The sequence below is a fragment of the Nycticebus coucang genome, chromosome 12 (genome assembly GCF_027406575.1).
Source record: "Nycticebus coucang isolate mNycCou1 chromosome 12, mNycCou1.pri, whole genome shotgun sequence".
NCBI lineage: Eukaryota > Metazoa > Chordata > Mammalia > Primates > Lorisidae > Nycticebus > Nycticebus coucang.
In genome coordinates, this window is record NC_069791.1 from 108,071,313 (window position 1) to 108,559,763 (window position 488,451).

At 47.3% G+C, this 488,451-nt stretch overlaps 7 protein-coding genes and 1 non-coding gene across 31 annotated transcripts; 4 read left to right on the forward strand and 4 right to left on the reverse strand.

Annotated features, from left to right (window-relative positions):
• Positions 1-8,529: 8,529 nt before the first annotated feature.
• Positions 8,530-95,100, reverse strand: DEXI (Dexi homolog). 4 transcript variants are annotated; one of them, XM_053554145.1, is made up of 2 exons: positions 94,394-95,100; positions 8,530-8,714 (listed from the first exon to the last, which is right to left on the reverse strand). In XM_053554145.1, the coding sequence occupies exon 1, from the start codon at positions 94,829-94,831 to the stop codon at positions 94,544-94,546; it is 288 nt and encodes a 95-aa protein (XP_053410120.1). In that variant the 5' UTR covers positions 94,832-95,100; the 3' UTR covers positions 8,530-8,714; positions 94,394-94,543. The 4 variants fall into 4 exon arrangements, with proteins under 4 accessions (XP_053410120.1, XP_053410118.1, XP_053410117.1 ...); XM_053554143.1 differs by lacking the exon at positions 8,530-8,714 and adding an exon at positions 78,431-79,078; XM_053554142.1 differs by lacking the exon at positions 8,530-8,714 and adding an exon at positions 78,431-79,078 and having other exon boundaries at positions 94,394-94,539.
• On the forward strand, positions 25,448-78,275 carry CIITA (class II major histocompatibility complex transactivator). 14 transcript variants are annotated; one of them, XM_053554126.1, is made up of 20 exons: positions 25,450-25,945; positions 49,638-49,784; positions 49,985-50,080; positions 52,869-52,931; positions 53,123-53,203; positions 55,686-55,730; positions 56,981-57,133; positions 57,580-57,717; positions 58,887-58,940; positions 59,456-59,524; positions 60,822-62,472; positions 63,324-63,482; positions 64,144-64,215; positions 68,098-68,178; positions 68,790-68,882; positions 70,443-70,529; positions 72,643-72,726; positions 72,883-72,966; positions 73,681-73,778; positions 74,335-78,275. In XM_053554126.1, exons 1-19 carry the CDS (start codon positions 25,663-25,665, stop codon positions 73,754-73,756), a joined length of 3,516 nt encoding a protein of 1,171 aa, XP_053410101.1. In that variant the 5' UTR covers positions 25,450-25,662; the 3' UTR covers positions 73,757-73,778; positions 74,335-78,275. The 14 variants fall into 14 exon arrangements, 13 of the variants coding, with proteins under 13 accessions (XP_053410108.1, XP_053410101.1, XP_053410097.1 ...); XM_053554122.1 differs by having other exon boundaries at positions 52,872-52,931; positions 58,776-58,940; XM_053554123.1 differs by having other exon boundaries at positions 52,872-52,931; positions 53,126-53,203; positions 58,776-58,940.
• A 2,103-nt stretch (positions 95,101-97,203) lies between the features above and the next one.
• Positions 97,204-338,453, forward strand: CLEC16A (C-type lectin domain containing 16A). 8 transcript variants are annotated; one of them, XM_053554137.1, is made up of 24 exons: positions 97,270-97,506; positions 111,022-111,150; positions 121,182-121,315; positions 128,027-128,175; positions 130,235-130,340; positions 132,014-132,137; positions 135,228-135,402; positions 137,082-137,135; positions 143,539-143,652; positions 163,316-163,547; positions 177,699-177,831; positions 181,462-181,562; positions 195,881-196,003; positions 199,109-199,218; positions 199,984-200,028; positions 203,047-203,097; positions 207,410-207,538; positions 217,000-217,120; positions 274,957-275,108; positions 277,339-277,543; positions 279,280-279,447; positions 314,283-314,447; positions 320,669-320,792; positions 324,333-324,466. In XM_053554137.1, the coding sequence occupies exons 1-23, from the start codon at positions 97,427-97,429 to the stop codon at positions 320,743-320,745; spliced, it is 2,877 nt and encodes a 958-aa protein (XP_053410112.1). In that variant the 5' UTR covers positions 97,270-97,426; the 3' UTR covers positions 320,746-320,792; positions 324,333-324,466. The 8 variants fall into 8 exon arrangements, with proteins under 8 accessions (XP_053410109.1, XP_053410112.1, XP_053410111.1 ...); XM_053554134.1 differs by lacking the exon at positions 320,669-320,792 and having other exon boundaries at positions 97,204-97,506; positions 324,333-327,780; XM_053554136.1 differs by lacking the exons at positions 320,669-320,792; positions 324,333-324,466 and adding an exon at positions 338,111-338,452.
• Positions 338,454-379,425: 40,972 nt separating this feature from the next.
• Positions 379,426-381,128, reverse strand: SOCS1 (suppressor of cytokine signaling 1). Its single transcript, XM_053557568.1, has 2 exons — positions 381,040-381,128; positions 379,426-380,541 (listed from the first exon to the last, which is right to left on the reverse strand). The coding sequence occupies exon 2, from the start codon at positions 380,489-380,491 to the stop codon at positions 379,853-379,855; it is 639 nt and encodes a 212-aa protein (XP_053413543.1). The 5' UTR covers positions 380,492-380,541; positions 381,040-381,128; the 3' UTR covers positions 379,426-379,852.
• A 16,023-nt stretch (positions 381,129-397,151) lies between these two features.
• PRM3 (protamine 3) lies at positions 397,152-397,548 on the reverse strand. Its single transcript, XM_053554807.1, has one exon. It carries the CDS (start codon positions 397,467-397,469, stop codon positions 397,152-397,154), a length of 318 nt encoding a protein of 105 aa, XP_053410782.1. The 5' UTR covers positions 397,470-397,548.
• A 1,600-nt stretch (positions 397,549-399,148) lies between these two features.
• Positions 399,149-399,596, reverse strand: LOC128562066 (protamine-2). Its single transcript, XM_053556663.1, has 2 exons — positions 399,356-399,596; positions 399,149-399,189 (listed from the first exon to the last, which is right to left on the reverse strand). The coding sequence occupies exons 1-2, from the start codon at positions 399,594-399,596 to the stop codon at positions 399,149-399,151; spliced, it is 282 nt and encodes a 93-aa protein (XP_053412638.1).
• A 29,879-nt stretch (positions 399,597-429,475) lies between these two features.
• Positions 429,476-429,582, forward strand: LOC128562875 (U6 spliceosomal RNA). Its single transcript, XR_008373574.1, has one exon. It is a non-coding gene; the product is annotated as a U6 spliceosomal RNA (small nuclear RNA).
• Positions 429,583-454,003: 24,421 nt separating this feature from the next.
• Positions 454,004-461,322, forward strand: RMI2 (RecQ mediated genome instability 2). The gene is made up of 2 exons (XM_053557823.1): positions 454,004-454,316; positions 459,884-461,322. The coding sequence occupies exons 1-2, from the start codon at positions 454,019-454,021 to the stop codon at positions 460,030-460,032; spliced, it is 447 nt and encodes a 148-aa protein (XP_053413798.1). The 5' UTR covers positions 454,004-454,018; the 3' UTR covers positions 460,033-461,322.
• The last annotated feature ends 27,129 nt before the right edge of the window (positions 461,323-488,451 follow it).

Genomic DNA, 488,451 nt, shown 5'->3' on the forward strand with positions numbered 1-488,451 from the left:
GGGTTGGGGGTTGGTTAGTTACCAGAGGAATGGAGGATAGCAATGCAGTTTTACAAGGGTCTGCTGTGACTCTGGGCTAATCACCTGTCCTAAGAGATGTTTAACAGCCCATTTCTGCACGGCCTACCTGCTAAAGGGGGTGCTGAAGGGGAGAGGGAAAGAAAATGCAAATTGGGGTCCAGTTGGCCTTTCCACAGGTGTAATGCCCAGGAGTCTCTCAAAGACCACACCACCAGACAAGTCAAATCTAAAGAGGAGTCCTTTTATTGAAGAGCTGGCCGGAAACTGCCTCTGTGTCCCAACATGGGGTTTCTGAGAGCAGCCCCGAGTTGTCTGTGACTCTGGTTTTTATAGGGCAAAACTTTTCCAGGGAGCAACCAAGCATTATTACAGAAGCAAAAACAGCCGTTAAAGGGGTAGTGGGAATCACGAGGGTAGGGCAGTCAGTCATTTTACACAATGCTATGATCACGAGAGCGATTAGCGGATTTTTCTTCCTTACAAAAAAGGTACAAACCACAATGTCCTGGGGGGAAGTGCAGGGAGGGACGCTTACAGGTAGGGGACCTAAAGGGCATGATCATAAAAAGCTATAATCACTAGGGCCACAAATCACAAGCAAATGCATTTACAGTTACACAATGGAAGGGCAAACAAGCGGAACTGATTTTGAAGGTAAAAAGGAATAAATAGTAAAATGGAGTCAAGCTTATTTTTGTAACATTTCAATATTATATATGGATGGTATGAGGATGGTATGAAGACCACCTTAACATAATCACAAGGGTTGTTGTCACCAGGGTAGTTAGTGACTTTCTGAAAAATACTAATAATTGTAACAGTTCTAACCAGGTACACTGAAAATACCAGGCAATGGGTGGGAGGCAAGAGGAACCCGTTTTTTAAAAAGCAATAAAATATAACAAAATAAGAGAATGGAGTCAGGCCTGCTTTGCCTCCCCACTGATTTTCAGGAATAAGAGTTACAACAAAATGGAGTTAGTCCTGCTTTTTTTTCACCCTAACACAGGGGCTCCAGAAAAAGAGAAGTGAGAAGCCAGAAAGGAAGAAGTTATCAAAGAGATTTTCCTAGAACTGAAGATTGCAGGGCAGTGGCTGCATGGAGGTTCTTAAACCATCTTCTTCTGATGAATGAGGTGGGACAGCACCCTGATGATATGCACTTGGCAGCCAAGTGGGGTGGAGTAACAGGAATTCTCAAATTTGCCACAGGTGGCCTTTTAGTAGATATAAATTCAGACATCCATCAGCGCCATGTCTGGCCTTGGAGGTGGTAAGAAAAAGTCCTTGAAGCAGCCCAAGCAGCCGCCCTAGGGAAAGGACAAGGAAGATGAGGTGTGCATACAGATGCAGAAAGAAGAGAGGGGCTGAAAGTGAAGGCCTCGGGGAAGGGCCCCCTGGCCACAGGTAGAATTAAGATCTGGCAAAGCAATTCCACTCATAATATACTCAAAGAGAATTGAAAGCAGGGGCCGCAGATACTTGTGTGCTGATGTTCCATTGCAGCGTTACTCACTGTGGCCAAAAGGTGGGAACAACAATATCTGTGTCCATCAACAGATGAATAAATAAACCAAATGTGATGTGTCTATACAATGGAATATTATTTAGTCTAGCAAGGAGTGAGGTTCTGACACTGGCTACACATGGATGAACTTGAGGACATCACACTGCGTGAGGTAAACCAGACACTAAGGAACAGACAGGATCCCACTTACTCACATGAGGCATCAAGAACATACCAGTTCACAGAGACGGAAGGTAGAGAAGAGGTTACCAGGGGCCTTGGGAAGGGCAAGTAGAGAGTTACTGCGCAATAGTTACGGTTTTTGTTTGGGATAATGAAGTTTTGGAAATAGTGGGAATGGATGAACAATATTTTGAATGTAATCAATGCCACTAAATTGTACATTTAAAAGTGGTTAATGAAGAAGCTAAGGAAATTTCACCCCAAAATATGATTGCTTGGGATAAAGAATATTTTGAATTAAAGGCCTTTCATGATCAGAAAGCACTGGCCTCCCCTCTATAAAACCTGAGTAACTTGATTTAGAATCAGAAGGGGCTGCTGACTTCCTTATTGCATACGAATAGACCTGGCCCTAAGGTTATTTAAAGCATGAGATCTGTCTCTCGGGTTAATCTACAAATCAATCTGTTTCCCTCCATCTGTACATTCTCCCAGCAGCCACTTCCTGCACCTGTACTTTCCACACTCTTCTCCCTTCCTTCTAAAAGGCAGCTATGAAGGTCTCTGACCACCACTGAGAGTTTGGGTAATCATTCCTGTGGCTCCCCCCATGAACATGGTATTTGGAAAAAAACCTCTCTTTTATTAATCTACCATAATTGTTGATCTTTCAGCAAACCAGACAAAGGGAAAAAGGCAAATTTTGCCATGATCACTACGTTAATATGGCAAATTTCATATTATATATATTCTACCCCAATTTTTTCAATTAATAATTTAATATACCAAAACCATTACATGTACAAGTTGGGTAAATTGTATGACACGTGAATTATATCTCAATAAAAGTGTTTTGTTTTGTTTTTGAGACAAGAGTTTCACTATGTTGCCCTTGGTAGAGTGCTGTGGCATCACAGCTCACAGCAACCTCAAACTCTTGGGCTTAAGCAATTCTGTTGCCTCAGCCTCCCAAGTAGCTGGGACTACAGGTGCCCGCCACAATGCTTGGCTATTTTTTTTTGTTGCAGTTGTTATTGCTGTTTAACTGGCCCAGGCTGGGTTCAAACCTGCCAACCTCAGTGTATGTGGCTGGCACTGTAACCACCGTGCTATGGGCTTGGAGCCTCAATAAAGGTATTTTTGTGTTGTTTTGTTTTTTAAGAACTCTGATAAAAGGGTGGCCCTGTGGCTCAAAGGAGTAAGGCGCTGGCCCCATATGCCGGAGGTGGTGGGTTCAAACCCAGGCCGGCCAAAAAAAAAAAAAAAACTGCATAAAAAAAAAAGAAAAAAAAGAAATCTGGGTGGCGCCTGTGTCTCAGTGAGTAGGCCGCCGGGCCCATATACCAAGGGTGGCAGGTTCAAACCCAACCCCGGCTGAACTGCAACAAAAAAATAGCCAGGCATTGTGGCTGGCGCCTGTAGTCCCAGCTGCTCGGGAGGCTGAGGCAGGAGAATCGTGGAAGCCCAAGAGCTGGAGGTTGCTGTGAGTCCTGTGACATCATGGCACTCTACTGAGGGCGGTAAAGTAATACTCTGTCTCTACCAAAAAAAATTTAATTAAAAAAAAAAAAGAAATCCGATAAAAGTAAGTTGTTCTTTGTGCCTGAGGCGATGGTGATCTTTGTTTGCTATTTAAAGGTCTGTATTCCCTGCCATAACATCTCCTGCCACCTATAGCTAAAAAGTAGTGTTGTCTTAGAGCCTAGTGTGCATTTAAGAATAAATTTTCATAAAAAAGTCATACAGTGGCTCATCATCTCTTTATTTTCACTTAGTCATTCCTACCTTAGCTGTGAATTAAAGTACAACCACCTGAGAATCCTCCCAAAGTTTGCTCTTTGTTTTACCCTAAATTCTGTATCACTTGGAATTAAAACAACTCATTTTTTAAAAAGCTCAGACATTGTCAGAATACAAGCAATGTTAGTAAGTAGAGCAGACTTGCGCAAGGCAATAGAGAGGAGTGGAGACTGCGTCCAACTGAGGAGGTCACAGCCTCTGTATTAGTCTGTTCAGGCTGTCATAACAAAGTCCGCGTGGTTTAAATAACAACTTTGTTTCCTCTCAAGCCTGGAGACTGGAAGCCAGACATCGAGGTCTCAGTATGGTTGGTTTCTACTAAGGCCTCTCTCCTTGGCTTGTAGATGATCGATTATCTTCTCCCGTGTCCTCTCATGGTCTTTCCTTTCTGTACGTGTCTGTATTCTAATCTCCTCCTCTGATCAGTCACTTCTTTTGTTGTTGTTGTTTGGTGAGAGAGAGTCTTGCTCTGTCGCCTAGGGAAGAGTGCTATGGTGTCATCACAGCTCACAGCAACCTCAAACTCTTGGGCTCCAGGGATTCTCTTACCTCAGCCTCCCAAGTAGCTGGGACTACAGATGTGCACCACAGTACCTGACTAGTTTTTTCTATTTTTCAGTAGAGACAGGATCTCGCTCGTGCTCAGGCTGTTCTCGAACTCCTGAGCTCAAGCAAATTGCCTACCTCAGCCTCCTAGAGTGCTGGGATTACAGGCGTGAGCCATCACTCCAGGCCCTGGTCAGTCGCATTGAATTAGCGCACACTCTAGTGCCCTCATTTTAACGTGATTACCTCTTTAGAAACCCTATCTCCAAATACATCATGTGCCAAGATACTGGAGGTTAGAGTTTCATCATATGAATTTGGGGAACAGGAAACTCACTTCAGCCCCCTACCACCTTCCATGGCAATACTTTTACATTAACAGTGATTCATTCACTTTGCAACCACACGTGTCCCCACAGAATGTTGGTAGGCTCTGCTGAACGCATTAGTGGATTGAAAAGTGGTAAGCAGTAGATGAAGCTGACTCCTAGCTGGGCACAGTCTGGCTTTGCGGGAGTTTGGGGAATCTTTGTCCCCTGCATAATTCAAATTTGGAGAAGCAGATTGATGCATTTATTTGGAAAAGAGAACTTACCCCTGTGGTTTCTCCATCTTGGGAGGAAGTCCCATTAAAAAAAGGAAAGACAACCAACTTGTTTTTGAAATACTTTCTCCCAAAATATTTGAAATACTTAGAATTATCCCCTAGATGATGCATGAAGGCAGAATTACCAGGGCTGAGTCAGCTCAAGGCAGCTGTTCACCCCACCCATCCTCCTTGGGTCTTCCTCGGGGTCTCTGATGGTCTTCACACACCTCTCTGAAGGTGGCAGCTTCCTCTGAGCACTCATTGAGTGCCTGCTAAATGTAGCACCTTTTAGGAGTAGAAGACAGGGGAAAAGAGAAGCATGTAAGTTTTGGAGGGTAAACTCTAGGCTAGCTCAGAGGGCAAACTCTGAGCTCTAATGATGGTTCTTGCCATTTTGTGGTGTGAGATTACAAACAAGTGACTTTGCTGCTCTGAGCCTCAGTTTTTCAGTTTGCAAAATGAGGATGTGCCTTACCCACCCTGCAGGGCTGCCGGCGGTTCAAGTGTGAAAGCTTCCAGGAATGTCTGTGTGTGGTTTCAACACCCATGAAGGCCAGAGAGGACGGTGTTGTCACCATTGCTGGCAAGACTGAAAATCTGACCATCATTCAAGATTCACACCTGAGATGAATCTCACTGAGTGTGAAATCAATATCAGAAAGGGCATCCCTCAAAGACATGGGGAAGTAGACCAGAAAGGCAGGAAACTGGGTTTCAGTTCCAGTATATGCTCTGAGCCACACAAACTGCTCTACTGTGTGTGCCACAGGCTCCTCGCCAGTAAAATGGTGGTCAAAATATCTACCTTGCAGGGCCAATGCAAGGTAATTATAATGACAAATACTAATATGTCATGGACACTTACTAAGTGCTGGGCTCAAGGGTTTCACAGAATGTTTCTCATTTGAGAACCAACGATGGAGATTTATTTCTGCTTTCATTTCACAGGCTCAGAGAAGCCAACTAACTTGCCCAAGGTCACACAGCTTTCAGACTGTTTGCCTGGCTCCCCACCATGTGCCATTTGATCTGTGAACAACTTTTGCAAGATGTCAAGCTTCCAGCGAAGCTGCAATATTGTTAGTGACTGCAAATGCTGGGGATGAGCACAGGGAACTGGTGAGCCTGGGTGGCTTAGTCTGGGAACCCTTCCTGGAGGAATCAGATGTGAAGGCAGGTTGTGAAGTGAATTAGGATTATTGGGTCCATGGTGGAGGTCTGGTGAAGTAAATATCAAGGGCATATGGATGCTATTTAAATGACTAGATGAGATTACCCAGGGAGTAAGTGTGGTTGGAAAAAACAAGAGGGGCCAGGCGCAGTGGCTCATATCTGTAATACTAGGCTGAAAGCTGAGGTGGGAAGGTCTCTTGTGTTCAGGAGTTCAAGACCAGTCTGAGCAAGAGTGAGACCCTATCTCTACAAAAAACAGAAAAATTAACTGGGCATGGTGGTGGGCACCTGTACTTCCAGCTACTTGGGAGGCTGAGGCAGAAGAATCACTTGAAGCCAGGAGTTTAAGGTTGCTTCGAGCTATGATGACCCCACAGAACTATAGCCCAGGTCAATAGAGTGAGAGTCTGTGTAAAAGAGAAGGAGAAAGAGGAGGAAGGAAGAAAAGAAGAGAGGGAGGGAAGGAGGGAAGAAGGAAGGAAGGAAGGCCCTGAGGTCATTTGAAGCACAAGACCTAGCTCTCAGGTTAATCTGTGAATCAGTCTGCACCCATCTACACTCCCCCCCCCCCGCCCCCATAGCAACCACTTGCTACACAATACTTTCCAGTTTCTCTCCCCCTCCCCTTCTAAAAGACATCTTTAAAAACCACTATCCCGCCGGTGCAGTGGCTCACGCCTGTAATCCCAGCACTGTGGGAGGCTGAGGAGGGAGAATCGCTTGAGCTCAGGAGTTCGAGACTCACCTGAGCGACAGTGAGACCCCGACTCATGAAAAAAATGGAAAAACCCAGCCGGGCGCCTGTAATCCCAGCGGCTTCCAGAGGCTGAGGCAGCGGGGTGCCCGCAGCCGGAGTCTGAGGTTGTGGTGAGCTACCACGCCCACTGCACTCTGCTCAGGGGCATAGGGTGGGACCCTGTCTCAACAAAAAAAAAAACCACTATCCCTGAAACTTTGGGGAAATCATTCTTACAGTTCCCCCCATGCACATGGTATTTGGAAATAAACCTTTCTTTTAATGTACCATGACTGTGAGTTGGTCTTTTCAGTGAACCAACTTTGGGGGAAAGGGCAAGTATTCCCAAGACCCCTTTAAAATATTTAAAAGTCAAGTTGATAACAGTATGTATAGAATGATATACAAATATTTCCCTCAATGGGAGAGAGACCAAGAGTGAACAGAAGGATTTTGTTTTTCTATCAATGTCAGGGAGAAGAAAGGAGATAAGAACAGCTTAGACCCAACTATAGCACAAGAATATGGGGAAAGGGCCAAGGAAGGGGAAGGGAGGGGGGAGGTTAGCGTGGAGGGAGGGTAATGGGTGGGGCCACACCTACGGTGCATCTTAGAATGGGTACAGGTGAAACTTACTAAAGGCAGAATACAAATGTCTACATACAATAACTAAGAAAATGCCATGAAGGCTACGTTGAAGTTTGATGAGAATATTTTAGATTGTATATGAAACCAGCACATTGTACCCCTTGATTGCACTAATGTACACAGCTATGATTTAACAATAAAAAAAAAAAAAGAAAGAAAAAAAAGAACAGCTTAGAGTTTAATACCCTCCTTTTACAGATGGAGCTGTTAGCTTCCAGGGGAATAAAGCCAATTCTAAAACCCCCTCATTGAATCCGAGGCTGAGGAGCGCGGGAAGAGCTAATTCTTACCTATAGGTCAACTTTCAGGGGCCCATGGAGATGGCTTCACCCAAAACTGGGTTTCCCCAAACACATGACTCTTGAAATCCCCTAAGCTCTCCTCATTGATTGGGGGGACAAGAGAGGTATGTGGGCAAACACCATCTGCCTGTGACAGCTAAGAGAACGCAGAAGCATCTCCTGGCAAGTAAACCGTCTGGGCAGCCTTCCTGTCACCTGAGGCAACTGTTATTACAATGGAAACTCAAATCATGCCCATTAAATGTTCTCCCAGGGTTTAGCTATGTCAGGACCAAGTTAGAGGCCTAATCTCATTCTTTCATTCATTACTGGGTGCTTAAATCTAATGCCCTATGATGGGCATTGGGAACTGAAGGGTAAATAAGACCTAGTCCTGCCCGTCAAGAACTCACCATCTAATGTGGGAAGGTAGATAGTCAAATAGGGAATTATAATTCAATGAAAGGACTTAGTGAAAACTTAAGTATTCATTATCTAGCCTCTGCCCCTTGTGTGTAAGCAAGAGTCATCATTATCAGAAATTGTTAATAAAATATGTGGTCATTTGTAAGTTTAATTCTCATACATTTAGTCTTCATGTCTCCATGAGCTCCTCTTGGCTCGAGTTCAAGTGGTGGTATGTACCCTTCACCCAGCTCCCTCCGATGGTAACATCTCACATAACCTCAGTGCATTATTAGAACCAGAAATTGACATTAGTCCAACAGAATTAACTTGACTAAAGACCAGCCAAACTCCTTGCTGAACACCAGAGTCTGGCTCTGCCTATAACATCAACACCCTTTTTTCTGGGTGTTAGTCAGACTGTCTCACAGTATGTGTGATCATTTATAAAATGAAATCACCATCCTTGCCACGTTATAGAATTTTCTGAAGTCAATGTAAGTGATATCGGAAAACTATTCAAAGCACCCCCAAAGTTATTGACAAAAGGGCACCTCGCAGCTGTCAACTAAGAAATAACTGGGTGGGTGGCACCTGTGGCTCAGTGAGTAGGGCGCTGGCCCCACATACCAAGGGTGGTGGGTTCAAACCCAGGCCCGGCCAAACTGCAACCAAAAAATAGCCAGGTGTCATGGTGGGTGCCTGTAGTCCCAGCTGCTCGGGAGGCTGAGGCAAGAGAATCGCGTAAGCCCAAGAGCTAGAGGTTGCTGTGAGTCCTGTGACATCATGGCACTCTACTGAAGGCGGTAAAGTGAGACTCTGTCTCTACAAAAAAAAAAAAGAAAGAAAGAACTGGGTAAAAGGAAATTGACAAGAAGACTGAACAGGTGGTTGAAAGAGGATAATTTTATTATGAAAAGACAATGAAAGGCCCATTGGGAAATTGGTGGCATCTTCGAATAATTTTGTGAAAATGACTCTCTGTGTGATCATGGTATTAAACTTGTAGAAAAAGATGTCATGTAACACTTTCAAACAAATTTTTATCAGAAAATTACCTCTGAAATAAAAGGAATATATATTAGCCCTGGCTTTATACTCTATTCATTTTAAGAAAGTGCAATATTGCAATTATAATTTGGACAGCTAAAGACAGAAAAATATTCATAAATTTTAGTTTCACTTAGTTTCATCTTTAAGGCAAAGTCTCAAGCAAATCCTTTCTTTCCTTTCAGTATTGACTATGAAATTTTAGTCTTTGGCCAGGTGTAGTGGCTCACACCAGTAATGCTTGTACTCTGGGAGGCTGAGGCTGGCATATTGCCTGAGCTCAGGAGTTCGAGACCGGTCTGAGCATGAGTGAGATCCCATCTCTAAAAATAGCTGGGTGCTGTGGTAGGCACCTATAGTCCCAGCTATTTGGGAGATGGAGGTAAGGGGATCACTTGAATCCAAAAATTTGAGGTTGCTTTGAGCTATGATGCCATGGCACTGTACCAAGGATGACAAAGTGAGACTCTATCTCAGAAAAAGAAAGAAAGAAAGAAAGAAAGAACGAATGAACGAACAAAAGAAAGAGAGAAAGAGAAAGAAAGAAAGAAAAAGAAATTTTAGTCTCATTCCAACTGGATTCACTTTTACTTGACTTTCTCTGGCACTAATCATCTGTGAAGATTAAGAATCTCCTTTGCAGGGCAAAGGACATAATAACTAGTTCTGTCCGGGAAATATGAGGAAAGGCTTCTGGTAAGTAACATTTGGGCTGGGTATTGAAGGATATATAGGAGTTAACCAAGTAAAGATGAGGGGGAAAGCTATGCAGTTAGAGATAATTGTACATATAAGTCAACAAACCAGAAGGATGGAAGGGCATACTTTCCTTTCAGATGCTGTGTGTGGGCAATGCCGTGGTTGCGGCAGAGTAGATGTAATAGAGTAGAGAAAATTCTGTGTGACAGATGAGACTGTGGAGATGGGAAAGAACCGAACTGAAGAGCTGATACTTCTTCCCCAGGCAGTAGGGAGTCACTGACGTGTTATGAGCTAAGGAAGAACATGATGAGTATTGTGGTTTAGAAAGATTCCTTTACCTGCTGCTGGGGATAATTCTGAATGCAAGAAAACAAACTTTAGGGGCGGCGCCTGTGGCTCAAAGGGGTAGGGTGCCAGTCCCATATGCTGGAGGTGGCGGGTTCAAACCCAGCCCTGGCCAAAAACCACACACACACACACACACACAAATAATAAAATAATTAAAAAAAAAAAAGAAGAAGAAAGAAAATAAACTTTAGAGAGTGTGGTTAAGATACTCTTGATTAGGCTTGGCGCTCATAGCTCAGCGAGTAGGGTGCCAGCCACATACACCGAGACTGGTGAGTTCAAGCCCAGCCCAGGCGTGCTAAACAACAATGACAACTGCAACCAAAAAATAGCCTGGCATTGTGGTGGGTGCCTGTAGTCCCAGCTACTTGGGAGGCTGAGGCAAGAGAATCTCTTAAGCCCACGAGTTTGAGGTTGCTGTGAGCTGGACTATAATGCCAAGGCACTCTGCCAAGGGCGACAAAGTGAGACTCTGTCTCAAAAAAAAAAAAAAAAAATACTCTAGATTAGACCACTATGTGGAGTCAAAGAGTGAAAGTTGTAAGCAAGATCCATAGGCATTAGCAAAAGCTGAATTCAACTACACCCTAAAGGAACTTAACTGGACTCCCAAGCTTGAAGATCACCTACAATAAGCTAATAAGGAAATGAATAGCTCACAGTCAAAACAATCACACACAGAGAGAAAAAGAAGCATAGGACCATGAATGAAAACAAGTAGAAACAATAGACAGCAGAAACAGACCCTCAGACTTTGTATATCAGAACATAGATACAAACCAAGTTTAAAATTAGAGGTGTGCTGGGTGGCGCTTGTGGCTCAAAGGAGTAGGATGCCAGCCCCATATGCTGGAGGTGGCGGGTTCAAACCCAGCCCCCGCCAAAAACTGCAAAAAAATAAAATAAAATTAGAGGTGCGCTTAAACTAGCTCATGTTAGCTCATCAGAGCTGACTGCAAATGCCTTTCCCAATTCCATGTTCAACAATATCATGCTGTTAGTATGAAATTGGACATGATGGGAGTACTCGTACCATGGAAGCTGACAACCATTATAAATTAGGGATTTTTTTTTTAAAGAGAGACTGAGCCAGTTGTTTAACATTTCCTAGAAGACCACTGACTATATAGTGTGTCCTAAAAGTCACTCCTAAAGTCACCCTACATAGGGAAAGTGGGAAATTGTAGCTAAATGTACCTTTAGCTACATAAGTCATTGTAAAATCTTACAAAGAGGTGGCCAACATATAGAAAATATTTTGTAAATATTTTGTAAAATTTTGTAAGGACTATTTTGTAAGTAAAGGCACAGTTACAATTTCCTATTTTCCCCATGTATGACTACCTTAAGAATGACTTTTGGGACATCACACTCTATATTTAAAGCCTGAAAGAGAAGCCTGAAAAAAAAAATAATAATCAGGCCGGGCAGGGTAGCTCATACCTGTAATCCCAGCACTATGCGAGGCCAAGGCAGGTGGATTGCTTGAACTTACAAGTTTGAAACCAGCCTGAGCAAGAGCAAGATCCCATCTCTACTAAAAATAGAAAAACTGAGGCAAGAGGATCACTTGAGCCCAAGAGTTGGAGGTTGCTGTGAGCTATGATACTATAGCACTCTACCCAGGGTGACAGATTGAGACTCTGTTTCAAAAAAAAGAAAAAAGAAAATAATAATCAGGGATCAGCAAATAAGAAAATATAAAGAACAACTGGGCATATTTCACAAGGAACAAAATAGAACTTCTAGAAATGAAAAATAAAACTAAAATGAAAATTTAGTAGATAGATGAAATGGCAAATTAGGAGATTTTCTTTTCTTTTTCTTTTTTTTTTTTGAGACAGAGTCTCAAGCTGTCGCCCTGAGTAGAGTGCCGTGGCATCACAGCTCACAGCAACCTCCAGCTCTTGGGCTGAAGCTATTCTCTTGCCTCAGCCTCCCAAGCAGCTGGGACTACAGGCACCCACCACAATGCCTGGCTATTTTTCTGTTGCAGTTGTCACTGTTGCTTTAGCTGGCCCTGGCCGGGTTGGAACCACCAGCCTTGATGTATGTGGCTGGCACCCTACCCACTGATCTATGGGCACCACCAAATTAGGAGATTTTCTGATTCACTAACTACAGACAAGAAAGATACATTAAAAGTGATAGGTGTAACATAAAGCTAATTCTAGCTTCAGAAGTAAATAATAGAGAAAATGGGAAAGAGGTAGTAGACACAGGCAGATCTTAGTCTATATGTACGTGCACCTACTCTGGAGGACGTTTCTCTCTTAGACCTTGAGATAACATGACTTCATAACATAGAACAAAGTGCACTCTGACCTGGAAACTTTGACCTTAGGTTACTAAATCCAATTTACCTGCTTTGACTAGTTAATCTATGTCCCACTGACATTTCAGAGCAGAGCTGGTCTACTGCCCTGCACTGCGCATCACAATCTCCAAGTGATGCTTCCTGGTTTTCTCTTAAGGTCAATTTCCCTCTCAAAGAGATATTTATAGTGCTAGTCTCATGCTTTCCTGTCTCAGACGAGAGGCTTACCTTGTTTGGTTTTAAAAGCTGTTGAGATATTTTCAAGGGACTTTAGGTTTAGCTTTAACTAATAAGGCTGTGATTTTCCTCATTGTTTTGTTCCCAGCAGTGCCCCACTTGAGTTAGGCACTCAATCAATGAGTGAATTTGTTGGATAGCTACTTGCCAGAGGTACATGTTTTTTGTTAACATGTGATGAACACCATTTCTCAGATGAAGAAATTAAGGCATATAAAAGGGCATCTTCAAGCTTGTACATGGTAGAGCCGTGATTCAAATCTGCAAATACTAATAAAACCTGCCACTCCTTCTTGTCCTATGGTTGGCTGTATTTTAACACTGCAGTTGACTTAGAATAATGTTATCGCTGCCATAGGTTATACAGTTATATTAGTATACACCCATTCCACAGGATAGAGAGAATCCAAAGTCCAGGCTTAGGTCAGGAAGGAAACAATTCCCTTTACTATGATGGTGTAAACTTATACTTTGTGTTATCTGAGATCCTTCAGGAAGCAGACATCAAGATTGGGAAATTCCCTCTGAGAATTAATGGGAGAGAGAGGAGGAATATGAGAGGGCAGGGAAGGCAGATCTGACCCTTGAGGGGAGAGAGAGAGAGAGAGAGAGAGAGAGAGAGAGAGAGAGAGAGAGAGAGAGAGAACAGGAGGTTCTGCATGAAGAGCCTCAGACTGCGGGGTAGCCCTGAGAAGGCTCAGCCAGGCACTAGGGAGCCCACATAGATAGGACTTAGAGCCCACAGTACTTAGAAATAATGAGTCCTTGTTTTATTGCCACATTTAGTCATTGCCTGGGGACTACCTGGGAAGCACCTGGCATCAATTGACAAGCTGAGAAAGTGCCTGAAGTCACCCATGGCTAGGGGATGTCCACTGGCCACCTGCCCCATGGCAGGGCTCTTAAAGAGAGCTGAGTGGTACATCTCCGTCTGCCACAATCTTGATCATTTGCAAAGGACTTGAAGCACCCTAGCTCTGCGACCAAGGCAGAGGTTGAGCTTACAATCCTGTAGGCTTTAACAGCAGATACTCCCTGCTTAAACCCTGGCAGTTGCTGGCTGTGTGACTTTCATAGGACGCCAGACGTCTGTGAGCCTCACCTTCCTGTAACTCCCCAATTCCTTCTGTGTTAACCTCCTGTTACTGGTCGGTCCCCTCTACATGAACCACTGGAAGAAACAAATGATATTTCCACATCGGGTCAAATTCCATGTCCACAGGCAGTCCCAACACCCCCTTATTAAAAGCGTCCAGAGGAACCACATAGACATGTCATGATTTTGGTTCTGAATCTTCTTCAACTTTATAAATCAAGGTAATAATAAGAATGCCTACCTGTAGGCTATCGTAGAGAATGCTGAGTTGAAGTAGGTGATGTATGGTGCCAGAGGTGCAGGGGGATAGTATTTCTGTTGGAAGTATGGAGATGGTGGAGGGGATGGAAATCATGAAGGTGGTGGTGCTGGTAGTGGAGGGAGTGGTGGGAATGGTGTTTCCAACAGAAGTGCGAGAAATAGCAGTAGCAATGACGGAGGGGATGGAAACCACGGTGATCACAGAGGTAGTAGGGAGAATGTGGAAGTAGCAGAGGAGGAGATGGTGGCCATAATGGAATGGTGAGAGAGATGGTGATGCTGACGATTGCGGTGGTGATGATGGGAGTGGTGATGACGGTGGAGGTGAGGATGGGGGTGGTGGAGGGAGAGAGGGTGAAACTAACTCCTGTACCCCACTTGGCCAGGTCTCCTGACTCCCGCTTTTGGCCCACAGGAGCCACATCCTGTAGATGACATACCAGTCCCTGCCCACTTTCTCCACTGCCCCAAGTCACAAACCAGGAGTCAACTCATGTGCCTTAAGGGGAAACCCAAGAAACAAAGGTAGCTGTCCATATTCCTGAACAGTGGCCAAGGTGATTCAGACTGAGATGCAACAGCCCATGGCCCAGGTCTGTGGGCAGACACCGCAGCCACAGGGACTAGCCGGCTGTGCCTGAGGACCCAGGGAGCTAGTCTCCCCAGCCTCTCAGGGGGAAGGAGCCAGCCCAGCAGGTGCTGTGCTCCTGGCCTTCTTCTCCTTTTGCAAACCCACTGCCTGGTGTCCCTCCCAGGTTCTGCAACTCTACTTCTTGGGGCTACACCCACAGAGCGAGATGGTTAATGACGACCTTGAATTGTTTTTGGTGATTGTATACAGACAGTGCCTAGCTCCCTGCTCTTCTCACTGAAGAAATGGTGTCTGAAGTTTTGTATTATACCATCGACCTCCAGCTAGAGGAGCAGGCGTTAGAGAGAAGGTGATTGCCTTCAGCAGGTAGGTGCCCTCAGGGCTGCCGGAGTCCTAAGCCTTGACCTGGAGAGCTAGAGATAAGCATTTTGCATGTGACCACCTGCACTTCTCCCTTGTAGTGGACCCCTCAGCACCCTCTCTTTCTCCTTTTTCTAGCCTCAGGTCACAGGTTTCTTGTCCTTTAGGCCCTAGTACAGGGGTAGGAAAACTTTCTGCATTAATTTAGCTATAATCAAATAAGGCCACGTTCAAGAAACTTCAGTTAGATATTCTGAAAAACATACGCTATTTTATAAAAATCTAACTACTATGAACTTAATAATTTCAAAAAATGAAAACTGTTTGTTGTCCTGTGGCTCAAAGGAGTAGGGTGCCGGCCCCATATACCGGAGGTGGTGGGTTCAAACCTAGCCCCAGCCAAAAACTGCAAAAAAAAAAAAAAAAAAAAAAAAAAAAACACAAAGAAAGAAAACTATTTGCTAATTTAATTTAATTCATTTATTTTTGAGACAGAGTCTTACTTTGTCACCCTCAGTAGAGTGCTGTACTGTCATAGCTCACAGCAACCTCAAATTCTTGGGCTCAAACAATTCTCTTGCCTCAGCCTCCTGAGTAGCTAGGACTACAGGCGCCCACAAGGCCCAGCTATTTTTAGAGACAAGGTCTCACTCTGGCTCAGGCTAGTCTGGAACCTGTGAGCTCAGGCAATCCACCTGCCTCCGCCTCCTTGAGTGCCAGGATTATAGGCGTGAGCCATCGCTCCCGGCCCTGTTTGTTAATTTTAAAGTTAACTAACCTTTTAGTAACTTTGTGGTGTCTGCATCTTTGTTGAAAAGCATGAAGGTCCCCAGTTTCAGCTGATCCTCTAGATGGGTACCAGTCACATGTAACCTGACAGGCCATCTTGATTTGGAGTAGGTAGGAGAAAGTAGATTCAAAGCAATAAGTGGTTGAAAAACAGGGAAGCATTTTTTGGGCAGGCAGCCTAAGGAATGGGTATTCTACCACATTTTTATATATTTTAATTGGGTCTTTCTTAGCATCAAACAATGACTTTAAATGGTCATTGTTTGAGAACTCAATCAATTCCCCCTGCAGTTCTTTAGGTGTGTTGGTGATAATCACTAAAATCAACTTTAGTGATCAACTTTTAGGTTGAGGATGAAATGCTAATTTGAGCTTGAAGTCATGATTCTCAAACTCAGTGAACCTTTCATCATATTCTCTAATAGGTCTATAATACCTGTGTATTCTTTAAACAGTTCACATTTATCATCCTGCTCATCAATGACTTTTGCTAAGGGAGGAAAATGTCACACTCTACTGAGGGTGACAAAGTGAGACTCTGTCTCAAAAATAAATAAATTAATTAAATTAAATTAGCAGTTGAAGTGTTTTGAAAAAAGATACCTTTTTTGAAATACTTGGATTTTTTGCCACATATCCTATATAGACTTAGTTTTACTTGGAAAGAAATGTTCAAGTCATTTTGATTTGACATGATATCACACAGAAATTCCTGTAGAAATATGCTTTAAATAATTTACATTGCTGATTCTTTTCTTCATAAAATTTAACTATATGTTTTCACAGATATAAAATTCTGGCCCCTATTACAGCCAACAACTTTAGAAAGTTTCAGCAAATCCACACTGAATACCTTGTTCAATTTAAGCATTTTTGTTTGTTTGTTTGTTTAGAGACAGAGTCTCACTTTATCACCCTCGGTAGAGTGCTATGGCATCACACAGCTCACAGCAACCTCCAACTCCCAGGCTTAGGCGATTCTCTTGCCTCAGTCTCCCAAGTAGCTGGGACTACAGGCGCCCACCACAACGCCCGGCTATTTTTTTGTTGCGGTTTGGCTGGGGCCAGGTTTGAACCTATCACCTTCAGTAATCAGGGCCGGTCTCCTACCCACTGAGCCACAGGCGCCGCCCTCAATTTAAGCATGTTACAAAACTGTGCCATGTTTTCATTTGCATGGATATAGTTGACAATACTTTCAACTTGTTGCAAAGTGTCACTTAAAATAGCAGCTTTTCACAAGTTGCCGAAGTCTACACCCACATAAACATCCAAAGGGCTTAACTGACTCTATACACGGATACGGAAACAAGAAGAAGGATATTGATTAAGAAGAAATTATAGATATCACAGTATAATTTGTCACTGTAAGTACTATAAGGCCTTCCTCTTAAAGAAAGACCTTCTAATTCTAAAGCTTTAAACACAGTATGTAAAAATTTACCACTAGCATCAAAAGCATTCAACTTAGTAACAGTAATCAAATAATTTTTTTTTTTTAAGTTGGGGTCTTGTTCTGTCATCCAGGCTGGAGTGCAGTGGAATGATCATAGCCCACTGCAGCCTCAAACTCCTGGCTTAAGTGATCCTCCTGCCTCAGCCTCCCACGCAGCTAGGAGTATAAGCATGAGTCATTGCACCAAGCTCAATAATTAAATAATTCTAAGAAAGGTAGAAAGCAATTGAAGCAGCTTCAAAAATACACTACTGGGACTTGATCAAACTAAAAAGCTTCTGCACAGCCAAGAACACGGTAAGTAAAGCAAGCAGACAGCCCTCAGAATGGGAGAAGATATTTGCATGTTATGTCTCAGACAAAGGTTTAATAACCAGAATCCACAGAAAACTCAAATGCATTAGCAAGAAAAGAACAAGTGTGAGGGAGGTGGGGCGGATGGGCGGAGGGAGGGTAATTGGTGGGATTATACCTGCGGTGCATCTTACAAGGGTACATGTGAAACTCAGTAAATGTGGAATATCAATGTCTTAACACAATGACTAAAAAAATGCCAGGAAAGCTTTATTAACCAGTGTGATGAAAATGTGTCAAACGGTCTATAAAACCAGTGTATGGTGCCCCATGATCGCATTAATGTACACATCTATGATTTAATAAAATAAAAAAAAAAAGAAAAAGAAAATAACAAGTGATCCCATCGCAGGCTGGGCAAGGGACTTGCAGAGAAACTTCTCTGAAGAAGACAGGCGCACAGCCTACAGACATATGAAAAAATGCTCATCATCCTTAATCATCAGAGAAATGCAAATCAAAACTACTTTGAGGGTGGCGCCTGTGGCTCAAGGAGTGGGGTGCCTGTCCGATGTGCTGGAGGTGGCGGGTTCAAACCCAGCCCCAGCCAAAAACCACACACACACACAAAAACTACTTTGAGATATCATCTAACTCCAGTAAGATTAGCCCATATCACAAAATCCCAAGACCAGAGATGTTGGCGTGGATGTGGAGAAAAGGGGACACTTCTACACTGCTGGTGGGAATGCAAATTAATTCGTTCCTTTTGGAAAGATGTTTGGAGAACACTTAGAGATCTAAAAATAGACCTGCCATTCAATCCTACAATTTCTCTACTAGGTATATACCCAAAAGACCAAAAATCATGTTATAACAATGATATTTGTACCGGAATGTTTATTGCAGCCCAATTCATAATTGCTAAGTCATAGAAAAAGCCCAAGTGCCCATTGATCCACGAATGGATTAATAAATTGTGGTATATGTACATCATGGAATATTATGCAGCCTTAAAGAAAGATGAAGACTTTACCTCTTTCATGTTTACGTGGATGGAGCTGGAATATATTCTTCTTAGTAAAGTATCTCAGGAATGGAAGAAAAAGTATCCAGTGTACTCAGCCGTATTATGAATCTAATTTATAGCTTTCATATGAAAGCTATAACCCAATTATAACCTAAGAATAGGGGGAAGGGGGAGAGGGAGGGGAAGGAGGGGAGAGGATGGGCGGAGGGTGGGTGATTGGTGGGATTACACCTGCGGTGCATCTTAGAAGGGTACATGTGAAACTTAGTAAATGTAGAATATAAATGTCTTAACACAATAACTAAGAAAATGCCATAAAAGCTATGTTAACCAGTGTGATGAAAATATGTCAATTGGTATATAAAACCAGTGTATGTGCCCCGTGATTGCATTAATGTACACAGGTATAATTTAATAATAAATTAAAAAAAAAAAGAAAGGTAGAAAGAAACTCGAATTCGGAATGGAATTCAAACCCTTCAACACCTTCCTATGGTCCAAATAGTCACTGCCCCTGAGGCAAGTTTAATTCGGTCATTTTATGCTGGGAATTGACAATTTAAAGACATTAGACTTTGATACACATGTAGACAAGCAGTCTTTTCTTTCAAATAATCAGGGTTTTTTTTTTGTGGAAAAAAGGTCAAAGAGAACCCTGAGGGCACATAATTTATAACAATTCTGGAAGGAGTTACAGGTGGGCATTCATAAGTGCCAGTGTCACCAAAGGTGTGGCAACTATACTAGCAGCTAAATTCATGAGAAGATTCCAGAGTACCTGTGTCTGAATTACAAATCCTTAGCAACTGGTTTTAAGAGTTTCTTCTCTTTGGCTAGGTGCAGTGGCTCACACCTGTAATCCCAGCACTCTGGAAGGAGGCCGGAGGATCCCTTGAAGTTTGAGATCTGCCTGAGCAAGAGTGAGACCCCGTCTCTACTAAAAATAGAAAACTTTAGCTGGGTCTTGTGGTGGGCACCTGTAGTCCCAGCTACTCAGGAGATGGAGGCAGGAGGATGGCTTGAACCCAGGAATTTGAAGGTGCTGTGAGGTAGATTGAGACCACAGCACTCTAGTCTGGGCAATAGAATAAGACTCTGTCTCAAAAAAAAAAAAGAAAGAAAATTCTTCTCTTTTTTTCTAAAAAATCAAAAAATATATAACATATATTTCTCTTATCTCCTGAGAAATATAACAGTGTTGGGTCACAGCTTATGGATTTACTTTTATTTATTTATTTATTCATTTATTTTGAGACAGAGTCTCACTATTTCACCCTCGGTAGAGTGCCATGCGTCACAGCTCACAGCAACCTCAAACTCTTGGGCTTAAGAGATTCTCTTGCCTCAGCTGCCCAAGTAGCTGGGCCTACAGGCTACAATGCCCAGCTATTTTTGTTGTTGTTGTTGCAGTTGTTTAATTGGCCCGGGCGGGGTTTGAACCACCGCCCTCGGTGTATGTGGCTGGTGCTGTAACCACTGTGCTACGGGCGTCATGCCTGGATTTACCTTTACACAGAACACTTCCCTGCTATGAAACTGAAGGAGAGAAAATCATAAGACTCTGCTATTCAGCCTTTAAAACGTGCTTTCTATCCCAGTGCATAATTTATCTGAATAACTTCAACTGAACAGACAACAACTTCCTTCACTTCGTTTAGGTCCTTTAAGTTTAATTCATTAAAACCTTATGTACTCCAGAATGTTTATAAAAGACATTCATATCTCTTTTTGTGTTGATTTTGTTGTTATTGTTGCAGTTTTTGGCCAGGGCTGGGCTCAAACCTGCCACCCTTGGCATATGGGGCCGGTGCCCTACTCCTTGAGCCACAGGCAACACTCTGATTTTTTTTTTTTTTTTGCTATCACAAACAAAACTGCTTCATACATCGTAAAGCACATGTGTAAGAATTTTCAGGGCGTACACACCAAAGAGTGGCGATCCCGGGTGTTATTTAATTATTTAGCAGGTATTGCCAAATATCCTAGGTGATTGCAGCATCCTACATGCTCTCTGGAAGAGCAGGAGAGTTCTCTTTTTTTTTTTACACCCTTAACATTTTTACGTCTCTGCTGATGCAAGAGAGCTTCAGCATGGTGCCAGTCTATCTTTAATACCGTCCTACCTTGTTGGTCACCCATTGTTACAAGGAGAGATTGGACCTCAGGATCAGTATCTTGAGCAAACAGCAATCTAAACTTTTTATTTTATTTTATTTTATTTTATTTTTTGAGACAGAGTCTCACTCTGTCACCCTGGGTAGAGTGCCATGGCATCACGGCTCACAGCAACATCAAACCCTTGGGCTGAAGCGATTCTCTTGCCTCAGCCTCCCTAGTGCCTGGAACTACAGGTGCCCGCCACAACGCCCAGCTAGGTTTTCTTTTCCTTTCTTTCTTTTTTTTTTTTTTTGATACAGAGTCTCACTTTTGTCACCCTCCATAAAGTGCTGTGGCGTCGTAGCTCACTGCCCTTTTGAGGCAAGTGATTCTCTTGCCTCAGTGTCCCAAGTAGCACTCACCACAATGCCCAGCTATTTTTAGAGATGGGGGTCTTGCTCTTGCTCAGGCTGGTCTTGAATTCTTGAGCTCGGGTGAACTACCCACCTCAACCTCCCAGAGTAAGCTCATCCACCTGCCTTGTCTTGCCAGAGTGCTAAGATTTCAGGTGTGGGGACACCGTGCCCGGCCTTCGGCTAGGCTTTCTATTTTTAGTAGAGATGAGGGTCTCACTTTGCTCAGGCTGGTCTTGAACTCTTGAGCTCGGGTGAACTACCCACCTCAACCTCCCAGAGTGCTAGGATTACAGGTGTGAGCCACTGTGCCTGGCCTTACCATTTTACAGTTCCTGTGTGTTTGTTACAGTTGCCTACTTTTCTTCCATGAAGAATACTGACTTCCCAATTGTGGTAAAGCTATAAAATTTCCTTTTAAAATAAATTAAATTGAGTCAGATTAAAGCAAAATGTTAGGTAAATAATAGGTCAGAGTGCATGTGATTTTGAGGGAAAAAGATCATACAGGGAAACTGAGTAACAGAAGATGGGAGAAATGCTGCATTCATGATTAATTGTAGGGGAACATCGCCGAGCTCTGAGATCAGTGGGTTCCGTCACTAGGTACCACCTTCCTAAAAACTATAGTATTTCAGAAGTGAAAGAAATTCCAGGGATCATGCAATTCAACCTACGTGTTTTGTGGGTGACGAAATTGTGGTCCAGAGAGCAGAAGTGCCTTGTCTGCGGTGGCACAGTGAGTCGGTGGACAAGTGGAGGCTGGCACTCAGGTTTTCCTGACTAAGCCCATGACAGGTAGTGGTGGGACTGATGGGAACGGTGATTAGGAGAACTGATTAATCCCTGGTTCTATTCACCCAGAGTTTGCTGCTTCATCAGTTTGTAATGCAACCCTGCTGCTACACATTCTTTCCATTCTACTTTTCCTGAAAGTGTCTACTTTTGTCTGCATTCTTTCTTTTTTTTTTTGAGACAGATTCTCTCTTTGTCACCCTTGGGAGAGTGCTGTAGCATCACAGCTCACAGCAACCTCAAACGTAAGCGAGTCTCTTGCCTCAGTCTCCTGAGTAGCTGGGACTACAGGTACCCACCACAATGCCTGGTCTGTAACTCATCAGCTTAGGCGATGCGCCTGCCTTGGCCTCCCAGAGTGCTAGGATTACAAGCATGCGTCACCCGGCCTGGCCCTTTTTGTCTGCATTCTTGAAGGATATTCTCCCTGAATGTAGATTTCAGGGTTACAATTTTTTTTCATATTACCTCTTCTAAGATATTGTTGTGTTATCTTCTGGCCTTTATGGTTGCTAATGAGAAGTCAGTGATTATTCAAATATTCTCCCGTATTTAATGTGTTGTTTTGATGTGGCTGCTTTTGTAAATTTGTTTTTAGCTTTGGTTTTCAACAGTTTGGCTATCATGTGCCTACATGTAGTTATCCTGTATTTATCTTGCTTATATTTGCTGAGCTTCTCAAATTTGTACTCCTTCCAATAAATGATTTTGGCTATTAATTCTTCAAAAAAATTTTTTCTTACCCATTCTCTCTTTTCTCCTCCTGTGACTTCATATATGTATAAGTTGAACCTTTTCCTATTATCCCATAGATACTTGAGGTTCATTTTTAAAAATCTTTTTCTCTGTGACATTCAAATGGAATAATCTCTGTTACCCCATCTTTTTTTTTTTTTTTGAGACAGAGCCTCAAACTCATGGCCCCAGGTAGAGTGCCATGGTGTTATAGCTCACAGCAACCTCCAACTCCTGGGCTTAAGTGATTCTCTTGCCTCAACCTCCCGAGTAGCTGGGACTACAGGCGCCTGCCACAACACCCGGCTATATTTTGGTTGCAGTTGTCATTGTTTGGCAGGTCAGGGCAGGATTTGAACCTGCCAGCTCTGGTGTACGTGGCGCCTTAGCCGCTTAAGCTACAGGCACTGAGCCATCTATTACCCCATCTTAAAATTTCTTATTCTTTCATCTCATTTTGCTGTTCATCCCATCTAATGACTTTCTTTTTTTTTTTTTGAAACAGGTTTTTGCCTTGTTGCCCCAGCTACATTGCACTGGCATCATCACAGCTCAGTGCAGCCTCAAATTCCTGGGCTCACGCAGATCCTCCTGCATGAGCCTTCCAAGTAGCTAGGACTGCAGATCATCCCACTATGCTCAGCTAATTTTTTTAAATCGCCCAGGCTGGTCTTGAACTCCTGGCCTCAAGCAATCCTGCCCTCTCTGCCTCCCAAAGTGTTTGGACTACAAGTGTGAGCCACCACACCTGGCCCTCATCCAGTAACTTTTAAAAGTTTAGTATGATAGGGCAGTGCCTGTGGCTCAAAGGAGTAGGGCGCCAGTCCCATATGCCGGAGGTGGCGGGTTCAAACCCAGCCCCTGCCAAAAACCGTAAAAAAAAAAAAAGAAATTTAGACGTGGTAAAGCATTTGCAAGACATGATTGCAAGAGGGACTTTACCTAACAATTACAATCAGTGTAACATGCCTTATTGTACCCTCAATGAATCCCCAACAATAAAAAAAAAAAAAGTTTAGTATGATATTTCCCCTTTGATAATTTTTATTTGTTTTTTTAAAGTTATTTCTGTTTTTATGCTAATTTTTCCTATCTTTTCATTTTCATGGTCATATTTTCCTTTATATCTTTTATGTTTTTCATCCATGGTTATATTCACTGTATCTCTGCTAATTTTAATTATCTCACTCATTTTGGAGTAAGTTTCCAATAATTGAATTGTCTTTATCTCTTGAGAATGGGTTACCTATTTCTTCATATGTCAAGCGAAGGACATTAGGTATACATTACAAATAACCTGGATTCTGTTATAATTGGAACATATTAATATTTGTTTATTTGTTTTTTCAGTAGGGACATAACTTGACTGGAATCAAATGCACAATCTCTTGCCCCTCCCCTCATAGTATACTGCAACTCAAATCTCAGTTCAGATCCTTCAACCTTAGCTGAGCTGCTTGGAATCTGCCCTATGAATACCTGGTCCAGAGGTCAGCCAGGTATTTGCACAGTTTATATACAGAATCTGGGGCTGCTTCTCTCTATCTCTCTCTTCTCTGAAGATTTCTACTTTCCAGCAGCCATTTTTTGCCCCCAAATTCTTCCTCTAATTGTTTAGGAGAACAAAACTTTCCTTTTTTTTAAATCAGCATTTTAACTGCTGTGCACATCACTGATTGGGACCTGCCTTCGGACTAAACTCATAAACTGGGAAATTTACCAGTGATATTCTCATTTTCCGTGTATTGATTCCTTTCCAGTATCTGCCTGTTCTGTCACTCTCCAGTGCCTTCAGATAGTTGTTGTTTTTTTATATTTTTCTGAACGTTTATAGCTGTGATCTGTGATAGAGTTGAACTCACAGGAGTACTCAGCAATACTGGAAGTGGGAACCCTTACTTGTCTCACTTAAATGAATAATGCAAATGATCCCATCTGAGAGATGGTAAAGCGGAGACCAGGAGAGGAAACAAGGTCATGGTGTGTTGCAGAAAGGGCAGGAAGATCTGACAGCTATGGTTTTTAAAAATTGGGTTGGGGATTTTCAGAACTATAAAAATGATTGGCTCCTATGCAAATTATTTGCTTTGTGCATTAGTAATATTGTACAAAAATACACTAATATTTTTATTGGGGACAATCTTAGTAAATCGTCAATGTTAATTAAATGTTTACAAAGATCGGTACTAAGTTGCTTAAATGTATTATCTGTTTTAATCCTAAAAACAACTCAATAGGATTAGATTGCTCTTACCGGGAAATTTTGCAGGGGAAGAGATCGAGGTTTAACGAAGTTAAGCTCAAGTGACAGTTATGTGTATAATTAGTTGATAAAAATGACTCATATTTATTGAAGTATTACCATGTTGCAGATAATGCACTAAGTGATCTATACCTAGGTCGTTATGAAAGTTTTGAAATACACAAAAATTGAGAAATGTATAATCCTCATGGATAGAAAGAAATGAAGCCCTCCCAGAAACACCAATAAGTTGAGCAAGTTGAAACTTGCACAGAAGAATCAGAAAGGACACTGTTGACAGTGTTTGTTGGAAATAAAATAATGGATCATAACACAGTCTGTCTCAAAACTTTCGTAGAGGCCCACATATATATGTTATCTCATTTAATCCTCCCCCAAACCCTATGAGGTAATATTATTATCACCTCACATTTTCAAATGAAATGAAGGCCAAGCAAGGCTAAGTAATTTGCCCAAGGTCACATAACTAACAAGTGGTGGGTCTGGGACTCAAAGCCAAGCAGTTTAGCTCCAAACCCATCTGCTTAACCTCTAGGCCACATTGCCTCTGGCTGTAACAAAGTGTCTAAGAAGACTTATCATCTCACAGGTCCTCTAGAGGCAAGAACCCTTCCTCTTAGTAAATACCATAGGATCAAACAGAATCTAATAGACTGTATCAAACAGAATCCCAGTGGGCTTCTCCAGCACATGCACGTGGGTGGTACCCAGCAAATATCTGTGTGGTCTGAATCAAACAGAGAGCCCATTTCTGTCTGTTCCTTAGGCACCCCAGCCTACCACACAAATGAGGAAATCTTCCTAAGAAGGAATAAACTGCAATAAACTGCAGAGGTTCCCTCATCCTGGTTTTCATTTCGTGTTTTGGATGCTGCAGGCCGGGTGAGCAGAGATCCCAGGCTCTGGCCCAGGCAGCTGCCCTGCCTTTGGGAACTGCCATGAACCACTTTCAGACCATTCTGACTCAGGTCCGAATGCTGCTGTCCAGCCATTGCCCAAGCCAGGTACAGACCCTCTTGGACAGCCTTCTGGAGAAAGAGCTTCTCTCCAGGGAATACCACCATGCCCTGCTCCACGAGCCTGATGGTGAGGCGCTGGCCAGGAAGATCTCTCTGACCTTGCTGGAGAAAGGAGACCCAGACGTAGCCCTCCTGGGATGGGCCTCGAGTGGGCTACAGACCCCAGCAGCCGAGAGGAGCCCTGGCCATGGGGACTATGGCGGTAAGTTGGCACCTTTCATTCAGGAGCAAAGACTGGCTATAGACAGCCCGAGGACTTCACTCATCTCTGAAAGGGAAGTCATTAGGAAGGCAGATTGGACAGGACAAGGGGAGTCTAGTGAGCTGGCAGCAGTGATGACTTGGAAAACTTGGTCTCTGTTGCTGGAGGTGCACGGCGTGCTTCCCATGCTGCTTAGGACACACCACCAAACACCTGCTGGGTTCACACCTGAGCCCTGGTGACATGCCAGCACTGGGGGTGCACAGATGAACAGGCCAGCTCCTGCCCTCACGGGATTTACACTCTAATGGGGAAGACGGACGCAGCGTTAGTCAGTGTGGGTCAAGATAGAGAAACACGGTGCATAGAGGGGAAGACAAAGCTGGGAACAGAGGATCCCGAGTGTGCACTTATGTGTGCACATGGATGTGTGTGCATGAGTATGTGTGCACGTGTGTGCATTTGCCTGTGTGTGTGGGGGGCAGGATATGCTGTGTGTCTGTGTGACAGAGACAGAGATAGCAAGAGAGAGAGTGAAAGGAAGGCAGAGCTAGACATAGGAAGAGACAGAGAGACAGGCAGAGAGTGGGAGAAAGAGGGAGGGGGAGAGGAAGAAGGGGAGGGATGGGCAGAGTAAAGGGAAAGAGAGAGAAGGCGGCGTGAAAGAAAGAGGGAAAGAAAATAAGAACCAGCTCGCAGGGGCAGAGACAATGAGAGTCTTATTTTTCAAAATAGTGTGGATGACACTCAGGCATCTGAAACCTGAAAGGTAACTGTGCAGCATGGCGTCGCTGCTCACACCCTCAGCAACTTGTCCTTCCCAGCTGCAGAGACCGCCTCACTTCATGGTGGTGTTGCAATTTTCTAAAAGACAGTGTCTGTTCTATCGCCTTCCCAAAGGAGCTCTTGAGATGGTCACAGCGATTAACTTTACTGAGTACGTACTGTGTGCCAGGCACTGCCTCAGCACCGCCTAGCACCCTCTTAGTTCTCCCTTTCATGATCTCCATCCTTATTTAGCATTTAAAGAAGAAAGCAGAGATTGCCCAGAGGTGATGCAACTTGCCCCGAGCGCCCAGATGGGAAGTGGTGAAGGCTGGAGCTGAAGACAGAGGAGCTTTTATCCTCAACCTAGTTTTGAAGGGGCTTGCCCGGGACATCAGGCAATGGCAGTATTCTCCCACTCGTGTGCCAAGACCTAAGTTTATGCGGGGTTGGCTTTTCTTGCAGTTATGTTCTCACCTGAGTGTTTTCCGTCATCTCTTGGATGCATCCTTCCTTCTTTCCCTCCTAACCCTAACAGACATGGAGATGGGGGTGGGGTCTCTGCTACCAGAATCATCTTCCTTGGCTTCTCAGTGGAGGCTCAAACCTCTCTGGGGTCTTGAGGGGAGTACAGATGCCAACCTGCAGGAGAAGTCGCAATCTTCCTCTCTGCTTGAGCCTTCACACGGTTGCTGCCGGACACCTCGGCCCCTCCCTCCTCGCTTTCTGGTTCCTGTTATTTAACTTCGTTTCCTCCCTGGGGGTGTAATATTTTTATTTCTGATCCCACGTGACTCCAGAAAGTGGAACTGTGCTCAAAGTGGTGTGGTCTCCAGGGAGCTGGGAGATAGCAGGACAAATCGCTTCCTCCCTTGGTTGCTCTTCCTGACCTTCAGTGTCTAGAGCAGCCAGGTTTGGACCAGCGCAGTGGGTCAGGTGGGCCACAGGTGGCTTTCAGAGGGGAAGAGTGGGAACAGGGAAAGAGAGTCACATGGTTTGTAAATAAAGGCACTGACTTTAGTTTCAATGAGGGTTCAAAAAAGGGAATCATCTGTGTGGGGTTTTTGTGACCCACCTGATAATGACCTTGGCCTTCTGCTACTGCAAGGGCTGCGTTGGCCCCTATGTCACTCAGAGGAAAAGCTAAAGCTGGACATTGGGCTGCAAGGCCCTTCATAGTCTGGCCTGCATCACCTCTCTGCTCCACCCCCTACTCCAGCCATGCAGGCATGCTGGCTATTCCTCAGACAGGCCTGCGCACTCTCTGCCACATGACCTTTGCTTGTGCTATTCCTGCCACCTGGAGTATCCAGGTATCCTCCTTGGCCAATGTCCTTCAACTCTTTCCTGAAATGTCACCTTATCAATGAGGCCTACCCTGACCTGCCCATTTAGAATTACAGCTCCCCTTCCCCGCTGTAAGTCCCCTCCCCAGGTTGGCATTTTTATCACCTTCTATATTTTATTTTTGTGTCATGTATGTTGTTTATTGTTAGACTCTCCCACTGGAAAATAAGCTCCATGTGGACATGGACCTCTGTTTTGACCTTGATACACCCCCAAAGCCTAGCTCGGGGCACAAGCACCAGGATACGATATGCGCAGAGTGGCCCATAAAGTTGGAGTGTGATTTACATAGTTGTAACCAGGTTGAATAGATGTGTGGGTGGAAGGATGGATGGATAGTTCATGTGCCACCATCATTCATTATTCCTACTTTATAAATGCATAAACTGAGGCACAGAGAAGTTAAGTGCTTTGCCTCAGGTCATGGCCTAGGGAGGGGGCTCCTGGGTCTCATGGGCCCAGACCTATTGCAGTACTTTCTGCATGGTTTCCTCTTCTAAATAACTCAAAGGGATACCATAAATCTACTGAAAATAGGTAGGCAAGTTTCAAACTGAAACTAGCCTGATGATTCAGAAGGTGCCTTTAGACATTGCAGTGGCACTGCTGCAACTGTGCAGGAAGCCACCTTCTGGGGATGTGAACTCGGGGGGCTGGCTCACAGCTTCATGGAGCCACAAGTGTGCACCCAGCCCCCAAAAAGTTAGTGAGGCCTGAAAGTCAAGGTCCTTGCCTAACAGGGACTCTTGGCCTCAATGGGAAATCAAACACCTTGGAAGGATAATTGGAAGCCAGGGAAGGGAGAGCCAGGACGGGTGGTGATAGAAAAAGAACCAGGATGGAAGCTGGACTGCTCTGGGTCTGAGGCCATGCTCTGCTACTTACAGAACCATGGACCACTTGGAACCTCAGTTTCTTCATCTCTAAAATGGTAGCAATGATATAAATTTCCCAGGAGTGGAGTAAGGGTTAAATGAGATAGTAGCAGGGAAACCATCCAAGGCAGTCCTGGCATAAGTAGCTCTGAGTAAACGCCAGACAAGGAGAATTAAACAGGGGGGAAGTAAACCAAGGGCTTACCGTGCTAGAAGACATCATTTCTGCAGTCTCTTGGAGGGACCCAAAGAATATTTAGACACCTCCTCCACGCAAAACACAGTGCTGCGTGCTTGGGTGCCGCGCTCACCTGAGGAATGAGGCAATGCACCCCCATCTGGGGTTGGCACATTGAATAAGCACCCGGGCCGTGCCCTCAGATGGCCTGAATGCCAATCCTAAATCCCTGATTCCAAGAGGTATAACTCTGAGTACTTTCCAGGGGCCCCTCTGGGCCTCAATTTTCCAGGTGATGATAGTTCTCAGAGTCACTGTTCTAAGAATTTAGGGACATTGTCCAATGTAAGGCACATCCATTCCTGACAAAGAGAGAGCTTAACAGCCCCAAGGCTGGTGTGTGAGGCAAACACAAGCCCACTGTGACTAGAAGGACAGCGGTAAGGGAGGACAGCCTTGGGTTCGTGAATGGACTGTGAGACACAGGGGTGCATTTTCTTTTGTTTTTTATTATTAAATCATAGCTGTGTACATTAATGCGATCATTGGGCACCATACACTGGTTTTAGGGATGCATTTTCTGCATAGACTGCAGAGCAGCCCTGCCAGGGTTTTATATTTTATTGTTTTCTTTGGTTCTACTTTGTTGTTTTTGTTGTTCTATGTTTTCATTACGTGGTGTTTTTTTTTCCATGAGGTCCCTCCCTGTTCCAGGAATTTCCCAAAGAACAAAAGTGTCTTATAGGATGTTGCCTGATTTATTGGAAAAGGACACACTACACGCTGCCAACCAGTCACGCTCCAATTTCATCCCCATTGGCCTTTAGGAGGGGAGAAACCAGAGAGGACAAAGGTCACATCCTCTCTCCTTCAGGCTTCCTTTCTTGAGAAACAGCCCCTGCACTGAACCAGGGAGTCTCCTCAGCCTCCTGGGAGGCGATGTGCTGGCCAGGAGCTCTCTGCTCCTTCCCCTTGGGCTGCTTCCCAGCTATGCAGACCCACTGCACTTTCACCCCAGGCACTACAGACTGAGAAGCACCTGTTTCTGGAAGCTGGCACTTCCCCACGGGTTTTCCCGAGCCAGCCTAATCCTTTCTCACTTGCCCCTACGCCTGGATCTTGGCCCCGCCAGGGCAGTTTTTACTCTTTGTTGCTATGACCTTGAGTGACTCTCCTGTCTACTTGTCTCTCCACCTTCCTGCCCATCCTCCTGTCTGGCTACCTCAAACTTACCTGGTCTGTCTACCCCTACTCACATCTGCTTTTCAATTTATCTATTTGTATCTACAATTGATGTAGTTATGTATACTTACCTACTCATGTCTGCTTATCCATTTTCCTACCTACTTAATCACCTTTATGTATTTATATATATAAACTTATTTACCTGCCTTCCTACCAACTAACTCCATCTATAGGCCTATATTCTCATGTGCCTTCTTCCTTCCTACCTAGTTTGGATAGAAACCAGTCTTATTCTATCTATTCTCTTATCTCTCTATTTACTAATTTTTTTTTTTTTTTTTTTTGTAGAGACAGAGTCTCACTTTATCACCCTCGACAGAGTGCCATGGCATCATACAGCTCACAGCAACCTCCAACTCCTGGGCTTAAGCGATTCTCTTGCCTCAGCCTCCCGAGTAGCTGGGACTACAGGCGCCCGCCACAACGCCCAGCTATTTTTTGGTTTGCAGTTCAGCCGGGGCTGGGTTTGAACCCGCCACCCTCAGTACATGGGGCCGGCGCCCTACCGACTGAGCCACAGGCGCCGCCCTCTATTTACTAATCTTTTCCCCTTCCTTTCTCACCTCCTCCCTTCTCTCTTCCTTACTCATTTATTTAGCACCTGGTAGGAATTATGGTGGTCACCAAAAAGCATAAGATGAAGCCCTTACAATCTCTTAGGAAGGACTGTTTATCTATTTGGAACTTGAGGCAGCCTCAGTCATCCAAATCCCAAACTCCTTCCATTCACTCAAACTGCCTTGGAGTAGTATATCTTGTAAATGCTCAGCTCTGTGTAGGCTCTGGAGTGAGTAAAAGAAAAGAAAACCCCCTGGCCCCAGATGGTAACAGCTTTATGATCCAGTCAGAGATAGCAGGGGCTATGCTTATGAAATGGGAAGTTGATGATTTATTGCCAAATAATGTAGTGACAAGTTTTTTTAAAGTGAGCAAAGTAAAAGATTATGGTTTGCTGGAAGGGTGGTGAAGGCAGGAACTCAAGCCTCTCAGGATGGCTCAAATTTGGATCAACAGGGGGAAGGCAGAGGTACTTCCTGCCCTGGAGTGAGCATGGGCTGGGCAGGGTGCAAGAGTAGGATTGAGCAGAGTCTGTCTGGGAGCCTGCAGAAAAGATTGGTGAGTTTTATGGAACACTATCCTTTACTTGGAAGGTCATGTTCCTCCCCATCTGTCCCTGGGCTGCTTGGCAAGGGGCCCCAGAATGGCAACCTCAACAATGTCTCAACTTTATGGCATCCTCATTTCCTCATATCAGGGAAACTGAGGCTTCAATGTTTCTGCTGGTTGCCAGTGATCTCTGTCATGCTAGATCCCAACTTGAGACAAAGGAATTCAGATCCTCAGGGCAAAGCTGGCTTCAACAGTGCCACGAGGTCCCCTCAGTCGGGAGAGAAACGACTGTCTCCCAAGCAGACCTGGTCTTAGCAGGTCACCATCTCTGGGGGAGTCTTTGAGAGGGACATCAGCAGTCTTTAACAGAGTCTTTAACACAAAGCCTGGAGTCGACTTACCCTTCTTCCCAGCACCTGGCCCCCATTCACTCAGTCCTGGAGGTTGTCACTCTACCGCTGAGCCATCTGTGTCCTTCTTCCCCATCTCTGCATCCTCACCTGCCTGGCTCTAATTCAGGCACCTCTTGGCTCCTGGCTGGGGCCATAGCTGCTCACCTGTAGCCCCTCTGCCCTGGTCTTTCCAGTTGCCAGTTTATAGTCTCTGCTGCCAGATGGACTCACAGGCAGACACACCACTGCCCTGCTCAGAGACTCATTGTGTTGACAGGGGCATGATCAGACTCAGGTCTATGGAGTGTGGTCTGGAGGGAAGATGTAGTGAGACCAGGTGGGTACCAGGTGAGAGATGGCAGACTTGGCCAGCTCATTCTAAGCTCTATCCTGACATGAAGCTGACATGACCAGGGGGCTGGGGTCAGGGGTGGGGGCATCAGAGCCAGCTGACTCTGAGAATAGGAAGGGACCCCATATGTAGTCTCAAGACAGGTGCCTCTCCCTTGGTCGTGGGAGAATGAGATTTCTTAGAATGTCTAACATTCATCTGTCTGTTAGTTATATTAGCCCAATGAAGCAAGGCTCTGTTTCAAGTTGACTCTTATCTTTTCTTATTTGTCTGTCTACTTCCCCACTGGGACTTCTGATCACTTCAAAATAATTGCCACACAAAGACAAATGGCATCCTCATTTCCTCATATCAGGGAAACTGAGGCCTGCAGACGGGAAGGAAGGGGCCCAAGGTCACTCACTTGTTGGCCCAGCTCTTCAATCTCCCAGCCCAGTGCTCTTTCAGTAAAAATTCAGGAGATATGTAAGTCCTTGTTTCCAAAACTTTATTCATTTCAATACCACCCTCATCATTTTTCCCTTTTAACCCACCATCTATATTATTATTTACTTGATTTTTTTTTCAAACCACTCATATTTCTTTTACTTATTTTTATTTTCATAGAAAACTTTATGTCCCACCAAATAGGAAAAAGAATTCCAAAGACAGAAGGTAGCTATTAAACAGAAAGGCAGAGCAATGTTTTTAGATACTAGCCAGAAACTGCTGACCACCAAAGGCTCTGAGGCCAAAGGGCTGCTCTCTCTGAAATGGAAACATCAAATATTTAGAAGAAGGGTTAGCGGTATCAGAAGAGGAGTTAGAGACATATTAGCACCCAACAGACTTTCTCCTTCATGCCATTAGGAGGCTGGGCAGAGACTTGCAAAAACACTTTCTCACTGTGGGAGTTAACGTTACTTAGCACTGCACCTGTGGGTCACCCCAAGCCATCTGGCTATAAATGTACCCCATATTTGGGTTACCATTCTTTCATGTGTAGTTTCTGTTTTAGTCCAATGTCTTGGAATAAAAATGAGAGATGGACCACTCATAATCTCTGGGAAAATTCAAGGCACTTTGGTGTGGGGCTGGGAATAGAGGGGAGGGGAAGGAAGGGGAGTCTGGAAAGTCTGCCAATCCCCAGCAGAGTCCCTCGGTTGTCTTGAGGCATTTGTGGGACTCTGATACTGGCACCATCCTACAGAGGATGGAAGATATTGGCAGCTCGCACCAGTGTGGTTCCATTGTGGTCATCATCTTAGAATGTCACAGTGCTTTATGTCCCCCCAACAGAAAACTAACTCCCAACTTTCTGTGTTGGCCAAATTTGGTCCACAATAGGGAACTGAAATTAACATCAGAGGAACAGGAGGGCTTAAGGGCGTGTGGGCAAATTAGAGGGTGTTCAACCACAAGAAATCTGACAGCTTGGGGCCACCTTGCAGGAAGAGTTTTCTGTCAGTCCCTTGCTTGCTTCCTTTGCATGCTGGCTTTGCTCACCCAGCTCCCCACTGTAGGGGGAGACAAGCTGGTGATGAGGCTGCCTGCTTCTGAGCTGAGCACAGGAAGGCATCCTTGGGACGGCTGGAAGGGCTGCCACCGGACTCCAGGAGCAGCTGTCCGGTTGTGCTTCCTATACCATGCGTTGCCTGGCTCCACGACCTGCTGGGTCCTACCTGTCAGAGCCTCAAGGTAAAAAGGCTGAAAATGCATCTTTATTTAGTATGAGGTCTTGGCTGGTCCTGCCATTTCAGGAAAACAGAAACACCACTTTGAATTTGGCCTCACTGGGGGTGAGGAGAGAGGTCTGTGTCCTGCCGGGGAAGGCTGTTGGGAGATGTGAAGCAGTTGTGTATTTGCTTCTACCAGAGGAAAACTCGATTGGCCAGGTGCCTGGAATGTGAGAGGGCTTTATCAGTGCTGAAGGGCTCTAGATGTTGGAATTGCAGGAGGCGTGTCCGTTAGCTCTCAGCATGCTGGCTGGGCTCAGCCAACCGCAAGGTCCTCTCACTGCCAGGCCTGGCTTTGGGTGAATACCTGAAGGAGGCTTCCATAGGATGGGAGCTCTGCCTGACCTCACCCCATCTCAGGGGAAGCAGGGAAACCAAACTGGGGTCAGCCCCATTGTGTAGGTGTGAGCCCGCAGCACCTGGAGATAGCTGGTCACCCAGACAGATGCTGCCTTCTCCTCAGTTTTCAAATGGTGTTGTCTGAGATGAAGGGGAGGGCAGAGGACAGATGGGTGAGAAGAAGATAGCACCAGCTCTGCAGGTAGCTCGTGTGTTGACTCCCGGCTGACTGCTGGCTGGGTTGGTGTGCTCTTGGACAGGCCTCCTGAGTCTCAGTTGTCCTAGGCCATGAAATGAGCTTCAGGAAACGCCTGTAAGATAGGGTAATGGCAAGAGATCAAAGAGTCTAGCAGAGAGCCCGGTACACTGTAGGGACCAAACATCATCACGGGAGCCCAGTATCACTGGTGTTGCTGTTATCGTGTGGTTGAAAGGGTGAGAGCCCTCTTTTCAGACGCCCTGGAAATGTACAGCTTGCTCTGAGCCCAGAGGTAGATGAGAGGTGGCCAGCTCTGTGGGATGCAGCCATATAGGTTGTTGGGGGAATGTTTGAGGGGGATAGAGGGGTCAGAGGTCATCTTGACCCATCTGGAATTGGCCCACTTAATTCCAGATGAGGAAGTCCAGGCGGGGGAAGGGGAATGACTTCCTCGAGGTCTCATGGCCAGGGCAGAACAGAGAACGAAGACCTTTGGGGAAGGAAGGAGGGAAGGGGGTGTTGCCACCTGGGGGTGTAGTGATGGGCACAGGGCCTTACCAAAGCTGGTTGCCATTCAGTGGAGGCTGGGGGGAGTCTCTTTTCCTCCCAGGGCTTGCATCAGAAGAGAAGGGCTCAGCTAGCTCACCTCATGTGCCCTGCAGGAGCAGGAGAAAAACAGAGGGCCACTCAGGGATGGGACATGCTCTCTGCCAGGGAGATCACCCACCGAGGGCATTCTGACTCCTGGCCTGGAACCCTCCGCAAAGCGGGTCTGGCTGGAAGAGAGACCTCTCGTTGGAGAATAACAGGGACGCTCATAAGAAAGCACATGGTTGGCACAGCTGACCCCTGCTTGCTCCCCAGCGAAGCCCAAACCCAGTGGTGTGCAGAGAAAGTGAAAGGGAAAACGAACGGCGGGGCGGGGTGGGTGGGGCGGTGGAGGTGGAATGGCTGGGGTACAGCTGCCCCAGGCTCACTGCAGCCCCACAGCCGGCGGGAGGAAGAGGCTACCGGCAGCGCGCAGGAGAAGCCGGAGGAACTGCGGTAGGTGACCAAGGTCCCTTCTTGCAGCCCCTAAATTCGGGCTGGAAATCAAGGAGTAGAGACTGGCAGCTACTTGCCCGAGGTCACACAGCAAGGTTGGGAGGAGAGTGAAAGGAATGTGCAGAACGTAGGCCTGGGAAACCCCGCGGTTCCATCGTTCCCGGACCGACTCCGTGCAGGACCTGGAAGCCGGGAACCAGGAGCTCGACTTGCGGGGCCCAGGGGCCGGGAGAGGCGGGGAAAGCCAGCGGGAGCGTCTGCAGAGTGGCTGGGACGCAGGCTGGGACGCAGACCGGACGCGCGGAGCCGGCACCCCACCTCCGCCAGCGCTTGGCGGACTCCGCGCGTCCCGGACTCTGCAGAGACGCGCAGCGGCGCCGCGCGGGGAACGCGAACTCTTAGCGTCCCCCGGACCTGGGACCAGGGCCACCCATCTCTGAGGCTCCGTTTCTCTGTTGGGTCATATTCCCGCTGTGACTCAGAGACTAGGTACTGAGCTGTCCAGGTGCGGGCCCTGCGTGGGATGGGGAAATCCTCACTTCTCTTTGAGCACCATTGCGGGTGGGGTTGGTGGATCCTCCGGACAGGACTGTGAACTCTGGCACCTCTACCTGGCTTTGGGGTCCTGAACCACGCTCTCTAAGGAGAGACACTAAAAGGCCCTAAAAAGAGAGGGTGTCTTCTTGGGGTTCAAGAAAGGCAGAATTGGAGCCACTGTGCCTAACTTGGTCTGGAATTCTTAAAACCTGCAATCCTCCTGAGTCCCACAGACTCCCTCCACCCCAGGTGGCACAACCAGAGAGTCCTCAGCTCCCCCGTCTGCCCCCCCCACCTCCCCATCACAGACAGGAGCTCCTAACTTTGGCAGGAAGTCTACCGTCTATGCTGCCCAGGTCACAGAAAAAATAAACAGATTAAGGAAATCTTAATCTGTTAATTGATCTTAATTTCCTTAATTCTGTCAGATTAAAGGAAATTGGTGCTTCCTCCTCCTGGGTGGGGTGGAGCCACAGGGAAGACAACTCAGTAAATCATCACCTTCCAAAATTCCAGGCTGCCTTCGGTGAGGACCAGGGATCTCAGAGTGTGTCTTGGAAGGGGGGTCCTCCAAGATGACCTAGCCAGGGACGTCTCAGGCTTCCGGTACTTGGGGATCTTCCAGGAGGCTATCCCCAGACTCCATTGGCAAGACCTGGGGTGGGGAGGTGGGGGGAGTGTCCTGGAACCTGCAGGGTAAACCCCTATCCCAGCTGGCTCCAATGTTAGTAGTCCAAAGGTCCCTCAAGGCATGAGAAGTGCTGATAAGGTCTAACCCCTTTACTCTCTCTGTGTTATGAAACCTGCATTGAAACTGAGTCCCCCAGAGGTTTTGTGGTTTGGTTTTTTGTTTTGCCTGAGGCCACAAAGCAAGTAGTTGGCAGAGTCAGGATTTGAACCCTGGTATCCTGAGAGCTCAGTTCAGTACCTGGGCAAGTGGGTATAACCTCCACAAATGCAGGCAAGGCCTGGGCAGTCAAAGGGAGACCTGTTGAGACAGGAAAGCCTGTCTCGTGGCTGTGTCTTGGTTTCGTGTTTTGAGACCTCAGCACCCGGTATTTTGTGCAGAGTAGAGTCAGAAAATTAACACAGGGGTGCTCTGCCATGACCCTGGACTGTAGGGAGAGGGGAAACTTTTCTACTTGGGCCTCCTACCGGCCTTCGGTCACCTTGACTGACAAGTGACTTGCCCTCTCTGGGGTTTATCTGTAAAATGGATAAAAGATGAGAGCTTTCCTGACGATTGTCTGCCACGCACAAAAGCACTTTGGAAAACCACCAAAGAACATGCATGTATGGGGAGTAATTACTATAGATTCTGAAGGGATTGTTTAGAAAGATTGGAGAGGAAACCGCCTGCAAAAGGGAGATTTCCAGAGACGGAGACACACGTGACCATAGTCCAAAGACAGATAATAAACAAGCATTAATTGACATTGTTTCTCATAGGGAAGACATAGATACTTTTGAGATTCTTTGAATCCTTCTCACCTCAAAATTTCTGACATCTTTAACAGTGAGTGCTCTAAGGCTGGCTCATGTTTCTTTGTAACAAAGCAGCAGAAAAGCTGGCATAATTTTGGTGGCATTGTTTTTGTTTTCAGTGATAAGTGATACTGTTGTTTTTTTTCCCAATTGGAAAATGTTTTCTTTTCTTTATAATATAGGCTTAACCATTTAAACCACTTTCAAGGGTATGACTCAGTGGCATTCAGTACATTCAAAATGTTGTGCCACCCCCACCACCATCCATCTCCAGAACTTGTTCATCTTCTCAAACTGAAACTATACTCATTAAGAAATAACTCCCCACCATCTCCTCCTCCCAGCCTCTAGTAACTTCTATTCTACAGGGTTCACAAGTCACATTGGCAAAATGGAAAATTGTAGCTAAATGTACTTTTATTTACAAAATATTTTTTAAAAACATGTGTTGGCCACCTCTTCATAAAATTTTCTTATGAGTATTTTGTGCATTAGGCACAATTTACCATTTTCCCTGTATGTGGTGACCTTTGGGACACCCAATACTTTCTGTCTCTATGGATTTACCTATTCTGCATATTTTATATAAATGTACTAAATGTATATAAATTTTTATACTGTGTTTGCCCTTTTATGCCTGATTTCTCTCACTTAGCATAAAGTCTTAAGGTTCACCCATGTTGTGTCCTGTGTCAGAATGTAATTTCTTTTTTTTTAACTTCAGATTAATATGAGGGTACAGATGATTAGGTGGCATTGCTTGTGTTTGTTAGGTAGAGTCCATGTTGTAGTTGTGCCTCTCACCCAGGAGGTATGACATGTGTCCCTACATTGAGGTGCCTATTAGGTGAGAGCTTATCAATCCTCCCCTTCCTCCTCTCTCCCAGAATGTAATTTCTTTTTCAGTGAGTAATAGTCTAACGTGTGGTGTTTGTCCATTCATTTGTTGATGGACACCCGGTTGTTTCTACTGACTATTATGAATAAGGCTGCTGAGTATGTGGGTGTGCAATTATCTCTTTGACTCTATGCTCTCAATTCCAGGAAGCTTAGTTTATTTTAAAATAAATACATTTAAGTTTCTATTAAAAGTTCACTTATGGAAAATACTGAGGTAAATGATAGAACAGGTGGTATGCAAATATGACCCCCCAAATTATAAAAGTGGCAGACAAATAAGTTTGGGAGACTCTGGACTAGAGGAAGGAGCTGGAAGCTGTTGTAAAGTCTAGGCTGGAGGTCTGAGGACTCCTAGATCAAGGGCTTGGCAGAGAGGGCAGCTAAAAGGCTTTAGGAAGGAAAATGAAGAATTGAGTAAGTGTTTGATCTTACTGGGCTTTCCAGCTGTGAAGAAGTGGAAGAGTTGCAGAAATGACAGGTCTGGAAGAATTGGACAACATGGAATTGTAGACTTGGTTTTGAAGAACTTCCTGTTGTTTAAGTAAGCTAAGAGTTGATGTCATCTTGGCAGCGGAAACCCATGCTGCCTTGGAAATAAAGCCTGTCTTATTTCTCAGAATCACTACAGTACAAGTGTGTGGTGGTGGTGGGGACTAAAGTGGTGTCTGCGCACTCTTTTAAAAATGCAGATTCTTGGGACCGGGCCCAAACTCCCTGAATAGAGTGAGTAGAGCCACTGGGGGTGAAGCCTAGGATCACATGTGTTTAACCTCCTGGTAATGCTCATTCACAGCCACCTCTTCACTGCTGGACTCTTGTCAGACCCTGGCAGGCAGGGCCAGCTCCTCTCGGGGTGTCCCGTACCCAGCACTGGCTAGTACTATGTTAATTCTCAACTTTCAGGCCTGGCTTTGCTAACTGTGGTCACAAGATCTTTATCTCCCTTGTGCCAAACCCCAGCACTTAGGTCAGGTTGGACTCCTGTAAAACTTGTTGGACTCCTTTCCAGATCAGTGACTGCAGCTGGGAATGTGGGGGCTGCAAAGGGAGGGGGAGGCCGGGCCAGCCAGCCTTGTGTTCTGGACGAAGGCCACAGCTCTTATGGCAACTTTGCTGTTTACCTGCACACATATGAATGAGAGTTGTTTCATTTGAGTTTCAAGACTTTCAAGTTGCTAAGGGGTGGTTGTCCTCAAGTCGAGGGCCAGAGAAGATAGGTGGCTAGCCTGAGGTTTCAGAGATGTTCTCTGTGGTATCTTTTGTGGGGTTCTGTATGATTTTATGGCCCTGCTTAGAGAAACAGAACCAAGCTGTCTCAGGTCAAATTCCCTGGGAAGCCAACTAGGAGGTGGAGATTTGCATTCTGGGGGTTTATTGGGGGGTTGACCACTGGAGGGAAAGGGGAGGAAGTAGGATTGGGTAAAGGTAGGAGTTGGGGTGCAGTGCAGTCACAACAGAGGTCTCGGACAATCCCACAGGGAGTGCTGATGCTGGGATGGACTTAGGGTTGGCCCAAGGTGAGGCAAGGAGACAGAACCTTCACCGCCTGCATAGGTCAGTCACTGGATATGGGCTGTCCCAGGGGAAGAGGCGTGACTTTGGGCTGTTCCTAGGGAGGTTGAGCAACCAGCCGTGGGCCACCAGCCAAAGCTGGAGGAAGGGCTGGCCGTCCTAAAGGGCCTGATTGAGGCAGCTCACCACTGCATCTACTGCACAAGTTAAAGTTGTCAAGTCAGAGCATCTGTGGAGAAAGGACCTAAATTTTCATTTGGGTTGTGTGTGGAAGTTTTTTAAAAAAGACTTTTTTTTAAAAGAACATTTTTAAGTTCACAAGAAAAATTGAGCCAAAGATACAGAGATTTCCAATCTGCCTCCTGCCCCCACAGGTGCACAGCTCCCCCGTCCCTCAGCTTTCTCCACCAGAATGACACATTTGTCATAATTGATCATTATCACTCAAAGTCCACGGTTTACATTGGAGTCCACCCTCAGTGTTGGCTGTTCTGTGGGTTTGGACAATGTATGATGTCATGTATTCATTTTTGCAGTGTCACACAGAATGAACAGTTTCGCTGCCCTAAAATGTGTCCTCCCTCTCTCCCTGCGAACCTGTGGCAACCACTGACCTTGTTTTATTGTCTTCATAATTTGGTCTTCCCCCCGCAGAGCGCTGGAATCACGCAGTCTGTAGCCTGTGCAGGAAGGATCTTTCACTTGGTGGAGTAGTGATTTTAGGCTGTATTCTGTGCAGCCCCTTCGGGGCAAGACTGGTTTGGGCCCCCAATCCCATTTAACCTAACAACTTTACCTCTACCTGTTCAGGGATTTGGGATCCTTGCAATTTTTTTTTTTTTTTTTGAGACAGACTCATCTGTTGTCACCCTCAGTAGAGGGCCATGGCGTTATAGCTCACAGCATCCTTAAACTCAAGTGATCCTCTTTCCTCAGCCTCCAGAGTAGCTGGGACTACAGGTGCCCACCACAATGCCCAGCTAATTTTTCCATTTTTAGTACAGACAGGGGTCTTGCTTTCACTCAGGCTGGTCTTTAACTTCTGAGCTCAGGTGATCCACCCACTTTGGCCTTCTAGAGTGCTAAGGATGATAGGCGTGAGCCACTGTGCCCAGCCCTTGCAAAATGGTACTTGAAAGTCACTGCTCTTATACAATCCTCTTTTTTAACAGATGAGGGCCCTTGGACCAGAGAGGGGAGAGGACTTGCCCATGGTCACACAGCCTGTCAGAAGCAGAGCAGTGCCCAGGTGTTGGGTCTCCTGACTCCCAGAGTTGCTCTGGTGCCATCAGGCTATTGGAGACTTGTTGGAGACAAGGCTGTGCCTGTCCTTCTTCCTTTGTGCCACCTCCAGCTGCTGAGAAGCTCTGTGGACAGAGCTTGGAGCTGAACTTGCTTTCATATCTAGCATTCCTGCCCTGGCGTTACTTTGCCCTGCCATAGGCTCGTTGGTTCTTCTGGACTCTGTGATGAAAATGCCAAGATCCTTGAGGGTGCTGGAACCTGGAATGGCATGGTGGAGAAGCAGATATGGGGGGGGACAACTCTTCCATCCTGCAGCTCCCCGTTGATCTTGTAATCCCCTTTGAGTCTGAGCTGGCACTGAAGCTGGGCAAGCGCACCCAGTGCTCAGGTGACGCAACTCTGGGGCTTCCTGCTCCTTCCCCTGTGGAATTGGCCCCCTTTGGTGCTCAGAGCCAGCCACCTCCAAGCCTTTCTGTAGAAAAAGACCCTTCTGTGTATCTCAATTCCATGACAGGACAAAACTTAATTCTGCCTTTCACTGCCCCAATCACCCATCCATCTCAAGCTGTCCTATTTCCAGCAGGTCAGAGCAGGAAGAGGCCTCAGAGGGCCTCCCAGCCAAGGTTATAAACCCAAGTGCCAAAGGGGCCATAACTGTGTGAAATGCACCCTGGCAGAAGGCAGTAGGGTCTCTGGCAACTATTAATTGTGTATTCGATATAGAGACATTGTGATGGCAATGAAAACACACCCATATACCTGCACATGCAGGCATACACACGCACACACACAGACATACACACGCACACACGCACACATATTTATATTGATTGGGAAACAAAACAACTAGGCCTGTATGGCTGAGTCAATCCTCAGTTTTGAAGCCATGCTTCAAGCTGAGCCCTGTTGGCACAGATGAGGAGCTTGCAGGTCAGGGTGGCGGTCTAGAGCCTACCAACAGCAGCATTTCCAGAGCTGTCCTGACACGAAGCTTGTCTGGATTCTGGGCCTTTATTACACAAATGCACAGGTACACACACGTGTTTCCATCTCCCTGCCTTGAGCAGAAATGACATGACTGAAACGTCTGGCTGCTTTCTAAGTCCCTCAGCGTTGCTACATGCCTTAGTTTCCCTCTGTCTCTTGTGACCACGTCAAGCCCTTTCAGGAAGTGAAAGTCTTGAGTGAGACCAGTAGTTTCCATAAGTCCTCTCTGTCTCATCTTCCTGGGTCACTCACACTGGGCAAGCAAGTGTCAGCCCAGAGAGCTAGGGGCTTCCTCCTCTGCAAATGGCACCCACCTCCCCATCCATCTCCACATCCAGCCCGTTCTCATCCCCTCCCTGGGCTCATAGGCTCGGGGCACAGATCAGTCCACCCCCAGAGAGCCCATGGGTGTTGAAGACACACATTTGTTCCTTTTTGAGCACCTGCAGGTGCAGAACCTCTCAGTGAGCTGCAGAAATACCAACCCCAATCCACCTCCTTCCTTTGTGCTTTTCTCTTTATTTTGTCTTTAAACTTCAGACCTTTTGAACCATGGGTTACCTGCCCCGCTCTGTTAATAGTGCACTAGACGCTTTGGTGCATGTGAGGCATCTCTCCTCTTTAATTCGTTTCCTTGTCTCCCTTCCTCTTTCACTTTCCTGGGCACCGATTCTCGTGCATTCACAGTGTGTCCTGTGGTCTGCGTGTGTTCTATAAAACTTGTGCTGCCTTCTCACATGTGTGCTGTCACTCTGCACACCTGGAACCGGCCCGTCAGAGCTCATCCTGGGGTCTGTGTCGTTGTTGCTCTGTACTGTGTCCTTAAGATCTACCTGTGCTGCTTCTCAGGCATTTGATCTTTGCTTCTAATAATGGAGTGCCGTGGTTGCTTTTCACCTGTCCACGCCCCATGATGGACACCTGGGTGAGCCCCAGCTCCCTGTCACCAGAAATAACACAGCAAGGAGCATCTTCAGATGGGGTCCCTTGTAGAATTATGGGAGCTTTTCTTTGGGCTGTATAGACCCAAGAACTGAACGGCTGGGTTGTAGGGTCTATGTATCCCCTCGTATTCTGGGTGATACCAGGCTTTTGTTCTCCAGCGTGGCCACAGCAGTCTACATTCCACTAACCCCGTGTGACCAACACTTGGCATTTCCTAGCTGTCTAATTTTTGCCAGTTGTACAATGTCAAGTGACACTTTGCTGTTTTAATTTTGGAGCTTACATCTAATACCACTTACTGGATGTGTCACTTTAGGCAAGTGTCAGGAGCCCACCCATGCCAACCAGATGGAGTAGATTCTACAACTCAGAGAGGCTGAGTAATTTTTACAAGGCCACACAGTGGAACTGGGATATGAAGACAGAGCCTGTGCCTTAACCACTGTAGTATTGTCATCCTGTTTTACCTCTCCTCTGAAATATCAGCTCCATCTACATTGCAAGCTGCCAGCAGGAACTTTATTTCAGGTCTCCTTGGGGACCCCAGAGAATTGTGCCCAGTGACTTCATTGTAGGAGATGCTCAGTAAATCATTGTCTCACAGATTTGGAGAGACAAAGGGAAAGATGGATGTTAGAGTTTATTTGGAGGACTATAGGGACCTGTTTGAGCTGTTCTCTCCAGGAAAATATGATTTGGGGCTGCTCTTGGTAGATAAATGTCCCTGGGCTCCTGGCTTCCAGCCATCATCTGGCCTCTGCAAATAGCTCGTTCTAAGGTTGGGGAGCAGGATGGTGTCAGGAGGGCCTTGGGGGAAGGCAGAGGGGAAACTGACATGCAGTGAGGAATCAGAACCTGCAAATGCCCCTGCTGCACGGGCTGCACACACAGTTGATGAAATGGAGGCTCCGAGGGTAAAGAAATGTACTCAAGATCAAAGGCAGAGCAGGAATTCAAACCTTGTCTCCTGACACACAGCTCAGAGACTTTCCCTTATTCCTCAGGAGGAGAAGTTCAGAGTCAAGAGTAGGGAAGTACTTATCACGCTACTTTACCACAGCGTGGGGCAGTATGGGAGACATTTTGGGTAGCAAAAGAGCTCCTTTCACTCCCCTAGACCTTCAAGGTTAAACTCCCCTTTTCTGGGAAGAAAGGGTCTGATAAACTGAGCCTAACTGAGCCTTCTGATAAATTGAAACAAAGTGACAATTGAAACGAAATAGTAAATATAAGGTACCAGCATAGCCCCAGACACAAAAGAATCTCCCCGCTGACACGGACTGGACCGTGATGTTGGCACACAAAGCAGCCGTCTCAGCAGGTACTCAAGTCACTTAGGTCTGAGTGAGAACATTCTGGCAACACTTGCTCTCCCTCAGGGAAGAGAAGGATATATTTTTATTTCAGAAGCCTGCCTGGTGCCTACTGTCTCTCAAAACCCGCATGTAGTATGAAGTGGGGTGGAAACAAATATCCCCAGAAAGGACTTTTGGTGGCAAGAAGATTAGGGACATTTTCTCAAGTTGGATGTGATGGGCTGGGGGGAGGGCAGTTTCAAAGAGGACCTTCTAAAAATACTATCCATTTACCCAAAAGACACAGACCGCGCCTCTGCTCTGCCCCAGACAACGCCTCAAAAGGAGAAATTGTCTTGCCACCCACACCTTCCCTCACTGGGCGAGGGCACCTCCTCCGGGTCGCTGAGTGGGGATGTGGGGGGAGGGAAGAACAGAGGACTTGGAGCCACTTGGTTCAAAACTTGGGTCACTACTCATCTTTCTGAGCCCGCTTCTTTGTCTGAAAACAAGACTATAAATAGCTAATGTGTAAGTTAGACCAATGGCTGTCCTGTTGTCTGGTGCCCAGTGCTCCGTAGGCATTGCGAATTCTGGTGTTGTAACATTCCTTAGGGTGGAGAGGGCCAGCTGTGTATAGAAACATGCGAGGCTGGGGGTAGGGCAGCTCTACAGATAGGGTCATGGCTCTTACAGGCTCTGACTTGTATGATCTGCCCCGTGCCAGGGCAGCTGAAGGGACCCTCTCTTCTAAGGTGGGCTGGTTAGGGCCATCTCTGCTCCCAGCCCCCTCTGGAATTGCAAGGGGAAAGAGTCTATTCAAGCACCCTTTGCAGTACTTACTAAGTATCTATAAACGTGTGGAAAACATGGCTCCGGGAACAAAGGGATGTCCTAGGCCAAGATTCAAGCAGATATTGGAATGATTAGGAGGTGTCTGTGGCATTTGGGAAGTCTGAAGTCTCAGGCTGAGTCCCAGCTCTGATACCTCCTAACACAAACAGCTTCCTTTGACTGTGGGTGTCCTGTGTGGCTGGCAACTGCATTAAGTCCGTTTTGGCCTTTTGATGGTCCTTCAAAGTCCTCTTTATTTTCTGGATCTAATGGTGGGAAGACTGGTGCTCAGAGAGCTTAAGTGATTTGCTGAAGGCTTCATAGCCAAGGCACAAGATCTCAAACCACATGACCTTGGGCAACCCATTTGAACCTTCTCTTCCATCAAATGGGCGTGATACTCCATCATGCCTTCTCCCCAGCTCTTTGGGAACTCAGATGGGGGGTAGAGGCAGAGGGGCACCGTGAGCTGCAAACCCCTGCCCCCACAAGAGGAAGTGCTCAAGCTGTAGGCTCTGGTCTTAGGGAAGGCAGGATGGGAGGTGTGTCTTGTGTTGGGGGTTTCTTCAGGTTGAGCCAATGACATAGAACTTGGTCCTTGGGTACCTTTACTCCTGGTGGTGACAACAGCAGGTGTGTGTGGCCCAGACCATCCCAGCTGCCCTACTGGCTGTGGCCTTTCTCGATGCTGTGGGATTTCCTTATTTGGCTTCACAATGTGATGACTCAGGAGGGAATGGGAGAGGAAGGGTCCCTTTGTCACCCTCACAGAGGTAAGAGGCAAATTAACAATAGCATTAATGTCCACCCGCCTGCTTTTTCACCGTGTGTGTTGGTGCTGCTTTAAGGTCCTGTTCATTGAGCAGCCACTGACCACCAGTCCCCTTTCTATGGGCTCCAGGTCAATCAACTAACTCACTCCTTATGAGTTATCAATTATTATTATTCCCATTTCACAAATGAGGAAGCTGAGGCTCTAAGTCGTTTAAAAAATGAACTTGTCTGATTGCGGTGAGTTGGTAGGTAGGAGCAGGCTCAGAGTCAGGCAATTTGACTCCACAGCTCGCGTGAGCTGGTTTCTTTCTCTTCTGTCAGTGTATCTCTCTGTTTTTTTGCTTAACCACATTTGGCAATGTTGTCCAAAGTTCGAAGCTGAGCCTGTGTTTAAGTGAGGCTGAGCTAAACTTCTCCAGCCTCTTCCCTGCTGTTCCTCCCACCATCTCCCCTTGGAGGTAGGACCTGGACTGCAGGCTTGTGCCTAGATATGATGGGGTGATTGCTTAAATGGAAGCATTTTGATGGGAGGAAAGAGTACTGGATGAGGAGTCTCATGCTGGGGGCATCATGTGCAGGCTGGGCCACCAACAGGCTGTAGGGTCTCGTGCAAGTCTCAATCCTTTTCAGGGGCTCAGTCTTCTCATCTGTAGAAGGAAGGAGGTTGAGCTCCAGAGTCCCTGGCAGACCGGATGCTCTGTGAGAAAACCAAGAGTTTGGGTAATTTTCCCAAAGCCACACAACTCCTTCATGGAACTGCTAGGGTTGGCCTGGAGTTGTCGACAGATCACACTGCCTCCTAAAGCGGCAGATTGCTACAGTACGGGCTCTCAGGCAATACCACAGATTGGATGGGAGGGAGACAGCAGGAAGGCTGCAGGGCAGGGAGTCTTCCCCTACCATCCTGGAGAGGACAGTAGATGGCAAGAGACCCCAGACCAAGGCACCGGCAGAGGTGGCAGAGCCCTCCTCCCCCATCTCTCAGCTTCAGCTCCACTCCTAGAAAAGGGTGGTGGCCCCCTCTTTCAGTTCTGCTTCCTCTGGTCATGGCTGGCAGGGCCCTGGCTGCAAGCCTGTTGTGTTTATGTTCCCACGGCCCCCCTCAAGGTGTGTCATCAGGCAGCCCCAGCCAGGACCCCAGTCAGACGGGGGTTTATGTTCCCACGGCCCCCCTCAAGGTGTGTCATCAGGCAGCCCCAGCCAGGACCCCAGTCAGACGGGGGTTTATGTTCCCACGGCCCCCCTCAAGGTGTGTCATCAGGCAGCCCCAGCCAGGACCCCAGTCAGACGGGGGTTTATGTTCCCACGGCCCCCCTCAAGGTGTGTCATCAGGCAGCCCCAGCCAGGACCCCAGTCAGACGGGGGTTTATGTTCCCACGGCCCCCCTCAAGGTGTGTCATCAGGCAGCCCCAGCCAGGACCCCAGTCAGACGGGGGTTTATGTTCCCACGGCCCCCCTCAAGGTGTGTCATCAGGCAGCCTCAGCCAGGACCCCAGTCAGACGGGGGTTTATGTTCCCACGGCCCCCCTCAAGGTGTGTCATCAGGCAGCCTCAGCCAGGACCCCAGTCAGACTGGGCAGTTTATTCTCTGAGCTATTAATGAGGGAAATAAAAGGAGTTTCTGTAAAGGGGTCACGAGTTGGGTGCGTGTTCCCTCACGACCTTAACCACCTGATACCCCACCCCACTTTGGCCCTATTCTCTTCCGGGCCCAGGACAGGAGACGTAGGAGGTCCTTCCGATGCACTGGCTTTAGGGTCAGCTCTCCTCTCATCTCCTTCAAGAATTTTTCTGTTTCCTTCCAGCTGGTATTTGTATCCCACGTGTGGTGGGCTGACTGGTAGCCCCCTAAAATATGTATCCATCTCAAATCCCTGCAACTTGTCAACGTGACCTTATTTAGAAAAAAAGTCTTTGTGGACAGAATTAAGGATCTTATAATTAGATCATCCTGGATTATCCAGGTGGGTCCTGAATCCAATGCCAAGTGTCTTTATAAGAGAAAGGCACAGGAAAATCGAAATACAAAGTTGGGATGATGTGACCACTGAGGCACAAGCTCACAAGATTAGAGTGATGTAGCCACAAGCTCACAAATCAAGGATTACCCCTGGTTCCCAGAAGCTGAAACAGGCAAGGAAGGGTTCTCCCTTATAGCCTGTGGCAGGAGTGTGGCCCCGATGACACCTGCATTTGACTTCCAGCCTCCAGAACTGTGAGGGAATAAAGTCCTGTTGTTTTAAGTGACCGGTGGCACTTTGCTCCTTCAGCCCTAGGGAATGAGTACAGCATGGAAGTGTGGATGACCTGAGCCAGGGTCAGGACAGGGGCCTGGGGCCACACAGATGAGGCTTAGAATCGACTTTCCCTGGTAATAACTGCTCAGCCTGTCTGAGCTTCAAGTTCCTCATCTGCAAAATGGCACCAATACTGCCTACCTTCCAGGTTTTAAAAGTTTTATTGAGCTAAAGTTTGCATATGGTAGAAATTCACCCATTTGACACATACAATTCAATGTTCAGAGTTGTGCAATCATTTTCACTGTTAATTTTAAAACATTTTCTTCATCACCCCCCACCAAGAAACTCCATAACCACCAGCAGTTGCTCCCATCCCCCCCCCAAGCCCTTCCCCAGCCCCAGAAAACCACCATATCTTTCTATTTCTATTGATTTTCCTGTTGTGGAGATTTCATATAAATGGAGCTGTGCAATGTGTGTTCCTTTGCGTCTGGATTCTTTTACTCAGCATAATGTTTTCAAGACTCATTCATGTTGCAGCATCTATCAATACTCATTCCCTTTCGTGGCTAAGTAATATTCTATTATGTGAATAATAGAATGACATTTTGTCTGTCTATTTATCTATTAATGGACATCTGGGTTGGTTTCTATATTATGGCTATTATGAATTATGCTTCTATGAACATTCATGTATAAAGTTTTGTGTGGACATGTCTGAGATTGCTTTAAACATTAAATGAGGCAGTGTTCAAAGCATTTAACATACCTTTCAATAAATTATAATGAAGGAATCTTAGAGAGAATCTTCCCAGAGTTTTTGAATTTACAGATTAGGAAACTGAGGCATGGAGTGGAGAAGAGACTTGCGTAAGCAGCCATGGCAGGAGAGTGCTGCAGTTCAATGCAGGTCCTCAGGCCTCATGCCTGGGGTCAAATTCTGGGAAATTGAGCCTGAATTTCCTTATGTCAATGGTGTCACCTCTCCGAGCCTCAGTTATCTCACACAAAAAATGGAGATAGTAGTAGACCTGCCTCACATGGTTGCTGATAAGTGTTCTATAAGGCTTAGCTGGTGTTTTTCATAGCAGTACCAAATTAGGAACCCAGGTCTCCTGACTCCCTGGTATGAGATCCCTGAATCTACACTTCAGTTCCCTTTTCTGTCTCATGGGCATCTTCCCAATGTGGTGTTTAGAGGAAAGGGATGTGGCTTCCTCTGTCCTCACCCTGAGCATACGCATATATGAGGTGCTGAATGATTAACTGTTTCATTCTCCCCAACTTGGCCCTCGCCAACTGGGAACTGTGGTGGGTGTTAATCTTCTGCCTCTCTCTAGCGCCCCATTTGATCACTGAGCATGGCTTCTCTCCCAGGCACTGGGCAGCGAGCTGTCATGGAGTTGGGGCCTCTAGAAGGCGGGTACCTGGAGCTTCTCAACAGCAATGCTGACCCCTGGAACCTCTACCACTTCTATGACCAGATGGACCTGGCTGGAGAAGAAGAGATTGAGCTCTGCTCAGGTGAGCGCCCTTCCCTCGGGGCTCTGCCTCCTGGCCCACCCCTCAGTTGCCCGATACAGCACCCGGGGCAGGGACTGGCCTGGGAGCTGCGGTCAGAACCGCGGACAGCTCCCTGCATGCGCGCGGCCCCGCCTCTCCCTGTCCCCACCAACCCTCTTCCCAAACCTTTCCTGCTTCACCAGAGGGACTTTTCCTCCCAGAACCCGACACAGACACCATCAACTGCGAGCAGTTCAGCCAGTTGCTGTGTGACATGGAAGGCGATGAAGAGACCAGAGAGGCTTATGCCAATATCGGTGAGGACACGCCCAGAGGAAAAGCGTTCTTTGTCCTGTTTGTTAATCTCACCCATTTACCAGGAACCTCAGCAGGCCCCTCCCTCAGAAATCACGGCAAGGGAGTGCTGAGTAGGGACTGGAAGAATGGAGGCTCCAGGGCAGAAGGGAGATGGAGGCCAGTGAGGTCTCTCCACTAAAGACCACCGGGCAACCAAAATCTCACGTTTACTTCCTCTGCCTCCATTCCTATCCTGTTCGTTTCTTGCTCTTCTTTCTGTCTTTCCCACAAAGCACACACCATACACTTTTCCCCTTTCCTTCCCAGCTCCTGAGCCAAACTACTCTAGTATTTGTAATAACTCCCAGTTACTGGGAGCTCATAGTATGTTAATTGCCATACATGCATCATTGCCTTGAATCCTTTCAACAACAAAGGAAGTACGTGCTGTCACTTCTCCTTGGCAGATGAGGAGATTGAGGTTTAACAGGTGAACCAACCTACCAGAGGCTGCAGTGAGAAAGGGCATGCCTGAAATTCTAACCTAGGTATCTCTCATTTCAAAGTCCCCATTTTTAAACCACAGAAAGGAAAGTGTCTGGAGTTGGGAGCTTTGCTAAGGCTCAAGCTGAGCAGCTGGTCTGCAACTTTAAAAAGAGTTACTTCTAAAGCTTTCAGACAAAGGCAGAACTCTTTGGGGGGGAAGTTTTGTTGCTGCTGCTGGTTTTACTGGGGAGAGTAGAGGATCCCTCCTCACCAGTATCACCACTGTCTCATACAGAGCTCCTGTTGAATTAGAAAAAGGCGCCTCTTCTTCTGGAGTCTACCCCAAGAAGTAACAGCCTGGCTAGCAAAGCACAAGCTGGATTCCTGCTCCCATTTGCCCTCCTGGCTAGGGTACCCTTTGTACAGTGGACAACCTGCATGATTGTTTTTAGTGGCCCTTTGTTGGAAACCCAGGAACTGTAATACTCAGCAGGTTTGTGCCTGGCACAAATGTGGCCAAATTCCCCCCAGAGTACACTTATTTGAACATCATACAGAGACAGAATTTAGAGACGAACAGTAACTGTGCTGTCTCAGAAATTACAGAACTGAGAGCTTGCCTGCTTCCTTCCCTTCCTGGGAATTTACTTAGAGGAAGCAGAAGTGTGTGGGGATGAGAGCATTCACATTTCCTCAAAACTTCAGGCACTAATTAAGTATTTTGGCATCTTTTAGGATTTGGAGTTTTTTTCCCCTTTAGGGGAATTTCCATAGGTATTGGAAGCTGCCTAAGCAATTAAATGAGGCAGCGTCTTAGTCTGTTTTCTGTTGCTGATAACAGAATAGCTGAAATTGAGTAATTTATAAAGAAGAGGAATTTGTTTCTCATAGTTACAGAAGCTGAGAAGTCCAAGGTCAAGGGGCTGTATCTGGTGATGACCTTCTTGCTAGTGAGGATTCTACAGAGTCCTAAGGAGGAGCAGGGTCACATGACAAGAGAACTGAGCATCCTAGCTCAGGTCTCTCTTCTTCTTATAAAACCACCAGTCCCACTCCCATGATAACCCATTAATTCATTACCCCATGAATCCATTAATCCTTAAGTGGAAAAATCCATTCACAAGGCCTCTTAGAGCCTCTAGTTGTATCTTATAGGCTATATACCTCTCTATATCGCCGCAGCAGGGAATGAATTTCAATACATATTTTGGAAGGGATGAATATTCAAACCATAGCAGGCACTTTGCCTGAGTCTGCTCCTCAAATCTGTGTGTTTTCTCTGTGCTCCTAGAAGGCCCAGTCCAGGCCTGCACAAGTATTCATTTGAGGTGTCTTGAAAGATGACCTTACTTCCATGTGTACTCATAAAAGGGAACAGTAATCACATCTACCTCATGAGATGGTTGTAAGATTGAACAAGTCGCTGTGTATAAAGCATTTAGAAGAGCATTTCACAGAGTGAGCATTCAAGGGACGCTGCCACCACACAACAGCATCATCACCATTGTCACCAACATCACACCACCCTCGTTCCAGCCCTCAGCTCAGAAGACCTCTATGGATCCCTGTTGCCTATAAAATCAAGTCCTAACTTTCCCCAATGTGAAAACTCTACCACAGCCATCTACCTCTCAGAGTTCCCCAAACATATGCTGGACACCTTTCTCACTCCGTCACCATGACCCACAAAGCTATCCATTGTCTCTCAAACTCTGCCCCATCTTTCAAATGCTGGCTCCAGAATCCCTTCCTCTGGGAAGCCTGCCATGATTTCCTGATGCCCTGACCTCCTCCCATGATAACTCTCTTCCCGGGGCTCTGAGCCATGTACCACTGCATATAATTAACTCCCACTTACTGCATGCTTACTGTGTACTGGCTACTGTGTTGAATGCTTTAAATGCAGAGCCTCTAATCATCATTGTCTATCCCTATGTAGTAGATGTTACTTATTCTTCTTGCATAGATGAGGAAATGGGGCCCAGAGAGGTTAAGTAACAGGCCCAAGGTTACACAGCTAGTAGGGCGTGTGGAGCATAGAGGTGGAGTTTAAATTCAACCCCCTTGCCAATTCTATCACCCGCCTTGTACTACTTGATAGTTGTAGATCAGTTTTTATGAATCTATACCTCATTTTTTTCAATGAGATTACAAGTCCATGAAGGGTCAGCGTTCATTCATTCAGCAAATATTTATTGAGCCTCCCCATTGTGTGCCAGGCCCTGACAGTCACAGATTCCCAGTGACTAACCCAAGGCCTGGCACACAGTAGGCCTTCAATGAGACGTTGTTGATTGACTGAGCTTTTCCTCATCTGAGCAGCAGAACTGGACCAGTATGTGTTCCAGGACTCCCAGCTGGAGGGATTGAGCAAAGACATTTTCAGTAAGTCACGGGTGGGGAGAGTGGCTTGGTTCAGACTGAGTATTCTTCCTTGTTCCTTGGGGAACACCATAATACTGGATGACCGCCCCTCCATGGTTGGTTAGACCCCTCTCCCCAACATAGGGACAATAGAGGCTCACCTCGGGCCTCTCCACTGGTCGTGTGAGTTATTCTCTGGTTTTTCTCCAAAGTAGAGCACATAGGATCAGATGAAGTGATCGGTGAGAGTGTGGAAGTGCCCACAGAAATGGGGCGGAAAAGCCAGAAAAGATGTGAGTGAGCCCCTCCCTGACCCAACCTAGCCTTGCTTGAGACCTGGTCCTTTCTTGGCTCCAAAGCCTGCTGTGGCTCTCTGTTGCTCCCCCCGTTAAGTTCTACTTGCCTTACCTGGGCTTGCGGACACCTGCTGCCTCATCCCTCACTTCCTGTCTGCTGGTGACCCAGGAGGATAGATGGCCCAGGTGCAAATGCCCACTCTCCTGATGGTTTTTCGTCCCTGGCTTTTTGATTGTCATTCCCAAAATGACCTTTGAGTTCTGGCTTTCCTTTCACTTTTGGAGGTCACCCCTGTATTTGAGGGATATTTTTTGAAGTTCAGATTCTGGCATCAGCAGGAACTGGGTTTGAATTGTGGTCTTGCTATTTATAGTCTGTGTGACCTTGGGCAAGTACTAGCACCTCTCTGAGCTTCCACCTGATCTTCCTGCCTCCTTTGTCTATCCTCCTGTGGTAGTGATTGGGAGTTTCTGAATGCAAATCAGAGCATTTCAGGGCCCTGCTAACAGCTACAGAATACATACCACAAGGCCTGCCTGATCTGGCCTTTCCCACCTCTCCAAATTCACCATGGAGAATTCTACACTCCAGTCAGGCGAGGGTCTCTCCATTCCACCAACCCATGTGCTCTTGCCAGCCCCAGGGCCTTTGTACTCACTGTTCTTTCAATTTGAAATGCCCTTCCCTCCCCAACCCCCCCCAACCCCCCCATTCTTCCCTTGGACAGCTCTTTCTGATCTTTTAAATCTTGGCTAAAATGTCACCTCCTCTGGAAGCCTTCCCCGACCACCCTTCCACTAGATCAGCTCACACATTCTCACCCTGTTTGTGTCTTTCCTAGCCCTTAGCGCTGGGTGCAATCTGGACTTATTTCCTTATTGCCTTTTGCCAAGCTTTTCCACTGTGATGACAGGGACCTTGTCTTCTTGCTCATCACTGCATCTCCCACGTGTAGCACAGTGGCCAGTAGGCAGCAGCACCTTGACAAACATCTGTTGAGTGAATATCTGTAAAATGGGCAAACCATTCATCAAGGTGCTTGTGAGGTGCTGGAGCCTGTGTAAGCCCTGTATCCATCTATTTATTTTTGAACAGGTGAATCAGGTGCATGGTATGGAAATTCAAAAAGTACAAAGAATATTTAGTGAAACAAATCTCCCTCTCATTCCTGTTTCCTCCCTAGAAGGAACATATGTTTACCAGTTTCCTTTTTACTTGTCAGAAATACTCTCTTCATCTCTCAGCCAGCTCTTTGCTTTTTTTTTTTTTAATTTTAACACAAATGGCTACATTTTACCTATAATATTCTGCACTGAGCTTTCTTCATTTAATAAAGTCATTTCTGTATTATTGATGGAGAAGACATGGTCCTATCTCTAAGGGCTTCCTCCTTTCTCTTTTCCTTTCCTTTCCTTTCCTTCACTTTCCTCTTTTCTTTCCTTGTTTTTCTTTCCGTTTTCTTTTCATTTTCACTTGATAAGTATTTCCCCCAACATTTAAAAAAAATTTTTTTTTTTTTTTTTAGACAAGAGTCTCAGGCTGTTGCTTGGGCAGAGTGCCATGGTGTCATCATAGTTCACAGCAACCTCCAACTCTTGGGCTCAAGTGACCCTCTTGCCTCAGTTTTTCTATTTTTAGTAGAGATGGGGTCTTGCTCTTGCCCAGGCTGGTCTCAAATTTGTGAGCTCAAGCAATCCACCCATCTTCACCTCCCAGAGTGCTGGGATTATAGATATAAGCCACCATGCCCAGCCTACCCGCAACATTTTACTATAAAATTTGTCAGCATAACAATAAAGGTGACAGAACTGCACCATGAACAGCCATGTACCCACCACTTTGATTCCACAATTAATATTTGGCTCCATCTCTGTTCATCTGTCAATTTCTCTATCAACCCAACCCTCCATCCATTTTATTTTTGGCACATTTTGGAGTAAATTGCAGACACTAGCACATTTCCCCATATGTGCTTCAGCAGACTTTCTTTTTTAGGGCTGGTGTGGTTCACTGGGTCAGTGAACCACATTCAGTTAATCAGCCTCTCTCCAAGGGACACATGGGTTTTTATCTGTTGATGTGCTGAGCGCTCTATGCTTACCCACTGGTTTCCGACAGTGATCCTCGTTTCATAGACCTGAGACCAAAGGCTCAGACAGGCTGTATCACACAGGCATGCAGCTAGGAAGGGATTCAAAAGGCAGGTTGTTTTATTTTGTTTTGTTTTGTGACTTAAACCTATGTTGTGTTCCCTGTGGCTTAGCACCTTCTGCTTCCCTGGGTGTTTTGAGGGGGGGTTGGGCTCAAGGGAGGTTTGAGCAGGGGAGGAAGGGGAAGGAGTAAGGAGAGGCAGTGGGGGCCCACAAGGCCACCTCCCAGCCCTTGGAGGGAAGGCCTCACAGCCTGCTGGGGTCACGAGACCTCCTGGTTTGGCATACCCCTTCCCTGGAGCAGCTGACCCTGGTATTCTCTCTGCAGCCTTCCCAGAGGAGCTTCTTGCAGACCCGAAGCACCAGAAGCTGGGTGAGCAGGGCAGGGGGCCAGGAAGGGGCCTCCACAGGTGTCCATATAAACTGACATTGGAAGCTGAGGCTCAGAGAAGGGAAGTCATTTGTACACAATCCCACAGCTAATGAGAGGGGGAGGTGGGAGTCAAACCAAGGTCAAGATTTTCCTAGCTCATAATCCTGCTAGGAGGGTCAGCATCTTCTATGAAGCCTGTCACCCCTTCTTCTTCATCTGAGTCGGAGCTGACACCTGCCCCCAGCCTTGTTCCACTGCTCCCCCATACCACACGTCTCCTTTTAAGAGTGCAAAGTCACTGGGGCCAGACAGGCACCCAGCAGCCCTCCTGCCCTCCTTGGGGGCCCATACCAGACCTTCCCCCAAGCTCCTCCCACTGAATGCCTCCTGCTCTCCTTCCTCTCCTTCTCTCTTCTCCATCCTCTCCTCTTCCCTCTCCTCACCTCCCTTTTTTCTTTTTCCCTCCTACCCGATTATGATCACAAAGGTGGGGAGACCAGCCCCTGTGTGGAAAACAGAGAAATGAAAGGCTCATAGTTGGATGGAGGAAGCCTAGTTCCTGCCCTCAGAAAGTTCCACTCTGATCACAGAGACAGGACTATGAAGACCCTCTCCAGGATGATGGAGAAGTGGTCTGTGTTTTCAGGGAGCTCCTAATCTAATGGGAGAGACAGGTGCCTATTCTCCAAGACCCCCGATCTGATGAGGGAGACAGGAGTTCTGCCCATGTGGACCTCAGCATGGTGAAGTGATCCCTGTTCTCAGGGAGCTCCCGAGCTGATGAAGGAGGCATATCATTTCCGTCTTAGAGCTCTCCATTTCACAGAGGAGATTGACCCCCTTCTTCCCCAAGTCTGAGGGCGGAGGCAGAGAAGTGTGCACTATGCAACCCCTGCCTTTCTTTGGGCACAGACTAAGTGCCTGGGGCCTCTTTGGGTCCGTTGAGGAGCACCCTGCCAGGCCATGCAGGGTGATAGCACATGGGGCCAGAAGCCTGTTCATAGGTTCTTTTCTGCCCTGACTGTGTGTGGGGCCTCTAGGGTCCTGCTCTGGAAAGCTCTCAAGGCCCAGTCACAAGGAGAGGGCTAGGGGGCCGGTGGCACAGAGCAGTTGTTGTTTGGCCCAGCTCAGCAGGATTGAGAAAGGACAGGCATTTCCTCTAACTGCCAGGAGAGAGATCAGGAGAGAGCCCTGCCACCCCAGAAAGGGCTCCCAGGCACCCAGCCTCTGACACACCCCCTTCCCCACAGCCGAGACCCCTGCTGTGCCCATGGTGACTGGCAGTTTCCTGGTGGGGCCAGTGAGCGACTCTTCTGCCCTGCCCTTCCTGCCACCACCTGCACTGTTCAACCAGGAGCCAGCATGTGGCCAGACCCACCTGGAGGAAACCCTCCAGATGGCCAGTACGTTAGAGGGCTTGGAGAGGGTGGGCTTTACCCCTCCCAGGAGGTGGCTGAGGAGCTAGCATGACGGGAGGGAACCCTACCCACCATCAATGTCACTCACCTCAGTCCCAGCCAGTGTCACCCCCAGGGTTCCCATCAGCTCAATCCCTGCCAGAGAATGCCTCAGAAGGAAACACATGCCTGGGTGGCCAAGAGAATCTGCACCACTTAGGGAATTCACCTGCCAGCCAGATATATTCATCAGCTCTTTATGGAGCACCTTCTCTGTGCAGCCACACTGCTCGGTGCTGGGGACACCACCACAGGCAAGACAGACACAGCTGCTGCTCTCAGGGGAATGAGACGCCTTTAGGGCAGTCAGACAGTAATCAAAGAATCAGAGAGCAGAATAACGAATGTGGATGCTGTGGGATATTCCACCTCACTGACTTTGTCTCTTGCAGTAGCCCCCTCCAGGTCCTCGGCAAGCTGCCTGAATCTCCCTCCTGGACACATCCAGTTCATCCCCACTCTCCCCACTTTGTCCCAAGGGCTCTGGCAAATCTCAGGGGCTGGGGTGTCCAGTATATTCATCTACCAGGGTGAGTGAGAAGCCTTGCCCCATGACCACCTCTCCCTCCCAACCTGACTTCTCCCTAATCTGACCGCTCCCTACCCCAGGCATTTGGCAGTAGGGACCTAGTGTCTTCTCATGATCCTTCCTCTCTAGCACACATTTCTCAGTTCCAATTTCCCAAACATCAAAGTAGAGGAGCAGAGCTTCCTGAAGTGGTCTGGTTGCATGACTGGAAGTTGCTCTGTTGCCCAGGCTAGAGTGCAAGGATATCATCACAACTTACTGCAACCTTACACTCCTGAGCTTAAGCAATCCTCCTGTTTCAGCCTCCAGGTAGCTAGAATTACAGGTGCCTGCCACTACACCTGCCTAATTTTTCCCATTTTTAGAAGAGACACAGTCTTACTCTTGCTCAGGCTAGTCAAATTTTCCTTCTTTTAAAACATTTTATGGTATTTTTAAGTTGCAACATCAATGATAAATGTTTACAAGAGTTGACTGTCTCCTTCACTCTTTAGTATACAGATGTGACCAGTTTGGTGTACATCCTTGCACAACTTTCTCAAATTTGTATTGTTTCCTTATCAGTAAAATGGTCTTTTATTGAGCTGACCCATCACACTGAGAGGTTGTAGATGGTTCTAGAGAAGGCATGCTTGGTCTCTCAGAAATGAGGCCAGGAAGGTGCTTTCTTCCGCTTGAGAACATCCTTTCATAGTTACATGCCAGTTTCTTTATAATGCACTGGTACCCCGGTAACAGATAAGCAGTTCTTGACAGCTCTAGAAAAAGAAGCACTAACCATGCAGTGGGAACAATGCTATTGTTACACCTGCCTGAAGCTCCTTCTGAGCTGATTATGTCCATTTCAAGAGTGGGGAAACAAACCAAGGCTCTGGAAGCTAGAGCTAACTCCAGAGCTCTTTTCCTCAGCTCCATCCTGAAATGTCTTCCTTTGGAATTTTCCCTCTCCTCTCCCCAGTCTTCCCAGGCTCCATAACCTGCTTTGGGGCGAGGGTGACTCAATTGGGTTCTGGGCTAAGTAGCTGGTTGTTCTTACACCCTCCTGTACTCATAATGTAGGTGAGATGCCCCAGGCCAGCCAAGCACCTCCTTCGGGTGGCCTTACCATCCACAGCCTCCCAAAGTCCCCAGACCGGCCTGGCTCCACCAGTCCCTTTGCTCCTTCTGCAGCTGACTTGCCCAGCATGCCTGAACCAGCCCTGACCTCTCACTTAGATGGGACAGGTAAGGACCCTTCGGGGCTGCGAGAGGTTCTGGCAGCAGAAGTGAGGCCCTGGGGAAGGAATCACCTCTTACCAGGTCCATGAGCAGAGCCTGCCTGTAGGACAGATCATGTTCATGGGTCAGACAGGACAGGGAGGGTCTTCAGGGAGTAGAGGGCATGGCTGGGAAGAGGGGATAGCTGATGAATCCATGTCCCACTCAAATGGAGTCACCAGCCTTCAACAGCTTGTTACCCAGCAGAAAAGCCAGATCCTCTTGAGCTGAAAATTCCAATTTCTACATAGATACTGTGATTTTAAAATATGAGTGAAATTTTTAAAAGTATACCTGGCCAAAGAAAGATGTCTTTGAGTCAAAGTTAGTCTTGGGCCAATATCTTGTTACTTCCATCTTGGGAGACTCAGCCCTTGTAGGCTGTGCCCTCAGGATGCTCTGAGGACTGAATGGCCAAGAGGGAGGGAAGTCTCCAGGGGTGCTCCCCACTCTAACTCTGACACAAACTTTTCCATCTCCAGAGGGTGAAAAGTCCTGCACCCAATGCCAGGTAGATGAGGAGGTCTCTGGCAAGCTTGCAAAGTGGCCTGGTGAGTGATGCAGGGGCCCTCTGTCCTGGGGGCTGGAGGTGGAAGCCCAGATCTGGCTTCACTCTGCTTGTTCACTCATTTATTCAACCATTCATTTGCTGGCTCACACTTCATTAATTCACTCATTTATTCGTTTATTTGATTATGCCATCATTTCAGCATTTGTTCCACCACTCACTCATGTAACATTTATCAATAACCCACTCCTTGATAAGCTCACGCTGCATGTCAACATCTCATTGGTGGGGCTGAGAGAATGAATGAGGGGAGAGAGGATAATGGACTGAGTGGATGAAGGAAGAAGTAGATGAGGATGAGAGTGATGGGAGCTGAGCATAAAAGAGTGATTAAGAGAATGGCTAAGTTACTAAATGCTTACTTTCAGGCACTCATTGAAGCGCATTAGATATGTTGAATCATCGAAGTGTCAAACAATTCTAATATTGTCTCCATTTTTACAGATGAGAATACTGAGGCATAGTGCAATAAATAACATGCTCAAGATTACACTAATAGATGGCAGAGCTAGTATTTGAACTCAGACACAGGGAACTGCCACAACACCCGGCTATTTTTTGGGACAGGGTCTCAGTCTTGCTCAGAGCTGGTCTTGAACTCCTGAGTTCAAGCAATCTAACCACCTCGGCCTCCTAGAATGTTAGGATTATAGGTGTGTCCTATCTCTCTCTCTCTCTTCTTTGAGTTAATGTGCCAATGTCTCGTTCCATTGCCCAGGCTAGAGTGCTGTGGCTTCAGCCTAGCTTATAGCAACCTAAAATTGCTGGGCTCAAGTGATCCTCCTGGCTCAGCCTCCCAAGTAAACTGGGACTACAGGCACTCAACACCACACTCAGCTAGTTTTTCTATTTTTAGTAGAGACGGGGTCTCACTTTTGCTCAGGATGGTCTTGAACTTCTGAGCTCAAAGAATCCTCCTGCCAACAGTGCTAGGATTACTAGGTGTGAGTCACCTGGCCCTTTTGTCCTATCTCTTAACATGCCTCCTCCCATGGCCTTCTGTGGTGAGCAAATGAGGGCCCCAGAGAAGAAGGCAATTAGTGAAGGCATGAAAGGAGTGGATAGAAACAAGGGTGAGAAGATGAATGAATGAATGGGGGTGGCAAGGAGTTACTCAGTGAATGAGCATCTGGGTAGCTGAATGAGGCAGTCACTGAAGACTGTGCAGTGAATGGATGAGCACATGGTGAGGGTGGCAGTGCTGGCCTCATGGTGGAGCCTGTGTCCTCCTTCTGGGCTTCCCGTGTGCTCCCACCTGACACATCCCTTGGCCTTTGCAGAGCCGGTGAAGCAGTTCTGTCACTCGCTGCAGGACAAGTATCAGGCTGAGCCCGAGGGCCCTGATGGCCTCCTGGTGCAGGTGGACCTGGTGAGGGCCAGGTTGGAGAGGACCAGCAACAAGAGCCAGGAATGGGAGCTGGCCACTCCAGACTGGGCAGAGCGGCAGCTGGCCCCAGGGGGTCTGGCCGAGGTGCTGTTGGCAGCCAGGGAGCGCCGGCGGCCGCGTGAAACACAAATGATTGCCGTGTTGGGCAGGGCTGGGCAGGGGAAGAGCTGTTGCGCCCGCGCCCTGAGCCGCGCCTGGGCCTGTGGACAGCTTCCACAGTATGACTTTGCCTTCCACATCCCCTGCTACTGTTTGGACCGTCCTGGGGACACCTACCGCCTGCCGGACCTGCTCTTCTCCCTCGGCCCACAGCCACTGGAGGTGGATGACGAGGTGCTCAGACACGTCTTGAGGAGGCCTGATCGTGTTCTGCTCATCTTGGACGGCTTCGAGGAGCTGGAGGCCCAGGATGGCTTCCTGCACAGCACGGGTGGCCCGGCAGCCACAGAACCCTGCTCCCTCCGGGGATTACTGGCTGGCCTCTTTCAGCGGAGGCTGCTGCGAGGCTGCACCTTGCTCCTCACTGCCCGGCCCAAGGGCCGCCTGGCCCAGAGCCTGAGCAAGGCCGATGCCCTGTTTGAGGTGGCCGGCTTCTCCCCTGAGCAGGCCCAGGCCTATGTGTCGCGCTACTTTGAGAACTTGGGGGTGACCGAGTACCAAGAGAGAGCCCTAGCGCTCCTCCGGGACCAGCCTTTTCTTCTCAGTCACGGTCACAGCCCTACTTTGTGCCGGGCCATGTGCCAGCTCTCGGAGGCCTTGCTGGAGCAGGGAGATGGGGCTGAACTGCCTGCTACGCTCACAGGACTCTATGTTGGCCTGCTGGGCCCTACAGCCCGAGACAGCCCGCCGGGGGCCCTGGCAGAGCTGGCCAAGCTGGCCTGGGAGTTGGGGCGCAGACACCAAGGTAACCTGCGGGAAGACCAGTTCCCCTCGGTGGAGGTGAGGACCTGGGCTGTGGCCAAGGGCTTAGTGCGACCCATCCCAGGGGCCACCGAGGCCCAGCTGGCCTTCTCCAGCTTCCTCCTGCAGTGCTTCCTCGGGGCCCTGTGGCTGGCTCTGAGCAGTGACATCAAGGACAAGGAACTGCCACAGTATTTAGCATTGACTCCAAGGAAGAAGAGGCCCTATGACAACTGGCTGGAAGGTGTGCCGCGCTTTCTGGCCGGGCTGATCTTTCAGCCACGCACCCACTGCCTAGGAGCCTTGGTCGGCCCGGCAGCGGCTGCCTTGGCAGACCGGAAGCAGAAGGTCCTCACTAGGTACCTGAAGAGGCTGCAGCCAGGGATGCTGCAGGCGAGGCGGCTGTTGGAGCTGCTGCACTGTGCTCATGAGGCAGAGGATGCTGAAATTTGGCAGCATGTGGTGCAGGAGCTCCCCACCCGCTTGTCCTTCCTGGGCACCCGGCTCACACCTCCTGATGCACATGTGCTGGGCAGGGCCTTGGAGGCAGCTGGCCGAGACTTCTCTCTGGACCTGTGCAACACTGGCATTGACCCCTCTGGACTGGGGAGCCTCGTGGGACTCAGCTGTGTCACCCATTTCAGGTGGGGGCAGGGGATGGGGAAAAGGGGCTCCTTTGTGCTGGGCACCCACGGTGGCCTCGCTGCCGGGCATCATATTCATTCTGTGGGGTCCCATTTGCGTGTGCACAGCAGCCGAGTGGGGCAGAATGGATACACTCTATGTTCGAGATGATAATGTTGGGCTCAGAGAGGGGCAGCTGCTTGCCCAAAGCCATGCAGGGCAGAATTGCTTTTCTAACCAGTATTTGAAGGACCTCTGTGTGCCAGGCACCAGGCCACATCTAGAATCCAAGACTGACTTGGGTTCAGATTTGTTTTCTTCTCTTCTTCCACTGATCAAGGCACCATGTTCTCATGTTTAGATTAGCGCCCTGGCCCCCCTTGGCCTCACTACCTTCATTCTCTGCTCTTCCACTCTATTTTATACGCAGCCACTAAAGTGATCATCCCACAAGTTAAATTTGATCATATCCCACTCCTGCTGACAATTCTTAAGGGGCACTCTGCCATCCTTGGTATATTGAGTCTAAATTCATTCATTTGGTGCATTTGAGTCTTTCTGAAATCTGCTTGAGCGCTTCAGTTTCATCTTCAGAGAATTGCCCCCACATTCCTCCTAAACGTGCTGTAATTGTGCCAAGAATTTAGCACTGTGCTTCCTGGTAGCCAAAGTAAAAAGGGAAACAAAACACTATGAGAGTGGTAAGAAAAGAGGACTCAATAAGGGCTGGAGTGGTTATGGAAGGCTTTCTGGAGGAGATTAAGCTAAGAAAGGAATGAATCTGAACAGATAGGAGGTCCCTCATGGAACTGCCCCTTTATTATGGTCTAGCCCAGTCACCGTGCCTGGGTCTGAGGCCCTCCCTCCACAGGGCTGCCTTGAGTGACACAGTAGGGCTGTGGGAGTCCCTACGGCAATGTGGGGAGACCAAGCTACTCCAGGCTGCAGAGGAAAAGTTCACCATTGAGCCTTTCAAAGCCAAGTCCAAGAAGGATGTGGAAGACCTGGGCAACCTTGTACAGACCCAGAGGTGAGAGGGTGAGGGATGGGATATGGTCCAGGCTGCATATGTTAAGGACACATAGGACCCATTGTCATGGTCATTTCCAGTGCCTCCTTTCCTTTGGAACACCTGTGTTTTCCTTCTGGGCAATGGCTACCTGGATTAACTAACTACAGTTGCTGCTCAGGCAAAGCCTACTGGATTAAACACTTTGCTCCATTTGAAACATGCCCTCGTATGCCCAGTTCTTCTTAGCTGAAGGCGAGGAGACACGTTCCCTTTCTGGGAGTGGACAAAGATGGCTTCTGCATCCAGTAACAAAAGTGATGCCTACTGCTACCCTTTGAGGAATTTAGGACCAGTGTTATTCTCATTTTATAGATGGCAGAGCCAAGATCCAGAGGGCAGAGGAAACTTGACCACAGAACAAGTTAACTGTCTCACTCACCCCTTCATCACACACTGTTATGTGCTCACTGGGCCCGGTGCTGCTAAGTGCTGAATCTGAGGCTCTGTGTCAGGAAACACAGTCCTGAGATGTCTCTTTTCAATAAAGCACAACAATAACCCCAAGGAAGGCAATCCTCCCAGGGAGTTTTGGGCACTGGGAAGCCATCATGGTTCCCATGCATAAGGGCTCTGTGGCAGAAAATCCTTACCCCCCACCAGCATTGCCTATTTTCTTCAGGATGAGAAGTTCCTCAGAAGACACCACCAGGGAGCTCCCTGCTGTCCGGGACCTAAAGAAGCTGGAGTTTGCGTAAGCAAAGGGGTAGATTGTTTCGGGTCCACCCAAGGTTTCTTTGCCCATGTTAGGTGGGCTTGTGCTACCAGGGGTAGAGATGGGTCTCCAGGACCATTCTTACCCTCTTGTCTACCGCTTTGGAAACCAGCTACCAGCAGCCAGAATGTGGCTAGTCTGAGAAAATGCTGGAGAGTCTCAGATTCCAAGCTAACAGACCCATTTGCTGGTGTACATGCTCATTTCCATTCACTCAGCCAGCAGACTTATTGAGCACCTACTTGAATGACATGCCGTCCTCAATGAGCTTACAGACTAGTAAGTACCCATCTGGAAGAGCTCAGAAGGACTTCCCTGGAGGAGGTGATGTCTGCATTGAAGCTTGACCAAGGAGAAGGAATGAGCCAAGTGGGGAAAGCGGGTGGCAGAAAGGCCCTCCAGGAACTATAATTTGGCCAGGGATATAAGGGCCTAACGTGTCCCCAGCCGGTGACCTTCCATAGGAGGATGCTGCTGTGACCACTGCTTGAGTCCTTTTTCCTGCTGTGCCAGGGACTGCTCATACCCCTTGAGCATGAGCTTGTTTATGTCCATAAACAAGAGGTGGGCTCCCCAGGGGCAAAACCAACCCTCCCTAGCCAATATCAGCCTCTAAAGCCCAGGTGTCTGCCCACCTCCAGGCACCTGTTTTTCACCTTGGTCACAGAGCTGAATCCTTCCTTGGTGGTTCCAATCATTCCAATGCTCAGACCACACCCCAATCCAGTGACTTAGCCCAGGGATTCTTTGCCCAGTTTGAAGGATTCCCAAGAGCTTTTGATGTGCAGCTAGAGGAAACAAACATCCAGCTTTCCTGGAACTGGTTTTAGCACTGAAAGTCTCATATTCCATGACACCTCTCAGTCCCAGGTAAACCAGGAAAGTTGGGCACCCTACGTGTGGTCAGGGCTGGAAGTCAACATCCTAGGTGGGGCTGCTAGGGTGAAAGAAACCAGGAACTCAGTGGACTCTAGAGTGCCTGGTTGTGCCTGGTCACTCTGTAAGGGCAGCCTGTGCACATGGGCCCAAGAGCACAGTGATTATCATTATTTATTTAAAACTGTCGGTCAGAACATAGCTTTTCTTTTTTGTTTGAGACAGAGTCTCACTATGTTGCCCTCACAGCAACCTCAAACTCTTTGGGCTTAAGTGATTCTCCTGCCTCAGGCTCCCAAGTAGCTGGGACTACAGGTGCCAGCCACAATGCCTGGCTATTTTTGTTGTTGTTGTAGTTGTCATTATTGTTTAGCAGGCCTGGGCTGGGTTCAAACCTGCCAGCCCAGGTGTATGTGGCCGGTCCCCTAACCGCTGAGCTGAGGAGCCAGAACATAGCTTTTTAATTTGCAAACACCTTGACCTCTGTTATCTGAAGTAATCTTCCTTGGGGAGAATTGCTGTTATCTCTTCATTGCGCTCATGGCAACACCTAGGCCTAGAGAGTTTAAATTGTTTGTTCAAAGTCATAAATGTCAGATCAACTCAGCTCAGAGCTCCAACCAAGAAAAAAAGCTAAGTTAGTGTTTGGTTCTTATCAAGGGTCTAAGATTATCTCGTGATTAGGAAGGAAGCCTAGGGTGCTTAGTGCATTTTACATAAAATCTCATTCATCTCAAGAACTACTGTGGGAGACAGTCATTATCTTTTCCATTTTACAAATGAGGAAACTAAGCCCTGACAAGGTTAAGTGACTTGCCCATGCCCCCTCCTCAGCTGATCACTCATACGCTTCCTCTGTACCCCAGAAAAAGCCAAATGTCTCTTGTTTTAAACAGAGACAAGGTGCCAAATTTGTGTGTGGTAAAAATGCCACTGAAAAGAGGAAATGTATGAAAACAATCAACAGAGGCCCTTTTTGGCTTTGAATTATTTTCAGCTTAAAAAGCCCCTAGTTTGAGGTCGGAACTGCGCTCTGGGGAGCAGCGAGGATGGGGTAGAACAGCCTAGAGCCAGTGACCAGCCATCTGGAAACTGGAGGTCCCAAGAAAGTTCTAAGGAAGGAAGGAAAGGACTATTTCAGGCATCTTCTCTAGCAGCCTGAAATGCTGTGCCAGGCACCCTGTAGCCCTCACCTGCCTGGCAGATCAGGCATCTAGGCCACCCAAAGCCCTGCCATCACTCCACTCACTGGCAAGGTCCTTCCCTGATTTGGCCCTGCTTACCTGTTCGCCATAAACTCTCCCTTGCTCATCCTGACCCCAGCCACATGCACCTCCTCTCTGGTTTCCACCTCCCTAGGCAAGGTCTGGCCTCTCGGCCTTTGCACTGGCTGTACTCTCTGCCTAGAATGTTCTTCCCCAGATATCTGTGTGGTTCACATTCTCACCTCCTATGGACTTTACTCCATGACACCTTTTCTGATTCTCAGATTTAAACATAAATTCTTGCCCCCCTCACCACTGTACTTTCTCTGCATGAATCATTGTCTCAAACACTAGCTCATTTACGGATTTCTGTAATAACTTGTCTTCCCCACTGGCATGTCAGCTCCACAAAGTCAGGTGCTTTTGTTTTGTTCATGGTCTTCTCTGGAATGCAGGCAGGAACTAGGTGAGGTTCAATTCCTTAATTCTTCCACCAGCTTTGTAAGGTGGGGGCTACTAAGACTCAGAGGTGACAGAATTTGCTGAGGCCCTTAGCACAGCAGTTAAGTGGAAGATCCTGGGGTCAGTTCCCATCCTGTGGCCTTTTAATATGGCCAGTGGTTCCCAGACTTCTTGGTTTAATCCAGAAACCAAGAACATTTCAGAATAAATTTGGGTCACTATGCAGTTACCATCTTTTCATTTTATCAAGTATGTTTTACTCAAACAAACAAATAACAGTATGGTAACCATTGCTGGCACCATAATTTTTATTAAAAAATGACCATTTTAGGGTGGTGCCTGTGGCTCAAAGGAGTAGGGTACGGGCCGCATATACTGGAGGTGGCGGGTTCAAACCCAGCCCTGGCCAAAAACTGCAAAAAAAAAAAAAAGACCATTTTAATATCAAAAAATTATCAAATAATTTTAGAATAAAAGACAGGTCTTTACATTGCATATTTTTAACCATATTTTTGAAACAAAACAATCCTTCATTGTCCTTATTTTTCTCATTTGTTCAGCCTGGTCTTGTATGACCTTGTGTGAGCTATTTAACCTCTCTGTGCCTCAGTTTCCCCGTATATAAAATGTGGGTAAAAAGAGCCCTTTGCTCAGAGTTGTGAGAATTAAATGAGATCTAAGCTGATTAAAGCTCTCTGCATGTGCCTAATATATAATAAATGTTCAACAAAGGCTCTTTCTGTTATTAAAATGAAAAGACAAGGCCAGCGGTGGCTCAAGCCTGTAGTCCTAACATTCTCAGAGGCCAAGGCAGGTGGATTGCCTGAGCACAGGAGTTGGAGGCCAGCCAGATAGCTGGGTGTTGTGGCGAGTGCCTGTAGTTCCAGTTACTTGGGAGGTTGAGGCAAGAGAATCACTTGAGTCCAAGAGTTTGAGGTTGCTGTGAGCTATGATGCCATAGCACTCTCCCAAGGGTGACAAAGTGAGATTGTCTCAAAAAAAAAGAAAGAAAGAAAAGACAAGTAAAACATCTGGCTACCACTTGCCACGGTCCTCAACTGGCATTTGGGGGACTGGCTCCCTGTTTAGACATTAGAGGCCCAGCTGGCCTCATGGGGAAAGGGTTTTGAGAAATCTTTCCCAGGCAAAAGGGGTTGGGGGTCCCACTTGGCAGGTAGGGGGATAAGCGATAGGAAAGCAGGAAAGGGGAGGAGACCCCAGACTGGTCCTGGCTTCTGCGCCCATCTCTGCCCCACTCTGTGGCTGAATCAAGGGGCCACAACTGTTCTGGGATCTTACCCTGCTCTTTGCCTCCTAGGTTGGGCCCCAACTCAGGCCCCCAGGCCTTCCCCGGACTGGTGAGGATTCTCACAGCCTTTTCTTCCCTTCAGCATCTGGAGTGAGTATAGACCTGGCACCATCCCCTCCATCTCTAGGTTCTTGTTTTGTTTTGTTTTTTACTTGTGAACCTTCCAAGAAATTTCTCTAGATTTTCACAACCCCAAGCCCTGCCCCAAAGGCATATGCAAAGAGAAGAGTTCTCTCTTTGTCCCTTTCTCTCTCTTCCTCTGCATGGCCAATGGAATGATCAGATGACCCCACTGCAGGGAAGGGACAGCAGATGGGAATCCACAATAACAAAAAAGTTTTGGATCCTTCAGTGACCTTTGAAATTCTTTCCCTTCACAGTCTCATTTGCTGCTCTGGGTGGGTGGGTGGGGAGACAAGGCGGGGGCATGATCCCACCTCATAGTGGAGGTTCCAAGAGGTTGAGGAAGCTTTCCAGGCTTGTGGGGCGCTTAAGAAGTAAACCAGGCATTCCAGTGCCAGCCATTCCAGGCATTAGGTCCTGCTCTTGGCCGGGCAGTTGGTGTCCTCAAGTGACTGAGCCCTGACCTCCATGGCTCAGCAGTGGGATGGCTGCCTGTGCTGCATCTAGGCCTGGGGGGGAGGAAGGGCAGGTGGCTTCCCAGGCACTGGCTAACCATCTCCATCGGATTCCACCTGCAGCCTGGATTCGCCAAATGAGAACAAGATTGGGGACGAGGGTGTCGCTCAGCTCTCAGCCATCTTCCCTCAACTGAAGACCCTGGAAACCCTTAAGTGAGTAGTCTGGGCCTGCCCTTCCTACCACATCTGGCCCCCAAAGTCCAGCTGGTTTTTTTATTCCTCCATTCACTCATCTGTGCAATCAGCCATCCATCTTACCATTCAATTATTCATTCATCCAACCACTCATTCCTTTATTTAATCATCCACACATTCAAACATTTATTAATTAAATTAACATATATTTAAGGAGCACCTACTATGTGCAGGCACTATCTTAGACCCTGAAGACCCAGCTTTAAACAAAACAAATAGATCTCTCGACCTCAGGGATTTTAAATTCTAGTGAGGAGACACAATGACCAATCAAACTTTATACCCTCATTATAAAGTATACAGTAATGAAAATTAAAATTTAGTGACAGAAAATCATACTGGGGGTGAAGTGGAAGTAGATTAGGAATTATTGGCGGCAGTGACTGCGGCTCAAAGGAGTAGGGCACCAACCCCATATGCCAGAGGTGGTGGGTTCAAACCCAGCCCCCGCCAGAAACCACAAAAAAAAAGAAAGAAAGAAAGAAAAGAAAATGGGTAAGATGCAGGAGGTCAACATGATTTTTTACTGAACCTGGAGGGTATCACAATCTTCCCACACCGCCTCTCATCACGGAGGTCGGGATGGCACAGAATTCACCAGGATTCACTTTGAAATTTCCTTGATTGTAGGACACAGAGACTTCTCCAGTAATTTTTAATGTTCTAGGAAACTGTGGAGAGAGCTGGATTCCACCTCTTAGTCCTCTCTCCTGTCTCCTCTTTCCCTCTTTTTCTCCCCTTTTCAAGTATTTACTGAGCACCTACTGTGTGCTTGGCACTATTCTAAGCACAGGGATACAGTAACAAACAGAGCAGACACAGCCCCTCTCCCCAGGGAGCCCTCAGCCTTGAGGGAGGAACAACCATTGAACAAATATCACAAACACTTATTTAATTACAGTGCTGAAAAGTGGTCCAGGGGGAAAAGAGAGGATGCTATAAAATTATAAGACATTCTCACTCCCATCATCCCGTTTGGCCACAGGATGGAATATCCTTTTCTTTTTTGAGACAGAGTTCATTATGTCCCTGTTGGTAGAGTGTGGTGGTGTCACAGCTCACAGCCACCTTAAACTCTTGGGCTTAAGCAATTCTCTTGTCTCAGCCTCCCAGGCAGCTGGGGCTACAGGTGCCCACCACAACGCCCAGCCGTTTTGTTTGCAGTTGTCGTTGTTTAGCTGGGCAGGGTCAGGTTCAAACCCACCAGCCTTGGTGTATGTGGCTGGTGCTGTAACCACTTGCTGTAACCACTATGCTACGGGCACCGAGCCTGGAATATCCTTTTATTTATTAAGAGTTAGTGCAAATTTACCGATAGCATTAGTCACAGTGTATTACCCAGGATTCTCAAGGTTAATTGTTACACATTGCTTCTGTGGGCCACTCTGTGAGGAAGGAGAGTTTTCCGACTCTGCCTGGGCTGGGGCAGATGGATGGAAGGGTGAATGGACGGATGCTGGTAGGGAGTGGGGCAGACCCGTTTGGTCCTGAGCCCTCCCCCTTACTGTGTCCTTGCAGCCTGTCCCAGAACAGCATCACTGACGTGGGTGCCTGCAAGCTGGCTGAGGCCCTGCCTTCCCTTGCTGCGTCCCTCCTTAGGTTGAGGTGAGCGGGGGCCCCAGTCACTGGTCAGGTGCAGAGCTGGCTGGTTGGGGAGGGCAGGGTGCTATCTCATGTTGACTTCGTGTTCTGACCCTGGGACCCTACAAGTGATCATCACAACCCTGAATAAGATTAGCAGGATCCAGGAAAGAGACTCTGCACAAGGTGCTGTTCATTCACAGCCTATTTCCTCATCTGGAAAACAGGGAACCATCCCAATAGCTCATGTAAGGTACTTAGCACAGTGCTGGCCCCTGGTGGGCAATACATTTTGGTCCTCTTTCCCCAGGGAAAGGTGAGACCAAACTTTTTCTGGAGTCTGGGATGGTGGCTTGTGGAATGTTGACCACGGACTAGCAGCCGTGCTCTCCCACACTGGTCAGTGCTTATACTGCCACCTTCTGCTGGCCCTTGGTATAGCATGTCTTGCTTTTGAGTTATTTCTAGCCCTAGCCTGGTGTGGTACCAGAGACTACTGAGAGAACTGAGTTCCAATCAGAGAGCCCCAGCCGCTCAACTCAGAATTACCAGCTCTCCTTCCTGACTCTCCAGACTGGAAAGAACTTCCTTTCCCTACCCCAGCCCTCTTCACATCCAGAGTCAAAGTCCCAGGAAAGGCGGCATCTTATTTATCTCCACTGATGCATCAATTCATGTACCCTTCCAGCCAGGACCACCTTGTGCAGCTGTAGAGGTTGTGCACTGCACAATTGGTAGTTTATGTGATTGGTGGCACTCCATCCCCCGGAGTTGTAAAAGGCATCTGATATTCTCTAACAGGAACCATGGGCCAGAACCAGAGATACAGCCATGAGCACAATGGATGTGGTACTTACTTTCAAGTTTTGAACAAGAAGAAATAAACACATGCATCACTAAAATATTTTAAAATAGCAATTTATGCTGGAAGGTAAACTAACAAGACCTAGGAGGGTACAACAGAGAGTATGAAATTCGACAGAGAGATCAGGGCACCCCTGGGAAGGTGATTCTTCTGTAGGAAGCTCTAGGGGGAAAGTGTTCTAAGACGAGGGAAGAGCAAGTGCCAAGGCACTGAGCAGGGAAGGGCTAGGCTCCTGAGCATCTCTGTTGTAAATGGGGACAGAGGGTGGGACATGAGGTGGGAGAGGTCAGCAGAGTTCATATCACAGAGGGAGGCCTTTCTGAGCCAGGGGAGCCATCTGTAGGTTTTTCACCAAGAATGGAGAAGTAGGATTGGACAGAATCTGGCTCTGAGACATGTCCTGATCTCAGTGATAGCCACATGGGGGCACATGCAACTTGGCATCCCTGAAATATGGTCAGAGCCTTCGGAGGGGAGGAAGGACCTTCTGGATCGGAAGACCACCCTCAGGACGAGAGTTTAACCTGAATCCACTTAGCAGCAGTGTAGACCCAGTGCTTTTATGGCAGCCCTGCAGTGCAGCTCTGAGGCTGAGTCACAGCAACGTCACGGCCCTGAAATCAGAGCTGTAGCAGCACCTGGCCTGTGAGAAGGATGCCTGGTGATGAGTGTACAGGGGAAGTCGGCTTGGTGCCAGTCATCATGCTATTCTCACTGCTACTAATGGTAGTTGTGAGTACACCTCAGAAACTCAAGTTGGCCCAGAGATTCTGGGTTTTTCTCTTCCTTCCTAACTGGGGGAGAGAGTTATGGTAACTCTATGGTAACTCTCACGACTCTCAAAACTGCTCCTGTTTTGTGGTCATAACCTGAGTTAACACACGTTCATTCTAGGTGTTAGGGTGCACTGGAGTAATTTACCAGCAGTAACTCATTTACTCTTCTTTCCAATTCCTTGACTCAAACTGAGTCTTATAGAAGTTGAGTACCTTGCCCAAGATCACACAGACCATAAGAGGCGGAGGTGGGATTTGAACTTGGGAAGTTGTTCTCTGCAGGGTTTCCAGACTGTCAGCCTGGAAAATGACATCCTTTTAGTCCTTCTGCTTCTCTGGACCCACTGTGTGACCACAGAGAAGTGGCCTCAAATCCCTGGCCTTGGTTTGCCCCTCTGTAAAATGGGGCAGTGAGCTAGTGGGGGTGTGAATCCTGCTGGGCCCTCACCACCCCCCAGCAGCCTCAAGCCCTTCCCCTGGCTTCTGTTTCTGGCAGCTTGTACAATAACTGCATCTGCGATGTGGGGGCCGAGAGCCTGGCTCGGGTGCTTCCAGACATGGTGTCCCTCCGGATGATGGAGTGAGTGAGGGGTCTCAGCACTGGGAGGCTGGGCCCAGGGTGTGCAGAGACTGTAGGTCTCTCCCTGACACCATGGGAGGGGCTGAGTGGCTGGTGGTCTTGGGCAGGAGCTGGGTAGCCCCAAGGGCCAGGCCTCAGGATGGGTTTTCTCCTCAGTGTCCAGTACAACAAGTTCACGGCCGCCGGGGCCCAGCAGCTTGCCGCCAGCCTTCGGAAGTGCCCTCACGTGAAGACACTGGCGTAAGTCAGGGCAGCACTAGTGGATGGAAAGCCAGGGTCTGCTGGCATGTGGCTCAGCATGTGACCTAGTAGCTCAAATCCTGCTTTTCTCCTCACCAAAGTACAACCTTGGGCAAGCATGTACTTTACCTTCTGGACTTAGTTTCTTTATGTATAAAATGAGGATATAATAATGTATAGCCCAAGAGGTTTCATGAGGTTTAAATTAGTCAAGAGCATATAAAGCTCTTAGAACAGAAAAATGCTCAATAAATGCTATGTTAGGGTGAACCACATAAAATTGCCTACATCTAGCTATTTTTGACCTATAAAACTGGCAGTTTCATATGGCTCAAACTCATTTTTTATTAAGTCATTATGATGTGTACTGTTTGAAGCACTTTCATGTCAGAAGATACTAATCACCGGTATCTTCTGAGGTGTATGGGGTGGGTCTTATAAGGTCCATTTTATAGATGGGGCAAATAAAGCACAGAGCAGGTTAACTAAGCTCTTTGAAGTCACAGAACAAGTCAGCAGCAGAACCAGAAAGGGTTCTCCGGGTTCCTAGGCCTCTGCCTTCCTTGAGACCCCACACCAATCTGCGTCCTGCCAGGTGGGAAGTCCCCAAGGATATAGGCTGGGTGGGAGGAGGAATTTGGGAGCAGCTTTATTGGAGCTCCAGGCCACATCTCTCCTCTGACTTGGGCTTTGTGTCCCATGCCTTCCTTGTAGCATGTGGACACCCACCATCCCATTTGGTGTCCAGGAACACCTGAAACAACTGGACTCCCGGATCAGTCTGAGGTGATCCCAGCTGTGCCCCAAACAAGGTAACTGGGTGGGCTATGGAGGGGAGAACCACAGGAGCCCTGGGGACAGTCCCTGGGAAGATGGTATCCACAGAGAATGGGCCACACTGGGCTGACTACCTTAGGGACTGGCTTCTGGGATCTTCCAGAGGACAGGGAGCTTCCCCTGTCTCCGCACAGGGCTTAGTGGAGGTGTCCTCCCGGCTTTGGGGACTTGGTCCCTGAGGGTCCTACTTGTGGTCAGGCTTAGAGACCAAGGGAAAGATCAGATAGGTCACCCGTCCATGTCTGTAGCATTGGGAAGATCTTCCTTTGGGGACTTCCAAGCCTTTCTTGGTGCTGTTTCCATTTGTTCACTGCCCCGGATTCATCTTCTTAGTAACTTGCTCTACAAGTTCCCTGCCTTTAACTATGAAGATGACTGTCCCCTAGCCCTGTGCACCCCACACTGTGCTGTCACCTGTTGATCCCCCTTTCATTCCATTGCTCCTCCCAACCCCTGCCTTGACAGGTATCTAGGTCCCCCCTGCTCCAAGCCTCCTGCCTTACCTCCCTCTCCTGACTCCCTCCCCCACAGCACATTCTCTGAGGACTCTGACTGTGCTGGACCTTGAACTGGGTACTTTTGGACACAGCCATTTTCTGGGCTGTATACCAGGAGCATCAGCATCCTGGCACCCAGTGCCTGCCAGCTCAGGGCTGGCCACTGCCTGCTGTGGAACAGATCACATCTTGCTCTGCTGACAGACACAAGCTCCGCTCCAGGTTCCTCAGGGCCTTGATGGACAGGTGCCCAGTGACAGCTGCAGTCCACCCAAGAGCCCTGAGGTGTTTCCTGCAGGACACTCCAGACAGCCACTGCCAGGCCAGAGTGAGGAACTGAGGCAGCCACCTTTCTGCCCCAGCCCCTGCCAACCTGGTGAGAAAGCCCTTCTCCATGCTGCTGTCCGTCCAGACACCTGACGGGGCATACTTGGCGCTCTGAAGACACTGGTGGACAGCTGCCGGCCTGCTAACTCCCCAGACCACAGACCACAACAGGCTGGGTTCTGTGGCAGCTGCTTTTGTCTGTGGGACTCATTGTTTGCACTAACTTTGTTGGCTGAGACCAAAGCCAGGCCTGGCTGATGCACTGGGCCTTAACAGCTAAGGGTACACTAAGGGAAGGGGAGTGGCAAGGGGACAGAAGGGAACCATAGCTTTGTTTCCTGGGTCTTTTTTCACTACATTACAAATGTTTCATTTAACCTCACAGGCAGGTCCAGTGTTTGAATTTATACCATGATTACCATTTGGGGGCACCTGCTGTCCTGGACGTCTAATGTGTACCCCAAAATGTAGTGGCTTAAAACAATACACACATTTATTCTGCTCACACACCTGTCATTTGGGCAGGGCTTGGTGGGGACAACTCATCTCTGTCCCTCTCACTGTCAGCTGGGGCAATGAAAGGGGCAGGCTGGGATCATCTGAGACTTGCTCCCCTATAGATCTGACATGATGGTGGCTATTGGCTGGGAGGCCTCAGTTCCCTCTGCATGCGGCCTAGCTTGGGCTTCCTCATGGCATGGTGGCTGGGTTGAAGGGCAATCACCCAAAAAGAGAGAGAGAGAGAGACAGCAAGAGAGAGAAAGGCAAGGGGTAAAAGAGAGAGAGAGACCACAAGAGAGTAGTATCCTCTTGATGACTAGGCTTAGAAGTCACACTACCACTTCAGCCTTATTCTGTTGGCCAGTGCGACCAGGCTGCCCCTCTCCTACCCACCCCCATCACCACACATGTGCACACACACACACACACACACATGCACACACATGGCAGAGTCCACCCTGGCCCAAGACCTATCTTTTCTGAAAGGATTTTCTCTGTGGCTTCCTAAGATTCAGTGGAAAATTCATTGTTTGGGGGTCAGAAGGTTGAAGTACAGTGGGCTGTACAAAGGGGACTGTTTTCCTCTTCCTCTGACATGAGGCTCTGTCCTGGAAGCTACTTCTTAGCCATATTGGAGTCTTGCCCTGGATGCAGTGAGCCCAAGAGAGACTTGGTAGCTCTGCTTTCTACTCAGCCAGGCCAGCTCAGTGCTGGTCTTTGCCTGGGGGTGGCCTGCCTATCCAGAGCCCCCGGAGTGAGGCAGCTCACTGTGGCCTGCTGGCAGGGGGAGCTGCTCGCTCAGCTCTGGCATGCCAGCCCACATGCCCACAGGATCAGCCTGGTTTCCACACTCTGCCCCTCTTCCCAGCACACAAGAGCTGAGAATCAGAAGGTGTGAAGGATTCAGACCTTAGTCCCCAGGTAGGGGCAGGTGTCTTCTGCCTTGCCTGGTTCCAAAAGGTATCAGGTGTTGCCACCTGGTTTCAGTTGTAAATCCAAACTCTCAGGGTGTCCCTGCATTCATAGACTCTGTGGAGTACATGGGACCCCAATTTGTGAGCACCTGGTCTCTTCCCAGGGCAGGGAATGGCAACCCCATAAGCCAGGGAGATACTACTGTACCCAATGCTTTTGGTGTGTTTGGAGATGATGAGATAAGATCAGAGGCTAGTTATTCACAGTGATGACCTTTAATGAGAGCTACCACTTATATAATGAGTTGATACATGCAAAGCACTTATCACAGTGCAAGGGAGCTACTGAGTGCTCATAAATAGCAGTAAATATGACTGTTGTGTGCATCATGCTAAGCTCCTCCAGGAGAGGGATGAGAGTCCAGGAGTCAACAGCACAGACTCTTAGGTAGGTTGCCTAGGCTCAGTGGCCCGGTCACCATTTACTCATGTAAGTTACTTCTCTGTGCCTCAATCTCCTCATCTGTAAAATGGGCACCACAGTACCTTCTTCCTAGGATTATGTGAAGATTTGATAAGCTAATACACTGAGAAACAGTGGCTGACATGGAGGTCAGTATGCATTAGCTGCATTATTACACATGTTCATGTGTTTTATTCTTGCTTCTGCTGTAAGTGTTCTCCCAGCTCTTCACATGGCTGGCTTCTTTTCATTCTTCAGAACTCGGTCTAGAGGACATCTCAGGAAGGCCTACCTGACCACCCTACTAAATGCAGATACCCCTCTGCCTCCACTCTTCAATCTTCTATCTTTTTCACACTTATTTGTGCAACATTTGCTCTTATCCCAGGTTTGTGAGCTGTAAAGGGCAGGGGACTTGTCTGCTTTGTCCACTGCTGTGCCCTCAGCACCCAGCAAGGTGTGTGTACATAGTACGTGCTCAATAATAAATGCATAATGAATCATCCTCACTATAACTTTGCTTTTTCATTCTACAAATATGTACTGAGTACACTGTGGCGAATAAGATGTTCTTGCCCTGGTGAGTCTTCTATTTTAGCAAATTAAAAAAAATAAATCTCTCTGGCCTGTAATCCTAGGACTCTGGCAGGCCGAGGTGGATGGATTGCCCTGAGCTCAAGGGTTCGAGAGCAGCCTGAGCAAGAGCAAGACCCCATCTGTAAAAACAGCTGGGCATTGTGGTGGGCGCCTGTAGTCCCAGTTACTTGGGAGGCTGAGGGAAAAGAATTGCTCAAGCCCGAGTTTGAGGTTGCTGTGAGCTATGACACCACGACATTCTACCAAGGGTGACAAAGTGAGATTCTGTCTCAAAAAAGGGTTGCCAGGTATGGTTGAGCAGTCTGTGCACTGTACAAAGGCACCCAGATGTGGGAATGACTGGGGGCTGCAAACTAGTCTGGACTCTGTTTACTAAGCTGTGAGTCCTGGTGTAGAGCCTCATCAGTTCAGAGTGAACATGAAGTCATCATAAGAATAAATTACTGTCCCCATGTTACAGATTTAAGTGACATTTATAGGTCACACCCCCAGAAAGGAAGGAATCAAGGTGTTAACTAGACCTCTGACTGCTTTGGAGGATCTCTCTGTGGGCATGGGCATGGTATAATGGACAGTGAAGCGATGCTCAGAGGACTGAGGGTGTGGCGGCAGGGTCCCACGACCATGTGCCTTCTGAGCCCTCGTCTCTCCCCTCAGGCCTCTCTCCTGACACAAATGTCCCCATTCCATGCACACCTTTCCCCTTGGGCCTTTCAAGTGTCTTCTTTTCATATTTCTTATCATCCCTTTCCTTAGAACCACATGGAGACAAGTGGCACTCCTACTGTCTTTCCGCTAGGATTCTGCCGCACCTGTCCTCTCCCACACCGCAGTCCCACCTGTGGAATGGAGTTAATCATGAGAACCTTGCTTAACTTGGTATGTATGGGAAGGTGCTTTGCAGATCAAGTGTTCTGTTTGACTGGAGAGGATTACCATTTCCCCATGAAACTGCAAGCTGACCCAGTTTCACTTATTTATTCCTTCCCTCCCTCCCTCGTTCTCATCTTTAACAAAGGTCTATCATGTACCTGGCACAGGGGATATACATTTCAACTTCTATGGGATTCAGGCCATGTTTCCAGTTTGGCCACCAGGCTTTCCCCACCACACTCTGAAAGCTGTCCCCTGGCTTGCTGAGCTTGTGGGAGCTGGGCGGGGGGCAGTGTAGGACTCTTATGCCTGCCTAGGTGGGGTAGTCTCCAAACCCTGCCAGGTCTCCAACTTGGAAAGTCCTGACTCTTCTTCTCTTTGCCAACCATGATGTTCTATATAAGAACCCATTCCCCAAATGTCAAAGGGAAAAAATAAGGCAGGGCCCTCAGGGGTTGGAGTTGCATACACTTTTTAATCAAAAGAAGTCAGCCTCCTAAGTATTGCTTTTACAGGTTTATCAAAATCAAGTATTCACACCACTCACGTTTTCAGAAAAGTATTTCCAGCCAGGAGAGCAACGTAGCTCTCCCCAGCACGATGTCTGAGTTTTGCCAACTTGATGAAGAAGAAGCAACTTGAAACGAAGAACTCCAAACCCTACCCTCAGCCTTCAGTAGCTTCCCAGCTGCTTTTCCTTCTGAGTCACTCCCTGAAACAGGGACCGCATCTAAGACCAGCCTCAGGCTCACCCAGCCGGGCTTAAGGCTCAACTGGCATCCTGCAGCGCTGGGAGTCGCTTTTGTGTGTGTCTGCGGCTTGAAGTGTCCTCTCCGAAGGTTAAGTGGGGGAAGCAGGTGCAGTTGGGGGTGAAGAGCAGGGAGGCAAACTCTGGCTGGGTTCCTGTAAACACCCATCGTGGCTGCAGAGTCACAAGCCAAGGCCAGGCCATCTGTGGGACCCTGCAGGCCAATGAGGTCTTCAAGTTCCCCTTGGCTTCCCCCTTCTCTGGGGACAGGCACTCAGTCCCAATCTCTCCTTCCACCCTACTGGGTACAGGCAGGAACCTCTCTGTTGGCACAAAGCATTTGAGGGGAAAAAGCCTAAGAAGAAGGAAAAAGGGCAGTTACTGGCAGAAATAAGGCAAATTCATTAAAAGATTTTTGTTTTGTGGAGACAGAATCTCACTCTGTCACCCTGGGTAGAATGTCATGCCATCATAGCTCAAAGCAACCTCAAACTCTTAGGCTTGAGCAATACTCTTGCCTCAGCCTCCCAAGTAGCTGGGACTACAGGTGCCCGCCACAACACCCGGCCAGTGGTTTTTTTTTTATTTTTAGTAGAGACGGGGTCTCGCTTTTGCTCAGGCTGGTCTTCAACTCATAAGCTCAAAGGATCCACCTGCCTTGGCCTCCCAGAGTATTGGGATTACAGGTGTGAGCCACCACACCTGGCTTAAAAAGAGTTTGTAATAAAAATTGTGGAAAAAATATTTCCAGCCTAAATCTGTGGCTTCCGGTGGTTTACGGAATTCAAGAGGTGGGGGAAGACTTCCCAGTCTCTGGATTGCTGGATTATTCCATGTCCCCAGACCCCAGTCAAACTGGGGAACCCAGGCTGGAGAACTAGTGCAATTTTCCACAGGGGAGGAAGAACTATCCTGTCTATTGGGAGGGAGAAGGGTGGCTGGTGCACAGAGAAGGGGTGCAGTCTGCTCAAAGGTCACCCAGGGTCTGCGGCTGCTGTGAGGCTCAAAGGCAGCTGAGTAGAGCTTGGTAGCACCTCCCATCTTGCTTGGAAAATTCTCTGCAACCTTAGGAAGGCTCTGGCCACAGCTAAACTACTCAGAAGCCCCACACAGCTCCTCCTCCCAGGACATGGCACTATCTCCAAGGCCTGCTCCCTTGGAAGGTCCCCATTCCCCATTCCCCATTCCCTTCTCTGTGTCCGCCTGGGTACCAGGTCTCTGCATGTCCAACCCCCTTACAGCCCCCAGAAGTCCTGCTCCACTCAGGTCTGAGCCTATCCTTACGAGCTCAGACTATTCCCTCTACAAACTTCACTGAGCATCAAATAGAAATTGTATACTAACCCATTAACTGTCACATGAGTTGTATTTAACTCATGCTAGTTTTGAGCCTGAGGCCTTGTGAAGCTGTAAAACCTTTTCTCATTTTTTCCTGCTGTCAATAGGCACATCCCCCCCTCCTCCTGTTGCCCTGCTCCAGCTGCCCACCCAAGCATGCCATGAGTGCTGGACTGTGTTCTTTGATTACCATAACTTTTTTTTTTGGAGACAGTCTCATTATGTCATCCTTGGTAGAGTGCCGTGGTGTCATAGCTCACAGCAACCTCAAACTCTTGGGCTTAAGCAATGCCTCAGTCTCCCAAGTAGCTGGGACTATAAGAGCCTGCCACAACCCCCGGCTATTTTTTTTGTTGTGGTTGTCACTGTTATTTAGCAGGCCCGGGCTGGGTTCAAACCCACCAGCCCTGGTGTATGTGGCCAGCGCCCTTTACCATAACTTCTGATTGCGTGTTTCCCCTTAAAATCTATACCATAGTATGCGGTGACATGACATTTTACACACACTTGGGTATGATTCAGAGGTTGTCATCTAGGACCACCGAAGGTCCACTCCAGATATAAGTAAATACTTGTGGAATGACTCAATTCTCAGAAACAAATTCTATTAAGTATGTCACATACAAATCATATGAGGTACAGTATAAAAATTGATTCAAGCCCTGTGTGAGTTGCATATAACTCACACACAAAATAAAAAATAATAAATTTATCATTAACTTCGAAAGGATCATTTTGTTTTGAAGTCTTTATTCTATTTTCATATTAAAACATCGTGGCCCTGGGGCACTCAACTTGTTAAACATGTAAAGTGTATTGTTCAACAGGGCACCACTTTTTTTTTTTTTAATTGTTGGGGATTCATTGAGGGTACAATAAGCCAGGTTACACTGATTGCAATTGTTAGGTAAAGTCCCTCTTGCAATCATGTCTTGCCCCCATAAAGTGTGACACACACCAAGGCCCCACCCCCCCTCCCTCCGTCCCTCTTTCTGCTTCCCCCCCCATAACCTTAATTGTCATTAATTGTCCTCATATCAAAATTGAGTACATAGGATTCATGCTTCTCCATTCTTGTGATGCTTTACTAAGAATAATGTCTTCCACTTCCATCCAGGTTAATACGAAGGATGTAAAGTCTCCATTTTTTTTAATGGCTGAATAGTATTCCATGGTATACATATACCACAGCTTGTTAATCCATTCCTGGGTTGGTGGGCATTTAGGCTGTTTCCACATTTTGGCAATTGTAAATTGAGCTGCAATAAACAGTCTAGTACAAGTGTCCTTATGATAAAAGGATTTTTTTCCTTCTGGGTAGATGCCCAGTAATGGGATTGCAGGATCAAATGGGAGGTCTAGCTTGAGTGCTTTGAGGTTTCCCCATACTTCCTTCCAGAAAGGTTGTACTAGTTTGCAGTCCCACCAGCAGTGTAAAAGTGTTCCCTTCTCTCCACATCCACGCCAGCATCTGCAGTTTTGAGATTTTGTGATGTGGGCCATTCTCACTGGGGTTAGATGATATCTCAGGGTTGTTTTGATTTGCATTTCTCTAACATATAGAGATGATGAATACTTTTTCATGTGTTTGTTAGCCATTCGTCTGTCATCTTTAGAGAAAGTTCTATTCATGTCTCTTGCCCATTGATATATGGGATTGTTGGCTTTTTTCATGTGGATTAATTTGAGTTCTCTATAGATCCTAGTTATCAAGCTTTTGTCTGATTAAAAATATGCAAATATCCTTTCCCATTGTGTAGGTTGTCTCTTTGCTTTGGTTATTGTCTCCTTAGCTGTACAGAAGCTTTTCAGTTTAATGAAGTCCCATTTGTTTATTTTTGTTGTTGTTGCAATTGCCATGGCAGTCTTCTTCATGAAGTCTTTCCCCAGGCCAATATCTTCCAGTGTTTTTCCTATGCTTTCTTGGAGGATTTTTATTGTTTCGTGCCTTAAATTTAAGTCCTTTATCCATCTTGAATCAATTTTTGTGAGTGGGGAAAGGTGTGGGTCCAGTTTCAGTCTTTTACATGTAGACATCCAGTTCTCCCAACACCATTTATTGAATAGGGAGTCTTTCCCCCAAGGTATGCTCTTGTTTGGTTTATCGAAGATTAGGTGAGGGCACCACTTTTTTAAAGAGACACAGTCTTACTATGTCGCCCAGGCTGGACTTGAACCCTGTCCTCCTATGTCTGCCTTGAAGTGGTGGGAGTCTCAGACTGGCTGGGACTACAGGTATACACTACAGGTGCCCAGCTTGTAACAGGGCGTTATTGACATTTGGGTGAGGACAATTCTTAGATATGGGGGACTATTCTGGGCACTGCATGTTTAACAGCATCCTTGTGGCCTGACCATTAAAAATGTCAGTAGCAATCCCAGACACTGTGACAACTAAAATGCTCCCATCTCCATCTCTAAGGGCCACCTAAGAGAACAGGACTCTCCTGCTGAGAAATGTGCATCTCTCCAATTGAAAGGCCAAGACACTGAGGTTCCAAGAATCCAAGTGATCTGCCTAAAGCTGCACAACTGTGAGAGATGAAGCTGGCACTGGTTTAGTGATAATGATGGGAATCCTGAGCTCTTACTGTGTGCCATGAGCCTATAGCAGAGGCAGCAGGTACCTCACCATTCCCTCCACTCACTTTGGGCATGCTGACCTGGCACCTGGCACCTTCTACCTGCAGAGCCTGCCTGGGGTCTTCATTTGCCTCCAGAGCCTTCTTGGCCCCAGGCTGGAAGTGCAGACATAGCTAATGTCTTCCAAGAGCTGCCTGGTGTCCTGCAACCTGGAGCAGAATTATTTATTCGGAGTTATCCTCATGGGTACTCACTGTAGCAATCACTAAGCCCGGTTGGGGGTGGTGGTGGTGGTGGTGTCCTTAAGCCCATCTCAGACTTGTGTGTCCAGGGCTTTAGAGACGATAAAATATCAGCCAGTGAGGAACTCATTCCACCCCAATCCTTGTGACTACTAACAGCGGCCTGAACAAAGTCCCAGCTGAATTCCTCTGTTTTCATTGTGGTTACCTGTAGGGTCACCTATTTATGGCATGTGATGCCAGGTTTCCATTTCTGGTGGTTTCTCTCTTTTTAAAGCATTTCTTTCTTTCTTTTCTTTTTTTGAGACGAAGCCTCAAGCTGTCACCCTGGGTAGAGGGCCGTGGCATTACAGCTCACAGCAACCTCCAACTCCTGGGCTCAAGTGATTCTCCTGCCTCTGCCTCCCAAGTAGCTGGGACTACAGGCGCCCGCCAACATCCAGCTATTTTTTGGTTGCAGCCATCATTGTTGTTTGGCAGGCCTGAGCTGGATTCGAACCCGCCAGCTCAGGTGTATGTGGCTGGTGCCTTAGCTGCTTGAGAGACACACACACACACACACACACACACACACACACACACACACACACGGCGGCGCCTGTGGCTCAGTGAGTAGGGCGCTGGCCCCATATACCGAGGGTGATGGGTTCAAACCCACCCCGGCCAAACTGCAACAAAAAAATAACTGGGCGTTGTAGCGGGCACCTGTGGTCCCAGCTACTTGGGAGGCTGAGGCAAGAGAATCACCTAAGCCCAAGAGCTGGAGGTTGCTGTGAGCTGGGATGCCACAGCATTCTACTGAGGGTGACAAAGTGAAACTCTGTAAGAAAAAAAAAATTATTTCATTTAAAAAAGAGCTGAGCCAGGCATGATGACTCACACCTGTAATCCCAGCACTTTGGGAGGCAGGAGGATCACTCGAGCCCAGGGGTTTGAGGTTATAGTGAGCTATGATGGCCACCGCACTCTAACCTGGGGAACAGACTTGAGACTGTTCAACTCTGTTCTATAATAAACAAACAAACAAACAAAGAAGCCAATTTAAAGAAAACAACTGGCCAGGTGCAGTGGCTCAGGCCTGTAATCTAGCACTGAGAGGCCAAGGTGGGAGGATCGCTTTGAAGGATCCAGTGACGCCATGACACCATTTTGGGCTTTTTTTTTGGATTTCATCCTCCATTTTTTTTTTTTTAGTTTTCATCCTCCATTTTTAGAAAACCTGAAAGCTCCCTATCTTCCAGAATGCATCCCTATAGGTTATCACTATAACCTCAGTTTCGTTTCTCCTAGTTTTGTTTTTTAGTAAACCACACCCCTCCCTATCTCCCAGAATGTGTCTCTATCTCCTGAAGTGCCTCCGCCATCCCCCTCCCCCAACCCAATAAGCCTTAAACTCTAGTATAGGCACAAGAAATAACCAATCCAAGGGCCACACGTTGCTTCCCACACCCCTCACCCCATATCCCCCTCATAAAAACCCTGCGTGCTGCGAGCATGGGGCTCTCGGTCCCAGCTGCGTCTGGGGGTGCCGACAGCCCAGGCCCAAGCTTGAATGAACACCCTCGTGTGATTGCATCGGTGTCTGGCTCTCTCGTGTGGTCATTGGGGACACTGATTCTTGGGTGTAACAGCTTAAGCTCAGGAGTTTGACACCAGCCTGAGCAAGAGTAAGATCCTGTCTCCACTAAAAATAGAAAAAAAAACAGCCAGGTGCCTATAGTCCCAGCTATTCAGAAGTCTGAGGAAGAAAGATTGCTTGATCCCAGGAGTTTGAGGTTGCTGTGAGCTAGGCTGATGCCATGGCATTCTAGCCTGGGCAACAGAATGAGACTCTGTCTTGGGGAAAAAAAAAGAAAAGAAGGCACCACCTGTGGCTCAAAGGAGTAGGGCGGCGGCCCCATATGCTGGAGGTGGCTGGTTCAAACCCAGCCCTGGCCATAAACTGCAAAAAAAAGAAAAGAAAACCAACTATATTAATACTAGTTCAGGTGTTAGGCAGATACAGCAAAAAATGCTGACAATGTTGTGTAAGGTTTGAGAGACCCTGATCCAAGTGGATCCCAGTGTCCCACTGCTGAGAATGAAAGGGCCCAGAGAGGGCAGTGATTTCTGTCCAAAGTCACAGAGTGAGCTGAGGACAGAGACAGGATCTCAGGTTTCTGTGTCTATGGCTAGAGGATGCCCTGGGACACAGGTCAGCTTTCATCCGTCACCCGCAGAGCGGTTAGGGATCAATCCTTTCATTCCTTCGACTTGCAACTAGAGTGTTGGCAAACCTCCAAATGAAAATTGTGACAATACACTTATTAAGCATGTACTTTATATTCATCTGGTACTGACTACTCATGTCTTAGCTTCTTTATTCCTCAAAACAACCCTAGGAGGTAGGGCCAAGTAGGACCATTATCCTTGCATTTCAGATGGAGCTCAGAGAGGTTAAGTAAGTTATGCAAATTCACAGGTCATAAATGGCAGAGCCAGGACTTGAACCTGTGGTCTGGCCTCAAAGCCTCAACTCCTCTGAGCACCCTTTCCTCCCAGGCATGAGGAGTGCCAGGCTGAAAAGCACCCTAGAGATATAGCTCATAAAATCCATGGCAGTAGGTTCCCCAGCTTTCTAATACCATTTAAGCATGACAGACAATTCATTAACTTTTAGCTTCTTTTTTTTTGTAGAGACAGAGTCTCACTTTATGGCCCTTGGTAGAGTGCCGTGGCCTCACACAGCTCACAGCAACCTCCAACTCCTAGGCTTAGGTGATTCTCCTGCCTCAGTCTCCCGAGTAGCTGGGACTACAGGCATCCGCCACAACACCCAGCTATTTTTTGGTTGCAGTTTGGTCAGGGCTGGGTTTGAACCCGCCACCCTGGGCATATGGGGCTGGCGCCCTACCAACTGAGCCACAGGCGCCGCCTAGCTTCTTTTTTCTTTTCTTTCTGAAACCCTAACCTTTCATTCCAGGTCACTGCCTGGCGTTATGCAGATTGAGTGCCTGACTGGCTTGCTCCTATAGTCAGTACTCGATCCACTTTAAGGAGCAATGTCTCAGCTCGATATCTCTGCAGAGAAGCTGCCTGGTTCAGAATTTGGCTTAAGTGAGAAAACGGCCCTAGCATCTTACAGGAGCTGGTGGGTGATGCTCTGGGGATTCTTTCCTGCAGTTCAGCGGCCCACTGTCCTATTCCCTGGGAGTAAGTTCTGGAATCAGCATGTCTGGGCTAATCTCAGCTTATCCCTTCCTCACTGTTTGACCCCAGGCAAGTCACCCAATCTCTCTGGGCCTATTTCCTCATCTGGAAATGGGGACGATGTCCCCTCCATGTGCAGTTAATCTCAGTTAAGTGCCTGGTAATACCCAGTACATGGTGCCTCTGTCCCTCCTTATCCCCACCTGTTCCCAAGTGGAAATCAATAGTCCAGTGAAGCTTTTTCAGGGCCAGGGCCTTCTGAAAGCAGCAGCACTTTCCCTGCTCTGAAGACCTTGCCTTTTAGAAACCCACTGCTCATTTCTTTGTGAAGACCCTTGGTCCACACAATGTGCCTCTGGCTGGTCACTGCCCAAGACTCTGTGAGACCTTTCGAGGGGTAGCATTTGCCTAACACTTTCATTGAAGTGTGGCCACACCCAGGAACCACCTGGACTATGATTTACTTAGAATTTATGTCACTATCATGAGTACAAACCACCATCGTTTGTCATAAACAGAAGGCAATGCTAAAAATACAGTGAAAATGAAACCATTAATCTAGCACGATACCCCTGGCCTGCAAAACTGAGCCAGAAGCCAGTCAAAAGGGGAAAGTAGTAAATGTTCAGGAGGCCTCAGGGGCCCTGAAAGCCCATCTCCCTCTGGCTCCTGCCACCATGTATTCACTGCCTCCCTGGGACAGGGTGTGTAGCCAGGAGGCCCAACACTGTCACCTCATAGATGGGTATCTGGGGTGAGTCATGGAACCTCCCTAAGCCTCAGTTTCCCTCCTTGTCTAATGCAATCCTGCTCAGTCAGCATCACTGAAGCTCAGGGGAAGCTATGGAGATGTGAGAGGTGGGAAAGGCAGTTATTTTTAACCACCCAGCCAAGCCCCCTGCCAGGAAAGAATCCCAAGAATGAAGTCTTACTGGCATAAGCTCCATCCACCCCAGGCTTGGGACACTGGATCACAGCTGAGAGGTACCGCATCACTCTGGACTCACAGGGTACCAATTATCCCCACCCTTAATCTGCTTCAAAGGCTGCCCACATAGACACACCCTCTTTGGTGACTGGCTGTCAAGAGTAAGGGTGCCCTAGGAAAGGGGAAGGGCTTCCTGGGCTGGAGCCCCTCTAGGTCTGCCACACCATGAACACTGACTACATCATTAATTAAGCAGTGACCACATGCCATCCACCATCCCATTCCATCTATTAATAATTTGCACAAGCAGGGCTTGGTGGCTCGTGCCTATAATCCTAGATACTTGGCAGGAGGATGGCTTGAGGTCAAGAGCTCAAGATCAGCCTGAGCAAGAGCAAGACCCTGTCTCTACAAAAATAGAAAAAAAATTAGCCAGCCATGGCGGCGGACACCTGTAGTCCTAGCTACTCAGCTACTCGGGAGGCTGAGGGAGGAGGATCACTTAAACTGAGGAGTTTAAGGGTACAGTGAGCTATGATACCACTGCATTCTAGTCTGGGCAAGAGAGTGAGACCCTGTCTCAAAAAATAATATGCACAAGTCTATAGGCAGTTATTGCTGTTATCCCTATTTTACAGAGGAGACTGAGGCTTGGGGAGGTGAAGTCACTTGTCAGAGGTGTTGGTGGAGCTAAGATTTAAAATAAAATGTATCTGACTCCAAAGCCTCTAAGGCAACAATTTTAGTGGGTACATGGATGTGGCCACATACTCAGTGAACAAGTGATTCACTTCTCAGTTCTTGATTGATCCTTATGATTACTTAAAGGAGAAAGTTCCAGTTTGGTGCTGGTATAGCTTTATCTCCTGGCAGTGACGAAGCTCTCTTTTCAACAAAGAGGGAACAGGTCATATGGGCCCTCGGTCCTTAGCTGGCTTCAGTACTTGGCCAAAACTTAACAACTGTGGCACTCACTATCTTTTTTTCCATACCAAGTGGTAATAGTTTTCTCTTTACAGTGACATAAAAACTCTTTTTAAAATAAATTCACAAAGAAGAGGAGAAGTTGGGCACGATGGCCTGTAACACCAAGACTCCATAAGGCCTTCCAGAGAACGGCATTTTGCCAAACACCTTTATCCACGTCTGGCTACATCCAAGAACCACCTGGACTATTATTTACTTAGCATTTTAAATAGGACAGGCAGCACTTTTTAAAACTCAAATATTTAAAAGGAACCTTTATATCACTATTGCGAATTAAAAACAAACAAACATAATTTGTCATAAACAGAAGGCGACGTTAAAAATACAATGAAAATGAAATCATTAACTCCAGATGGATACCTCTAGCCTGTGAAACTTAGCAGAAGCCCGTTTTACTCTCAGCTACTTGGAAAGCTGAAGTGGGAGGATCACTTAACACCTAGGAGTTCAAAGCCAACCTGGGCAACATAATAAGACCCCGTCTCTAATTCTTAAAAAGTTTTTTTGGGTAGCGCCTGTGGCTCAGTGAGTAGGGTACCAGCCCCATATACCGAGGGTGGCGGGTTCAAACCCAGCCTCGGCTGAACTGCAACCAAAAAATAGCCAGGCATTGTGGCGGGTGCCTGTAGTCCCAGCTGCTCGGGAGGCTGAGGCAGAAGAATCGCGGAAGCCCAAGAGCTGGAGGTTGCTGTGAGTCCTGTGACGTCATGGCACTCTACTGAAGGCGGTAAAGTGAGACTCTGTCTCTACAAAAAAAAAATAATAATAAAATAAAAAGTTTTTCACAAAGTAAACTTTTTCCAAACGAAACACTAAGGCTAGAATATTTCCTCTTAAACTATAAAGGGAAACATAGTAACTTAACAGTGGAGAGATGTGGCAGACACCACCTAAGCCAAGTGATCAAAGTTAACATGACCAAGAATGGGACAGACAGCACGCGTCTCTCCGTAACATGTACTGAGAAGGACATACACTTGCTTCTGTGGTATTTCTGCCGAGACATGTCCTCTGAATCTAACCTTGAGAATCAACACCAGACAAACCCAAATTGGGAGACAGTCTACAAAACACCAGACTTGTACTCTTCAAAAATGTTAACATCACAAAAGATAAAAAGACAGGCTGAGGAGCTGTTCCAAACTGAAGAAGGCTAATACGAACGGTGATCTGATTCGATCCTGGACCTCAGCTCGCTTTGTTCTTGTTCACTAAAGGACACAATGGGACAAGTGATAAAACTTGAATGATATTGTAGATTAGATTGGTCATAGCACAATATTAAGTTAAATTTGCTGATTGTGACAACTGTTTCATGGTTACTGGTATATAAATAAGTTCTTGTTCTAAGGAAATAAAGACTCAAATATTGAGGAGTAAAAGAGCATAAAGCCTATACCTCTTTTTTCCAAATGGCTCGATAAATAATTATACACATATGCACTGTGTATATACATACATATGTGCATATTTTACATACAAAGAAAAGAGAAAACACGCATTTTGTGCATAAGCAAAATGTTAACTCGTGCAATTGATGCATTAGGTGAAGGGTACATGGGAATTCTTTGTTCCCTACTTACTTTTCTGACATGAGAAATTAAAAAAATTCAGAAATAAGGAGGAAGAGTGCATATGAGACTGGCCTGGTACAAACTGTGAGTTGGTATTCCGAGGTTAAGGATTGGGAGACCCTCACTAGAGGCCCCGTCAAACCTTGTTGTTGTAGCAAGACACCATGCTGGGAGTCCTACTTGGGTTTATTTCCTTGGCCCGTCATTTTGCCATCTGGGTCTCAGTTTTTATTTGTGAGATAGGGATAAAAATATCCGTCCCCCTTATCATTATCTTAGGTTTCTCAAAAGCAGACTACACTTTCGGAAGCTGTGGGGAGAAAGACAGCTGATCAACCAGAAATAATGAAAGTCAATAGGTCTCACTTTCTTAGTTTGGCAAAATACACACGAGGGTTGTGAGGGCGTGGTGTCAGTCCTGCCTGTTTCTTGGCTGAGATCTCCAGTTTGTATAACTCAGGGCCAAGGGAGTGGGGTCCCTGACATCTCACTGTCTTGAGAGACATGTTGGAGTCTTCTCCTGTCCAAGAGGCAGTGAGCACTGGCATATTTCTGTGGCCATGCCCTTCTGGGTGGGCCTCATGTCAGGAACACAGCTGTAGAGTCAGCCAGGCCTACAGGTGCCCCTGCCTGTCATGCCACCACTGTGTGTCTCTCATCTGGATGACAGCCACAGCCTCCTGGTCTGGTTTCTTGTATATGCCCTGACACCTGCCTATAGATCTCCCATAGTTCGAGTCTGATTATGTCCTCATGGAAGGTTTGGGTTTCTAAGCTGGGCAGCGACATGCCTATTGGGTGTTCTGCTGATAGCAGAGGCCACAGATTGGCAAGGAGGGATGAGGGCAGGTACCAGTCGGGAGATAAATGAGGCGAAACCATGTAACAAGACAGACCACTGAGTGTGGTTACCCTTAGCTCCAAATCTGAGTTGCAACAGGCCAGGCCATATTGACTCTGGCAGCGACAGTCCCCAGTGTCTGTGTCTGTAGCCGTGGACAGCTCCTCTCCCACAACCCCTCCTGTGTGCCAAGAGGAGGCTGGCAGGCACCAGCCACTTTCATTAAGAAGTGGGACAAACCAACCCAGCTGAGCTGCCTTTGTACCACAACTGCTGGGACCTGAGAATGCTCCCTGGCTTCCCGGCTAGCTCAGTGGCCCTTCCTCCCCATTCCCAATCCCTGTTCCTGAGCAATAATTAACACTCTAGGAAAATGAAGAGCCAGTTCTCCAGAGCTCTGAATCTGGTGCCCTGAGAACCACAGAGCAGTGGGAATGGTGTCCCAAGGGTCCTGGGGCTGGGAAGGCAGGTGGGAAATCTCTCCCAGGTAGGCCAAACTAGGATTTCCCTGGCACTCAGGCAGCCAGTCCTCTTTTGCTCATCATAGGATCTAAATATTCATGCATGAATGTAGGTGCAGCATTCACAGGGGTCTGTGTGTACACATTTTCCCATTATATCTATTAATAAGAAGGGAGAGTTTCATTATCTCCCTATTTTATAGCAGTAGTAACTGAAGCACAGAGGTTAAGTAGCATGCCCAAGGTCACAGCTAGTCTAGGTTCTGAACCCAGATAATCTGAATTTAGAGTCACTGCATTGATTTGTGCAGAACGCAAGTAACCATATGAGAACCGTGAAAGAGAGCAAGATTTGACTACTTATGTTCCCCTGCTTATGGAAAGGGGCCCAGAGATAAGGTCCCATTAGGTCATCTTGGGATCTTTCTCACAGGCTTTCCTGCCATTGGCCATCCCCCAACACATCCCTTGGGACTGGGCTTCCTGGGCACGTGGGGCCAAGGCCTCCTTGGCTTGGATTTGGGATTGGAGAGGAAGGAATGCTGTGCATGGCCCCCGTCCTCCCCCAGGCCTAGGTCTGTCTCACAGCCCCAGGTCCCCACTTCCCAGGGCCGGGCCGTATGATTCCAAGAGCTTTACAAGGGTGTCCTTGAGAGATACTTCCTGGTGTTTCTGCTCAAACAGCGTTTGCTGCAAAATATGTTGAAGCATTTGGGCTTTGGTTTTCAGTTCAGAATATGCCAATGTTTTCATTTGGAAGGGGAAGTGTTTCTGTTTATATGGTAAAGAGATAAAATAAGACGTTTTTCACCAAGTTACACTGCTTGAAAGTCAAATGCTTGGCTTGAAGACAGGGATTTATCTTGAGATCTTCAGGGACCAGCTCATGGCTTGGCAGAAGAACAGGCAGGACCAACATTTGTTGAATGACTGAATGAGGGAATATACAAGGGGCCTAAAACCAGGAATGGTATTAAATCAGTACTCAAACAGATTTTGAATGGATCTCATAGGTTTAACGTCTGATAAGAATTCTATGCGTTTCTCTATCTTCACTAATCTTGTCTTTTCCAAGCTTCTGTTACCTCTGGCTTGGACAACTAACAGCCTCCTACCTGGCTTCCTTCCTTCCACTCTTGCCCCTTCAGCCCATTCTGCCCATAACTGCCAAGGTCATCTTCACAAAATGGGAATTGGATAGTGTCCTCCCCTACCACAAACCTTTCAATGGCATTCCAGTGCTCTTGGTCATGGCCTCCCAGCCCCTCTTGGTGTGACCCCCACACATCCTGCTGACGGGGCTGCTCTCTAGCCACGCTGGCCTCTTCTTAGATGCTGGAAGAGCCCACCCGAAGGTCTTAGCACTAGTGGGTCCTTCTGCTTGAATGGCTTTTCTCTGCATCTTCATGTCTGCCTCCTTCTATCAAACTAGGGCCCAGCTCAAACGTGTCAAATCCTCAGAGAAGCCTTCTCTGACCTCCCTAACTAAACCAGCTCATCTGTAGTCTCCTGTTTCACCTGCTTGAGATGTTTAAACCAGATGCCTGGTGCTGTTCTAAGTGCTGAAGACACAGCAGCAAACACTATAGGGGAAACCCCTGTCTTTCTTACATGGCTTTGCAGCTCTTAAAAAATCTGATTATCTTGCTTGAGTACCTACTGTTTTCCTCCCCAGGTGCCAGGAGGGCCAGGGCTGGGTCTGTCTTGCTCACTGCGTTTACTCACTCGGCATAATATTGAACAAATACTCATCTGTTCAATACAAGAATGAACAGAAAGCAGGCAGGCAGGCTTGATAGGTATGCAGAGCAGCTGGCACACGCTCCCCCTGGCACTAGGCTCTTAATAAGATCTTACTGAAATTAATTTTCTTCAAAGAAATCTCATTGTTGACCCTTTGCAGGGGTCCTCAAACTGCGGCCAGTGGGCCACATGAGGTGGTGTGATTGTATTTGTTCCCATTTTGTTTTTTTACTTCAAAATAAGATATGCGTAGTGTGCATAGGAATTTGTTCATAGTTTTTTTTTTTAAACTATAGTCCAGCCCTCCAACGGTCTGAGGGACAGTGAATTGGCCCCCTGTTTAAAAAGTTTGAGGAACGCCTGCTTTAGGGGAACCCTGTACTCCCAGCTCTGCTGCCAGCAAGTCTGGCCCACCCTGCATCATCTTCTGCAACAGACTGTTTCCCCTCAAAATTCCTATGTTGAAACCCTAATCCCAATATGATGGTATTAGGAGGTGCCACCTCTGGGAGGACTCCACCCATGGTAGGGGGAACCGTCCTTGCGTATGATTATAAGAACTAAAAGAAGTAAATGTTTTCTGTTTAAGCTGCCCAGTCTATAGTATTCTCTCACACCATTCTGATCTATGACACCCTCTGATGATGGTCACCTTGGCAAGGACAGACAACACAAAAGAGGGGCAAATTCAGCTTGTTTGGGGTGAATGGGATCAGTGTTCATTTTCCAAAAGGAGGCCTACCCACTTCTTCATATCCCCCCTTAATTGCCTTGCAAGCCCCATCCAGGAGATACTCCAACACCTCCAACACCATCTAGCTTCAGGGGGGTGAGCCCTTAAGGAGTCCCTGACTGCCCTTTGAACCCGCCAGCCTGACAGCTGCTGACAGCCTGCCTGACACATATGTTCTCTCTCCTCCAGTCCGCTGCCTCTCTTCCTTGCTAGGTGACTTTGACCAAGTCTTACTCCTTTCATTTCTCTACCTCAAACACTCAAAGTGTGGTGGATGCAAGCTCCCTGGTCACAGCACTGAGACAGGACTTTAATACCTCAGTACAGGGCTCCTGTGGTCCCTTCTCCTTCTGATCCAAGAGCCTTTTAAGGCCTTGCAAACACTGCAGACAAAGCCAACTCCAGCACCAAATACCCACCCTCCCGCTTGCCTGTTCCATGAAGGCAGCCTGCAAAACTGGCAGTCCCTGCAGATCTGAGCTGCAGAACTGGTGAGCTGGGGCACCCTGAAACCTGACTCCAAAACAGCAGCAAGCCCAAGGCCAAAAGGAAGTACAGGGTTCTTTGCTAAAGGCGTCTTCTCCCACAGCCTTAGCCTGGGGCCCCTGCACTCAATCCCCACCCTGTCTCCCAACCTCTTCTGACACCTTCATGTCTTTATCTGCCCAGGACTAGTGAGAATCCCCAAAATTCCAATGTCACCATCAAAAGAATGAGGATGGGGGAGGAGCTGATGCCTCTATTTCAAATGGAATTAGGTGCCAAGGCTTTTTCCACAACCTGTGGGGGTAAGTCCCATGACTACCCTAAGCATAACTTGGGCTCTGGGTCCTCTCCTACTTCAGCTGTTGTCTCCTTAGCTGAGGGAAGCTTTCCAGCTCCAACTAAGGGTTTAAGAGGGGTCGGGCCTTTCCTGGCATCCAGTTAGACCTGGAGGAGGTGCACGGAGAAGTCCCAAGCCTAGGGGAGGGTGTGTGTCCAGCCTGGGGGAGCCTCCCTCTCCCTTGCAATGCCCCAAGCCACCCTCGTCCTGCGTAGAGAGGGCACTTACAGGCCTCGGAAGCAGGGAAGAGCCTCGTCCTGGGGTTCCATCCCCATCCAGACGGTGCCCCGAACCAGCAGTGGCGGCATGATATGGGCAGTTGGTTCAGCCCCGAGGGTTGCGGCTCGTAGACGGGAAGGGGGAATGGCAGTTAAGACTCTATTCCAAGTACGCGTCGAAGACGTCGAGCTCCGAATCAGCATCGTAGAGGCCAGAGCCGGGGTCGGAGAGCACGCCGAGGTCCACGAGCGCCTGGTCCATGTCCTCGGGCAGAAAGACAAGGCCCACGTTGAGGACGATGTACTCCATGAGGAAGGCGTAGTACAGGATTAGCACATTGACGAAAAACAGGCCCACGTAGAACATAGAGGGCAACAGCGGTGGCGGCACGGAGGGGACCAGGGGGCCCAGTGCGTCCAGGTGGGCCGCGACCCGGGCACCGGGCATGCAGGGGATGGCGAGGGCGGCGGCGGCCCGGCGATCCCAGGGAGCTCAGCCGCTGCGGCGCCCGAGCAGCCGGCGAGGGGACAGCTCAGCCATCCAGGGGCACCCCGGGGGTCGACAGAGGCGGCGCTGGGTCCCAGGTGCCCCCCTGCAGATGCGCCCCGACCTCCGAAACGTACCGGGCGGGGTCAGCGCACCGGCGGATGTGCCCACAAGGTCCTCTCGACCACCCAGTGGCCAGGCGGTCCCTCTTGGAGTGGCCGGCGGCTGCCCCACTCGCGCTCACAGGCTCTCGCAGAGCCGGCGGGGAGCCCACCGCTGCTCAGCGTTGAGGGCCAGTCCCAGCAGCGGTCTCTCCCGTCCGGCCCTGCAGTTCCTCGCGCCTCCTGCGCGCCCCCGCAGGCCCAGCGCCCATGGCTGCAGCCGCAGCCGCCGCGTCGCTCTGGGGTCCAGTTCCGAGCACCGCCTCCGGAGCGGCCTTGCACTCATTGGCCCGCTGCCCCCTGCCCGCGCTCATTGGCCAGCTCGACGCCCGCGTTCATTGGCCCGAGCATACCTGGGGGCGGGTACCGCTTCGCTCCGCCCCCCCGTGGCGCCAGCTTCTGACTGGCTTTGCCGGCTCGAGATCTGCGCTCGAATCTCAAACCCGATTCACTCTGCCAGGGAGTAGGGTCCAGGGAGTAGCGGGGAGGGAAAAGGGACTGAACGTAATTCAAACCTCAACTTATCCTAAGACTACAAAAGTCAAAAGAAACCCCGGGCTTTTTCTGCACCTTGCAGGACAGGGAAGGAGCCACTCCTCTTTGGGACTCAGTTTCCTGTCTGAAAGGAGGAAGGGTGGGGGGATCGTCGGAGAACAGTTCCACTGAAAATCTTGGACAATACCCAAAGCGCCAGTTGTCATGATGGAGCTCATGCCCTTTGCTTCTCCATATTCTGGCAGCTGGAAGTCTGCCCCTTGGGGGATTCGCATCACAGAGTTTCGCGAACACCCGAATAAAGAGATTTCCAGGTAGTTCAGACCTTCAAGCTATGAGGTTGCTTTTTGTTTATTTTGCTTTGTAAATCATGTTTAAAGACAATAATAATAATGCATGTGGCTAAACATTCAAACAACCACGAAGAGCACGGAAAAGCAGGTCTCTCCTGCCTGCTGATTGCCCTACTCTTGGGCACCTGTTTTACACTCTTTTCCAAACTAACCCTGCCCAAAGCGCCTTCCAAAGCAGTTCAACGAATCTTTAAATCTCAGGTCACACTCCGAGCTGGGGAATATATATGCATTGTTTAATTGGAGGCAGAAGACTTATTGTAGCATGTTACCCCGTTTTACAGATGAGGAAACTGAGCCCAGAAAAATGGAGGGGCATTGGAAGCTTTGGGGGTCCGGAACCTGCTCTTTAGTCTCCGTGACTTTCTCTTAGCCCCTCTGCATGAATTACAGGGCAAACCATTAACCGCTTATGGTGAAACACCTTCACTCATTAATTCACTCTGCCAATATTTGTTGAACACCAACTCTGTGCCAAACCTTGTGCTAGGCATTGAGGAGGAATTGACCCTGACCTAATTCTTTCTTGAAAAGAGTTAATGGGACACACTAGATCTTAAAAATGCCCTCACTGAGCTTCTAATCCAGGAGAGAAATTTACATATATGTCTTGGCTCATGTAGAAAGTTTGGTGTTTCCTTTTTCTTTTTAGTGTGGTAGTTTGGGAAATGGCATGGATTTTGGCTGAAAACCAGACAAATCTTCTGAAAGTACAAGATGTTCAGTTTGGTACATTGTTGCTTGTAGGCTTTTCCAACACACACACGCACACACACGTACACAGTCTTGATGGAAAAAGGAAAAAGCTGCGAAGACAAGGCAGTTACAGATTTGTTGCAGTTCAGCTTTACTGGGAAGGTATAAAAATAAGGGTGCAAGGGTATGAGCCTTGGGTATGCCACTTATTAACTGCATGACCTTGAGTAAGTCAACCTCTCTGTGACTCAAGTTTCTAACATTAAAATGGGAATAATAATTGTACCTATCAAGAGTAAGGTGGTTGTGAGAATTAAATGCCTTAATACATGTAAAGCACTTAGGACAGTGGTACATAGTATACGCTATGCAGTACGTATTCTAATCTTATAAAGTTAATCAACGAATTATTAATATCGTGGACACTAACCTCCACTCATCCTCACCGATTTCTTCCCCAGGTCTCGCCTCACAGGTTTCCTAGTCCCGCCCAACCGGATGTTTCTGCGGCCTCCCCTCCTCTTGCTCCGCCTCCTCTCAAAGGCCGCAGGCCCGCAGTTTCGTGCTGTATGCCGGCTCTTGTAGTCGGTTCGCAGAGTCCCGTCGTCAGGGGCCTCGCGCGTGAACTGCATTTCCCAGCATTCCTGGAGACGGCGGCCGTAAAGCGCGACGGTCGAACGGCCGGTTCCGGCTGAATGTCAGTGCGGAGCTGTGGGCTGGGGAGGAAGGTGGTTGGCGGTCCCTCCACCGCCTCCGCTGCCTCCTCCGCTTGTGCTGCTGCCGCGGGTGCTGGGCCGCTCGGCCAGTCGGGCATGAGACGGTGAGGCCAGCGACGAACCGGGACCGCCGACATGTTTGGCCGCTCGCGGAGCTGGGTGGGCGGGGGCCATGGCAAGTCCTCCCGCAACATCCACTCCTTGGACCACCTCAAGTGAGTGTGTGAGGGGTGGAGAGAGGAGGCCGCGGGACTGGGCATGGGGATAGGGGGTTAATAGATCCGGGCAGGGAGTGCTGGGAAGTGTGTGAACGAAAGTAGTGGACGGAGAGGGGCGCCCGGGGAAGGTTGAATGGTATTAAGAGCGAGGGCTCTGGAGTCAGAGCGCCTGGGTTCGAACCCTGACCCCGTCGCTTCTGACTGTGTGACCTTGGACAAGTCGCTTAGTTTCTCAGAGTCTCAGTATCTCTGCCTTTCTACCATATCTTTCTATATAAGGGGATGCGATTTCAGTTTATGGACGCGGACTTTGTTCTCGTCGGTGACGGACAGTGGCCACCAAGTCTCCTTGGGTGGTACTTCTTAGACTGGACAGTTTAGGAGTCAAAGGCCTGAATCCCGGAGTTGGGCAGACCTGAGTTTGAATATAAGTGTGTAAATTTAGGTCTCAATTTCCTCACTTGTAAAATGGGTAGAGCGACAACACCTGCTTCCTGTAATTGTTTTGAGGGTTGATTGGATAAGAGAACGAACATAAAAGCTCAGAACATGTATTAGTACTCAATAAAGAGCAATAATTAAAAGGACAAGTTATATTCTGGGGGGAGACTAAGCTGGGAATAATCAGAAATAGAAACCTGTGGGAGGTCAAGTGGCAAACAGGGCCCTGGGAAGCAGGAGTGCCCAGAGGTTGAGACTAGCTCTGCAGGCAGACCTGCCTTCAGATTCTTATTCCACCATTTAGTGCTTGTGTGACCTTGGACAAATTACTTTACCTCTCTGAGCCTCCATCTCCCCATCTGCAAGTGGGGATAATGAACATTGTACAATGATTCAGTAATGTCATGCTGTGTTTATCACTTCTGGCAGGGCCTTCCCAGACCACCACAGCTAAACTGGCCTCTTATCCCAATTTCTTTTTACCATATCTTTCTCTTGATTTCATACAGTACCCCACTGGTACTTTCAAGGGGATGGAAACTGCTTGGTTTGTTCACAGCTGTATTCTCAGCATCTACCTCTGCACCTGGCACAAGTAGGAGCTCAATGGATTATTATTATTTTTTTTTTGAGGCAGAGCCTCAAGCCATCACCCTGGGTAGAGTGCTGTGGCATCACAGCTCACAGCAATCTCCAACTCCTGTGCTTAAGCGATTCTCCTGCCTCTGCTTCCCAAGTAGCTGGGACTATAGGGGCCTGCCACAACGCCCGGCTATTTTTTGGTTGCAGCCGTCATTGTTGTTTGGTAGGGCTGGCCTGGATTCGAACCCGCCAGCTCAGGTGTGTGTGGCTGGTGCCTTAGCTGCTTGAGCCACAGGCGCTAAGCCTGGATTCTTAAAGAATGAAAAATGAATGAATGATTTGGGGAGAGGTGCAGAGCATGCAGGCTGAGACTCAGGATTTGGGGCAGGTTGGGGAGAGTGATGAAAATTGGGACCTTTGAGGAGGAAATTGCTTTAGGGAGGAAAATGTTGGGTGAGTTTGAGAAGGGGGAAGTAGGCAGACCTCTAGTGGTAAGAAATAGCTTCTGAGATTACTAATGAGAAAGAAGAATGGGTGGGGGTGTGGCAGGGAAAATGGAAGGAAAGATTGATAAATCAGATGGGGGGACTTCTTGTTTGACCCCAGGGTGGATTGTGTGCTGTGATTCTCAGCTGTGTCCTTTCTAGCATGGAGTGAAATTTAATAAATAATTTGTCAAAGATTGAGGGGTGGAGGGTTCATTCTGTGATCAGGGGACTGTTTGGGGGAAGGTGGTGAGAGAAGACAAGAGGAGGAAAGAGGCTTGGACAAGGATGGGGGTGGATAGGCAGGCAGGAATCTTAAATGGGAGGGCAGCTGGCCGGGAAAGGGAGAGACTAAAAGATTTCAGGAATTTATTGAGTGGGCGGATGTGGCTGAGAAGGGGAGGATGGTTATCCAAAGGAGGCTGGGCCTCCTGCCAATACCCAGGTACCTGCAGACTCTTACCTAATCTGCCTGACTCTAGCCTTTTAAAATTACTTTAATAGTTATTGGATGCTTTATTCTGTCTGAAGTACTTGCTAAGGACTTTCTGTGTATTATTTCTGTTAGTCCTCAAAAATCTCTGAGTTGTAGGAACTATTATGGTTCCATTTTATAGATGTAGAAACTAAGGCTCAAGGTGCCCTAAGGTAACAACAGCTAAAAAGTGTCTATAGCACTTGCACTTCTTACACTGTCTTCCTGAATAAAACTTCCTGGTAGGTCAGTTGGGGGACACTTTTGATTCGGCTGAGTCTAATTACCCATGGGGCATCTTTTCCAGCTGGCTAGCTGGGGGATAGTAAAGTCTCAGATTCCTTTGTAGTATCCTGGGAAACTGCTCAGGTTCATTGTGTGTCTCTTGGGTACTTTGGAAACCTGAGCCGCCTATCCTGTATCAGACAGATCTGCTTAATTCATATTACAACCAGAAGAACCCGAGATTCATGCATTAGTGGGAGGCTTAGAAGAGTCCTAGGTGAAGTGGAAAAGAGTGCCATAAAAGCCAGTGCCCACCCCAGTGCTTGTGCTACTCTTCATTTGACTGTGCTAGTAAACATATTGAGTCTTGGGTACAGAACAGCTCATTCCCTGAGAGTTTGTAGGCTGGTGGGGGAGACAGCCATAGAGCCAGTGGCTGTGCCATATGATTAGTGCTGGGAACACCGTAGGCTGAGGGCTCTGTAGGAACTCTTCTTGGATAGGTGGGAGTCACTGTCTGGGATAGTGGGGTGTGGAGGGAGAACACCATAATTAGGACCCTGGGACTTGTGGCATGTTGAGGTGGGGTCTGGTAGTTGTAGGAAAAAGACTAAAGGGAGGAAAGGGCTTGGAATTTATCTGACATTTAAGGTGGCCAACTGTCCTGGCTTGCCTGGGACTTAGGAGTTTTCTAGGACATGGAACTATCAGGACTAAAACTGAGAAAGTATTGTACAAACTAGTACAGATTGGTCACCTACCAGTGACAAGTGAGAGTTCCTAATACACTCTTGCTCTGACCTACAGCAGGATGGGTGGAGAGGAGAGGTTAAGATATTTAAGCAAATTTAGAATTGATGATTTGTATCTGGGAACCTTCCTCTTTGAATGGACTTTACTTTTTTAGAACACTGAGATTTATAGAATGATTGAGAAGATAGTACAATAAGAACTAGAAACCCTTTTTAAAGCACATTATTCTTCTTAACGTTCCCAGCTTGCAAACTGGAAAGGATTTTTCCTGTTAGGGTTTTGCTTTTGTTAAATAATGGAATAATGGAATTCTCCACCTTCTTTGGGTAATAACCCCTGTTTCTCCCATAGAGAAACACCCTTTTCTCTCAACCTCTGTCCTTGTGGTCTTTGTCTTCTGAATTAGTGATTTAGTTGAGGCAAATTTAAGTAGTGAAAAGGTTATTCCTCTACGTCATGGGTGTAGTGGCAAGGTTGTGGTATTGACTGACAGGTGGTCACCACTAAGTAGAAAATCGTTAATGATGGAGTCGCGTGATTGCTACTGAAATATTATCTTTACCAGGGACTGCATGTTTACCGCTTGTAGAACTTGGTTGTTGTGTGCTGGGCTGTTGCCTTAATTCTGGTCATCATTATGTGTGGGCCAAGATTCGTAGTTGCAAATAACAGAAACCCAGCTGGAATTGTCTTAAACCCGAAATGGAATTGGATAGCTTCTGTCACTGAGTAGTCTGTCCTGGCTAAACCATGACTGAATACAGATATTTAGACAAAGCTGTCAGGAACCTGCCTCTTTCCATCTCTCAACTCTGCTTCCGTCTGCGTTGGTGTCATTCTCAGGCGGGCTCCAGGCTTACATCATGTTTTGTTTAGTAAATCTCTGGGGGAAAAGAGAGCTTCCTTTCTTAGTATTGCCAGCAGAAGTCTAGAATTGAGTGGTTTGGCCAACCTGAGGTCTCATGCTATTCCTGAGCTGTCACTGTGGCCAGGTGTACACAGTGCTCTGGGTGGCCAAGTCTCATTCATGCACCCTTCCCTGGAGCCAGGGTGGGATCAGCTCCACCCATGCTAGTGGACCGAGGTTAAGAGAAAAGGGTGGTTCTCTATGGGAGAAACAGGGGTTATTATCCAAAGAAGGTGGAGAATGTATGCCCAGCAGGTAGCTGCTCATCTACTCTTAGTATATTCAACTTTTGGCTAAGATGGTGCCGACAGTTTCAGAGCTGGGGGACAATATTGCCATATTGATTTTCAAATATCACATTCACTAAAGGACACATAATGGGTCGTAGATACTCACTGTGTCTTTTGGGCTTTCAAAGTGTTCCAGACTCCGTTCCCACCCATTCACTTTGGAGTACGGAGGATCAAGGAACATTCTTGGTTGGCAGATACCTGTTTAAATGGAGACCTAAAGGATGAGTCGTTGTTACCAGGTAGTAGGGGGTCAAAGGAAAGAAGGATGTTTCAGGCAGAGAAATGGCACTGGAGAAAGCCAGTGGGGGTGGGGGTACAGGGAGAGCAGTGCACATTGGCAGAACTCAGGTGGTTCAATAAGGGAGTGAACATGGGGGAGGGGGAGTTGTAGGACCCAAGTGCAGTGCCATGCAGTAGAAGAGGTCACCAGAGGCCAGGTCCCTCTGGGCCTTGTAAATCGCATTAAGAATTTGCACATTAGAGTACAGTGGGGAGCTACTGAAAGTTTTTAACCAGAGAATGCTGTGGTCTGGCTGAAATTTGCAGAATGGATTGGAAGAGGGCCAGACCATAGGTGGGTGTCTGCTCAGAGGCTGCTGCCATCTTCTGGTGAGTTGTGGGAACTGGCTTCCTGCAATCCAAGATGCCGCTGCTCACTGGCACACACCACACACCGCACACACCCACCTGAGCCCCCTTCCCCTTCCTCCCCACTCAAATGCCAATTCTTCTCTAAAAGTTGCTTGCTCCGGTGACTTCAGCTGTGTTCTCTAACTTCTCTTGTGCTTGTTCTCATTGTCTCTCTCAGTTATCACATTATTATACACTGTGTTCTCGTGGCCAATGAGTGGACCAGCTGTTCGGTCCTATAGGTTTTTCAAGCTTCAGCTTAGCCTTGAATAAGATCCCCAGGAAGCTTGTAGGACTCCTTGCATGTCCTTTTGCCATAAGAAATTATCTTACTTTGTTATCTTTTTTTCTTTGTAAATTTGAACAGAAGCTCCATGAAGGCCTGTGTGACTTGCTCAGCTGGGTAAAGTTAGATGCCAGCACAGGGCCTGGCAGTTAATAAACAGTCACCAAATATTTATCACAGGATGCATGAAAAAGGCAAGTTCCAGCTAGCCTTATCGTAACAACTGCTGGCTCTTACAAGTTTGGTCACAGTGCCTGTGCTGGAGCTGTGACTTTCTCTGGGGCTGAAAGCTCTGCCTACACCCTCACTGTGTAACCCAGGCCCAGTCGCACTTGCTGGCCCAGTTTGACATCTCTGGGGCATGATTCACCAGAAGAAGTGCTGCCTGTGCACACCTTTCTCTGTTCCTCTGATCCCCCATCCCCACGTGCAGCTGCTTCTTGTCCTGCTGGCCAGAAGGCTAGACATTGACCAGATGGTGGTTTTCGAGACACAGAGTGGGACATACTGGAGAATGTCAGGGTACTGAAAAAGCCAAACAGACACAGGCTGAGTGGTTCTCACCTCCTTTCTACACCTGGCACCTGGTTATTTGGAGGTGTGTGTGTGCGCACTAGGGGTAACCATCCAGGCCTCCTACCTCCCTACTTATCCTTCCTCAAGCTCCAGCCTGAGGATAATTTTTCAGGATCTTCAAACAGGAGCATCTTATGAGGCATATTGTGGTGCAAGGCATAAAATTTGAAGCTGTCTTCAGAAAATGCTCTCCCTGAAGGTGAACTTGGACAGTATGACTTCTGAGAGGTGTGGGGCTTTATTAACAATAGTGGTTTAACTTGTGAAAGTGACTCTTTTGAGAAATCAGGGGCCCTTGAGGCAGGATTTGTAGCCGTCATCCTTGGTGATGAACCTCTGTTGTGTTGGTTGGAGTTTTTCAGTCTAGGCGTTTGACAGACAAATGCAAGCTTGTCTGTCAGTGTGGAGTTAGCTAATGTGCAAGGGTCTGATACTGAGACTCCACATCTGCAGAGCTTCTTTTAGGGCTGTCATAATGCTGGCTCTTTTCCAAAGAAATAGAGTAAGGGTCAGTTTTAAAGACTTTCCTTAAGATCAGAAATGTATTTTCTGATGAATACCTGTTTGGTTTGTTGTTTATTTGATTTTCTTTTATTTATTAATTTATTAATTTATTAATTAATTTATTTATTTTTTGTAGAGACAGAGTCTCACTTTATGGCCCTGGGTAGAGTGCTGTGGCCTCACACAGCTCACAGCAACTTCCAGCTCCTGGGCGTAAGTGATTCTCTTGCCTCAGTCTCCCGAGTAGCTGGGACTACAGGTGCCTGCCACAACGCCCGGCTATTTTTTTTTTTTTTTTTTTTTTGGTTGCAATTCAGCCGGGACCGGGTTTGAACCCACCATTGGTTTTCTTTTACGTAAGACATTCATGTAAACACTTGGCCAGTAAAAGTGTTTTTTACTTCATTGTTGCATTTGTATAAGACTAGAATGAATATAATCATGAGGTCTGGAGTAGGACTGTGTAGTGCTATAATCCTGGCCCCACCTACACTGCAAGGGGCCTTGGACAGATGTCTCAGCTCACCAGAGCATCAGCCCGGTAGGGTTGTTGTGCAAGGGTAAGTAAATGAATACAGCTGAAGCATGGAGAACAGAGCCTGGCATTAGTAAGCTTCAACTGTCTTTATGACAATTAAAATGGAAATACACAGAGTTTGAGAGGAAATGTTATCATGGTTAACAGTCCTTATCATTATATGAGAAAAATCTTTTTTTTTTTTTTTTTGGCTGGGGCTGAACCCACCACCTCCAGCATATGGGGCCAGCACCCTACCCCGTTGAGCCACAGGCACCCTCTGAAAAATCTTAATTTGCTGTAGATAAATGTCCCTGGTAATCATTCTGTCCTTGGAAACTTTTCTGAGATAAGGACCAGCTTTGCACATGGAGCCGGTCATCTGCAACATTGTTATCAGCCAAACAATTAGTAATCTTCCTGCCTTTCAGAAGAGTAGCTGCTGTGACATACTATGTAGTAGAAGAGTAGCTTCGTGACATACTATGTAGTCATTAGAGATATTTGCAAACAAGTTGTCAATAACAAAAATGCTTTTATTTTAATCGAGGTGGGGAAAAAAATGGCCATGAAATAGATATGCAGCTTGAACTTCACTGTGTAAATATCCACGGCAAAGAAAAAGGCCCTAGGAAATACATAGCATGGTCAACACTTGCATTTCTGTGTTTTTGTTTTTGTCAAAGTTTCCTTTTCCTTCCTTCCTTCCTTCCTTCCTTCCTTCCTTCCTTCCTTCCTTCCTTCCTTCCTTCCTTCCTTCCTTCCTTCCTTCCTTTTCTATTCTTTTCTTTTCTTTCTTTCTTGATTCTGTCTCACTTTGTCACCCTCGGTAGAGTGCTGTGGCATCACAGCTCACAGCAACTCTAGCTCTTGAGCTTAGGCGATTCTTTTGCCTTAGCCTCCCGAGTAGCTTGGATTACAGGTGCCCACCACAACACCCAGCTATATTTTTGTTGCAGTTTGTCCGGGGCCAGGTTCAAACCCGCCACCCTCGGTATATGGGGCCAGCACCCTACTCACTGAGCCACAGGTGCCGCTCTTTGTCAAAGTTTCCAACCTCTCTAAAATAAATGTTCCATTTATAATCAAAAATTATTAAAATGTTTATATCTCTTAAGTGGTTGAATTACTTGATTTTCCAAAGCTTTGGAATTAGATGCAGCATTAAAATATTAAATTTTAATCTGGTCAGTTTTTTTCCCCATTACATTAAAATAAATGTATATTGAGAATATTTTTCTAAAACATTACCTAAAACAGTGTGCTAAGGCATTGTGGGGCAGAAAGACCAGCAAGAGCTTGAAATGTTGTGGGTATTTCTGGATGTCAGCAACAGATATTTAGAAGGTGAATACTGCAAATACTACTATTTATGATAGCATTAAAAAAATAATGCCCAGTAGTAACAAAAAATGTGCAAGACCCCTATTCAGTAAACATGGAAAGAAATGATATAAATATTATAATGTTTCACTGTTGTAAAGATGGATACAGTTCTTTCTAAATTTAGCTATAGATTTAGGGCAATTTCAAAGGAAATCTTAGGTATTTTTGTGGGAATTGACAAAGTGATTTTTAAATGTAAAAGGGTCAAGGATAACCAGTATAATATTGAGAAAACAGAAAGCAAGAAGATGGAGGTCTTATTACCATATGGCAAGATATTAATATAAAGCTGCAGTAGTTAGGTAGCATGGTATTGCACAAGGGTAGACAAGTAGATTAATGAAATTAGAGCATCCTTAAAGAGGCCAATGTATATATTCACCTAATTAATGACAAACAGGACCTGCATTACGGAAGAGAAATGAAGGCCTTTTTGGTAAATGGTGCTAGTCAACTAGATCTTCATATAGAAAAAAATGATTTTTGTCAATACCTCACACTGTGCACAAATATTAGCTCCAGATGTACTCTAAGTTAAAATGGGAAGTGTAAAAACAATAACTTTGGTGGAAGAAAATAGCTGTTAACTGGCTTAGAAGCAACACCCCTACCACCCTGCCTGAAACCAGTAAAATGTGCTTCAAGGGAGGGACAACGGGAACAGGAATTTATGCTGAGTGGGGTGGCCAAATGTATGTATTTAACAATCTATAGGAAGAGTCATGAATATTTATCAAAGGAGAAACGTGTCTGTTCAGTTGAGCTTTATGCTCCGTTGTGGGATGCATGTTCAGAAAATTAAAGTCCCTCTGATGTCAAAAGGTAAAGCAAGGACCCAAAAGCCCTCACTACGCTTGCTCCATAGACAAGTTAAAACTCTCAGTGGTTGGTGGTCTCATTAGTAAAGAATGCAGCTTAGATGTAGTGCTGAAACCACAAATAAGGAGGTGTAGATCATAAAATTCGGTTCTTTTTAGCTCCCAAGGAAAAAAAGCCTTATGGTTGTCCGCAAGGGAGGGGATGTAAAGAGGCAGGTCTGACTTCTGATCTGACATGGCTAGTTTCTCTAGTTAGAGAGGATGATTAGGATTTTACTTTAGTTCACACAGCATTTCTTCATGACCTTGGGTAGGTAAGAATTTAAGCTTGATTAAAAAAAAACTGTTCAAAATAAAGACTCATAAATTAGACGACATTAATGTTAAGAACTTCTGCTTTTCAAAAGACTAGTATAAATAGAGTGAAAAGGCAAACCATATTTGGAGAAAATTTTTGCAATGCGCATATCCAATAAAGGACTTATGTTCAGAATGTGTAAAGAACTCCATCAGATAAATAAAAAGCTACTTAGCCTAATAAAAAATGGGCAAAAGACTTGCACAGGCACCTCACAAAAGAAGATATTCAAATGGTCCGTAAGCATATATGAAAAGGCACCCAACTCCCATTAGTCGTCATGTAGTTAAAACCCCACTGCACTGTCACCATACACCTAGCAGACTAGCTTCAACGAAAAGAGCAAAGAAGGCTAAGTGTTGGATAGGCTGTGGAACAAATGGAATATTCAGATCATGTCTGCCATCCACAGGGCTGTGGGTGAGCTACTGAACATCCCCAAGCCTCAGTGTTGCTGTCTTGTCCTGTGCAGTGTTAACAGTGTGCACATGCCCAGGTTACTGTGCGGCTCTCTCATATAGCCAGGGGCATGGGAGCTCCTAGAATCTTCTTTTCAGTTCTTACTACCTTGCCCTTTCATTAGTGTTGCGGTAAGAGCCTTGTAGTAGTTACTAAGATTTTTTCCAGAGATTTAATGAAAGCAACAATAATAGTATCTAGAATTTATATCATACATAGAAACTGCCAGTTTAATTTTCTGTCTCTTACCCTTCCTACGAATACCATAATACAGTGGTTCTCAACCTGTGGGTCACAACCCCTTTGGGGGTCAAACGACCCTTTGACAGGGGTCGCCTAAATACATCCTGCATATCAGATATTTACATTACAATTCATAGCAGTAGCAAAATTACAGTTATGAAGTAGCAATGAAAATAATTTTATGGTTGTGGGTCACCACTACATGAGGAGCTGTATTAAAGGGTCGTGGCATTAGGAAGATTGAGAACCACTGCCATAATAGTTGAGTACTGAAGTATTTAGGTACTCTTGTTACTCTCATTTTGCAGATGAGATAATGCGTGCTCTGAGATAAAGTAACATCTTGAGATCACCGAGCTAATAAGTGATAGAGATATGCTCAGAACCTATCACTCAACACCTGTGTTTGTAATGAACCCATGTTCTCTAGAGCCTCTCAGGAAATAACGCAGACTTTCTACTTACTGCTTTGGCTTCTCTGTACCTTCCCATCACAACTCCTCCCCTGAGGTCCTCTTTCCCTGTTTGGATTCAGCCTGATCTCTCCTTCCTACATTCCTGGAATATTCTTGTATAATGTAGTAAGAGGTTATACTGGTCTGCACTGTAATGACCACATATAGTAACAGCAGCTGACTGTGCTGCTGTTGAGTGCTCACTGTGTGCAGGCGCCATGCTTGGCCCTCTCTGGGTTATCACACTGACTCTCTGGAACAACTCAGTGAGGAGGCCCTGACTATTACCATCATTTTGTAGAATCTGAGCTGCACAGAAGTGAAGTGCCTGGTCTGGGACCACAGTGTAGAAGAGGCAGGGCCAGGGATCCAGCCCAAGTCTTCCAGAGGTCAGAGCCGGAACTCTTCACCACAGCTGTGTGCTGTCACTGGTGTGTGTAGCACTTGGACCCTTGGCTATGTTAGATCAGAGCATCTGTGTTCGTGAAGACCATCCCCTGCTTCATCCAGCACGTGTTGAGTACCTGCTGTGTACCAGACATTTGGAATATATTGGGGTCACCAAAAACAATAAGATGATGATGATCTTGAAGAACTCAGATCTAGTAAGGGAGGTAGATCATAGGAGATCAGGGTGATCTTTGCAGTCTTGAGGTGGGGAGCGAGGGAAGTGAGCCTTCTCTAAGGAAGACTTTACCAAGAAGTGCTTGAGCTGGGTTTTGAAATGTGGATAAGAGTTTGCTAGTTGATGAGGGCAGCAAGGGCATTCTAGGCAGAAAGCCCAGTCAACTGAAGTCAGACCTAGTCCTAAAGATTTTAAACTCTCATGTCCTTGTTGAGGGTCTTCAGAGCAGAGCCACTCACTCAGGCCACTGACTTCCATTGGGCCAGGAGTGTGACACTAATGGATGTCATCCTCTACACAGAAGAAACTTCCAGAGTGAAGGAGCATCTGCCCCTCCCCCACACTGCTGACAATACCTTATCCTTGGCAGGGTGTTTGGCCTCCTGTGCACTGCATGGACAATGTCACTGATAGCCACAGCTGGCATGGTGCAGTGGCTGTCAAACTTCAGGGATTGGGCCCTGCACCTAAAAGTCAATGGGTCTGGGATAGGGAGCAACTTAAATTTGAAAAACTCTACCTTTAGGTCTCTTGCAGAAGATGCACTGGGGTCCACATGGTTCATTCCAGCGTGATTCAAGTGTTGTAGGGTTACCTTATCATAGAGGGCAGCTGTCCTCATGCTCCTGCATGCAGCCCTATTCATGCATTTGGCCACAAATGGTGGAGGATTTGTGTTTTTGGAGGGATATTCTATTATTGTGTGTTAAAAACTGCATGCCATTTCTTTTCTTTTTTTTTTTTTTTGAGACAGAGCCTCAAGCTGTTGCCTTGGGTAGAGTACTATGGCATCACAGCTCACAGCAACCTCCAACTCCTGGGCTCAAGCGATTCTCCTGCCTCCACCTCCCAAGTAGCTGGGATTACAGGCGCCCACCACAACGCCTGGCTATTTTTTGGTTGCAGCTGTCATTGTTGTTTGGCAGGCTTGGGTTGGATTCGAAGCTACCAGCTCAGGTGTATGTGGCTGTTGCCTTAGCTGCTTGAGCCACAGATGCTGAGCCTACATGCCATTTTTGATGAATTAAATTAAGTGCTTGATTATATTGCCTTGAAAATATACCACACAGCAACAATATTATATAAACCCCAGACTTAAGCAGCAGATTGCTTCTTATTTATTGTTCCATCTGCAAAGTTCTACTTCTTTATAGCTTACCCATTTGTAGAGATCATAGTTGGAATGATCCCATCTAATCTTTCCATGCTTATTCGCACCAGCAGTCCACTCTGCAAAAAAACTGAAGATGGCCATAAACAGAATCTGAAGGTGACTTTTCCTGAGTCACTTCCTCTGGGTGTCCTCTTTTCCTTTCCAAGCTTGAGGCTTTCTTGGCAGGAGAAGTTACGTGGATCTGTAGGCCCTGGAGGAATCATCCAAAAAGTTGTGTCAGATGGCACTCTCAGGGCACCCAGCCAGGCTGCTAGTCCTGCCCTACTCAGGACTGGCCTTGGTGATTGTTTTGGTCTTCCCCAGTGCCAGCAGAGGTCTTGAGGACTTGACTGTGACTTCCTGTCTCTGCCCCAACGGCTGGCTTCTAGGCCTTTGGATGGGTGAAGTTTGGCATTGTAGCCACTCTAGCCTATTTAACTCTGAATTTAACAATCTATTCTCAGCAAATAAGATGGTTGCTCCTGGACTGAAAACCACCTACCTCATTTGAGCCCTAAGTTCTGATAGGCATACGGCACTTCAAGGGGGGATTATGGGCACTCCAAGGGGACTCTTTTTTTTTTAGACAGAGTCTCATCTTGCCACCCTTGGTAGAGTGCCATGGTGTCATAGCTCGCAGCAACCTCAAACTCTTGGGCTTACATGATCTTCTTGCCTCAGCTTCCCAAGTAGCTGGGACTACAGGTGCCCGCCACAGCACCTGGCTATTTTTTTAGACAGTGTCTCACTCTGGCTCAGGTTGGTCTCGAACCTGTGAGTTTAGGACAATTCACCCACCTTGGCCTCCCAAGTGCTGGGATTACAGGCGTGAGCCACCATGCTCGGCCTCCAAGGGGGCTCTTGATATGATTTTTATCCTAGCTACTGGCTTTGGGATCCACCCTCCCTAAGCTATATCCAAATCTCGGCAGTGGGTCCTGTGTTAGGCATTTGGGTCTCCTCTTGTTCTACTGGCATCGAATCTCTGGGGAGCTAATGCCTGCTCTTTCCTACGTCCAACTGAGTCTGAATGTCCGGGTTGGCTCCAGTAGCCCTAGCTTTATCCAGCTTTTCAGGTGATTCTCTTGCACTCTGAAATTTGAGAATAGGGTTTGATGATTCTTTTGTCTCAGTATGAGTTGGTGTATCTAGTTGTTTAATGCTCTAAAACATTGTCTGCCACTTTTCTTGGGTGGTAAATTATCTCTAATCTGAATGTGAAATTGTGCTGAGTCTGAAAATGTACTGCCCTGTTATTGCCAAAATGTTGCCAGTGATCACTGAGCTTGGATTTCATTTCAATTGGTAATCTTTAATTTCTTTTTCTCTACTTTCTTTCAGGTATCTGTACCATGTTTTGACCAAAAACACCACAGTCACAGAACAGAACCGGAACCTGCTAGTGGAGACCATCCGCTCCATTACTGAGATCCTGATTTGGGGGGATCAAAATGACAGTTCTGTATTTGAGTAAGGGTTTCTAATGATTTTGTGTTTTTTGATTCTTCTTCCTTTGAATGTTTTTGTAAATGTATGCCATGAGTCATTCCTGATGATGTCAGGATTTGACGCTAATTTGGTCTTGTCTAGATATCTATCTATATCTATAAAAAATGCCCTTGAAATACTGTAGAAATGCAAGCTAAAAATGGGGAAGTCATGGAAATGAGTGTCTCCACAAAACCTAAAAATGTCATGGATAACTTTCCTCCAAATAGTGTCTGATTATTTCCCCAAAGGAGAAAATGTCCTGGTTGGTTAGATTGTATATGAACAGAAAGGACTCTGCCCTGGGGAAGTCACTGAGGGTTCCCAGTTACTATGTTTACTGATGGCCAGGCACAGTGTTGAGCTCCTGAGAAGACAGTCCAGCTAAGTCTCCCATATACCACAGGGTGGAAGTGCTGAAGTGCTCCCCATTTTTTCTCAAGGTCATACACCTGGTAAGCAGTGAAATGACAGCCTACACTTAGAGTCCCTGAGTGGTTTCTCCCCATTCTTGTACTTCTTAGATGAGCAGTCTTAGGCTAGCCTCTTTATCTCCCTGAGCCTCAGTTTCTTCATCTTTAAAGGAGAGAGAAAGTTTCCTGTCTAGTGCCTGATACCAAGTAGGCACTCAATAAATGCTAGCAGAGGATAAAGACAGGTGTATCTGCTGGATAGTTAAAAGGCTATAAAATCATGAGCTGCCACCCAAATAGACCTGGCTCCATAGCTTAGTGCAGAAAGACTTGGGATTCGGTTATAACAACCATTGTGCTGGGCGATGGTGGCTAACACCTATAATCCTAGACTTTGGGAGGCCAAGGCGGGCGGATTGCCTGAGCTCACAAGGTTCAAGACCAGTCTGAGCCAGAGCGAGACCCCATTTCTAAAAAAGCCAGGTGTTGGAGGAGGAGCAAGCCTAGTAACAGCTTCCTTGCAACTGGGTGTGGTGAGACTGGGGAGAGAAGACTCCAGGCATCTCTGGCTGGTGGGATTTGCCTAGAAACATCCCTTTGGTGATACAGGGAGTCAATGAGAGACTTCTGGACCCCATGAGGAGGACAAAAGCAATGGAGAACTGGCAAGTGGTTGCATGTGTTCGTTCCATCCAATCCCTCCAGCAGCTGAAACTCTAGTCCAGAGGCATGGTAACTTAAAGAGCAAGAGGAAATGAAAGGTAAATTAGGGCAAGGAAACAGATAAAAGAAAACACGCATGAGGAAGAATCAGCAGAAAAATCCTGGTAACATGAAAAACCAGTCCAGAGCAACTCCCACAAGGGACCGTGAGGTAGCTACTGCAGAGGATTCCACCTATAAATAAATGTTAGAAATGACAGAAAGGGAATTTAGAATACAGATGATGAAAACAATGAAGGAAATGATGGAAACAATGAAGGAAGCTGCTGATAAAGTGGAAAATAACCACAAAGAACTCCAAAAACAGAATCAAATAAGAGATGAATGATATAAATAATATAGAAAGGATACAGCAGAGCTGAAGGAACTGAAGCAGTCAATTAGGGAACTTAAAGATGCAATAGAAAGTATCAACAACAGATTAGACCATGCAGAAGAAAGAATGTCAGAGGTAGAGGACAAAGTTCTTGAGATAACTCAAATAGTTAAAGAGGCAGAAAAGAAGAGAGAGAAAGCAGAACATTCACTGACAGAATTATGTGACTTCATGAAGCGTTCAAACATACGAGTTATAGGTATCCCAGAAGGGGAAGAAGAATGCCCCAAGGGAATGGAAGCCATACTAGAGAATATTATAAATAAAAATTTCCCAAATATCATCAAAGATTCTGACACACTGCTTTCAGAGGGATGTCGGACCCCAGGTTGCCTCAACTCTAACTGAGCTTCTCAGTCAAGACAAAAAAAAAAAAAAAAAAAGATTCTTCAAGCTGCCAGGAGTAAGTGCCAGTTGACCTACAGGGGCAAATCCATCAGGGTGACTACAGACTTCTCTAATGAAACGTTCTAAGCAAGAAGACAGTAGTCATCTACCTTTAATCTACTTAAACAGAACAATTTCCAGCCCAGAATTCTATATCCCGCAAAGGTAAGCTTTAAAATTGACAGAGAAATCAAATCATTTACTGATGTGCAAACATTGAGGAAATTTGCCATAACAAGACCATCTCTACAGGAAATACTTCAACCTGTTCTAAACACTGACCATCACAATGGATCAACAGCCAAGTAAGAACTCAGAAATTAAAGGACAGAACCTAACCTCCACAATGATGCAAAAGATAAAACAAAGCAATGGACTCCCACAAAATAAGATGACCAGACTTATCAATTATCTCAATAAATGTTAATGGCTTGAATTCCCCACTGAAGAGGCATAGATTGGCTGACTGGATTAAAAAACACAAGCCATCCATTTGCTGTCTGCAGGAAACACACCTAGCTTCAAAAGACAAATTTAAACTCAGAGTTAAGGGTTGTAAAACAATTTTTCAGGCAAACAATTCAGAAGAAAAGAGGAGTTGCAATCTTATTTTCAGATACATGTGGATTTAAAGCAAATAAAGTGAAAAAAGACAAAGATGGTCACTTTATATTGATCAAGGGAAAAATACAACAAGAAGACGTTTCAATTCTAAATATTTATGCACCCAACTTAAATGCTCCCAGATTCTTGAAACAGACCTTAGTCTGAGCAATATGATATCCTATAACACTCTAATAAGGGGGCTTTAACACTCCTCTTACAGAGCTGGACAGATCCTCTAAACAGAAATTAAACAAAGATATAAGGGACTTAAATGAGACCCTAGAACAACTATGTTTGATAGACGTATATAGAACACTCCATCCCAAAGATAAAAGAATATGCATTCTTCTCATCACCCCATGGAACATTCTCCAAAATTGATCAGATCCTAGGACACAAAACAAATCTCAACAGAATTAAAGAATTGAAATTTTATCTTGTATCTTCTCAGACCACAAGGCACAAAAGGTGGAACTCAACTCTAACAAAAATGTTCAGCCCCACACAAAGGCGTGGAAATTAAACACCCTTCTGTTGAATGACAGTTGGGTGCAGGAAGAAATAAAAGAAGAAATTGTTAACTTCCTTGAGCACAACAATGAAGACCAAAACCTGTGGGATACTGCAAAAGCAATTCTGAGAGGAAAATTTGTCACTTTAGATGCATACATTCAAAAAACAGAAAGAGAGCACGTCAACAAACTCACAAGCCATCTTATAGAATTGGAAAAAGAAGAACAATCTAAGCCGAAATCCAGCAGAAGAAAAGAAATATCCAAAATTAAATCAGAGATCAATGAAATTGAAAACAAAAGAATCATTCAGAAAATTAATGAAACAAGGAGTTGGCTTTTTGAAAAAATAAATAAAATAGATAAACCTTTGGCCAGACTAACTAGAAGTAGAAAAGTAAAATCTCTAGTAACCTCAATCAGAAATGATAAAGGGGAAATAACAACTGATGCCACAGAAATACAAGAGATCATCTCTGAATACTACCAGAAACTCTATGCCCAGAAATTTGACAATGTGAAGGAAATGGATCAATTTGGAATCACACACTCTCCCTACACTTAGCCAGGAAGAAACAGAGCTCCTGAAAAGACCAATTTCAAGTACTGAGATTAAAGAAACAATAAAAAATCTTCCAACAAAAATATGCCCTGGTCCGGATGGCTTCACACCAGAATTCTATCAAACCTTCAAGGAAGAGCTTATTCCTGTACTGCAGAAATTATTCCAAAAAATTGAGGAAGAAGGAATCTTCCCCAACACGTTGTACGAAGCAAACGTCACCCTGATACCAAAACCAGGAAAAGACCCAACTAAAAAGGAGAATTTCAGACTAATTTCACTAATGAATATAGATGCGAAAATTCTCAACAAAATCCTAGCCAATAGATTACAGCTTATCATCAAAAAAGTCACACATCATGATCAAATAGGTTGCATCCCAGGGATGCAAGGCTGGTTTAACATATGCAGGTCCATAAACGTTATCACCATATTAACAGAAGCAAAAATAAAGACCATATGATCCTCTCAATAGATGCAGAAAAAGCATTTGATAAAATCCAGCATCCTTTTCTAATTAGAACACTGAAGAGTATAGGCATAGGTGGCACATTTCTGAAACTGATCCAAACTATCTATGACAAACCCACAGCTAATATTTTACTGAATGAAGTAAAACTGAAAACTTTTCCTCTTAGAACTGGAACCAGACGAGGTTGTCCTCTGTCACCATTACTATTCAACATAGTGCTGGAAGTTCTAGCCAATACAATTAGGCAAGACAAGGAAAGGTCATCCAAATGGGAGCAGAAGAGGTTCAAACTCTCCCTCTTTGCTGACGATATGATCTTATACTTAGAGAACCCCAAAGACTCAACCACAAGACTCCTGGAAGTCATCAAAAAATATAGTAGTGTCTCAGGATATAAAATCAATGTCCACAGTCAGTAGCCTTTGTATTGAAATTTTGTAATTTCAGTAATAACAGTCAAGATGAGAGGCTAATTAAGGATACAATTCCCTTCACCATAGCTTCAAAGAAAATGAAATACCTAGGAATATACCTAACAAAAGAGGTGAAGGACCTCTATAAAGAAAATTATGAAATCCCAGAAAGGAAATAGCAAAGGATATTAACAAATGAAATGGGCGGCGCCTGTGGCTCAGTGAGTAGGGTGCCAGCCCCATATGCCGAGGGTGGCGGGTTCAAACCCAGCCCTGGCCAAACTGCAACAAAAAAATTGCCGGGCGTTGTGGCAGGCGCCTGTAGTCCCAGCTACTCAGGAGGCTGAGGCAAGAGAATCGCGTAAGCCCAAGAGTTAGAGGTTGCTGTGAGCCGTGTGACGCCACGGCACTCTACCCGAGGGCAGTACAGTGAGACTCTGTCTCTACAAAAACAAAACAAAACAAACAAACAAACAAAAAAATGAAAGAACATACCATGCTCATGGCTGGGAAGAATCAACATTGTTAAAATGTCTATTATTCCCAAAGCAATCTACTCATTCAGTGCTGTCCCTATTAAATACCAACATTGTACTTTCAAGACTTCAGAAAAAATGGTTCTGCATTTTGTATGGAACCAGAACAAATCTGTATAGCTCACATAGTTCTTAGTAATAAAAACAAAGCCAGGGGCATCAGCATACCAGATTTTAGGCTGTACTACAAAGCCATAGTGGTCAAGACACCATGGTACTGGCATAAAATTAGAGACATAGACATTTGGAATCAAATAGAAAACCAGGAAATGAAACCAACAACTTATAGCCACCTAATCTTCGATAAACCAAACAAGAGCCTCCAGAGGGGGAAAGACTCCCTATTCAATAAATGGTGCTGGGAGAATTGGATATCCACATGTAAAAGACTGAAACTGGACCCACAAAGGCTCACAAAAATTGATTCAAGATGGATAAAGGACTTAAATTTAGGCATGAAACAATAAAAATCCTCAAAGAAAGCATAGGAAAAACACGGGAAGATATCAGCCTGGGGAAGGACTTCATGAAGAAGACTGCTGTGGCAATTTTAACAACAAAAATAAACAAATGGGACTTAATGAAACTGAAAAGCTTCTGTACAGCTAAGGAGACAACAACCAAAGCAATAACAGCCTACACAATGGGAAAGGATATTTGCCTATTTTGAATCAGACAGACGCTTAATAACTAGGATCTATAGAGAAATTAATCCACATGAAAAAAAGCCAGTAATCCCATATATCAATGGGTAAGAGACATGAATAGAACCTTCTCTAAAGAAGACAGACAAATGGCTAACAAACATATGAAAAAATGCTCATCATCCTAATTATTAGAGAAATGCAAATCAAAACCATCCTGAGATACCATCTAACCCCAGCAAGGATGGTCCACATCACAAAATCTCAAAACTGCAGATGCTGGCATGGATGTGGAGAGAAGGGAACACTTTTACACTGCTGGTGGGACTGCAAACTAATACAACCTTTTTGGAAGGAAGTATGGAAAACCCTCAAAGAACCCTCAACCTAGACCTTTTATTTAATCCTGAAATCCCATTACTGGGCATCTCCCCAGAAGGAAAAATAATCCTTTTATCATAAGGACATTTGCACTAGACTGCGTATTGCAGCTCAATTTACAATTGCCAAAATGTGGAAACAGCCTAAATGCCCACTGACCTAGGAATGGGTTAACAAGCTGTGGTATATGTGTACCATGGAATACTATTCAGCCATTAAAAAAATGGGGACTTCACAGCCTTTGTATTAACCTGGATGGAAGTGGAACACATTATTCTTAGTAAAGCATCACAAGAATGGAGAAGCGTGAATCCTATGTACTCAGTTTTGATATGAGGACAATTAATGACAAGGACACGGTGGGGATGGGGGAAGGGGAGAGCAGAGAGAGGGAAGGAGGGAGGTGGGTGGGGTCTTGGTGTGTGCCACACCTTTTGGGGGCAAGACACCATTGTAAGAGGGACTTTACCTAACAAATGCAATCAGTGTAACCTGGTTTCTCGTAGTCCCAGGGACTTGGTATGCTGAGGCAAGAGAATCGTTTGAGCCCAAGAGTTTAAGGTTGCTGTGAGCTATGATGCTACGGCACTCTACCAAGGGTGACAAAGTGAGACTCTGTCTCAAAAAAAAAAAAAAACCCAAAACAAAATAAACCACCAAACACAGATTTCACGTGTGTATGTATTCTCAATTATAAATATAGAGGCCACTTTCAAAACTCATTTTGAAAAAGTAAAGATGTTCCATTTCCAGCCTGACTTATTAGATATCCTGAACTGGTTTTCAAAATAGCTTTGTATTTTCAACAGTTAGGTTATTTAATAAACTACTTGTGGAAAATGTAAACTCCTTAAAATACTAACCTGTGAACACTGGCTATGATCTCTGAAAGAAAACATGTGAGTAGTAAAGTAAGATGTTGCTTATTAAGTGGACTAGCTTCCTTTAAGGATCCTTGAGTGATTCATTTATATGTGTATTTGAATCTCCCTTTACTATAATGACTTAGGCTATCTGTAATCTTAGAAAAAAAAATACTGAGCTCTTAGAGTCCCTGTGATTCTCAAATAGCTCTCCGGTGGAGTCCCAAGAAAATTTTGTTTTCAGTAAATTTTTATAATTTTGGAATAATTTTAGATTATAGAAAGGTTGCAAAGATAATACAGAAAATTCCCATATAAAAAACTTCAGCTGGCTTTCTGCATGGTAAATATCTTATATTTCTAGGGTATGTTTGTCAAAAATAAGATACTGATATTGTCACATTACTATTAATAAGTTCCATCCGTGGTTTGGATTTTGCCAGTTTTTTCATTAATATCTTTTTTCTACCCCTGGAACACATCCAAGGTCCCACAGTGCATTTAGTCATCACATTTCACCAGTCTTCTCTGGTCTGTGACATTTTCTTGTTATTTTTATGATCTTGACAGTTTTCGGGAATATTAGCCAGGTCTTCTTTTTTTTTTTTTTTTTTTTTTTTGTAGAGACAGAGTTTCATTTTATGGCCCTCGGTAGAGTGCTGTGACGTCTAGCCAGGTCTTCTATAGAATGTGCCCTACTCTGGATTTGTTTGGTGTTTTTCTCATGATTAGCTTGGGTGCTATTGGGAAGAGTGCTGCAGAGGTGATGTACTCCTCTCATCCCATCATAGGCAGAGCACTTTTGATGTCCACATGACATTACTGGTGCTGTTAACCTTCATCACCTGGTGAAGGTGATGTCTGTCTGGTTTTTCTATTATAAAGTTAGCCTTTTTTCCTTTCTTTATGCTATTCTTTAGAAGACAATCACTGAGTCTAGACTTCCTTTTTAAGATGAGGGAGTGGAAATTAAGCTGTACCTTCTAGAAACCAAGAGTATATAGATTATTATTTGAAATTCTTCTAGATGAAAGATTTGTCTCTTCTACCCATTTATTTTATTTGTGCAATCATTTATTTATATTGATAGGGACTCATGGATATTATTTCATACTTTGGGTTATAATCCATACTGTGTTACTTATTTTGATGCCCAAATTGTTTAGCTTTGGCTGTTGAGCTCTTGAGCTCTTTCAAGTTTTGTTTTTGTTTTGTTTTTTTGAGACAGAGTCTTACTATGTCACCCTCTATACAGTGCTATGACATCACAGCTCATAGCAACCTCCAGCTCTTGGGCTTAAGTGATTCTCTTGCTTCAGCCTCCCGAGTAGCTGAGACTACAGGCGCCCACCACAACACCCAGCTATTTTTGTTGTTGTTGTTGTAGTAGTTGTTATTGATGTTTAGCTGGCCCCGGCCGGTTCGAACCCGCCACCCTTGGTGCATGTGGTCAGCGCCGTAACCACTGTGCTACAGGCCACTGCCCAGAGCTTTTTCAAGTTGATTCCTGTGTCCTTTTGACATACTCTGGTCCCTTTGTTTTTTTTGAGCACTTTCTTCTTGATACTATAAGGTGCTCCTGGCTCATCTTATACTTTTCCTGCCCAGCCCTAGAATCAAACTTTTTCCAAGGAACAACCCACCCACTCCCCAGGGAGTTTTGGCTTGTGAATTTCACACTAGACCTGCTAAATCAATCCCTGGTCACGATCCTAGGTATAGAGATCTAACAAGTTCTGAAGTTCATCACTGTGCAGCAATGCGTTTGTTGGTGATACTTGGGAGTCCCTGATTTATACTAGCTGAAGGCAAAGGTAGACAAGTAGGTCACATGACAGAAATCCTCTAGAGGTCAAGGCAGACAGGCTCTCAGAATCAGAGTCAGAAAAGATTTTAGGGGGCTTCTTTAGGTCATATTAATTCATTTAGTCTTTGTAGATTCAAAGAGGAGTTATGTCACATTGAGCAAGTACCCCATCCATGCTGCCACTACTGTGGCAATGACAGATGAGGGGAGAGAGGCACCCAAACCAAGTCAACCAGCAGGCCCACACGACTGCAGGGATTTCTTCTCAGTACCCCAAATGAGAGATTATGAATTCAGAGAACATGTAACTAGAAACATTATTTTTTTCCTTTAAAGAAGGAAATTAGGGGGTTCTATTTCCTTCCTTTTCAAGACTAAAAGAGCCATCTTGTACTTCCAAAAGCCAGAGCTTTTGCAAAGAAATATCCTATCCAGACTAAGAAAATCAGAAAGAAAAGTAGACTCGGGAACTGGCTAGGGCTTTCTCCATCATATTAGTACCTATGTATTTTTTTTTTTTTTTTTTAAGAGACAGTCTCACTTTGTTGCCCTCAGTAGAGTGCTTTGGCGTTACAGCTCACAGCAACCTCCAGCTCTTGGGCTTAGGCGATTCTCATGTCTCAGCCTCCCAAGTAGCTGGGACTACAGGTGCCCGCCACAATGCTTGACTATTTTGTTGTTGCAGTTTGGCCAGGGTCAGACTCAAACCCACCACCCTTGGTATATGGGGCTGGCGCCCTACTCACTGAGCCACAGGTGCCGCCTAGTACCTATATATTTCTTTCCAGTTCCTTCCCTCTAGGTGTGAAAACCACAAACTTGACAGTTTGGGGATCACAACTATTAATATTAATATTTAGCATTATCTTATCTCTTTGCAGAGGATTCCAGTTAATTGTTTTTCTTAACACTCAAAAATGTGGAGAATAAAGGAAAGAGGCTTAGTAAGGAAAACTAAGGATACCAAATATTGATAGAAAATGCTGCTTGTTGGGTTTACAAGCATGGGACTATATGATCATTTAGTCGGTAAAGGCCTTCCTCATTCTGTCAGAAATCTAGTTCACTGCTTACCAGAAGTTCTTCAGCACTGCTGTCTCCTTCTGGAGACAGAGAGTTGAATAGTTGTGTGTTAGCCATGATGGAAGATGGCATCTTGGCAAGTGGATGGTGTGGGAGCTGAGGCCACAAGAGGGGCACAATCTGGCATCTGTGCAGATGCCTTTGTTTGCTGGTAGGTCTGTACATACAACTAGAGTCTGATTTCAATTTCCACTTGAGGAAGCAAACCACTGACTTTTTTCTATTCTCTCCTCAGCTTTTTCCTGGAGAAGAATATGTTTGTTTTCTTTTTGAACATCCTGCGGCAGAAATCGGGCCGTTACGTGTGTGTTCAGCTGCTTCAGACCTTGAACATCCTCTTTGAGAATATCAGTCATGAGACGTCACTTTGTAAGGACACTCCTTGACATTTGCCTCTGTATTGCTGGGATCAGTGGGGTGTAGTCTGGATGATTTTTGTATGTCTGTGCTTACTGTGTGTACTAGTTTTCTTGGGCGACCCTAACAGAATGCCATAGAATAGGTGGCTTAAATAAAAGAAATTTGTTTTCTTATAGCTCTAAAGGATAGAATTCCAAGATCAAGCTGCCTTCAGGGTTGGTTTCTGGTGAGGGCTCTCTTTGTGGCTTGCTGACAGCCACTTTCTTGCTGTGTGTGCCCTTTTCCCTGTGCAGGAGTGGAGAGGGACACACAGAGACCTAGTTGTTTTTCTCTCTTTATAGGGCCACCATCCTTTTCTTTTTTTTTTTTTTTGTAGAGACAGAGTCTCACTTTATGGCCCTCGGTAGGGTGCCGTGGCCACACACAGCTCACAGTAACCTCCAACTCCTGGGCTTAAGCGATTCTCTTGCCTCAGCCTCCCGAGTAGCTGGGACTACAGGCGCCCGCCACAACGCCCGGCTATTTTTTGGTTGCAGTTTGGCCGGGGCCGGGTTTGAACCCGCCACCCTCGGTATATGGGGCCGGCGCCTTACCGACTCAGCCACAGGCGCCGCCCAGGGCCACCATCCTTATTACTTCATTAACCTTTAGTCACAATGAGGGTTAGGACTTCAACATATGTATCTGGGACAGACACAACTCAATTCCTAATGCTGAGTTTCTCTCTGTCTGGCATGGTACTGTGAGGGCTGAGGGAGGGTTGCCTTCTGCTGAACGATTCTGGGGGTGTTTGCATTTCTTCTTTATGATTTGATATTAAAGGGGGATGCTGAATGATCAGCCCATGAAATAAGTATTAGAAGAAGCATGGTGGGGAAGAACTTGACCAAAGACTGTGCAAGGGTGTGGGCTTTGGCATCTGCCTCTCCTGCTCCAGTCCTGCTGCCTGACTAGAGAGTGTGTGACCTTGAGCTTAATACCTGCCCTCACTAAGCTCCAGTTTTTCTTTATCTGTAACAAGCATTCCTGAGAGGCAGGTGTTATTGATGTCATTTTAATACCAAGAAAGTTTGGGTCACTGGCACAAGGTGATGGGGCCAGAATAGAGAATGAGTTTCATTCCAGGAGAGTTAGCTCAGGTATCCTTAACCAGGGGCTGTGTGTGCCCCCAGGGGACATTTGGCAATGTCTAGAGCCGTCCTGGGGGTGCTACTGATATCTAGGAATGGAGGCTATAGATGCTGTTAAACATTCTGCAGTGCATAGGACCGGGACCCTACAGCAAAGAGCTATCCAGCACTGAATGTCAACAGTGGCAAAGTTGAGAAACTCTGCTTTAGTTCTTAATTTGCTGTGCTTGGCCACTAGGTCCTAAGCCCCTGGCCCTACCTGCAAGAAGTAGGGGAGAGAGGCAGGTGGCCAAAGGTATATATCAGAGGCAGGCTGTAGGTTTTCAGGACAGGTTTGAAGATGTGTTCAGGACACTGAAGGAGATAGAGATAGGGACATCCCTCCCTGTGAGGAAAGGGAGAGGAAGGAGGTGCTGAAAAGTGGCTCTGAGCAGCCACCAGGTGGTGCTCGTGCCCCACAGACCACAACTTGACACATGGCTAGCTCTGGTCTCTTTAAGTGGTTTACCTTGATAACTTGCTCCTGTTTTGTGAAATAAGTGCCATTTCTGGAAACTCTGAGAGGGGAAACTGTGGTGCAGTGGCCAACCAGGTCCACGCTCCCTGCTTGTGTCAAGCACAGATAACAGTAGCTGGGAATAGAGGGACTTGAGGAATAGCAGGGAGAGCAGGTGTGCAGCGCTTAGCATGGGGCCTGACAGGAGGGAAGTGCCCATGGTGTTGGTGTTATCACTTGTACAGCCCCTCAGTGGCTTTTCTCTGGTGACCCTTTCTGAGCCCAGTTAGGGCTGATGGAATAAAGGTGGCACAATTATGTAGCTTTTTAAAAAATTGTGTGTATTTAAGGTATACAACTTGAGGATCTGATATATGTATACATTGTAAAATAATCACCACAATTAAAGTAATTAACATATCCATCACCTCACATAGTTACCTTTTGTGTGTATGTGTAGTAGAAATATTTAGGCTTTATCCTCTTAGCCGATTTTGAGTATGTAATATAGTATTGTTGGCTGTAGTCACTGTGCCGAACATTAGATCTTCAGAGCAAATTCATCTTGTATAACTGAAACTTTGTGCCCTTTGGCCACTGCCTCCCCGTTTCCCCTTCCTCCAGCCCCTGGTTACCGCCCACTACTTTCCACTCTATGAGTTTGACTGTTTTAGTCCTACATGTGAGTGAGATCACACAGCGTACATGGCCGACCATGCAGCATGAGCAGCTTTTCTTGTACTGGGAACAAACTGAGAGACCCCACTGTGAGAGACCCAGGCAGATGCCCCTTGTTTCACAGACAGTTCACCAGGGCTCCTCTATGAGCCCTGCAAAAAAACAGGCTTGTTTACAGAACGTAGATTTGCAAGAGGTGAGGATGATTGAAGACCTTTGTTTTAATTTTTATTTTCTAATTATACAAAGAAAATATCCCTATTGTAAAGCAACAACAAAAAGCAAAACGTTGGAAAAATATAGAAAATCAAGTTTCCATGGACTCTCACCCAATCAGTTCATTGTACACAAATCATTTTGCTGTTTGCTTTTTTCCCACCCTCCCAACCTTCTCATTGTCCCATCATGTAACCCTACTTGGTTGAGACTCAAGAGCTGCATCTTGGTGTGCCATATCTGTTTAACCTGACCATGGGCATTTAGGTGGTTTCCAGTTTTTCACTATTACAAGCAGCTATTCACAAATGCACCTGTTGCCTGTTGGGTTTGGTGACCTAAGTCATAGCACCCCGAGAGACTGAGATTACTTACAGACTCCTCGGTTTATTAGAAAAGGACACCACAGAAAGTCAGCTACACAGTGAGGGGGTAGCAGAAAAATCCCAGCCCAATAATAGAGGCACTGCCACTGCCCCCATGTGGTCCCCACCACCCACAGAGTCATCTCTTGGAGGCTCTGGAAAAGTCCCTGCTGGGGAGTAGCTGGAGCCTCACCATTGTACATCTGAGGCACCTAACATAGGTGTCTGTGCAGCTGGTGGCCTGCAAGCCACTAGCTAGTTACAATAAGTCTCAATAACATGTTCCAATAGTCCCTCTCCTGTCAGCCCACTATCTGTCCCCACTTGTCCCCAGTCATAGCCAGAATGACACAAAATGAGAAAGAAGTGCTCCTGGTATCACAATCACCTGGGATGCACGTTTCAAGCTAGGTACTAGGTAGATAAATAAATCGTGGACTATTCAGAGAATGAAATACTATATAGCAGAAAAAAAGGAAAAGAAAAATATACTGCTACCAGCATGCAGGCAGCAGCATGGATAACCCTCAGATGTGGGGGTGAGCAAGAGTCCAGACCAGGGAATGGGCATCCTGAGAATTTTGAAAGCAGGCAAAAAGAGACTATGGTGATAGAAATCAGAATAGGGGTTGCCTCTGGGGGAGAGGGTACTGATGGGATAGGGAAGTGAGGGACCTTCTGAAGATCTGGAAAAGTCATATGTTTGATCTGGGTGGTGCCGGCAGTGTGTGAAAATGTAAAAATTCCTCAGGCTGGCACCTTGGGTTTGTGAGGTCTGTATGTGAAAAAATGCATGAGTATGTGTACTTAAAATATGTATATATGTAACTTCATTTAAAAAAACATGAAGACTCTTGGGACCCACTGACTCCTCACTTGTCACAGGCCCCAGGAGTTTCCTCAGGAATTGTTATAATCAGGAGACTTTGGAAACCATTTTTCTAAGTCTATAGATAGTCTGCCTGTCCACCGTGCCTGCTCAGGAATGCACAGTGGCTTTCCCAGAGAACTAGTGTGCAAGGAGGACCCATTCATGGGCCCATGTCGTGGCTTCTGTCACTGTCCTGAGCCCCTAGATGGCTCCATGTGTTGTTTTTGGAGATTTGAAATGTGCTTCAATTATATATATACAAGGTATACATAAAATTTGTGTGCAAATTACTGTGTTAAACTATTTTAAATTGCACGCAAACTTTATGTCCACCCTGTGTATGTGTGTGTGTGTGTGCGCATATATATATATATATATTTTTTTTTTTTTTTTTTTTGAGACGGAGTCTCACTCTGTTGCCCAGGCTAGAGTGCTGTGGCATCACAGCCACCACATCCGGCCACTACAATAACACTTTGATTGCCTGGGTGTAGTTGGTGCTCTTGCCTATAATCCTAGCACACCGGGAGTCCAAAGCAGGAAAATCACTTGAGATCAAGTTTGAGAACAGCTTGAGCAAGAGCAAGATAACCACCTTTAATAAAAAAAGTAAAAATTATCTGGGCAAGGAGGCACAGGCCTATAGTCCCAGCTCCTTGGGAGTTGGGGGGAGGCTGAGGCAGGAGGATCACTTGAGCCCAGGAGTTTGAGGTTACAGTGAGGTATGATGATGCCACTGCACTCTAGCCTAGGTGACAAAGTGAGGTTTTGTTTCAAACAAACAAACAAAAAAGAAACCCTATGCTTGACTTAAGTTAACAGGTGCATTTGACTTGTTGGCTCCAAACAACTTGATGGCTAATTTCATACTTACCCAGGAGTAATTGTTCAATCCTAAGAGTATGGTAGTTGAGATTTTGAATCTCCAATAATACTGGTAAGAATAATGGCAGCTGAGTGCTTATTGTGCATCATCTCCTTTAATCCTCATCACAGCCCTTTGAGGAAGGTACTGTTATTCTGTTTTCTAGACAAAGAAACTGGGGAGTGGGCAGGATCAGCCTCTTACCCAAGATCACACCTCTAGAAAGTGACAGGGTAAGATCTCAGTGGAGGTAGGTTGATCCCCCCATACCCCAGCATGCCTGGGGAGCCCCTGCAGGCTTGTCCCACACACATCTGCCTCCCCAGGGCAGGGCTGGGGCCCAAGATTCTGCAGGTCTGACAAATTCCCGGGGATGCGGTGCTGCCAGTCTGAGGACCAGACTTTTGAGGAGTATTGAGGTCCTGAACCTTGCCACTTTGTTCTGTCTTTAGCCCTCTGTGGGGTGGCATGTGATCTAGTGCCGTGGTCAAACACTGGCAGCTCCAAGGACACACAGTGGGACCGCAGTACCTGCTTTGCACATGGCTAATGAGAACTCAGAGGGGGATGTGTTCAACACGGGCCAACTCCAAGACTTCCAACCATAGGCCACAGGCTACAGTGGGTTGATAGATTTGTTTCTGTTGGCTGGCATAGCTTTTTTTTTTTGTAGAGACAGAGTCTCATTGTACCACCCTTGGTAGAGTGCCATGGTGTCACACGACTCACAGCAACCTCCAGCTCCTGGGCTTACACGATTCTCTTGCCTCAGCCTCCCGAGCAGCTGGAACCACAGGTGCCCACCACAACGCCCGGCTATTTTTTTGTTGCAGTTTGGCCGGGGCTGGGTTTAAACCCACCACCCTCAGTACATGGGGCCGGCGCCCTACTCACTGAGCCACATGCGCCGCCCAATAGCTTTAAAAATTAGCTTATCTAATGGCAAACATTTCCAATTCTGGAGATGGAGCATTAAAATATATGGTTTCTAGCCTCTCTTCCATAGCAGAAGCTTTTGCCATGTTGAGCCTACATTTCTGCAGTGCCAGGGCTGGGAGCTGGGGAGCTAGGTCCTCTCCAGTTGGGCCCAGTACCTTCAGGCCCTCATCATCCAGTTTCCATTGTCAGCTCCCATTAGTGTATAACAAACACAAGCTCTGATATCTGACCTGAGTTCGAATCTCTTGTCTATGACTTACTGTTTCTGTATCCTCAGACAAGTTAATCAACCCTTCTGAGCTGTTTTTGCTCATTTGGGAAATAGGAAGATGATTATAATGTAGAGTACGCAGCCTGATGCTAGGCATGGTGTAGGGTCCAGCATAAAGTGACCTTTATGGGGTGGCGCCTATGGCTCAGTGTGTTGGGTGCCAGCCCCATATACCGAGGGTGGCGTGTTCAAACCTAGCCCTGGCCAAATTGGAACAATAAAAAAAAGATAGCCAGGCATTGTGGCGGGTGCCTGTAGTGCCAGCTGCTTAGGCGACTGAGGCAAGAGAATCGCCTAAGCCCAGAAGTTGGAGGTTGCTGTGAGCTATGTGATGCCACGGCACTCTACCAAGGGTGATAAAGTGAGACTCTGTCTCTAAAAAAAAAAAAAGTGACCTTTATGAAATCATGTTGCTATCTAAGGAGGAAAAAACCCATGCGTATCCCTTTGTAGCATTCAGGGATGATGATGTGATTTGTGATGGCAAAATGGGATAGCTTTTTATGAAACACAGTGCCTTTTACCCTCATCCACGGGTGGGTTGTGAAAATGCCCATGCACTGACTAATCTTCCCCACCCCTGTCTCTTTGCTGAACTTTGCTAGTAATGAAAAAGTGTTGAGTGTCTTTTTCTGTTTGGTGTGGGAGGGAGGGAAGGACTTTTCTCTGGCAATGCCTTTGAACTTTCTGAATACTGTGTGCAGCAGATTTCTTTGCTGGTTAAAGGTTGAGCCGCTCCTTCTTAGTTTGTTCAAGCCCAGCAACCCAGAAGTTTAACTGATTCAAGTATCTTAATATGGTCATCTGCTCTACCAGGCATCTTTTCCTTATCTTTCCTTTAGCACGAGTTAACCTGTGTATGTTTTGCTTTGTTTTTTTCTCCCTCTAGATTATTTACTCTCTAATAACTACGTAAATTCTATCATCGTCCATAAATTTGACTTTTCTGACGAGGAGATTATGGCATATTATATATCGTTCCTGAAAACACTTTCATTAAAACTGAATAACCACACTGTCCATTTCTTTTACAATGAGGTGAGTAATTGCCAGAGGGGCACAGTGGTGTGTAAAGTTAAACCAGTCATTGCAGTGGCCTTCTGGGGGATCTTGTGTCTTGTATCTATTTACACTTATTAAGCACTTATAAGCTCACTATCATGATTTTCACAGCAGCATCATGCAGCTTGGCATGCTTTAAAAACATTTTAAAGGGCGGTGCCTGTGGCTCAGTGAGCAGGGCGCCGGCCCCATATACCGAGGGTGGTGGGTTCAAGCCCAGCCCCGGCCAAACTGCAACAAAAAAATAGCCGGGTGTTGTGGCGGGCGCCTGTAGTCCCAGCTACTCGGGAGGCTGAGGCAGGAGAATTGCCTAAGCCCAAGAGTTGGAGGTTGCTGTGAGCTGTGTGACGCCACGGCACTCTACCGAGGGCAATAAAGTGAAACTCTGTCTCTACAAAAAAAAAAAAAAGTAAAAACATTTTAAAATCACTGTCATGATTTTCACAGCAGCATCGTGCTGTTTTGGCATGCTTTAAAAACATTTTGTTTTTTATTATGCAAGTTACCTTTCTATTTTTAATGTAAAATTCAATTCATGCTGAGAACATTATACTTGGCAGAGAAGAGAAGTGCCTGGAAGTTATCTTGGGGCTGTGTTTCCCTATGGGAAAAACAGGAACTTCAGTCAGGCCTGGCTTTGCCATTTTCCTGCTGTGTGACCACAGGGAAGTCCCAGTTCCTCTCTAAGCCTCAGTTTCCTGATTTGAAAAATTGGGATAAGAATATATGCCTTGTAGGGTTTTCAGGGGTTGGATTAAATGGGATGATGTTTTCAAAGCACCTAGTATATATCTGGCTCCCTAAAATCATAGATATTGCTATTTTTTTTTTTAATTGAGACTGAGTCTTGCTCTGTTTCCTCAGGTCAAGTGCAGCGGTGTCATCATAGCTCACTGTAACCTCAAACTCTTGGGCTCAAATGATCCTCTTGCCTCAGCCTCCTGACTAGCTTGGACTATAGTCTCCCACCACCATGCCTGGCTAATTTTTCTATTTTCAGTAGAGACGGGGTCTTGCTCTTGCTCAGGCTGGTCTTGAACTCCTGAGCTCAAGCAGTCTTCCAGCTTGAGGCTCTAGCTACTCCCTAGCAGCAGGGACTTTTCCAGGGCCTCTTACAGTGCTAGGATTATCGGCGTGAGTTACTGCCAAAGCCAGATATTGCTATTCTTTTTCTTTTTGAGTTTTTGGGCTGGGGCTGGATTTGAACTCACCACCTACGGCATATGGGGCCAGGACCCTACTCCTTTGAGTGATGGGTGCCACTGGAGATATTGCTATTCTTTACCAGCTAATGTTTCTGGCATTCCTTGGAGGGAATGATTAGCAGCTTAAATAAACAAATTACAATTGTTCTCATAATTAAAAGGAGCTTGAACAATGAGGTCCATTTATCTCATGTACCAAAACATAGGGAACCAGGCTTTTCTGTCTTCCTGTTCTGCTGACTATACAATTGGTGCAGCCCCTCAAGGTCACAAGATGGCTGCAGCAGCTCCAAACATCACATACTCATGTGCTACTGCTCAAGGGCCTGATGCGACTGCCTCCCTTTTTGTGTCCCCTTTTGATTTCCAAAAAAAACTTTCCCAGAAGCCTCCTACCAGACTTCCCTTTATATCTCACTGGTCAGAATTATATCACATTGAGTGCTTTTTAGGTGTCAGGTGCTGAGGTAAAAATGGGACTAGAAAGGATCTCTTTTAATCCTACCAACCATGAAGTGGATGTTATTATAGCCATTTTAAATGGCTATGAATAAACAGAGGCTTAAAAATTTTATATCACATAGCTTAGAAGTAGTAGAACAGGAAATGAACCCAGGTCTAATATTATTTGGACCCTTTCCTATTTTTTCCATGACTTTGCCTCCACATCTCTTTCTGCATTCCCCATTGGGAATGAACCACTGACTTAAAGTTCACACTGACAACATTTTTCTTCCTTTACTGAAGTTTCTGATGGAATTCAGAAAGTGGGGTGGGGGCAGGCCTGGCTGACATGCTTGCTATTCATTTTCGTACTTCTTTTGTTATAGCACACCAATGACTTTGCCCTGTACACAGAAGCCATCAAATTTTTCAATCACCCTGAAAGCATGGTTAGAATCGCTGTAAGAACCATAACTTTGAATGTCTATAAAGGTAAGTTTCCTTGTGAACTTGTGCCGTGGCTGATTTCTAACTTGGCAGCAAGTACTTGCTCCTGTGTGTCTGTTCATACAGTTCTCTGAAAGCAGCAAGGGAGATTGTTTATTGTAAGCTGTGACTCCTTGTCTTATGTAAGACTTGCCACCACTGAACAATTAGCCTCTTACGTAAATCTTTGTGCCACTACCTTCTCCAGTGTAAGTTAAAGTCTTCCTCAGTACTGCTGCACAGAAGTAGGCTGTCCTAAGAGAGGCACATAAAGGATTCGAGTGGCCATGTCAGAATTAAATAAAGCAAAGTTATCTTTTAAATTTAAGTTAGATTTAAATTTTTGTGTTTTGGGTTATAGAATATACTTAAATATAACTAGGGGATAACTTTAAATAATGTATAAAAGCATGTCATATTACGAACAGCAGGGGGCAATATTGTATTCCCAATGGGCTACAAAGCCTAGTACTAATAAATTCCTCCTTTCTTGTAAGATGTTCTTAATGCCCAAAACATTGCCACCAAGAGTAAGTGTGGGCCTCTCTGCCTGCGCTGCACTGGGTTGGCTGGCTACAGGTTTCTTGAGCTGGACTTGTCCCTCCAAGGCAATGTCTTGGAATTTCTCTGGCCAATGCATGGATTATTCCTCTGTAGTCACCACACTGGAGCTGGGACTCCTTTTTCTCAGGGAATAGAGAGCTTTGACCTTCATGAATCAAAATGTTATTACTTGAGATGACCTCTAACTGGGGTGGGGGTTTCCTCAGGTATCATTCTAGCCTAATTTGGGGTTTAAAGAGCCTTGCTAAGAGCCCCACCCACAGGTCGCAAACTTAGTTCCCATGGAGACATGTTTTAATTGGCTTAGATAGTTTTTTTTTTAAATATATAGTTGTCAATATTTAAAAATTGGAAGATTTTGCATGATAATATGGATTTCTGACTTGACGATGGAACTTTGGCTATTCTGGGCCTGTGACCCTACAGGGCAGGGGACAGCTGACACAAAGAAACAGCTCTCCGCTTTGGGGTCAAGGTCTAGGTTCTCCAGATCACAAGCTGGGCCTGCTGGCTTGACTTTTTTGGGCCACCAGCCAATTGTCAGGCTTCTAAGTTTGCGACCCCAGCCCCCTGCCTCCTGCACTCTGTTTTCTCTTGTTCTCTTCTAACTTCTCTTTCTCGGTTTAGATGCCCCTGGCCCAGCTCTCTATCCTCTGAGCAGCTGTCTCACCTTCCCAGTTCCTAACCCTGTTAACTGTTGTCTGTTTTTTGCCTTTCCTTCAATGACGATTCCTGTGTTCCTTATTCCAGTGTCATGTAAGTTATTAACCTCTGGTTTTCCATTTCTTAACTTATCCTTACATGTAAATACAGGAAACTTGCTTGAGAGTAGTGTAATTTTCAGTGCAGTCCAGGTCAGTCTACTGCTGATATGTAGGCTCTCCGATGCGCTATTAATGTTTAGCTCAACTAATTTATTAATCATAGAAATAACACAAGAACTGCCTTGATGAGTTTATAAATAAGATGAACATTTTCAAGTACTTCCAGGAAAGACAGACAAGTTGAGATTATAGCAGAGGGCTTTTTCATTGTGGTTTTGTTTTATTTTAATGTTCTCCCAGTTATTTTTGGTAGCTTGACTTCTTTTCCTTTTCTTTTGTGAATCTCCTCAGTGGATAACCAGGCCATGTTACACTATATCAGAGATAAAACTGCTGTCCCTTACTTCTCCAATTTGGTCTGGTTCATCGGGAGTCACGTGATCGAGCTTGATAACTGTGTACAGACTGATGAGGAGTAAGTGATGCCCCTGGGATGCTCTCAGGAGTAGGCAGGGTGGCTGGGGGCACTTTAGTTTTCACTGAGGAAAAATTAACATGAGAACAGCACTTACTTTGCCATGTATGGGGAGAGCACAGATTTCCCTATTCTAAAAGGTTCTACCCACATGTTTATAAAAGTGGAAAGTTAGAAACAACTCACATGCCTCCCCGAGGGTAAATAAATTCTGTACACGCAGAGATGGGGTTGCTAGGCAGCAGGTCACAAGATTAAGGTGCTCTGTCAACTGATGAATGGATAATTAAAATGTGGCATATCTGTACAATGGAATAGTATTTGGCAACAAAAAGGAATGAAACATTGACGTGTTCTGACATGGGTGAACCTCAAACACGTTTTGCTAAGTGAAAGGAGCTAGGCACAGAGTCACATGTCAGATGACTCCATTCATGTGAAATGCCCAGAAAAGGCAAACCTTTGGAGACAGAGTAGGTCTTCCCTAGAGTTGTGGGAGGAGGGCGGTGTTGTGAGGGGAAAGGCGAAGTGATTGCAAATGAGTATAGGGCTTTTTGCAGGGAGGATAAAATGTTCTAAATTGATTGTGATGATGGTTGGACAACTGTGAATACTAAAAGCAATTAAATTATATGTTTAAAAGGGTGAATTTTATGTTAGATGAATTTATATTTCAACAAATCTGTTTTAAAAAAGATTATTATGGTGATTTTGTCCTTGGAGTGATAAGTAGAAATTCAAAAGCAGGATTTTTCTCCATTGGCACTACTGATTTTTTGAACTGGGTACTGTTGTTGAGAACCATTCAGTTGAAAACCACTGTCCCAGAATGGCACTTTACCCAGGTGTGGTGAGAGGTACAGCTGGATAGGGTCAGGACACTAAAGGAACCTCGAATGCCGGTCCTGGCGGTAGGGGAGCTAAACAGATAGAATAGTAGATCTGATACTGGGAAAGAAGCAAGGATAGATTGATGGCAAATCTGACTGAGCATTTGGGAAAATAAGAACCCTTGTGGATATGAAGAGTCATGAATGTGAGATATAAGGAGGACTGGCACTCCATGCAGGACAAAGGAAGGGAATGAAGCCGGAGTCCTCTATTTAGCTCTGCAATAAAACTCCACTTACCACTGAGGGGAAAGGGCAGAGAGAACTCAGAGTTCTGTTGTATCAGGAATTCAGTAGATAATCTAAAGTGGCTCCATAGCAAAACAGAAGTCCACGCAAATTTTATAGAAATAGGTGTGGAACTATCTGCAGAAACAACTAGACTTGTTAACTGCTTCCTTTATTTTTTTATTTTTTTTATTTTTGGCCAGGGCTGGGTTTGAACCCACCACCTCCAGCATATGGGGCCAGCGCTCTACTCCGTTGAGCCAAGGCACCACCCCAACTGCTTCCTTTAAAGAGTGGGTAGAAGTAGAGGGGGCTGGGCCTGGAGCTGTTATTTTTCTTTTCTTTTTTTTTTTTGAGACAGAATCTCAAGCTGTCCCCCTGGGTAGAGTGCTGTGGCATCACAGCTCACAGCAACCTCAGACTCTTGGGTTTAAGTAGCTCTCTTGCCTCAGCCTCCCAAGTAGCTGGGACTACAGGTGCATGCCACAATACCAGCTATTTTTTGTTGCAGTTGTCATTGTTGTTTTAGCTGGCCCAGGCCAGGTTCTAACCTGCCAGCTTTGGTGTATGTGGCCGGTGCCCTACCCACTGGGCTACAGGTGCTGCCCCTACTATTTTTCATTATCAGCTTATTAACACTATCTGAGTTTTAAACCCATTTGCACATATTACCTTGATATTTTTAAAGCTAAGGTATTGACAAATGAGGTGCATGGAATATCCCAATAAATAAAATTTCTCGAAGTATCTGCTAAAGTGGAGAAGAAGTGCAAAACATTGTGTCTGGAATGTTCAAAGTCTCAAGTGCATCATGGGTTCATGGGTGCTCGTTATGCTATTAGGCTTTCCAACATGTATTTGCTATAAACATTTACTAAATATCTTATGAAAACATCAAAGACATAATGATCCAAAGTAATGTAAAAGTTTTTGAGGCAAAATTGATCTTATTTTTTTGCACATGTGGTTAGATGGATAGGTAGGTGACACTTGTGTACGTGTTCTAGATTGACTGTAGAGAGGTAAAAATGTGGTAAAACAGACTATAGCGTCATAAGTCCCAAAATGTTAATAGTGGGTATCTGTTCATGGTGGGTTAATAGGAGTCTTTGGGTTTGTTTGTTTTTTTATATTTTTCTGTAGTTTTTTTGTTTTCTAAAATAACAGTTTATTACTTGGGTAATAATACAAACAAAATGTCCTGCCTTAGCTAGATTGCTCTTTGTAACAATACTTTGGGCGGGGGGGTGGGGGTGGGGCGTAAATGTGACTCCACCCACGAGACCCACCCAGCATGCCTATAGCTAACTTCAAGGAGACAGAGATGTCTAGGGAAGGGACCTGGGGGAGGGATGTTGTGTCCTTGCTCTATGTCCTGCATATTGTTGGGGGCACGTGGATGCTGAGGCCTGCTTTTCTTTTCAGAACTCCTCTGGAGCACTTTATTAAGGATTTATTTTTCCATTAATGCTGCTTATCTGGGGAGCCAGGGGCATCTTGCCACGTTGGCTAGTAGCTACTCTTATAAATATATATATATATTTCTTTTGCAGTTTCTGACTGAGACTGGGCTTGAACCCACCACCTCTGGCATATGGGGCTAGCGCCCTACTCCTCTGAGCCACAGGTGCCTCCCAGTAGCTACTCTTGTTCAGTAGCTTTCTGTAAGGGCTTAGCTGATTTTTGCTTTTTTAATCTCATTTTGGGAAGGCTGTGTTGGTGTGAGGAGAGTTGCTGAGGCCCCCGGATGGTGAGGGGACCCTGACAGTCCCCTACAATTGATTGCAGCAGACCTGTCCATTTTCTCTTTGTGTTAGCTCGTCAGTTCACCTGGGATAGATGTCACCTGAGACTAGCTCAAATACTGGTTGTATGAATGAGCCCCCAGTGATTTAAGTTCCAGGCCCTTAGCTTTAGGCCCAAAGACTCTGAGCAATGGCTTCCAGTCTGAGGTGATTATTTCTCTCGGCAGGCACCGGAATCGGGGGAAACTGAGCGACCTGGTGGCTGAGCACCTGGACCACCTACACTATCTCAATGACATCCTGATCATCAACTGTGAGTTCCTCAATGATGTGCTCACAGACCACTTGCTGAACAGGCTCTTCCTGCCCCTCTACGTGTACTCTCTGGAGAACCAGGACAAGGTAGGTTACGCCCACTGCTTCTGCTGGCTGCAGGCTGTCTTTAAGAGTGGAAAAGAACAGTTGCCTTGAATGGGACTGAGCTTTGCAAGGGACCATGATTTTGAGCCTAAAGGAGATTTCTTTCAAACGATGTAAATTTCCTTTCTTTTCCTCTTAGTTCTGGAATGAGAAAGAGAGACAATGCCCAAGTGCAAGTATGCTTAAGAGTGTGTGTGTATGAGAGAGAGAGAGATTATAAAAGTGAATGGGAAAAGATTACTGAGAGAAGGAAACAGGAAACCTCTATGAATTTATGTTTTTGGTTTCTATGCATCCTTCCCTGAGGTGTTCTCATTCCTGGTAACTTTTTCTGATGGTTGCCAGAGCTAATCGATTTGGAGAAGATCCAGACAGCAGCCACACTTGCGCAGACTGGAGGAGAGGGATGGAGCACACCTAGGGAATGATCCCAGGGTGAGGGTTGTCCATGGTGAGCAGGCCCTGGTGGCCTCGGTGGGGATGGAGGATGGTAACATGCAGGTCCTTGGGTCTTCCTCTCTCCTCTCAGGAAGTCTGGTTTGGTGGGTCTGGGCTAGGACAGACATCTGCATTCTTAGCCTGCCCCTCAGGGGATTCTGAGCTGTTGGTTCTTAGATCTCTCTATGAGAAATACTGTTTCAGGGAGGGAAAGCCTCTCTCTGTCCAGTTCCTCCAGAGTTAAAGGGGCCAAAAGAAAAATAGTAACCAAAGGCCCCAATAGGAGGCAGGACAGAGCCAGCTGGTCACCCTACACATATGCCCCAAAGGGATATAGTTTTCTTATGGGAGATGGAGCATGAGGTTTCTCACTACAAATAAATAAAAGAAAATCACAACCCTAATTTAGCTTAATCGGAGGCAGCTCTGGAAGGCATTAATAAAATATAAGAATTAGAGTTTTCAAACCTGAGTTCAAGTTCTGCCTGTTCCCATTCCTCACTCTGTGACCTTGGACAAGGTGGTCAGTAACACACACACACACACACACACACACACCGCCGCCTGTTTCTTTGACTGCACAATGAGAGTCCTGAAGATCCTTCCCTCATAGGGCTGATGTAAGATGGAGCATATTGAAACTCAGAACAAATGAGGGGCTTTTCCAAGGCTGGAATACCACAGGTGTCTCCCTTCCCCATGTTTTGAAAATGGGTTCTTGAAGTCAGGCATCTAGGGGGGTGCCTCTCTTACACATTAGGGAAATGTACATTCTTTGTAACTTAAGGAGCAGGTTTTTCTGTTGGGTCCCTCTCTAATGCATGACTAACGGTGAAGGACTTCTTTTTTTTGTTTGTTTTTAGTCCCCTGAGTCTTCAGTCTAGGGGCTTTATTTTTTATTTATTTATTTCCTTTTTCTTTTTGGCCCGGGCTGGGTTTGAACCCGCCACCTCTGGCATATGCGACCTGCGCCCTAGCCCTTTGAGCCACAGATGCTGCCCGGTGAAGGACTTCTTAGGTGGAAAAATAGTGGCATTGCAATAGTATTGAGTGGGATTCAGACCTTTAACTTACACCAGGAAAGGGCAGATTTAGGGCCATGGAGGAAGTCAGTGGGACAGGGTGCCTCTTGTTCAAACAGATGGCTTTTGGCTTCTTGTATTTTGTGATACTCACTGTGTGACCCGGACCTCTCTTTTCTCTTGCCCCCCAATCTGTACTAGGGAGGAGAACGACCGAAAATCAGCCTGCCGGTGTCCCTCTATCTTCTGTCACAGGTATGTTTGGTCCTTTGCCCATGGCCCCACTACATTTGGGGGCCCTTGGAACACTGCTACCATCAAGAAATCCTCAGGCCCCATTGCCACATATTCTCTCTCTGTGTTCTCCATCTGGAAATGCAATAATAAGAAAGTAGTATTCTATTTTCCAGACCCTGAGGTGTATGTATCTTCTTCATGGTAGGGGATGGACATTTAAAGGGAAATGTAAAATAAGCTCAGCACTTGTGCTGTTAATTTTTACCATGTGGGCTGAGGTTTCCAAAACAACAGAGGAATGCTCAAAATACCCTGGAAATATGGGCTGGAAGGCTTTGATTCACACTGCTTTGAAATAACCGCCAAACTACAGAACCTGCAACGCACATATACACAGCATCCTTGATTTAACAAACTTCCTATACCGAGGCTATTTTTAAAAGATTTTGTTGTGGTTCTAGTTCCCAGATTAATTACCTTCTGGAAGGTATCTTATAGCAGCCTCAGCTCCCTGATTTGTGTCTTGAGCCAATTTGTCTGCCTCCCCTCCTTAAACAAGTGTGTTTCCTTCTTATAATTATGTAATATTTACAAGAGGGGAAAAACTCCATGGTGACTCAGTTACATAACTTTAAAAATATTTTTATTACAAGCAGTCCAGACTCTCAGGCCATCTCATTAGACTGTCAAGTAGTCAAACATTTGACCAGACCTCTTGTTCCCACTTTTGAAATGGCACAGGTATTTATTTGCTTTGACGAGAGATTGTCCTTCTGACTTAATCCCTAGCTGTTTCAAGTTTGGGATAGGGATGTCTCCTTTGGCCTGAGAAGAAAGATTCAGAAGCCACCTCCTCCCAGCAGCTATAGGTGGATCCGGACATGGCCTGACCACTGCTCACATCCCGTAAACTTGTTCCGGGGGCTCTGTTTGCTCAGAGTTATACACTGTGTCGACTCAGTCTGAATGCCCCTCTGTGCAGCGGAGCTCAGGACAAACTCCAGCCTCTCCTGGCAGCCTTTTCCACCACCACTTCCTTATAAGTCTGCCAGCATCTCCTGCTTGGGATTCTGGGAGTCTGGCAGGACCTGAGCAGGCCATTCACTTAGCCCTAGAAGTCACGTGGAAAGCAGGATGCTTCAGTGTTGAAGGCAGCATTGCACAGTCAGAGTCTCCTCCAGGGAGCATGGCTGCCAAACCTCCACAGCTTGTCCTTTAGTGGAGAGAGGTTACATCTTTTCTCTGAGAACTCGCTCCTACATAATTACTTGTTCTAATATCTCACAATAAGCATAGCTTAGAATTTGGTGTTCCTCAAACTTGAGTAAAGATCCCTTTAAAGATAAAAAATATCTTCGAATCCTTGCTTCCCTGCATTTGCATTAGCTTAGTTAGGCTGTGGCCTAAATGTGTAAAAACCTAAAGTCAGGTATAAATGCCATGTCCTTAAACTATATCACTATAAAATGCATACTTACAAGTTACTTTACAAACACAGCTCCCAAACCATGGACATTCACAGTGATGATGTTAATTTAACTAAACTAAAACTAAACTGTCATTCATAATGACAGCATGGTGCAGGCAGCTGACCCAGCTCAGGTCAGAGCCAGGAAAATGAGCACTGTATGTGTCCACAGGCAGGAATTGGTTGGTGTTTGTCCTGGGGGGTAGGTGCTTACTAAATATTTGTGGACTGAATAAAAGAATGTGTTAATGATCACTTATGATCACATTCATGTAAGCTGTATAATAGGTATTTATGGAATGAATGAATTTGAGTAATTTGAGTTTTATTTGCTGAAGTGTGGCGGTCTTTGAACGTGATGAGGTGAAAAAATCATCTTCATCATTGCTGATGTTTGAGTGCCTACCACGCCCCTGGACATGGGTTAACTCATTGGATAATGCTGTATAGTCTCTATGATAGGAAAGGTCTTCCTGGTGTTTTAAAAACAGATATGCTTTTTCTAAAGGAAAGTACCATATTTGGCTATTCTGCCTGTACCTTTTATTTAATTTGAATTGTATTTGTTTGTCTGAATAGTATATCTTCCCTATTCAAACAATATAACACATGACCTGGGAAAAAGTCTCCCTCTTACCCTGTCCTCTGGGCACACAGCCTCATTACCCACAGGCAGCCTGTGTTAGTTTCTGCCTTTACTTTTTTTTTTGAGACAGAGTCTCACTGTGTTGCTCTTGGTAGGGTGCTGTGGCGTCACAGCTCACAGTAACCTCAAACTACTGGGCTTAAGCGATTCTCTTGCCTCAGCGTCTCAAGTAGCTGACTATAAGCGCCTGCCACAATGCCTGTCTATATTTTTTTGTTGCAGTTGTCATTGTTGTTTAGCAGGCCTGGGCTGGGTTCGAACCTGCCAGCCTGGGTGTATGTGGCCGGCACCCTACCCATGAGCTATGGGCGCCACGTCCTTTACTTTTTTTTAATACAATATTTATTTTTTTAATAAAAAAATTCTTTAAAAGTCCAAACAGATGTGAGCCACCCTGTGGCTCAGTGAGTAAGGCGCCAGCCCCATATACCGAGGGTGGCAGGTTCAAACCCAGCCCCGGCTGAACTGCAACCAAAAAATAGCCAGGCGTTGTGGTGGGCGCCTGTAATCCCAGCTGCTTGGGAGGCTGAGGCAGGAGAATCGCGGAAGCCCAAGAGCTAGAGGTTGCTGTGAGTCCTGTGTACATCATGGCACTCTACTGAAGGCGGTAAGGTGAGACTCTGTCTCTACCAAAAAAAAAAAAAAAGTCCAAACAGGTAAAAACCAGGTTTCTTTTCTAGTTTTCTTCAGGCTCCTGATTTCTATCCCCACAGTCAACTATAGTTACATGTTCTTAAATGTCCATTCAGAGACATCTCTGCCAGGGGTTCTCATATGAGGTTGATTCTCCACCTCCACTCCTCGGGGATATCCAGCAGTATGTGGAGATGTGTTAGAGAGAGGGGCTACTACTGGAATCTAGTGGGTGCAGGTCAGGGATGCTATTAACCAGCTTGCAGTCTATAGGACAGCCTCCCGCAACACAAAATTATAGCCCAAAATGTCAACAGTGCCGGGATTGAGAAACCCTGTTCTTTGCTTATATCAATAAATAGATATGTGCACACATACTTCTTAAAATACACAAATGGAAAACCATGAGATGAAACTAACATCTTACAGCCACCTGATCTTTGATAAACCAAGCAAGAACATACACTGGGGAAAAGAATTCCTATTCAATAAATGGTGCTGGGAGAATTGGATAACCACATGTAAAAGACTGAAACTGGACGTGCACCCTTCACCACTCACAAAAATTGATTCAAGATGGATAAGAGATTTAAATCTAAGGCATGAAATGATAAGAATCAGGTGGCGCCTGTAGCTCAAGTGGCTAAGGTGCCAGCCACATATACCAGAGCTGGCGGGTTTGAATCCAGCCTGGGCCTGCCAAACAATGACAACTACAACCAAAAAAAAAGGCCGGGTGTTGTGGTAGGTGCCTGTAGTCCCAGTTACTCGGGAGGCTGAGGCAAGAGAATCACTTAAGCCCAGGAGTTGGAAGTTGCTGTGAGCTGTGACACCATAGCACTCTACCCAGGGCGATAGCTTGAGGCTCTGTCTCAAAAACAAAAAAAAAAAAACAAAAGAAAGAAAGAAATGATAAAAATTCTATAAGAAAGAGTGGGAAAAACTCTTGAAGATGTTGGCTTGGGGCAAGATTTTATGAAGAAGACTTCTGTGGCAATTGCAACAACAACAAAAAATAAATAAACAGGGCTTAATTAAACTGAAAAGCTTCAAGGGCGGCGCCTGTGGCTCAGTGAGTAGGGCGCCGGCCCCATATGCTGAGGGTGGCGGGTTCAGGCCCAGCCCCGACCAAACTGCAACAAAAAAATAGCCGGGCGTTGTGGCAGGCGCCTGTAGTCCCAGCTGCTCGGGAGGCTGAGGCAAGAGAATCGCGTAAGCCCAAGAGTTAGAGGTTGCTGTGAGCCGTGTGACGCCACGGCACTCTACCCGAGGGCGGTACAGTGAGACTCTGTCTCTACAAAAAAAAAAAAAAAAGAAAAGAAAAGCTTCTGTACAGCTAAGGAGACAACAACCAAAGCAAATAGACACCCTTCAGAATGGGAAAAGATATTTGCATATTACAAATCTAATAAAGGCTTGATAACTAGGATCTACAGAGAACTCAAATTAATCAACAAAAAAGCCAAAAATCCCATCTATCATTGAGCAACAGACATGAATAGAATCTTCTGTAAGGAAGAGATGAATGGCTAATAAACATGAAAAAATGCTCATCATTCCTAATCATCAGAGAAATGCAAATCAAAACCACCCTGAGATATCACCTAAGTAACCGCAGTGAGATTAGCCTACATCACAAAGTCCCAAAGCTACAGATACTGGTGTGGATGTGGAGAGAGGGGAACACTTTTACATTGTTGGTGGGACTGCAAACTAATACAGCCTCTTTGGAAAGAAGCATGGAGAATCCTCAAAGAACTCAAATTAGATCTCCCATTTGACCTTAGACTCCTACTACTAGGCATCTACCTAGAAGGAAAAAAAATCATTTTATCATAAGGACTTTGTACTAGATTGTTTATCACAGCTCAATTTAAAATTGCCAAGATGTGGATGCAACCTAAACGCCTATCAACTCAGGAATGGATTAACAAATAGTGGTGTGAGGCTCAGCGCCTGTGGCTCAAGTGGCTAAGGCACCAACCACATACATCTGAGCTGGCAGGTTCGAATCCAGTCCGGGCCCACCAAACAACAATGACGGCTGCAACCAAAAAATAGCCGAGCATTGTGGTAGGCGCCTATAGTCTCAGCTACTTGGGAGGCGGAGGCAGGAGACTCACTTGAGCCCAGGAGTTGTAGGTTACTGTGAGCTGTGATGCCACAGCTCTCTACCCTGGGCAATAGCTTGAGGCTCTATCTCAAAAAAAAAAAAAAAAATAGTGGTGTGTACACACCATGGAATACTATTCAGTCATCAAAAAAAGATGGTGACTTCATGGAGACTTCCTATCTTTTGTATTATCCTAAAGGGAGTTGAAACACATTCTTTGGGTGGCGCCTGTGGCTCAGTGGGTAGGGCACCAGCCCCATATACTGAGGGTGGTGGGTTCGAATCTGGCTCTGATCAAACTGTAACAAAAAAATAGCCTGGTGTTGTGGTGGATGCCTGTAGTCCCAGCTACTCGGGAGGCTGAGGCAAGAGAATTGCGTAAGCCCAGGAGTTAGAGGTTGCTGTGAGCCGTGATGTCACAGCACTCTACCAAGGGTGATAAAAAAAAAAAAAAAAGAAACATATTCTTTTTAGTAAAGTATCACAAGAGTGGAAAAGCAATTATCTAATGTTCTTAATACTAATATGAAGCCAGTAGATGATCTAAGGCATGCCCATGTAGGAGAAAAACTCATTTCAAGTTCTGGGGAGGGAGAAGGAAGTGGGTTGGGATACTCTCACTGAATGGGCACAGTGTGGGAAGTGTTTGGCATACTTTTTGCATGTGGGACATAACCACAAGAGGGATTCTACCTAACAAAATCAAATATTTTTACCTGGTTGTTTGTACTCTCACATTAACCTGAAATTAAAAAAAAAAATGTATACACACACACAAATGGTAGATACACCTCATACTGTGCTAGACCATGTTGTCTTTACATTTTAAAACAAAATAGCAGGTGTATCTAGGCCAGCCTTGGAAGGTAGTTTTCCTGCTTCCTATAGCTGTTCCAACAGAGTAGGGTGGTGGGTCCAGCTTAGACAGCTCAGAATTCTCTGACTCTGCATTCTGGCACAACTGATCTGCTTCTGGCTATTGTGCCTTTTCTTCTCCCACAGTTTCCACACTTTCTGATGCTGCTATGGAATCCTAGTGTTCTAAAACCCACCGAAAGAATCAGAGCTGCTCCCCGTGATAAAATCTCTATGTAGCTGACCTTTTGCTAAGTCTTTGATTGGAACAAAACTCCCTGGCCCCTTCATCCTATATAGCTAAAGAACTGGGATGATGCCTTCTAGTCTTATCATAACCAAATTTAATACTAAAGTGCCCATGGAAAGGAAGGAGTGTGCTGGTTTGTCTGTTCCTTTCCCACATTGTTCCACTTTAGCCAGATTTGGCTTCATCCAGTTGTGAGGTACAGTCTTACATTAATGTACTTCCTTCTGAGGAAGAGCAGTCAGCCAAATAGGCAACAGTCTGAAGGAGAGGCCAACCTTAGGAGAAGAATGTAACTGACTTCTGCTAAATATGACCCATTCTTTGGACTTTGCATCACAGGAACTGCTGCTTAATATAGGCCTTTATGTAGCCCAGCCTGGTTGTTTCTGATTGGGGAAAGAAGTCGTCAAAAGACTATACCCTTTAATGCAAATCCTATTTTTTCTTTTTCACCAGGTGTTCCTAATTATACACCATGCACCGCTAGTGAACTCATTAGCTGATGTCATCCTGAATGGTGATCTGTCTGAGATGTATGCTAAGACTGAACAGGATGTTCAGAGAAATTCTGTAAGTCATTAGCTTTGGGACTGTTTTCCGACCTTGATAATTAAGGTTTAGTTTCTCTAAAATCAGAAACTAACATTCTGCTTATATTGAATGATGATGCGTCATCTGGTCTGGGATTCGAGAAACCTAACCAGAGTCTTGAAATGCATACCTGGTAAAATCTGGGGTATGGTACTAGGAGTGGATTTGATTGGTGGTATGTTATTAAGCATGGAATTGTACCACCCTGAGCCTCAGATTGCACATTTGTGAAACACTATTATTGGGACAGAATGAGAGAGTGCGTTGTCTAAGACATCAGCATCTGCACAAGTTGGCCAGTGAACATCTATGAATGATGCAGGCCCTAGGCAAAAACAGTAGGAGTGGGGGAACTTTAGCATGTTGCAGAGTGTGTGCTGTTCCATCCCAGCCTGTAGTCATTCTTTAGGAGGATGGACGTAGTATTGCCAGTTATCATGTTTCTAGATAAGCTTGGAGTCTGTGTTTTTATCTATGATCTCTCTACTTTTAAATTATCAGTGAACTTTCAACTAAATGGAGCATGTTTGTGGTCTGTAGTAACCTTGGAGTTGCACTTTGTACACTATTGAAGGAAAGCACCTGATGGCCACCATTGTGACATCTCCCACTTGTCTTTGCTGTCATTCCTCCTGCCATCCTGAGCTCTAGGCTGCCTAAGATCTAATCCAACTCACTTTTCCCTCAGCATGCTCTGTGATTCTACCTCCATATCTGGCCTTTACAATATCCACAGCTCAGAAGGCCCTTGTGGCTGGTTTTCTCTCATCAAAGGTCTTTCTGCGCTAAGCTCGTTATGGCAGGCCTCTTGCCAGTTGTTGTATTGGCTGCAGCATGGGCTTGGCATATGTGTCTGAGATGAGCACAGTGTGCTTTATACAAATCTTGTTCTGTAGGGTTCCATCTCTGCAGCCAGGTGTTCAGGTGGTAGTCAGGCTGGTAAAGGGGCCAGCTTCCCCTGGGGTGGTGGACTCTGGAGCCATATCTGATGGGTGGAAAGAATGTGACTCTGAAGGTAGAAGTTTACCACTGCATGGAGCACCATCATAAGTGGCCCTTGCCTTTCTCGGATTTTGGTGTACAGTGGTCTGGCCAGGCATGAGCATGAGCATCTTGAAAAGGAGATGTTATTCAAAGGAGCATGAGCATCTTTGAAAAGGTTCCCAGAAATTTTCTGTCCTTGTTGGTGGTGACATTAGTTTAGTGGAATTGAATGGGGCCTTTTTATGGCCCCTGTCTGGCCAATTCCTTTTTTGATTCATTGACCCAAGTGTTTATTAAACTTCTTTGGGCCAGACATCATGCTAATTCTTAGGTTATACAAAATCATAGTCTCTGTCTCCCTGGAGCTTTAGAGAACGGTAGAGGCACAGACATGGATCAAATATATGAATAAATGTACTAGCTCAGGTGCTTTAAGGGAAGAAGTGTTTGGTGTGATTTAACCTGGAGGTGACAGGGGTGACGTGTTGAACAGACTCTCCTGGTAGTCCGTCTCATGACAACACATGGTCTAGAAATTGTGTACCTGACTCAGTGTTTATGGAGCTGAAATTACTTCTCCATAGCTTGCTTAAATTAGCCTTTGTTAAATGAATGGTAAGTAATAGAATGCTGAGTCAACAGAACCAACAGGGCCTCCAGCAAGAGCTGCCAAGCACCCTGCTGACTGCGTGACCTTGGGTGAGTTATTTTGCCCCATTTAGAATACAGGGAGAGCAAGCCCTGCTCTGGGGGGCTATTAGGGAGGATGGGGAGAAAATACATTTAAAGAGCCCAACAGGCTGCATTCTGGTCCTCAGACCTGTTCGGTTTGGTTTTCACCGTGTTTAAAAGAAAATTTAATGAATCACTAACCCTAAAATTTAGAAAGAAAAGTCCAGATTTCTGCAATTTCTTAAACAGCAGAAGATCTGATCCCCTTTATGTACCTGTTTCTACGGAATGCATTGCAGTGGCCACCCCTATCTGGTGAGGCACACGATTACCATTAAATTTGCCCTGTCCCCACCCTGCCCACTGCTGACAGACACTGCATTTATGTTAATAATTATTTGAGGTATGTTGGGTCCCTTTGCACTCTGTGTGTGTGTCACATGATTTCCAGATCCCAAGATAGCTGCTAAGGCTTCAGCACACATTCTTTTTCTGTAAGACACTCAATGCTAAAGTTGACTTGGTGCCCTAAGAGAGATGAATGCAGAGATCACTAGAGCTCTTGGATTTTTATTTAAATCGTGGTCAGTATACTGAACATGTGATCTACTCTCCTAATGCATTTTTACATGTATAACTGAAACTTTAGAAGTCCAGTTCACTATCTATTGTCCTACAGAGCCACCTGTATAAATGAAATGGTATACTCCTACAACAACAACTCTCCATTTTCCCCCTCTCAGCCTCTGCAATCACCATTCTACTCTGTGCATGAGTTTGACAATTTTAGATATCTCCTATATCTTTCTGTTACTGGCTCATTTCACTTAATGTAATGTCCTCAAGGCTCATCCATGTTGTGGCATGTGTCAAAATTTTTCTTTCTTTCTTAAGGCTAAATAATATTCAATTATGTATATATACAACATTTTCTTTATACAGTTATCCATCAATATGTAATTCTTTAATTGAAATGTTTTACTGAAATGTAGATTTGCATGTAGTTAGAAAAAATAATAGATCTTACCCAGTTTCCCCTAGTAGTAACAGTTCGCAAAACTCTAGGTACAATATCAAAAGCAGGATATTGGCATTGATAAGTGGGATTTTCAATTTGAGCAAAAGCAAATCACAGAAGGTTACTGCTGACCTGTCAGCCAGGATATGCACTTTAGTTGGACTGTCAAATAAGAGGGAGTGTTTAAGTGATCTGTTCTTTCTTCCAATTACCTTTTCTTGGGATGAAGATCCCACAAAGAGATTGGGAGAGATCACATCCGGCCTTTCGGACACAACTGCTGATTGTAGTGGATGCCTGAATGGAAAACGAGACTCTAGTGTGGAGGGAATTGCCAGCCCACGTGTACGTGTCAGCTTTCTACTTGTGATTATTGCCTTTCTCCAGGTGTCAAATTGAAATTGGTTTTATTTTGATGACTACAGTTGAAATTTGGGAAGAGCTTGAAGAGACTCTTGTCTGTGACTTGTTTGACAATAGTCCTAATAAGATTCACCTCACTTCCCTGTGAGTGAGAACAGTCTCCTATTGTTTCCTGCCCAACTCGGATGTGGTTTGATCATACTTGTTTTAAATTTCTTGGTCTTTTTTAACCTACTTTCTCCTTCCCGTAATTTGTAGATAAGTTACTGGTATTGCTTCATTTTTACCAGCAGACTTCTCACAAAACCAAACCAAAATTGAAGAGAAAGAAGCAGAGGGGAGATCACAGTTATTTGAAAGGACTATAATTTAGAGTTAAATGGAACACACATCAGCATGGTTACATGAATGTCTAATTGAAATTCGTCTGTGCATTAAAATCATATGGTTCCTGCTAAGGGATAACTCTTGCCACAGTTCTAATGCAGAGCAGACAGAGTAGGAGAACACTAATTCTGAAACTGTTAACATCCCATTGTTTTTGCAGAATGAACATACAAAGTAGAATTTGGGATGTGCATTATTACCTGAAGGTATGTTTTTTTTAAAATGGGCTTTTTTTCCTCTTGGATTTCTATGGAACAGTTTCCTTGGGTTTTGCATTCATCCATCTGTTCCTTCAGTAGACATCTGTCATGTTCTCAGCTGAGAGATTAGGGACATGGTGGTGCACGGGAAACACATGACCCTGCCCTTATGGGGGCTTCCACTTCTGTGAGGATAGGGGACCATATCTCAGAGACACCTGCATAGCCTGAGCCATCATGGGGCTTGCCAGAAATGCTCGGGAAATTCTTGGTGAAGGAATGAATGACTCAGTAGGTGAAATGGGGGCAGTAACAGGGCTCTCCTGATGTTCTCATAAGTGACTCTGAGTGACTCTCAGAGCAGAAATCACTTGCGAGCCTGTCCCTGATATCCCACCACTGCTTGGCAGGAGGCAGGATTTGGGGAAGGAGTGTTGGAGGGAGCTGCCTTCCGTGCTTTTCCACATCCTACTTCCAGAGGCAGCTTAGTGGAGTAGATGCTTGAGCCTGACCAACTGTCCAGGCTCCCCAAATCCTGGTTCCTCACTTCACTGGGTTCACCAGGGCAAGTTATTTCACCTCTCTGGGCCTCAGTTTCTCACTTCTATAATGAGAATTACAAACATAGATTTGTGATGAAGATTAAATTCTGTATAAAGTGCTTATTCTAAAGCCTAGTACACATTGAATGTGTAAATATGAGATGTTACCATTATAAGGATCTTAGTTCCTGAGGCTGCACAGTGACCTTTCAACCCTGACTTGGAACCTCCCACTTTGGGCTGATGAGGAGTCTCTGGACTGATGAACATGGAAGGACACACTGTACACTCCATAGGCGATATCTTCTGAGCAGACACCAAGGCATGGAGGGGAGTGTTGGCTATGGCAGTGATGTGAAGACAGCACTAACATTAACCATGTGCCCTCCACTCAACTGGATCTAGATTTATTCTCTGGAGAGTGAAAATACCTGCACATGGTTAGTTTGCTATGAATTCAGAGTCTAAGGATTCCCGGGCAGGATAGGCTTGTCTGTTCCCTAACAAGGACATCGGCCATCTCTCTATAGGCACCAGTTTAGTACATTGGGATGGTCTCCAGATGATTCTCTGGGGATCCAGAAGAGTGAGTACACATCTAAAGTGTTAGCCACCAGTTCTCTGCATGGCAACTGTCTTTTCTAGTAGTTGGACTTTCTGCTTAGCAGAATACTCCGCCAGGATGTGGTGTCTGGAGCCAGTGGCTAAGAAAGTAGCCTCCTTGCCTGTCTGGGTGTTTGCAGATTCAGGGCACTAATAATTGGCTTGGTTCCCTTCGTCACTGCTGTGGGGCTTGTGTCCAACAGCAGCTTGATCTGCCATGTGCTCTGCCTTGAGCTATGCCTCAAGCAGGATAGCTCCCCTTTGACCAGGATTAGAATTCCTGAGTCTTGGTGACCCCCAGCTAGGTAGTGTTGATTCTGAGAACATACATGCTTCTTCTTGAAAGTGCTAATAGGCTTCTGGGGGAAGGTTGATTATGAATATCAAAGGGCAAAAATAGTCTTCTCTAAAACTAGGCCCTTAACTGACCCAGCTGCAAACATTCACACAGAAGAGTTAGAACCCAGTGTGTATTCTCCCTCTTGGTGTGGCCCTTGTGGTCTCTTCCCTATACCTCAGTGGAATCAGAGCTCCAAGGCACCATTTTTGCCTGCAAAAGTATTGAATATGGCAGCTTTGGTTCACTGTTTAAGAGGAATTAACAGGATCTATATCCAGAGAGCAACATGTTCCTGTATCAGGAAGGCATTGTTGTCTTAGAAACAGTTGCCTCTCCCCATCTCTGGAAGCAGAAGGTGGTCTAGACGACTGGCAGGGGGTTGGGGGTCACTATAGTGTTGAAATTCAAGGAAGAAGCAGCTTTTGTGAGGCCTGTAGGCAACTAATACCCTGGGCTGGGGGTTCTGGTACTGGGTCAGCCAGAGAAGGGCCAAAGACCTTTTAAATCACCACATCCTAGAGGAGCCGACAGGGCAAGATGGATTGGGCAGATGGGAGAAAGGCCTGTGATTCAACCCTGGCTAGCTTTTCTCTATCTGCCCTGACACACAATGGGCTTGGGGCAGCTAGTAGGCTGGACGTGGCTCTGCAGTGTGAGTTAGAGTGACACTACAATGCTGATAGGGACCTTCCTTAGGTACATCAAGCCATTTGTGATTTCTTCCAGGTTTCAGATAAAATCAGGAAATCGAGGATAGAGGCAGACAAATGAGATACCCACCACTTTTGGTGTCTATCTGTGGGGAATGGCTTATTTGGGCATTTGTGTTTATTTTTTATTAAATTATTTTTAAGAGAGCAGGTCTTGCTCTGTTGCCCAGGCTGCTGGAATGCAGTGACATGATCATAGCTCACTGCAACTTCAAACTCTTGGACTCAATCGATCTTCCTACCTCAGTCTTCCAAGTAGCAAGGACTGCAGGTGTATGCCACCATGACTGGCTGAATTATTCATTTTATTTCTTAATTTTTTGAACAGTTTGGGTCTTCCTGTGTTGCCCAGGCTGGTCTCCAATTCCTGGCTTCAAGTGATCCTCCTGTTTGGCCTCCCAAAGTGCTGGAATTATGGATGTAAGACACCATGCCTGGCTCATTTTTCATTTTAACCAGACTTTGAGTTACTTGAAGTTGGGTCAGTATTATTTAATCATTTATTCAGTAGAAAATTATTGGGTATCTGCCACATGTCAGGCACTATTTTAGGCACTAGGAGGATACACCAGTGAACAGATCAAAGACCTCCCCACTGTTGCTGCCCCCAACCTCTAGGAGCTTCAGTCTTGTGGGAAGAGTCAGAGAAGCAGAGGAAAGAATAGTGAACATGATGCTAGGTTAGAGGTGGGAAGCCTCAGAGGAGCGACCTGGAGCAGTGCTGGCATACTGAAGGGGTGGGCAGTTGTCACTAGGATGTCCAGGGTTGGCCTTGGTGCGAAGGGGACATGGGAGCACAGACTCAAGGAAGTGAGGGATTGAGCCATGTAGATATCTGGGGGAAGAGCATTTGAGTCCAAAAAAACACCCTGAGGTGGGATGGCACTTGGTGTATTGGAGAAACAGCAAGGGCCACTGTGTCCAAGGGATGGTAAGTAGGAGATGAAGTCAAGGAGGGGACAAGTGTCTGAGGCATATGGAGCCTTGTGAGCTGTTGGAGGACTCAGGGGTTGACACTGAGAGATGGGAACCTCTCCATCTGTGTCCCCATGTTAAGTGTGGTTCCTGCAGCCAGGATGGACTGTCTTGATGTGATGAGTCTTAATGGAGCAAGGGGCCTCCTCTGTTCACTTCTCGAAGACCCCTGCCATTGCTGGCCACTCCAGCAGATTTAACAGTGTGGGATCTGGGGGCTGGACACCTGGAATCCCAGTGGTATGATCTGAGACCCTTGGCTTCCTTGTGGGGAGCGTGAGACAATAACACTACCTCACTCTCTGGGTTACTAAGACCATGAGATGAGACAAGCCAGTATGTTCGTTTCTGTAAAATAAAAATTGTTCCCTGGCAGTGATGGTGGGGTGGGGGGAGTCCCTCATTACATGTTGAAGCCAGTGCAGCTCTCATCCCAGGAGGTGATTGTTAGGTAGGAGTTTCCCTAGAGAGTTCCTTTTTCATGTCCTTTTGTCACCATCTGCAATGATGGTCACTCCAGTTTAGCATAAGATGGCAAAGGGTGTAGTGTTCCTTCCTGTTTTGGGTAACTGAGAATCACTGGTATTTCATAGTTCAAGTTCATTATATTTTTTTAGAGAACAAAATATAGTAAAATACTCTTCCTAAGTAAATTCCAAGGAAGTTCTTGGCATGTCATAGTTTAACAATGGAATGTGAGATTCTTCGTTTTGTAGGATTGAAGAGGCCTGTTTGACATCATGAGGATCTTTCAATTAATTCTTCTCAAAAGCATTTATTGGCTCTTGATTGAATGCCAGAGACAGTGACAGACATGGTGCTAGGTATTGAAGGGGACAGAGAAGATGACTTGGGATAGAAAAGGCCAGGGAGTCAAGGCTTATGTCCACAGACATAGCGACACCATTATGATGGTCCCAGCTGTTTATCTCAGTGTCAGTGTGCTGAGCATGTGACTGTGCAAGCCTGTGAGATCTGAGTCTGTTTTGATTCTAGATGAATGGGTATTGCCTTGGTTCATGCCTTTGCAGCTGCCACGCTCCCTGATAATTGGCAATTAGTGGCGAAGAAAGCCGTGTTCCTCTTGTTAATGAAAGTAGTGGCCTGTTACCTTTCTTCATGTTCCCCACTCAATAAATAGCTTTTATTTTCCCATTAAATTTGGCAGCGTTATCAAATCACCTTACTGATGTTGCAATTGTACATTTGGGGTGCATGTTTGGGCATTGGTTCAGCAGCCCCACGCAACTCACTGTTTGGCATTTGGGCATTGGTTCAGCAGCCCCATGCAACTCACTGTTTGGCGTGTAAGACGGGGCACCCCATACGTCACTCTGGAGTTGATTTCTTCTGATGTTTGCTTGCAGATCACTTGGTTCTAAAATGAGAATAGGCTCCGCCCACCTTCCCCCTTCCTCTTTTCCCTTTCCCCCTTCCCCCATTCTTAGGTTATAACTGAGTTATAGCTTTCATGTAAAAGCCATAAATTAGTTTCATAGTAGGACTGAGTACATTGGATACTTTTTCTTCCATTCTTGAGATACTTTACTAAGAAGAATATGTTCCAGCTCCATCCATGTAAACATGAAAGAGGTAAAGTCTCCATCTTTCTTTAAGGCTGCATAATATTCCATGGTGTACATATACCACAATTTATTAATCCATTTGTGGATCGATGGGCACTGGGCTTTTTCCATGACTTAGTAATTATGAATTGGGCTGCAATAAACATTCTGGTACAAATATCTTTGTTATGATGTGATTTTTGGTCTTCTGGGTATATGCCTAATAGAGGAATTATAGGATTGAATGGCAGGTTTTTAGATCTATTTTTAGATCTCTAAGTGTTCTCCAAACAACTTTCCAAAAGGAATGTATTAATTTACATTCCCACCAGCTGTGTAGAAGTGTGCCCTTTTCTCCACATGCACGCCAACATCTCTGGTCTTGGGATTTTGTGATATGGGCTAATCTTACTGGAGTTAGGTGATATCTCAAGGTAGTTTTGATTTGCATTTCTCTGATGATTAAAGATGATGAGCATTTTTTCATATGTCTGTAGGCCGTGTGCCTGTCTTCTTCAGAGAAGTTTCTCTTCAAGTCCCTTGCCCAGCCTGCGATGGGATCACTTGTTCTTTTCTTGCTTATACGTTTGAGTTCTCTGTGGATTCTGGTTATTAAACCTTTGTCGGAGACATAACACGCAATTATCTTCCCCCATTCTAAGGAATATACCGTCTGCTTGCGTTACTTACTGTGTTCTTGGCTGTGCAGAAGCTTTTTAGTTTGATCAGGTCCCAGTAGTGTATTTTTGAAGCTGCTTCAATTGCCCGGGGGGTCCTCCTCATAAAATACTTGCCCAGACCAATTTCTTTTTTTTTTTTTTTTTTTTTTATTGTTGGGGATTCATTGAGGGTACAATAAGCCAGTTACACTGATTGCAATTGTTAGGTAAAGTCCCTCTTGCAATCATGTCTTGCCCCCATAAAGTGTGACACACACTAAGGCCCCACCCCCCTCCCTCCATCCCTCTTTCTGCTTCCCCCCCCATAACCTTAATTGGCCCAGACCAATTTCTTCAAGGGTTTTCCCTGCACTCTCTTCTAGTATTTTTATAGTTTCATGTCTTAAGTTTAAATCTTTAATCTAGTGAGAGTCTATCTTAGTTAATGGTGAAAGGTGTGGGTCCAGTTTCAGTCTTCTACAGGTTGCCAGCCAGTTCACCCAGCACCATTTGTTAAATAGGGAATCTTTTCCCCACTGAATGTTTTTTTTTTTTTTTTGTAGAGACAGAGTCTCACTGTACCGCCCTTGGTAGAGTGCTGTGGCGTCACACGGCTCACAGCAACCTCTAGCTCTTGGGCTTACGTGATTCTCTTGCCTCAGCCTCCCGAGTAGCTGGGACTACAGGCGCCCGCCACAACGCCCACTGAATGTTTTTAATTGGCTTGTCAAAGATCAAATAACGGTTAAGTAGCTGGGTTCATCTCTTGGTTCTCTATTCTGTTCCATACATCTACCTCTCTGTTTTTGTGCCAGTACCATGCTGTTTTGATCACTATCGATTTGTAGTATAGTCTGAGGTCTGGTAGCATGATTTCTCCTGCTTTGTTTTTATTTCTGAGTAATGTCTTGTCTATTCGAGGTTTTTTCTGATTCCATATAAACGAAATATTATTTTTTCAAAATCTTTAAAGTATGACAGTGGAGCTTTAATAGGGATTGCATTAAAATTGTATATTGCTTTGGGTACTATGGACATTTTAACAATGTTGATTCTTCCCAGCCATGAGCATGGTATGTTTTTCCATTTGTTAACATTTTCAGCTATTTCTTTTCTTAGAGTTTCATAGTTCTCTTTATAGAGATCTTTCACGTCCTTTGTTAGATAAACTCCCAAATATTTCATCTTCTTTGGTACTACTGTGAATGGAATAGAGTCCTTAACTGTTTTTTCAGCTTGACTATTGTTGGTATGTATAAAGTATGTATGAATGTTGATTTTGTAACCTGAGAAGCTGCTGTATTCCTTGGTCACTTCTAAGAGTTTTGTAGTAGAATCCCTGGTGTTTTCCAGATACACAATCAAATCATCTGCGAAGAGCAAAAGTTTGATCTCTTCTGACCCTATATGGATACCCTTGAAGAATGTGACTATTTATTAAAAGGCAGCTCCTACCCTGCCATCTTCTTCACCCTAGTGATCTATTTGCCAGGGGCTTGAAGTCAGTAAAGATATCTCCAGTAGCATACACAAATTACAAAAGTCTAAATTTTTTTTTTTATCAAGAGGGATAAAAACATCATGAAAACAAACTTGAATAAACTGAATATTGATCTTTTTTTAAAATGGCAGTAGGATACTATGTCACAGTACCAGTTACAGGAATAATTCTCTTTTCCTGACCAATCTTGTTTTACCCTATATATCTACAGGGTTTTGACACTTGTCCAGTTGAAAAAAAGGTTGTGTAGCTGGATCACATATATACCTTTTTGTATTAAAAGGACATTTAAAATTCATTTCAGGTTAATAAAGGTGGCCCTTTCCCATTTTATTCCAGTTTTATTTTTTAAAAAGATATCTCCAGTGCCCCTTTGTGCCAACCACTTTGCCTACAGGATCTTATTCAATCCCCATGGTGACCTGTGAGTGAACTGCTCTTGGCTGTGTTCTGGAGATGAGGAAACTGGGGCTTATTAGGTCTGGGTTGCTCAGCCAGCGAGTGGATCTGATATGTGGCCCCACGTCTGTCTGGGACACTTTGGGCATGTTTTTATAGTTATCATGGCCTGCCTCCTTTCTTAGGGGAAAACCTTTCTCCTACTTCTCAAATGCCTTAGCAGAACTGTTTGAGGAAGCATCCTCAGAATGAGCTAGGCCTGAGGGACCCAGAAGAGTCTTCTTAGCCTGATTGTCTTAATAGCTTCTACAAATCCAGACAGAATCCCGGGGCTGCAAGACCTCTCCTTCCCTCACCCGTCCCCTCTGATCACCAGTTCTCCAGCCTTCCTCCTCTGTGAAGACCTTCTTCTTTTCCCCAGTTCCTCGCAGCCCTTCCTCTGTCGCCCCATCTCATCTGTGTAAGCTTCCCTTATCCCAGCATTTTCTTGGGCTGCCAGGGCAGTACACGACAGCATACAATGGGAGTCCCATCCCCTGCTGCACTGAGGGCAGGAGGGGCGTGGCTGGGGCACTTGCTCTTACCCAGCACTTCCTGGGTGCTCAGTGAATGAGCAGGTCAGCCCCGTGGTGGCTCCACTGAATCCAGTTCCCTATGTGTCTAACTCACTCTGACCTTTCCTTTAGGGCATCACTACAACCTGACTTTATTGGAAACCCTCTGGGTAAACTTGGGTTTTTTGTAAAATTATGAAATATTTTTATTTTAGTTTTATAGTAACACTTATGTTTGCCTCAACTTTTATCAAGGTTTTGGTCTTTTTGTGTTCAATTATATCTTTTAACAATAAAATGAATCCACGTAGTCTCAGAAAGTATCAATAGTATTCCTATGTTCCAATGTTTATTCCTACGTGAGTTTATATTTCACAATTTTTAATCTACCTTCATAATTATTTTTATATGCTTCTTTACATAGAAAATGTATTTTTTTCCTATTTTTATTTTTATTTTCTATTAAATCGTAAATGCATAGATCATGTATACATTAACGCATTTATGGGGTACAATGTGCTGATTTCATATAGAATTAGGAACGCTTACATCACACTGGTTAATATATACCTCATCTCATTTACTTAATTATTGTGTTAAGACATTTATACTCTATTCTAATAGATCTGACATGTATCCTTGCATTATGCATCATGGATGTGATCCCACCATTCACCCTCCCTTGATCTGACCTCCCCCAACTGTACTTTTTTCTTCAGGAAGATCAAGACAAGAATTTTCCAGCAACATGCTGAGAAACAACAATTGTTTTAAACTGAGGGCTAGCATAAATAAAGAACATAAAAGTGTTGCAATCATAGATATAGTGCTTGAGAATCTTGTACATGATTATACTACGCATGTATAATTTGGTGAAGACAGAAAACACTCCTAGCATCCCACACAGCCCCTCCCCAGTCTATCACCAACTCCCTCATACTAACCCACTCCTGGTAGTCACCATTTTTACTTCAAAAGGGACCTTTTTAAAGTTCTGAGGTTGGTTTTTCGTTGTGGTGAAATAAACATAACATTTACCATCTTAACTTATTTCTAAGTGTACAGTTCAATGACATTAAATACGTTCTTAAAGGTATTATTTTACATTTAAATGACACTGGCAATACTTTCTTGGGGGCAAAACAACCAAGTGATAGAGAAGCAGATAGAGCAGAAAGTGAAAGTTCCCCAACCTCAGTGTCTTCCTCAGAGGGAACCACTGTTTTCAGTTTATGTATCCTTCCATATCTTTCTCTTTGTATTCTCATGTAAATATCAATGCAGGAATACATGATATGCGCATATATGCATGTTTCAGTTCTATAGTTTTGGGGTTTTTTAATCAAAAACTGACTGACTGCTTACAGCTTGCTTTCTCACATGCAGCTCTGTGTCCAGGCCCCTCTAAGCTGGCGCTCCCAGACCCACTGGAGAGCACCCTGTTTGATGTCTGTCTCCTCAGAGATGTACCTCATTTCCCTCACTCAGGCACTGGCCCTTGCTTATTTCTCTCCTCTCTCCTGACCCTTGTTACTGCCCTTGCAGAGCCTGTATTCCAATCCCCTCAGACCCTGAGAAGTCTTAGTCATTGCTAACCCCGGGGGAGTTGCCTTCCCTGGAGTACTGGCTTCTTAAAAAGCAAGGACCAAAGCCTTAGGTGGAGGAGTGAAGGGTTGATAGACGACTTCATGGATGAGCAGGCAGGTGCAGACCCTTTAGGGAGTAGGTAGGCCTGGGAGGCACCCCTGGGATCCCATTGCTGGCCCTCAGCTGATCTTGACTATGAAAGCCAGCCCAGTGTCCAGCCCTGAGAGTTTTCTGGTCTGGTGCCTGGCAGAAGCACTACAGCTGATGAGGAGGGCACTGGGAGCTTAGCCCTGGAAAATCCTGAACTTATGGCATTTGGGAAATGTAGACTTTGTTTACAGAATACTTTTCTCTGGAATATGCGTTGTATACTTTCTTTATGTGAAGATAAACCCAACGGACTTCTACCAAACCTTTAAAGAGGAACTAGTATCTATATTACTCAACCTGTTCCAAAATATAGAAAAAGAAGGAATACTACCCAACACATCTATGAAGCAAACATCACCCTGATCCCCAAACCAGGAAAAGACGCAATAAGAAAAAAAATTATAGACCAATATCACTAATGAATATTAATGCAAAAATATTCAACAAAATCCTAACAAACAGAATCCAGCAACACATCAAATTATACATCATGACCAAGTCGGTTTTATCCCAGGGTCTCAAGGCTGGTTCAATATACGTAAACCTATTAATACAATTCAGCACATAAACAAATTAAAAAACAAAGACCATATGATTCTCTCAATTGATGCAGAAAAAGCTTTTGATAATATCCAGCATCCCTGCATGATCAGAGCACTTTAAGAAAATTAGTATAGAAGGGACATTTCTTAAACTGATAGAGGCCATCTACAGCAAACCCACAGCCAATATCGTATGGAATAGAGTTAAATTAAAATCATTTCCACTCAGATCAGGAACCAGGCAAGGCTGCCCATTGTCTCCACTGCTCTTTAACATTGTAATGGAAGTTTAGCCATCGCAATTAGGGAAGAAAAGAGGATCAAGGGTATCCAAAAAGGGTCAGAAGAGATCAAACTTTCACTCTTTGAAGATGATATGATTGTATATCTGGAAAACACCAGGGATTCTACTACAAAACTCTTAGAAGTGACCAAGGAATACAGCAGCTTCTCAGGTTACAAAATCAACATCCATAAATTGGTAGCCTTTATATATATCAACAATAGTCAAGCTGAAAAAACAGTCAAGGACTCTATTCCATTCACAGTAGTGCCAAAGAAGATGAAATATTTGGGAGTTTATCTAACAAAGGACGTGAAAGATCTCTATAAAGAGAACTATGAAACTCTAAGAAAAGAAATAGCTGAAAATGTTAACAAATGGAAAAACATACCATGCTCATGGCTGGGAAGAATCAACATTGTTAAAACGTCCATAGTACCCAAAGCAATATACAATTTTAATGCAATCCCTATTAAAGCTCCACTGTTGGCTTGGCGCCTGTGGCTCAAGCGGCTAAGGTGCCAGCCACATGCACCTGAGCTGGCAGGTTTGAATCCAGCCTGGGCCCGCCAAACAACAATCATGGCTGCAACAACAAAAAAAAAAAATAGCCAGGCATTGTGGCGCGCGCCTGTAGTCACAGCTACTTGGGAGGCAGAGGCAGGAGAATCTCTTGAGCCCAGGAGTTGGAGGTTGCTGTGAGCTGTGATGCCACGACACTCTACCCAGGGTAACAGCTTGAGGCTCTGTCTCAAAAAAAAAAAAAAAAAAAAAAAGCTCCACTGTCATACTTTAAAGATCTTGAAAAAATAATACTTCGTTTATATGGAATCAGAAAAAACCTCGAATAGACAAGACATTACTCAGAAATAAAAACAAAGCAGGAGGAATCATGCTACCAGACCTCAGACTTTACTACAAATCGATAGTGATCAAAACAGCATGGTACTGGCACAAAAACAGAGAGGTAGATGTATGGAACAGAATAGAGAACCAAGAGATGAACCCAGCTACTTACCGTTATTTGATCTTTGACAAGCCGATTAAAAACATTCAATGGGGAGAAGATTCCCTATTTAACAAATGGTGCTGGGTGAACTGGCTGGCGACCTGTAGAAGACTGAAACTGGACCCACACCTTTCACCATTAACTAAGATAGACTCTCACTAGATTAAAGATTTAAACTTAAGACATGAAACTATAAAAATACTAGAAGAGAGTGCAGGGAAAACCCTTGAAGAAATTGGTCTGGGCAAGTATTTTATGAGGAGGACCCCCCGGGCAATTGAAGCAGCTTCAAAAATACACTACTGGGACCTGATCAAACTAAAAAGCTTCTGCACAGCCAAGAACACAGTAAGTAACGCAAGCAGACAGTATATTCCTCAGAATGGGGGAAGATATTTGCATGTTATGTCTCCGACAAAGGTTTAATAACCAGAATCCACAGAGAACTCAAACGTATAAGCAAGAAAAGAACAAGTGATCCCATCTCAGGCTGGGCAAGGGACTTGAAGAGAAGCTTCTCTGAAGAAGACAGGCGCATGGCCCACAGACATATGAAAAAATGCTCATCATCTTTAATCATCAGAGAAATGCAAATCAAAACTACTTTGAGATATCATCTAACTCCAGTAAGATTAGCCCATATCACAAAATCCCAAGACCAGAGATGTTGGCGTGCATGTGGAGAAAAGGGCACACTTCTACACAGCTGGTGGGAATGCAAATTAATACATTCCTTTCGGAAAGATGTTTGGAGAACACTTAGAGATCTAAAAATAGATCTAAAAACCTGCCATTCAATCCTATAATTCCTCTACTAGGTATATACCCAGAAGATCAAAAATCACATCATAACAAAGATATTTGTACCAGAATGTTTATTGTAGCCCAATTCATTATTGCTAAGTTATGGAAAAAGCCCAAGTGCCCATCGATCCACAAATGGATTAATAAATTGTGGTATATGTACACCATGGAGTATTATGCAGCCTTAAAGAAAGATGGAGACTTTACCTCTTTCATGTTTACATGGATGGAGCTGGAACATATTCTTCTTAGTAAAGTATCTCAAGAATGGAAGAAAAAGTATCCAATATACTCAGCCCTACTATGAAACTAATTTATGACTTTCATATGAAAGCTATAACCCAGTTATAACCTAAGAATATGGGGGAGATGAAGGGAGGGGTGGATGGGCGGGGGGAGGGTGATTAGTGGGATCACACCTACGGTGCATCTTACAAGGGTACATGTGAAACTTACTAAATGTAGAATATAAATGTCTTAACACAATAATTAAGAAAATGCCAGAAAGGCTGTGTTAACCAGTGTGATGAAAATATGTCTAATGGTCTATAAAACCAATGTATGGTACCCCATGATCACATTAATGTACATAGCTATGATTTAATAATAAATTAAAAATAAACCCAATGGCCTTCAGATTTTTTATTCTAAAGTGGGCTTTTCCTTCTTTTTCTGTTGTGTCTTTTACTTTGGATGCTGTCTCCTGCAGGCACTCACTCCTGCAACCTTGAAGTCACTGGAGCCCCTGCCCTGCTCTAGGCCCTGTGGGTTAGTATTGAGAGCACAGTGGGGAGAAAAAGGAAAGAGATGCTTCTCCTGAGGGTCTTCGGTCTGGAACATGTCAGAACATCCAGTATAACAGTAAGATTCTTGAGAGGCTGACAGCCAGAAGGATTATGATTGGAGTAGCAGGAATGGTCACAAATCTCTACCCACTTCCCAGCTAATCTAAGAGCTTCTCTGAGCTAATGGTGGTGTTTGATGTTGTTAACATTGAGGAAAAAAAAAAAATCAGGTTTTTTTTAAATATAAAAGGAAGCGAAAGTAGTCCATAACCCCAGTGTCCAAATGACCCCTGTTCAATTTTTTACCCCAAATGTCCAAATGACCCCTGTTCAATTAGTTACCTAATGTTAACAGGTGCATATGATTAGAAATTTTAAACCAAATGGAAGGGAAAAAATGAAAACCATGAATGTGCTCATGTGGGTACATATGCAGTGTCCCTACTTGTTTTGGTTCCTCAAAAATGAAATGCCAATTCCTACACATCTTTCCAGGAAAAGTCTTTGAAAAGCTTTATCTGAAAGGGACCTACTGTGTGATCTGTTCTCCTTTTTTCATCCTGGTGCTGTGTCTGCATCACTATGCTTGGGAATAAAAAGACCTCAGTCTTTTTAACATCTATATGGATTCTCTGTGTGTGCACAAACAGCCCGTACTTATCTAACCACTCTCCTGTCAATGGACATTTAGGTTATTTCCAGCTGTTTACTGGACGGTTACATTTTAAAGGTTTGAAAATTCCCAGTAAGTATGCCTCCCCGCCAAACACCTGATCATTGAGAAAAGCAGATCCCTTTGGAAAGTTTTTAAATTCATTTTACAGTTAATTTTTCTTTCTGTCTTTCTTTCTTTTTTGGAAACAGGTAGAGAAAAGAAGATGAACAGTTGTAACAGAATGCTTGTTGTTTCACTAGGTTCTAAAGGTGCTTTGTATCCATAATTTCTTTTGGTTCTAAGAGGGCAGAATTACCCTCACTTTGTTTTAGACAAGGAACCTAAGGCTCAGAGAGGCCCCACAGCCCATGAAAGGTCCAACTGGGCTGGGGGTCAGATCACACTGGCTGGCCCCAGGCCCCAAGCACTTGTTTCACTTTCCGAAATTCTGCCAATTGTTCTGTACCTCAAAGTTCATCTGAAGCAGTGGTTCTCAATCTTCCTAATGCTTCAGCCCTTTAATACTGTTCCTGTGGGTCGCAACCCCCAGGTTGAGAACCGCTGATCTCGAGCTTCAGGAGGGTTTTTTTCCTATTTGTGTGAATTTCTTCTCATAACTTCTAACTAGGATGGATTTGCTCTGTGTTTGGCCTTGATTTTCTGTTTCAAATGTTTCGATTGCTGTGTAGCATGGTCTAAAATTCCCTGGGAGTAGGTGATGATGAGAAGATGTGAGTCACCTTATTTTGGGAGCCTAACCCAGGCTCAGGTCCTTTAAGAGAAGAGGAGGAGCTTGCACAGGGCTGCATTTGCTCACATAGCACAGCGCCTAAGTGTGCTTTGATGGATGCCATCTGTCAAGTCGTGTATACTCAGAAGGCTTCTACCTCTGGGCTCTTGGTTGTTGACGTCTGTAATACACAATCTGGGTTTCCTAGACAGTAGAATCATGGCTGAATTTATCTGTCATTTTTGTGGTTGAATGATCCAAAGTGGGTAAATAAAAATTAATGTTTAGATTTAGATGCTAATTTAGCTTTCAATTGAGTTTTGTTTTGAGCGTTATTGAAATTAATCTGTGTTCCTTGAGTACATTCCACTTATTGGTAAGGTACGGCGGACCCCACAGTATAATTGGTGGTTGTTTGGGTAAAATCAGAAGATGGATAATCCATATCAAGATAATGGAAAAGTATATTTTAAAACTTTTTTTTATGACAAATTATGTCTGAACATTGTCCATACTCTGGAAAGAGAAAAACACTTTCATCAAAATCCTGCCCCAAACAAATCAGTTTTTTTTGCCTTTTGCTCTGTTCTAGACCTGGTCCATTTGCAGGTATATATAAATACTCTTTAAAGAATACTAAATATGGAGCTGAGCTTGAGTCCTAGTGAAACACTATTATTTTAGGAAAAGCTTGGGCTTTGGAGATGGGCAGGCTCCAGTTCAAATTCTGACCTGCAGGAATTCTTACAGGAATTCTGACCTGTAACGTTGGACTTATCCCTTCTATGCCTCTATTTTCTCAACTGTAAAATGAGACTAATAATTCCTATATATCATGGTTGTTATGAAGACTGAGATACAGCAACACGAGACAGGAACAGGTGACATAGGCTTTTAAAAATTTCCCTTTGAAGACTCTGACTTTTCTGGGGAAAATCTTCTTCCTTTGGGGCGAGCTGATCTTTGACTCATTGCTGATACTTGCCAGCCTCCCTTTCTAAAGAGAGCCAGCATTGACTACACCCAGTATACCTTGTTTTTTCTTTTTAGTTATTTATTTTTATAATAACAAGGCACATGTGTGTTCCATTTCCTGTAGTCATACATGGTTTCTTTTTAAAGTTCAAATTAACAATAACATCAATGTGTTGTAGCTAAGACATAGTATGTGGTTTTGAATCCCAGCTCTGTCACCTCCTGTCTGTGTGACCTTGGGCAGATAGATCATTTAATGTCTCTGAGCTTTCCTTTCTTTATCAGGAAATTGAGGATGACACAGTAGTATCTCATGGGGTTGCTGCAATGTTTAAATGAGATAATATAGTCTGGGCACTCGGGGCAACATCTGGCACTTAGTACCATAAAAATGTTAATCAAAAGTGTTTTTCTTATGCAAACAACTGACACATGGGGAGCATAGGACTGTATTAGTAAAGTGCAGCATTTCTGACTTAGGACTGTGGGCAATAAATGTTACTGGGCGTCATTGTTTTGATTATTTGATAATGTGGTATTGATAGTAGGCATAATAATAGATTAGGAAGTAGCACTTAATGTTTCGGGGATTATTTCTTAGGATAGTCCAGCGCTCAGATTCACCCATTGTCTTTGTTCGACTTCCCTAGGCTAAGCCCAGCATTCGGTGCTTCATTAAACCCACTGAGACGCTAGAGCGGTCCCTTGAGATGAATAAGCACAAGGGCAAGAGGCGGGTGCAGAAGAGACCGAACTACAAAAATGTTGGGGAAGAAGAAGATGAGGAGAAAGGGCCTGCTGAGGATGCCCAGGAAGATGCCGAGAAGGCTAAAGGTACAGAGGGTGGTTCCAAAGGCGTCAAGACAAGTGGGGAGAATGAAGGTGAGTGAATTCATGTACACTGCCCTGCTCCCATGTTGCCAACCTGCCCAGGAGTGAGGCTGCTGTCTGTGTGCTCCCTCCCTAACTCCTGGCCCCTCATGTGTGTCCAGTTGGTGCCTCTGTTCATTCCTGATACTGGCGTACCTCATTCTAGACAACCAGCCATTTGGATGCAGCTGTGGGCTGTTTGTCCCACACAGATCTGGTACTAGTCATGCCCTCATCCAATGGCCCGAAGGCTTCATACTCGTAACCCTGTGCCTAGGTTTCCTCATCTGTAAAAAGAGGATAATAAATAATACCTACTTTGTGTGTCATTACTGGAGTTAAGTGAATAAATATGTGTAATGTGCTCAGAACAGTGCCTGGCCCACGTTAAGTGCCGGGTCTTGTTTGTTGCTGCTCCTACGATCACTGTTACTATCGTCCTCTTCATCCTTACTGCTGTTGTAATTATTCCTGACACTCCAGGATTATGAGTTGTATTCAGCGTCCTAAAGAAAGAAAGGGGGTTTGTGTTGAGTGAGATCGAGTATGTTTGGGGGGGGAATCAGGTGATCTGATGTAATTCCTTTGACTCTTACAGTAATATTTTTTTAAAAATCCTGTGTTTATAATGAGGCCCACTTGTATGTGGTACATATATGTTCAATAAGCAGAATCATTCCTCTTTTTGCCCTTGGGAATGATTCTGGTTGATTTTCTACCTCCCTCTTGTTTAAAAGCTAAAACCTTGAACTGAAGAGCATTTCCTCTGGGATTAAGCAAACTTGAACTGTCTAGTTGCTTATGTCATGGGCCAGGCTCACGGCCACACAGATGGGGCCTCTGGCTGTGGCCCTGGGCATGGGGGCTGGGGAGAGATGATGGGGAGTTTGATACTTGGTAGAGGTGGGGCAGGGGCTTTGCTCACTGGAGGAAAGGTCCAGCCATACTGCCTGGGGTGAACTCAGCCTCTTCTCAGCAGCCTGGGGTGCAGTTTGCTGTGGATGCAGGGAGAGCTTCCCATGAGCCATTCTCCTGGGCTTGCAGTGGCTGCTTTGAAGCCACCTCTACCCAGCCAGCCCTGTCAGCAGGGACTGTGTGAGCCCCCAGGCCAGGACATCTAAAGCCCTAACAGAGCCACTCACTGGATCAGTGAGCAGGAACTCATTCACCTTTGGGAGTTGCCTGCAGTTCTGCAGCCAGAACATGTCTCCACCCCCACCCCACTGCCCCATCATGATTTTCTTGGCATTTATCAGTGAATGCAACGATCATATTTTGGTAAGTATAATCAAGATATCTCTCTGGTGCCAACTAGTCCTCTTTTTAAAGGTTGAGATCTCCAGCCTGCTTTCGTTTGTGTTCAGTGTTCATAGTGAACATTTTGGTTTAAGAATTCTTTTTTGGCCTGGGAAACCTTTGCCAACAAATAACACTTTGGTGGGGAGTGAGGAAAAAACACAAGGCAAGCGTACCTACTTAGTTATTTGGGTGATTTCAATTTTTTCTTGTAGTGGTTAATACATAGAAAAAGGTCTGCCTTAATGTAGACCTAGCTGTCGTATAGCCACACTGGGGGAAAATGGACATCTTTACCTCATTTTGTACACTGTGTTCTTTCAATTTTGTTTTGGAAAGATGCTACCTCTTTTGTTCCAGTCCTTTTAAGGGATGCTCTCTAACAAGGCCTTAGCCATGACTAACAGTGGTGTGGACAGGGCAGGCTTGGGCCCGAAATCACAATCAAATTAGTCAGCTGGGTGGCCCAGTCCCAGAGTACAGGGGCTTCAGGCCAGCTCGGGAAGGCCACCATTTCAGCGTGGGCTGCTTGTAGTGGAGTGGAGGCTCCTGCATGCTGAGCCCAGGTGCCCTGTGCAGGGCATGGGGGAGGAATTGTCATCAGCCAGCAAAAGCATGGTTCCCAAGGAGTTACTCAGCCTGATTGTGCCAGATGGGACCCAGGAATCTCCCCAGAAGCCTTGCTGAGACAGTTGGTGGTAACTTCAGAGCTTGGTCAAGTGTGGCTCTTCAGTGACCCTCTTGGCAGTTTTGATGCCTTCCTAATTTGAATATATTAATCATTTTTGGTATGATGGGCCTGCCGTCTTCCTTCTCCGCTCACCGTAAAGAAATAAACATTTACGGACCAGTCCTGCTGGGCAACAGCAGTTGTATTCTGGAGATTTTTTAATTGTATATTTCTCACTTAATTATTCTCATGTTTGAAGGTATGGTTGGTGTGTATTTTCTCCCTAGATTATGTCTGTGTTTGGGTAAACCGCGCAGCGGTTAATTCCTGTGACTTAGAAGGGCATTGGCACATTTTCTCATTCGTGTTGTAAACCAGGGAAATAGTGTAGATGGGATCTGTCTCAGCATCCAGGTTTATTATATGCCTCGGATGGTTGATCGATGGTGTCCTTAAATGCTGGACCTCATTTTCCCCATCTGGAAACTATGATTATAGAAAATATAATTCGTGTGATGACTTTTTTTTTTAATGAAAGTGCATTGGTTGGTCTTGTGGTCGCAAGATTTAGAAATTCAACTCAGAGTGGCTTAAGCAAAAAGTGTCCGTATGTTCTTGCGAAGCTTGGGTGGGACTGGACCCAGGTGCAGCTATAAGCTTGCATCCTGCCAGCTTAGCCACCCAGTGGACAGAAAACCTCTCCAACCAGTGGCTGCAGCTAAAGCGCTGGGGCTGATGCATGTGGAGCCTGTGGGCCTGGCTTGGGTCCTCTCCCAACCCCCACCCTCCAAAGACATTCTAGCCTGAGTGATGAGTCTACCCCATGGTGGCTACCCCACGTGTTTATCTGAAGTGGAGGCATGGATGCTAGGCCCGCAGAGATAACAGATTCTCCCCAGAAAGCCACACTGTTTCTGGGTATTCCCCATCTGACTCAGGGCCATCTTCTCCCTTCCTAATTTGAGGTAGACATGTGGCTGTTTTCTTCTTCATTTTATTTTTTCTCTAGCAAGCGCCTTTTGGTATCCCTAAATCTAGAGGCTTGTTAACAGCGTACTTGTAACAAGCAGACACAGGTACCTCTTAAGGAAAGAAATGCTGGCACTGGTTCCCTGCTGCATAACCTGCCACCCCTAGTTTAGTAGTGAAATCTTTACTTAAAAAGATGGGTAAGACACAGGCATAAAAATGGCATGTGGTCACAAGGCACAGTTTTGCTGTGACCTGATTTGAATGTGGCATTAATGTGTTTTTTTTTCAAATGCACCCAGAATTCACACCTCCTCCACACTGAAGCCCAGACAAGGAAACTGTGTGAGATGAATGTGCACACAGACCCTCCACTCCCATCCCCAGTTTGCAAAGAAATTTGTTCTGCCTTGGGTCCCAAGTGATAAGCCACTCATTCTGAAACCAAGAAATCACAGGACCCCTAAATTTTTAGATTAAATACCGAAAGGAAGAGGAGGGATGGTGTTGTCCCTATAGTGAAACAAGCGTGCTCATTTCTTAGCTTGTCCTTCAGACTGGAAGGACAGTCATCTCTTTTTGTATTTACTTAGAGCAGTAACTTAATAAGTAGATCTAAGACAAGATTGAATTGTTTGAACTCTTTGAAAAATAGGGCTGGACTATTACTTTTTGCCTATGGAAAAAGGCATTAATTGTATAGCCTGACTTTCAAAGCCTGTTCCTTTCTTGGAATTCTAGCAAGGGCATAGAGGGGCAGGACTAACTTTAATTGGGATTTGAGAAGTACCTGAGATTTGAGAGCCCCAGCATTGCTGCTTTTTTTTTTAAATCTCTTTTGAAACAAAATGTAACCTGGCCTCATTTCCAGCTCTTCTTATAAAACCAAAGCCAGACCCACACCTGCAGTGTTCTGATTGGAGCAAACCAGAGACTGACTGGGGACTGGACCTGAATCCCAGTCGCAGCCATGTGACTCTGGGGAATTCATGGTTCTTTCTGTGCTTCTCTACCTGTAGAGTGAGTGTCCAAATGCCCGACCCTCAGGATGTCACAAGTGAGGATGTCAGTGCTGCAGTGTTCAGCATGTGACATGGGAGCAGAGAATGGGAACTGTGGAGGGTAGAGTAAGGCATGGGGTGGGGTAGACTGTGTTTGGGCACCCTGGTGAGTTTCTAGGGGGCCCATTCTCTGTTGATTCCTATAATATATAAATGTGTGAGTGTGTGAAATCATGGAAAGAGAGGGAGGAGAACGATTGGCAGGCTTAGGCACTGTAGAGAGATGTGGGGCTGCCAGCTTTTCAAATGGGCTTAACTAGGATAGGAAGGAAGATTGACGGTGAATTAGGACAAATCCTCTGAAGAGCAACTTCCGGGAAAACCATTCTGAATTCAGTCTCTTGCTGTCCAGGTAGAAGATAATAAAAAACAAAGGAAGGGACATCCCCAATACTCAGCCCGCACACACTCTCTGTCATTGCCAGAGGCAGTTTACTTCTTGATATTTGGCTCCAAAGCCAGCCAATAGCATGCAGGCCTGCCCTTATTTCCAAGGGAACCAGCAACAGTGTCCTCTTACCTCCTTCCCTTAGCCTTTTGAAGGCCTTTTTATTCTCCTTTTCCCCTCTTTGTATCATCTGTCCTTGCTGATTGCTGGAATATGGAACATAGAGGGCAATTCAGAAAATCCTTGAAATTGTAAAGTCAAAGACTATTCAGAGGTCATGCCTGCCATTTCCCTGAAAAGCACTTCACTTACCAAATATTAATCAGATTAGAATGGACATTATCCCAGGCAAGCTGATGAATTGTTACTGTTAGTTGAAAAATCAGAACATTGGGGAAGCTCAATATTGCCATATCAAGAGGTAGAAGGTGACGACTTTGGGCCCAACGGTCCTCAGGCCTCTTGTGGCCTGCACCAGCTCTTCTCAGCGTAGCCACTGCCTGGACACGTAGGAAGATGTGGCCTTTTCTGCCTTCAAAAAAAAAAAAAAATTGGGTAAAATACAAATCATGCAAAATTACCATCTGAACCATTTTTAAGTGCACAGTTCAGAAGTGTTAAGTACTTCATACTGCTGTACGCCCATCATCACCATCCATCTCTTTTTTTTTTTTTGCAGTTTTTGGCCGGGGCTGGGCTTGAACCTGCCACTCTGGCCTATCGGGCTGGTGCCCTACTCCTTTGAGCCACAGGCACCACCCACCATCCATCTCTTTTATCTTGCAGAACTGAAGCTCTGCCCACTAAACAACTCTCCATTCCCTCCTCTCCTCTAACTCCCAGTCTACTTTCTGTCTTCATGGATTTGACTCTAGGTACCTTATTTAAGTGGAGTTATACAGCATTTCTTTTTGTGCCTGGCTCAGCTCCCTGAACATGAGGGAGGGCTCCTCCATGGTGTAACATGTAACAGACTTTCCTTCTTTTTTAAGGCTGAATAATAATTCCATAATTCCAATATGGATAGACCGTATTTTTCTATCCATTCCTCTGTTGTTGGCACTTGGATTGCTTCCACTTTTCGGCTGTTGTGAATAGTGTTGCTATGAACATGGGTGGACGAATCCTTTCCCACCTTTGAGGCCTTTGCAGAAATGATAGAAGCTATGGAGGGCCTGGGTGGGTCCCCCTGAAGCAAGAAGATTTGGAGATTTGGGTTCCTGATCCCAGTTTTGCAGCATCACAGGCTGCGGGATTATGAGCATGTTACTTGACTCCCAGAGGCTGGAGATTTGGGTTGTGTAGTAAGGTGCAGGCTATGTGCTGGATGGAGTATTGGAGATCAGGGGCCGTGGCACCCAGCGTGGGAACCGAGACTGTGAGGGTGCTTGTTTCCATGATGCAGCAAACCGGCAGTGCAGGGAGAAGAGCCCAGGGCCCCCTGGCCAGAGCCTTCTACTCAGTCTCTCTGTGGTCATCATGTCCCCCACTGCAGGATATGGAGATGGCTTTAGGTAGTACAGAGAGGGCCTTGAAGGATGTAATGGGAAAGCTGTTATTTGGAGTGATTATCTCCAGGTGGAGGAGGGCAGGGGGCTGCATATTTGGTGTGGCAGGTCTTTAAATACCTCCCTGATATTTGTTGGTCTCCCTTTCTAAATGCATGCTACAGGCATTGGCACCTTTTTGTTTATTCATAATGTATAGTTTTACAATTGATTTCTACTTATAGTGGTTTTATGCTTATAGTAGTAAGTTTTTGAACTTTTTACTTGGGAGTAATTTCTAATTGACAGAAAGTTGCATAAACAAAAATAGTATAAAGCACACCCATTTACCCCTTTAACGGTTTGCACCCTGTCCCTATAACATTTTATGCCTTTTGCTTTTCTATTTGTGTTTTCTCTCTATACACACACAACTCCCACATACAGACACACTTTGGGGAGGAGTAAGGTAAGCCACATCCATCACCCCCATGTCCTTCTAAAGCTCCAGTGTGTATTTGCTTAGAGTCAGTGTTCTCATTTGTGGCCACAGTGCAGGATACTGTCTCGTCTGTGTAGTACTTTCCTGCTGTTCATGTTCCAGTTGTCCTTATCGGCCTAATAATGTCCTTTCTAGCACTTTCTCCCTCCTGTGCAAGAGCCAGTCCAGGCTTGGATGGTACCTTCAATTGTCATGTCTCCAGCTTCCTTTACTTTGGAACACTTCCACAGCCTTGCTTTCTCGTTTATGATGTTGACTTTTTTTTAAAGAATACGGAACCTCCTTCACCTTTGTTCTAATAAAATGTTCCCCATTTTGTCTCTGTCTGACGTGTCATGTTAGACTGAGGTTGTGCATTCTTGGCTAAAATGTGGGTGATGTCATGTCCTTCTCGGGGTGTCACATGGGAAGGCACATGATGTCCTTCTGTCCTGACCGGGTGATGTTCATTTGGTCACCTGATTAAGATGCTGCCCAGTTGCTCCTCTGTATAACTACTTTTTTTTTTCTCTTCACAACTAACAAGGAGTCCATGGGAAGATAGACATTTTGGGACCATGCAGATACCCTGTGCCTCACTGAAATCCCCCCTTCAGTTTGGCATTCACTGATGAGCCCAGCCTGATGGGCTTTGCCGTGATGGTCACAGACTGCTGACTTTCCAACGTTAGTGTTCTCTTCATGGTTAAAAGTCAGACCCCAGCATTCTGAGTGAGACCCCTCCTTTCTTTTCACTTATTTATCTTATTGACATGGACTCATGGATTGCAGTTTTTTAAAGGTTTGTATTTTATTACTGTATTTAATTATTTTGGTGCTCAAATTGTCTCAGAGTTGGCCTTTGGGAACCCTTGTAAGCTGACTATTCTATCCTTGTGACAAGCCTCCACTATTTTTTCAAGCTGTCTGTTACACTTACTTTCTGATATAACAGAGTATTCTGTGTTTATCTCAAACCTGCTCCACCAATCCCTGGAATTAGCCATTTCTCTGCAAAGCTCTGGTTCCTTTTTATGGGCAATGCCATTAGAAACCAAGATCTGGGCACTGAATGTGCTGTTGCTATTGGGATGTCTGCTGTTCATTCCATTCAGTGGACAAAGGTGGAAATATGTGTATATATTCACAAAGTACATATTACACAGGCATATATATGCATACTGTAGAAATGATAAGTTCATATCAGTACCTCTGATTCCAACCAATTTATACAGAATTTTTCCTTGTCCTCTCCGATCCAGATTTATATGTCTCCTTTGCCATGTAAGAGCCCTGGTTCCTAACAGCATCAACACATGTATTAATATTTGCTCAACCTTATAATACAACTAAAAGAGCTTCGGAATTGTTCCACTCAGAATTGTTTATTGTTTAGTAAACAAAGAGTTCAAGATATATTTGCAGTTCTTCCTCCCCTACATCCACCCCAATACTTTTCCTATCCCCAAACTGAGGGAATGTAGTCAAGTGTAGTAAGTCCTTCTATGATATCATCAGTGGGCTCTTGGGAAGTACAATTTAACGGAAATAATGTATAAAGCCAGTTTTACTACAGGGTAATTGATGTAAAGAGGAATTAAGTTTCTATGGCATACTCGTCACAAAAACATCACTAAACTTCCAAGTAAAGACCTAATATTAAACACTTGAAATACACGTGAACTGTATATACATTTAAGAAAGATTAGTAAGAACAAGTAAGGTAATTATTTACCCAGATTTTGTTGAATCAGTGAACAACAGTGGTCATAGTGATGGTGGGTTAAATCAACAAATAAATGTTTACAAAGGGAAAATCGTCTGGAGCATCTCCTCCCACCGCGTAGTTCAAAAACAATCACAAATATGGTGGGCTCTTGAGTACATTGATACTGCATTGTTTATTGTCATGCATTTGTATGCTTATTTTCTACTTTATGAATTTTTATTTGGCCATCATTTATATTCATTTATTCATTCATTTTCCGACCCACTTATTCCAGTTCAGGCTCTCTCATGACCAGAATCTATTCTGGCAGCTCCGGGTGCCAGGCGGAACCAGCCCTGGATTGGATGCCATTCCAGCGCTGGGCACACTCAGGCATACCCACTCTCAGACTGGAACTGTGTAGACACACCATTAACCCAATGTGCACAGCTTAAGGCTGTGGGAGAAACCCTACAGACATGGGGAAGAATGTGCAAACTCCACATAGACATTGGGCCCAGCCAATAATTGATTTCCCCCCCTCATCAGTGTTATAATGAAATGACATTGAATGAAATGATGTTATTAGAAGACCTGCTGTGTTGTATTCATAGGCTATTTATCAAACTTAAAACTGTACAAATGTGTTCAAAGAAGCACCCCCCTCAATCTCTTCCACCTCATTTCCACCATCTCTCATAGATTATCAGCCTGATTGTCTTTGGGAATATCTTTCCTTGTTTCTTTTTGTAAAAATAATCAGATTCACATGTATTTTCTTTTCCTTTTTTCCTTGTATACAGGGTAGCATAGTTACACACTATGTATATATATACACACACACACACACACACACACACTGTTCTTTGGCGTCTTGCACTTTCACTTAGCAGTATCTCTGGAAATTACTCCATAATCAGAGATCTTCCTTATTGCTTTTTATAGCTGCACTGTGTGTATGCACCATGGTTCATTCAACCAATTCTTATGCTTGGACATTTAGGTAGTTTCCAGTATTTTGCAGTTATAGATAACACTGCAGTGAATACCCTCATGCATATACTTTTATCTTCCAGATAAGTACCTACAAGCGGACTGCTAGGTTGAAGGGTATGATAGTGATTTAAACTTTTCTTTTAAACCATATTTAAGTGGGCACAAAAGTGAAATGGTTCAAATAAAATAAATAAATAAATAGTACTAGCAACAACAGACATGACAAAAATCAAAGTCAAATGAGTGAAGTTTGAGCAAAACGAGGCTAAATGATTCCACAGTCCCTTTAAACTCCAAAATGGAGACATGGTTGGTGTGGGGAAGTGGCTCATAGTATAACAACTGGGGTTCAGAGGGAGCCCCCCGGAATCCCCATCATCAGAGCCTGAGTCCCAGCCTCAGTGATCATCAGAGCCCACTGAGCTTCCTTCCCTGGTGGCCACAGCATGGTACATGTACCCTGGTAGGGAAGGCAGGTCACGCTGAAGATGCACAGTGTCAGCAGGGACAAATGGGAGCCGGGGCCCAGAAGTAGTGCAGAATGCCAGTGTGCTGGTATGGCACAAAAGAGGGGCTCACTGTGACTCTGAGTCATCAGGAAAGGTCAAATCCTCTTTGGCATGCGCTTTTACAGATGGCTGTAAAATCCATTTGAGTGCGGTGAGAATCCTTGGAGAACTTTTCCCTAGAAACCTACCCCCCATTACACCCAGGCCCATGGACATGGTAAAATACAGTTCCAGGGAGTTGCCAGACTCTAGGCAAGAAGCAGTACTTTAAAGGACTGTTTGTGTTTTGACATTTGAAGAACTGATCTGTATCCATCTAGAAAATTAAGTGAAATAGCTCATCCCACAATGTGCTAGCTGAATGAGTAAAGTCGGTAAACTTCATTCTGTGTAGGGAGGCCCTTGTGGGCCTGGTCCTACACCAGGACAGGACATAGGGGTGGGGAAGGGGAATAGTGCTGGTTCCGTGCTGCATTTGCAGCTGTATTGAGAGTCCCTATACTTCACGGTTTCTATTTTCTCATACACAGTATCCAGGGGTAGACTAAACCAGTGGCTTTCAGGTAGTTTTGCGTGAAGGCCCAGAACTCCAGAAAGGAGCTCTGTTGAGTAGTCAGAGATGTTTGGTACCCACCGTCCTTTACCTAGAGCAGCTCTGATCTTATCTGTTTACTGTGTAGTGTACCCAAAAAGTTGTCATTCACAATTAATATTCAGGCCCACTGGCTATGGTGGCTAGTGCTTGTAATCTTTGCACTCTGGGAGACCGAGGCAGGGAGATTGCTTGAGGTCAGGACTTCAAGATGAGCCTGAGCAAAAGCAATACCCCATTTCTACAAAAAATGGAAAAATTAGCCAGGTATTAGGAGGCTGAATCAAGAGGACCACTTGAACCCAGAACTTTGAGGTTGCTGTGAGCTATAATGATGCTGCTATTGCCTGGGCAACAGAGCAAGATTGCGGATCCGAAAAGGGGGGGAGAGGAGGAGAGGGGAGGACAGGGAAGGGAAGAGAAGAGAAGAAAGGGAAGGAAGAAAGAAAATCAGTTTCTTCAGTTGCTTAAAACATTAGATGAGCACTTGAATGGATTATCTGTAACTCCTCTGCTTCAGAATTCTGATAGTGTCCAGGGATATTAAAAAGCCAGAAAAGAGACAACCTTGTCTCCATAGACTTGGCCTGCAGGCTGAGGCGCTAGGGCTTGGCCCTGTAACTTTAGGGAGTCTCAGAGATGAGTTCCTTCTCAGCCAGGGAGGGACATGGCTGTGCTTGGAAAGGGGAACTAGCAGCCGCAGGGGAGGTGGACCTGTGATCACAGGGCAGAGGCCCGAGACCAGGAGACAAGGGGGAGACTGGCTTCATAGTCTTGATCAGAGGTCTTCAGGTGTCTTTGATGGTACAAATAAGCAAATACATGCAAATTTTAAGCATGCATCTCCCAAATACATACACATTTATTTATTATAAATTATACATATTTGGGTTGTGCTAGTGTTACAGACAGTATAAAACAAAATAGATTTTTAAAAGATGAGAGGAGTTAGAAGTAAAAGTCCTACTACATCTTGCATACCCAGTGAGGTGTCTGTATCCACCTTGGGGAAGACTAGGGAAGCTGGAAGGGCAAATGGGCACCTGGAAGAGGTTGAAGAGAGAAAATGCAACAAAAGAATGATGGTTCCTAACAGCTGTCCACACTGTCTTCCTGCTCTGCTGTAACAGAGTACTGCTTAAACTGCCATTTACTCTGCAGGTTTCTTTGAGTTGACTCACTTGTTTTTTTTTTCCTGAAATTAAACCTCATTTTATGTAGTGATAGCATAAAAGGTATTCTGTGCAGCTATAATTTTCCTCCTAAAGCACAGTGAAATGAATACACAACTATGCAAACAAAACATTTGTCTGTGTGCCATATAGCGTCTGCTGGCTCCCACCTTGTGACAGGATCCTACCCTGTGGGAGACTCCCATCTGTAGGGTCTGACTTCAGATCAGATTGGGAGGGAAGGGAGCCAGTGAGAGTGAGCCTTACAGAGGGCCAGGGCCATGTGGACGTGCAGAGTGCATTCCTCTATGCCAGGGGGCGGCTGTAAGAGAACTCATGCCTAATAGTCTGGGAAGAGTAGGGGAGATGAGACATCTCCACTTAATAACACTTTCTACACAAGTCAGTCACAGATGCTATTGGGCTGTGGCCCACTGTTGCCTCACATCACAACCACCATAAATCCATTAATTCCTCTCATCTTTTAAAAATCTATTTTGTTTTATACTGTCCATAACACCAGCACAAGACTGTGTACTGCCAAGACTTCCCTCATTGGGCTAGACCAATGAGTCATTCATTCATCCGTTAAAATGTTATCTGTTACACACCTTCTCTGTACCAGAACCTGGATTAGCCAGTGGAGAACAAGACAGGTAAGGCAGCTACTCTTACAAAGCCCCTGTTGTAGTGGAGGAAGGCAGACAGTAAATAAGCAGCACAACAGAGAATTTATTTATCTATTTATTTTATTTTATTTTATTTTATTTTATTTTATTTGACACAGAGTCTTACTATGTTGCCCTCAGTAGAGTGCTGTGGCATTACAGCTCACTTCTCTTGCCTCAGCCTCCCAAGTAGCTGGGACTACAGGCGCCCACTACAACGCCCAGCTATTTTTTTGTTGTTGCAGTTGTCATTGTTGTTTAGCAGGCCTAGGCCGGGTTCGAACCCGCCAGCCTCGGTGTATGCGGCCAGCACCCTAACTACTGAGCTACGGGCACCAAGCCCACAATAGAAAATTTAAAATCCAAGTAGTTGTAAATGCTATGAAGTAAAATCACGGTAAAGGGGGAAGGAGGAGAAATCTTCATTCCAAATAATTTGTGTAGGTAATTGAGGTAGAACTCTTCATTCTTTAATGTGACCTGTGCTAACTGATGTTCTTCCAGAGTTTGGTGTGGAAGGAAGAGAAAAAGTAACTTTTCAGTGGAGACAGCTGATTAGCATTAGCTTGGTGAAATACTACAGATTAACATCAGCAATCTTAAGCCATATTGATATGATGTGATGAAAAGAATACTTACTCTCTGTGGCCTTCCCCCAAACCCATAACCCCAGTGCAATTACCAGAAAAACATCAGACAACCCAGATTGAGGACTCTTCAAAATCCCTGACTAGTACTCCTCAAACTGTCCAGGTCATCGAGAAGCAAGGAAAGTCTAAATGTAACAATTGATCTGCACAGAAAAAGGGCATGGGGAAAAATTAATGAAATATGAGTAAGTGTGGAGCTTTAACTAGAATAATTTAAAAAGAGATAGAGAAAAAAACAGGTGGAGAGGGTATCCAAGATGTCTCCAAAGAGGAGACATTTGAGCTGAGCCTTGAATGGGACATCTCCACATGGGTAGGAAGGACCTGGGTGGGGGCCTTCAAGGCAGAGGCAAATGCTGTGTAAAGGTCCTGGGGTAGAAACTGTCTTGGGTTGTTGAAGAGCTAGTGAGAAGCCCAGCCAGGCAGAGAGAACCAGGAGGTGAAGTCAGAGGTGGATGGGGGCCAGGGTCATGGCCAGGTGGAAAGGCATCTGGATTCCATTCTGGGCGTGATGGGAAGGCACTGGGAGTTTTGAACAGAAGTGTGACATGAGCTAATTTCTTCCAAATCATTTTGGGATTGTATGGAGAACAAATGAGGGCTGCAAGATAGTAAGCAAAGGCCAGTTAGGAGGCCTTGGCATGAGTCCAGGGGTAAGACCTGGTAGAGGCCATGTCTGAGTCCAAGTTACACGTTCTCATTTTTCCAGAAACAGAAATGTAGGTTTGCATTTCATCACCTTTTTCTTTTTTCCCATTATGCCCCCCCCAAAGATGGGGGAAATGACCTAAATAATGACCTGCTCTGAGTTCCAAGGACTGACTGACTGACAGTCCACCCTCACATGGCAGAGACCTCTGTGATGGAGACATCGTGAAACCCAACTACCATCCATCTTTAATTCAAGATGTTTTTCTTTGGTGGCTCATAACTTTTTCTGAAAATTAAAAATGTTAAATTAAAAATTAAAGCATGTATGCCATGCTTAAGTTGTTTGGCACAAGTTGCCCTTGTTTAATTAGCAAAAAAGTAAAACGAGGTTTCTAACCTCTCACTGCCTTGCAGAAGTTGTACATGGAAAAGGAGGCTTCGGTCACATCAGAGCCTTTCCTGAAGTGTAAGCACTTTAGAGCATATCATCAGTGAGTTTGGTTGTGTTTACTAACCATGTATCTTCTCGGCTGACTCAATCCCTTGGGAAGGAGATATGGTATCAGTATAGTAAAATACATATCTCTTTAAAATCTTGAAATAGGATAAATGATTGCAACATGTGTTTTGTTATCAAAATCAGGGACGGGTTTCTTGGTATTGCTGAGATGAACGGAAAGAGAGGTTCTGGCCTCTGTCTTACTGCACCTCCAGTGTGTTGCTGGTGTTCAGATCATCACTCTTGGACATTTGTGTGACATGTTAGGAGTGATTTATGCATATTTATTCTTGAATATGAGCATGTGTATAAATCTAGGTCTGTAAAGCTCTCTGGGCTCATCTCAGTCTCCTTGTTGGCTTCCAGAGATTGAGATGGTGATCATGGAACGCAGCAAGCTCTCGGAGCTGGCCGCCAGCACCTCTGTGCAGGAACAGAACACCACTGATGAGGAGAAGAGTGCTGCAGCCACCAGCTATGAGAGTGCGCAGTGGAGCAGGTAGCTGCCGCCCTGCCCGGTCTCCCAGCCAGATTGTGCTGCCTTCTTTCCTTTCCCTGCGTCTTCAATCTCTGGCCACTCAGAGATATGGCTCCTCTCAAGAGGCACATGGACAGAGCTGTTTCTCCACACTGTAGTGCTTGCCCCTTGGAAAGAGATTGCCAAGACAAGGCAGTGCCACCCCCAAGCACTCTAGTTGTGCTGAATCTTAAGGATGTGGCCCTATTTCCCACTGGCTGCTGCTGAAAATGCTGTGCTGCTCCCAGGAAGGGTCCTCTCAGGACCCAGGCTTGGATCACCCTCCCTGGTTCATTCACTGCCACGTATTCTCCCATCGATAGGCCCTGCCCTTATGAGTCAGCTAGCGCCATTTAATGCTGCTGTCCACTGTCACCTTTGTGCCTAGTTGTTCATTTTTGTGACAGCCTGCTATAGCTACCTCCTCTTAAACCTTGGCAACTCTACATTTCCTGGAACTTTGCCATAGCACCAACCTCTCCACAATAGGAGTGAGCGGAAGGCCACTTCCAAAGTATGCCTGGATCTGTGAGGAGGGCTTCCTCATCCCAGAGCTACTTCCTTTCAAGTGGCCCCAGTGCACAGACTCCTACAGCAGCTTCCTTATTAGCACTGCCTCGGTGTTAGTTAACAAATGCATGACAGGGTTTCTCTGTCAGCCTACGAGGCATTCACTTCCTGAACCCTTCGGGTGGTGTGGTGGAAATATACACACAGCCCATCCTATTGATTAATCCACCTCGAAGTGAAGAGTTGAAGCCCACTGATTTTCCTCCTGCATCCTGTTTGTCCCTTTGCTTGGGACATCTAAAAGAATTAATTTTTATCAGATGTCCAAGGGGCCATTTTTAGTTTTTGTTAAGTAAAATATCCTTTGGAGTATGATGTGAGCTATCAGTTGTTATAACTTATAAAGCCTTTTTGATTTTACTTGGCAACAAAAAATGTAATTACTTCTGAAGCTCTGAAAATTAAGAAGTCATTCTAAACACAAATCTGTGGCAAACCTTGGCACAGCCTTAGTTACAATATGAATAATTGGAAAAGCCACAGGTGACTAGCAGTGGCGGGTGCTTAAGCAACCACAGGTGTATCTGCTTTATAGAACATTGGGTATTGCTTTTAGGTGAATACTGTCATGATGTGTTCAGTTTCTTAGATCTAATACATGGAAGCAGAGAGCATATTTCACATAGTATGGTAATACTGTAACTTTGCTAAAGGAAGAAAAACACCCATGTATTTCTGCACCCTCCCAAAACAGGAAAAAAAAAATAGACCAATATGTTGTGTTTGAAGATTGGGGTTAATGACTTCTTTTTTCCTGAATTTTAGGAAAGAAAAGGGTTCTCTTAGAGTTGATTGGGATGGTTTCTTAACTTTGTACATCTTCAACCACATGGCTAATAATAGAAGCTTATTCAGGTGCCTTGAATTAGGCCACCTGTAGGCCAGGAACCTCTGGACCAGATCTCTGCTCTTTTCTGAGGCTGAACGCCAGGGAAAAGACCTTGATGGAGAGTTGCTGGTTTTGAGAAACTGCTACACCTTCTGTCCTCTGATTTCCTGGCAGGAGGGTGCTGAGGATGAGGGAAGGTGACCATTTGTTCTCTAGGATGTGGATTGGATTATGACATTGGTCTGTTACCCGAAAAGAAACAGCTTAGGAAAAAGCAGACTCTTCTTCTATTCCCCATATATATATTATGGCCAGCATCCGCCTTCAGGGTTAAATGAAACCTAGGGAATGAGAAACATTCAAAATAGTGGTTTTTAAAATAACTACTCTTAAAAACACTTTTAAATATTATGAAAATACCCATTTAGAAAATGAAAACTCTTGAAAAATATGAAGTTACTTCCATTTTAGTTATTTTTTACCAGTTTTTTTTTTTCTTCTGTGTCCACTTTCTGGAAATTCTGCCCTTCTTTCCCCTAGTAGCTTGGATCATTCCACATCTATCTTTTCTTATTCTTTATTTTTTCAATCTAATATCAAACCCCTAGCATCTTTTTCACTGTTATATTCTTAGTAAAGAGAATGCTTAATAGCCGTATAACACTTCATCTTATAAAGATGATACGTTCACTCAACCCTCCCGCTGCTTTTGGCACTTGGTTATTAACATTATTCTCAAAGGAAACTATAACCCACATCTCAAGCAGCTGGTTTACAATAAAATGTTTTATACTTTATCTTGCTGTTAAGTTTGAAAGCATTATTGCTGAAGGCTTTCAGAAAACTAGACCTACACGTGGCAAAACTTTTAACACATTTGATCAAACATAAATGTCCCTTTTAAGGTTTTGGTTTCTTTTTTTTTTAATTTTGTGTATCACATGTTTATTTGAAACATAAGATAAGTACCTTTTTTACTGCTTTTGCATCTTTCAATTTAATGTTTAACATCCATGATACTTAGAGTTAAAAATTCAAAAAAAGTTTCTATTCAGAGCTTCTATAGTGAAGAGTCTCCCTTTTACTCCACCCTGCCCAGTTTCACTCCCCATAGGCAACTGATGTTGATAGTAGCTTGTGTGTCCTTCCAGGGACTAAATGCACCCTTGGTCATCCATTGACATACTCTGCTCTCTTGGCCTCAACCTGGATCCAGAGGGGCAGCTGCAGATGGTCATAGGACCAGAGCCTCCTGCTTATGGGCCAGATCTGTACATATTCTACTATATTTGTGTTGAGGAGCCCTTGCTGACCAGGCTTTTCACTTGGAAGGGCGGCATTTGGGATGTGCAGTTTCCAATAGCACACCACTCTATAGGTTTTGTCAACAAAATGTCAGGGGTGAGAGACCTTGCTATCAATTCTTACCAGTCAGGGTAAGCCAATCCAAAAAATTACTGGGGCAGGACCCTGCCAACATGAAATCATGGAGAAGTGCCCTTGGAATATTAAACATAGAAATCAAATAACAGCTTCCAAGTACTGGCACCTTCACAGTATCTGGGCCTGTGCTAAATGCTTCTCAAATATCCTTGCCCTTGAATCCTCAAATTAACCCCACAAGGTTCTAATTCTGGTCCTAGAGGTAGGGAAATGGAGAGGTTTTGAGTAACTTGCCTGAAGGTTTGCAGCTAAGAAGAGGCAAAATCAGAATTTGAACCTAGACACTCTGGCCCCATGGCCCATGCTCTTGAACTTGTTCATATTGTTGTTCAGTCCTTGTCTGGTGTTGCCAGTCTATCACATTGTTCATTTTCTTCATTCTCTTGTGACACACATCACTTTGAATTGCTGTCTGTCTGTTCTCTGTTTCTGCCAACTGGCATGGCAGTGCCAAAGAGCAGGGACTTTGTATCAATTATTCCCAGTGTCTGAGACACCTGGTGGATGATTGTTAAGTGACTAAATGATCTGCTCCTTGGTCATTTTCCCCTATAACTAGCAGCTTTGTGTAGGAGGAGCTTCTCTCTCATTTGTCTTTGCAGCCGTGGTGCCTAATCTGGGCACACAGTAGACTCTCTATACGTATGTGGCCTGAATGAGTGCAGTGATGTGAGAGGCAAGAGCAGATGGTGCCCCATGTGCAGGTGGGAGAGGGGAGGTGTTCACCTATGTGTGTCTCAGGGTTCACATATGCCCCTCCTCTTTTGCAGACCCTTCCTGGATATGGTGTACCATGCCCTGGACAGCCCAGATGATGATTACCATGCCCTCTTTGTCCTCTGCCTCCTCTACGCCATGTCTCATAATAAAGGTAAGCACGTGCACCTTGCCTACCTCCCTGACCCTGACTTGAATATTCAGGAAAAGAAAGGCACCTTCCCTGCAGGATTTCCTTTCTCTTTTCAGTGGACTCTCAGAAAACTCCTCCTCAGCCTTGTTAGAATTTCTCAGGTATTGGGTGGCACCTGTAGCTCAAGTGGCTAAGGCACTTAGCTACATACACCAGAGCTGGTGGGTTCGAATCTGACACGGGCCTGCCAAACAATGACGACTACAATCAAAAAACAGCTGGGTGTTGTGGCGGGCACCTGTATAGTCCCAGCTACTTGGGAGGCTGAGGCAAGAGAATCGCTTAAGCCCAAGCGTCTGAGGTTACTGTGAGCTGTGACGCCACATCACTCAACCCAGGGCGATAGCTTGAGTCTCTGTCTCAAAAATAATAATAATAATTTCTCAGGTGTTTTTCTACTAATTGAAGCCACAGGGATTGGTTACTCAGGCAATGTGGAGGAAGGTGGGGAGGTGAAAGTTTTGACTATCTAACCTTGTATGACTGTGTTCACACCGTGGTTTTCATTTGACCCCTTGATTTACAACTGACTTAGCATCTGACCTCTTTCCTAACATCAGAACTGAAATCAGTCAAACTGTAATCTTGGTTTTGCTATTTATAATACTTGACGTTCTTGCTCTGGGTTCAGAGCTAAAATAGACCCTGGGTGGATTTTGTGGAAGTGTAGGTTTCCTTTCTGAAGAAAGGTGTGGTTCTCTGACTTCCCCTGTTGAGTCTGTGTGGCCAGGATCCAGCTCCTGTGGAGGTATCAGGTTGCATTAGGATTCATTCCCTCACTCTCTCACTGCCAAGTCCTGGGAATAATCACCGATGTTTACCTCCCACCCCCTGTCTTGATGCAGGCATGTTCTGAGACCTCATCAGAATCTCTGCAAAGAAGAATGTAGGAATATTCCTTCTAGCCTCTGCCAAGAACAGCACATCCAGGGATGTTTCATCAGGTTTTTCATAAGCTTGTTGGGGAATGGGCAGACTTGCTTCTGCTAAGACTGCCTATGACTAGAGATATTAAAGTGTACTCAACAAACTACAGTAGAACCTCCTTAGTTGACCACCTCCTTAATTTGACCTAATTTTCATAGACTGGACATGCACCACATGTGCATATCAGTACAGTAGGCCAAGTTCCTTATGTTGACCACCTCTGTATGTTGAACAGTTTGTTACAGTTCTTTGGGTGGTCAACTTAAAAAGGTTCTACTGTAGTTATTTATTCTAAAATCATTAATCATACAAATAGGTCAATTGGTGACAGAGAATATATAGTAAAAAGAGTATCCCTTCCTACCGTTGGTCCCAGCTCTTCTCTTCAAAGGCAGTTCACGCAGCCAGATTCTTGTGTCTTTTTACGGACAGCTGAGCAAACCCAAGTGGGAGTATCTATGCTTTTATTTCTGTGACTGCTGGCCTGACTGTAATGGAGGTCTCCACATTGTCTGTCTTTTACCTTACTCTCCTCACATCATCATGTGTCAGCCCGTGGGTTCATGTCCACACAGAACTGCCTTATTCTTTTTGATCGTGTATATCTGTGCCATCATCTATTTTGTCGTCCCTTACTGAATGGCACTGAGACTGTCTCCAGGCTTTTCCTGTTGTAGATAAGCCTAACCACGCTGACTCCACTCAGGTGCAAGTCTGTAGATCCAACCTAAGACTTTAAAACGAAGAGTGGTAGGTTCAAAATCCTGCTGACATTTTTCCCCCCACTGTCTTGTCCCTTCCAGACTCTGGCTTGGTGCCTGGTACATAGGGGCCCTTTGTTACTAAGGTAAACCAAACTCCATGAGGCCCACCTCTCCCCTGGCCTCCATGCTCGATGCCCTCTTCCTTTTAGCGCTGCAATTATAGCTCCTGCTGATTACGTGCTGGAGACTCCTATCCAGGTGTTTCAGCAATATGTTGAAACAGTCTGTCTACTATTACACTCATATCCCATAAATAGACCCCAACCTGGTCATACTTCCTACCATTTCTGTTTCACTTGAGTTGCCAGCCAAGGTTGAAACTGCTATAACATTTAGCTCTTTCCCTCTTTTGATCCCAGTATTTAGCCATCAAGTTTGTCATTTTTTCCTTTTTAGCCTATGAGATCAGCAGACTTCAACGGAGTGCCTACTCAGTGCCTGGCTCCAAGCTACATACTGGAGGTGATAGCCAAAGGCATGGGAGCAAGAGAAGTCTGGGCATGTCACTCCAGTAGCCAGTATCTCATGTCTGGACTAATTAATGGCCTCCCTGAGGGGTCAGACACGTTACTATAATCTTTCCTCTATAGCACACTGCCAGAAAATCTTCTAAGACCACCATATCCTTTCCCCATTAGAAATCTGTAGCACCTGTCTTGCTCCCTTAAATTCCACCCTCCTATACCTCTTATTTAGGTATCCAAATTGCATCTACCTGTCAGGTGGGCTTGATCTGATTCCTAGATTTCCCTTTACAGACTCCTGGCTCTGGCCCAGTAGTATTCAAATTTTTATGTAGTCACAGAAGTTTTCCTTTTGTTGTTTGTTTGTTTGCTTGTTTGTTTGTTTGAGATAGTCTTGCTCTGTCTCGCCCTGCATAGAGTTTCATGGCAACATAGCTCACAGCAACCTCAAACTCTTGGGCTCAAGTGATCTCTTGCTTCAGCTTCCCAAGTAGCTTGGACTGCAGGCACATGCCACGATGCCCAGGTAGTTTCTCTGTTTTCATTAGAGATGGGGTCTTGCTATTGCTCAGGCTGGTCTTGAACTTCAGTCAGTCCACCCACCTTGGTCTCCCAGAGTGCTAGAATTACAGGTGTGAGCCACTGTGGTAGAGAGAAGCTGCTGTCATGGTACTCACTGAACTCTTTAATGTTCTCTCAGTTGTAAGCAACAGACCCTGCCTCTTATTAACTTAAGCTAAGTTAAATAAGTTAAATGGCAAGTCTGTAGTAAGGCCGCTGGGGCAGCTCACAGGACCCAAGAGGTTGCTGCAAATCTTAGGAAAGGACAGGAACCAACCAGCTATGGGGACTTCACCAGCAAAAAGACTCTGAGTTGGTCCCAGCAATTCCCAGGCTGGGAGTCTGGCTTAACTCAAGTTTCAAATCCCTGGGCAAGAAATATGATTTAGCTTGGTGGTGTGTCTAGTTCTGGAATAGTCAGCTGTGGTGGGGGCAGGATGACACAGCACAAACTGGGTCTCAGGAAGCTCAGCCCTGGATCTGGGACTGTTTTTAGGAAAAGGAGCACCTTTGGAAGCCTGGCTGCCAGCCCAGTCAGTGCCAGCACTCCTGTCTGCTCCTGAATATTCTGCCACCTTTGTATTTGTGTTTTTTCTCTTCTATTTTTTTCTTTCCCAACATCACCACCTGTTGAAATTCTGCTTGTCTGTCAAGGTTCTGCCCAGAAGTCACGGCTCCGGGAGGTTCTCTTTGATCCTTTCAGGTGATGTTCACTGGGGCTAGCACCACCTAGTGTGGCCATTTATGTGTGTAGCTTCATTTGATCTGCTAAAATTTTGTTAAGGAATTTGACGTCTATATTCATGAGTAATACTGTTCTGTAGCTTGTAATTTTCTTGTCTATATTTGCTACCAGGGTTATGCTTACCTTATGGGATGAATTAGGTAATATTCCCTCCTCCTCAATTTTCTGGAGGAGTTTTTGTGGAACTGAAGTTGTTTTTTTCCTTAAATGTTCCTTAAACCAGTGAAGACATCTGGGCCTGGAGTTTTCTTTTAAGGGAAGGTTTTTAACCACTCATTTTCTTTGGTAGGTACAGAGCTTTTCAAGGTTACCTGTTTCTCCTTTAGTGAGTTTTGGTATTTTGTGTCTTTCAGGAATGTGTCATTTCATCTCAAGTATCAAATTTGTTGGCATAAATTTGTTCATAATATTCTTTTGTTATCATTTTAATGAATGACTATAAAATCTGTAGTGATATTCTCTCTCTAATTCATGAGCTCAATAATTTTGGTCTTAATTTTTTTTTTTCCTGATCAATTTGACTCAAGGATTATGTCAACTTTATTGCCACTCTCTATTGTTTTTTTGGTTTTTTATTTCATTCACTTCTGTTCTTATGTTTATTTCTTACCTTCTGCTGTTTACTTCTAATTTAATTTATTCTTTTTTATAGTTTCTTATGATGGAAGCGTAAATCATTGATTTTTTTAAAGCTAGTTAATATACATTTTTAATTAACATAGAGTAAAATTCACTCTTCTTCATATTTAGTTTGGTAAATTTTGGCACACATATGGCTATATTACAGTTTCAATATTTTAAAAAACTTCCTCATACCTTCTCTACACCAGTCTTTGATTTTTAAATCTTGTTTTTTTAATTTTGAGTCTAATATTATAAATTTCCCTCTAAGTGCTGCTTTGGATGTGTCCAATAAATTTTGATATATACCGTTTGTTTTTATTCAGTTTAAAATATTTTATACTTTCCCTTCTAATTTCCTCTGTTCTGTCATTTGTGTAATTTCTAGCTTTTTGTCTCTCATGGATTTCTCTCCTGCTTTTGTATATCACTTTTTATTTTTGTATGACTGATAATTTTTGATTGTTTGACAGTTACCCTAAATTTTATATTGTCGAGTGATGGATTCTTTTAAAAAATATTCTGGGGCTTATGGTTATCTTAGTTGGAATTGGTTTGATACTTTTTTGAGGCTTGCTTTTAAGCTTTGTTAGAGCTAGTTCAGACAGCCTTTAGTCCACAGAGGTGATGCCCTTCAGAGACTCTGTATGATGTCTCATGGTCCACACTGGCCAGCCGTGTGTGAGCTCCAGGGCAGCAGGTCTTTCCCTTCCCTCACTCGCGTGCACAGATTAGAACGTAGCAGAAGCCTCAGAAGGAACGCTCTGATGTCTCTAGAGCTCTCTTTAGCTCCCTCCTCTTCAGTACTCTCTCCCACAGATTTTAGCCACTTGACTTCCTCAGACTCCAGACTCTTTCTTCTCATCTCAGAGAGACTATAGGCTTTGTTTGGGTTTCCTCTCCCTGGGCTGAGATCTGCGTACTCTCCCCAGTGAGCTGGAGCAGTCCCTGGGCCACCTGCTTTGCTCCTTCTTTGTCTCTCCTGGGAACTGCAGGGGGCACCAGGAGAGCCATAGGGGGTTACTCTCCTATGCTGCCTGGTCTGATAACCCTTGTTTTATATATTTGGTCTAGTTTTCTAAGTTGCTTGTATCAGGAAGGTAAATCATCAAGGTAATCATCTTGGCCAATAGTACATCACCTTTTTTAAAAGAAAGTTTTATTGAGGTATAATTGGTATACAATAACCTGCATGTATTTAAAGTATACAATTTGACGAGCTTTAACACATGTAAACACCTATGAAACCATCACCACAGACAAGACAATGTAGATTTCCACTCCCTCAAAAGTTTTCTCATGCCCCTCTCTCTTCCACGCCCTGCTTCCTAAGCAACACCCATCTGTTTCCTGTCACTGTAGACTAGTTAGCATTTTCTAGAATTTTGTGTAAACAGAATCATGTACTGTGTCCTCTTCTTTCAGTCCACATAATAATTTCAAGATTCATCCATGTTTTTGTATGTATTAGTAGTTCTTTCCTTCTTATTATTAAGAGTATTCCATTGTATGAAGTCCATAATTTGTTTATCCAGTCATCTGTTTATGGACTTTGGGTTGTTTCCAGTTTTTAATCATTGCAAATAAAGCTGCTGTGAGTGTTTGTATACAAGTCTTTCTATGGGCATATTGTTTGTGTACAAGTCTTTGTATGGACATATATTTTCTTTCTTTTTAGTATATACCTAGGAATGGAGTGGCTGAATCATATGCAGTGTATGTTTGCCTTTTTTTTTCTTTTGTATAGAGACAGAGTCTTACTTTATTGCCCTTAGTAGAGTGCCGTGGCGTCACACAGGTCACAGCAACCTCCGGTTCCTGGGCTTAGGCCATTCTCTTGCCTCAGCCTCCCGAGTAGCTGCGACTACAGGCGCCCCCCACAATGCCCGGCTATTTTTTGTTGCAGTTTGGCTGGGGCCAGGTTTGAACCCACCACCCTCGGTATATGGGGCCAGTGCCCTACCCACTGAGCCACAGGCACCGCCCTTTTTTTTCTTTTTTTTTTTTGTAATTAAAGAAACTGACAAACTGTTTTCTAAAGTGCCCATATAATTTAACATCCCAGCATCAATGTATGAAAGTTTCTTCCTGTCCTCAATAGGACTTGGTATGGTCACCTTTTTAGTATTAGCCGTTCTAATAGATATGTAGTAGTATCTTACAGTGATTTTAATTTGCCTTTCCCTAAAGAATAATGATGTTGAACACCTATCATGTACTGATATCTTCTTTGGTAAAAAGTCTTTTCAAATCCTTTGCCCATTTTTATTGGGTTGTCTTTTTTCTTTTCTTTCTTTCTTTCTTTTTTTTTGAGACAGAGTCTCAAGCTATCACCCTGGGTAGAGTGCTACAGTGTCACTGCTCACAGCAACCTCAAACTCTTGTGCTTAAGCAATCCTCTTGCCTCAGCCTCCCAAGTAGCTGGGACTATAGGTCCCCACCACAATGCCCGGCTATTATTGGTTTATAGTTGTCATTGTTTGGCGGGCCTGTGCTGGATTCGAACAGCCAGCCTCGGTGTATGTGGCTGGCGCCTTAGCCGCTTGAACTACAAATGCTGAGCCAAGATTGTCTTTTTTCTTATTGTTGAGTTTCTTATTGTTGAGTTTTGAGAGTTCTTTATATATTCTGGGTATAAGTTCTTCATCAGATGTATTTTGCAAAGATTTCCTCCCAGTCTGTGCAATGTGTTTTCATTTTCATGACAGCATCTTGGAAAGAGTAAACATTTTTAATTTCTGTGAAGTTCTTATGGCACTTTTGTGTGCTGCTTTTTCTCTGCACATTCTCTCCCATCTGGACTGCAAACCTTGGAAGGGAGAAACCATGGCTCTCTTGGTGCCCCCTGCAGTTCCCAGCCTAGCCCCTGGTACTCCATCAGCGCTCAGCCAAAGTTTGCTGATGGGTCACCTCTCCACCATGTGGCAACTCCCCAAGGCTGCTGTCTCCCTGGCATCCTGTGCTCAGGGTCTCAGCAGGGGAGGTGCTGGCTGTGAAGTGGAGATGACAGGCTTCTAGGTACAGTGAGCAAACTCTTTATGTCTTGGGTGACTGGCTTTCTCGATGGTCTTCCTCCCTCGAGCCCTGACTTGTGGGGACAGTGGGAATGTGGTGCTTATCATGTGTGCTGTGGCCTGCCTTCATCCAGTAATGTGGCCCTCTGAACTTCCTGCTTAGCCTGCAGGAATGAGGGTCCACTTCCTGAGGACACCTAACTGTGGGGTCAAGGAACTGGGAAGAAGCAGCCAGAAAGTGGGAAGGGTAACAGGGAGAGGGCAGAGCAAAACGGGACATAGAGCCTGGGACACATCTATAGGATCACTACTTGTGCTTCACGGTGAGCAGCAACGTGTCCCTGGCGCAGGGTGCCCTGAGAGGCGGGCGGGCTGGAGGCAGTTTGCAGGCTTCCGTACAGGCAGTGTCTGGGTCCTGCATTCCTTCCAATGTGTGGGAGCTGCTAGAGGGCAGTGGGTCCAAGAAAGGATCTGATCCACTCTGAACTCCTCCATGGGTTCCTGGTAATTTCAGCTGGAAGATAGGAAGGATGGAGAGATGTGGGCCCTGGCAAGGAGGGGAAACTAACAGACTTTCTTATCATTCAACAAGTGTTTGCTGGACTCTTACAATGGGTAAGGTACTATTGTAGGAACTAGAACAAATCTCATGAGTCTTATTCAAGTGAACAACAAGATAAATTGTGATTGTAACAAACCATAGAAGAAAATGAATAGAGTGGAGTGGTAAGTAATGGGTGGTCATGATGCAGGGGTCAAGAATTTACCAGCCAGGGTGGTCAGAGAAGTCTTCTGTGAGGAAGGAACATCAGAGCTGATGCCTGACTAGGGGGAAGGAGCCAGCTCGGGGAAGATCTGGGGCAAGAATGCTCCAGGCAAAGGTGCACATGCAAAGCCTTGAGGTGGGAACAAACTTATACATCTGAGGTGCAGAAAGCAGCCAAGGTGAGAGTGGCCACGTGGGCAGGGACCAGATGTGAAAAGAGATTTAAATTTTATTCCAGTTGCAGTGGGAAACCCCTACGGGATTTTTAAGTAGGACATCTACTTAAATGTGGTGTGATCAGGTAGAAGTTTTTTGTTGTCGTTGTTGTTTTTGTTTTATTTTATTTATTTATTTTTGAGACAGATTCTCACTATGTTGCCCTGGGTAGAATGCAGTGGTGTTCTAGCTCACAGCAACCTCAAACTCTTGGGCTTAAGCAATTCACTTGCCTCAGCCTCCCAAGTAGCCGGCACTACAGGCGCCTGCCACAGCACCCAGCTATTTTTTTGTTGTAGTTGTCATTGTGGTTTAGCTGACCTGGGCCAGGTTCGAACCCACCAGCCTCGGTGTATGTGGCCGGCACCCTAACCAATGAGCTACAGGCACCAAACCCAGATGGAAATTTTTAAAAGAAACTTCTGGCTACTAGATGGAAAGTGGATTCATAGGGGTGTAGGAATGAGTCTCAGAGGGGAAAGCTGGGAGCCTTGTTAGGAAGCTGCTGCAGTAGTCCCAGCAAAAGATAATGTGGATTGGATTAGGGTGTTGGCTAGAGAAATGGGGGAAACTGGAAGGGTTCATGACAACTTTGGAGCTAAGGCCAGGGCCTGCTGATGAATTGGATGTGGGGAGGTGTGCAGTGACGTGAAAGGGATGCATTAAGGATGGCTCTTGTGATTTGGCCTTATCAACCCTGGGGGGCCATTTACTAAGATGGGGAAACAAGAAGAGGCACGGGGGTGGAGATGGACTTGGGCTAGATTTGAATGGGGGTGGGCACCAAGGGAAGAGTCTGAGTGAGGCCCAAGTTCCTGGCTCCTATCTCTGTGTGACAAATGGTGCCATTTCCAGAACCAGTGAGCATAGGCCGTCACAGAGTGGTTTTGGAGAAGAAACTGGAAAGTTCAAGTTTGGTGCCCTGAGGCCCAGGTGCCTGGGAGAGCTGCCAGCTGGCAAGAGTGCCAGTGGGCCCAGGCTGTGCACTGGTGGGTTTGGGGGGCTGGCTGCTGGCTGGTTTGGATTAGGCAGCAGGAGGTTAGCTTCTTTCATCTTTAGTCTTTCTTTTCCAGATCCTTACACCCAAGCATGCCCCCAAATGAGACAGTTTCTTTCTGATAGATTTTTCCTCATAGACAATTTTAACATAAAAGCAATGTTAATGAAAACCAAATGTGAGCACAGGCCTTCCAGTAAATCATAATAGATGAGATGCTGCACCGAAATGAATAGCCCACAGTGGAAAGGGTTGACCAGTTGGCAGAAGGCGCTTGTTGTGATTCAGTTGGGCCACATAATGAATTCTGGTTCATATCTGTAAAAGAAAATGCAGGCTTTGCTCTTTTGTCAAGTCCAAGGGCAAGCGGAGGTGGGGGATGAGTTTTGCAGCTTTTGTGTTCTTAATGCTTCCCCAATCCACCCACCACCCTCTGCTCCTGCCCCTTCCTTTCATTTTTGTTTACCCCGGAGGAGTCTTAGGCTTTTGTGTTTTGTGTTGTGTTTGTTTCACTAAGAAGTAACTAGATGAGAGATATGGGAACGTTTGAAAGGTAATATAGGATAAGGGGGGTCATTGGTCATGCAGAGAACTGGCAAAATATCATTTTGGATCTTGACTGACTCATAATCAGAACTGGAAATACATTGGAAATTAACCCAACATCTGGTTAGCTTTTGAAATAGCTGGTGTATAGTTCTCCAAAGCTGGCAACACTTGATATGACTTGCCAAAGAGACCTTGCATGGTCAAAAGAAATGTTAAAAGTTTGAACATTATTTACCTGGTATTCTCATGGTCTCTGTGTCCAGGCTTGTCTGTCTGAGTTGATTCAAGGCAGCTTTGGTCTGGATCTTTTCCACTCCTGCCCTGAATGGGGGCCACCACTTACGGGGAAAGAATCCAGAAATCACAACTGAGTGGGAAGCTTACATTGCAGAGCCGCACCCTTCCCTTCTGGTTTGGATTCTTTGAATGAGTTAGTTGAGAGCTCCACCCCTCAGCTCTGTAGAGAAGGGGACACCCTTTCTGACTCCCATTTGGGCAAGCAGACTTTGGCCCCCAAGGCAGGTCTGAGGGAGAGGGCAAGGAACACTACTTGGTCTGTGGGAACTCAGTGATCTAGTATTCCTGGGGGAAGCACATCCAGGGTTTCTTTGGAATTTGTCTGTCACTAGGTACTTAATGGTTGAAGCAAATAAGATAATATATTATGTACAGTGTTTATTTCAATCAGAGGGAAATGAGTAGCAAAGAAAAGCTATTCAGTTTGCTGCAAAACCTGCGTTTCTGTGACTAAAATCTGTAGCGTGTGTGTGTGTCCTTGCACACGTGCTATCTTACCTTTCATATATATGTCCTTGCTAATTCTGTGATGTTGACCTTATTCATTCAGAATTGTCAGCCATCATTTTGCTTCAAGAAGGTGGTTGAAGCCCAAATCAAATGCTCTTCTACAAATTAAATGCCTTCCTAAGAATAATGATGATATAATGCTTGTTACAGAAAACAAAAATGAGAATACGATTTTTCTCACTTGCCTATGGTTTTACCACCTCACAGGAACCATTTGCTTCTTTCTTTCTAGTCTCTTTTGTGCATGGGGTGATAGTTGAGCTGTTCTGCTTAGTTGTCATGTTGTAGCTTCCAATTTATGGATGTTTCCCTTAATTTTGAGATATGTCTTATCTCTCTTTTTTGTAGTGGGTTAAATTTGATCAAAATTAATTAACTACTTAAAACTTAATTTGATTCAGCAAGCATTTGTGGACTGTTGTCTTTGTGCCAAGAACACTGGAGCTAGAGGAATATTGGGAGCCTTCGAATTGCTGCACAGGCCTTGAAAACTGATGGTCAGTGTGGATTGATTCAGAGTGACAGAGGCGGGAAGAGACTGGGGAGAGGAGATAAAGCACATGGCCCAGAGGCAGATAAGGAGATGGTCAAAGGTTTTTTTTTTTTTTTGATACAGTTTTGCCATAAGTTATGTGGAATCTCCTCTGCTCTCTGTCTTCCATGGTTGGTGAAATTCACCTCACGCAGAATATATTGCAGTACTAGGCCTATTGGGGGAAGGGCCAGAGCATGGAAACCACCCCAGAGTCAACCATAGCACAACCAGGTCACACCCCCACCACTAAATGCCTCTCATGGTCCCTCCAATGCATCACCCACCAGGGGTCCTGGTACTGAGCTTTGCCTATCCCTCCCAACCCTCCAGCTCACGGTCCACCTAGCTCTGCTCTACTACCTATAGTCCCCCCCTTGGCTTTGCAAGTCCTGGCACTCTCTGTCCAGCTTTAGGCAAACTCCTAATTCATCCTCAGAACCCAGCAGCTCTCACCTGACAGGGCCCCCCAACAGCTCAGCATGCCTTCTTTGGGCCTTCTGTAACATGAATTCCCATCTGTGCATAATGGCAGGACCTAGCAGTCATTGACCTGTGACGGTGTTCTTCTCCTCATTCAATCATGACAACAATCCTGTTGTGGATCATTACTATAATTATTCCCATTTCCCAGGTGAGGACTGAGTCTGAAATAGGTCAAGTCTGAAAACAAAATTCCTCCCACACTGACTCTTCCCCTGGGAGAGAGTAAGCCTACCTCAGAAGTGGTAGCTGGTCAGCATGCAAGGCCATGGGGCTCTCTATGTGGGTGGTGCCACCCCTTCCTACCTGCACCTTCCTTTGGAATCTTCTGAAGGTGGTTCACACTATGCTTGGGGAAGCAGATTAATGTCTCTGGGCCTCAATTTCATTACCAAAGGAAGAGGTTGAACTTGGCATCTGGTGCAGATAGAAGCTCTGCATTCTCTTTGGGGCCCTCCCCATGGAGAGTGGATCTGCCAGTGGGGAACGGTCAGGAGAACCTTGGAACATTTTTCTTCCTGTCAGCAAAAGATTTTGCCATACATTTCCTCATTTTCCAGAAATTCTACATGGGGGTAGGGAAGAGGGCAATAATTGGAAAAAAAGCAAAATGGACCTCTCCATGGAAATTCAACACCAGTTTCCTCTTTCTGTGATTCTCTGGCTACCACTATGTCCCAGAGGTAGCTGGCAGCTGGGCTTTTTCTGCAGCCTTCTCTGACCTGCGACGTAGAGCGACGGATGGTCAGGCTGTATACTTGGGTGATGTGCCTGGGAGGCAGGGGAGCCTTTTTTCCCCTAGCACCACTGACTAGAAGTTTGCAGAGGGCCAGGAATTAAAGGCTAGAGAGATTTTGAGATGGTGCTATCATCTTCAGAGAAAAAAATGCTAGAAAGATTCAGTTGATGTTCTTTTTGCCATTTTATAAGCCAGAATGCTTCAGAGTTAGACATTTAGCATCAAAACAGGATACAGAATCCACAAATTAAATATTCACTGCAATCACATTTTTTGACGAAGCCACGTTTGTGGCGCATGAGAGAGAACAGTACCAAACTTGAGCTCTCAAGCTGTCCCTCACCCATCATCCCTTTGGTATGATTTAGCCTCTCGCTAAGAGTTGGACAGAATTCAATAAAGTAAGATATATTGTTATGATTTATTACATCAACGTGTGTGTAGGAGTTACTTAGAATCCAGACACTCAGCTCTTCAATGCTATCTTCCACTGTTTTGTCAAGGTTCTAAATGAAGCGTCATTTGGTACTCAAGAGGCCATATTTCAAGAGTTCCGAGAAGTGCCACCTTACCCCCCTATTGTAGAATAACAGGAAAGGATGTGCTTCAAGCATAAACAATCCATTTGTTCCTCTGAGCTTGGATGGATCAAGCAAATGTTTGTTTCTACAAGTGTATTTTTAAGAGCCACGCTAGATGAGCAAGTAAGCAGTTTGAAGACCTCTTATTCAAGGCCTGGACTGTTCTAGCAGCCCTGGTGGGTCTCTAGTTACCCCAGCAACTAGGTACTGCTTTAGAAAAAATGATAACATGGCTTGTAATTATCAACTTTGCTCATTCCCTCTTTCCTCTTCCCCCTCACCTGCCCTACTCCCATCTCATCTTTTGTCTATCAAATGCTGTTAGTTTTTACACAGGGAACTGCAGGATTTTCACTGAAGGAAAAATAATTCCTTTGCCTCTTGGTAGATCTCCTTTATTGGTTTTGTTATTTGTACACCTTTCCATAATAAAGGTTTAGTTTAGTCTCTTTCTGCTAATGCCATGCCCTCAGGCCATAGTAGCATCTGCCTTGCCCAGCTCACAACCTGCTGCCCAGTGTGTTTGTTGAGTGGGCCTCAATCAGACCCAGCTCATTAAGTTTGTGGTTAAGAGCTTGAAGGTATGACTGTTGGAGATGACTATAGCTTCCTTTATGTCTGGACTCTTTCTCTAGATCTGTGTTTTCCCACATGTGGAATGTTCCTCGTGTAGGAGTGGCTTCAGGTGGCACACAGACCTGGCACAAAATGACAGTCAATCACACTGGGTGAAAATTACTCTTTTTTCCATTCCCTGTGCTCATGTCTAGGAGAACGTTACCATTTGGACCAGTCAACACTACTAAGTACCTGCTATCCTCCCTTTTAAATGAAAATAGATCAGGCCTTGGGCCACGATTAGTAGACAGTCTACAGTCATTGGCTAGAATGTAAAGATACTTTTTGGTTTTTTTTAATGGTTACTATCAATTTTTCATTGCATCAGGGCTGCCTTCCTGTTTGTAAGTAGTGGTAGAAACTGTATGTATTAGGCTGAGTGTGGGGCTCACACCTGTAATCCCACCACTTTGATAGACTGAGGTGGGAGGATTGCTTAAGGCCAAGAATTTGAGATGGGCCTGGGCAACATAGTGAGACCCATCTACACAAAAAATAAAATATTAGCTGGGCATGGGGTGCACACCCATAGTCCCAACTACTTGAGAGGCCAAGGCAGGAGGATCACTTAAGCCTAGGAGTTCAAGGCTACAGTGAGCTATGATTACAGTGCTCTTTATTCCAGGCTTTATGACAGAGTGAGACCCTATCTCAATGAAAAAGATAACAACAACAACAGAAAGATAATGTATATTTTAATACATTTACATGAGTTCAATTTACCGAGAACTCTGAAGTAAGGTATAGTACCAGCAGAAATCCCTAATGATAGAAATCACAAAGACGGACCATGGGAGGCTGAAGCTGAGGAAACCCCGCTGTGTGGGACCTTTCAGAATGAGAGTTCTTGTAATAAGGCAGCTCCACTCACAGCTTTCCTCCTTCTCTGTCTCAGGCATGGATCCTGAGAAATTAGAGCGAATCCAGCTCCCAGTGCCAAATGCAGCCGAGAAGACCACTTACAACCACCTCCTGGCCGAGAGACTCATCAGGATCATGAACAACGCTGCCCAGCCAGGTGCCTGGGGCAGCTGCTTACAGGGCTGGGGTCAGAGGGTCTTGGCGTCTGGCTATGGCCCTTCTGAGAATCCAGACAAATCTCAGCTACTCTCTCTGCCCCCTCAGCCCCTGTGTCCTGGGCCACCAACACTCTCCTGCCTGCTGCAGCTGGGCCTTTAGCTCTGGGTCTCATCCCCCTCCCTCCAGGTGGCCCAAGGCTATGTTGGGAGAGCAAGGGAAGAAGATTGGAAGGTTTGGATCAGATGTTCTTAGTACTATGTGATGTGCCGAGTATCTGCACTGGGCAGGGGGAGGGCTAGAAAGAGCAGGTGCAGTGACCTGGCATAGTGCTTCTCAACTGGGGGTGATTTTGCTCCCCTCCCCCACAGGGACATCAACAATGTCTGGAGACTTTTAGGGCCATTACAACTCAGGGAGCGGGTATTATTGGCATCTAATATGTAAAGGCCAAGGTGCTGCTGAATGCCATGCAAGGCACAGGCCAGCCGACCACATGGGATTATCCACCAGCAGTGCCGAGGTTGGGAACTCCTGATTGCAAAGGCAGGGAGAGAGGCCACCAGGGCAAAGTGGGTGCAAGGTAGAGGCCCGACTGAGCTGCTGACCTGGTAGAGAAAGAGCTACCAGGTCATGGGTCTGGAGCAGTCCGGCAGGCTGGGCTGGGGCAGGGGTGAGGAGGTGGTGACTACACAGGGGAGCTTTTGAAGTCACGGAGGGTGGGGTTTAGGTGGTGACTGGAAACAGAGTGTGGTTGTGCTGGTGAGTGGAGGGACTCAGAGGGACTGGTCAGTGGCCTCAAAGGTGTTTATTCACTCAACGGATGTTCACCGGTGCTTCCTGTGTGCTGGCCACAGAGTGTGAGGGATGAGGGCAAAGGTGGTGTGGGATGGAGGAGGGTCCTGGTAGTTTGTGAAGTTTGAGGAGCCTGGGGGCTTTACGTGGAGAGGGCTCTAGAACTCAGAGGTGAGGTCAGGGCCAGAGCTAGCACTGTGGGACCCAGGGACACAGGGGTGGCTGGTGAAGCCCCAGTAGAGAAGGAAGGGGTGTTGATGGGGCCCATTTCCAGAGGTGAGGAAGAGGAAGAGCCAGCACAGGAGCCCAAGCCAGGACCCATGTGGGGAGAAGAGAGGGGGAGGATGTGGGGTCTTGGGTGGTGAGCTCAGGACAGAGGGGTGCTCCATGGAGTTTGCGTCTGCTGAGAAGCCCCATCTGGGAGGCCCAGCATGTCACTGATGGTGGTGCTGAGGGGGCCTTTGGCAGGTGCTATGTGAGCTGGACGGGGCCAGGCAGGTGAGGCAAGTTGGGAATGGCCTGGGTGTTGGGGGTCAGGGTGAGTGGGAATAGGGCTCAGTTTCTTGGCAGGAGCTTGCAGATATAGAAAGTCACACTTCTTTGAGTGGAAAGTGACATTTCACTTCTCTTGAGGCAATAGGAGTATTTATAAGGACAGCAGGTGCAAGACAGTCTTCCAACAGGGAACAGTGGGGGCAGTATGAGGCAGGCAGAAGTGGGACTGTGTCCCTGGCGGGACAAACTGGGAGGAGACAGCTGAAGAGATGTCTGTTAGTGAAGGGTTGGAAGAACCGATGGAGCTGAGGCTACCCAGCCTTTCTTCATGGAGGTTCCCAGGGTTGGTGTCATGCTTTGGAAGAACTATTTTGTATGATATGCTTTTCTTATCTTTTAAGCAAACAGATTCCCCATTCTCATCTGTTTCTACCTGATCCAGGGGTATTAACAAAGGGGCAGGCAGGGAGGTGTGCCAGGGCGTATGTACCTAGAGTTTTCCCTAGTCCCCCCCCCCCCACCACCACCACCGATGTTTCTGCCTTAGAGACGTGGCCTAGAGACTCCCTCCTTTCCTGGGCCCTCCTTCCACACTGTGACCCTTCCCCAGAAATAAGCTTACAGACCCACAAAGGAGCTGGCTTAAGAGCAGTTGTCCCTCAGGCAAGCCGTTAACAGATGCCAGATGTGGGTTTTGGCACCTGGACACTTGGAGTTCACCACTGCTCAGCTGTGAGACCCTGGACAAGTCACTTCACTTTTTTAAACTTTCACCTTTAGAGGACCCGTTGCATTGTGATAGATGTTTATAGAAACTCCTTGAGGGCATATGGATAGCACCTGGCTCATGGTAGGCTGGTGTAGCAGGCTGTTTTAGTCAGAAGTTGGTTGTAGTTGACAAAAACTCTACTTAGACTGGCTTAATACCAACAGAAACAAATAAAACTGTGTTGTCTTGTAAAATGTTTAGGAGTCTGGCTTCAGGCACACCTGGATCCAGGAGCTCACATAGTGTTTTCAAGACTTACTACCTTTGCACTCTGCTGCCTCCAAGGCTAGCAAGATCATTTCCAGCACCTTCAGCCATCCCTTTAACACCGACCCTCTAGACTTGCTTGAAGGGGTATGTTTAGGTTTGTGCAATCCAGATGGAAGGGAGATCTTCAAGCTCTCTTTGCAGAGTGCTTTACAAAGATTGAAAATGCTGGCAAGGGTGGAGAGGTAGCAAATGTAGGTTATGCTTGTGCCACTCATGGCCCCATTACCGTTGCTGTCCTCTCCACAGCTTAGCACAGGAGGGATTCTCGTACCTAATAGTTTGGCAGATTGTGGGATTGAGCCTTACTGGCTCTTACTAGCTCCCTTGCCTGTCCCTTACCCAATCACTGTGACCAGGGGAGTGGAACACCCTGACTTGAACACTGTTGTACCCCAATCACATGACCCAGACTGGGACTGGTGTTTCTCCAAAGGAAAGCATAGGTGCTCATCCCTGAGAAAGGGGAAAGAACGCTGAACAAGCCAAACAGCCACAGAGGGCCACTTCCTAAGCCTTCAGTGTAATGCTTAGTCATCCCCCACCCCAATAAAGGGACTTCAGGAAGTCTTTGGTTTAGGTAGTTTTGAGGGGGGGCATTGAATTGTAATTTATTGAGAAGGAGATTGGCATTTAGGGTCTCCCTCAGTGTCCCCATTAGATGTTGGGGACCTTGAGTGGTCAGCCGATCAGCTGACCTGTTAGCTTCAAAGTAGGTAAGTCAGGAGCCTCATGCAGTCTGCCCTGGGTGTGCGAGGCTCACCCAGGTGTGCTCTGTAGATGGGAAGATCCGGCTGGCGACCCTGGAGCTCAGCTGCTTGCTCCTGAAGCAGCAAGTCCTGACCAGCTCCGGCTGCATCATCAAAGACGTGCACCTGGCCTGCCTGGAGGTGAGGCCTCTCTTCCCTCCTTCTCCCTGCAGCATCCAGATATGGGCCCTTGTCCACAGTGTCTCCAGTCACTAGTAGTAGTGGGGCTGGTCCCCTGAGACCCTGCTTTCACCCACTTGCTCAGAAGGAACTTTGCTTCAGCTCAGATTTGCTGAAATTTCACTCAGCTATGAATTTTAGCAGTTTCTGTTGCAATTATTTGCTTCTTTATTTGTCCCGAGGATTTTTGAATTTTTCCTTTTGTATTACAAAAGTTTTATACATATACAAACCTATACACATACATGTGTATACATTTATTTATAGTTTTTGTGCTAAAGTATATGTTAAGTTTTCAATAGCTTTTATGGGCTACTCACCTTTATTTTCCTTGTTTATTTTAGGAAATTTAGGAAGTACAAAGAGAGAAAAAGTAGCAGCTATAGTTGACTTTGGTGTGTGTCTGTGTAGACATTCACACTCACACTTATGTAGACACACACTTATTAGATAAATCGTTCATAAAATTGGAGTCAAAAGAGCCATAGTTTAAAACCCATTTCCTCCCACTTAACTGTGTATTAACAATTTTCCTGGCCATTACACTGAAATGCCTGTCCTTTTTTCCATCTTTTTGAGCTCTCCCTCTCTCTCATTAAGACCCATTTTATATGAAGGGTATTAGCCCAGCATCTGTGTTATATATATGCAGACTTTAGAATTATTCCTAGTTTGCCCAACCACTCTGAAACCTGCCTCCTTCACACCCTCCCTCTCTTTTAACAGGGGGCAAGAGAAGAAAGCGTTCACCTTGTTCGACATTTTTATAAGGTAATTGGCAGAGCACAGGTAGACAGCAGCATGGTGTGTCTTGTAGAAACAGGATTGTGGTGTCTAGTCCTATACATGTAAAGGTTATATGTCTTAAGGTATTTTTTGTACCTGAGCAAAAGTGTTCAATTTCATCATCTCAGAGCAGCAGTCTCTGAACTTTTCTGCCCATGTTCTCTTATCATTAAAATTTTTGAGGACTCAGCCCTAGTTTATGACAGTTTTCTTATCAATTATCTATGAATTTGTTTATTTAGGAATTTGTATGTAAATTGCGAATTGTATATGACTAAATTATACATAGTGAACTTATATTCATGAGCTATATTTGCTTATACGTATGAAATTGTGAATTACCTATGAATTTATGACATGTACATGTACATTATTTATATACATATTTACTAAGAAAGTTTATAGAGGCTTCTAAATTTATTAAGTTTAGTGAGATTTTCTAATGTACTATCAGGACTCTGAATATCTGAAAAATTTGTAGAGCTTTGTCTTTTTGTCTTTGTCTGATTATGATGGCTTGTTTAGCTTTAATCTTAAGAAATAGGTTTTACTCCATTTAGGCTGCTGTAAAGAAAATACTGCGAACTAGGTAGTTTGTGAACAGTAGAAATTTATTACTCCCAATTCTGCAGGCTGAGAAATTTGGTATCTGGTAAGGGCCTGCTTTCCTATGGATAGTACCTTCTTGCTGTGTCTTGACATGGTGGAAGAGGCAAGCAGTCCTTCTGGGGCCTCTTCATAAGGCCACTAATCCTGTTCATGAGGGCTTCACCCTCATGACCTAATCACTTCTGAAAGGCCCTGCCCCTTTTCCTGATACCACCACCTTAGGGGTTAGGATTTCAACATATGAACTGGAGAGGATGCAAACATTCTGACCTTACCTGTATAATATCCCTTAGACAAGGCTCATCACTTGTTAGTTATAGTGGATTAGTCCATATGTCAGACAGTCTTATTAATTTTCTAATTTTTTTGGCCACCATAACATATCTGTGCAGATCCTATCACTGATTGTTTTGCTTCTTAACATGGCTGATGAAGATCTTCCTAGAAAGGGGAAAGGTGTCAGCCCTGCCATTTTCTTATTGTTCACTTTTGTTATTTGTGGCCTCTTTAAAGTGCTGATTCTTTGCAGAAATCTATTTAAGCCATTATCTGTATTGTCAGTATGTGCTGAGATAAAATGAGCTCATTTAATCTAGAAGCCCACCTCTCCAGGTTCAGATGGCACCATCCAGCTGCAGCAGTGGGCGTTCCCAGACAAGGGCGGCACCCCTGTGGCCACCCTGAGGGGAATCCCAGCTCTCCTTCCTATTCTAGGCACACTCGGCCTCTCAGTGAGGGTATACCCCTCTAGCAAAGCTTCGAGGAAAGCAGAAACCTCACAGTTATGTTAATCATCTTTGAATCTCTTTCCTATACAATTTCTCTAAAAAACTTGTAAGGACCTCGGAAGATTTTGAATTGTAAAAACAGAAAGACATACAGGTAGACATTTTCTCAGGGGGTTATTCTTTTTTCTTCACAAATCCCTATCCAGATTTTTCTCTCTTGCTTTTATTCTATTACGTTTATACCCTACGTATAATGTTTCAGAAGCCTTTTTTTAGGGATGTTTTTAGGGATTGTCATGTCTTTTGGTGGTACTGATACCACACAAAGGTGTTCAAGTTTATCTGTAGTTCTGAAAACTGGAAAAATATAAAAAAGAGCTTTTCCCTTTCCCACTCCATGTGTGTGCATGTGTGTGCGTGTGTGTGTGTGTGTGTGTGTGTGTGTGTGTCTCCTTCAGGACCTATGAGAGAGACAGGATGGCTCTACCCAACTTTGTCCAGTAGAGGTTGCAGTGACAGTGAGTGCTAACATTTACCCAGGTCTGAGTGACAGGCTCTGTGCTCTGCTTTTTATGCACCTTCAGACTCATTTCACTCCACAACAATTGGCAGAGACAGGGCAGTCACCCCATTCTTGAAGCAGAACAAATAGTCTTCGAGTGGTAAAGCTGGGCTTGGCTCCTGGTTTACAAGTCTCAGAGCCGAGTTCTTACCCTGTTCTGAAGGAGGCCTCCTGGGCATAGCCAGGACTCTAAGGAACTATAAAACCCCAAAGGCCGTCCTTGCGAAACAGGTGGTTTCCAATTTTTTGACTATGGGGCTCTGGTACTGCCTGAGCTGTTGGTCCTGCACAGAGGTACTTAAAACCATTATTTAAAAGGTGTGAATCTCCCTGAAGCCCAGCTAAACCCAGGGTTTCCAGGCGATTTAGGTGGGAATGGGGTTGATGATCCTGATTGTTTGTAAAATCACAAGTGCTAAAAAGAAGAAAAGCTTTGAAACTATCCCTCCTGCTTGTGCTCACCATTGAGCAACCTTACTTGGAGGGTGCCAGAGATGAAACATCAGTCTGCCAGTAAATTTAAGTACGTTGTGTTATATGGGAACATGGAACGTCACTGTACGCTTTTATAAGTACAGTGAGCTTCATAGCACAAACAAGTATATCTGTGAGATGCACCAAAACAAAACAAAATGAAAAAAAAAAATGGAATAAGCAATAGAGTTTTAGTGTTAGGTTTATTTAATTATACTTGTCCTTTCAGAGGTGTGGCACCTCATATTTTTAACATGGCAACTTACCCAGGATTTTCCACTTCTCCAGCCATTCTCCATGAATAGATGATTTTAAACATGGAAATATTAACCTTTCCTATATTTTAAATATATATGGTGTTCTGTTGTTGTTTTTTAATTAATTGCTTTGACAGAAGAACTCTAACTCCATATACTTAAAAAAGGAGGAAAACGTTGTATAGTGCAATTTGAGATTTGGTCTGTCATTTGAGCGTGCATATTCATGTTCACATGTGTATTTTACTTCCTGGTGATTTACGAGAACTCACTAATGAGAAACAGATGGCCTCAAAAGCCACGAACTAAAGTTTATAATACTCTCTTGTTTATGGAAAAAAAATGAATAATCTTTTCTTCCCTCCCTTTTTAGGGAGAAGAAATCTTTTTGGACATGTTTGAAGATGAGTACCGGAGCATGACAGTAAGTGGGATTCAGAAGACACCTGCGCTGGCGTGCAGCCACGCCCCGGCCAGGCTCGCCTGCCAGACCTGGGGAGGACTCTCTGACTTGGGGGCTTTTTGACCAAATGGCAAAGATTGATGGGGAAGTAAATTTAAAGTGGTGCCTTTTGATTTTCACATTACATTCACTCCCCCTAAATTGAGCCACATCAGTAAAATTGGTCAGAAAGATTCACTTTGATATAAATAGGATTTGGTGAGCAGGGGTGTCTTTTTTTTTTTTTGTAGAGACAGAGTCTCACTGTACCGCCCTCGGTAGAGTGCCGTGGCGTCACATGGCTCACAGCAACCTCTAACTCTTGGACTTACGCGATTCTCTTGCCTCAGCCTCCCGAGTAGCTGGGACTACAGGCGCCCGCCACAACGCCCAGCTATTTTTTTGTTGCAGTTTGGCCGGGGCTGGGTTTGAACCCGCCACCCTGGGCATATGGGGCCGGCGCCCTACTCACTGAGCCACAGGCGCCGCCCAGGGGTGTCTTTTTTATTAGAGACTTATTCCATGCCAGATGTTTATAGCATGTTGTATAAAATCTCTTTATCCTTATATCAGCCAATGGGAGCAGTTCCTGTCATTGTCCCCTTTTTTGCCAGTGAGGAAACTGAGAATCAGAGAGGTCAAGTGATGCCCCCAAATCTGCTTGGCCAGTGAGTGGCAGAGCCAGGCTTGCAAAGCAGAACAGTTTACCTCCCAGTCCCCGTGCTTCTCCATATGTTATGCTATTGGCTGCTCCCCCAGAATGTTCCAGCACACAGCTCTTCCCCAAATCTGCAGCCCCAGCACAAGGGCTTTGTTTTCCCTCCAACAGGCAGCGTCCAGGGAAGCAGAAGGTCCACAAGGCAACAGTTCTCTCTGCTTTGCTTGTTTATCTCTACAGCCTAGCACCTGCCTGTTAGGAGGCTTTCAATAAATAGATGATTGAAGATGACTCTTCCCTCCAAATATTACCCACCAAAGCATGAAGTGATCAGGGAGTTTACAATAAACCTAAGTGTTTAAAGTGTCAAAAGGAAAAGGCAGGCAGTAGCTGCTAAGTGGCTATCTGGCTCGCTGTGCCTTTCCCTGGGTATCTGGGCAACTGAACCCCTACCACATCCTTGGTCACTGCATGTCTGAGGCCTCTGTGGGAGCCTTTTCAAGGGAAAAGTTTAAAATTGGCATAACTCCTCTCCAGAATGCCCCGGTAGCCCCAGTGCCCAGGCCTACATATGATCCGTGGGCCTCACTCCTGTTGGCATCTGGTCCCTTAGAGAGGGGCACAGTCTTCTACTCTTTGGACCATTAATTACACTGGAGTGGTTTCAGTGGTCATTTACCATTTTACCCCTCTGACATCCCCTTGTGTGGCGGAATTCCCCATAGTTTGGTTTCCTCTTTAGAAATGTAAGCTCCTGTGTCATTGGACAATGTGGAAAAGCTTGGCTTTGTTGTTTACCATGTAAGCTTGGATAGGTTGCTTAAGTTCTGAGCTTTGATTCTTTTTCTCATCTGTAAGATGGGACCTGTACCACAGAGCTACATGAGCTGGATGTGAAATACCCAATGAGATGCCTTGTGTAGAATCCTTGTGCCAAAAATACATATTTCCTCTGCTTCCCACCATAGGGAACTTCCTGAGTTTTGTTTCTTTGTTTTAATCAAATGTTTATTATGTGTCTTACACAATGCCAGGCATTCTAGAGAAATACAAAGATGACACATCCCCTGGCCCTGCATCTGAAAGTCAGTCTTCACCTCAGCCTTCAGGACCCCAGCCTGAGTGGAGTGGGGGGGTGGGGGTGGGGACAGGCCCTTGAGTGCTGCTGAGTGGAGGCCACTGCCCTAAAGGCAGCCCATGGCTTGCCTCCCTACCCTCATTTCCTTTGTTGTCCCTGCTTTGAGGCAGAAGGGGTAATGAGCTAGCAATCTAGCTTTGCCCTCAGCAGGCTGGAGGTACTCCCTAGGGCATCAGTTAGTTACAGAGGGATGGAGCTGGAGGCTGCTCTGCCACCCAGCTGAGGTAAACAGATTTGGGGTGGGGCACCTCAGGCCTGGAAGAAATGCTGTACGGTGGCTCCTTGGCCCCCAGCTCACTCATTGTGTGTCTAGTTTTATTTTGTGCTGCGGTAACAGAGCACCACAGCCTGGGTAATCTTTAAAGAAAAGAGAATATTCTTATTCGTCTGGAGGCTGAGAGGTCTAATATCAAGGCACTAGCATCTGGCGAAGGCCCTCTTGCAACATCATCCCATAGTGGAAGGTGAAAAAGCAAGAGATCAAGACGGGGCTGAACTCACACAAACCCAAGGGAACAAACCCCCTCCTGCAGTGGAGGCAGAGCCCCCAGGCCATCATCACCTCTTATTAGTCCTACCTCTTTTTGGGGGGGAGTGGGGGGAGATAGTCTCACTTTATCACCCTTGGTAGGTAGAGTGCCCATGGTGTCACAGCTCACAGCAACCTCAAACTCTTGGGCTCCCAAGTAGCTGGGACCACAGGTAACTGCCACAATGCCCGGCTATTTTTATAAACGAGGTCTCCCTCTGGCTCAGGCTGGTCTCTAACCCGTGAGCTCAGGCATCCACTCACTTCCGCCTCCCAGAGTGCTAGGATTATAGGCCTACCTCTTTTTTTTTTTTTTTTTTTTTGTAGAGACAGAGTCTCACTGTACAGTCCTCGGGTAGAGTGCTGTGGTGTCACACTGCTCACAGCAACCTCTAACTCTTGGGCTTACGCGATTCTCTTGCCTCAGCCTCCCGAGCAGCTGGGACTACAGGCGCCCACCACAATGCCCGGCTATTTTTTTGTTGTTGCAGTTTGGCCAGGGCTGGGTTTGAACCCGCCACCCTCGGCATATGGGGCCAGTGCCCTACTCACTGAGCCACAGGCGCCGCCCAGGCCTACCTCTTGATTCTGTTGCATTCGGGTTAAGTTTCCAACACGTGAACTTTGAGGGGCACATCCAAAACACAGCGCTGAGTGTCTGGACAGCTGGCTTTCCTCACATCCTTGCCCTGTTTGTTTAGTCATCTTTCTATAGCAGGAGCAGGGATGGGGAATGTGATGTTTGAAGCCCACTTCCTGAAGAGAAGACAAAGAGAAAGCTTGTGGTGTGTGAAAGAGTAAAATTAATTCTATAGGGTGGCGCCTGTGGCTCAGTGAGTAGGGTGCCGGCCCCATGTACCAAGGGTGGCGGGTTCAAACCCGGCCCCAGCCAAACTGCAACAACAACAAAAAATAGCCAAGTGTTGTGGCAGGCACCTATAGTCCCAGCTACTCGGGAGGCTGAGGCAAGAGAATCACCTAATCCCAAGAGCTGGAGGTTGCTATGAGCTGTGACGCCACGGCACTCTACCAAGGGTAACAAAGTAGGACTCTGTCTCTAAAAAAAAAAGTAAATTAAATTAATTCTAAAAAAATCTTAGCTTTGTGAAATGTCATTCCTTTGTGATGCCAACCAAATGAAGTGTTAGTGTTCAGTAGACCACATGCATTAAGTGGTCAGTACTGATGCAGCAAAGTTCTGCGAGGGGAGGTGGGGCTGGGCTGTAACCTGGTGTCCTGATAATTCAAGAAGTCTTCATGGAGGTGGTGTGGAAGGAAACCAACAACTCTGCCCCTGTTCCTCTGAGCTCAGTCTGCCCCACTGTGATATGGGCACAACAGCAGGGCATGAGCCCCACAGAGGCCTGGTACTTAATAAAATAAATGTTCCCTAAGTGACTTTGTTCTCTTGTTCTGGATGAGGTGTGAAAGGGACAGGGAAGGTGTGGGTAGGAATTACAGTACTGGAGTAAGGCAGGGCTAAGCTCGAGTGACCCCAGATCCATTCCTCTACTTCTCTGGGACTCTGTTCTCTCATCAGCCACTTGGGAAACATCCCCTCTCAAGCCTTTAGGTCACAGCCTGTCCTGTGGTCAGTTTTATTAGATAGCAGCTGCCATCTTCTGCAGCTATCGTCATCATCCCTGGGAGAACCAAGGGAAAGAGACTCACCCATGAGCATAGACTACCCTCAAACTGTACAAAAGCAATTCATGTAACCAAAAATCTATACTCATATAATCTGAAATTAAGAAAAAAATTATGAAAAGAAAAATCTGCAGCTTAGAAAACAAGGCATATTGCTCATCTGTCTAGCTGCCTTTGGCCTTCACCTCCGTCTAAATCCAGGGTTGACATCATTCATTAACTACATGCCAGTGAAGGCCAGAGGCCTGTGCAGCCAGCCCCAGCCCCTTCCTCCCCTGGGTGAGGGACCTGCTTTGAGGTCTTCCTATGATGTCTCTTGTAGATGAAGCCCATGAATGTGGAATATCTCATGATGGACGCCTCCATCCTGCTTCCTCCAACAGGCACGCCGCTAACGGGCATTGACTTTGTGAAGCGGCTGCCATGTGGTGACGTGGAGAAGACCCGGCGGGTGAGTGAACGCTGGACCTGTCCTTTCCTGAACAGCTCTTCACTGGAACTAGTCCCAGGTCAGGGAGCATAGGGTCTCTAGGTCAAAGTTAGAGTCTGCCTGGAATATAGCTTAGCTAGCAGGTGGAAAGCATCTTCTGCTATGTGTGCCTTTCCAAGGCATGCTACCCTTTGAATGGTGAGGATTGGAATTCTATTACATCTGGCCCTGGTATTGGCTGCAGGCAGGGTTGCCTTCCCTGGTGGAGAGCAAAGCCCTGACTCCTGAGCTCAGGGAGTGGAAGCAGGGCAGGAGGGGGGAGGAATGTGGTACATCCAGTGCAGGTGAGGTTGGTGTGAAATCTTAGCCCAGCGATCTCAGGACCCTCAGAGATGGTATGATGTTAAGTTATCTGACTGATCTTGGGACTAGGCACACGCATATGAGTGTGATTCTTGTCAAACTGTGGGAGGAATGTATGTGAAGAGCAGATTAGTTCTCAGAACCAGCTGGAGTGTGTGTTTCTGTTATCAGCACTTTTTTTCTGAAACAGGCACTCTAGGAAGCGGTCTCGGCAAGACTGTTCACGGTATTTTATCTCCCACGTAATATCACAGTTTCTTTCTTAGAAAGTACCATAACCTCTTCCTAGAAAATCATTCCCTTGGAGACATGAATATTAGTGGATAATTTAGAGGAATTCATTGCATGCTCCTCTTGTCACCTTCTGAGTCTTCTGAGTTAATCTGTGTGTGACCAGAGCGGCAGAGGTGTTTCACTTTTGGATTCTGCAAAATAGGAGTGACCTGTCATGTGTACCTCAGACAAGAGGAGTCTGCGACCTTCCTACAGCAGCCTGAAGATTTGCTTTGGAGGCCTGGGGGTGCAGAGGAAGTAGGAGCCATGTGTCTTAAGTCAATCACATTCCCAGCTGTCGGACCAAACCCACAAACCTCACCACAGGACCCACCCTGTCCAAGCCACTGACGCCTTCCTTCCAGTGCTCCCAGCCCATACTGCAACCCTGCTGGCCAGGCACGCGATTTTGTTTGTGGGTGGTAGTGTTGAAGTGGGTGTCCTTGGCATCAGCTTTCACTGAGGACTGGTGCTGACAAATATATATCGTGGCAGCAACTCCTGGGTGCTGACACACTCACCCTTAGCCTTGGTTGGCCTTAGACGTGTCCCCTCAGCCAGAGATGCAGAATCCCCATGCTGAGAGTGCCCCACCTCTGAGGGTTGCCCTAGCCCATGAGCCAGGAAGCCCAGAGGACTCAACACTGACGCTGTTGCTCCAGGTTACACTCTGCCTTCTTGGGTTCATGGTTCATCAAGATTTTTCTTACACCCTTTACGAACCTGTGGCCTGTGTTAGGAAGTGGACCATTCATTTCAGTTAAGTCGATTTCCTCATTTAATTTTATAACCACTCTAGAAGATTGGCACTTTCATTGTCCCCATTTTACTGAGAGAGAAATTGAGGCACAAAGAGGTCAAACAGTTTGCTCAAGGCCACCCGGCTAGTAAGTATTTGAACCCAGGCAGCGTGGCCCGTAGAGTCTAGCTCTTAAACAGTTCCTCCACTGCTTCCCTCTGTCGCCTTCATCATGTCTATTAGCCCTAGTCAGGCTGGACACGGGGACATCAAAAACACAGCCCCAATCCTCAAGGAATCCAGGTCTAGAGGGCAAGATGGGAAAAGGCAGGAGCAGGTCATGTGGCCAGGGCCAGGAGTAAAGCAGCATTAGGTCAGTTTCCTAAGCCTTCCTGGAAAGGGAGGTAGCACGGGTAGCACAGAATGTGGCACATTCTGGCACCTCCAAGGAGGTGATTGGTGCTAAGACCCAGAGTGGGTTGTGATGGGGTCGGTGGAGCCGGCAGGAGTTAGATCACTGGAGCCTAGAGAGGGTCTTGCCCATCACCTCATAACTCTGTTTCATGACATCCCGCTTGCTCGTTGGGGCAGACAGTTCTGATCCACAGGCGAGAAATGGGAGAAGTGCGAGGGTGTGAGGCACCTGTCCACTGTGCGCCACCTTCTCTTCATCTGTTGGTGGAATGCACCTGCCCCTCATCACTCATGTAGTTGGGGGTTCCCAGGGCTGTGCTGCCCACCTCTCTTACCCTGGATCGGATGTATAGCCCGAATGGCTACTGAAGCACAGACAGAGCCCCTGGAATGTCTGGACTTGCCCGGGGTTTCTTACTGGGCCTTAGTCTGTCTGACTGGTGTCTAAAAGTAACTCAAATTCTAGAGGCCCTGGGCAGAATGATATAAAATAAGACAGGCCACCCCCAAACAAAGTCATCTACTTTGCAAAAGCTTCCTTTTGTGACTTTAAGAATTTATATCTGAAGGGGGGTTTGGCCATTCGTCTAGGCCAGTTCCTGTTACAAGGCAAATGTCTAGAATCATCCAGAAGCTTCACTCCTCAAGCTCATTTCAAAAATCAGAGCACAGCAGTGTGCTTTGAATTTGAGCTAAAGGAAGTTATATGATTTGGTAAGCAATTGAAGATTTATGTGGTTTGTTTCAAGTTTTTTTGCTTATATCCAAAGAACATTCCATTTTATCCCTTTGGATTCAGGGGTGGGGAGAGTTGTCCTTTTTTTTTTTTTTTTTTTTTTCTTACTAAGACTTTTTTAACTTTTAGGAGGCTGGTCCTTCTCTGAATTCCACATTTTATTTTCCTTAAGGACTTGTCAGAGAAGTTCAAACAGTCGTTACTGGTAAATCATCCTTAACTTATGAAGCACTCATTCATACATTCATCCAGAGCCACTGGATTCCTCCTACATGCCACACACTGTGCGGAGCCTGGGGGTGCAAAAGTGACTGTGTTCCTGTTTTCTCAACCTCTCTGTCTTTACATAGAGAGGTAAAGTTTATTAACACATAGTGAGTAGCAGGTTTGAGATCAGACTGAAGTCGACACTTAGAGGAAAGAAATGACATGATGTGGCCGGGGGCTTGTGAAGATAGGCGACCTTCCTGTAGATGAGTGATTAGTAAAAGCTACTCTGCAGGGGGGACATCTGAGCTGAACCGTGGAGGATGAGAAGGAGCTGGAAAAATTAGAGTTAAAGGAGGGGAACAGCATGTGCCAAATTCTCGAGATGCCACAAAGTGTGGCATGTTCATGGAACAGGGCAAGCGGCACTTTGCAGGCATGGGGAGGCATCTTGCTATAACGTTGCTCCCCCTCTTGTTGCATTGTGTACGTGACACCATTTTATTCCTTCAATTGACATATATATTGAACATTTCCTAGGTGTCAGGCATTGCCCAAGATGAAGAATAGAACAGTGAACAAATAATATGAGACCAAAATAACAAGGGTGCCACTGAGCCATGCTGGCTGAGAATGGAGGTTCGTGTTGAAATTAAGGTCACTGGAGCTATAGGGTCCAATGACGTGGGCCAGACTCACCCCACTTATGGAGGCTGTTGAGAGACATAGTAAAGAAAGAACACAAGTTCATGAGTCTGACCAACCGCAGGTCAATCCCCAGCTCTAGTTGTGTGACCTTGAGCCTCAGGTTCCTCATCCTCCCTCTCAGCTGTTGCCCACAGCAAGATGAGAGAGGGGCTGTGAAGTGACAAGCCCAATGTTTGGCAGAGAGTAAGCACTCAGGAAGTATTGGCTGAATAGTGAGGCAGTGTTCTAGCATCTTAGGTGGAAAGGAAATAAGGTCTTTAATGATGTAAATCTGCTGAAGCTGATTCTAGAGAAAAGTGTTTTTGTAAAATCAACATCCAAATTTAAGCCACTAGCCATCTGTATATAGTAATCTTGGAAGGTATTATGAAATCAGTGTATTCGCATGAGGTTTTATTTATCCCTGCTTTCTGTTTCCCTGTTCCCTTGTAAAACCACAAGCAGTTTTTGTGTTTGTTGCGATTGACCTTGAGGAAACAGGATATTTTGCTTTACTTTTTGAATGTGTATTGTATCTTAAAGAAAATACAATAGTATCTCCTGGATGGAAGTGGAACACATTATTCTTAGTAAAGCATTACAAGAATGGAGAAGCATGAACCCTATATACTCAATTTTGATATGAGGACAATTAATGACAATTAAGGACACTGTGGGGTGGGGGAAGGGGAGAGCAGAGAGAGAAAGAAGGAGGGAGGGGTGGGGAAAGGAAGAGCAGAGAGGGGAAGGAGGGAGGAGGGTGGGGCCTTGGTGTGTGCCACACCTTTTGGGGGCAAGACACGAGACTATAAGAGGGACTTTACATAACAAATGCAATTAGTATAACCTGGTTTCTTGTACCCTCAGTGAATCCCCAACAATAAAAAAAAGAAAGAAAATATAATATCTCATAAAATTTCAGAAGTAAAAGAAAAAGAATTTCCCATGATTTCCTCACCCTAAACCAACAACATCTTTTGTGTCTTCTCTATCTTGGTTTGCAGACACATCTTTTTTTTTTTTTTTTTTTTGGGAAACAGAGTCTCACTTTGCCATCCTCAGTAGAATGCCCTGGTGTCAGATCTCACAGCAACCTCAAACTCTTGGGCTCAAGCGATTCTCTTGCCTCAGCCTCCCAAGTAGCTGGGACCACAGGCACCTGCCACAACGCCCGCATATTTTTAGAGACGGGGTCTTGCTCTTGCTCAGGTTGGTTTCAAACCCGTGAGCTCAGGCAATCCACCTGCTTTGGCCTCCCAGAGTGCTAGGATTACAGTTGTGAGCCACCACGTAATCAACCAAAATGTCTACCAGCAGGAAAATGGCTGATCAACTTTTTGCAGCCACAAGAAATCGGATTTGTTAAAACTACCTCATAACTACATCATAACATGAAAAACTTCTCATGCTACAGTGAAAAGAAAAAAGGAGGGGGATACTCTTAGAATATGCCGCGTTCTTACTCTCATCCCCCCTCCTTTTTTCTTTTCATTGTAGCACGAGAAGTTTTTCATGTTATGATGTAGTTTTAATAAATCTGATTTCTTGTGGCTGCAAAAAAGTTTATCTGGCATTTTCCTGCTAGTAGACATTTTGGTTGATTATATTACTTTCAACTATAATGAGCAACTTCATGAATACAGTGTTTTCTTTCTTTTGAATTATTTCTTTAGGATAAGTTCCCAGAAGTGGAATTTCTGGTTCAAAGGGTATGAACTTTGTGTGTGTATGTGACTACACATTGCCACATTGCTTTCCCAGTGGGTTGTGCCCATGTTAATCTGCTTCAGCACTCTTTTAGGAATGACTGACTTTCACAGCAATTTCCCTGGTCTTGGTAGACTTTTTACCTAAAGTCACCTAAACTGTCACCTAAACTGAGCTTGCGAATGCAGCAAGGAAGCAGGAGGGAGAGGACTGCAAGGTGGCCTCAGGGCCAGCTCAAGGCTTAGTGCATCACCTGTGCCATCTTATTGCACCTACTTGGTACATACCCTATGTGCATCCCATTGCCAGAGCATAAGCCTGGGCTCCAGGAATTCATGTATTTACCTATACCCCATCTTGAACCACAGTCTGACTGCAGAGCCTTCTTCCTGCCCTACTCATTGGACTGATATCTGGGGTATGTTGAGTTTGCCAGAGTTTGCTCCCAGATCCAATGAAGCAAAGAAACTGGAAAAGTCTCTTTATGTTATATTTGGTCTTGATCAGCTGTCACCCATTTCAAAATCTATTCTTCTACGGTCAGTCTTCCTGGTATTCTATGCAAGAATCTGAAAGAATAGCAATTTCTTAGTAAATTTGCATCTTTATTTAGCAAGGAAGCACTTTATAAAACCCTGGATCCCAAGCCTTAATTCTTTTAAAGGCCAAGGAGTGTGATCCAAAGAACACAGTTTGCAATCCAGTCATTTATAGAATGACCTTGGGCGAGCTGTCTGTCTCCCAGGGCTTTTGGTTTCCCCATCTATAAAGTGGGAGCCACACAGTGTTATTAAGAGGCTTGAATGAGATGACACTACTCAGCAGGGGCTGGGTGATCAAAGGGAGTGGTTACTGTTTTGGCAGGTAGTAGGATGAATTTTATGACACTAATCCTGGTATTTTAACTTTCTTTTGTGAATTAGTAAAGTGTGGGGCTGGTTGATGTGCCTGCCAGACCATTATAGCCCATGGTGGGAACCCAGGTCTTGCCCTGTGGGAATCGGCTCTCCTCCCATTTCTGGGCATGGGCTTCTCCTGCACTCTTCCTTCTTTTAGGAGTTGGAGGAGGAACCAGGAAAAATCTTGGTGGACTTTATTTTACAGTCATCCCTCCATATCTGTCAAGGATTGGTTCTAGAACCCCCCCCCCCCCAGGGATGCCACAATCCACAGATATGAGTCCATTATATAACAGGGCATGGTATTTACATATAAATTTACATACAACCTACACACATCCTCCCTACACTTTAAACCATCTCTAGATACAATGTATAATGCTATGTGAATAGTTGTTATACAGTATTGTTTAGGGAATAATGGTAAGAAAAAAAGTCTGTACTTGTTTATTAGTGTCGACACAGCCATCCATTTTTTTTCTTAAATATTTTCAATCTGCAGTTGGTTGAATCCATCAATGCAAAACCCATGGGTACAGAGTGCTGGCTGTATATGTTTTATATTCTATTTCATGTTTTGTTTTTTTATTTTGGTATTCATTTGCTCTTTACAGAGCAAAGCAGATGCTTTACCAAAAAGGAGCCAAATTCTGAACTCCTCTTTTTTTTTTTTTTTTTGCAGTTTTTGGCCGGGGCTGGGTTTGAACCCGCCACCTCTGGTTATATGGGGTTGGCGCCCTACTTCTTTGAGCCACAGGCGCCACCCTGAATTCCTTTTTTGTTTATTAGAAGGCTCCAGGTTTTCAGAGTGATGGGCTATAGAAAGCCATACATGTTTTTGTTTTCTGTCTACTAGCTGTGCTCCTTCTTTAGTTCTTTGCCTTCAGAATCCCAAGAGAAATGGGGATTTTGACACAGAAATGAAACATCCTTTCAACTTGGACCGATCGGGGTTAGGCCTCCCCCGCCTCCTATTGCGCCTGAGGTCCTGACTCTTTATTTGAGAGCTAAAACTGCCAGATATTTTTTTGAATATATTTACCCACAGATATTTACCTACATTTTGGGCATTCTGCTCTTGGGCTGGCGTACATATTCCCTAGTGCACTCGGTTAAGTAATACAAGTATCAGACATTCCTGGGTTCAAACCCCTGCTCAGCCACTTAACAGCTGTTTGAACTGAAATTGCTCTGTCCCTCTCAGCTCCATTTATTCCTCCATAAAATATTAACATTGCGATGAGGTACCCACAGTTTTAATAGGTATACAGTAGGTACTTAATAAATAGAAACTCTTTTGGCTTTTTTAATAGAACTGCGCCTCTTTAAAAACTGTTAAAAAACAATCAGGGCCGGCCAGGTATAGGTTGCTCATACTTACAATTCTAGCACTTTGAGAAGATCTCTTGAGGCCACAAGTTTGAAACCAGCCTGGAGTGGTGAGACTGGCACCCAATGAGACTTCATCTCTACAAAAAATTAAAAAATAAGACTAATGCCTGTAGTCTTAGCTACTCTGGAGGCTGAGGTGGGAGGATCACTTAAGCACTGTAGTTTGAGGCTACAGTGAGCTATGTTGATGGTTGATGCCACTGCACTCCAGCCTAGGATACAAAGCATTCCTTGAAAGAAAAAAAGAATGATCAGATACTGATGCTACCACCACCATCACCTTTATTATAATATAAAAGCTTATTTTTCCCTAGTGCTTTATAGTTTACAAAGAGGACTACATTACCCACAATAGGACCAGAAGGTAGGCTTGCTCTTCTAACTTCTAGGGTAGGAGATGGGGCTATGCCAGGGTTAGGGTTCAAGCATGCTGGTCAGTGTCCCTGTTGCCTGCATAGAGATAGGCCCAGCTCTTCATAGGCACTAATTTGTCCCCTTGTTTGGGGAGACACTTGCTGTATAAAGGGCCCCTCCCCTCACATAGGCCTGGACTGTAGCCCTCAGAAGTGCAAACAAGACCACCCAAAAGTGTACTGGAATTCACCTGTGCACCGCTCACTGGTTGTGACAGGTGCTTGTTAAGTGTCTGGATGGCCACCCTACTATGCAGCACTGTGCTGGCTGCTTCCTTCCAGCATTATCGCAGAACCTCCTAGCTGCCTATTTCACAGATGAGGAAAATAAAGATTGCAGGAGTTAGGGCAGTGGTTCTCAACCTTCCTAATGCTGCAACCCTTTAATACAGTTCCTCATGTTGTGGTGACCCCCAACCATAAAATTATTTTCGTTGCTACTTCATAACTGTAATTTTGCTGCTGTTATGAATTGTAGTGTAAATATCTGATATGCAGGAGGGTCTTAGGTGACCCCTGTGAAAGGGTCGTTCGACCCCCAGGTTGAGAACCACTGGGTTAGGGGCTTGCCCATAGCACAGAGCTGGACATCCACTGCAGACCTGTCCGACTGGCTCTGGAGCTGTTTTCCCCGGGGTGCTGCCCTCTCAGGCAGGCCTGTCAGCTATGTGCAAGGAGGGAGGTCTGAGGTGCCTTCTCATGGAACCACCCCTCTGCTTCCTTTCTCTGGTTGGTGGGCAGCCTATTCTGGGGCTGAAGACTGCTTTCTGCACAAACTTCTCTGCCTTCTGAGGAATCTGCTTTTTTTCTTCCTCTGGAAATGCCTGATGACCACGTGATTCTGACCAGACCCCTGTTCTAGGGAGCAGGAACCACCTCCGCCCCATCAGCAGCACACTACCCATCATAAGGCCGAGGGGCTGAGTGGTGAAGAGAGTCACCCAGACTCAAAGGGGTGTCTAACCTGTGGCCCACAGGCTGCATGCCCATTACGCGAGGACTTTTTTGCTTATCTGCGGTGGTGGATATCACGAAAAGTACGCATGGACCTTGGGATTTTTTGGTGCTCATTAGCTTTCTTTAGTGTTTGTATATTTAATGTGTGGCCTTTGACAACTCTTCTTTTTCCAATGTGGTATAGAGAAGCCAAAAGGTTGAGAGATAGGCTTCTCATCATTTCTCTCTGGCTCTGAAGCCCACAGGCATCTCACCTTCGGTTGTCTCTCCTACCCCCAGTAAGTGGGACCTTAAAACCCTTCGGCTAGTGATTTGGATTTCCAAAGTCCATGCTGGTTTAGTTGAAACAGACCTGAGTTCTAGCTCTCCTTAGAAGCATAACCTTGGATAGGTCACTTCACTTCCTTAGATCTCAGTTGCCTGGTCTGGGAAATAGGGGTAACTGCTGGGCAGGGGTATAACAAATGTCCCTGACATGTGGGGACAAAGTCCTAGCAGGTGACAGGTGCTTGGATTAGGTAAAGTGACCCAAACAGCACCCTCTTTAATTTTTTTTATCTAAAATATTAGAAGAAGTAGGCTTCATTGTGTTTGTTTCTTTTTTAAAAATTGAGAGTCATTGTGTAATTTCTTGACAGAGGGCATCTCACTGAAATGGCTGCTATTTCATTCCTCTCTGCACTTTGTTGCTTTAGGCCATCCGGGTTTTCTTCATGCTGCGTTCCCTGTCACTGCAGCTGCGAGGGGAGCCTGAGACCCAGTTGCCGCTGACTCGGGAGGAGGACCTGATCAAAACGGATGATGTCTTAGATCTGAGTAAGTTAGCCACCTTGAGTCATGGCAGGAGACTGGGGGTCACAGAACAGTGCCCTACTGACACTTGGCACCACTGGGACAGTCAGTATGCAACCTGCATTTTGTATTACAGCAGTACTAGTTTGATTGGGTTTTATGTGTTAACAATTTTCTATACAATTCCAATAATAAGGATTCTGCTGCTAAAGAAAGAAACTTGGCAAAAACAAATCACCAGTGTTTAGTAAGGATGAGAGCTTTAGAGGCCAGAGAACCGTGTGCTCAGAGTGTATCCTTGAGTTAGCTGTTTAATCCTGCATTGCCTCAGTGTTCTCATCTACAACACGAGACTGGGATTTAAGTGAGACGATGGGTGTAAAGCCTAGTCATGTTCCAGAACCCTTGTTCTTGGCTTTCTCTTTCCTCCCTTTGCAGTGGGGCATGTGCCTTTCTTAAGGCATTGTGGTATATTAAGAGTCTGGTTATAAGAGACAGAAAACTCAACATAAGACTTTAAGGAGAAAGAAAAGGGAATTGGCTGATGTCACTGGAAGTCCAGTTCTGCCTTTGGACATGGCTAGATCTAGATACTCAGTGTCATCAGGAAGCTGCCCTTCTCCGTCTCTCAGCTCTGCTTTCCTCTGTACCAGCTTCATCCTCAGGAAGGCCTCCACCAGCTCATGGCAAGATGGCTGTCAACAGCCCAAGGGTCTATTGAACCAAATAAGCAGCCCCAACAGAAAGACAGCTGAGGGCTGCTCTTTCTTTTCAACTTACATAAAAATCTAGAGTAGAGCTCTTATTGTCCTGGTTTGGGTCATGTGACATCCCTAAATAGCTAGGGGTCAGAGAAATGTGATCCACTGGTTGGCTAAACCAGGGCCACATGGCCAGCCCTGAAGCTGGAAGGAGGATCAGTTCCTATTGAACCCTGGTCACCTGAGAGAAAGGAAGGAGGAGGCCCTCAAAGTAACATCACAAAGAAAGGGTGGAGTCTGGGCAGGCAGAGACAACACATGGCCACTCTCTGCAGTATTGTTCTAAATCAGCTTTATTGAGGTATAACTTACATATAATAAAGCTCACCAACCTTTAGTGTATAAATTCAGTGCGTTTTGATCAGCTATTAAGTTGTGACATAGACTGTTGAGTTTTGGCTTTTGAGCCAGACTTAGTATCCCCCTGAGCAACGACTGAAAGCTGCACAGCCTCTGTTACCTTGCCTGCAAAATGGGATGTCTTCCTTACTTTACAAGGTTGTTTTGAGGATTGAATGAAATAGGATATGAAATGCCATGTGATCAAGGATAACGCATCGCATGTAACTGTGCTCAGCAAGCCACAGTCAGTATCACCTGCTAATTAAAAAAGATAATATGTGACAAGAGGACAGCACACTGCCTGACACATAGGTGGTTCTCAGTGAGTATGGTGAGTGTCACCTGATGGTCTGCTTCCTATGGCCTTCATCTTGTTTGTGCTGTTTCATCTTTCCCTTTGTTGGAAAAACAAAGAAGCTATGTCCCCTGTCTATTCCATGCTTGGGTCCTCTAGCCCTTTCACCCTTGAGAAATGGCCACAGGGATTTCTGTAAGAGTTTAAATTGATTGAGTTGGCTGGAGAGAATCATAAACCAGTCTTTCTCTGATTTGATTCAAGGAGAGAAAGGGAAACAGCTGGCTTTAAAGGGGCCCACTCCATCAGGGCAGCAAGAATGTTTGCGTCCGTGAAATGGAATTAATTTTAATGCTAGGAATTCACATTCCTTCCCTATCTCCCTAGGAACATCCCGCTGAAATAAAGGTTAAAATTATCAATTTTAATTGATTAGATTGCTAGTTGAGATCACTTAACTGAGCCCTTTTGGGTAGTTGGCCATTAAGAATGTGATGGCTGTCTGTCTTTACCTAGCCTGATTGCAAATTATGTCTTTTGCTGAAGAGGGTAACATTCAGAAAATACTAGTAATTATGGATGTTAAGAGCATATGGTACTAGAATAAGATATGCCTCTGAGGTTGGTTGGCTTTTTTTTTTCTTTTCAATTTCAAATGCTGGAGCTTCTCACCTGCCATTGAGGGAAAAAGTTACCGTATGCTACATTAGACAAAATGCCTGCTGTATATACAAAATGTAGGTAAAAGCATTTATACTTGATGAATGATTGAAGCTAGGCATGTTTTTGTCTCCCTGGTGACCTTGAAGAAGCTGACTCAGTGAGAAGTGGTTGGGACTGGTCACCCTTTATCTAACTTGATTTGTCTGATAGGCTTAAAGGAGTGCCGTCTCCTCATGGCAGGAAGAGGCGACATAAAGTGTGTTTATTGACCTCATCACACTTTGATAAGAAGCCACAACTGTAAGGAGAGTTCCCCAGAAGCCATCTCAAGTATTTGCTGCCTAGCAGCAGGTCTCTGGGCAGAGTATAACAGGCAAGCCCTGGGACAAAAGGGACTTTTGACAAAGAACATCGAAGATGTGGTCACCACTTGAGAAGGAAGCAAACTGACCAGGCTTAAAGCAAAGCCCATTTTGTTTTTTGGTGGACAGGAGAGTGGCGTGGGTCGGAGTCACAGATTGGCAGCTAGGTGGGCTGTTTGCGCTAGGGTGGGGGAGGGAAGGGAAGACTCAATAAAACAGATTAGGGTTTTAGAGCAGATAGCATCATGAATCTCAATACACCCAGCCCTCAGCTTCAACAGTTATTACCATTTTGCTAAGTTTTATTTCATCCATCCCATCATCTCATTTTTAAAAATACTCCTCCTACCCATGCAGTTTGATTGCTCTTCACAATCAAATCGGTTGCCACATTTGCAAACTGAATGCCTCCCTAGCCCTGGGTGCTGTTTTGGGCTGCACATGGGGGCCTGAGGCAGCCCCTGTGGATGGGGCCTATGCACCGTACCCCTACGTGTTGCCAGCCCAGACTCATTGACTGATGTTTGATTTTGCACTTCTTGGTGAAGTTGGAAGTAATCAGCTTTCTGACCTTCCCCAGAGTCCTAATGCCTGTGAGGCTTTACCTTTAAAATGGGCCTAAAGAGCCGGACACAGTGGCTCATGCCTGTAATCCTAGCACTCTTGGGAGGCCGAGGCAGGTAGATTGCCCTGAGCTCACAGGTTTGAGAGCAGCCTGAGCAAGACCAAGACCCTGTCTCTAAATAAGAGTTGGGCACTGTGACAGGCGCCTGTAGTCCTAGCTACTTGGGAGGCGGAGGCAAGAGAATTGCTTGAGCCCAAAAGTTGGAGGTTGCTGTGAGCTATGACGATGCCATTGACCTCTACCAAGGGTGACAAAGAGAGACTCTGTCTCAAAAAACATAAATAAGCCTAAAAGACTTTATAAGGAAGGCTGTTGCGAAGATCAAATGAGATCATGATGTATATAAAGCACACAGCACATGCTTGGGGCAGAGCAGGTGCTCCCGTGAATGAGAGCTCCCTGTTGGCCTGCGGTCACTATTGAATACGTGAGCTATAACTCATACTGCTGGGCTCCAAGGGGTTGCTTGAACAATGTTCTGAGGAATATATCCTGAAATATTGAAACCAGTTGGTCACTTGTATGATGGCACTGTTTTTCATGATAAGAAAGAGCTCTGGCTTCTTGGGCCAGAGGAAGAGTTGTGTAGCTCATCTAGGCTATAGGCCTCATTCCCAAGGACAAGTGGGCTTTGAGGAGAAGCCACAGATTCCTGCCTGGGACTGGATCCTTGACTGTTGCCAAATACCATGGGCACTCACAGTAGGTGAGAAATTCATCCATTCCATACACATTAAAAAGAAATACCAGGTGGGCAGCACCTGTGGCTCAAAGGAGTAGGGTGCCGGCCTCATATACTGGAGATGGGGGTTTCAAACCCAGCCCCTGGTTTGAAGAAAAAGAGTAAAAGAAATACCAGGCAACTAGGCGTGTTCGTTTCCAGTTTCCTTCCCACCTTCTGTATGATGCCAGGCATTGGCATTCACAAACTTGTAGCGATAGCACTTGCTGTGTGCATCCAGTCTTATCTTCTGATTTTTTAAATCCATACATGAAACTCACTCAACATAGATCTTATTTGGTGAAAATCGATTTCTTCTATTTAGTTAACTATTTGTTAAGTACCTGCTATATTCCAGGCACAGTGCTAGGAGTTGGAATGTGATAGTGAGCAAAAGCCAGAATTGACCTCTGTTTTGGGGGTGCTTCTAGTTTGGGGGAGAGGGAGAAGATAGAGGAGTGGGCCACTAACAGGTAGATTAAGTGAATGCATGATCACTGACTGAGGTGGCTCTGTGGAAGTGACAAACAGGGTCCTATGTTAGAAAGAAAATGCAGAAACAAGTCCTACCATTTGAAGATGGCAGAGGTGAGCCTTAGGTGGGAGAGGGTTGGCACATCCCAGGATCCTGCTGCAGACTAATGTGGCTGGCATGTGAGGAACAAGGGAGTCAGTAGCTGGGAAGAGCCAGGTCTCAATTCTAGGGTTTCCCATCGGGACATCTAGAGTAGGCACCGCCAGGTGAGACAGTCATCTGGGAGCTAGGAAGGCCGTGTTACCTAGTGAGTATGAGCATGGGCTCAGGGGCTAGACCGTACCCAGATCGAAATCCCAGCTTTGCCCCTTGCCACTTGCCAGCCATGTTACCTTAGATAAGTAACTTAATCTCCTGGTGCTTCTGTTTCTGAATCTGTAAAATGGGAGTTGTTAGAAGGAGTAGATGAATTAATGTATGTGAAGTACCTAGAACAGGGTCTGGTATGATTGTAGAGAAGCCATTTAGGAGGCTTTGGTGGGGTCTGGGGCAGGGAAGAGGCATCATTGCCAGCGGACAAAGGGGGATGTGACAGTCTGGGGATAGCATTTTGTGACTGACTTGCCATGGTGATGCTGAACATCCAAGTGACTCTGGGGTTCAGAATTTCGGGACAATCTGGGTGGCAGGTGCTGGGAGGATGGTGATTCTGTAATCAAGAGGGCCAGTCCTGGAGGAGTAGCTGGTTCCAAGCAGAAGATGCCAAGGTTACTTTGGTGATCGGGTGAGAGGTGCTGTAAGGAAGCTCAGCAAGCCAAGGGGGCAGGTTGGCAGCCTCTTCACATTTGTCCATAGATTTCAGAACTGTCGTGTTTAAGAGCCTGCATAATATTCCAGATTGAGACTTGTAACATAAAAATGCCACAATTATTGGACATTTCCACTTTTGCCTGGGGTAACCTAGATAGCTCTTCCTCAAAAGATCCTTGCAGCAGTTTGTTGGAATCCTGCATCATGCACGAAAGAAGACCAAAAACCTCTAGAGAAATATCTGATTGCTCAGCCAGGCTTGGATACACTTCCCAGGGTCTGGGGTGTCTGGCAAGTATCCATCAGAGTATAGAGCAGTAGGTCCCAGACCTTAGCATTTCACAGCCCAGTAAAGTATAAAGCTTCTGGGGACAGATTTCCAACTTTTTAAAATTTTTTACCAAATAGTCCCATCTTTTTTTTTTTTTTTGTAGTTACAATAACCAAAACTGTGTAATTTTGACACACAAATAAGCATCTCACAGAAATAGACTAGTCAAATAGTCCTATCTTTAAAAAAATTTATGAGTTGGGCGGCGCCTGTGGCTCAGTGAGTAGGGCACCCGCCCCATAAGCCGAGGGTGGCAGTTTCAAACCCAGCCCCGGGCCAAACTGCAACCAAAAAATAGCCAAGCATTGTGGTGGGCGCCTATAGTCCCAGCTGCTCCGGAGGCTGAGGCAGGAGAATCGCGTAAGCCCAAGAGTTAGAGGTTGCTGTGAGCTGTGTGACGTCATGGCACTCTACCCGAGGGTGGTACAGTGAGACTCTGTCTCTACAAAAAAAAAAAATTTATGAGTTGTCATTTCATAAAAGAAAAAGGCACTGTTAATGCCAGGTAAGAAGGTAGAATATGACTTCAGAACAAAGGTCAATCTTTCCAAGAAACCGTGGGACTGTATACCCACATACTGTGTTTTAATAGGGAATTCTTTTTAAACAAATGCAATTGCATATGAATTACAAGAGCAAAGCTCACAGTCTCTCCAAGCTCACAGTCTCATGGAGGAGGTAGACACGCCTGTGGCTCAGTGAGTAGGGCGCCGGCCCCATATGTGGAGGGTGGCAGGTTCGGACCCAGCCCGGGCCAAACTGCAACAGAAAAATAGCCAGGCTTTGTGGCGCACGCCTGTAGTCCCAGCTGCTCGGGAGGCTGAGGCAAGAGAATCGCGTAAGCCCAAGAGTTAGAGGTTGCTGTGAGCCGTGTGACGCCATGGCACTCTACCCGAGGGCGGTACAGTGAGACTGTCTCTACAAAAAAAAAAAAAAAAAAACAGCATCTCATGGGTCACAGTCAGATGGCCATTGTGCTGCTGCTCTGAGAGCAAGGAAGGGGGTTGACCTGGCCAGAGGTCACGGAGGCCAGTGAGAGAGCAACGACCCACCTGAGATCTAGATGTGGATGTGGAGTGATGGAAGCATGGCTAAAGGGCTGGTCAGGGGGAGGATGAAAGTGATTGTGCAGTGAGGCTGGGAGGAGGCCTTATAGGGCCTGAGGGCACAGCTAGGATAAGGTTTTATCCTAAAAACAGTGAGAAGGTTCTTATTCTAAGAACAGTGAGTAACTGATGTAATCATATTTGGATTTAAAAGGCTCTGTCTGGCCTCAGTGTGAAGGGTAGATTTCTGGGTCAAGGCAGCATTACCTGGGCCAGGGAGCCCTCTTGGGAGGCCAAACCCAAAAGGCCTGTTTTACAGAAGTGTCCGTAAGGTGGTGTCCACACATGGCTTGCACACTCTGGTTTGCCCCAAGGAATTGTTCTTGACTACTGCTCTCTTCTGCAGCTCAGCATGGGCACAGAGGCCTGTCCTGTGGGATCCAGCTTGTTCTCTGGGGCCCAAACCTTCATGCCTTTGAAGCTAATTTTTCACACCAATAATCCTATTTCAGGGTAGCGCCCGTAGCTCAGTGAGTAGGGCGCCGGCCACATACACCCAGGCCTGCAGGTTTGAACCCAGCCTGGGCCAGCTAAACCACAATGACAACTACAAAAAAAAAAAAGAAAGAAAGAAAATAGCCAGGCATTTTAGCAGGCATTGTAGTCCCAGCTACTTGGGAGGCTGAGGCAAGAAAATTGCTTAAGCCCAAGAGTTTGAGGTTGCTGTGAGCTGTGACTCCACAGTACTCTACCAAGGGCGGCATAGTAAGAATCTGTCTCAAAAAATATATAATTTCAGATGTGTTCACTTCCAGCAAAGACAAGCTACTGTGAACCTTTCCTTTCCTTTCCTTCTGGCTGTTTACAGCCCAGGACCTGCCTATTTAAGAGAGGTAGCTGAGGGTAGGGGGAAGCCATGGGTCCCAGAAAAATTTAGCCTGAATCCTAGTTCTGCTTCATCCTGTCTGTGTGACACTCTCTGAGCTTCTCATCAATAAAATGAGAGCAGCAGTGCCCACCTTTGCAGGATTATTATAAGGCAGGACAATAAGGTGGACATAGAGGTTATGAACTGCTGGTCCTCAGGCCGACAGGCCCACAGACGTAGTTTGTTTAATAGCCAGTACAACATTTGTGAGTAAATCTTATGTTAGTTGCTTACATTTTAAAATCACATATTTTATTATAAAAATCCAGCTATCTATCACTTTGGTTTATTTTTTATTTTATTATTATTATTTTTTAAATCTACCACTTTGAAAGTGAAATGATCTAGCCACATAGGGTCTGCATACCCCAGGTAGCAGTCAGCTTCCCCTTTTCATAGGACTGAGCCCTTCTCACCAGCTTGCTCTGTCTCCATTTGTGAGCCTCTGGTTAACTCTAGAGCTGTGTGTTCAACTCCCTGCTCAGCATCTCATGCTTCCTAGGAACACAACAGAACTTGATCTTCCCCACAAAACCTGCCTCCCTGCAGCATCACATCTCAGTTGGTAGCATTCCATCCTGGTTGCAAAAACCTTGGGCTTGTACGTGACTCCTCTCTTTTTCTCAAATTCGACTTCCAGTTGGTTAGCACACCTGTTTAGTTCTTCCTCCAGATGCAGCCAGTCCTCTAAACCTCTGGGTTCTGCATCCTTGGATCCAACCAACCACAGATTGAAAATATTTGGGGGGCAAAAAAAAAACAAAAAAAAAAAAACACAACAATAAAAAACTCAGTTCAGTATAACAATTAACGTACATACCATTTACCATTATGCAGGTATTATAAGTTACGTAGAGATGGTTTGAAGTATACAGGAGGCTGTGCATAGATCATGTGCAAATACTAGATATGCCATGTTACATGAAGGACTTGAGCATCTGTGGGGGTGTCCTGGAACCAGCCTGACAAGGGATAACTGTACATCCAGGATCTGACCATGTTGTGGAATGTGAATGCGACTGCTTAAAGGTTATCTTATAGGCTTTCCACCTATATACCATCTTTCCCAGCTACACCCTAGCACCTCGCTTGAGTTGCTATTATCTTTCACCCGAATTATTGCAGCAGCCTCTTACTCAGTCACTTGCTTCTGCCTTGTCCCCTATAGCTTATTCTCAATAGCATGCAGTATGTGCTCCCATGCCATTCTGAATAGAAAACAGAAGCCTGTGAGGTGAACTGTGAATGTTTTCTGGCACCCACTCCCTCTCCTTGCTTCCTTGCTCTTTTCAGACATACTTGGGATGTTCCCACCCCAGGGCCTTTGCAGAATTCTTGATCCATGTTTGAAATCCCACCAAGTCTCCCTTTTTATTATGTTTTGTTATCTGATGAACATGAATGAAAAAGCTGTGGGAGATTCTGCAGTGTTACTCTATACCTCCCCATTCCTAGCTTCCTGGTGCTCACCTCAGCCCCCCATGCAGCCGGGAGCTCTTAGGTAGAGTGGAAGTCCCTGGCCATATTCATCTGATTGCCTAGTGATTCCGTTTCCAGCAAAAGTATTATGAAGCTCCCCAAGTAAGTTATGTGGTTTGACTGTAAGTCTATGAAAATGTAAGCTCATTGATTTGCTTCTCTGGAAAATCCAATGATAGTTTTATGGTCCTGCCTGTCAGTTCTGGAAAATTCTCTATGTTGGTTTATTTTGCTCATGGCCCAAGTCGTTCTCATGTGCCTTATCCTGGTGAAAATTAGAAACTAGCATAAATACCCATATATCAATGGGCAAGAGACATGAATAGAACTTTCTCTAAAGACGAGAGACGAATGGCTAACAAACACATGAAAAAATGTTCATCATCTCTATATATTAGAGAAATGCAAATCAAAACAACCCTGAGATATCATCTAACCCCAGTGAGAACGGCCCACATCACAAAATCTCAAAACTGCAGATGCTGGCGTGGATGTGGAGAGAAGGGAACACTTTTACACTGCTGGTGGGACTGCAAACTAGTACAACCTTTCTGGAAGGAAGTATGGAGAAACCTCAAAGCACTCAAGCTAGACTTCCTATTTGATCCTGCAATCCCATTACTGGGCATCTACCCAGAAGGAAAAAAATCCTTTTATCATAAGGACACTTGTACTAGACTGTTTATTGCAGCTCAATTTACAACCGCCAAAATGTGGAAACAGCCTAAATGCCTACCAACCCAGGAATGGATTAACAAGCTGTGGTATATGTATACCATGGAATACTATTCAGCCATTAAAAAAAATGGAGACTTTACATCCTTCGTATTAACCTGGATGGAAGTGGAAGACATTATTCTTAGTAAAGCATCACAAGAATGGAGAAGCATGAATCCTGTGTACTCAATTTTGATATGAGGACAATTAATGACAATTAAGGTTTTGGGGGGGGAGCAGAAAGAGGGACGGAGGGAGGGGGTGGGACCTTGGTGTGTGTCACACTTTATGGGGGCAAGACATTATTGCAAGAGGGACTTTACCTAACAATTGCAATCAGTGTAACCTGGCTTATTGTACCCTCAATGAATCCCCAACAACAAAGAAAAAAAAAAAAAAGAAACTAGCATAAATAATAAAGACAGAACTGGGTGGCACCTGTGGCTCAGCAAGTAGGGCACCGACCCCATATTCCGAGGGTGGCGGGTTCAAACTGGCCCCGGCCAAACTGCAACAAAAAATAGCCAGACATTGTGGCGGGCGCCTGTGGTCCCAGCCACTTGGGAGGCTGAGGCAAGAGAATCGCCTAAGCCCAGGACTTGGAGGTTGTTGCTGTGAGCTGTGATGCGACAGGACTCTAGTAAGGGTGACAAAGTGAGACTCTGTCTCTAAAAAAAAAAAAAAAAAGGCAAAACCAAATGCATAACATTCTAGAGGATGACTGACTTGAGCTTTCTAAAAATGTGATTGTTTTTGGAAGACAAAAAAAGGGGAGGGGACAGGTGTATTGTTCTTAAATTACAGAAACAAAAAGACATGGCGGGTGTCAGGCTAGACTGAGTCTTGGATTGAGGGAGAAAAGTAGCTTTAAAGGACTTTTTTCTGCAAATTGGGTAAATTTGTGTGCAGATTGTGATTAGATAATATAATTGAGGTCAGTATTGCATTTCTTGGATGTAATAATGGCTTTGTGATGCTGTGGTAGTGTGTCTTTGTTCTTAGGAAGTATGGGATAAAGAGTTTAGGTATAAAGCGCCTGACATCTATGATGTTGGACTGACTCAGAAATAAAAATGTGGGAGTGTGTGGGTATAATGAGAGAGGAAGTAAATGTGATTAACAAGTGATGAATTGAAGTGAAGGGCTTACATGTGTTTACTATTCTTTAAACTTTTCTGGAAGCTTGAAATTTTTCAAATTAAAATCTTAAGGATGGGGCGGCGCCTGTGGCTCAGTCGGTAGGGCGCCGGCCCCATATACCGAGGGTGGTGGGTTCAAACCCAGCCCCGGCTGAACTGCAACCAAAAAATAGCTGGGCGTTGTGGCGGGTGCCTATAGTCCCAGCTATTCGGGAGACTGAGGCAAGAGAATCGCTTCAGCCCAGGAGTTGGAGGTTGCTGTGAGCTGTGTGATGCCATGGCACTGTACCCAGGGCCATAAAGTGAGACTCTGTCTCTACAAAAAAAAAAAAACAACTTAAGGTGGACCAAGAGAGATCAAGGCCTTGAAAATCCAACATTTAATAACTAAGGAGTATAATACATAGAAAATGAAGCCTCAGATTCAGAAAAGCCTGGGTTTGAATTCCAGCTGTGTGACCTTGGTGGGCAAATTAGTTAACCTCTCTGAGCTTTTTTTTCTCTTTTGTAAAGTGGGACTAATATGCCTGCTTCAGTGCTAGTCTATAGATTAAAAGAAAGAGTCCATCAGAAATAATGAGCATCAGATTCACAGGTTTTTCATGATAAAAAACAGTAATTAGCATTCATCATCTTGACTGCACTTTAGGCACTGAAATATTTTTCTCACTAGAAGGTTCTTTGTAGGAGTTCTAAAAAAGCAAAGCCTCATGACTATTTCTGTCCAGGGGACTCATTGAAAAGTGAGTAGGGGAGGTTACACAGGCTTGTTAATTAGATGATAAGCTTCTTGGAAAGATGACTTTCAGGAAAGTGGGTGCCAGTTGATTGGAGAAGAACTGAAACCACAGGATGGGGGCTTGAGTCAAACCCAGATGGTTCCTTGGGGGCAATTTAGTTCAAGCATCCAGGCATGAGGCCCTTTGAGAAGTGGTTTGTTTAGTGCTGACTCCAAAGTGAACTGATGATATTAACGTGAAACCAAAGAGGCAGGAATGTATGTGGCATTCCAAGAGTCGGATCGTGAGGCAAGTGTGGTTTTGTGGCTCTTTGCCTGTGCTCTCTCATCCATGTTTTGTCTTTAAAAGGAGCACAGTCCACTTGGCATCTCTCTACATGCAGACACTTGGTAGAGCACCCTGGGGCCCCCACTGACCCACCCTTTACCTGACCTGCAGGCTTGGAACCACTCCTGACCCCTCTCCAGCCCCACGATCCAGGGAGTCACCAGCCATCTGCAGCTCCAAACCCCTCCCTAATTTAGCCTCTGCAGACCTTCTCCTGCCCAGCATCTCCTACGTGGTAACCCAGCATGGCCTTGCCCCACACTGGTCCATCCACCTAATGCCCAGTAATTCAGAGGCATCCTGTACCACATCACATCTCTGCTTGTAAACTTCAGAGTCTCCCTGGCAGTGCCCCGGCCTATCTCAAGCACCCCTCTGTGCTGTGCCTCTTGTTATATCTGCACCCCCTGGACCTGCACTGCAGGCTCCTGAACACAGCTGTCTGCCTTGTGGCCTCTGCCTAGATTGCTGTCCCAGGCCCCAGGCCCAGCATCCTCCCCTGCCCCACTCTCCTGTCTGCATATCACACATGCTCTGATCACTTTGCCTATCCTCAGTGCCTGGCACATCATAGGCACTCAAAAAACCTTCTGGGATTGAACTGATTAAAGCTTTATCAATCACTTTTATTATTCGTAAATCCTCAAGGACTTTCATTAACATGTAAATAGCATTTCTTAATGTCCTCTAGAGTAATTTGAGGCAGTTGGATTATGAGTTAGAAGAATGATACTTGTTAACTAGTCATGATTGAGTAGTCATGTTCCTACTGTTTTTCCCTTTTTTTCCCCTCCTATACCAAGAATCTTACACCTACCTTGGCAGGTTCCTAAAAATGTAGATTGTCTTGATTTCATTCAGTTAAGTTACCCCAACTTATTTTACCTCTCTAATAGCTAACATGCCTCTCTTGTTTTTCCTTTTTTCCCCCTTACTCTGCTTTGAAACTGTGACCCTGAACTAGACCAATCAGAAAAAACTCATGTTTGAATTAAAACATTACTAATTCTCTAAGGATATGGAAAACATGGAATTAACAACATTTCCCCTCTCTCTATGAATTAGACTTCTTCTCTGCGCCCTTAATGAATAATGTTGCTGGCCACTTTTCAGAAATAAAGTAGAAATATGGAGAAATGAAATTTATATCATATAAACTGACTGGAAATGCGATTATAATACAGCTGTCAGTTTTGTTCAAGTGGAAAATTTTTAAGTAAATCCAATTGCAGCATTATTTGGTTCATTTAAAGCAGGGTGATGCAGCCATTTCCTGCGTATTGATTATTTGATTGGTACCTGTCTGCTGGACCTACTGTTTTTTTCTTAGTAGCACTCATTGATGTGGTTTAATGTATATTCCTGTAATCTTTCCCTGTTTTATAAACTTACAATAATAATTGAGCTACATTAGAGAGGCATGTTCTGCTGAGATCACAAGGTCACCTAATGACTGTGCCCTCTTTTGTTGGTGATGTATTGAAGTGGCTCTAGGATAGTTCTGGAAAAAAAAAACCAACAACAACAAAAAAAGTATTATTTTTTCCTCTATACAGCAGGATTGCTAGGTTCCATACTAGGCTTTGGGGAAATGAGGCATTTGAGTAGTAGAGACTGTTTTGAGATTTTCCTTTTTTTGCCCAAAAAAGTTATTGTTTTTCCTGAAGACATACTGTAATTTAAATATTTTTTTCCAAATCCAAGTCCTTCTCATACATTTGAAAATGGAGTCATGGTTTTGATTTCTTAGATAGGAGGGGTCCTGGTGGCTTAGATTTGCCCCAAGAACATTGTTTTCTGAGGGACATCATAGCCCTGGGAATAGGAACATGTTCTGGGTACAGCTGTTTCAGGGCTGCCAGGGGCAGGGAGGAGGTCCCTGCTGGTGGTCAAGTCTGGGATAGCACTCTCAGCACCATGAGCTGGGCATGTGTCTTGACCTCACTAACCCCTGACCCCCACCCCACCCCACCCCCACCAACTATGCTTCATGGGGCTATTGGGAGGATGAGACAGCTGCTTATGGGTGCTGAGCACAGTGCCTGGTGAACCTCTGTGAGCCCAAGCAGCAAAGGCTGGCATAGGAGCAGCTGGAAAGCTGGCTTTGGGTTTCCAAACCCCACTCCTCTATAGTCAAGAAATAGTCATTCTGTCTTTCTGGTCACTCAAGCCAAAAAACTTGGCGTGCTTGTCTGCTCATTTCCTTACATCCCTGTAATAAAGTTCTCAGCAGATCCGTCCAGCGCAAGCATCAAATAGATGATCCTGCCCCCTTTCTCATAGCCTCCAGCCCCTGGCAAGGACTCTGGAAACAGCCCTTTGACTGGGGGCCAGCTGCCTCCGCTGCCCCCACCCTTTCAACAGCTGGTGGCATCCTTCATCCAGTCATCAGACTCTTCAGCAGCTCAGGGTCAAATCCAGAGTCCTACCTGCCACCTCCCAAACTGTCCCTCACACTGCTACCCCAGTCACACAGGGAGATTGCCACCCTGGGCCGCGGGCCTTACGGTGCCCACTGTCTCTGCTGGCTCCAACCAGGCTGCTGAAGCCAGGCTCCTTGACAACATCTGGGGGCTGGGCACTGAGAGCCGCCACAGAAAACAGGAATTCGTGGGAGCATTAATATTGCATTTCAAGCCATCCCTTGCTGAGTCCACTTGGTGAGCTGTCTGGGGCTCTGCCTACGCAGGACTCCACCCGCCTACCTCTACCACCCAGCCAGCCTGCAAGGATTACACAGGACACAGTGACTGCTCAGCCCTCCAGAGGGAAGGGTTGTCTTCTGTCCCTTATATCTGATCAACCACAGAACACCCAAAACAAATCTCTGGGGAAACTGAACCATCTGCAGACAGTGTGACCTTTACAGAAGGTCTAAGTCAGGAGATGACTGCCCCCCTACACGCCAACTCTCCCAGCCCAGGGAGTGGGCCTAGCCTGCTGACGACTCCTCTCTGCTTTCAGCCAGTTCTCACCTCCAGCCCATCCCAGTCCCCACTGGAAGAATAGGCCTGGGGGTGGGTGGGCCAACACCTTCCTCCTATTTTCTCTGAGAAGTGAGATGGGTCTGTTCAGGGTAGGCAGAAGTGCTTGGAAGTGTTGTCACCTACACTCCTAAATACACATCAAAGCACAAGAAGCCCTTGGAATAAAGTGGAGTGACTATTAAAATCTCTTCATTAAAACACAGAGTTGGTCATGTGCAATGGGTCACATCTGTAATCCCAGCACTTTGGGAAACCAAGGCAAGAGGATCACTTGAGGCCAGGAATTCAAGACCAGCCTGGACACCATAGTGAGGCCCTGTCCCTAAAAAACAATTTTTTTTTTTTTACTTAGCTGGCTGTAGTGGTACATGCCTTTAGTCTCAGCTGCTCAGGCTGATGTGGGAGGATCCCTTGAGCTCAGAGCTTGAGGTTGCATTGAGCTGTGATTGCAATTGCACAGTGCACTCTAGCCTAGCATGGGTGACAGAATGAGACCCTATCTCCAAAAACAAAAAACAACCAAAGGGCAAATGCCCTGGTTTAAGACACAAGAACTCCCATGTGGGATCAGCATATTCCTGGTGGCTGGCCTGCTGTGTGGCGCCATAGGCAGTCTGGACTGATACTTCAAATGAATGTCAAATGTTCACTCTTCCAAGCTTTTAAGAAATGTACAGAATACTGAGCTTGGGACATTTAAAAGCTTGACTTGTCATTTCCACTTTGACCTACCTGGAAATAGAAGTGAAAATCGGTTTGCCACACTGTCCTGCATGTGGCTACACAGCAGAGGAATTGCTCCAGGCTCACCTAATTGGCACCTCTGCCCGGGCAGGGCTGTGTTGGAGGGTCCCCTCCCTGGCGCCCTCTGTGCCGGGGGGGCTGCAGTGCACAATCACTTCAGGAGCTTTGAAAAAAGTTCGATGCAGCAGATACCTTTATACCTCATCACAAAGAGAAGGCAGAGAAACTGAAGCAGTCTCTGCCCCCTGGTTTGGCAATAAAAGAGCTGAAATGAAGCAGACATGCTGATTTGAATTGTATTAAATTTTTTTAAATTCTTAAAATTAAAAAAAAACTTGCTGTACCCAGGCTCCATTCCAGAAGGTTCTATGGTACTTGCTCTGAGGCGGGCACCTGCACTTGTTTTTTTAAATGCTCCCTAGATGATTCCATTGCATAACCAGTTTTGAGAACCATGGGGTTAGACAGCGTGAGGAGTATTTTGGAACTCCACATTAAGTCTCTACTTGGCTGCTGTCCGTGAATTCTAGTTCTCTCTAGGAACTCTCCTTGCTCACCTCTTAATCAGCCAGATGGCATCAGGGAGGCTATATTTGGTGGTGTAACAGCAGTCACATCTCTCTCCAGGTTGCAAAGTTAGTACCATCCAAGTCATCCTCAGAGTTCCCTTGTAGGAGAGTGAGATTCCTCAAGGAGAACTCCAGCACAGCTGATCATAAACCCAGGCCTGCTGTGGACCCATGTGCTGAACGCTCTGCAGGGGAAGAGGTGGGCCACGTTGAGGTGCCAATTTCTTTACCTGGACCCTGAGAGGTGCTCAACGGAGAGGCAGGAGGAACTAGACCCTTATCTTTCTCCCCTATGGCCCTTTATGGGGACAGAGAGCCCTGTATTATTTAACCTTTATTCTTCTCCCTCTCTCCTGCCCTCTTCCTGAATACATGTAATTGAATTTATGTAAGTTAACCTTGTACACAGCGTGCCTCTACCTGAGTTGAAGACAGATGACTTAATCTCTTGAGCCTTGGGCAGGCCTGAGTGATGGGCAGTGCCTCCTAAGTCCTGTAGCCCTATGTGTGCTCAGGCATTGAATGAACTGCCCTGTGCTTGGCCTTGTTTATGATCAATTGCCGTGTGCTGGACTACGCAGGAGGTTTCCTTAAAAGAGCCCCAAACTTGCTGCACTGAAACCTCAGCCGTCCCTAACTCTCCTGGTTGTCCTGAACCAGTGCCAGTCCTGGAAATGGTCTGTTCTCTTTCAGACACAGTTGTAAAAATGCCTCAAGAGCAGAGATCATCCAGGCTGGAGTCAGACAGCCAGACCACAGAGGCTCAGAAGTTGATAGGCCAAGCTGGCCTCTCCCAGTCCTTATAACTTTGCTTATGAGGAAGAGCTAAACATGCTCATCCTGTCTTCCTCTCCACCCCTTGGACTACTCAGGGCCACCATGTTTCACATGGGGTTCAAGGTGAGATACTGTTCCTTCCTCTTCCTGCCAAACTCTCATGCAGAAAAGCCCTATGCAACTTCCTGGTTTTTCTACTTGGCACATCCAGATTATCTTTTGCATTTATCCATTTTTATTACCTGTACCCAGGCCATTGAATTTTATAATATGCTTTGCATTTTTCTAAATGCAATTGGGGTTTTCCAGAGCTGTGCAAAGCCAAGAAATATGCATGTCATTTAAATGACTCCAGTTAACCTTTAGCCTTTAACTGGTTTCTCATAAAACTCGCCTCAGCTATGGTTTGCATCCTCCAGAGCAGTAAAACTGATGAAAATCTATTCTGCAACTTTCATTGTTCCCTTTGCTGCTCCACTTGGTGAGCCCTGCTAACGGACTCTTACAGAGGAAGCTGGAGGTGGAAATGCTGTGAGTCTCAAGCAGTGTCTAGCAGAAGGTCCAGGGTAGATGAATGCAGCCCTTGTGGCCACTTCCTGAGGTCTACCAGGGCCCCAGGCTTCAGCTGTTTCCCTTTATCCTCTGCTGGACAGCACAGTAAGGATAATGTAATAGATACCATCTAATGGTCCATTTCCTCTGGTCAAGCACTGATACAGGTATCTCCAACACTGCTTAACTCATCTACCTTCACAATCTGGCAGGATAGGTCCTGTTATTATCCCCATTTTACAGATGAGGATGCTGAAGCACAGACTAAATAACTTGCCCAGTGTCAAGCCCTACCAGAAGGTGGGAAAACAAAAATGCAAATGTAGGATTCTGACTGCAGAACTTGCACACTTGACTCCAGGGTAGGACTCCTCCATGCACCCACTCACCCACTCTTGCACCTATCCTTCTATCATACACTATGTGGTGAGCACTGCACTAGGTGCCAGAGACAGAAAAGGACAAGATACAGCCCTCTCTTCAGGCAGCTGGTGACCCCAGACCCGGCAACTGCAGTGACTTCTAGAGAGCCCAGACAAAGAATCTGAGAAGTCCTGTGGGCCTGAAGCTGGCCAGATGGGTGGGGTAATGAGTCTCCCTCCCTGGCAGCTCCTTGTGTGAGGCAATGTCTGAGGATTATATGTTGAGGCCCCCTCAGCCAGGAGAGGCCCAGTAGTCTTTGACCCCTGACCCATTAGCCACAGAGCCTCCATTTCTTCCCCTAAGCCCCATCCCCTTTCATTCCATCCTGGCGTCATCCAATTGTTTTCTGCCCTACAGTCTTATCCTTCCTCAGCACATTTAAGAACATCTCCCAGCTTCCTCCAACACTGGTTTGGGTTAAAGCTGAGGTTGGGGGCCCAGGATAGTAGGTATTCAGTGAAGATTTTCCAGATATAAATGAATGAAAATAAAAGAGTAAATTGGAGTCCAAGCTCATAAATGAGGACATGGGCCTTCTTTTCCAAAAACAGGCCGTAATTCCAGGGCCTCTGGGCTGCCTGTAAACCTCCCGTCTGACAGACATCTCATGTAGTTCCTCACTTTGTATTCTCTTTTCTTCCCTGGGAACTTGGAATAAGAGTAAGACTTAATTCAAGGGCCCAGCATTTGTCTTCTGAACTGACCCAGCTACATGAGTCATCTCATGTGGAGGGAGGCAATTCTAAACTCTAAAGGTCAATCAGTACGTCAGAATAACTAGTAAATCATACACAGTCCACCTGGTACAACCTTACAATCCTTGAAAAGCCTGCCCTTGTTCAACTACCCTGAAGACAGTGCTAAGAAAGAAGCATCCAAGCTGGGTGGTGATTATCTCGAGGAAAATTAATACCAGGCCATCAATCCTGAAGGCAGAAAGGGCCCATAGCCAGATGGCTGCATACAAACTGGAATAACTCACAGCCCGTGTGGACCCCAGGTTTGGGGAGGTTCACCTTGGCCCTGAGTATAAATCAGCAGGCCTTTTGCAGAGGGAGAGTGGGAGCCTTTGTCAGGGATAGGGGAAGGGAGACGGCGCCGGAAACCCCTCCTTCCCTCTAGTCTGTCATCGTTACTGAGGGGTTGAAAGACACTTCTCTGACACCTTCTTGAACAGAGCACTGCACTCATTATGGACAGAGCTGAGAAGCCATGTCCTGGGTTTTGGTAGGATCACGGGGGGAAGGGTTTTAGCCTGGCTGTTAGATCATAAGGTGACAGGCCCCCTTTTTACCCCAGAGGTCCTAATTGGATGGTCAGAGGGCACACTGGTGGCTTATGGGAAACAAATGGGAATGGTTTAGTGAGTAGGAGGCAGACTTGTTCAGGCTGAGTACCCATGGAGTGCTTGTTATGCTGTCTTCAGCTTTCTAAGTCTCTGCGTCCTCAGCTGTGAATGGTGATGATGAGGTCCAGTGGTGTAGTATCAAGCATGTAGTGAGGAAATGCATGTGAAATTACTGCAGGCCTTGTGTGTTATAAGCACTTGGCAAGTGCTTTGGTCCCATGACGGTCTTGGGTCTCATTGTGTCTAGAACCCTGGCTCCAAATGTCCTGTGCCATATTGGTCAGCTCAGGCCAGGCTGTGCTGTGGTAACAAATTTACTTTGAAATCTCCATGGCTTAATAGAGATTGATTTCTTCTCATCCATGTGAATCAGCAGAGCCTTGCACTGTGTGACACTCAAGAGACAAGGCTGTTAGAGGCAGCACTGTCCATCACTGCACCCACTGCCTGCACACACCCATCTCCCTGGGCTCTATAGCCGGGGGTGGGGGGTGGGGGTGATCTGGAGGGCCACATGCCAGTTCTTAAACGCTTTAGCCCAGAAAGGAGTCACTTTGTGCTCACTGCCCTGGTGGTCTCACCACACTGGCAGGGGTGGGAAAACAGGGAGAGGGTGACTATTTGGGGAGCAGTGAATGTGTTGGCCACACTAATGAACATACATCCCCTGCTTTTCTCTTGGGAACCTCCTACTTCAAACACTGGCATTTGGGTGTTTGGGGGATTGTCAGAGCACCCAGCACTTACCACAAAGCAGGAGGAAATCTGGGAAACTAACCAGAAATCAGAGAAGCGAAGACCAAAACTGAAAGGAAAGGAGAAGGACTCAGTGAATTTGTCCTTGACCAATTTGAAGACATTAGGCAAATACTAGGCTAGGCCAAGATGGAGCAGGCCCATTAAGGGAGTTGATTTGCAAATGATCATGTGCCTAAACCATCACTGGTGCTGCTGACCATCAGGCACCAGGGGAAACCCCAGAATGACCCTCAGGTTACAGGAATTGATAGTCCACCTTCCCAGTACCAGCAGAAAAGGAAACTTGGGACAGTGTGACCACATCTTGAGTCGACTGCCTTACAGGGCTTCAGAACTGGTTTAAGAGGGAACCGACCTGGGTAGCAAGGCTGAAGCCTTCATGGTGGAGGCTGCAGAGTGTGGAGGGAAGGACCATGAGCTTTTGGGGGCTGGCTGGCCTGAGGCCCAGTTCCAGCTCTGCCGTTTGGTGGCTGTGGGAGGTGATTTCCCTCTCAGGCCTTCAGTTCCTCTTTTATGAAGTAGGAGAATCGTAAGTAATGCCTGCCCAACAAGGAGGCTGTGAAGTTGAAGCAAGACAATGTATGTAAAGCACAGGGCCTCCATTTGTTGAAAGCGCTTTATTACTATTTCTGCCATTATTGTTGTTATGCTTATTTTCTATGATGAATTTCTTTCCAGGGAACTTCATCTTCCATGGTTTTCTGGGGTATACACATAAGCAACCAAAGCTAAGGATAAGGCTCAGGTGGGGGTCCCTAGGCCCATGCCCTCACCTGATAGGCCAGGCCACCTCACCTGGCTCTAGTCCCCATTTACTATCTCTGTGACCTGGGCAAGTTATTTAACCTCATCTGTAGAGTGAGACTATTAACCCTTTGCCCTGACTGATATTATTATGAGAATTCAGTGAGACAGTTCCTATTGTAATAACAATGCTTTGCCACAAGGCTTGGGGTATTAATTCACTGCTAAATATTTTCCCTGTTAAAGACAGCCAAGTTATCCTGAGTTCAGATGGTCAAGGTAAGAACTGAGACATTTTATGCCATTGCCCAGAAGAGACAATTCATTCCTTGCCTCTTCAGGGCTTAGTGCCATGTTGTAGGCCAGTGCTGCCCCGTCTCCTTCCATGCAGCTCACGTGATCTTAGCTTGGCAGATGTCTCTGTGTGTAGGTACCAGTAACCCCCAAGCAGAGGCCTTTGAGTGCCACCTTTGAGATGTTTGCCCTGTCAAAGAACCAACTGTATGATCCATTATTTAATATCTTTCTTTGAATTTATTTGCAATTTCTTGCCCTTAGGTTTAGGGAAGATAAGAAAAGCTAGTCCTAACCTATACCCATGAAATTAGGGGATTGATAAACTAAATTTATATTTTCCTACAACATATAAAGCTAAAATGAATTCAAAATCATTCACAGGTGCTATTTAAAACCATCTCAGGTCCCCCCCCTGCTTGTTAGGTGTACTTTCCAGGGCACCTCTGGGACCCCTGCCTGCCCTCAGAGCCTCTCCTGTGCTGAGGGCAGGGCCCACTGTAACGTCCAGGAGAAAGCCTTGCCTCCCCAGTGGTCAGGCTGTGATTTTCATCATTCAGCAGTGGGAGGGTGGGCAATTTAAAAATATATATAATATTTTTAATGAGATGGGCCTAAACTATTTCTTATTTTTTTATGGCTGCCTATAGATATTAAATGTGGACAGATTTTGCTTGGTAGAACATCTGTTTAAAAGGCTAGGTTAAGCCCTGTATTTGAGTAATAGTAGGATTCACCCTCGGGTTCTTCTGGCCCCTGCCAGAAAGTTCTCATATACCTGTCTCATCAGTAGTTCTTCCAGGGAGTCAGGGAATCACATACAAACAAGTTTTGTTTCTTTTTTTTTTAATCACAATGACAACTGTAGCTAAACCAATGCAGAATCTGCGTGTTCCCAAGTTCAGCAATCTCCTTTTACGTGGGTGCCCTGAGGCCCAGGCCACCTGCCAGGTGGAGGTGCTGCTCCTACACAGGACAGCTGGGAAGGAAGGAAGTTCGAGGTAGGTAGGGTCCAAAAAAACTGGTCAGCTGTCCTGGGAACCCTTGGGACAATTCCGAGGGCCTTTTAATCTCTGTAGTCCAGGAGATTTGGGGCTCATGTTGCCTTAGAGTCCTGTTTCCTTACAGAGCAACCTGTTAGACCTTTGTGTCATCTGGATGTCCTTCATCCCTAAAGGAGCCTGCCCTTCGGTGTGGGTAACTCATGTAGGCCCTGCTCCATGCCAGATGCTTGGCTGGGCTTTTTATGTGTCAGGAGAGAAACCCCCCATGGAATCCTCCTGCACTTCTGAAGCAGGCAGCAACTTCATTTTATGACTTTGTTTGCGACCCAAGTCTCTGAGAGGTCACATGGCCAGCCCAAGGGTGCTCAGCTATCAGGACTAGGGGGCAGAATCAGCCTCGGGGCCCAGGCTGCCTGGCCCCCAAGGTCCCTTGCTCCTCTGCATGGCCTGGTCTGTGTCCTCAGCCTTGCCTGGTGGAGTCAGGCTGCCCTAGCCAGTGGGTCTGAAATGCTTCTGCTCCAGGCTGCTGGTGCTTATGGCCCTTCACTGCGTTATCACTTTCAGTTGGAAGTGGGTGGGCTAGAAAAACCCCTGGGCTGCTTTTCACACCCAGGGAGAGCTGCTTCAGATCTGGGCAGGCAGGCTGAGGAAGCTCAGTGCTCTCAGAAGTCACATTTTGTGCCCTCTGATGCATAAGCCTGGTTGAAGGTGTGCCATATCCCTAGCCATGGGCTCTGATGGGCTGCCAGAGCCCACGTTCTGCAAACCTGTTCTTTTCACAGGGCCTGGAAATGATGCCAAAACAAAACCTTGGCATTGGTCAGAAAATTGGCACACACTTAATGCCATCTCAGCTCTTCACCCCATGGAGTAGGCACCGTCCAGGGCCTAGTCAGGTTGGGTTCCGACCATTGAGTCAGTAATTCAGGTTTTCCTTTTGCTGTCTAAAGGTATACTTGTTACAACCACCAAGTAATACAGAAACACATTCATATTGTAAAAGCTCAAATAGTACAGGGTGTGTAGCAGAACAAGTGAAAGTGCCTCTCCCCAGCCACCCCACAGCTCCTTTCCACCCACCAGCTTCCATTTGGGGCCGTGTCCTTCCAGGGCACGCTCCGTGCACCTGCATGTCCATCTGCAGTGAGAGCTGTAGCCTGCCTTGTTCACCACTGTCACCCTAGCCCAGGCCCAGCCCCTTGGTAAGCACTCAGTAAATCTTTGCTGAATGAATGAGTATGACTGTAGTTTGTATACAAATGGAACCATGTATATCTTGTTCTGCAACTTGCTTTTGGCACTTTAAAGTGGGGTTTTCCTGTGTCAGGACATCAGGGTGGAGCTTATCAATACAGCTCTGTAATAATTACTGCAATAATTAGAAGCACCCAAAGGGCTGTCTCTTGTGTGGCCATGCTGTTGTTAGGCACCAGGCTGTGTCCAGTTGTTCACTCACAGCACCCAGGAGTGTCGGCCTCGTGAGCAACTTTGTTCCCAAGTGCAGTACTTTGGTAGGAGGGACTCCTACCTGTGGACTTGCTGGATTCAGAGTTAGGTTTCTTGATATTTATTACAGTTCTCCTTAAGAACTGTAAATAAATAATAAGAATAAGAATAAATAAATAGTATTTATTACAGTTCTTTCTCTTGCCCTTGAAAAAGAAGCTGGTCCCGCTGAGCCTCCTGCTGACAGTGCTATGGAATGCCCATTCCCTCACCTCGCTCCTGCACTGATCACTGTCAGCCTTTGTCATCTGTGTTGGTGTGACAGGCAAAAGCACATCCATCAGCTGGTCAGAGGTGGCTGTAGGAATTTCCACCTTCTTTACCCCAGGTGGCCAGGGAGGGGCCCCCGCTCAGAGCATAGCATTGGTAAACACACCAAGGCAGCCCAGTGAGTGGTGTTGGGCACGGCATGCAGCTCAGGCTAGCCCACCCAGCTGCCACCAGGCATCACTCCAAACTCATCAACCCTATGTTCTGCTCTGCTTTTTCCATCCCTGTCTTTGGTCATCAAAGAGGTGCCAGAAAAGACTTCCTGCCTCCTTCATGTGTATTTAGAGTCCACACAGCTGCATTCTCTCAAACCTCCACCAATCCTTCATACTTGAAATATCTGTTTAGACATTCCCAACCCTCTGCTTGGTAGTTATTTATTTTAAACAGTCCCAGAAATATGCTTGCTTAGTTATTTAGTTCTCTGGCAAACAGTCCATTGCATGAAAGAATACATCCCCTGCATTCTGGCTCCTCCGAAGGGCTACCTGCCTCCTGTAACGGAGCCGCGTAAGTCATGGGGTGACCCATCCGGTGTTGACTTTGAAATTCTTGGCTTGACAGTGCTTGAAAATGGTTCCTTACTTTCTTATGTTTGTGGATTCATTGAATGATTTTCGGGGTTGGGGGGCAAACAAGTGACTATGGGCAACCCAACTGGAGTTCCTACGCGACAAATGCCCTTAGCCAGCAAAGTGTGATGTTGACGGGTATCTGGAATACTGCCATGGAACCTCCACGTCTACGCAAAGGGCCACTTCTTACAGCGTGTCTTCCAGTAACTTCCCACCCACCTCCAGAGAATCCACAGTCTGGCATCATAGGAGGCTCTGGTGGATTTTGGTCTTAAAGCTCCCAGCCTCCTTTCTCAGTAAAGACCTGAGGCAAGCAGCTTCCCTCTTTTGTTTGTATCTACCCCACCTCACACCATGAACTGCTTCCATTGGAAGAAACAGGACATTGATAACTGGTGTTGAGGAAGATATCACTTATTTCTAAGGTAAAAAAGAAGTTATATATGGCTTTGAGGAAAAGCTCTCAGGCTTTTACTTGCAACCAGTTGATAAAGAAGCCCCACATTGTGGTGGGTGCTCCAGCATCTGGTCCCAGCCTCTGTGAGAGGCAGCAGGGTGACAAGGAAATCTCATGCTGCCAAGGCTGTGATTCATTACCTGGTGGCTGGAACTGTATACACAGCAGCTGTCTGCATCCACGGAGCCTCAAGGCGTCCCCAGCTCTAGAGGGTTGTCACAGGGGCTGGCACTAACTGCACAGGGAAGGTGCTGGCACCGAGGCAGGTATAGAGGCAATGGGTAAATGGGTGTCCTGTGGCATCCGAGTGCCAGCATTCGAGCCAACTCTGCAGCTTTCAGCTGGGTGACTTCCGTACATCACTTAACCCAAGCACAAGGTTTCCGTTATCTGGAAAAATGAGGAATGTTGTTGGGAAAGCTTTGAGCACAATGCCCAAAAAACAGCAGGCCTCTAATAAGTATGAACTATAGTTTCCTGAGTAAGGCTACCAATGTTCTGCTAAACTGAGTCCTGAGCTCCGTTTTTGAAATCACCCCACTTTTCTTTGCAGGAAAGGCATGCTCAAGTCACAGGTCTCCAGCAGGGCTGCTCTGATTCCCTAGATAGTTCTGAGTGATGGCACCCCACAACTGCCCCCCAGGGCTTTGCTTTGTCAGACTGTCACTGTAGGAGCCCACCAAACACCATTGAATAAGCTCTTTAAAAACACACTAAACCAGGGGGTGCCTGTGGCTCAGTGGGTAGGGCTCTGGCTCCATATAGCAAGGGTGGCAGGTTCAAACCCAGCCCCGGCCAAACTGCAACAAAAAAATAGCCAGGCGTTGTGGTGGGCGCCTATAGTCCCAGCTACTCAGGAGGCTGAGGCAAGAGAATCACCTAAGCTCAGGAGTTGGAGGTTGCTGTGAGCCATGGCACTCTACCGAAGGTGATAGAGTGACTCTTGTCTCAAAAAACAAACAAAAAAAAAACACACGCTTAAACCAATCCCTGGTTTGCAGGCATTTCCAGTGTTTTCTTTTTTATAGCTGTGTACATTAGTGCAATCAAGGGGTACAATGTGCTGCTTTCATATACCATCTGAATTATTCTCATCAAACTGTTCAACATAGCCTTCATGGCATTTTCTTAGTTATTGTATGTAGACATTTGTATTCTGCCTTTAGTTAAGTTTCGCCTGTACCCATTCTAAGATGCACCGTAGGTGTGGCCCCACCCATTACCCTCCCTCCACCCTAACCTCCCCCCTCCCTTCCCCTCCCTTGGCCCTTTCCTCATAGTCTTGTGCTATAGTTGGGTTATAGCCTTCATGTGAAAGCTATAATTTAGCTTCATAGTAGGGCTGAGTACATTAGTTACTTTTTCTTCCATTCCTGAGATACTTTGCTAAGATGAATATGTTCCAGCTCCATTCATGTAAACATGAAACAGGTAAAGTTTCCATCTTTCTTTAAGGCTGCATAATATTCCATGGTATACATGTACCACAATTTGCTAGTCCATTTGTGGGTCAATGGGCACTTGGGCTTCTTCCATGACTTAGCAATTATGAACTGGGCTGCAATAAACATTCTGGTACAGATGTCTTTGTTATATTGTGATTTTTGGTCTTCTGGGTATATACCTAGTAAAGGAATCATAGGATCGAATGGCAGGTCTATTTTTAGGTCCCTAAGTATTCTCCAAACATAATTCCAGAAGGAACATATTAGTGTGCATTCCCACCAGCAGTGTAGAAGTGTGCCCTTTTCTCCACATCCACGCCAACATCTCTGGTTTTCGGATTTTGTTATGTGGGCTACTCTTACTGGGGTTAGGTGATATCTCAAAGTAGTTTTAATTTGCATTTCTCTGATGATTAAGGATGATGAGCTTTTTTTTCATGTGTTTGTAGATCGTGCGTCTGTCTTCTTTAGAGAAGTTTCTCTTCAAGTCCCTTGCCCACCCTGAGATGGGATCACGTGTTCTTTTCTTGCTAATACGCTTGAGTTCTCTGTGGATTCTGGTTGTTAGACCTTTATCGAAGGTATAACTTGCAAATATTTTTTCCCATTCTGAGGGCTGTCTACTTGCTTTACTTACTATGTTCTTGGCTGTGCAGAAGCTTTTTTTAGTTTGATCATGTCCCAGTAGTGTATTTTTGATACTGCTTCAATTGCCTGGGGAGTCCTCCTCATAAAATATTCACCCAGGCTGATTCCTTCAAGAGTTTTCCCTGCACTTTCTTCAAGTATTTTTATAGTTTCATGTCTTAAGTTTAAATCTTTTATCCAGTGAGAGTCTTTCTTAGTTAATGGTGAAAGGTGTTGGGTCCACTTTCAATCTTCTACAGGTTGCCAGCCAGTTCACCCAGCACCATTTGTTATATAGGGAATCTTTTCCCCACTGAATGCTTTTAATTGGCTTGTCAATGATCAAATAATGGTAGGTAGCTGGATTCATCTCTTGGTTCTCTATTATGTTCCAGACATCTACTTGTCTGTTTTTGTGCCAATACCATGCTGTTTTGATCACTATCGATTTATAGTACAGTCTCAGGTCTGGTAGCGTGATTCCTCCTGCGTGTTTTTATTGCTGAGTAATGTTTTGGCTATTCGAGGTTTTTTTCTGATTCCATATAAAATGAAGTATTATTTTTTCAAGATCTTTAAAATATGACAATGGAGCTTTAATAGGAATTGCATTAAAATTATATATTGCTGGGTGGCGCCTATGGCTCAGTGAGTAGGGCGCCGGCCCCATATACCGAGGGTGGCAGGTTCAAACCCAGCCCTGGCTGAACTGCACCCAAAAAATAGCCGGGCATTGTGGTGGGCACCTGTAGTCCCAGCTACTTGGGAGGCTGTGGCAGGAGAATCGCTGAAGTCGAAGAGCTAGAGGTTGCTGTGAGTCCTGTGACATCATGGCACTCTACTGAAGGTGGTAAAGTGAGACTCTGTATCTACAAAAAATAAATAAATAAATAAAAATTATATATTGCTTTGGGTAGTATAGACATTTTTAACAACGTTGATTCTTCCTAGCATGGTATATTTTTCCATTTGTTGACATCTTCAGCTATTTCTTTTCTTAAAGTTTCATAGTCCTCTTTATAGAGATCTTTCACGTCCTTTGTTAGGTATACTCCTAAACATTTCATCTTCTTTGGCACTACTGTGAAAGGAATAGAGTCCTTGACTGTTTTTTCGGCTTGCTTATTGTTGGTATATATAAAGGCTACAGATTTATGGGTGTTGATTTTGTAGCCTGAGACGTTGCTGTATTCCTTGATCACTTCTGAAAGTTTTGTAGTAGAATCCCCAGTGTTTTCCAGATATACGATCATATCATCTGCGAAGAGTGAAAGTTTGATCTCTTCTGACCCTATGTGGATACCCTTGATCGCCTTTTCTTCCCTAATTGCAATGGCAAAATCTTCCATTACAATGTTAAAGAGCAATGGAGACAATGGGCAACCTTGCCTGGTTCCCGATCTGAGTGGAAATGATTTCAATTTAACTCCATTCAATACGATATTGGCTGTGGGTTTGCTGTAGATGGCCTCTATTAGTTTAAGAAATGTCCCTTCTATACCAATTTTCTTAAGTGTTCTGATCATGAAGGGATGCTGGATATTATCAAAAGCTTTTTCTGCATCAATTGAAAGAATCATATGGTCCTTATTTTTTAGTTTGTTTATGTGCTGAATTACATTTATAGGTTTACATATATTGAACCAGCCTTTGAGACCCTGGGATAAATCCCACTTGGTCATGGTGTATAATTTTTTTGATGCGTTGTTGGATTCTGTTTGTTAGGATCTTATTGAGTATTTTAGCATCGATATTCATTAGTGATATTGGTCTATAATTTTCTTTTCTTTTTGGGTCTTTCCCTGGGTTGGGGATCAAGGTGATGTTTGCTTCGTAGAATGTGTTGGGTAATAGTCCTTCTTTTCCTATATTTTGGAAGAGGTTTAGTAATATAGGTACTAGTTCTTCTTTAAAGGTTTGGTAGAATTCTCATGTAAAGCCATCTGGTCCTGGGCTTTTCTTTTTAGGGAGATTTTGTATAGTTGATGCTATTTCAGAACTTGATATAGTGGATATGTTCAACATTTCCATTTCGTTCTGGCTAAGTCTTGGTAGATGGCATACTTCCAGGTATTGGTCAATTTCTTTCAGATTTTCATATTTCTGAGAGTAGAGTTTCTTGTAGTATTCGTTAAGGATATTTTGAATTTCTGAGGGGTCTGTTGTTATTTCATCATTACCATTTCTGATTGATGAAATTGGAGATTTTACTCTTTTTACTGGTTAGGTTGACCAAAGGTTTATCTATTTTATTGATCTTTTCAAAAAAACAACTTTTGGATTTATTGATCTGTTGTATAATTCTTTTATTTTCAATTTCATTTAATTCTGCTCTGATTTTGGTTATTTCTTTTCTTCTGCGGGGTTTGGGGTTGGAGTGTTCTTCCTTTTCCATTTGCTTGAGATGTCCCATTAAGTTACTAACTTCCTCTCTTTCCGTTTTCTTGAGGAAGGCTTGCAGTGCTATAAATTAGGACTCTTAGGACTGCCTTTGCAGTATCCCAGAGGTTCTGGTAATTTGTGTCTTGATTGTTGTTTTGTTCCAAAGATGTGGTGATTTCCTTCTTAATCTCATCTATAACCCATCTATCCTTCAACATAAGGTTGTTTAGCTTCCATGTTTTTTTTTTTTTTGTAGAGACAGAGTCTCACTGTACCGCCCTCGGGTAGAGTGCCGTGGCGACACACAGCTCACAGCAACCTCTAACTCTTGGGCTTACGCAATTCTCTTGCCTCAGCCTCCCGAGCAACTGGGACTACAGGCGCCCGCCACAACACCCGGCTATTTTTTTGTTGCAGTTTGGCCGGGGCTGGGCTTGAACCTGCAACCCTCAGCATATGGGGCCGGCGCCTTACCAACTGAGCCACAGGTGCCGCCCCAAGCTTCCATGTTTTTATATGGGTATGCAGGTTCCTGTTGTTATTGAGTTCAACTTTTATTCCATGATGGTCTGAGAAGATGCAAAGAATAATTTCTATTGTTTTAAATTTGCTGAGGTTAGATTTGTGGTCTAGGATGTCGTTGATTTTGGAGTATGTTTCGTGGGCTGATGAGAAAAATGTGTATTCAGTTTTGTTGGGATGAAATGTTCTGTAGATGTCTGTTAAGTCCGGATGTTGAATGGTTAAGTTTAAATCTAAAATTTCTTTGCTTAGCTTCTTTTTGGAGGATCTATCCAGCACTGCTAAAGGGGTGTTAAGATCTCCCAACTACTATGGAACTGGAGGAAATCGAGTTGCTCATGTCTATTTGAGTTTCTCTTATAAATTGAGGTGTGTTCTGGTTGGGTGCATAAATATTAATAATTGAAATCTCATCATATTCAGTACTACTTTTAACAAATAAATCCATCCTTATCCTTCCTTATTTCGGTTTGTTTAAAGCCTATTGCGTCTGCGAATAGGATTGCAATGCCTGCTTTTTTCTGCTTTCCATTTGCCTGGAGTATAGATGACCATCCCTTCACCTTGAGCCTATATTTGTCTTTTAATGTAAGATGTGATTCTTGTATGCAGCAGATATCTGGCTTGAGTTTTTGTATCCAGTCAGCCAACCTGTGCCTCCTTAGAGGACAATTTTTTTTTTTTTTTTGTAGAGATGGAGTCTCACTTTATGGCCCTCGGTAGAGTGCCATGGCATCACACAGCTCACAGCAACCTCCAACTCCTGGGATTAAGTGATTCTCTTGCCTCAGCCTCCCGAGTAGCTGGGACTACAGGCACCCGCCACAACGCCCAGCTATTTTTTGGTTGCAGTTCAGCCGGGGCCGGGTTTGAACCCGCCACCCTCGGTATATGGGGCCGGCGCCTTACCGACTGAGCCACAGGCGCCGCCCCTTAGAGGACAATTTAAACCATTCACATTAGTTGAGAATATTGATAAGCCTTTCAAGAGTCCGGTGGACATTTTTAATCCTTTTGCAACTGTGGAAGTTGGAATTTGATCAAAATTTTCTGGGTGGGTTTACTTTTGTGGTGGAGGATTATGCTGGTCTTTATGGAGGATAGGTCTGAGAATATCCTGGAGAGCTGGTTTAGTTATGGCAAATTTCTTCAATATGTAAATGTCATTGAAGTATTTAATTTCTCCATCATAAATGAAACTCAATTTAGCTGGGTACAGGATCCTGGGTTGAAAGTTACTTTGTTTTAGGAGATTAAAAGATTAAAGAACCATCCTCTTCTAGATTGAAAGGTTTCAGCAGAGAGATCTGCTGTTATTCTAATATTCTTGCCCTTGTAGGTGATGGTTATCTTTCGTCTGGCTGCTTTCAGAATTTTCTCCTTCATATTAACTTTAGTGAAATTGATTATGATGTGTCTGGGGGATGTCTTATTTGGGTTGAGTCGTGCTGGAGTTCTGAAACTGTCTGCTTTCTGAATTTCAGAATCTCTTGGCATGTCTGGAAAGTTCTCCTTCATAATCTCATGGAGAAGAGACTCTGTGCCTTGTGAAGCCACTTTGTCACTTTTGGGGATCCCTATAAGACGAATATTGGTTTTCTTCGAATTATCCCAGAGCTCTCTGAGAGCGTGATCTGTTTTTGCCCTCCATTTCTCTTCCTCTTTGAGAGTTTGGGAGCATTCGAAAGCTTTGTCTTCAATGTCAGAAATCCTTTCTTGTGCTTGGTCCATTCTGTTACTGAGGGATTCTACTGTGTTTCTCAGATCTTTGAGGGCTGCAACTTCTTGTCTCAATGTGTCAAGATCTTTGGTCATTTGGTTTTTGAATTCGTTGAATTCTTGAGCTATCTTTTGGGTTACTGCTTGGAATTCTAATTTGATCTTATTTGCTATGCAGATTCTGAATTTGATTTCTGATATCTCAGCTATTTGTTTGTGCATGGGATCTTGTACTGTGTCTGCCCCATTGATCCTTGGGGGAGTTGATCTACTCTGATTATTCATATTTCCAGAGTTTTTCTGTTGATTTCGCCTCATGATTGTTTTTCAGCATTGCTTCTGGCCGTCCTCAGAATTGGAGACGTGTCTCTCCAAGATTAGACCCCAGAAGGATCACTCTATTGTTGCTGGATCTTTGTAGGGAGTGACCCTGTGTAGTTCTGGGGCTGCCCCAGCCAGGGAGTTCTGGTTGTGGAAGCAGCTCCAGAGTATGACACACCCGGATCTAGCAACAGGGCAGGAGGTGGTGCGCACGGTTCTGGGAGTGCCTGGCGCCCAGTGACTTTGGCACAGACAGCCCAAAGAGCCCAAGACTCCAGCAGTCTCTGGCCAGGAGAAGGGCTCTGCACAGAGGCAGGTATGGCTCCGGAGGGCACGTGGCTACCAGAGTCCCTGGCCAGACGAGCAGGCCGGTGTGGAGGCAAGGAGGGTACAGGAGAGAGGACGCAGGGTTGCACGGCTCCCACAGTTCCTGGTCAGGGCATGCAGAGGCCCTGCGGGCGCGGGTCGCAGCTCAGGGGTCATGGCGCAGCTCTTATGGAGGTCCGGGCGGTGCCAAGCCCAGGAGTTTGAGGTTGCCATGAGCTGTGATTCCACGGCACTCTACCCAGGGCAACAGCCCGAGGCTCCAGTGTGCCAAAACCAGTCTCCCTCTGTCCCTGAGGGGTAAGGCTGTAAGGCAGCTCAGTCCCTGCCTTTAGGCTTCTCAGTTTCTAGGTTACTAGCTCCCGCCCGATCCTTGCTCTGAGTCCCTGAGGGCGGAGCTTGCCGAGGCAGTTCTCTCACAATGGCTCCCTGTGGCCCACAGCCGAACACTATAAGCTCCGTCTGGCTCAGCGGCTCAGTCTCAGACCCTGGACAATGCCCAAATTTCTCCACACTCCTGCTCAAGCTCTCCCCAAGGCAGTTCTACTGAGTCCCAAGTCCCAAGACACTGAAACAGGTCACAGGTAAGGCCTTTCTGGTTTGCAGTCTCATTGCTGCTTGTACTTATGGCTGCCAACGGGATTGGGTTGATCGAACACACGCAACCACTTGCCAGTTTTCCAGTTTTTGTCCTCCTCTTGAGGTCCAGAAGTCCCTTGCTGATTCCCTGTATCCTCAAAGGGATGATTATAGGCAGAACCCACCAGCCAGAGATGCCTGGAGTCTTATCTCCCCAGACTTACCATGCCCAGTTGCAGGGAAGCTGTTACTCGGCCGCCATCTTGCTCCACCTCCTCCTCCAGTGTTTTCTTGAAAGTTATTTTGCAAATACAAATTTGAACATAACTGATATCAGTTCTTATCTCCAAAATTTTTCCTCCCTTCCAACTCCTTTCTACCTTTCTTGGCATAGTGGTGAGCTTAGGGCCTCTGGAGTCAGGCTGTATTGGGTTTTGAGTACTGGCTCTGCTGTCCATTTGCTATATGCTGTGGGCCTCAGTTTCCTTATCTGTAAAATGGGGTGGTCGTGACAATTAAATGTACTGAGAAGTGTTTGGCTCATAATGTATCCTCAGTGCAGGTGGCTGCTATCATCCTCATCTTCATGACTGTCCCCAGGCCAGTGAAAGATAATCAGGAGGCAGGCACTGAGTGTTGAGGCCCTCTTGGAGCAGGAGACTCTGCAGACCCATCCCATGAGCCTCTTCCCCCGAATCCCCCATGCCTCCTGCTCCTTCACAGCCCATGTGTCCCCCTTTCCTGGTGTTTTTTGGACATTGTGTGAAGTATACGTGTTTGTCTCCTGTGAGTTCAGCTTAACTCGCTCAGCACAACAAATGGCGAGAGGGGAGGCCTAGTAACGGTGGAGCAGCCCGTCCTTGCCTGGGCTGTGAAGCCAGGGCATCCAGAGAATGAAAGCCACTTGCCATGGCCACACTCATCCCAGCGAGTGTGAGATTCTGACACAAAAATATCTATTTTGAATGCATCAAAGCCTCTAAACACCAGCCAACTCTTCTGTGGTGCTCAGGCGAAAGAATGGCAGACTTCCAGTGCTGAGGGCAGCTGGCTGTGAGCAAGTGCTAGGAGGCCATGAAGCCTCCCCACCAGACACTTCAGTGACATTTCCAGACTCGGTGGTCTGTTTCTCACCCACTTCCCTTGGTGGAAGGCAGATGGTGACAGGCCACCTTTCTCTATCCATCTGCCTGCCACTGAGATGCTGCCCAATAAATATCTCTTGAAACAACTGAACTTATTTTGAAGAAGTAAACATTAGCCAAACACCCAAGGGTGGATGGGTGCACATCAGGCCTCCGGCACAGCATAAGGGGAAGAGGACAGGGTGGAGTGGAGGTGGATGGGAGGACCCAAGGTCCTGGCTGTGTAATGAAAGGCTCCCTTGGAAGGAAAGGCAAGTGAGCTGTGAGTGGCTCCAGAAAGGCCATGTCCATGCTTGGGATGACGGGGGGAGGGTGGGGGGCGTTAGTAAGATGAGGTGGCAGTTTGTGGAACTCACCTCTCATTAGACCCAGAGCAAGTGAACAATGACCAAAGCTACTACAGGGTGGGGGCAGTGTGTTTGATGCAACATTGGTTAGGAGAGGGGATCCACCAGCCTCCTAACCTATTGGAGTGAGAGTGATGGGGCCCTCTGGATGGCAGGCAGGACTCATTGTGCCCTGTGGGGCTGTGGCAGTTTGCTTCTACCTTCCTTTGTAACAGCAGCATTAGGAAGGAGGACTGACTCCATTCTAAATCACTGGTTCTCAACCTTCCTAATGCTACAACCCTTTAATACAGTTCCTGTGGGTCAAGACCCACAGGTTGAGAACCACTGTTCTAAATGATGCCTGATCTCATCTTTTTCCCCAGGGTGCTTGCTAGTTCTGCAGGGCCCCTTCCCAGCCCATGTCAGTCCTAAGGAACCACCTTGCTGTGTCATCTTTAGATACAGAAGATGCATGCTTTGGGGGCTCAAAAGGAAACCGAAAGGTGACATGATTCAGGGGTTCCAGAGGCTGACCCAGAAACCCCACACCAGTCCTGGCAAGCTGCACCTGAAAAGTTTCCACTCCTCAAATGTGATTACAGTAAACATTCAGAAGCCAGAGCCAGCTTCTCTACAGGTGTGAAGTTTGTGGAGGAGGCAGGAGTGCTCCTGTGGCTTAACGGGTCCATCACTCCAGCTGCTCAGACGAGACAGCTGAGAGCCACAGGAGGCCTCGCCTTCTTAAATTGGAGGCAGTTGCAGGCAGCACCTCCCCCCAACACCCATCACTTTTTCCAGGCCACCCCAGTTAGTTCCCTTCTTAAGAATTGACCTTATGTGTCTCTCTTGAATCTGAGTTCTTTAGAAAAATATCCCTCCCTTTTTTCCTTTGGGGCTCTGTGTGCCTGCCTTGTCCCCACTGCCGGAACATGCATCTCTCGTTTCCCTACTGCTTCTGTCATGTAGTTCATAATATAACTCAAACATGAAAAATTAGCTTCGCATGGTTGCCATGAATTTTACATGAATCCCATTGAAATCAATAAAGTCTGTAGAATGAATCAAGTTATTGTTATGAAGAAGTGGGCTGTGGGCCTTTAAGTACATAATGGAAAAAGTTGTCCACCAATGGATCAGCCACGATAAAGCACTTTAACTAACCTTCAGCAGCTCTGAGCTCCCTTAGTACCCAGGATGCCTTTGAAGTTTCTGCCTTCTTCTTAGGAGGTGTGATCAAACAGAACCAGAATGAAAGTCACATTTTCCATGACTTGTTTCTTCTTTGAACAGTTGGTAATCTTTTTCTTTTTTTAAGTGGGTAGTCTTTTAAATGACAGTCTGTTTCAAATGTGTGAGCTTGGGATCTTTGATGTAAATAGCAGGAAAATGTGGGTGGTAATGTTATGGAACGTGGAAAGCCTGCGTTTTCTAGGTCATGCTTTCAAAGCGAGAGCTGGAGAAAAGAAAAGTAGGAAGGGTAACAAGTATAAGAAAATGCAGTGGAGAGTGAACAAGAAAAAAGCCTACGGAGAGATCAAGGCTAGAAAGGCCCATCACACCTGGCATATCATGTTCCTGGGCTCTCCCCTCCCCCTGCTCTTCTCCTGGCCTTCTGCCCACAGGCCAGGTCTATTGTGGGGAAAGTGAGCTATGTGTTGGACAGAACCACCCTCGGGGCAGAGGCCAATTTTTTTATTTTTATCTTTAGAGATGGGTCTCACTATGCTACTCAGGCTGGCTTGAACTCCTAGACTCAAGCCCCTCCCACCTCATCCTCTCAAGTAGTTGGGACTATAGGTGTGCACCGCCATGCCTGGCCATTAACTTTTAATTACACATATATAATGCAAATGCCTTGTCTTTGTGAGACAACAAAACTAGGTAGTTTCTACCCCTTCCTCTCACTTTTCCAGATAACCAGAGTTACAGTTGGGTGTGATCCTCCCAGACCTCTCTCTCAAGAGGCACACAGGGACCCATAGGAGACCCACTGACATTTTTCTAAATTTATTTTTTGATTATAAAAGTATTATAAATTCACTGTAGAAAACTGAGAAGAGAGACAAACATTTTATAAAACACTGACAACCATACCATAACCACTTGCGTTCATTTTGCAAAATGAGATCACCCTGTGTGTGCTGTTTGGTACCTTCATTCTTCTCGCCAGGCCCTGTGGGATGCCTTGCTATGTCAGCGGCCAAGACATTCTTCTCCACCAGACTTTGTGAGAGGTGGAGCCTGAGAAAGTTTTTCATTGGCACGTATAGGACTATTTTGTCTATGTGAACAGTTATATCTTCTTTTGACAGATGATGCTAATTTTGCATTTGTATAAATGGTACAAGGTTTCTTTTTAAAATAACTTTAAGTGCAAAAGGAGAGAACATAATTTTTAAAAGTATCAAATAGTGCAGATGATAAACTATGAAAAAATTCTTAAAGTGGTAAAGAGATGATTAAAGTTCAGAAAACACTATTTCAACAGCGTTTTTTAAAAAACTGACCATATAACAATCCATCAAGGGGGTGTTCCCTGAGTTTTTGCCTTTTTGAGGCACTTCACCCATGAACAGTTAAACTTCTCTGTAGCTGAATCTCTGCACCCATCCACAAGGATGGCCGTAGTTTAATTAAAATTGTAGGAGTGGACTTGTGAGTTTAAGGGCAAGCCCAGCTGAAAGACTTTACCTATTACCAGGTTGCCCTCCAGGAAGGCCTCACCAGTGTGAGCAGTCAAGTGTGTGACCAGGAGCTATTTTCCTGATTTAAATTCTTGGCTGTGAATAAACACCTCACATCAGTTACCAATTCCCTTATCTGAAAGATTTAATCAGCTCCCTCACCCATTGCACATTTCTTACTCTCCCTGTGTTTGAGGGGCCTCTGTAAGTGCCTTTTAATATTTCCATTGTGTGTGTTAATCTTTCATTACAATTTGATGTATCAGAAATATTTTTAAAAGGCTTAGCTCAATTAATTTCATTCCCTCACCTATTAGTTTACATCCTTCTTTACCTGAATCGTGAATAGCAAAGAGTGCTGACACACAGGAATGAGCGCAGGGCTATTGTAATTAACTCCCGAGGATGCCGTGCAGTCCATCAGCCTGGGATTGTATTACAGCCTCTGTGTTTACTGACATCTTTTCAGTGAGCTTTCCCTGTCCTGAAAACCTCAGCAGCTTTTTGGCCCCATTGGGCGTCTGTTTTATGAATGGCCTGAAAGATCTTTTCCCAGTGTTTCAGAGTAAGACGAAGACAAGGATTTTGTGCTTTGTTTTTAATTATCCATGGGCTGCAGGCTCCTTATGTTGTAATAGCACGAGCACAAGCAGTATGATCAGACTCAGCTGAGTACCATGTTGGCTCAGGGTGGGATTTGGGCAAGTCTGCCTCCTCACCTCCCCATGAGGGATAGGCTAGGGAGGTCTGCCTCCCCAGAAGAAACTGGAAGGCCAGGTGGTGTGCATACTTTGCTGTGTACTAGAAACATTCTCAGTCAACCCAATGCCTAGGTTAACGCCACACCAATTAAACCAGACCACCTGGGGGCAGGAGCCAGTGTCTGTGTTTTTTTTTTTACTTTTTTTTTTTTTTTTTTTTTTGTAGAGACAGAGTCTCACTTTATGGCCCTCGGTAGAGTGCCGTGGCATCAGACAGCTCACAGCAACCTCCAACTCCTGGGCTTAAGTGATTCTCTTGCCTCAGCCTCCCAAGTAGCTGGGACTACAGGGGCCCGCCACAACGCCCGGCTATTTTTTTGGTTGCAGTTTGGCCGGGGCCGGGTTTGAACCCGCCACCCTCGGTATATGGGGCCGGCGCCCTACCGACTGAGCTACAGGCGCCGCCCCAGTGTCTGTGTTTTTAAAGATCCCTGGGTCATGCCACACCCAACAGAGTTTGGGAGACCCTGTTCTAAGGATGAACTGAGGCCCCTGCAGCACCCTCTAGCACAGTGGAGAACAGGATGGGTTCTCAGTGCCTTCCCCTTAACAAAGAGCTAGTTCAAGGAGAAGACAGAGACACAGAAATCAGATCCGACTCGGCCCCATCTCCGTGGAAAGGCCTGTGTGCTGAGGATGCAGGAGGGGATAGGGGCCAAATGGCAGTTAACCTTTTGTTCTAAACTGCCACCAAGCATTTCTGTGTCCTGTCCTGGGTAGTGTCACTACTGAGTCCCATCCTTGAAAAAATTATCAGGTTTCTTGACAAGGAGCTCCAGGTCTTGGCCATGGTTTCCTCACTAAGAGCAGAGCATACTGGTGACCACCCGTCACCCCATCTGTCACAGTGCAATCATCTGTGAAGGTATGTGAAATCTAACAGGTCTCCAAAGCACTTGTCTGTGGACTTTCCTGGGCTGTGCCCTCTAAGAGTCAGCCTGGCAGAGCTGGAGTCCTGAAGTCTGTACTTTAAACCAGTGCCAGTGCCCCAGGCTGTCAGTGGCCCTCACTTCAAGGAATCCTGGCTCCTTCCCAAGTCACCGTGTGTGAACTTCAGGCTTTCCAGGCGGCTGCACATTCCCACCCAAGTGCTGGCGCAGGAGGAACTTTTCCTGCCCCTCTGCTGTGCTCACCCCATGTGGGCCAGGACAGAGGATATGCAGGCAGTGAGCCTGTGAGACCCTTACTCATCTCAGAGGCCAGGGAGGATGGCAGGGAGTGGCCCATGAGGAATCCACCCAGCAGTGAGACCAGCGGTGCCATGCACATCTGCCTCATTATCCCTAGTGCTCCTGGCTTCCCCATGCCCACCAATGGTATCTACTTTCTTTGTGACACAAAGAGAGCTTTGTGGGAATGTGCTGGCTGTTGGCTCTGCAGGGGGCATGTCTGCTAAGGTGACACACAGAATGAAGGCTCCCACGCTGAATGAGCCAAGAGTCAGGAGTGTGTGTGGCCAGAGCTTCCTATTCCTTCCAGGTCAGGGCACTCCAAGGCCCTGGGCCAGGCTGCTTCTGTATGACCCTGGTTTCCTGGGATGGGTCTTTCTCACTCCAAGAGTTGGCAGAAGTGAAGCAGGGCTGTTTCCTGCAGCCTCACATGGTGGTCCTGGTCTCTTTTTTCTCTGTGGCTGCCTCTAGCCCTTCATAATCCCGCATGGTAGCCACAAGCCACCTGTGGCCATCTGGCTTTAAATTAATGAAAATCAAAATTTAAATTAAATTGAAAATTCTGTTCCACTGTCTTGCTAGTCACATGTAACCACTGAGCCCTTAAAATATGGTCAGTTTGACAGAGGAGCAGAATCATTGAAACATAAGTAGCCCCATTTGTGGTGGCTCCTTACTAGACAGCACAGCTATAGCACATTTCCATCAGCGCAGATAGTCCCGTGGTGCAGCACTGCTCAGCATGAGGGGATAAAATCAGGGAACAAGAAAAGTTTTGGAGAAGTTCAGAACCCCAGCTCCTTCACTTACTGGCATGTTTTCAACAGGTGTCTTCATCTGTGGCCTGGAGGCAGTAGTCGTGGTGAAGAGAAGGTGAAGCAAGGGTGATAACAGTGTCCATGATTTTGGCCAGGTGTTTGCCCTCTGCTTCTCTGAGTTCCTCATTGCCTGACAGCCAAGTGCCACTGTCAGCCCTGTTTTCAGATTGGAAAGTGGAGGCCCAGAGCCCATACTGTGTTTAAGCACCCAGCACATGGCAGGAAGCAGAAACAGTGGGGATCATGATTCTTATCTCGCCAGGGTTGCACCTGAGGGTTAGGGGCATGGCTGGGTCACTAGCTCACTGAGCAGGCAGGCTTCTGCCAAGCATTGACTGCAGCAGCTCTGCTTATAATGTACGTAAGTGTACTAGTGACAACTTCACTAGCTCTTTCCTTTCCTTTTGTCTAACGAATGTGAATCCAGGGCTTCCTAGCTCAGTGAACCTGCCTCTGTTCACTTGTCCTGCAGCAAGTTCAAGGTGTGGGGGTTTTGGAGCTGGCCACGTGTTGGCCAGGAGATAGGCCTGTGGGGCACACAGCACCTTGGAGGCCAGGCTTTCTCACCATCTGTTGTGCCCTCCTACCATCCTGCTAAAATCTCCAGACTCTCTTTAACCTTTCCCTTTCTCTGCCTGCTGATGGATTTCCTCTGCCAAGAATTCAGCAAGAGCAGCTGAAGGCACCAGTGTGCATGCAGCCTGGCCAAAGTGAAGTTACCCCTGCCTTTGCTCTGAAGGCAGCTGATTTCTTAGCACAGGCAGCCAAATGTCATTTTGTTTGGCTGTCAGATTCCTCTAACTCAATATGGCCTGCAGAATCTTTTATGGGATTAGAGTTTGGTTCCAAGAATATGGAGGAGCTTGGGCTTGACTCACTGCGGGTATTTCCTGCCTGGAGTCCTGGGAATTGACCTTACTGAAGATCATAATATTAGCAGTACAACCTTGGGTAGGTTATTGACCCTGTCATGTCTCAGTGTTCTCATGTGTAACATGCATGAAACAGTGCCTCCCACACTGGATGGTTTTGAGTGCTTAGCACAGTGCTAGGTACTTACTAAATACTCAATACCCTGTAAATGTTATTTTTTAAAATTAGCATAATTATACATTTGCAAATGGGTGAGACTTCGAAAAGTTTATTTGTAGACTTTGCAAATGAACTTTTTGTAAAAAGTCTATAAGCCAGGTAAGTGCTGCCTAGCCATTGTGCTAGCACAATTGATACTAACAGATGTATTTCCTTTACTGGTTTATGGTCTGTCTGCACCCAGCAAACTGTGCATGGAGAACAGACCTTCATTTTCACGTCTGCAGCCCTATGACCTGAGGCTGTGCTTGGCCTGTAGCAGATACACAGTAAATATTAGATGAATTGATAAATAAAGGAATGAATGAGAAGTATTCTTGTTATTTTTTATGTATATGTATATCTTTAGTAAACACTTTCTTCATGTATATTCTAATCTCCAGTCTAGGTCTTAATTATGAACTTCCAGTTAAAGGCATGAATTAAATTTCAGTGAATAATCATGGGCAAAAACTTTGAGTTACCATGATGACCTTCCTGTAATCCTCAGTTCCAGGGAATTTTCTAAGCATGGCTTAAATGAAGCCACTCTTACTGACAGGTCCCCAGCCTCTGCAGCCTCACCTCCCACCAACCTTTGCTGCCTTGATCTTCATATTCCAGCCCCACAAATCTGGGAGCATCCTCTCCCGACCCTTTCACCCTGGCCTGGAAGCCTCAGCCACTGTGTCCTTGGCTTTCACATCCATCTCACTGTGCGTGTCCCATTTAGTCTGTTTTCTCTCCCTGTTCTGAGAGCTCCTTGAGAGCAGGGACTGAGTCTTGTCTCTCTGTCTCACCAACACCTTACCCAAAGTAGGCATTTCTCTTTTCAACAAGTATTTAATGAGCACCTACTCTGGGCCTGGCCATGAGCACTAAACAAAAATCCCTGCCCTCATGGAACTAGCATTCTAAAAAATACTCCATAAAAGATTCTTGAATGACTAAAATAAAATGAGTGAATGGAGCTCCTTTTCCTATTTTGCTCTTTATGAATTTAATGGAGTAGTTCCTATACAAGTTCATTTTTAAAAGAAGAAAAAGCTGGCTCGGTGCCTGTGGCTCAAGTGACTAAGGTGCCAGCCACATACACCTGAGCTGGCGGGTTCAAATCCAGCCCAGGCCCGCCAAACAACAGTGACGGCTGCAACCAAAAAATAGCTGGGCATTGTGGTGGGCACCTGTAGTCCCAGCTACTTGGGAGGCGGAGGCGGGAGAATTGCTTGAGCCCAGGAGTTGGAGGTTGCTATGAGCTATGATGCCATAGCACTCTACCCAGGGCAACAGCTTGAGGCTCTGTCTCAAAAAAAAAAAGAAGAAGAAAAAGCTTGGAAAGATGGTTGAGATCCTTAATTTCTTTGTTATTTAAACATAGTTTAATAAGTTAAAGAAAAAGCCATCTGATTGGGTGTATAGTATTGTACAGTTAAGCTGATAAGATTTAGTTTCACATTAACTGTATTACTTTAAATCACATGCTTTTTCCAAGTGTTGCTCTAGTGCCAGAAGTTTATTGGTAATCAGAACACTAAAGATTAAACACATGGAGCAGGGAATTTGGTTTGTGAAGTATATAGCTTTTGTTTAAGTCTAAAGGTACGGCTGGTCTCCACCAGAGGTCTCCCATATTTTACTGTTAATGTTTGAAGTACACTGAATTCCCACAAGCTAATTAAAAATCAGACTGCTATGCCGGTAAGCATTCACTCTGTGAACTAAATTTCTGCCAAACAGCTATAAATGTGTCCCCTGGTATGAAATTTAGATGTTCCTTCCCATCAGAAAAGCGGCATGTGGTTTAGTCCCAACTTCTTTGTTTGAGATACAAGGAAACCAAGGCCCATGCAGGAGGGTCAGTTGCCTTGACTGAGGCCATACAGCCTAGTAAATGGCCCAACTGGGGGTGACACCCAGGCTCCCTCTCGCTCTCAGATCATTTCTTACCAAACTCTGCTGTTTCTGGCTATATAGACCTTGAAGAGCTTCTGTTATTCCCAAGTGCTAGGCCCTAGTCTAGCACTTTAGAAGTACAATAGAGCCTTTATAGCAACCTAGAGGGAAATACTATTACCGTTCTGTTTGTTCATGGATGAGGTACCCGCGGACCACAGGGAAGGTGGGAGCATGCTGAGGTCCCACACTGGGGAGTGGCGGAGCTCAGTCATGAGGCTGAGTTGCCCCTGGAGGCTTAGATTCAGGGAAGGGATTCAGATGCAGAGGGAGAGCCCAAGGGGTGTATAAGCAGACGCCCCAGACATTGAAGCTAAAAAGAGGCAAAAAGCCTGAAACTCCAAAGGACTGGTAGAAAACGGAGGTGCTAGTGCTGGGCCAGCAAGGGTCAGAGAGGTTCACTGTTCTCTGCTTGGCCAATTGTAGGCTGCTTTCAGATTCAATTTAAAATGTTACCTCCTAAAAAAATAAAATGTCACCTCCTACAAGGAAGTCTTCTCTGACCTGCAGGCTGTGTTGGTGCCCCTCCAGCTTCCAGTTTCTGCAACCTCCTGGTCTTTCCCTGCCATGGCTCTTCCCACACGTCATGTAACTGTCATTTGTCTGGGCTCCCCCAACTAGACAGGAACCCCTGAGGGGTGAACCTTGCTATCTCTGTGGTCCTTTTTTTTTTTTTTTTTTTTTTTTTTTACCAAGAACAGGGTCCAGCTTGGAGGAAAGCATCCCAGAAATGTTTGAATGAAAAGTCTGAAAGAGGATAAGAGGGAAGGTGGATGTACATGGTTCTGTCTGTGAAGCCATCTTCTCCCCCAGCTGGTCTAATACACAGAAGAGTATAGGTTGGATATTGGCATCAGAGACTGTCTCTCGATCTAAAAAGAGCCCTGAATGCCAAAATTAGAGCCATTTGACCAAAGGAGCTCCCTGAAGTCTGGCCAGCATCCGTGGGTACCAGATCCCCTGCAGATAGATGTGTGGCGCCCACATATGCCTTCTCTACTAATGTGAGTGATGCAGATCCTTGAGGTTTTAACACATTCCCCAGACTGTGTGCTTGGCCTGGGTGCCCCCATCACCACCACCGAGGAAGGAGAATCCCCTAGGCCAGGATCTGCTCTCTGGAGTACCCTTGTGCACTTCTCCTTAACAGGAAATCCAAGAGAAAGAAAAGATGTTGCCGCTATCTTTAAGAACCTTCTATCCAGAAGGAGGAAGGCAAGGTGGGCCCTCACTACATCCATGGACAAAAATCACAAGCCCTGTCTGCACCTCAGCTCATTCGTTTCCATTCACATAAAGTAGTGGTATCTCCATTTTTCAGAGAAGGAAATAGCCTCCAAAAGGTCATCCAGAGCAGGAATGTGTCCTCTGCCTCCTTCATCCCTGCAGCCCAGTGCCTGGCACATAGTAGCCACCAGGCAATACAGGGTGGAGAGTCCCTGACCACATCCTGTGGAGGGGCCCAGAGCAGAGAAATGGGAGGCAGGAGGCTCCTGAATACCTGGTGTCCTTGCTCCTTGCTCCTGGGCTGCTGAGAAGGAAGGAGGAGTGCGGGAAAGTAGAGTCTGCCTTAGGTCTATCTTGCTACACAGTGAAGAGCTTAGGTATTCAAATCTTTTCTTGGAAATCTCAAGCATTCCATTCAGCTGCCTCATAAAGTTAGGTAACTTTATTTACTCATGCTAAACAGAGCCATTTCCAGAGAGGAAATTATGCAATGTACTATGCAAATGTGGCATTCTGAGAGCCAGTGTAGAGATAAGTGTGGTCACCATTGCATTATAAGATCAGATCTGTGTGTCACTTGATAAGGGGATATGCCATGCTCTACTTGGAATTTCTGTTCACTGGGATTCTATTTCTGGTAATTCTGTTTTCACAGTGTTGCTTATCTGTAAACTCTGCACAGTGTGAAGAAGGGGGACGAGGATTAAAGCTTTTGCAAGTTGCCCATCCTTATGTAGACTTGAGCAGTCAGAGGAAGCTGCCCACACACATTCTGGACATGTGGGAATGAGAATGGCAAAAATCTCATCCTTTGTTCTCCCAAGAAGAGAGTCTCTTGAAATTTCCTAAGGGAAAAAGGTAAAGACATATGACCGGTTTTCCTGGCCACTTTGTGAAAACCAGCCACCTGATTTTACTAGGCACAGGGTGTGCATTGCAAACTAAGAGAAAGGAGGTAGCTGTGGGAAGCCCCGCCTTTGGAAGCAGGTAGCCCTACCCGAAGCCAGCATGACCCCCAGCCTGCGGGCCCCAGGGGCAAGGTGCCTGGCCTCCCCAAGCCTTGGGCTCTTTGTCTGAAAATGGTACCAATGCCCCTCCCTCCAGTTGATTGTTGCTCTCAGGCCATTTATCAGTCACCGAGACAACTGACCCATCACCCAGGCTCTGCTCAAATAGTTGCTGGGTGAGCAAGTGACAGATCTACCCACCTATATCTGCCAAGCGAGCATTGATCCAGTGGCCTTGGTGATGTTGGAATCACCTGGGAGAAAGCAAGATTCTGCAGTTAAGAGATTCTAGAAAGGATCCTACAGATACCCCCTTTAATTCAAACACTTCCTATTTAAATCCCTGCTATGCAAACTTGGGAACCAAATGGAATTTCCCAGTGAGGGGCTCCTCTAGTAATGAATCACACAGAAGTGATAAAAAGGCCAGAAAACTAATAATAATTATAGTGCAGGTTCTGTGTATGGATCATACACCTTGTGTCAAACCTGTGGTCACTTGTCTGAAAGTTACTTCACAACAACCCTAGTAAGTTAATCCCCCCACTCCGATGGTTTATTTTGGAATCTTTCAAGTGTACAACGAAGTTGAAAAAGAATTGCCCAGAAACACCCTTTTATTCACCACCTACATTTTATCACCACCTTTACCATACTTGTCATATTGAAGCTAGAGTGCAGTGTCACAATCATAGCTCACTACAGCCTCAGCTCAAATAATCTTCCTGCCCCAACATCCCGAGTAGCCAGGACTATAGATGTGTACCAGTATGCCCAACTTGTCCTTTTTAAAAAAATTCATTTTGAAGTAAATTGCAGGCCTCAGTACCCTTCTCCCTAAATACTCCAGCTTGCGTATTTTGAAATAGTTACAAAGTCATTGTATTGCTCCCAGCCTATAAATGTGCAACTAAAGCAAAGCCACATACCCAAGGTCAGCACAGCTAGAAAGTGGTGGGGCTAAGACTCAATTCCAGGTAGTCCCATATAGTGGTAGCGGTGCTTCTAGCAAGAAAAGAAGGGCTGGAATGTGTTAGGAAGCAAAGAGGCCTCTCAGCAGTGCCTCCCTGGCTTGCTGCTGGCACTGTGAGCAGAGAGGTTAGGTGGGGAGGAGGTTGAGGCCAGGACACCAGTGTGGTAGCTGCCCCAGCAGTCACAGTTCACTGTCAGAAATAAGCACCAGGTCACGGGTTCCCTGGGTGACTGGATTTCAATAAATTACCCGCTGTGTGCATACGTCATTGCTGGTACCCTTTGCAAATCTGAGGAACGGCTCCAGTGTATTTTATTCTTTTTGCATTCTTAGAGGGATGTGGCTTATGAGCCTGGTGATAGAAAGGTGCCATGCCCACTGTCTACCCAGTAAATACCATACCTCATGGCTGCCCCTTCCCAGGTTAGGAAGGGATACTTTAGGGAGCTACAAAGAAGACAGAGTAATTGATTGCTACTTGTAGCAAATAACCCATAAGCTGTTGCTGGGTTGATAGAGAAATGGTTACTTAATTTTCTTCAAAGGATTGATTTGACTGTCAGGAGAAGCAGCCAACCTAACTGAGCATGCTGTTTCACACCCAGTGTGGAGTTCTATCTGCTTTTGGCTTCTGAGTGTCATGGGCGGTGTGTGGAATCCCCCTCAGGGTTAATTAAGGCTCAGGAAGGTCTGGGTTTTGTTCAGAGAGGGCTATTCTCCCTGCTTTGGTGAGTCTAGAATTTACTATGGCCCAGTTCCTTGTCACTCCAGCTCTGTGGGTTACACTTGAATCGGTACAAGCTTCCTTCACAAAGTGAGCAGTTTCCCAAGGAAATGTGATGTGAGCAACTTTCTTATGCCACAGAATGGCTACCGTTGTCATCATGTAGTAGGCTTTGATGGAGAGGTGACACTGGGGAGATGAATGGCCTTCTCCTGCTGGGCGGCTGACCGACCTCCCCATGCTGCCTGGCACCTAGCCTGCTTCTGCCTGCCAGCCCCCAGCAAGTCATGACTCACCCGGCGCTCCTCATTGGTGCAACCCTGGCTGGCGGCAGCTTCTCCCCTCAGCAGCATTCTGTCATCAGGGAGGCATGCTATGTTGGTGTTTCCCTTAAGTCTTCAGCTTTATTCTCTGCCAAAACATAACCGTCTTTATCCCACAGATGCTAACCCCTAGGGCGTCCAGTAGCTCACCTGCCATCCTTCTGGTCTGGAGGCTCCATGAGGGCAGGGCTTTGCCTATCCCAGCATCTGAAAAGATCCCAAGGGCCATATACCCAACATCAGTCTCTCTGCATGCCAGGAAGAGAAACTCTCAAGGGTGGGAAATAGACAGAATTTCCTGAGCCAGAGAAGGACCTACATCTGCCACTGGAAGGGGCCACCAAGTGCTCGGTGAAGGGGAAACCTTGCCAAGGGCAGCTGAGGAACACAGAGTTAGCTTCAGGTCCTTGGCCTCCGTGGGGTCAAACGTCCAGAGCCTGCCTATTGAGAGCTGATGTCATTTGACTGTCCTCTTGCCAGAACCAGCCAGCATCCCTGCCCTCAACTTCTAGCTCTGGTGGGTTGCACCCTCCTCTGAGAGAAATGACCCCATCCACGGGACCAGAATGCTGGGTTTCAGTTAGCTTGTTCAGGATGGTATAAAGGTCACATGTCCATCCGGCTCCATACCTCAACCAGTTTATTTATCAGGGTGTGTCTTTGGGTAAATGGCTTGAGCTCCTACAATTTGTGTCCTCTGGAATCAGCAAACCACCTCAGAGGATCCCAGAACCACATAAAGTGGGAGCTCAGGACCTGGCATACAAAAGGTCTCAACAAAGATTAGTTGTAGTGTCAGCAGCAGTTGTCATTGATGAAACTACTGGGGAAGTGTCCTCAATTCCAAACTTAGTGCTGACAATCTTTCAGTATGTGGCTTTAGAGAGCCATAGCCTAGAGTGACACATCATCCCCAGCCCCTGAGAAAGTCCGTGAGCCTCATTGTCTTTGCTAGCCCTGCACTGCCCCTCACTAAGCTCTGGCAGCAGGCAGGCCCTGGCATAGAAACCAAGTCAGCTAGCCTGGATGGGCAGAGAGATCAGGACCCGTGAGTCCCTTGCAAACGTAGGCCCTGCTGTCTTGGAATCACAGGGTGCGCCTGCCTGGAATCAGTGCTCCTGTTCCTCCAGCCTCCTGACCCCTCTGATTAGCAACATGTACCCAAAAGACTCAGTGGTGTTTACTAAGTTGCTAATCTAAACTCCAGCTATGGCCTAAAACCCAGAGTTTCAGATTTCAAAGTGTTGCAGTTCAGCTGACCTAGAGATACTGCCTTAAGGATAGAAACTTCTTTGATTCTAAATGTAAGTTAGAGCCACCAATGCCAAGAATTAAATTATGGCATTGCATCCATATTTTATTATAAAGAAATCATTTAAATACAGCAAAAGTCAATCAGCCCCATTTGTTGCTCAGTAATGAGCAACAGCCTGTCAGAGGGAGCAATGGAGGAAGGCTTCAGCCAGGAGTTGACAAGTTGGTTGAGAACTCCTTGGTCTTGAAATGGGAGAACCAAAAGACATCAGCATCCCTCCATCCCATCCACAAACCCTAATTCAGCACCAGCCATTGCCCAGGCCCTCCTGGTGGGTACAACAGTGAATGAGGCCAGGCAGGTTCTACCTCATTGCGACGCACAGCCTGGACAGGGAGGTGGACCTCAACAAGGAAGGATACATGGGAGAATTCAAGCACAGCAGGACATGGGATAGGGCGGCCTGGGATGAAGGGGGCAGGGGAGGTCTCTTTGGGGAGGCCAGCAGGCCTGTATATCTTGCTTTTACTCCATGACCCCACAGGAGTTCTGAGAAACAATCAGAAACCATGATTCATTTTCTCCCTTTTAAGAAACTCATTTAGTCAAGAGCTTGCATTTAGAAAGCTTGGCTTTACCTCAAGCAGAAGGGTTCTGACTAGAGACAGTAGTGACTCCAAAAGTTAGGTTGCTTTCAAGTAATTGAACTTGTGCTGTGAGGACCCCACTACTGTTACAGCCTTACCAGATTCATTGCCTGCCACTCAAGAGGAGTGAGTGAGACAGCAGGGTTTACAGCAGAGAAAGAGCCATGCAAGGAGAGGGGAGGAAGTTCTCCTCAAGAATGTGGAAAAAACTGTTCGTGAAGATAGTTTGGCAAGCAAAGGGCTAGGCAGTTGAGTCAGCTGATTGCCTGGGCAGAACCATAGGGCTGAAACCAACTGGCTTCTTTGCTGAGTCAGTTCTTGGGTAGGGGTTGCAAGACCAGTTGAGTCAGTTCCTTAGTATGGGCCACTGGTCTGGGTAGGTGAGCCATTCTACTAGAATGCAGGGCCTAGAAGATATCTCAAACACGAGGCTTAACTTTCTTTCCAACTTGGGCCCAGCAGAGTGGCTCCCACAAAGAAGGGTGGTGAAAAGGAGAAGGACCAGTCTGCCATCGACGAGGTAGTGACTCGAGAATACACCATCAGCATTCACAAGCATATCCATGGGGTGGGCTTCAAGAAGCATGCCTCCCGGACACACAAAGAGATCTGGAAATTTGCTGCAAAAAAGATGGGGACTCCAGATGTGCGCATTGATACTAGGTTCAACAGAGCTGTCTGGGCCAAAGGCATAAGGAATGTACCGTAACGTATTCATGCAGTTGTCCAGAAAACGTAATGAAGATGAAGATTCACGAAACAAGCTGTATACTTTGGTTACCTATGTACCTGTTACCACTTCCAAAAATCTACAGTCAGTCAACATGCATGACAACTAACTGGTGATTGTCAGACACATCAAATAAAGTTACAAAACCACCAAAAAAAAAAACTAGATTTAGGTTTCACAGTGGTGATGTAATCTATGGGAGCAATAAAGAAAGCTAAGAATCTTTATGACCGTCAGCTATGTGACTTGTGAACAATAAGCAGTTATAGGAAAGCAAGCTAGGGGACAATGGATGGTTACATATATGAGGTCTAAAAATTAAGTTCGTGAACTCACTTAGAAAAAGTGTACATACCTCATTGCTGAATATCACTACAGTCACCTTTGCAGTATACACAACTTGGGAAGCAATGTACCAACACCAGTGCCTAGTCCACCTTTCAAAGCAATTTTAGAACTTTTTCTGGAATGGCCATCAGAGCTGTTGTCATACAGCACACAAAAACACTCAACAACAATAATGAATGCACTCAGCAAGATACCACCGCACATCAACACAGACACAGCTTTGAGACACTGATAGACCAGGCTATAAAAACTTCCCAAATTGTATAGTGCTGCCAATGTAAGTGCATGGTGGCAAGTTCACAAACTTTTTTTGAGACAGAGTCTCACTATGTTGCCCTTGGTAGAGTGCTGATGCATCACAGCTGACAGCAACCTCAAACTCTTAGGCTTAAGCAATTGCCTCAGCCTCCCAAGTAGCTGGGACTGCAGGTGCCTGGCACAACGCCTGGCTATTTTTTTTTTTTTTTTTTTTTTTTTTTTTTTGCAGTTTTTGGCTAAGGCTGGCTTTGAACCCACCACCTCCAGCATATGGGGCTGGCGCCCTACCCCTTTGAGTCACAGGTGCCACCCAACGCCCGGCTATTTTTTTATTGCAGTTGTCATTATTGTTTAGCAGGCCTGGGCCAGGTTTGAACCTACCAGCCCCAGTATATGTGGCTGGTGCCCTAACCACTGAGCTACAGGCACCGAGCCAAAGTTCACAAATTTATTTAACTGTCAGACCTCTGTACAGTGACAACTCTGATGACCATTCCAGAAAAAGAGTTCTATAAGTACTTTTTTTTTTTTTTAGACAGAATCTCACTGTACCGCCCTCAGGTAGAGTGCCATGGCGTCACACGGCTCACAGCAACCTCTAACTCTTGGGCTTACACAATTCTCTTGCCTCAGCCTCCTGAGCAGCTGGGACTACAGGCGCCCACCACAACGCCCAGCTATTTTTTTGTTGCAGTTTGGCCGGGGCTGGGTTTGAACCCGCCACCCTCGGCATATGGGGCCGGGGCCCTACTCACTGAGCCACAGGCACCGCCCTTCTATAAGTACTTTGAAGGTTGGAGTAGGCACTGGTGTCAGTGCCTAGCTACTTGAGGGGAGTACTTCAACCAGTAGCACAGTGGTATTCAGCGATGAGATATGTAGCACTTTTTCTAGGATGAGTTTGTGAACTTAATTGTCAGACCCTCTCTCTCTCTCTCTCTAGATATATATATAGACAGATCTTCCCTACCCACAGTTCCCACCTCATGGCCTTTTATTAATTTTATAAGGGACGGTTCACTATGACCGCCCTTAATAAAGAGCACTTATAACAGTGGTTCTCAACCTGTAGATCACGACCCACAGGAACATATTAAAGGGCTGTGGCATTAGGAAGGTTGAGAACTACTGACTTATAATAACAACAACCCCCACTGCTTGCCCCTCTGATGGTCTTATTTTTGTGAGAAAGCTGAGACTCAGAGAAAGGAGGTGGCCCATCCAGGACCACAGTTATTACTGGCAGAGCTGGTATTTAAATCTAGTTTCCATGGCTCCAAAGCCCAAGCTGTTCTTACCAGGACAACTACCCCAGTTCTGCGCTGGTAAAGTGGTTCTTTCATGCTTTTTCCTTCTCTCTTTCTCAGTATCTTAAAAATTCCATTGGGAAATGGCTGTCCTGGTTTCCCTTCCTGCTGCTTAGTACTTGTAGGACCTTCTGTACATCCAAAACAGCCAATAGCTCTTTCTCCAAGCCATTCTTCTGAGATGTGGTAGGCAGCCCCTTGGTGAGTGCTAAAAGAATTTTAGAATCTAGGTATGCCTGGATATAGGACTAAATTAAATCATCATTGTGATTATCTATTGCTGACTTATAAACCACTTTAAATTAACTTAGTGGCTTAAAACAACCACAGGTTGGGTTTTTTTTGTTTGTTTGTTTGTTTTTTTCTCCGCTCACAAAAGTGTAATTTGCCCAGGGCTCAATGGGTCTCTGCTCCAAGTGGCATCAGCCAGGGAGGATAGACTGGGGGTTAGCCATGGGCCCCAGACCTTGGTTTCTTTTTACAGATGTATCCATAGCTTCCTGGGCTCCCTCACAGCATGGTGGATAAATTTGAACAGCATTTTTATGACCTTGCCTGAAATTGTATGTATAGCATCACTTCTGCTGTTACTCTTTTGATCTAGGCAATCATAGAGGCCCACACAGGTTCAAGTAAAAAGAACCCCACCGCTTGATAGAAAGAGAGTCAAAGTCGCGCTGTAAGAACACAAAGGGCAGGAAATACTGCTGTGACAATCTCTGTAGAGCTCATAGGCAAATCCATTCCAGTGCCCCTCTGGTCCATTCTGTTACACCAAAGAAAAAATCTCAGATTGATACTCGTTTGTCTTAGAACCTCTATAATTCTTGGATTTCCATTTTTATCAAAAGAGCAAGCATTATGTTATAACTTAATAAAATGTTCTTTTCTCTTTAATCAAGTTCTATATTTACCTTATTGATTGTAAGTAATTCTGGTTTTTCCATTCGTGGTAATGATATGAAGTTTCTTTTTTAAATAAATTTATTTTGTCAAAACACAAATGCTTTAGAGAGAAAAATTAACCCTAAACTCTACTTTGCTGCTATAGATTTGCCCTCACCTGTGCATAGGAATAAGAATATTCCTTCAACTATCTGAGCAAAAGCTTATAAGCAAGCCGAATACTCATCAGTTGGGGACTTGTCAGATCATTTAGGGCAATCCCTACCATTGAGAGAATGCAGCTTGAAAAGTGTGAGGAGAGTCTGTGTACTGGTATGTCTGTCACCAGGATACATGGTTCAATGGAAATGCACAACACAGTGTGGGTGGCACCATTTGTAAAGAGGAAACGGAAAGTCCATAGCTCCATGAGGACTTGGAAATGTGTAGTGGATGGATAACAAGAAATGCATACAGTGGTTGCCTCCACAGAGGGGTACAAGGGAGACTTACTGTCCTCCACTATAAAAAACACTTTATACCTTTTAAAATGGGAACTTATGAGTGTTATCTAGTGAAAAGGATTTTGATACACTTAATATTTTGAAATAAAATAAAATGGTGAATTTTCTCCCTCCTTAAAAAATAAAACAAAATCCCATTTGATCCTGCAATCCCATTACTGGGCATCTACCCAGAAGGAAAAAAAAATCCTTTTATCATAAGAACACTTGCACTAGACTGTTTATTGCAGCTCCATTTACAATCACCAAAATGTGGAAACAGCCTAAATGCCCACCAACCCGGGAATGGATTAAGAAGCTGTGGTATATGTACACCATGGAATACTATTCAGCCGTTAAAATAATGGAGACTTTACAGCCTTTGTATTAACCTGGATGGAAGTGGAACACATTATTCTTAGTAAAGCATCACAAGAATGGAGAAGCATGAATCCTATGTCCTGAATTTTGATATGAGGACAATTAATGACAATTAAGGATGTGGTGGGTGTGGGGGAAGGGGAGAGCAGAGAGAGGGAAGGAGAGAGGGGGGTGGGGTCTTGGTGTGTGACACACTTTAGGGGGCAAGACACAACTGTAAGAGGGATTTTACCTAACAAATGCAATCAGTGTAACCTGATTTCTTGTACCCTCAATGAATCCCCAACAATAAAAAATAAGGCAATACTTAGAAGCAGGAGGGCCATGTCATGTTTCCCTAGAGTGGAGCTCCACAGAAGGGCACACCATGCCTGTAGGGTCCTGGGTGGATGGTAGAGACCTCTACCACCCTACCTGCTCTGTGCATAGGGTCTGACCCCTCCCCAGAATGGAGCCTTGGTCTCTGTGGCCCTTTATGGTTCTGAGCCCAACTCTGCCAATGGGCACCAAGGCTGCACAACTGGACCCTGAGCTCCTTGGGGTGGGGGCCAAGCCTCATTCTCGGTCTCAGTGCCCAGGAAGGTTCTGGCCTTGAGCGGGTGCTCAGATTGCACTCACGCATCTGAGGTGAGCTGGACACCGGAGTTTTGAGCTCACTGGTCTGGCCAGTTTGGAAGTATCCATAGCCGTGCCCCAAGGATGCCATGGGGGATCTCTTAGGTTCTCCTATTACCCAGTTAGTGATTATCTGCTGTCTTTGTGGTCAGGCAGAGCCTAGCTGGCCAGCAGCTTGGCCTATTGCTTCCCGAGCCCTGGCTGGGCCCCAGGCCCTGTGTGTAAGGATATGGAAAGAGATTCACTTTTCTCTTTATTCAGTTTTAAGTACGCAAAAAAAAAAAAAAAAATTTTTTTTTTTTTTTTTTTGAGACAGAGTCTCACTTTGTTGCCCTCCTCAGAGTGCTGTGACATCATAGCTCACAGCAACCTCAAACTCTTGGGATCAAGAGATCCTCTTGCCTCAGCCTCCTGAGGAGCTGGGACTACAGGCACTCACCGCAACGCTTGGCTATTTTTAGATGATGTCTCGCTGTTGTTCAGGCTGGTCTCGAACTCCTGAGCTCAAGCAATCCACCCGCCTCAGCCTCCCATAGTATGCAAATATTAGTAACATTTCCATTTTCCCTTTGGAAAATCAGAGCATTGCACATAACCTAAAATTACCTTGCAGCTTGCTTTTTCCACTCAACAGTATGTTCTTGAGACTTGACTCTGTTGAAATATCTGGAGAGCTGATACCTTCCTTGTTGTTACCATGCAGTTTTGCACTGAATGATTTTGTTTAGGCTTTCATCATTGCTGTCAACGTCCTTATACATGTCTCTTGGCCCACGCGTGTGAGTGTTTTTCTTGGGAACATACCAATTGCTAGGTCAGTTTTAATGAATAATGCGAATTTGCCCTTCAAAATGGCTCAGTTAGTTTATTCTCCTAGTAGCAGCTTTTGAGAATACCAGTTTCTCTGTGTCCTCGTAGCACCTGATGTTATCAGACCTTTTTTTATTCTTGCCCATCATATATGTAGGATATGGTGTCTTGTTTTGATTTGTTTCCTGATTTCCCTGAGGAGCACCTCTGTGTGTGTTTCTTGGCTGCCCCCATTCCCTGTCTGTGAGTGGCCTAAGGGAGTCTGTCACAGTCACTGCTTTATTCCCTGCTTGCCTAGTAGATCATAGCAATATCCTCCTGTGTTGTCTTCTGATTATTTTAATGGTGTCCTTCGCCCAGCCATTTTGAAGTGTACAGGATTCAGATGGGCAGTGACACATGGACAGCAGCAGTGTATGGAAGCCAGGAAGCCTCATGTCACTTATCACCTGCCCTGGCCTCTCCTAGCCATGGGCACTCCTGAGTGTCAGGCCCAGGGTCTCCTGAGGCTGCCCTACTCCAGGACTGGCCTCCCTGCCACTGAGTCCTTCCATCGGGCCAGCATGACTTCTCTGACTCCCAGCAAAATTATCATACTCTCACAGGGAGGCTATAGGTGAAGGCCTAGGTGTGTAGGCGAAGTCGGGTTCCATTCCAGCTGTCCTGGTTTCCTCCTCTATCCAAGACATGGTGGCAATCTAAGGTGAACTGTGCCTGTCCCCCAGGAGCTTCATGGCCAGTGTGTGGAGCAGCTGAGGGCTAGGGGGAGGGAGTTTGTAGGAGTTCCCTAAAGTGATACCCAGGAAGCCCACTAACAAGTAACCCCAAACCAGTATTTCCTTGATCAGCCTTGAGGATGGCATTCTCTTGTAATGGGTAGAAGCCGCTTCCTTTCTCTTTAACTGCCCCACAACTTTTGAAAAGCAAGAGGCTCCCTCCCCGGGAGCCCTCCTGCCTCACTGGTTTTTAGTTTAAAACTGCACTGTAGTTTTCTTGTGAAATCTCTCACTGTGTTCTCACCAGGCTTTGATGTCTCAATTACTGCTTCTGGCTTCTGAAAGCTGTTCCGCTTTGGGGTTTGTCTTTCCTTTTTTGCTCCTCATGGTCGAGGGGGCAGGTCTTTTCTCTGCCGCCCAACCTTCCCCAAGCCAGGCTTCCTGAGGGGGGTGGTGACAAAGCCCACCATGACTGTGCTTCCCCCAGGCTGGCCCTCAGATGAGCTGCTTCTGTGAGTGTGAGAACAGAAGTTATGCTGTCCAGTTTAGGAGAGACGGAAGAGAGGAAAGGATAGGAAGGAGGACAGAAGAGAAAAAAAAAGGAAAGAATGTTTATTGTCTTTGTTCTATTTTTTAAAAGTATTTTTAAAAAAGATTCCCATTTAGGAAGTATTTTAAATATTGGATAAAGAAAACAAACCCTACCTACCACCAAGGAAATGTTTAGAAGAATGAATATGATGACTTTCATTTTTGACAATACAGAAGACTAGAGATCTAGAGAGAATCATCCCATGTAGAACTAAAAATTCAGGGTACAATATATTTGAAAAAATATACTTTCAAATACTTGACTGTTGGGAAAGGGAAGAAGATTCTTGCCACAGATAATACAGAAAGAAAGTACAGATGTAGACAGGTAAGCCTGTTGAGTGCTGGTGTTTGCTGTGGGGACTTTGGCTGTCCTCAGTGGTCATCTGCTAGAGAGAATAGGGAGAAACACAAGGCCTGTAAGAGCTGAGAGGACAGGACAGGCTATTTCCATATACAGTCAGACTCCTAGGCAGGTCGCACTATCAGAGGGTTGAACCAAGGCGTGTGTGGAGTGGGGAGGTGTGTGCACAGGGTGTGGTGATGGTAGGGTTACCTATTATCTTTAGATTCCAATGAAAAGTACAAACAGTAGAGTAGTGGGGAGATCCTTGGAGAATACTTGAGCCCAAATTTTTTATCATGTGTGTTTGGAGCGAGAATTAATGTAATTTGTAATACCATCCTCCTCCCCCAGTAAAGGTAAGCCTAATATTTGTTTAAAGTGCTCCCAACAAAACTTACTGGAGTTATGGAGGTATTCCACAACTGGAATAGCAAACTCATAATAATAAAATTTGTATTCTCTTTCATTTAAAATGGTAATGTTTTCCACTGTCATTGCAATTACTGGCAAACATTTGAACTTGGGCCTATCATATGTGTTTCAAAAGTGTATCTTGCATTTCTCATTCGAAAATCACCTCAAGTGATAGAGTGGTACATAGAGCAAAAATGAAAGTTCTCCCATTAATACTTTCCCCCCAACACACTCCCACCCCCAAGTCTCACTTCTCTCCCCACAGATAACCACTATTCATAGTTTGGTTAAACATAATTTTTAAATGGGTATATAATTTTCCATCTGGTGGGAAAAAAAATCATACTCAAATAGTTCTTCTGTTTGGGGATCTTTAGGTTGTTTCCTGGTTCAGCTATTTTGTTTAAAAGAAATGTGGCAGAGGATTCCATGAGTGGGAACTCAGGCTGTACATTCAATGGTCTTCTCTTAGTCCAGTGATTTCAGTGTCTCAAGAGCAAGTCGTCAATCAGACACTGAATTTGGGGATTACTTCAAGTAAGAGAAGGGACTGAGCATATGCTGAGGACCCTATGCAAAAGGCCCCACTTTTCCTATCTGTTCTTATTCAACACACCAAACACCTCAAGGTAAGGGACATTATTCCCATTTTACAAATGAGAAAATTGATTCCCAGGGGCCAGGTGCTTTGCCCAGGTGATCATATGCCATCTAGCGCAGAGGTTGGCTCCAAATTGCCAGACTCTAAATTTAAGGCTTGGTGATTCTATAACACTTAATGTAGGTGAACCCAGTTTAACTAGAAGCTGCCATTGGTCTATATGGAAGCATGAAATGCTAATGGGATTCTTGTGTTGTTGGTTATTTTTAAGCTGTAGTTGGACCACCTAAGACATGGTGCACATTGGAGTAGTGCTGCTTTTTGTCCTAACAGTAGTGCCTTGAAGGAGTGGGCATTGTCCTTATTATGCTGGAGAGGAATCTGAGGCCCAGAGAGGCAATGAGGCTTGCCCAGCATTAAGCGGCAGAGGAAGGTCTCAGACCCGGGTCTGTGTGACTCTCAGCCTGGGCTTTGATCTCTGAGCTTTGCTGTGTGGCAGAATGAAAGTCAGCTCGAGTATCTCCACGAGGTCAGGCAGCTGGGCTGGGCCTCATTCTGTCCTCTACCTCTCTTCTCCCAGATAATAGTGACTTGATTGCGTGCACGGTGATCACCAAGGATGGAGGCATGGTCCAGCGATTCCTAGCTGTTGATATTTACCAGATGAGTTTGGTGGAGCCTGATGTGTCCCGGCTTGGCTGGGGAGTGGTCAAGTTTGCAGGCCTTCTGCAGGTAAGATAGCTGAGAACTCTGGAATCCCTTCTCAGTTGGCTGTACAAACACACACACAAAACTGCAGTCTTTAAAATTAAATGCTAATGATTCAAGGAATGTATAAATAAATTACCACCAAAAAAGTGCTAAAATATTGCACAGATAAGGGCCAACTCTTCTTTAACCAAAAACCTCAATTCCTGTACCTCTCCTCCCCAACAAGAGATAACTCCAGTTACCAATATAATCCTTGCAGATCTGTTTCTCTCCTAAATGCATATGTAAATGTAACAATATGTACATTTTTTTAAGTTGTGTGCATATACTTGAGAGTGTGTTTGTATATTTTTTTATGGTGTCACATTGAGCATATTCAAACCTTTGCTTTTTCAATCAATCGTATGTCTTGGAGAGCTACCCATGTTACTACTTAGTATATGCAGACCTACTGGTGTTCTTTTTAACTGCTGTGTGTGTTTGTCAAGTACCCTCTTGGCTGTTTCCAGTTTTTTTTACCTTTCCAAATGGTGCTGCTGTGACCAGAATTGTTCTGACTTCCTTATGTACTTGGGCAAGATTTCCCTAGGCAGATGCCAAGAAGTTGGAGTATGCCAATTTTAAGTGTTAATAGATAGTGCCAAATTCCTCTCTGAAATGACTTTTGCCACTCGCACTTTAAAAGAATTCCCTTCTGCTCACCTTCTCTCCAGCAATGGTAGGCTCTAAATTGCCAAGCATCAAGTTGGGGCTTGGGTTTTTTTCATGTTTGTCAATGTGATGGGTGACTGATGCCAGCTCATGGAGCAAATGAAGCAAAGAACCAGAAGGATTGAAATCTGGCTCCCAAGCTCACCCCTCTGCCACACCACGAGTCCCTGAATGGCTAGCAGATGCTTCCAGCTTGAGGGTCACCTACTTCAAAGCAGTCTGTTTCTTTGCTGGGCAGTCCTGGTTTCTGGAAGGGCGTTGCTCAGGCTGCCCTGCACCACAGTATGACCTGCTCTCCAGGAGAACCACCCGTGTGTTTGAAAGTCCCATTGCACTCTCTTCCCCAATCTCCTCTTTTTCAGGGTCTTTCTATTTTAAAAATGTCTTTTGCAGAATCGGATATGAGCAACAACTATAGAAGAATCTTTCTTTTAAAAAAAGACTTCCGTGGAAGACATTGTCCATTAGGTGACTTGTGCTTCTTATTTATCTAGGCTTATGATCAATTTCCTTTACAATTTAGTGTAAGAAAAGTGTTTCTCCTCCAAAGGATTAATACGTCCTCCATCAACAATAAAAGCCACATAAACCTTTTTTTTGTTTTTTGTTTTTTTTGGCTGACATCCAATGGCTACCATTCATCAGATCACTGCTATACCACACTCCTTGCTTTACATGCATAATACCTCATCAAATCCTTACTGCCACATTTTAATGTGGGTGTTATTTCCAGGGAGCTTGTGCCAAGTAGTGCCCAAGAATGCAACTACCTCCCTAGACAAGTGATTTTCAACATTTTCTCCACCTCCTCCAGCATGTCTGACTAGCATTCTCATGTTTTTGTCTCAGATCACCCTAAACCATCATGGGACTCCCTGTGAAGAGCCTGTTCTGAGGTTTTGATTGGATTGGTCCTTATTATACTTGCTGTAATTATAGGTTCTTCTGCACCTTTAAACATAGCTTTCTTCAAATCTCTGCTAAGTGGCCCTCCTTGTCCCTTTCTCTGGGTGAGCTTTTTTCCTTAGGAATCAGAAGTTCCTCAAAGACATACAAATGGTTGTAAATGATGTCTCCTTCTTAAAAGAAATAAGGAAGAAACTAATTAGTAGATAAGTGACCATATCTAAGATCATGCCGATAGTGATAGGAATTTTGGTTCATTGCCTCTGGTTTCTCAGGAGTAAGAATTGTGGAAGTTTGCCTGTTGAGTTATCTGTGGCCCCTTGAAGAGGCTGGGGTATTTGTTTATTCATTAGGTGACTCAAGTCCCCATGGAAATGGGGGCCAGCCACCACACTCAACATCAGCTCATTTGGGGCCCTCTGTGCCTCCCCCCACCCCATCTTTCCATCTGGTCCTGGTCTGGTCTGTGCCCATTGACCATCTTGGACATGAGAGGCCAACGGTCTCCTTCAGAGCAAAAGCAGTGTTGAATTTAAAGACTTTTTTATAGATAAGACATGACCCCACAGCCTCTGAGCAGCTGCCCTCCTCCCGAGCCCAACAAACACTCTTTCCTTTGCCCCTCACTGTGCAGGACATGCAAGTGACTGGTGTGGATGATGACAGCCGTGCCCTGAACATCACCATCCACAAGCCTGCATCCAGCCCCCACTCCAAGCCCTTCCCCATCCTCCAGGCTACCTTCATCTTCTCAGACCATATCCGCTGCATCATCGCCAAGCAGCGCCTGGCCAAGGGTCGCATCCAGGCGAGACGCATGAAGATGCAGAGGATAGCTGGTGAGTGGCGGGGCCCTCAGGGGCGGGGCTTTGGCATGGCTCTCACACTGACCTTGAAAACCTTTGCAGCCTCTCCAGAAGATGACACACATGGGTTAGGAATGTTGGGCTTCATTAATGAGAGTGGGGAATCTGCTCAGAGTTACCCACTTCCTAAGTATTTGGTTTCTAGAGAATTTCTAGGGCTGCACAGAAAAAAAAAGGGAACTCTGCCTGGCAGGGAGGAGGCCAGAAGTAGGCAGACGTCAGTGTGGGGCAACTGTTCTCACTCTTCCACACTGAGGTACTCAAACTTATAAAGTGCTTTGACATTTGTCTACTTTCTTTGATCCTTAAAACAACTGTAGAGATCTATAAGGCAGCTCTACACATTTCTCAGAGGAGGCAACAGAGGCTCAGTGGCTTGCCCAGTGTCACACAGGCAGCAAGTTGGCATAATCCAATTGCAGAACTTCCTACTCCAAAGCTCTCACGTGGGGCAGCCCTGCTTAGTGAGAGGCCAGGACCCAGCACTGAATTCAGAAGGAGGTTGTTTTATATTTCACAGGGATTGTGGTGAATGTTCAGGCCCTGCACTGCCCAGTGTCAGGAAGGCCCTGGCTTCCTTACAAGGGATGAGGATGTTCTGTTTGTCAGGGAGGAAGGCAATACATTCTTGGGGCACTCCACAGCACCTAAAATTATAAGCAGTCTTTGTCAAGATACTCTGCACTGTTCATTTCATGGTCATTCTGGTGTGGTTGCTGAGAGGATTTCCAGCTCACTGGGGGAGGAGGAGCTTTCTCAGGGGATGACTTAAAAGTTAACTCTTGGAGGGCTGGCTTGTTGGACGTTGCAGATCCAGTTGCTGCTGCACGCCTGGGTGGTTTGCACAGGCTGCGTTTCATGGTGTCCTCCCTGTCTTATTTCTCATTTAGCTGAAACTTGGCCTGCAAAATCATTATAGAAGCATTGTGTAATGTGCAAAGTGACTTAAATCATTCAGACCTTTCTTTTAAGATTTATTAGCAAAGGGTTTTTTCCCTCGTGTAAAGCAATTTCTCGCAGTTGGCATGAAGGCCAAATATTTCATTTGAAAATGGAGAATTATGCCGTAAAGTGGCTGTTAGAACTAACGCCTTGGGTATTTCTTAAATTGATTTTTAAAAGCCCCTCTGAATTGCTTTATCATGAGACTTGTTTATGGAAGAAAGGGTAACAGCTGAGACAGATACACATCCATTCATAAATATACATGTATATAAGCATATGTGTTCTGTCCCACGCACCTACTCTGTCTCTCTCTCTTTCTCTCTCTCTCACACACACACACCACACATGCACGCACGCGGGCATGCAAACTTTCCAGGTAGAGTTGGTCTCTCTCACTTTGGGGTCTAAAAGGGTACCAGAGGCTCAGCCTTGGTCAGAGACCTTTACACATGGAAGCTAAGAATACAAGGTGGAGATTGGCCTAGCATCCATTCCGTTTGCGAAGCCAGGCCTGGAACTCCTTATTCTTGGTCTCAACCTTGGCCTGAACCCCTCACTAGATGCCCTTTTGTGCTTTGAGCCTCAATGGGTTCTTTGGCATCTCACTGGTCTCCCCAGCTCAAGGCTGCCTGCTGCCTGCTGCCTGCTTGGACCTCCCAAATGATAACTTATCTGGCAGGACTATAGCCCCCCCCACCAAAATCTCATCACTTGCCCCCACATGGCATGTGCTGAGAATAATCCACAGTATTATTTGACTGCAGCTCTTCTGGACCTCCCAATCCAGCCAACAACCGAAGTCCTGGGGTTTGGACTCGGCTCCTCCTCTTCCACCCAGCACCTGCCTTTCCGCTTCTACGACCAGGGCCGCCGGGGGAGCAATGATCCCACAGTGCAGCGCTCTGTGTTCGCATCCGTGGACAAGGTACCAGGTAAGCCAGCCCCCCCACCCCCCGATCCTCTGCATGGCTCATGGTGTGGGTTCTAGGCCTTTCTCTATGTTGAGCCTGTGTAAGCTCCCCATCCTCTCTCAGAAATCCGCTCAGCTTGAAGCACCAGCTTCTTAGAATTTATCAAAGCAGAGCAAAAGATTAAACACAGGCCTCAAAAATAAATCTTGGCTTTCCCTTTGGTGTTTTGCCACCTTGGTTTGGTTTTCCAGAGATTTCTTGGGTATGTGGAAGAACTTCTCAGAACTGACTAAGAAGTTTCTTGGAAGTTTCTTGGAAATACTTAAATTATTAGTAATGGTTTGTGGGAGAGTAATTTCCTTCTCCATGTGAGATGACTAGAAAGAGATAGTGTGTTTGGTTCCTGTTACAATCCCCTGAAGAAGTGAGACTCAGAAAAGGCCCTGCCACCCACAGAGCAACTGTCCATCTCATCCATTTAGTAGCATCTCTTTCCACTTCCACCAAAGTTTATCCCTAATGCTCCCCCACCCCTCCCCCCAAAAGAGAAACTTGAATGGAAAGTATAAGGTGGACTTGGCAGAGCAGAAAGAACTGCTTCTGCAGAAGACCAGGCTCTCCCCATCCTGTCCTGTTACACGTGTGCTGTAAGTGAATCCACATAGACCCTGATCCCTTGAAAGAGAGACTGTCTCCTGATGACAAAACTTTAGAAAACCAGCCAAGCTTTCCCCTGTAACTTAATCCCTCCACATTTAGGGTTTCAAACTTAAATCACAAGTGTTGTGAAATGTATTCAAAAGCAAAAATTGATTTAAAAACAAAATACAGCTGTAAGAACCTGCCTAAAATCTGGGTCCTGGCCCCCTGTCTCCCCCACACAATGATTTATTCTATTTTCATTCTTTGATTTGATTAATTCATTTTTTAAAAGCATATGCTGTAGGCATATAACTTTTTAAAACTTGATACGGGGCGGCGCCAGTGGCTCAGTGGGTAGGGCACTGTCCCCATATACCGAGGATGGCGGGTTCAAACCCAGCCCTGGCCAAACTGCAACAACAAAAAAAATAGCCAAAAAATTGTGGCGGCACCTGTAGTCCCAGCTACTAGGGAGGCTGAGCCAAGAGAATCACCTAAGCCCAGGAGTTAGAGGTTGCTGTGAGCTGTGATGCCATGGCACTCTACCGAAGGCGATAAAGTGAGACTCTGTCTCTACAAAAAAAAAAGAAAAACTCAATACAGGACATGATAAAACAAAAAATAAGTCTACTTTACTCCAGAAGTAACTACATTTCATTAATAATTTCTTGCATATTCTTAGAGAAATGTTAACTTTTATATCATATACATGTTTTTTCATGTTTGTTTTTAAACATGGGGTTATACTATATATGTAATTCTATATCCCCTTCCCTTTTGACCTAATAGTGTTGCATGTTAACACATATAAATCAGCCTGATTCTCATTAACTGTTGTGTGGTATTTTATCATATGGATGGACAAAAAAAGTTTCATAGCCATTACATATTGATGGATACTTGGTTCATTTCCAGTGTTTTGCTCTTAGAGTGTCACAGTGAACATTCTTGGCAAGTCTTTGTGTAATTGTGCAAATCTTGCATGCCGGTAGAATAAATTCCAGCAATGGATCTGCCAAGTCAAAGGGGAAAGTTTTTAATCTTCAGGTATGTAGTCCTAATGTGAACTCTAGAAAAAAGTGAGCCAGTTCACTCTGCAACCCACAGCTTGTGACTGTTTTTATTCCTAAAACCACTTTAGGCTGCAAGATTGATTGTAGCACAGCCTCTTTTCAACTATGAAATGTGAGATGATTCTGCCTATTCTAGGATCTGGAAGATTCTTTGTCTAAAACCCTTTCTTAGTTGTTTTATGTTCTGTAGCAATGGCTTCTAAGTAAATGTAAGCTAGAACTGTGAATACAGATTGACTAAGTGTAGGTTGGCCTGGTAAAAAATTATTTCTTTAGGGTCATCAGGGCTTCTTTCAGTTTGAGAACTTACTGGTTAAGGAGAAAGGTATTTCAGGCCTCATTTCTGCTGCTGTCCTTTTTGGAAGAAGCCAGTGTAAATAAATCAATGGAGCTAAATGTCATATTCTTCAGCATCTGTACAATAGTTTCTCTGCACAGTGCTTCACGACTTACCTACTTACCTCTCACACCCTGCCTGGGCTTCCAGGGGAGGTGTGAGATCATTAAGTGCCAGGGGTTTGGCCCCAGCCCCAGTGGCCTGGGCCTGCCTGGCAAGATGGTTGGCACAGCTGGGATGCCCAGTGTCCTGTTGTGGGTCCCAGGATCAGGGAATACAAGGCTGTGCCAATTGTGACAACAAATCAAGGTAGTTGCCGAAGGTGGCATCGAACTCTTGGCTGCGTCTGTCCCCCGACTGCCTCTGGAAGTGCCACTCAGGGGTGGGCAGTGGGTGGGGCATTCTCATGTATCTCCCTCCCGGGGAGAGAGGCCTGACTGTCCTCCTGCCTTGGCTTGGGGTCAGAGCTGTGGCCTGAAAAGCAAGTCAAAATCCTAGAGAAACAGTGTGGGGTTAGTGGGAAGTGTCCCATAACAGGAGGAGAGATAGTGGTCTGCCCCTTCTCAATAGTCAGGGCCTCCCACAGAGGCAGGCAGCCACTCAGCTTCTATAGTTATCCTTAGTTCTCTCCCCGTCCCATGCTCACCAGCTTGCGCACCTCCAGAAAATGCCTCATCTCTGCTCCCCTCCCTGCTCTCTCAGGAGATCACCTAAGAGTCGCAACCTCTTCATCGTCCACTCTCACACCCTCCCTTCCATTTGGCCTGTGGGATCTTTCTAGAATATAAATCAGAATGTATCATACACTTGCCTACATCCTTCTGGTAGCTTCCCGTTACACTTAGAACAAAATCCACATCTCTGCTTCTCATCTTGGATGGTGGCTGTGTGACCCAACCCCTCAGACCAAGTTCCCCCATGTTCACTTCAGACTCTATCCTCCAGCCTGGCCACACCAGCTACCCCTCTAAGCCAGCCCCTTTCAGAGTTGAGGCCTCAGGACTCCTTTATGCTCTCAAAAAGTATTTATAAAGTATTGAGGAACCCAAAGAGCTTTAGTTGGACCATATATATAGATTTTTATGGCATTAGAATTAAACTAAGAAGTGCTTTTAATATTTACTTATCGATTTATTAAATATATCCATTGCATACAAATATAGCATTATTTTCTATGAATGATAACTCTGTTTTCCTAAACAAAACAAAAAAATTAATGGTTCACATTTTTGCAAAGCTCTTTAATGTCTGGCTTAATAGAAGACATCTGGATTCTCTTCTTTGCATCCACTTTCAGTCTGATGTGATAGCACACATTATGTGGCAGCTGGAAAACTCCTCTGTACACCACTGGGAAAATGAATGCAAAAGAAAAGTGTCCTATTTTTATGAAAACAGGGATTTTGCAGGCCATGCTTTAAGAGCCACTCTCGTAGACCACAGAGCCTTTCCTGCCTCGGGGTGTTGACATTGGCTTTGGCCATTCTCCCCTAGATCCTGGTGTGACTGCTGGCCCTAATTGCTCAGGCCCAGCATATGTGTTGCCTCCTCAGAGGCCTTTTCTGATCTCTCTCCCTGTCCAGGGTCTCCTCCCTGCCCATCACAATATCCTGCTTATTTTTGCCACAGCATGAAGTGTCTTACCTGGCTGATGTGTTGTGTACCTGGCCATAATCTTTCTGCCCCACTGAGAAGGTCGCCTGCATGGGTGTCCTGCTCTCCTCCGTGTGTCAGTGCCTCGCACTGTGCCTTCTCTCAGTGTGTGCTGAGGGAACAATGGGTCGACGCAGCCTTGAAGCAGATCCCATCAAAGACCTTCTCCCTTCTCTGAACACCAAAAGACGAGGAGAGTCGGTCTGGAGCCCTAGATGCTTGGTGGTCTAGCCCATAGCACTATGACAAGGAAACGTAAAGAAACTAAAAGCCCAAAAGATCTTAAGCAGCATCCCTTTTCTTAATTTCTGACACCAAAGTGAGCAAGATGTGTGTCTGGGCAGATGCACCCTGACAATAGATGTCAGTTGGTTGCACGTCAACCCAGAGGTTTGTAGAAGCAGAGCATAGGGCTGGAAGGGGAGCTAGCACCAGTGAGAGTCGCTGTCAGAGGCAGGGCCTGGGCTGGCCTCCAGTGCTGTGGCATCCACAGTTGCCATCAGACCCATGGGCACTGCGGCGTGACCCCTTCCCACCTTCTGCAGTGATGTCTCTGCCATTGGCCACACTGTGTGGGATCCCTGCCTCTGCCTGGGGAATAATTCACAAGGAAGAAAACAGCCCTGGCTGCGTGCCTGGGGGTGAGTACTAGACGTGTTTGTTTTATTAAGATACATCTTCTGATTTTACCTGTGGGCCCAGGTAAGTGTCACAGAGCAGTTTGTCTCCCCTTTAGAAGCTATAAACGATTATAGTTGATGAAAATATACCTTTCATTTCCTTGGAGGAGATATTAAAGTAGAGTATAAATCAGAGCTAATAGGTGACTAGCCATTTTGGTGTATTTTTCTTCTTCCATTTGGCTTAGGAAAAAAATCACAAATTCTATTTATTGGGCAGTTTTACATTTATGGCTCTTGCCCCCACGGAATGTTCAGCTCTTCGAGGTCAGAGGCATGTGCCTAGCCAGGAGAGAGGGGTCAAAGGTGGCCAGCATCTGGGGTAGCAGGATCACCTGGGTCTAGACTTGGCCCTGAGCTGTCCGCTGCTTTGTGATGCTCTGTTTCTGTGGTGCCTGCTCTCCCCGACAGCCCGCCAGCTCGCCAGCTCACAGAAACAGCTGCTTTCCAGAATCTGCCTCAACAGAGTCTCCAAAAATTATCTCACAAGGCCACACTTTTTTTTTCTTGCAGTTTGTAGCCAGGGCTGGGTTTGAAGCCACCACCTCTGGCATATGGGGCCAGCACCCCACTCCTTTGAGCCACAGGTGCCACCCACAAGGCCACGCTTTTTATAAACTCTGATGAGTACAGGAGCCGACCCCAGAGAAGAAGCTGTTTTCCAGACATGACCTAGGGTGTCAGGTGGTGGCAGCCTCCATAGGCTTCCCAGCACAGCCTTGGCCCTCACTTCTGGCCTCCTGCTGGCCCAGAGCTGCTTACAGGCCTTCATCCGGCAGGTGTGTTAGGGCAGGAAGGGCTGGCAGAACACCTAGCCCGGAGGAGTACACCGGCCCCCACCGACAGGGGTTCAGTGATGTCACCAAAATGTGACACCCTCTCTCCCTGCCTACCCGTCCCCAGACTCTAGTCCTCGCTTGTCACCAGCCTCGCTCCAAGACCCATAGCTTGGCCCTTCCACCACACATATCCTATTTCAGGGCCTCTGTCCACTTGCTTCTCTCTGCCCAGATCCCTCTGCATAGCTGGTTCCTTCTCAACATTCAGGGCTCTGCTCAGATTCCTCAAAAAGGCACCTTCCCTGAGGGCCCAGGCTACCCCAGTTCCTCTCTGGTTTTCTTTTTTTTTTAACTGAGGTGGACTTTACATAAATAAAAGTAACCGTGTGAAAGTGAACAACTCAGTGACACATAGTCCATTTGCAGTGCCAAAGCATTTTTATCCCCCAAAAATAAAGCCCCATAGCCTCTCCCAATCCCCGCAGCCCCCAGCCCCTGGCAGCCGTCAGTCCGCTTTCCATCTCTGTGGATTTACCTGTTCAGGATGTTCTGAAGACATACAAGACATGCCCTTTCTGCCCAGCTCCTTTCACTTCACGTCATGTTTTCAGCCTTCATCCACCTTGTGACATGTGCCAGGGCTTCCTTCCCTGCTCACCATTGGATAGGCCTCGTTTTGTTTGTCCATCCCTTGACGGACACTGGGTTATTTCCACCTCCTGGCCGTTGTGATTCATGCTGCTATGAACATTTGCGTATGGGTTTTTGTTTGAACTTGTGTTTTCACTTTCTTGAGGCAGAAGCCTGAGAGTAGAAGCTGGACCATGTGACCATCTAACTTTGTGAGGAACTACCAGGTGGTTTCTCCATGTCTTCATGGACCTTACCTTAAGCTGAAATTGCCTCATTTATTTGTTATTTGCTGCCACTCTCCTGCACTAGAATGGAAGGCATTTGGGTGGGGGAACTTTGCTTATCTTGTCCCCAACTGTGCTGACACTTAGTAAGTAGATGCTAAAAAAATGCCAGTGGCTGGGTGGGCGGGTGGGGGTGGAAGGATGGGCCTGGATGACATGTTTAGTCTTGTCTTCCTGGCAGACCATAAATTCCTGTGGCCAGGATGCCTCTGTCTTACTCAGTTCTGGTACCTGGAGCAGTTGGTGGTGGTCTGGATGCCAGCCAGCTGGAGAGTCGGTCTCATCCCACAAGAGCCAGCCTCTGCTCTGCTCACTTCCAGACCCAGCTTCCTAGTGAATTTAGGGAACAAACCTTTAAATCCCCTGAGTATCAGGCAGTGCTGAGCTCTCACGGGTGTTGTTATCATCAAAGGCAAACAGACCGGCAATATCAGTCCCCAACCCAGAACACTTAATAGTTCTGTGGAAGAGCTACCTCTGGCAGCTGATGAACCGAGGAAGAGTGCAAAGATTGCAGTATGCCGGGAGCCAGGCATGCTGACCGCGAAGGTTGGCCTGGCATCCCAAAAAGAAAAGAAAAAAATTGATGTTTAATTCATACACATCAATTCTGACTTCTCCTCCCCTGAGGATAACATACAAGGTGCTCATGTCATCCTGTGGTGGTGTTTCCCAGAAACTAATTTTTTAGGCCTGTTATTTTTCTTGTTTCCGATTATAAAACTGGAGGCAATTCTCTCCTTTCAGCTCCACTTTGTGGAATCACACAGGAAAGAGGGCCTGTCCAGCCTCTCCCTACAGGCCCCAGCCCCGGGTTAACCCCTCCAGCCCTCAGCTCTGGTCAGAGAATGGCCAGTACATGAGTGAGACTGGGAAACTGGAGTCCCACCCTGAGGTTTTATTTTAAAGCCCTTTTTTTTGAGCTGCTAAGCACTTTATACTTTATTCACGTTTGATCTTCCCGACAACCCTTGGAGGGTTTTACCATTTTTCCTCTCTGCATGTGATGAAGGGTCCTGTCCAAAGTCACAAAAATACCTTTCCCCTAGCCTAGGGAAGCTGTGAACACAAGTCTCCCCAGGTCCTGAGCCCCACCACCATTCACCAATTCTGAAGTGAAGTCCCCTTTTCTGATTTTAGAAGTAAAGCCCTAACCACGCCTACCTGAGCCCTCACTAATAACAGGCAAAACCACAGGGTCAGCTCCAACTCTAAGCATGTTCTGAGTGGAAAAAGCTCTCTCAATTTCTGAAGGTGCAGACTGTAGTTTAGAAGAACTAACTGTGTCTGGCACTTTACATGCATGACTCCCAGCCTCCTGACCACTGTGGAAGCTGGTGACTGTCACTTGCGCAGCTTTACAGATAGGAAATTGAGGCTCAAAGACTACAGCTCACACAAGGCAGGCCGAGATGGTACCTCCACTTCCTGCCTCTAAATCCCATTTGCTTCAAGGCTGGCATTTTGGATAAAGTTCACTTATCCCCTGGGACCAGAAGTGTTTCAGATTTTGGATTTTTTTTTTCCAATGCTGGAGTATTCATATTATACTTAACAGTTCAGCATCCCTCGTCTGAAAATCCAAAATGTTCCAATGACCATTTCCTTTAAACATCGTGGCTGCAGTCAAAAAGTTTCAGATTTTGGAACATCTTGGATTTGGAATGTTCAACCTGTAACGACAGAGCTACTTCAGATGGCAGCCCTGTACCCGTCCCAGAGGTTGGCAGGATAGATCCTTGTTAGGGAATGGCCTGGAGGGATGGCCCTGGCCTAGTAAGAATGTTCCCTTTGTGCCACCCACACTAACACACTCCCAAGTCCTGCCTCCCACGGATCAAGGACAAACCTGCAAAGCCGAGGTCCAGAAAGATACCTTCTCTCAAGACCACTTCCAAACCCGACTAGCAGTGCAGGACCCATTCTTGATAAGTTTTTCCCTGCTCTGTCATGAGCAAAAAGCAGAAATAAGACTTCAGATTCCCGTCTGAGCAAAAGCAGCAGGATTTGGATTCCTGGCAGTTATTTCTAAGAGATCAGACTCAAGGTGATCAGGTGGGGGTGTGAGGACAAGATCCCATCAGAAATCTGAGCTGAGTCCCGGGGGTTCCCTGTTTGTCAGGCCTCTTTGAGGGGCTCCCAGGAAAGCCATGGTGAGAGGGAGCCTTGGGTGCTCTGGAGCTAGGCACACATACCCAGAAAGGAGCCATGTGGTCAAGTCAGAGCCCACAGGTTTCCCTACTTGCAACATGTCCATAAAAGACACTTTCCCAGGAGACACAATAGCACTTGTTATCTGAGGATCTGTCTCTTTGTAAATGTGGACAGACAACAGGCAGAGCCGCCATCTGCCCAGATGCTCTTCCTAGGAGGGGGGAAGGAGGGAGGGAACGAGAGTTCTGAAGAACTGAGTATTGCTTCACTCCTCAGGGTCATTCCCTCCCGAAATGACTGAGTCCCCAGGAGTCTCTGGGCATGACAGTGTGTTAGAGAACAGGGAACACTCCCTGGTTGCTTAAGGAGAAGAGCACAGAAAGCCCACGTAGGAGGGTGGGAAGAGAACAAAACCCCACATGCAACCCACCACGTGACCTTGGCTACCTGTCGCACGTGTGTCAGCTCAGGCGGGCCCCCTGCAGGGCAGAGTCATGCCAGCACCTGCGGCTGAGCGAGTAGTGTGGCTGCATGTCCCCTGTGCACACCAGTGCAGACCTGTTCTTACACTTAGGTGTGGCTCCTGCACATCCTAACTTCTTGGTATAAGTTAAGTATACTGATTGCAGAACAGTTGGAAAAGACAGAAAAGCACCAAGAAAAATAGAATTAGTTAACTCTTGCTACCCCAAGATAGCCAGCATGCCCCTTTCCCATTGTGTTTTCTGTGCATTCACTGTGAGGTTTCTTTTCCCAGCAGTAGAATGTTTGTCTGGGAGAGAGTCAGCAGCATGAAGCCCTGGAGCTAGAGAGTGTGGGTTCACACTCCGCCTTAAACTTGTTACATGGCCTCGGGCTCACCACCTTGAGTTCATCTCAGTTTATTAACATAAACAGGGATGATGTGTTGTGATATGAGTGTACTTAACACTCCTGGAATGCACACTTATTATGGTTAAGATGGTAAATTTTGTTTTTTGGTTTTGGGGGTTTTTTGACATTGGTAGCTTTATCTGCAAACCTCACACAGATACAAGACTAGGACTGGAGCCGTGGCCACAGGATGGGGTGACTGAGGGCAACCTGAGTTCAAGCTCCTCAGTCCTCCAGGCTGCTGTGCCCAGTAAGTCAGTAAATTTTGTTATGCATACAATTAAAAAACCATAAAACAGGGATAAAAATGCCACCTACCTTGTTAGGCATAAGGGCCTAGATTAGAACATCGAGGAGCTCACATGGAGCATGTTTTTTTTGGAAGCAGGGTCTTGCTCTCTTGCCCCACCTAGAGCATGGTGGCATCATCACAGCTCATAGCAACCTCAAACTCTTGAGCTGCAGTAATCCTCCTGCTTTAGCCTCCCGAGTGGCTGGGAATAGAGGCACACGTCACCATACCTGGCTAATTTTTCTAGTTTTCATACAGATGGGGTCTTGCTCTTGCTCAGGCTGGTCTCAAACTCCTGAGCTCAAGCAATCGACTCTCCTCAGCCCCCCAGAGTGCCAGGATAACAGGTACAAGCCACTGTACCCATCCTCACAAGGGCATTTTGATGACCCCAACTTCTGATCCAACAATCCTTGTTACTGGTAGATATTGTTCTTTCTAAGAGGACTTCAAGAGCTGTGATGATTGGAAAGGTACAGGGGTCCTCAGGGGGCCAGTTCACTGTCCCTCAGACCGTTGGAGGGCCGGACTATAGTTTAAAAAAAAAAAACTATGAACAAATTCCTATGCACACTGCACATATCTTACTTGAAGTAAAAAAACAAAACAGAAACAAATACAATCACACTGCCTCATGTGGCCCGCGGGCCGCAGTTTGAGGACCCCTGGGACTGGGGGCGGGGGATCTCCAGGGGCTGGCCACTCATGGCTTGGCTTATCATCCCAGACAAAGCCTCAGAACTTGGCAGGATAGACCTCCGGTGGGTTCTGCACCTACCTCCTGGCACCTCTGCTAAGATTCCAACTTTCTAATTTCTTTCCTTTCTATACTATACCCAGAATCCCATGACTAAAATACACTTTCCTTTATTTGTAGCTGCCCCACCATGGCATTTAATATAAATGTGCTTTTCTTCAAAAACATGCACAAGTATTATTTTTTTAACATCCGAATTCCCAAAGGGCCAAAAAGTCAATATTATCCCAGTGTGATGGGAATGGCTGTGTTGTGACATCTTTTCACACTTAAACAGCCTTCTTCCTTAAACAACAGAGTAATACCAAAAACATTCCAGAACCCATCAGCTGAAGCTGATGGATTGTTTTACTCTCTCCATAGCTATGAGCTCAGGTCCTTGAAAACCACCTTCTCTGTTTTCATACTGAGTGTGAGAAATCCACAGTGTGATTGGGGGAGCAGAGGCTTCAACTGTGAGAACTACTGAGTTTGAACTGTGATTTATAGTGACTCTTCCAAATATATTTGCTAGTTGGTAACAATTCAGGTGCATGGCGTATGTGGTCTACTTCTAGCCTCGTGGATTTATTTAAGGCTCCAGGATAAAAGTCCCATTTATTGGATGCCAGGTATGTGCTAGGCACTAGGCTAATTGTGTTATGTGCAATGAAGAGATAAATATGTAAAAACCGCCCCATTTTATAGTTGGGATGAGCAAGATGCAGAAAACAAAGCCTCTTGCCCAGAGCCTCAGAGTTAGCCCCTGGGGAGCAAGCCTACTTCTTCTGAGGCTTCCACCAGCTTCCTCAGAAAAAAGTTACCTACTGCTCTTGGTTCTTCCCTTTCCTGCTAACTGATTTGAAGGCTCTGCAGGGCTTCTGGGGGTTAAAACACCCTTTTGTTGTGACTTTCTGAGCATGTTGACCTCACAGACTGACAGTTGGGCCTCTGGTGCTGGGTTCCATGCACATGCCAGTCTCTTGGCTCACAAATATCTTCTTAAACCTTAGGGACAGCTGGGTGGCAGGAAGTGTCAGTGTTAATGGAACAATCTCCCCCAATCCCCACCCCACCCCTCACAATAGCCCTTGGTAACCTGGAAACTATTCTGGAATAGTTGACCTTTATACAATCTTGGGCGTTTTGGAAAAGTGCTCTTTTTTGCCAGATTTCTAGCCTAAAGCCCAAGGGAAGTGTCCATCAGCTGAGAGTGGCGTTCTAGTGTCCCGACAGTGTCCAGCTTGGCAGGGACCGTGGTCTGCTCTCTCTGACCTCTCCATTCCACCTCCAGCAAAGAGCAAATGCTAATCCACCCAGTACCCCTGTCCCCACCATGTCCAGTGGTGATCTCTGCACCCCATGCAGCCAGCACAGAGCACCCGTAGGAAGCTACTGGACTCATAGCTTAAAAGCTGCCATCACTGCTGTGCACCAACGTGTGCCCTTGTGCTATTCATACCACATCCCTGCCAAGGGAGCCCTTACAACAGGAGGTGAGGGCCAGCTGCCCTGGAGTCAAGCCATCTAGGTTCGAGTCCACACTTCCCCATAGACAACCATGTGATATCGGGAAGTTCTGTAAAGCCCCTGAGCCCCAGTGTCCCCTTCTGTAAAATGTGGCTAATGATAACACCTGCCTCCTAGAGCCAGGAATTTTGCTGGGCCAGCACTCCATGTCTGTGTGTGTGCGTGGTTGTGGTCACACCGTCACAGTAGCATAATAGTGAGCACTGTTGAGAAGGGATCTGAGGCTCAGAGCAGTAGAGCAGCCTGCCTGGAGTTGTGAGTTGGAGGGGGTGCAGACTAGCACCCCCAGCCTTGCAGCCTGGCTCCTCCAGCTGCTCCCGGGACACTCACAAGTATTCTAGCCAGTATTCTCAACCTCTGCTGGCCATGAGGATGGTGCCAGGCAAGCAGACTTCTGAGCACCCGCCCTGGTAGAGCTACCTTGGAAGGCACTACCTCTGGCAGCGTCCATTCTTCCAGGAAGCACACACACAGTGCCTCGTGCAGCCCATCCTAGGCCCTTGTGCCCAGGACAGCCTCATGCAGGAAATGGATTACTATGGTGGCTGAGATGACTGGGAGCGAGGGGCGCTGACAGCAAGACACAAGACACAGCAGCCAGGGCCCAGAGGGTAGAGTAGAAGGTCACTGAGTCACCACAGGGTGGGCCACGGGGCCTGGAAGGCAAGAGAAGCCATGTGGATTTCATTCTAAACTCTCTTTTGAGCTTCTGGGGGCTTTAAGCAGGGGAAGTGGCTGGACTTGGCTTGTGTTTGTCTAACCTCCTGTGTATACTGGGGCTAGTGGATTGGAGACCGTGTTTTGGAGCAGTGGGGTCCCCCCAACAAAAAGCAGTTAGGTGATAGGGGCTGGAGGGTGCCTTGGCTGGTGTGGTTAGTGGTAAGTTTGGGTACAGCTTGCCTGGTTGTGACACATCTGCTCCAGAGCATGGCCTTCCCTGCACACTGTGTAGCAAGCACCTCAGGGTTGGCAAAGCAGTTCCTGTTCGGGCCTCAGTATCCACACGAGGATAGCGAGGTGGGAAACTGAGGCTTGTGAGGTAAGGTGACCTGCTTCACACTGCTAGGGAGCTGGGTGTGCTTTGTGCTCTGCCCCTGAGTTGTTCTGAGGTTGAACTGTCAAAATGACCCAGGTACTACCTGACAGGAGCACCTCATGAGGCCCATCACCCCACGCGTGGCCAGCATGGAGCTAAGCGTCTCCACAATTTGGGGTCACAGCAACCTGGGTAGTAAGGTGCATTGTTCCTCACTCCGTTTAATAGGCAGGGCCCAGAGAGATGAAGCAATGTGCCCAAAGTCACACAGTAGCACATGGTATTGCTGAGCCCACCCCTAGGGCTGACCCCATAGTCTGCCCAGTCCAGTGTCCAGGGATCCTCCTCAGGGCCTGGAACCTGAAGAAATTCTTGGCCTTGTCTTGGGGGGAGATACAGCTAGAAGCTAGGGCACTGTAATCTCACCTGCCACCCACACACATTGTTCCTAAGCACACCTGTCAGAGGCTGGTGATAAACGAGGCCCCCAGATGCCTGTGCCTGGCCAGCAGCACTAAGTGGTTGTCTGGGTGCCATGAGCCAGTTGACATTTGCCCAACAGGTGTGATGTATCAGTAGCTTTTTCTCCTGCCTTTTGCAGCCTGGGCTGGATCTCAGACAGAACTCTTTAAAAATAATAAGGCACTGACCTGCAGTGGTAAATGCTGGTATACCAGTTGAGGCACAGGAGCCTCTGCAGTGGAGATTTAAGGCCTGCTGGTCAGAAACAAATTTTAAAACTTTCTGGAAGGTTCTGAGGCTGGCCAAGAGTACAGTTAAGCCTTTCAGTAATATGAGTTTGGAAAGGTCTTTAGCTCAACTCCAGACACTGTGCTTGGGGCTGATGACCCAGCCACATAGAGCTTACAGTCTTGTAAGAGTGACAGGCAGCATTCAAATAATCACACCAATAACTATAATAATTTGCTTATAACAGGGAACCTGGCCTCATCTAGTGGGGGTAAGGAAGGCTTCCCTGGGCAGGCCAGTGGAAGGTTTCACTGCAGCTGATGGGATGGGCACAGGGTATGCAGGGCCCTGAAGCAGGAAAGACCTGGACACAGAGTGAGGGGAGGGGCAGGCTCCCCGGTCCTCTCCACTGGGTACCTCTGTGCCTCACGCTCTGTACCTGGCATGTCCCATGCCTTCATTGTCTCATTTTCAGAACCTCCCTGGGGTGAGGGGGCATCTGCTCCCATTGCAATCGAGGGTTCCTAAGGCTCAGAGGGGCTAAGTAACTTTCCTGGAGTTGCACAACTAGTATGCAACAGAGCCAGGCAGAACACTGGCCCTGTGCACCGACCCTGGTCTGTGCTCTTGCCACCACCCAGCCACCCGCTCTGTGTTCTCATTTTCGCCTTTATTCCCTGTTCTGTGTTGTTACTGACGTGGGTCAAAAGCCTGCTGGAAGGCTGAATCCCATAACTCTCAGGTCCACTGGAGGATAATTCTAAGTTATTGACCTCAAATCCACAAATAACTAGAAACCCAATGCCTTGAAAGCGTCTCCTGGCCCTGGTTCTCTGAAAACCACTAGGTTGATCGACTCCCACCTCCATCATCCACCTTAGAGTAAGTGAATCTTAAAATCACAGTCAGGAACCACACCCAAGCTAGTAAAGCTATGCTGTCCCAGAGAAGCAGGGGACCAAGTGTGCTATCCAGCCTCCAGAAGTGTTCTTATAGCCTCAGACTAGAGAACAGCCTCTGTTGCCTGCTGCGAGGGGTAACAAGGCCAGCTCAGCTCAGCACAGCCCTAACATCAGTTCCTCGCTTCTCCAAGCAGGCACACTTGTCCTTTCCCTGTCCTGTACTGCCACAGCTTCTGTCGGATGGCCAACTAGGTGACCAGAAAGTCGGTCAACTGGAACCCTAAGGAGCAAAAAAAAAGCTCCCCTTCCCTCAGCTGACAGAGCCCAGGCACCCAGAGGATGTCTCTTTTCGAAGCTCAGACTCCCAATTCCTGAAGGATCCTCCCCAGCTGGAAGGCCCTGGCCCGAGCCAGTCTAGTTCTATGATCGTTGGCCCTTGCTGGGCATTCTTAGAATTGCCTTGAGAGCTTTTGGAAAAGGCCACTGTCTAGACCTAGCCCAGTTGAGCCACAGTGAGAAGAGAGTCGTTGGTACCACTCTGTAGGAAAAGCAGCTTCTTCCCTCACATGTTCCTCAAAGCTTGTCACCCTTTCAGCATGGGTGTGGCCCTGCACCGTGTTCTGTGCTTCCAGAGAGTTTACAGTGTTCTGGGAAGGCAGCAGCTTACCGTTGTATTAAGAGCCTAATCCTCACTATAATGACGTGGGGGCCCAGAGCAGGTGTGGAAGGAGGTGTCAAAGGATGGGCAGGTTAAATGTGGTGCATTGGGGTAGGGGGGCATGTTGGGCTGTGTGTAGGGGGCTCCTGCAAGCAGCCTGAGGTGATGAGGGACAGCAGAAGAGGCCACGTGGAGCTGGCCCCTGCTCGAGGTGACCTGCTAGACTTTGTAGGTGGGCCAGGGAGCCACTAATGAGAGCTAAGACTCCCACCCCACACTGACCACACTTGGTTCTCAGAGCAGGAAAACTGCTCACAGGAGCGGGTCCCCAGCCAGGCTGCCCATGGAACCCAATGACCACACTTAGCTGGAAAGAAGAGGCAACTGATGACCTGTCCTTGTGTTGAGTGACTGGAGCCCAAATCCACTAATTGAACCAGGGCCAAAGCAGGTGTCATTTTGTGGCCTCTGTCACACTCAGGTCAACCCCAAGCTGTCAGCTCTACCAGAGAAGAGTAGATACAACCCAGGACTCTTACTAACACACCCATCTCCAGCTAACTCCCTTTTTAAGCACCAGAGAGTAAATATTTTAGGCTTTTAGGGCCATATGGTCTCAACTAGACTCACACATCACAGCCAAAAGCACAATCTATAACCAAGGGGATATGGCTGCGCTCCTGTAAATCTTCGTTGACAGGACAGGTGGGTGCTGGGTTTGGCCTGCAGGATGACGTATGCTGATTCCAACCTTGGCCAGGTTTGGGCTGTTTCAGTGGCTTCAAAATTGCTACTTCCCTACTGTCTGTTCTCAGCACCATAGCTGGAAAGATCTTTTCAAGGTATAAGTCAGGTTATGTATTTCTGCTGCTTAAATCCATCACTGGCCCCATTTCACTCAGAATGAAAACAGGGGCCTCACAGTAGCCCCAGGTTGCCTACACTCTGTTTCTCCTAAGACTAAACCCTAGCCTCCCCCTGACTCTGAGGCAGCCCTAGGAGCCTGGGGCCATTCCTGGCGCACCCCTGCTTCATGGGCCCTGCATTAGATGGCCTCTGCTTGGAACACTCACCCCAGGTACCTGTGTGGCTCTGTCTTCACCTCCTTCAGGTTCTTCCTCAGGTCTCACCATCTTAGGGGGTCTTCCCTAACCATCCTAGGTAGTAGCAATTCTGTCCTGCTCCCAGGACCCAGGGTCCCTCCCCTGCGAATTCTCTTCATAGCCCTCAAGCCCTCCTGACATGTTCTGTTTCGTCCGTGTCTACCCTTACCCCATCTCATCCCATCCCATTATCAAACTGTAAGCTGCAAGAAGGCCGGCACTGTGTTGGTTTATTGCTGAACTCCCAGCTTCTGGGCTATATCAGGCATATACGTGTAGGTTGTACGTGGTCGGTACTCGGTAGATGGAGCCAGCACATCTTTAATGCCCCCTTCTCTGTGCTGGACATCGCTACTGGAGACTCAGGGGTAATCCTAACAGATCAGTCCTTTGGAGTTCTCAGGCACTGTGGGTGCCATAGTCAGTCTAGAACCGCCCATCATGATCAGTGCCCTAAAGGAAGCTGCTGTGTGCAGAAACAGCATTTGACCTAGACGGGGAGTGCAGGAAGGCTTCTCTAAAGAAAGGATATTGAAATACCTGAGAGGAGGAACGCTGGGTGGCATTGTATCCCTGGCAGGGGTCCCCAGGGACAGAAGAGCCTTTGACACCTGGCCCATAGGCTGCCCACATGATACCTACCACTAGTTTGGCCAGGCACAGAATTCCCCTTTGTCATCAATTTCCACCCTGGTCCTGTTTCCCAGGCAGGTGTTCAGCGCAGTGCCTCCTACCATGGCCCTGGTCCCTGGCCTCTACCCTTCATTAACACAAAAGGAGGAATTTGACCTGGGATGTTTTTCCACGGTGAATTTTGTTGGAAGAGAAAATTCTTGGGCTCGGTCCTCATTTGAAGAATGAAATGTTTTGTACCACACTCAAGAGAATGGATAACAGAACCTAAAAGACAAGGTTCTTCAAAATGCCAGGCTCTAGCCCACTTGGCAGGATAAGGGATAAAGTGTTTGCAATCCCCTGCTGCAAGCCATACTCAAAACTTGTTATGTGGGAGATGAAAATGGTCTAAAAGTGATTGCACCAATGTTTGCACAGCCTTGTGAATACACTAAAAATCAAGTAAACTGTATGCTTTAAAGGGGTAGACTATACTGTATGTGAATTTTATCTCAATAAAGCTGTTGATTTAAGAAAGTACAGTTCCAAACTGTCAGACTGTCACAAAGCTGTCATCAGACAGCACATAAAGACCAGATTATCTCATTTGTGTCCCATTTTGATCATAAAATAGTCCAATTTATGTAACATTTTCCTTAAAGCAGTCCAAATGTGAAAAAAGAAATTGGAACCCACGACACATTCCGGAATAATTTGGAAACCTTGATGCAATCCAGACTCACCTGGCACCCTTCCTCTTTCCTAAAACGTGCCTTTTTCCATTTCTTTTTGACTTTGAAGAAGAAAACTGTGTTCTTACTGGTAAAATAGCCTCCTGTTCCCTTTCCTTTCCTGTAAATTATGAGATAAGTTTGCATTTCATACCTTTCCAGAAATCTTTGTTGATTGTGGTCTGACCTCAGAATCACAATTTCTGGGAAAGAAAGTAGGTATTAGAATCACTGCCGTGAACATTTGTTGAAAGCCCTGAAGTGTGATGAGCAGTTTGTGCGGTGGACTGGAGGCAGAACACAGGTGAACAGGGCCTGCTTGTTGCTCTGAAAGTTACTTCCTGGTACCAGTAGATGATATGCCAGCAACTCTACTGAATGGCTTTAAAAAATATAATCCCAAATGCTGTATCTTATGTCTTAGGCGTAATTAGGGCTAGCTGTGCTCTTTTTGCAAGGTGGAATTTGGGAAGGTGTCTGGAAGCCCTAGAGCGTGATGGGCCAGCCGTTCACTGAGCAGTCGCTCCATGGCAGGCACTGTGCTGAGAGAGTGTATGGACGCTTCTCACTTAATCCTCACAGTGAAGGAAGATGTAGGGTTTATTTCCCCCATAGTATTACCAGGGAAATGGAGTTTTGAGGCTGTGTTCCTGGGTACACAACCAGTCATCATCAGAGCTGGGGTTTGAACCCATATCTGTTTGTCACCAAGGCCCAGCTTCTTAACTCACATGGCATGCCTCTATTTCCCTGTCCACACCCCAGCATTTAGACTCCAAGTCCAGTGCCTCTAAAGGATGGCTTTGGAAGCACAGCCATCTCTCAGGAAGGAGCAGGAGCAGCTCAGATAGTGAGCAAATGGTTGGTGCCTTCCCCTGAATGCACTGCTATTGCAGGACGCTCAGTACCAGCCCAGAGGAGCCACAGAAGAGAAGCTCCACCGGTTCTGTTTAGGAGGCAGAATGTACTTCTGTCTAAGAAGTGCTCTCACGATTATTTATTAATTGTGAAAGGGAAGAAAAAATACTAAGGTTTCCTGGAAAGGGCTAAAAAGTTCAATATGATAAACTCCCAAAAAGCAATCAAAGGCCAGAGAAGGCAGAAAAATGAAGGACAGAAAGATTAAGAGAGATGCTGAATCAAAGCTGCCAGCATGTTAGAAGAGCCAGGGAGGGGATCATGCTTCATGGCTGTGGAGTTGCAGGGCCGGCACTACTGTCAGAGCAGAACATGGTGGCGAGTCAGGGAGGCAGTGAGACTCAACCCCACCAGGTCATGAAGGCCCTGGGGACAAGCTGATGATGACGGGAATGGGTGGGACCAGCAACATCAGATTGATTTTTGTGTGCTGATAAATGAACACAGAAAATTATAAATAAACATCATAAAGCTACAGGAAGAAGAAATCCTTCACAGTCCTACCAACCCAGAAGAAAGCGTTGTCAGTATGTCAGTTTAATCCAGGTTTGGTGGCTCACACCTGTAATCCCAGCATTCTGGGAGGCAGAAGTGGGTGGATTGCTTGAGCTCAGGAGTTCAAGACCAGCCTGAGCAAGAATGAGACCCCATCTCTGCTTAAAAATAGAAAAACTAGCCAGGTGTTTTGGTGGGAGCCTGTAGTCCCAGCTACTTGGGAAGTTGAGGCAAGAGGATCAGTCACTTGAGCCCAAGAGTTTGAGGTTGCTGTGAGCTATGATGACACCACGGCGCTTGACCCCACAGTGACAGAGTGAGACTCTGTCTCAAAAAAAATTTTTTTTCAGTTTACTTTCCATTTTTGTTTTCCCTGTTTTTTCCTTCATTTTTTAAAATAATTTTTATTTTTATTTCTTTCTTTTTTTTTGGAGACAGTTTCACTATGTCACCCTTGGTAGAGTGCGGTGGCATCACAGCTTGCAGCAACCTCCAACTCTTGGGCTTAAGTGATTCTATTGCCTCAGCTTCCCAAGTGGGGGGACTTGTGGTGGGGACTACAGGCGCCCACCACAATACCCAGCTATTCTTTGTTGTAGTTGTCATTGTTGTTTTAGATGGCCCGGGCTGGGTTCGAACCCGGCACCCTCAGTATATGTGGCTGGCACCATAACCACTGTGCCACGGGTGCTGAGCCTAAAATAATTTGTAGTTGCCCAAGAAATACATGAGTTGATTTTAAAAATCAAAATATTTCAAATGACACTTAAGTCTCCTTTAGCTTTTCGTCCCCACTTGCAACTCTTCCTCGGACACCACGTCGTCATTGTTTGCCTTACCTTTTCCTTCCTCCTCCCTGCATCTTTCTCTGTGTGGTTGCACTAAATACCTGTGCTCAGAGCGGAGGGACAGGACAGGGCCACAACCTCTGAAACTCTGAAGTCCAAACAGCTCTAAAAATAAAAAGATTTTTCCTAATTCACTTAGTGGGAACTGGCCCTGAACTATTTAAGGGCTATTTATTGTTCATGCCAGTTATATATATTTTTTTCCTGTAGAAATGTAATATTTTGTTTTAGCTACTTGAGACCCAGCTGAGGGTGTAACATCATATATACATATACAAAAATGGACTTTTAACTCCCAAATATTCTAAATTCCAGGGCATGTATGGCCACAGAGTTTTCAAATAAGGAGTTATGGATCTTTAATTATCTTATGGTTTGGGCTGCCTTAAAAAAAAACAAAATGCAAAAAACACCTAGACAGAATCGCAATTCCTTATATCCTACTGCAGCTTGCTTTTCTCAGACACTGTGGTGAATCAGGAATCCTTTCAGTGCTTACAGATCTCACGCATCCTTTTTTGAGGCTGCGTGGCATTCTGCAGTGTGGATACTTGCGTCTTTTAGGCTGAGCAATAATTCATTTGTTCCAGGCTTTTGCTGTCCCAGACTCTTGTGGGCTCCTGCAAACATACCTCTCCATGCACATGTGTAACACATGAAACAGAATTACTGGGACACAAGGTTTTGTTATTAACATTGTTGCCGGCATGTCAAAAGTGTCCCCCCATGCTGTAAAATATCTCTTTCCAAAATTAATTCTTCATGGCTGTGCAATCATCCTTCCTGAGGTGGCTGTAACAAAGTTCTGCAAACTTGGTGGTGTAAACAACAGAAACTTATGGTCTCAAGGTTCTGGAGGCCAAAAGTCCAAAATCAAGGTGTGGGCAGCTTGTTGGTTCCTTCTGAGGGCTATCAGGAAGAGTCTGCTCCAGGCCTCTCTCCTTGGCTTCTGGCAGTTTGCTGGCCATCTTTGGTACTTCATGGCTTATGAAGCATCACCCCACTCTCTGCTTTCATCTTTATGGTATTCTCCCTGTGTGCGTGTGTGTGGCCAAATTTCCACTTTTTAGAAGACTTAGTCATGTTGGATGAGGGCCCACCTTAAATGACCTCATCTTAACAAATTACATCTCCGAAACAACCCTATTCCCAGATCAGGTCACATTCTGAGGTATTAGCAGTTAATACTTCAACATAAGAATTTGGAGAGAGCAGAATTAAACCCCAAACAGTCTGAATTAGCCCAAATTTACTTATTTTACTTATATTGCCTACTTTAGTTGTTTCTACTACGTGATAATGAACATCTTTACACAGAAATCTTGATCCTTGTTTCCAATTATTCCTGTAGAAACCATTCCTAAGAGTCAGAGGGAATGTCATACAGGGTGTCCACAAAGTTCATGTGCAAAGTCTATTTTAAATTGCACATGAACTTTATGGGCACCCTGTATAAGGCTCTTGCTAGCCCTTCTCCAGGTTGCTTTCCAGAAATCAGAGTAGAGGATTCCCCCCAACCTCCTCTAGATCCCATGTTTTTTTTCCCCACCTGGACTCAGCGGAGTTGCAGCCTGCCTGAGCATGTGCATGCCCACCAGCATGGGCTCAGGCATACTTTCTATCAATTCACATTATTCCTGCCAAAAAGAGAGACAGTCTATAGGTTAATAGCAGATTGGAGAACACAGCTCCAAATGTCTCTTTAGGGCATGTTCTCTTGCAACCATAGAGATGAATAGAGATTTCAGAAATACCGGGCCCTCTGGGCATCAGGCATTAAATCAATCAGTGCATTTTCACTCACAGGGCAGCTTGCCAAGCCAGACCAGGAGGGAGAAGTGAGTTCTCTGATTTAGTTCAGTCTGTAAAGTCCCCAGCAGCCTGCATCAGCCCACTGCTGCAAAAGGCAATCAGATAAAGAGCCCTCAGCCACTTTCGGGGGGCTGGGGGCTGGGCCCGGGCAGGGTTCTCAAATCCATCCAGCCTGGGGAGCTTTTTAAGGTAAACTGTGAGAGCTGGGGACAGGTAAGGAAGCTGGGAAGCCAGAGCTTATTTAATAGGGACTTCAGAGAACAAGGCAGAAGAGGACTCCCTGAGAGCCAGAGGGCTTTGTGTGTGTAGCAAGCAGAGACAGAGAGGGGTTCTGGGGTGCTGCAGGTGAGGATTAGCACTAGGCTTAGACACCTAACTCAGCAAGGGCAGGGCCAGCCTAGCATGGAGACCAGGGAGCAGGATGCAGGGAAGGATAAATTTAGCCTGTATTTCAGGGGAAAACATTGATCTTAAATGTAGCACTGTCTTTTAAAGGAAAGTGGAAGCCTTAGGTTGGTCATTTGGGACAATTTCACTTGAACAGATAAAAGCCCACGAAAAACGAACATTTATAACCAGCTCATTCTACTAGCAAATCCATAGGATCTCCCATTTGGCAGGAGGGTGGCTGATTTCTGCATGGACCTGATGAATGGTCCATGACCAATGGTCCTTTTCTGTTCCCAAGAAAAGGTGCTGCCTTGTTTTCTAGAGAAATTTTTGGTTTATATTTCTGATCCCACATGTTCGTCTTCACAAGGCATGATGCAGGGGCTAAGCTCAGAGTTTGCATGGCTGCTGGGCCCAGGTCACTGATATCTGACAGGCTTCACATGTCAGAACAAGGTTACTGCCAGCCCCCCTCAGTTGTCCAGAAACTGAACAAAGGACATGAGTTAGTGGTGGCTGTAGACAGAAATTCCTGTTGTTTTGGCATTCACATGGCATCCTGAGCATTGTTTCTACCTGGACAAAGCCAAAGGAACCACCACACCACCAAGCAATAGAGCACCTGTCCTAATGACGAGTCCGCAGCCTCACTAACCCAATGGCCTCCCCCTGACACTGCCCCCTTGTTTGGAAGGGGAAGAAAGTCCAGGCTGTCGATGTTTGGGGCACTAATCATCGGCATTTGGGCGCCAGGGGTCATTGAAAGGCTGAGACGTTTCCAGGAATTCATGGCTCTAAAACAGTGAGGCTGACCGTAAAGGAACTCCAGCGAGGGTATGAAAGAAAGAAACCCAAATCTCCGCCCACCCCCACTCCTCACCCCTGAGCATTGTCCATTGTGTCTTGGATTCTTGGGAAGAAACGAAGTCAATGCACACAGTGATGCGGGTCCAAGTTAATAATAAATGTAGAGGAAGGAGAAAGGATGTTCAATATTTAAACATTTCAGAGCGCTTAGTTTGTTTTGCCAGTTACTGCCCTCCGCCTGCTTCCTGGATGGGTTCTGTAAAGCTAAGTGTTCTCTTCCCTAATTCTGCAACTGGCCTCTGATGCTGGTGATTTGGATAAAAAAGGAAATGGTGCTTCTTCTAGGCAAACCCAAATCAGCAGGGTCCCTTGTTATTTTCTGTTGCCTTTTTTAAAAGAAAGAAGAGGATGACAGAGTGGAATGTAAGGTTTTTATGAATACTGGGGCACTTGTGAGGAGTTTCTAAGTTGTCTGAATTTTACCAGATTTGCTTTTCTTGGAGTGATCCCATATTTTAATATAAATGTTGTGCTTTGGTTCTTACCTCTTACAGCCTTTGTAAAAAGGCTTAACAATAAAACATACAGTTGTGTTTAAGAAATGTCTTAAGTATACATACTAGACGTGTTCCTTAAAAGTTGCCTGTAATGCAGAATTCTGTGAATCAATTTCTTTTTTCTTCTTGACACACATTATATAAACGGAAAAGCATTCCTTCACGGAGGGCGGTGGGGGGGAGGGGCCGTTTGGCCTTAAGACATAATAAAATCATGCTTAAGGATGCAGCAAACTTTAAAGTCTCTTAGTTAAAGGAAATCAATACTTTTATGATGAAATATTAATAATACTAAAAAAATAAGTCAAAACTACAAATGCAGAATAGCCAGGGTGATTTTAATGTTGAACACATTAGCTTAGCATTTGCAAGGACATGAAGAGTGAAAACAAATCCAACCATGGCTTCTTCAAGAAGCCCCTCCGGTTCCTTAGAAGCCCTTTTTTAAAATAGGTTTCCTGTCAAAAAGACATACCCCTCTCTTAAAGACCAAGGCTATTTCCAAGCATGAAAGCTTATAGAAGCTGCTGGCTTTTGGAAATGAAAGGATGAGATTAAGCTGGAGAAGGGGGCGTGCAGAGGTACGTATGGGAGCACACATCCACACCCGCTCCGTGGCCGGACAGAGGAGGGGAGAACTCTGCGGAGCCACCTGTTTGAATACACAGCTGGCTGCTCCCTCCTTCACTGCCCTCTGAATTGTCCCAGCAGATGTCTTTAAGAGGGGTATATTCGTGGGAAGTTTTCGTAAGTCAGTTTGGTTGAGTATTTGTGAGTTTATACATTTCAGCCTAATCCATATCTCTCCATCAAAGAAATACTAACAGAACAATGTGTCTTGAAAACAACATAACCTGATATTTAAAGGATCTATATGAAAGTAACAAAGGCTCCGTTTTATCATAAACTTTTTATATAAATCCCTTAAACTTAAGGTATTTGGAGTTCCTTAGGAAAGCTCTCTCATATCTCACTTTATTATAAACTCGTAAAACCTTCAGTCATAAAGACTAAAGTGAGGACAATTTTTTTATTTTTACTTTTGTTGTCTTCTCTAAAGAGCTGAGCCATTAATTTTGCTACATACCCCTTTGTCTAAAGACATTTATAAAAATGAAAATTTCCAGTTCTTGCCTCATTGGGCCCAAGTTCCAGGTACCATAAATTCCAGCTATGTCATTAGAACAGCAAGCACTACCTGAACCTGAGACTGTATCAGTCCTTTAGTCCTCGTGAGCCCTGTGAGGTGTGTCATTGTCACCCCACTCTGTATGAGAAAGGACACAGACTCGTGGGGAAGGTGGCTCACCTGAAGTCACATGCCCATAGGGGGACAGATGCCTCTGCACACTCTTCATGGCTGTACCCTGTACTCAGAGTAGAAGCCACAGCCCTAGAGCCAAAGAGCCACTATTCTCAGGGCTTCTTTCTGCAGATGGAAGAAGGCTATGCCCCCCAGTCTGCCAAGACAGAAGTAGACAGAGTCCTGCCCACCTACCCAGCTTGGTATGAGTATGGGGTATGTGTGGCTTTGTGCACACACTCCCTGATTACTTCTGACCCACACAGTCCCAGAGAGGATCTACAATTCTCCTTGTGATGATATGTGATAGAATGTCATCCACTGTCAATCTGACCTAACCCCAATTTGTTAAAACACATGGTAGGAGAGGCTATGGCGACAGGGCCAGGCTGCAGAATTTAGCCACTCCACTCTGCAAAATCAGAGCCCTGGCAAAAACATGAGCAAATGGGATGGGACTGTGGCATATGACTCTCGGCCTAGGGAGCCCATTAAGTGTGTGTCAACTGCACGTCCCTTTTGTGGAGAATCAAAATGAATTCCGTGGCCCCTTTGTACACCTCCACCTTGTCGAACACTCAGGGCGTGACATACACGTGTGAGACATGCCAATGTGACACGCTATGGGTGCCACGTAGTCTCCCCCATTCTGGCCTGAGAGGACAAAGCAGGGCCGATGGGACTAGAAGCTTGCTGGGGAAGTTCACTCCTTAGCCTGCCAGGATGTCCTTTGCAGGCAGAGCTCTGGCCTCCCCACCCTACCTCTGGGTCCCTGGCTCATCGCCCTCGGGCTCTTGGGGTCGGTGAGCTACTGTGTCTGGATGCGCTCCTAGTAACTGTCTAACCCACCTCCCTCTTACTGCTCTTTCAGCCCGATTTGCTGCCTCGGTAGAGAGGCAGCCGAGATGGACGCTGAGGAGCTCTCTAGTGCCTTGGCTGAGAGACTTGTGGAGCTTTTTGGTTACTAATGTTCAGACGGTAATGCCATCGGAAGAGGGCAGGGGCTGGGCAAGGCAGGGACCTGGTCCTTGGGAGGAAAGCCCATCCTGGCAATGCTCAGTTCCAAAAACTCAAAGCCAGGTTGTGCCACTGTGAGAGATTCTCAGAAATCCAGCCCCCTGCCCCCTGCGTCTTAGAGGGGTGCTTACGTCTGAGGCAGCACAGGGACACCAGCACGGTTGCACACACAGAGACGACAAAGACGCACGCATTCCTGACATTCAAGCAGCCCAAATGTCCTCAGCAGCAAAAGGGACATTTAGACATCGGATCTGTCCCCCGGGTGGCCACCCACACAACACAGGCAAGCCTTCACCTGAGAGCAAAAGAATTCTGAGGGCACTGTTAGAACAGAGATGGCACAAAGAGAAAGCAAGATACTGAAAGACCATTTTTTCTTTTCTGCAGGTTTTCAAGTATAGCCCTTAAAATCCAAGAGGATTTATCCATGGATAAAGAGCTATAGGCTAAAAGATTCTACAAGTTCCCAGCTATTTTTATATGTTGAACATGTTATCCCTTGAAAAGCATCCAGAAATAAAAAGTCTTTAAGTTCATTTTGAGGTACAGCCAGTCAGTGATGTAGGGGTCGCCCGTGGTGAAGGTTAAGGAAGCAGCCCGCGGTGGTGGCTCCCAGCTGCCGGATTTGTAGATCTACCCCTGGGCTGGACAGGAAGTGGCTACTTCAGTGCCAAGACACAAGTGGAAAATCAGAAATCCCCATTGTAGAGGGAGCCCTTAGATTTCCCTGAAAAGAGGTTTTGCGCACAACCCTGTTAACAGTTGATGGTTTGAGGCTTAATAAAGGGAAGCAGGAAAGAGGGTCTCTGTGCAAGAACCTGTGTTTCTGCCTTTACCCAAACCTCAGAGTCCTAGCAGTGAGGAAAGGGACTTGTGGGGGACTCTATGGGGCCTGCTGGCCCTCAGGGTCACTGCCACCTGAACCCTGCCCATGTGTCAGTAGATACCTTTGGTTTTGTGAAGATTACTCTTAGGAGTCCTAGGTGAGCATGGGTACACCTGTTGTTGGACTTAATTCTGAACCCTGTTTTCTCAGCCCCCCAACACATGTCTCTTAGAACCTCTGTGGGTAGTTTGGGACCTGTGCCCCATCCTCCTGGGTTGGCTGTTCAGAGGATGGGGGGTAGGCTCCAGAGCTGCCTCTTGGGACAGATGTGTGAATGAGAAAGGTTGGTGTCCCCTATAGATCAATCTAATAAGCTGTAGTCTGTCCAGCGCCACCAGAAGCTATAGTCCCAGACTTCGTCGCATCCTAGCCCTTTCTCTCTCGCCCCAGGGACCTGGCAGACAACTCTGGGAGGTGAAAGGGCAGAGCTGAGGACGGAGCCAGCCAGGGGAAAAAATAAGGCCACGGTGCACTTGCTGTCTTGGGTTTGTGCACAAGGTCACAAGGCCAATTGATTTTATACTGTTTCCCAGCATCGTGATGGGTGTGAGAAAATATGAGCACTGCATCGTCAGAAACCTGAGCTGCAGCCTCCAAACGGATTTGCTAATGAAAGGCAAGCTCAGCTCACCCACGCCGCGTGGTCTTCATTCACCTCTGAGACTAGAAAATGCATGAGTTGCTTCTCCTGAATCAGCCCTCAGGGGATTTTATATTATTATGCTTTTCAATCTGGAACAGCCATAAATAAATGTTGGTTTTGTTAGGGCAGGCAGCTCTCCCCTCCAGATCTTAGATCTAGAAGAGATCTATCGAAACCTGGACTTCTTTATTGTACCTCTCTGAGACATAAATGTCTTGATCATGTGCCTTAGACTCAGTAGCTACCCATCTCTGGGTTTTGGGCAAGGTGGCCCCAACACTTGGACCCCAGGGCTTAAAATCAAGGCTAGAGACCCCTGTCTCAGCCCAGGGCAGAACAGTGAGTTTGGTTTGGTTTGGTTTGCCTGGGGTTGTCTGCCTTTTATTTTTTAAAAAAGAATGGGAATTAAGGTATCAACATTTTTAAAAATATGGAAGCTTTGCATACAAACCCAGATATCCAGCTTCCCTTGAAGAACCAGAAACTGTAGCCACACTGGGGCCTGTGTTCTCAGGCAGCAGCAGTCAGGAGAAGCTGGGAACTGCCCTTCTAGCTCACCCCGTCTCCACCAGTCCCTGTCATCGCCCTGCCCTCTCCCTGCCCCAGAGGCAGAGTGCCCCACACAGACTAGCCTATGCTATTGCTTTCTAATAGAACAACATGGTGTGTCAGTGTCCGTGTCCGTATCAAATAAAGAAAAACTGAGAACAAGTGGGGAGCCCCCGATTCACCTCTGTGCCCAGCTGGCCAGCCTTGCTGTGTCTACAACTTTCAAAAGTAGGATCCACGAAGGTATCTCGAAAGGGGAGGAGAACCCCTCCTTGGCAAGGCACTGTGCCAGCCAAAGGGGTTCCATTTTCATCTTGTGTGGGAGTTTCACTGTTTATTAACTGGAAAGGACTGTCCTCTGGCGTTTTGTCTTTGCAGGCTGAGGCTCCATCTCCGGTCAGGCAGCTATATCTCCTGTGAAGCTGCTTTCAGGGACATGCTCCCAAAGAGGTTTAATGGGACAGGAACTTTGTGGATGAATTGGCCTGTCATGTAGATCACCTGCTACAAATTCCCCTGAGGTCTTGGCTCCCAGGAAGCGCAGAGCCAAATGGTGACATTAAATTCCCATAGCTGAAGGTTGGGTGTAACTTTTCACTTCCCACTCACCTTTTATTGTTGGACTCTTATGTAGTTTTTGTTTAAGTGGCTTTCCGTATTTAGATCTATGGCATTTGGATTTGAGTTTTAAAATATAAGCCATTTCAAATCCTTCCTGAAAGCAGGTGATACATAAGCACATCTGAGGGTATGAAGCAGTGAGGTGAGGTTAATACCATTGGGTAAAGCATGGAGAATCCCCGGAGTGAGTTCTGAGCCAACGGGGTTCCTTCCACTTCAGCTCTCTGAAAGGTCCCTGTGGATCTCTCAGAAGCTTGGGTAGTTTTCTCATCTTCCAAAGGGTAGTTGTGTTTTTCATTTTGTTTTGTTTTGCGTATAAGAGTTATACTTTAGTCACATAGCCAGTATCCTCAGAGTAATTATAGTGTGCAAAGCAGCACAGCTCTGGGCAGGTTACAGAGGTCAGCTGGGGCCTCCCTGCTCAAACTTGGAGATTTGGGAAACTCAGTCCCCCTACACTCAAACCCCCTAGGAAAAAAACTGAGATTTCTGGCCATCCGAGCCCATCCCATCATTTAGTCTCTCCTGGTCTCCCTGGTTTCCAGGTCTTGACCTCCATATGAAATCTCTGTGGCCTGATATGACACCAGAAAGCAGTCCTTTCACTGATTTCTACCCAAAACGTCCACTTGCACCATGTGGAAAAGAATTGAGAGAGTATTTTGTAAAGATTTGGGGGACCAAGAGAAGATTCACTTTCCAATCTCACGGCCCTCTCCCCTTTCTCTTCACCTCACCACACCCAGATTCCTCCAGCAGGCATGGTCAGCTCTGGTGGCTAGTCTGTTCCTTGTCCCTCATGGGGACACCCCTGCATTAATAAAGATTTTTTTCCAACTATATCAGTTAATACTGATATAGTATTACATTACTATAGTTAATACATTGTTGATCAGCAATTTTATGTGGAAGCTATCCCATGTCAACAGTTACTATTCCGTAATTAAATGTAAAAGTGAAATGAAGCTTTTACATCCCCTATGTGGTACCATTGCTTCATCTAGAGATAACTCTTGACTGAAATTTTAAAATATAGTAATCCCAAAGAGGCCTAATTTTATAAAGTTTGTCTTCACTAGACATAGCTTGTGAATTATCACTAAGATGAAAAAATGTAAGGATTCACTTGAACCTCATTCTGGTCATAGTTTTAGAAAATATTGGTGTTTCAAGCAAAGGGTCCATTGACCAGTAATCTCTCTGATGTTTTTTGTCTGTCTCATCAATACCGATAAACTGAGAAACTTCTTTATATCACTAGTGGTAATTTCCATCCATGATAAAGTTTTAGCAGAGTTTCTATAAAATTGTTCCATTTGTGATAAAAACCTGCATATCTAGAAAAATAATTTCTTATAATAAAGTGAATACAACTGAACACAATCGCAAAAGCTTTTACATTATCCCACATTACCCTGTGTCTTAAAAATTTCAATAAGTAATGCAAGTGCAAACATGAGTTAACTCATGACTGGTCAATAATGTGTTACGATAAGGCTCAACTAGATAGGAAAGACAATCCCAAAAGGGAAACTCATTTCCCTCTCAGGTAAAGGAACCCTGGGTGGAGGTGGTCAAGAGCTGCATAGCTCCTTCCTGCTCAAGGATCTGCCATCCCTAATGTGTAATTCATCCTCATGGCTTAGGATGGCTGCTGGAGTTCCAGCCATCACATTCATTTTCCAGGAAGCAGGATGGAGGAGGGTACACCTCCTTTCCTTTTAAAGGCCTTCTTGGAAATCCCACATGCCACATCCATTTCTATCTCGTTGGCCACAATTTAGTCATATGGCCATGCCTAACTGGTCAGGTTCTGTAACTGAAGGGGAAAATAAGTATTGAAAGACAGCAATATCAGAAACACTGTTCAAAACCATCTTATCCCAGAGAGTTCCAGGTGCTGGCAGTTAAAGTAATGATAGTCCTTGCACAAAATGCAGTCAAGTTCCTTATGCCTTACTTGGGCAGACCAACTCCTACACAGCTCAAGGCTGACAGGGCAGGCTGTAGGAGCACAAGGGAGAGAGCAGCTAATGCCACTTGCTGTAAAAACTCCTGCCCAAGCTGGCCCTGAGCTTCATGAGCTGTGAGGGATTGGTGGAGGGGGTTGTGAAGACAGAACAAAGGAAAGAGGGAATTCCAGACTGGGGGACCAGCCCAGCAAAGGCAGAAAGCAGGTGGTTCATTAGAGGTCTGAGGCTGGCTCTAGGCTGCTGGAGGCAGGTGACCTATTTCCACATGCCCCTCACATCCCCAATAACTCTGGGGTTGAGGAGCGAGTCAACTTGAAAGGTTTCTGGAGGGTCAAACTTCCCTGAGTCCTGTGCATTTAATCAGAAATCTAAAGATAAAAATCAAAGATTATCATTGAAATGTCCACAACGCCAGACAAGTCAGGAGGGGAAGGAGCCCACTGCACTTAGCCCCCTCCGGTTGTTCTCCTGTGGAAAGTCATCTCAGGAATGCCAGATCTTTTGATTTCTTTAAAAGCCAGAAATCCAGATTTGTATGTAAAAATCTCCTAATGTATGAATGGTATAGTACCCAAAACAGACACAGACATGATGTGACAAAGCAAAACACAGCTGCACACCCGCTGTCGGATCCTGGATCACAGTAACCTGCTTCTCACCGGGAAAAGCCCACAGACTCGAAGCCCCAGGGAGGAGAAGGAAGGCTCATCCAAGGTCTCAAAGCTGGTGTGTACAGAGCTTGGACTCAAACCTGGAATTCTGACTCCAAGCCCAGTCCTCCCTCTATCAGTGGGCCTAATATAGAAGACTGACCTTTTTGTGGTATTTCTACACTTGACAAATGCCAGGGAGTTGTTCTTTAGTTCATCTTCCCCAAGTAGGTGACAGAACAGGGCCAGAGGACAACAGGAAGACCCCCAGGCTTTCCCTGCAAAACCCAGGGCTCCTGGAAAATGGTATGCATTTTGCCATTGGCATAGGTCCATCTGCTTCTGGGGCAGCCTGCCTGGCCCCAGCCCTGGGGATGTGCTGGTGTGGTTCTCGGTAGGTCTGGGGGAGAGACTGAGAGCTTGAGTCTACCCCGCTCCCCAGCAGCTTGTGTTCCTTCATTCATCCTCCTTTTTTCCTGGTTTAAAATAATGTTCATAGCAGTAGTCTTGAAAAATTTAGACAAACACAAAAAATAAAACTCCCTATAGTAAAACCACCTGGCACTCTTCACTGCATCAGCTTCAACACCACCCCCCCAACCCCTGCTCCCTTCTGTGTTCTGTGCTATGGACAGCAGGGGAGGGAGAGCCTAGTTGCAGAAGCACACGGAAGTGCTTTTTTCTAATAACCCTTTTGCATTTACTCCCTCTTGAGCATTTCCCTCCATGCTGAACCTTCTTCATCCCAGCATCTTTGTGGGCACCAGAGAATTTTATCATCTGGATGTGTTAGAATTCATTTATTTGGCCTTGCCCTTGCTCTTGGACATAACCGTCGTCTTCAATGCTCTGAATGTCCTTATGCTTCAGTACGTGGATCCTCTCAGTGCCTTCTGCCACGTAAATTCCTAGATGTGGAATTGGTCAGACAGATGGTGGGAAAGTCTGAATGGCCTTTGATATACTTTTCACAGTCTATTCTTGAGACATACCCTGGGAGAGCCAAGAATGTTATCTGCTGGCGAGGATTTCAGGGAGGCCTGCGCCCTGTCCCATGATCTCTGGCTTATCTGTGTATTTGCTCGTACTTGGCAGTCCGTGCGTGTTTGGTTTATGCCCAGAGAGGCTGACACCTCCACCAAAGCTAATTCATCAAGGACTGCTGTGCTGGGATGAAGCAAGAACTAGGGGGCAGGCGCTCTGGCCACAGCACTCGTCCTAAATTTTCTCCAGGGCCCTCCTGACCTTCTTACACATCCAGCCAACTCTTAAAGTAGTTGCCACCTCAATTAGGGGGAAAGCCCTTAAAATTTCTGTGGAGGCCTAGGCACCCACTAAAAAAAAAAAAAAAAAAAATTACTATGCCTTTCTGTACCCCAGCATCACTGGGGAGGGGCGAGAGTAGAAAGGAGAGAAGGGGGTCCTAGCAGAAGCAGCAGAAGGAAAGCTAGGTTGGATTTTCTCTGCTCAGCCATACCTTGCAAATGGGTGGTAGTGGAGGCTGTTGATTATTTTTCTGTTTTGTTCATACTCTCAGTGAGTGTAAATTTCATTGCCAGTCTATGGTTTCACCCTACCCTATTCCCAAGGTGAAAGAACTTTCGTATTCAAAGTGTAATGTCAGCATCACATTTGTGGCCCCATAGACCCCACTCCAAATACATTTCCATAATAAAGGGGAGCTTTAAAGAGAGCCAGAGGACTGTGTCTTCAGAAAAGGGCTGGTGACCACCTCGGGATAACCATGTCATTCATCCATTTGGGCTGGGATAGTCATCATCAAGAGCATTCAGGCCTGTTCTTGGCCCTGGTATGACACTCCCTGGTCCCCTGCTCACAGCTCTGATAAACAGGCAGCTCAGGAAAAACCATCTCAACATTTTGATTTGTTAAGGAGTAATTCATTTTTGAGCCAAGTAAACAGCTTATAAACTGGGGGGTTTACCACTTTATGTAATTAAGAAGTAACAGGTATAGGGGCAGCACCTATGGCTCAGTGGGTAGCTGTGCCACCCCCATATACCCAGGGTAGCTGGTTCGAACCCAGCCCCAGCCAACTAAAACAGCAGTGATAACTGCAACAAAATAATAGCCAGGCGTTGTGGCAGGCGCCTGTAGTCCCAGCTACTTGGGAGGCTGAGGCAAGAGAATCGCTTAAGCTCAAGAGTTAGAGGTTGCTGGGAGCTGTGATGCCATAGCATCCTACCAAGGGTGATAAAGTGAGACTCTGTCAAAAAAAAAAAAAAAAAAAAAGAAGAAGAAGTAATAGGTATAAAACTGGTTCTATGAGGCTGTGGGAATTGCCCCAGGGACTCTTCTTGACCAGTGTTTGGACTTGCTGGATGTTTGCCACAGTTCATCTGAGTGCTCTCCCAGCACACATAGTGTGTCACATAGCACCTCTTCCTGAGAACTCTCTATGTGAACCCTGCTATCCCCTCCATAAGCAGCCCTCTCAGCAGGGGAAGGGGAAGTGCCTTCTACAAAAAAGATGACCACCACGCTCAGCACACTACTCCTGTCACAGGCCAGGCAGCGAAAATTTATAGGCTTTGCTGGCCACATGGTCTCTTTGGCAACTAACTGCTCAGCTCAGCCTCTTAGCACTGCTAGTCTGTGTAGATGCAGGGCTGTGGCTGTGCTGCAGGAAGACGTCACTTACTACACAGGCAGTGAGCTCTCATTTGCTGACCCCTGCTCAATACCCTGCTGCCTTCCCAAGTTCTAAGAAAGGTAAAGTCAGGGTCGGAAGACCTTCTGGAAGTATCAGCGGGGCTAGACCATGCAAGGTTCGGGCATCCCAGGTAATAGGAATGAGGTCTGGGAATGGCTGTGGTGTGTATTCACTTAGGGAGTGACAAGGCTTGTTCTTATGACCAGGGAATGGCCAGGAGGACCAAGGTCTACTCTCTCAGCTAGAAAAATGACACACACACACACCCAATTTGGTGCTGCTTCTGAACACGGGACAAAAGCAATGTGGTCCACAGAGCACCAAGGATCCTGCCCAGCTCCTTAAGGCCACATGTGGCTTTCTGGATCCTTAAATGTGGCCTTGTGAATCCACAGAACATCTTTAAAATTTGGATTCAGTCAAAAGGCTGCACTTAAGGATTTGGAAGTTCACAGGTTCCCCACCCTGTCTGTAGAAAAACATATGTCCACCAGAAGAGGCTTCTGGACTGGGTGAGAAGGGCTTACACTGGTCATAAGAACACGAGCTGCACCCTGTACAGGTTCTCTCATTTTATTCCCACAGCAGTGGAGTCATGAGAGCAGGTCATGGCTAGAAAACAGACTCAGAGCAACATGACAGTTTTTCACATGTCTGGTTATCCTGTGGAAAGCAGGGCTGTGCCCAGTCCTGACTGTCTCCAAGTTATGGGGCTCATCCACCCCATGCTGGGTACAGCCCCCACCTGCAGGTCATAGCATTGCCCTGAGGGCTACTCGAAGTTCTGCCATCGGTAGCTCTCCACCAGAGCTCTCCTTGCTCCTGAACCTGACCTCCCGAAAACCCTGAGGGCAGAGCAGGTTCTCTGTCAGGGAGACCCCCAAGGTGCTCTCCTTCCACCAGGGTGTGACTTCAGAGCTTATGTCCAGTGCCTTTCCTCTGGTGGGATGTGAGTGGGACAGCAGAGGCCTGAGATTTTGTGGATACAGTATCCCCATGTGAACTTGTAAGGAGCCTTGGAATCCCCAAGGCTGCATGTCCCCTTTATGGGCACAGCTGGTGCATTGCTGAGCCAGAACCAGGCCCATGGCCTCTGGGCTGATTGCACCCTTGACCAGCAAGGTCACGTATTCTGGGGCAGAGCAAACTTTTCAAAGAGCTGGAACTGGGTGGTCCCCAAATGTGGAGGCCCCCAGTCCTGCCTGTGAGGTAGGGGCTCACCCCAGTGTCTCAAACACAGTGTGGGGGTGGCAGCCCCTATTGGGCCTGTAGCTCCTCCCACTTGGTCACCTACCACCTTGCCTTGCAGGCTTCGCCGTGGCCCAGTGCATTAATCAGCACAGCTCTCCAACCCTATCCTCACAGTCACTGCCATCTGCCGGCGGGAGCCCCAGTGGCAGTGGGAGCACCAGCCACTGTGACTCAGGAGGTGCCAGCTCGTCCTCTACTTCCTCCACAGCCCAGAGCCCAGCAGGTATGACCACATGACTCAGTCGGGGGACAGTTGGAGGACCCCAGAACCCTCACCACTCCAGCCACAGGCTTCCAGCCCATCCTTGTCACGATGTTTGGAGGATGCTGCCACCCCAGAGTATTCTGTGTGCCTCTAGCATAGCACTGCCCACAGGCTGGGTCAGCTCCCAGCTGGGGAGGAATCGTTCCTTTTTCAGGCCGGCATTGACTGCAGAGCTGCTCGGTGCCAGGCAGGCCACACCTAAACCCACCTTACCGACACCTCTGAAGCCCATGGGAATCATGGGAAGAGGTCCCCAGGTGATGCTATGCACCCTGGGTAGAGAATCAAGTCCCTGCTCATTTTTTTCTCCATAGCCAGTTTCCCCTTTACATGTTTGGTGCAGTCTGGTTGTCTGACTCAGTGTACTTTGCCACCCCTTTGAGAGTTTGGCAGGATGAGATGGAATCACATCTTGCCATCCTGCAACTTACACCACTTCACACATGGCACGAGGGAAGCCATGAGTTGGCCTGGAGCAGCTCTCATTCTTGGCTGCCATGAGCCGGTCAACATGGGCACCTCGCAGTGAGGGCAATAAAGACACCAGGCTTGTTTCTGGAACAACAGGGCCCCAAAATGCAGCCAGAGGAAAAGGACCCAGGCAGGATAGGCCTTCCAGTCCTCGAGTCAGTGGGATTCCTTATGCCCCCCGCACAGCCCCTGGGTCTGGAGGGCCTCAGCACCTCTGGACTGCATCTTCAGTGTCCTTCCTGACTCCCGCAGGGTCCAAACCAGAGTCCTCATATTTCAGGGCAGCCTGACCTGACTCTCATTAGAATATGGATGTCTGGATCATGACAAAAGAGATGACAGGGCTGTGCCACTATAGTGATGGGGAGATTGAGGGCCCTGGGCCACCATCCCCTCAGCCTGAGGAGCCAAGATCTCCTTGGGTACCCACATCTCTGTCTTGGGCATTTTCAGCCTCTTGGCATCCATGCCTATGGCTCAGGGCACCCCAATCTGCCTATGCCTTCCCACAGTGAAGTCTTGACATTCACAAGGCCCAGGCAGGAAGACCACCCCTTCCCCTCCCTGAGGCTCTCCGCTACTCAGCACCTGCCCCAGGCTGGGGGAAGGGGGCCGCCCCTTCCAGGCTGTATGTGAGCCTGATTTAAGGTTGACTACACATCCAAGCAGTAGCCACCCTGCTCCCAGCCTCATTCCTGGGAAGTACAGCAGAGCTTCCTTCAGAAGCCAAGAGCAGCACTCAGTGTCCCTCTTCATCCTGTTCTCCTGCTTGCTTGGAGACAGGGGTGCAGGGGTGTGGTTCACGTGCTCATGTGCATCCACTTTCTGCCTGCCTGTGTACGTTTCTGTATTTGCATGTGCACCCAGACACACACATTTACCCTTGCATTTGGGATAAAAGGTCGCTTCCAAATGTAGCTGCAGACAACTTCCTTTGATTTTTAAAAAGGCACACCAACAGCTAAGTGAACAAATGAGCCACACACTTCTTTGCCTAAAGTTGAAACCAACTAAGACCGACATTATCAAAATTGGGCCTCTGTATACACCTGAACATGACACCCAGGGCTTTGACCTTGCACCTTCTCCCAGAGGCTGGTCTCTGCAGCAGGCACTGGTTTCTTTTCTCTGGACCTCCCTCAGCCCCTCTGTCCCTAACCCACCATTCCCTGAACAGTGCCAATGATGTATCTTCTCATCTTAGAAATCCAGGGGCTATTAGCTTGGCTGTCAGGTGGCCAGGCAGTTGCAGTCGATAAGTGATAGCCATGCCCTCCAAGGTGCTTGCTCCCGCCCAGTGCGTCCCCGGCAGGCTGGTTGAGGCAAGTGTGCAGGTCCTCATTTTTTATGTTGCATGACAGTAAAAGCCTGAGGCCCAGCCTACAGACACAGTATAACTCACTCCTGATGAAGGGCCTGCCTGGCGGCAGTATGTGCTTTACTCTTACGGACGCCTCGGGATGTACCTATTGATCCCTAGAAGGAGAGCACATCAGAACCCATGAGCTCCTTCTGTCTCAATGCCAGACTTCCAGGCCAGCTTCAGCCTCCCCTATCCATCCAGAACAGCGGTTCTCAACCTGTGGGTCGCGATCCCTTTGTAACAATGAAAGTACATCCTGCATATCAGATATTTACATTACAATTCATAACAGTAGCAAAATTACAATTATGAAGTAGCAACGAAAATAATTTTAAGGTTGGAGGGCAGCGCCTGTGGCTTAGTGAGTAGGGAGCTGGCCCCATATACCTAGGGTAGCAGGTTCAAACCCAGCTCCAGCCAAACTGCAGCAAAAAAATAACCAGGCATTGTGGAGGGCCCTGTAGTCCCAGCTACTCAGGAGGCTGAGGCAAGAGGAGCATGAGAGTCCAAGAGTTTGAGGTTGCTGTGAGCTATGACGTCACAGCACTCTACTGAAGGTGAGAAAATGTGACTCTGTCTAAAACACAAAAAGAATGGGCAGTGCCTGTGGCTCAGTGAGTAGGGCGCCGGCCCCATATAACAAGGGTGGCAGGTTCGAACCCAGCCCCAGCCAAGCTGCAACAAAAAATAGCCAGACATTGTGGCGGGCGCCTGTAGTCCCAGCTACTTGGGAAGCTGAGGCAAGAGAATCGCTTAAGTCTAGGAGTTGGAGGTTGCTATGAGCTGTGTGATGCCATGGCACTCTACCGAGGGCAACAAAATGAGGCTCTGTCTCAAAAAATAATAATAATTTTATGATTGGGGGTCACCACAACATGAGGAACTGTATTAAAGGGTCACAGCATTAGGAGGCATTAGGAAGGTTGAGAACCACTGATCCAGAACAAAGCATATGGCATTCCCATGTTCTGTGTAGGAACGGGTCTAACTGGATGGTTCCAACATCTGCTTGGTATCCTACCAAGCTATGCTGACGGGACAGTGAAGGACAGAAGAAGGAAGGCAGCTTTTATTGGTATGGGAGCCCTTCTGCCAGTTGCCTGGTTTGACATCAATTTGGAGTGTGGCCCAGTGTTCAGTCTTCTGGTTACGGAAGGCCACCCTTCTGTGGCCATCCACCAGGGCCTGGCCACAGTCCTCCAGACACAGCGTCCCTGGAGGGCCAGCCAGGCAGCAGGATGTGCCAGGGTCTCTCCTCCTCTGCCCTAACCACCCCTGCCCTCCTTCTGGGCAGCTGAAGACAGCTGTGGCCCCACCAAGGAGCCACTTGTCCTCAAAGTGGCTTTTGAGGGCACAGTGCTAAGTCAGAAGCATTCCTGTCCCTGTGGTCACAGAGTCTTCCTGAGTCTGGGAAGCTCCCTATTATGCAGAGCAGCTGCCAGGTCTTTGGAATGGGAACTAGCAAACTCCAGTGGCTTCTGTGTCATTGAAGCCACATTCTGCACAGTCAAGTGTTTGGTTGGGAAAAGGCATAAGAGATGCCGTCTACTAGGTGACTGAGACAGGCCCTGTGTTCCATGGCTCTGCTCCAAAGTTTTTAAAACTTGAATTGAGGGCGGCGCCTGTGGCTCAGTCAGTAAGGCACTGGCCCCATATACTGAGGGTGGCGGGTTCAAACCCGGCCCCAGCCAAACTGCAACCAAAAAATAGCCGGGCATTGTGGCAGGCGCGTGTAGTCCCAGCTACTCGGGAGGCTGAGGCAAGAGAATCGCTTAAGCCCAGGAGTTGGAGGTTGCTGTGAGCTGTGTGAGGCCGTGGCATTCTACCAAGGGCCATAAAGTGAGACTCTGTCTCTACAAAAAAAAAAAAAAACAAAAAAACTTCAATTGTTACCTTGGTGTGTGTCACACTTTATGGGGGCAAGACATGATTGCAAGAGGAACTTTGCCTAACAATTGCAATCAGTGTAACCTGGCTTATTGTACCCTCAATGAATCCCAAACAATAAAATTTAAAAAAAAAAAGATTAAAAAAAAAAAATAGATGATCTTCTGAAGGCAAATGACATGAAAATAAAGGAAAAAAAAAAAACTTGAATTGTTAACAATGCTGTTAAAAGCAAGGGGTGACCTTCATACTATTTTGGCAGTTGGTGTGGTCTGGGCTTCTGCTGTAGCCACTGCACAGCCTTCTCCATGCGTACTGGCTGAGCGGTGTTCCAGTCGACACTCCTGAAATTAAACATGCCTCCCACTGTGCCCACTAGCACTTTACAGATGCTCCTCATGAATCCTGCCACGTTCCACCTCACCTTGTGCAGTTGGGAACACAGGGGCTCAGAAAGGCCGTGTCACTTGTCCAAGATGATGATGCTGGCATGCAGAGGAGCCCAGATTTGAACCCTAGCCCTGGCAACTCCAAAGCCCACGTGCCACCTTCTGAAATGTCCAGCACAGCATCCAAGGTGGTTCCTAAGTCTGTCTCAGGACCGTCCAAAGTGTTTCCTGGAGACCTGGGTCTGGTTGGAGAGAGCCCATGAAATGTATCTCTCCTCCCAATGCGCATGGCTGCTCTGGGACCCAAGTGAAAAGGCATAGCCCCACTCAGAAAGGCCTGGTAACATGGATGGCCTCTGCCAACAAAAGGCTGGCCAGCACAGGCCTCCGTTGGAGGGAAGGCCTGTGATCCTCCAAAATCAGCAGCAAAGTGCGCCCCAGATGGCCACGTCTCCTCTGTGGGCCCATATGGGTTCATCTCCAAATAAGGGGGTTAAACCAACTGATGCTCAGTTGGGTTTTCTGCCTTCACCTTCTGTGTAGCCCAGGGGTCCCTAAGCGTCCCACCTGGGTATGAAAGAGGCCCATGCTATTCCCAAATACACATGTTCTCATCTTCCCATAGGGCTGGCTCCCAGGGGCTAGGCTGAGGCTGCTTCTCTTGGTTTTGTGGACTTGAGACCTGATCCAAGAGGTCCCTTCACCAGCCCAGGCCGCATTGGGCCTCTCACTCCTCTTGGTGGCTTCTATCCCTGGATCTTATCTACCCAGGGTTGAGGCACCCCCTCTCCACTGTCTTAATATTTCCTAACCAGGTTTGTGTCGAGTCTCTGCTGCACACAGACTTTAGGAACCAGAGTGGCAGAGCATGGGTCTCCCAGGCAAGCAGGGCAACAAATGGAGGCCCAACAGATGCCCACAGATTGTACAGTTACAAACCGCAGTGAAGGAGGCGTGCAGGGGCTCTGACCGCCAGCGCGGGACAGCCTCAGAGGCTCCAGGGGCTCCCAGCCAACATCACTGGAATCAAAAGCTGAAGACTGAGGGGTGGGCTAGGCAGGGAAGAAGCCCCAGTTCTCACATGAGCTGACCAGACCCAAACCCATTTGGACCAACTGAGAGCTAGACAGCTTGAAACCTGCCATTGTGTCATTGCCCAGGGTCCCCACAGTCCTTCAGCATTTTTAAGGGCAGAAACCCAAGTGAGAGATACTGTCTTTTCATTTACTTCATTGTGTTAAAATATACATACCATGAAATGTACCTTCTTAGCCATTTTTCAGCAGATAGTCAGTCCAGTGGTATTTCAGTCATTTTCCCTGCCCTGCTCTGGTGATGTGATTTCTGAGCCTTGCTTCCGCTCCCAAGTTTGCCTCTGGGATTGTGAGTCCTTTCTTTGCAGTGAGATGTTCTAACATTTTTGTTTCAGCCAAGTAAAACTCAGCACTCGGGCACCTGCACGTGGTCTCAGCTCTCCTGCTGGGTTTTCAAAGGTGCCAATTACCCGATTACCACCTGGAGGGGTAACCCCATGGCTGGGGAAGGGGCCCGAGGAGAGTTACGGAACTCAGGGACTGTGCTGTGGGCTTCAGGGTATAACATTAAGAGAACTGAGAAATCCACTGGGTTCACTTAGCTGGAGTGGCCCTGATCCTGCAGCCACGTCCTGCCCTGCTCGGACTGTCCTGGGGATGTGAGTTTTCGTGTCTGAACTCCTGGTCCACGTCTCAACTGACAGGCAGTTTGTTCTGTCCCTGAGGTTTCTGACTGACAACAGCTGTTGCTGATGACTTGAAGTCTTTCCTTTCCCATAGAACCGACTTTCTCTGTCCTTGACCCTTACATCTCCCAACCTTGCCTCATCTTGGTGGCAGGGTGGGTGTCTTACCTGCATGGGAGACTCGTGCCCCATGTGCCAGCAGCCACCAGCCCACTGGGACACTGTCACCTCCCCTCCCCTCTCATTGGTGCTCAGCGTCCCGTTGCTGCTCTGTGTCCCCTCTTTGTGTCGCCTGTGCTGTCCCATTGTTAAAGGCTTTCTATGATCTGTCGCTGTGTTTTCCCTCTAGTCAGGAGTGGCAGGAAAGGACGCCGGCGAGTGTTCAGCCTGTCGGAGGCCGACAGTCACGGCGGCCACTGGGTTTAGTGCTCCGAACGGCAGCTGCCACGGCAAACCACGCACAGTCAATTCAGGCAGGTCTCCTCTGTTAGCCGCTGGCGCCGCGACGTCCTCTCACCACGCTGCGTTTCCACAGCCGGTAGGGTCTGCACCAGCAAGGTGGGCCGGGCCGGGCCTACACACAGAGAGCTGGGCACCAAGTTGGCGTTTCCTCAGTTCCCCGCTGCGGCCCTTCCTGTTCCCTTTGTGGCCTTGTCTCATCTGAGACCAAATCCCTGGTCCTTGACTGACCCTCAGGTCAGTTCTTCCAAACCAGACCTGTGCAGCCTAGAGACACCGCCGCCTCTGGGAAGGGCCAATGGCAGGTTCTTCTGCTGAGTTCCCTCAGACACCCCCAGTTTAGGCCATGGGGATTGGGCAGCAGTTGGCTGGTGAACTGACAATTTGTAAAAGCAACTAAGTCACCTGGTTTCTTTTTTTCTCCTTTTCTCCCCTGGCTTCACCCAAAGTTAAGTGGTAAAAGTCATTTCCTGTACAGTTGCCTCGATGGATGTGGCCCCATTGTGTCCCTTGTACACATGGTCCCACACAGCCCATGCAGCCAGCCAGGGTCAAACCGGGGGCCGCTGCCCAGTAGCCTGGCTCACTGTCAGGGCCCCTCCTTCCAGTGACATTTCTTCTGTGATCGGCAGTTGCACTTGTCAGCTGGAAGCCTTTCGCCTTCTTTTTCATTTAAAAGCTGTTTGCTCTGTGCTTTGCCCTCTGCTTGCTGTACAGGTGTTCTTTTCTTCCCTGCATCACTCAGCCCTACCTTTCCCAGCCCAGAACAATAAATCCAGGTTTTTACTGGAAACTCTGTCACTCAACAAAGGTCAATTGAGGCTCCAGTCCAAAGCTGCAGATCAGCTTCCAAGGTACTGGTCCTCACAGGCCAGGGCTGCGGGGTGGCCTGTCCACTGCTCACAGAAACACGGCCATCCCAGGCTTCCCATTCTGGCCCCAGCTCTCTCTGCTCCACGGCCAGGAAGTCAAGACTTTTCTCCCAACCCCTCATTTCCTGGGCCTGGCCCCAACTTGTGGCCTTGGAACTCGAAAACACCAACAGACAGACATAGCCAAAGGTTCATGGAATACCTTTGCAGCTGAGCACTTGCCCAGAAAATGTTTCCTCAGAGGATGATTTTCCCCTGGGTGAAAATCTCGCAAAGGTCTCCTTTTTTCCTCTTTCTTGGTCGGGTAAGTTTGTAGGTCACACTCAGGAAGCAGCTCTTAGTTTAAAACACTAATAATAAAAAGATAATGTTGTAGGTGGTGGCTAAGAAGAGGTTGCTTTTTGCCTTTTAAAAACAAATAGACTATTTTACAAGGACAAACCAACTTTTTAAAATTGTTGATGCTTTTTAAAATTGTTTCCTAAAGAAGAAACTAGTTTTGTGTGTGTGGTTGGTTTGTTAGTGTCTGCTCTTTTTAATATATTTGCCTTTAGCTTTTCCACATCCTTGATTATCCTCATCACCAAAATCCCCATCAGGGAGAAGGGAAAGAGGTTTGCCAGCTTTTTTGACTGTCTGCATGCAAATGCAGGCTTGAGCAAGAGGGGGAAACTTATATTGAGAAAGCGTGAAGGAAATGCTTTGCCTCCCTGTCTTCAGATGGCAGGACAGCGCCTTTTGGGGAATTAGTCATTTTTGAACTTCCTCATCAGTAGCTGAACTTACACATGGATCCACATGTGTGTGAGCTGGTAGATGCACTCATGCCCACCAAAGCAGGTGAGCCCAGCTCAGAGAACCACGGGTTCTCACCAGCAGCAAGCCAGGACACAAGCCTGGGCTGACACCAGCCCAGTGCCACAAAGTGTCCCCACTGAATGGAGCAAATTAGTTGAAATTCAGAGAAACCAGAATATGTGTGTAATGTTCACTCAGCATTTCTGGGTGCAGATCACACCTCAAATCACTTTTTCCACTGTGTCTGTTGGTACCCATCACCCCCTCCCAGCGAGGACAGCCCTAGCACCCCATGCCGTGGTTTCCTCTGGACATAACTCTCTCTCTGTCTCTCTGTCTCTCTGTCTATCTCTCTCTATCTATCTATCTATCTTTATCTCTCTCTCTCTCTCCAAAAAAGCCTTAGGAAGAAATTAATTGTAACCTTTAGTGCTCATCTTGCCCAGAGCCCTGTGGGAAGATAGGGCGATGTGAGCTTTGAGGGGTTTCCTTCCGCTGTGCCTCTGTCCCTGCTCGGGACTCTCCTGTCCTGCCTCCCCTTCTGCATGCTGTTTGGTTTTATTTTGCGCTTTACTTTTTCATTCTCTTACTCTATGTTCAGTTTGCTTTTTTATTTTATTTTGGCCTAACTTGAAAGAAAAAAATAAATAAATGGAAGCACACCGAACAAAACAAGGTCTGCCCTCATGTCCGGATGCAGTCTACTAAAACCTTAGCTCAGCACAGCAGCCGGGCCGGCCCCTCTGCCTGTGGCTTGTTGATCCTCTGATCTGGACAGACAGGAATTTGCTTTCCAAGTGGGGTGTGCACACAGCCTTCTCAGTGTCGGTGAATGACTGGCATCCGACATCCTAGAAGGTGCTTTGCACAGTGAACTCCAGTTATATCTGGTGTTTGTTTCTCTCAGACAAGGCAGACTTGTCACTGGAAAGCAAATAGGCCATCATCTGTAGAATTTTGAAAAGCACCAAGAAAAGAAATTCTCTTCCAAAACTAACTGCACCAGGTAGAACCTCACCGGCCTCCCCCCAATGTGGTTTCTCTCCACCACCCCATGGGGAAGCTCAGGATAGCAATAGCCTGAGCAATCACATCCCTCCATGGTGCTAACACGGCCAAGGTTTTATTTTGGTTTGAAAATTCCTTTTTTTAAAAAAATATTACTGGCTCGGCGCCTGTGGCTCAAGCGGCTAAGGCACTAGCCACATACACCTGACCTGGTGGGTATGAATCCAGCCCGGGCCCACCAAACAAAAATGACGGCTGCAACCAAAAAATAGCCAGGCGTTGTGACAGGTGCCTGTAGTCCCAGCTACTTGGGAGGCGGAGGCAGGAGAATCACTTGAGCCCAAGAGTTGGAGGTTGCTGTGAGCTATGGTGCCATGGCACTCTACCCAAGGCAACAGCTTGAAGCTCTGTCTCAAAAAAAAAAAATACTACAATGAGTTCCCCTTTGGGTAAATGTCACCAAATGTAGACCTTGTAAACAGCCTGAAGTTACAAGCACAACAGCTCAAGTATTTATCATCCAGTAGATGGTCCAAGATTCACCCACACATAAAGCCTGCCCAGGCCAGGTCTCTGCACCCAGATACTGTGCTTTTGTAATCTACACATTGATTTTGCACAGGCCCCCAGTTCACAAGTATCACAAGTCAGGGTAACCTAGGGCCCCGACACATTTTTCCCCAGGCCTACATAGGACTGGATTTACCAGCTCCGTGTCCCCAAAAGGAGTCAGTAGAGCCACTCTGTGTCCCCAGCCCCAGCCACCTCCTGTCCAGCTTGCCCTGGGCCTTGGTGCAGTCTGGCAGCAGTGGGTCCAGTGTGAACAGAGTAGCCCCAGGGCTCAGGATATTTCTGTTTTTTTCTTCCCCCACCCAGATGCTCCCACAACTCCGGAACAGCCTCACCTTCCTGACCAGTTGGTGATCGTAAGTGAAACGGAAGCAGACTCCAAGCCCAGCAAGACTGTGGCCAGGGGCGCAGCCCTGGAGACAGCCAGCCTGTCCCCCAGCCTGGTCCCTGCCCCACAGCCCACCCTCTCCCTGCTCTGCGAAGATACTGCCGACACACTGAGCGTCGAGTCCCTGACCCTGGTTCCCCCCGTCGACCCCCACAGCCTCCGCACCCTCACCAGCATCCCCCCATCGCCCACTCCAGTCACAGTGTGCACAGGGCCCCCAGGTGAAGACCCTGCGTGTACAGAGCCTGCAGACCCCACCAGCCACTGAGTGGTGCTGGGGCCTCGCTTTGTGTGTTTGGCCCCACTGGCAAGGACCCCAGTGCAGCTGATTAGCAAGACACATCAGGAACAGCAACCATCTCAGCTACCTGTCCTTGTGCCTCTCGAGTTGGAGGAAGACCGTGCTCCATTTGAATCTTCAAAAGCAGGCTGGGGCCAATGGACACCCCTCCCAGCGAGTCCTGAGGATGGTGGTGGTTGCCTCAGGGAGGAGGGTGGGGCCTTGTCTCTGAGCCAGCTGGAGTAGCAGGACCCATGGGTGCCTCTCCCTTCAGACCACTCCTCTGTCACCATCCCCAGCACACTGAAGACTTGGGCCAGGTCACTTTAGGGAGGATTTGTAGAGATGTGAACTTAGATAATACATTTCCTTTGGATATTTATTTCTGCTTTTGGCAACAGATGACAAGCGTTTCTTTAAAAAGCATCTATTTAAAAAAAAAAAAAAAGAGTCCAAAAAACTCCTCAGCTCTAAGCTTTGATGTCATGTTAAAAGTATAATAACAATGTTGAGATTTCACTTTCATTTTCAGTCTCTCTCTCACCCTTCCCAGTGTTCACTTTCAGACTGCTCAGTGTGGCTTTCTCCATTTATTCAAGTGATTTTTATTTCTTTGTTATTTAGTAACTCTGCAAGCTTGTGGAATGAAAAAGTACCTTCCTGGAAATTTTATTTTTTAAATAAAAATAAGCAGGATACATGTATTCTCAGGTACACACAGAGCTGAGAGGGCCACAAGTTTCTCTCCTGTTGCAGCCGAGAGGGTGTTGCCTGTAGGAGGTCTCCCGCGGAAGAGGAGGACACAGCCAGCCCCCCACTCAGGACATGCTGTGTTCCTCTCTTTACAAAAGTCAGACGGGGACAGCATCCAGCATCGTCTTCAGTGTTGCCATCTTTTTTTCCAAGAAAGAACCACAGCCACTTGCAGCCATGATGGAAGAAGATAAAGGCAGCTGGCCCGCCCGCCCCCATGTGTGGGGCCCAAGAGACGCCCAGAACCAGCACCCTCCCCAGCCTCAAGGGACATGTCCTAAGAGAGACTCTGAGTCTGTCACCTCTTCCTTCCACTACTGCTGCTCCTCTTAACATGACAACCCACAGGTCCCTTCTTCGTGTGTGCCAGGTGTGAACAGGCTGGGATGCAGGTGTATCTGCTGCAGCACCCAAGATGGTCCTTTCTGCCTGGCCAGCTTGGTAGCTGGACATGGCTGAGCGATCCCCACCTCTCTGGTCAATGGTAAGACCTTCCTCACCTTTCTTCCAGATACGCCCACAGATATGTCTGTCCACCAGGAGTGTTAGCATGCAGAGTGTCAGAGTCTGCCAAAGGCTGGCATTAAGGTGGCCCTAGGAGGCACCCCAAGATCTCACCATCTGCCTATTAGAGGAACTCAGTTCTTACCACCTCCGTCAAACAGCTGCCCTGCCAGGGCCTGCCAAGGCCAGCTTCAATCTCCTGAAGGAAACAGTGGTTCTGCCAAGAAGGGGCAGTGGCACCCTGGGACAGGTCTCACCAGGCATCAGAAGCCCCCTGGGTGGGTGTGACACCAGTGTTCACAGCCATAGGCATGAGGACCTTCGGCCTTCAACCGAGAAAAGATGAAAGGGGCCATGTGGGCAGAGATTCCAAAGAAGGACAAGCCATGACCATCAGCAGAGCCCCTGGGGAGGGAATAAAGATGAGGCAGAGAAGGGCAAAGGCACCAAGGAGGAAGGACCCTAGTATTGGGATCTGGGTACCCTGTGCCCTGGCAGCCAGCCCACGTTTTGTAGGAGGGTGGAGCTCATCGTGAGCTGGCCCACCCAGAGCCATGCGCTTGTGGTTTTGAAATTATTCTGTCTTTGGGTTGGCAGAAATGAGAGAAGGCAAGTGACTCCCCTGCCCAGCAGCACGACCATAGCTCACTAAACACACCATGTGGGTGGGCCCAGGCCCTCCCGGACCTGCCACTAGACACCCAGCTGGCCTTGTTGCCACCGAGCACTGCAGAAGAGAGGCCTTGGGCAAGGACTGGACAGCATCCCAGAAGAACCATGCCCTGGACCAGAGAAAGCCTGACCTCCAGGAGGGCTTGTGAGGCCATTCCCAGGAACCTCTTTGAGCTGAGGGCTGGCCCCTGCCTCAGCACACCAGCGGGTGTGTAGGGTGGGGCTTCCATTTAACCAGGAGCTCCCTGATACTTGTCATGTGCCAGGAGGTCCGAGAGCTCAGAGGAAGCAGACGGCCCTATGGCTCTGAAGGATCCCACCTCGCCCAGGCGCCGCTGTGTCTCAAGTACCTTGCAAACCTAACAACTAGGGCACTCCCAGACTGGCCTCCCCAGACAGGTCATACTGGGTCTCTGGCATGGGACAGCAAGAGCTAGAGCGTGGGCCATGCCTCCCACATGTAGGCCATGGATGTCTGGGGCGGGCCTCCCTGCAAACCCCTCCGGCCCACCACCTTTGAGTCCCTGCAGAGGGCACTTGTGGCCTGGACCCTGCCCCTCACAAGTCCACCATTGGCCCACTAGGTGTGCCATGTCAGGTTGGCCCCATAGACCACCCACCCCAAACCTTGGCTTTGAAGAACCTCTTTCTGGTTTGGAGGCGCAGGCAGGTAGGCACCACTCCCAGCAGGTCTAGGCGAGGAGGGGTCCTGTGAGCAGGCCGGCATCCTCTGCGCAGGGCTCGACACTTGTGTTAACAAGTGATCCAGGGGCTAAGGGAGGAAACACCCATGACGTGTGCTGAACTTCTCTGAGATGCACCGCCCTAAAGAGGCATGGAGTGAACTGATTTTGATCTTCTTGTCTAGATGCAATAAATATGGAATACTTAAGGTTGTCAGTTGACATGGGCATAAACTGTACTGATCCTTACGTTCCTCTGAGCTAAAAATATGTACATAATTTTTGTCCCAGGGAGGGGGAGGAGCAGGAGGGTAGGAGAGGTTGATGCTTCTGAGCCTTGGGCCCATTCTAGGGAAGAACCTGCTTTTGCCAGCGTGACTCATGCTTTGTGGATACAGAACACGAGGGTGGAAATGAAACTGGAACTTCCTTGTAAATTGAACTTGGCAATAAAAGAGAAAAATGTTACCAAGAATGTGGCATGCTTCTCCTGGGTGCTGAGGCAAGAGGCCGTGGCCTGGGAGAAAGGAAACTTCTCAGCAGCCTGACCCCTCAGCCTGTGGTAGTTGTGAAGAGGGGCGTGCAGTGGCTTGAGCTCCTCCCAGCTCCCCAGGTCTCTTCCCAGCCCCACCCACCATACACCGTTGGGTTCCAAGTACCTCTAAGGCTGGGTATAAGGCCTCCAGTGCAGTTGAGTGTCCCACCCTCCCCTACCAGGTGCAGTGAGCTCGGTCTGTGTTCCGCATCCCTCACCTGTCGGGCAGGTGGCTCCCCACCCAAGCCTCCAATTCTGCACCTGTGGAGTGGGACGGTCCCAGCCCTAAGTCTCAGGGCAAGCACAGGGAGCAGCTACGTTCCTGAGGAGCAGGGTGAGGTGACATGCTAGGCCAGCACAGCTCAGAAACATGCCAGCATGCACCAGCAAGCCCTGGAAAGTCCTGGAAGCCACACCACGTGTTCTCAGACACTTTTGGTGCTGCAGCTCCTACCCAGCCCAGAAATGGCCAGAACTTCTGGGTCTTGAGAGCAAACCCAAGATGAATGCAAAAAATAAACAGGGCACCCCCCTCATGCCAAGGGCTGAGGTGATACAGGTGGAAGGAGGAAGCTGCTGTGGAGGGCACCTCCCCTCCACACCGCAGCCTTACTGGTGGCCACAGGGCCCTTCACCGTGCGGAGTTATCCCAGATCAGTTCCTTGGATCTCTGACCCCGGGCCTGGGCCTAGCAAGACTCAGGTCCCTTGGGCTGGGCTGGATCCCACTCTGCACCATAACCTGGCCACCGCAGGCCTTAACTACTGCCCAGGACACTGGACCAGTGCCTGACCTTGCAGCCCACTTTCATCCCCACAGCTGCCCTGCCTCCTGGGCACATGGCCATTCACCCATCTCCACTTGGGTCTAAAGAAAGGAACTTGCTAGAAAGATGCCCAGGAAGAAGGTGGAAGATGGCCTCAGGTGAGAAGGCCAGGGGATAGTAGCTGCTGTGGGTCTGGCCCCTCCCTCCCTTTCCCAGGTGTCCATACCCCTGGCCAGGCCCTGAGGGTGGGGCGTAGGTGAGGCAGCATCTCCTTCACATAGATGACGACCCTGAGGCCTATGGGGCACAGCAACCTTCCTGCAGACTGCTGAGTGAGTCCGTGCCTGCATTCTCTGTGGTGCCGTGTGCTGATCTGAAACCCCAGACTGCAGGTCCACACGTCCCTGGACTGTGGGCAGGAGGACAAAAGCAAAGCAGCAGTTCGCAGGTGTGAAGGGGTATTAAAATCATCTGAAACATGCCCTGCACCACACCTAGCCCATGAGACCTGAGGCCATTCAGGCTGAAGGCCCTGGGCACACAGCAGGTGCCACATAGTGGTGGCTCTTCCTTCAAGCTCTTTCTTCAGGAGGCGGAGTTTCAAACCACCTTGGCCAGGTCTTCTCTCTGAGCTCAGTTTGCTTCTCTGTAAAGTGAGGACAGCGCAGCTGGCACCTGTTCCCAAGGTGGTCAGGGCTGCGGGTAGCACAGGCTCAGGAGAGGGGCCCTGCAAGCAGGACTGGGGGACGCTTAGCATGAGACCTGTTAGCTGACAGCTCTACCTGTACCCCCAGGCCAGGCTCACAACCAGTCATCACCCGCTGCTTGTTTGGAGACTGGGGGACAGTCACAGGGCCCCTTCAAGTCTGTTCTCCCAGAGTGTGTGTGTGCCCCCCTGTGAGGGGTTCCGTGAGGCATAGTGAGGGAACCATGAGCCAAGGCCTGGAGGGAGGGGCCATGAGGGCAGGTGGTGGCACTCTGCCTGCCATGACCCCAGAGCCTGGCACTCGAGGGGAAGACCAGCTACTGGAAACCCCCTTCCTCTCCTGTCCTGCTTCTTCATAGCACTTCAGGGTGGTGGGAAAAAACCCTCAGTGGCTGCAGCACTTTTCTCCAAACTAAGATCTGCTCTGAATCACCAGACTGGGTACACTTTGGGCTTCCCAAGCATTCACCCGAGTGTCCACTGGGCACCTCCCCTGTCCAAAGGCCACGGGGTCCCTGGCCCTGCTCTGTCCACATGTCCACCTGCTGTGCCAAAGTCCCCACCTAGACCCACCACCATGAGCTCACCCCATCGTGTGCAGCCCAGTCTCTCCTCCCCACTCCATGTGCCACCCAATCCCACATGGTTCCTGCCAGAAGCAGCACAGGCCCAAACACAACACAGCTCAGACCTGCTGTCAATTCCCTGACTCTGGACCTGCCATTTAAATTCTGGAAACAGAACCAGAGCAGCTTAAAACAACAGATACTTACTTTAGAATCACAGGTGATTCTGGAGACCATGAGTCAAAAATCCACCCATCCTGTGTTTAAAAAAATCAAGGGGACAGCAGGGTTGGTCCCCTGAGGGAGAACGGGTGACCTGCCTCTCCCGGCTTTGGGTGGTCCTGGCAGTTCTCGGCCTTTCCCTCCTGTGAGCCCCACTCCAGCTCTGCCTCTTCACATGTTCTCTTCCTTGTGTCTGGGGTTAAATCCACCTCTCCTTTCTTTTTCAAGGAATCAGTCACTGGATTTAGGGGCCACCCTGGTCAAGGATGATCTTCTCTCAAGAGCCTTCATTACACCTGCAAAGACCCTATTTCCAGATAAAGTCACATTCCCATACCAAGTTGGAGGACATGGACATATCTTTTTAGGGGGGGAATCACCATTCAACCCATTACACATGACAGAAATTAAAGATACCATAAAAACAAATGCAGTAAAAGCAAATCCACATAACTAAGTTTGTTTTTTACTGCAGTGGCATCACAGCTCACAGGGACCTGAAACTCCCAGGCTCAAACAATCCTCCTGCCTCAGCCTCCCAAGTAGCTGGGACCACAGGCGCCTGCCACAACACGCAGCTAAATATAACTGGGTTTTAGCTACGTCGCATTACTTGCCATAGGCTCTGGGCCTAGGCTTGCCCCCTCTCTGTTAAAGAGGACACCTGTTAGCCCCTAACCAAGACTTTCTCTTTAATAGGATCAGAAGGTCACAAGGACTGACAGAAAAAAAGAGCCAGCTCTGGGACAAGGTTCTTTAAGACTGTGTCCTTGTACACCTAAATGTCATCTCGAGATCACCAGACAGGAGATCTGCCATAGTGCACACAGGTCATGGTTTATGGGCTCCGAATTCCCACAGCCCAAATTCCATTCACCTCTTACTGTGCCTGTGGTCCTGACCTTTAGCCCCATCCTGTCTGTGTTTACAAGGGCAGGCCTGTTTAAGGACCTTCCTTTGCCACCATCAGAAATTCTGTGTCTTCCAGCCTCCCCAGCTGTCTGAGCTGAGTCTGAGCTGCGTCTGGTACCTCAGCATTCAGTGAAACCACATGCAGGACAGGGTGGTGGGCAGCACAGACCGTGGAGCCAGCTAATGGGGTTCAGGTCCCCGCACTGATGTTCCCAATCCTTATGGACTTGAGCACGTGGTTAAAACCTCACTAGCCTCAGTTTCCTCATCTGTAAAATGGGAGCCTTCCTGGCAATGTCCTTGCTTGTGCAGATAGAGTGAGAGGTAGGTAGGTAGCATGGGATCTCAGCTTAGGGTGGGGTAAGGAGCCTCACCAGCAGCCGAGCTAGAATCACAGATGGGCTTCGAAAAAATACCTGCTGCCCAGGCACCCTCAGATACATGGAGCCAGCATCTGTGGGGTATGGTATGGCTGAGGCCTGGAATTTTTTAAAGTCCCCAGGTGATTCTAAAGGGCAGCTGTGATGGTTAATTTCATGTGTCAGCTTAACTGGGCTAAGGGATGCCCAGATAGCTGGTAAACCATTATTTCTGGGTATGACTGTGAGGGTGTTTCTGGAAAAGGTCATTTGAATCAGTAGCCTAAGTAAAGACAACCAACCATCCTCCCCAGTGTGGGTGGCCATCACCCAATCCATGAGGGCAAGTCTGCTCTGTCTCTGGGACATCTAGGACATCTGTCTTCTCTTGCACTCAAACATTGGTGCTCCTGGTTCACAGCCCTCCAGGCAGGAACTAGACCACTGGCTTTCTTGGTCTTCCAACTCTCAGACAGCAGATAATGGGACTTCAGCCAATTCCCATAATCAGTCTCTGTCTGTCTATTCATCTACCTCCTATTGGTTCCATGTCTCTCTCTAAAGAATGCTGACTGGTCCAGCGGCTGAGAAGCCAGCCGGGCCACTGCCCACCCCTCATTGAAGCATAAAAGCCCTCAGCCTGCCCTGGAAGACCCCCAGCTCATGTCCACCCCAGGACCTTGGCATCTGCCTTTCCTCCCCTCAAGCCTCCCCTTCTACTTCTGCACCTGCAGCCACTCTTCATCCTCCGGTTGCAGCATCAGTGTCACCTTCCAGAGGCCGTCCTGTCATCATGCCCTGCTTTCCTCAGTCACAGCAGCCACCACTTTCCTTCCTGCACTTGTCACACCTCTAAGGATATCTGTTTCTTTGTTTGCCACATTCAACTCTCATAGTTTTCACTGGGGAAAGCCCTGACAGCAGAGCCTGAGAGAAGGACAGGGTGCAGGAGGTATATTTGGGGGGAGCCTCAGGAAGCAGGTGTGGTGAGCCAGAGAGAAGGGCAGGAAGCCAATAAACAGGGCTGGCCACCGCTGGGCACTGCTGTGGCCTTGCTGAGGACACTGGATAGAGCCATGCAGGATGAGCCTCAGGGCTGGCCCTGGGAAAGGCAGGAGGTTGACCACTTATCCACCAACTCTCACACCCTGTCAGTTAAGGGTTGTCCCAGCCTATGGGTGCAGGAGGTAGTCTCCTCCCAGCCGCCCTGCCTGTAGCCCAGACAGCTCCTGAGCCAGCTTCCCCTCTACACAGAGTAGAGCCAGACACCATGCGGCCTTCTGTGTCTGGCTTCTTTCTCTTGGCATGATGTTTGAGGTTCTTCCCTGCCGTAGCGTGTATCAGAATTTCATTCCTTTTTATGGCTGAATTGCATGGACAGACCACACGTCGTTCATCCACTCAGCATTGATGGGCTTTGGGGCTGTGCTCGCCTTTTGGTGTTGTGGATAATGCTGATATGAACCTGCATGTGCCACCCTGGCCTGCATTCTGGACACAGTCACCACCCTCACGAAGGCCAGGACCTAACAACAGACAGATTGACGGACATTACTCCCCAGCTCTGCCACATACACCCAGGGCGCAGTAAGTAACCTCTCAGGTCTCCACCTGATAATGTGGAGGCTCTGGACAGTGGGTCTGGTGAGAGTAGCTGGGCTCACATTTGTTCTTCGGGTTCCCTCTCCCCCATCTCATGCCTTCAAGGCTGCCCTGGGAGCTTGCTCAGGCCAAGGGCAATGGCATGCACCGAAGGATATTAAACAAAGAAATGGCACGGGCGGACATGCCTGGCAAGAGGATGGTTGGGGCTGCAGGTTAGTGGTCAGCACGGGCCATTGCAGTGGTCACAACCAAAGTAGGTGGCACACGACATAGTCAAGACGTAACATGGACAGGTTTGGTTGGCAGACATGAGGGAGAGGGCAGGTGAAGGACAGTCTTTAGTGTGCCAGGCCTGCAGCTTGGGAAGGGTTCCGATGAACCATCCCTGTGCCCGGTGTCCCCCTGAGCTATCTGTCACCTCTTCCTTGGAAAAATGGTATTTCCTATAAAATCTGCTAAGGATACCCTGGAGATTTCCTTCCATTCTCTTCTCTATGCATTTTAGCAGCTGAAATAACAGTGGATGTCATTTCATGTCCTGCTTTTGACCCAGGGCCTCCTAGGCCCTGCATGCCCCATGTCACTGGAAACTCCATTTCTAAAGAGTATGATGAGTTCTGTGGCAGAGATGTGTCCCTTGGGTTGGCTACCAGACCTCTTGGACTGTTTACGTTTTATATTATCTCAGTAGCAAAGATTCTGAGCATGGGGATTACCAGATTGTAGAAATATAAACCATTTAAAGCTCTGGATACAAATTACCAAATCGCTTTCTAAAAATATTAGAGTAATGAGACTCAAGTCTATGCCCATCTCACCATGGTCTCCCTAGCACCCAGTGTTGTCAGTTAAATACTTCCCACTTCACAGCCCAGTTGGCAGCTCACCTCCTCTGTAAAGCCTCCTTGGATCTCTCCTCTCTCCTCAACATTCCCAAGGACAGGGGTGGGCGCGGTGGCTCACGCCTTTAATCCCAGCACTCTGGGAGGCGGAGGTGGGTGGATCACTTGAGCTCAGGAGTTTGAGACCAGCCTGAGCAAGACCAAGAACCCTTTGTGGCAGGTGCCTGTAGTCCCAGCTACTCAGGTGGCTGAGACAAGAGAATCACTTGAGCTCAAGAGTTTGAGGTTGCTGTGAGTTGTGATGCCACAGCTCTCTACAGAGGGTGACAAAGTGAGATTCTGTCTCAAAAAAAAAAAATTCCCATGGACAGTCTTCCCTCCTTCCACTTTCCCCAGTTGCAGGTCTGATGTGTCCTGGGCTGGAGCCACCTCTGCACCAGGTAGGGCCTCCACCCACCTGGTTCCCAGCCCTGATCAGCCAGCATATTTTGACTCCCTGTTAGACACAAAGGAGACTCCCCAGCAACCTATGAGGTCAGTGTATGCTCTTTTACAGAAGAGCAACCCCAGATCAGAAAGGCTGAGTGATTTAGCCCAGGTTGCATAGCTGCTAAGTGGTGATGCTAAAATAGCAACAACTCCTGCATAATGGGCACTTCCCATGTGTCAGGCTCAGCTAAGCAGTTTACAGACTTGATCTCAGTTCATTCCCTGGCAACCCTTTTGTTACCCATATCCTATGGATGGGGAACCCTGACCCTAGAGGTTTAGGAGCAATAGAGCTGGGGCTTGGGACCGAAGCCCAAGGTCTGTAGTGCCTCGAGTAGGAATCTGTGAACTTAGTTCAATGCCCTGGGCCGAGCGTCCTTTGCCCCTCAAAGAGCAAGTTTGTGGTAGCAAAGGACAGAGCTTCCACCCCTGCCAGCTTCCGCAGGGCCCCAGCCCCACCCCCACCCCAGCTTGCCCATGGAATTCCCAAGAACTGCCTGGAGCACAGCCAACCTCAGTGTCTTCTCTCAAACCTGCTTACCTCCCACACTTTATCAACTCACAGCTTTTCCTGCCAATCCGACTGGGTGGGGTCAGTCCTTTTGGGCCACTGCCAAAATACCTCAGCAAATATCATGTAGGACACCATCTCCCTTGGTTCTGGTGGTGTCTGTCGCTGAGAGGAGCTGTCGGTGGACCCCTGCCCTTGGTCCCACCCCTGGTCCTACCCCAAGAGGCCCCAGTGGGCGAGTAGGAAAGGGTTGGCTTCCCCAACACTTTGACATTTATTCAACAATGATTGAGCACCTGCTGAGTACCAGGCACTAGGAAGTCAGCAATGAATGAGTCAGACAAACCTGCAGGCCACGGAGCCTACCTCCCTCCAGGGTAGACAGGCAACCTAGAAAACTATTATTATTATTTTTTATTTTTATTTTTTTTTGGCCGGGGCTGGGCTTGAACCCGCCACCTCCGGCATATGGGACCGGCGCCCTACCCGTTGAGCCACAGGCGCCGCCCGCAACCTAGAAAATTAAAGGGAAGAAAATTCTGTAGTGAGCTAGGAAGTGTGCATGCACAAGAAAATAAAAATAGAGCTGAGGAAGGGGGATGTGGGGCACTGGTGAAGGTACAAAAGGAACTAAAGTTTTTTTGTGTGTGTGTGTTTTGTTTGTTTTTTTTTTTTTGAGACAGAGTCTCGCTATGTCACCCTTGGTAGAGTACCGTGGCATCACAACTCGCAGCAACCTCAAACTCTTGGGCTTAAATGATTCTCTTGCCTCAGCCTCCCAAGTAGCTGGGACTACAGGCGCCCGCCACAACGCCTAGCTATTTTTTTCTTGTAGTTGCTATTGTTGTTTGGCAGGCCTGGGCTGGGTTTGAACCCACCAGCCATGGTGTATGTTGCTGGCACCCTAGCCACTGAGCTATAGGCGCCGAGCTGGAGCTAAAGTTTTAAACGGGAAGTTTAAGGAAGTTCATGCTGGGAAAAGACCCTTTGGTGACGATTGCAGGAAGCAAGTGAGGGAGCCACGTGGATGTCTGGGGCGAGAGTGTGGGGGGCACAGGGAATGGCAGTGCAAAGGCCCCAGGGCCGAGCTACAGGAGCCTTAAGCTGGTATGGCTGGAGAAGAGCCAGGAAGGGTGAGAGGAGAGGTATGTCAGAGCAATGACGGGGCACACGGTATGCCTGGGAAGCCACTCAGGGGACTCAGACTCTCCTTGGAGAGGGATCAGAGCCATGGAGGCAGGAAAGAAGGGCTTGCTCCAAGCCCAGCAGGAAAACCCTGACGAGGGCTGGACCCAGCGGGCAGTCTCTGTGCACCTCACCTCTGACTGATGCTGTCCGGCGCAGCGGTGGGTCTGACTTCCTCTGTGCTCCCCCAAAGGGCTTTGCTTTTCCCTGGGCTAGTGACTTGCTCTAGGAGCAGGGGCAGGATTTGAACCCATGTCCTCTTCCCACACTGCAGCCATAGAGGGCTCATGAGAAGGGAGCAGCCTCTGAGGGTTGGGAACAACATCATCTGCATGGCATGGCCACTGCACCAAGCCCCAGGGACCTCCCAAAATCACCCCTCTGAAATCCCTAGGGGCTCTTCTCACCCCAGCTGGGTCCCTTCAAATCCCCTCAGTCACAGGAGAGAAAGCTGTTCTCTCTGTTCATTTCTCTTCAGTACTTCTGGGGCAGGCAGAGGAAAAGTCTCCACTGGGTGCTATTCTATGTGTAATGGTCACTGAGACATTGGCTAATCTCCCCTCTTTGGAATCAAGGGAGTCTCCAATCTCTAACCTGACACCTCTGGAGCTGAAACTGGCTGGTTTGTTTTATTTTCATAGTATTTGTTTGGTTACGTGCTATTCATGGCAAGCTAGACCTGTGTTCTGCTAGTGGCAGTATTGTGGAATGTCTTTTTTGATTGAAATTAGCTTCTTATAAAGTATCTGGTTAAAATAAACTAATCAAATAACAGTGCTCAGTTGAATCACTGGTAGTATGTGAGAGACATGAGTTCCAGGAATAAGTGATCCACAAGTCAGACCTGATCCACTTAGCCTGGCCATTTACTTCTCCAGCCTGTCTCCATTGTCTTAGCTTCCACGCTCTCATCACTACCTCAGCATTTGCTAGTTCATGCTTCTGGGCCTGAACTCCTATGCATCTTTCAAAGCCCTGCCCAAGCATCAGCTCCTAGGGAAAGCAGATCCAGGTTTCTGTGGGTTGTTGGGAGCACCTTGCTGCTGTGTCTTATAGCCCTTTGTACATGGCTTATGGCAGTAGTTGGCTTCCCCAACAAAGAATGTTCCTATTTTTAATTTTCTTTGTTGCCCACCAACCGTGTGTATGTCTCTGTCCACAAAGCCCCCATTCTATACCCTAAGCACTGAGCCTGGCATCAGGGGAGAAATCATAGCCATCCTCCTTTCCTGCCCATGATTGGTCCACGGAGTGGACATGTGACCTTCTTTTGGCCAATGAGATATAAAGGGAAGGAGAATGGGGGGAGGGAGGAAGGGAGAGCTTCCTGAAAAGATTTCTCACCCTGACAAAGTAGTGACCCTGGAGGAGAAAGATCTTTCCCTTGTACCTAATCTCCTAGGATGTGATTTATAGGGCTGAGGCAGCTATGTTAACACCATGAGGCAAAGAAGCCACAAGAATGGGGCTGTCTGATGCCAAAGCAAGATCATGGGGCAGATGGAAGACAGAGGCTCAGAGAATCAGGAGCCTGGGAATCAGGCTGGGAGAGGATTAGTGGTTAGGCAGACCCCAGAGCAAGGGATGGATAGAACCTAGAGCCTCAAACACAGAGGCCCCTCCCCCCATCACTATCCCCTACCTTTTAGCTCCTTTCCTTCCTCTTCTATAGCCCTCTTTCACTCACATTCCTGTCTAAGCATTCATACTTTTTTTTTTTTTTTTTATTGTTGGGGATTCATTGAGGGTACAATAAGCCAGGTTACACTGATTGCAATTGTTAGGTAAAGTCCCTCTTGCAATCATGTCTTGAGCATTCATACTTTCAACAAGCACTCAGTATACACCTACTGTGTGCAAGCCCCTGTGAAAGACCAAAAGGAGTAGTGGCCATAAACAACAACCAGCGTTGATGAGCATCATGGTGGGTTTAAAATTCTTTGACACTCCTGCTTTCCAAATATACAGTCTAATTCTCCTTTCCCTTGGTGTGGCCTGCACTAAGTGGCTCACTTCTAATGAACAGAAATAGCAGTGACAATGTGTAACACCACAGATTAGGATATCAAAGGCATTACAGCCTCCTCTTTGCGCTCTCTCTCTCAGGTCACCTGCCGTGTCATGAAGACGCTCAAGTTGCCTTGTGGAAAGGCTCCTGTAATAAGCAACTGAGTCCTGCAGCCAACAGCCATGTGAGTGAGCACATCTTCCAGCTCCAGTCAAACCTTCAGATGACTGCAACCCCTGCCAACAGCTTGCCTGAAACCTCGCCGGAGATTTTGAGCCAGATACACACAAAGAAGCAACTCTCTTACTTCTAACCCTCAGAACCAGGGCAAAACAATCAGTGCTTATTGTTTTAAGCTGCTACATTTGGGGATAATGTGTTACATGGCAGTAGATAAGTAATACAAGTACAAAGCTCTGTTCCACACTTAGTGCTTTAAGTGTATTAACTCATTTAATCCTCCCAACAATGTTATGTTTTTTCAGATGAAGGACATGAGTCACAGAGAGGTTTATTAACATGACCAAAGCCACACAGCTAGCAAATGGCAACTTGGAAGAAAGTTGAACGCAGAAAGGAGATCAGATTTGCAGATAATTTTAATACAGGGTAGGGAGTGATAGGACATGCCCATTCCAAGGAGGTGAAAAAAGGGAAACAGTAGCTCCATGTCAGCACAGGAAGGAAGGGTGGATGTGGGGCTGTGGAAGTCCAGAGAGGATGAAAGAGGTACAGATGAAAGCAGGGGAGGCTAATGAGCTGCTCCTGGTGGAACTGCTGCCAGGCCTGGAGGGGGCCATGGCCATGGCCGTGGCCGTGGGATACGTGCAGGCTGAGGGTAGGGTTGAGAGTGTGCCCACTCAGCACCATGACCTGTGATGGGCTTGCACAGAATCCGGAAGCCCCTGTGTGCCCAGGCATCTTAGCCAGGGCAGCCTAAATACTTCCAGGCTCACTCCCAATGGGTCCCATGGAGTGATGTTATTATCAGCCCACTGTACGGATGGATATACTGAGGGCCAAAGAGGGAAGATGACCTATCTGAGGTCCCAGAGCTGCTCAGGTCCCTCTGACCTCAGAGCTCAGGATCTTGCCCCAACCCTACATTCTCACTGGCAAAACCAAGTATCCAGTGCTCCTGGCCACATAGCCCTGGCATACAGAAGGGATCCCCAATAGAGTCACTTTGGGGCTCCAGCAGTGCCAGGGACACAGTGTCCTTTGCCCTGCCCAGGGATGGGCTGGGACAAGCTGAGCCTTGCCCATTTCTGTGAAGAAAACCTCTGGGAAGCTTGTTCCTAGAAAAAAGGTCCCACCCATTGTTGACTTGTCAAGCACAGGTGCTAGTTTCTAAATGGGTCCTGCCAGATGACTGCTTCTAGGGAACAAGGAGGAGCGGCAAGTAGCCCCGGGCAGTGGCGCCTGTGAATCCAGGTCCCTCTGGCTGTAGCACCCAGTTTGGGGACTGACACCCAAAAGGATGGAGGGAGAAGGAGGCCTGGACTCCAGGGTCTCTTTTCCCGCTGCCAGCCCCCTCCCCCACTGCACAGGGCTCTTCCTGCTCCTCCTGAGCAACACCAGCCCTCTGTGACTCAGTTTCCTTATCTGCACCACAGACACAGTAATACTTCCTTCCTGGGTTTATGCAAATTAAATGAAGTCACATATGGAGCTGTCCCAAGGAGCCTGAATTTTATCCTGAAGGCAGTGGGAAGCCCTGGTGAGGTTTTTAGGGGGATAATACAGAATCAAAGGAACTAACAAAAAAAAAAATGTATGTATTAATATATCAAATAGCACACACACTCACAGAGTAGAACCTCTGTAAGTTGACCACCCAAGAGACTGTAACAAATTGGTCAACATTCAGAGATGGTCACCATAAGGAACTAGGCCCACTGTGCTGATATGTACATGTGGTGCATGTCCAGTCTGTAAAAGTTAGGTGAAGGTGGTCAACATAGGGAGGTGGTCAGCTATGGAGCTGCTACTGTATATATAAGCTCAAAAGAAAGAAAGGCATAAAGGCAGGACTTGAAAGGGCTGTCTCCCCATGAAAGGGGACTTCACTTTACCTCCAGCAGGACTACAGCCACAGACTGGATTTGGGAAGAAGTGTAAGAAAGTGAATGTCTAAGCCCAGGAGCAGGTGGGTGGGGGTGCAGCGGAGCCCCTGGGATCTGGATTTAGTCCTTCCTTGGCACTGTTGTGCCAAGAATTCAGTGTGAATGCTGGTCCCAGGGGCATCACAGCCCTGCCAGGAAACTTCTCATCCTGAGTTATGAGGGGCCTGCACACCCACAAGCACGCATGTGACACCCCTCCCTGAGTGGAAGAGCTGAGTTTTCCACCCATGTGTGGAGGCATCGAGAGACCAGCTCAGAGCAGTGGGAGCCTGGGGCCAGAGAGGCTATGAGGACCAATGTAAGTCCCTGGAAATTCTCTGAGACTTGGAGGGAAGGCTTAGCCCTATGGGGGTGGAATGCAGTTAGGGAGATCTCAGCCTCAGGAAGTTGACCCTCATGTGGCAAATCTCCCAGCACCAAGGTGGGAAAGCCTGTGCCAGCCAGAGGGTCGCAGGTGGTCAGCCAAAGTCACAGCTCATGGTCTGGGGTGAGGCTGACCTTTCACATTGCCACACAGGTTTACAGGGATGCAGAGGGGTTCCCAACCCAGCAAAAGGAGGCATGGCCCTAGGGCCCAGTGACTATTTTTTCTAAAGACAATGGCAGGCCTGGATTCAAATCCTGTCTCCATACGGAGGTGCTGTGTTTTCCTGTGCCTCAGTGTCTTCCTCTGTATAATGCTGTAGTAATAGCTCTTCCTCCTGGGCACTGAAAGGATTGAATCAGAAAACACAGTAGGCAGAGCAGCTGGCCCGGAGGACAGCCCCGGCCAATGTCGCTGAGCTTATTAAGAATGAATGAAGGGCTGGACCTGCTGGTGAGTCACACCGATGAGCCACAAGGATGGATCTGATGCGATGAATGGACAAATGAGGGAAATGAGTCAATGAATGAAGCGCACAGTGCCTGCCTCCCAGCACCACAGAGAGGACCTGGCCCCAGGGATGCCAGCAAATGGAGGGCAGGAGGGGCCCTCCCCGAATCACCTCCCAGCTCAGAAGGAGGCCAGAGGTCAGACGACAGTTGGCCCTGCCACACATAGCATGCACCTGTGACTCCCTGCTTAATCACGCCCCTGTATCATGCTAAGGGGCCTGGCAGGATTCCCCTGAGTCACCTTTTCTGCAGGCTAGCCGGCAGGCCTTGCAGCTCACGGTTCCTCCTGGCAGACAATGAATCAGGGCTTTTCGAAGGGGAAATGAGAATTAAAACACTCAGCAAGGAGTGTCCAGCCTGGGGCAGGACCTGGGATGGTTCTCTGGCCTCAAAGGGCACCCTGACCACAAACTGCCAGGCTTAGAAACCCCTGGGGTGAGGGAGGGGCACCTCTGCCCACCACAGTGAATAATCACAAGGTCAATGAAATGCTCGCCCAGCCAGGCCCTGCTGTCTTCATTTAGGCTTCCTCTCTCTACCCAAGGCAGCCATCTGCTGAAACCATGGGATGATTGACCAGTAGTCCGCCCAATCTTGACCGGCAGAAATGACAATCCCATGTGTTGCTCAATCTAATAGTCTCGTTGCTGGAATTTGGCAGAACACAGAGGCTCAGAGCTGCTGAGGAATCCCATGGGAGGGGCCTGGTCTGGGCACGGCTGTGCCAGGAGCACACCAGAGCACAGCTGGGCAGTGCCTGCACCCCAGAGTAGGCACCGGGCCTCAGGGCTGCCTCCCGACCATCCCCAAGCCCTGAAATTTAGTGCTGGCGATTTTGAGGTGCTAGAGGGAAGGGTGGAGCTTTCTTGCCCTCCTCCTGGGCCCTTGGGGGAGGCCATGGTTGTGGCTCCAATTATCTGTCCATCTGTGTGGAGCCCCTCTGTTCCAAGTGGTGACCCTCCCTGAAGCAGCCTGCAGAGCCTCCTTGGGGTGCTAATTTAACATGCAAAGGTGACCCTAGGGAGAGGGTGCTGCTGACCCAAAGGGAGGGTGAGGAAGTATTTATTTCAGGCAGATTTGAGTATGGTCCTTCCCAGAGGGTGTGGGGGTGTGGCAGGACATCCTGCTAGAATGTTGGAAGTCCTGGGACAGAGGCACCAATTAATGGGCCTGTGGGGCATCTGGCCCCAAGAAGGGATTCAGCTGTTTTCTGCAGAAGGAGGGGAGGGTGGGGTGGGGAGGAGGAGGCACACCATGGCCATGCTGAACCCCCCTCCACAAGGAAGCTTACGGTCACCTCGCATGAGCCCCTCAGTTCCAGACTGACATCAGGGTCTGGCTCAAGTAGCAAAAGCAACAGGAGGTTGAGAAACTTGCCCAGAGTCATACAGCTCTAAGAAGTGGAGTCAGAGTCAGAACTCAGAGCCAACACACCTTAGCTTCCTGAAGAAATATTTGCTGAAATTACAGACTTCTCCACACCTCAGCCTGCTTACACCATGGGCCAGCCCATTCCCCAGCTATCGAAATGGTGCTTTGAGGTATTGCTCCCACTAGGAAAATGCTTGTGGCATATCCTTAAACGCAGGGGTTCTCAACCTGTAGGTCCCAACCTTTTGGGGGGTCGAATGATCCTTTCACAGGGGTCACCTAAATACATCCTGCAAATCATATATTTACATTACAATTCATAACAGTAGCAAAATTACAGTTATGAAGTAGCAACAAAAATAATTTTATAGTTGGGGTCACCACAACATGAGGAACTGTATATTAAAGAGTTGAGGCATTAGGAAGGTTGAGAACCACTGCCTTAAAGGAAAAAGCAGGTTGCAAGAATTTGAAAACCACACCCTCATTTTTGTTCGTTTAAAAATTATTTGTGTAGAAAAGTGACCAGAAGACAGTAGCATATTGGGCAGGCCCATAGCTCAGTGGGTAGGGCGCCAGCCACATACACCCAAGCTAGTGAGTTCGAACCCAGCCAGGGCCGGCTAGACAACAATGACAATGCAACAAAAAATAACCAGAAATTGTGGCAGGTGCCTGTGGTCCCAGCTACTTGGGAGGATGAGACAGGAGAATTGCTTAAGCCCAAGAGTTTGAGGTTGCTGTGAGCTGTGACACCACTGCACTCTACCGAGGGCGACATAATGAAACTCTATCTTCAAAAAAAAAAAAAAAGACAGTAGCGTATTACAATTCTGGCAGTGGTGACCCTGAGGAGGAACAGCAGGTTTCCCGGGGAAGGAGGCGGGTCCAGCCCAGCACACATGGGGCCACCAAGCCATCCCGCCCCATCTCTGATGATGGTATGTCCTGGGAAAGAGGCTGTCCCAATTGATGGGGGCTTGCAGACCCAAAGCAAGGGAGAGAATGGCGGTGCCCCAGTTGGGAGACGGGGTAGGGGAGGCAATGGGTCCATGTCAAGGGAGTGACCCGTCTCTCCTCTGCCCACAGTGAAATGTTTGCTCACCCTGGTTTGCCCCAGCTGACTGCTGGGCCTGGGATGCATCCCTTTCCACAGTTACCAAATCTGTGTGTCCTTGACACAGCTTGGATGTCCCCTCCTCTAGGAAGTGCCCTGGGCGTCCTGGCCAGTCCTGTACGCTCCTCAGCCCATCTCTGGATCCCTCTTTAGAGCTGATGCTTCTGGCTCCTCCTGACCTCTGAGCTCTCTGGGGGTTTATTCTGTAACCTCAGCCCCGCCAAGGGAGCCACCCCAGAGTTAAGCTTATAGTTAAGTTCATGGTCATGTCACACGCACCTTTCTTCTTACTGGGCTCTTTCTACCTGTTTCCTCATTTATTCCTCACTCTAAGGGGAGGGTGCCACTGACTCCCATTTTACAGATGCAGGGGGCTAAGGAGCCCACCCTGGCTCACCTGCCAGCAAGTCGAGAGGCAGGTCAGGCTATGTCTACAGGTGTCTGGGGGCACTAACCCTCTGCCACCAGGCTACATCTCATATAATGTTAAAATCTGGCCTCTGTTTTAACAGCTGCCATAAAGTGTCCAGAAGCATCACATCCTAAGGCAGCCGTGATCTCTAGAACTGCTGTCACCAGCATCCCTACGGCTCCTCCCCTTCTAGTTTCTCCTCCTGCCAACCTGAAAGGTGGGCGTACGAGCCCCACCGTAGATGTGAGAGGACCGAGACCTGGAGGTCCAGGGCTCCAAGGTACGTGGATGTGATGGGGCTCTGCTGGCTTGTCCCCCCCACTCCTGGTTTCTAAGCCCAGCTCAGCAGATGGAGTGCGGCGTCCCACCCAACACCTGCCCAGGGAGGGGCATCCGAGAAAGCATTTTCCTGCACAAACTCCGGCTTTCGGGAAAGGAACTGGGGGGAAGAGGAGGAGAGGGGGGCAGGCAGATTCCTTGCAGGAGGAAATTCTACCTGTCACTTCTGGGAACCAGGGTGACTCAGCAATAACATGGTGCCCTTTGCCCCCAGTGGAGCACACAGGTGTCACTGTTGACAGCCCCCTTCTTCCCCCAAGGATGCAGCTGTGCAGCTTGGAGTGTCCACATCTGATATCCAGGTGGGTGTGGCCACAGCCTTGGAGCTGTCCAACCACCAGACAGGTGGTTGGAGGACGGTCAGGCTGGACATCCATGGGGGAGCCCTGAGCTGTCCTGGCCAGGCCCAGCGCACGGTAAGGCAAGGGAGTCCTACTTCCTGGCACTGTGGCTATGCAAATAGGGGAAATCAGGGCCTTTCCTAGGCCTAGTTTCCTGGAATGATGGCAGTGACTCCCAGTGGGGCCAGTCCGGGAGGACAGTTGTAAGTGACTAAGATCCCTTTCTTCCTTACAGGCCCTCTGGGAGCTTGCTGGGAAAGCTCTCTCTAGCCTGGGCTTGGGCCATCCTTGTGTGTCCAGCCCTCCTGGCCCCGCTGCCTGTGAGAGCTGGACCATGGCTGTCCTCATCCCTGTCTCCTGCTCCCAGCACATCCTGGGCGTGGGTCCAACAGGAGCAGGAAGGTGGTGGCCTCGCAAGTCTCAGACCCTGTCATAGAGACCGCTATATCCCTCTATTTACAAACAAGGAAACTGAGGACACCAGTCCAGGCTGGGAGCCTGTCCAGCCCTCTACTCTCTTCCTCCTCCCCAGAAATGTCCCAGCAGTTGTGCAAACTTCTATTTGCCACCGGGAGTCAATGGAGCCTTCCGATCCCCTCTTTTGGTCCCCACTGCCTCACTAGCCCCAGGGCCCAGCCCATGCTTGGCTGGCCAGGGCTCTGCCACAACCACAGCTGGTGCCCAGTCAGGCTGTCCAAGGGTGTGTTCTCAAGTTCACACTTGACCGTGTTACACCACTGCCCTGGCACCCAGCCTTGCTCAAAGCCAAGCCCAAAAAAACAGCAGCAATCAGGCCCTGTCTACCCTGTGTGGTGACCTTGGTGACCCTGCTTCACACATTACCCCTGGTGAAGCCAGAACACCCCAGAATGCGCCCCTATCACCTCCATGGCTTTTCTCAAGCTGTGGCCTCAGTCTGGGATGCTGTTTCCAACACCTTTGTCTCTGTAACTCCTGTCTATCCTCGAAGACTCAGCATTGCCACCTCGAGGAAGCCTTCCCAGATGCCCCCCAGACCAACCGCCTCCTCGAGGCTCCCAGCACGTGCCCTTCACAGTGTGGACCCCACTGGGCTGTCCTCATCCCTCAGTGCCTATCTTCTCCATGGCACTGGGGGCTCCATGAGGACCTGCACAGAGGAGAAGGGGAGGTGTGGAAATGCATACAGGCACAGGACAAATAAAGGACATTCAGCCGACAGGGTTGATGAAGGGCTGGTTGAAGGGCGAGGCAGAGGGCTGAATCAAGGACTGAGTGACCAGATATTTGACTGTGTCTCTCCTGAGATGGGTGGTGCTGGGGGTTGAAGTGGCAGAATTTTTGTCTTTTATGAGTTCCCCTCTGTCTGGACTCCCTTCCCACTTTTAGGAAACTACCCTGCCCCCATGTAGGGCGAGGGGCAAGGCAGAGCCCACCTCCCACGGGAGGAGTCCAGATGGCCCACACCCCCTTTCCCATCCTCCCTTGCAGCAGGGGTGTGACATGTGACTAGGCTCAGCCAATCAGAGGTGCTTTCTCTGGAGTTTGAATGGGGAGCTGGCCCTGCCTGGGAGGATGATGGATAACTTCTTCTGGAGGGAGCCTCAGCCACATGGGCTCCAGAGTAGATGTGAAGCAGCAGATCATCTCCAGGCTGGCTCTGTGTCAGGAATGGTGTGAGGTTTTGCCTCCCCTTTTTCTTCATATGGACTTCCTGCCTTTCTGGGGGTTCTGCAAGCACCAAAAACATCTGGTTGATATGTTCTTCCATTTAAGTGAGCACAATTCGATTCTATCATTTGTCCCTAAGAACCCTGGAGTCTCCTCTTGGGAACACCACTGGGCTTGATCTTAAAGGAAGAGCTAGTATTGATAGGAAGGCCAAGAAGTGTATTTGGGAGTGCTGGAAACAGCTTACCAGTAAAGGCTAGGCTTTGGGAACAGCGTGGGCAATGTTGGGGTAACTGCTGACCTGGGTCAGGGTGGAGGTGCTGGTAGGCACTTTTTTTTTTTGAAACAAGAGTCTCATTTTATCACCCTCGGTAGAGTGCCCTGGCATCACAGCTCACAGCAACCTCCAACTCCTGGGCTTAGACGATTCTCTTGCCTCAGCCTCCCGAGTAGCTGGGACTACAGGCGCCTGCCACAACGACTGGCTATTTTTTTGTTGCGGTTTGGCTGGGGCTGGATTTGAACCCATCACCCTCGGTATATGGGGCTGGCGCCGCCCAAGGCAACAGGTTCTTAATGCCAGGACAAGAGCAAGCTTAAATGCTACTCTGCAGGCAGTGGGGGACCCAGTGACATATTATGATTGGACGTAGGACTTGATGTGGGTTTTTGGAAGCTAAGTCCAGGGCCAGGGGGCAGCTAGACCACATGGGCAAGACTGGGAGAGCCAGACACCAGCTGAGAGACTACTGCAATGGTTCCAGCAAATCATCCCAGAGGCTAGAAGGAAGGCCAAGCCAGCGGCAGTGGGCCAGGGCAGAGCTGGGATTCAGTGTGGCTGGCCAGCCACAGAGAGCCATCAAAGGTTTGAGTGGCCTGACACGACCCTAAGAAAGTGATGGAGTTGGATCCCCCCCTAGCTGCCTGGACATAGGTCCCAGGTGTCTCACCCCCAGAGATCTCCGATTGCTTCTTGGGGTTTCTGCAAATCCTTCGGCAAGGCCTCTAGCCTGTTCTGAGCCCCCATCCCCACCCTGTGGCACCACCCAGGTCCATGATGCCTTATCTCCTGCCTTGACATCTAGGGCACCAGCCGCTCACCTTGGCCTCTTGGCCTCTGCTCTCCTCCTCATTGATCCCAACTCTGCCCACAGCAGCCAGTGTGGTCCCGCTGCTCTGCCCACCATCCCACATTCATCACTTGCCATCAGCACAGGGTCTAGCCCCACAGCATATCCCATTATTAGGTCCCCTCCTGCTCCAGGACCTTCACACATGCCATTCCTCAGCCAATCACTTGGATCCAAGCAGGTGCTGCCCTTTCTGGACCACATCTGTGCCCTCCCATCCCCCACAGTTCTACCACACAGATCCAACATCACAGGTATGTCGTCTTTTTACATGTGAAGTGCAGAGCAGCCCTTGTGGCTCAGTGGGTAGGGCACTGGCCCCATATACTGATGGTTCAAACCTGGCTCCGGCCAAACTGCAACAAAAAATAGCTGGGCATTGTGGCGGGCACCTGTAGTCCCAGCTACTTAGGAGGCTGAGGCAAGGGAATTGCCTAAGCCCAAGAGCTAGAGGTTGCTGTGAGCTGAGATGGCATGGCACTCTACTGAGGGCGACAAAGTGAAACTCTGTCTCAAAAAGAAAAAAAAAAAAGATGTGAAGTGCATTCCTCAACCCCCATCTCCATCAAACAGGTGTCTGGGGAGGGCTGTAGGGTCACACCAGCTATCCTTGGTCCATTCATTCTTGTCACCTCCCTGCATCTGGGGGCAGCTGACTTTGCAGTTTATGAGGACCAGGAGTCACTGGCTCAGATTGGCATTTGGGAAGCCCCCACTGCTGCTGTTGTGTGGACAGTGGTTTGTGGGACCACAAGGAGTCCACTTGGGAAGCTGCTGTGTGCTGCTGAGATACAGGGCAGCTATGGGAGGCAGAGAAGCAAACGTTTTCCAGAGATAATTAGAGGTCAAATGGAGAGCACTTGGCATCTGCAGCAGGTTCTTTTTATCCCTTTACCGCCTCTTCCCAGAGAACTTTCTCTGGCAGCAGCCAGCACCTGCGCGTCTCTGACATTGTGCCATCTACCGCTGCTGGAGCCAGCTTTGCCTGCACCCTAGAGACCCTGGAGAGCCAGGAGCGCCTGAGAATTCCTGCAACCCCACTGAGGGGCTCCCTTAAACAATCACACAGGGTGTGGGGGCCATAGAAGTCCAGCTCACTTGCCCTTGATAAGGACCCACAAAGGGGTGACCTACCACAGTCACCAAACCTTCATCTAGGGTCAGCTTCTGGAGAACTCTCACTAAGGATGGTGACTTCAGATGGGGGGGCTAAGAGGGGAGGAGATGGAAGGCTAAGTCCTTGCACAAGGTTTTGGCTTGTGCAAGGGCAGCCAGTCTTGAGATGGGATGACTGGATAGGGAGCTCTGGTTGGGAGTCTGGGGGACAGTTTCCTCAGGGACAAGTGATCGTACTAGTTTCATGTTGCCAAAAGTGCACCTGGGCAGTGACTGGGCTAAGCACAGAGTGGTGTGCCATGCAGAGAAAAGGCCCACCTCCCAGTGCGGGTCCTCTCCTGGCTGGACCTTCCTGGCCTTGGCTGGGTGCAGCTGAGGCGGAGACATCTGCACAGGACAGAGGGGCCAGATCGGGGCCTTCCTGGCAAGTGCGTCCCAGGGGACAAGGCTGGTCCCAGAAAATGTGAGTCAGGAGCAAAGCAGCCCCGTCCCTGGCCAGGGCAGGAGGTGCCTCTCCAGGGACTTGCCCCAAGGGAGAGCAGTCTCCAGGCATCCCGGGAGTCAGGTCGGGCATAGCCACCCCGCTTCCCGTCTCTGCTTTGGTTCCAGCAGCCTGTAAACCCTTTAGGGCCCAGAGGACACAGCTCATTCAACACATACGGAGAGCTGGGCCCAGAAAGAAAAGCAACTTACTGAGGTCACACAGCAACCTGGAGCCTCAACCTACTCCTTCCTGACCCCCTTTCTGCTCCACCAAGCGGATGCCAGGGTTCCTAGGTGGGACTTCCTCGCAGTACACCCAGCCCCCCACCACATCATCCTGCAGAGCCATCATCATCTCGACGTGTGGGTGCCAGTCATCTAAATGCCCTTCCTGGCATGGCAGGGTGAGAGAGCCAAGTGTGCTGGGCACTCCCTGACCCCAGGGCCCCTCAGCCCTGCCACACAACCCCTGACCTCGCACTTTTCTAGATGAAGCTCAGAGTTGGTGGGCCCGCACCCTTCCAAGCAGTAGGTCTTGGGGACAGTGCTAAAGCACAGGGGTGTGCCCACCAGGCCTGGATGGGAGCAGGAGGCCACAGACATGGGGGCTGCCCCCCACTATCCTGCACAGGGAAGGACAGTGCTGGGGTGCAGGGTGGACAGGTTATCCTGGGATGGGGTCTCTTTCTCTTTGGCACCCCCTTCTGGCCTTCATAATCCTCTCACCCAGCCTCCAGGGGTAGTGACAAGGGGCTAAGTGGGTAACTCTCCTCTCCTTGGCCAGTACAAGCTCTTTGGCCCTTATTAACAATAACAGCCACATCTATCAAGTGGCCACCCCATGCCTGAGCTGAACTCTTGGCCCACATCACTGTACTGAGGAGTCTCATCTTTCAGATGCAGAAATGAAGCTCAGAGAGGTCAAGCGACTTCCCCCAGGTGCAGCTAGTGCACAGTGGGGCTCTGTGTGATCTCAGCCCCTGGCCTTTCCTGCTCTTCATAAACCCTTGGTGTGGATTCGTCCCCACATGCTCATGGAGAGCTTGCGAAATATTTGCGGAATGAATAATCCCAGCTGCTACTTCCTGAGGGCAGCCTAAATTGTGTCAAGCACTTTGTTTTTATTTATTTGTTTGACATTAAGTTCTTTTTTTTTTTTTTTTTTTTTGAGGCAGAGTCTTGCTTTGTCTCCCTCAGGAGAGTGCTGTCGCATCACAGCAACCTCAAACTCTTGGGCTCAAGTGATCCCCTTGCCTCAGCCTCCCAAGTAGCTGGGACTATAGGCACCCGCCACAACGCCCAGCTATTTTTTAGAGACGGGGTCTTGCATTTGCTCAAGCTGGTCTCAAACCAGTGAGCTCAGGCATTCCACCCACCTCAGCCTCCCAGAGTGCTGGGATTATAGGCATGAGCCACTGTGCCCAGCTAAAGTTGATCTTTTTAAAAGGATGATTCAAAATGCAGGAGACAAAAGTGTGCGTGTGTCTCTCTTCTTTCTCTCTTTCTCTTGTCCCTGAGCCATCCAGTCTCTTCCCTGAAGCTAGTCCCTTACATTTTCTTCCAGAGATAGTGTATTTGCTCAAATGTTAGTATACCACACTACTGAGTTAGTTCCCTACTGCTGCACAAGTTATCCCAAAACTTAGCAGCTTGAAATATAAATATCACAGTTTCTGAAGAGCAGGAATTTGGGGAGCATCTCAGCTGGGTGGTTCCTGCTCAGCCTCACATGTGGTTATGGTCAAGTTGTCATCCTGGGTTGCTGTCATCAGATGGCTCAACTGAGGCTATAGGCTCTACTTTCTGAATGGCTCATTCACGTGGCTTTTGGCAGGAGGCCTCAGATCCTCACCACAGGGATGTCTGCACAGGGCTGCTCGAACATCCTCACAGCATCAGGACAAGCAATCCAAGAGGAGGCGAAGGGAAGCTGCAATACATGTCCTTTATGATCTAGCCTCCGAAGACACATTCCCACCACTCCTCCTAACTGCACACGCCAGGGATAGCTGACATGGAAAGACCAACCAGCTCATGAGCACCAGGTGAGATTTGTGGGTCTTCTGGAGGCTGCCTCCCCCTCTTGCTGCCCTGCACCTCACTTTTGTTCTTTCCACAATGGGCTTCAGAATAGTTCTATATCTGTATACATAGAATAACTGTATATAGTATTCCACTGTGTGGGGGCAGCAGGATTTATTTATCCAAACCTCTACTGATAGACCTTTGGTGGCTGCTGCTTATTTGCTATGACAATCAGGGCTGCAGTGACTGTTTTGCATAGGCGTATTTCCAATATCTGCCTGAGTAATACTCGGGAGTGGAATGGCTCAAAGACTTTCAAAACACAACCAAAATGTATTTGACACTTATTGGATTGAGACGTGGGGGCCGTATCTCCTCCCTGTGAATTTGAGTGGACTTTTGACAAATTTAACTAAGAGAATATTGCAGAAGCTATGTCGTGTGCTGTCCAAGGCTGGGACATAGAAGACCGTACAGTTAGTTCCACACTGTTCGCTGGAACACTTGTTCTTGAAGCTCTGACCTAATACCTAAGAAGTCTGACTCCCTTTCTCCCAAGGCCATGCTGGGAGGAAGCCCAAGACAACACAGAGGCCATGTGTCAGCACATCACTTACTAGTCCCAGTGACAGTGACACCTAGCTTTTGAATCACACCAGCTAAGATACCAGACATATTTGTGAAGTTGTCTCTGTGCATTTTGAATCACCCCCACCTGAGGCCTTAGTCTTTAAGGATCAGAAATAAACCACAAAAAGCTAGAATAAAGGGTATGGGCATTTTTTTTTCTTTTGAGAAAAAGTCTCACTGTGTTGCCCTCGGTAGAGTGCTGTGGTGTCACAGCCCACAGTAACCTCCAACTCTGAGGCTCAGGTGATTATCTTGCCTCAGCCTCCCAAGTAGCTGGGACTACAGGTGCCTGCCACAACACCCGGCTATTTTTTGTTGCAGTTGTTGTTATTGTTTCGGCTGGCCTGGGCCGGGTTCAAACCTGCCAGCCTCAGTGTATGTGGCTGGCACTGTAACCACTGTGCTACAGGCGCTGAGCCGGGTCTGAGCATTTTCAATGTACATTGGGCACTTAACACACACCTTAGCTCATTTAACCCTCAAATAAGAATTCCCCAGGGAAGATCCAGCGCCTGTAACTCAGTGGCTAGGGTGCCAGACACTTACACCAGACCTGGTGGGTTCAAACCCAGCCTCAGCCTGCCAAACAACGATGGCAACTATAACCAAAAGCTAGCCGGTGTTGGCTTGGCACCCTAGCACAGTGGTTACGCCGTCAGCCACCTACACCGAGGCTGGCATGTTTGAATCTGGCCTGGACCAGTTAAACAACAATGACAACTGCAACTAAAAAACAGCCAGACGTTGTGGCGGGTGCCTGTAGTCCCAGCTACTTGGGAGGCTGAGGCAAGAGAATTTCTTAAACCCAAGAGTTTGAGGTTGCTGTGAGCTGTGATGCCACAGCACTCTACTGAGGGCGACATAGTCATATTCTGCCTCAGAAAAAAAAAAAAGAATTCCCCAGAGAAAGTTTTATCAACCCCTCCCTCTTTTATAGAGAAGATTAAAGCTCAGAGAGGTTCAGCAACTTGCCCAAGGCCTCATAGCACGTGGCTGAACAATTCTAACTCAGGTCTTTCTGGCTCCAGATCCACTCTCCTCCCTGGGCTATCTGCTAAGGGAAGGAAGTAACCTACCGTGCTGAAATTTCTAGATCTGAAGAACACACTGTATTAGATCCGAATTTCCATGCCTAGGGCCACTGGGAGCTATTTTTGGCAAAAACTAATTGAAAATTGTGTACCTGCTGTCCCTCCCCATGTCATTTAGATTTCAGGGAGGAGGGAGCAAACTCTCCACTCTTAGCAGGAATTCTGTTCATCGGGAATCTCAACTGGCCCAAGTGTCTTACAATTAGCTACCCTGCTGATCAACAAACAAAGCTTGCAGTCTTCTTAGTAAAATAATTATATATATATATATATACACACCCCCAAATGTATTTATTTAAATTATATTCACGTACTGCCATCAACACATATTAAATATCAATGAAGCTTGAGGGTTTTTTAAGGCAAAAAGCAAATATAGGGGTTATACTATTTTATTTCCTCATCCCAACGGATCTTCATATACCTTCATTGTTATGGTCACTCCACTCAGGTCCACCAATCTTAAACTGTCAAATCTTTTCCATAATATGCTCTAAAGCATCATTTCACCCATTCTGAATTTGTGTGATTTGTTTTTTAGAACTGAACTTAGAGCTTAATTTGTTTTTTGAGACAGAGTCTCACTATGTTGCCCTCAGTAGAGTGCTGTGGTGTCACAGCTCACAGCAACCTCCAACTCTTGGGCTTATGGGATTCTCTTGCCTCAGCCTCCCAAGTATCTAGGACTACAGGTGCCGGCCACAACATCCAGCTATTTTTTTGTTGTTGCAGTTGTTTAGCTGGCCCAGGCCAGGTTCAAACCCGCCACCTTCAGTGCATGTGGCTGGCGCCTGTAACCACTATGCTACAGGCACTGAGCCTGGAGCTAAATTTGTTACAGTTGCTGATTAGTTCCCTATGACAGGTGCATGCTGGTGGCCTTCCCTGAGTTATTTCTCTTGACTCTCATAATGGGCCCATGAGGTAGGATGTTATCCCCATTTTTCAGAGAAGGAAACTGAGGCCCAGAGCAGGAGTCACTTGGTTAGAGTCTCCCACTCGAGGTTGCATTTAGAGACAGAGGCTGGGCTCAGCATTTGTCTCTTTGCTTTCAGATCCATCCTCTGGGGAATTACACTTTGGGGAATTAAACCTTTGGAGAATTACACCTTGATCTTTTCTGTTAACTGCCTTTAAATAAACCACCTTTTTGTAATAACAAAAACAAAAACAAATGAAGCTCTTCCTTTTGTAGGAGGAAAGCTTTCTAAATGTGGAATTTTGTCAAAGCACTTCCAGCAGGGTACTTTCTCCTACTGGTGGTGAGTGGTATTACAACTCAGCTCTATTATAGAAGAGAAGCATATACATGGGGCAGTCGTGGGTGCTAAAGACACTTCAAAAGAAGGTTAACCAAGGGGCAGTTCTGCATGATGGTTAAATCTGCAGTCTCAGGAGTCAGATCTCAGTTCAAGTCTCTGCCCTGCCACATATTAGTTAGGGTCCAGTCAGAAAAATAGAAACCATACTAGATATTTCAAACAGTGGGAAATGGATGCATGAACAATGAAGGCCCACTAGAGATTACCATAAGCACAAAGCCAATACCAACTGAGGGAGGGGTCGGTGTTCCCAGAGCCCACCAGCTGGAGCCATCTGGAATGCAGGAATGACAGTGGAAGTGTTCAGAAGAAGGGACTTTGCCTGGGACCTGAAGCTACAGAGAAGTCCCTGCTGCTACAAAGATGCTACTTGAAACAGAAAGAGGGAGGAACACCCAATTTCTCCCTCCCACTCTCCAGCATCCTGCCGTGCCTCCCTCTGGCTGCATCCCATCGGCAAGGCAGGATGGGAACTGGTGTTAACCACAATCACCATGCAGAGTGAGCAAGAGGATGGGTCTGAAAGCAAAGGGGCAAGTGCTGAGCCCAGCCTCTGTCTCTAAATGCAACCTCGAGTGGGAGACTCTAACCAAGTGACTCCTGCTCTGGGCCTCAGTTTCCTTCTCTGAAAAATGGGGATAACATCCTACCTCGTGGGCCCATTATGACTGTCAAGAGAAATAACTCAGGGAAGGCCACCGGCATGCACCTGTCACAGGGCAATGAGTAACAGGCTTGGTGGGGCTGTCAGCAGAGCATCCTCATCCCCTCCAGGAGTTGCCAGTGCTGACAAGGGGACATTTTCCTTAGAACCCTTCTCAGATTTCAGTACAAGGAGGAAGCAGGAATGGGGAAATTAGCTGTGCAGTAATGGCCCCTTGCCTGCTACCACCTTTGTATGAAAGTGTCCCAGACTAGTCTCTGCTCTCTAAAGGCTGTGTGCGGCCGGTGGGTATGTGTGTGATGCTGTGTGAGTGTAAGTACATGCATCAGGATGAGCAGTTTGTGGGATACATGAGTGCACAAATGTGTCAGAGTGTGTGAGAGTGTATGGCATATGAGAGTGTGGCTTGGCACCTGTAGCTCAGCGGCCAGGGCGCCAGCCACATACACCAGAGCTGGTAGGTTCAAATCCAGCCCATTCCTGCCAAACAACAATGGCAACTGCAACCAAAAAATAGCCAAGCATTGTGGCAGGAACCTGTAGTCCTAGCTACTTGGGAGGCTGAGGCAAAAGAATCGCTTAACTGCAGGAGTTTGAGGTTGCTGTGAGCTGTGACACCATGGCACTCCAGCCAGGGCCACGTAGTGAGACTCTGTCTCAAAAAAAATAAATAAATAAAATAAGTGTATTGTGTGTGTGTTTGTGTGTGTGCTACATGTGAGGCCGTGACCCGTGTGGGTCCATATGAGAGTGTGTAGGTGTGTGGTCAGCATGAGGGCGGCTGCAGGGTGAGAGCCTGGTGCTCCCTTCGTCCCTCTAAGACAGATCCCCAAACCCAGCCTGCTGGGGTCTGAGCAGAGCAGGACCTGGGAGAGCCAGAGGTTCTTCAACTTGAGACTAAGCTGCTTCTGCAGCCCATGTGACATATTCTGTGCCTCAGTTTCCACATCTATAAAATGGGGATAATAAAAACTGAACCTCATAGGATGGCTGTGAGGGTTCAAGGAGCTAGTACTTGTAAAGTGCTTGGCCCAGGGCACGGGGCGTGGAAACTCCTGAAAGGCATAGCAGCTGGAATTGTATTGTCAACTCTTTGAAGTTCACTTTGGAAATAGCCATTTGCTTCAGTGCGTGTGCAGGTGTCTACCTGATTTTCACTCATCATCGTATTTATTTCATCTAAAGAAGTGGCAGCACCCAGCAGGAGAAAGGCTAAAATCGGCAGGGCTGACCACATCTAGTGCCACCCGGGATGTGAAACCCTGGGGACCCCTGGGCACCACTGGCGTTAGTGGAAATCATTCAGCCGTTTTGGAAAATGGGCAGGGTTCACTAGAGCTGACCATACACACGGCCCATGACCCAGCAATCCCATTCCTGGCACGCCCAGGGACAGTCAGGGCGGCACAGCCCAGAACGGCCCCAAATGGGGGACAACCCAAATGTCCACCAGCAGGATGATGGATAAATAAAGCAGGATGCGGCCACACAGCAGAATGCCACTCGGCGGTGAGCAGGATCAAACCCAGTGTGTACCATGTGGATGACACAGACATGGCGTTGGGTGAAAGAGTCAGCTATAAAACATCACCCACTGTCCAAGTTCACTTATGTGAAGCAATAAGCTGAATTTGGTTTTTTTGGTTGTTGTTTTTGAGACCGAGTCTTGCTATGTCACCCTCGGTAGAGTGCTGTGCCGTCACAGCTCACAGCAACCTCAAACTCTTGGGCTTAAGTGATTCTCTGGCCTCAGCCTCCCAAGTAGCTGGGACTACAGGGGTCACCACAATGTCTGGCTATTTTTTTGTGGCAGTTGTCATTGTTGTTTAGCTGGCCTGGGCCAGACTCGAACCCGCCAGCCTGGGTATATGTGGCCGGCACCCTGCCCACTGAGCTACGAGTGCCGCCCTTTCTGAAATCATTTTTTAATAGAGGGTAGGAATAGTAGGAATGAGATGCTGATTCACACTAAAACACAATGAAGCTTAAAACACCGTGTTAAGTGAAACACAAAAGGCCACACATTGTTGGATTCCATTTATAGGAAATGTCCAGAATAGACAAATCCACGGAGACAGAAAGTAGATCAGGGCTTGGGGGGCTAAGCGGGGGCATGACAGGGAATGACTGCTAAAGGGGGCAGGGTTTTATTCTAGGGTCACGAAAATGTTCTGAAACTAGCTTGATGGTTGCATGACCTTGTAAGTGTACTAAATCCACTGAGCTGTACATTTAAAATGGTGAATCCTATGTCCTATGTATTTTATCACAATTTTTTAAAAAGAGTGCTTAGTGGTGAAACAAAAAATTCAAACTTTGCTCTGAATCTTCACAGTATGCCTGCATGTGGTGCCCTATTTTCTCTGTTTGAAGGTGGGGAAGCTGAGTAACCTTATCTCTCTGGGTGGCACAGCTGGTGGCGCTGGGCAGAGGGGGGCTGGGGTCCCGCCTCCCCTGCAGACCAGGGCTTTGAACCTCTGCCTGGCGGTGGCAGAAGTGTTCCTGGAAAGCACGCGGAGTGAGTTCCTCGAGAAGCCACGATGAGATACTCAGGCCAGGGCAGAGATCCCCGCCCTGGACGCTGGTGACACTTCCTCTGGGTGGGAGGGGTTGGGGCAGGCAGATCTCAGCCCTGAACAGCCTGTCCTCTGCTTGCCTCTCTGTTCTCGGGTTCTCGGTAGACTTGGGAACAGCCTGTCCTGTTGGGTTTCCTGTCGCCTCTCTTGCTGCCCATAGGCTGCACAGCTGCCACCCCCAGCCCTATCTGAGGAAGGCTGGTCTCTCTAGGGGGGCTGTCAAAGGCAGGGCTGGGGGTGTCTTGGGGTCACCTTGAGCTGAAAGGCCAACATTGCTTACAAGCCATCTACCTGCTCGTCTCTCCCTGAAAACAATTTTTTTTTTGATTACCCGAAGTGGTGCATGGTAATGTGATAAAACACAGAGAAATAGAGCAGACGCCCACACTTGCAAGTAGCAGTTGGTTACAGGCTCCTTTCTGTCCTCCCTCCCTTCTCCTTCCCCTCCTCCTTCCCTTCTATAAACATTAATGGAGCACCTACTGTGTACTCTGAGCCCTGGAGACATACTAGTGAACAAAAGAGAGTCCCTGCTTATATCCCGGAGGGGACTTTCCCTGTGTGTGTGTGTGAGAGAGAGCGAGACTACACAGTGTATATAGATGGTGGATAATAAAAGCCAAGGTGTTTACTGAGCACTTTCTCTGAGTCATTCCATGCGTGTCACCTATATTCATTCAGTTAGTCCTGAGAACACCCCCATGAAGTAGGTGATATATATATTTTTAGAGACAGTCTTATTCTGTTACTCCAGGCTAGAGTGCCGTGGTGTCAGCCTACCTCACAGCAAACTCAAATTCCTGGGCGAAGGTGATCCTCCTACTTCAGCCTTCCAAGAAGCTGGGATTACAGGCATCCACCACAACACTTGGCTAATTTTTCTATTTTTTGTAGAGATCAGGACTCTCTCCTGCTCTGGCTGGTCTTGAACTCCTGAGTTCAAGGGATCCTTTCACCGCGGCCTCCCAGAGTGCTAGGATTACAGCACTTACACCTGGCCAAAGTAGGTGATATTATTCACAGAGGCCCAGAGAGGTGAAGTGACTTGCCCAAGGACACACAGCCAGTGAGCCGCAGAGCCCAGATTGAGCCCCAGCCACCTGGCTCCAGAGCCTGTGTGTGTAACCACTGCAGGGAGATGGTGCCACAGACAGTGACGGTGAAGACAGAGGTGCTAACAAACAGGATTCTCTTCACAGTGCCGGCTCATGCTTCACAGGCTGCCTTGTTTAATGGGTTTGGTGAGTCCCAGATCCTATAAGATCTTGGAGCAGATCCCAGCGAGGCATGGGTCGGTGTAAAGTCAGAAGCGAAATCCCCTCTGGCCCCAGACAACCCTTTACCCCAATTCTATTCCCACAGTTCGGGGAGTCCACCTAGGCTGCTAAGTCAGGTGGGGGCTGCCTGGGTGAGTGGGATGTGGCCACAGCCCCTGCCTGCTCCCTGGCCCAGGACCCGCCTCCCTGGAGGTGGGCACCGATCCTTCTCCGTAGGGCCGCCTGGTTTCTCTTTCTGGCAGCGTCTGCAGTCCCCTGCTCTGTCACCCACAGCTATTCTCAGCCTCTGGCCCCTTTCACTTTCTGCTCTGCCTCTTCCTGCCTCGGTGGTTCCCCACCACCCCCTGCTCCCCCAGACTGAGACTCCCCTTGCCTGCCCAGGCTCCTCTCTCTGCCTCGCTCACAGACTGGCCTGGCTCCACCCGAAAGCCCTGAAGGAGGCCAGATTCGGGCCATGGTAAGGTCTGGGTTCAAGTCTCCTGTCTCCTGCTGGCCGTGTGAAGCTGGCTGCCTCTTTCCTGGGAGCTTTGTGTCCTCTCCTGAGAGGAGTGCTGGTGCCCACCCTTCAGGGCTGGGGGGGCGGAGGCTTTCTGGGGACCCACTAGGAATTCCATCCTTTTTTAGGACTCAGCACACAGTAGGGATGCAGGTCGCCTCTCCCCCAGATGAATTGCCACATTCAGACTCCTGAACCAAAGCTTTAGGGGGAGTGGCCAATACAGCCCTGGAGTGGGTGGCCTTGGGCAAGTCACTTCTCCTCTCTGGGCCTCCGTTTCCACATTGGAAAAGAGGCAGCTGGACTAGAGAGTAAAGTCACAATGCAGGTGACTCAGGTGCAGCAGGGATACTTCTGGGAAGGCACCTGAGAGAGGGACACCCAAGCTGAGTCTCCAAAGGAGCAGGGTCTGTCCGTCACAGCAGGTGAGCCAGAGTGGTCCCCAGGGGCACAATGAGCACAAAGAAGGGGCAGAAAGGGGCTTGGGAAGGGTCCCCCCGCCGTGCTCTGTGTGGCTTCTCTTCCAGCTGGCCGGTGCCTCTCCTTCTCACGGCAGAGTGGGAGCCACGAGGCATCCAGCACGATGTCACCCCGGATGTCACCTCGTCCTTTGGCCAGAGCAGGCAGCTTCTGGAGATGGAGATACAGGTCCGACTTCTCAGTGACAGAATTACCAAGTCACGCTGCCACAGACATGGGAACAGGGAGGGAGGAGAACTGGGGCTGCCTTTTTGAGTCCCTCTGACACTCCGACACTCCCTTGGTGTCAGTCGAATGAGTTCCAGACCCTGGTCAGTGACCATCCTAGCAGTGGACAGTCAACTTAGTTGTGGCCAATGAGGCATGAAGAAAGGTTTTCCTGCTCCTAAGGGGAGTCCCAGGGAGGGATGGTCTGCTCTTTTTCTGAGTGTGACACCTGGAATTTTACTGGCCATCCCAGGACCAGCCTCAGGTGAAACCAACGCTGAGATGTCACAGCAGAGAGATGGAAGAGCCTGGATGTACAGTGACCTGGTGGACCTGAAACATCACCCAGGCCACCCTGCCTCTAGACTTCCTCTAAACAAGGTACTCCACTGCCAGGCTCTTTAAGACAGATAACATCAGGGCTCCCGTGGCTTAAACCCGAAGGCATCCCCAGGATGCCCAGCCTGATCTTGTCTCTGTGAACCTCCTCTGCCTGAATGAGCCAGGTCAGAGCTCAGAGGCTCCAGACCTTTCCCCCCAGTGATGCTTGAGGGCCCCAAGTACAGCGGACCATGGGACCAACCCCCACCCACTGCATGAAAGACTCCCAGCCCCTCATGGCTAAACTAGTAGCCATCACCCTGGATTCAGAAGACCTATGTTTTGGTGAGTTGGGCTGCACCCTTTTTCACTGAGTCTCCTAACCTCTCTAGGCCTTATGTGGCTCTTCCACAAAATGAAGAACTCAAACCTACATCTGCACAGTTAACACTTAATGATGGCGAAGACACTGGAAAAATCTCTCTCAGGCAATGAAAATTTGCAACCCTACAGCATTTTATAGTTTCCCATGTTCTGCTTCTTTTTTTGTTTTGAGACAGTCTCACTACATCACTCTGGGTAGAGTGCCGAGGTGTCACAGCTCACAGCAACCTCAAACTCTTGGATTTAAGTGATTCTCTTCCCTCAGCCTTCCGAGTAGCTGGGACTACAGGCACCTGCCACAATATCCGGCTATTTTGTTGTTGTTGCAGTTGTCATTGTTGTTTTAGCTGGCCCAGGCCGGGTTCAAACCCACCAGCCTCGGTGTATGTGGTCGGTGCCCTACCTACTGAGCTTCTTAAAAATAATGTGCTTCTTAAAAATAATACCAACAACAGTACTAATAACAGCCAGCATTTATGGGGCACCTGCTACGAGCCAGGCACAGCTGAGTGCTAAGCACACATCATCTCATGGACTCCCAGCAGATCTCTGCTCAGCACCCTACTGCACACCCATCTCTCTCTGAGTCAAAGACTCTCCAGGATCCATGGTCTCTCTGTGATCCTATTTCACTCCCCAGTCCCTGACTCCATCTGCTCTTCACACCCTCATTCCTGCTGCATCAGCCACACTGGACTCTCTTCGAACATGCTGAGCACAGTCCTACCCCAGGGCCTTTGCACCTGTCCTTCCCCTGCCTGGGGTGCTTTATGTCCAAATGAGCAGCCTGCTTACAACTTTACTCCCTGATTCTCGGAGAGGCCTGCCCTGGCCATGCAGATAAAGTAGCAACCCAGGCCTGGCACCTTCTAGCCTATCTGCCTCCCTTATTTCACACCTGTCACTTAGCTCCATCTGCATGCTATTTAACACACTTGTTGTTACGGTTTCTTTCTCTTTCCCTGCTAGTCTGTAAGTTCCTCAAAGCCAGGGGACTTGTTCTCTTTTGTTCACTGCCAAGAACCCAGAGCCAGGAAGAGTTCCTGGCACATGATAGGCATGGAGGAAATGAACAAACACATGCCCCTAGGAGGTAAATACCCAGGCTATTTCCATTTTCTGGTGGGCATGTACAAGATCAAGGAAGGGAACTTGTCCCTGATTGCCCATGGTACAATGACATGGAGCTGTGGTAAGATAACATTCTAGACCTGGAGCTACCTCAGCACCTGCTTCAGATCAGCCTCCTGCTCCTTTAAGGTCTCTGCTCCTGGGTCTGCCAGGAGAGGCCTACTGCAGGGCCAGCCTTCAGAGGGCCCCTCCTGTTGGCAACTCTGTAAAGTCTCACGTGTGGGCTGAGGGAGGTGTGTGACTGGGAAAGCAGGACCAGAGCACACTCAAGTGAACAAAGGTCTTTCTGAAGAGGAAGCAAGTGACAGGAGGGAGCCCTGAGGACCAGCTCCGGAGAGGACAGTGTCCTTCACAGCTCAGCTCAAGGTTGAATCCAGCCCAGACTCTCCTTGAGCCCCTGCTCTAGGCCACTCTTGTTTGGGCCTAAGATACCAGAGAAGATTCAGACCTTGGTTTTAGATCCATGCTGGATCCTTTGAGGGGTTCTATTTTTATTTCATTTCAGCTCGATTCTGATCCTTCTGGTAGAGACTATCTCCCCATTTCACAGATGTCCAAATGGAGGCTCAAAAAGTGAAGGGACCTTCCCATGGTCATTTGGCTAGGAAGGAATATATCAAGGTGGATGATGATAATGTGACTCCCAACACTGGGTCATAACAAGACTTGTGGATTCTGCCCTGCCCCATCCTGGTTCACTAACGGGGGAAGCCAGCCGCCAGGTCGTGAGGACACTCAAGCAGCCCTGTGGAGAGCCCCCATAGTGAGGAACCAAGGTCTCTAGCCAACAGCCAAGTGAGAGAACCTGCGTGGAAGTGGGCTCCCCAAGCCCAGACTACCCAGCAGCTAACGTCTTAACTGCAATCTTGTGAGACATTCTGAGGCAGAAGCCCTCTGAGTCACTCCCAAATTCTTAACCTGCCTGCAGACACCGTATGGAACAGGTTCATTGGGTTTGAACTCAACGCGGGCCTGCTAAAACAAACAAACAAACAAAAAGCCGGGTGTTGTGGTGGGCACCTGTAGTCCCAGCTACTTGGGAGGCTGAGGCAAGAGAATCACTTGAGCCCAAGAGTTTGAGGTTGCTATGAGCTGTGATGCCACGGCACTCTACCAAGGGTGACATAGTGACACTGTGTATCGGAAAAAAAAAAAAAAAGGTTCACTATTTCACTAGTTTTCTATTGTGGTGTGACAAATCACCACAAATTCAGTGGCTTAAAACAACCCATGTATTATGGCATGGTTTTTGCAGGGCAGAAGACTGCTACGACATGTCTGAATCTCTGCTCAGGGTCTCACTGGGGGGCAATCCTGAGGTCAGCTGTGGTTGTAGTTCCCAGCTGTCAGCTGTGGGGGAAGTTCGTTCTTTCCAAGTTGGTTCTTGATTTTGGCAAAATTTCAGTTCCTATGGTTGAAGAAGGAGGTTGAGTTTCCTCGCTGGCTGGCCGCTGAGGGCTTCTCTCTGTTGCAGCGGCCAACTACGTCTCATCTCCTGACATGAGACTCCTTCCACTTTCAGTATAGCGATGGTGCAGTGAATCTTTCTTGTGCTTCAAATCTCTGACTTCCTCTTCTGCCAGCAGCCAGAGAAAACTCTCTCTCATATAGTCCATCTTTTTGTCTTTCTGAGATATTTTCTTTACCTTCTCTTCTAATACATACATTGACATTTTCATTTCTGCTATCGTCTTTGTAGTTCTTTTTTTTGTTCTCAGAATTTTTCTTTTCATAGCATCTTGTTCTTATGTGATGGATGCAACACCTTATATTTCTCTAAGGATTTTCTTGTGTGTTTGTTTTCCTGAAGACTTTTCCTGCTCCCTGCTCTCGCTCTATTTTCCTGGAGTTCTTTTCCTCTGTTGATTTTGGTCTCTTGACTTTCATCGCATTGAACACTTTCCTCAAGCGTTCAATGACTCCACTGAGAGGTCATGTTAAAAAGTGGAGAAGTATAGCCGGGCGTTGTGGCGGGCGCCTGTAGTCCCAGCTGCTCGGGAGGCCGAGGCAAGAGAATCGCCTAAGCCCAAGAGTTAGAGGTTGCTGTGAGCCGTGTGACGCCACGGCACTCTACCTGAGGGCGGTACAGTGAGACTGTCTCTACAAAAAAAAAAAGTGGAGAAGTAAAAAAGTCCTTGGAAGTTCCAGGCTTGTGGACGGAACAGGTGAGGCTTGACCACATGACTGAGCAGAATCTGGCTGTCATTGTAGGATTCCAAAACCAGTGCCTGAAGCATCTTTTGCTAAGTAGACCCCTCCTGCCTGGGGGCGGGGGACGCAGGCTGGTAGATTCTTGGGGGAAAACAGGGGGATGAGGATAGACTGTCTCCTGGATGAGCCCATGGCCTTTCCCTTCACCCCTTGTTTCAGGACTGACCTGCCCTCAAGTCAATGCTCTGTCCCCAAGGTGTAAGCCTCCAGCTCAGTTTCCATTATTTACATATGTATGTATGTATGTTTTAGAGGCAGGGTCTCATTTTGCCACCCAGGCTGGAGTACAATGGCCTGATCACAGCTCACTACAGTCTTAAACTCCTGGGCTCATGTGATCCTCCTGCCTCAGCCTCCCAAATAGCTGGGACTAACAAGCATGTGCCACCACTCCCAGCTAATTTTTATGTTTTATTTTTTGTGGAGTCACGGTCTTGCTAAATTGCCTAGGCTGGACTTGAACTCCTGGCCTCAAACCATCTTCCCTCCCCAACCTCCTGAAATGCTGGCATCATAGACGACAGCCACTGTGCCCAGCCTTGGTTTCTATTTAGAGGGTGCTAATAGAGATTGGAGCTCTAGTGACCTCTTAAATGCTCCCTTTGTACCCTCATGATGCCAGGTGGTGGGGTAGAAAAATGAACGGGACTTGCTCTGCCATTAGTGTTAAGACTTTCAAGTTACTAAGCACCCAGTATCCACTTTGACTAGGCACTGAATCTAAGAGTTTTGTCCCCCGCCCCCTTCCAAGAGAACACTTAGCCATGGCTGGAGACATTTTTGGTGTCACAGATTGGGACTAGGATGGGGGCTGCCGGCGTCGGGTGGGGAGAGACCAGGGATGCTGCTTAACACTATACAATACATAGGACAGCCCCCCCAACAAAGGATTCCTCAGCCCTGTATGCCAGTAATGCCGAGGTTAAGAAATCCTGCCCTAGAATGGTGTGAGACGCGTTCCCTGACTTCACAGGGAAGGAACAAAGAGTTTCTGGCTCCTCAGCAGCTCCATGCTTTCATGGTGGCCTGGGGAGCTCTTGCTGGAGGGGGCATCTGAGGCTGAGCCAACTTCCAAGGGGTGTTGTACCCATGAGAAGAGCAGCAGGGACCCGTCTGCTGCCAGCCCACGCCAGGTGTCTGGAACGGGGCAGCTGACATGTTCACCTTCCCACCCACCCCCCACCTCCTACTTCAACCTCCGGAGGAGAGCTGGGGGTGGCAGCAGCTGCTGGGGTGCGAGTTGGCCCAGACCTGTGGCTCTGCCTGATGCTGGTCCCCATCGAGCCATGTGACAAGACCAGGCCACAAGAAAGAGGTTTCAACAAGCGTTATCGCTTCCTGGAACTCCGACTCAGCGACTTCCCCGAAGACCGGCTGTGCCTGGCGGGCGGGCAGGCTGCACAGTGGGGACCAGGCTGCCCCCTTCCTCCCCCGCTGCCTTGTCTATCTCAGTCTGACTACCTGGAAGAGCTCTGCCCTCCAGACCCAGCACCCCGCCTCTGGGCTCAGCTGCTAATTCAATAGCATTCTAGGAGCATGGGCCAGGCGCTGGTCCAGAGGGTTCTTCCCCTGGACTCTGGGATGCTTAGGCCAGACAGGATGAGGCTGGGACCCCTGGGTGCCCAGAAACCCACTCCCTCTCCTCTCTGTCCCTGAACAAGCTGCTCGGGCAACTGGCAATAAGACTTGGCACAGATGTGCCTCAGTGTTACTTTCAGAGAAATGGACACAAACCTCCCACCCCACTCATCTGGCCCATCAGACGGGCTACTAAGGCAGGCATATCATTTCTGTTTCTGTCTGTCTGGGCCTGAAAATCCCACTTGGTGGAGGTGGGACAGTTCAGAAACTCAGATTCTTGGATACCATCATCTCTGGGTGGCTGTGATGACTCTGGAATAAGTCACTTCCTCAGTCGTCCAGTTCACAGAAAACCCAGTTGTAAATATAGACCCAGGGGCAATGGGGCGGGGCAGTGGGCGTGTGAGTAGACAGAGTGAGATTGTGAGTGAGGAGGAGGAACCAAGGACAAAATCTGAATCCCCTGAGAGAGCAGAAGCCTTCAGACCCTCCCAGTGGGGGTTCCTTAACCTACTTTTTGGAAGGAAAGAGCCTCAGGCATGTGACCTTGCTGGGCTGGTTTCCCCAGCTATAAAATAAAGATGATTTAGACGGAACCACATGAAGTTGCCAATACTCTTGGTCTGTTTGTTTTTTAAGAGATGGGGGTCTCACTATGTTGTCAGGCTAGCCTTGAACTCCTGGGCTCAACCAATCCTCCCACCTCAGCCTCCAGAGTTGCTGGGCTACAGGCATGCACCGTACCACAATGCTTCTTGAGTTTTTGAAAATCGGCAATTTCATGTGAGTCAGCCTGACTTCATCCACTGGAAGACTGCTTGAAGAATTCATTGTGATCCTGTGAGATATTTAGCTTGCATATAATACATGCTCAATAAACAACAGCCCTTATGTTGTATTATAGTACATATTTTATATCTCCTACCTAATAAAATGTCACCAGTGATAATAATGACACTGAACATTACTAGTTCTTTCACCCGCCCTCTCCTTCTTAAACCCACAGCAGCTGCACCCAGGACAGGTGTAAGCATTCTTTGTTCATTCGTCACTAGTCAATGTCACCCCTGAGCGGATGCCTTATGCAGGCACAGTGCTAGGGCCCAGCACTTGCACACACAAAGGGCATACGCCAGCACTGCTCCATTCTGGGTCATGCCTCGCTCACGAGATTAACTTGCCCTAGCTGCACCGTGCTCACAGTTAACCTTGAGCTTCTAGCCTTCCATAGAATTAAAGTCAGAAGTCATTCTGTACTGAAGCAATTGATTTTTTTCAACTCAAATACAGCACATTTCATTAAAATCTTCAGTTTTACCTTTGTACCCACTCAATGCCTGAGTCCAGGACTGATTTGGGATTCTGACTCTATTGCCTGGTGTATTCACCATCCTTGCAATATAGCAGGTTGTCTGGCTTCTTCTGAAGGAATCCATGAAGAAGGAAAGAAGAACATAGCTGAGGCCAGAGGCCCATGGCACATCACCCAGCCAGTTGGCATGCCTATGTGCTTGTGCACATGTGTAGTTGACAGTTTACAAAGTCAAAGTGGCGTCTCTTCATTTCTGAAAAACAAAATTCATGTATCTGTAGAAATCAGATTAGAAATAGATTCTTTAAAAATATTTTTTGAAGAGTGGCACCTGTGGCTCAAAAGAGTAGGGTGCTGGCCTTATATACCAGAGATTCAAACCCAGCCCCAGCCAAAAACTGCAAAAAAAAAAAAAAAAAAAAAAAAATATATATATATACACACATATATATTAAACATATGTGGAAATTAAAAATAATGCAGACTGATGAGAATATTGGTGGCAGGGAAGGCTGCAGATGTAAGGCAGGGGTATGTGGGGACTCTCTGTACTTTCCATTCAATTTTGATGTAAATCTAAAACTTCCTTAAAAAATAATAAGTTATTCAAAGCAACCATGAATCAGGAGGTGTGAAACAGTAGAAGCCCTGCATGCCAGTCACATGCTCTCAAGCTTTCCTGAACAGCAAACATTAGTAAGAGGCGGTCAGCTCCTGGCAAAGCTAACCTTGGCTCTTCTACACCACAAGGCTGTTTTGCCTCTTCTTAAGACATGTGACTCCATTCACTCCCTGGCTCTTTATTCTGGCCAAACCTGACCTGTGATCCCTGCTTCTCTGCAAACACTGATAACCCATTTAGGTTATCTTTGGGTTGTAAGTGACAGAAACCTAACTCTGACAAGCATAAACAAACAAACAAAAAAAGTGGGACCCGTAACTAGGGAGCCCAGGGGTGGATTTCAGGCATGGCTGCATGCAGGAGCTCGCACGCTGCATCAGGGTTCTACCCTGTGTTCTTTCTTTTCAATTTCCTTGATACACTGAGCACATTAGGTGCCAGTGCCCCCAATTTAGAGAAGAATGTTCTTGTTGTTAAAATTAGTTTTAGTGGAGCTCGGCACCTGTAGCTCAGTGGCTAGGGCGCCAGCCACATACACCTGGGCTGGCAGGTTCAAACCTGGTCCAGGCCTGCCAAACAACAATGACAACTACAACAAAAAATAGCCAGGCATTGTGGCAGGTGCCTGTAGTCCCAGCTACTTGGGTGGCTGAAGCAAGAGAATTGCTTAAGCCCAAGCGTTTGAGGTTGCTGTGAGCTGTGACGTTACAGCACTCTACTGAGTATGACATAGTGAGACTCTGTCTCAAAAAAAAAAATAGTTTTAGTGGGAAAGTCTCTGATTGGTCCAGCTAATGTCACGTGCCTACTTTAGCTCTGATTGGTCAGGTGTGATCAGTGCCTGTCTATGACCAGGGCACTGTGACTGACAGCTCCTTTGGCCTGTACAGGATGGGGACAGGACAGTTCCTTGAAAGTAAAACTCCAGCTCACAGTATACCCCAGGGAGCACCTGCTTCCAGCCTCCAAGCCTTTGTGTGTTCTGTGTCCTCCACCTTAGCATATGGGACAGAGACTGTCAGCTCACGTCTGTGTTCTTAGGGCTGGGATGCCTCACGTAGAAGGAGGAGGCACTTTGGGACACAACAAACCTGGCCATGAATCCAAGCTCAGTCCCAGAGGCCTATGTGACCTGGGTATGTCACTTTAACTCTCTAACCTCCTTTTCCTTCCTGACCATGTCTCCTCACAGGATGGCATCAAGGATTTAAACTGGTCACTAAGGATAGAGTGAGAGCCCAGGGTCTGGTCCAGGCAGAACAGCCAGGATGGGGATCCAGGGCACTGCCTGGTCTGGCGCAGGCAGCATTAGGGAGCAGAGCTGCATTTGCCTCTCACCTCAGCTGTGCAATCTGGGGAAAAGCAATCACTACGCATCTGCAGTCCTCGGTCTCTTCACCTGCACGAAACAGAGAACCATGCCGTCTTAGTCTATGTTCTGATGCTCCTAACAGAATACCTGAAACTGGGTAATTTATAAAGAAAAGGGCCGGGTGCGGTGGCTCACACCTATAAATCCTAGCACTCTAGGAGGCTGAGGTGGGTGGATTGCTTGAGCTCATGAGTTTGAGAACAGCCTGAGCAAAAAATGAGACCTCATCTCTACTAAAAATAGAAAAAACTGAGACAAGAGGATCGGTTGAGCCCAAGAAATGGAGGTTGCTGTGAGCTATGATGATGCCACAGCACTCTACCCAGGGTGACAGCTTGAGACTCTGTCTCAAAAAAAAAAAACTCATAAAACAAAAAGTTGTTTATTTCTTATAGAGACTGAGAAATCCAAAATCGAGGGGCTGCATCTAGTGAGGACTTTCTTGCTGGTGGGGAATCTCTGCAGCCCTGAGGTGCCAGCTGGGGCCCATCTTCCTCTTCTCACAGAGCCACTGGGCCCACTCCCTCGATAACCCATTAATCCATTAATCTTTTCATCCAGGAATGTGTTAATACATTCATTAGGACAGAGCTCTCATGACTCAATCACCTCTTAAAGGCCTCACCTCTCAATACTGTCACATCGGGGAGCAAAAGTTTCAACGTGAGTTTTGGAAGGTCAGACATTCACAGATAGCATGTGTCTACTTCGGAGGAGTTATACAGATGACAGGAGATAACACAGGTCCATTTCCATAAGTCACACCTCCAAGACTTTGTGATGCTGTTCCCTTTGCCTAAGATGCCCTTCCCCACCAAGGCTGCCGGGGTGAGCTCCTTCCCACCCAAGTGTGAAGACTCAGATAGCACCTCCTCCAAGGAGCCTCCTCTGACTCTACATCTCCCACCCTCTTTCCCACAATTCTGGCCTAAGCAGCCAAGCACCTGCTAAGGCCCACCTCACGTCACACCAAAGCCATGCCCAAGTCCTTTTAATCCTAACTCTGTGAAGTTCAGATTCACCTGCTCCACAAAGCTGGCACACAAAAGGCACCAAGTAAATGTTTGCAGGATGAATGAATGACCTCCAAGGTTTCTGGGGGTCACCCAGCTCCAGCACAGGCCGCTGGTTCCATCTCGGTTGGCAGAGGAGGGGGCCCTGGGCTGGGGAGGAAGTCCAGGCTGCCTGTGGAAGCACAGGCGGCCGATTTCTAAGAAACCAGCTGGGGACAGGAAGGCTTGGGCAAGGGGTGCTCAGGATGGCTTTTACTTTCAGTTTCCTGGAGCTGGAGTGGAGCAGGAGCTCAGAGTTCTTGGTTGGCGAGGGAGGGTGTTACAGGCACAGCTTCCTGGGGTCAAGGCTGCAGCCACCACTTTTGGAAGGACATGAAGCAGGCCTGGAGACTGAGAGACCCTGGATAAGTGGGGGTAGGGGGCTGCCAGGGCTGGGGGCTTCTCAGGCAGGAGCCTGCATCTAAAGGCCTGTGACCTGGCTCAGCCCCCAGGGCTTCCCTTCATCCACTTGCCTTTTATTGTATCCATGCCTTGGATCATTCATTCATTCACACATTCATTCATTCACCCAATCCATGTGCCCTATCTTTTCTCCTTAGAATCTCATCCTTGTTTTCTCTTTTCTTCCTTGTTTTTCTTCTTGCCCTTCCACTACCCTTCTCTCCTCTCTCTCTCCAGCTCTCCTTCTGCGCCTCTCCCTCCTTCTCTGTCCATGCCTTTCTTTCTGTCTTCCCAACTCTCTCTCTCCCTTTGTTTCTCTCCCACTCTGTCCGTCTCTCTGTCTCCTTTACCCACCCATCTCTCTCACTTTCCTTTCTTTGTTCAGCATTCCTCAAACGTCATCATTCACCTAAGACAATTTGTTAGTCATATTTTTTGAAACACAGTCTCACACTGTCACCCAGGCTGCAATGCAATAGCGTGATCACAGCTCACTGCAACCACAAACTTTTGAGCTCAAGTTACCCTTCTGTTTCAGCCTCCCAAGTAGCTGGGACTACAGGCATGCACCACCACACCCGGCTAATTCTTTCATTTTTGTAGAGATAAGGTCTCCCTCCTGCCCAGGCTGATCTCAAACTCCTGGCCTCAAGCAAACCTCCCACCTCAGCCTCCCAGAGTGCTGGGATTACAGCACTGTTTACCACTTTTTTTTTTTTTTAACAAAATGCTCTCTCCCAACAACTTTAAAAAAAATCTAATATCTACTTTAGTGTTGTTGCAGAAAATACTGGCCATAACATCTCAGGTTTGATGTGGTAGATTTCCTTCTAATACACACTGAAATAAACATGTAACTAATAATAACCATTAGGGAGTGTGGGCTGGTCTCATCCCTACCCTAGGGGAGGGAAGGGCTGCGTTCATGTCTCCTCCACCTATGGGCCCTAGTTCAGCCTTTCTCTCTTCTCGCTCCATGGCTCTTCAGATTAGCCTATCATCCGTACTCCATGTAGGATTGGCATCCAGCTCTATAGAACTTTGTACCAGGCATGCTTCTATAGGCTTTATAGATACTAATGCATTTAATCCCCTTAATAGTCCTGGAAAATAATGACAGTAATAATCCATACTTAAGAAATGGAGAAACTGGTGGCACCTGTAGCTTAGTCGGCAGGACACCAGCCACATACACTTGTGGTGGCAGGTTTAAAACTGCCCCGGGCCTGCTAAGCAACAGTGACAACTACAACCAAAAAATAGCCAAGTGTGTGGCAGACTCCTCCCAACTACTTGGGAGGCTGAGACAAGAGAATCACTTGAGCCCAAGAGTTTGAGGTTGCTGTGGGCTGTGATGTCACGGCACTCTACCCAGGGCAATGGCTTGAGACTCTGTCTAAAAAAAAAAAGGAAGAAGAGGCAGAGAAACTGAGGCACAGAGAAGTTAAGTAAACATACTTGTACCATGGAAGGGTTATGCTAACAGAGGTCCCTGCCCTCCTTCACTCACAGTCTAGAAGGCGGAGCAAACCTCTTGACTCATATGGACTTTAACAGAAGCAATGGGGTCCAGCAGAGAGCATCAAGAGGGCTTCCTATGGGAGATGATGGCTGAGTTGGGTTTTGAAGGTTGAATAGGAGTTTTCCAAGTGAAGAGCAAGCAAGGAAAACATCACAGGCTTTCCCCAGGGAACTTGAAAGTCCTAGGGAACCATGAAAAATTTAGGATGGCAAGAGCAGATGCAGGGAATGGTAGAAATGATGTGGGCTGGAAATATACACAAGGCCAGGTGATAAGGGGCCTCAAATCTCATGGGAAAAGGATTTTTTTGTTGTTATTTATTTGTTTGTTTTTTGGTGTCTGGCAGTTGAGAGCCACTAGAACACTCTGGGGTCACCTTGCTTGGTTCAAATACTGCCTTTACTACTGTAGTAGAATGAGAGACCATGGAATAGGAAATATAGCCTCTCCTGGCCTCAGTTTTCTGCCTGTAAAACTAGACAATGGTGGTGCCTATCTAGAAAGTGCCAGATTCAGGAGATCTGATAGTGATACTCACTTGTAATGGAAACTGAGGGGGGGTGTGTGTGTGACTGGGGGTGGATGATTAAATTTGCTGTTTGCATGGCCCCACCCAGTTCCTTCCTAATGCCTGCAAAGAGCCCGTGACTCTGGTCCTCAGTTTCCCCCTCCCAAACCCAGAAAAGAGGATTCTGCTGTAAGGCTCAAGTGCACCTTCTCCTCTCCCCTACACCCTCCTCCCTTCAGCTGGGGGAGCCCTGTAGGCCCCTCCAGGCTGTACCTGAGGTGGTTTCACTCTGACCCACCTTCTGGGAACTGTGGCCTTTCTTGTCAACAGGCTAACGAGGAGGGGACTTGGCAACAGTGAGACAAAAGACATGGAGGCGCCCAGGGCTAGGCCTGTTGGGGTTTCCTTTTCAGTGGCCCAAGCTGGGCCCCTTGACTTAGTGCCAGCCTGCCCAGGGGACACTGTCCCTATTCTGGAGCCTGTTCTCTCTGTTGACTAGTTTATAATCACTTCCTTTTAATCCTCTGTGCCCTGTGATCTCTGGTTCTCTGACCCATTTCTCAGGTGAGGAAACTGAGAGTTAGAATGGGTGAAGGGACAGCTAGCCCCCAAAACACAGCTGGAAGCCAAGCTGGGCAGTACTGCCCACGCACAAGACAGGTGCCCCGATGGTTTTAGATGGAACACTGGGACTCTCCTATAAAACACTGAGAATCCCTCCCTCCTCCAGAAATAGGGCTTTCCTATTTTCTTTCTCTTGTAGTCTTTTTGCTCATATTGGTGCTATTGTGTCTTATACACCTCTTTAACATTTGCTAATCTCCCTCTCTCTTTCTTCCTCATCCTCCTACCTAACCTCCACCATCACCATCAGACACAGAATAGATCTTTTTCCCAGAACAGAGCAAGATGTCAGTATCTAGCTAGAAACTAACATGGGGTTTCATTGCTTGTTGAAGGCTCACCTCCTTGGGGAGGTGATTCTGGCTTTGCACGTAGGGCATTTCCTTTGAAATAAAATTTACTTAAGGAAACCAAGTGACTTGATTTGAAAAAAATATTAACTGAGTATCAGAACAGCTGAGGTTTAGATAGATCTGGCAAAAACCCATAGAAATGAAGCTCCAGTGACTGATATCAGACAGCCTTGGTTTAGAGATCAAAATGAAGGCATGGCCAGAGAATCAGGCCTCCTGTGTTTAAATTCAGCTCCTGCCAGGTTCTTCCTGCAGTGTGACCCTGGCCACTCATTTAACTCTGGGCACCACTCTTCTTATCTGCAAAATGTGGATAACAATAATTATCCTTGTTTCATATAGCTCTTGTGAGGATTCAAGGGGATACTACACATGAATTACTTAGAACAATGTCTAGCCTAGCTTCTAGTGACCATTTGACATGGGTGACCTGGTAGCCACTGTTGTTATTAGCAAGTGGCAAAGCTGCACGTGGGATGTGGTCTGTCTTCATGGTTATCCTGATTCAAATCAGCTGGGGCAGCCAGCATGATGCAAAGTATTATCCTATATTTGGGTGAAGATCCGTTTTCTTTCCACTTATTTAATCCTCATAACCTGTCTGAAGTAAATATTATCCTATACTTGGACGAAGATCCATTTTCTTTCCACTTATTTAATCCTCATAACCTGTCTGAAGCAGAGCGGGTGTAACTGAGCCTAATGGTGGTTATATAAATGAAGCCACCACAGTCACTGGCAGTCAGGACTTGAATCTAGGTTCTGGGTCCCTGCTCCGTGCTGCCTGCCTGACGGAAACAGCAGTGGGGAGAGGCCCTCCCAGGCTTATTTACCTCGGCCTTACCCACCCCTCTTCTCCGCCTTGTCTCTGCTCCCTGCACAGACCACTGCAGGTCCCCAGGTGCGGCCAGCCATTACACAGCCCTGTCCTTACATAGGATCCTGCTATTTGGTTCATCATTTGCATTCATGCTCACCAACTACCCCCCACCCCACCCCCAGCTGCCAGGGCTGCAGGCTGCTGCCCCAGAGCCATTCCCCAGGGCTTCTTTTGACCAAGCCGTCCTGGCAACTGTCCTGGGCTGAATTCTTAAGCAGCCTTGCAGAGGTCACAAGCCCACTGGCCTTCTGTGCTGAGTGAGACGCTCTGAGCTCTGGCTGGCTCCGAATGGGCGACCCTAGGTATCAAAAATGAAGCATGAACCTGCGGCCCATTGAGCACTGCAATGAGTAATAAGATTGTGAGCTTTGGCATCAGAAGCGTGTGGGCCAAATTCTGGCCCTGCCTTTCATACGTGCAATGGAGATAATTTTGTTGCTTTTCTGAGTCTCAGCTTTCTCATGATACATCATGGCGAAATGTTAACACCCATTAGGTGCTCAGTAAATGGCATTATTTTAAAGCAGCAACAATGCAAGAATTGAGAAGCAGAGGTGGTTGATTCCAGTGGCCACCCATCACACCCCCTGGAGGTTCCACACTTTCAGATTCCCTTCCTTTAACTTTGCCCACAGAGAGGGTAGTTATTAGCTGCATTTCCACCAGAGGAAGAGAGGTTCAAGACCTGGGGCTGGGTGAGGTTGGGTAGGCAGAAAGGAAAGGGTGGCGCAGGGGGGAGGGCTTGCAATTACCACCTTGGCCAGGCATTCACTTGGGACATGCCTTCCCCAGTCCTCTTGGTAGTGGAGAACACTGAAAGTCCGGTGGGCAGGTGGGCAGGACGTGATGGGTGGGGCTGGGACCCTGCAGAGGCGAGAGGGGCTGAACTGAGCAGGACCTAGCAGGGTTGAAAGGCTGGGGATGGCAGGGTATGGGACAGGCGGGAACATCACTGGTGCCGCACATGGGGGTCCGAGAGTGCCCAGTGGTGTGGAGGTGATGTTAACTCTGCTAACAAGTATACTCCCTACGCTGCCTGGGCACAAATGACACCCAGGACACACATCAAGGCAGGAGGGACAGGGTGCATGTCTCAGCCAGACTCCTGGGTCTTCTGGGGCATGGGGGTCCAACAGTGGCAGACTGGACCCCTACTAGTGTAGAGGGGAGGAGGCGGACATGTGCTGTTGCATTGGGGCCATACAGCCATGCAGAGCCTGGAACTCAAGTTTCCCATGAGGGGTGTCTTGTCAGGTCCCAGGGCCAGGGCTGGGAGAGGTAGTCTGAATGCCCACATTGGGCATTGTCCCAATGTGAATTTGCTTTTTTTTTTTTTGCAGTTTTTGGCCAGGGCCGAGTTTGAACCTGCCACCTCCGGTATATGGGGCCAGCACCCTACTCCTTGAGCCACGGGCGCCACCCATGAATTTGCTTTGATAAAAATTGTGCTTACCTCTCTGAGGGACCTTGAGACCTGCTCCCCACACTCCAATCAGGCCAAGCCCACAGTTATTCCTGGGAAGCTCTGAGCCCTGAGGGGGCTCTGAGACATGCACTGGGAGGCTAGTAGAAGGGGCTCCCAAACAGGCATCAGGTGGACCTGGCCACACTGCCTCTGTTAGTCCCATCCACCCCCTTTCAGGTCCCATGTGGCCTTCCCCAAAGTGAAGGTGGGCTCCACCCTGCACAGGGAGCATTGCCCCAAGAAGCCCTTGCTGGGGCCTGGGAGCCCACACACTGGGGCATGCTCAGACCTAAGGTCTGTGTCTGAGGCCTAGCCAACACTGGGTCCAGCACTTTGCCAGTGGGGGACGGGGGGGCTGAAGTTTTCCCTTATTGTGGCCTGATTGGCTGGAGCTGAGGGGTCTGGCCAGGAATGAACTGCTTCCCCCACAAACCTACACATGGGGCAGGAAGCCTCAGTCCATCTCCACCCAGCTGCTGAGGAGCTACCGACACCACCCCCACCACCACCCCCAATCCACACTTGCTATCCACAACTTCCAATCAAACTTCCAATCCACACTTGTCACCTTGGCCCACAGGGCCCCAAGTGCTCAAGCCCCTGCCCACCCCTCCTACCTCCTCTCCTCCTCCTGGCCTGGCCTAGTGCACCAGCACTGCCTGGAGCACCTCCCTCACCTGGCTGGCTCCTCCCTGTCTTTTCAGGCACAATCTCACCTCAAAGGAGCTTTCCTGCCCTTTCTCTCTAAACCAGCCCCTTTGTCTGTAAACCAGTCCCACCCTCTGTCCAAACACCCTGTTGAGTTTTCATCTGTCACTGTGTTCTTAGAATGTGCTTATGACTTTATTTCATATCTATTGTCTAAGGCCCTGAATGTGAATTCTGCGAGAGCAGGGACCAACCCTCCATTATGTTCATTCCTGTATCCTTTAGGCTTAGAATAATAGTGGGCACTCAGCACGTTATCTGAACCTTATTTATTGAGCACGTTATCATTCACAGGTATATTTACCACTTGCTGTATGCCAGTCTGTGCTAAGTGCTTTATGCCCATTGCCTGATAGGAGAGCCTGTCTGTGCCCCTTGGGAGAGTAACAGCACCTCATCAGGAAGCTGAAGTGAGACCTGGGAATATGCATTGCCACAGGGTTCCTCCCTCTCCCCGCTCCCTCCTCCACAGGAAACCCATCCTGTTTAGGGCAGGATGAATGGACCTGGTACAAGTCACTTTTAAAATGTGTGACTTGGGTAGATGACTGCACTTCTCTGATCTTCCATTTCTTCATTCGGGGTTGGCTTTGATGCTGGTCCAGCGCTGCTTGTGCACCTGCACAGTCTGTCATTCCAAACAGCTGCTCCAGCTCACCGATGCCCAGTGGGGAGGCAGCCTCACCACCCAGGCCTGGGCCCCCGACTCCGGCTCTGGCACACACAAACCCTCCTCTCACTTTTCATTCTTGTAAATTGACGTCAGCGCTGCTGAATCATGAAGCTGAGGTTTGAGATAGATAGAGAATCTGCACTCGGGAAGACACACACACACACACACACACACACACACACACACACATTTTCCCCTACAGTGGTGCCTGCACAAGATTTCAGTCACATGGGTCCTGGAGTGCATTTCCCTGGGGCTTTTAGGTCACTGTACATATGTTAGTATAGATTTTTATTTTTTTTCCAAATGACTCATGAAGGGAAGAAGGGGCCCGCTCTGGAGAGTGTGAACAGAGCCTTCATTCTTGGCTGTTCTGCTTCAGGTTTTATAAGGGGAATGAGTTTGGGTATTCACCAATTGTGGAATGAAAATAAGATTTTTAGGCCGTGCTTGGTGGCTCATGTCTGTAATCCTAGCACTCTAGGAGGCCGAGGCAGGTGGATTACTAGAGCTCGTGGGTTCGAGACCAGCCTGAGCAAGAGTGAGACTCCATCTCTAAAAATAGCCAGGTGTTGTGGTGGACACCTATAGTCCCAGCTACTGGGAAGGCTGAGGCAAGAGGATCCCTTGAGCCCAAAGAGTTGGAGGTTGCTGTGAGCTGTGACGCCACAGTACTCACCCGAGGGCAAGAAAGTGAGACTCTGTCCCGAAAAAATAAATAAAAGGAAAAAGAAAAATGTTATGCTTTTTTCAAAGGAAGAAAAAGCATATTGTAAACTACCTGCTAATTCACCCCTCTTTAGAGGAAGGCCTATTTCCTCATCTATAAAATGGGTTATTGATAGCATGATAGCTCTTAAAGCCTAAGGCCAAATGCTTGAACTTGGAATGGCACCTGCACAGTGAGTGCCATGTGTAAATGTCAACAGTTACGGCTGTTATTACTGTGACTGTCGAGGCCTCGTGTTGCATAGTGGGCCCAGCCTCTGAAGCAGTCCTGAAGGAGGTTGAGAAATCTGGCTCCACCCTTGCTGTGTGCCTTTCTTGGCCTATCTGGGCCTGTTTTCCCATCAGTAAAATGGGGGAGGGGCTGGGAGGCCTAAACAGGGCAGCACAGGGCCCAGTACACAGCCAGCAGTCACAAAGGGTCTGCGGCTTAAATTATATTATAACCTGATCCCCAAGCACTGCCCAGGGCTGGGTGAGGGCGGCAGTAGGAGCTATAGACAGAACAAGCACAGGACCTCACTAATCCACACAAGGCAGAAGGAAGGGCAGGGGTTGCTTAAAAAGAAAAAGCAGAGATTCTTTAAGGATGGAGACAAGACATTGCCTCTTTTCCTCCCACCTCCACCTCATAAAGGATGAAGCTGCCAGAGCACTGAGACCCTAAATCTCTCTGGCCATCCTTCCCTTGGGGCCTGGAACCTATTTATTAACTATGACAAGCCTGGGCAGCTCCAGCTCTTAGACCATCCAGTTAATTTTATGTTACACTTTCAAGTCTGAAAGGTATTATTAAACATTAGCACACTCCATTATCAGTGTGTCCAAGGCTGCAGAGGACCCTTCTAACTCCTAAAGATTAAGTGTGACCCATCCACAAGGCTGCTTAACCCTAAGCCTGAAAATAACTCAATTCACCGTGTGCTCAGCAGTGAATTCCCAGCATGGCTCATCGGTCAGGCTGGCCACAGTCATAGGAGCAGCCATAAAACCCATATCCTGGGCACCTTTTTATGCCATGGGCAGCCTCACAAGCATCCTCCAGTGACCCTTTCCTCCCCTGGCTCCTGAAAACATTGCCCCACTCACCCAATCATGCACAGAAAGTGGTCTGTTTTAGAGGTAGAAGTGGAGGTCCAGGGAGGCAAAGGGAATTGCCCACAGCCACCACCAGGGCGCTCCTGCCACCATAGACCACAAAGCCTCTTTCTGGCTCCAAGTTGTGTGTTCACCAGAAAGTACAGAAGACAGAACAGGGCAGGGGAAAAAAGGAAGTCAGACCCAGCCCTGTATCCCCATCCCATGTGAACTAAGCGTCTCCCTTGATGGAGTTTTGGAATGCACCACTCTTCCTTCCAAAAACTCACCAAGCCCCCACCCCAGCCCCCACCCTCTTCCTGGAAGTTGCTGTGGTCACAGAATCAAAGAAGTTTCCTCTCTGTCATCCATTTCAAACAGATTCTGGGTGGACAGCCAAAAAAAGGCTTGAGTGTCAACGGGGGTGGAGTGGTGCACACACACAAATTTACCCATGACTGGGTTTTCTCTTCTGTAAAACAGGGTAAGAGCCTGTACTTCACAGGGGTATATCTCTTTACGATTAAGTAAATTTAAGCATATAAAGCAAAGAATAGAAGCTGCCACACAATAGCTATCTTAACCAGCACACACCAAAACTAGACCCCTAGCTTCTCTCCAGGGCAGTCCTGGGTGGAACTGTGCAGGGTGCACCACAGACACGCCTCCCACACCACCTCCAGCTGAAGAATGGCCTTAGGACCCTTCTCCTGTGGACACGTTCTGGCCAAAGCACACGCTTTAGAAAACTTTTTTCTTTAAAAAACTTTCATAATAAAGTTTATTACCTAAACTGGCTGTAAAAAATATAAAATAGGATTCTGCACAGCAGAAAAATAAAGCCAGAGACCCTCCCCCAACCCCTGGTTTGTGCAAAGATACTGGGTGTATGTAAACATGAGGAGGTAGGAGGTGTGGGTTCAGGTCCCGGCCCAGATACAGTTAAGCTGCTACAACGTCCAGGGGGACCCAGAGGGAACACCAGGAGGGAAGCATCCCCCCAAGAGGTGAGGAGAGGTCTGAGGCCTCCTCTCCAGCTGAGAGCGGGAGGAGTCGCGCTCCCACACCCGCTCCCTCCAACCCAGGCGGGGAGGGCATCCATGTGGTTCCAGTCAAATAATAATAATTAGTTATAGAAAACAAAAGGGCGCCCCAGTTAATGCTGCGTGCACGGTGGGCGCGGGTGGTCAGATCTGGAAGGGGAAGGAGCTCAGGTAGTCCCGGAGGACAGGGTTGAGAGGGATGCGTGTCAGGTTCTCACGGCCCACGGTGGCCACGATGCGCTGGCGGCACAGCTCCTGCAGCGGCCGCACGCGGCGCTGGCGCAGCGGGGTCCCCAGCATGCGACGCGGCGCCGCCACGTAGTGCTCCAGCAGCTCGAAGAGGCAGTCGAAGCTCTCGCGGCTGCCGTCCAGGTGGAAGCGGCCAGCCTGGAAGTGCACGCGGATGCTCGTGGGGCCTGAGGCCATCTTCACGCTGAGAGTGAAGAAGCAGTTCCGCTGGCGGCTGTCGCGCACCAGGAAGGTGCCCACGGGCTCCGCGCGCAGCCGCTCGTGTGCCCCGTGCACACTCAGGGGCCCCCAGTAGAAGCCGCAGGCGTCGAGAAGCGCGCTGGTGCGCGTGATGCGCCGGTAATCGGCCTGGGAGCGGAACGTGCGGAAGTGTGTATCGCCGGGGGTCGGTGTCGGTGCCGCCAGGCAGGGCCGCGGGCGCACCGGAGCCGCGGGAGAGGAGGAAGAAGAAGAGGAGGAAGGCTCTGGCCGCCGTCGGGGCTCTGGTGCCGTGGAGATTGCATTGTCAGCTGCCACCTGGTTGTGTGCTACCATCCTACTCGAGGGGCCAGCTGGAGGGGTGGGCCATAGCGTCCGGGGTTGCGCTGATGGGGAGACAGAGGCAGTGAGCCAAAGCGTCCCGCGGAGGCCGGGGCTGGGCAAGTGAGCGGCCGCGAAGCAGCGAGGGAGGAATGGGGGCTCATCTAGAAAATGGTCTCTGTGGTCCGCCAAGCCCTTCCAGGCAGTGGGAGTTCAGGGGGCGGGGTCCGCCTCCGGGTAGCAGAGAGGGGGGCGTGGAGAGGTACCCGAGAGCAGCCCGCTCAGTCTCCTGCCGTCCCGGCCTCGGCTCGCCGCCCCGCGGCCGCCGCCTGCTGGCCAAGCCGGGATTGGCGCCCGGTCTGGGAGATAGGGCAAAGGCAGCAGAAAAACTACACTGCGGGTACTTCGCGAGCGGGGGGCTGCCCGCACGCGGCCGGCGGAGTCTCGAGGCCTGGCGGCTGCGACCCCACCACACAGCCAACGAGCCAGCCGGGCTCCCGCTCCCGGATGCCGGTCCTTTCCTCCCTTCTCCCTCCCGCCTCCTTGCCCAGTGCCCGGCTCACCTGGCGGCGGGGCGCCGCGGGCGGGGCGGCGGGGCGGCGGGGGGCTCCGGGGCCGCTCTCGCGCATGCTCCGAGGGCGGGAGCCGTGCAGCTGCCACGGCCGCAGCTTGCTCTGCTCGGCGCCCGCCCCTGCACCGGTCTTTTAAACGGCCTGAGAGGGGCGGGGTCCAGCAGCGGAGTCCCGCCCCCTAGAGCCCCGCCCCCAGCGGTATATTTTCAGTTTCTTTTTCCGCGGCGGCGCGGGTCTTCACTGGCCCTAATTGAGCTCACCCAGACCCTCCCGCCGGGGGCCCTCAGATACCCCAATTTTGTCTAGAAACTGTCCTAACGCCGCTGCAGCTGGGGGCGTTAGCCCGGACCCTGAACCTTCGGGCCATTTCCTGGACGTCCCCTTCGGACCTGGAGACCGCACTTTTGCCCCTGTTCCTTTCGGTCCGGGATTGCTCCAGCCCGGCTCTTCGGGATGCTTTGGACTGGCCATGAAACCTACCTCCTCTCAGGGGTCTCCACACCCATCTGGGGCAGAGCTCTCCTTTACTGCCCTCGAGTCGGATCCCTCCAGGAATCCCTAGGAGGTCCCCGCAGACCCTGAGATCCGACCTGATCCCTACACCGGCTCTCGGTCCCAGCTTTGCCGCAGACCCGAAGGGCCTAGAGCGGGGGGTGGGGGTCCCGGACACCTCAGGACTGCTCCCGCCCCTCGTAGTCCCGGAGCCTGGGCAGACTACTGCTTTTGGTCTTGGCTTGGGCTTCCCAGGAAGCGGCAGCCTGACCACAGGCTTCAGAAGAACCCTTCGGCGGGGCGGGAGGGGCGCCTCGACTCCTCCGGCTGAGTTCCTCGGAAACCGGGCGGGGCAGCACAAGGTCCCCGGCGGCCTCAACCGCTCCCCCTGTTTCCACTGCAGAATCGCTGGGGAAACCGAGGCCTGGGGAGGGGCTGTGATATTTGGTGGCTAGCAAATTGGAAGCTCTGGACCTGGTTCCCACCTGCCCATTCTCACTTTGGGGAGAAAAGCAGCTGGGCGCTTCCAGACGCACTTTGGAGAGTGATGCAAAAATGGTACATTTGCAGATGTGGTGATCAAAAAAGCAACTATCCTGGCCCTCCTCTCGCCCTACTCCTACCTTACAGGTTCCCTTCCCGCTGCTCCGTCCAGTACCTGCCCTTCACACCCTCCCCTCTTACCCACCCACCCCCCCGCTTGGGATGGAAGGGGGAGTTGGTCAGGGCTATAGCTTGTACACGTGTGTGATTTAGTGCTCTGACTCGGAAAGCCACAGAACAGGTCCTGGCTAGTGAGTGTATTTTTGAATAAAAGCGGGTAGGGAGCCGGAGAATCAAGGGGCACACAAAAGATTCATCACGGGGTGGGAGGGGTTGGGGGGGGGACTTGGTGATCGGCCTCACGCTGGCACACACCGCCCTCTACAGACGACTGTCGAGATGCAGCCCAGACGGCTCCTTTCCCTAAAGCTCTGGTGCCGGGGGCCTTCTTTTCACCTCTTCAGCCCCAGAATGCTAGGGTTCCTCCAGAATCAGCCTGGCTTAGGACCCCATCTGGTCCCTTTGTGGCCAGGGCTGGTGGTAGTAGTCGCTGATGTGGCTGTTTTGGATCTTGTGTCTGCATGCACATGTGTGCCAGGTGGTGATGCACAGCCAGGTATGCACCAGGAATCAGATGCTTGTGGTCATTCTAGAGACACTGACTGAGCCCCCGCGGGGGGCCACACCCTGTGGTGGAGGGTTGATAAAATACAAAGGTCAGGCACTCCGGCTCATGCCTGTCATCCCAGCACTTTGGAAGACTGATGCAAGAGGGTTGCTTGAGGCCAGGAGTTTGAGACCAGACTCAGCAACATAGCAAGACCCCAACTCTATAAAAAATAGGAAGAAAGGGCGGTGCCTGTGGCTCAGTGAGTTGGGCACCGGACCATATAACCGAGGGTGGCGGGTTCAAACCCAGACCCAGCCAAACTGCAACAACAAAAAAAATAGCCCGGCATTGTGGCAGGCACCTGTAGTCCCAGCTACTCAGGAGGCTGAGGCAAGAGAATCGCCTAAGCCCAGGAGTTGGAGATTGCTGTGAGCTGTATAACACCACAGCACTCTACTGAGGGCGAAAAAGTGAGACTCTTGTCTCTACAAAAAAAAAGGGGGGGGGGAATTAGCTGGGGGTGGTGGCGCACACTTGTACTCCCCACTACTTGGGAGGCTAAAGCAGGAGGATCATTTGAGCCCAAGAGTTTGGGGCTGCACTGAGCTATGACGAGGACAGTGCACTCTAGCCCAGGTGACAGAGTGAGACCCTCTCCAAAAAAAAGGAAATGCATATGTATGTATATACACATATACGTGTGTGTATGTGTGGACTTAAAAGCCAGACTTTGGATTCAGACCCAATTCTAACTCTGTAACTTTCTATTCTGTGACTTTGAGCATGTGGTTAACCTCTGCCCTGGGATCTTCTTCTGTGAAATGGGGATAATCCTTGCAGGATTGTGATGGGGATTAACTGTGGGTAACTGTGACCAGGTGCTTGGAAGAGGCCCTGCTATATAATAAGCATTCAGTAGGTGTTCACTGCTGCTGCTACTGTTCTCCCGAGGGTACGTGTGGGTGTGGCAGTGCCTGAAGACATGTGGCTTTATCCCTCCTGTCCATTTTAGGAGTACTTCCCCCAAGGAGTACAGGCCAGAGAAGGCATGGCAGGGGGAGGAAGAGGAAGAAAAGGAGGAGGGGGAGCAGGGCTTTGGGGATATTAACTAGGTACATATGGCCACCAGTGACCACCATGTACAACTGTGGTTTCATTTTCTGAAGTCCTGAGTTCAAAATGAAACCAAATCCAGATGCCAAAAGAGAAAAAGGAAATATGCTGATTGACAAGCATCTGGTTCTGGGCCCTTCTCCCCGGGAAGCTGGATGCCAGCTGGCAGGAAGCCAGGAGGTGTGGCGTCCTTAGGAGCACAGACACCACAGCAAGATAGGGCCAGGTTCTGACTCCAGACCTTATGCTTCCCAGCTGTGTGTCCTTGGGCAAGTGACTTGCCCTCAGGGGCCTTCATTTGCCCCATTTGCAAAGCAAGCATGGGATGCTTTGCACCTCACACTGCAGCAACACACGCAAAGCCCAGAGCAAAGCGCCAGGCCCAGAGTAAGTGCTCGGCACACGTGACTTCTTATCACAGGGTGGATGAATCAGCCCTATTTCCACAACTTGCCAGAGGACAGCCAGTGTGGGACAGTTGTCCACCATGGCTCTCCTAGTATCCTAGAAGTGAGGGGCCCGGTTAACAGCTAGGGAGGATAAAGGTCATGGTCCATGGAGCTCAGTTTTTCAGTTTCTCTTTCCAGCTTTGGTGACATCTTGCTGGGAAAAAGTAGCCCCAATCAGGGAATGTAATCCTGAAACTGCCCTCTGCATCCGACACTCCTCAGTCCTCCTTTTCCTGTATGTAAGGTTCCCGTGGGAGTCTGTGCCCCTGGGATCCCTGAGCTATGGGGCTCACATTGTCAATTCTGTTATTCTCTGGTCTGGATTTAAATCTGTCACTTCCTAAGTGTGTAGCCTGAAGCAAGCTTCTTAGCTTCTCTGTGCCTCAGTTTACTGGAAGAGGTAGTGACATATCTATTTCACTTCTTCAGTATTTAAATTTTATTCAGCAGGTATTTATTGAGTGCCTACTGTGTGCCAGGCACTGGGAACTTAGGGGTCTTCAAGCAGATGTAGAGGAGTCAATGAATTCACACACCAGTTCAGATCCAGCTAAGTGCTATGTAGGAAATAAACAGAATGGAAGGACCAAGTGTTTGTGGGGTGAGATAAGGCAGTTAGGAAAGCCTTTTGGAGGAAGTGACATTGGCAATGAGATCTTTCTAAAAGTGGGGTGAAGAGGACCCAAGGTAGAAAATAGCCAGTGCAAAGGCCCTGTGGTGAGGGTGACTGACCTGCATGCAGATCAGAAAGGAGATGAGGGCCAGACATGGTGGCTCATGCCTATAGTCCCAGCACTGTGGGAGGCCGAGGCGGGTGGATTGCCTGAGCTCGGAGGTTTGAGACTAGCATGAGCAGGAGTGAGCCAGAGTGAAACACGGTCTCTACCAACAACAAAAAAAAATGCCAGGCATCTGTAATCCCAGTTGCTCAGGAGGCAAAGGGAAATAGAATCGCCTAAAGGAAGAACAGAAAAAATAAAAAATTTTTAAAAACTTCAAACAGAGAAGAATGAACAAGCCAGCCAAAATTGAAAATTAAAAAAAAAGAAAGAAGAAAAAAGAAAGGAGATGGATTTATAAGTTGGTTTAGAGAGCAGGGGATGAGTGTAGGGGCTGGCAGAGGTCTGAGTAATCAGGAAGGGGCTTGTTGGGCCATGAGAGGGGTTTGGATTTTACTCTGAAAGGGTGGGACAACCATCAAAGCCCTGAAAATTGGGTATGGAAAGACCTCTGGAGGTTGGCCACGGTAAACTATCATAGTGGCGTTGAGACACACCTCATGACTATTCTTGACCCCTCAGGTGTCCCTATACCATCCCCTGAAATGGGAACAAAGATTGTCTTAGGGAACATCTGGGACATTCAGATTTTGGAAAGAGAACTCACTGCTTGGGGAGTCCATACCCAAGTTCTGGGTCAGTCCTCGCTCCCTGGGAGACCCTGGGAAACAGATCTCCATTTGCTGAGCCCCTGCTGCAGGCCAGGTGACGGTCTTTTCTGTATATTATTTTAGTTCATCTCTTCTGTGGTCATGTGAATTGGAAATTGTGCACTGCCATTTCTCATAGGAGGAAAGCACGGCTTGAGCAGTGGATGGAACTTAATAAAGGTGTTCCAGGGTGCCCTGGGGCTTGGTGTAAACTGGCCTGAAGGCCTCGGTCAGGAGAGGTTGCTTGCTGTGTGGGGTAGAAGGTCCCTCCTAATCCCGAAAATATCATGTGTTTAGGTGGGTGAAGGGGTGCCCAGCTAGGGGCACCAGGTCCAAGCTAGAGGTCTGAAAGACCAGAGAGTGATGACATGAGCCAGTGGACAGGCCAGTCCTGGGGAGACTTAACCAGAATGTTCCTGCAGGCTCTTTGTCTCCATGTAACAAGTGAAAAAAGAAGAGGTTAAGGGAGAGATGTGTGTAGTCGCTAGTACTGACTGGCTGGCAGAAAGCTGTCACTGTTTTCATGTTAACAGCTCCAAAATGGGGGTAAGGGATTGAAGGCAGGAAAGTGGACTTCTGAGACCAACGGAATGACTAGACCCCCCACCCCCCGTTTCCAGTCCTAACCTAATCTAGTGACCCACAAAGCCCAAGCAGGGAAGCCCCAGCCAGAGCAGTTCACACCACCCCTCACCCCATAGGTGATGAATTAGGTGCCAGCAGCTGACAAGCAGTGCAGTTACCACTGGCAGTTGATAAGGAAGGGGAGAAAGAATTTGCAAAAGCCATGAAACTAGACTTGAGGACTGACACACAGCAGGTGGGGACCAGTTAGAGCCTGGGCAGGAAGACCCTCCCGTCCCCAGCCCCTCACTGTGACCAGCAGGAGTCTCAACATGTGCCGTGATATGGATAGCCTGGTGTCTACAGGCGTGATACGGATAGCCCAGTGTCTATGGGCGCTGGTAGCACCGCTGGAGCCTGCAGGTTGGGGGAGGAGGTCATTCTTGACTGAATTTTAAAGGACAAGAAGAATCTCGGCAAGGGAGGGAAAGAGAGGGTGCCTGGCACAGGAAGGCAAGAATTTGAGTTTGAGGACCTGAGGAGCACGTGAGGGGCTGGGTAAGCATGTCCCAGCCCAACCATGATGGTTACAGGAAGGACTGGTCTGAGGGAGGCAGCAGGCTGGGCTGGCCTCTCCCTGCCCTGGGGTTCTGAGTCCCTCTGGGGAAGGTCTTCTGGATCACCTTGCCCAACCAGCAAGCCCAGGGAGAGGCTGACGTTAGAGTCAGCACGCCTGTACTGTCTCTTCTCAGATTCAACAAGGCTCTGCTGAGCAACCACTGGATGTGTCGTTGATGCTCATTCCTCTTTTTTCTTTAATTTTTCATCTCCTTATTAAAATAATCAAAACATTTCCCCTCCCCAGGGGTAGCCCCAAGAACCAGCTTAGTCCTAGTCCTCCCAGACCTTTTCCTATGCACTTATACGCATGTATTTTGATCGTAATGGTAGTGTTGCTTTGTACAGAGCTTCCCTGCCTTTCTCCCTCCTGCCCTTTTCACCTGACAGCATATCCTGACAATCGGCATAGGTCATGTGCATAGATTAAACCCATTTTTCTTAAAAACTGCAGGACCGGCGGCACCCATAGCTTAGTGGGTAGAGCACCGGCCACATACACCAAAGCTGGCGGGTTTGAGACCCGGCCCAGGTCAGCTAAAACAATGACAACGGCAACAAAAATAAATAGCCGGGCATTGTGGCAGTTATCTGTAGTCCCAGCTACTTGGAAGGCTGAAGCAAAAGAATTGCTTAAGCCCAAGAGTTTGAGGTTGCTGTGAGCTGTGACATCACAGCACTCTACCCAGGGTGACAGCTTGAGGCTCTGTCTCAAAAAACAAAACAAAACAAAACTGCAGGACCTTCCTCAGGATGGCCGTTTAGCCATTACCTGTGGCTGGACACAGAGGTTGTTTTTGCTCTTGCAAACAAGGTGGCCCTGAGACTCCCTGAACAGCCTTGTGCGCACATGTATAAAGTGCGCATGCACTTTAGCTGTTGGTAGACGCTGCCTTGTGCCTGCAGGCCTGTGCATGTTTACCCCCCGCAACAGCATTCAACAATGTGTTTCCCTGTCCCTTTGCCAGTACTTATTATCAAGCTTTTCCATTTTTGCTTATTTGATGGGTGCACAAGTGGCATCTCATTGTTGCTTTAATGCATCATCTCCTCCCATTGATTTAACAAATATTTACTGCGCTCCTCATGTGTGTCAGGCACTGTGCTGAGTATTAGATGCAGTAAAAACAAACATGACCCCTCAGTGATCTTCATAAAACAAGGGATGCAAAATAGGCTCAGAAAGGTCAAGAGACAGGCTGGAAGTCACCCAGTGAGAGGATGTGGGAGCTGAGATTTGAATCTGGGCCTGTGTGGCTACAGAGTTGGAGATGTTTTTCCTCTTGAATCATCCCTCAAATGAGCATCTCAACCTGTGTCTGCTCTCCTCCCTGGCTGATTTTCCCTCCACCCTTCAACCCAAGACCACTGGGTTTTTCCTTAGTGACCACTTGGGCCTGCAGGAGTAGCAGCTCCCCCTTCCCCTAGGTGACTGGGCAGACAGTCCCACCACAGGCCAGGCCAGGCTTCAGTATTTCTCACACCTTGTTTCATTCCAGTCACCCATTTAAATTAAGTCTCTCTTTTTTTTTGAAACAGAGTTTCAAGCTGTTGCCCTGGGTAGAGTGTTACGGCGATATAGCTCACAGCAACCTCAAACTCAGGTTCAAGCTATCCTCTTGCCTCAGTTTTTCTATTTTTAGTAGAGACCTGTGAGCTCACGAAATCCACCTGCCTTGGCCTCCCAGAGTACTGGGATTACAGATGTGAGTCACCGAACCCAGCCTCAGTGGCTGAATTTATCATATGTCTCCCTCATTTCCTGGATTTGAGTTTGCAGCAGACCTGCCCATCTACTCTTCCCCCTGCCCCCAGCCCAGCAGGTGAAAAGAATAAGTCTGTGGTCAGACATTTCCCTCTTGTCATCGTGTGTCTGACTAAGAGGGCAGTATGCACAGGCGAGTGTGTACCTGCACATGTGTTTCACGTGTTTCAGTGTGCGGGGCGTGTGTGTGTGTGTGTGTGTGTGTACTTAGTGTCCATGTGTGAATGCAGGTATCTTTGTCTGAGTGGGTGTGAATGGCTTTCTTTCTTTCTTTTTTTTTTTTTTTTCTTGAGACAGACTTTCATTTTGTCTCCCTGGGTAGAGTGTCGTGGTGTCACAGCTCACAGCAACCTCCAGTTCCTGGGCTTAGGCAATTCTCTTGCCTCAGCCTCCCAAGTAGCTGGGACTACAGGTGCCGGCCACAATGCCCGGCTATTTTTTTTTTTGCTTGTCGTTGTTGTTTGGCAGGCCCAGGCTGGATTCAAACCCACCAGCTCCGGTGTACATGGCTGGCACCCTAGCCGCTGAGCTACAGGCACTGAGCCTGAATGGCTTTCTTTGTACATGTGACTGGGTATCTGTGTGCTGGTGCCACTTTTGTGTGAGCATCGGTTTCACCACATATGTGACCCAGTCCATCTGCTCATAATAAAGGATCTTCTGCCTTCAGTAACCATATAATAAAAGGACAATGCCCAGGGAATAGGGAGGTCCATTGGTGAGTGAGGCTCAAAGTCCCTGACCACACCTCTAACAATCTGTCTGTGATTCCTTTTCCATAATATGCTCCCCAGAGGGAAGAGCCTGCAACATTTCCTTACTGTGAGGGGAGGATAAAGGGGCCCAAGGAAAGGAGCCTGGCATGGACTATTACACCAGGTCCTCTGCTGGGTACCTGCAGGAGCATTATTATTATTATTTTTTTTTTTTTTTTGAGACAGAGTCTCACTTTGTCACCTCGGTAGAGTGCCATAGCATCATAGCTCATAGCAACTTCAAACTCTTGGGCTCAAGTCATTCTCTTGCCTCTGCCTCCCGAGTAGCTGGAACTATAAGCATCCGCCACAACACCCAGCTATTTTTTTTTTCTTCTGTAGAGACAGAGTTTCATTTTGTCGCCCTTGGTAGAGTGCCGTAGTGTCATAGCAACCTCCAGCTCTTAGGCTTAGGCGATTCTCTTGGCTCAGCCTCCCGAGTAACTGGGACTACAGGTGCCCCCCCGCAATGCCCAGCTACTTTTTGTTGCAGTTTGGCCGAGGCTGGGTTTGAACCCACCACCCTTGGTATATGGGGCTGGTGCCCTACTCACTGAGCCACAGGCACTAACGCCTGGCTATTTTTAGAGACAGGGTCTCCCTCTTGCTCAGTTGGTCTCGAACTCCTGAGCTCAAGCAATCCATCTGCCTCGGCCTCCCAGAGTGCTAGGATTAGAGGTGTGAGCCACCGCGCCAGGCCCAGGAGCATTATCTTAATGGGACCCCTCAAGGGAGACACTGTCAGCCTCCCATCTTACAGACTTGCTTGATGTCACGCAGCTTAGATCCAAAAGAGGATCTTCCACTGAGTCATTCCTTCAGGCCACTGCCAGGCCTGGCTCAGCAGAACTCAAAAGTCTTGCAAATCTCAGGGTTCCAGAAGGCCCTTCCCAATGCAGACACCCCCATCCCCCCCCCTTCTCTACCTGTCACCCCATTCCTTCAGCCCAGATGCCAGGTGAAACACAAAAGAAACCCCAGCAGCCACGCGTCTGGTGCAGATGCTGAGAGCCTGTAAGACCCCCAAGACATGATTGTGACCCCGTCAGACAGACAAGACAAGCGAGTCCCAGAATAGACATGGCTAGTCCAGAGTTTCCCAGCTGGGAGTGCAGGAGCCAGGGAAAACTTGAGTCTGACCCTAAAACCAAGACTGACAGGGTTGGAGGTCAGAAGGTAATTTACCCGAGACTTCGACCATTCCCAAATCCTTTTATCTGGCAGCTAGCGCCCCTTCTTAAAAACTGTCTAGCACTTTATGTGCTGAGTTAACGGAAAAGGTTCACTGAATGCCTGCTTGTGCCAGGCACTGGGCCTAGATGCTTCACACACACGCCATCTCATTGACTCCTCCCTGCCCCAGCAAGAGCACCTACACCCATTTTGTGGATGAGGAAACTAAGGTTTTCTCACAAGTAATTACTGTCCACTTTACTAATTCAATTGTAAGTTACATGGGTTCAGGGACCATTATCTGCCCTCTTGGACCGCAGCCTAAAGCTGGTGCTCTGTGTTTGCTGCAGGAGGAATGAGGAAGGCAGGACACGGGGACATCTTGGGAGGAACCTCCGATCCACCTGTCATGGAAGATCCCCAGGGGTACGCTGACACAGGCCACCATCTTGCCCTCTCCTCTGCCCCCTCCTGCCCCTGCAGTCCAGTTTCCATGCGGCGGCCAGTGCCATCTTTGAGGACACACAGCAGACCCTGTCATCCATCCCGTGAAGACTTTCCCATGACTACTTCACATTGAGAATAACGTCTGAGCTCTTCCCAGGGCCTGTAAACGCGTGTGGTCTGGCTCCCACCCCCTGCTTCATCACCTGCATGTCACATGCAGTTACTCTGGTCTTTGGAACACAAGCTCTTTCCCTCACTAGGGCTTTTGTACATGCTGCTCTAGAGGGACAGCGCCTTCCTGAATTGCTCTGTGTCACCTCACCCCACACCCTTGATACAACTTGTCTTAACCAGAAGGGCCTTTTGTGTCCTCTGTGTGTTCCCAGAGCCTAGCATAGCCCCTGAACAGACCTGGTCCCGTAGTAAAAAGTTTGTTGAAATGGCACCTTTGAGGGACTCTCTTGCTTTAAGGCTCAGAGAGGTGGATCATCAGCCAGGATCCAAACTCGGGATGCTCTAGACTATAAAATGCACATCCCTAACCTCTCTTCCTGCCTTTTCCTACCGTGCTTTTGGGAGAGATACCCATGGATCTGTGGGCACCACATGGCAACACATAAAGCAAAGGAACAATGTTGCCCATCCACTTCCAAGGCTTCTTGGCATCGCATCCCCATCCACTCCTGCCCCTGTGCTGGCAAAGACTCTACGTTTTCATACAGTCCCATCACAGGCCTGTCCCTGCCCTCTAGGTGACCTCTTTTCACTGTTTTCCTTCCTACCCGGGACCCCAAACATATGTGACATAGAAATCAAAATGCCAACTCAGATAGTTTTCCAGTGTACAAGCTTTAATCAAAGTTGCATAGAAATCACCATAGTAACATGTTCCTGCAAAAAGATTGACTTTCTCCTAGTATTCCACTCACGATGGCATCTCTCATTTGGTGAACACACAGGAACAAGCCAGGGAGTGCCGTCTCATCACTTGTGTCTCCGGCCTAAGGGAAAGGAGTGGAAAAGGGACCTTTAACAGCTGGGCACTTCGTGAAGTCACAAACTCTCCTTTAGGTCTAAGAATGGGGGCATTGGTAGAGCTTTTATCAACGTCCTTTAGATGTGCTCCACCCATTCATTAGTTCACTCTATTCCATATTTCATTATCCCATCAGTTCACTTTGCACCAGTCATTCATCCAGTAAACCTGTCAAATTCATCATCCACCCATCTACCCGTTCACTAAGCCAACTTATCAAGCCAACCATTAATCAACCATTCAGCCATCAAAACTCATATCCATTCAATTCATCCACCAATCATATCCTTCTAAGCAATGAAATCAGCCATCTACCCAGTGTATTGATCCAATCCCATTTACCTAATCCATTACCCATCCATCTCCCTAACCGAACTTCTATTTCCCTCAACATCCACCCACTGTCTCCACCCATCCATGCTTCCATCTAGCTGCTCATCCTCCCATCCTCCCAATCAACCCATCCAATTTAAAGAACCAGTTCAAAGCATTGTATACATTAGTCTACCATTGTTTCTCTTTCCCCCCTTCACCTCTGCCTATGGTTCCTCTGTGACCTCAACCTCACTGGCCCCAGGGCCAGCTGTCCTGCTCCCTTCCCCACCTGCATGATGCGTACCTGGGCTCTGCCTCTTTGTTTTATACGCCTGCTGGGTCCTCTTGCCCAGCTTCCTCTTTGCCTTGCGTTCTAAAGTCTTCCTGTTCCGGGGGCAGCTGCTGCGATGGCTGGTGGGCTGCGAGGAAGAGCTGGAGTGCGCGGTCTGCTTGTACTGCTTTGGAGACAGCCTGGGGCTAGGACTCCGGTGGCTGGATGGGCTAGCGGCCCTGGATGGGCTGTGGGGCCTGGGTGGGCTGCACTGGCCAGTCGGGCTTTGGCTGGAGCTCCGGCTCGGGCTGCAACTCTGGTTCCGTCGGCAACTCTGGCTGCAGTTCTGGCAGTGAAGGCTGCAGTTACACTGGCTGCAGGTGTGGCTTTGGGGCTGAGAATTGCCATGGGGCTGGGTGTGGGTGACAGGAAGGTTCTGCATCTTGGTGTCCATGGGAGGCCACACTTGGAGGGGCAGAGGCCTCCTCCTCCTCCTCCTCTTCCAGCAGGCCCAGCTTTACAGAGGCCCTGGCAGCTCCTGTTTATATAGTTGGGGCTGATTGTGATGGCACAGCCTATAGGGGTGTAAGAGATGCAACCCAGCCAGAACAAACGCCTACCCTCGCCCCCTGGGCGGGGCAGCTTTCAGGGCACCTGGGGGGAGTCCCCTCTGTGGGTTAAGAGTAGGGACCCTTGGGTCAGAGTGAACTGAGTGAGTGGAATCCACATTCCAGATCTGCTTCTATCTCGCAAACAGCCCTGGGCCTTTACCTTCCCAAGCCCTAGTTTCCCTGTCTTTGTGGAATGGGAACAATAACTGTACTTCATGGGGACATTAGAAGAATTAAATGAGAAAATCTATGTCAAGTGATTGGCTTGGGCCCAGCCCACAGGAAGAGCTCAGTAAATGTCAGTCACAAGCACACGTTTTCTCCTGTCACCTGGGCCTCTTGGGTGATAGTAGTGCAGCCTTGACCCCAGCGAGGTGAGAGGGTGGCAGGTGGTCTTTAAGGCAGACGATCAGTGCCAGATTGCTATGGGATAGGTGAGGAATTTGTCAGATGGCCCAGCGGATGAATGAAAAGAGTAACTAAGTGGACCTATGGGGGATCCTGGGGCCTGCCTGGAAAGCCCACCTGCCCAGCAGAATTTAAAGTCAGGACATGGAGAGACAGATTCAAATCCCACTTTGCACTGATGTCCAGCCTTGGCTAGATCATTGTGGTTTTTAAGGCTTTCGTACGTGACAAAGGAGGTGTCTCTCCTTTCCTGGTATTCTTTTGTGTGCCTGAGATGCCTGTGAAGCCACAGGAGGCCCCTGGAAACTCATCTTCCTCCTTTCAGTTCCTGCCTCCTGACTCTGCTTCCCTCCCTGATAGTGGAGCTGCATTTGAATCGCACTGCCCTATTCGGACAGCCCAACACCTGGGGAGAAAGCCCATGCTTGTACTTGAGCACCAGGCCGGTGTTCTGTCCACAGCCATCAGCCCCTCCCAGGCCTCGCTGATGCCCTTAGGCTTAGCTCTCGGCAACTCTCAGCCTGCGCTCCCCTCTTCTACCTCCTTGGAACTCCATCTTTCCCTACCTCCCCTCCCAAGCAGGTCCCCACCTCATAGACCTCTCTTATTTCCCACAGCATTACCTCTGGTCATGAAGAATTGCTATCACCCGCTTTGATCAAAGTTTATTCTTTGGGCAGCTCCTGTGGCTCAAGGAGTAGGACGCTGGCCCCATATACCAGAGGTGGTGGGTTCGAACCCAGCCCCGGCCAAAAAAAAAAAAAAAGCTTGTTCTTTAATAAATATGTCTGATCACTCACAATGAAAACCACCCTCGTACTCCCCTACTTCCTATTTGTATGGGCTCTGGCCCCTCCCTTTCCAGGCAGCTTTGTCCTTGAGCCTCACAGTGACCCTGTAATGGACCATATGGAGGCCTCCCAAAATGTGTATCCACATCGTAACACCTGGAACCTGTCAGTGTGAGCTGATGTGGAAAACAGTCTTTGCAGATGGCTTTAAGCTAAGAATCTCGGAATGAGAGCATGCTGGCGAATGTCCTTGTAGGAGCTACAAGAGGTGACACATGGAAGAGGGACCACATGCAAAGGGAGGCAGAGAGGAGGTATGCAGCCACAAACCAAGTGCTGCTGGAGCCTCAGGGAGCTGGAGGAGGCAGGAGGGATGCTCCTCTAAAGACCCTGGAGGGAGCATAGCCCAGCTGATGCCTCCGTCTCCAGAACCTTGAGAGAATAAACTTCTGTTCTTTTTCACCACCAAGTTTGTGGTACTTTAACACAGCTATCCTAAGAGACTAATGCACCCTGTGAGGCAGGTATGGTTATTACGTTTATAAGGAGAGAACAGGCTCAGAGAGGTTGAGTAACCAGCCCAGAGTCCTACAGCTAGCCAGTGGCCAAGTCAGGATTTAAAACCAGGCATGCCCTCCTTGTCTGGGCACTAGGATCCACAGGGATTAGAGGGCATGGCGGCTCTGGTTTTGTGGCCCTGTCTGTGCAGGGCTCAGCTGGTCTGGTTGTGGGGAGTGTGCCAGGTCATGCTGTGAAGACTATCTGGGCCTCTGGACACCCTCACATGGCCCCCATTCCTCCACTGCTGACTCCCCACTTTGCCATCTGTGAGCGCACAGTATAGCCACCATCATCTGCTATGGCCTTTCCAGCCCTCCCAAAGAGAATTGCCCTGAGAGCTCTGCCGTAGGTGGTGGCATACCCCTATGACTGTGACCTATCCTCTTAGGACTGTATTTTGTTACCACCAGGCCCCTTGGGGGTTGGTACAGGGTCTCGCCTACAGCAGGGCTTCCACCTGTATTTGCTGGGCATGTGGATGGCCAGGTGGACATTTGGACTTTAGCAAAAAGATAAAGCTGGAGGCTAGTCACAATGGCTCACGCCTGGCATCCTAGCACCCTGGGAGGCCGAGGGGATGGATTGCTTGAGTTCAGGAGTTTGAGACCAGTCTGAACAAGAGCAACACCCCATCTCTACTAAAGATGGAAAAAACTAGCTGGGCACTGTGGTGGTCACTGTAATCCCAGCTACTTGGGAGATTGAGGCAGAAGAATCCCTTGAGCCCAGGAGTTTGAGGTTGCTGTGAGCTAGGATGTCACAGCACTCTAGCCTAGGGCAAAAGAGTGAGACTCTGTCTCAAAAAAAAAAAAAGACAAAGTAGGCCCACTGAGTCACTTGTGACAGTGGCCAAAGGGGCCAAAGGGCATCTTGAGCCAGCAGAGGCCTCCCCCTTGCCTACTACTGCCCTCTGCCATCTGCAGGCCCAGCTGTGATCTCACCTTCAAGTAGCCCAAAACCCCACTCATTCCTCAAACAGAACCCCTAGAGAAATTGAGGGCATGCTGGGAATGCTGCCCTCCCTTCCCTATCCCCGCCGCCCTGACAGGGATCCTTCTCGGGCCCAATGTGGATGTCTGGAGCACTGCAAGGAAGCAGGACCGAGATCGTGTTTCTTTTTATTTTTTCCTTTAATGTATTTTTAGCTTTTAAATTTTTAACCAGGAATATACAATCAAGTTACCCTAAGAGTGTGTGCTTCCTCCTTTGTCATTTCTTCTGGGGAGAGGGGATGAGAGACCCAGGGGCCAATGGGTGGCAGACACATGCCAAGGTGCCTCCAGAAGGCACGCTGAGCCGGGCTCTGCACCTGCTTGCAGCAGCCGCTCCCCAATGCCACTTCCTGTTGCTTTCACAGGGGCATTGTCTCTGCTACTGGAGCTAGACCCCTTGAAAAGGGCAGGAGTAGCTTCCAGGCAGAGCACAGACAGTCACAGAAAGTGTGGGTGGCAACAGAGGAGTCAGTGCTAAGAAGGAGCTGGGCCCAGCTCCACCTGCAATGGCTCAGCACCTCCTAGTAGTGTCAGGCCCTGTCCCCCGGACACCTGGTGGAGTCTGTGACCCACTGGAGACCTGTAGGCTGAAGACAGCCCCGCAGCCCAGCAGAGCACCTATCTCTCTGGGATAGGAGGGAGGCAGCTGTGGGGAGTGAGGGGCTGTGAGGGTGGGAGGCTGAAGGTCACACACCTAGGTTGAACCCAGGTCTACTGAATTTCCAAGCTAGTGCTCTTAAGACTAGTTAGGGCAGCAGGACAGTGAGAGGGGCTGCGCTGCAGGAGATCCCACTGTCCTTGTGGGTGATCTGTGCCTTGTCTGCTCAGGCTTGGCAAGGAGTCCCCCCTGCCCTGGAGATGGGACTGGGGAAGAAGATTTCTGGTCCAGGCTCACCACATTTTCTACACCCAAATGGAGAACCTCTAGCTGGGTGTCAGGAACAAGGTCACCAACCCCTGCTCTTCAGCTTCCCTTGGCAGCCGGTTGCCCTCCAGCCCCCCCCCCACCATGCCCCCAGGCAGCCACACCCGTACATGCACACAGTACCAGAAGGGAAGGGCTTAAGGGAAACCAGAGACCAGGAGCCTCCTTGGAGACTTTTTATTGACTCTTTTCTGTAAGTTCTCACTGGACACCCCTTCCCAGGCCGTCGTTGGGGTCAGGAGTGTGTCTTCTTGGGTTCGGGGCTCTGCTGGGCTGCGGGGCTGTCTTCGGCCTCTTCTTCCTGTTGCTCTGACTCCATCAGTAGTAGCTTGCCCTGCACCGGGAGCTCCTCTTCCTCCTCTTCCTCCTCCTCCTCTTCCTCCTCCTCCTCCTCGTCTTCCTCACCCTCTGACGACAGGGAGAAGTTATCTTGACTCACACAGGCCACAAGCTTCTTCATGGAGGATTCGTGGCCTTTGCCGTGGCCGGTGCCATGGCCTGTGCCGTGGCCTGTGCTGTGGCCCGTGCTGAGCTTGGCACAGCGGGAACCCATCGTCCACTTTGCCTGTCTCTCTGGGATAGGAGGGGAGGCAGCTGGGGGGGTGAGAGGGGCTGTGAGGGCGGAGGGCAGGGCGCTGACATCACAAAGGCCCCTGGAGCCCACCCCCACTCAGGGACCTGACCCACCAGCCACAGGGCAGGGCAGAAAGGCCAAATGTCAGGCCGGCTGGAGGCCTGCCTCTGTCTGCCTTGTTTGCCTTGGCTAAAGTCCACTTTTAGCTGGAATGAGAGTTGGGGATGGAATTCTGAAAGCACAGACTCCTCCCATCCCAGAAATACCCAGCTGAGGAGAGTAGTTGACAGTTTGCAAAGATAGAGTCAGAACAGCGGCTGCCTGTGGGTGGGGGTACCAGGGATACCTCCATAAACCTAAAGAACTCTTGTAACTCCTTGGGGGGCCTGAAAGTATAATCCTCTGAAATCTCTCCTTGGAAGGCTAAGAATTTTGGGGTCACAGGTCTCTTTTTTTTTTTTTTTGCAGTTTTGGCCGGGGCTGGGTTTGAACCCACCACCTCCGGCATATGGGGCCGGCACCCTACCCCTTTGAGCCACAGGTGCCACCCACACAGGTTTCTTTTGAAGACATTTGGAACTGCCTCTTTGCAAGTTTGCACCCACCTGTATGGCACAATTTTAGCATGTGGATGGGGGGAGTTTAGGACCATTGTTTTAAATTTGGTCATTTCCAAACACTAGGAATCCACTTTCCGATGGGTAAATCTGATCTGGCTGATTTCCTGCCCTCAATCCTCAGTGGCTATGGGAGGTTGAATAATGAGCCTCCAAGATGTCTACTTCCTAATTCTGGAAACTGCTAATGTCACTGAGGACCCTGAGATGGGAGATGATCACAAGAGGCAGATTTCAGGCAAGGGGTAATGTGATCACAAACCAGGGAGCACAGGCAGCCAGCAGACACTGCAGAGGAAGGGTGAGGGTTTTCCCAAGCCCCCAGAGGGAGAGCAGCCCTGGGGCCATTTGCTGGCCAACAAGGCCTCACAACAGCCTGCCCCTACTTTATTCATCTACTCCTTGCTAACCTATTCCTTGCTGGATCACGCCAGACCTGCTCCCCACTGTAGAGCTCTTCCCACAACCAACCAGCACTCGCATCCAAGGACTTTTGTGTGTGCCACTGAAGATGTATGGGGTGGCAAAGAGCTTTGTGACTGAATTATGGCTCAAGCCTTGGGAAGGGAAGCCAGCAGTAACCTTTGACTCAACCTCTTTCATGGAGTGGGATAAGGATCTTCAGGTGGAGCCCCTGACTGGTTACAGTGCTGGGGGTGGGAGATGTTGAAGCAGAATAGTCTGGTAGTGTGGCCTTTGAAAGGACACATGGAGGATGAGACAGTGTTACAGGGTGACAAGCCAGGTGCACTCAGCATCCACGCCCCACCCACCCCTGGTCTCAGAGGGCTGTAAGGCTGCGTCTTGTCCACCCCCCAGGAAAGCCAGGCTGTTGCCATTTGTGCAAAGATGACCCTGACAGCCAGGGAGTTTCTTGTCAAGCTTTATTTGGCAGGTGACTTTTGCTTATTTTACTCAGATCTTGTGGATTCTTGGGCAACTCGGGGCTTAGGTATCTGAAGTGGAGGAGTTGCTAAGGCCTCAAGGGTGTTTCTCGGGCAGGTGACTTAGCTTCCAGCTGGGGGTGGTGGGTCAGGAAGGTTAGTAGCGTCTTCTACATCTTCTCCTCCTCCTTCTGCAGCCTTTGGGGAAAGAAAGTTCTGGTTGTGGAAGGGTAGGGGGTTACCTAAGGAATCTGGGTGGGGCTGGGGGCTCCCCCCACCCCTTCCCCCCAAGCTATGCTGGCACAGATGCAAAGGGCCTGAGGTCACTAGGGACGCAGGGAGGGAGGGGGTGCAGCAGGCAGACCTCTCCTCCTCCTGTGCCTGCAGCTGCGTCTCCTGCGCCTCCGGCAGGAGCGGCGCCGCCGTCTGTGGATCCGGTACAGTCTCCTCCGAGAGCAGTGCCTGCGCCTATAGCGGCGGCCTCGGTAGGTCCTTCCATAGACCTCAATGCTCTCTGGGCTCTGGCCCTCGTCCTGCCCATGCCCTTCTTGCCTGAACCCCTGGTTCGGGTGTTCGCTGGGGCTCCTCACGCGGTACCGGACCATCGTGCAGGAAGGTGAGGTGGCTCCTAGGCTGAGGCTGCAACTGTCCTTGGGGGTGGGGAGGAGGCCCGAGGCCTGCCAACCTGCTCTTGGTGTTGGTGTTGGTCTGGTTTGCAGGGCTGCATGGGGGCTTGTATATAAAGGCGGCCCCCACTGTGACCTGGCAGCCCCGCCCCCTTGTTCATTGTCCCCACCCTGCCAGCCGCCCCTGCAACCTGGAGGGTCCTGGCACACAGCTGGGGGTTGGGAAGGGCAAGAAGCCCGCCTTTGCCTTGCTAATCAAACATGTCCCCACTCTCTTGTAGCTGGTGGGACCTCAGGTCACAAGGAAGAGTGCCAGCATTTTACTGCCAGGGTGCCCAGTGGGTGGGCATTCTCTGTCATCCAGCAGAAGCTTCCCCACCTCTGTGCCCCTCTCTTGTTTACATGGTGCTGACAAACGTGGGCAGGACTTCCTTCTGTCCTCACATCTTGCTGTCGATAGCAGCAGCCCCCATTATCTAGTAGTTACTGCACACCAAGCATTGATTTGTCTTTTCCCACAAGTTCACTCACTCACACCTCACTGTTATAATCTGCTCATGGTCATTATACAGACTAGGGGACAGGCAGGCAGGAGTGCAGAAGACTGCCCCTGGCTTCAGCCCAAACCCTTCACCCCTCCCAGGCGACAGCCCTCTTCTTCTCCTCTGGCTCTGACTGCCCATATCCTGGGCAGCTTCTGGGCCTTACACTTTGATGATTCCATTAAAGTCCAAAAGCAGAATCACAGCTACTGAAAAACTGGCTTCCCTTTTGCAGATGGATGGGAGGATGTGGCAGGCAGAATCATGCCTCTCCCCACCACCCCACCCTCACTTGGCCCCATCTTAATCCCCAAATCTGTGACTATGTTCCCTTATGTGGCAAAAGAGACTTTGCAGACGTGATTACACGAGGGACCTGAGAAGGGTAGGGCCTCCTGGGTTACCTGGTTGGGCCCATCACAACCATGGAGATGGAGGAGGCAGGTGAGGGAGCTGTAGGAGGGACACCAGAGGATGCTGCCCTGCCGGCTTCACAGATGGACAGGCCACAAGCCAAGGATTGTGGGAGGACCCTAGAACCTGGGAAGGAAGGACATGGGTTATTCTCCCTGAGGACACCTGGATTCCAACTCCACAAGACTCCTTTTGGACTTCCGACCTACAGAAATATGAGATGATAAATCTGTGTTGTGTGACGTTTGTGGTAATTTGCCACAGTGGCAATAGGAAACAAATGAGGGCTTAACCCTCAAATCCTTGCTGGGGGTGCGGGGGGTAGCATTGCCACCCCCGCGGTGTTTATTTTATATGCTGCTTCCTCTTTGAGGAAGAAGGAAATTTACAATGGCTCTCAGACTCACTGAGGGCATTTGTTGAAAATATGAGGGCCCAGGCTTTCCCCCACGTCCTGCTAAGTCCAATCTCCGTGACTCGAACTTAGGGACCAAAACAGAATTTAAAAAGTGCACCCAGGGGGCTGCAAATTCAGCCGGCCTCTGTTGTCCCCGTTCTGCAATGGCTGGGGCTGTGGAGCACCAGGGCTATGATTTAACTCAGGTTCTGAGGCTCTGTGTGCTTACCTGGAACTGAGGGGCTGAATATATAAATGGAAGTCACAGCCATGACATTCTCGAGTTGCTGGGGAGACACCTCAGAGATCTGGACCTCAGAGCTTGTGGTCACTGATGCTGTGCCCTGGGCTTTGTTCCACCTCCATGATGTGATTTTGACCCAGGATTTATGTATGTCACAGTATGAGAGCAGGGCTCTCCTACGCTGACTGGGCCCTGTAGACCAGTGTCCAGCAGAAGCCCTGTGTCTGGGCCACAGAGTGTGACCCATCTCCACATCTCATGGGGGTTTGGCAGTGTAGCACAGGGGCTCAGTTTGGGCTTAGGTCAGAACACATGGGCAAGCTAACCTTTTTCAAGTGGGTTATCATACCTCCTTCATGGAGCTACTGAGGATTAAATGTGGAAAGGTTTGCTTCTCTGCTACCTGGACAAGCTATCGCGTACCCAAACGGGGATGAGACCTCATGACACAGGCCTGCCGAATGAGGAAAAAACATTTAGGACAGAACTTTTCTGGTGATACTGGCTTAATCTACTTATAGCCAAATATACCTTTTCAGTGTGGAAATTTCACCTTGGGCCGAGTGCCCAGGGCAAGCAAGCCCTCTGGAAACAGGCAAGCTGGTTGGGCCCCGGCTGGTAAATGATTAACTGGCTTCAGGGGCTCCTGGGACGTGGGCAGCCCTGATGTGTAGCAGCTGACAGTCCCTCTAGTGTGAATAAGCTGCCAGCAAAGTCACTGCAGGCAGGGTTGGGAAGACGCAGTTGGCCCTCACAAACTCACAGGACCTGGCTCCAGTGCCCCACTGCACAGGGAGGTGTTTGGGGAGGTGAGTTTTGTTGTGACGCGGCGGTGTCGCCAAGAATTTGCAACGAATTCTGTCACTTGCATCCCCCTCCCAATTCCCCCTCCATGCCCATGACCTTCCCTGTGCCCCCACTCAAGGACAAGGGAGGCAAGAGTGGGATGATTTTTCAACGTTTATTGACAGGCGGCATTGTTCCTTAGCAGGCTCCTGTTTTTCATTGGATGGTGGCATTTTCAAGATGCAGCGAGAGGGTCTTGAAGTCTGGTAAAATTCTCAGGCAGGAGTTTGGTGGACTTGCTATTTCGTTTGTGCATTTAGTATCTTCTACACCTCAGCCTGTACCTGCGGCGGCAGCACCCTGGCAGGGAACAAGAAGTGTTCAGAGGACAGCCCAGCCCCTGCCCCAGCCCCTGCCCCAGCCCCAGCCCTTGCCCGCTGTACTCCTCCGTCTTCGACAGCATCGCCTCCTTCGTCTACGACATCTTCGTCTCCGGGGGCGGCATCTGCTCCTGCTTTGGCTGCGGCAACATCTGTATCTGGCCATGGTGCTGGATGGACTTGGCCTAGATGCTCAGAGCAGGGGGCACCACCTTGGTTGAGCCAGCCAACCTGTGAGCAGGTGGAACTTTGTGGGCTGTGAGCCAGGGGCCGACAGCTGGGCCTCTTATAGACACCGGAGGCCCCCCCTGCCATTGTGAGGTCAAAATGGCTGGGGACCTCACAGGCTATGGTCAGAGCTGCCCGCATCACGTCCATATATGGGTGTGTGCGGGGAGGGAGGGGCCCCAGGCCACAGGGGCCTCTTGTGTCGTAGCTGAGGGGACACAGGATGGCTGCATTGTTAGGGCGCTCACTCCCTCACCTGCTCATCTAGTCACCAGTTAACAGATATCACCAAGCACTAGCTGTGTGCCAGATTGGGGGCTGAGCCCCCGTGTATAGTGTGATAAATAAGACAGACACATTCCTCCCTAAAGACTTGTAATCTAAGGACAGAAGTGAAATAAGCACTCAGAATAATTGCAGTTGTGACAGATGCTGAGAGGGGAAACCTGGTTTTTTTCTGAGGACGTATGTTGCGAGAACTTGACCCCACATGAGCTTCTTGCAAGGGTATCCAAACCATGGCCTGCAGGCCACATGCAGGTTATGTGAGGACTTTTATGCTTATCTGTCATGGTAGACATCACGAAAAGTATGCACAGACCTTTTGTTTATTGCTCAGCTTTTGTTAGCGTTTGTGTATTTATTTTTTTTTTTTTGAGACAGTCTCATCATATCACCGTCAATAGAGTGCTGTGGCATCACAGTTCACAGCAACCTCAAACTCTTGGGCTCAAGCAACTCCCTTGCCTCAGCCTCCCTAGGACTGGGACTACAGGCACCTATCACAATGCCTGGCCATTTTTTGTTGTTGTTGCAGTTATCGTTGTTGTTTAGCTGGCCGAGGCCGGGTTCGAACACCCCAGCCTTGGTGTATGTGGCTGGCACCCTACCCACTGAGCTACAGGTGCCACCCCCGCATTAGTATATTTAATGTGTGGCCCAAGACAACACTTTTTCCTATATGGCACAGAGAAGCCTAAAAGTTGGACACCCCTGCTGGGAAAGCCCCTGGAGGGGGTGCTGGTGAAGGGAAGCAGAGAATCTGGGAAGAGAGGGCAGCTCCTGCCCAGGCTCTGAGGGGACACGAGGTATGTGACTGATGGGGGCTGCTCTATGCTTCATGGACATGGGGCTTCCTCCTGGGTGGATGAAGAGGTTTCAGAGCCAGTTACAGACAATGGTTGCTCAGTGTTGTAAGTGGATGAAATGCCACGGAATTTCACACTCTAAAATGGCAGATATTTGGGTGGTGCCTGTGGCTCAAGGAGTAGGGCACTGGCCCCATATACTGGGGGTGGCGGGTTCAAGTCTGGCCCTGGCTAAGACTACAAAAAATATAAAAATAAAAATAAATGGCAGATATTGTTATGAGAATGTCACCTCAATCTAAGAAAGACAAACCTCTGAGGCCAAGAGTTGCTTGGCAGGTGTGAGGCACCAGAGCAGAGAATGGTAGGGAGTGTGGGCAAGACAGGCCCGGCCACCCCAGGCTTTGTGTGATCTCTCCCACATCCCCCACGGATATTAGCCATGCAGAAGGGGACACTTAGAACTCAGTTTGGTTACTCGTAACAGAAAATCAAACTAAGTCTACTGGATAGAAGTTTTATGTTTTCCTTAAGTCAGAGGTGACTGAGGTGGTTGTGAGAGGGTCCTTGTCTGGGGCCTACCCCTGCTGGAGTATTCAAGGGGATTCCATCGTGTTTGCCAAGGGCTCTCCATTGATTCGGAAAAATATCCGTAGAGAAGGCAGGAGAGAGAGAACAGTAGGGCAGATGGATTGGAATGTTCACAATTGGCCAGTCTGGGTGAGGGGGAATTCTTTGCGTGGTTCTTGGAACTTTTCTGAAGCTTTGAAGTTCTTTCAACGTACACTGTTAACATTATTTAAAAAAGAAGGAGGAGAGCCATTCGGGGCCCAGATGGGAGCGCCACCTTGAGCAAGGGCCCAGCCTTCTTTTATCTTTTATCTCTGCCTTCAGCAAATGCTTTTCATCCTCCAAGTTGCCTCATACTCTGAAATTAGGGCTGCCAAGGATGACTGCGCAGTTCGTGTACTGCTCAGAGCTCCCTGCCAAAGAGATTGAGTGGTGACTGAGATCCAGGTTATGGTCTGTTTGCCAAGCCCGGCCCCGTGCCCACCAGACGCTTCTCCCCACCGGAGCTGTCTTTTCCCCAATTTGGCTGCTCACAGTAGAAGTCTTTTTCAAATCTGAACAAAGACACAGAAATTCAGCTGTATCCACGGTCCAGGTGGGAAGGAGAAAGAACAGGACTGCGGCAAAAGGAGTCCTTGTTTTGTGAAGCACTTTCCCCACATCCTGCCCAACAGCCACCTCTTCTAAAAAGACGGTGCGCTGGCACCTAGAAGGTTAGCAGCAAATTTTTATTTATTAACTCTTTGACTCATTTACTGACTTAAATTATTAGCCCAATCGTCTAACACTCGGTGCTTCTTTTTTTTTTTTTTTTTTTGAGACAGAGTTTGACTCTGTCACCCTGTCACCATGATGGGGAGAATGCAGTGGCTTTAGCCTAGCTCACAGCAACCTCCAACTTCTGGGCTCAGTGATCCTTTTGTCTCAGCCTCCCTCCCCAGAAGCTGGGACTACAGGTGCCTACCACAGTGCCTGGTTAATTTTTGTGCTTTTAGTAGAGACAGGGTCTTTTTAGTAGAGACAGGGTCTCACTCTTGCTCAGGCTGTTCTATTTTCTTTTTCTTCTTTTTTTTTGTAGAGACAGAGTTTCACTTTATCGCCCTCAGTAGAGTGCCGTGGCTTCACACAGCTCACAGCAACCTCCAACTCCTGGGCTTAGGTGATTCTCTTGCCTCAGCCTCCCAAGTAGCTGGGACTACAAGTCTCCGCCACAACACTCAGCTATTTTTTGTTGCAGTTTGGCCTGAGCCAGGTTCAAACCCGCCACCCTTGGTATATGAGGCCAGTGCCCTATCCACTGAGCCACAGGCACCACCCGCTCAGGCCGTTCTTAACTCCTAAGCTTAAGGGATCCTCCCACCTCAGCCTCCCAGAGTGCTGAGATTAAAGGCATGAGCCACCATACCTTGCCCACTTAGTACTTTTGAAAAATCACAATCATGGTCTCAGAGGAGCCCCCTGGGATGGCAGAGATTGGTATCCACCAATCAAATTGATAAACAATCATTTTAAGGCAGATGGGCTGGACCATTTACTTGAGCCTTTACTGAGCATGCGCCAGGCATATTGAAGGCCCTGTGAGCAAGAGACAAGGGCCCCTGCCCCGAGAAGTTTGCCTACTAGTCAGGATCCACGTATTCACGTGAGCAAGTAGATGAACAAGATTGAAATTTGTTACTAATGTGCATAAAACCAGTTGAGACAAACAGAGAATGTCTAGAAAGTTCCTAGGGGGGGCATGGGAGATGAGTTTTTGAGGAGATAACATTTGAGCTGAGTTGAGCGATAAGATGGACCACTCTGTCCAGCACGAATGTTCCGGTGTGAAGGAAGCCACTGGCCTTGTCCACACGATGTTCAGGGACTCAGGCGACCACAGCTCTGCTTTCTTGGACACACAGCTTTCAATGTGTCCTGAAAGTCCACATCCAGGCGCTGGACAGAGGGGGAGCAATTGGTAACTGCTTTGGCCCGCAGTGATGCCCTCCTCTTCTATTGCCACGTCACCCGTCACGAGACATCTCCCTTCAAACACACACAGTCAAAGCTCTGGTGGAAAGGGGCAGTGACACTTTGATGTTCCTCTAGTCACTGCCACAGGTGCCAAAGAGAACACAAAACCAGGTGGTGTAGAGAGCAGCTGGCAGGAAACTAGGATGCAGGGAGGTCTGAGAAGGCCACACGCAGGAGAGGACAAGGAGTTACCTGGATGGTGACTGGGCTCTGTCAGTTTGAAAACTTAGCAGGGACTGCAGGGGCTACATTCTAGCAACAGGAGAAGCCTGGAACTGAAAGGAGGCTGCAGTAGCTATGGAGGAAAGAACAAACCTCGAACCTTCCAAATTAGTGGAGGAGACGGGCACTGTTAGATAATCTCAGAAATAAGCTGTGAATACTGGGAGGAGGAAGGCTCGGAGCTATGCTGTGGGGACATTTGGCTTCATCTAGGATCACCAAGGTTTCACTGGCCATCTGAATTGTTGGGGCCTATTTGTTACAGCAGCTGGCTGTTACCCCAAATAATATAGCACTTGCCACTCACTGAAATTGTGTGCACCTCTCCCCTCCCAAGTAGAATGGCAGGTCAGCGAGGTCAGGGACTTTACTTTGTCTGCCGCGGCAATACTAGTGGACATGTACGAGGACAATACTGTGAGGACAACACAGTGAACTAAAGGGGCCCAGATATCTGTTGAGTGAATCAATGAATGGCACATAAATGGTTCATGTGATAAAATTCTCCTGTAGTCTTCCTCCAATTCTAAGATCGTGGGATTGTGTCATGATTTTGGAAGGGATGTTCTGCCTCTCCCTACTGGCTGCCCTAGTTCTGTTGGGTGTGGCCCCTGGCTGAGAAACCAGCACTGATCTCTGAGAATCTCAAAAAGATGTCCAGTAGTGCCCCGTGAGGTCCTGGTTAGGGACTGGTGTTCTGTCCTGCCCCTCCCCCACATCTGTGACATCACAGTGGCCACCCACAGCCATCGTATCCAAGAAAGGCGTCCCCAAAGAGGGCAAGGTAAGGGTAGGGGGCACGTGCTCCCCTTTGCGTTTGGGGGGGCAGTTAATTCTCAGAATAATGAGAAGATAGTTTATCAGTAAGCTGACAACATTTCAAATGTGCCATGGTGCCCACAATTCCGCAGGCAGGCATTTTGCCCGCAGAGATTCTCCCACATGTTCATGAAGACGTGAGCAGAAGGCTGTTCATTAGAGCCTTGTTTGTGGGGGGAGTGGATCAGAAACAACTCAGTGCCCATCTTAGGGAAATGGTGAATCAATTCTCACATCTGTGCTTCATAACAGCTCACAGTAATTCCTAAGAATCTGGAGGGTGACGTGTCCTGACCAGGGAGTCCACAGCACACTGTAACTGACTGAGCGACTCACCGAAATGTAGGGCATCAGCCCACGTTTATAAAAAACTTAGAAATAAATGCTCCCATGCACAGAGGGAAATGTCTAGAACGTGCCATGTTGACTTAATAGTGGGGAGTAGAATTAGGAAAGGTTTTGCTTTCTGTTTTTTTTGTTTCTGTATTACTTGACATTTTTCCCTGTACAAATGCCAAGACACGTTGCTGAATATTGAATAAGTTAATTCCGTGGTCAGGAAAAAGACAACAGAACATAAGAATGATAATAGCCATCAGCGTTTCTAAGCCCTTCTTCTGTGGCCATGGTCCTCTTTTATTGTCAGATTATGGTTTTGTTTTTCCTTTAATAAACTTTTTCTTTTGGGAAAAGTTGCAAGGCCAGTACAGGGAGTTGCTGCACACCTCTCTCCCAGTCTCCCCATTGTGAGCATTTTTACATCACCATGGCTCATGTGTCATGACTAAAACAACCTTGGTATGTTGCTATTAACCAAACCCCAGACTTTATTTGGATTTTACCAATTTTCCTACTAATACCCATTTTTTATTCCAATTTAGGGTGTGCTATCCCCCACGTCCCTCTACTAGCAACATCTTACACAAGCACGGGGCACTTGTCCAATCGATGGGCTAATACGGACGCATTTTTGTTAACACTTGTGCTTCATCCAACTATCCAACAGTTTCCCCTGTTGTCCTTTTCCTGTTCCAAGGTCCCATGTCTCCTTAGGCTCCTCTGGGCTGTGTCTGTCCTTGCCTTTGATCACCTTGACAGTTTAAAGGAGCACAGCTCAGTCTGCAGAGTGTCACTCAGTTGGAATTTGTCTGAGGTCTTTCTCATGATCAGACTGGGGTTATGTGTTTTGGGAGAAAGACCACCAAGGAGAGGGGCTCTTCCGTTCACTTTGTGTCAAGGGAACCTGCTCTCAAGGTGGCTACACTCTGTCACCCAGCCCAGGAGGTGAGTTCCAGGCTTCCTTCCCACCCATGGAGCTACTTTTCTCCCCCATTTTCTACTGTACCCTTTGGAAGGAAATCATTGCTCCGCATGGCCCGCATGTGAGTGATGGGGAATTACACTCCACCCCCTTGTTGGAATTCTTTCTTTTTATTTATTTATCTGAGACAGAGTCTCTGTCACCCATGCTACAGTGCAGTGGGATCATCATAGCTCACAGCAACCTCAAATTCATGGATTCAAATGATCCTCCTGCCTCAGCCTCTCGAGTAGCTGGGACTACAGGAGCCCTGCATAACGCCACTGGCTAGTTTTTCTATTTTTAGTAGAGAGGCATCTCTTGCTCAGAGGGGTCTCAAACTCCTGAGCTCAGGCGATCCGCCCACCTTGGCTTCCCAGACTGCTAGGATCACAGGTGTGAGCCACCACGCCCGGCTTGCCCTCATTATTTATATCAGTGTGGACTCATGGATATTTTGTTCTTTTGTTCTTTGGGGTATAATCCAGTACTACTTTCTCTAGATGTTGCTCAGACTGTACCAGCTTTAGGCCACGGGGCAGGTGCTCTTTCAGGGGTGGTCCGTGTCCCTCTGGCCCGCCACTTGCCCAGGCTCATCGCGTGTATTTCCTGTCCTAGACCCAGAATTTCCCCAAGAGGCCCTGGTTCCTTCTACTGGGGGATGATGTGAGAAACCAAGACCTGGGTGCTGGGTGTGCTGGCAGCTATGGAGTGTGCTTGCTTCTTGGCTGTCTCTGCTGATAGAGCGAGGAAATCGTGTGTGCCTGCCCTGTGAACGTGTGTCTGTCCCTGTTCCTGTACGTAGTCATCTCTGTTGCTGTTAGTGCCACACGTGTTCATACAGAGGTCTCCACCTCCAACCACAGTGATTACTTAGCACGGCCCCTTGCTTAACTCCAACAGTGGGAAACCTGGTTCCTACCTCCCACAATCCATTTATTTGATTGTCCCCTTCCTGTATACATGAACCGTGGTTTCAGAATTGTTATCCTTTACCTCTGATGCCTTTCCACTCATTAACTTATTCAGTTATTATTTATTGAAGGCTCTCTGTGCTGTTCCAAGCTCAGTAAACAAAGCAAAGGTTCCTGCCCTCATGGAGTCTGTGTTCTAGTGCAGGAGAGGGAGAAAACAAGTGTGACGGATAAGCACATGATATAATGTGTTGAAAGGAAAACAGAAAAAGCAGGGGAGAGTGAGGAGAATTGGTCATTGTGGAGGTGGCTAGGGTGAGGGAAATCAGGACAGGTTGAGAAGGTGGCATTTGAGCAGATCAGTGAGGGAATTAGACATGAGGATATCAGGGAACAGTGTGTCAGGCAGGGGAACCTCACATGCAAAGGCCCTGGGGTGGGGATGCTTCTGTTCAGAGAACAGTAGGGAGGCCAGTGTGGGAAATGTGAGGCTTGGCAGGAGGCACGGTTGCAGAGGTGGGGGTGGGAGCGACATTAAAGATGGCTTTGTTTGCACCTCTAAGGATTCGATTTTACTCTGAATGAGATGGGGACATAAAAGTGATATTCGTTCTTCATTTTCAGGACCCCTCTGCTGCTATGTTATGGGCAGAGGTGGTGGCAGGAGCCTAGTTAGGAGGTGGTGGCTGTCAAACAAGTAAAAAAACTCTGGTTGGCATAGACCGGGCAGTAGAAGGGTTTGGTGGGGAGTGGTTGGGTTCTGCGGGGCTTTGAAGATGGAGCCGGCAGGACTCACTAGCAGCCTAGAATGTGAGAGGGCTGGGGGAGTGTGAGAGAGGGAAGAATTAAGGTTGGCCACGGGCTGGCGTTGCCACCAGCTGAGATGGGTGGAGAAGGCAGTGGGTGGAGAAGGCAGAGGGAGGAAGGTCCAGAATTCAGACACCTTGGGGCAGTTCGATATCAGAGTCTGACATTTGGGCTGGAGGTGTTGTATTTGGACATGGTCAGCCTTGGAATTCATGCGTCATCTTTTATTGATGCTATAACAAAGCACCGTGGACTTCATGGCTTAAAGCAAGACAAATTTACTATCTCACAGCTCTGCAAGCCAGGATTCCAAATGGGTCTTAGGGGTAAAAGCAAGGCATCAGCAAGATTCTTTCTGGAATCTCTAGGGCAGGATCTGTTCCCTTATCTTTCCCAGATCCTCGAGGCCTGCACGAGGGCCCTTCCTCTCTCAAGCCAGCAGCACGGCATCTTCCAATCCCTCTCTCTGACTTTGTCCCTCTTGCCTCCCTCTCCCTTAGGAGGTCCCTGTCATTCCACTGGGCCTACCCAATTCATCCAGGATGATCTAGCTCCCCATCTGGCCCTTGGATTTGGCAGCACAGAGGGGATTGGCAGCCTTCAGAAAAATGGTCTGTGTGCAGCGCAAGGTGAGGAGGGCCTGGTGGGAGTGGGAGGTAGAGGGAACACAAGGAGAGGAATCGGAGGAGACGGAGCCTTGCTCCATCAAAGATTTTCGCTCCAAAGGAAACCAGAAGACAGGAAGGAATGAGCCTGGCAGAGTGAGTGGGCCAGAGCAGTTTGGTTTTGTTTGGGTTTGGTTTTAAAAGGGCGATTGTTTGCTGTGGGAATGATGCAACAATAGAGAATGAAAAATAGATGGCACAGACCAGAGAGTTGGTTGTCTTTAAAAAGAATTGATAGGCTGGGTGCGGTGGCTCACGGCTATAATCCCAGCATTCTGGGAGGCTGAGGCAAGTGGATTGCCTGAGCTCTTGAGTTGAGATCAGCCTGAGCCAGAGTGAGACCCTGTCTCTAAAAATAGCCGAGTGTTGTGGTGGGTGTCTATAGTCCTAGCTACTCCAGAGGCTGAGGCAGGAGGATCACTTGAGCCCAAGAGTTTGAGGTTGCTGTGAGCTACGACACCACAGCACTCTACTTGGGGTGAAAACATGAGACTCTGTCTCAAAAAATAAAAATAAAAAAATAAAATAAATTGATAGGTAAATGGATCACACCACTCTCTAGCAGCTTACACACAACACAAGCACCTCTCTGAGTGATGTTTCTGTGGGCAATGCTGGGCTAAGAAAGTCTCCTTGCATGAATCTGTCTTCTCGATTGGGGTGGCCATCCAATAGAAATATGCAAGCTATAAATGTGGGCTCTGTGTCATTTTAAATGTTCTAATAGCCACCTTAAAAAAGGCAAAAAGAAACAAATGGAGTTAATTTGAATGTTTTATTTAACCCAATATAGCCACAGGTGGATAGAGCTCAACATGGGAATGATGGAGATGCTTGAGTTCTTCTCTTCGCCCCAAGCCTTCAACACTCAGGGTGCCTCTGGTCCTCACGGTGTGTCTCAGTTCAGATCAGCCACATCACAAGTCCTTGGCAGCCACGTCTGGCTTGTGGCTCTTTAGTAGACAGCACAGCCCAAGTGAGCTCACATAAATGAACAAAGGCACACACATGACAGACTCCTCACAGCACAGCTGCTACTGACTGCACAGTCAGCAGGCAGCTGGCCCATAAACTGTGTCCACTCCAAGGGAATGCTGCACAGGACAGCTCGGAGATAGCCATGCAGAAGGCAGCCTCAGTGTGTTGTTACTGAGAACTGCTTTTCACTTTTAAAAACATTAAAGGAGGGGCAGTGCCTGTGGCTCAGTGAATAGGGTGCCAGCCCCATATACCGAGGGTGGCAGGTTCAAACCCGGCCCCAGCCAAACTGCAACAAAAAAAAGCCAGGCGTTGTGGCTGGTGCCTGTAGTCCCAGCTACTCAGGAGGCTGAGGCAAGAGAATCACCTAGGCCTGAGAGCTGGAGGTTGCTGTGAGCTGTGATGCCACGGCCCTCTACCAAGAGTGACAAAGTGAGACTCTGTCTCTAAAAAAAAAAAAAAAAAATCTTCCTTTCAATATTTCACCTTTGGGTAAAGAAAAAAGTCATTGGGGGCCAGATCAGGTGAGTAGAGAAGGTGTTCCAATTCAGTTATTTGTTTATTGGCTAAAAACTCTCTCACAGACAGTGCTGTGTGAGCTGGCACATTGTTGTGATGAAAGAGCCATGAGTTGTTGGCCAAGATTTTCCTGTGTCTGTCAATGTTTACTTGGTCTGCTATGCTTCTCACAGTGAACTGATGATTCTGACACACAATCTGATGAATTTTTGCAATGTTTTCATCAGTTCTGTTTGTTACTGGCCACCCTGACCTCCCTTCATCAGTGATGTTTTCTTTCCCCCCAGACAAATCCATTTGTACACAGCTGTTTTCTTCATGGTATTATCCCCATAAACTTGGACTACCATGCCCCTGATTTCACTTTCATTCTTGCCAGGTTTAACAAGAAATGTAATGTTTGTTTCTTGCTCTCTTTCAAACTCTGACATTCTCATGACAGCACACAAAAATATGCAACAACAATGATGAATGCTGCTCAACAAGATGGTGCCACATGTCAACACAAGCACAGCTGTGAGTCACTGATGTACCCAAGTGGCGAAACCTTACTGAGCTGTTTGTACAATGCTACCAACATAAACAAACAGTGACAAGTTTCTGAACTTAATTGTCAGGCCTTGTATTTATTTAAACGAATGGACTTTATTATTTTAGGGTAGCATTAGCTTTATAAGAAAATTGAGCATAGCTCGGCGCCCATAGCACAGTGGTTACGGCGCCAGCCACATGCATTGAGGGTGGCGGGTTTGAACCCAGCCTGGGCCTGCTAAACAACTGCAACCAAAAAATAGCCGGGCACTGTGGCAGGTGCCTGTAGTCCCAGCTACTTGGGAGGCTGAGGCAAGAGAATTGCTTAAGCCAGGAGTTTGAGGTTGCTGTGAGCTATGACACCATGGCTCTCTACCAAGGGTGACATAGTGAGACTCTGTCTCCAAAAAGGAAAAAAAAAAGAAAATTGAGCAGAAAGTACTCAGAACTCCTCTATAATCCCCCTTCTGCCTTAGTTTCCCCTATTATTAACTTCTGGCAAATGGTTCACGTATTATGCTTGATGAATCAATGCTGATACATTATTAGTAAACCCGTGGTTTACACCAGCGTTCACTCTTTGTGTTGTTACGTTCTATGGGTTTTGACAAATACATCATGTCACGTATCCACCATTACAACCCATGGCAACCACCGATCTCTTTACCGGCTCTAATGTTGCCTTTTCCATGTTCCATTTGCTATATTTTAATGATGCACAGGCTCAGTTTGCCAGGATATTCACCAAAAGTTGCTTGCTTTTAACTTTGCATGTGTCTCTATGGATCATTTTTTTTTTTTGAAACAGTCTCACTATGTTGCCAGTAGAGTGATATGGCCTCACAGCTCACAGCAACCTCAAACTCTTAGATTTAAGCAATTCTCTTGCTTTAGCCTCCCAAGTAGCTGGGACCACAAGTACCCGCCACAACACCCGCCTTTTTTTGTTGTTGTTTTTTTGTAGTTATCATTGTTGTTTAGCAGGCTCGTGCAAGGTTCAAACCCACCTGCCTCAGTGTATGTGGCTAGTGCCCTAACTGCTGAGCTTCGGGCACCGAGCCTGTGGGTCATTTTTAAAGATCTTGTATTCATTAAAATTATTTTAATGATGCTTCTTGGGTATGCAAAGTATCTTATCCCCCATCCCTGCCTTAAAAAGACATTTGAGGGGGTGGCACCTGTGGCTCAACTGAGTAGGGTGCCGGCCCCATATGCCGGAGGTGGCAGGTTCAAACCCAGCCCTGGCCAAAAACTGCAAAAAAAAAGAAGACATTTGAGGCACATTTAAAGCCTTGTTTACCCTTTTTCCCTGTTACTCCTCCTCCTTCCACATCCTGGGACATTGGTGTTTACCATTTCCAAGTCCATCTATGTGTCCCCCAAACAATCACAGTGCTGTTTGAGGGTGTTGAAAACTTTGTGTCCCCGAACAAGGAGAACAGTTTGGGGCTCTGGAATCTGCATCTGGCATCACACTGTGCATATCAAATAACTTGCTTTGTCTGCTGAGTCACCTGTGAGATTCCCCAGGCGGACACACCCTTTCCCTGTGAGTAGTGTCTCCTAGGTCATTCAAATTGTCTGACGGCTTCATTTCCTCTCAATGGGCACTTAGGTTGTTTCCAACTTTCTGCCATTATAAATAGTGTTACAGTGACTATCCTTGAGTTCATGTGCAAGGATTTCTCTGGAGTGTAGTCATTGAACTAGTAGTTCCCAAATCTTTCTCTCTCTTTTTTTTTTTTGCTTTAGCTCAAATGACATGTTCTCAAATTTTAGCATGCATCAAATTGACCTAGAGGGCTTATAAAAAATACAAGTTTCCAGGCTCGGTGCCTGTAGCTCAGTGGCTAGGGCATCAGCCACATATACCATAGTTGGTGGGTTCAAACCTGGCCCAGGCCCGCCAAACAACAATGACAATTACAACCAAAAAATAGCCAGGTGTTGTGGCAGGCACTTGTGATCCCAGCTGCTTGGGAGGCTGAGGCAAGAGAATCGCTTAAGCCCAAGAGTTTGAGGTTGCTGTGAGCTGTGATGCCACAGCACTCTGAAGAGGTGACATAGTGAGACTCTGTCTCCAAAAAAAGAAATACAAGGGTCCAAGCAGGATCCCACATTGCATTTCGCTTATTCCTTTTGCTTTCTTCCTTTTGGGGGGAGGGGAGCTCACTCTGTCACCCTAGCTGGAGTGCAGATGTGTCATCAAAGCTCACTCCAGCCTCAATCCCCTGAGCTCAAGTGATCCTCCTGCTTCAGCCTCCAGAGTAGCTGGGACTACAGGCATGTGCCACCACACCAGGCCTATTATTATTATTATTATTATTATTATTATTATTTGTGGTAATAGGGTCTTACTATGTTGCCTAGGCTGGTCTCAAACCCTGGTCTCAGTGAGCCTCCTACCTCAGCCTCCCAAAGTGCTGGGAATACAGATGTGAACCACCACACCCAGCCCCTTTTTCAATTAAAAATAATAATAATAAACAAAACAAGAAAAGACTCCAGGTACAGATGCTTTTGGGTGAGGAGTGGGGAGAGGGGCCATGCTAGAGTGTCACAGCCTTGACCGGCCTGAGCTGGCCCTCCTGGGACCTACAGGCCCTTTAGGATCTATGGGCCCTCCCTCCTTCAGCCACGGGGGCTCTTTTCCACTCCCAGCAGGTGGGGCAGGTGTTTTGCCAACACCATGGGCCCTGGGGTGTGTGGGCTCCTATGGCCCCTGTGATTAGAGGTATTTCTTGTGTTTTCTCACCTCCAGGACCTAGGAGAGGGTGGGGAAGGGGACTGGGCTTCCCCTGTGTGGGGAGGGGTTGGGGTAAGGATGGGGCTCTGAGGGAACTGCACTCAGAACCAGGTCTTTCAAATATCAACTGTGGGCTGGCACTTGTGCTAGTGCTGGAGGTCAGCAAGGAGCCTAAAACCTCCCAGGGGCCGTGGTAAAGAATCATACAAGCAGGCCATGCACAGTGGCTCATGCCTGTGCTCCCAACATTCTGGGAGGCCAAGCCAGGAGGGTTGCTTGAGGCCAGGAGTTCCAGCTTGAGCAACATAGTGACACCCTGTCTCTACAAAAATAAAAACAGAAAAATTAGCTGGACATGGTGACTCCTTTAGTCCCAGCTGCTTGGGAGGTTGAGGCAGGAGCTGATGGCATATACTAAATGCTTGCTGAATGAATGAATAAATGCTGTCTTGTTCTCCATGGCTGCTAGGAGTCCCTGGGGTCATCTCCCAGGGCAAAGTTTCTTTGTTTTTCGTTTTTTGTTGTTGTTGTTTGTTTTTGAGACAGAGTCTCACTGTGTCGCCCTTGGTAGAGTGCTATGGCATCACAGTTCACAGCAACCTCAAACTCTTGGGCTTAAGCGATTCTCTTGCCTCAGCCTCCCAAGCAGCTGGGACTACAGGCACCCGCCACAACACCCAGCTATCTTTTGTTGCAGTTGTCATGAGGGTTTAGCAGGCCCAGGCCGGGTTTGAACCCGCCAGCCTCAGTATATGTGGCTATTGCCATAACCACTGTGCTACAGGTGCCAAGCCCCAGGGCAAAGATTCTTCCTTCAGCCCACAGGGGGCACAGATAACCTCTGGAGGAACTGGAAGAAATCCTGGCCTTTGCCTGCAGCACTCACTACTTTGCATGTATGTCGGAGATGGTCTCAGCTCTTCAGCCTTATCCCAGCCCTATGATTTGGGATAAGGGCACCTGACATTCAAAGAATTCTAGAAAAATCAGGTCAGCAAACATGTGTCATGTGTGCAGTATGGGCCGGGCATATCGGGAAGTTATGAGGCAGGCCCCTAGGTTCTGGGCACAGTTCTCTTGAATGCACCAACTGCAACAGTGCCCAGGGCTCTCCTCCAAAAGAGTGTGACATCAGAGTCACACATTGGGCTCTAGACTGGGGAGGAGAGGAAGGAAAGACTGCAGTTAACCTGTAGCCAGAGGGCTGCATAAGGGTATGGGTCTTTGAGTGGGGTTTTAAGGGGTGTGTAGGAGTTCACAAAGCTAGCAAGAGGGAGGACATTCATTAGGTACTAAATACATTATTCATATAAATCTCACTCCAAATGAAAAACAGTTCAGGGTTCAGTTGTCTCCTTTGTCGGATGGCCAAAACATGAAGAAGTTCTCTCAGAGCCAAATAATTTCAGAAAGCAAAAGTAGAAAAGCCTCTCCAAAATATTTTACACCAGAAAGGATATGTTTCATGTGGCTCTTGGGTGTGTTTTGGCATCCCTGCCCCCCTGGGAGCAGTGGTACCAGTCACACCTCTGAGCTCTTTAAACAGTCCTGGCCACTGGGAAGGAAAACCTCATAAAGTTGGCAGTTTCTCATAAAGTTAAACATCCACCCGCCCTGAGACCTAGCAGCCCCACTCCTCCTAGGGATTTATTTACCCAGGAGGGGAGAAAGCACGTGTCCATGCAAAGGCACACAAATGCTCAGAGCAACTCTGCTCCATATTGTGCCAAACTGGAAACATCCACATATCTGTCATCAGGAGAGTGGACAAACAAACTGAGCATCTGGGTACAATGGGACCCTGCTCAGCAGCGACACAGACTCCCTCCTGCCGCACGCCACGTCATGCACGATTCCACACGTTGTGTTGGGTAAAAGAAACCAGACAGGAACGGGCACATTCTATGGGACTCGCACTGCTTTGCTGCAGTTTAACAGGCAAATCTAATGAGTATTTATAGACTTAGAGCTGTGCTCACCTCTGCCGTGTGTGTGTGTGTGTGTGTGTGTGTGTGTGTGTGTGTGTGTGTGTGTATGTGATGGAAAAGGGTGTGGGGAACCTTTTGGAGGCTGAGAGTAACCTTGATCTTGATTTGAGCGGTGAATACATGTATTAAAAAATGGTCAATCTAGGGTGGCACCTGTGGCTCAGTGGGTAGGGCGCCAGCCCCATATACTGAGGGTGGCTGGTTCAAACCTGGCCCAGGCCAAACTGCAACCCAAAAATAGCCAGGCATTGTGGCGGGCAACTATAGTCCCAGAGTTGGAAGCTGTTGTGAGCTGTTATGCCACAGCACTCTACCGAGGGAGGGGGAAAAAAGGTCAGTTTAGACACTTAAGGTTGACATGGTTCATGTGCTTTATTATGTAAATATTATTCCTCAGAAAATTAAAAAAAATTAAAAGCCCCAGTGCCTGCCTCTCCCCTCCCACACCCCCAGTACAATAAGGCACTTGCTTGACAGGAAAGAGAAACTCAGCCTCCAGCTGGGGTTCATTTGCACTTTCCCTGCCTGGTCTGTGGTCTGGTTGTGCAGCTGGCTGCTCTGAGGGGAGGGGACCTGAAGCCGCCAGTCTCGCAGGAGATTGGGCACATGAGGCCCTTGGCAGACACACAGCCAGCTCCTTGCATGTGGGATGGCTGCAGAGCCCAGGACTGCCAGGCTGTGGACACAGCCCTGGCAGCAAATGACCACTTGCCCGGTCGCCAAGCTTTCCTTCTCAGCTGCATCCTCACTGCCCAGACTCATTCCAGGCTGGGACCTCATCCTTCTTCCAGTGTAGCAATAGAGACATTTGCAGCATTGTGCTCTGTGTGTTGACATGGGGCGCAGTCAAGAAAAGAATGCAGGAAACATGTAAGGTTAGATGCCTCCATTTGTTTTCTTTAATTAGAATAAAAAATAAAAGCTACGCTCAGCAGTGCATGCCTGATGTCCCAGCTACGTGGGAGGCAGAAGCAGGAGGATCCCATGAGTTTTGAAGTTCAAAGCCAGACTCAGTCTCAAAAATACAGTATTTATAGAACATGCCCCCAAAATGTATACACATTTTAAGAAATGAAAACACTATTAAAATTGTAATACTCAGGGCGGCGCCTGTGGCTCAGTGAGTAGGGCGCCAGCCCCATATGCCGAAGGTGGCAGGTTCAAACCCAGCCACGGCCAAACTGCAACAAAAAAATAGCCGGGCGTTGTGGCAGGCGCCTGTGGTCCCAGCTGCTTGGGAGGCCGAGGCAGGAGAATCGCATAAGCCCAAGAGTTAGAGGTTGCTGTGAGCCGTGTGACGCCACGGCACTCTACCAGAGGGCGGTACAGGGAGACTCTGTCTCTACAAAAAAAGAAAAAAAAAAATTGTAATATTCAATGTATCCCATGTAATACTCATGGGATCCTCCTGCTTCGGCCTCCCACATAGCTATGTATACCGAGAACAAAAGATGAATACAAGTCTCGTTGACCACCTCTTGTAATTGAAGAAGTCAAACATGGCCTGAGTATTACAATATAATACAGTGTTTTCCTTGCTTAAAATATGTACACTTTTTTGCACCCTCTGTATATAATAAATACACAGAATAAAACTAGAAGAAGAAACCTGAACTTTGTCCAAACATGTTCCTCTGAGAAGACAGGGAAGTATGCAAAATACACACCGAAGGTCAGATGAAAGGAATGGAGACAATCAATGCTGTGACACACCTACTTTTGTCCTGGTGACACACTTCAGCATGTGTGGACAGTAGCTTTGTGGTTAAAAAATATTGTGAAATGAGAGCAAAGAAAATGCTGGTTTTGGCTGTCATGTCCCCTGACCCTGTGGCAAGAATCTCCAGGGACACCTGTGAAATTGCAGGTCCCCAAGGCCCAGCCACAGGCATCTGTGTACTAAAGAAATGTCATGGACTTGTCTCATGAGTGCGACTGTGCCAGACAGTCTGCTTGCTAGGACAGGGTCTGCGTCTTTATCCCTAGTTTAAAGATGAGGAAACTAAGGCAGGTCCAAGGGCCCACATCCCAGAAGTACCAGGGCTGGCACTCCTGTCCCCAAACCCCTTCACGGAAGCCCCCATTTTACAAATGAGCCAACTGAGGCTGAGGGAGATCAAATGACTTATCCAAGATGCGGCCAGATGAGGGAATGCAGGGCTAAGGTTCTTTTCATTCTCTCTGGGGGAATCTGGTGCAAAAGGAGGCCATGACCTCACTCCCTAGTTTCTTCTCTTGTACCCTAAAGCCTCAATTCTCTAGACCCATAACCTGGATCAGCCTGGCCAGCAGTTCAAGGCAGGAGGTCATCCCTTATTTTCCACCCGGGATGGTGGCTGAGGGACTGCCGGTGGCAGAGCAGGGGGACCGGGTAAACACGGAGACTGCAGAGGGAGGGGAAAGAAGCCACCTTGGAGTCAGGCGGGACTTGGACAGCTGTGTTTGTCTCTCAAAACCTCAGTTTCCAGGCTCGGCACCCATAGTACGGTGGTTACGGCACCAGCCACATACACTGAAGGTGGTGGGTTCAAACCTGGCACCGGCCAGCTAAACAACACCAACAAAAAATAGCCAGGCATTGTGGCAGGTGCCTGTAGTCCCAGCTACTTGGGAGGCTGAGGCAAGAGAATCTCTTAAGCCCAAGAGTTGGAGGTTGCTGTGAGCTGTGACACCCATAGCACTCTACTGAGGGCAACATAGTGAGACTCTGTCTCAAAAAAAAGGGCGGCGCCTGTGGCTCAGTCGGTAAGGCGCTGGCCCCAAATGCCGAGGGTGGCAGGTTCAGGCCCAGCCCCGGCCAATACTGCAACCAAAAATAGCCGGGCGTTGTGGCGGGCGCCTGTAGTCCCAGCTACTCGGGAGGCTGAGGCAAGAGAATCGCTTAAGCCCAGGAGTTGGAGGTTGCTGTGAGCTGTGTGAGGCCACGGCACTCTACCGAGGGCCATAAAGTGAGACTCTGTCTCTACAAAAAAAAAACCTGTTTCCTCATGTGGAAATGGGGCTGGTCAGTAAGATGATCTTGTACATCAGTGTAAGGATTAGAAACAGCACCTGGGAAGGGTGTCACACACCATTGAGGGGCAGCAGATGATGGTGGTCACAGCTGGGGGTCTGGACTGGGCAGCATGGCTCAAATCCTCGCTCTACCTTTTCTAGTCACATGACCTTGGCCACAGGACTTAACCGCCCTTGCATTCCTCCATTCACACTCAGCAGATGTCTGTGGAGCAGCTGCAGTGTGCCAGGCTTGTGTAGGGGCTCTCTCGGCCTCACTTTCCCCATCTGTCAGATGGGGACAGTAATGGTCCTTGCCTTCTGGGGTTGTTGGGAGGACGAAATGTATGACAGTGACTGCCACAGGGAACATCTGAGCTAGCTATTCCCAGAGCAGGGGCCCCTTCCGGAATGGTGGCTTACTGACAAGTAGGGCAGGGGACACTTGTCCTCAGGGTCCCCAGGGGACCTGGGCCAGGACTGTTTTCCAAATCTGGCCTCTTTGCTTGCTGGGGTCTGGGTTTTGAAACACTCAGAAGTGCTCGAGCTGGCCAAGCTCTCCTGGTGCTCAGCTTCCGTCCCTCTCTCGGTGATTTGCTCAGGGACCCATTGTGGCTTCTGTGGATACCTTTCTCCATCAAAAGGAAAACAAAATAAAATCATATTTATGACCACACTGATATAAAGAATATAATCCAGGATGGACTCATTATTACATATTTATTATTACCATGTTTGTTTTCCTCTTTTCTTTTAGTTGAGACGGGGTCTTGTTCTGTTACCTAGACTGGAGTGCCATGGCTTCAGCCTAGCTCACTGCAGCCTCAAACTCCTAGACTTGAACAATCCTCCTGCCTCAGCTTCCTAAGTAGCTGGGACTATGGGCACCCTCCACAACACCTGGCTAATTTTTGGCTCTTGCCCAGGCTCCCTCTTACTTTTAAAAGAACTTAAACATGGCTCGGCGCCTGTGGCTCAAGTGGCTAAGGCGCCAGCCACATATACCTGAGCTGGTGGGTTCAAATCCAGCCAGGGCCGCCAAACAACAATGACAGCTGCAACCAAACAATAGCCGGCCATTTGGGCGGGTGCCTGTGGTCCCAGCTACTTGGGAGAAGGAGGCAGGAGAATCGCCTGAGCCCAGGAATTGGAGGTTGCTGTGAGCTGTGATGCCTCAGCACTCTACCCAGGGCGACAGCTTGAGGCTCTGTCTCAAAAAAAAAAAGAACTTAAACATTTTTTGTGGGTCCCTGAAAGTGCTATAACCCCAGGCACTGTCCTTAGGATAGCCGAGGGGTTGGGGCAGCCCTGGTTGGGCTTTGTGTCATAAGTTTTTTAGGTTTTTTTTTTTGAAAGGCCTCGCTTGTTGTACAAGAAACTTGGAATTTTCCAGGGAACAATGTTCCCTCTGTAGATCCCTCCCCCCCCCCCAAGCTGCATCCATTGTACCCAAACCTACTCTTTCCACCCTTTTTCTGAAGGGGTGCAGAGTAGAGATCTCCCACAGGGCCTGCCAAGGCCATTTGTCTATGAGACTGCAGCCCTAACCCTGCAAATCAGAGCTGCAGGGGCTGATTGTGTCGTGGTTCCTGACAGTTCCCTGATCCTGTTTCATTTAAACCCTTGGTCTCCGCCTTAGACAGGAGAGAATCCAAAGAACTTGTACCAGGTTACACAGTAAGTGGCAGATTTAACATGAGGCAGGCTAAGCCAGGGGTCCTCAGAAGTTTTTGATCATCTTCTTTGCATCAATATGAAACATTAGCAAGAACATCGGTGCACGTAACCTTGTCAATAAATTATATATATCATCTTAGTTTCCTGGGACTGTAGCATGATTACAAGGTGGTTGCTTAAAACAACAGAAGTGGGATCGGCGCCCGTAGCATAGTGGTTATGGCACCAGGCACATGCACCAATACTGGTGGGGTGGAGTCTGGCCCCAGCCAGCTCACCAACATGTATGAAAATTGCAACCAAAAAAAAAAGAAAAAAAAAATTAGCTGGGCCTTGTGGTGGGTGACTTTAGTCTCAGCTACTTGGGAGGCTGAGGCAAGAGAATCACTTAAGCCCAAGAGTTTGAGGTTGCTGTGAGCAATGACACCACAGCACCCTACTGAGGGCAACAAAGTGAGACAGAGTCTCAAAACAAACAAACAGAAATGTATTCGCTCACACTTCTAGAGTCCAGAAGTCCAAAATCCAGGTGCTGGCAGGCAGGGCAGGAACCCACTCCAGCCTCCGCTTCCTTCTGGGAGCTCCCATCAATCCCTGGTGCTCCTTTCCTTGAGTATGGGGCGCCTCTGCCTTCACGTGGACTATTTCCTTTGGGTACCACCTTTCTCCTATAAGGACACCTGTCACTGGATTTAGGGCCACCCTGATCCAGACTGATCTCATCTTGAGATCTGTTACTTGATCCCATCTGCAAAGACCCTATTTCCAGGCAAGGACACCTTCGGGAGTTTGAGGGGTTTTGATGTGGACATACTTAAAAAGTTAGGGTCACTACACATGGGATGCAGATAAATGCTGAAAAGAACCCAAAGAAGCTGTCAGAAAAGTGACACCAAGGATGTGAGTAATAGTAATGTCATAGCACGAGGCCAGGCCTGGAGACATTATTCATACATGTAAAATTTTCAGTCACAGAGAAAACGTTTGGATGCTTTGGTTTTGCCCAGTTCAGATGTTTTAGCAAATGCTAGCAGCTGGGACCCTGGGATCTTTTGGCATTGTTGAAACACCTTTCACCGTTGTTGAAACACCTTTCACCTCACTTTCTGTTTGACAAACAGCAGCTGCTTCTGCTCTGTGCAAGCCTGGCCTGTGACACTCTATGGCTTCTCCCAGCCGCCCACCCGTGCTCCTGCCTCACGGGCCCCAGGTGCCTCCACCCTCACCCTTTCACCCACTGAGAAGTCTTTTGTAAACAGTGCTCACTGCCTGTCTGCCTCCAGCTCCTGGAGACATGGCCAGGCCTATCCGGCTGCCTGCCTGTCCTGCTGCCCATGAAAGGAGCTTCCCTCACACACACAAGCAATTCCAGACCGTGCACCCTGCCCCACCCCACCTGATTCCATCTCCCCCATCCCCTAGGTTTAGGTCCCCAGCCTGTTTCTGTTCCTGGAATGAAATCAATTGCTGCCCCAGGCTTTTGCCAGGCTGATCCCTCTGTCTGGAATCTTATCTTCTAGATTTCAGCTAAATGTCCCAGGCCAAGCTCTGCTCTCCCAGGCACAGCCTCTGGACGCCTCCTTACACGGCCCTCCCTCCCAGGGATCACCTGTCATTTGGGTGCTTTGTCAGCCTCTTTGTTTGTTGCCTGTCTCTCTCCACCAGACCACAATGCAAGGACTTTGTCTCCCCGCCAGCGGCAGCCCTGGCACCTATAAAACATGGCTGGTGGCCTGCTGAGTGGAGGGCGGCTTGCTCCTGGAATCCTAGCACTCTGGGAGGCCAAGGTGGGAGGATCCCTTGAGGGTAGGAGTTCAAGACAGCCAGAGCAAGGGGAGACCTCTCTCTACTACATATAGAAAAAATTAGCCAGGTGTGGTGGCCACGTCTATAGCCCCGACTGCTTGGGAGGATGAGGGAAGAGGATCCCTGGAGCCCAGGAGTGTGAGGCTATAGTGAGCCATGATGATGCCACTGCCTTCCAGCCTGGTGCCAGAACAACATCCTATCTCAAGAAAAAGAAAAGGGCTTTCACCTACAGGTAATGGATGACTTTCAAAGGTTGAGAATCCCCTAAAGTTTCAGGCAAATATGGTCCCCATGGAAGCATTTTCCTGGGGAAAATAGGATCTATATTTTGGGGTTCTGCATTCCCCTAAAGACTGAGAACCATCGCTTTTCTTAAAATACCCTCTACCTCCTGTGCTGATTAAGGACACTGAATGCCAGGAGGGAAGTCTCGGTCTCGGCTAGGCATACAGTCAGCGCCTCATTAATGCTGCCAAATGGAGGAAGGAAGTAGCTGTGGGACCCTGGGTTGGGGGTATCCCCTCTCTGAGCCCTGTTTTCCTGGTCTATGGATGGTGCCTATGTGCCTATGGCACATGCCCTGGAGTCCCCAGGGAAGGACAGCAGCTTGTCTCAGCACTTGGCACACACAGCAGGCACTTTGGAGAATCATGGCAGCTATCCTCGCTACTTGGAGGAGTGTGTCTGGGGTGGGACACCAGCATCAGTAGGTTTTTAAAGCTCCCCGGGTATGCCATGGAATATTATTTGATGACAAAAAGGAATGAAGTTCTGTTTCACAGTGTAACCTGAGTGAACCTTAAGCATTATGCTAAGTGGAAGGAACCAGACATGATGAAAAAACATCCAGAACAGGTGAATTCAGAGGGGCAAAAAGGAGATTTGTGTTGCCAGGGGCTGAGGTGTGAAGGGACCAGGGAGTGACCATAATGGGCATACAGTGTCTTTGGGGCAACGATTGTGGTGACAGCTGCACAATTCTGTGAATATGATTACAAAACATTTTAAATGGGTGGAGTGTGGTTGGTGCAGTGGCTCACACCTGTAATCCCAGCACTCCAGGATGTTAAGGCGGAAGGATCACCCTGAGCTCCTTGAGCTCCTCAAGCTCAAGAGTTCAAGACCAGCCTGAGCAAGAGTAAGGCCCTGTTTTTACCAAAAATAGAAAAAATATCCAGGTGTTGTGGTGGGCGTCTGTAGTCCCAGCTCAGGATGCTGAGGCAGGAGGATTGCTTGAGTCTAGGAGTTTGAGGTTGCTGTGAGCTGTGATGATGCCACTGCACTTCAGCCTGGGTAACAGAGCAAGACCCTGTTTCAAAAAACAAAAATGGGTGGAGTGTATGATGTGTAGATTATACGCGTATCTCAGTAAAGCTGGTATTAAAAAGAAATCCCAGGTGAGAAAACAATTTTCACCCTGCTGAGAACCGCAGAGCTGGAGCCGATGTACCCAGAGGATTGGCCCCCAGAGGCCCCCAGCCCGTAGGGTTTTCAGAGTGTGGACCCTGAATCCTTCTGCAGTCTTATTAAAATGCAGGCTCCTGGGGCCCACACTCGCCATAATGCTGAATCTGGTACTAGGAAGAACAGCATCGGAATGTGGATTATTCACCATCTCTTTAAAAACAGTTAAAGGACTGAGCTGCCTGGTTAGGACAAGTGTGGGGGAGGCACATATGCCCTTAGGTCAGCTGCTGAGCAGGACAGATCCCTCTGCCCTGAAAATTGCTGGCTGCATTCTGTCAAGATTTCAGGGCATCTTGGGCCCCTGGGCCCTGGGCACATGGGGCACATGGAGGGAGCAGCTTGGAAGGGGGTGTAAGCCACTCAGAAATTTAGCCTGGTGGTAACAAAGAACTGGAAGGGGATGAACTAAAGCTATTACTATCCCTTATTATGACCCTCAATAACTCACTTAGTTCTTCCTACAAGGGCTTTCACCCTACTTAAAAAGGGTTAGATCCGGGTGGCGCCCATAGCTCAGTGGGTAGGACGCCGGCCACATACACCAAAGCTGGCTGGGGCCAGCTAAAACACAAGGACAACTACAACAACAACAACAACAACAACAACAAAAACAGCCGGGCATTGTGGAGGGTGTCTGTAGTCCCAGCTACTTGGGAGGCTGAGACAAGAGAATCACTTGAGCCCAAGAGGTTGATGTTGCTGTGAGCTGTGACGCCATAGCACTCTACCCAGGACAACAACTTGAGACTCTGTCTCAAAAAAAAAAAGGTTAGATCCTGGAATCAAATGCTGTTTACCCTTTGCATTTTAGGATCATTTGGGAACTCCTCAAGGGATCCTGGTGGCTGCTGCCCACTCTGGGAGGAGGATGACGGCCCTGGGAAGCTCAAACCCTCTCTGGGGTCTGGGTAAACTGAGGCTTAATGCACAGGCTGCATGAGGGTGATGATGGTGCCAAGAATAACAGTATTTGATATTGACTTACCATGTCTTCTGTGCCAGGCCACACAAGAGGCCACTGATTTCATTCACACCACACCGACAAGGACATGGAGGCTCAGAGAGAGAGAGTGCTCGGCCCAAGTCACATAGCTGGTCAGTAACTGGCTAGGTTTCCACCCTCATCTATCTGCACAACTCAGCCTCAGAGCTTTGTCCTACCTGCCACTGGCGTCTCATTTTTGCTCATGAAATGGTAAAGCAAAATGATTTTGTATTCGGACTCCCACAGTCACAGCAGCACTCTTCACAATAACCCAAATGTGGAGGCAACCCAAACGCCCATTAACAGGTGATGGGTAAGCATGAGGTGGTGTCTGCAGGTGCAGTGGTTGGGATGTTCGTGTCCCCACTCTCCAAATTCATAAGTTGAAATTCTAACTTCCAAGGTGATATTATTTTAGGATTAGAGCCTTTGAAAGGTGATTAGGTCATAAGGGCAGAGCCCTCATGCCTGGGAGTAGTGCCCTCATGAAGAAGTCAGGAGAGCTCGCTCCCCCGCTCCACATGTGAGGACGCAGCAAGATGCTGCCTGCCTGTGAACCAGGAAACAGACCTCCCCAGACACTGGATCCGCCAGCACCTGGATCTTGCACTCTTTTTTCATCCTTCAAAGCTGCGTGAAATAAATGCCTGTTATTTATAAGCCACCTGGTCTATGGTAATTTGTTTTAGGCAGAGCAAATAGACTAAGACAACTTGTGTTGGGATATAATTCAACCGTAAAGAGGAAGGGAATTCTGCCACGTCCACCAACGGATGGACCTTGAGGACACTGTGCTCAGTGAAGTGAGCCAGTCACGAAAGAGCGCGTGTGGGATTTCGTTCACATGAGGGACCTAGCACAGTCAAATTCGTAGAAACAGAAAGTGGAATGGTGGTAGTCAAGGCCTGGAGGGCGGAGGAAATAGGGAATTGCTTAATGGGTATAGAGTTTTCTTCCTTGTAGGATAAAAAGACTCTGGAGAAGGACCGTGGTTACAGTTGCACAACGTGGCTGTGCTTAACACCACACTGGGCACATACAATGGCTAAGTTTATGGTATGGGTATTTTACTGCAATTTACATTTTTATTTATTTTTTTACTTTTTTTTTTTGCAGTTTTTGGCCAGAGGCTGAGTTTGAACCCGCCACCTCCTATATGGGGCTGGTGCCCTACTCCTTCTAGCCACAGGCACTGCCCTTATTTATTTATTTATTTATTTATTTATTTTGAAACAGAGCCTCAAGCTGTCACCCTGGGTAGAGTGCCGTGTCATCACACCTCACAGCAACCTCCGACTCTTGGGCTCAAACGATTCTCCTGCCTCAGCCTCCCAAGTAGCTAGGACTACAGGCGCCCGAGACAACGCCCCGCTACTTTTTGGTTGCAGCTGTCATTGTTGTTTGGTGGGCCTGGGCTGGATTCAAACCCACCAGCTCAGGTGTATGGGGCTAGTGCTTTAGCCGCTTGAGTCACAGGCACTGAGCCGCAATTAACATTTTTTTAAAAGTTATTGTGGTATAACTTATGTAGGAAAGTGCACAACTCTTCAGTGGAATTGGGCATGCGGACTGGCTCAGGTGGTAACTGCGGAGACTGAGGCAGAATCAATGCCAGTGCCCCCAGCCCCTGCTGAGCTCCCTCAGGGAGTCAGTCCCACTCCTCCCTTCCTCAGCTCCCTGGAGAGCAGCCACTGAAGAGTTCTTTCCCCCATTTTTGTTTTGTTTTGTTTTGTTTTGAGACAGAGTCTTACTTTGTCACCCTCAGTAAAGTGCATGGCATCACAGCTCATAGCAACCTCAAACTCTTAGGCTAAACCTCAAACTCTTGCCTCAGCCTCCCACGTAGCTGGGAGTACAGGTGCCAGCCACAACGCCTGGCTATTTTTAGAGACAAAGTCTCACTCTTTCTCAGGCTGGCCTCAAACCTGTGAGCTCAGGCTACTCATCTACCTTGACCTCCCAGAGTGCTGGGGTTATGGGTGTGAACTACCCCGCCTGGCCCTTTCCCCTGTTCTCAAACATCATATAAATAGAATCAGGTGGCATGTTCCCCTTTGTGCCTGGCTTCTTCCTCTGAACATCTGTGTGTGTCCACACTGGTGTGTCCACGCGGATCTGTGCAGTTACATTCCTTTGTTCTCGTTGGTGTGTAATATTTTGCTGTATGAATAGACTGCAATTTGTTTATCTGACCTGTTGTCAGTGAGTCCCCTCTTCCGAGTTTGGAGCTGTTCTGAATAGTATCAACGTGAGCCTTCTCGAGCGTGTCTCTAGAGTGTGCAAAGGCAGTTCTCTTCAGCATAGAAGGGCTGTCTGCAAAGTGTCCAGCCATGTACTGTGAAAAATACAGACATACACGGCTGGCTGCTTTCCGTACAGCCCTCATACCCTTGGAAGTGGGACTGTGGGGTCATAGGCCAACGTGTGTGTCCAGCCTCAAAAAAAAAATCTGTGTCAAACAGATTTCTCTCCAGAGGTTTAAGGGTTTCCTTTTAATTTTATGCACATTATCATGAATAAAAGTAATATGGCTTCTGCCTCACAAAAAAAACCAAAAACAACAAAACAGATTTCTGAGCTGTTGCACCAGCTCTACTCCCAACAGCTCCACTGCCAACAGCTCCTATCCCCACCTTAGAGCTTTGTCATTTTCGTTTAGCACCTTCTGGTGGGTGTGTTGTGGACAGCTCCTCCGTTGAAGTGACAGAGGTTAGGGGCTTGGCGTAGGGGTGGCATTAGACCTCTCTGGTGGGAGGGCTTTGAAAAGCAGCTCTTGTGCTCACTCTGGCAGCACATATATTAAAATTGGGACGATACTGAGAAGACTAGCATGGCCCCTGAGCAAGGATGACATGTAAATTCATGAAGTGCTCCATATTTTTGTCAAATCTATTAAGTGTAGAATACAAATGTCTTTTTTCTTTTTTTTTAGAGACAGAGTCTCACTTTATCACCCTCAGTAGAGTGCCATGGCGACACAGCTCAGAGCAACCTCTAGCTCTTGGGCTTAGGCGATTCTCTTGCCTCAGCCTCCTGAGTAGCTGGGACTACAGGTGCCACAACACCTGGCTATTTTTTTGTTGCAGTTTGGCCGGGGCTGGGTTCAAACCCACCACCCTCGGTATATGGGTCCAGCACCCTACTCACTGAGCCACAGGCACCACCCGAGTATAAATGTCTTAACACAATAATTAAGTAAGTGAGGTGAAGGCTCTGTTAACCAGTTAGATGAAAGCATTCCAAATTGTATACAAAATCAGCACATTGTACCCCATAAATGCATTAATGTACACATGATTTATGTATTTATGACTTAATAAAAACATAAAGTATACCTTTCGAAAAAAAATGAAAAGCAGCTCTTGTCCAGTGAAGGGTCTCATGGGAATGTATGACATCCCTTGGAGCTTTTCATAAATTCGGGCCCTCACACCCACAAGATGATGGAGTGACTGTGAAAGCCCCCATCCAGAGTTTAATGGTGAAGATGGCCACTTACTAGCTGTGCAGTCCTGGATTCGGTCTCCTTGTTTGTAAAATGGGCATAACAATAATGCCCACTTCATAGGATTAAAAAAAAAAAAAAACAATCTCACTCTGGGTAGAGTTCTGTGGCATCATTATAGCTCACAGCAACCTCAAACTCCTGGGCTCAAGCGATCCTCTTGCCTCAGCCTCCTGAGTAGCTGGGACTACAGGCACCTGCCACACCCAACTAATTTTTCTATTTGTAGCAGAGACGGAGTCTTGCTCTTGCTCAGCTCCAGGGATCTTTCTGCCTCGGCCTCCAGAGTGCTAGGATTATGGCATGGCCCAGGCATAGGATATTTTTGAGGAACTAATGTCTGTACCATGTGTGAAACAGTGGTTGGCACCCAGCCAGCACTCAATGAATGGCTGTAGAATTTGGGGAGGCTGGCACAATGTAGCCCAGCACACAGAGCCATATAACTGATGACTCCCATTGGAACCCGTGGAAAATCTTCCACCACCTTCCAGGCCTTGGTCCAAGCAAGGCTCAAGCCAAGGTTGCTGGCGGTGAGGGAGACTGACTGTCACCCCAGGATTATCATACAGGTCCTCCCCACCCTTATCTCTAGATAGGCAGCTACACCGCCACATCCTCAATTTCAGGAGGCTCTGGTGCTGCCAACACCTTTCCCATGGTTTCACTTTCAGTTTCTTGAAAGAGCTGTCCTTTCCTGGCCACTGGAGGCGCCGGGCATCTTGTGCCCCTGTCCAACACTCCCAACATCAATGTCACACACATCCTGGGGTGGGGTGGTCCCACCCCTGGGAGGGTGACTTGGCACAGCAGAGCGCATGGTTGTAAACAGCTAGAAAGAAGCTGAACAGCCAGCTGCATGAAAGTGGCAAGAGGACTAGAGGACCAGAGACATCACCCACCGGGCAGCCTCTGTGCGCCGACGTGGGACTCTCCATGATGAAAGCAAAGGGCACACAGGTCTGCAGGTGAAATATGCACCATTCACCTAAGCGGGAGGAAACGAGGCACATGCCCCCCCCCACAGAGCATCTTTTGAAAAGAGGTACACGGCAGTTGCCTCCAGGGGTGGGAGGGAAATCAGTCTTTTTTCTGTGAAGTCGTTGGATGCTTTTAATTTTTGTTTAAATTACATGTCTGCATTATTGTTGGATTTTTTCACCACAACCCCCACCCCTCCCCACAGATGGAATTAGAGAAAGCAGCTTTCTTTCTTAAATTAGCTTGCCAGAGGGACACCCTATGCAGTTCATTTTCTGAGCTATTTAGGTTAAAATCAATTAGTGCCTTAAAGGCTGACCCGTCTGGGTCCAAGTTCTGGGTGCCCCCACTCTGTAGCTATCTCAGGCAAGTGGCTTAAACTCTCCCAGCCTTGGTTTCTCACCTGTAACATGGCATGATGCTGATATTGTTATTATGGATATGCTGATATTGATATTCATTGATTGAAGTTAACATGGTAACAGCAGGCCCTGCCTGGTGGGCTTGTGGTGTGGCTTCAGTGAGGCCTGAGAAAGTGCTGGACACCTTGAGAGTCCCGGCATCTCCCGTGTGTCCATTGCGGTGGGGCAAGCTGGGCAGAGGTCTTTATGCCTATTTGCAGATGCATAAGTTGAGGCACAAAGTAGCAAAGTCCCAGGGGAGAGGCCTGGTTGGGGCGTCTGGGCCATGGACCTACTAGCAACCTGCTCTGTGACCTTAGGACAGTCCCTCCCTCTAGTCAGGGAATTGAGGGGGCGCTGGAAAGGCTCTCCAGGCTGATGTGGGGTGCTGGGCTTCCAAGCCCTGGTCTGGGTGACAAGTGAGGCCGAAGTACGTCCAAGCCGCCTCCAGGTGCCCAGACGAGGTGACTATTCTCAGGCTTAGAAGCATCCGCCCTGCATTCCACACCAGCACTCCCCACGTTGCCCAGTGCACCAGTCCCCTGAGGTCTTGTTGAGCAGATTCTGCCCCACAGGATGCTGATGGGGACTGCAGTTCCTCATTTCTAGCAAGCTCCTTGGCAGGGCCAGGGCTGCTGGTCTGAGGACCACAGATGGAGTAGCCAAGATCTATATTTGATCTAAGTTGTGGCTGACACATATGTACATGTGTAAAGTCACAGAGCTGTGCACGTTAACATCAGTGGACTTTACCATAAGCAGTAGACTATGCTGCAATGAGAAAGATTACACACACACACGCACACACACACGACTTGTAGATGTTTCATAGACATGAAATTAAACAATGTAAAATAACATTGAAAAAAAATCCAGCCCAAAATCATCTGAAGAATGAACTCAGAATGATTCAGAATGGATTCTGAACCCTTCCCAGGGGTCTGGCCACCCACAGGGGCGCTTAGTCCCTCCCCACCCCACCTTCTCCAGATCCAGCCCCCCACACCCTCCCACCCAGGTGCCAGGCAGGGGTGAGGGGCCTCACACCCCAGGTGGCCTTGCCTTTCTCAGGAAATGTTTGTGGTTTGGTGGGCGTGGCTGTTTGGCCCCCAACAGGAGGAAGGGGAGACTTTGCCTAGGAGAGGCCCCACAAGTGGGACGCCACCTCAGAGGTGCACAGTCTCAGAAGTCTGGCAACTGCTCTGTTGCTCCCACGTGCATCCTGGCTGCTTCTAATATCTCTCTCCTACCAAGAAGGCCTCTGCCTTCCCTTGCCCACCTGTCTGCTCCTGGCCATGGCTGTGTGTCTGTCCCCTGGGTAGGGGTACCACCTTGCATGGATCCTTCCCACCCACCCCTATGGCCTCACTGGTTTCCTCACTTAGTTCTTGCTCTCTGAAAGGCATGGAGCTGAGTGACACAGCATGTTGCCCTGGAACTGGCACGTGAGGTCAGACTCGGCTCCTCACCGACTCGCTGTGTGATCATGGGCAACTACATAACCTCTCTGTGCCTTAGGTTCCTCACTTATAAACACTGGCCTTATGCAGTTGTTTGCGAGGATGAATTGGGGATATGTAGTAAGTGCTCCCTCAGTAAACCGCCTTTGCTTTTGTTCACTCTGGGCACGGCCATTTGCTCTCCCAGCGGCTAGTCACATCCAGGACCAGGAAGGACAGGACACGGACTTCCCACCCCAGGGATGCCTGGCTGCAGCTGGCGCCTCCTCCCTCCACCTGCATGCTCTCTCCCTCCCTCCACCTCCTACGGACAACAGGCAGAGATGGGAACCATGCAATGTTGTGTGTTTTGTGGCGTCCTAGAATTCTGAGACTCTCTGAGACTCCCAGATCAGGAATGTGAAACCATCTTGCAGATGAAGATAAGGTCTGAGGGCCCACGTAACAGACTTGAGTGTGTAGGGTCTTCCATCTCTGGGCCAGGAGTCTGACTCCTGGTCCCATGTTTGGACTTCTGGGCCCAGGCCAGTCTGCCTGGAAATCAAGTGGGGTGGGGGAACCCAAAATCCCCCCACCCCCATGGCAGACAACAAATCTGCTGTGGCTCTGATCCTCTACTCTGCTTCCCAGAGATGGAACTTTGGCAGCAGAGGGGGGTGGAGGGTAAGGGTGGAGCACAGTGAGATCAGGAAAGAAAACAGTCATTGAATCTATACCAGGCAACAGCCAGTGAGTTTGATTAAGCACCTGCTGTGAGCTTCACAGCTGTTATTGTTCCTCAGTCTCACAGCCATCCAGTGAGGAAGGGTTTCTGTTTCCATTTTACAGGTAAGAAAACTGGGGCTCAGAGAAACAAAGTCACTTGCATAAGAGACTCAGAGCCAGAAGAAGGCAGAGCTGGAATTCAAACCCAAACCCAAACCCTCCTCTCACAGGCTAGAAAACTGAGCTCACACTGCAGTAGGGGAACAGGAGGTGAACAAGTACACCAGATTATTTTAAGCAGAGTGATGTTTAATCGGAAATGAAATGAGATTGACATAAGAAAGGACACCACCAGCAAGAATCAGCCCAAGTTCAGGGAGGAACACTCAGCAGAAACCTTGTTTGAACTGAAATAGGGAGGAGGAAGAGGAGCCTGGGGAAGAGTGCTGGAGGTATGGTGACAGCATGTGCAAAGGCCCTGAGGTGGGGCCCAGCCTGGCTTTCTGTAGATACCTGGCGTTCCCTGAGTGATGGGGAGGGAGCAGGGGCCACAGAATGCAGCCTGGCACCAGCCATGGAGGAGTTGCAGCCTAGTCTTCTGAGGCTAGCAGGAGGCCACTGGAAGGATGGAAGCAAGAGATTAACCAGGTTTTGCTGGGAGCCTCAGCCTTCCTCTTCCTCACACTTGCTCAGGTCAGGTCCAGAGAGGGTGCTTATAGGAGTGCTCTCAGGCCCCCAACCCTGGACTATCTGCACTTGGAGGCTCCACGCTCCTGCTCCAATCCTTGGTCTGCCACCTGGCAGCTGCTTCAATTCTCTAAGCCTCCATTTCCTCTGCTGCAAAAAAATGGAACAGTCGGGCAGTGCCTGTGGCTCAGTGGGTAGGGCGCTGGCTCCATATATCGAGGATGGCAGGTTCAAGCCCGGCCCTGGCCAAACTGCAACAAAAAAATAGCCAGGCGTTGTGGCGGGGGCCTGTAGTCCCAACTACTCAGGAGGCTGAGGCAAGAGAATCTCCTAAGCCCAGGAGTTGGAGGTGAGCTGTGATACCACTGCACTCTACCAAGGGCAATTAAGTGAGACTCTGTCTCTAAAAAAAAAAAGAGACCATCCACCCCCACTGCCCTTGGCACACTGTCAACAACCGTGATGGCACCTGGCCTGTTTGTGGTTGTCATTGGCATCATCCCTGCAGTGCCTTCTCACACCCAAGACCAGTCACGCCCTGGCTCCTTGCTGCAGGCTCCCTCTGCCCAGGCAACATTCTGAGGAATCGCAGGTGCCTGGGGACAGCTTGGCTCCAGGGACTCTCTGTTCCTGTTTCCTCACATGGTCAGGTCAAGTTACTCTGCACAGGGGCTGTGCTCGTGGAGGGTCCAAGGAGTGAGCTCTTGGCGCCATCTCAGCTCCTAGGGTGGGGTGGTCAGGGAGCCTTGGTTCACCCACTTGTCAAAGGGCCACCGTGAACCAGACCTCTTCAGCACTTGTTCCCTGATTTGAGGATTTCAAGGATTAGCAGACTTAAAAAAAAAAAAAAATGATAAGTAAACTACCAATTTAAAAAATCTGCCCAGTGGCAGTGCTTGTGGCTCAAGGAGTAGGGCGCCGGTCCCATATGCCAGAGGTGGTGGGTTCAAACCTAGCCCTGGCCAAAAACCAAAAAAAAAAAAAAAAAAAATCTGCCCAGGATGGAGTTGTGAAGAAACCAAATCACATCTATGATGTTCGTTGCTCCCTAAAAGGCACAACTGCTAGTGGGCCCGTGTGCACACAGGTATCCTCTTGGACTGTCGGACGAGAGCTCGTCCCTAAGATGCAGGTGCTATTTGGGACATTTGTGAACTCATGAAGAAATGGATGCCTGGGGACATGAATGGACATGCCAGTGGCTACTTGGCTGTTAGATGGCAGGGCCAGGCTTCAAACCCCAAGGGCCAGCTCCCCAACCTGCACTTTGCACCTCTAGGCCAATGGTCCTCAAAACTTTGGCATGCATCAGCCTCACCTGGAGAGCCCCCCTGGACCTCCAGCAACTGGGGTGGGCCTAAGACCCTGCATTTCTTTTTTTTTTTTTTGTAGAGACAGTCTCACTTTATCGCCCTCGGTAGAGTGCCATGGCTTCACACAGCTCACAGCAACCTCCAACTCCTGGGCTGAAGCAATTCTCTTGCCTCAGCCTCCTGAGTAGCTGGGACTACAGGTGCCCGCCTCAACGCCCAGCTATTTTTTGGCCAGCAGTTCAGCCGGGGCCGGGTTTGAACCCGCCACCCTCGGTATATGGGGCCGGCGCCTTACCAACTGAGCCACAGGCGCCGCCCAGACCCTTCATTTCTAACGAGTCCCCAGCTGGTGCTGGCGCTGCTGGGCCCAGACCACCCTTTGAGAACCTCTGCTCTTTGCTTGTCTGTTCACTACAAGTGCCTCTAGCTTTTTGAAGAACCTGCTATGTTTTTCTCGTTTTCTCTTTTTGCTTTGAAGACATTGTCAGGGATGATGGGAACCAGCATGCGGGCCCCTCACCTGGAGCCAAGTCTGAGGCTATCCCCCACTTACAGGTGGCAGAGAATTCCCATGTGACAAGTGGGTGATGGTAACCTCCCCTGCCTCTCTCTAGGTGGCCAGGGGGTAAGGAAGAGAACCCCTGCTTGGTGAAGAACCTTTGCCCTCTGAGACAAAATTAGCATTTACTGAGCGTTCAGTGTGTTCCAGGAGTGATTTGACGCATTTATTTACCACATGTTCGTTGAGAATGTTCTCGGTTCCAGGCAGGCACTGTTCTGAGGTTTACATCAACTGATTTATTTTCCATTACAAGGTAAAGAATGTCATCTTCACTTCACAGGCAAAGAGATGGGCACAGAGAGGCTGGGTTACTTGCCTGAGGTCCAACAGCAAGTCAGGGTTCAAAGTCAGGCAGGAAAGCTTCAGACTCGGACTCTTTCCTCGCCGTATTCTCACTAATGAGATAGCAGGTCGGGACTGGGATGATGGGAGAGAACCACCTGCCACTGCCTGTGGCTTACCAGGTGTCATGGGTTAAAAAGTGCCCTCCCCCCCCAAACGGCTTGGTGCCAGTAGCACAGTGGTTAAGGCGCCAGCCACATACACCAAGGGTGGTAGGTTTGAACCCGGCCCGGGCCAGCTGCAACAAAAAATAGCCAGGCATTGTGGTGGGCGCCTGTAATCCCAGCTACTTGGGAGGCTGAGGCAAGAGAATCACCTAAGCCCAAGAGTTGGAGGTTGCTGTGAGCTATGATGCCATAGCCACTCTACCCAGGGTGACAAAGTGATACTGTCTCAAAAAAAAAAAGTGTCCCCCAGAGAGTATGTCCATACTCTAGCACCTAGAACCTGTGAATCTGAGCTTATTTAGAAAAAGGGTCCTTGCAGATGTGATTAAGCTGAGGATCTAAGGATCTGGAAACGGGAACATTGGTGGACTTTAAATCCAATGACACATGTCCGTATAAAAGAAAGGCAGAGAGATTTAAGACATGCAGACGCAGAGGGGAGGCCCGGTGAAGATAGAGGCAGAGATTGGAATCAGGTAGCTCCAAGCCAAGGAACTCCTGGGACCACCAGGAGCTGGGAGAAGCAAGGAAGAGTTGTCCCTTAAATCTTCTGGAGCAGTGTTTCTCAACCTTCCTAATACCGCAATGTATTTTCATTGTTAAAAAGGGGTCGCGACCCACAGGTTGAGAATCGCTGCTGTGGAGGGAATATGGCCCTGCCAGCACCTCAATTTCAGATTTCTGGCCCCCAGAACTATCAGAAAATACATTTCTATTGTATCAAGCCACCAACTTTGTGGTAATTTGTTACTGCAATCTCAGGAAATTGATGTGCTGGGTGACCCTGAGCAAATCCTTTGCCATCTCTGGGCCTGTGTGTCTTTACCTCTGTCCTCACCATGTGGCTGCTGGGTGTCCCTCTCACCAGCCCTGATACAGCTGGCCAGGGACCCCTCCAGGTCCTGTGGGGGGTGTGGTGGACCAGGTCCAGGTCCACGCCCAGACCTGCCTCCCTCTACAGCATACCAGGCTGGGATCAGGGGACATGGGCTACACTTCTGGCCTTGGTGACCTTGGGTAAGACCCTGTCAGCCTGTGGCCTCAGTTTCTTGCGCTGTGAGGAGAGCCCACTCACCTGTCGGGGTTGCCTGAGGACTTGTGGGGTCTTGTCCATAAATGTGGCAGGGCCTCAATCTGTCTGTTATAGATGTTAGGTTCTTTTTTGATTTTTTAGAGACAGAGTCTCACTCTGTCACCCTCGGTAGAGTGCTGTGGCATCATAGCTCACAGCAACCTCCAGCTCTTGGGCTTAGGCGATTCTCTTGCCTCAGCCTCCCAAGTAGCTGGGACTACAGGATCCTGCCACAACGCCCGGCTATTTTTTTTGTTGCACTTTGGCCGGGGCAAGGTTTGAACCTGCCACCCTCGGTATATGGGGCTGGCGCCCTACCCACTGAGCCACAGGCACCGCCCGTTAGGTTCATTTTTTAATAAACTTTTCACTGAGCACCTACCACATGCCTAGCTGGCCACATGACCCTCTCAGGGAAGTATGGTTATTACGATAATTATGACTATCTTCATTCTAGTAAAGAGGGGACTGAGGTCTAGAGAGATTAAGACCCTCATGGACAGGCACGAGCTGGCCAGGCTCTCCCTGCACGAACATCAGAGCAGGTGTCTTTGCAGGGCAGCTTTCTGGGGCATGGGGCAGGTGAGAGCTGGCTCTTTGGCAGGCAGGTAAGGGAGGGAAGGGAGCAGGGTGTTCTAGGCGGAGGTGACTTGAATGAAGTCCAGGTATGCGAGGAGGTGTGTGCGCAGCGTGACAGGGCTGGCAGCCTTGTAAGAGGTGCCCATGGGCGAGCAGCTCTCTTGTATTTGCGAATGTGTTGTGTTTCCACTGGGAGAGTGTGTGGGTCTGGGGGAGCAAGTCTGTGGTTGCAAGTGAGCAAGCCATGTGTGACTGGAGCCTGGCAACCCTTGTGACCTGTGTGTGCCTGTGCATTGTTGTGTATGCACCAGTGTATGCATCCATATGTGCGTGTGTGTGCATACATGTTTGTATGTACATGAGTACATTTGTGTGTGCATACGCACATGTACGTGCCTCTGTGTGTGTGTGTGTGCCTGCGAATTTTGCTTTCACATTCAGTGCTGCTCAGAGACTCTGATTCCTGTAAACCTCATGATCTCATTTCTTGCAAAGGCCTGGTGGTAGGCGCCGTGGTCCAGGTTTGTTCTGATCTGCTGCTTCCCTTTCTTAAGTTTCCAGCTGCAGGGTGTGGGGGACATCTGGTCCCCAGGTAGCCAGCTACAAGATCCACCAGCCTCAGCATCTGTGGCACAAAGCCACCCACAGGAATTTGAGAGAAATCACACATTACCAGGGCTGATGAGGGCAAGGTTGGCCAGGGAAATGTGGGTCACCTCCTTCTGTTAAAAATGAAAATCGGATCTTGTGTCTCTCTTTCTGTCTGTTTCTTAAGACCCTCAGAAGAATCCCCGTTGCATTTCCAACAAAATGTTAGTCTCCGCCTGGTATCTCAGGTGTCACTAGGGCCCCAGGTGGCCAGATAGACTCATGAAGTTACCACCCATCTAGCAGTGTGGCCCTGAGCCTCAGGTCCCAGCCTGGAAAAGCAGAGTGGGGAGCAGGGACCATCATGTGTATGCACCCATCCCTCTGTCCCCTAGGAAGCCACTGGGAGGCTCTGGACATTCGGGTGGGAGCCTTTTCACTTTTCGTGTAGCCATGAGAGGCAGCAAAGAGCGACTACTTCCACATGCCATTTCTGGGACACTTGGAAGTAGCACCAGCTATTATTGGGGTTTTTTGTTTGTTTTTTTCTTTTTCTTTTTTTTTTTTTTTGTGGTTTTTGGCCAGGGCTGGGCTTGAACCTGCCACCTCTGGCATATGGGACAGGCGCCCTACCCCGTTGAGCCACAGGCACCGCCCTTGTTTGTTTTTTTCTTGAGACCGAGTCTCACTTGGTCACCCTTGGTAGAAGGCCATGGCATGTTAGTTCATAGCAACCTCAAACTCTTGGGTTCGAGTGATCCTCTTGCTTCAGCCTCCCAAGTAGCTGGGACTACAGGCGCCTGCCACAACACCCAATTATTTTTTAGAGACAGGGGTCTCGCTCTGGCTCAGGCTGGTCTCGAACCTGTGAACTCAGGCAATCCATCTGCCTCAGCCTCCCAAGTGCTGGGATTACAGGTGTGAGCCACTGTGCCCAAGAGCTGCCATTGTTGACATTGTTGTTGTTCCCAGAATGAAATGAGTGAGTGCTCCTGTGTGGATCCCACAGCTATCCCGATAGAGGTGGTATTACATTTTCATTATGTTTTGCAGTTGAAGAAACTGCATCCTGTTCAGGAACTTGCTTAGAATCAGTTGCTTGGAATTTAGATCTGGCGAGGGCTGGCTTCAGAGCCACCACCCTGCACAGCCCTCAGAGACCTTTACTCAGGCTTGGGGAGTGGAAAGGTGTGGGGGTGGGGAGAGTGTCTCAAGCTCTGTGGCCTGCGGGGCAGTGAGCACGAGATGGGATGGGGTGGCCCTGTGCAGCCTTCCCAGGAGGTGGGGGTGGCCCTGGCTGGGGGGCCTTGCTTAAACCATCTCTGTACCAGTCAAGGGCACCTGCGTGCCCCCAGTCGTTCAGGCACCAAACCCAGTGTCACTTTGGCTACCCTCTTGTCACCCCTTGTTGGGCTTCAGGGAGGGGTGGGGTGCCCTGCACCAGGCCTGGGCTTCTCTGTAGACGGCACTGCAGCCTTCTCAAAGCTGGACCCCCTGCCTCTCCACCCCTACCATTCACTCCCACACAGCCGGCTAGTGAGAGTGAAAATCAGATCCTTCCCCCTCTCTCTCTTAGTCTGTCTTAAAACCCTCCAGAGAAGGCTCGCCGCCCATGCTTTGTGGTTAGGGCGCTGACCACATACACCGGGGCTGGTGGGTTCAAACCTGGCCAGACCTGCTAGACAACAACAAAAATAGCCAGGCATTATGTATGACAGGCACCTGTAGTCCCAGCTACTTGGATGATGAGGCAAGAGAATTGCTTAAGCCTAAGAACTTGAGGTTGCTGAGAGCTGTGACACTACAGCACTCTACCAACGGTGACATAGTGAGACTCTGTCTCAAAAAAAAAAAAAAAAACACTCTCCAGAGAACATCTGTTCTTGCTGTTAAAACAAAATCTGAATTCCTTAAAGTGGCAGCGAGTTTCTACCTGACCTGGCCCCACCTGCCTCCCAACCTCATGGATTTCTATCCGCTGCCCCAGTCAATGTACCACCACACTGGCCTTTCTGTTCCTCAAGCCCAACAAGGTCATTCCTGCCACAGGGCCTTTGTATCCGCCATCCCCTCTGCCTGGAGCTCCTTTCCCCAGACCACCAGCTCCTTCTCATCACTCTAGCTTGCCCCTCACCAGACTAGAAACTTCATGAATTCAGGGTCTGTGTTGGTTTTGTTCACTACTGCATCCTAGTGCCTGGCCCGCAACAGGCATTCAGTGACTGTTGAGTAAGCAAAGCAGACCCAGCCTTCCTCTCTGTACAATGGGACCAGATCCAACCTCCAGGCAGGGCGATGGTGTGGCTCAGAGGTAACACTCACACACTTCTTCCCCACTGGCCCACTCACTTGGCCACCCCACCTGGAGCCCCCTCAAGCTTCCTCAAGCCTCTGGCCCTGGCAGAGGCGGGGTGGGGGGAGGCAGGGGGACTCTCCCCACCTCAAGTCCCTGCAGATAGCTCAGGGGTTAGTGCCCAGAACCCAGCCTCAACCTCATGCAAATTCTGTCTCCTAGTCCTGCAGCTGTGACCCCTTTATACAGCCCTTTAGAAGAAATCCTTGGGGCTGACTCACACTTCCTTTGTTCCCAGCTGGGTTCTTTCAAATGTCGTTATTATGCAAGGCTGAGGTTTGAGTCCTTCAGAGTCAGCTTGTGGGCCAGGGTGTGTATGCCTCAGTGAACTAGAAAAAGGCCATGGCCCCCCGAGACCCTCGGTCTCAGGATACTTGGGGACACCTCCCTTCCTGGCTGTTGGACCATTTGGTTTGGAGAAACTGCTTTGGGGCCTTTACAGTTTCTTTCTTTCCATCCCCTGCCTGTCCCAAACGCACTCAGAACAATGCCCCTGCCACCCTGGGGCGGGGCCGTTTGGGTGTCTCACATCCCAGCTTTTCCTTTCATACTGGTGAAATAAAGCACTCTTATTCAGCGCCTTTCTCAGGTTTCTTTTTCTTTTTTTTCTTTCTCTGGAAACATGCGAAGTGATGCTTAGTCTCGATTTTCTAGAACAGTTCCACTTTCACAGAATTGTGGTCATTTCAAGAAAAGAGGTTCATCAGAGGTACAATATATTGGTCTGAGTTTCTTGTTTATGCCCCTGGGCGATATTTAACCCATTTTTCTCTGCCTTTGGACAAAATTTGTCTCATGTGTTCAGTGACTCAAGGATTCAAGCTTTGGAGGCTACTTCAGGGTCAACCTCATCCTAGCTGTGTGACGTTGGGCAAGTTACTTAACCTCTCTGAGGCCTGAGCTCCTTGGGGTAGATTAGAACACAATATCCCTCAATATTTTTCCTCCCTCTGTTTGAGTCTTTTCTTTTTTTTTTTGAGACCGTCTCACTATGTTGCCCTCAGTAGAGCACCATGGTGTCACAGCTCACAGCAACCTCCAGCTCTTAGGCTTAGGCAATTCTCTTGCCTCAGCATCTCAAGTAGCTGGGACTACAGGCTCCCACCACAATGCCCAGCTTTTTTTTTTTTGTTGTTGTTGTTGTTGTTGTAGTTGTCATTGTTGTTTAGCTGGCCCAGGCTGGGTTCAAACCCACCAGCCTGGGTGTATGTGACCAACGCTGTACCTACTGTGCTACGGATGCAGAGCCTGTTTGAGTCCTTAAAAAAAATTAAAGTGAGGCTTGGCGCCCAAAGCACAGTTGTTACAGCACCAGTCACATGCACCAAGGCTGGCGGGTTTAAGCCCAGCCCAGGCCAGCTAAACAATAATGACAACTGCAACAACAACAACAACAAAAAATAGCCTGGCATGTGGCAGGCGCCTATAGTCCCAGTTACTTGGGAGGCTGAGGCAAGAGAATCTCTCAAGCCTAAGAGTTTGAGGTTGCTGTGAGCTGTGACACCACTGCGCTTTAGGTAGGGCGACAAAATGAGACTCTGTCTCAAAAAAAAAAAATTAAAGTGAGATTCACATAACATAAAATTTAACCAATTTGAAGCAAACAATTCAGTAGCATTTTTTTAGTACCATTTTGCATATTCATAATTTTGTGCAGCCACCACCTCTGTCTAGGTTCCCCAACATTTTCATCAGGAAAGCCTGTATCCATTAAGTAATCTCTCTCTATCTCTATTCTCTCTGGTGGTAATAAGCATTAACTTATAGTACTATTGAACTTCCTTGGTTGAACCCCCTGAAGAAGAAATGGGGTTTTCCAGCTGAGCCACAGCCTGTGACAATAGGCAGCCTGCTGCTGTCTGTACGGTGTCATCTACCCCGGCGCTGGGACTCTGCTCTGGGTTCAAGTGTCTCTGTTTATGTGGATGTTTATAGTCCTAAGAATTTTAACAGGCAGAGATTTGTAAACCCAATGCCACAATAAGTACCAAAATGATTTCATCACTGCAGAAAGTTTTCTCTTTGTTGCCTCTTTGTGTTCAACCCCTCCCAGCTGCCAGTCCCTGGTAACCACAGCCCTTAACATTTTAGCTATTCTCGAACGTCACAGGAATGGAACCCTATAGATGTGAACTTCTGGGTCTGGCTTCCTTTGTCCAACATAGTCAACCCTGTCGCTGAGAGTCTCAGTTGTCCGTCCTCTCGTGGGTCAGCAGTAGTTCACGGCGTGGTTGTACTGTAGTTAATGTCTTCATTCATCTGTTCAATGACATTGGGGATGTGTCCAGTTTGGGGTGATCATGAACACATTGCTTTAAACATCCTTGTACAGGTGTGTGTGCGCGCGCACATGTGAAGCTCTGTTTTCGTTTCTCTAGGGTAGAAATCCAGCAGTGGGAACACAGGGTTGTACGGTGAGTGTATGGGATTCTGCCCTGTTTGACCCTGGGGAAGGCAAGCCTGTCTGGACCTCAGTCTCCTGCTTCTGTAAAACAGGTATGAGAAGTGCCAACCTTATTATCGTGAGGCTAAACTGAGAAATGTGAGGCACGGAGTGAGTGCTGAGGGGGTTGGGTTTTGTTTCACCGTGTCTATTTTTTTTTTTTTTTTTTTGAGACAGAGCCTCACTTTGTCGCCCTCAGGCGAGTACCATGGTGTCATAGATCACAACAACTTCAAACTCTTGGGCTCAAGTGATCCTTTAGCGTAAGCCTCCCAAGTAGCTGGAACTACAGGCACCCACCATAACACTCGGCTATTTTTAGAGACAGGACAGGGTCTTGCTCTTGCTCAAATTGGTCTCGAAACTGTGAGGTGACACACCCTCCCAGGGTGCTGGGATTACAGGTGTGAGCCACCTCACCTGGCCCGTTTCAGCATGTCGTTAGCCATGCTTTTACCTGCAGCATGGGGGCTGTCAGCCACTGCTGGTTTTTTTTTTTTTGGGGGGGGGGTTGTTTTTTTTTTGAGAGAAAGTGTCACTATGTCACTCTCGGTAGAGTGCTGTGGCATCACAGCTCACAGCAACCTCAAACTCTTGGGCTTAAGTGATTCTCTTGCCTCAGCCTCCCAAATAGCTGGACTACACAATGCCTGGCTACTTTTTGTTCTTGTTGTTCTTATAGTTGTCATTGTCTGGCTGGCCCGGGCCAGGTTTGAACCTGCCAGCCTCAGTGCACATAACCACTGTGCTATGGGCGCCACCCCAGCCAGTGCTGTTTTAAGAGGTGAAGGGTGAGGATTTTCTTTTTTTTCCTTTTTGAAATCTCACTATGTTGCCCTCGGTAGATACAGCTCACAGCAACCTTCAACTCTTGGGCTTAAGGGATTCTCCTGCCTCATCCTCCCAAGCAGCTGGGACTACAGGCGCCTGCCACAATGCCCAGCCATTTTTTGTTGCAGTTGTCATTGTTGCTTAGCAGGCCTGGACTGGGTTCAACCCCACCACCCTCGGTGTATATAGCTGGCGCCGTAACTACTGTGCTACAGGCACCAAGCTGGGTGAGGATTTTCTCGGTCCTCCTTTCTAGGGCCAGAGGTTGGACTCCTGGGGAATTCATCATCAAGTCTGACTGTAGACAGAGATCCTCCCTGTAGGGAAAACAGGCATAAGGGTGACCAGCCCCTTTATTCCACAGAAGGGGAAACTAAGGCTCAGAGAGGGACAGGGCGTTGCCCAGCCCAAGGCCATGCAGCCAGATAGTGGTAGAGCTTTCTCCATGTGGCCCAGGGCTCCTGAGCTGCCAGGCCCCTGCCCCTCCATCTTGACTCCATTTCCCAGTGTTTTTTGAATGAGTTAATGAGTACGCCAGAGCAGTGTGGCAGTTAGGAACACAAGCTCCAGGGCCAGCCTGCTGGGCTTTTACCTCTGGTTCTTCCTCCTGTGAGCTGTGTGGTTTTGAGCACATCCCTGTCCTCTCTGAGCCTCAGTTTCCTCATCTGTAAAATGGGCACAATCATTATGCTTACTGTATAGCTCCATCAAGGGTTTAAATGACCTAAAGTGTGCAAAAAAAAAAAAGAAATGTTTTAAATGAAATTAGGGACAGGGACATGGTGGGGCTGCAAACAGATTATTTCACAGAGGGAGATCCAGTTCTGCCAGAAAAGCAGCCAGTCTCCTTTGTGATTTATTGAAAAGTTGAGGGAAATGTGGATAATTCATGCCCTGTAGCCAACAGACAAGAGGACCAGGCCTTCCCCTCCTCAGAGATGCACTGTCTAATAGTGTAGCCACTCGCCAATTGAGGCTACTGAGCTTTTTTTTTTTTTGAGACAGTCTCACTTTTTCACCCTGGTTAGAGTGCCGTGGCGTCACAGCTCACAGCAACCTCAAACTCCTGAGCTCAAGTAATCCTCTTGCCTCAGCCTCCTGAGTATCTGGGACTACAGGCACCCACCACAACACCTGGCTATTTTTAGAAACAGGGTCTTGCTCTTGCTCAGGCTGGTCTGAAATCCTGAGCTCAAGCCATCCATCTGCTTCAGCCTCCCAGAAAGCGAGGATTATAGGAGTGAGACCCTGTGCCCAGTCAGGCTACCCAGCTCTTAAAGGATGGCCAATAATGGCTGAGATGGGCTGTCAGTGTCAAATGCACACAGGATTTCAAAGAGTTGGCATGAGCAAAAGTCCCGAGACAGGAAGGTGCCAGGCACGTTTGGGGAACAGCAGGAAGGTGAGTGGGTTTGGAGTAGAGGAAATGAGGTGGGGAGAGGAGGAGATTCAGGCAGAGGTATGATCTTGCTGTGTCTGTTGCTATGTCTGTTTCTCCCACTTGACTGTTGCTCCTTTTGGGCAGAGGCTCCTCCTGCCTTTCTGCCTCATACGCCTCCATAGCCCCAGGGTCCAGCATGATTTCTGGGATGTGGTAGGTGCCTATTACATATTTGATGAATGAATGAATGTGCGTTGGTAGTGACTAAACGCAGGTGAGTTACAATGAGCAGCCGGCGGAGAGAGCAACCACCTGCTTTAGTGGAGACTGCGGCATGTACCTGGGTCCACCTTCTAGACTGAAGCATTCACTCTCCAGCTGCTGGGAGAGCTGGGGGCTGACAATGGCCCTGCTGAGTCTCTCTCTCTCTGTCTCTGGGAATGACCCTAGGTATGCACTGGGGGGCAGCCCACCTCCGGTGACTGGTCAATGTGGAATTCAAAGGCCTGGCTCCCTTTTTCCCCAGGTAGGACAATTCTGTGTGCTCTTCTAGCTCCAGAACTTCCTGAGGGATAACTGGGATCTTTGTAGCAACACTCCCTTGCACTCCTACTTACAAAGCAGTGAGCTTCCCAGGGAACTTCCCAGGGAGCCTTTACCTTGTCATTCATCCCTTCATTTGTTGAACAAATATGCCAGGCATTGTCCTCGGATCCAGCAGGGACTCCAAACAGACCAGGACTATTTGGGGATTTTTTTGGATGTTGGCCATCAGGTTTTTGAATTTTGCCAAGACTGAATCTCATCCTCAACCCCACCATTGTCATGCCACCCCCAGAGGGTCTGACTCTGCCCTAGCTCCTTGTGTGGCCCTCAGACAGTGTGAACACATGTCAGGAGAGAACAAGAGCTAACTCAGGAGCTCAGGTCTCTGGATCAAACACACCCAGGCTCAGATTCCAGCTGTGTACTTTTTTTTACACTTCCCTAGTGACTGATAATGTTGTGCGTCTTTTCGTGTGCTTGTTGGCTATTTGTATACCTTCTTTGAAGAAAGGTCTATTCAAGTCCTTTGCTCATTTTAAAATTGAGTTATTTGTCCTTTTGTTGTTGAACTACAGGTGCTCTTCAGATATTCCGTATATAGACCCTCACTGGATACGTGATTTGCAAATATTTTCTCCCATTCTGTGGGTCATCTTTTCACTTTCTCAATAATGTCCTTTGCTCAATTAATGACAATTAAGGTTATGGGGGGAGGAAAAGCAGAAGGAGGGACGGAGGGAGGGAGGTGGGGCCTTGGTGTGTGTCACACTTTATGGGGGCAAGATATGATTGCAAGAGGGACTTTGCCTAACAATTGCAATCAGTGTAACCTGGCTTATTGTACCCTGAATGAATCCCCAACAATAAAAAAGAAAAAAAAATATCCTTTGCTGCACAAAAGGTTTAAATTTTTATAAAGGCCAGTTTCTTTCTTTCTTTTTTAAATTAGAGACAGAGTCTCACTTTATTACCCTCAGTAGAGTGCCGTAGCATCCCAGCTCACAGCAACCTCCAACTCCCAAGCCTCCTGAGTAGCTGGGACGACAGGCGCCTGTCACGCCTAATTATTTTTTGTTGCAGTTTGGCTGGGGCCGGGTTCGAATCCACCACCCTCAGTATACGGGGTTGACGCCCTACCCACTGAGCCACAGGTACCACTCCAGTTTGTTTTTTTCTTTTGTGGCTTGTGCTTCTGCTGTCTTTTTTTTTTTTTTTTTTGAGACAGAGTCTCAAGCTGTCACCCTGGGTAGAGTGCTATGGTGTTACAGCTCACAGCAACCTCAAACTCTTGGGCTTAAGTGATTCTCTTTCCTCAGCTTCCCAAGTAGCCAGGACTACAGGCGCCCACCACAACGCCCGGCTATTTTTTTGTTGCAGTTGTCATTGTCGTTTAGCTGGCCCAGCCCAGGTTTGAACCCACCAGCACCAGAGTATGGCTGGCACCCTACCCACTGAGCTACGGGTGCTGAGCCTTGCTGTCTTCTCTTAGGAATCCCGCAGCGCCTGTGGCTCAACGGAGTAGGGCACCAGCCCCACATGCTGGAGGTGGCGGGTTCAAACCCAACTCTGGCCAAAAACTGCAAAGAAAAAAATAATCCATTGCTAGGGTGGCACCTGTGGCTCAAGGAGTAGGGCACCAGCCCCATATACTGGAGGTGGTGGGTTCAAACCCGGCCTTGGCCAAAAACTGAAAAAAGAGAATCCATTGCCATACCCAACATTGTGAAGACTTACTCTCATGTTTTCTTTAAGTGTTTTATAATTTCAACTGACACTTAGCTCTTTGTCCATTAGAGGCCCAACTTCCTTCTTCTGCTTGTCGTTCTGGCACCATTTGTTGAACAATTGTCCTTTCCTCAGTGAATGGTCTTGTTTGTCAAAAAGCAATTGGTCATAGATGTGTGGGTTTATTTCTGGACTCTGAGTTCTATTCTATGTATCTATATGTCTGAACTTATGTCAGTAGCACAGAGGTTTGCTGCAGGCTTTGTGTCTTTTTGACCTTCAGTTTCCTCACCTATAACGTGAGGGTGGAAGTCCTAGCAGGAGTCTATGGACAAAATGAGCTGATAGAGATATAGCTGACTCCACGTCTGGCCTGCGGGAGAAGCAGTTGCTATTGCTATTGCTATTAGCCTGGAAGGACATGCATATCTGAGATGGGGGTTGTGTTTAGAGTCTCTTTCAGGAAGGTGGAAAGGAGATTGGCCACCATGTCTTAGTCTATTTAAGCAAGATCAAAGTTCTGGCAGATTCAGAGTCTGGTGAGGACTTGCATTCTAGTCAAGAATAGGTTTCTTCTCAGTGTGTCCTCACATGGTAGAAGGGACAAAAGAGCACTCTGGGGGCCTCTTTCACAAGGGCACTAATCCCACTCATGAGGGCTCCATCCTCATGACCTAATCACCTCCCAAAGGTCTCACCTCCTAATACTCTCTCATTGAAAATTAGGTTTCTTTTTCTTTCTTTTCTAGTGTAATTTTTTTCAGGTTTTTTCCCTTTTATTTTTCTCTGACATGCATTAATTACACATATTTATGGGATACATAGTGATGTTATATTTTGATACACACATATAATGTGTAATGATCAAATTAGGATAATTATCACAGCCTATCTATTACCTCAATCATTTATCATTTCCTTGTGTTGTAAACATTCAAAATCCTCTATTCTAGCTTTTGAAGAATCGGCAAGAAATTATAGTTATCCATATTCATTCTACAGTGGGATGTACAAATTTTGGGAGGCTGGACGTTGCCGGGAACAAACATTTGAACTATAGCAGTGTGCAGGGAGGGCAGACATCATCACTGGTACAGCAGGCTGGCCCACCATGCATCAAAGCTCATAACTTCACCAGTCTCCCCTGAGTCCCACCCTGAGCCTGAGTGGAATTGAGAAAAAGGGGTACAGACCCAAGAAGCAGCAGTTTGTCCAGTGACCTTCTGGTGATAGTTTATGAATGAGAGAGCAGGAAGCCTCCTTGTCACTAAGTAGGGAGGGGCCTAGCAATAAGTAGCTGAGCCTCAGAGTCATTCAGCTCCTCCCTGCCCCAGACACTGATGCAGGAAGGCTGTGGTGTGCCCTGGAACTTGTTCTTATCTAAGGACACCATATTATCAGAAAACTCATGCAGTCAGCCCCTGGGCCTACGATGAACAGGTGACTCTCCTCACCTTATGGCAGCTCTATCTCCCTGTCCTTCCCTCTGTCCACCCATGAATTCACGTGATTTTGTGTTGCATTTCAAAGCAAGTTGCAGAGATCCATACACTGCCCCCTTGCATACTTTGGCAGGCATTTCATCAACTAAAGTTCAAAATTTGTCTTCTCGTAAAATTTATAATTTTTTTAAAAATCCCAAGGAAATTATTCCCTGGTGACCATCCAGGATAGAGGGTTAAACTTTAGGTTGAGAACTACCTCTACCCATTCCCTGGGAAGCCTGACTATTGAAAGACAACTGAGAGGAACCCTTTGTTCTGGGGGGTGGGGTGGGGGAGGGATTGGTCCCTGGCTCTGCCTCTTAACTAGCTGCAAGGTCTTAGGCAGGACACATCACTTGTCCAAGCCTCAATTTCCTCATCTCTAAATTGGGTTTAAGGAAAGCACCTACGTCTCAATTGTCATGAGGACTAACAGAGTCTCTATACATGAAGCACCTGGGTTAGCTAAGGACAGCTATTGCTATCATGGAGATGTCAGTATGGATACTCTTCCAGAACACCTTCTCTTAGGGCACTTGGGTTCTTTGTTCCTGGCAACCAGATGCATTTTTGGCCTTATCTGTCTGGGAACTGGAGATTAGGCTGGGTGAGTGTGAAGCTGGGGCCCATGATTCCTCTTGCCTTAACCCTTGTCCTCACTGGAGCAGGTGGCAGGAGACTCCCTTCTAGTAGCTTTGATCTCATTGAAAGCTAGAGCTTGGGAAGACCTGAAAAGGGGTTTGGTTTCTTCAGGCCCAGGAGTGAGGGTGGAGGATTGGGTGGGGGGATAATCCTTCAAAGAGGGGAGGTTTACCCAACGTGTGTCAACAAACCCACTTGTCTGCTCATGACAGTAATTGAAGACACCGATTTTGCAACATGTGGAGGTGGTGAAACACTATGGCCTCTGGATATTTTGCAGGAGATTCCAAGGAACTGCACGTTCCAAGGAGTTAACACAAAGCACCCTGGCGCTGGAAGAGCTTACATTCTAGAGAGATTGTATACTGGCTGCCCACTGGCCAGAGTCAGCTCACAGATTACTTTCAGCACATGGTCTGTGTTAAATTAGTTTGTTTGTTTTATATTTGAATTTGTTGCCAATATACTTTAAAATGTGGAGACTGTACATTAAAGTATCTTGAAAAACCAGGTCTGGCAACACTGGGCCCACGTTACTACGTGTCCACCGCTGACCAGGTGTGATCAGCTCCTCTAGCATGGATTTCTAAGGGCCAGCTTGTCACTGCTACACCAGGGTTACCTGGCCTAACTGGCAAGATTGACACAGACCCACGTATTTATGGTTAAAGACAGTTCAGGCAAGGTGGCTCATGCCTATAACCCTAACACTGTGGTAAGACTTGGGTTTGCGTTTTGGTTCTACCTCTCTTTAGCTGTGTGTCCTCAGGCTGTCATTGGCTGGGACCTCAATTTTACCTTTTGTAAAATGGTGATAAGAAATGAGGTTATGTAGGCCCAGTCTCAAATATCTCTACTCCTCCATTCTACTTTGCCTCCAGCCATTCTGAAATACTGGCAGTTTGCTAAATGCTTCCTGCTCTCTCTCCCCTCTCTGGGCCCTCCATGTGCAGTTCCCTCTGCCTGGAATGCTCACACTCCAGCCGTGAGGATTACCTGAACAAAAGGTTATAAACCCAGCACCAAAATGCCCAGACTTGTGCAGCTTGGGAGCAGATAGGTGGGGGAGATCTGGAAGCTGAGAGAAAGGTGGGGAATTCCCAGGCTCAGACCAGAAGCCTGGGAGCCTCCACCTTCATGCTAGCTCCCTTCCCCATTACTTCTGTGGTCTTCAGGTGCCTTGGGGAAGGCCAGAGAGGACCCACCACTCATGAGGGGTTGGATTCCCTCTTGGTTACTGTCCCTGCTCCCTTCTCAGCCCAGGAGCCTGTTTACTCTAAAGGTCAGGGTTGAGGTGTAGAGGCTGAAACCTCATAGAGGCTTCTGTCAGAGAGGCTGTGGGCAAGCCACCTAGCTTCTGTGAACCTCAGTTTCCTCACCTGTGTCTTCTTTACAGGATCTGGGGGGTACATGGGATATTCCCTACAAAGATTTTTGGACAGGACATGGCTTAGTACATCTTAGCTCTTTTATGAAATTTACACTTTTGCTGAATACCTTCTGGATGCCTGGTACTACAGGAGATTGTGGGTGTTAGGGGGCCTAACACAGCCATATACAAACCCTTTTCCTCTCCCCACTTCTCTCCTCCTAAGACAAAGACACAAAGGATCTGACTAGCCCAGCCCCTGAGAAGTTCCTGCTGAAAGACCCTAACCTGTCAGGCAATCTGTGGAATGTGCCCACACCCCATGGTCACATATAAAAGGGGTCTCTAATGCCCCCTATTTGCCCCCACAGATGCCATCTTTGCACTGCCCAGATGGGTCACCCTCTCCTTTCAATAAAGCTGACCTAAACTTCTCTCCTGTCTCGGGGGCAACTGTTTATACCTTTCACTTGGAGTTCAAAGTCTCCCTTAAGAACTAATCTTGAGGCTCGGCACCTGTGGCTCAAGCAGCTAAGGCACCAGCCACATATACCAGTGCTGGTGGGTTCAAATCCAGCCTGGTCCTGCCAAACAACAATAACAACTGCAACCAAAAAATAGCCAGGTGTTGTGGCAGGTGCCTGTGGTCCCAGCTTCTTGAGAGGCAACAGAATTGCTTAAGCCCAGGAGTTGGAGGTTGCTGTGAGCTGTGATGCCATATCACTCTACCCAGGGTGACAGCTTGAGGCTCTGTCTCAAAAAAAAACAAACTAATCTTGACTTTAATGGAATGCCTGATTTAAGATTTTGGGACTTTGCTGACTGGGGACATCCGATTCTTAGTAAACAGTTTCCAGGAATTTTATCTGAAAGATGTGTACAAAGATTTGGCTTTCACTTGATTCACAGTAGTGATATTTATAAAGTGAAATTGCCTTATTGTCGAACTGTAGGATATCAGTTAAATATGTGATGAGACAAATAGAATATTATGCAGTCATTCAAGAGGAAGCAGATGGGTATTTGATATGGAAAGATGTTTGTTATTAAGGGAAAATAATATGCAAAACAATATTTATATATAGTATATAAATATACACACATATATGAAGAGTGCCCAAAAAGTATATACATTTTTATATACAGAATATACAGAAAGGCAAAAATGCATTAAAATTGTAATGCTGGCTCGGCGTCTGTGGCTCAAGTGGCTAAGACTCTAGCTACATACACCTGAGCTGACCAGTTAGAATCCAGCTCCAGGCTGGATTCGTTGCCAAACAACGACAGCTGCAACCAATAAATAGCCAGGTGTTGTGGCAGGCGCCTGTAGTCCCAGCTACTTGGGAGGCAGAGGCAAGAGAATTGCTTGAGCCCAGGAGTTGGAGGTTGCTGTGAGCTGTGATGCCACAGCACTCTACTCAGGGTGACAGCTTAAGGCTCTGTCTCAAAAAAAAACAAAATAAAATTGTAATGCTCAAGTCATGTTTGATTACTGCAAATACAAGAGATATGAGATATAATATACAAGATAACAAATGTTATCAGTATATACCAAGTATTAAACTTTTATTTATTTATTTATTTATTTATTGGGAGACAGAGTCTCATTTTGTCGCCCTCGGTAGAGTGCTGTGTCATCACAGCTCACAGCAACCTCCAACTCCTGGGCTTAGGCGATTCTCAGCCTCCCACGTAGGTGGGACTACAGGCGCCTGGCACCACGCCCGGCTATTTTTGTTGTTGTTGTTATATTTGCCCGCCAGCCTCGGTGTACGTGGCCGGCGCTCTTGATCATTCCCCATAAAAATGAGCCTCCTATTTCAGTTATTTACTAACCTCGGAGTACTGTAAAGCAAGGTAAAGATGAATAATCATCTTCTCCAGGTAATTTGCATGCACATCAAATTTTGAGATACGTTGAAGGAAGGAGTGCCTTACCTCCCAGCCTTCACTTATTTTTTCCCATTTATCAATGATTAATTTCATCCATTCATTTCTAATTTGCCGCCGTTTTCTTTGATGTACGCATGCGCACTCCTAGTGGCTAGAGAGGCCGCTCGCCCCGACGATCCCGCCTCCTGAGGCTGACGATTAGTCGGCTCTGCCAGAGCGCTTCTGATTGGTGGCTCCGAGCCGGGCCTCGCTGCCTATCAAATTGTGAAAACTGCGGTAGGACAGAATGGCTGCAGCTGCGGACTCGTTTTCCAGTGGTGGCTCAGCGGCCGTGCGGTTGCCGCGGTCGCCGCCGCTGAAGGTGCTGGCGGAGCAGCTGCGGCGCGACACAGAAGGTGGCCCGGGCGCGTGGCAGCTGTCGCGGGCGGCAGCGGGCCGCAGACCGCTGGAGCTGGTGGCCGTGTGGATGCAAGGCACGGTGGTGGCAACGGGCGACGGAGAGGCCCGGCTGTGGGACCCGAGCGGGGCCTTCTCCGTGCGCGGCCTGGAGCGGGTGCCCCGCGGGCGGCCCTGCGTCACCCCAGGTAACACCAGAACCTCAGTTGAGGCTCTCTTTTCTCTCTGCGCAGCGAAATTGCCGGGTTGGGGTTGTCCCACTCCGGGCCTTTGCACTCGCCTCCCGCCACACTACCCTTACTTCTTTCAGTCAGGCTTCCTGACGATAAGCATGACTTGCTGCTCGTTTAAAAATACAGTGCTTTTTGGCACATGGCCCCTCCCCACAGGTGATATTCCTTTCTCTGTCAAGTTTTGGGAAACACTGTACTACGAAACTTCTAGTCCTTACCGTCTCTACTCAAAGGTACCTTTCTGCGGGAAACACTCCAATCCCTAGGAACAGGGGGACCCTCCTGTACCTCTCCTTCATGGAGCTGTCTTCGGCTGTAGTGAACTGCTGGTCACTGATGTTTGCCTCTTCAAACTGGAGGTGCATCAGACTCACCCGGAGGGCTGCTGGATGCTCAGATGGCTGGGCTCCACCCTCAGGCAGAGCTTCTGAGTCACTTGGTTCTGGTGGGCCTGAAAATGTGCTTTTTGACCAGCTGTCAGGCGATGCTGATGCTGCTGGTCTGGGGACCACACTTCGAAACACTGGACCAGACTGAGCCACTGGAACGGTGTGGTTCTGACAACTGCATCCGTGTCTGGCCCAGTGCCTGGCACACAGGGCTCTAAGAGCCTTTTGTTTGGGTGACAGGAATTGGGCACCCAGGATCTCTTCTCCCTCATTCACTGGATGTCATTTGAGCATGTGGCGGACATCAGGTCCCATCTGTGACACTGGGCTCCTGGCAGGGGTTAGACTGGCAACAGATTTCCCAAAGGATAGTGTGGTCCAGGGAGGCTGAGGATTTCTGAAGGATCAGTGGGCTTCTCCTCTTCTTGTCTCCCTCTCCTGTGAAATCAGGCCAGAGTCACTTCCTTTTAAGAGCCCTTCTTGCTCAGAGAGTCTTGGATTCTAATTAAAGGCAGATGGGTCCACAGCCTGTCCTGGACTGGCTGGTCCTGCCTGGGCTGCTCTGGACTCAGATCTAAGTTGAGTTCCTGGCTTCATCTCTTCCCAGATGAGCTGCCTGGCATGTATCTTAACCATTCTGGCTCTCTAATCCTTTTTAAAAGAGGCTAATAAATCCTTATGTTGTATAGTTTGAATAACTAAACAATCTGTAAGGGTTCAAAAAGTTGTGACTCTTGATATTTACTGTAACTTGCTCCTGCTCCCTTCCCCCTCAGCCTCTGCCCTTGGCTCCAGGGTTGCCAAACAGCAGGCTGCCACCACTTTTCACATGTTTTGCAAACTAAACACAGTTTTTACTTTTTTTTTGAGACAGAGCCTCAAACTGTCACCCTGGGTAGAGTGCCATGGCATCATAGTTCACAGCAATCTCCAACTTCTGGGCTCAAGCGATTCTCCTGCCTCCGCCTCCCAAGTAGCTGGGACTACAGGTGCCCACCACAATGCCTGAGCAGGCCCAGGGTGGATTTGAACCCGCCAGCTCAGGTGTATGTGGCTGGCACCTTAGCCGCTTGAGCCACAGGCGCTGAGCCTTTATTTTAATTTTTTGAGACAGTCTCACTATTGCCCTCAGCTAGAGTGCTATGGCATCTCCCTAGCTCATAACAGCCTCAAACTCCTGGGTTTAAGCAATCTCCCTGTGTCAGCGTTCCAAGTAGCTGGGACCATAGGTTTCCCCCCAACACACACATCACCCAGCTAATTTTTCTATTTTTTGTAGAGATGGGGTCTCGCTTTTGCTGAGGCTGATCTTGAACTCCTGAATTCTCATCGCAGCCTCCCAGAGTTCTAGGATTACAGGCGTGAGGTTGTGCCCAACCATTCTACGTTTTTTTTTTTGTTTTTTTTTTAATAATTTATTTTATTATTTTATTTTTTTGCAGTTTTTGGCCAAGGCTAGGTTTGAACCCGCCACCTCCGGCATATGGGACCGGGGCCCTACTCCTTTGAGCCACATGTGCCACCCCCATTTTATGTTTTTTAATAGTTGAAAAAAATCATATGTGAAAAATCATATGACATTCAGATGTCAGTGTTCATAGGAAAGTTTTATGGGAACTCATCTTACATAACATCCAAGACTGCTGTTTCGCTACATCTGCAGAGTTGAGTAGTTGCAACAGAGACCTTATGTCCTGAAAAGCCTAAAATATTTACTATCTGGCCCTTTGCAGAAAAAGTTTGCTAACTGTTGGCTTTAGCATTAGTCTAACTCATAACCCATGCTGCTTGGTATCTTGGTCCCCAGGAAAAGCCCCTTGATGGCAGGCTTGCGCAGTCTCTCACATCAGGTCCCAACCCCAGCATAAGCCTAATACCCAGTAGGTACTTCAGTGTTTGAATAAACGGGCATCAGTGAATCTGTCTGACACACCCACTGGCCTGAAGGCCCCCAAGCAAGGGCCATGTAATTTTTCTTGCTATTTAATACCAACTCTTGCTTGACACAGCTGAGTCACTGCTTCCAGATGGAAAGCCTAGGAAGTAAGCAGGCTACTGACACTCAAATAATATGGCAGGCATGAACAGAAGGTGTGGCAACTCAAAGGAGGGACAGCTGATGCAGGCTTGTGCGGTCAGGGAAAGGCTTTCTTGAAGAGGCAGCCCTGAAAGATGTGTAAGAGTTACCTGTGGGACCAGTGCTTCTGGGTTGCCTGGGACTTCAGGGTCCCGGGATGTGGGACTTCCCATGTTAAAACTGGGACAGTTGGGCACATTAGGTCCACGTGCTGTGGGAAGACAATACAGAGCTTCCTGGAACAGCGTGTGCAAAGGTTTGGAGGTGAGAGAGCCCAGTGCCTCTGGGGGAGCGCGGGACAGCATGTAGGGCAGTGGTGAAAGGTAGGAGGGTCCCATCCTGACTGGCCTTGGGACTCTACTCACCATGCCAGTGCAACAGTGCTGTTCCTCCCCTACTTCCTTCTCTGGAATATCCAAGAGTTTGTTTCCATAAACCCCAGGTGCAGAGTTGAGTCAGAAACTCTTCCTGCCCTGGAGTTGCTCCTAGTCTGCAGGGGGAGCAGAAAAACTGAACACCCAGGCTCTCCATGATAGCCCAGGTTCTGGAGCTGGATTTGAGAACATTGCTGCAGCAGTGGGTTGGGGATGGGTTTGAGGACAATGCTGGCAGGAGACTGGCATTACAGCTCACAGCAACCTCAAACTCTTGGGCTTAAGAGACTCTCTTGCATCAGCCTCCCAAGTAGCTGAGACTACAGGCACACGCCACAATGCCCTGCTATTTTTTTGTTACAGTTGTTGTTGTCTTTTTTTTTGTTTTTGTTTTTGTTTTTTTAGCTGTCCTGGGTCAGATTCAAACCTGCCACCCTTGGTGTAAGTGGCTGGCGCCCTGCCTATTGAACTACAGGCACCGCTGTAGTCATTCTGGTTTTTTTGGTTGTTTTTTGAGACAGAGTCTCACTGTTGACCCAGGCTAGAGTGCTATGGCATCAGGCTAGCTCACAGCAATCTCATATTCCTGGAATCAAGTGATCCTCCTGCCTCAGCCACAGCGCATGGCTAATTTTTCTTTTGCAGTTTTTGGCCAGGGCTGGGTTTGAACCCGCTATCTCAGGCATATGGGGCCGGTGCCCTACTCCGTTGAGCCACAGGTGCCGCCCTAATTTTTCTATTTTTATTTTTAGAGACAGAGTCTCACTATGTCACCCTCAGTAGAGCACTGTGGCATCACAGCTCACAGCAACCTTAAACTCTTGGGCTTAAGTGATTCTCTTGCCTCAGCCTCCCAAGCGCTGGGACTATAGGCACCCCGCCACAACACCCAGCTGTTCTTTGGTTGCAGTTGTTATTGTTGATTTTAGCTGGCCCCGCTGGGTTTGAACCCTCCAGCCTCGGTGTACATGGCAGACGCCCTACCCACTGAGCTACAGGCGCCACCAATTTTTTTTTTTTTTTTTTGTGGTTTTTGGCCAGGGCTGGGTTTGAACCTGCCACCTCCGGCATATGGGACCGGCGCCCTACTCCTTGAGCCACAGGCGCCGCTCCAATTTTTCTTTTTTTAATAGAGACAGGGTCTCACTCTTGATCAGGCTGATCTCCAACTTCTGAGCTCAGGCAGTCCTTCTGTCTCAACCTCCCAGAATGCTGGGATTACAGATGTGAGCCAGTGCACCCAGCCCAGTCATTCTGTTTCTGAGGGCTCCATCTCCAGCACTTTAAGACAGTTCAGAGGGCTGGCAAGTACATTTTTAGACCTAGTCTCTGTCACTAAGGGGCTCAAGTAGAATCCAGAGATGAGTTCAGAGACACTGAGTAAACCCTGAGTTCAGCCTGGGGCTGAACACCCAACGGTCAGGGTTCAGGCTTGCCTGACCTCCTTCATTCAAAGCCTTGGCCCTACATGCAGTGTAATTAAAGTGGCCTAGCTGGGGCAGGCAGCAGGGGCTGGCAGCGTGCCTGCCCTTCCTGCAGCATTTGGAGTTTTCTTTTATACAATCAAGTTTTATGTGATTAGAACTGGCCAAGCTTTGCTTTCAAGGAGAGAACCACTTCCCCAAGGGAGTGGGAAGAGAATCTCAGCTAATGTGTCATTAGATCATCCTGGTGGCAGCCTGCCCTTCTGTGGATTTGCTTGCGTCTGCCTGACAGTGGTCAAAATAAAGCTGGAGGTGGCAGGGGTAAGTCCTGGGCGTCTGGCACAGTGGGGGGCCTGGGGATGTTGCCTGCCAGCTATTTTGGCAACAATGAGAATTGGATTTGCTTTGGGGCAGTCTGGATGTGTCTATGCAGAAAGAGGCCCTGTCCTGGGTACAGAGACCAGTCACATAACTCTGTAGCATTGAATAAGGAACAGGATTAGAGAAAAGCCTGGGTTTTCTGCCCAGGCCATTAGAACAACCTAATTGTAACTCATACTCCAATGTGAGAGTCTCTTCCATTGGATGAGTTTGTTCATGATGATTTCTTTTTTCTTTTCTTTTTGCAGCTTTTGGCCAGGGCTGGGTTTGAACCCACCACCTCCGGCATATGGGGCCGGCACCCTACTCCTTTTGAGCCACAGATGCCGCCCTGATTTCTTTTTTTTTTTTAAGAGATAGAGTCTCACTTGATCGCCCTTGGTAGAGTACTGTTGCATCACAGCTCACAGCAACCTCCAACTCCTGGGCTAAGGTGATTCTCTTGCCTCAGCCTCCCGAGTAGCTGGGACTACAGGCGCCCGCCACAACGCTCAGCTATTTTTTGTTGCAGTTTGGCCGGGTCCGGGCTTGAACCCGCCACCCTCGGTATGTGGGGCCGGCACCCTACTCACTGTGCCACAGGCACCGCCCAAGTCCATGATGATTTCATTTAACATATTAAATATGTTAATATTAACATATTAAAAACAGAAACCAAAGAAGATACAGATGTCATCCTCCAGGTTAAATGTTAAACTTATAATTAATATATGTCCTGATCTCTGACTGCCTGGCATTTTGATACCGACTATCTGAATGTTTTCCTGTCTCTGACTGAGTTAAACCCTCTGAAGGACTGGATCTGTTTGCTCTTCACCTCCCCACCTCCGCCCCCTTTGTTAACACAGTATTGCTACAGCTTTTCTTCTTTTTCCAGGAAAGTATGTGATGGTAATGGGAGTGGTGCTAGCCTGCAGCCCTGAACCGTGCCTTCTGGCGGTGAAGATGACAGATCTTTCTGATAATCCCATCCATGAAAGAATGTGGGCACTGGAAGTGGAAGATTTACACAGGAGTATTCCGTAGATGATGTCAGAACTGTCCTTAAAAATTTCTGAAATTCATGGAACAAGATTTAGGTTCTTACAACTTCGTGGATTTCATGGACTTTGTTCAGTATGCGTTTCTCAAAAGTTTCTCTGAGACCTTTGCTTTGGTGACCAAGGAGTCTAGATGTAGGAGTTTTTAATTCCTGGTTCTCCAGTTCACACAGCCTCCGCTGCCCCGCTGTGACTGTGCTTGCTGATGAGAAGCAGATTCTGTGTTTGTTTTCATTTTTTTCCTGGTTTGTGTGTGTTAATTCTCTCTCTGAAGCGCTCAGAAATCTCATGTTGCATTTTCCAAATTTTCTGAGTGATGATACTTTTTCCATTACTGCTACATGTCTGTTCTGAGGCAAAATTTGAATCTCAGTCATTGCCTGTGGTGATTAAAGTATGGTTATGGGCAGGAATGACGACATGGCTCCTTGTTGTCCTTGTCAACAACTGCCACATCCAGTTTGCAAGTCAAATGGCATTTCCTAATGCCAAGCGCAGCAGCCCTCAAGGACACAGCTCCCTTTCTGCTATGGACGCTGCTCAGACACTTAAAGTCCATTTCTCTCAGTAGGGAAGTTGACACCTTCTTTCTCTCAGAGATGTTAAGCCGTTTTCAGATTTTTTTAGAGATAGAGTCTCACTTTATTGCCCTTGGTGGAGTGCTATGGCGTCACAGCTAACAGCAACCTCCAGCTCTTGGGCTTAGGCGATTCTCTTGCCTCAGCCTCCCAAGTAGCTGGGAACACAGGCACCCGCCACAACACCCGGCTGTTTTTTTTGTTGCAGTTTGGCCGAGGCTGGGTTCGAACCCGCCACCCTTGGTATATGGGGCTGGCATCCCACCCACTGAGCCATAGGCGCCGCCCAGATTTTCTTGATAAAATTAAAAAATCAAGGTTGAGGGCGGCACCTGTGGCTCAAAGGGGTAGGGCACCGGCCCCATATGCCAGAGGTGGTGGGTTCAAACCCAGCCCTGGCCAAAAAGTGCAAAAAAAAAAAAATCAAGGTTGAGAACAACTTTCAGGGCTTAGCTAAACTTCTACCTCATAACTTTTGGCCAGATACCACAAGGGAACAGCCTCCTGCTTGGAGCTCTTGCATCTTTTTCTGTGGAATGACTTTTTGTCATGCTTCATGGAATGTTGGGTTTCTGCAGTCTGCCTTATGCCTGATTTTCCTTTAGATTGTAAATCTCTGAGTCAGATCATGTCCTGACATTGCTGTACAGTTTTGCCTGGATGAATGATATTCCAACAATTCTAATAAATTGTTTCATATGCTACATGTTTTTTTTTTAAATATACTTTTTTTTTTGAGACAGTCTCAAGCTGTCACCCTGGGTAGAGTGCTGTGGCATCACAGCTCACAGCAACCTCCAACTCTTGGGCTCCAGTGATCGTCTTACCTCAGTTTTTCTATATTTAGTAGAGTCAGTATCTTGCTTTTGCTCAGGTTGGTCTCAAACTCATGAGCTTAGGCAATCCACCCACCTCGGCCTCCCAGAGTGCTAGGATTACAGGTGTGAGCCAAAATAGACTTTATTTTTTATAGCAGTTTAGGTTTGCAGAAAAATTAAACAGAGTACAGAGAATTCCTGTGCACTCCACACTCACCCCCCTCCCCTATCATTACCATCTTACATAGGTGTGATACCTTTATTACAGTGGATAAGAGAATACTGATAACATTCTTACTCACTAAAGTTCGTGGCTCTTGGTATCACACATTTCTGTAGGATTTACCAGACATATGATGACACGTATGCACTGTTACAGAATAGTTTGCCCTAAAAACCCTCTGGGATCCTGCGTCTACTCCTCCCCCAAACCTGGCCACCACTCATCCTTTTACCATCTCTATAGTTTTGCCTTTTCCAGACTGTCATGCACAATAATAGTTGGATTATTCAGTGTGAAATTTCTTTCAGACTGGCTTCTTTCACTTAATATGCATTTGTTTCCTCCAGGTCTTCAGCAGCTTGATAGCTCATTTCTTTTTATCACTAAATAATGTTCCACTATATAGATGTACCATAATTTATCTAATTCACCTATCAAAGGACATCTTGTTTGATGCTAGTCTTTGATGATAATGAATAGAGTGGCTATAAACATTCATGTACAGGTTTTGTTTGGGCATAAGTTGTTTATTTTATTTTATTATTTTTTTTGAGACAAAGTCTCACTATGTTGCCTCAGTAGAGTGCTATGGTGTCACAGCTCACAGCAACCTCAAACTCTTGCAAACTCTTGGGCTGAAGCATTTCTCTTGCCTCAGCCTCCCGAGTAGCTGGGGACTACAGGCACCGCCACAGCGCCTGGCTTTTTTTTTTTTTTTTTTTTTTTGGTTGCAGTTGTCGTCGTTTAGCAGGCCCGGACTGGGCTCAAACCCACCAGCCTCAGTGTATGTGGTGGCACCCTACTCTCTGAGCTACAGGCGCTAAACCTGGGCATAAATTTTCAACCCATTGGAATATACGCTTAAAAGTGTAGCCGACAGTTAGCCTGGTAAGAAATTGCCAGTCTCCTTCCAAAGTGGCTATATCATTTTGCATTTTCACAAGCCACGATTTAGAATTCCTTTTGCTCAGCACTCTTGCCAGCATTTGATATTGTCATTGTTCCCCCCACCCCGACAGAGGCTCACTGTGTCACCCTCAGTAGAATGCTGTGGCATCACACCTCACAGCAACCTCAAACTCTTGGGCTTAAGCGATTCTTTTTTTTTTTTGTTTTTTATTGTTGGGGATTCATTGAGGGTACAATAAGCCAGTTACACTGATTGCAATTGTTAGGTAAAGTCCCTCTTGCAATCATGTCTTGCCCCCAAAAAGTGTGACACACACTAGGCTTAAGCGATTCTTTTGCCTCAGCCTCCCGAGTAGCTGGGACTACAGGCACCACCACAACGCCTGGCTATTTTTTGGTTGCAGTTATTGTTTAGCAGGCCCAGGCTGGGCTCGAACCTGCCAGCCTCGGTGTACGTGGCCGGCACCCTACTCACCAAAGTATGAGCGTCAAGCCTTTGTCATTGTTTTTAAACACAGCATTTTCTTTTTAAAGTGGGGCAGATTGGAAAGTTCATTGTTATGGTTGCCCACATGAAGCTAGTTATGTTCACACTTGGGGGCTTTTCAGGCAACATTGTTAAGCTTAAACAGGAGCTTTGCAGCCCTATAGCCCTGAATTTGAGCCCTTGGTCTGTCACTAAACTTGCTGTGTACCGATAAGCAAGTTACCTCCCCTCTCTGTTCTTCAGTTTCTTAACCTATAAAATGCAAATTATAATCAGTTTATAGCACTGATGGTAGGAATAAATGAAAATATGTGTAAATCACTTTTACATAGTACCTGGCACATGGTGGGCACCAAATTCTTGTTGCTAGGGAGAGGAACAGTTAAGTTCTTGCTCACGTCCATCAATTGCTTTTAAAACACACACACAGAAAAATCGCAAAGATAGTACAGAGAGTTCCTCTATACATGCACCCAGCTTCCCCTGTTATTACCATCTACTATTAGTATGGTACATTTATTACAACTAATGAACCAATGTTGAGATTTTATCATTAATCCAAGTCTATACTTTGTTCACATTTCTTAGTTTTTTCCCAACGTCCCTTTTCTGTTCCATTCCAGGACACATTCCATTTAGTCAGCATGTCTCGGGCTCTTTCTCTGGCTGAGACGGTTGATCCGTTGCTTTTGATGGCATTGAAATTTAATTTTGGTGCAGACCGCGGGATATCTGTTTCAGAATTTTTAGCTATAGGGTAGCCAATAGTAGCCCTTGGGCTTGGTGTGTGGTAGACTCCAGAGATCTTTACCTGAAATCTGCCCTACCACAGCTCCCCCTATCGGAAACCTACTTTTCTGCTAGAAAAGGGAGCCACACTGCCCAGTTTGTCCTCACCTAACTTCTGGTAAATAATACCCGACTGGAAAATGCTGGTTGAGCTGACATTATTGCCTGGGCAAAAAACCTCCCTGGGGAGGGGGAGGAGAAGGAGGCTGCTGTGTGGGTTCTCTGAATATTAATAACTTTCACTGTTTCAGCTAGTATTTCCTCCTTGACATCACCGAAGGAAAACGTATCTGGGAGGTTTTAGTTTCCTGGTGCCAAATCTAAGTCATTTTATCAGCGAGCGCCCCTCGCCAGACAATGCAGGCTTGTGTGCTTGAGCAGAAAGCAGCTTCCCTTTTGAAATAGGCTCTTTTCTAAGAACTGAAAATAAGCAGCCTAGACTGTGACTTCACTTTTCTTGGAACTGCTTTACATTACAAAAAATATGTATGCAAAACCCTCATTTAGCTGGTTTTGGGTTGCCAAGTTCCCTAATCCTTTCTCTTGCATATTATTGTAAAAGCTGATGTTTTACTGAAAAATTCTTCTGTATCAGGTGAGGCAGCAAGGAAAAGGATAACCCGAGTGTTGTGTCTCCTCACCCGTTTGTGTTTGCTTAATGGTCGAGGGGGAATGAACTTGAAAGAGATGCTGTGTGTAGAGTTGCCTTCATATTCTAAGGGTCAAAACCCTGAGATCTTTGGGGCTGCCAAATGGGCCAGAGCTAGTGTTGCTAAAACTCAGGCCACAATCCAGACTTACTGAGCAGTTTCCTGTTGCAAGGATAAGGGGAAAAATGCATTTTTGGCCATAATGACCTACGTTTAGTACACGGAGTGGAGCCCATGCCTGCTTAGGTTCTCATCCCTCTCACTTGTCTGGCTTGGAGGTCGGTCTGTGAAGTAGAGATAATTCCGTCTTCATAGGATGGTGCCTGGTGGGTTCTCGGGAACTGGTTTGGATGGCCCTCCTGCGGGCAGACCTCTGAGTGCCTCTGAAATTGTCTGTTGGGATCTCTGTCCCCACAGGAGCTGCTTATAGTGGTTGTACCTTATGTATCTCTGCCCAGCATGAGGCCTTGCCCTCAGTAAAGTTAGGACTGGCTGGTGTTTAGGCTGGAAGATGGAAAAAATATACAGGCAAAGACACGATATCCCTGATTTTGACTCGGATCACAACAGTTTTCACGTGAAAAGAACCCCTTTCTAGCAAAAGGCTTTCCCCAAGAGGGCCTTTTGAACTGGACATCCCTGTGTAGTTTATAAGGGCATCACAGCTGGAGGGTCTGACAGGAGTGTTTGGGGGTGCTCTGAAGTACAGAAGGAAGGCAGGGCAAAGTCATAAAAGGGTAGAGGAAAAGAAGTAAGACAGCCAAGTCCCGAAAAGGACTCATGTGGTTTGAAATCACAATCCTAGGAGAACCATTAAAGGTCTCCTGATAAAGAATGCAAATTCAACTAAGTTCTGTGCTAAAAGCGCCCCTCCCGCGGTTTACTCTGTCAATACCCCTGGGAGGTGTATTCTCTCCTCCAACCCACCCCTTTCACAGATATGGAAGCTGCAGCCACAGAGATGAAGTCCTTTGTCCAGAGATGGGTCTGAACCGGTAGCTGCCCCTTGTTGTTAGGGATGCTCTGTTTTTTGCTGATGGACAGGACTTTGATTCTTTTTTTTTTTTTTTAGGACTTTGATTCTTGACTGAGATGGCTCTTTGGGCAGCTCTGGGAGCAGGTGGTCTTTACAGGAGCGCTAGCACCCCCTGCTGGCCTGTTCTAGGCAACTTGGCTGCTCTGAGCCATCAGAAAAGGTTGACAGAATGGCATCAGAATGAAGCAAAGGAATAAAACAGCAGCTGTCCACCGAGTGGGGGAGATGGTGTTGGATTTGGCAGCCAAATGGGCTCTGATGGGCCTGCTTTTGAACCTCAGCCCCCCTGTTTGTTAACTGGATGACCCTGGGCAAGTTATTTCACCTCTTTGAGTCTTGGTTTTGGTGTCTGTAGGAAAGGGGTGAGTTGACATCAGAGAGGTTATATAACTTGTCCACGTGGCTGCTGACAGGCTCCAGGGACGTCTGAAAGGAGGTTTTAAAAATGTTCACTTCATAGCCGGGTGTTGTGGAGGGCACCTATAGTCCTAGCTACTCAGGAGGCTGAGGCAAGAGAATCACTTCAGTCCAAGAGTTGGAGGTTGCTGGGCTGGGCATGGTGGCTCACACCCTATAATCCTAGCACTTGGGAGTCCAAGGCGGGTGAATTGCCTGAACTCATGGGTTCGACACCAGCCTGAGCCAGAGTGAGACTTTGTCTTTAAAAATAGCCGGGCGCTGTGGCGGGCACCTGTAGTCCCAGCTGTTTGGGAGCCTGAGGCAAGAGGATTGCTTGAGCCGAAGAATTTGAGGTTGCTGTGAGCTATGACACCACAGCACTCTGCTGAGGACAAGAAAGTGAGACTGTGTCTCAAAACAAAAGAAAAAAGAGTTTGAGGTTGCTGTGAACTATGACAGCACGGTACTCTACCCAGGGCAACATAGTGAGACTGTGTCTCAAAAACTAAAAAAAAAAAGAAAATATAATAACACACACAAAAAAATGTTCACTGCATTGGCCTTTCTGTCACCAGCAGTGACTGAGCTCTGCAGTGAACGAGACACATGGGTCCCTGCTCCACGCACCTTCTGTGACCTCCCTTCCTGCCTTTCTCCTGTTTAAGCCCAAGAGAGTTCTCTGCTTTTAAGAATTTGTGTGATTAGATTGGGCTGACCTGGCATCCAGGCTGACCTCCCCATCTCCAGGCCCTTAATTTAATCACACCTGTAAGGTCCCTTGTGCTAAATAAGGTAACATAGGTTCACAGGTTCTGGGGACCAGAGCATGGAGAGCTGTACGGGGGTGGTGACCATTCTGCCTATCCTAGTCTGCCCTCTAGCCCCCAAAGATGTGTGTCTACTCTAAATGCAGAATACATTAACATTGCTCCAAGATTCTGATCCCATTCCAGCATCAAGTCCTAAATCTGGTATGGGGGAGGTTCTGGGTATAATCCATCCTGAGCACAATTCCACTCCACCTGCAAACCTGTGAAACTCACGAAGCAAGTCCTCTGCTCCCAAGATTCAGTGGGCGGCAACCCGAGGGGGTGCAGTCTAGTCTGTCACTGACCCAGGGGATCTGCACCATGACATGAGAAAGCTAAAGGAAAAACAATGAGGCGCCCCACCCAGAAACGCTCCTGTCAGATTGGAAAAGGAAAAGAGTTTCTCAGAAAGGTTTATCAGTACCTCGCTCTGTGTCCTATTAGCTCAAGAAAAAAGGCAGAGCCAGAAGTTCTCACCCAGTCGGTGGTGCTCACTCTAGTGAGCCAGACAGAGTCAAGCCCCACCTTGCCAGCTGTCCCGGAGCAATGGCCCAGCCTGCTCACTGCTGGGCGGACTCTCTTGTGGGAAGTCAGACTGATTATTAGCTCCACGTGGGCTGTTTTAACTTGTGTCTACCCATATCTTTAGTTAGAAGGCATGTGAATGGGGTGTGGTAAAAGCTAAGGTTTTAGAAAACTCTCCAAGTTATTTTCAGAGTAAGCCAGGCTCTGCAGCTCCCACCCTGGAGGCACCTGGGCAGCTGGAGGGCGCAGGGCTGCCTGCAGCACTGATTGAGTACTGAAGAGGGCCTCATCCCCTAGCCTCCTGCAAAGGAGAAGAAACAAAGGATGAAGGATCTTTGCTAACCCACCTCCTGGATGTCCTAGAGAGTGTTTGGTGCTGAGTATCTTGAGGTAATGATATAAAAGTGAGTCCTCGGTTGGGCGCCTATTGCTCAGTGGTTAGGATGCCGGCCACATGCTCTGGAGCTTCAAACCCAGCCTGGGCCTGCTAAGCAAAAATAAAAACAAAAAAATAGCCAGGTGTTGTGGCAGGCGCCTGTAGTCCCAGTTACTAGGGAGTCTGAGGCAAGAGTTTGAGGTTGCTGTGAGCTATGATGCCACCACACTCATTCTGAGTGTGACAAAGTGAGATTCTGTATAAATAAATAAATAAGAGTCTTTTTGCTTCTCCTTGATGTTCCAGAGTAGGGCTGCTCCGTGTAATGTGCTAGCCACTAGCCTCGTGTAGCTGTTGCATACTTGAAAAGTGGCTGGTGCTACTGGCGGAATTGCCACATTTAGTAAATAAAAATACAAGATCCTTCTTTCCTTCCCAAAGGTGTGCACAGTGAGCTCCCAGAACAGAAAGGGGAATACAGAGTAACTTTACAACGGTGAAACCTGACAAACCGCCTGAGTGGGTGATCAAGGTTAATTCGTGTTCACAGTGTGCCATCCCTCGGCCAGACAGCTGAGGCCCTGGGAGGCCAGGACTTAGTCGGAATCTTGTAATTTCATGGTCCTTCAGGAGGTCCTTCAGAAGTGTCAGGGACTGGCACTTGAGACCACTGATCAGGAACTGTAATACCACGTAACAAATTTTCAGAAACTTAGCAACTTAAAACAACACAAACTTCTTATCTCACAGTTCTCAGGGTCTGACAGGGCGTGGTTGGGTTCTCTGCTCAAGGCTTCACCAGATTCAGTTATTTGTAGAGTCCGGAGTGGGTATCCAGGATGACTGAGGTCAGCAGAATTCCATTCCTTGTGATTGTAGGACTGAGGTCCCCATTCCTTGCTGGCTGTGAACTGGGGGCTCTTCCATCTTCTAGCTAGGAGCATATGTTGCGTTTTTCTCAAGTTTTCTTTTTTTTTTTTGGCTGGAGCTGGGTTTAAACCCACCACCTCTGGATATGGGGCTGGTGCCCTACTCCTTGAGCCACAGGTGCCACCTTCTCGAGCTTTCTAATCTCTGATGTCTTGGGTCAAGATTTAATGGGTGCCTGTTCAGAATACCCCTCAAATTCAAGTGACTTAGGACTTTAATTACATCTGCAAAATCCCTTTCCAGCAACACCTGGATTAGCAGTTGATCGAACGCCTATAGGCAGATGTATCCACCAGGGGCAGGAATCTGGTGTGTGTTGGGGGGGGAGGGGTTCACCTTAGAATTCTGTCCATAAGGACCTGCCAGAATGAACAGCAGAAGGGGATTTTACAGCCAGACAACACAGTATCAGAGCCCAGCTCTTCTCCCACTCACCATATGGTCTGTGACACACGGCCTCTTTGGGCCTCTTGTTTCCTCATCTGCAAAATGGGCATAAGAACGGCCTTGCTAAATGTGTCACCTGTGTGTGGATGCACTGGCTGTAACACTAATTCCTGCTATAATTAATGCCCCACATTTCCAGTTCTGCTTTGTCCTTGTACACATAAGAGTCGGTTGTCTTTCCTGTCCTGACCATGTCCTCCACCTTTCTGGCCAGTGGCATGGCCCTTTAAGGAGAGTGAACTCATCAGCATCCAGATCTTGGTCTCCCCAGTTTGGTAGGTTGGCCCAGACTTGGCATGAGAAAGAAATGTCAGTGGAAAAAAATCTTACTATAAATGTACATATGTAGTAAGATGTCTATCCAGTTTAAACACAAACGTGATTGCACGTGTTGGTATGTCTTAACGAGCTGGAGTGGGCGATGTTTGTAGGTGGAAGTTGATGTGCATCGCGTCCCTCAGTGCACAGTCTGTGAGAGATGAGGCTTTGGCTTTCACATTCTGGTAGAGGCATTTTGCCACGAGTATCCTGTTTACTCCATGGTTATGGGCTCTTAGTACCAAATTTGCTTCAAAACCTTGTGAAATTATTTATGGAGAATAAAAAAAGAATGAAGAATCTTGGGTAATGAGAAAGCAATCGGCCAGTTTTGCAAAAATTCCAACATGGGTGGTTTATAACTAATTGGAAAAACATGTCTCTTCTCAGTTAACTTAATCCTTTTTGCAGAGCCTGGGGCCTTAAGTGTTCCCAGAAGGTTTCAGGGGGCATAATCAGCTCCTAGGGTGGTCAGCATAGGGATGAAAGGGATAAAGAGTTCATACCTGCATCTGAGGGTCCTTTGGGCGCTGCCAGCTTGGTCTGTCACCAGCCTTCCTGGTGACGGTTGAAGGGGAGAGGGGAATAGCAGAGCGTGGGCATTCGTCTTGGCTTGAAATTTAGCCTCTGAAACAGGGTTTTAGAGGCAGAGCTCGGGACCCAAAGAGGGAAAGGAAACAGCCAATGTTTAAGTGGTCAGGGCTGGAGAATCCATAAGCACAGCCCTGGGTCAATACATGCTTTCGCCAAGTTATTTTTAGAGACACAGAAGTTGATGGTCTCTGATTTCCCTTCCTCACTGGGGTTCTCTGTAAGAGAACATTCCCAGGGACAAGCGATCTGACAGGGCCCTAACCCTGCCAGTGTCCTCAGAGAAACTTGGCCCTTGCTGACCAAGCTGGCTCCTTGGTCCAGGGTCTGCAGTAACCAGCAGCCTGATCTGAGGCCCAGAGTCAGAGAGGCCGTTAGTCTATCCATGTCCTGGCTTTGTGGGCCAGTCTCAGTCCTGGGCTTTATCTCCCTGAGCCCTTGTGCTGGTCTTTGCAAGATGGGGAGAATGACACCCCCCCGGTCCCTGGTAGTTTCAGGACGAAGTGTAGTATGTGGAGCACACACCCCACACACCACCATCGTGGACCGAGAGGTGACACTATTAGAGTTATATGGGTTTGTGGTTTCCTCTCACCGTCTCCACTTCCTTCCCGAAACCCTGAAAGAGGCTTTACAGGAGAGGAAGGACCTTGTAGGTCCTTGAGTTTGGCTGGGAATGGCTGTCCCTAGTTAGCCAGGCTGGTTGGAACCTAGGCAGACTGACTCAGCCAAGTCATGGGTATGAACCACTGGGGCTACTGAGGCACAGCTGCCAACTGCTGGGCACTGCCAGCCACCCTGCAAACGCCACCTTTGTTCATTTCTGACAGATGCTTCAGTGTGGACAGAAAACATTGTGAGGTCTGCCCTGCTCAAAGCTGTCATGGTGACCTGTGCTCAAGCTGTAAGGACAGGTCTACATCCTGCGCCTCCCAGGGGCCCTTAGCATAAAATATGTGTGTGTAACAGGGCCACCGGCCCCTCTGCTTATTATTAATTATGCAGTTTCAGGCCAGGATCGTGGCTCATGCCTGTAATCTTAGCACTGTGGGAGGCTGAGGTGGGAGGATCCCTTGAGTTCAGAAGTTTGAAACCAGCCCGAGCAAGAGTGAGACCCCATCTCTACTAAAAATAGAAAAATTAGCTGGGCATGGTCCCAGCTACTCAGGAGGCTGAGGCAAAAATTATTCAGTTACGTGAAATGGATCCACTGAGAGTCATTAAGACAGTCAAGGGAAAGGTTACTACGTTGTTTAAGGCACCATTAGGAAGTGGCTCTGAGGCACAGGCTTGCTCTAGAGCTTGGGATGGGTCTCCCTGTTTGGTGCGGAGTGGGGGAGAACTCTGTGGCTTACCAGCCCCCTGTTTTATGGAAGTCCTGACCTACTCCAGCTATCTGAGAACCTTCCTTAAGTGGCTCTGAAGCAGGAATGGCTACTTCATTTGCAGGGCTTAGCCCAAAATGAAAATTCAGGGTTGCTTATTGAAAAATGATTAAGAGTCAAGATGGTGACAGCAGAGCATTCAAACAAGCATGTGGGCTCTTCTGAGCATGGGTCTTAACTGTAGTTTGCAGGCCAGTGCAGCTGGCCCTCCTCTGGAGAGGGAATGCAAAGCAGGCAGCTGGTCCTTAGCACGTGGGTGAATTTAGTCACCCTGCCCTTCAAGGGAGGTGACTCACATCTTTTCTGGGCTGTTGGCCTGGGCAAGGTTACTGGGAGGGGTGGGGCTTGTTCTCATGGAGGCTGAGCAGCGACAAGTTGAAGCAAAGTGGGGGGCGTCTCCAGGCAGAGTCTTCTCTTTAGGTAGGAGGTCCCTGAGCTTGGACATAGGACTTGATTCTCACAAGGTTCATAGTAAAATGCAGAAGATTAGGCAATGATACATTTAACTATCACTACCCACGTCAACATTTTCCAATACCATTAAAAAAATTTTTATTGTACCTGTGATTCTGGATTATGCATCTTTTGTTAACTTCCATTAGAGAAAAATGGCCAAACCGATGAACTTCCAAAACAGATCTGTCACTGCCAGGTGACCTTACTATGGGCTTCTTAGAAGGATAAACCAAAACAGGGTGAAAGAATTTGCTCTGCGTTTTCTTTGCCTTTGAACTTCAGCCTCACACATTCCTGCGAATACATTGCCATGGGCAAACCTCTGTGAAAACCTCAACTTTCCTGTTTTAAGTGATATTTCCAAATGAACTGAGATTTTCCAGATAAGTAGTCCCATTACTGGACAGCAGTTTGTTTCTGAAGAGAATGAGTCAGAGGTTGCTAAGGAAACCATTGTTTGCAAACTTTGCCTTATGTAAATTACATGAAAAGGAAAAATATAACTATTTTATTCTCCCAGATGGCAAACTGGAAGGGAAGCCTGTTGTTACTGGGTAAAGTGAGTTTTGGGGCGTGGAAGACTCCCATGGAACAGGGGCTCTGGGACCCCTTCTAATTTACCTGCCAGGCCTCAAGTTCAAAGACAGACAAAGGCCTCTCATCTGGGTGGCAGCAGACAGGAGATTCTCTGGGTGGGGAAGCAAGGGAAGGAGGAAGTCTGCAGAAATTGAAAGAAGACTTTTTGGGAGTGGGGGCTGAGGAATCTCTTGTTTAATCTAATGCCTGCCTTCTCCTGCTAGTTTTTTTTTAAACATTGAAATAAAATTCACTTACCATAAAACATACCACTTTAAAGTGTACAATCCACTTTTTTTTTTGTGAATTCACAAGTTTGTGCAACCATCACTACTATGTAATTTCAAAACATTCTATCATATTAAAAGAAATGCCACACCCATTAGCAATCACTCAGCTCCCCATCCTCCCTTGCCCCTCAGAACCTGCAATCACGACTCTACTTTCTGTCTCTACAGATTTATCTATTATAGACATTTCACTGAATGAAACCACAGCAGGCGGCCTCTGGTGTCTGGTTCCCTTGCTCAGGATAAGGTTATCAGGTCCACATTGTAACGTGTGGTGGATCTTTACTCCATCCGTCCAGGGACTTTTGGTTCTTTCTATAATAATTTTTAGCTAAAGGAATTTGTTGACACCTAATGAAACTTCAGGAGACCAAAGCTGGGCCTGGGTTTTAGGAAAACACTTAACCAGGAGTTAGGGAAAAGATCGCAGTGCAGGATTTGATATCTCTCCTGAAAAAAGCCATTCTCTCCGTTTGTAATTTTTCTACCAAAAATACTAAGCCCACATTTTCCTTGTCTACTTTATCTGATACTAATGAGCTTTATTTCTTTTCTTTTTTTAGAGACAGAGTCTCACTTTTCACCATGGCTTCACAGCTCCCAGCAACCTCCAGCTCTCGGGCTTAGGCGATTCTCTTGCCTCAGCCTCCCGGGTAGCTGGGACTACAGGCGCCCGCCACAACTCTCGGCAGTTTTTTGTTGTAGTTTGGTTGGGGCTGGGTTCAAACTGAGAATATACCCCACCCCACTCTCGGTATATGGGGCTGGCACCCTACCTAGAGCTTTCTTCTAATTAGTATTTACATGGCTATCTTTTTCATCCAGTTGCTTCATCTCATCTGTTTTTATTATTATATCTCTTCTACCCAGCATGTAGGGGGCTCATGGTTTTTTTTTTTTTTTTTTGTAGAGACAGAGTCTCACTGTACCGCCCTGGGGTAGAGTGCCGTGGCATCACACGGCTCACAGCAACCTCTAACTCTTGGGCTTACGCGATTCTCTTGCCTCAGCCTCCCGAGTAGCTGGGACTACAGGCGCCCGCCACAACGCCCGGCTATTTTTTTGTTGCAGTTTGGCCGGGGCTGGGTTCGAACCCGCCACCCTAGGCATATGGGGCCGGTGCCCTACTCACTGAGCCACAGGCACCGCCCAAGGTTTTGTTTGTTTTTAAAACTTCAGCCTCACTCTCAGTTGGAGCCATTTAGGTCAGTTCCATTCAGTGGAATTTCTACAGCGTGTGCTATTTGCTCTTTGTTCCTTGTTGCTCTTTCCTGCCTTCTTTTGGATTAACAGAGTGATTTGTAACATTTTCTTTCATATCCTCTATTGGCTTTTCAACTGTATCTTTTCGCTATATATTTTTAGCTGTAGATACATTTTCTTTAGTGGTCTTCTCTAGAGCAGTGATTTTCAACTGGTGTGCTGTGAGAGGATCTTAGGTGTGTCTCAAACATTGTTAAAGATCATTAATGAAATAATTTTTGAAAGACATTCAAGGGGCGGCGTCTGTGGCTCAGTGAGTAGGGCACCGGCCCCATATGCTGAGGGTGGCGGGTTCAAACCCAGCCCCGGCCAAACTAACAAAAAAATAGCTGGGCGTTGTGGCGGATGCCTGTAGTCCCAGCTGCTTGGGAGGCTGAGGCAAGAGAATCGCGTAAGCCCAAGAGTTAGAGGTTGCTGTGAGCCGTGTGACGCCACGGCACTCTACCCGAGGGCGGTACAATGAGACTCTGTCTCTACAAAAAAAAAAAGAAAGCACAGTCAGTGTGTGTGTGTATATATATATATATATATATTTTTTTTTTTTTTTCAGTTTTTGACCAGGGCCAGGTTTGAACCCACCACCTCTGGTGTATGGGGCCAGCAGCCTACTCCTTGAGCCACAGACACCGCCGCCCAGTGAGTGTATGTGTGTGTGTGTGTGTGTATATATATATGTATATATATTTTTTATCAACATAATTTAAGTGTGCCACTGAAGTTTAACTAAAGGTTCAAGTGTACTGTGAGATAATGGTTGAAAAACAGCAGTCTAGGGATTACAATACACATCCTGACATTGTTCTTACCGTTCATATACTTGGGCAATAAGGCAAGAAAAAGGACTGAATGACACTCACACTATCACACGGTGAATCCTGACCTCATGCTAAGTCAGAGAAGCCAGTCACAAAGGGCCACTTATGGTATGATTCCATTGATCAGAGATGTCCAGAGCAGGCAGATCCCCAGGAACAGGCCGCAGAGTAGTGTCCCCCAGGGCAGGAGAGGAAGGAAGAATTGTGAGGGGTCGTGACTAAGGGTAACAGGGTTCCTTTTAGTGGTAATGAAAATGTTCAGAAGTTGACTGTGGAGATAGATGTTCAGTGCTATGAATATACTGAGAGCCGTTGCTTTTTACACTTTAAATGGGTGAATTGTACAGCTAGAAATTACATGTCAGTTATAGGGAGTCAGTGATCACCTCTAACCCTCTGAAGCTCTTACGTGAGCTCTTTGGCCAGATCTGGAAACCAAACTTAAACCAGGCAGAATAACCAGAGAAAAGCACTCCCATTTCATTAGCTTTCCCTGTGTGCAGGGACTTCACAAGACAGCGGAGTCTGCAGAAGTGGCCAAAGCAAGATGTTTTCATTCACTTTAGACAAAGGAAGATAAATTTGGGAAGAAATGACAGAACAAAGAAAATCTGACTAGGGGCAGTAACTTTTCTAGGGGAGGCACTAGGAGATAAATGGAAAGGGGGTGTAAAACTAGTGGAAGATAAAAGTCACTTTGTCAAATAGGTTTATTCAGGCCCACTGCGGCCCCCAGTTCCCAGTCTTTGGTGACAAGTGGCATTGTCTCGCCATTAGAATCCTCAGGCTCGCTGGAGCAGGAACAGACAGGTCAGTGTGCCCTTTTCTGAAACTACAATTTCTCCAATGTTTTCAACCTGAAATAATCAATATACCAATTGGCATACTTTGGGATGGCTCATCCTTCACTCCTTTCCAACAAATTTGTTAAAACCAATACTGTGCTATTTTCATATAAGGCGAGAACCTTTCAACAATGTAATTTCATTTACCTCCCGCCATCCGCTGTGCTATTGTTGCCATATATTTTATTTCTACGCATTACAAACCCTACCATGAATTATTTTCCTTTAAATGTCAATCGTCTTAAAAATTAAAAAAAAGTCTTTTTCAGCTTGGCGCCGTAGCTCAGTGACTAGGGTGCCAGCCACATATACCGAGGCTGGCGGGTTTTTAGCCTGGCCCAGGCCTGCTAAACAACAATGACAACTGCAACCAAAAAATAGCTGGGCGGCCGGGCGTGGTGGCTCACGCCTGGAGTCCCAGTGCTGCGGGAGGCCGAGGCGGGTGGATTGCCTGAGCTCAGAGGTTCAAAACCCATATGAGCAGCAGTCAGCCAGAGTAAGACCCCGTCTCTACTAACAACAAAAACAGCCAGCACCGCAGGAGAAAGAAGAAAATCAACAAAAAAGGAGTACTTCAAACAAAGAAGAATGAACAAGCACACTGAAATTAAAAATAAAAATAAAAATAATTAAAAAAAAATAGCTGGGCATTGTGGCAGGTGCCTGTACTCCCAGCTACTTAGGAGGCTGAGGCAAGAGAATCACTTAAGCCCAAGAGTTTGAGGTTGCTATGAGCTGTGACGCCACAGCACCCTACTGAGGGTGACATAGTGAGACTCTGTCTCAAAAAGAAAAAAAAATCTTTTTCATTTTGAGACAGAATCTCACTCTGTTCCCCCAGGCTGGAGTGCTGTGGCCTCATAGCTCAGAGCAACCTCAAACTCCTAGGCTCAAGCTATTCTCCAGCCTCAACCTCCCAAGTGGCTGAGACTACAGGTTTGTACCACCATGCCTGGCTAATTTTTTTTTCTATATTTTGTAGAGATGGGGCCTGCTGTTCAGACTAGTTTTGAGCTCCCAGCCTCAATTGATCCTCCCTCCTTGACCTCCCAAAGTGATTATAGATGTAAATCTGACCAAAAGTCTTTCATTTTTACCCATGTATTTATTATTTTGATAGTTCCTCATCCCTTCCTAATGATTTGAGCTTCCATTAACATCATTTGCCTTCATTATGAAAAACTAGTTTTATTTTTTATTTTTATTTATTATTTTTGAGACAGAATCTCACTTTGTTGCCCTCGGTAAAGAGCCGTGGCATCACAGCTCACAGCAACCTCTAGCTCTTAGGCTTAGGCAATTCTCTTGCCTCAGCCTCCCAAGTAGCTGGGACTACAGGTGCCTGTCACAATGCCCAGCTATTTTTTGGTTGCAGTTGTCATTGTTTAGCTGGCCCTGGGCTGGGTTTGAACCCACCAGCATTGGTGCATGTGGCTGGCGCCATAACCACTGTGCTATGGTTTTTTAGGCACCGAGCCTAAAAAAAGGTTTTTGTTTTTTTTTAGAGACAGAGTCTCACTTTGTTGCCCTTGGTAAAGAGCCGTGGCATCACAGCTCACAGCAACCTCCAGCTCTTAGGCTTAGGCAATTCTAAGTAGCTGGGACCACAGGCGCCTGCCACAATGCCCAGCTATATTTTTGTTGCACTTTGGCCTGGGCCAGGTTAGAACCCACCACCCTCGGTATATGGGGCCAGCACCCTACTCACTGAGCCACAGGCGCTGCCCCCCAAATTTTTTAAAATAAGGAGATAAAGCCTCACAAAAGGTTGTGAGGTTGCCCAGACTGGTCTCTATCTCTTGGACTCCATGATCCTCCTGCCTCAGCCTCTCAAGTAGCTGGCATTACAGGTACACACCACTATGCCCAGCTAATACAGTAGAACCTCCATAGTTGACCACCTCTCTACATTGACCTAATGCTCCACATGTGTGTATTAGTACACTAGGCCTAGTTTCTTATGTTGACCACCTCTGTATGTTGGCCAGTTGTTATTGTCCCTTAGGTGGTCAATTTACAGAGATTCTACGTATTTTTTTTAATTTTAAACTTTCTAATTCTTTAAAGAGTTTCCATTTTTAATATCTTTTCATACATTTGTCTCTTCTTCTCTCTAAATTCTTTAACATCTATTAAAGTCCTTGTTTACTAATTCCAACATTTGGGTTATCTGTGGATCTGCTTTTACTGTTTCACATAGCTAGTAATTTGGGATTATATGCTGAACATTATGGATGATGTGTTGTAGAGATTCTGGATTATATTATTTTCCTTTAAAGAATGTTGAATTCTCGTGAACAATTGAATTACTGACTCATAACCCTGCAAGTATCAAGGCTCTGTTTTCAGCATTGTTAGGTTGGGTGTATTTCAAGTCTCCCCCTTCTAGGATATAGTCACTGCAGTCTTAAGGCTAAGCCTTTCCAGAGTGTCAGCTGAATGCCTAGGGTATCATCAGGGTCTTTCCTCGCAGGCAGTGTTGGATTTGTATGACCTCCAACATTTCTGTTCAGTTCTCAGCCACTCCCTTCACGACTCCTCCCCCTCAAAGATGATTCCAGTAGCTCTTAAGGAGTCTCACCCTGTATATGCACAGTTTAGGGTTTGGTTAAGGACATGTGGTAAATCTCTATCCAGATTTCTGGGGTTCTTTCTCTGTGTCACCTTCCTCTTCTGTGCCTGCTTTGTAATTCCCAGGTACCCTAACATCCTTGAGCTCCAATTTCTATATCCTCTACCCAGTAAGACCACTGTTCTCTGCTTGAGCCACACTGACCTGCTCAGCATTTTGGAAAGCACGTTCTGAGCAGAAGGTCATGGTGCGCGTGGGCGTCACCTCATATGCTTCCCTGCCCTGCTTGCAAGGAGTGTAGCTCTGGGCTGAGTGCTTCAATTCCTGCACCAATTGTTTTATATATTTTGTCTGGTTTTAGAGTTGCTTGTGAAGGGAGGGGTAATCCATTGTGGATAACCATGTAGAGCTGTTTTTTTCTAAAATGAGGAAAATTTATTCTGTCACAGTTCTGAAAGGCCAGAAGTTAGAAGTCAATGTGTTCGGGGGGTGGGGGCGTGCTCCCTCTGAAGACTCAAAGGCAGTGATTTTCAACTGGTGTGCCACAGCACACTGGTAGGCCTTGAGGATCTTAGGTGTGTTGTGAAAAAAAATTTTTTTTCTTTTTTTTGAGACAGAGCCTCAAGCTGTCACCCTGGGTAGAGTGCTGTGGCAGCACAGCTCACAGCAACCTCCAACTCCTGGGCTCAGGCGATTCTTCTGCCTTTGCTCCCCAAGTAACTGGGACTATAGGCGCCCGCCACAACGTCCAGCTATTTTTTGCGTTGCAGCCATCATTGTTGTTTGGTGGGCCGGGGTTGGATTTGAACCCGCCAGCTCAGGTGTATGTGGCTGTTGCCTTAGCCGCTTGAGCCACAGGTGCTGAGCCCAAAAAAAAAATTTTTTTTTTGAGACAGAGTTTGACTTTGTTGCCTTTGGTGGAGTGCTATGGTATCACGGCTCACAGCAACCTCCAACTCTTGGGCTTAAGTGAGTCTCTTGCCTCAGCCTCCTAAGTAGCTGGGACTATAGGCACCCACCCTAATGCCCAGCTATTTTTAGAGACAAGGTCTTGCTCTGGGTCAGGCTGGTCTTAAACCTGTGAGTTCAGGCAAGCCACCTTCCTTAGTCTCCCAAGTGCTGGGATTACAGGGGTAAACCACTGTGCCCAGCCTCAGAAAAATTTTAAATCATTAATTAAATTATTTTTATCTTTTTTTTTTTTTTTTTAGAGACAGAATCTCACTTTGTTGCCCTCGGTAGAGTGCTGTAGCATCACAGCTCACAGCAACCTCCAGCTCTTGGGCTTAGGTGATTAGCCTTCCAAGTAGCTGGGACTACAGGCACCCGCCACAACATCCGGCTATTTTTTTATTGCAGTTTGGCCGGGGCTGGGTTTGAACCTGCCACCCTCGGTATATGGGGCCGGCGCCCTACTCACTGAAGCTACCCACTTCTTTTCAAAAGAAGTTCAAAGCACAGTGCATATATTCTTTTTTTATTATTTTTTTGATCAACATAATTTAAGTGTTCCATGGAAGTTTAATTGTAGGTTCAAGTATGCTGTGAGATAAAAAGGTTGAAAAACACTGCTCTAGGGAAAGATTCCTTCCTTGGCCCTTCCCAGCTTCTGGCGGTGACCCCTATCCTTGGCATTCCTTGGAGCGCCTCTGCAGCTCCCCGGTCTCTGCCTCTGTCATCACATGGTGTTCTCCCTGTACGCCTCTCTTTCCTTATAAGGACACAAGTCCTGTTGTATTAAGGGCTCATTCTACTCAAACATGACCTCATCTTAACTAACTACATCTGCAATGATGCTAGTTTCAAATAAAGTCACTATCTGAGGTCCTGTATATTGGAACTTCAACACATCTTTTTATGGGATACAATTCAAGTCTGAGTGCATGGGAACCCAGAAAGCTTTGGTTTGGAAGTTACATGATGTGACTTGGATTTTAAAAAGGTCTTTTTGGCTACTCTGTTTAAAGAGAGGTTAAGTTGGAAATCAAGTGAACAATAGTGCAGGCCAGGAGAATTGGTAGAATTTAGGTATATTTCAAAAGTAAAGCTGATAAAATTTACCAGTAGTTTCGATGTAAGCTTAAAAGAAAACAGTATAGACGATTTCAACATTTTGATATGAGCAAGTAGAAACATAAGAATTTTAACTAAGGAGGAAAATTTAAAAATTTCATCTAGGAGGATAAGGTTCAGTTGAACATGATGGATTTGAGATACGTGTTAAACAGTTTGCTGGAAAAGTCCTGGTCTAGACCTGCCGTCTGAGTCCTGCACAGTTCAGCACGTCTCTTGGTGTTTTATAGTTTAACACAGTGTTAGTGGTTGTGTGTTAGTTTTCTCGGCTCCCAGAATAAATTACCCAAAACCATCTGGCTTAATCCAACAAAAACGTATTCTCTCCCAGTGCTACAGGCTGAAAGTCTGAAATCAAGGCTGGTTTCTCTGATGGGAGGAACAAAAATCCCTTTGTCCCTCTGTCCTAGCTGCTGGTGGCTCCTGGAAGTCAGTCCTCAGCTTCTGGATCCCTCACTCTCATCCCAAAGTTTCCTTCTCTGTGTCTCCTTCCCCTTTCTCTTCTCTTCTAAGGACACTTACTAAGTTGAGGCCCCCCTCATCTGAGGTGATCTCATCCTGACAGGCTTAAATACATCTGCAAAGATATTTTTTCTTTATATTCACAGGTTCTGTGGAGGGCACAAGAAGGCTGCCGCCCACAAGCCAGAAAGGGGCCTCTCCCTGGAGACCTGACCGTGCTGGCACTCTACTTCCAGAACCTAGGAATTTTCTTTTTGTTCATTTATTTTACCAGTTGTAATCATAACTCTAGGGACCAAGAAGCAAGTTATGGGAGGCTGGGCACGGAGGCTCACACCTGTAATCCTAGCACTCTGGGAGGCCAAAATAGGAAGACTGCTTGAGGGTAGGAATTCCAGGCCAGCCTGAGCAGGAGTGAGACCCTGGACCCTGTCTCTAATAAAAATAGAAAAACTAGCCGGGTGTGATGGTGTGTGCCTGTAGTCCAACCTAGATACTTGGGAGGCTGAGAAAGTTGGATCACTTAAGCCCAGGAGTTTGAAATTGGCTATGAACTAGACTGATACCATGGCACTCTAGCCCAGGAAATAGAGTGAGAGACTCTGTCTCAGAAAAAAAAAAAAAAAAGGAATTATGTTGTTATGGAGGCTGAGAAATCCAAACGCCAGGGGTAGCATCTGGCAAGAGCTGTTTTACTGGCAGGGGTTCCCTGAAGAGTTTCACATGGTGAGAGGGCTAAGTATGCCTCCATGTAGACTTTTTTTAAAAATTGAGACAGAGTCTCACTTTGTCACCATCCATAGTGTGCTGTGGTGTCATAGCTCACAGCAGCCTCAAACTTTTGGGCTCAAGCAATTCTCTTGCCTCAGCCTCTCTAGTAGCTGGGACCACAGGCACCCGCTATAACACCCGGCTGTTTTTTGTTTGTTTGTTTGTTTTGAGACAGAGCCACAAGCTGTCGCCCTGGGTAGAGTGCAGTGGCTTCACAGCTCACAGCAACCTCCAACTCCTGGGCTCAAGCGATTTTCCTGCCTCAGCCTCCCAAGTAGCTGGAACTACAGGCACCCACCACAACACCCAGCTATTTTTTGGTTGCAGCTGTCATTGTTATTTGGCAGGATTCAAACCCGCCAGCTCAGGTGTATGTGGCTGGCGCCTTAGCTGCTTGAGCCATAGCCGCCAAGCCTATTTGTTTTGTTTTGTTTTGTTTTGTTTTGTTTAGCAGGCCTGGGCTGGGATTGAACCCACCAGCCCCCGAGTATGTGGCTGTTGCCCTAACCACTGAGCTACGGGCACCCAGCCCATGCAGACTTTTGAAAGTTTTTATTGGATAATATATATTTTATTTATATATAAATAATTTATATTTAAAATTTTAAAATATATACCTGTAATGGGTTTCTGGGTTCTGAATCATGCTTGAGAGGACTTTGCTACTGACAAATGGCTTTGGGTTTTCTTCTAGTGCTTTTATGATTACATACTTTTTATGATTTTTTTTTTAATTATTACTGTTTTTTTTGTTTGTTTGTTTTGTTTTTTTGAGACAGAGTCTCACTATGTTGCCCTCGGTAGAGTGCTATGGCATCACAGCTCACAGCAACCTCAAACTCTTGGGCTTAAGTGATTCTCTTGCCTCAGCCTCCCAAGTAGCTGGGACCATAGGCACCCGCCACAATGCCTGGCTATTTGTAGAGACAGGGTTTCACTTTTGTTTAGGCTGGTCTTGAACCCATGAGCTCAGGCAATCCACCTGCCTCGACCTCCCAGAGTGCTAGGATTATAGGCGTGAGCCACTGCGCCTGGCCATTTTTTTATGTTTTAAATCTTTGATTCATCTAGAATTAATTTTGATGGAAGAAATAAGAAAAAGGGATCTAATAATTTTTTTTCCCAGATGCCACCCAATTGGTCTAATGCCAATAGCTGGAGCATATTTTCTCCCCACTAATCTGAAGTGATGTCTGTATTTAATTATGTACTAAATTCTTGAATGTATTCTATGTGTTTCTAGATTTTCTTCTGTGCTATTGATTTATTTTGCATATTATACACAGACACATTCTTTGTTGGTACCAAATTGTTTTAATTCCTGAGGCATCATAACCTGATTTAGTATCTGGTAAATTAGCTCTTCTCTCTTTTTTTTTTTCAGAAATTTCCTGGTTATTATTTTTTATTTTTTAAATTTAATTAACTTTTTGAGGTTTTTTTTTTTTTTTTTTTTTTTTTTTGGTTGTTTGTTTGTTTGTTTGAGACAGAGTTGCCCAGGCTGGAGTGTGGTGGCATGATCATAACTCACTTCAGCCTTGAACTCCTGGGCTCAAGCAAATCCTTCTGCCTCAACCTCCCAAGAAGCTAGGACTACAAGTGTGTACCACTGTGCCCCACTAATTAAAAAAAATTTTTTTTTTAGAGACTGGATCTTGCTATGTTGTCCAGGCTGGTCTTGAACTCCTGGCCTCAAGTGATCCTCCTGCCTCAGCCTACCAAAGTGCTGAGTTTACAGGTATAAGCCACTATGCTCAGCCTAATTTAATGAACTTTATAATCCATTTGTCTGGTTAAAAATTATGTACTCACATAAGTACACATATCCTTTGGGGTATTTTTATTGAGATAGTGTTATTTGTGGATTATGTTTAGGAAGTTATTTTTTTAATGGCTTTATTTATGTATCATTAAAATCACCCACTTGAAATGTGCATTTCAGCGTTTTATTTTTTTATTTATTTTTTTTTTTGTAGAGACAGAGTTTCACTTTATGGCCCTCGGTAGAGTGCCGTGGCATCACACAACTCACAGCAACCTCCAACTCATGGGCTTACGCGATTCTCTTGCCTCAGCCTCCCGAATAGCTGGGACTATAGGCGCCTGCCACAACGCCCGGCTATTTTTTGGTTGCAGTTTGGCCGGGGCTGAGTTTGAACCCGCCACCCTCGGCATATGGGGCCGGCGCCCTGCTCACTGAGCCACAGGTGCCACCCTTCAGCATTTTATGAATGTGCAGAGTTGTGCAGCAGTCACATCAAGAAGATTCCTTGTGTCCATTTGTAGTCACTCCCTATTTTTTTTTTTTTTGAGACAGAGTCTCACTATGTTGCCATTGGTAGAGTGCCATGGCATCACAGCTCACAGCAACCTCAAACTCTTGGGCTCAAGCAATTCTCTTGCCTCAGCCTCCCACGTAGCTGGGACCACAGGTGCCTACCACAACACACGGCTATTTTTGGTTGTAGTCATCATTGTTGTCTGGTAGGCCCGGGCTGGATTCGAACCTGCCAGCCCCAGTGTCTGTGCCTGGCGCACCAGCCGCTGAGCTACAGGCGCTGAGCCATCATTCCCTATTTCTACCACAGCCCCACACAACCGCCAGCTTTCTGTCTTGATCAGCTTTCCTTTTCTGGACGCTTCATACAAATGGAATCCTATATTAGGTGGTCTTTTGCATCTGGCTTTCTTTACTTAGCGTGACGTTTTTGAGGTTCAACTAAGCTGTAGCAGTACTTCCTTCCCTTTAATTGCCGAGTGGCGTTCCAAGTTTATTCATGCATCAGTTATTTGGCAGTTAGTGGGCATTTGAGTATGAGTTTCAATGTGAGGCCGTATGTTTTCATTTCTTTGGGGTAGATAACAAGGAGGGAAGTTGCTTGGCCATAGGTTAAATTTGTATTTACCTTTTAAGAAACTGCCAAGCTGTTAGAGTGGCCACGCCATCTTATCTTTCCACCAGCAGGTGTGAGGGCTCCACTACCACACACCCCACCACTTGATATTGACAGTTACATCTTTTTAATGTTGAACTTTTCCAGATAAGACCACACACGGTGTGGCTTTCTTTGCATTTGAAGTGTTTTATTACCCCTCAGCTTTTGCAAGATTTCTTGATATAAATTGTACATGGTTTAGTGCATTCATTTCTAAAGGTTTTGTTTCGGGGGGGGGAATGTGCTTTTGTAAATGGGATATTTCCTTCTATTAACTTTTCTAACTCCTTGCTATTTGTACATAGGAAGCCTAGTTGTTTAGCATGTTACTTTTATATTTCACTCCTTAGCAAAATCTCATTGTCTGCCTCATTTTTCAATTGCTTCTCTTGGATTTTCAAGAATAAACATAATTATTTCACCTCCTCCTTTCTCCTTACATTTCTTACTCTTTTTTTCTTGCCCAGTTTCATCAGCAAGAACCTACAAAATAATGGTGACAGAGGGCAGCCTTTTGTTTTAAAGTTCAGTTTAAGGGGTGTTTTTCAGATCGTGAGGTTTTTTGTTTTCTGAGACAAAATTTTGGCACGAGGCTGGAGTGCAGCAGCATGGTCACAACTCACTACAACCTCCAACTCCTGGCTCAGGGAGCCCCAGGCTCCCAAATAGCTGCTAGAACCATGGGCACACACCACCACACCCTGCTAATTTTTTAATTTTTTGTAGAGACAGGGTCTCACTATATTGCTCAGGGTAGTCTCAAACTTCTGTCTTCAAGTGATCCTCAGCCTCCCCAAGTGCTGGAATTACAGGCATGAGCCACTGCACCCAGCAATGATTTTTGATAAACTAATATAAATAAAATTAGAAGATATCCTAATAATGAACCATCCTCATCACACTGTACAAGTCTTACTGGTTCTGGTAAATTCTTTGAATGTCCTGGTGGGTTTTTCTTGCTAATATTTTCTTTTTGCATTGATTTATATATGAATGAATTTGGTCAGTGGTTTTCCTGTGTTGTGCCATATGCTTGACTTTTGATACCAAGTTTTAAAGGTTCCCAATAAAGAATGTGGAAGCCTTTCTCCCCTCTTTAGGCTGGGAAGCAGTTCATAGCGTGGGGCTTAGCATTCCTAAAGACTTGACCTAACAAACATCCCTGCCTGAGGTTCTCTCTTTTCCTCTCCCCTCTTCTCCCCCCTCTGGAAGACGGCAATAGCTTTCTAACAACTTTTCCCTAGAAAATATCCATTTCCTCTAGATTTTCAAGTTTGCGTGCACAGATAGTCTTGATAGGCCCCTTTTTGTTGTGATTAACTTAACCCCCAGGCAAATAAAACAACTTTTAGAGTAATTTAAGGCCATCAGCAATTGTGCTGTTATGTTGGTGATTTGCACAAACGTTAACATTCAGGAAATGCTGCCCTGCTTCCAAGTTGACCCTAGAGAAATAGGCAAAGACGGTCTCTAAACCCCAAAGCCCCCAGGCGGAGAGAAAGCGCTGGATTCCAAGTTGGCTGGCCCAAGTGCTGCCATGTGACCTCCCTTCCACCCACTGCTTCTCTGCCTTTAAAGAATGTTTGAAATTCATGGTTGATGATAAAAGCTGACAAGCTGACTTGGTTTTTCCCAAGATGTGTGCTGACTGGATCAGTTTCTGTCTTCACATAGACAAAGGTCGAATGTGACCTTTTCCCCTCTCTGTTGTAAAACTCCATGGCCACACTTTAATTTGGTCATAACCTCAGCAGATGGCAAGAACAGGACTGATGGAGGTTTCTTCCAGGAAATGACTTGAACGGCTTTCCCCTTGAGGGTAGATCCAGAGGACGCCCTAGCCGCCTCCCCAGCTCCTTCCTCCCTCATCTTCGGTCTCTGCCTTCCCACACTTGGTCTTTACAGATTCTGTCCTTAAAACCATCCACTGCTCTCCCCTCCGCCTCCCATTTCAGAACACTTCTTTTAAGCGACTTATTTGCTTCCTTCCTTCATTTTCCCCCACATTTTTTTATTGTGGTAAAATTCACAAAACATAAAATTTACTGTCTTATGTGCATTAAGCACATTGACATGGTGGTGCCACCAGTACCACCATCTGTCTCTACAACTTTTCATCTTCTCCAACTGAACTTGAAATGACAACCCCTTAATCCCTTCTCGCCCAGCCCTCAGTGGCCATGTCTCTGCTTTCCACCTCATATAAGTAGAATCATCACATTTGTCCTTTTGTGTCTGGCTTATGTCACTGAGCATTATGCCCTCAAGATTCATCTGTGTGCGTAGCATGTGTCAGAATTTCCCTTTCAAGGCTGAATAATATTCCACTGTATGGATAAGGCCACACTTATCCATTTATAGACTCTTGAGTTGCTTCCACCTTCCTTCCTTTCAGTTTTTAAAAATCTCTGAAAGAAATGGCATAACAACAACTATGAAGATTTTTTTTTTTTTGAGACAGAGTCTCACCATGTTGCCCTGCATAGAGTGCTGTGGCATCACAGCTCACAGCAACCTCCAACTCCTGGGCTTAAGCGATTCTCCTGCCCCAGCCTCCCAAGTAGCTGGGACTACAGGCGCCCACCACAGCACCCGGCCACTTCTTGGTTGCAGTTGTCATTGTTGTTCAGCAGGCCCAGGCTGGGCCGGAACCCACCAGCCTCAGTGTATGTGGCCGGTGTCCCACTCACTGAGCTACGGGTGCTGAGCCACTATGAAGAATTTTTAAAAAATAGTCACCTACAGTGCCATCACCTTCATCTATGAATTGTTTCCATCTTTCTATGTTCCCTCTCAGTTTTTGTCCATGTATGTTTCTTTCTTTTTTTTTTTTTGAGACAGAGTCTCACTTTGTCACCCTTGGTAGAGTGCCATGGCGTCAACCTCAAACTCTTGGGCTCAAGTGATCCTCGTACCTCAGCCTCCTGAGTAGCTGGGACTTCAGATGCCCACCACAACACCCAGCTAATTTTAGAGACAGGGTCTCACTCTAGCTCAGGCTGGTCTCAAACTCCTGAGCTCAGGCGATCCACCCGCCTCGGCCTCCCAGAGTGCTGGCATATGTATTCATTCTTGGTGCAGATTTTTATGCAGTTCTTATTTTCTGCTTTACTCAGAGTTTAATCTTTTTTCACATTAAATTATACCCTATATTGGACTTTTTGACAAAGGAGTTCAAGTTAATGCATCAAATTAATATACTACAGTTAACAAATTATTTTCTAGTTGGCTATTTATAATTTTTCACCATTTTGAATAATGAAATTATTTTGAAATTTTCTGGAATCATTTATATTTCATATCCTTCCCCACCTTGTTTTAGATAAAGTCCCAGGAGTGGGCTTATTAGGTCAAAGGAAGAAATGGTCTTAAGACTCTAACACAGCTACTGAACTTTACTCACAGAATTGCACATTCACAGAATTTGAGGGTATTGGTTTGCCACAGCTTCCCCAATTCTGAGCATCATTATTTAAATACTAATTTTGCAACCTAATAGGTAAAGTTATAATCATTATTTCCATTCACGTTTGGTTATCAGTGAAGTGTCTGCCCTGATAATGTTTAGTCCTCAGTGGGACTTCTCTTTTGAATCACCTGCTCATATACTTTATCTAATTGCTTGGGGAGGCTCAATGTTTTTTTTGGATTTTTACAGAATTTTTTAGATTTTAGGTTAAGATGAGTGTACGGATGATTGGGTGACATTATTTGCATTTGTTAGGTAGAGGCTAAGTTGGAGCTGTGCCCCTCATCCAGGAGGTATGCCATATAACCCTATAGTGTGCACATTAGGTGGGAATTTACCAATCTCCTCCCCTCCACTTGAGTTTGTGTTTTTCTCTCATGTGGGCGTGTATTGTTCATCTAATGGTTTCATATTAGTATTGAGTACAGTGAATACTTGCTTTTCCATTCTTATGATACTTTACTAAGAATGTTCTCCAGGGGTGGCGCCTGTGGCTCAAAGGAGTAGGCGCCAACCCTACTCCTGCCAGAGGTGGTGGGTTCAAACCCAGCCTTGGCCAAAAACCGCAAAAAAAAAAGAATGTTCTCCAACCCTATCCAGGTAAATA

Coding starts and splice junctions, on each gene's coding strand:
- CIITA (XM_053554120.1), top strand. CDS start 25,663: ATGAACCACTTTCAGACCATTCTGACTCAGGTCCGAATGCTGCTGTCC. Junction 55,731..56,980: donor CCCGAAGCACCAGAAGCTGG/GTGAGCAGGGCA, acceptor CCTTCCCCACAG/CCGAGACCCCTGCTGTGCCC. Junction 64,216..68,097: donor CTAAAGAAGCTGGAGTTTGC/GTAAGCAAAGGG, acceptor TTTGCCTCCTAG/GTTGGGCCCCAACTCAGGCC.
- DEXI (XM_053554142.1), bottom strand. CDS start 94,473: ATGCCGCCACTGCTGGTTCGGGGCACCGTCTGGATGGGGATGGAACCC. Junction 79,079..94,393: donor CTTCCCTGCTTCCGAGGCCT/GTAAGTGCCCTC, acceptor CCTTCTTCTTAG/GCTTTTTCCCCTCAAATGCT.
- CLEC16A (XM_053554134.1), top strand. CDS start 97,427: ATGTTTGGCCGCTCGCGGAGCTGGGTGGGCGGGGGCCATGGCAAGTCC. Junction 137,136..143,538: donor CCCTCTATCTTCTGTCACAG/GTATGTTTGGTC, acceptor CTTTTTCACCAG/GTGTTCCTAATTATACACCA. Junction 279,448..314,282: donor ATCCGTGGACAAGGTACCAG/GTAAGCCAGCCC, acceptor CTTGCCTTGCAG/GCTTCGCCGTGGCCCAGTGC.
- SOCS1 (XM_053557568.1), bottom strand. CDS start 380,491: ATGGTAGCACACAACCAGGTGGCAGCTGACAATGCAATCTCCACGGCA.
- PRM3 (XM_053554807.1), bottom strand. CDS start 397,469: ATGGGTTCCCGCTGTGCCAAGCTCAGCACGGGCCACAGCACAGGCCAC.
- LOC128562066 (XM_053556663.1), bottom strand. CDS start 399,596: ATGGTCCGGTACCGCGTGAGGAGCCCCAGCGAACACCCGAACCAGGGG. Junction 399,190..399,355: donor CAGGCACAGGAGGAGGAGAG/GTCTGCCTGCTG, acceptor CTTTCCCCAAAG/GCTGCAGAAGGAGGAGGAGA.
- RMI2 (XM_053557823.1), top strand. CDS start 454,019: ATGGCTGCAGCTGCGGACTCGTTTTCCAGTGGTGGCTCAGCGGCCGTG. Junction 454,317..459,883: donor GCGGCCCTGCGTCACCCCAG/GTAACACCAGAA, acceptor TTCTTTTTCCAG/GAAAGTATGTGATGGTAATG.